Raw genomic sequence first — 576,716 nt, 5'->3', positions numbered from 1 at the left:
CCTGCACTCTATGTTGGATTACTGCAATGTGTTAATTGCCTCTTGAGACAGTTCAGTAACTCAGACCCTCCAAGTGACCCTATTTTCCAGGGACATCCTGGATTTAGAGTTTCTGATTTGGTCCCGGAAAGTCCCACTTTCCTTAGGATGTCCCTGTTTTCATTGGAGAAATATTGGAGAGAATGGAGTTATCTGACCCCTGAGCCGTCTGAAGACAATCCTCTAAAGGGAAGTTTTCTTAACGTTTAAGGTTTTATTATGCTTTTATATGTTTTGGGAGCTGCCCAGAGTGGTATTATGTATGGGGTATTAATAGTAAAATTGTCATTATGGAATGGGGTGTCGCTATTTTCATTGGAGAAATGCTGGAGGGTATGGAAACTTCAGTTTTGCTGGTGCAAAATTCAGTGGCCAGATTGCTCAGCAAAACAAGGCAGTTTGAGCATATAACCCCAATCCTGGCCCAATTGCAATGGCTGCCAAGTAGTTTCCGGGGCCAGTTCCAAGACATCCAAGACATGTTGGATCATCTTAAAAGATGGTCCTGGTTGTAGGCAGGCCCTCAACACAGCTCACCCCACCGTTGCATGGGTGGAGTGAGGCCTTCCACCCTGGGGTGGCACCATGCCTCCTTGGCCAATCACTTTGAGTGGGGTGATCATGGGGGGGTGTATATAAGTGGCAGCGCATCGTGTGCTGTGCACCTGCTTTGCGCTGCCGAACACCCACCCACCCACCCACCCCTTTTATTTTAGATGTCCTCTGGCCTTGCTTTGGACTTTGGTTGGTCGCCTGTCTTGGGACAGGGGACGGGGAGGAATTTTGCCATTTGTCAGATTGGCATTGGCCACTTGGTTTTCACCCACCTCTTAGCAATCATCACAACTTTGTAAGGTTTGGCAGTTAGGCATTGGCTTATTGATGTGGGGGGAGGGGAGGTCGGCCATCGCCTGCCCCTCCATGTCCAAGGGTATTCCGTTAAAGGAATCCGGGGCCTGGATCTTGTTCAAAGTCCACTTGAGGGGCTAGGGCCATGCCAGGCCTCTGGGAACACCGAGGAGAGCTGCAGACAGGTTCCTCCGATGTGGCTACCTCTTTTGGTGGTTTACCCTTTCATGACTCCCTGCAAGGTGAGCAGGAATCAGATATAGTCTATTGCCAATGCCTAAGCCAATACCGCTCACATTTGCTGTAATCAATGAAGTCATAGCCTAAATTTTGCCCATTAACCTTAAACCAAAATTCTGTGTCAGTGTGAATTTATTTCTTATGGGTGGCTGACTTGGGGCCTTGACATGCAAGTAGTATCTCTATGACAAAGGTTGTTCTTTTTAAGGATGGAAGGGACATTAAATGACAAAGGATGCAGGTAGAGAGCCACCAGTAAGCATACTAATAATTTTTTTCCACTTGAGAGTGGCAGGGAGGTTATGAGGGGTCTTTGGCCAATCAAAACTCACAGCCAGGTGGCTGAACTATCCATCAGAGAGAAAGGTGGAGATATTTCCAAGGAAAAGTAAATTTAGATCCAGTGCAATTACAAGTGGAAGATGCTTCTCAGAGGCTGCCTCTGTTATAATCCGGAGTTAATTAATGTTAAATAAGACGCCCCCATGTATAAGATGACCCCAATTTTTTTGAAACCAAAATTAAGAAATAAATATTTCTTCAGTTGTTGAGTTGTTTTGATTTGGGAGGGAGGTCACCGCCACCAATCGCTTACCTGCCCACCTGCTCACCACTCCAGATCGCCTGCCCATGCACCCGGTTGCTGCCACCAATCACTAATAATAATAATAATAATAATAATAATAATAATAATAATAATAATAATAAATTTATTTGTATCCCACTCTCCCCAGCCAAAGCCAGGCTCAGAGTGGCTAACATCATATAAATAAGACAATATGCATAATACAATATACAATATGCAAATAAAATAACATTCAACATTCATTAAAACAATAAAGAATAATATTAAATATCAACATTTCAAAATTAAACAGAAATCCACCCAACAGTTACAATAAGTAATTTCTAAATTCCAATCAATAAAACAACAGCAAACCACAGTGCACAACATAATACAATACAAAATGAGCAGCAGAGACTGGAGAGTGGGACAAGGCAGGTGGGAAGAGGCCTTGCCTGATGGAGTATCTCCCCCAAAAGCATTGTCTTAAATGAAGAAAAATATGATACCTACTTCTGTTACATATAGTAAAAGTTTCTGGGCGTAATTAAACTTGTACTTTCATGACTGTACAGCACCTACTAGGGAGAGGACATTTAGTGGGGCATCTCCTGGTAGAAAGATACTTAGCTCAAGCTACTATACAGTAGCTTCTTTTGAAGACTTTCACAAAGCCAAGCCAAGAACTAAGTCTTGGGGCATGCATGGAGTCCTTGGGAGAAGTACATTTTGTCATTTAGTGACTTATATGTACAGTCATACCTCAGGATGAATTTGCTTCAGGTTGAGTGCTTTCGGGTTGCGCTCCATGGCTACCCAGAAGTAACAGAACACATTATTTCCAGGTTTCGCCGCTCGCACATGTGCAGATGCTCAAAAAGATGTCATGCGCATGTGCGGAAGAAGCAAAACAAGACCTGCGCACACGTGCAGTAACGTGTTACGTTCGCCTCAGGATGTGAACGGGGCTCCCGTTTGCATCCAGAGGTACCACTGTAGTTAAGTTGTTTTTGGTAGTGATGTATGGAACATCAGTAGTGATGTATGAAAGTGTGAGCTGGACCATAAAGAAGGCTGATCACTGAGGAATTGATGCTTTTGAATTCTGCTGCTGGAGGAGACTCTTGAGAGACCCAAGGACTGCAAGAATATAAAACCTATCCATTCTGAAGGAAATCAGCCCCGAGTGCTCACTGGAAGGACAGATCCTGAAGCTGAGGCTCCAATACTTTGGCCACCTCATGAGAAGATAAGACTCCCTGGAAAAGACCCTGATGTTTGGAAAGATGGAGGGCACAAGTAGAAGGGGACGACAGAGGACAAGATGGTTGGACAGTGTTCTCAAAGCTACCAGCATGAGTTTGACCAAACTGCGGGAGGCAGTGGAAGACAGGAGTCCATGGTGTTCTCTGGACCATGGGGTCACGAAGAGTCGGACACGACTAAACGGCTAAATAACAACAAACTGTCACATCACATGTGTGTATGTGTATGTATGTGTGTGTGTGACGTTTTCTTGTATCTGCAGAAAACAGCAGCAGGAGACTCTTTCAGGTGGTTCACAATTTAGCGGAACCACCTGCTACATCGGGGCTCAGTACAAGCCACATGATCTCCTGCAATGATTTTGCAAAGTTTTTTTGCAGATAAAGTCGCTCAGATTCAGGAAGAGGTAGACTGCACCGTGGGAACAGGGCCGGGGCATGAGAGTGCTAGAGTGCGGAAGGCAGTGGAAGACAGGAGTGCCTGGCATGCTCTAGTCCATGGGGTCACGAAGAGTCGGACACGACTAAATGACTAAACAACAGTGTAGTTAAGTGGAGCTATTAATATAGAGTTCATAGCAATCTGCATTATACAAAGCTGATTTTAACTAGAAAACTGCAAAACACAGGAGAGAGAGAGAGAGAAGTCCAACAAATGTGCTTTGGAATTCAGATCATTTTGTTATGTGTCCTACACTCTATGCACTGCACCACCTTTCTTGGTAAATCCTAGTGATTGATTTTTCTCTTGCCTTCCTTTGAGACTGGTGATGGAAAGTAAATGTGCCACTTACACTTCAGTCTTCTAACTATTCCTGGAAGCTTGGAGTGTATTACACAAATGATGAATGAGACACGAGTTGTGCCATAGCTGAGGCCCAAACCTGATGTGACATATAATGCCCGGCAGCTTTCTCATGGCTTTTCTTTAAACTGAAAGGAGAGAAAGCTCAACCCACTCCCTCTAGGTATGAATAAATCGGTCAATCTCAGCTTTCCATTTTGCTAATCTTAAATTCAGTTTGCCACACTTTCTACATCAGTAGTTTCCAGTTTATTTATTTTAAAAATCCTCAAGAAAATTCATGAGCATTTCAGGCTGCATTTCTCTTTATATACACATGTTTTTGGAAGCAATTTCCCCTGATAAAATGCATTTTGTGTTATTTTATGTATTTATTCCATAAAAGTTATATAGTTAGATTTTACAAAGATGAAAAACCCCAAAGCAGTTTTATGGGATTTTCACTAATATATGCAATTCTGTGCACATCTTTGTGTTGGTCAGCTGCATCACAAAATTCAGAGAAGATTGAATTCCATTCCATAGCTGTGTTTCAGTTCATGTATTCTCTCGGGAAGTGTGAACTAGGGAAGTTCATTGTTAAAATGACAACTGAAGCAAATTTCTTCCCATTCCTTTCTTCTTCCCACAATGATGGTTGAAGAAGATACAAAGGTGATGTCAAGGGTGGAAATAAAAGGATTCAGCATCACTCCTTCCTCTTATTTATTTGTTTCATATAGCTTATATGCCACTTGATTGCCAAAAAAACAACAACCCTGAAAGTGGTTTCCAAAAATCAAACAGTAAAATCAATTTAAAAATTCACAACCATACTATAAAACATAAAAAAGATAAAATACTAAAATAGATTAAAATTACCTCAACTATTATTTCATCCCTTCTTCTCTTCTCTTTTGTCCCTTATACTACTCAAACCACATAAATAACTTGGGTTTTGAAAACAACAGTCAAAGAGCCACTGCCTGCTTGTCTGTCACATTTTATTTGGGCCTGAATTTGCCAGAAATTTCTGATAGGACAGACAGTAAGAAGTCAAAAGAGGGAATTTAGAAAATAAGCAAGTACCCTTATAACCTGGTTGATTTGAGCAGAAATAAGAGGATAAAAAAAAAATCCTCTTAACCTGAACTTTAATTATTGGATTAAAGGTTCATTTTAATTTTAGAAATCCAAACCTATTCATTATTCATTTATTTAAAGGTGGATAGGCATGTTACTTAAGCACCAGCTGCTGCCAACACCTCCTCTCCTACTTCTGGTACAAAGCAGTGTTACTCATAATAATGAGAGCCATTGCTAGAACTCTAAGGACGAATATATTCTGAGGTTCAAAATACAGTTTGCTTCTCTAAATCATTGCAATAAGCCATTCCTTTCCACCTCTTGTGCCACCACTTCTCTCAGAAAATGCTTAATTGTGCTTTCAGGTAAATAGTGGAGCAACCATGAAGCTAGGCACTGGTCTGGGAAACACCTGACTCTCGTCCTAAGTGCATGTGGGGAAGCAGGGTGGCTTAGGAGACCAACAGGATAAGCAGCCAGAAGTTACCACCACTGCATCCCTAGCTGGAACACAGGAAGGATCTCCAGGTTGCATCCTTGCCGCTTCAGCACTATATTACAGATTTTCAGTCCAATTGGAACACTTCCTATTTAGTTGTTATGTGATATTACAATGAAGAGAGAACACACCTATCCTGCTTTCTGAAGAAATGGATATATAATTATTTGCAAATTAAAATTTGGTGGCTCTTCCTTAACCAGCTTAGCGTGCAAATAAAAAAAAAGGGAAACCTTAGGTCCATGATCAAAATAAGTGTAAAAATGATGGCTATGTAATACACAGACATAAGGTGATATGTTAAATCTGTCCCTGGACTATAACACTTCAGACTGAAGATGGGAGATGGGATATTTGAATGCTCTTCTATTTTTATTTTTTTAAAAAATCAGGATCAGCAACTCCATTAAGATAGAAAACTAGAAGAATTCCATTTTCCCTTGCAGAGTTGACTCTATGGAATAAACCTTTGGAAAATAAATCATAACAAAATGGAAAGCAATGGTTAAATATAGGAATGTTCACACAAATCCATCAGATCAACAAGGAAGATGATTTAAAAGAGACAGACAGACAGACAGACATTCTGCCACTTACCACAATAATATAATTTCCCCATGGAAAGATTTTGGCAGTACATCTAATTCCAGTGTTGCCCTGAATAACACTTTGGACCTGTGGCACTGGGCGCCTCCAAATCATCCTAGTAATATGCACTATTAAATGCTATATAATATATCCCCACTATAATGACTATTTAAAATTTCATGGTAAAAACCAAACAATGAGAAGTCTAGGTGGTCCAAGGCAAATAAGGAGTAGAAAATGAGGAACATCACTGAAACCAAGGCAGTTTTCTTAACAGGAAGCCCTCTGATAATAGCTCAGTGCTAGAGCATCTGCTTTGCAGCGTTCAATCCTCAGCATCTCCAGGTAGGGCTGGGAATGTCCCCTGCCTGAAACCACAGAGGGCTGCTTCCAGTTAGTGTAGACAATATTGAGGTAGATGGGCCAATGCTGTGATTCGATATAAGGCAACTTCTTATGTCCCCATGTCAACAGGCCTGAAAATTTCTTAAGAATGCAGCAGATAGATATTTGACCAAGATTAATGCAACAAAAAAGGCCACATGCAACCAAACCAATTCTTCAAATGTAGAACACCTGACAACAATCAGTGCCCGAGGTGCAATACTCACAAAACCAACCTAGTACAACCATGTTGGCTTTGCTCCTGAATTATAACATTGTGTCAAGAAGTAGAGAGGCAGGTTGTTTGTGTCAACCTGCATCCATGTCTCTCTCAATCATCTTCTTGTACTCTATATCCCTGCAGTTTGGGGCCTCCAATAGATGACGGAGAATAGATGTCTACAGCTGCTTGGTATACAGTCGTGCTCTAGCTTCTTGAAAAATTAGATTCCCTGTGTTGAAAGAGACTTTTCACTTTTCTGCCTCATTCTCAAGGCACTTGAGAATTCCTTTAGAATTTCTGTGGGTGCATTGTCTGGGGCTTACATTATCCCTGCAAGATGGTCAAGGTTGGCATCTGCCTAGTAAATATTTCTCCGTACCCTGAAATCTTCCTGGCTGCCTGAATGTCTCAATTTGAAAAAGGTCCCTTGGGAGGAGTTATCACATTATGGGTGGGTGCATTCAGGCTTGGGAATTACCACATTCATTTTCCTGATTATAATGCTAATGCTCATATTCTGGTGTCTAACATTCTGCCAGACCTCTTGCATTATGAAACTGCATATTTTATTTTATTTTTTTAAAAAACATTTTATTAAGGATTTTCTTGTTTTACAGAAGTAGGTGTAATGCCTCATATTTTTTTTACAAATCCGTTTCATTTGTTGAGGCATTAGGGGGAGAAGAAAAAAAAAGAAAGAAAAAAGAAAGGGGTGGAGGGAGGGAAGATGGATGGGGGTAGGGTCAGGTGGCGATGTTTCTATTATGCTTAATGTATGTAGAGTTTGGTGTCAGCACAAGCAATGCTGAAAATGCATATTTTTTATGGGTATATCCCACCATGTCATGCTAAACTTTCAAGGGCAGGAAAAACATGTATGCTGAAATTACCCTCCCTAGCCCCAGCTTTCATCACATGAAATTATAACTCAAAACTCCTGTGATTTTCCAGGGCTGCAAAGGGGGTGGGATTTTCTGGAAGCAAATAACATGGAAACGAGCATGCACCTGCCCATTGGTCCCATAAAATGTGGATATGATTGGGGTAGTGAAGTGCTGTGTGAATTCAGTCTGCATCTCCCACGGGGCTTCAGCCAGAGTGTGGGAAGCTGGAAAGGCCAGAGAATACAGACCACTTGTCAGATGATTTGTAGAATGAAAGAAATAGACAATCGAAAACACCCCCAGGCCACCTCAAACATAAGGGAACTGTGACCAAAACACTGCACCCCACCAAGGAGAAGTTCATCAAAACTTCATCAAGTTTATCAAAACTGTTCTTATTCATTAATGGAGAATGGTAATAAAGGCAATGAAAATTATTTGCATAGCAGTAGTATACAGTGAGAAAGCATACCACTAATAATTATGGGAACTCCCTTAATTTTCTGGCATCCCAAGACTTTGGTCACCAAAGTACTGAGTCCTGAACAATACATATGCATGAGCAACTGCTGTTGTGTACCTGCCTTTTCCAGGTAGGTATCCATGTTCAACACATGGACGTAAAGGAAGAGACTAAGTCAGAGATGCAGTCACACTTCACTTCACTTCTGCTTGCGCAATACCTTCTTGCATATAAAACACAAAAATGGCTCTAATTACAGTTTAAGGCCACTCCTAACATTCAACCCTCTGGGAGTGCAGAGTGGGTGAAAAAACAGAGAAGCTTCTGAAGAAGTATCTTGCCCTGAGTGAAATGGAGAAGAAACAGAAATAGCTACTTGTCCTTTCTGTTTAAGCATACATTGATTCATTGATCCTTGCTGTTGTAATTACTACAGATACTTTATGAGGTCCTTAAAAGCTGTATCTACAGTATATGCTCTAAACCAGTGCTTTTTTCTTTAAAAAAATGTTTAGGGGTACTCTCATTTCCCTACTCATTTTGAAATACTGCCCCTCAACGAGGCCAAACTTAGATTCACAAAATGTTTAGGGGTATGCGTACCCCTCCACCCCCCCCAGAAAAAAACCACTGCTCTAACCAATAAATTGTTGGTGCTGATGGTGCTGATGTTATCAGTTCAGATGAACCATTCAGAGGGGAGAGCCTATATACGTTATAATAGGTGATAAGCTGATCACATCTTAAATACGCATGCGGGAAATGGCTTCCACTTCACCTTACACTGAAGCAGTGGGGCAGGGTGAGTGCAAGTGTTTTGAAATAAGAACTTAGCCAAAATTTACTAGGAGATGTTTCCCCCCTCAGCAAATGTCAGTAAGATATTTCTTTTTCTTACCCAGATGTTCTCTACCATTTGTGTATGTACTGCATGTGTCAGCTACCACCCACACACTCCAACCATGCCCCGGAATAACATTAGGTCTGGGATATCGGGAAGGATAAATAATGGTATCCAGGCAACCAGCACAGTTGCTGTCACTTGTCACGGCATACCCCTTCACCCATAAAAGCTTAGGGAAAAGAATGAAAGAGGTGGTGCAACTGTTACTACTAATAGTGAACCCCACCACTAAAAAAATGGAGAAATGAGGCCAAATTATTGTCCTTCCTCCAATATTCTGCCCATACATAGGACTGAGAATTTTGTGAGGACATTTGTGGAAAGCATTATGTTAAATCAATGCTTACCCAGAAGTCATCATTGGCTAGTTAGCACAGTGTCCCTCTGTGTAGCTATATGATGCTAAAGGATGGAGCCCCTACAATTCTATGATCCAAGGCTCCTTTTCACTCACATTCTTTGGGAAGAGGACTACTGATATATTACAAATTTTCCAGACTGAGAGCCACTTTACCTGCTGATGCAAGTGCTGGATGGAGCCAGAAGAAAAATTGGGTGTAGCAATGAATATACAGTAAATGTTATCTTTGAATGGTAGAACTAGTCTTTACAAATACCCATAGACCCTCTCTATCCTCCACATAGGCAAGCAAAAGGCATTATCAGGCTTCAAGGAGACATTTCATCCAGGCAAAACATTCAGTGAGGGGGTGAAGCAGGGTTAGTAAAAAGTGTGGTCTAGGGTGAGGAGTGTTCTCTGGGGAGAGTCCCAATGGCCTAAGAGAGAGGCTTGTGGGGTTATATTTTTCTGTGGTACCCTATTTCTGATGTATCAGTTTAAGATGATATCCTAACTATGTCTACTCAGGCTGTTGAATTTAATGTGGCTTCCTCTCAGGTATGTGGGTTGATTGCAGCCTTAGTGTGTCATCTTTAAATGCTTACTTGACGCTTAAAAACCCAGATGCACTTTGCAGCTGATTTCCTTCCAAGTCTTGAGGAGGCTGATCAAAGCTGGATTTTTATGATCAAATAATAATAAACTTATTACAACAGAGACCTTGCTGTTATAACCTTAACTATAATAAAACTCCTTTGTGGCCTCAAGGCCTTGTGATTTATTCTTTATTTTACCTTATAATTTGCACACACACAAAACCAATATGAAATTCATCTCTTGATCTTCCTTTTTCAGTTACGAAATTAACAGATCATCCCAGGGTTGGGGTGGGGGGCATGGAACAGTGGTTGAAAATCTGCCAAATCTGCCATGTCAGGTAAAGATGGAGATTACTGGAAACTATAAAAGAGTAAAAAAGATGCTTCATCAGAAATATCTCCTGTTACTGCAGAATCCAGAATGTGTGTTTACTCAGAAATGAGTACATGTGTTTTCAAGCATATAAGTAACTGAGACCTGAGGGTATAGGGTGGTATACAAATTTAATAAACAAAAATAAAAATAACGGAATAGGTGATCTGAGAATGAGACAATCATATAAACACTTACATAGCAGGCTAGTTAAGACCCTTTACATAAAATTCTATTTTATCTTAGACTAGACTTTTCTTCTGATAGAATAATCTGGGACTTCGTTTACCCTATTTATTTTCACAGTCACTGGCCCACTGCCCTTTGAATGGCACATTCTCTACCCAGTGGTGGGTGGACAGGAGTGTCTGCCTCGCCCAGATGGTTGGATTTCAAAGAAGATCCCCGTAAAATGTCAACTAGATTTTGAATAATGTGTCCTTTGTTTATGCACTTGAAAGCAAATCCATTTGTCTTGGACCACTGTCACCTTGCTGTGTCCCTTTCATGATGAGCAGCTTCCTTTATGTTCCATCCATTTTAAAGGTAAAGCAAACTTCTCCAGATGGTCCTTTGAAGCTCTCATGGAATTTTTAATATTTGAGTCTGATTAAGCCAGAAGCCGAGGACATCATGGGGAGCTAAAACTTTTATTTTATCTACAAAACAATACATTGTTTCTTCCCTAGATAACACCATATGTCAAAAACAACTTGATGACTGTAAAGTCACCCATAATGCCTCTAAGGCGATAATCAAGGGTGGCTAAGCCTTCTTGGGAGAAAAGCAATGACAAACCTAGACAGCATCTTAAAAACCAGAGACATCACCTTGCTGACAAAGGTCCGTATAGCTATGGTTTTCCCAGTAGTGATGTATGGAAGTGAGAGCTGGACCATAAAGAAGGCTGATCGCCAAAGAATTGAACCTTTGAAATTATGGTGTTGGAGGAGACTCTTGAGAGTCCCATGGACTGCAAGAAGATCAAACCTATCCATTCTTAAGGAAATCAGCCCTGAATACTCACTGGAAGGACAGATCCTGAAGCTGCGGCTCCAGTACCTTGGCCACCTCATGAGAAGAGAAGACTCCCTGGAAAAGACCCTGATGTTGGGAAAGAGAAGGGGATGACAGAGGATGAGATGGTTGGATAGTGTTCTCGAAGCTACCAGCATGAGTTTGACTAAACTGTGGGAGGCAGTGGAAGACAGGAGTGCCTGGCATGCTCTGGTCACGAAGAGTCGGACACGACTAAACGACTAAACAACAACAAAGCCCCTATTCAGGGAGCCAGAAGCAGCCCTCCAAACATATCTTTCTATCCTTTCTGCCCAAGACCAAACCAAATTTGGCTGTGGCAACAGTAAACCATTCTTTTCCTTGAAGTAGGCATAGCACTGAGGTGGGGGAAAAGTTTTAATCCATTCTTCCCAGCCCAGCACAGAAATCAGCTCCTCAAATAAACCATTTAAATAGCAGGAAACAGCAATATCCATCCTCTGTGGCTGATCTGCATGTGTGTATATGTTTCCGGAAAAGAGAGGGAGGGGTGAGGGGTGGATGGTTTGCAAAGGGTTAATGGATCCCACAAGCCAAAAAAAGGTTAGCCTTCCTATAATCCTATGCACAATTACTTGGGAGTGGGATTTATATCTGTGTAAACATGCAAATGACTAATGTCGATTCTGAGCTTTTATTTGATAACTTACATATGTATTTGCATATTTCCAATCTCCTGTGCTTCCGATGTGCAGTGTAAATAGTGACAATATAAAATACATGAAAAATGGGTGTACATATGTGCACATCATTAACATATCATAATGCCTATTCTAAGTCAATTCAGATTAAAAGGTTTGGTTTTGTAAGGGGAACATTATTTATTTATTTATTTAGCTTATTTATAACCTGCCCTTTACCAGATAGTCCTCCAGGTGAAAATGCATCACATAAACATCATAAAATGAGCAATTGACAATGCAAAATATCGCAATAATAAAACAGACACATAAGGATATAAAAGTATAGGCGATAAACACTGAGTGCTTCCAAACACCTCCCAAACGCCTGGGTAAAAAGGTGCATCTTCAGGTGCTGGTGGAGCCATGTCTTCAGAAAGGCATTATAAAGGAGATTTCTGTTACACAGGGCAGATTTAGGAGAGCGGAAGAGTTTACTGTATTTTTCCGTCTATAAGACACCCCCATGTAGGAGACGACCCCTATTTTGGGGGACTCTGATTTAAGAAAATTGGGGGAGACGGCCCCCGTGTATAAGATGCCCCAAAATTTTGGACATTATTTTTTAGGGGGAAAACCTAGTCTTATACATGGAAAAATACGGTATTTCCTCTATCACATTTTAAAATATTCATTCCAGAACTGGAGCATGTACTGTTTGTAGAGATTTCCTTCCCTGGATTCAAAATGAAGTTGGAGGCCACCACCATAAAGGTGGTGGATGGTTGGTGGAAGGACCTTGAGTGAGAGGCAGACCTCCCAGGGAGAAGAAAGGGAAGCTCCCAAGTGAGAGCTGGGAGGGTCCACTACTTTCTTCATGAGACAAGGGTTAAGACTAGCTACGCTTGAGAGAGGACTCTGTTCTTTCTCTTTCTCTGTTTTTGTTTGTATTTATATTAGTTTAGTTTATCTTATTATGAAAAAGCTTATATAAAACTAAAACAAAATGGAGCTGGCTGGTCACATTGTTATGATTGTTATTGCTGTTGTTATTTATAAAGGATTTGTTTAAAAAAATGCATTAATGAAACATTAGTGGTTAACTGCAATTGCTATGCTTTAAACCCCTTCCTGTGCTAAGCTCGGCCCCCTGTAAGCTGGCATCACAATAAGTTCTGCCACAGCCAAGCACTCCTTTGTGTAATATACATGTCCGTTTGTGTGAATAGATACAATTTTCAAATGGCCTTATTCTGAAATCTACTTTTGGCCAGAAAGACACGGCCATTTGGTAATTCTGCCAGCAGCCTGACTGCAAAAAGCATTGAGGCCATATTAAAAGGTGCCAGGTGGCAACCTTATTTACTTGGCAGCTGATGGCTTCCCTACCAGAGCCTCTGACAACAAGTCCTCAATTCCTATTTATAAAGTGGAGCTGCAAGGAACAAAGAGAATTACCTCTCAAAATCTCTCTCTTGGAGCCAAGCGACTAGAACAGGTGATCGGCAGAATGTGAACATGGTCAGAAAGCCTCCAACCTCCCTTTATAAATATATTCTTCATGTTCTCTTTTTTCGCACGTACAACGCATTCCCATCTAATATGCTGAACCTGTACATTTTCTGCTCCAATAACCTCAGACCTGCTACCAGGCAAATAATAACTTGTATGTATCTGAGTGCATCACCTATGCTCCATGTCATACCTTTTTCCCATGGGAAGAAATCAGGAGACCTGATGAAAGTGTCACAACAGAAGGAATCATTCTCGTTTGAGCCATGACAAACTTCACAATGCTCTTAAGCGATTATGTGGACCTTTGACCATCTGAACTGTTGACAGCTGAGCTTGACCCATCTATTGTGGTAATACAGCACTTAATCTTAGGTTTTCTATCAGATTACAAGGCTTAACTTGATGCCTTGTAGAAAGAAGATGTGGCAGCTGCATCTGAGGAACATGAAACCCAGGGAATGTTTTCATCTTGTGTTCTCGTGGGACTTCTCTGCTATTTTTAGTTTACTGCCAACTTTACCTTAAAAACTCAGGGAATTATAATCCCAAAATATTCACTGTTCCTGGGGCTGTAGTAAGAACTCTAAGGAACTTGGAGTGCTCAACAGAACAAATGTGAGGTAGTTTAAAAGTGTAAATCGGGTTCTAAGCTAACATTTTACACATTGGTCAAATTCTGCATGCCCAAGAGGACTTTGGTCTGGATATTCCTCACTTTGACATGACACATGGAAAGCAATTCAAAAATGAAATAAGCAACATCATCCACAACTTTTCCCAAGCTGTTAAGGGCTCTGAAGGTTTGGATAGTGCACACAGCTCTTATGGCAGCAGTAATTGTACATGTGTCCTCCTCTACTGATGCCTGTAGAACCATGTTGCAACCATTAGTTTGTTCTACCCCCTTTACCCAAAGAGGTCTCCTATATGAATTTCCTAAGCAGGCAAGGAAGTCACAGAAGTAAAGTGACCGATCACTGGGGGTGATTGATCTGGCCAATTTAGGCAGCTACGACCCTTCCTCAAACACTTTCTGCTCTTTGATGCTGGTGGAAGGTGGACTTTCTGTCCACGTGGTTTTGCATTGCCTTTTCTTCCACCTTCCTATCCTTCAGATCAGAGTGGCAGTATTTGTGTGCTCACCCCTGGTGGCTTTAGGTGGGACTCAGCTGGTGGCCTCAGATGCTAGAGGCTTCAGAATGGAGGCGGTGGCCACAGCCACGGGTAATCCTCCCTTCATGGCCTGGAGGGAGCTAAAGTGGTGGTGGAAGCTTCTCCATTAACAGCTGTAGAAACAGTTATTATTAAGGTTATGTACAGTGGTACCTCAGGTTAAGTACTTAATTCGTTCCGGAGGTCCGTTCTTAACCTGAAGCTGTTCTTAACCTGAGACACCATTTTAGCTAATGGGGCCTCCCACTGCCGCCACGCCACTGCCACGAGATTTCTGTTCTCATCCTGAAGCAAAGTTCTTAACCCAAGGTACTATTTCTGGGTTAGGGGAGTCTGTAACCTGAAGCGTCTGTGACCTGAGGTACCACTGTATAAGAAAGTGATGCAATGGGCAAAACTGGCTCCACTGTCCTCAATACCATTGTTTTTAACATGAGTTATGTGACTCAAGGTGAATTGACATATATAAATGTACCCCACACAAGGTCTACAACCACAAGTGATGACTCACATAGGCAAGAGAGCTATGTCAGATTAAATGCCACAGAGAACACTTTCATCTCTCCAGAAAGGAAGCATTTTTCAACAAGGGCAACATTTCCTGTGGTTAGTCAAGAATAGTCAAGTGTTGGCATTGAGTGTCAAATTATTGAGTTTTGTATTTTCAGGCATGAATTATTCTCAGTAAGATCCCTGTTGCCTATGATATCAGTATAATGCAGGCAGCCTTCATTTGAAATGCTAGAGGTGATGAGAACAGCAGTTTCCTCATCACTGCAGCATCTACTTCTAATGGACCTTTCCATGAGATGGAGATGGAAGGCAGAGAACAGTTACTGCAGAAAGTGTTCAGTGGAGACTGAAAGACTAATGCCCTCACTGCAAGCCCCTTCCCTTTTTGGTCATCTGCTTACAGCAGAATCTTCTCTTCCTTCTCTCTCATCCTGGGCAGTTCATTCCTCCTGAGGAAACCAGTGGCAAGAGAGTTTCCCAGTAGCCAAATGAATACTCCTACATAAACTCTGGCACTTCCCCTGCATGCAAAGACAGGCTCCAGCAGATGGAGTGGACAAGAACAATAGTGGATCCAAGGTCAAGAAGGCAGTTTCTGCATGTGCTGTAAAGGGAAGGGAAGGAACTTGACAACCTGGGAAGGTAGCCCACCTAGGAGAAAGAAAGCTGTAGTCCCAAAACTCTGCTGCCTTGTGGGATATCTTGGGGAGAAGAAAAGACTTAGGTGTAAACCCTACACAAATCCAGAATAGAGTCCCTAAGACAGTGGAATGGTGCTGTCAGGATGCCATCAGCGGCTCCCGACTGGTTGCCCAGGAAAGTATAAAAACAAGGAAAAGTTTCTTACAGTCCTTTTTTATTTCAATCTTTACAAAGTGTGGCTATAGAACCCGGCCTCTTGGATAATGGCATTGTCCCAAGTGAATCTCCACCCCCATCCACTTCCTCATTCGTCATTCTCATCAACTCCTCTATGGGTGCTGCTATGTGCTCTCTGTCTTTGAGCTCTTTGCTCTCCTGCTTTTAAGGCTCGCTGGGTTCTGGGAGATGGAGGGTCTGAAATGCTTTCTAATGACAACAAAACCACTTGTTGTTTACTTTATGCACAGAGGTCCATTCACTCAGAGGATGACCCCCAAACCACCCTAAATATCTTTGTAGAAGCTTGCGAAAAGTTTGACCTATTGCTCAACATCCAAAAAACCAAAGTGCTGCACCAACAAGCACAAAGCAGCCTCTCTGCAGCACCACAAGTCCAACTTAATGGTGTAACATTGGAAAATGTCAATCATTTCTCCTACCTGGGCAGTAATCTTTCCACAAGAGCCGGCACTGATGCCAAAATGCAGCATCACCTTAACCCTGCAAGTGCAGCTTTCTCCCGGTTGAAGTGCAGAGTGTTTTAGGACCGGGACATTCACAGGAAAACCAAAATGCTCATTTACAAAGCTAGTCTACTACCAAATTTACTATATGCTTGTGAAACATGGACCACTTATAGACAGCATCTCCAACTTCTTGAAAGATTCCATCAACTGTGTCTCCAAAAAAAAATTACATATCATTTGGAAAGACAGGGAACTAATGCCAGTGTACTGGAAGAAGCAAAGATCACCAGTATTGAAGCAATACTAGGGGCACATCGGAAGATGGCTGACAATAACATCTCTCCAACCCACACAAGGTAATTAAGAGGCTGTGATGGGAGTAAACAGCCTCCCGCCCCCCCAAGCATGGGGGGGGGGGACTGCCCTTGCCTGCTGTGCCGTATACCACCCCCGAACTTGAGGGTGTGGGGGCACTAGGCAGAAAGCCCTTGTGCGGATTTCGGCGCTCCTGGACGCTATCTCTGATTTGCGCCTCTAGCTTCAGCAACTTCAAAAGAAACAATTAGGAGGAAGCTAATGCACATATTTCAAGGAAGAATGGGGAGTAAAGACTGCTAACTGAAGAGATCTCTGATAAACAAGACGGGTCGGAGGAACAGGAATAAATCATGAGAAGACACACCAAGGCTTGGTATGTTCGGCAACGGGACTGGATGGGGGGGGGGAACTTTCCTTTCTTTTCTCTATGTGATTAACCAAGAATCCCCCCCCCCCAAGTCACAAGTCAGAAATGCCATTTAAATGACTTAAGCTGAGGATTTAAGACTGTGTGGAGATAATTTTCTAACCAAAGCGTGTTTTAAGGAGATTGTGGAAAGCATAACAGCTTTGGATTGACACAGCAAAAAATAGCGTAGCCATTTTGGCAAGTTCTATTGAAAGACTTATGTCTGGGAGGAGGAATAGATGTGTTTTCATATTGTGGGTGAGCCTCCTCAGAGGGACTAAAGAAGGCGACAGATTTGCGAGACTAATGATGGAAAGAGTGCTTTTATTTATGAAATTGATGATATATGGAAACCATCTCAACATGATGATTGGACGAACGGAAAAATTCACACAAACTGGTGTTTACCTGCTTAAGGAGATTATCAGAAGAGATCATAAAGAAAAAAATAAAAAAATATACGAACAAGATGAGATGTGGGAACAGCAAGATAGGACTGGATAGTATTATGAACATTATTTGGACAGATCTGTGGATATTAACGCAGCAGCAAGAAGATGATTGGAATCCCCTTTGGAACTTGAAATATGGGTCCCCCCAACAAAAAAATTAAAATTCGGCTTTGTAATTCGGAATTTATGTGATGTGATGTGATTTGATTGGTTGGTTAATAAAAATTATTTTTTTAAAAAAGCAATGATTCTTCAACATTAACTTTGTTGGACTGGTCATATTGTGTGGATACCTGATCATTGTCTTCCAAAGCAACTACTCTATTCTTAAACATGGAAAGAGTAATGCTGGTGGTCAACAAAAGAGGTTTAAAGACTCTCTCAAGGCAAATCTAAAAAAAAAGTAGTATAAACACTGATAACTGGGAAACACTGGCCTGTGAGCACTCCAGTTGGAGAACAGCCTTTACCAATGGTGTTGTGGACTTTGAAGACTCACAAACTCCAGACGAAAGAGAGAAATGTGTTCAGAGCTCATGTTTGGCAACCCCTTACCATAATCAGCTCCTGCCCAGAAACCTCTGTCCGCACTGTGGAAGGATGTGTGGATCCAGAATTGGCCTCCATTGTCACTTATGGACTCACTGTTAAGACTGTGTTCATGGAAGACAATCATACTCAGCTATGTGGGATTGCCAAAGAAAAAGAAGACTACCTCTACAAATTAAGGTGGAGGAATGTGCCTGTGATCTTCCTTCTCTTCCCTTCCCTTCCTTCTTTTTCAGGTAAGACTAGAAAAATGAATCATTATTGTAAAAGTCTATAAAACCAGAAGATATTTTAATCTCTCTCTCTCTCTCTCTCTCTCTCTCACACACACACACACACACACACACACATCTTCATACAACTTATATAAAGAAGATTGCAGCCTAATCTCCTGAGTTTTGGGATCTTTGAGAAACTCTTGTGAGGCTCTGGGGATGACATTCTCCTGGGACTACAAAACTTGGCAGGGGAAATTCAAAAGAATAATATTTCTTGAAATATTTCTGGCACTTTGTGCTTCAGTGCCTTCTGGAATAACTGTGAAAACAGATTTTTAAAATTGATATTTCTAGTTGTAGTACAAGTTGGAAGGTGTAGAAGGAAAATAGAAAGCTTTGTAAATCACTTACCATTTTCTACCCACCATTTCACGAAACATGCAATACTTAACAGAGGTAGGTCTCATTGTATTCCTCTTTCTTCTACTTTTCCTTAGAGAATTTATTCCATTAGTTCGGCATTTATTTCATTCTAAAATACACAATTTGTTTACACATTTTCTGACTTGGGAACTGTATCTCCCAAATACAGAGAAGTGCAAAAATCAAAAGATACATTCTGAACCATGTACTAATCCAGGAGATGCAAATTAGGTTGGCTCACTTTAAAATGCAGATTGAATAAAATTTCATTCCTAGTCAGAGTTTATTTTTAACTCTTTTATTTCTAGGTCTGTGCACAAATTGGCATTTTTGGTGCACATTAACGGGACTTTGTTAAGTAAATGAAAGAAGAAATAGAAGTAATTGCAGGATATTTCCTACCCATGAACCCATCAACTATCCCCATTTGGTTATGTTAAGGACATGGCTTTCTAAGAAGTTGGATAATTTATAACACATTTATTAACAGCTGCATGTCAGCTAATCAGATATAGCTAGAAAAATTCCAATCCTTCAGCAATGGATTACTGGATCCTTAGGGTATCGGAGGCAGCTCAAATGATTAAAATGACAAATTTAGTTAGAATAAGAAAGGAAAGGCAACTCAAAGATCAATGTATTGAAAAATTGAGTCTCCTTATATTCTGAGTTCCTTCTTTGTTTGCCCCCCTCCACAAAAGATTGGGAGGGCGGCTGAAATATACTTGGAGTCCCGTAGTGATTTCATGCTCTTTATTGCAGCTTGTAAAACAGTGACTGAATTGTGCCCCCCCCCCCAAAAAAACCTCAGGCTTTATAATAATATTAATAATATTGACACATTCTTGCACTGATTCTCCTGTGTTCCTTTTAATGTCTATGGTTTCACTTCTCCATCGGCCTTGTGCACCTTTTTCGCTCTATTTTGTCATATCAGCATTATCCCTCCTTTCCCCCCCTTCCTTCTCCCATTCCTTAGTCAGTACTTATATGCATGTTTGGTAAGTAGCTTAAGTTTGCTTATCGCGGACTTCAAGGGCAACAATTGAGGCTCTAAAAATATGGTAGGCAAGATAGACGAAAATATCAGGCTGCTTCAGCCATTCTGCATCAGCTGGAGGAAAGAATGGCTGAGCCATGGAGGCCAAACAAAGTTTTGCAATATCACATGAAGAAGTATGAGCCAAGCTGCTAATCCCCCTAACAATTGCAGCATTCTCTATCTTTCTGGACAGCCTAAAAGTCAGTTCTTTCCATGAGACGATCATTACTCTCTGCTCAGTAGAATGTAGATACTCAGCTTGTCATAGGCTAGCTATCAAAAAGGCCAATCTTTTCGCAGAAGAGATGAGAGAGTGCTGAACAGCAGATGCTGAAATGGCATGTGGAGTTTTAACTGAAGCTGTGCTGGTGTGGAAAGGGTAGTAAACAACCACGACGGAGAAAAATAATCCAGGAAGCCAATTTATACCAGGTCTGAGCATTGTTCCTTCTAGGCCAGCGTTATGCATGCATGTAGTTTTCAGACTTTTCCAATCTTTTCAGAATTTTGCAATCTTGGGCCCATCTTTAGTCCAAGCATGCATTTAGGGACTCACCTCTTTATTTTCCATTATATTTTTATGGCAGTTGTGCTGCCTCTGTAACCCACCTGATAGTGGGCCCTGACCCACCAATTTAAGATCAATGGTCCACACTGATTTGCAGCAGCTCCCAGGCTGGAGTATATTACAACTCAATCTGGAGATATCAGAAATTAAACAGGAATAGCTTGGCCTTCATGATTTATGCGTTGGTAACCTTACAAATGGACAAATGTAATGTGTTCTATGTGGGCTTTCCACATAGAAGTTTCAAGGTTCTGTTGTTAACAAATACAGTCCTGAACAGCTCAGGACTAGATTACCTGAAGGACCACCTGCCGCTATATACGTAGTCCTGTAAGATCACTTAGAACATCGGGGAAAGTTCTATTTGTTGTACTGCTCCCTACAGAATATCATAGTCTCACTATGGAATGCCTTCCCCTCTGTCTCACATGAAGCAGCAACCATCAGTTGCTTCAGAAGTCTTGTAACGATATATACCTTTGGCCAGGCTTTCCCTGATCCCTCAGATTTGTCCTTGTTTTTATTTCTTTAAATTCCTGTTTGTATTTGCTTTTGCGTGGACAGGCGGAGTCCCCAGATCCCGAGTGGCCCCTCTGTCATGTGGAATAACAACTCAAGACACGTGCTATGGGATTAAATTGTCCATAACTTTATTAAATTTCAAATGTGGGTAGACCTGGGCGTTCTCCCTCCCCAGTCCCCAGCTGGGGACCTGGGGAGCATCAGGGTTATCCAGTGGGAGGGGATGGGCGAGCTCTGGAGAACATATGTTCAAGCAGAGATAGCCACCCCTGTTACGCTACCGCCGCCGCAGGGGAGAGCAATGACAACCTTTCCACGTATGGTCAAAGCCTCCCTTCAGAAACCCCTTTAATGGGGAACCCTGGTATCGCCGCTGCAAAGAGGAAGATAGACTAAAGGATTCCGCCCAAGGCCTGATACCGCCAAAGTTGTGACGCTTTGCTACGGGAAAGGCAAAACCTGCCAATGCAGGGAAATTCCTTTCCGGCCCTTTAACAGCGACCCTGATGTAGCAGCGCCCACATACCTGTGAAGAAAAGTTAACCTGCAAACCTGTGAAGAAAAGTTAACCTGCAAAACAAGACATTAACTGAGGGTGGGTAGGGTGGGAGAAGCTCTGGAGCCAAGTGAGGATTCCCAGGTAAGATCCTCCCTCTATTTTTTTTATCTTGCATTTGTGTTTTAGTGATAAAGTTTAATTTAAAAAAATTATTAAGAGGTTTATAAATGTTGTTAAACAAGCAATAAACTTGGAAATGTTTGCTCCTGTGCTGGGCAAATTGGGGCAGAACTCTCACAAGACTCTGAGTCCCACAAATCCTCTAAAACAATGGTCTTCTCTTTCTCCTGTCACCTACAGTCATCTTTAACACATTTTCCACTGATTGAGGAGCTTCCTAGATGCTCCTGCTCATCTCCTCTGCTTAGCCAGTCAAAATAATCACTGCCAGCAGGTCCCACCCCAGTCTCTAGCATCTCCCTCCTGCAAAACAGACAATATTTTAAACAGAAATTAAACCTCCAAAATTTAAAACCTCAAGAATCTAAAAACTCAGAGAAAAATAATAAAACATTCTCGGCACTGACATTGGCTTTGAATCTCTCCATCTGCCAGTAGAATGTCAGATGTGATAAAAAACCTTCCACCCCACCCAAAATAATGTCGCTGAAACCCTCTCTCCTCTTTTCAAATGCAGCTTTTTTTAACATTCATTGATGAAGGACGGTTGGGGGAAATGCAAGAGAACTTTTCAGTTCAGCAGTAGTTTTGCAAAAGTTGAATACCACACTGTAGTTTAGGAATGCCCCTTTGGAGGCTATAGCATAGCTGTCAACCTTCAGATTTGAAAATAAGGGATCAGCAGCCTCGAAAATAAGGGCTCAACAGCCTCACCTGTTCTGGGGACAGTCTACAGGATATCTAACAATCCAGGATAGCAGCGGGAAGCAGCGGGAAACGGCGCTGAAATAAGGAAATTTCCCGCAAAAAAAGGGAAGGTTGACAGCTATGGGCTATAGTTTCAGCAAGAAGAAGCTGGCACATGAATTTTGTCTTACCCGTTACAGACACTGACTGATTTTTTTGAACAAGAAGAATAACATCATCTCCCTCTTCCTAAACCGGTCAGGTCAGGATAAGAACCATGTTCTTGAATTACTAATTCATTGTTTTCTTTTTAACCTCTTCCTAATATGAGTAAATGTATTGAAACCCAGGAGACTTGAAACCAATCAGTGAGATCAAATGTGAAACATGCAAGAGGTTGGGGTTTTTTTTTGTCAAACTGAGATTGGGGTGGGTGGGCAGGATGCCAAGTGATCTGTGTTCTGTCTTGATTTTGTATTCACCTTCAACTTGCTACAAATGGCTCGACCTCCTTTAGAATTAATGAAGGCAGTGCAATTACCAAGTAACATAATAGCAAGTGAAGGAGTAGAAAATTTGAAATCAGATTCCTTTTTTTAAAAAGAAAATACCTTGTGTGAGTGAGAGTGAGCTTGCTTTACTTCTTAGCAAGATATCTGACTGTTAAAATCAGCTTCTGATGTCTTATTCCTCTGTGAGATCAGGAAGGTGTGAGCAATGGACTGCTATGGTTCTACTTTACATATTCAGAATGGCTTGAATACTTCTAGTAAAGAAGTGGAATAGAATAATCAATTGAACTGAATGTCTGAATTATCTTTCATGAACTACAGAGCTTTAGGAAGATTTCTTTCTTTTTTAATCTAGATTTACTATTTTCTCATATTACAGAACAACAAGGAACAGCATTACAGTAAAACAAAACCCCAAACTGCTGCCCTTTCCAAAGACATGATGTTGGGTTGCATGCAAGCTAAGACCCCTTAAGTTGTCTTGGTTCCAGTTGTGCAGCAATTCCAATTACCACATGCAGTCATCGCAATCAAACAAAATATTTATTTATTTATTTATTTATTTATTTATTTATTTATTTATTTATACCCCGCTCATCTGGCTGGGTTTCCCCAGCCACTCTGGGCGGCTTCCAACAGAATATTAAAATACAAATAATGGAGAGCAAGTTCTTACATATTCTTGACTCAGTTTTTCATTTTTTATCTTGCTTTTTAAATAAGTTCAAGAAGATTCAAGAAAAGGGTAAGTTCAACATGATGAAGTAATAAAGACGACAGGATGCCAGCGTTCTATCCCTGTTTCACCCTAGCAGTCCATGCAGTTGTGAGGCTGCTGTTTCGCGCCCGGTGGGGCCGATTTGTTGGGGTTGGCAAACAGCACTCGCCCTGAGCACAGTTTTCTGGGCTTCTTCAGTTGTCTCGAGCCATTGATGCATCTACTAATGCTAACTGATAATAATCCAAATGGAATCTTGCATGTTCAGACCCAGAAACCTCCCCCCTAAATAAATTCACATTTGACTCAAATTTTGGTTTTGGTTTTCATCAGAATTTAGGCCACTACTTTATTGATTACAGAAAGTGACTGGTTGCATAGGTCCCTGCCATGCAGGTAGCGCTGACCCAGTGGTCCAGCATAGGTCAGCCAAGGGTGAACACCTGGATAAGCAAAAAACTGGAATGGGCTATCTCCGCCACCCAAATGCCCCCCTGGACTCAGGCATGGGCATAACCTCCTCTCAGGGGTTGACCAAACCATCAAGTCCCTGGATTCCTTTAATGGAATACCCTTCACATAGGGATGGCGAGAGCGTTCTACCATCCCTATCACCTGAACCAGAGCCTATCCACAACCTTACAAGTTGTGACAATTTGCTACGTGGCAGGCGAAACCCAAATGGCACCAGCCAATCAGCCAAGTAGGGAAAATTCCTGCCGTGCCCCTGTCCCAATGACAGATGACACACGGTGGCACAGCAAGGTCAAGCGCAAAACCCTAAAAGTAGGAAGAGGTGGGCGGGTGTTCCGAATACACGTGCTGAAAAACAAAACTCTGGGTCACCTGCATGGGTATAAATAGGTCCCTCAAACCATCTGGACTGCATCCCATAGGCCAGATTGCACCCAGCTACAAGGGACCTACCAACTGGTGTTGTGGCTGACCAATCGTACCCACCCACAAAACATGGTGTCGGTTTCCAGGTCTCACCCCAATACTCTCTTTAAGGGAGGACCCGATTTATCAGAATCAACATAATACACTTCTAGGTGTTCAATTTAATACAAAATAAATATAAATTCTCCCATTATATACAAAGAATCAATTTTGATGCAAAAGTTCACAATTATGTACTTACATATCTTTGAAGAGACAATTTCTGGATATCCCTCTGATTTCTTTAAATGCTTCATCCCAGTATGTGGCTACGTTATCACAGGTCCACCACATGTACTGATGTGAAACTTACATCACACACCCCATCCAACAAGTTTCTTTGTATGACTCAAAATGCAGAAAGGAACTATCTTCCCTGCCTCAAAAGCAGCAGTGGTGTGTGAGGGGGGCAGAGCATAAGATGCACGCTTCTGGCAGTGGTGCCACTGCAGAACACTAAGACAGAATGGGGTGAAGCGAGGAGACAGCAAAGCCAGTGGAGTTCAGGTTCGAACACCGGTGGCATGCTGATGCCACCAACCTGGAGTTCTGCAAAAGCTCCCTTGCCTATTAAGATCCTCCGGAGAGGCTGCCTATCAGACCATTTGCATGAGAATCTCTATGGAAAGAAGCAGAGCCTTCTTAGTGCTGACTTCAAGTTCTTAGAGATGTTTTCTAGAGAAGAATCAGCTTCTCCTTTTTGCTGCAAATCTTATGGAAGAGAAAGGTCAATCTGTTTAGTCTCATCTTGGTTGCCTTCTATATTATACTGAGTAGTGTTGCTGTTATTTGCTAGGCAGAGGGTTTAAACTGTTCCTTTACCTATTATTTTCATCATATTAAATGTGATGGAGAGCTAGAGGTGTAATTTTGTAACTATATAGGCTCATTCTATGTATGAGACCTACTGTATATTTTAAATAAATATTGGGATAATATAGTAGGAATGCTATGGCAGGTCTTGAAGGTGGTTCAAAGGCAAACACAGTGGTGGTCCTGCATGGTTAACTAAAGCATAGTAACCCCCACCACATATTACCTCATGATATTTCACAAATTATACGCTGCTATGGGAAACTATTGCTATTAAACCAAGCTAGTTCCAATAAAGCTATTGTGGAACAGAAGTGAATTTAGGCTAAATGTATTTCAGCTCTTTTAACATAATGAATCTTGTAAGTTTTCCTTTTCAAAAATCAACCAATTTACTGAACAACTGAACAGACATTGGCTTTCTTTTCCCCCTTTTTGTATGATATTTATACTGCATAATATATTTTAAAAGATTACAGCTTAAGAGTGAAAGAAAGTGCTCATTATAAAATGTATTAACAGTAAATGTATCTATTATGAAACATAAGAGAAATTGAACTGTAGACATGGAATTCTCCAATAATAATTTCTTATACAGTGCTTTTTTCTGGGGGATGAATTTTGTGAATTAAGCTTGGCCTCACTGAAGGGCAGTATTTCAATATGAGTAGGAAAATGAGAGTGCCTCTAAACATTTCTTTAAAGAAAAAAAGAACTAGATAGATGATAGATAGATGATAGATAGATAGATAGATGATGGTGATGATAGATAGATAGATGATAGATAGATAGATGATGATAGATTATAGATAGATGATAGATAGATAGATGATAGATAGATAGATAGATAGATGATAGATAGATGATAGATAGATAGATGATAGTTAGATAGATGATAGATAGATAGATAGATAGATAGATAGATAGATGATAGATAGAACAAATTTAGTACCATCTATGTACATGGAGTTTGGCATGCAAACAAACTGATTTTGGCAGGTTAATTGTATTAATTTAAATGTTAGTCGTAATACATAGCATCCACCCACCTTGTTTATTAATAATAGTACTCCCACAATTCAGGCAAGAGGAATGTCCGCCACCCTTTATGGAGGAAGAACACAAGCTTTTCTTCCAAGGCTTGTTAGGAGGAGTGCTATATTATCCTATTTATGGGCAGAACTGGTGCTTTTTTTCTGGGGGGAAGCAGGGGTACACATACCCCTAAACATTTTGTGAATCTAAGTTTGGCCTAAGTTTGAGGGGAAGCATTTCACTATGAGTAAGAAAATGAAAGTATCCCTAAACTTTTTTTTTTAAAGAAAGAAAGCACTGGCGGAACACACAGCCATCCTATAGTAGCATGGGATTAACCATTCACTTTTTATGGGGTGTCAAGTTGAATGGCCAGTTGCAGCACCTTTTTTCATCTCCTCCTATGGGCATAGCCAAGGGGGAAACGGGGGCGCAGCTGCCCCCCCCAAATCAATAAAACTACTTAACTAACTGAGGTTCTGCTGCCCCCCCCCAAAAAAACAACCATGAAGCCTGCTCCACCTAACAGAAATCCTGGCTATTCTCATGTCTCCTCCATGCTGTTTTCAATCCAAGGTAGCAATGTGTTTGTTTTTGTTGTAAAAAAATAAATTAATTAAGGTGCACACACATAGCATACACACACTTAGCAGAAAACCAATGATTTGCCCTTCAAAATTAGAAAATATTTCCCTGAAAAACAAGACACTTTATTTTAGCACACAGAGCAATCCCAAAGGCCATTTGGGCTCTCCTAATGACTCTAAATTTTTCCTCTGCAGAAGGAAATAGCTTGGGGAAACCTTTCCCAACAGTTCTTTCAGTTACAAATCCTTCAAATCCTGTCCTAAAGGCATAGTGTGTGTATGACTAGGGTAGGCCTGTGACCTGGATTCAAGAACTAAAGTATTTCTCATATCAAAAGAATGGCCAGACTGCTCAAGTGATGTATCAGTAAAACATTATAGGGTATCTTGAAAGACAGGAGAAAAGCCACACTCTCAAATTTATGTTGTAGACCTCCTCTTTCTGTGACATGTGTATGATGCTTTGGGTGGTCTTTGGTTAAGGGGTTTGGAAATTTCAAAAGTCCTTAAAGTTTCTTGCACACTTTTGTTCTTGGTCCTCACCTCCTACCAAAGGTACCTGGGGGTGGGGTGGGCTTTGTTGCAACAGGAAAATAAAAATCTTCCTTGTTTTCCTTCTATTGCTTCCTCCCTCCATCCATTCTTCTCTGACCAGCCGTGGATTTAGAGGACCCCAATTTTTTCTGCAGCAGTTTGGCTAATTGGCTCCTGTTTGGCATGTAGTGCAGGCCGGGGTGCTCTTCTGCTGAGGGACATCATGTCAGCCTGCCTCACATCCCATACAGCCTAAGGGAAGGGAGTAGGCCTTGATGGAGTGCTCTTGGAGCCCTGTGGGCTTCATCCTGTATATTATCATCCAATGTGGAGATGGGGGGCGGCGTATGGGTATCAGTCCTCAACTCACCTTCATGATGAGTTGTCAGTGAATGACACATACCTGTCTTTTACAGGCACTGGGCTTCAAGCCAGGATGGTGTCACCTGAAACAGGAGTAGGACAAAATCTTCCTTATGCCTCCACTTTAGTCTTAGGCCTGCAATCAGGGATGCACGTGACATTATTGCTACAGATTCCCTAAGAATTATGCTTAATGAAGTGTTGGTCTCTCTCTTGATTCCATAACTTTGCCTCACTTCTTCATTTCAGGTGTGTGGGCCATCAAATGGAATAGACATGATTATTTTAATTATCTGTTTTAGACCTGATTTCTGGATGCTTTTACTGTTGTTAACTTCTTTGACCAGGACACATATTTTGATTAAAGAAATAATGTGTGTGCCGTGGCTCTGTTTTCAGAGCCAGAATGCCCCCAATGCTCATTTAATGGGGAGACACATTTTTAACCCCACTTTTTTACACACACCTTCCTTAAAAAAATATACATTGTGAAATCTTGGCTCTGATGATTGCTGGTGATGGGGCGGGCAGTCTATCTATGACAAGAATAGAAGCACAAGAAGGTAATTTTTCACACTCGTTAATTGCCTCCCAAAGAGGATAAAGCAGTTACTTTAGAAGACGGTCGCTTCATCTCTAGAATTGAAATAAAACCGCTAGAGAATAACTTCAAAGGACAGGTAAAGATCCTTCGTTTATTAAAGAAAGCTAAGGCTAAATTAGCTACTGGCTTCAACAAAACTTGCCTGTCATTATACATTCATTTTGTGTCATATTTAATAATGTAATAAAATGGTTGCTCTCAAAACAAGGAATTAGGGAACTGTTCTTTATTGTGTTAGGCCAAGATAGAATTGCCATTATGGCTTTCTTTTCCCCTGTCAAGATTTGCTATGACTTCAACTTCAGGTAGAGGGTGGGGGGGAATTGAAGGGGTTGCTCTTGAACCTGCAGCTCCAAAATGGACCTGATAAGGCAGGCTCTCCAGACACTTGTGGGGAGCTAGCATGGCCCATGGTCAGGTTGATGGGAGTTGTAGTCCAGGAAAACCTGGAGACTCACAGGTCCCCCATCTCTGGTTGAGAAGCTGCCAACACTGGAATGCCTTCCGCACTTGACTCCAATGCTTGAGTGTTTGTATATGTTTCTGCCATGATTCAGGGACTTTCCTACAATACATTATGATGATGACATCATCATTCATCCATCCATCCATTCATTCATTGTCATTGTTAAATATTGGTGAAAGAAAGAATGGGCTTGGCCCCTGCTGCTTACATTTTAACTACCAACAAAGTGTGTTCTCCTTCATGGAGAGCACGTGTGGCGGTGGGGTCTGCTGAGCCACCCCTCTGTTACCAGGCAGGGTCTCTAAAGATGGCCTGGGGCAGTGATTGGTTCACTGGGTTGCTGGGGTAAAAGTTATGTTGCAATTTTGGTGGGAGGGGTAAAATGTTTAAATACTCTGCATGCAGCCTGGAGCTTTCTCTTTGCTGTGTGCAACGGATCACCTGCCCACACGCCCTTGAGTAAGGGGTTGTTGCATTGACCTTGCTATGCCTGTCATGGGGTCGTCTGCCGTTGGGGCAGGGGCTTGGTAGGAATTTTGTCCATCTGGCTGATTGGCTGGGCCATTTGGTTTTTGCCTACTGCGTAGCAAATCATCACAACTTGTAAGGTTGTGGTTAGGCATTGGTTATAAATCTGGTGGAGGAGGGGTTAGGATAGGCTGGGCCTACCCCTCCATGGAGGGGTTAGGATAGGCTGGGCCTGCCCCTCCATGGTTGCTGCGTAAAGGGAATTCCGCTAAAGGAATCCTGGGGCTTGCCATCTTTTCGTCCAATCCCTGGAATGGGACTAGGGCCGGCAAGCCTTCGGGGAGCAGGCGGGTGAGAGTTGAGGGTCTGTGTCTCAGCTCCAATTCTTCCCCGACTTGCTTTCCCCCGCACTGTCTTTTGGTGGTGCCCGGAAGTCAGTTCTGTCCCCAGGCGGGGGGACAGATAGTCTTAACCAATGCCTAAACAACCACTCATGGTTTTGTATTTAAATAAAGTTGTGGCCAAAATTATGCCCAAAACCTTAAACAAAAATTAAGTGTGCGTTGTGAGTTATTTGGGGGGTGCCTTGGGGACCTCGGCACGCAAGCAGAAATTTCTCAGAAGAGAATTCTCTGACACTTTTCATTGGGATTTTTGTTTTCCCCTCCCCTTCCTGACAAACAAATAGGGCAGATAATTTTGGGAGGCCATTTTCAACCCCCATCAGCAGCTTCCCTTCTGTGCCAAACAACACCTTCAAGGGGCAAACTGGTCAGGACCGCAACACCAGGAAAGAAGTCTATGCATGCCATGGTCCTGGTCCTGATCACCTTCACCTGCTCCCCTACCCAAAGTAGCTATATTTTAAAAGGAAAAACAAACCTAGACCCACACACTCTCTGCTTAGGAGCCAGAACCCAACCACAGAGAAACGCTGACCTGCACACAGTGCTGTTGAGCAAATTAATTGCAGTGATCACTTCCTAATGCATTCTTCAGTTATGCATCTCCCTGCTGCCAGGGAGATCTCAATACAGTCTTTATCCTTTCCTTCTTTATCTCCTTGTATGGCTGATTGACATGTGAATTGGGAAGCAGCAACACAGTTTGGAGAATTGCCCTGGGACTTTTTAGAAAATGTGAATATTATACTATTATATCGCCATCCAAATCCAAACAGTGACATTTCATTATCTTGCCAGATTAGATATATGCCAAAATATATGAGACCCAAGCTTTCAATCCATTGCACACAGTTAATCCCACTGGGTTTAGGTAAGCATACATTTGAATTTTTGAGTGTGTGTATAAGTTTCTGTCAAGGTTAAGGGGCTTCGTGACTGTTGCTTGCCCACTGCCATTTCCCCCCAGAAAGACCTAATGATGATGGTAATATTGTTATTAACAATGTATGCATGGATGTGTTATGACACATGGTTAAATGTATCAAAAAGAAATTTGCTTTTTAAAAATAAAAAAATAAAAAGGGATGTGCCAAGGCCCAGCAGAGACAGATGCAAGCAATGTGATTGAGGATGGGCTGATGAACCAGTTCCAGAGGAGCCAGACAAAATGAGGTGATGTTAAGAAGCTTCTCCTAGGGGCAAGTTCCTTAAACAGAGAAATGCAAGAATCCCAGGGATTTCCGATGGGGACTGGGGATGAGAGAAAGCATCTTGCCTAAATGCATTGTTGCATTTCCCAAGGTCCTAAAAATCCTCAAAACTCCAAGTGGTCACCTCTTGTCTTCAGAGACACTCTGGTGGGGTTCTCACATAGTTTCCTCCTTCAACACAGGAACTCGAAATCTACAGTTTCCTGTGTTCTACCCTTTACCATCCACCACTCTTTTCTTGGCTGCCACACAGATTAACCCTCCCTCTTCTTTACTTCTCTCTCTTACCATCCTGTTTCCTGAGCAACCTCCTTCCTTTGTTACCTTCCTCCTTGAGGACCCATGCAGAGTGTGCCCTGGGGAGTTGGGGGGAGGTGGTGAAACATAAGAATAAACTAGCACAACAGTGTTCTGGAAAATGGCCACAGCTTTATTGATTACAGATGCCAGTAGGCTTTGACTTAGGTATTGGGTATGTATCCTGAGTAAGCCTCCTGCCCAAAGGCCTCGCACGCACAGCCCAGTGGAGGAGAGGGGCAGAAATGTTGCCCCTAGCTTTCCTGCACTTTGCCCCCTGGTCAGGCTTGACCCCGGAGTGGAGCTGTTGTGACCAGACACAAGAAAGCTGCCTTGTGTGCCAGAGCCAGGCTCCAATGAGGGAGGTTGTCATGGGGGTGCCTGGTCACCCCTTTCTCTCCCCCCACACTACACCATGGCCCCCACCCCATATTTAGGCCACCATTGGACAATTCAATTTTAAAACCTGATGGGCTATCCCATCACCCAATGTGGCTGGGCAAAGCAAAAGCAAATGGCCGGCCAGCTGCAAAAGATGAAGTTTCATTCTCTTTAGTAAAATCTTTCTCGGTGCTTTCCTCACTCTCTTAACATCTGTGCCTGCTGTCTCCCCTCCTCTGTCCAAACACATGTTTTGGTTTTTTTTAAATGATTTTTATTGAAGTTTCAGAGATTTATATAAGAAACAAAACAAAACAAAAATACAAACAAAACAATACACAAACAAAAGAGAACAGGTATAATTTCAATCCCTTATTTTCTTATAACTTACTTCCCCGACTTCCTCATACCTCCCCTTTCAGTATTCCAATTTCTAATTTGTTAATTCAGCAAATCCTTTCCCTTGTTTTTCATTTAATTTTTAACCTTTCTTTTCATTTTACTTATCCATTACTGCTGGAAACTACATAATTTCTAAACCAACGTCATTCTAACATTCATTAATTTTACAATGTTTCTTAAGATAGTCCTTAAATTTCTTCCAATCTTCTTCCGCTGTCTCTCTCCCCTGGTCTTGGATTCTGCCAATCATTTCTGCCAGTCCCATATAGTCTATCACCTTCATCTGCCATTCTTCCAAGTTGGGTAGATCTTGTGTCTTCCAATACTTTGCGATGAGTATTCTTGCTGCTGTTGTAGCATACATACAGTAAAGAATGTTCTATCCTTCTTTGGCACCAATTGGCCGACAATACCCAAGAGAAAGGCCTCTGGTTTCTTCAGGAAGGTATATTTAAATACCTTTTTCAGTTCATTATATATCATTTCCCAGAACGCCTTAATCTTTGGGCACGTCCACCAAAGGTGAAAGAATGTACCTTGTCCAGACACATGTTATCCAGCAGCTGTGTGTGCATTCTGGTGGTGTCCTAAAGGGGAGCGTTGCCATATGTCCAGAATTTCCCAGACATATGGGGATACTGCTGTTGTCTCCAGTGTCCAGGCAGAAATTGGCAAAAATAATAATAATGGGAAAACCCAGGTGTATGGCAACCCATGTCAGCAGTGTCATTTTTGCTGATTTTCCATAAAAGCTCAACAACTTTTGTTTTTTTTTAAAAAAAAAACTAAAAGAGGCAGCTCAACAACTGTTTGAAATATGGCAGCCCTACTAAAGGGTGACTCAAGGATCTCATTGAACTGACAGGTCATTGCATGGAAACTGCTCACACCAGCCTGCTCCCCTCATAGTCATATAAAGCATTGATGGCAAAGGCAAGCCAAAAACCTTCTGATTTGTAGCTCCTTTTCTTAGCAACAATGTTTAACCCTAGTATTAAGCCATTTTTGTATGTCAAAAGTCAGGCATGGATTGAAAAATCTGGAATACATGCCAATGTTCCAGCAGACACAAATGCATTGGTGACTAAGAAATTGAGCTACAAATCAAGAAATTCTTCATTTGCATCTTGTCTCTACCTTCAACCCACTAGTTTCTGTTAAACCAAACTGGAATAGATTCTGCAGTGTTGAGTCTGTGTATGTATGCGGGAGTCTGTCTTGTCTGGTCCTGGGGACACCTCCAGGCTGTGATAGCATCCCCAGGCACAGTTGAAACTTCAAAGCAAAAATATTGAGCCTTTTCATTTCATGAAAGCCTGGGCTCCAGTATGTCAAAACGTTCTTTTTCTTCCTTTCTTTTTTTGATAAGTTACGTCAAGAATAGACCCACCAAATCCAGCACAAATTTCAGATGCTGACAAATTCAGCAACATCCCTTCCTGCCCACAAGAGTTTCTATGTTTTGTCTGCCTGGTACTATTGGTTTCGAGTCTTTTTATAAAAAAAATACTATGTTCCTGTGGGGGAAATACCATGTTGCTACTTATGACTGAATAAATTGTATTTTACTGGCTCATAGTAAACTGGTAGGTATGGTGTTAAATCTGTTTAACTGAGCTGAACAGAGATTTAAGCATAATTAGCTAGAATTCAGGCAATCACTGTAAGGGGGCAGGAAATTCCTTTCATGGTTAGTAGGATCGAGATGGGGAGACATTGGTAAAAGTGTTTAATAACACAGGGAGGGAGGGAGGGAGGGAGGGAGGGAGGGAGGGGATATGTTCCCCTCAGCAGCTTAAAATGCAGCAAGGACATTTCTCCCTACTGTGTTTCAAACCACATCTGTTCACATCAGAGAATAAGTGGGGACGCCATCACCCAGCATGCCTCACCTTTTTTGTTTTCTTAACCCTGCAACCCCTCAGACCCCTAAAGTTGTCATCTGTGTATGTGCGATGGCCAGTGGCTGCCTCTCCCATTTCGCCACTAGAGGCAAAACAGGAATGTGCTGCCCCCGGCTCCTGCCTGCTATGCCACCCCCCTTCCACTGCCGCTGAAATGCCCCCAAACTCAGTGAGAGAAGGGGCATTCTGCAAGGTGTTCCGGCTTGCCTTCTTCAGCCCAGGGGCAGGAAGAGGAGTGGCAATATGCCATGCCAGAATGTGCCATTGCCAAAAATTGATGGGGGAAGGTGTTCCACTGGCAGCGGAAGTATTGGGGTGTGTGGGGCACTGTCTCTTGTATTTCACCCCACATCATCTTTGGACTGGCTCTGGTGTTGACTGTTTCAAGTGTTCACTTACTCTACATCTGGTTTTCTAATTGGACTGAAGCTGGTTGGGGGGGGGGGATGGTTGAATCCAAGAACAGTATTTATCAAGAAATTACAGGAGCAAGATGGAATGTGGCTAAAGTAATGTGAATGTAACTTCCAAAGCTAGCAATGGGAGCACCCTGGATGCAGAATAAGCAGCGATGTGAATATACAGAGAAAGAGAGTGGCCTTTGCTGCCTTAATTGTCATTGTCTCTTTCTATCAGCGGGCCTTAAAAAAAACAAAACCCTATTCTTTTTATGTGCGTCCTTTTTGGCTTCCTTTTGTCTGGAGGAAAATGGGAAATACAAACTTTCTAAACGCCAGGTCTAGACTGTGGGCTTAGACTCCAATTCTGACCATCCCTGACCACTGTCCATGCTGTCCGAGGCTTGGGAGAAGCACAACTCCACCTGTCATTCAGAATGGGTAGGAGGAAGGAGTAGTTACATGTTAGGTAACCTGCTCCTCCATTCCATCTCCTCTAGCTCTTCACTTATAACCACTCATGACCTGGAAATGACCCTGCATCAAAAGGCTCAGTATCCCATTTACCAATCTCTTGAAGCTAACAATTGAGCAGATTTTAAACAAACCCTGACATGGAGTCATCAGCCTTAGATTTAAGCTGCACTGCAAATAGATGGCAATTTAAAGGGTCTCTCCCTCCTCTACCCCACAACCTCACCCTTCTGCATCTGCTTCCATTCCCAAATCTTCCTTTGGTCATATCGTAAATCCTAGCTAAATCTTCTGAAAAGGAGATTATGAAACAGCAGATTCTCTGAACAGCATGGATCCCAAAGACAAGAAAATAAGGTAGCTCAACCTTCCTCCACTTCCTGTAGCCTCCCCTCCCTGAAATTCAGCAGCATCCTAAACTTAATCTGTCTCCCTGAAAGAAGCTTCAAATGCAGTCAATCTTGCCTGTGCCAAATGTCTAAGGCATATGTTCTGTTCTGCTTATTAGCAGACTTTTTCCTTCGCTTCATTGGGGTTTTAGAACAGGCAATAAAGCACGTTATTGGTGTTTTCTCTTTGGCGGTCTCTATTCACAGTTACCGTGTAATTTTATTCCACTATAAGGTTCCCTTGGGGTCACAAAGGATTGCAAACATTTAGTGTTTCTGTGAACAGCACTGATTAGAATCCCCATTGTTTTATATGGATGGTTGAGCATGGCATGGAGGCTTTTCTTGATGTATATAATGAAACTGGAATATAAGGTATATAAGGAATTGGAAATTCACTGAAGAGAGGAGGGTAGTTGGGTGGCTGTGAGGCACATATGGAGACCCTGTGTCCCTGCAAATGTTGTTGGACTCCATCGCCCATCAGTCTCAGCCACCATGGTCAGTCATCTGGAATGATGAAAGGGCCACAGCTTAAGGACATAAGAAGAGCTCTGACAGACGAAACCAAAGGCCCACCTAGTCCAGCATTCTATTCCAAGGTGTGAATGGAATTCATGCAAACACAATATGTGCCCAATAGCTTTCCCAGAACAGAAGAGGAAGCCAAAACAAAAGCTCCCTGCCTTGCAAGTCTTTTCTCCCTGTCATGGACTGGCTGGATGCAAAGGAGTGGTGCACCAGCTGGGGAACTGCCAAGGCAACCCCAAGGGAAGAAGGCTCAGAACCAGGGAACTGGTGGTGGGACGATGATGAGTGGTAAAAGGGAGAAGGTGAGGGACCAGACTGGGAGGAGAAGGTGTCAGAAGCTGAAGAGGTAACAGGGTTTAGTGAGCAGGAAGAAGCTGTGACAGAGAGCCAGTCAGACTCAGAGGCGGGGGGGGGGGGCAGGAGAGAAGGGGAGCCAAGAGAAGAGATGAGGCAGCCTAAAGGGTCTTACCCTCTGGCTGTGACCAGCTACCTTCCCCCTTGTCCTCCAGAACATGCACAGAAATAAAGAGGGCTGAGCAATGAGAGGCAAGATGATGGAGCCTTAGTGTCTCTCCCACATAAGTAAGACGACTCCGGCAGTTAATTATTTCAGATTTATTAGTCAAATCAAAAGGTCATGGTTGGAGCTCAGCTAATCTCCATCATCTTCAGAAAGCACAGTTGCTGGAACCGAGGTCTGCCCCCTTTCCCCCCAACAGGAAAACCCCCACCTTCTCTTCCTATCCTTTTCACATTTCTCCGTCAATCTCGTGATCCTACAAGATTTTGGAGAAGGCACTCCCTGTATTCCTGTGTCTGTATCACTGTCTGAGCTGACAAGTTGCATTATTTCACTCTGGCTCTCTCTTTCATTTTCCCTGTGTCCAGAGATCAAGTTGCAGCTGCTCCCTGCTGCTTCTCCCTCCCCTCTGCATTCCACTCTTGCCTGCTCTCTCTCTATGCCTGAGTTCTCATTCCCTGTCAGTGAAGGAACAGAGCTGGCACTTAGGCTGCTGTGGAAGCAGCCTGGGGAGGAGCCTTAGAGAGTTCTTGCAGCTGCCTGATTGGGGCATCTGATTAGTCTGTCTCCTCTTCTGGGGCAAGGTTTTGAATGAATGGTAGCAGACCAGATCCAGACGCTCTTGGAGGAAACTGATTTTCTGATCCAATTCAATCAGGGTTTAAGCCTGGTTTTGGCACAGAAACTGCTTTGGTTGCCCTGTAAGATGACCTCTGTCAGGAGACAGGCAGGGAAAATGCCTTCTGGGGTGGCTGTCCGAGTTGGGGGTGGGCGGGACCACTTTGCAGTAGTTCCAGTGCTACTTGCACAAACATGTGTAGAAACTCCTCGCTTTTGCTTGGCCACTATTACAAAGGTAGTAGTGGCATCTGTTGCTGCCCACTTTTTCCTCTGGCCATGCCCACCAATAGTATATGTTACCCAGAAGGGAGTATAGCCGTAGGGCTGAAATAGTTTCCTGCCTCTTTAAAAAAATTGAAGAAAGCTGTTCTGCATATGGACACCACTATGGACCCTCCAATGGGACCCTGAAAAGATAAAACCAGAATGTGTATCAGAAGGCAGCAGCTATTACCTATTGCAGACATGGGACTTTCTCATCCGTAGCAGAGCTGCCAGGACCAAACCTTTGGCAAGCAAACCATTTTTTCTTTCACTGAGCTACGTACAGCCATTCCAATATCAAGGGTCTAAAATTTAAAGCTGATTTTACAATTGGGGAGGGGGGAATAGGAGAAGTTCCCAGAAAAGATGTTCTTGGGGCAATCCTGGCCACCTAGTGACAACTTGTTCAAGACTGGAGGGTGAGGTGGGCATATTTGAACTTGCAAACCAGTTTTTCCCAAACTTGGATCTTTAGAAGTTGTTGGATTGCAGCTCTCACCAATGTCAGCCAGCATGACTATTCATCATTCTGCCTGGGGGTGAGGAGAGCTAGAGTCCAACAATATATTGAAATCCAAATTTGGGGAAGGCTGGCTTAGGGAAAAGGCTTGCAGATCAGCCAGTCTTGCTTCTAGGGACATATCAGTCCTGATGCCTCTCTTTCCCTCCAGAAATTAAGCACTGGCTCTCAGAGATATTATATAGTTCCAACATTTTCCCTCGCCTCTCAGTTTTTACAAGTTGTCTAGCATCACTCTAGGAGTTGCCAAGGTTGACCAAATGCTGGCATCTTTGCTGGGAACTCTTCTAATATTAAACACAGGATAGAAATCTCCAAACTCCCATTTGGTGCTTGGCTCATATGACAAGAATAATGGCAGAGGGACCAATTAGTGCTAGTGGCTTATTTACCATCAATGTTTTTCCAACAGGAACCGGGCTGAGATCCTCAAAACTCAGACCATAAATGTTATCTCCCCTTCTTTTCAATTTCCATTACAAAATACGATTCCTAGTAAACTAGTAAAGGCCAACTGAGTGTAAACTGAAATCCTCACTAGGATAATTAGGGTAAATTATGATTTCCAAGAGAGTCCAATGGGCTATTCTTATTTTAAACAGATGCCTCTGCTATGATTGAGAATAGCCACAGCATCTGCTGTGTCAGGAAGGGACAAAAGCAGGAGACAGGAACTGCTCTCTCACTCCCCACCTGTGTTTATGCTTGTTGTCTCAGTTGATTTTGTTACTTGTTCACTCTAGTTCCCCAAGCAATGAGATGTTCTAGTGACAGCTCCTTCTGGGTTCAGCTTCCTTTTTGATGAAAGGGCACTGGTTTTTTTTTGCAATATTGGCTTTATTTACAAATATACATGTAGAATATATAAGTGTATATGTTGAAGTAAACAGCAAGGCAGCGGAAACACCACCCCTGCAACAGAGCCGTGCCAAATATTCCAAATATTTCTTTTTTGACCATGTGGGTCAGAAATTTCTCTGAAATGTTCATCTTGCTGCTGCTGCTCACTAGGCTTATGCACAGTCCCCCCACCCCGACCAATCTGGGGGCCCAGATCCAATTGGCCTGACCCAAATCTATGTAGCAAGCAATCACCCTGTCCCATATCTGGTCCCAAATAAATTTGGGGGTGGGACGGGACTAATATTTAATTAGGACCCAAGTAAACTTATAATTGGGAGTGGCCAGGGAATAGAGACATTGCATCCCCCTCCTGTCTGAGAGCAGGGGGCTCAACCATGTGGAGGTGCTGCTTTGTAGTCACCTTCTATGCAGAAGGAGCTTGTGCAGGGGTACCTCCTTGCACCCCACAATTTCATTCTGGTTTTGGACAAATTCAGTGCACAGCTCTACTGCATAGCTTACTTCAGGGTGGGGAACCTCAGAATGCCAGTCGTGAATGTTGCCTTCTAGGCCTCTGTGTTTCACCATTAGGACTCACAAAGACCTTTTCCCCACACCCTCTTTGAGTGCTTTAGCCTGGCTGGAATGTATCCCTGAACTCCGATGGTGCCTTTTGCTTGCGTGGATCAACAACAGATGGAAATGCATGAGTGCCTGCCAGCCCAGGAAGATTCTCTTCCAGAAATGTGCAGAGATTCCAAGTATGTCAGTCACTCAGAGGTCACCCTGAGCCTCTTGTTGACTAGCTGGATGTTCGTCCATGTACACTAAAACAAGTACATATATTTAGGAATCCAATGGGGCAAGCACCTGGTTCGTCGCCTGACCCCGGACACCCTGCTCCTGGGTTATCTTTGGAGCAATGCCAGAATAAACCACTTCACTCTCAAGACATTCCAGGAAATGTGAGCAGTAGATGACACACAAGGCTTGCTCAGATTCTCACCAGCTGCACATCTTGGAGAGACCCAGTAAGCTTTAAAAAGAAAAAAGCCCTCAGAAAGCAGTAGGTGGCTAGCATTTTCTGGAAAACTGGGTCGGGGAAGAGAAAACAACTTGCTGAGCCTTATTTATCAGTCCATCAGGGACTCCCCCCCCCCCCCAAGCTGCTTTGCTTTCAGTCAACTGGCATAAGAACATGAGAACAACCTGCTGCATCAAACCAATGGCCCATCTAATCCAGGATCTTGTTCTCACAGTGGCCAACCAGAGGCATGTGGGAATCTGAAAAGCAGGATTCAAGCAAAAGAGCTATCTGCTGCATGAAGAAGTATTTTCTTTTATCTGTTCTAAATCTTCCAATATTCAGCTTCATTAGATGACCATGAGATCTAGTGTTATGAAAGAGGGAGAGAGTCACTTACTCACCTTTTATCTAAACTAAAAAGTGCCAAATGCTGCAACCTTTCTTCATAGGAGAGTCACTCCATCCCTTTGATCATTTTGGTGGTCCTTTTCTGAACCCTTTCCAGCTGTAGAACGTACTGTCTGAGGTGAGGGGACTAAAACTGTACCCAGTATTCTAAATGCAGTCACACCATATATTTCTATAATGACATTTATGATATTGGCAGCTTTATTTTCAATTTCTTTCTTAATGATCCCACATGGAATTTGCATTTTTCACAGCTGCTGCACACTGCGCCAAGGTCTTCATCAAGAAGAAGAAGAAGAAGAGGAGGAGGAGTTTGGATTTGATATCCCGCTTTATCACCACCCTAAGGAGTCTCAAAGCAGCTAACAATCTCCTTTCCCTTCCTCCCCCACAACAAACACTCTGTGAGGTGAGTGGGGCTGAGAGACTTCAGAGAAGTGTGACTAGCCCAAGGTCACCCAGCAGCTGCATGTGGACGAGTGGGGAAGCGAACCCGGTTCACCAGATTACGAATCCATTGCTCCTAACCACTACACCACACTGGTTCTCAAGCTATCTACTGTGGAGTGCCGCAGGGCGCAATTCTCTCCCCGATGCTTTTTAACATCTTTATGCGCCCCCTTGCCCAGATTATCCGGAGCTTTGGGCTGGGCTGTCACCAATATGCTGATGACACTCAGCTCTATCTGCTGATGGATGGCCACACCGACTCGGCCCCAAACACATTGACCAGATGTTTGGAAGCTGTGGCTGGATGGTTTCGTGGGAGCCGATTGAAACTAAATCCTTCGAAGACAGAGGTCCTATGGCTAGGTCGGGATGGCATGGGGATGAGGGACCAACTCCCTTCTCTTGCGAGGGCCCAATTAGTGCCATTGCCTTCCGTTAAGAGTTTGGGTGTAATCCTTGACGCCTCCCTTTCCATGGAGGCGCAGGTTACAGCAACAGCCAAGGCGACATTTTTCCACCTTCGCCGCATCAAGCAGTTGGTCCCTTACCTTTCCGCCCTGACTTGGCCACAGTGATCCATGCGACGGTCATCCCCAGGCTTGACTACTGTAATTCGCTCTACGCGGGGCTGCCCTTGAAGCTGTCCCAGAAACTCCAGCGGGTACAGAATGCTGCAGCGAGGCTCCTCACGGGGTCTCTGCCATGGGAGCATATTCACCCAGTGCTTTTCAAGCTGCACTGGCTCCCGGTGGAGTACAGGGTCAGATTTAAGGTGCTGCTTTTGACCTTTAAAGACCTTCACGGCCTAGGACCCTCGTACCTCCGGGACCGCCTCTCCTGGTATGCCCCACGGAGAGCCTCAAGGTCCATAAATAACAACACCCTAGTGGTCCCGGGCCCTAAGGAAGTTAGATTGGCTTCGACCAGAGCCAGGGCCTTTTCAACTCTGGCTCCGGCCTGGTGGAACGCTCTGCCTCATGAGACCAGGGCCCTGCAGGATCTGATTTCTTTCCGCAGGGCCTGTAAGACAGAGTTGTTCCGCCTGGCCTTTGGCTTGGAGCCAGTTTGATTCCCTCCCCCCCCTCTCTCTTTTTTCCTCTTCTTTTCCTTCTCCTCCTGTGATGAGGCTACATTTTAATATTTTAATGTTCCATTATTTTAATTGTTGTGTTTTATTTTGTTTTTAAGTTTGTAATCATTCATCTTGTTTTTATTATTGCTTGTAAGCCGCTCTGAGCCCGGCCTTGGCTGGGGAGGGCGGGGTATAAATAAAAAATTATTATTATTATTATTATTACTACAACTCCAAGGTCCCTCTGTCCCTCTCTGTCTCCAAATTCAGAACCATTTCAGAGACAAGATCATGGGCTTCAGAACTCAGTGATCCTGGGAGAAATTTGGCTGAGAATCTTGGAAGCACTCCCCAGTATACCAAATGCTAGGGAAGATGTGGTTGTTCTTCAGTTCCACGTCAGTGAACCTGACTCACCGTTCTGATTCACTTCCATTTCTCTTATTGAATTCCCAGCACAAACAACAGCCAAGCCACATAATTTAGCCTGTTCTCCTTTCTAGAACAAAACTGAAATCCCTGAATTATTGATGTTGCTGGAAGGGATGAGGCATAAAGGGATCCCATTGGTCCAAAGTCTTTAGTCAAAGTGGACAAAGCTAAATTCCGCCAGATATGAAATGGAGTGCCTTGAAAGGTCACCCCAATAGAAAGGCACTTGGAAATTATTTACTATATTATTTATGTGAAATGCATTCTAGTCTTCATAGCAAACAAAAGCGATATTTTAATGGTATAATGCTGTCATAAAAGACCAATAACCACTGCTGTTTTAGTTAGAGCAATAAAGAAACATGTTTTATTTTAAAGATTTAATACGCTGGTCCTCCATCCACCCAGAGGAAATTGTTGTCTCAAAGATTAAAAATACATAAAATTCTCTCATTCTCTCTCGCTCTCTCATCTTGTTGGCAGCTTTTTCTCCCCATCCAAATAGAAATTATGGTCCCAAAGCCAAAAAAAAACACAAAAAAACCTTTTGGCACAGCAAAAGCAGAAAGATTCTTCATCCAACAAAGAGAAAAGGAAGTGACTATTTTTAAGTGCAGTAGATCTTTTTCCCCACTGGGGATAGGATTTGCTATTTATCTATCCCTGTGGATTTCTGGGAGGAATGGTACTGCTGCTGGCATGGTTTAAGTGCTGTGCACTGTGGTTTTATTGGATTCTGAAGTGGGGTTTTTTTAAACTGCTTTTCCTGTTGAGTAGTTGGGCTGTTTTCATTATTAGTTAAGAAAGATGAAGAAAGCTGACAAGCTGCTTGAAGGAAGGGTGAACCACTTGCTTTTGGAGGATATGAATAGTTTTCCTGTTCCTGCATCAATAGATCAACAGCTCTAAGGACAAGGAAGAAATTTGTTCAGTTCACAATTAATACAAACTAATTTGCACATCCCAAAACAATACAGAAACAGGAGAAGATCCCGCTTTCAAAATAGAGACTTCTCTGAATTTTGTGATGCGGATCTCCAGCCCCAAAATGCATGCAATAAAGCAAGTATTTTTAGGTGAAAATGTGAATAAAAATGCAAATCTTAGTTAAAATAAAATGAGGTTTTTCTTTTTTTCCTCAAAGTAGAAAACAGCAACAGAGGAAAACCTGCAGTCACCTTTTTATCAATATGGAAGGGATGGGGAAGCTTTTTCAGTCTGAGGACAACAGCATAGCTTTCCAGGCAGATGTCATTTTGGCATCAGAGGTGAACCACAACATGTTGGGTCCCGTCTCCTGGCCAGGGAAGAAGTTGTGAGTGAAGACCTACATCAGGACGGGGCAGGGACACATTGAGGGAAATGGTGGGAGGAGACCAACAGCTCCTACCATTTGTCCAAAGGTCACTGTAGAGGCCGTAATGGGGAGTGGGTGGGCTGCTGAGGAAGTGGCAGATCCAGCCTTCCAGGAGCACACCACAGCCATTGCTGCCACAATGGCAGCAGCAGTGGGCGATGCATTCCTGAGAGGTCGAATCTGCTGCCCTTCTGGATTCTGCCGCCTGAGACAGTCACCTCATCATGCCTCATGGGTGAGCTGGCGCCAGGGGCCACATGTCAGTGATGAGTGGATCCAAAGTAAGTGCTTCTTGAGGCAGAAGTGTGTGGAGCAGTGGCTGAGGCTCTTAAGTTTGTATAATACAATACTTTCCAGACATGCAAAAGCCACAGATTTATACACATTCGTGAACACACGAAGATGCATGATGGCAGTCCCAAGGGCATTTTGAAGAGCAATTCTTGCTGAGTTGCTGAAGAGGCATAAAAAGGACCCAGGACCGAAGAGGTTAAACCTGGGAAAGAATGACAAGGATTTGTCTAAAGATATTTCATGGCTTGGAGAAGGAACAGGAAATCTCAAGACAAGTAACAAAAGAAATTACCAGTAATTCTGTGTTTTTAGAAATCAAATTTCACCTAAATTTTTATGGGGACTCATAGCTCACCTTGTTGTTTGGCCTCAGAGAGAGTCAGATCAGCAAAAAGTAATGACAAACCTTGGATTAATCACATATTAATTTTGTGGCCTTTTGGCTACAATCAAGTATAGTTGTAGACATCTGTCTGTCTCGAGAACCAATGCAGTGAACCTCCAGGGGTGAAGTCAAACCACTGTGTCAGCAGCACCATAGCAACCGTGTGTATGCAGGCCCTGGGCTGCCCAGATTATAAGTAGAAACCAAAACAAGAAATTAAAATAAGGTCCTACAGAACTCAGGACCAGGTAACTTGAAGGAGAGTGTATGTTGCTGTAATTTAAAGATTTTATCCAAATACAATAGAAGTAATCAGGGAAGCCCATTCCTAGGATTCCCATTCCTAACCCATTCCCAGGAGTTAGGACCAGGCTATATGAAGAAAATATTTGACATTATTTCTCTCCCCTGCATCCCCAACTAACTGTGCTATCAGAGTAGTTCCAATATTCCCGTACTTTAAAGTTTCAGGTAAAAGTGTTCCTTCATGCTCCCTACAAACACTTTTCAAACACTGGCAAAGCAAGCAGTGTAATTTCTCCTCCAGCACAGATTATGACATGAAAGCGAGTAAACCTGCAACATTGATTGCTGTTGTAATAAGATGACAAGTTTGCTTTTATCACGGCTTTCAGAGACGATGAAAATGCCCTTTTCACTCCTTTGCTCTTTCTTTCTTGTCAATATGAGTCTCCATCCCATCTTCATCCTGGCTCCTATTTCAGCCTTGCTCCTATCACTGTCAAGAAAGCTATTTGAGTAGGTTTAATCAAACACTAATCTGTTCTGTTGAAACACCAGTCAGTACAGAGTGGTCGATAACTTTCTAGAGGGTTTTTTTGGGGTGGGGGTGGGGGTTAGGGGTGTTCTTCAACACTGACAGTGTAAGCATGTAAAATTTCTTGCATTGGACTCTTTTCGGTATATCAGGTCAGTTTTGCATGCCCAGATAAGTAAATATCCTCAGCCCCAAACAGCCAATCACTGTTATATGTTGTTTTCATAGTCTGACCTGCTATGGTAAATAGGTGCCTTTGAAATGTTACAGTATCACACAAAATGCTTTCCCCCCCATAGCATTTTCTTCAGGTCCAAATCTCCACTCAGTGATCACTGGATGACCTAATCCCAACCTATCTCACAGAAAATTGGGTCATCCTTTGGCGTACTATCCAAGGCTTCCTGGAGGAAATGTAGCAAGCAAGGTAGACTTCAGTGTACTGCTGTGGATCTTGAAGCACCCAAATGATGGCATTCTTAATGAAGGGGTGGGGGGCCTTGTTGAATAATCAGCAGGAGTCTCAGGCACCCTGGAAGCTTCATCTTCCATGACTCTTTGTGCCTGGGCTGCTGCTAAGGACATCAATAAATATCCATGCTGCAAACTCAGGCCCCCAGGAAAACTTCACCCCGGCCACTAGCCCCCAGTGGTGGATGGTCCATAAGGGTAAATGGGGTTTTGCCCACCATTCTCAGTATGTCTAACTTACAACTAATCATTGTCCTTCATTGCCTCTATCTCCAGCTGATATTCACTCTGGCTCCACCTACTGTTGTCTTCCTACCTTCCACCTCACTAGTCCCAATGAGCACCTGAGCTGCTGCCATTTCGATGCCCCAGAAATCCAGGATGAATGCAGGCACATGGTGACTACTGCTAAGATTTGGTAAAAAGGCCTTTGGGAAGGATTCAGGGAGTTCAGGGCAGATGGAGAGTTTTGTGGGATGCATTTGGATTAGAGACTGAGTATAATTTCATTCCATCCACAGTTATAAGAAAACCAATCTAATTCATACCACCTGGACAACTATACACATTGGGCCATAATTATCCTTCAGATTTCACACTTCTTCAAATTTTGTGAGACAATTTTTGGCTCCATAAATAATAACAAAAATAATAGCAGGAATCTATAGTTTGGGATAAAATATGTTTAGAAATGTGTGCAGCTAATTTAAATACAGATTTTCATACATTTTTTTTAAAAAAGAAAGGAACACAGATTAATATGGAAATGAGACAGAACAGATTTATAATTGAGCACATGTGAAATTGGCATAAATTGTGAGTAGACTCATCTGTACATCCTTAATTCAGAGCTCATAACACACTAAGTGATGTCAGGAGTGCAAGAAGATTCTGAATTTTTGAACTGGCTGAAGCAAAAAGTCACTTTCTATTTACACACACACACACACACACACACACACACACACACACACTTGGTTTCCTGAGACAAATTCCAAATTGATCTAAGGAGAATTCACTCACAACTACTGTAATCTCGACTACTTTTGTGTTCCCAGGTTTTGTCTCAGTAAGGTTTCATCCTGATCAGACACTAGTTCAAATGAGCGTGTGTGTGCACACACTTGTATGAAGAAGCAGGGAGATCTGTAGGCCACCTGAGGCAGAACATAAGCAACATTCTGCTTCAATGTACTCAGGGAAACATGGAATTGACTTGCTAATTCAAACCATCTGACTTCACTGCTTTCCCCTACTTCTCTGCTGCACCAGCAATGTCATACCTTGAGACAATCATGAATGTCAGTGAGACTGAGTAGCTACACTCCAGCCTGTGTTAAGACAGTCACAAATGTCACTGAGACAGAGTGATTACACCTCTGTGTACATCCCTGAGCATTCATCATAATGACTATAGGATCAAATTTTTATATATTCATGAAAGAGCTTATTAATCATACTGCAGAAGTGAATAGCAGAGAAGGGGAGAGAGTCAAGCAAGTGACAGATGATTAAGGCATTTCCCCCAGTGACAGAAAGCTCTTTGATCCAGCAGATCCTTCCAGTAAAGTACAGTGGTGCCCCGCAAGACGAACGCCTCGCAAGACGAAAAACCCGCTAGACTAAAGGGTTTTTCTGTTTTGGAGGCGCTTCGCAAAACGAATTTCCCTATGGGGTTGCTTCACAAGACGAAAAAAATCTTGCGTCCCCCAGCGGGTTTTTTTTGCTTTTTTTGCCCTTTTCCTAAGCCGCTAAGCCGCTTATCAGCTGTTCCGCTGATAAGCCGCTTAACAGCTGATCGCTGGAAGCCGCTTGACAGCTCTAGCACTAATCCGCTAAACTGTCAATGGGCTTGCTTCGCAAGACGAAAAAACCGCTAGACGAAGAGAATCGCGGAACGGATTAATTTCGTCTAGCGAGGCACCACTGTAATAGGGTTGTGCTTGGTAGGGCTATGCACCAGATTCAGCCAAAGCCCCAACTGGGCTTGATTTTACTAGATTCTGACTTTGGTCAACTTGGGTGGAGACAACCCTGGATCAAGCTTTCTGGAATAATCTGGGGCTGTAAAGGTGCAGGATGTGGGATTGGAAGAAAGTACTTTGGCTTAATATTCCTGTTTCCAACTGAAGAAAACAGAGAGAGAGAGAGAGAGAGAGAGAGAGAGAGAGAGAGAGAGAGAGAAACTGAGGCAGATTGAATTGAGGATATATGTTGTACAGTATACTAGACAAAATTCTATAGATATATGTATCTTTGGGCAGGGGGGGGGGAATCACCATAAAAGGCTGGTGAATTTTCCTGAGGACTTTTGCAGATAAATAAATCACAAACTGATGTGGAAAAATGGAGAAAATAAGATTGGAAAAATGAAAATATGAAAGAAAACAAAGTTGACAGATTCTTCTATCTCTAACCTACAAGTATACAAGTTTATCTGCTTTGAAAACTGTTAACTCTTAAAATAACTGCATGCAGGTCATGCTTAACAAACACAATGCATTTCCTGCAAATCATTCATTAGGCAAGCATTCACATAATGAGTCCATGATTTACCACATACCCCATGGAAATATTTATAATCCAGGATTTGTCCAATCTCTTTTCCACGTCTCTCCCTTGTTTCTTCCTGAAATGACTGCAGCCAATCAGTTAAAAGAGAGACAAAGGGGGGGGGGGACTGATTTGTCCCTGATTTGTCTGATCTTTCCTGCTTTCTGATTCTTTCAATCTCAGTCATCCCTCCTTCTCTCTGTGGCATCTGCCCCAAAATGTCTGCTGCCGACCAGCAAAGCACAAACCAACAAGGAGGTAAGGAAGCTGGCCGTTTGGATATCTGAACCTGCAGAACATATAGCAAGACTTGGACATAATTGTTTAGCTGTGGATAAGTGAATTTTCGGATAACGAGCATGCAAATAGCAGAATCTGTGTGTATTGGGAACTGATTTTGTCCAAGGTACCTTCGATAAGAAACAATCCATTAAAAAAACAACAACAAACAACTACAAGGTAACATTGTGTGACCAGGCGGTGACAGCCCCAGCCGCCAGGGATCATAAGGAAGGAATAAACACTCCAACAACGTTATATGGAATTAAAATTAGGCCACAACTTTATTCAACTTCTGAATGCAGGAAGACCTTGGCTTAGGCCTTGGGCATGTATCCCTCCCAGCCCCCCAGCCAGGGGGAACTGGGGCTCCTCAGGGTAAATGGGATATGGGGGTGCTTCGAGAAATAAGTATAGCAGGCAGCCCAGCCCATATCCCCGCACTCAGGGTGACAACCTTTCAGTGTATGGCCAGTGACACCTATATATATATAACCCCTTTTAAGAGGGGGACCTTGGAATTGCCAACACAGGGGGGGTGAGTCACCACTCCACGCCCCCCCCCCCATTATAGGGAAGAAGAGACTAAAGGATTCCACCCAAGGCCATAACCACCAAAGTTGTGACAAATTGCTATGGGGAAGACTAAACCTGCCAATGCAGGAAAATTTCTTCCCGGTCCTCCAACAGCAACCAGTCAAAGACCGTAGCAACGCCTGCTAAACAGGAAGAAAAAGTTAACCTGCAACAAGAAAACATTAAACAAAGGGAGGGTAGGGAGGGTGAATCTCCAGAGCTGACTGCCTGGCTATTGTCAGCTCCACCCCCTATTTAAAAAATGGGGCTGGCCCCACCTCCCAGCAAGAAGCTTGATTACTGAGGCTGGGCGTGAACCTCGAAAAATCCACACTGAGAGGCAAGCCAGCCCCTGTTTGCCAGTAAGCTCCCTGGGAACTGTAGCACTACACGCGATCCCACAAAGGGCACCCACAATGTAAAATGTGAGTGTTTAGGGAAACTTTTAATGTTTGATGTACAGTGGTACCTCGGGTTACATATGCTTCAGGTTACAGACTCCGCTAACCCAGAAATAGTGCTTCAGGTTAATAACTTTGCTTCAGGATGAGAACAAAAATCGTGCTCCGGCAGCATGGCAGCAGCAGGAGGCCCCATTAGCTAAAGTGGTGCTTCAGCTTAAGAACAGTTTCAGGTTAAGTACGGACCTCTGGAACGAATTAAGTACTTAACCCGAGGTACCACTGTATTACAGTATTTTAATATATATATATTTAAGCTGCCCAGAGTGGCTGGGGAAGCCCAGCCAGATGGGTGGGGTATAAATAATAAATTATTATTATTATTATTATTATTATTATTATTATTATTAGTGCTCATTCTGCCCAAAGTCAAGATAGACTCTCTCTCTCTCTCTCTCTCTCTCTCTCTCACACACACACACACACACACACACACACCCTCACCCTCTCTGGCACTCTGCAAGCAGCCTCAGTGGCCTGCTCATTTTCTGGAATACTCATGAGTACCATCCTCTGATGGTGTTCATGGAAGAATGGCACAAAGAAAAGAACATGAGAAGATCTGTTGGATCAGACCAAAGAGCCAACTAGTCCAGCATCCTGGGAAGCCCATGAGCAGAACCTGACCACAAACAGCACTGTCCCTACAGCCCCAGCAAATGATGTTTGGAGGCATGCTGCCTTCAACTGTGGAAGGGGAACACAATGTATGTTTGTGTTTGGAATAAATTGCTAGAATACCTGTAACCCTCACACCCTTCATAAAAGTGTTTACTAAGGTAAATGCCCAGATCTGCAAATAATACCACTGTAATTCCCTGGACTCCGGGGAGGAAGAGATGGAGCATTTTTTTCAAAATTCAGTGGTCAGGTTTGGCATGGAACAAATATTTGAAATACTAGAACTAAGCTGTTGCACTCATCTGTAGTTACAACCAACTGTCTGATTTTCTTTATGACAATGATTGTAAAGCTAATGTTAATATTGTATTCTAAACTGCCGTGAGACCTGATGGTGAAGGGTGGGTAATAAATGCAAACACCACAACAACAATACAGTAATAGTAGTAGCAGCAATGCTATTCTGCATGAGTGATCCTCTCAATCAAACCTAGAAACCACTTTCTTAAGCCAGTCATTCTGGGTTATTAAACTGTTAATTCCTCTGTTTTCCAAATTAGGATCATCTGTGAATTTGGTTTCTTCTTCTTTTTGAATCTTAAGTTCAGTTTCCATATATCCATATCGGCATTTTAGCGCAGGTTTCTCCTAAAATACACATTTTTGCAAGCAATTTACTCCTAATATAATGTATTTTTGCATGTTCTTTTTCCTCATTTATTCAATTTTATGCACACTTCTACCCTAATATTTGTGTTTTTTGTACATAGTTTTTTGTTGTTTCTGTTTGCATATTGTTTCAGAAACTACAAGTTTTAACATGAACCAACATGAAACCACCACCACCCCCCCTTCTCCCTGTCCTATACTGTTTATAGGATGAAATATTTCCAGTGCATATAAATCTATTGTAGCTTCCCAAGCTCCTGATACAAATTAAAACTTTTTTTTCTGAAAGACAGGTTTGTAAAGATTTTTGCTAAGTGTAATATCCCACCTCCTACCCACTTTTTTTACAGCTCACATTTTGTCCTGGAACATAGACATCCTCTTCTGTCAACCGTTTGCCTGCTCTGATGGGTAGAAAACCACTTGGAGGACAATAATGCTAAATAGAGAATGGAGAAAATAGTGTTTGTTGTTTTGAATAAAAAGGATGGAGAGAAAAACTGGGCATCTATTCCTATTACTTGGAAGGGAAAACATATGACTGTCTATCAAAAAAAGAGAGAAAAGAATGGATGTCGATATTTTTACAGTGCAATGAAGCATTTGGATATAGCAGTGTTGGCAACATTTTATTTGCTGGCAAAGCATTCAGCAAAATGCCACTTTAAGTTGAACTCTCTCGTGTGCCAGCTCCATTAGTATTCCACAACCAACCCAACCCGGGTACCATCGGCATGGCATGCTAATTAATACAATTGCTCGTTCTTTTCCCCCTCTCTCTCCCTCCCCCTTCTCCTGCCTTCCCTTTCCAGTATGGCCAGTCACTTCTATCAATGATATATGGTTTATATCTTCTTAGACATTATGCTGACGACCCAGGGCAGCACCTGCCACTTTTGATAAACTGTCAGATTATTTTTGGAAAGTCTAACATATGCTTTTTTTCTGGAGTTACAATTTAGCACTGGGATAATCTATTAAATTGCTTTCTCGGTGATGCCAAGTAGTTGTGCTGTTCTTTTATTTAGGGGACTAAAGCAGCAGATTAAATGGGTGTCCAGATAATTTAGACAAACCGTGAATGAGACATGGAAAGATTCCACGAGGGCTTCATGCTGGAAGCTGGTGAGCAACCTCAGCTTTGTCTAGCCATGCTCCAGTCAGATATAGTATTTCACTATATTCCATGGCAGCTATTTCTCTGGGAACTACAGAGGACTTAAATCCTGAGGGTGGGATTCACCTAATGAATTTAAACTTTGGCCTAGGAAAAGCCAACTTAAAGGGTACTGCTGTCTACAACAGTGGCGTAGTGGTGCTTGTCCTGTGGAACACCCGCCCACCAGATGTCAAAGGAAAAAACAACTTCCAGACTTTTAGGAGACATCTGAAGGCAGCCCGGTTTAGGGAAGCTTTTAATATCTGAAGGACTGTTGTATTTTAATATTTTGTTGGAAGCCGCACAGAGTGGCTGGGGAAACCCAGCCAGATGGGCAGGGTATAAATAATAATAATAATAATAATAATAATAATATTACAATGAATGGATTACATCACTCATTCCACTGCTTTCAGGCAGTTGTTTACTGAACTTCATCGCTTGCCAACTAGCCAGTGATCAAGATGTCCCAAACTAGGATTATAGGAGACTATATTCTTGCTTTGTGAATGTAACACATTTATGTTTGGGATTTTATTTTATTTTATTTGCAAGATTGAGCTAGAAGACATTGGTTTCATGCTGTCAGTTCTTGAAGATTCATAAAATGTGAAATGACAGTTCCCCAACACAGTCCATCCCTGAATGTAAGAGCTGATTATTCAATGGGCCTGATATGCTTTATTGACGCATATGTTACAGTGATGGCCACCAACTTGAATTATTTTAAAAGAGGATTAGACAAATTCATGGAGGAGAGGACAATCAATGGCTACTAGCCATAATGGCTATGCTCTTCCTCCACAGCTGTAGACAATAATGCTTCTGAATAATAGTTGCTGGAAACCACATGAGGGAAGAGTGCTCTTTGCGGGTTTCACACAGATATCTGGTTGGCCACTGTAAGAAGAGGATGTTGAGCTCAATGGGCCCTTGGCCTGATACAGCAGGCTCCTCTTGTCTTCTTATGTGTGCATCCAGGTGTTCCTTTCAACAACCTGGCTGCAGCATTCTGTTCAGTCTCACAGGAAGCCTCACATAAAGAACATCACAGTATTCCTATTACCATTGCAATTCTAAAGACCCATTGTTTCAAATCTCAAGTGGGGAGAGTTCTGTGGTACTCATCTCCAGCTTTTGTGATTCCCATGGATATTGGGTTGGCAACTATGAGAACAGGATGATGAAGTCAATGAGCCTTTGGCCTGACCAAGCAGAGCTCTTCATATGCTCCTAATACATACCGGACCTTTCTTCTATTGATCAAAATATAAGTATGTGTTCATTTCAGGCAGGTAGGCAGAGAAATAAAGCCTGACCTAAATAGAAAGACTAGATCTTTCTGAGATGAAACCAGTAGCAAAACTTAATAACTGAAAACAAACACTGTCGGTTTCCCTCCAGGGATCAAAATATATCTTTGAATAGAAGCACTTCTGTGCAAAAGACAAATGCAGAGCCAATTGCCTGAAAAGGTCACCTTTTCACAAACTGGGGGAGGGAACATTTTCAATTAAGTATACAGGCCTTGAAGGGGCAGTTTTCAGAAGTGCCAACAGAGCCAAAGGGCACAATTGATATGGAACCTGACCTGCACAATCCCCCACAAATAATGGAATTTGGGATGCAGCTCCTCACTCTTCCTCATGAGTAATCAAAGAAGGAAGCTCAAATTTACATGCATCCCTTTTAAGTTATGCACAGCATCTCTCCATGAGATGTGTACAGGAGTACAGTTTTGTGTCTTCTTGAATCCCATACTTTGCAGTGAACTGTGTCCAGGAGAACATCCATGCTGGCTTGGGCTTATAGAATCATAGAAAGTTGTATGAAGTCAGACAGCTGGTCCATCTAACTGGTAGTGGCCATCCAGGGTTTCAGGCAGGAGATGTTTCCAGCCCTGTCTGGAGATATTGGGCAGGCATAGGCAAACTCTGGTCCTCCAGATGTTTGGGACTACAATTCCCATCATCCCTGACCACTGGTCCTGTTAGCTATGGATGATGGGAATTGTATTCCCAAATATCTGGAGGGCTGGAGTTCACCTATGCCTGATGTTGGGGATTGCATGAGGAACTTATGTAAGCAAAGTAAATACTCAGCCACTGAGCTACAACCCTTCCTTACTAGCATAGATTGCATGAAAAAGAGACTAGACAAATTCAGACAAGTTGTATTTCCAAAATATTTGAAGGGCACCAGGATGGTAGAAGCTGCCATAGAGTATTTTGCAAAAGTGGCTGTATTCTCAGTGATGAAATAGACTCCAGTTTATTTCACATTCACATTTTATAAGGTTTAGTCCCAATGATAAACATCTGAATTTGCCATCTAAATGTTTTAAAATTGCAAATTTCAGGGATGCCTGCCTGAAAATTCCAAGAGGTAATTGCCTACAACTTGGCAGGCTTAATCCACTCTGGAGGGGCTCCCCTGCCTAAAGATTTCAAGCACACTTACCAAGGGGGGTGGGGTGGGACTTATAGCCATTTTTAGATCCCCATTATAGTAAATGGGAAACACAGAGTTTTGTTGCATACAAAGCAGATTGAAGCAAAGAGGAAACAGAGTGATTAAGATTTAGGGATGTCAAATAGCTCAATCAGAAATGGAAGTAGAAACTGCTGCATTGCCTCATTTCATCCAGGAACAGAAGTCAAGCAAGCAAATATGAGTGTCATTCACTTTTATTGGTTATGTAAACATTTGTGTGATTTTATGCATTGTTTTATTCCATCCCATTGAAATTTATAACATTAGATTCAGCCATAGCGGACAGAGAGATGTAAGTAATAATGTAAGTTTTAGTGGAAGCCGAACTGTAGCGGAGCAGAAACAACACTAACACAGGATGCGTATGTTTAAATTGCTGCCTCCTAACATTGCTTTGGAGAGAAGGATTTCAACACATTTTAGGTGCATGTAAATTGGTCCCCTCCTACTATTCTGAACATTGGAGATCACTGCATAATAAGTAGAAATGCACAAACCCTCATTAAATAAAAATAAAATTCAATGTGCATTGCATAATTGCTGCTTTTCCTGAGAACAGAATTTCTTGCCACAGCACTTCACATTGTTCTGTTCACATGTTAATTCTGAGCCTAGCTTAAGTACAACAGGCTTTCCAACTTGTTATTTTTCATAGCTATTGCTCTACAGAATTCCTGTTTGAATAGCTCTTGTGCTAGCTATGGTGCAGAGTGATAGTCTATTACTCATCACTGTTCCCCCTTCAGATAGCTGGCTGGTTTGCTATTGTAGGCAAGGCTAGGCCATCATGCATTCTTTCTCCATTTTGTGTAATTGCCGCAAATGCAGATCATGAAAACGTGACTTCCATGCCCCCAAATGAAAACCCTAATCAATGCTTGATATATACTAACAGCAAATTCATTTTCTGACTGTTGTGGAGGATGGGAATTTGGGGAAATGGCAATGGAATGAAGAATTCAGCTAATTTCATTCATGAATCGTTTCGCATAAAATACATTGAAGCAAATTCAAAGCAATAAAAACAGTTACACTACACACACACACACACACACACACACACACAATGTAACAATTAAAAACACATTCATATTTATTTATTTTTAAAGGAGTGGGATAATGATCTCCATCTAAAAGGCTGTGAAGACTCTTCTACAAGACAGTATGGATGAAACCTGCCACATAGGTTCCAGGAGGGGGTTGTAAAGGGCAGATGCCACCATGCTAAAGGCCAAATTCCCGTATTTTATAGACCACACCTCTTGATGGGATGGTATCTGTGGGAGGTCTTCTGAAGAGTGCAGTGATAGGTTTGGTATATAAAGGGTGAAACATCCTGAGCTAAAGTGGTATAGCCTAGGGCTTGCTGATCAGAAGGTCGGCAGTTCAAATCCCCGTGACAGGGTGAGCTCCTGTTGCTCAGTACCAGCTCCTGCCAACCTAGCAGTTCAAAAGCACATCAAAGTGCTAGTAGATAAATAGGTACCGCTCCGGCGAGAAGGTAAACAGCATTTCCGTGTGCTGCTCTGGTTCGCCAGAAGCGGCTTAGTCATGCTGGCCACATGACCCAGAAGCTCTTTGCAGACAAACGCCGGCTCCCTCGGCTAGTAAAGCGAGATGAGCGCTGCAACCCCAGAGTTGTCTGCAACTGGACTTAACTGTCAGGGGTCCCTTTACCTTTACCTTTTACCAACATATTGAACTTACCTGGGTAGCACACATACCAATGCACATCAAACACAGTGCAGTAGCCCAGCCTGGAGGTTACTAGTACATGGATAAAAGCTATCAGCCTATCCCAGCCCAGAAAAGGACACAGCAGACTGATAAAGGCATTCCTAGCCACTAAGGTCACCAAGGCCTCTAGCGACAAGCATGGAGCCCAGAAAACCACCAGGCTTCAAACATGTTCCCTCATGAGAAGCACAACCCCATCCAAAGTAAGCAATTCTCCCTAGTTTGTGATGCAAAATTATGTTTCAAGTCTCTGCTGTATATACCGGTAGTGATTTCAGTTCCCTGAGTTCCAAGATAGCTAACACAGTCCAGCCCAGTAAGCAAGAGGAAGATATCAATAGACTTGGGGAAGCAAGGAAATAAAAAGACAAATGGGGAATGGGGCAGATAAACATTCTGTTACACTCCCCATTTCTAGAAGGTATCAGCTCTCACGCATAGTACTGGCCAAAATCAGCATGATTTAACGCTGTCCAAAGAAACCAAGGTCAAGCACAGGGAATCGAGAAACAAGGCCAGGAAACAGTCCTACATCAATATCACAGGAAGCACAGGAAAGGGGGGAGGGACTAGAACCGAGCACAAGGAAGAAGAGTCCTATGGTGTTTGCAGTACCGGGAAGACTCAAAAGAGAGGCACTGTCTACTCCAGCCTCAAGGACAAAAGCTGCTTGTAATAAAGGAGTTTCAGGGATTGAGTAGCATGATTACTTTGGGTCTAGGTGCATACAATGGTGTTCTTTGATCTTTTGGTGCTCTTGAGGACTGAATGGTGGCGGTTCCTCCTCCTCTGACAGCTCCAAGGGTTCTTCAGCAGGCGCCAACCCAGAGGGTCCCTCAAGGGGATCCTCAGCAGTGGTTTCAGAGGGTCCTGCTGGTTCCTCAAGGTCCTTGACCTGTGGAGTGTCTGGCTCATCATCAGAGGACCCTGTATCATTGGTAGGCCGGGTCACAGCGAGCCACAACTTATTGGGTGAACCCCTGAAACAGCCCACAGAGGACTGAGCGTGTTCAATTAGCATGGAATGCTGGGCCAAAAATCTGGGGTTGGGACGGAATGGAACATCTTGGTTTGTATCCAATGTAGCACTAATATCACTTTGCTCCACAGGCAAAATGTTTTGTGCCAGTAAACACTGTTGCACAACAGAATATATAAGCAGGTTACTGGTAACTTGGTTGCACAATAAATTGTGCAATTCTGTTGTGGGACAACTTTCCACTAATGTAACTGTTGCATTGGCTTTCTCATTTGCACAGAAGATGGTGGATTTCTATTCAGCAGCGTTCCACACTGCAGCAGGTTATCAGAGGGCCAGCTGGTATGGTATATGCTGGATAAAGTTGCATCTAGGGTCCTTATTGTGAACCATTCTGCAGATCCATTTTACGATGGTCCCAAGCCAACAGGGCTCTAACTTTGCTGTCAAAACAAGCACCCAGCATCTGGGGAAGTATAAGACTTTGCACAACACAGCTTTTCTCTGAGCTGAGACCCACACAATACATTCATAGCCAAGCCTATTTGTAGTCATAAGGTGGTTATCCGAATGGGAGCGGAAGGCCTAATTATGCAGAGGCACCTTATTGTAATTCTTGGGTAAGAGGTGTGAGAAAAATACAAAGTATTTGTTATTGTTGTGAATTTATGGAGCCAAATGATAGCTGCTATTTTCAGATCATGGTTCCAATTTGAGGGATCTGTGCATAAATTGGAATTCCCTAAGAAATAAATGTGACCTCAATTTCCATTTATTGACTGTGTGTCTGCCTGCCTTTGGCCTCCTTAGGCACTGTGGTGTGAAATGGGAGATTAAATTAAAGAAGCAATCACTTTGATTCCTTCTGTACACTGTACCTGGATTACTAAAACAGGAAAGGCATTTCGCAGGGCAGAAGGAAGTCATTTAAACCAGAGGCAATTTCTCGTGCATGGAGCTTTGGACTCGTTACCCTCAGCTTCATTAGTCTGCCCACAGTGCTGCAAGCTCTTTTGCAGGGCCTCCGTGATACAAAGATACTGCCATAAATGAGATTGCATGTATAAATATAAGCATGATAATGCAATAAATTGAGGGTGAAGAACCTCTGGCATTCTGGGCCTCTGCATCTGGCCCTCGGGACTCTCCGCAGGCCACACCTTCACTATTTTTGCCCAGCTGAAAACATGTTCAGAAATTATCATGGGGATGGAGCAACTCCCTTATGGGGAAAGCTTACAACATTTGGGATAGTTTAATCAGGAGAATATGTGTCAAAAGGGAGACACAATAGAGAGGTATGAAGTTATGTACAGTGGTACCTCGGGTTAAGTACTTAATTCGTTCCAGAGGTCCATTCTTAACCTGAAACTGTTCTTAACCTGAAGCACCACTTTAGCTAATGGGGCCTCCCACTGTCGCTGTGCTGCCGGAGCACGATTTCTGTTCTAATCCTGAAGCAAAGTTCTTAACCCGAGGTAATATTTCTGGGTTAGCGGAGTCTGTAACCTGAAGCGTATGTAACCTGAAGGGTATGTAACCCGAGGTACCACTGTATAGTATGGAGAGAAGTTGACTGTTGGAGAATTCAGGAGAGTAACTTTCCTTCAACACAACAGCTATGGAATTTGTTTCCACAAGATGTAGTAATGACTACCAACTTGGATGGTTTTAAAAGAGGATTAGGCAGATTCATAGAGAGTAAGTCTATAAGTTGTTAATAGCTATGATGGAGACAGTATGCCTTTGCGTATCATTGTCTGGGAATCACAGGTGCAGAGAGCGCAAGTGGTCTCACATTCTGATCGCAAGCTTCCCATAGGGATCTGGTTGGCCACTGCTAGAATAGGAAGATGTACCAGATTGGTTTTGACCTAATCCAGCAGGATCTTATGTTCTTAAAGTGTCATTGAAGAGAGATAGCATAGATAAATGATAGAGAGAGATAGGGGGTGGAATGTGGAAAACGCTGGTGTGTTGTTGTTGTTGTTGTTGTAATGCAATCTACTGTACAATGGTAAGGATCACATCCATTACTTCACCCACTTTAGCCTTTGGCTTCACCCTTCATTGGCATGTTGCCCCCAGAAGTGCACGTGGCACTTAGGCTGAAAAAGATCCCCAAATCTAGCAATAAATGAAGGATTCATTTCTTATAAGTGCTTGAAAACTACACAGAACTGGAGTCAGGGCATATGAACATGAAGCTTCTGTGTCATGACTCTGAATATGACCAGTGTTTAGACCATTGTCTAGGCTCAGACTTCTGAGTTGTGAGAAAACCACTGTGCATCTCTTTTCGAAACGCGGAAATCTTCAGCCCCTCAGCAAAGGTTACAATGCATGTCATTTGCATTCAATTCTGGCAGCACTCTGTTGGTGTTGGGTGGGGAGAGATCTTCTTTTCCCCCTCTCCCTTCCCTGGTATTCTGCTTATATGATGTTTGAGACACTCTGTCTGGCCTTCTGGAAGATTGTTCTGAGCTACCATTCTGTACAAATCGCTACAAATCAATTCAGGAAAACCAGAGCTGCTCTACAGTCATTTGTAGCTGCTTCAACCCAATCTGGATAGGCTATTAATTGCCCTAATTGGCAGGAGCTCTGGAAATGCTTTTCTCTCATCTAAGTAAATTGTGGCTTGACAACTTCCAGTCCTCATCTCATTTGTGCCTAGCACCTCCACAGATATCTTTTTCCTTAAGTTCCACAACTCAATAAGTGTAACAAATCACAGCTGGGGAATCACATGGGATGGGTGAGTCCAAGCCCTGAGTCCTGGTTGGTGGATGCTGATTCTGGGGGAAGAAAAAAGGGGGTATAAAACAACTTCCATTATCATGCTTCCTTTTATTCCTGCTGTCTCTTTACTGTTGCCTACAAGTGAAGCATGTAAGCCAGGTTTATTGCCTTGAAGGGGTCAGGCTCAGGGAGGGGACATGGCTGGTGAGCAGATATATGGGAAAGCTAACCAAAAGAGTTTCTCTTTACTTTGTATCTGTTTCTGTGTTAGCCATAAGTCATCTTGAGTCCTGGTCAGGGGAAAAGTCAGGATATGAATATTGTTGTTGTTATTGTATGGGCTGATTCTGTACTCCAGATGTTCTTAAGCTGCTGATTTATTTTATTAGCCAATTTATAGTGCCTGGGGCCTTAGAGTCCTCTCTTATTCTTTCTTATTCCAAGTAAACTTTTGCTGCTGTGAAAGGTGTGAATTCTTGAGAAGGAAGTCCAAATTCTAAGTCCAGTGCACAGACTGGTGGTAATGGGGGTGAGGGGATCTCATTCCTACTCCTTTGACTAGCTAGGGAGTCACAGGCATAGAGACACAGGCTGAGCTTTTCCAGGGAGCTAATATTTCTCACTTTCATTTCTGCTGCCTGGTAAAAATAGTGGTGGGAGAAGTGGTGGAGAGTCTTATTGACTTGGAGACTCTCATTCTGACATTTGTTTTATACTTAGATATGTTTGAGTTAGTAACTATTCAGTAGGCTCCTTGAAAATAATTTGCCTGCATTATCAAGCTGTATGACAATAAGCTACCTTCATTGTAACGCCACTGGAAGGTAGGGATGGAAGAAGATAATGTTTTTTGTTCTCCCCTGTGTTGTTTCTGTTCTGCTGCACTTTGTCTTCCACCAAAAGCTACATTATTCACCCCACCGTCTGCTATGGACAAGTTGCAAAACATAATTCCACAATTTTCTAAATACTTAATTTGCCATTATGCTGCTCCACCCCATTACTTTCAGTGCAAAGAAACAAAATGCAAATGGAGGGAAACATAATCAATTGCACATTCTTTATGGACTGAATGTTTATCATATGTGTTCATTCTAGTAATGGGACAAATAAGTGATCATTGGTTATTTCAATTCCCACTTCTGTCTTTATTGGAATTCTCTAATATCCCTTCCTGAATGCAGCTGAAAACAGCATTGGCATGATGGTGTTCTCTGTAGCTGGCATGGAAGCTCCATGATGGTGCCATGACCAAGAGGAATGTTCAGCACTGGCATGAGGGTAGGTCATTCAACTGAGATCACACACACCTTATCAAAGCCATGGGCCTCACGTGGAGAACTGCCACATGGAAATAGGGTCTGGCAGCCTGCATATGGAGGGTGTTTGGATTGATTATATAAGGATGCTATTCACATATTTTTCTCTGCAGGATATTTTCTCACCAAGTGAAAGCTGGAAATCATAAGCCACACGTCAAATCATAGCTCTGTAGAACAAGATAACTAAGCAGCCCGAGCATGTATAATTGTTTTACAATCCCAAGCATGTATAATTGTTGCACCAAAACATCTCCAAAAGGTCAACTAGTTATCAGAGACGGGGCCAAAGGGGAGTGTAATTAAATCCACACAAACTAACAAAGCTAATTTATTAGGATAGTTTGCAAAGAGTAAAACCAATGTTGCTTGCGAGTCTTCCAGATGTATTGTCTGGTGGCCAAGCTTAAATATATTTTCAAATGATGATTTGAAGACAAAAATCCACTCATTTGACCTCTATATCTTAATGTCTTCTGTGGCAGAGTGTGGGTATACATAGGAAGCTTTCTTATGCCGGGTCAAAAATATTCTAGCATGGTATGCTGTGTTGATTCCTCTGTCGAGGCTTGATTCTCAACAGAGAAGTGTTTTCATTATGTGTTTCCTGATACTTTAAGATGGAGTCACTAATGTGCTCCCCTCAGGCTCACATGCACTCAGAGACCTCCCCTGGCATCCACAGGGCCCGCTCCCTGCACTGAAATTAGACTGGAAGGGGGCATTCTGTTGTAGCCAAGATAATATACTGTAGTGTAAGCTTGGTTGTTGTGGGTGTATTGTGTTCAGTACAATTTATCTGGTTTGCAAATGTGCCCATGGCTGGTGATACTTTCTTTAAGAACAACAACAAAAATATTGGAAATGCCAAGGACTGAGCCTGGGACCTTCTGCATGCTAAGCATGTGCTCAAATAATGAGTTCAGTGCTCCATCACTAAAGAGGAATTGCAGTTAGTGCTTAAACCTATTCCTCCTTCCTTGGAAACATAAATTAACTTGAAAAGACAGGTTTCATAACCTCTCTCCTTGTTTGAGGTAGGTTCTGATTGGAACATTATGGACCATTATGGGCCACTTCTAGGTGGTACCACTTCCACTAAACTATCTCCTTCTGTTACTGTCATTGCTTCATGTCCTCACCCATAAACTCACTGGTCTCAGACAGCTATGTGCAGTTTCTATTCTTTACCTCCAAGTCAATGGAGAGTTTTTAATGAGACTGCTCCTTTCATAGATTGGAGAATGAAGCCATTTTGTTTCATAATTGTTCCCCTGTTTGTTCTCCCCCAGTTTAATTCCAGTCAGCAACAACACTGCTGCATTAGACCCTGGAGCAGCTCAGAAATGGACCATCCTCCCCCTTGCTCCTGACTCACCACTTTCAACCTGCAAAGGGAGGAAAACTGAGCTTGAATATGGGGAAGTCCTATCTCCAGTTGAAGAGCAATGAGATAGCTGTTTGAACTTGTGTTCATTCATCAAGGTGGATGTACCTCGGAGCTTCTTGGAGTCCTGCATGTCATCAAGATCCCTCCTTGGGAGGCAGGGAGGTGGGACTGGAGCTTGTTGGGAATCAGCTACATTTCTCAACATACAGTAGAGACTGATCTGTTAGGGCTAGTGGAGAGCATGGCTCAGCTTGTTCTTAGCCCCTATTATTGAAGAAGAAGAAGAAGAAGAAGAAGAAGAAGAAGAAGAAGAAGAAGAAGAAGAAATATTTATACCTCACCCAGCTGGATGGGTTTCCTGAGCCACTCTGGGTGGCTTCCAGCAAAATATAAAACATCAAACTTTTTTTTAAAAAAATGCTTACATCTCTTATTTACAACCACCCAAGAGTTGGCATTGATTGCCTACTTCTTCTTTCATAAGATCATAGAACTGCAGAGCTGGAGTCTTGTCGTCCTCTTTAGAATGCAACAGTTAGGAACAAAACCTGAGAGTGCCACATGCTGGTGCTAGGCTCAATAGACTTACTTCATTTTGTTGCAAGCATACCCTTGTAAGTATGAAATCAAATCAAATCAATATGATGTTTGCATGAGTAATTTAATCTTGGGCCTCTACTTATTGGCAAAAAAGATGCTATTCTTAGCATTTATGATTTGACATCTATATGAACTTGCATCTTCCCCTCCCCCCCCCCAAAAAAAGGCTGCCTTGAGCTTGTGCAATTTTCATGTCTTGAGAATACATTAATTGCTGCTTTTATTGTTCTTTGGAATAATTTCTGTGGCATCCAACATTTTCCTTACTGTAATTAGCATGAATGAAAATCATTTCAGACAATTGTTAGAATTGAATAAGGATGATAATAATGTGTTGGGGGGGGGGGAATCCTCCAGGACAACTGATAGCTAAGGCCAATTATTATTCTATTATCCTGATGTGGAGAATATATGGTTTTTAAAAGGAAAAAGGAAAAGTGTGCGTGTGTGCGCATGCAGGCATGTAGAGAAAGAGTTCAGTCTGTGTTTGAGACAGTGTCTCTCCACATTCTTACAAGAAATCCCAACCCCATCTGTACCAGGCTGGCAGCAGTTGTGGGATTGCATCAGCTACCAACAGCCCAGGCCTGTCCAAAACGACACAGAAAATAGCCCTGGCCCTCCTGAAACCAGCCCCTAATCCCCAATATGATATTCCCAGATTTGTAGAATGGGTAATTTTGTCAGGGATCACTTTGACCCTTGTTTTAATATGGAACCTGGCAAAACTTTTCACCGTCAGTTAAAATAAAGCCCAAAGCAGACACTTTTGCCTCACAGAATATCCTGTTATTACCACCATCACTATGTAGGATTGGTAGGATGAGGCTGCAATTGCCATGCAGAAAAAAAGAAAAGTGAGTGTCAGGGAACTGCCATCAGTGCAGGAGGGAGAGAGCAAAAGCCAAATGGATTATAGAGAGCCTCCAGGGATCGTGGGAAGTAGCTCCTCTTCAACAGAAGAGAGTAAACGCGGCTCCAGTGGAGAGGAGGTGCAGGAGTCGGAAGTGGTGAGGCCGTCCCAGGACTCCTTGCCTGGGAGAAGCAGGGAGGGAAGAGGTCCTCCGCTGCCCACACCCTCTTTGCGCAGAAAGCATTCGCACAGAGAGGGGAAGCGCAGACTGGGCATCAAGAAGCTGCTTTGCTGGGGAAAGTTTAAGAACCGCCCACTCACAGATTCTGCCAGCGATTGAGTCAGCCACGGGAGAGTGGCGCTCCAGACAGATAAAGTTTATTTTGGCAGCAAAGCCAAGTCTTCACAGCCAAGTAGGGAGATATTTGCCTGCTTGCACAACCAAATTGAACAATTTCCACATAAATCGTAAGTCCTAAAATAAAGATACAAAAACTATATCAATAACAGCAACAACCCCTAAACAATACCCCAGCCCAAGAGTCTGTTCAATAGACTCAGCTTTTGCAACTGTATTCAGAGCTCCGCCTTTCCAGGCCAGGTGGGAAAAGGCCTGTAAGGCAGGGAGAAGCTCCTCCAGGACTCACAGCCAAGATGGAAGTGAGTAGATGGAGTCTGCAACCTCCAGATGCACAGTTGCTGACTGCTTATGGGAGCCTAATGTTAGCAGCTGGCAGTAGGGGAGGCTACACACCTACATGATTCTAACTCTTGCTTCCTTGTTGCTTTGACTCAAATTTCAAGATGCTAAGGGCACAATGGGAGGAATCTGTGGTCCTTCAGATTTTATATGGAAACCAACTCCATTAAGCCTCAGCCAGCATGGGCAATGGTGAGAGAAGATTGTAGTTGTAGTTCAGAACCATATGGGGGGGTCACTGTACTATTTTACTTCCTTGCCTGAAGGGTATGTGTGTGTCCCCTCTGTAGGTATGGGGGACCATGGGGTTCCCACCACTTAGGTATGGATGAAACAGTCTATTTTAGTTTCAGCTTCTCATTTTCCATGCTTAGCTTCCGTTTTCCATATTTCGACACCAGCCCTGTGAAAATTCACAACCTTGTGAAAATTCATCAGCATTTTAGTATAAATTGCTCTCAAGCTACACATTTTTGGGCAGTATTTGCCTAACTATCACATCTTTGCAAAGCATTTTTCTCTAACATAATGCTTTTTGTTTGTTATTTTTAGCATTATGTGCATATTTATGCACATTTTGCCCCAATAGAGACATATTTTGACACATTATTCAGATAGAGAACTGCACTGAAAAATTTGGAGAAGTGTGAATTTTAAAGGATGGCTGTGTTTCAGTTCACATTGTTTCAAATTGAGTGGGAAATGAAACTGAATTTCTCCACTATAGCTACTCACCACTCACCACCGTGGTTTCTCCACAAGATAACCACAACATTCTAACAGTCCCAAGAGAGAACCATTTTCTTCCCTTCCAACACAGCTTGTCTTCCCTTTCCTGCCCATCACACATTCTCACTAGCCGCTGTTGCCTGCTACCTCACCTCCAGAAGATAAAAGGTATCTGCTGCTTTTGAGGAATAAAATAATTCATTTACGTTTTCTGTTGAAAGTGGAGAGGAAGTCTGAAGTGCTTTGGATCCACAATGAAAAGCTGATCCTAATTAACAAAAGCAGGATTAGTTTATAAATAAAATACGAGCCACAATACACTGTTCTACAGCTCTTCAAAACAAAAAGGAATTGTGATTCAAGTGCACATTTGATCAGAAACGTCTGTTGTAAAGGTCCCATCAAAAATGAATGAATAGCAGACTCTTGTTCATGCCCTACTGATTTACCCTCACTTATCCTCACAACACGATAATTGTGTAAAAGCAGAGATTTATTAGAAACATAGGGAGCTGTCTTATGCCGAGTCAGACTGTTGGTCCATTTAGTTCAGTAATGTCTATTCCGACTGGCAGTGGCTCTCATTAGAAATGTGGCTTTTTACAGACAAAAAACCCAGTGCTTTTCAATCGACCGCAATAGAACATGGCTACAGGCCCCTAATAAGACATGGAAAATTGTGAAATGATACTTTGTGTTTGAAAACCGATGTGATTAAAAAATTTAACTTATCTAGACTGACAGTGCTTCTACTGGGGTAGTGGAGGGATTGTTGATTGCTGCTCTTTTGTATTAGTAAGATATAATTTAAAAAGATATATTTAAGGAAAAAAAGAAATGTGCTTCTGTTTGCTTGCTTGCTTGTGGACACCCACACATATTTTGATTTGTCTTCATTATTTGTAGAGGCTTCTGGATTGCTTTGAATATAGGCCCAGTGGCAGCTGTTGGTTAATTTATTTCTGGGCAGGGTTTTCTGATTGAAAGGGGACCCTTTACATTTGCGGGCAACCCAGACACTCAGGCACCAACTGCTTAAGCATTAGTGTGGGGGGAAAGAGGGAAACATAAGAAGAGCTCTGTTGGATCAGGCCTAAGGCAGCTGAAATGCATTTTGCCTTGAAGGCCTCCAAGAGAAAAAATGGTTCCTAGACGTTTCATGCCACAGTATAGCAGACCTGCATTGGTTACACTTAAGCCACTATATGTCTGCAATTCAAAGGATTACATGTTACAAAACCAAGCTTAAATGCATGAGCATCTTTGCCTTTTGAAACAGGATTATGGAAAGAAATGCTACATTTGCTAAAAGAAGTTTAACTCAAAGCCACTTGACCCTCCCCTTCAGCCTTAGAATTCCCAGTGCAACTGATTTGGCTAGTGAGGTTTGAAATGCGGGGCAATGGGGGCGGGGAGGAGCAAAAAAAAAAAAAAGAATTCCAGAACAGATGGATTTATGAAATGAGCTCAGTGGCAGATGGTGCTTAGAAGCTTTTATTGGCATATAGTGGATTGTAGAGTTCTCTGTGTTGTTGTTTTATTTTTATTTTTTTATAGGAGCACTAGTGGTATGTAAATTTGCACAAGTGTTGACTTATTGATTCTGAAAAAGATTCCCCTCTCTCACCCACTTCCAGAACTGCTACCATCGGCTGTTTTCTCACGTGGCTGCATCAGAGGGAGAGGTGAGGCTGTGAGGCCGACTCCATCAGTTTATCTGAGACTAACTGTCCTTTAGCTCCTCCCCTCCTTCAGATTCGGGGCAATCTCTCAAAGAAACAAAGATCTGAAGGTGCCTCACTCACAAAGTGCAACATGCAGGGCTGGCCCAGGACAATTTGGCACCTCAGGCAAGTCACAAAATGGTGCCCCCGCCAAGGGAAGAAGGGGGAATGAAAATCTATATCCAGAACAAAGGGGAATAAAGATCCACAGCAGCGCCTCCTAGAGGCCACCAAGAGGCATGGGGGTGGGGACTTCCGGGTTGGCGCCATCGTTTAATGGCGGATTCCCTCCGAGCTCCGGAGGGAATCGGCTCTTCAGAGACCGGGTCTTACTGCTGCGGCGACGTGGGGACCCTTAAAATCACAGGTGTAGAAGCCAGTGAGCGTAGTGACTCGGCGGGCACCATTTGCACCCCCCAATCCGCGAAGGAGCCTTTTTAAAGGCTTCAGAACGGGGACGGGGTGCGGCGCAGTGCTGAGAGTACTCCTTCATCTGTGGAGTGAAGCCGCGAGCCATTATCAGAGAGCGCTGACTTTTTCCTTGGAACATTCGGACTTTAAAACAGCAACCCATGAGTAATACGGAAATTGGAATCTTAAAGAAAAATTTTGCGGATCAGGAACGAGCGGGGAAGGGTTAAAAAGGAAGTCCACCCGCCTCTTTGTAAACAATTTAAAGCAAAGGACCTGCTACCTAAGGTCGAGAGAATCTTTTCTTTTTTTAGTAAAAGACTTTGATTTCACGGTTTTGACATTATAAGAATTTTTGCTGGAGGATTAAAAGATTAATTTGGGGAGCTGAAGTTTCACCCCGGACCCGGGAATGTCCCACGAGACAGCCTGTTGATGAAAGACTGGAAAGTTTGACAGCTGTCAAGTTGGCTGTCGAGACGGAAATGAGAACCTAGTTTCTGTTGCGTCTGTTGGTTAATTTGTAATAATTTGTTGAAAATAAGGAAGGGCTGATACAAAATAACCTGACTTTTGGACTTGAGCTGAAAGGAATACTAAGGAACTAAAATCCCCCTAGAGGGGTTTAGTGACATTACAGGAATGGCTGGAGGAAGGAAAATCCAGGCTGAATTGGACAGAGCATTTGTTCTCTTGGGAAAGTTACGAGGCCAATCTGATGTTTTGGCTATGAATGTTACAGCTCTGGATTCAGCAGTAAAGAACATTGTTGAACCTGATAAGGACTTGAAACAAGGAGCCTATCCAATTGAACAAATAGAGAAAACGGAGAGCTTTGACAATATGGAGCAGGTGACAGATGTTGTCCCTGAAGAAAAGGAAGGAGGAGCTGAAACTGTGCAGAAGTTTTGAAGCCTGACATGATGACAAAAAAGGGAAAAAAAATCTGATGTGGAGAGCCTGGCCTGAATTGGAGGTGGAAGTTGGAGCCTGGGGGACATTTGGACCTGAAAGGAGTATAAAACAAGATTTGAAGTACCCCATAAGCTTTATCACTAAAAATGGAGGTCTGGCTGGTAGAAATATGGATTCTGTTGGGCCAGAGTTTCTTAGAGATTTGGATCCTGTTGGGCTGGAGCTTCTTCGAGATTTGGAGTTTAACATAAAAGACTACCAAAAAGACCGGCAGAGAGGAACTGTGAGAGAATTGAGAGCCTCGGACGTGAGATCTCCAGGCTAAACAGTATATTGAGACTGATGGATTTTTGTTGAGGACTGAAACTGGGAAAAGGGTGGGTGGAGTCTGGGAATCCAAAGGGTATATAAATATAGTTTTATTTTTACTTTGCTTTGTTATTGGTATGGAAATTGGGAAAGATGTGGAAGGGAAATTTTGGTCGACTTTAGGAAAAACGTTTAAAATGTTTAAGAAAAAATAATGAGGTATAAATATTGTAGGTGTAAATTTGGTTAAGTTAAAATTGATCTTTTTTTAAATGGCTAAATTAAATGAAAATAAGGTTTGTAAATATAAATTGAGGAAATGGAAGAAAGAAGAAAAATAAAATAACAACATGTTAGAATAAATTAAATTAAGTTAAAATGGAGAAGTAAATTAAGGATTTGCTGAGCCAATAATTTAAATTGGAATACAAGAAGGGGAGGTGTGAGGAGGTCTGAGAAACAAGTTAAAAGAAAATAAGTATTTAAACTTTCAGGTATTTTTAATTGTTTTTATTTTTAAGTTTTGGATTTTTGGATTTTGTTTGTTTGTTTATTTTTGTCTTTGTTGTTATATGTATTGTTCTTTTTTGAAAATGCTAATAAATATTCATTTAAAAAAAAGAGGCATGGGGGTGGGGTTGCCAAGGAGGCAGCAGATCTGGCCTTCAAAGAACATGCTACAGTGGCAGTGGCAGCAGCAGGCGAAGCATTCCTTGAAGGCCAGGTCTGCTGCCCCTGTGGATCCTGCCACCTAAGGTGGTCACTCTATGTTGCTTCATGGGTGTGCTGGCCCTGGTCCAATGTTTTGTAATATGAGGGATCCATAGGCAGCTCCTGATAGGCTTATAGAGTAAGGCCTTACAGTTTCCCATTGTAAAATAATACCCAGGGAGCAGGGGAATCAAAATGTCTTGTCTCTGCAACTGACTGAGAGGAAGGGGGGAAGTAGGGAGGTTGGCATTGTGCAAATGCACCAGCAGGTGCACTGGATTGGTTCTGCCAATGTGTTTGCACCATGCTGACATCCATGCAGCCTCATCTCTTCCCTCCATCTCTGTCCTGGTAAGGTTCATAAATTCAAATAATGGGATATCATTTAAATAGTACCAACCCTCCACTGTGATCTGTGAACCACTCTGGGAGCATTTTGGCTGAAGAACAGTGTGTATGTACACACACAGAAAGAGAGGGGAAAGGGAACTGGGAAGCTGATAATTCAACAGGGCACCAGGGTGCCTGAAAATTTGAAATATGTTCTGGTACTGTTCTTAAAGTCCTTGTAATCAGAACTTCCTAATACCATTATCATTCAGTGAAAGTGGGATGAAAATAGCAACTTAGCCAGATTTTGATCACAGAGGGTTATCATGCTAGGAAATAAATAACCTTATAGGATTTAGTCTCCTGAGCTTTACACTCCTTTATTTGAAATAATCTTCCCAGATGGCAAAATCCAAAAGGACTTAGGGGAGAGATGCTTTGCTCTGTTTGCTGACAGAAGGTACATATTATCAGATAAGCTTTTTCAAAGAGAACCTGTTGGGAATTTGGTGGTCATAATGAGATAGTTCTGTACAGCGGGTGGGTGATGGGCTAGGTGATTGAAGTTGCATCAGGGAAGAGAGCAGCATGCAATACCTTTTCAGGACATTGCCTTGAATTTAGCTGGACACTTTTGTAGCCCCCTTTATGCTACGCATTATGAATGTTTCTGCTGTAATATTTTTCCCCAAAGACTTGGAAACTGAGCCATTGTAAAAACATTCAAGAGTATTTTAAGTGACTCTCTTAGGTTGCTAGTAGATTTAGATTGTGATCAAGGCTGGAATCACCAACTAGCACTCCCAGGCAACTGCCAGGGTCCAAACATCCCTGTCAGGGTCCACTGGTGCTGATGCCTGTCTTGGCCATGATGGCGCCAACACTTGGCTTTGGTCTTCCTTTCTACTCCTTGCCCCACCTATGGTCTTACTTGGTTGCAGTGGGAAACTGGGGAGCTACCTGGCATTTTCAGTTTCCTACAATATCTCACATAAATGTTCTAGTATTTAAAATACACAGCTGCATATTGCAGGACCCTTTTGTATCAGAATGGAGGAGATATTCAATTTACTTCCTATCTAAAGGCAAACCAACCTAGTTTGCAGTTTCTGAAACAATATGCGAACCAAAACTCAGCCTTCCTTCAGAATTTGTCCTTCAAATTTTGCAGCGTAGTCTCCAAGCTAATGTGTAAAGCATGCAAAAAAAGGAACATATTGGGGGAAATGACATTTAAGATGCATTGTATTCTGGAAAATTGCTTTGCAAAAATGGGTACAATAAGCAAAACTGCATAAATAAAGGTGAACATCAGGAGAAATTCACACTAAATGCTGATTAATTTTCATGAGAACTGAACCTATGAGTGGAAAAAATGAGAATTTTTGGTAAAAATAAATTGACAGATTTACCAAGGTTTGTGCACTGTATGTTACTAGTGGGGATAGGCAATGTGGCAATGTGTGTGTGTCTAATTACCAGCAACATCAATAGGATTTACTCCAACACTACCAGTAACACGATTGCAGCCCAAACATTTTTGTTTTGCTTCTGTTGACTTCGTATCCTTTTTGTTTACCATTTCTATCCTTGTTGTTTACAGATTTTATTAGTTTTTGTTTCAAATAGCCAAGCTATTTGAAATACAAGACAGACAGCCTTATTAGTGGTGATGCAAAGGATCTGGAATATGCTCCCGGTGGAGGTTCACATGTTTCCGTTGCTTATCTTTCTTAATATACGCATTATTAGAAATGGACAGAAATTTAAAACACTTTCTAAAAAAACAACAGGGTGTTTGTTTTTTTAACCACAGCCCTAGTTACACCTATTTATTAATTTACTTGTAGTATTTTTCTCCTGTTCCAGAGGGTAAAACCTAAACCAATAGATTCCACTTACAAGAAAGCAGATTCTGACTAAACATCAGGAAGAACGGTGCAATGGGCTCCCTTGGAGGGTGTTGGACTCTCCTTCATTGGAGGTTTTTAAGCAGAGGTTGGATGGCCATCTGTCATGGAAGCATTAATTGAGATTCCCGCCTTGCAGGTGGTGGGACTAGATAATCCTCAGGGTCTATTCTAAGACTACAGTTACATTATTCTGTTTCTATACCACTTCATTGCAAACGTTTCTTAATACTGTACAAAAACATAATGCAATAGAAATGAAAAGTCTGTTAAAATGATAAAACCAGGATCCCATTAAATTGCTTGCTAGAATAAAAAATATATATTCATTTAGTGGTAGAGGTTTGATAGGGAGAGAGCCTCTCTGACCTCAACTGAAGGAAAGTCCCAGGGAACTTAGCAACACTTACTTCTGAGTATGTATACTTGGGTAGCACTGTTAATATCAACATTTAGTTCTGTCACTGCTTTGAATTTGTGGTTTTACTTTTATATACTGGATTTCTGTTTCTTTGTTGTGTTGACTGGAGAATGTATTGCAGCTCCATGATAGAGCACCTGGTTTCCATGCTGAAGGTCCCTGTTCCATTTGCAACATCTCCAGATAGGGCTAGGAATGGCCCTTGATTAAAGTCATATGATATGCTGCCTCCAGTTTTAGTATTTAATTTTGTTACATTTCCAAGACTGTATTGTCTATGACTGACATAAATTTAATTTGCTAATGCTTTTGTTATGAACCACGTTTAGGTTTAAAAATGGCATCAGCATTGAAAAATAATTCTGAATAAGTTGTGCAGTTCTGTTTTAGATCAATTTATAGAGGATGAGTCTGTTAATGAATATTGTCCCTAACAATTACAAATTGAATCTATATATTTAAAGATATTTTTTAATTTCAAGACTATGCAACCCACAAGTCATACCAGAAAAAGCCCAAGAGAAACAATTAAAAAACAAAAACATATACACAAATAGAAACCTATATTAATTAACAGATGCAACACTCACAGCGAGAAAACAAAAGAAAGCCCCAGTTAAGTATTAACTGATTTCATGATTCATTGACTTCAATAATTCACAGAGCTGAGAATAAACATTTTTCAACCCCTATTCTGAAGAAATAGCATCTAGTCCAACTTCCTGCAGTGCAGGAATCTTTTACCCAATAAGGGGCTTGAACCCAGAACCTTGAGATTAAGAGCCTGATGCTCTAGCAATTGAGCTACCCCTTAGGACTCATTGGGTTTTAATTGCTGTTTATCCACTCAGGAACCTCAAGGTGAATTATCATCATCATCATCAGACTCTGACCTCTCTGGGGCTTGGAAAAAAAATGTTTTTTCTTTTGTGAAAGCAAGCAAAAAACCCCATTGTGCTGATACTGTATCCTTCTCTATCTGAGTCATGTGGAACTTGTAGCTAACCGCTCTCTCATGGGCAGAGAAAGCAACAACATCCAAGGCCCAAGCCCAGGCAAACAGTGGTTCAAGTAAGGGTTTGGACAAGAGGCTAGTTGAGAGGCAGTCAAGCACAGGATTGAATAAAAGGCACAGTACCAGTACCTGTCCAAATTTTTCCCATCTGGTACTGAGACATTTGATCCAGAGGTGCTGAAACCACACCCAGCAGAATTTCACCAGCTGTAGGCGGATCTTATTTTTGTGGAGAACCTGACCTCCTGAGGAGTATTTCCCTGAAGTCTGGAAGTTCTCCTCATGGAATGGATTTCTGCCTGCCATTTAGGGAGCCACCATTCACATGGGCTCAAGGCCTGTTCAACCTCAGTTTCTGGTGTTGAATTATCCTGCTACACAGGCTGCCCCCTTTCAACCTTGCTTGAGAATCCTGACTCATCCTTACTCCTAGATCTAGTTGGGTCCTGGCTAAGCAGTGGGGCTCCAGTTCGTTATCGGAGAACAACCTGGTCATAGATGCATCATCAATACAGAGACAGTTCTCTGGCCATTAGCAAAAGTGTACTGTTAAACAAACAAACAAATATCACTCGTATTTGAAGCAGATAAGAGTTATTGAAGAAGTTGCCTTGTAATAAAGTGTTTTGCCCCTGATTAATTTGCAGTTGTTGTTCTGTCTTCTCTCCTAGTTTATCTTGGTTCTCCAGCTGCTGGTAGCATGTGTTTGCAATATGTTGTATAAACAGACCCCCACATGCCATTTAAAGATTTTCCAAAAAACCCCACAAAAAACCCAGCAACTCTCTCTTGAGAAGTTTATACTTTGTTTTCTATAGGTTGTGTGTCAATCTAAAATGTGGGAGCCATCCCAGCCTGTGTGCTTAAATCTCATTAAAACTAGATGTAGCTTATTGGCTTTAAAAGCACCCAATAATATTACACATTACAGTTTTGTGAGACTGTTGAGCACTTAGGCAAGTAAGAGCCTTTCATTTACCTTTCCCTTTTGTTATAACTGAAATATTAATGGTGTGGGGGGGGTAGATGTGTGTTAGGATACTCTTGCCAATCTGCTAAATATTATTAATCCATTCATTTTAGAAATTGATGCTTTAATATGTATTTGCATGAAAACCAATTAAAAATATTTGGATTATACATACATACATAGATGCTTTAGACCAGGCTTGAGGATCCTAGGTTCCAGCTGGGCTCCAACTTTCATCAGCCACAGCCAGGGCCGGCCTGATACATGTTGGCACTTGAGGTGAACCTCAAAACCCCACCAAGGAAGAAGGGACAAGGTGGGGGAAAGAAAATATTGATACTGAGATATGCTGCCCATGGGGATCTTGCCACCTGAGGGAGTCAAGTCACCTGGTGTCATGGGTGTGCTGTCCCTGGCCCCAACCAGCCAACCAATGGTCAGGAGTGATGGGAACTGTAGCCCAACATTTTAAGGGCCTTAGGTTACCCACCCCTCTTTTAGGCAATGGTGACAGAGCTTATTTTCTCTGTAACAAATGTGTACAGTTAAACAGTGGAAAAAGCTAACTGTGCCATCAGTCTCAGAATGGTACAACAAAATATGACTACCATAAAAATGATTAAAATTAATATAAAGGTAAAGGTAAATGGACCCCTGACCATTAGGTCCAGTCGTGACCGACTCTGGGGTTGCGGCGCTCATCTCTCTTTATTGGCCAAGGGAGCCAGCGTACAGCTTGCGGGCCATGTGGCCAGCATGACTAAGCCACTTCTGGTGAACCAGAGCAGCGCACGGAAACGCTGTTTACTTTCCCTCTGGAGCGGTACCTATTTATCTACTTGCACTCTGACGTGCTTTCGAACTGCTAGGTTGGCAGGAGCAGGGACCGAGCAACGAGAGCTCACCCCGGCACGGGGATTCGAACTGCCGACCTTCTGATTGGCAAGTCCTAGGCTCTGTGGTTTAACCCACAGTGCCACCCGCGTCCCAAAATTAATATACAGTAGTATAAAAAAGCAACCAATGACTAGAGAACTGTGTTTTTAGAACAGAGGTTCCCAAACTCCCCCTCCCCAAAGCTAGGAAATTGCTGGTGGCTTTAGGAGGATCACTTAATTGCTTTTCTGCCTGCTGCAGCAATTGTAATGCAATATGCTAAATTATAATGCGTTGCATGATTTTTAGTTGTATTTTTTCTAGACATGCCTCAGTCCACCTGAATGAAGCTCCAAAATAAAACAAAAACACTTTGTTTTATTATAGGTACTTGCATATAGGAAACATGTTATATTCATGTGTACACTATATCCTTAAAGGTAAAGGTACCCCTGACCATTAGGTCCAGTCGCAGACAACTCTGGGGTTGCGCCGCTCTTCTCGCTTTACTGGCTGAGGGAGCCGGCATTTGTTCGCAGACAGCTTCCGGGTCACGTGGCCAGCATGATTAAGCCACTTCTGGCGAACCAGAGCAGCACACGGAAACGTCGTTTACCTTTCCGCCAGACCGGTACCTATTTATCTACTTGCACTTTGATGTGCTTTTGAACTGCTAGGTTGGCAGCAGCTGGGACCAAACAACAGGAGCTCACCCTGTTGCGGGGATTCAAACTGCCAACCTTCTGATAGGCAAGCCCTAGGCTTATACCACAGCACCACCCGTATCCCTACACTATATCCTTAGTAGCAGTAAAAAGAAGTTCCATGGCATTGATGTAAAAAACCAAAGTACAGGAAAAGTAAAACACAAAAGGGTTGTAACCAACTAGGCTCTACTCGGAGTAGGCCCACTGAAATTAATGGACATAAATTGGCCAGGTTAATTAATTTCAGTGGGACTATAATTAGATACAACCCTGAATATTTTATTATTTACAAAATATTATTTATTTTATAAATAATAAAATAATAATTATTATTAAATGACAAAAACCCACCCAAATATTTAATCAATAAGCATGCAAACAATTGTTGCTGTTTTTGCTTTCAGAGTTGTTATTCTGAAGGGATATTTGCATAATCTTTTACTGACGTGGCAAAACTCATGGTTCCTGCCAACCTACAAGCAGAGTGCAGCCACAGAGAGATACTAGTATCTCAGTGGAACTAAGGGAATCTGACGACCGTCCATTACCACCCTTTTTGTAATCTATCATATATTACCGTAAGTCTCAGCCCATTCCCTCGCCAAATGCTGAGATAGAGAGATTAATTCATTCTCCTCCGCTGTTTGTTGACTGCCAAGAGCACAAGTGAATATAATTCAGTGGCAGAGCACATGCTCTGCACGTATGAAGCTCCCAGATTCAATCCTTTAGGGCTAGGAAGAACCTGCTGGAAACTCTGGATAGCCACTACTAGGCAGTCTACTAAACAATACTAATGGAGATGGACCAGCTGTCTTCATATAAGGGGCATTTTCCTGTCTTCCCGGTAGGGGTAAGCAGCAACCACAAGATTTGCCTTATATCTGTAGCATTTGGAAGCATCACAATCTGTTTCAGATTCACTCTCTGTCATTTCATTTCAATTCATTATTCTAGTCTCAATCCAATCTGTTAAATCTGGAACTCTGATTTGTCCCATTGGAGAATCTGAAAATGACTGCAACTTTCTTTCCCCTTGTAACATAAGTGGCTAGAATTTTCAGGCAAATGAGCTCCTCCAGAGAGAATTAAGTCTGCCAAATTTCAGGCTGATTCATTGGAGGGGGGGTTGTGCAGGGAACTTTTACAGGTTTTTTTTTCTTCCTTTAAAAGGAAAATGTATCTAAACCTGTTTATTTTATACAGAATTGGATGCATATTGCAGGCATGGTAATCCATTCTGAAGGGCTGACGCCTACCAAATTTCAGTAAGATGGGTGCAGAAAGTAAGTCTCTTTTACTGGGTGGAGAAATCATAGATTACATTCCTTCTCCTATGTATTTTGGGACAATCAGTTTAAAAACTGGGTACGTGAGGGAGGTGCCCCTGAGTAACAAATCACCCAGAGTCCAGGGAGACAGATCTAGGGGCCACTACAAAAGTTACCATTAGGTTAGGTTACCTTTGTTGTAAGAAATGGGAAAGTTGTGGTTTTTCTTGCTGCCCCTCTAATAACCTCCATATGCGGCGGGAAAATAGAGAGATATGGTTTTATATTGTTTGGTAAGAAAATACAGTGGACCCTCCGGATAGGAACTTAATTCATTCCGGGGGTCCGTACATAGCCCGAAAAGTCTAGAGGCACCGGTTCTGTACATGCAAGCGGCGCAATAGAGCATTTCTGCGCATGCGTGTGTGGTAAAATCCAGAAGTATACACGTCCAGGTTTGCCACGTTTGCAACCCAAAAGTTATGTTACCCGAGGATAACGTAACCCAAGGGTCCACTGATCCATCCCAATATTCTGCACCACTTATAGACTGCTATAACAGCCCAAACTTCTCATGGTTATTTGGTGTGCCCCCGCAGGGGTTGGGACAGCACCATGCATAACAGCACCTGGAAGTGAAAAGTCTTGCCTGGACTTCACTACCCACCCTCAGTTTCAGGTCCTTGCTGAGGAATCCATTGGTCACTGGTTATCAAGGCTGGAAATGAATTTTAAACACAACCATAATTACACCTGCTGTTACAGATAGGTAGCCGTGTTGGTCTGCCAGAGTCAAAACAAAAAAAATTCCTTCCAGTAGCACCTTAAAGACCAACTAAGTCAGTTCTTGGTATGAGCTTTCGTGAGCATGCACACTTCTTCAGATATAGAGGGACGCAGGTGGCGCTGTGGGTTAAAGCCTCAGCGCCTAGGACTTGCTGATCAAAAGGTCGGCGGTTCGAATCCCTGCGGCGGGGTGCGCTCCCGCTGCTCGGTCCCAGCGCCTGCCAACCTAGCAGTTCGAAAGCACCTCCGGGTGCAAGTAGATAAATAGGGACCGCTTACCAGCAGGAAGGTAAACGGCGTTTCCGTGTGCGGCTCTGGCTCGCCAGATGCAGCTTTGTCACGCTGGCCACGTGACCCGGAAGTGTCTCCGGACAGCGCTGGCCCCTGGCCTCTTAAGTGAGATGGGCGCACAACCCCAGAGTCTGTCAAGACTGGCCCCTACGGGCAGGGGTACCTTTACCTTTACCTAAGGTGCTACTGGAAGGAATTTTTTTTTGTTTTTACACCTGCTGTGCTAGGGGTAGAAAGAAAACATGTCAGGAAGGAGCAGGCCTCTCAGCTACAGATGTCCTTTATTGCTATATAGCAATAATGGAAAATAAACTCACCCTGGGGCTCTGCAGCATGCAAGCTACAGGGGCTCAAGAGTTCCAGAAAGCATTACGCTGAAATGTAATGCCCACTGGCATATATCATGAGACCCAGGTGGTGAGGTTTAGCCTCAGTAAGAGCATTTGTCATTATTAGGTGTTGCTGTTTTGATTTTGCCACAACTGGTTTCCCTTTTGAATTTATTTTCCCCTTTATTTTGTTTAATTGAAATATTTTTCAATTAAATATAATTATAAAAATGGTGGAGATGCATTGGACCCCACCATCAACTTGAGGGAGACCCCCATAATGGGTCATGGGGGTGGCTTACTACACTAGACAGGAAGTGGATACACACAAGAGACTCTGCTGAAAAGTGCGGTTAAGTGGGGGGGGGGGGGAGAGAGGTGGCTGTGATCCCTGGCAGACACAAAGGGGCAGCAGGTCTACCAAGCAGCAAAGGTGGAGCCATTCCCTCCTACATTAGCTGCATTCATGTCTTGATAGTTTACATATACCCTCTCTGCAGTATGTGCAGGCTTGCTGGTACATACCCTCCAACATTTCTCCGATGAAAGTAGGGACGTCCCATTCTGTAATGATAATTTTACTATTTATACCCGCACATATCTTACTAGGCTGTCCAAGCTACTCTAGGCAGCTTCCAACATACATAAAAATATTTTAAAAAGCCTTCCCTATAGAGTGGTATCTCTGGTTACAAACTTAATTCATTCCGGAGGTCTGTTCTTAAGCTGAAACTGTTCTTAACCTGAGGTACCACTTTAGTTAATGGGGCCTCTCACTGCCAGCGTGCGATTTCTGTTCTCATCCTGAGGTAAAGTTCTTAACTCGTGGTACTACTTCTGGGTTAGCGGAATCTGTAACCCGAAGTGTTAGTAACCCGAGGTGTTTGTATCCCGAGGTACCACTGTATAGGATTGCCTTCAGACGACTCAGGGGTTGGATAACTGCATACCCTCCAACATTTTTCCAATGAAAATAGGGACATCCTAAGGAAAAGCGGGGCATTCCAGGATCAAATCAGAAACCAGGACAGCTTCTCTAAATCAGGGACATCTCTGGAAAATAGGGGCACTTGGGGGGGGGGGTCTGCTGGTAGCTTTGGTCAGCTGCTGGGTGAGCTCTCCAGGCAGGTCCTCAGATGCAGCCTCCTAGCTGACATTAGTGTTGACCATGAACATGGGCATCTCAGTGGTGGCAGTGAGGGAGAGGCTGGTTGGCTGAGTGCAAAATGGAGCCTGGCTGTCTCATTTCCCCCTGTGCATTTGGGGCTGTCCCATTCCACACACTCCCTCTCCTCTCCTCTCCTCTCCTCTCCTCCTTTCCCCTCTTAAACTCTGGGTATCTCCCCAGTCAGCTTGACTTTGTTTCTCAGAAGAAGGAAAAAAGGGGGGTTGAGGGCAGCTGTGGCCTTAACTTTATGGAACCAAAACTGAGGCTATAGAACTCTTTGGAGGGTCGGGCAGTCCTGGGTCTACTTCAATGCATATTGTTAACAGCACAATCTGACTCGGTAACAGATCTTGGTAACAGAGCCGATGAAAATCACTAGTTCCTAGGATAACTCAGACACTGTGAAAATCACTTTAAAAAATAATTTCTGTCAAAGGGAATGGATTGGCTAAAAGTTCTTAAAAAACACACCAATGACATATGTTCAGTTAAAGTCACAGGTGCCCTGAGCATCAGTTGCATAAAGGTAAAGGTAAAGGTACCCCTGCCCGTACGGGCCAGTCTTGCCAGACTCTAGGGTTGTGCGCTCATCTCACTCTATAGGCCGGGAGCCAGCGCTGTCCGCAGGCACTTCCGGGTCACGTGGCCAGCGTGACAAGCTGCATCTGGTGAGCCAGCGCAGCACACGGAACGCCGTTTACCTTCCCGCTGGTAAGCGGTCCCTATTTATCTACTTGCACCCGGAGGTGCTTTCGAACTGCTAGGTTGGCAGGCGCTGGGACCGAGCAACGGGAGCGCACCCCGCCGCGGGGATTCGAACCCCGACCTTTCGATCAGCAAGTCCTAGGCGCTGAGGCTTTTACCCACAGCGCCACCCGCGTCCCTATCAGTTGCATAGTCCCTCTTTATTACACACCATGTCGGCTCGCACAAGTGTTACCTGTCATCAGCTTAATTTCCAGCCAAAAGAACATAGTTAATAGAAGTCTAAATAAGATCAATTTTCTCAGCAAGTCTCTGTGGACCATGAGAATTCCTTTCCCCATCCCCAAGAGAAATAAGAGGGTGTGGATTCAGTTCTTCCTTCAGAGGCATTTGTTTCCTGTGAAGAGACATCAATGAGAGGGCAAAGGAATTTTTGTTGGTAGTAGGGAAAGAGGCCTTTCAAATTTTCAAGTTCAGACTCCAGTTGCAAATAAGCTAGCAAGTTTACTTGAGCAACTTTGAGTTCCTACTGACATGGAGCTCGCTCTAAAAAATAATGATTTGGGGTTTTTTCTGATGGAATTTGTTATGCAACATCTATTTGCAAATATATTCTACCAAAATTTAACACCCCCCCCCCTTCTTGCTTCCCGAAGAAGCTTTTTCTGATGCTGCTGGTGTCATACACATGGACCCTCCAGCCCTCTGGCAGAAGAAGGAACACAGTGGTTGCTAGGCAACTGCATTACTCATTCTAGCCCCAATCCCTGGAGCGCAGGAGGGCTCAGAGATGGGTTATAGTGCTATTTAAGACTGTGTCCAACAATAAAGATTATGGATTGGCACCCATGGGCCACTAGCTGTTCCAGAATGCACAGATCCTCATCTTCAGTGTCTCCATAAAGGGATATGTAGGAGACCTGAGAGCGCAGCAGGGATGCCTATGTGAATCCCCTAAAGCATTCAAAAGAGAACACACACGCCTCTAAATGGGCACTTAATAAGTCACATTTTAAAATCAATAATATTCTAGTTGCCCTTTAGACTTCTGGAGAGACCTCAGTTTTCATACAAAAGCCCCCAAAGATACTTGTTTGCCAGAAGTGCAAGACAACATAAAAGTAGGGGTAGCTATGTCAGGTTATAAACCGAAGGCACAGTAAAACTGTAAATACGTGTGTTTTTTCAGAAGTGTGCTTCATGTTAAGGGATCAGTCCCACCAACAGACAATGAAAACAAGGCATTTGAGGGGTAAAAACTAACTTTGTCCCTTTATGATTGTAAAGGTAAGCCTCATAGTTGCACAGATTCTACAAGTTACAAGAAATAAATACATTGCCTATGTAAACCTACGATTTAGAAGTCCAGTCTCCAGCCAATATGCCCAAACATACGCTACTTGGGAAAATAAAAGAGGCATAGGCAAGGAAGTTGAAACCACTACTGAAAATCAATCTGACAATCCCAGTCTCCAAGTGATACACAAGTGGGATCCTAAGACTCTCCGTGACTGATTCACAGGTGCATGGCCTTAAAAGCATCAGTATGTCTCCCCAATCACACACACCACCCTGAAAACCATAGTAGATTTCCTCAATAAGGGATCGCGTTCAGCAGAACTTTTAAATTTAAAGGGACAAGCTGTCCAAAGCTCCACTGTCAAAGTTGCGCCACAGTGCCCCTAGTGGCAAGGCCATGGTAATAGCAGGCAATACGGCTGTTCTTCAGGAATGGGACCACTTGCTGCGAAAATGTAGCAAGCCAAACAGAGGAGCATGGAGGCTTTCTGTTACAAACGGGAAACAATTCATCAAGCCTGCTTTACTAGGGATACTGTGTATATATGAATGGAATATTGCATAAAATGGTTTGTAAATCATATATTTTTTCAAATGAACTTCCAAAACCACACACATCCCTTGTTGTGATCCAGTGATGCTCTGGCATAGGAGGCCTGACCGATGTGACACAGACTGTTGGTTTTGTGTGCCTGCCGGGACAACAGGTTGTAGCCTGCCTGCAAACTGGCCAATCACAAGCAGGCCCTCCCCAGGGGTGGAGCTAACTGTGCCCATGGGCATCACTTGCATCTGCTTCTGGAGGATAAATTGAGGCTTCCCTGAGTCTCCTCGCCCACTTCGTTGCAAGATCTCCCTCCCTCATTTATTGGCTGCTTGTGTGTCGGTCACTGTATTCAGGGCTGGGTAGGAATTTTTCAATTTTTCAAATTGGCTCTGGTCTTGTGGTTTTCACTTGCCTTATAACGGTGGACACAATTTTGTGTGGTTAGGCATTGGGTAAGCCTTAGTCTTCACTGGAGGGGAAGTTGTAGCCTTTGCCAATGGGAAATGGGTACCCCATTAAAGGGATCTGGGAGGAGTTGCTTCTGTCCAGACACCCAGAGTTATAGCACTCCTCAAACGGGGATCCCCTCAGGAGGTGCTTCTATTTAATGTAGTGGGTCATAGGATCCCTGTAATGTGATACCCATTTCCCATTGAACCCCATATGCTTCTTCCTGCATACAGCTAAATTCTTGATGGTAGAGAAAAGGCACACCATAGGACAGGACAGGACCTTGAATATTCTCTTCACCATCCTCCCAACTTCAAGTTTGATTGTATAAAGGATTCAGGGAAATCTAGAACCACAATCATTCAGGGTTCCAGATTGTGTGGAAGTCTTTGCATGTATAGCTGTAGGAACAATGGCTGAGTTAATACAGACATTTGCTCTTTATGCATAGATGCAAGGGTGGAGTGGGGATTTGACATTTCTACTTCTGTGTAGGGAAACATGGGAACTACCACAAGTAAACAAGTGGGAGAGCCGAGAAGCAGAGCTCACTCCTTTGGCTCTGGTGTGAAAGGTCAGCTCCATCAGGCACCTCCGGCCCCTGAACTGTACCAGTTCATCATTTTAGGATCAACTGTTTAGATATTGGTGCCTGAGTTTGGGGTTTGATTTTCCTCTTCCTCCCCTGTCTCTTTTTGCCTCGTGTTCCATGTTTCGTAGATTGTAAGCCTGTAGGTAGGGACTGCCTTGTTTTGAGTGTATATAAGCTGCTCTGGGAGCCTTTTCGGCTGAAGAGTGGGGTAAAAATGCTCTAAATAAACAAGATACATAACAAAACAGCAATGGTTTCCTCTAGTTCCACAGCAAAGGAGCAGTGTTTTTTTAAATGGTAATGAAACAATAATTGGCCTCTGGAGTATAAAGATGATTCCTTTGAGAGGGCATTTATGTTTATTATAAGCAACTCTATATCTTTAGGAGAGGGGGAGAAACATATTCTCAGTGGTACTGAACAATAAATAATTGCCAATGTTATTTGTGTCACAGTAGCTTATTACTTGAGAAGGATGAAGCTGCTACCCCAGAGGTCACGCATGACCCACTAAATGAGAGCATCAAGCATTACCATAAATAATTAAATTGCACATGTTGGGGTCTGATCATTTATTTCTTAGGTACTGTATTCCAATTGTCTTTACTGGTGAACGTTAATCAAGATAATGATCAGGTTCACCACACACTTGGATTTTTATTTTTTTTTAAAAAAAAGATTTAAGGTTAATGATGCTTAAAGTAGCTCAGGGAATGAGAAATCAAACGGGGAGAGGGGAGACCTTTCAATTTAGTGACAGACCTTTATCATATATGATAGGGGCAAGTCACATCCCTTCAGGACCAATGGCAAGGCTCCCAATGACTGAAGCTGGATTGCACCGAATACTTTTTGTCTTTTGGTTTCAACCAAGACCAATAATGTACCTTGCCACACTGCCTTTTCTGACCATTCCCCACTCTTTTATCCATGAATAAATGGAAAACTTATGCAGGTCCATAGGCGAAAGCTAGTGACACAATTTGCATATGGCAGAGAAAACTCTCACTTTCTTTTTAAAAATGTAATGTAAGGCTCTTCCGTATATACCATAATGTGATCTGGCAAAAATGCTCACTATCTCTGCTTGTGTTACTAAAATATAACAGAACCAGTATTCAGAAAGCATCATGGGTGAAAAAGAGTAATGAATCTGAATTCAGTGAGCTGGGTCCATGTTTAGTTGTCCTTGAAGAACACTCACTGGAATCAAGAGATTTAAGCTAGTAATGATGAAGTTAACTCCCATTGCTTTTGATGGGTCTGCTCTAAGCATTGCATACAATTCAATCCTAACTATGTCTCCTCAGAAGTTAGTCCTGTTGAAATTAATGGTGCTAAAGCCACACCAATGTGATTTATGTGGAGAGTGAAGACCAATTTCATACAGAGTAGCTGCAATTCTTTGTGTGGGTTCAGACACAGTGAATCATTCTCTGGTGTACTCATGATTGATTGTGCCAGCATTATCACAAGCTCTAATGTTGAGTCCATACGGTACTGTACTCTGAAGAAAATTCATCTGTGGTGGGGTAGCTTGGTCAATGATACCATCCTGCCAAGTGCTAAGGAGGATTTTACCTCATAGCAGATGCAAGCAAGGTGATAAAACATGTAGTAAAATGTTCACTTATATTAGCCCTCACCAACTTGGTGCACCCAGCAGTTTTGGACCACAACTCCCATCAGCCCCACAGTCAAACTTCTGGGAGTTGTAGTTCAAAACAACTGGAGGGCAGAAGGTCGGAGAAGTAAGATCTACATCTACAAGAACTAATAGTAGATATATCAGTAGACATTAGATATATCCCACATTTTTCTGCCTTGCTTATGGGTAATAAAGACGGGCATTTTCACAGAGGTGAAGCAAATTTAGAGAGTGGGAATACCAGCCTAACTAGTACTCCTTCCAGTTCCTCAAGATGGCTGGCAGCCATCTTTAATTCTTTTTCTTCTTTTTCAAAAAGTCCTTAGGAAACTTCATCAGCATGTGAGTGGAAACTTCTCCTGATGAACATATTTTTGTATGTGGCTGTGACTAATATATACTCCTCCCTAATATGATACCGTATGTACGCAAATCTCTGGTTTGCCAGAAGCGGCTTAGTCATGCTGGCCACATGACCCGGAAGCTGTACGCCGGCTCCCTTGGCCAATAAAGCGAGATGAGTGCCGCAACCCCAGAGTCGGCCACGACTGGACCTAATGATCAGGGGTCCCTTTACCTTTACCTTTAATGCTCACCTTTGGCCAAATTATGTTGCAAAAATTAAAGTGTGCATTAGATTCAATGGCACATTTACATTTGCCAGCAAATACCTTTTTTGTTTCAAGGTTCTGAAAATTGAGGTCACATTAGAGTTGATAGCACACTAGACTTGAGTAAGTAAACCACCAGGGATATCAGCAGGATTTCCTGGGCTCAGTATATTGTAAGTGAATTGCCCCCCACCCACAATCTATTGGCAAGAAATGCTGCTTATGTTTATATTTACCCAGTCTATCCACCACCACAGGGCTGTTGCAAAGATAAAAGGGGGAGAGGAGGGTAATAATAATAATAATAATAATAATAATAATAATAATAATAATTCGTTATTTCTACCCCACTCATCTGGCTGGGTTTCCCCAGCCACTCTGGGCAGCTTTCAGCAGAACATTAAAAACAGAATAAAACTTCAAACATTAAAAACTTCCCTAAACAAGGCTGCCTTCAGATGTCTTCTAAAAGTCGGATAGTTATTTCCTCCTGATGGGAGGGCGTTCCACAGGGTGGGTGCCACTACTGAGAAGGCCTTCTGCCTGGTTCCCTGTAACCTCACTTCTCGCAGTGAGGGAACCGCCAGAAGGCCCTTGGTTCTGGGCCTCAGTGAATAATGGAGGTGGAGATGCTCCTTCAGGTATATTGGGTCGAGGGTAATGTACACCATCCTGAGCTCCTGGGAGGAAAATCAAGATACAAATATATAATACATCCATGTAAAAAAACAAAACAAAAACCCTATACTTGCAAAAAGTTAGAAACCACTCAACCCTGCTTTAATTGCCACATTTTATAGTGCTGATATTTACAGCAAAATACCACATACACTCCCATCCTTGATAAATAAGAAGATAAAATGCTCTAATTATGTGCAGTTTCACAGCTTTGGTGTCTGAAGTACCAAGTGTCAGCCCAGCCTACCTATTTTAATCAAAGAGAGGGGAATACATTGTCCGCAGCCTTGAGTTCCTGGAGAGGGGGGTGGGGAAAAGAAGTCTTAAATTGCTGGAGCTGTTACTGTGTTTGATGATTTTATGGTTGCATCTGCTGATTCATTTTGTACTTTATATTTTTGATTCATGGTGACTGTATATGAATATATAACTGTCCAGGGGTGACAAGCAAACCACAAGTGGCTGGGGGGGGGGGCGGCACATAGAAAGCGGGTGGGCATTGAAATATCACAATATTTTTTTAAGTAGGAAGGCAGTTTCATTTGTTTCAAGATGTTGAAACTTCTGAGTGACATAAGCCAGCCTTAAGCAAACATACCCCAGGATCTTCCTCCACCTAGAGTCAGGCTAGTAGCAACAGTGATTAGCTTGTCCCATTTTTTGAGCTATTCTGAGAGCCATCTGCCCTGATGTATCCAAGCAGGGATAGGGAAAAGACACTTTTTGTGAGAACCTGCAGAACCGCTGTCCATCAGTGTTGGCAATATTGAGCTAGATGGACAAATGGCCTGACTCAGCAAAAGGCTGCTATGTGGAGATGAACTAACTCAAGGTACCCATGAGTGCTCCAGATGCTGTTGGACTACAAAATCCTTCAGCTCCAGTCAGGATGGACAATGGATGATGGGTATTGCAGTCCAACAGCACAAGATGGGCACCATGTCAGCTATTTATAGTTTAATCATTCTTTGGATTAATGGGTTAATGAATCTTAATTAATCTGGCAGTAGGTTTAGCAACTCTTTTGACAGCAGTAGTTCATGTTCCCCTGCAGCACACTCTGATATCTCCATTAAAAGCAAAACAAAAACCTCCCAAAACTGAAATAGCAAACAGAAATACCAGCCACTACAGGCTGATTGTTCAGAATGTGGAAATTTGAAAATTACAGCCACCAGCTCAAGGGATTAGCCAGCCTTCTCCTTAAGCATGCTGAGAAGCCTATTTTGCAGAAGTCCAAGCAAATACCCTTTCACAGCCACTTAATGCTGTCTGTCCCCGAACAATAGTGATTGATTTTGTTTAGTCCTGCAAACACAAATTATCCCGTAATCATCTTAGCCTGCAAGCCATGCTTACGTCTGACTTGTTTGTGTTTTAAGTGAGGGTGCCGGGTGGTGAGGTGGAAGGGCATGATTATAATGGAAAATGGAAAGGGTTTGAGGCAATGACAAAATTCTTCCTTTCAGGGTCACGGGACATTTATCCACTGTAATTTTATTTATTTATTTAACGCTGGTGCTGGGTTTTGGTTGAATGCAAGAAGTGAAGGGTGAATGTAGAAATTAAAGAAATCACGTTGCTGCTTTCTGCTAAATTGCTGCCTCGGGGTTCCTCCATGAAGATCTTTTGGACTGTATGATTGCTTGTTTTTCTGCCGAACAAGAGCACGCAGTAGGATGCTAAAGAGACCCTATTTTGTAACTACACATACTTCTCCACAACTGGTGGTTTAGTTGTTTACCATCAGTCTCTGTTCTGGGGGATGAAATTGCACCGACAATTACCCACCATTTTTGAATAGCAAAGAATATCCTCTGGCATCTATAGAAATGACGGGGGCCAATGTCCTCAGTGTCTGATATTTGTGTTTGTTCTGCTAATCTCTCTCCATAGCTGAGGCTTCTGTTCTAAATGCCTTCATCACATTTTGTGTCCTCCCTGCAATTCCAGTTCATTTTCTCTGTCTGTGCCACAAATAAAACCACTGCATTTAGTTGCATTGCCTTCTTGTGACTTGAGATGTTCAGATGAGACTTTTCTCCACTTCCCACCATTGAGAGAGGTTTCCTCTGTGGTGACTCAGAATACAGCCTTCTGCCTGATGGAATGCCTTTCCCTTACAACTACGGCAAGTGTCAATTTTGTTATCAGTAGCAGGTTAATGCTTGTTTGCTCAGGCATTTTATGATTTGTAAATAGATTTGTAAATAGTGCTTAATCTGCTCTGTTTTGCATTTATTTATATTCATTTATTTAAAATATTTATAACCCATCCTTTACCCAAAGGTCCCAGGGTGGAAGTTTACACTGTCAAAATGACAAATGAAGCAATAAGATTTAAACGCTGCAAAGCATAATACAGACTTCAGTTACAAATCAAGTCACTAGTAGATAAAGAGGCGTGTCTTCACTCGCTGATAAAACAAATACCACTCGTCTTCTTGTGGGCAGCAGTTGTGGTGCTGCACAATTCACTGTTGGTGCCAGTCTTGGTTCTGGAAGCTGCTGGGAGACATTCATCTCCCCCTCTGGCTGTTGGAATTTTGAAGTTGCCCACATGTGAAACTGGCCAATCACAGTCAGGCTCTAGGAGCTGTCATTGGAGGGACAGAGCCAACTGGAGACTGTTTGCGGTTTCCACTTGGGTCTGTTTCCCAGGGATAAAAAGGGCATGCCTCCTCACCCAGCACAACAGTTTGCTTTTGGTCTCCCACGCCCCCCACCCATACAACATGGAGCTCTTAGTTGCTAGATCTTGCTATGGAATTCACCATATTTGGGGCCAGCAAGGAATTTTATCCCCAGACAAATTGGCTGGTCTGGTGGTTTTCGCCTTCCCAATAGCAATTGTCAAACTTTAGTGGTTAGGGCATTGGGTGTAATCCATGGTAATTAACACAAAGAAAGGGGTTGTAAGACATTGTGTCCCCCTTCCAGAAAATGGGGTGGCCAGTTAAAGGGATCCTAGGGGAGGTGCTTTCATTCACAAGCCCAGTTGGGGGCTATAGCATTCCCCATGGAGGCAATTCTAATGGGCTGCTCCTATTCGATGTAAGTCATAAGGCAATCCTCACCCAAAGTCAACTGTCCGGCAGCAGTCAGCTGGCGGGCTCATTGAATGGAAAACCACCCAATGCCTGAGCCAATGTCCACTTATATCTACTGTATAATCAATAAAAGTTGTGGCCTGTTTGGCCCAAGAACCTAGTCCAGTGTCATTCTTTATCACATTCACAAGGCATCAGGTGACAGATTCTCCGTGCCTAAGAACACAACATCAGTGTTGTGGATGAATCAAATCTCACAGGAGAGGTCATTCCAAAATAAAGGGACCTGTCCATCAGCCTGCATCTCATGAATCACGTTAGGTGTGGGGTTCACCAGTAGTGATTCTTCTGGAGATCTTAAAAGATCTTGGATGGTTACTGTGAGATGATGCATTATTTCAGGTGTTTAGGAGGCTAGATAATATTGAGCCTTGATGATAATTGACTCCTTAAATCAGGCTCAGACATCATTTTAATTCTGAATTAAATGTTTTCATAATTAATGTAATTAAATACCCAGGATACCCACTAGCACCCTGGCTACAGCATTTTTTACCAGTTTCAACTTTGGGTTATGGGTTATATTCAGTGCTGGTCAGAGAAGACCCATTGAAATTAATAAACATGAGTAACTTAGGATCATTTATTTCAATGCATCTACTCTGAATAAAAATTAATTTAATACTACCCCATTGTTCTGAGACGTTACGGGAAATTAAAACGGTGACTTCCAAATCCCCCAGTGGGGTCCACTTGACTGGAGTGTTACTCCACTGTTGGAGAATTGGTGATATGATGTGAAAGTGCCTAAGTGAATTAGATGGGCCCTTGGTCTGATCCAACAGGACTGCAAAATATGGCACTGCAGTGTCCCCCTCCAATTGACTAAACCCCCTCACTATTTAATCTGGCCCAGTCCTATGTCATGATCCATGCCGCAATTTATCTTGCCCTGAAAAATCCTAGCACTCTCCAGTCTTTCCCTGTACTGTAGTGACTCTTTACCACCCAAACACTGGACCAAGATAAATCCTGCCCCGTTGGTAGGGCTTAATAGGATCAAACTGGTAGGAAGGCTCCCAGCATGCCCCTGCTAAATACATGGGATGTATATTCTGCTATTTGCAACTTACAGCCTCTGATCTTTAAGACGACTTTATTCCATAACTCCTTAAAAGGAAAAAGTTAACCAAGGGTCTTAGAAAAATGGATAATCCCCCATCTGTATCATAACAACTGGCTGTGATTATGATGTCACAGAAAGAGAATTATGTCCACAGGTAGAAAATAAGCAGTAGGAATGAAAGGATACTTAAGATTTCATTTTCATGTCAGTAATGAGAACAAGAGAGTGGGAGAGTGCGAAGGCAGAGGAAGCAATACGGATAATGGTTCTCTTAGGCCTTTTTTACGTACATTATTGTCACAGTGGCTTTTACCTAATGGACTCTATCCCTGTCCCCTATTCTTCCCTATGGTTTTGCTGGACTGACAAAAAGAGTTGTGCTATGCAACTAAATAAAGCCTGATCCATGTGTATGGTACCATCAATGTAGCAGGCACAGACCCTCCAAGTGTCCTTATTTTCCAGGGACACTTTCCAGTTTTTGATTTGATCCTGGAATGTCCCGCTTTTCCTTTGTTGTTGTTTAGTGATGTTCCTATTTTCATTGGAGAAATATTGGAGGGTATGGAGCTATCTGACCCCCAAGCCATCTGAAGGCAATCCTGTATAGGGAGGTTTTTCTTTTAATGTTTAATGTTTTTTATGTATGTTGGAATCTGCCCAGAGTGGCTGGGGCAAACCAGTAAGATATCTGGGGTATAAATAGGAAGGTAATCATTATGGAATGGGATGTCCCTATTTTCATTGGAGAAATGTTGGAGGGTATGCAGGCATTGGGAAGACCAGCCATGGGGGCATCCCAGGGGGCGAACAGCTCAGGGGGGGGGGTGTGAAGCGAGCCATCCATGGTGGGCTGCTTCCTGGGCGGGGGGAGGGAGATGCACCCCTTTTCCAGCAGCCTCCCTCCCTTCCTTCTTCATTTGACAACTCAGGGAGCTGCCCCCACTTTTGCATGGCTTGCAATCCCCGGCACCTCCAAGTAAGGCTGAACCTTTTAAAAAATATATACCTTGTAGAAATCACATTGGGAAGCAAAGACAGAGCTTGGCTCAAGTGAGTCTCGTGGATGTATGCATGCATGCATGTAAGCTATCCATACTTCATGCTCCCATTTGCAAGGGAAAGAGACACCCTCAACTATTTTGTGGGTTTAAATAACTGTAGGCAAAATAGCGCTGTTCCAAAATCTGTCCCCCCAATTTCGTGAAAGTTTTCTCCCCCTTGGAAAGAGGCTTCCATTTTTTTCTGACACTTTCTCAGGACCCTTTATAATTTCAGTGGGTACAGAATTTTGACCTTACCTTATTCTTGCAAGCAAGGTGCCTGCGGGCTGGGGTGTGTGTGTCTGGTTTCTTTCTGGTAAATATTTCTACAGCCTCCCTGGCTGCTCATGCAGGAAGAAGGTTGCCACATAATAGTCCTTTCCTGGTCTTTAATTGAAGTGTGGGCACCCAGGGAGGCTACAGAGTGCAGGCCTCTGGTAAGATGATTTGAACACTGGAAAAAGGACACTAAAGACCACCCCTAAGAAGCAAGAGAATCGTGGAAAAAAATTACCCCACCAATGAGAGTTTCAACTGTTTTTTCTCTGCCCTTTGGTAATTTTCAAAAGCAATTTGTTTTCTCATTAGTTGATGGACATTGATGATCAGAGACAGTAATGCTTTGTCAGGAGTGCATGCAGGAGCTGGGACCTGTGACTTGTAGAGCTTCCTGAGTTTGGCCTGGAAGGACAAGGTGCAGCCGCACAGGTGAGGCTTAACAGAAGACTTGTAGCACCTGGTGGAAGGGCTGGGAGGGGTATACCTGTATAAGACCAGCATTTCCCTCTGGCTCTTTGCCACCGCAACACGCTACCCACCTAGCTGTGCTTCGGCTTCCTGACTCCTGGTATCCTGACTCTTGGACCCTTGGTTTCCTGACTCCTGGTTTCCTGACCTGAGGACTCTTGGCTCCCTGACTCCTGGTATCCTGATTTGTGGACTCTTGGCTTCCTGATCCCTGGACTGCTGATTCCTGCTTTCCGACCTCTACCCCAGTCCCAACATACCAAGCTGGGAGTCCAACTGCCTGTAACCTGGACCGTGACATGCTTCTGAATGCTAGTTGAGGGAGCCTCAGGATGGGAGAGTGCACTTGTGCTAGGGTCTTGCTTGCAGGTTTCCTAGAGGCATATAATTGGCCACAGTGAGAACAGGATGCTGGACTAGATGGGCCATTGGCCTGATCCAATAGGCTCTTCTTATGCTCTTATGGGATGTAAATGCAATGGGGCAGAGATCTGAGACTGCCAGTGCAATGAAAGAGAGATTAGAACAAGGGAGATATAAGGTCCTAGAAATCAGCAATGGAGCTCATTCAGTGACTTTGCTCCAGTTGCTATCTCTTAACCTACTCTTACCTCACAACAATGTGGTGAGAATATCCAGGAGAGAAGGAACTGTTTCCTTGGTCTTCTTAGACTAGGAATGGGGAACCTGTGGCCCACCAGATGCTGTTGGACTTAATCTCCCATCGTCCCTAGGCATTGGCCACACTTGCTGAGGATGATGGGAAATGAAGTCCAGCAACCTTCTGAAGGCCACAGCTGAAGGCCACCATTGCTGTAGAGAAAGGGTAGGAGAAATGGGTAATAAATAAATGGTTTATTTCTCACCACAAAAGGAGAAGCTGACACATAGTGCTTAGGTAGTTAATTACTGGCAAAGAGCAGGAAGCTACTGATATGAAGAAATAAATTCTGCAGGGGTGTTTCTAATTGCTCCACATGGAAGGAAATGAGCATTCCCAGGACTTCATGGTGTTTAACTTGGGTCTGTGCACACACCTGTCACCAGCATTGGGACATGCATTGAAGGCAGGAGGGGAAAGTATTCTATGCTGTGAAATTCTCCAGTGTTGTTCCAGTTGGTTGTGTAACTAGGGAAGAGAAGTTAACGAAGCAAAAAAGAAAAGGGGAAAAAAGACCAGCAACAGCTGCTGGATCCTGCTACCAAGCCAGTGGCTTCTGCTAATGTCTTCGATAGTCTGCCAGTCTCTCTCTCTGTCTCTCTATGTTTTTCTCTCTCTCTCTCTCCTGCCAATGATGCCTGGAACTGGATAGAGTGGGTGCAAATTGCATCCCGACATTATGCTGTAAGAGCCAATGCAGGGAGTTCAAAGCGGATGTTATTCATTTGGCCCGGGCAATCGGGGAAACAGCATCACCTTCAGTGTTCAGAAAGAGCTAAACCTTTTACCTTAAGTGAACCAGAGAGGGGGAAAGCTTCCTACTATGAGAAGAAGCATCCCCTAGTTCCTTTACAGCCTTGAGAGGTTCTGATGATTTGAAGACCTTCAAAAGCTATGTGGAGTTTTATTCTGCCCCTATTCTAGCATCATTAGAATTGGAGTTAAATGTGAAGGGGGCAGCAGTGGGAGGTGCAGGGGGGGTGACGGCTTCGCAGTAACACAGCATTGCCACTTGCCAGAATGGGAATGGGATGGGGCAAGGTTGAGGGAGCCCCATCCTGCTCTGCCAAATGGTACCGCTGACACTCCCCCCAGTGTGCCACTGATGACAGGGCAAAGGACTGTGTACAACAGCCACTGCTGCCAAAGTTCATATTGCCACTGCCCTCACTGCTAATCTTTGTAAGATCTTTGTAAGATCATAGGTCATAGAATCAGAGTTGGGAGGTGTGTTCGCTGTGAAGGTCTGCCAGCTGAAACCCAGAGCTGTTTAATAATAAAAACCCTCTTCCTACAGAACTCTGGGAATTGTAGCTCTGTTGAGGGAATAAGGGCCTCTTAACAACTTGTAACACCCTTAACAAACTGCACGTCCCAGGAGTCTTTCAGGGAAGCCATGACTGGTTAAAGTGGTATCATAATGCTTTAAATGCATAGTGTAGGTTGCTTCTGTTGGGGGGGGCAATGTTTTATCAACAGACTTCAGTAATTGGGGGTTGCGGAGAATGGAGCACACTGTGCCCCATTCCAAATTCAGAAAGGAAAAAAAATAAAATAACCATAATGCTTTGGTTCAACTGGGTTTTTTTTAGGGGGGGACGATTGTATCCAATGACACTTACAGTATGCACTAGCAGAAAACACTCCCACACAGGTGGGAGCATCCAGTTTTATTGATCCCTTCTTTTCCACCTTATTGTACATGCCCCCCTGAAGAAACTTCTCCTGAGGATCGAAGGAGACCCCAGGATGTGACATTAGGCACCGGTGAGGGGGGCGGAATCAGCCAAAATTTGGTGCTCTGATTTGTGTAGGTGTGCATGCTTTAGTTCAGGAATAGGAAGTTTGACCCTCCCATTGTTGCCAGAATGCAAGGAAATGTAACACTGCTCCCATTTTACATTTTGTGATGTTCCATTCTAGCTTTTCTTTTAAGCATCCACAAAGCCTTGGAAATGTTCCTATGAAATCTTGCATCCAAGGATAATGGAAATCAACTTATTCCCTTTTCCAAATGTCATTATCTGATGTTATAAGCCAGCTTTCATACCGGGCAAGTTGTTAAGTCTACTAGATCTGAAATTCTATTTGAGTAAATGTGTTTTCTTGATTCTAAAGGTTATATCCTAATGTTAATGATAAGTGGCGCTTTCTCTTTATAATGATTTGTAAAGTCTTTTGAGCTAGCAAACGTGCTGCTAGATGAAACTTCAGCCATGGCTAATTTTCAGTTTGATGATCAACTTTCTTAGAGGGGAGGGAGGCCTACTTTTTCATTGATTTAACATCCTCTTCTGAATGTAAGGAAAACTAAAAGGGAGGGAGATGTACACAAGATTGAAGGCAGATTTAAAATGTACCCTGGATGTGGTATATGTAATAACCCAGTGGTAGAATGTCTGCTTTGTATGCAGAGAGTTTCAGGTTCAGTCCCTGGGATCTCCCCATAGGACCAGGAGAAACCATTGCCTGAAGTCTTGGAGAGCTGATGACAGTTATTGTGGACAGTCCTGAGATAAATGGATCCATGGCCTGACTTGGCACAAGGCAGTTTCTTATATTCCTAAGAATACATTTTCAAGAATTCACAATACTTTAAAACCACAGATTCACCTCTGTTCAGGCTGACAGTGTATTAATGAGGTCACTGAAGTTGTTTCACTCCAATTGCTAATCTATTCATAGCTTACCACCAGAACAGGAAAACCCAAGGTCTTCCATTAAATAGCCCTTTGCTTCGATACCTACTTGCAAACCTTGGGTTATAGATCATGTTCTCTCAGCCCTCGGGAAAGATCCAAGAGTGAAGGTAGCCAGAGAAATTGAGGCAAAGGAGACCAACTTGAAAATAGATTGAAATATGGAAGCATGGTATTAAATTACAGTCTGCTTAAAAGCATGTGCTGTCTTATCCAAAAGAATACTAGGACACCAGATAAAGCAGATGGATCTGTGGGCCTAGTCCCACATAGCTACTAAAATTCTTAATGGCCTTGGGTAAGTCATTATCACCCAACCTCAGTTTTCTGTCCATAAAATGAGGGAAATGTTCCCATTAGAAAAATGTGAGGGCAATGAAAAAAAAGTTTATAAAACATGGTAAAATGCAGTGCTTTTTTCAGGGGGTACTCAAGGGTACACCATATCAGCACCTCTTTTTGGTTGTTAAAAAATGTGGCACTCACTGTCAGTGGCGGAACGTGTCCCACTGGTGTCTGGGGTGCAGAGCAGAGCACTCCACTGGAGCGACTACAGTGGACGCTCAGGTTGTGAACATGATCCGTGCGGGAGGCACGTTCACAACCCGCAGTGCTGTGTCTGCACTTGCGTGGGTTGTGATTCGGTGCTTCTGCACATGCGCAAGCTGCAAATTAGTAAATTTGTGCATGCGCGAGCGCTGAAACCCAGAAGTAACCCGTTCCGGTACTTCCAGGTTTTGGTGTGTCCGTAACCCGAAAACGCACAACCTGAAGGGTCTGTAACCCAAGGTATGATTGTATGCCCTTTTCAGCCAGAGGGACACAGCAGCTTGGGTGCCCTGCAGGTCCCAGGCTGCCTGCAAAAGAGGTGCAGGGCCAGTGCAGCACCCCCAGCACCACCCCCCCACACAAACTATGCCTCTGCTTACTATAACAACTTCATGGTGAGTGCTGGCACCTATTTTTCTGGAGGGGGGGAGCACTGGTAAAATGTATTTTATTTTATTTTATTTTTAGTGCCACTCTTCATTTACTATCTTAGGGCACTTTACACTGGCACATAAAACTAGCAGTAAAGTCAATCCTAGGACTATGCAAAAAAAGTATACAACTTTAGTATTAAAATGAATTGTATTCCCACAGAATCTCAGAATCTATCCTAGATGCACACATAGCTACTGGTACTTCTTTATTGGCTGACAGTGTGCCTATCAAGGCTTCTCCAGATCTGTGTTCCTGCCCCCTTGCTTCTGGTCTGTCTGACTCACCTTCCATTGGGGTGATGGGAAAAGCAGTGCAGAGAGCAGCTGGCCATCCAACTGCTTCTCAGCAGACCTGTTGAAAATGAGGCAAAGGCATATGGAAGAAGCTAGTTCTTTAAGGATCCTGGTCACAAGCTGTTCAGCACTGTGCATTGCGCCTGAAAACAAGATGTTTGAGTAGTTGTGGTGAAACATGATCAGAACTGATGCTTACCAGCCTACCTGGCGTGTTCTGAACCAGTTCACACCTCTGAAAAATCTTCTGGCAGACAGACCCGTGTGCAGCACATTGCTGCAATTTAACCTGTCCTAAGATATGCTATATGAATACAGTGGTACCTCGGGTTACATATGCTTCAGGCTACGTATGCTTCAGGTTACAGACTCCGCTAACCCAGAAATAGCACCTCGGGTTAAGAACTTTGCTTCAGGATGAGAACAGAATTCGTGCTCTGGCAGCACGGCAGCAGCGGGAGGCCCCATTAGCTAAAGTGGTGCTTCAGGTTAAGAACAGTTTCAGGTTAAGAATGGACCTCCGGAACGAATTAAGTACTTAACCCGAGGTACCATTGTATCTATAAATAGTATTGTGTTGAACAGCCCCTTTCAAAATTTAAATGCATAGACTGTGGTTCAGATTCATTTGTTTGCACCCCACGAGGTATTGCTCTAGAGTGGCACCATAGAAAAAAAGCTTTTGCCCATCTGAATCTATGGCCAGTACCAGTGACCAATCATATTCAGTGAGGAAATGTACAGCTGTGGTATTCTGCACAAGGAAATGCCTCCTCAAAATATTCTCTGCCCTCTCTTATGACCAAAGGCTGGGCATATATCTGCTATTGGTCTCTGCTTTTGGATCTAAGAGCTCCACGTCACAATGTCATAACACAACTCACTTTCAGCTGCTTTTTGTTCGTGTGAGTAGTGATGAGGGAGAAATTTGGTCTGGTTCATGCTTTAACAAGAATTTACCTAATTCTCACTCTAAGAAACAATATGTGTATTGAAACACACCTGGCCTTCAAAATCCGCACTGCTTTGGATTTTGCAGTGCCCTTCTCCAACCAAATAATGTGAACAAAAACACATAAAATGGGGGGAAAGTGCGCATAAGAATGCATGTATTCCTGAAAATAGCATGGAAAATGCAGTCTACATGGGGAAATTGTTTGTAAAAAATGTGTATGTAGTAGGCAAAATCCCGAAGACTTTTAATGGACACTTCCCCCCACCCCCCTGTGGAAATATGAATAAATGAGAAACAGAGAGAACCAGAAACTTGGATTCACTGATCCACAGAGAATGGGAGGTTGGTGAACTGTGGTCTGAGCTGATTGGAAAACAAATCATCACTTAACTAAGTGTTGGCCTTCTGCACAACTCCACTCCATGCAGGCCTCCACATTCTTAGCATATTAGTTTGCATAGCTAGGCCATTTGCCAACATGAGTTTCCCAGTGCTAAATTTAGGGTTGTCTGCCTTGGGACAATAGGCATCAAAGCATGCACATGTTTTCTGAATGCATGACAAACACTTATTTAATCAAATGAAGCTTTTAGTGAGTCAGAATGCTGCAAAGCAAAAGCAGACAAATTTGTTATGAAATGGGAACAGTGTATCAAGCAACTTGTTCTTTCATCTATTCACATTTTGTCTTTCCCCCTCTGCCAGCAAATATGTAAAAGTGACAAGTAAGCAAATACAGTGGTACCTCGAGTTACAAACGCCTCAGGTTAGGAACGCTTCAGGTTACAAACTCTGCTAACCTGGAAGAGTTACCTCCAGCTGAGAACTTTACCCCAGGATGAGAACTGAAATTGTGTGCCGGCAGCGCAGCGGCAGCAAGAGGCCCCATTAGCAAAAGCACGCCTCTAGTTAAGAACAGCTTCAGGTTAAGAACGGACCTCTGGAACGAATTAAGTTTGTAATTAGAGGTACCACTGCATTTCATCCATTAGGTTTTAATCTTTCTAAATGTTTTTGTATGTAAGCATACATACGTTGGACAATAGATAGACTAAAATATTGCCAGGAGCCAAGTTAATGACCCTGAAAACATTGTGTTAACTTCTCTGCTCTCAAAAATAGCTTTGAGGGCACTGTGCATGCCCTAATCAAGCTACCTTCCAATATGTTTATACACACATACTTAGGCTCTGCACATGGACTAACATAACATTGGGGTCATCAGGTACCTTACTTAGCAGAGGAGAAATTATTATAAAAAGGGATGGGAGAGGACATGAAATTATCCATCAACCATTACACCTGGATAACAGATTGTGTAGGCCAGATAGATCACCTGGTTACAGAACCACTATGGTAAGATGCATTGCATTTCCATTTAAATTACAGTGATCGTTTCTAAATTTACATCAATGCGTTTTAATTAGCATATGCCATCTTTATTTATTTAAAGCTGTGTCCTCTGTTGATGCATTTCCACTATTTTGACAGTATCCAAATGGTCACTACACCATCCGTACAAGCAGATGTGCACACCTAATTTCCCAGGGATAACAGTCATATAATTTGCTCCAATAGTAATTTTGCATCAATAGTTATGTATTTGAATCAGAGTTGAGAGCGGGGGCCAGTCTGTAGCTTCCTATGTTCCTATGCATCAGGACACTTTCCTTTGCAGCCAATTAAACCAAGTCTTTAAACTGGTATTTTAAAATATCTCTTTTCCTATTCAACTCCAATGGCGCTTCTGGTTGATCTTGTATATGGTACATTGGGTGTGTTAGGCAGTGGGACCTTCATCTGCAGTTCTGAAGGATGAGCAAAGCTACTGCTTTGGAGCTATTTACAGCCATCCAGATCCTCATCAGCATCCCCCATCACCACAAACTGTGTGTCACACACGGAATTGTGACAGGTTTACATCGCAGGAAAAACCAGAAGTTCAAGCAAGCCTTTTGTGGGTCAGCAGCCTCTGAAGAAAAATGTTGTCTTGCTGTCATTTAGGCACAAGGGGAGTTGTTTGTGCTGGAGAATGGCAGTATGTGAATATTCTCTCTCTCTCTCTCTCTCTCTCTCTCTCTTTTCAGGCACACTATGTTTCCCAGGGCTACTTGGTGACAGGTTTTCAAGGGAACTTTTTGTGCATGGCTGTAAAACAAACAGACCAGTTCCCATTTATAGTTTATCTCGGGATGTACAAAGAGGAAAACTGGGACAATGTCACCAAGAGCAGGGATGGGCTACTAATACTCACCCCAAAAATATCCCAGAGAGAGCACAGGGTAAAACCCTCTACACTCCAAATGTGACCTCAACCAATTGCTTCCTTTCGATCACATGCCTAGGACTATGACCTTAGCATCATAGAATTGTAGAGTTAGAAGGGACCACAAGCACCATCTAGTCCAGCCCCTCACAATGCAGCAATCCTTTGCCCAGTGTGGGACTTGAACCTTCAACCCTGGGATTAAGAGCCTCATGCTCTACCAACTGACCTGGTTATGCAATTTTTTTTTATTTATATTTATAGCCCACCCTTCACCAATGGTCCTAAGGCATGCTACATTTAAAAAAAACAAAACTGCAATATAAAACCACTGCTGAACATAAGCATCCGTTAAAATGTCAGTTAAAATCATTTCAACAACAGTAACAAAAGTAAAAATACAGCAGTCTGGGCAAAGAAGTGACTCTTGACTTGCTTGATGAAAAAATATATATGTAACAATGGTGCCAAACTGGGTTCAGAGGGAAAGGCATTCCTCAGCTTGGTGGTTGTGATTCGAGGACCCGTCCCCCACTTGGGAAAAGTAAAGACACGTGGACACGGCATATAAGGTTAATGGGCTAGAAAAGGCCACAACTTTATTGATTACAGCATGTGAAAAGGTATTGGCTTAGGCATTGGACAAGAGCAATTTGACTCCACCCACTCAGGATGAGGGGTGAGTCTAACGAGGGCTTAACCACCAGTAGGAGGAGCCTGTTGATGCAAATACAATTATAAGCTCTCCCCTGATGTCACCGGGGGTCGTGCCATGGCCCCTTGCCACAGAGGGCATCGGACAGGATCCACGACCGCCGGATTCCTTTAACGGAATACCCATAATTGAAGGGGTAGGTGATGGCCACACCTTGCTCTTCCTTACACCAACAACACATTCCAATGCCTAACCACCAAATACAAAGAAAGTTGTGACGATTGCTACGAGGTAGGTGAAAAAAACCAAGAGGCTGGTGCCAATTTGCCAAATGGAAAAAAGCTCCTACCAGGCCCCCTGGGTAACCAGGGCGACCAACCAAGGGTCCATAGCAAGGTCAAGCGAGAAACTATGCACTAAAGGGAGTGGTGAGTGGGTGACTCACAGAAATCGGCAGGGCAAATGGTGGGGGAGAGCTGTCGCGGGCACATTTGAACGGCTAGACCACGCCCCCTGCGGTGTCACCCGATTGGGTGACCGGCCAGGAGGCGTGGTGCGCCAGCGGTGATGGCTGGGCAGGGGGCAGAACACCCCCTAGAATCATAGAATCATAGAGTTGGAAGAGACCACAAGGGCCATCGAGTCCAACTCCCTGCCAAGCAGGAAACACCATCAGAGCACTCCTGACATATGGTTGTCAAGCCTCTGCTTCAAGACCTCCAAAGAAGGAGACTCCACCACATTCCTTGGCAGCAAATTCCACTGTCGAACAGCTCTTACTGTCAGGAAGTTCTTCCTAATGTTTAGGTGGAATCTTCTTTCTTGTAGTTTGGATCCATCGCTCTGTGTCCGTTTCTCTGGAGCAGCAGAAAACAACCTTTCTCCTTCCTCCATGTGACATCCTTTTATATATTTGAGCATGGCTATCATATCACCCCTTAACCTCCTCTTCTCCAGGCTAAACATGCCCAGCGTGACACGGAAGTCGGCTCCCACTCACAACACCTCCCCTCTGGAAGGAGGAGAGGCCTTACCACAGAGAAGGCCTTCTCGTGAGCCACCCTCGAATGTCACAGGGTGGTACTGCTGCTAGGAGGCCCTCCTTGCCTTAGTTCTCACTGCAGTAATGGTGACATATAAATGTTGAAAACAGGGCAGAGATCCAGGGCTCCAGTCAAAGGAAGGTGCAGGAGGGCTAGTTTTCCATATTGTGAAATTAAGTGACAAGAGGCACCTTGCTTCATCTGTGACATGTTGGAAGGCATGACACATTGGAGACCCCAGGGCTGCGCACCAGACTCAGCAAGAGGCATGTGCTAAGACACTTTTTTAAAAAAACAGTGCAAAATGACAGCAGTGTGACAGTCTTACTATCAAACAGGAAGAGAAATGAATAAACGATTGGTGGGAAATGGACACAATATGCTTATTGTGTTGTTTTTATGATGTTAGCTGCTCTGAGCCCGGCCTCGGCCAGGGAGGGAGGGATACAATTATCATTACTGCTATTATTATTAGGCTGTTAGAACAAAAGGAGATTCCTGCTGCATCAGACCAAAGGTCAGTTCAGTAGTCCAGCATTCTGCTTCCATTCAGATGTTTATGGAAAGCTTGCAAGTGGGACATGAGCACAATAGCATGTCTTGCTTGCAATTCCCAGTGATTGAGTCTGAGTGCACATTATCAGCTTGAACAATAGCCAGGTTCCCACCCCACTTATTTTGTATTGCTGTTTACACCAGAGAGGTGCCAGGGATATCTTCACCTGATGCCCATTACCTGATTTCTTTCTCGATGCTCAACTCCAGTTCACTGTCACCTGCCTGAAATGTACGCTCCTCAGCTTAACTGTGGTGTCCACATTCTGAATACCAGTTGCTGGAAACCTCAGGAAGGAAGAGTTCTCTTGTGCTCGAATCCTGCTTGCTGGTTTCTCACAGGCATCGGGTTGGCCACTGTGAGAACAGGATGCTGGTCTAGATGGGCCATTGGCCTGATCCAGCCAACTCTTCTTGTGTTCTTAATTGGTTTGAGGGAAAGCACATCAAACCGGAGTGTTTCTCAAGAAGCTTCAGGATATCTATGGATTGTGGCTTAGGCTACGTATACTCAGCTTCAAACACTAGTAGTGGGAGCATGCTGGAGCCAAAGTAAATGGTAAAGCAGGCATAGGGAAACTCGGCCCTCCACATGTTTTGGGACTACAACTCCCATCATTCCTAGCTAGCAGGACCAGTGGTCAGGGATGATGGGAGTTGTAGTCCCAAACCATCTGGAGGGCCGAGTTTGCCTATGCCTGTGATAAAGTGTATCTACCCTCATATTCAGAAGCATGCAGTCTCTGATACTTGGAGGTATTACATACAGTGGTACCTCAGATTACAGACGCTTCAGGTTACATACACTTCAGGTTACAGACTCCGCTAACCAAGAAATAGTACCTCGGGTTAAGAACTTTGCTTCAGGATGAGAACAGAAATCGTGCGGCGGCAGCAGCAGGAGGCCCCATTAGCTAAAGTGGTACCTCAGGTATAGAACAGTTTCAGGTGAAGAACGGACCTCCAGAACAAATTAAGTTCTTAACCCGAGGTACCACTGTAGTCATCATGACTGGTAGCCATTGGTGTGTCTTTGCACACGTCGGGTGAGATAGAGCACAGTGCATTTGACTTTTTCTTTCTGATTCTTTAGCAAAATAAACAAACAAAATCTTGCCATCACATTGTAAATTTTGTTTATGGATAATCACAACAGCTAGGAAATGGCCCAATTTCTTCACTGATACTTAGTTGTCTGAGAAATCTAATAAGAATTCCCCAAAAGCATCTTGCAGAATCACATATTTCCAACCCTGATTGAGGCATTTAATAGACCCTAATAAAGAGTTTAGTAGATATAATTCTTTCTTCCCTTTTTATTTATGACATTGAAGCTGCAGTCTTATACACACTTTCCTGGGAGTAAATCCCACTGAGTTTATTTCTGTTTAGACATGTATAATATTGCACCAGCAGTATCCTGCCTTTCAGTTCAAGTAGAATTCCCAGAATGGATTCCAATTATGAAATAAAAGGCACAACAAATTTCAATACAGTTACCAATAATAGAAAACAGATTAATAATGTGATCTCTGTGTGAATGGGGTGTGCATTAGCTTAGCAGTATGAAAAATATAAGAGCAGATTAAAAACAAAAACAAAATTAAAGCACTGGGGAAATAAAAAATGTATGTGCTGGGCACAAAGGTATTTGGTTTTGCAGATTTACATGCATAAACATTCCTCAGCTCATAAAGAGTTAAGCCACTATATACTATTAATCTCAACTAAGATAATAATCAAGTTGCTCATCATTCCAGTTGCATCTAATATCTTCTCCATTGCACTGGGAATACTGCAGAACTGTGTAGCTGCAATTAAATAATATTAAAAGCATTGCTGCCCAACTCTTCTTAACATGAGTCATAAGCATCCTGTGCAACTCTCTCTGTCTCTAGCTCTTTGCTGATGATGTACCGGTATTCATTCCTGACTGTTCATGGAGCTTTTCTCTAAAATCTGCATAGAAATTTTGTATCCTCTAATTTTTTGTATTTTCTCTTTTTTAAAATAAAAATAAAAATGTGAAGATCTATTGGTACTCTTTCTTGTTTTATTTTTCCCTTTTCAAAAATCAATAAAAACAAAAAGTGAGTGAAGAAAGTGGAAAAGAGAAACCCAGGAAGCTGCCTTATATGGAGGCAGATCATTGCTCCATCTAGCTCAATATTGTCTGCACTGGCTGGCAGTTCAGGATTTCAGACAGGAGACATTAGCTGCCATATACAGAGAAGTCGAAGACTGAATGCATGCAAAACAGATTTTCTATCACTGAATCACAGAGAGGGGCAGTGGAGATACTATGAACAGTGGCGTAGCATTGGTTGCCAGTGTCCAAGGTCGGCACACATGAGCCGGGCAGGGAGCACATGCATGGGTGTGTGTGTGTGTGTGCCAGCCCAGCACTTGCTGCTGGAGCAACCTCACTTTCACCAGAGTAAAGCAATGCCGCACTGAGCCACCTGCCAACCTGTGCAGGGGGGAGCCTAGCTGGCTGACACGGCCCTTGGTGGGCAGAGAGGAGCACCAGGCAGGGCTGGACTGAGGGTGCCTGTATAGGGATGCCTAGTTTGTGTCCCTCAAAAATTGTGTGCCCATAGCCACACACCCCGGCACCCCCCACATTATGCCCCTATGGGGCCATAGAGAGGATAGCTGCATGCTAAGTTTAGCTACCCCTTTTCCTCCATAGGAAGGCATAGGAGTTGAAGGGCAGGTCTAAAATAGTCATTTATAACATTTAAAATGTGTTGTTAAAATGTGACACCAGAGGGCGCTGCAGAGCAGCGAGCCATCAAAGGGAAACTGACATTAAAAGTTATAGAGAGTTATATTTTATAACGTTTAGAAGATCAATGTAGATCCAGCCCAGGACTAAAGCCTGCAAAGTAGAAATGAAGAAATCTGCCGATTTTAGTTGTCTGCATTTCTCATTTTCCCAGTCTTAAATTCAGTTCTCCAGGTTTCTGCAGTAATTTGTGAATTTCATTTTTTTAAAAACCCTCAGGAAAATTCACCAGCAGTTTAGTGTGAATTTCTCCGGAGAAACACTTTTGTGTTTAGATTTGACCAACAGCCACATCTTTGCAAAGCAACTTCTCCTATTTAATGCATTTCTGTATGCTTCACTTTATTTCGCATATGCATCTTTGTGCATATTACTTTGCTACAGAACTTCATGGCAAAATTCAGAGAAGTGCAAGTTTTGAATAATGGTTGTGTTTTTTTGGTTCACATTTTGTTTTGCAAAGTGCAAGTCAGGTTGGTTTGCCTTTAAAAGTGAGCTGAATTGAATTTCTCCTTCATCCCTACCTAAGGTTGGCCCATAGGAAATAAGGAGTACACCTGTTTTAATGTGCCCCTTCTCCCGGGGGGTATAGAAGAACTATATGTCGAATGTTCAATGCTTAGGGAAGTGAGAAATGTGTGTCACTATGTCCTGTGGAGATAGGGTTGCCATATTTCAAAAAGGAACCCCCCTCGAAAACCAGGACATGTCAAGAATTTTTGTGACGTATGGCAATCCTGTGTGAAGAGCCACCTTTGCAGAGACGGATCAGCCCACAAAAAGGGGTTTTAAGGCCCACTGCCCCCCCCCCGCTTGCTTTGCATGCCTGGTGCTGGAAAAGAAGGATGATCTGCCAGCTTGCTCATTGGCTCACTGCCAATGGGCAGTACCAACAATGAGGAAGAGAAACAACAACCGCTGTTGAGAAAGGCAGGAAGGAGCTAGACATTGAGGGAGAAGGGGCTATGGAGGTTGTCCTGCTCAACAAAGGTAATCCAAAACCTGGAGCCAGCACTGGCATCAGTATATAGGTTGCTAGTCTAAAATCAGCCTAGCATAAATTCATCACCATTCTTTACATTATTAACTAGCTGTCAACCTATTTTCTTCCATTCCTTACTAAGCAGGTATACACGTCAGTGGTGGAAATGGCATTCTGGCTTGGACAAAGAAGCTGCCTTATAAGACATCTTAGGAGGGGAGCCATGCTATTTTGAACATACTGCCAACCCACATGGATGCCTCTCCAGGCCTGGAAGAAGCTCATCAATAGGAACAGCAGGAGACCGATTCACACTGATCATGCTGGACCTGCTTTATGGGCAAACAGAAAATGCCAGACTCCAGACTCTACAATCAGCCTGGCACTTCTTGTAAGCACCAAATGCTGATTAGGAAGCCACTTGTGGCTGGGACTTGAGCCTTGTCACTTTCTTCTACTTGTGGTGACCCAATTATTAATTGAGGAGGGGGGAAGCTATTTTTCCACATAAGAAAGCACATAGATCCCACACACATAAAGCCTGGAATTATGGAATCAAACTTGCTTTTGCAAATTTAGATGAATGTAAAGAACCTGACTTTTGGATAGAGTTGGTGCACAAAGGATTTTTTTTTTTTTAGTAAGTAGAACAAGAATAAGAATTAGTAGAAAGAACATTTTCATGTTACACTTAGCATGCTCTATCTGAAAACACAAGAGCTATACTCAAGTAATCAAAGATGGATACAAAACACAAGTGGAAAGCAACTAGGAATTGTGGAGAGAAGGAAAGTGATGAGCAAGAGGAGGGGAAGGGGGGATACATTGCCCTCACCATTGCATTACTTCCTGCTCTTTCTCTCTCTTCCCTTTTCACTTTGCATCATCCCATGTGGCATTTGCCTCCCAGGTGGGTCATCAGGAAAGGGTTAAAAAGAGTGTGATGTGATTGGCCAATGGAAACTGATAGGAGGAGTTAGAATGAGAGTTGGTGTTGTGTGAAAGTCAGTTGAGAGTTGGGAGTTGGGAGTTGAAGAAGGAAGAGGGAGGATATAAGGGTTGGTTGAGTTGTGTGGTGAAAGAGTGAGAGGAACTGTTAGGTGGAGTCAGATAGTTAGTTGGGATAATCAGTTTGAAGTTGTTAGGAACGAATACGACAGTTAAGGAACTAAGATTAAGAAACTGCCAAGAAAAATTAACTGAAACCATAAGCTTGTTCATGCCTATAAAATAAACTTGATTATTTGTTAATGTTAACAAGTGACTGGACTCCGTGTGTACCCATGAGAAACGAGTTGGTGGCAGCGAAGAAAGCAATTACAGTGGTGCCACAGGGTCAATAGAGCGTCAAACGTCCGGGGGCCCTGTGTGATTGCCACATCCCACCTTTCCTTTCCACTCACATCTGTTGATTCTGCACCTGGGTCTCCATTTAGCCATTTGTCTGTCTCTGCACCAGATAGTTGGGGCTAGGAGCCAACTTTTTACATTTCTCATGTCATAGCTTCACTGCGGTACATTGTGGGGAACTTGAATAGTGAGCTCCAGTTGTCATCTAGGAACAGGCATTGACAGGTGAAACTCGGAAAATTAGAATATCGTGGAAAAGTTGATTTATTTCAGTAATTCATGCCACGCTGCATTGAGGCAGTAATTGAGACAAAAGGGGCCCAAACCAAGTACTGAGTACATGTGCATGCTTCTACTTCTCAGAGGTCAAATATTGCTCTATTTGCGGTCCTTCTTTTGCTGATTTCATCTAACATTCTAATTTTCTGAGATTGTTAATTTGGGGTTTTAATCAGCTGTACCCCATAATATCACAATTATATCAAATAAAGGCTTAGCATATCTCGCTATGCATGTCATGAGTCTATCTCATATATTAGTTTCACCTTTTAAGTTGAATTACTGAGATAAATGAACTTTTCCACAATATTCTAATTTTCTGAGTTTCACCTGTAAATTCCCCACAATTTGCTGTCATAACATCACTACAGGGCATTGTGGGAAAATCTAAATGACAGGGGCCTCTGGAAACAGCTATTTAAATTCCCCACTATGCCTCAGAGTGATGCTACATTGGTAATATCGTGGGACATTTGAATTGGCGTCTTCACCAGAGCAGTTGGAGCCCTACTGGAGTTCAGTCTTTGACCATGACTCCAGAGGAACCTCATGGAAGGAAGAGTAGTGGTTTGAGACCTCCAGGGCCACAGGGAACCCCAAAGAGCCCACGGTCATGTTCAAGCAGCCCAAGATACGCAGCCCCAAAGACACCTTGTCTGCCTGCACTGCATGACTCCACACACAGCACTTGAACCCCTACCCATGCCTCACAGGAACAGAAATGGCATTGGGCCTAGCAATAACTCCACAGCTGGCAGAGGAGCACTCACATGGCAACCAGACAGCCTCATTACCAGGAAGCTTCACAGGAGTGTGGAAAGATCCAGAGAAGCACCAGATGTGCATTGGGGTCCAACAAATGGCCAGCAAGAGAAGAGCCTACTAAGATAATATAAATTTCCTAATCTCTCCTGGTACTTTGATGGGATAAGCCACTAGTCTTCAACTGGTGGGGCAGGACTGACCCAAGGTGGGTTGCAGCAGGAGCATTACCACCATGCAAATGTGTGGGAAAACATATGTTTATAAGGCTGCTGTGGACAGCTCATCCTAGCTCTGATTTGTGCTGCTTCCAGGAGGGACCCCTATGCTTCCATCTCCAGATTGGGGGGGAGGCACCAGCTTTTTGCTTTTTTAAAATACTAACTGGTCTTCTGGATATTTGTTCTGACTGCACAGTCTCCCACTGCCTCCTGTTGTCATTATTGCAATCCAGTGAATGTATTTGAGGTTAATTGGTATTGTTTGACCTGTGAGCATGCTCAGAGCTCTTTTCTTCAAGGCCACACCTCTCAAGCTGTTTGTAGGCCACCAGGAGAAACTGAGCAGTTTGAAATTTTTATTAGTCTGTTTAAACACACATGAAGAAATAATGGATGGTGTTTCTATGCCATTTATCTGTTTTCTTTTGCCTTCTGTTCTTTAAATTATTTGCATTTATTTTTATTTTAAAAAATATTTTTATTGATTTTCCAATATTGTTCCAATATCAGCCTCATTATCACAATACCAATTTTATCCATTTAATGCAATTATTAATCCCCATTATTCAAATGTCAAATTATACAATTTAATTAAACTGGCATGCTAGAATTGATGGCTTCGTTCTCCTACATTTTTTCTGTTTTTAATCATTTCCATTCCATTCAGATATAGTAATCCCTTATATACGGTAACAGCTACGGTCTTGTGATTTCTATTCGTGTTGGTATATTAGGTAATTTATAAAGTTTCAAGTGAAGAACTCTAACTGTAAACCTTATTCTTTCCTGCATGTGACCGTTTCCCCCCATGATGTTTTCCTGTCAATATGTGGTGTTGTATCCTTCATTCCTGCAACTATGGAGGGTTACCATCTTGCCGTGGTTATCCCACAGTTTCCAAAAGTCGCTGCATCACTTCGTCCCGTAATTTGGCTTCCAGTAAACAAGCCATCTTTACTATTTTTTTTCCAGCCTAGGAAGAACAGTCTGAATCGAGACTGCAGATAAATAATCCAAAAACTTTATCACAGCTGGTAGATGCCTTTCCTCCCTGTTGCTGATTTATGGCCAATTGTGCATTTTTATCAATACACTGGGGTATACTATAGGAGGACTGGGAGACAAAACAGTGGACAGCAGCGGTAAAGCATGGGAGGGGAGCTGTTGGGGAAATTGCCCATGGCTCATTTTATAGGAGGGGGTGCAGTTCACATCCTTCTCATGCCACCCTCCCCAAGCCACTTGGCGAGGCTGGGTTCTGATCAGAGGCTGGGCTCATTCCAGCTTTGCAAAGGGACTCAGGGCTGGTGTTGCTCTGGCAGCGAGGGCTGGGCTGGTGCACAGTAGACTCTTTTCGCTCTCTACCCCCTGCCCCCCCCCCAGAACGTGTGTGCTCCCCCCTGGCATGGTTATTTTTTTTTTTAACATTTTTTTATTGCTTTTTTTAAAAGTACAGAAATACAGAAAAAAGAATAAAGAGTGGTTATAAGAAAGAGAGATATAAATAACAAATTTCCATATTCTTTTTCCATCTAACCTATAGGACTTCCCCACATCCTCCGAACCCTGCGTTCTCTGTCTTATAAAGCATCAGCAATTTGTTAACTTATTTCAAAACTTATTGTAACTTCCATTTTATCATGTTCCCTATTTTCAATTTTACTGTCGCTCAATTCTTATATGTTTTATATTAAACACAATAAAGTTATTTCATTACTTTACCTCTGAATTCTTGTGTCTTAATTTTCATTCCAATAACTTACATTTGCTGAAGCTAGAATTTCCTGAAAGGTGCATTTTTTTTTTAACATTCATACAACTTATAGTGTTTTTTCAAATAGTCCTTAAACTTTTCCCAATCCTCCTCAGTTGTTTCTTCTCCCGCGTCTCGGATTCTGCCAGTCATTTCAGCCAGTTCCATATAGTCCATCAACTGCGATTGCCATTCCTCCAGCGTGGGTAAATTTTGTGTCTTCCAGTATTTTGCAATCAGGATCCTTGCTGCTGTGGTAGCATACATAAAAAAGGTTCTGTCCTTCTTAAACACTCTCTGGTCCACCATGCCCAGAAGGAAGGCCTCTGGTTTTTTAGGTAAGGTAAATCTCAATACCTTTTTTAGTTCATTATGGATCATTTCCCAGAAGGCCTTCACTTTCGGGCAGGTCCACCAGAGATGAAAGAATGTCCCTTCCGCCTCTCCACATTTCCAACATTTGTTGTCAGACAGATGATATATCTTGGCTAACTTGACTGGGGTCATGTACCACCGGTATACCATTTTCATAATATTTTCCTTCAAGGCAGTACATGCCGTGAATTTCAAACCGGTGTTCCATAACCTTTCCCAGTCTGCAAACATAATGTTATGCCCCACATCCTGAGCCCATTTTATCATAGCGGATTTGACTGTCTCATCCTGTGTATTCCACTTAAGCAGCAAGTTATACATTCTCGAAAGTAGTTTACTTTTTGGCTCTAACAATTCAGTCTCTAGTTTCGATTTTTCCACCTGGAATCCAACTTTTTTATCTATTTTAAATACCTCTTGAATTTGCGCATAGTGCAACCAATCTCGTACCTTAGTTTTCAATTTCTCCAAACTTAGCAACCTCCAATTGTCTCCAGTTTTTTCAATTATTTCCCAATATTTAGGCCAGTGGGCCTCCATGTTGGGTCTCTTACGTGCCTTGGCCTCCACCGGTGAGAGCCACCTCGGAGTTTTACTCTCCAATAAGTCTTTGTATTTTATCCAGACCCTCCAAATTGCTCTTCTGACAATATGGTTTTTAAACAATTTGTGCACTTTGGCCTTGTCATACCACAGATATGCATGCCACCCAAACGCATTGTCAAACCCTTCCAGATCCAGGACATCAGTGTTCTCCAATAAAATCCAATCTTTCAACCAGCAGAAGGCTGCAGATTCATAATATAACCTCAAGTCTGGCAGGGCAAATCCCCCTCTTTCTTTCGCATCAGTTAATATTTTAAACTTTATTCGGGGCTTTTTGCCCTGCCAAACAAACTTAGAAATATCCTTCTGCCACTTTCCAAAACATTCCACCTTGTCCACGATCTGTAGGGCCTGAAACAAAAATAACATTTTCGGCAATACATTCATCTTTACAGCAGCTATTCGGCCTAACAAGGAAAGTTTCAGTCTTGACCATATATCCAAGTCTCTTTTGATTTCTGACCAGCATTTCTCATAATTATCTTTAAACAAATTCAAATTTTTGGAGGTCAAGTACACCCCTAGGTATTTTACTTTTTTAGCCACATTCAGCTCCGTTTCTTTGGAGAACTCATCTGTTTCTGTAGCTGTCAAATTTTTTGCTAAAACCTTGGTTTTTTGCTTGTTTAACTTAAACCCCGCCACCCGACCAAAATCAGAAATTAATTCTAACACTCTTTTAGTGCTGGAGACTGGTTCCTGAAGTGTTAATACCAAGTCATCTGCAAATGCTTTCAATTTATATTGTTTCACTCCGACCTCAATTCCCTGGACCAACCGGTCCTTTCTAATCATATTTAGCAACACCTCCAGGACTGAAATAAACAATAGGGGGGATAGAGGGCACCCCTGGCGTGTCCCTTTTTCAATTTTAAACTCCTCTGTCACCACATTGTTTACTATCAATTTAGCTTTTTGTTCTGTGTAGATTGCTTCTATACCATTTTCGAACCCCCGCCCCACTCCCATCCCTTTCAAATTTTTCTTCATAAACATCCAAGAAATATTATCAAAGGCCTTCTCTGCATCAACAAAAATCAAAACCGCTCTGGTATTCAGATTTGTTTGTAGAAGTTCCAGAATGTCAATAATGTTTCTTGTGTTGTCAAACAAATGCCTACCAGGGAGAAAGCCAGCCTGGTCTTTGTGAATCACTTCATTTAGTACTTTTTTAAGTCTATTTGCCAAAATATCTGCAAAAATTTTATAATCCACATTTAGGAGTGAGATGGGGCGGTAGTTCTTAAGTTGGGTCTTTTCAGTCTCTGATTTAGGTACCAATGTGATGAAAGCTTCTTTCCACGTTTCCGGTGCCCTCCCTCCCTCCATTATCTGGTTGCAAACCTCCATCAAAGGTTGTATCAAATAGTCCTTTAAAACTTTATAATATTTGGAGGTTAAGCCGTCCGGGCCTGGGGACTTGCCAAGTTGAAGGTTTTGAATGGCACTTTCAATTTCTTGCTGTGTAATATTACAGTTCAGGTTTGTTCTCATTTCCAGGGGTATTTTTTGTAATCCATTAGTTTTTAGAAATTGATCCACCTCTGAGGCTTTTTGCGGCCCTTGTGTATAAAGTTCTTTGAAGTACCTCTGGAAGCACTTTCTGATTTCCTCGGGTTTCTGAACCATTCTCCCTTCGATCTCTAGATTTGTAACCGTATTAAGCTTTTGTCTCTTTTTCAACTGCCAAGCTAGCAGTTTCCCACACTTATTCGCCGATTCGAAGGATCTTTGTTTCATTTGTTTAATTTTCCATTCCACCTCTTGATTTATCAGTTTTGAATATTGCGCCTGGAAGAATTTCACTTCTCTTAACACGTCCTTCGACTTAGGCCTAGATCTTAATTTTTTCTCACCTTCTCTTATTCTCTCCAATATCTTCTCCTTCTTTTCATTCCAGAGCCTTTTCTTAATCGTGTTTTGTTGTATTAGAAACCCTCTCATGACTGCCTTACTTGCGTCCCAGATTGTTCTTTTTTCCACAGTAGTATTCAAGTTTATCTCAAAATAGTCCTTTAGAGTTTTTTGGGCCTTCTTGACAATCTCCTGATCTCTTAGAATAGTGTCATTCATTTTCCATCTAAAGGATCCGGTTGTATTTAGTCTCAATTCCACTTTCAAAGCATTATGGTCGGAGCAGGTTTTTGGGCAGATTTCCACTTTTCTAGTCTTAGGTGCCAGTCCTCTAGTTGTCCAGATTTGGTCGATTCGTGTCCATGTCAGATGAGCTTCAGAAAAGAAAGTCCCTTCTTTCCCTAGAGGGTTCTTAACCCTCCAAATGTCTACTAAGTCCATATTGTCTGTCATTTCAAAAAAGGTTTTGGGTAGTCTGCCGTCTTTCGATATGTTAGCACTTTGTGACTTATCCATATGTACAGACACGACCCCATTCATATCACCCAGCATAATGATGTTGCTGTAGTCCAAATAATCCAGCATAGTCTCATGCAGCTTCCTGAAGAATTCCGACTTTCCCTCATTTGGAGCATATATTCCTAATATCAAAATTTTTTCTCCTTGCGTCTGTATTTCAATCGCCAAAATTCGGCCATATTCATCTTTGAATAAAAATTTCGGTGACAGGCTCTCCTTTGCGTAAATCACCACTCCTCTCTTCTTAACTTTGTCTGAAGAAATAAATTCTTGGCCTAATCTTTTGTTAATTAACACTTTTCTATGGAGCCTTGTCACATGTGTTTCCTGTAGGCAGATAACGTCCAGTTGTTCCTTTTTCAAAATGTGAAAGACTTTCCTTCTTTTTTCCGGGGAGTTTCCGCCATTTATATTCCAACTAAGAAGCTGTAGAGACATCCTGAATCAATTGACGGGTTCTACAATGGGGTATCTAAGCTTCCTCCCGATCCCGGGGGAGGTAATGCTGGTCCTGGTCCTGGTGGTACAACTCTTGGAGATGGTCCCGGTGGTGGTGGAGGCCAAGAAGCTGCAGCTCCTTTTTGCAGGTCCTCCTCGTGGTCGTGTAGGAACTTCTGCTGGTCTTCAGGTGATTTAATCTTTATTTTCCTTCCTTTGTAAGTAAATGAAAGTCCTTGTGGAAACTCCCACCTGTAAGGAATTCCGTTGTGTCTCAACAATTTGGTCAAATCTATATAGGTAGTCCTAAGTTCCAAGAGATATTTGGGTATATCTCTGTAAATTTCGGCCCTTTTACCTTCTACCTCCAAAGATTTCTTAAAATGTAGGCCTAGTATCTTATCCCTTTCTTCTCTTGATCTCAGAGCAACCAAACAGTCTCTGGGCTTATCTTTCTTTACTGATTTTCCCAGTCTAAAGGCTGTCACAATTTTAAAGTCCTTTTCTTCCTCAATTCCCCAGAATTTGGTGAACAAAAGTGTCAAAAATCCCTCTAGATTATTTTGTTCCAATTCCGGGATAGCCCTTATCCTGAGATTACTATCTTTACTTTTCAATTCGACCAATGCCAGGTAGGCTTGTTGTTCCCCTACCTGCCTTCTCAAAGGTCTTACCTCTCCTTTAATTTCATCCACCTTTAAGTTCGCCTGTTCTGCTTTTTGGTTGGCTTCCACAGCTAATTTAAAGTTTTCTGCCGTAGCTCCTTGCAATTTCTCAATTGCCTGAGTGTGCTGCGAAACCTGTTCAGTTAATTTGCCAATAGAGGATGTAGCTTGGTCAATCTTTGATGTTTGATTGTCCACTTTTTGGTTTAAGACTGCCAATTGTTCCAAAATTTGTTTTAAAACTGTTTCAGATCCTCCAGTTGCCATGTCTTCTGCAGCAGGCTGCACTAGTTCCACCTCCTGTGCTGTCAGCACAGTTGGGACAGATGATCTGCGGTGATGAGTTAAAGTTGTTTGCAAAAGTTGCCCAGATTTTTTCTCTTTTTCTTTATCTTTAGCTTTAGCTGCTCTTGTTCTCCCTGTGCCGCTCATTCCACACCTGCCTCTGTTCAAGGTCAGATGGTCTTTTGTCCCATGGGAAAAACAAGTCCCAAATATAAATAAAGAGAACCACAAAAAGTTTCAATAAAGCTCAGTTCCCATGCACCTATATTTCCACAGTCCTATAGGGGGAGTATTTCAAAGCTTCAAAAAAGAAAGGAACTATTTTCCGCCATTGAAGTTCCTCAATTCCCCATATTGAGTTTTGTAATTCCCAAACACAAAAGGAAGGTTTCCAGAACTTCTAATCTCTTAAAATCCAGCCATAAAGTATCGATACAGGTCCATGCAACAATGTTTAATGTTAGTATCTCAGTCTATGCAACAATTTCGATCTCTGCAACAATGTCGTCAGTTTGACAGCAGTTTGACAGTTCTTTTTCTATGCACTGGCAGCCCGGTGACGGGGTTATCTCTTTCAGCCCCGTTTAGCCCAGAAATTGGAGGATAGTTCTAAAGAATAAAAGTCTATACAACCCACAGTTCTTTCCTTTTTATCTTCAAAATACAGAGTCTCTCAATGCACCCTTTCTTCCACTTTTACAATCCCTTTTTAAATACTTCAGCTCGTTTCCGAGCCCTTGCTTTGATCTAATTAGCAGAGTTGGGAGGCGGACTTCCTGTTACTCGCCTCCCGCTTTTGGCCGAATTTCTTCAGTTTAGTTGAAAAATTTAGGACCCTTACTCACGGGTATGTTGCTCCAATTCCGATAATTTCAAGAAGAAAGGTCAGCGCTCATCAGCAGCAGCAGCGCGGCTTTGCTTCCACGAAAAGAGCGATGAACTCACAGCGCCGCTCCCCCTTTCACGTTCCGGAGCCTCTTACGAGGCTCCTTCCCCGCTTCTGGGGGGGCTCCAGGCGCCCGCCGAGTCCCCCCTGGCATGGTTAAAGCATGCTCCACCACTGGTGGACAGTGGACTGTGCCCCTGCACTTGATGGACTATTGGGAGGTGAGTAGCTGGTGAATATAAATTACTGTATTTTCCGTGTATAAGACGCCCCCTATTTTGGGGGACTACAAATAAAATGGGGTGAGATTGTCCAGAGTTTTTGAGGTTTGGGAGTTTTTTTTTTGCCAAAAAACGCTTACCCACCACAGCTATACTGCCAATCGCACGCAACACAAAAGCAACCTATCATCTGTGCCCGCGCCAGCAAAAGGCTCCAATCGGATGCCCTATTGCCGCAGCGACAGCCTATCAATAGCCACTGACAATCTCTGGCTCGCCGAACCAACCAATCACATGTCTGTCCTATGCACTATCCATGTATAAGACAACCCCAAATTTTTAACATAGTTTTTTTCTTATAAAAACCTCATCTTATACTCGGAAAAGTACGGTATTTTCTGTTTCCCTGATGTGCCCACTCTCTTTGTGTTTGGCAGTGGTGGTGGCAGTCTAGTGGACTACTTGTCTGCCTTTTCTGCAAGTGTGCTTGCTCCCAAAGGCTTTTAGAAAGTTGGCTGCAGTAGGTTTCTACTCTCTTAGTGTCCCACTCATGGGATTGCAGTCAGAAAGTTGGGAGGAGCTGCATTCCAGCTTTTGCTCCCTTGCTAAAGTTGCAGTCCAAACCCCACTTAGATGGAAGTTAGCCCCACTGTATTTGATAACTCTTAGATCTAAGTAGACATGGTTAGGCTTTTACTGTAAGGTGATGACTTGCTCAATTAAAGAAGATTTCTACTGCATGCTTTGTTGCTCATAAAGGCTTTTGGCAAGTTAGGAGGATTTTGCAGTAAGTGCCTTTCCTGTAGTCCCAAGCAGACTCCTCTTTCTGCAAGTTTGTTTACTCACAGGTGCTATTAGAAAGTTGGAAGTGGGATGTTGGGGTCATTGCTTGTTAAGACTGCTGAGAGTTTTAAACTGAACTCTATTCCCCCTCCCGCTAAGAGCTACAATTTCCAGAGCTTCCTGGAGGAATTAATGGTTAAACCACTCTGGGAATTATAGGTCTGTTAGGGGATTGGGGGTCACCTAACAACTCTCAACACTCATAACAAACTACAGCTTCCATGATACTTTTGAGGAAGTGCTATGAGGCAGCTTTCAATGTATAGTTCAGATGACACCATTATAGGGCTGGAAAAGCAACCAAGGTGATTGACAGGTTGGAGCAACTCTCTTTGCCAATCTGGGATGCAGGCCAAGATCTGGCTCCTGATAGGGGCACTGATACCACAATTCCCTCGTTGGGGTCTTAGTGGAGCCTCTGCCGTCCACAAAGCCACCACACTGAAAGGGTGAACGGACTTATTGTCTCCTGTTTTTAAACTTTGTTTTTATTGTTATTTTAATGAATACTTAATGTCATTATGAAAACTGCTTAGAGCAATTTTTTTAATTAAGTGGTATATAAAGGTAAAGGTAAAGGTACCCCTGCCTGTACGGGCCAGTCTTGACAGACTCTAGGGTTGTGCGCTCCTCTCACTCTAGAGGCCGGGGGCCAGCGCTGTCCGCAGACACTTCCGGGTCACGTGGCCAGCGTGACGAGCTGCATCTGGCGAGCCAGCGCAGCACACGGGACACTGTTTACCTTCCTGCTAGTAAGCGGTCCCTATTTATCTACTTGCACCCGGGGGTGCTTTCGAACTGCTAGGTTGGCAGGCGCTGGGACCGAACGACGGGAGTGCACCCTGCCGTGGGGATTCGAACTGCCGACCTTTCGATCGGCAAGTCCTAGGCACTGAGGCTTTTACCCACAGCGCCACCCGCGTCCCAAGTGGTATATAAAACTTGCTAAATAAAAAAAAAATGTGTGTGTTTGCTTTTGAAAAGAACGATGAGTAATGGGAAATATTATAGTGATGCATAAATTTATTCATCATGTGAGGAGAGATTTCTTTTCTTCTCTCACAATAGTAGGACCTGAGGTCATCCAATGGCAGGTAGGAAATTAAGGAGGAGTCCTTAACACAGAATGGAGTTGAAAAATGGGATTCAGCTTCCACAAGATGCTATGATGGCCACCAACATGGGTGCCTCTAAAATGGGGTTAGACAAATTCATGGAGGATAAAGCAATCAGTGGTTATTTATTAATTCTAATGACTATGTTCTCCCTCCAGTATCAGAGGCTCTGGACACCAGCTGCTGAGAATCACAAGCTGGAAAGTCATATTTTGCTGATGTCCTGCTTGTGGGCTTCCCAGAGGCACCTGAGTAGCTTTTGTGAGAACAGAAGACTGGAATAGCTAAGCCTTTGGTCTGATACAGCAGGATGTTTCTTATATTCTTATGAGTGTAGAATGAAGCGTGTCTCCAATTTAAATCCAGGCGAAAAGAGAGAGATGTGCCCCAGGTATCTAAAGTTTTGGGAACACTGCATTGAATCTATGACCTCAAATTTGCTTTTTCAGTTTTCAGTTCTCATTTAAGGTTTCATATTTTTTTCTGCAGAGAAGCAATGTGATTGGCATTTGAGATAGGCTTCACAAAAGTTGAACTTGCAAGATCAAAGCCTTGCCAAGACCTGAGCTCCACAGCAAGTTAATTAAAATGAACAAAATGACTTCTGCAAAACTCAAGGCAAGGTCTCGACTCTTCTGCAATGAGCTTTGGCCAAAGTGGATTTCTCATTCTTCTTGCAAACCTGATTGAAGCAAGAGTTGCCTTGCCTTCTGTGAATAAATGCCTCAAGGTTTGCAAAGCCCAAGCTTTCCCCAACCTGGTGCCCTGAATAAGTTTATCTCTGACCGTAGAATGATGGGCATTGGAGTCCGAAACAAAAAATTATAGAGTTGGAAGGAGACCCAAATGGTCACCAATCCAACTGCCTGCAATGCAGGAATCACAGCTAAAGGATCTCTGACAGATGATCATCCAACCACTGTGTAGAAGCCTCTCGTGGAAGGCATAATTGTTTGGAAAGTTGAGCTAGAATAACCACAGAACTTCCTTAAAGACTCCAACACTTCTAGGAAGAAGAAGCCCCTTGTCAGAGACCCCTTAATTATAGGATTTGCAAGCAGAACTGAAGAACCACAGATTCAGTTTGGATTTTTGCACAGCACGACAATAAGCAGAAAGCATCTTAATGTTTTCACTTTTAATGTATTCTTAAATTAGGGTCAGCATGAACACAAATACAAATCCTCTTATATTTAACTTATGGACCAAGGGACTGGGACTGTTGTATGTATTGGGGATCCCTTTTGATTTGCGGTATTTCTTTTGCATTTCAGACAATGAGACTTTTACATGAAACTCTCTAAAGCAATAGCTACCTTCCTGAGAACTGGGACTCACAGGTCGTGCGTCATTGTTTAATGCTATTTTGCTTCAATGCAGTATCCATATGCTTCAGGAATCTATGCATCTCATTGGTCTGTGTGTGGACACAGAAGGTGAGTTCAACCAGGTCAAGCTCCTCTTCCTGTACCAAAAGTTGATTAGGCTAAGTTGAAACGGTCCTTAGGACTCTGCAAAATTCTTTGCAAGCCTGGTAGCTTGTATGTTCATTTCATCAGTGCTTTCGGGGGTGGGGGGTGTTTGGAAGCAGGGCAAAGTATACCCATTTTGCAGAAGGAATTGCAACCTAAAGTTGCCTAGGTGATGTCGGGATGCATCCTCGACTCACATTATGCTCCAGCCTCTGAAAAGAATGAGCCTTGACAAGTTGTCTACACAACTCAGGGATACTTAGTTCTGTTACTATGCTGTGCTGCTGCCCTCCACGCAGGAACAGAAACCACCAGATGTTTCCCCATGGTCTGGAAAGATATACAAACAACTAATGACAGAAGAAGCCTTTTAAAATACTTACAAATTACTTTTTTCCCCAAGGGAAGGGGTTTCCACATCAAATCATTTCTGTGAGTGATTCATTGGGCTGTCACAACCTCAGGGTTACATATGAGAATTTCACACATGTTGGCTGGGATAAAGATGATTACTTAAATCAATACCCTGCCCTTCCTCCCAAAGGAGTCCGGGGTGGCAAATACAGAAGTGAGAAAACAATTAAAATATCTACAAACATCTAAAAAGAATTCCACTACAGATTCAGACTTGGGAAACCTCTGCTTAAAAGACTTGTTGGGAGAGGAAGGTCTTTAGTAGGTGCCAAAAAGACAATAGAGGTGGTACCTGTCTAATATTTAATGGGATGGAATTCCAAAAGGTAGGGGGCATGACACCAAAGGCCTGTACCTTGTATGGAAAGGATCTCCTGATAAGACTGTGGTTAACAGTGTATGTAAGGAGCGAAATGATCTTTCAGGAATTATCCTAATGTGCAGAAGCAGGGGAAGGGACATTTGCAGACTGCTGGTAAGTTCAGTTCCATTGGCAAATGATGATCATCAGTCCCCGTCCCCCCAATATCTGGGAGCAGCGCAGATCAGAGCTAGGATGAGCTGTCTATAGCAGCCCTATAAACAGAATAGAGCTTGGCTGAGAGGCTCAGAGAGCCAGAGAATGGGAGACTGACAGAAAGGTATTCAAGACTTTCTCTACATTGGATTTGATTATGAGAGGTAGTGTGGAACAGGAAGAAGTGTGACTTTGAGATTTTGGGGAAAACTTAAAAAACCCAATAAACTCTTGAGCATTTCACTTGGTAGGGCTGAGGCTCAGTTGCCATAAACAACAGCCTGTGTCCCAGCAACTGTTCACTACCTTTAAGCTCTGCCAATAGCTGTGGAAAAGTGATATTAAATTTATGGCATGCTACAATTTAAGAGAGAATGTAATGAAATGCAATACAGATGGTACCTGACCCCAGTTAGACTGGCAAAAATGTATAAAAACTGTAGTGATGTTTGTTGGAGATGCAACAACGGGGCAGGAACCTTTCTACACGTGTGGTGGGAGTGCAAAGAGATAGTGGGATTCTGGGAAAATATTTACAAGTTGAAAAAGTTGTTTAGATTTTCATTTGGAAAAAACCCAGAATCCTTTCCCCTAGGTATCATGTCGGGGGGTGGGGGGAAGGTCAGACCAATATTTATGTATGCGATTACGGTGGCAAGGTTATTAATTGCCAAAAATTGGAAAAGCAGCAGCGTCCTACTAAAACAGACTGGCTATCTAAATGATGGAATACTTTCATATTGCTTAATTAACAGGGAGGATAACAGGAGATATGGTACAAAAAGTGAATAAGGAGTGGGCTATCTTTAAGGAATACATCAAAAGCTATGTGGAAAAAGTAGAACTTTTGACAGATACTGAGTGAATCCAGAAAATGATTAGAGTGAAAGGAGAGTAAAGTTAAGATAGAAGAAGAGATTAAAGAAATAACGAAATGCGTTTAAGCCAATTGGAAAAACAAAGTAGCGTAACAAGAACGGCTGGAAGTCAAGTCACTTTGTGGGTGGTGTGTGGGGTAGGTGTGTAGGTGTGTTGGTATGTATAGTATAGGTAGGTATAATATAGAGTAATGTAGGTATGCTTTGGGGACGCAGGTGGCGCTGTGGGTTAAAGCCTCAGCGCCTAGGACTTGCCAATCGAAAGGTCGGCGGTTCGAATCCCTGTGGTGGGGTGCGCTCCTGCTGCTCGGTCCCAGCGCCTGCCAACCTAGCAGTTCGAAAGCACCTCCGGGTGCAAGTAGATAAATAGGGACCGCTTACCAGCGGGAAGGTAAACGGCGTTTCCGTGTGCGGCTCTGGCTCACCAGAGCAGCGATGTCACGCTGGCCACGTGACCCGGAAGTGTCTCCGGACAGCGCTGGCCCCTGGCCTCTTAAGTGAGATGGGCGCACAACCCCAGAGTCTGTCAAGACTGGCCCGTACGGGCAGGGGTACCTTTACCTTTACCTTTAGGTATGCTTTGTGTTATGAAAATAAGGTGTTGTGTATATGTACTGTGCAAATGTAAATGTATGTGTTTTATATGTTAATAAAATATTTTAATATGTAAATTTTTTTAAAAAAACCTTTAAGCTCTGCTGATAATCAGCTGATTCCAAACCATGTGGGGAACATGGATCACCTGGCATTACTGTAATGTCAAGAGACTGGCAGGTGGGGAGAATTGTCCACCTCTTAAACTTGACTCACAGTGGTCGACCAAAGAAATAATAATCTGGCTGGATCTAATTCCCCATGGCTGATCTGAAGCCACAGAGATGAGTGGTAACAGAAAGGATAATTGACCTAGCAAAGTGATGGATTCCGCAGGTCTGAATGTGGTGCAGCAACCTTACACTTTGGGTCTTTCTCACTCTGGCAGCAAGCATAGTCTTCAAATAAACCCTTCCTGGATATCACATTTCCCTCTGGCTTGATATATTTGCAGATGCTCTGGCGACCAGGCTGCTGTAACAGCATTTACTATCCTCCCCCTGCCCCCCACAATTCCAGAGAACACAAATAAAATGGCTGGTATTAATATCCTTGGAGAAATCAGGCAATGCAAGAACATAGTGTGAGTGTTCCCACTGTGGCTTGTAATACGGGCTGTGTTACACTGTTATAGGCATGTTTAGTAAATCTTGTCCTGCTTTTCAAATTGACATTGCCCGTGCAGTGCTTTAATGCCAGCACTCTCATTTTCTCTTTTGAAACATAAAAGGCCATACATTAGTGCAATTGCACAGTGTTGCACTGCCTAGTGTCAGTCTCTCGCTCACTCTCTTTCTCTTTTTAATAACATTAGAAATAAAGACATGTGACTTTTTCGCCTGCTGAATTGTTCCAAGAATGAAACAAATTGAAAGGCTTTAAATGTATTAGCAATTGCCAGGTCTGAATTATTTTTATAGAGCTGGAGGCTCAATTAACTAACTCAAGGATGATCTTCAGTATAAATGATAACCTTAAACACAATTGCCGTGCAAGCAAAGAATGCAAAGTAGGAATACAGTATGACTGATTGCTGAAAAAGTGATTTAAAGGGGGAAAGTCTCACTGGGGTGTTGTGTGTGTGTAATTGTAAGTAAATGCCATAATATTCCAAACCCCCATGTGCACAAATTTCATGCTGCGTTCAGTATCTTCCACTAGACATTTCAAATTCAAAAAGTGTTTTTAAAAGCATGAATGTTTACACGCAGGATGTCAGAGTCGCCACATGAATGCAATCATAGCATGAGGATGTAAGGAGCATCGGAGATTAGAGACATGTGCCAGAAGATGTTAGAAGTCCAAACAGCAGCAAGGACAGTTTTTGCTCTTCTGATATGTATACTGACAGGGGAGATCCATGGTCCACAAATGGCACAAGAGGTCACACGAGACAAAAAAAAATCTATGATTGGATTTCCTAGCTTTAAAAAACCACACACATCCTTTTTATTAGAGGAATGACTTGGGGGTGGGGGAGTTGTTATTGACCCTTCAACTTCTCTCTCTCTCTCTCTCTCTCTCTCTCTCTCTCTCTCTCTCTCTCTCACACACACACACACACACGATACTGGCCTTTCAATGTGAAAAATGCAGACTAATATTGGAACTTGTGTTTCTCTCCACTGATAGCAATGAGGTGAATGCAATTTTACTGGGATGACCATTTAGATCCAAAAAGATAAAATGGAGAAGCTTGAAAAAAGAGAAAAAAACATACACCAGCTCCACTTTCTCTACATATTGTAACCATACAACAAAATGAGTGCTGTCTGAAGTGACCACAGTATTAGTTAGTTCTCTGCGTGATGTTCAGGATGATAATTGATAAATGATAACCAAGGAAGGATAACCTTCCTGAGGTTTGCTAACTGCTGCTTCTACTAGTCAAATCTGCCTCCTCACTGGCACACTGATGATCCTTCATCTTTATTCCTCTTAGCACAGTCCACTTTATCCCCCAACCCAAACTGCAAATCAAAGTTTTCCCAACCTGCTTAAGAACCAGTTGGTCCATTCCCCCCAGGTTGGTGACCACAAAACTCCCTCTCTGCTTGCTCCCAACTTCAACACACTTCATGGAGCCAAACAAAGGCAGGTAGCCCTCTCAGTGGCTCTTGCCCCCAAACCCACAGGACCCTGGGTGTCCCTGGTTTCTGTCACCTGTTTAAGGGCTGCACCCAGTGCAGGGATGGGTCCCCACCCCACAAGACCATACTAGCGCACCCAATGGGCAAAATTGCTGACAGATTTTATCTCACCCAGTTCACCAACTGCACTTCAAGCTTCTCCACAGCACACACACAAGCCTCAAGCTGTTCCTTATCGTCCTCCGCTACACAGGAAAACAGTGCCTCTTCCTCAGACATGCAGAGAAACACCACCAGTGTGCCCTTCCCCATAGCACTTCCTTCTTCCACTGTTTGCACACTGGGAGTGCAGAAATCAATCAGCTGCAATTCTTGCACACTCTTAGGCACCTCAAATTCATTCTTTTCCACAGCAGGCACCCAGGGAGTAGAGTAGAGAAATTGATTAACATCCCTTCAGCTCCTACCAGTATGCCTCCTCCCTCACCTGCAGCTACAGGCTGCATCTCATCACAGTCTGAGCCCTTTTGCTTCTCAGCCACGTGCTGGACCTCTCTGGTCACCACTTCCTTTTGGGTGCCTTGCAGCTGGGCTCCTGGGTCACTTCACCTCATAAGGCAGGGCTCTCATCTCATGTGAAGTCACACTTTTCTCTTCATGGAGGATTCTCATCCACTCTGTCAGCAGCTGGCATGATCCATCAGACCTCTGGCTTTGTTGCTGGAGCATCTTGTCAAACAATTGGCTTTGTCGCTGTTCCATTCTCTCAAGTTGCTGGCTTTGTTGCTGTAGCATCACCCTGAACTGCACCAGGAATGCTGCTGTTCCTCCTTCCATTTTTGGCTTAGGCACACCTTGCTCACAGGCCTTTCATCCAGGGTTCATCCCAACCCTGATGTGAGATTCCAAGGTCCCAGGCCCTTCCAAGGTCCCAGTCTACGTTTTCTTTGGAAATGAGGCACAGCAGGGACTGTGGTGTCTTTATGATATATGGTTTATTTACACATAAATACAACCAGCCGGGCTTAGATTTTAAACTGCCACCCCCCATTCTGCTCTGCCCATCCCTTTCTAAAGCTTGCAAAACTTCTTGCAAATCCTTCCTGGTGGATATTGGAAAATGCTACCACAAACAGATATCAGACTTCTTAAGTGTTACTGATAGGGAGCACCCACATCTGGCCGTGTTGGTTTTTACTGAGGGAGGTTGCGACAGCTGCCTAAAAGAGAAAAAGGTTCCCCAACCCTGAGAGAGGATCTGAAATGCAAAGGATCAAGGATGTTGCCTTCATCCATTCATGGCATTCCTGACAGAGCTTTCCAGGAGTTGTTGCTGTTGTTGTTGTTTAAATGATTCAAAACTAAACACTATTAGAAGCTAGTTCTCTACCACCAGGGGCACAATGCAAACCAGAACCTTGTGATTTAAAAGAAACAAAGCAAGGGTAGTAAAAGTATTTATTTTGTGGTGTTGCCAACCAAAGATGCCTTTGTTATGGATACCTCCTAAGAAGGAGGTTTCCAAGTTAAAATGTAGGTGTTCTAGTTTCAAGCTTCCAAAAAGTGGTTGGAATTCAGAAAGGGATTCTATTTGAAGAGAAGACATTCCTCATTCTAATAGTTAAAGCAGCTCTTCAATGGGAAAAAAATAACAACCCAAAGTTATTAATACACTAGGGGTGAAATGTATGTGACTCACACTGAGTGTAAAATGAAATGAGTGAGCCAGCCCTGGTTTTTTTGCCCGCCTTTGCTTCTCTGCTGCAGTATATGAAGTGGCCCTTAAATATGAACCACTTTACATTGGTGGGATGTGAAGTGGTTCCTAGATATGAGTCCCTGAAGACATGCAGCAGGTGAAGTGGCACTTGGGTGGCCTTGAGCAAATAATCTTTCTCAATCTTATTCCTTCATCTGAGAAATGGGAGGAACAGGGGTAGGAAGCATCAGTTCATGCAGTGCATCAGTAGGAATTAAGAAATGCATTGCAGGTGGAATCCAGACTCAGGAATTGCCTTAGGAATTAAGCCATGACTAACTTTTCATACTGCTGTGAATGGGGCCTAAACACAACAAACTTAGGATAGATGTGGATAGATTGGTTAGAGTGTGGTGCTGATAACACCAAGTTCGCAGATTTGATCCCCATAAGGGACAGCTGCATATTCCTGCATTGTAGGGGCTTGAAAGAGATGATCCTCAGGGTTCCTCCCAACTCTTAGATTCTATGATTCTATGTGGCTCAAGATGGTGATGGGCAAAAGTGTAGAACCAGTGGTGCTAGTGGCCATGGAGCAGGTAAGTCTGAACAAACTATCATCAGAGTCAATAATTCAAGTTTTGTTCTCCTCCTCTCTGCTGAGCTCTACAGAGGCAACACTGAGACTAAGGAGGAAGAAAGAGACATGTGGCTCTTCCCCATAGTCTGGTTGGAAGTAGACAGGTAGGCAGGTGGGGACTGATGGAGGGAAGACTGAGGTTGGTGGGGCACTGCCCAAGTTTTCCTAAAGGAGCACTCTCCACTGCTTCACAATCAGAATAATTACCATATTTTTTGCTCTATAAGACTCACTTTTTCCCTCCTAAAAAGTAAGGGGACATGTGTGTGCGTCTTATGGAGCGAATGCAGGCTGTGCAGCTATCCCAGAAGCCAGAACAGCAAGAGGGATTGCTGCTTTCGCTGCACAGCGATCCCTCTTGCTGTTCTGGCTTCTGAGATTCAGAATATTATTTTTCTTCTTTTCTTCCTCCAAAAACTAGGTGCATCTTGTGGTCTGATGCGTCTTATAGAGCGAAAAATACTGTGCATTGCATATGACTGTTGAGGGGGTGTCATGAGAGAGTCTGTGACTAGGAGGGCAAGTGGAGGAGCTGCATCACTGAATGCCTTAAAGCAAACAAGTCTCCCTGCACTTAGAAAACCAGCATGTTAGGGAGAAGAGCAATAATTTACTTTTTCCTTGATTGGGAAAACATGAGAAAGCACTTTTTAAAATAATAATTATTATTTTTAATAATAGAGATTAGGTACATTGATGGCTGTTGGCCATCATCTCTAATTGGATCATCCTTGTGCAGAGCTTATAAACTTCCTAGAGACACTTGGCTGGCAAATGTTGGAGATGTATCCCAAAACACAAGGTGTGGAGAAAATGGATAGGAAGAAAACCTCATCATGCTGGATCTTGGGGCCAGCCTATGAAACTGAATGTTAAAAGATTCAGGATAGACAAAAGAAAGTACTTATTCACACAACATATAACGAAACTACGGAGTTTGTTCCCGCAAGATGTCATGACGGCTATTTTCTACCAGTAGGCCTCGGAACAACGGTACCTTGAAATCACAAATGATGAGAACAGTGTTGTTTGCAGCCTTCCCATAGGAATCCGTTTGGCTACTGTGAGAAGATGTTAGAGTAGATGGGCCTTTGGCTTGATCCAGCCAAGATTTCCATTCATGAAAGGCCTTTGATCCAGCAGAAGTGGGGGAAAGAATTCCCCCGATTTCTCTTCCCTGAGCCTCTCCCAGTCTGCTGCAGTCAGTTGGGGAACCCTCTGGAAGAGGCTTCAAAATGCAAAAATGGCATCTTCTCCATTCATGAATGTTTCTGCTAGATTAAAGAGCTTCCCATGAAGAGATGGACAGGAATGGATCCAGCTCAGGATGCCTAATGAAAGGACCTTTGGTCTGATCCAGCAAACCTTATGTCATTAGGGTTATTATGAACATGAACAAGATTGCAAAACAACCACATACTAAAATGTAATGGTGATGACTGATGTTGCTAACTGTGATATATAGCTTGTTTTAACCAGTTTAGGAGATGATATGGTTGGAGATGGCTAAGCAATAACTTATAGTGCTCTTTTATAAATATACTTGGCATTTAGGAGCATCATCTTCATACAAGAGTAGCAGAAAAAGGCAGAGGCATTGGCTCTGTGTGCTGTTTAAACCCATAGAAACCCATTAAGTACATTCACCTCAGCTTTCTGCTCTAACCCATATGTTTTCCTCTTATCTAGGGAATATCTTTTCACTACTATTGAGATAGGGAGGAATATATTGAAATACTAATAAAATGACTTTGGATAGATTCAGGGAGCTGAGGTACTATGTAGAACAATATCAGACTCACTGGAGGGGGCGCAGGGGGAGTTGAAGCAAAATACTTTTGATGATAGTTTTTTTGTGGTGGAGGCTACCATTTGCTGTAACTGAATTTCCCAGGCGGCAAAGAAATTCTGCAAATGTTTCTCAGGGCTAGGGCATACAGTCATCAGTGGCAGTTTCACACAATACCATGGGCTTTGCATCATTCCAGGGTGGGATGTCTGTGGATATATATTTTTAAATGGTGGAGATTATTCAGAGAAAATTCAGCAAAGTGGCATTCTCCCCCTGCCTTTTTTTTTTTTTGGCAGAGGGAGGGTATGAGAAAAAGGTAAAAGGTAAAGGATCCCTAGACAGTTTAGTCCAGTCGAATTCAGGCAGAGGGATAAGTATCTCAAAAAGATAAAGTGTCTTATGAATAATTTTGGCTTGGCTCTGATAATTTTAATAAATCCCAGCCACTCTCTAAGTTTCTCAGAATGCCATTCAGAAAAATGCTGTGTTGTGACATAGCATCGTTATGGAGGACTGTGAGCAAAACAAAATGGCAGCTGCCCTATGAATTAAGTCTAGAGCAGGAATAGGCAAACTTGGCCCTCCAGATGTTTTGGGACTACAATTCCCATCATCCTTGACCACATGAGCTGGGGCTCGTGGGAGTTGTAGTCCCAAAACATCTGGAGGGCTGGAATTTGCCTATGCCTGGTCTAGAGGAACACTGTTAACTCCCCCCTCCCATAACCTTCTCCACCACCTCCTGAAGATGTGAAAGGTGTATGGAAGTTTCACACCCCTTTTTTCACCCCCAAACCCTCCTAAAATTAGGAGGTTGTCATCTGAAAACTTCTAGCTTACACCTACATTAAAATAGCTTAAATAAATAAATGGATATGTTGTTGCCCTTGCTTGATGTGATGGCTATCAGTTCTAACAACGTCTACACATGTTGCTGCTACCAGAATGAAGGAGCCCCATCTCTTGCTGATAGCAGGTCTATCTGTTCTGCTTCACCACTTTGCTTCTGTGCTTCCACATAAGGAGATAATGCCTGCGGAGAACCTTCCGCCCCCTACCAAATTCGTTAAGACTGTTTTATAAATCTTGCTTAAGGCCACACTTAAATGATGCTTAAATCACACTTAAATTACGCTCAAGGCCACAGTTTCCAATACAACAACAGAAACATACACATGTTCATGCACACACTGTGTGGTTGCAGTCTTTATGAGAAGCTTAGCTAAGCAAATATAGAGCCATCAGCCTAGATGATAAAGTGCAAATCAGCAGTGTAAATAGGCTCACTGGATATCAGTATTGATATTTTCTGCAGGTTACCAATAACAGCAGGAAGCCATCTTAGGTAAAACTGCTGCTCAAGCACTCATCTATGGACCTATTTTTCCCTTGCTTCTATACAGTGTGAAGACTGTGCTGACTTCCATTCAGGTTTTGTTTGTTTGTTGTTGTTGTTTTACTCTGTGATGTTTTGTTAGGTAAAAGTATGGACACTTTGTGGTTGGCCTGTGAATGTAGTCTCCCAGGATTAAGCTGACCTGCAGTTCTACTGCCACCCTGCCTCTGTATAGGAAAGAGGGCCAAATTTGGTGTAGTAGTTAAGCACATCAGGCTGACTGGGAGAGTATAATCAATCAATCAATCAATCAATCAATCAATCACTCAATCAATCAATTATACCCACCTTTTCCTCTGATGAGATTCAAGGCAGCTTACACGGAAAAATTGTTGTCATTCATCTGTCTCAAGAGACAAGAGTATGCCTTCAGAGGTAAAGTCAAATCGCTGGAGAGTTACAGTGTCTGCTGTGGCAGTAGAAATTGATATGGGAGAGACATGTTTCATTGCAGCTGGGGCAAATAAAAGCGTCCAGGTTTTTTTGCTACAGGTGCACCATGGCATTTCTTCTCTCTCTGTTCCTCCCAGCAGTCATTCTTCCTCTGGTCACTACTGTGGATTGAAGACTTGACTGTCTCTAGGCACTGCAATAGTTTGCAAAAGGTAAAGGTAAAGGTACCCCTGCCCGTACGGGCCAGTCTTGACAGACTCTGGGGTTGTGTGCCCATCTCACTTAAGAGGCCAGGGGCCAGCGCTGTCCGGAGACACTTCCGGGTCACGTGGCCAGCATGACATCGCTGCTCTGGTGAGCCAGAGCTGCACACGGAAACGCCGTTTACCATCCCGCTGGTAAGCGGTCCCTATTTATCTACTTGCACCCGGAGGTGCTTTCGAACTGCTAGGTTGGCAGGCGCTGGGACCGAGCAGTGGGAGCGCACCCCGCCGCAGGGATTCGAACCGCCGACCTTTCGATCGGCAAGTCCTAGGCGCTGAGGCTTTAACCCACAGCGCCACCTGCGTCCCAGTAGTTTGCAAGGGATTCCCATATGGCAGGGTAAATGTCGCCAGACTTCATATCACGTTTGCAGACATCTTTGCCATGCAGAGTTGGTCTGCCAATGGGCCTGGTGACTGAATCCTTGGGGATCGTACCATCTTCCATTCTGCAGACATGACCAAGGCAACATAGACATTGCTGAGACAGATGTGTGAACCTGCTGGGAATGTGGGCTTGGAAGAGCCCATCTTTGTTTGAGACTCTGTCCTGCCATGTGATGACCAAAATCCTGATGCAGGTGATGTAGGTGCTCAACACGCAAGCTGGTAGAACTTCATCTTGGTATTGGTCACTGGCGTCACATTCTCCCATACCCTTTTGGAGAGGTGAACCATTGCTGTCGCTGCCTTGCCAATATGTTTGTCCACCTCTGAACTGAAAGAAAGGTTGTTGGTTATGGTGGAGCCCAGGTAGAAAACATCATCTACCATTTCAAGCATATAGCCACCAATGCTGATGTGTAGAGTGCAGGTGACATCCTGAACCAGGATGTTGGTCCTCATCTGGCTGGTGATGAGGCTGAAATCCATGCCAGCATGGGCAAAAAGATTGATGAGTCTCTGTAGAGCTTCTTCAGAGTGTGTTATCAAGGCTGTGCCACCTGCAAACATCTCTTGGATAAGAACCCACCACACTTGTGTCTTGGTATGGAGATGTGCCAGGTTAAACAGACCCCCATTGCTCCATGAGTGGAAGGACACCCCCTCTCAGCCTCACTGATGTGGCCCAAAGGAAATCAAAACAATACATTTGGCACCAGCTCAGCTGCAGGAGTTGCCAGAAGGAGGTGTCCCACCAGGCACCTTCCAACCACTGAGGTTTTAAAAGCATACAGGAACTTAGTGGATCCCCAGTACGGCCAAATCTTTGCTTGAAAGCGCATTCAGTTGCAGCAGCAAAAATGCACAGTATATACAAAATGAAAGTAAAGAGAGAAAGAAAGGATAAGGAACTGCTCTCAGTGGCAAGTTTATATCACTCTGTCTCTCAGCACTGACCTTGAGTTCTCACATGACTCACAGAAGAAAAACACCAGCTGTGGCATGTTTGACTAGAAAGTACCAGAATGTTCTTGAAAGATCTAGTAAATTCAGGAAGATTCTGCAGCTCCATCCCCCACAAAAAAAAAAATCTGGAGGGCACTGCATTGGCTACTCTGGGAATAGTATCATTACAGTTTGGAGGCAGCTGGGATTACTCAGAGGAATTGCGACCATTCTGCATGCTAGGGCCAGGACTGGAGGGGACCACACTCCAGATGAGTACATGTATACAGCATAGCACTTTGTGCAGCCCACCAAACCAACAACTCAGAGATTTAACTGTTTCCTCTTGGACCCATCCAGGAAGATTGCAATGCTAGCTGTGAGTTCTTTCTGGGCTCTTCCAGTGCCAGAATTGGCAGCCAGTTTGGACGTCAAACAAAACAGCAAGACCAGAAACCTGGCCAGGTAGCCTGAAGACCCTTCATTTTAACCTAGATTTCAATGCCTTCTACAAACTTAAGAAGATGAAGTGTTGTGGCTGAAATAGCAGGTAATGTGGATTAGCAGGTAATCTATCAAGATTTCGGAGAGCATGAACTGCATCTCTTTCTTGGGCCGTGATGTGAGGCAGAGATTGGCAAACATTTTGGGGCTGATGGGCATATTTGTAAACTGGAGAAATTATTGTGAGCACCACATGTATGCTTCAACATTCCCCATCCCATCTTTAATACTACCGTCCCATCATCCCCCATGCCACAATTAGCCTGGGGGGGGGGAGCCCTGCTATTGGCTAAGGATGGCTTATTTAAAGCATAATTTCTGCAGAGGGAAGGGTGGAGAAGAGGACCCTGCAGGCATCAGAGAAGACCACTTTGGGCACACGCACACTCAGTGGTGCCACGTTGGTGACCCATGGTGGGGTGTATTCCTATTCCACATGGGGGCAGTCATTATACAACTGTAGTTACACAGAGTTGCTTTGCAGCTGCTGAACCTTTGTATTCACTACGGAGGAAGCATTTGCCTTTGAAGTACAACTGGAAAGTAGAAAAAGTGAAGAGCTCAGGATCTGACTATGAATAATATCTGAATATTAATCCCTTGAGTGTCAGGATGGGTAGATAGCAAATTAGAGAAGCTGCTCTGCTTGTGTCAAGATGAAAGGGAAAGGAGGTAGCTCAGCAGGAAAGGAAAACACAGCCTGAAGTATCAGAACTAGCATTAACTGAGTGAGGACTGGAGCAGCTGAACCCAGTTCTGGAAAGCAGGTAGAATCTAAAAGAAGGCTCAGCAGTGACAAGGGCAACCTAGCTAGTGGAAGAGTCAGCATATAAGCAAATTTGTGGGCTTAGACCATGGTTAAAACTCAGTTTGGGTTTTTAAGTGCAGCTTTTAAATGAAAACAGCCCTTTCCAACCTCTGATCTCAAAATATTTTTGGATTGCAGTTCCCATCAGCCCCAGCCATCTTGGTCAGTGGTCAGCAATAAGAGCATAAGAAGAGCCTTGTTGGATCAGACCACAGATTTATCTGGTCCAGTATCCTGTTTCCACACTGGCTAGCCAGATGCCTCTGAGAGGCCCATAAGCAAGACTTGAGCACAATAGTCCTCTCCCAGTTGTGAAGCCCAGAAACTGGTATGCAGAGACCTACAGCCTCCAAACAGTCAAGTTGGAAAATAGGTCACCATACATCTTCATCTTGTGGTAGGGAAGTCATTTAGCTAATCTGAGAGGCCCATAAGCAAGACTTGAGCACAATAGTCCTCTCCCAGTTGTGAACCCCAGCAACTGGTATGCAGAGACCTACAGCCTCCAAACAGTCAAGTTGGAAAATAGGTCACCATACATCTTCATCTTGTGGTAGGGAAGTCATTTAGCTAAGTGCTGTGCCAAGTGCTTCCTTTTATCTGTCTCGAATTTCCTACCATCTGCTTCCCTGGATGGCCCTGGATGGCCCCACAACTTCCAAAATATTGGGAGAGGAACAAACACTTCTCTCTATCCACTTTCTTTACTCTCCACTTCACTCTCTTCTTCTCAGCTGAAAAACTCCAAGCAGCATCATTTTTCTCACAGGGAAGTTGCTCCAGCACCTATTATTATTATTATTATTATTATTATTATTATTATTATTATTTAAATTTGTATACCACCCTATACCCATAGGTCTCAGGGCAGTTCACAACACAAAGTTGCAGTATACAAAGCACAAAATTCATAATAAAAGCAGAAAATGCATTATCAAAATAATCAAAACACAAAGACGGTAAAACATGGCTTTTCATTCTGTGAGCTAACACCTTCTCCCAAGCACATTGTAAGTCATCCTCCAAATAACTCCATATGTCTTTCCATTGTTGATTCCTGCACCACTGATATCTACTCCGACCATCAATTGTCCATTTAGTGAAAGGATCTCATCTCGCAAGTGAACCTTTCTACATTTCCCAGCTGGGCTGTTTCTCTTTAAGTTGGTGACCCAGATGCTTCCGACATCCAGCACAGGACGTCTATGCCCCTTCCTCTTCTTGTTGGCCTGACCTGTTCATGCATGGATGATGTAGTCCAAAATATCTGGGAAACAGCTGACCAAGGACAACTGAACTTCAGTGCAGACGTAGACCTCAGGTCAATTTTTAAAAAGTTCATTTCTCACACTCCAGGTTTTGTTTTGCTTTTTAAACTGGGCTAAGTTTTTAAAAGTACACATTGCAGCAGGCTTAGAGTGAATCAGACTCTTGTATCCCTAAAGGGGTTTCCAACTGCCCACATCCTCACTTTACTCATCACCCATTCATTCTCCTGAGTCTAGTGCAACCAAGTAGCTGATTCATACTGTTATATTGCAATGAGGCAGCAGAAGTTGCATTAAAGTAGTAAAGTAGGACATGTTTGTGAGTAAGCCCAGCTCGACAAGCAGGAGGGGAGTTCCAACGGATGAAGTGTTTCTGCCCTCAGCTCTTACAGTTTGAAAGCATTTTGGAAAACAGGTGTTGGGAAAGAACTCTGCCTACACCACTGTTTGAGTTTAGTGACAGTCAGATGAGACAACTTTAATTATTTAAATTTGTATGCCACTTTCCCATATAAATAGGCTTAATCCTGGCCTTAGTGAACCAGTGTTCACCAAGTGTTCCAGATCAGTATAAGACACTTTACTGTAAGATGACTTTGGATCCCAGGTTGTTTCTGGGTCCAGTTTAACGTGCTGGTTCTAAAGTTTCAAAACTCTAATTGGATCGAGACCAAGCTATTTATCTTTTTAGTTATTCATTTATTCATTGCATTTATAGACCTGCTTTCTGCCAAGACACCCACGGTGGTTTACAATTTTCAAGGACTAAAATAAACATTTAAAGTTGGCATGGGGGCAATCCTACTGGAACCGGCCCTACTGTTCTCTGTGCCTGCCTCCCTTGCCCACTTCTTTCTCCTCACAAGTCAGATAGTATCAGAAAGATCACCCCCTCAGCCCTTATGCCTTCTGAAACAAAGGTCATCTTTGGAGGCCTTAATCCAGTGGCATTAGTAAAAGTGAGGCAGGTGGCTATCAAGGAGAGGGCCTTTTCAGTACTGGCACCCTGGAAGAAACATTTTTATTCACCCAGGATTTTAAATTGTGGTTTAAACTAAGCCTGGTCTGTTGTAGTCTAATGTACTTTAACCCAGGCTGTTAACTGATTGTGTTAGTTTTGATTCTTATATCTCACATTTTTAATGTTGTTTTGTTTTTAAGCTGCCCAGTACATATTAATATAAGGGTAGCGACATGAATGAATGAACTGACCACATAAATAAATGCTTCAGGGATTCAGCTTAAGACATACAGTAGATCATGCCAGATTTATATCCTGTTCTTCCTCCTGAAGAACAGGGCAGCAGGGGGAGAAATGATTACAAAAATAATAATTTTAAAACAGTATAAACATATTGTAAACACAATTTAAAAACCTTCTTTCAACCAGTGATCTCAAGGTTGCCATGAACCCTGAGATCACTGGTTAAACATAGATATTCCATTAGATGTTGGGGTTCCATTGGCTTCCAGTTTGGATTTTCACATGTTGTCATATAATCTAAAGCGGCTTTATATTGAGTCAGACCACTCAACTATCTGGTCCGGTATTGTCTACACTGAATAGTGTGGTGTTTCATAAACTAAGGCAGCCTTTGTCAACCGGGTGCCCTTCAGACGTTTTGGGCTACAATTCCCATCATCCCCAGCCATTGTTGGGTGGGGATGGTGGGAGTTGTCCAAAACCACGAGGAAGGCACCAGGTTGGAGAGGACTATGGTAGTGCAGTAGGCTACAGCAGAAGTTGCACTATGGTATCAATAATAATAATAATAATAATAATAATAATAATAATAATAATTTATTATTTATACCCCACCCATCTGGCTGGGCCTCCCCAGCCACTCTGGGCGGCTTCCATAAAAACCAAAAATACAGTAAAATATCACACGTTAAAAAGTGGAGAGGAGTCTTTTTCAGATCTCCTACCCATGGTCTTGTTACCTTGACGATGCCATGGATTTTTATTTTTATTTATTGCATTTATATTCCACCATTTTTTTAACCCAAGGACTTCAAAGTGCCATACATTGAATCTCCACAGCACCCCTATGAGGTAGATTAGGCCGAGAGGCAGTGACTGGCCCAAGGTCACCCAGTGGGCTTCATGACTGAGTGGGGGTTTGAACTCTGGTCCCATAAATCCTAGTCCAACATCCTAACCACTGCACCACACAAGATTGCACCTGGGACCTTTTGCATGCAACACAAGCTAATCCCATTGATTACTGGCATTCGCCTCTTGGGGAGGGGAGCAGAAGGACCAAACATGACACAACAGGGTCCATATTAACAAGTGTCCATGATTAGACATCTTGAGTTCTGTGCTGTATATCGATTTGTTTCTCTCACCCTTCTCAGTGCCTCCACGGTTCAAAAAAGCTGCTTTTAATACAATTTCCTTTTAGTCCATGAGTGATGCCTTTCACACAAATTATGAATCTGGAAACAGAAAGCTTTCCCATGCACCCGTTGCAGTCCAAGTGATGAAAGAAAAATAGAGCAAGGGGGGGGGGAGGAGGTCAGAATTACAATGCTCGGGGGTTTAAAGTTGGAATTCCCGATTTTTCGATGGGAACCTTGCAACGACAATTAAAAAGAAAAAGGAAGAAGTGAGGCTCTGAGTCATTTCGAACCTGTTTCCAGCCAATGCAAACAAATCGGCGGCATCACACATCTGGGAAAGGTCCAGAGGTGCTGAAGTGTGGGGACGTGTGGGGAGGGAGGGGAGCCGGTGCAGAAAGGAGCGCGGGGGGTGGGGGGTGGGCGTTGAAATAGCACGCCTGTGTCTTTAATTCCCTTCCTGAAAGAAGGAAGTCTGCATAGCAATGACAGCCTCACTTGTTCGTGCCTTTAATATGTGATCTGTTTTCTCCAGTGGAGGGCACTCAGTGTATCGCAAACTAGAACATTAGCACCAACAAGCGCCTGAGCATCCTCGCTGTCTGAAAAGCCTTCTGAATGAGTGCAGGAGAGCAGCCTCTCTCTCCCAGCCCAGCTAACCAAAAACACAAAAAGCCCAACAACAACAACAACAACAAAAAGAGGGAACACTGTCAACCCGACCGGCTAAATGGAGAAAACTAACCAGCTCAGCTTTGAGTAAAAGCGGGTGGCGGGTCTGGTGGAGGAGGAGGGGGGCGGGTTGACTTCTTCTACAGCTCTGGAGGCCTGGTGGCATCGTCGCCCATCGCCGGGGACCTGCCAGAGGATGGATTGCTGTGGCTGGGGATGGCAGGGGGCAGCCGCCTGAAGAGGGCTGCTCGGAGCCGGGCAAAGCTTCCTGCCCTTCTTTCTCCTCGAGAAGTTGCTTTCCCTCCGTGGTCCGCCGTCGCTCCGGCGCTGAAGCTTCCCCATCGATGCTCCTGCTGATGTGCTCCATGGCTCTGAGAGGTTAACAAACCTGCCCACCCCCCCACACCCGTTCCATTCCTCTTCCTGCCCCATCACTCATACCCCATCCTCCAGTCCTGTATCCCCCTCCCCAACCCCCCATCATCCCCATCATCCCCTAACCCTCCCCCATCTCCCCTAAATTCTTTTTCGTCCCCCTCCCCCCTCTCTCGGGAACTTTGTGTAGGTTCCTGGCATTCACGCCGGATGGCGGTGAAGTAGGTGGCAGCTGGGCTTGTGTGTGACATGAACATTGTGATGGTTTAAAGGAGAGAGACCGACTTGGAAAGGGGGGGAGAAAAGGAAGAAGGGGGAAAACCATCTTCACCAACAAGAAGCAAAACAGCTGGAAAGAAAGGGAGACACAGTTGCCGATGACAAAAGGATGGGTAAGCGAACTTTTCACTATCTGTAGGACAGCTGCATAAAGAGATATAGATATAGATATATAACGTGTTTGTCTCACGGCACCGCTCGTGCCTTATTTTGCCAGGTGACTCACTTGCTATTATATTTTTAGCTTCTGTGTTTTGTCCCTTCCTTCCTGCCCTGCTCCGTTTCTGTCCCTGCAGTGTCTCTTTTTGTGATTAATCTCTCGATGCATGTCCTTACTTAATTGATACACATACATCCTTTAGTTATACATACATCCTGGAGTGATTTTGCTCTCCCATCCACCCCCCCCACCTCCTCCCCCGCTCCTGCCCCAGCTCTGCTTCTCTTTTGCTTCCCTGTCCACACATAAGTAGACAAATGCATGTTGCATCCCCATCAAGGGTTTGCCCGGTTTCATATTGAGCAAGCTTTTCTGGGGGACATCTGAATTTTTAGCCCTTTTGCTGAATGCAGGAAGGCAAAGTGAGAAAGAGGTATTTTGCTGTAGACCTGCATTCAGGAGGGCTGAGTTGGTATCTGAAGGGGGGGGGACACTCCTCCCAAAATATATGCTTAGATCTCCAGCAGTCATTTGATAGCTGCTCCTTCCCCACCCCCTCCAATTGTGACAGGTTACATTCCCCCCTCCATCTGTAAGCCAAAAACCATTTCTATTTGGCTGCTGTTCTTGTCTTAGGGGTAAAAAGAAAATAACAGAATTTAAATGAAAAAGCCTTGCCATGGAGGTGAAAGATTAGAAACAAGAGTCAAAAGATCTTGAGATTAGGAATACTTCCTTGCTCTAACACACACACACACACACACACACCACTAACACACACACAGAGTATCTCTTGATTTCAACCAGGGACATCAGAGAAAATAACTATATGTTCTCCCTCTCTGTCCTGTCCCTTTTCTCCCCTCTCTTTCCCACTCACCCCAATAATAATAATAATAAACTATTTATTATTGAGAAGACAATAGCTCTTTCTCAAAAATTCTCCTGATGAAAAAATGCAGTTGAGTCATCAGAAAGATTACAACTCTGGAAAGAACCACTGGCTCAAAGATTATTGTAAGGTCTGAAAAAGTCTCTCTCTGCTCCCGACTTCACCACACACACTTTGTGAATATACATGCATGCAAGACCCTCATAGTTATTCAGAAAACATGGGCTATGTGGGCTGCATGCACACTGAAGCGTTACAGTACAATAAGTTGCTGGCATGTGGAATGTAAAATACTAAAATTGGCTAGAATCTGATGCATATCTGACTCAGTTTTGCTCTGTTGTTGCTAGGAGTATGCTATTCACATCAAGCTAAATGAATATTATTCTGCAAACATCTGTCATATATACACATACACTAAAATAAGCCCATGCCGCTGTGCATTAAAACATACCTGCAGGTGATAGTTATCACTATATAAGCAATGATATATGAAGATAGATATGCAAGTCTGTTACGATTATTAGGAAGCCCTTTATTTATTAGGATGCTATATCTGAGACTTCCTAATACACAAGATATGACACACCAGGCATGCACACCAATCTACCTTTCTGCAGGCTTGAATTATTTTTTAGCTCACATGAAAGAATCCTACCTTGCACTCTGTTGGAAGATCATTTCAACATATACACATATATATGCATAGTTTTGATGACTACTAGTTTGCTATGCTATATAGATCAGTTATAAATTTGGGTTGCTAATTCCTAAGGGGTCGATGGGACCTGTACTAGCAAGTTGGTTTATTAAGAAACCTCCTGCTTCTTCAGGAACTATGAACAGCCCTAGAGTCAGTCATTTTTCCTTCCAAAAGCTATATCTCAGTGACTTGACAAATATGTTTATTGTGAAAATCCCAGCATCCTAGGAGTAAGGATGTTCTGGTGAGATGTAGCTTGCCGATGCACATGGGGATGAGTCAAAAACAAGTGGAAGTGGGGAGGGCTTAGTTCCTCCTCAAAGGTCATAAATCAAACCAAGGTAACTGAATAGTGTGGTGGTATAAATGAACTGGGAAGAGCAGGAGGAAGAAGCAATGGAAGAAGGGATAGAAGAGCAAGCATCTCCAGGCAAAACAAATAGGGAAAGAATCAGTAAGGAGGCTAGACTTGCTCTGTGTTATTAGAAGGTCCCACTGATGAATCCGGAGCCTCTGGTTTATTTGGTTTTACAATGTATGTTTCTCATCTTCTTAATATTGCAGGTTTCCATGTAATCAAGCAGCTGAGAGGCATGAGTGCAGTGTTGGTGCTCCTCCCTACAGTGCTGTTTGTGACGCTCACCGGGGCTCAGCGAGCTTGCCCCAAGAACTGCAGATGTGATGGCAAAATTGTGTACTGCGAATCTCATGCATTCAGAGACATCCCTCAGAACATTTCTGGAGGGTCTCAAGGCTTATCGTTGCGGTACAACAGCATCCAGAAGCTTAAGCCAAATCAGTTTGCAGGCCTTCACCAACTCATATGGCTATACCTTGACCATAATTACATCAGTTCCGTAGATGAGGATGCCTTCCAGGGCATCCGTAGGCTGAAGGAATTAATTCTGAGCTCCAACAAAATTACCCACCTGCAAAACAAAACATTTCACCCAGTCCCCAACCTCCGCAATCTGGACCTGTCATACAACAAGCTGCAGGCACTGCAGTCTGAGCAGTTTAAAGGTCTCCGCAAGCTCTTGATCTTGCACTTACGTTCAAACTCATTGAAAACCGTTCCAATTCGAGTTTTCCAAGATTGTCGCAATCTCGATTTTCTGGATTTGGGCTACAATCGCCTACGGAGTTTATCCCGCAATGCTTTTGCTGGCCTCTTGAAGCTAACGGAGCTCCACTTGGAGCACAACCAGTTTTCTAAGATCAACTTTGCTCACTTTCCACGTCTCTTCAACCTCCGCTCAATCTACTTGCAATGGAATAGGATCAGATCCATCAGCCAAGGTTTAACGTGGACTTGGAGTTCCTTACACAACTTGGATTTATCAGGGAATGACATTGCAGGGATTGAACCTGGGACGTTCCAGTGTCTGCCCAACTTGCAGAAACTCAACCTGGATTCCAACAAACTCACCAACATCTCTCAGGAGACTGTCAATGCCTGGATTTCTTTAATATCCATCACTCTCTCTGGAAATATGTGGGAATGTACTCGGAGCATTTGCCCTCTATTTAATTGGCTTAAAAGCTTCAAAGGAAACAAGGAAAGTACCATGATTTGTGCAGGCCCAAAGCATATCCAGGGTGAGAAAGTGAGTGATGCTGTAGAAACCTACAACATTTGTGCTGAAATTCCAGTTGTGGTGACTGAAAAGCCCTACCAGGCCCCTAAAACTCAGCAGAGGCCCATCTTTGTTCCAAAGCCTACTCTTCCCAAACTGGAAGACTATCAGCCAACCTCTTTTACAGCAAATCCCTCTCCAGATTTCCCAACATCTGGACCAGAGCCAGAGTATGAGCATGTTTCCTTTCACAAGATTATTGCTGGAAGTGTGGCCCTCTTTCTATCGGTGGCTATGATTTTGTTGGTCATCTACGTCTCATGGAAGCGCTACCCAGCCAGCATGAAACAGCTCCAGCAACACTCTCTTATGAAGAGGCGCCGGAAAAAAGCTCGAGAGTCTGAAAGGCAAATGAACTCCCCTTTACAGGAGTATTATGTGGACTACAAGCCGACAAATTCCGAGACCATGGATGTATCGGTTAATGGATCTGGACCCTGCACGTATACCATTTCTGGCTCCAGGGAATGTGAGGTATGAACCATGATCCTCCTAAATCCATTTCTGCTGCTGGGAAGGAGAGGTAAATGTTTGAAGCTCTTGAGGTGTCTCTAATCACTAGAAAGATTAATGAGCCTTTTTGCTTTTGGGTTTGCCCAGTGTGAAAGGTTATTTAATTAAATTACAGCAATCAGGAAAGTGACTGTGGTTATTTTCAATAGTTCAGTCCTGAAAGGGCTTGTTCAAGTCTGAGATGAGGTTGGAATAAACAGCAATGATGAAGGCATTTAGGCCTGTCTTTTAGCCTCTAGCCATTTTATGCTGGTTCAAAGTTGTTGGCCTCCCAGGCATTACTTCTGCCACACCCTTGATGTCAAGGGGGGAGGTGAATAAGGCTGTATTTTATTAGACTCTAACAGGGGATGAGAAACCGAGTACTTAAACATCCTGGTTTTGCCTAGGGCAGTGGCGGGGGGGGGGGGGGGCATCAGTGCAAAATTCCATTGCTTTTCTGATCTATTTCAAATGAATTATCAAGCAGAGGACTTTATGAACTTTCCTCCCAGTATTTTTGTCCTAGTTCCTCAATGCATTTAGGAATGTGCTTTAAAATCTCCTCAGAATGCAAGGAAGGAAAATGTTGTGTTAATTCCTTTTTAAAGTGCCTTGATAAATAAAGGATTTAAATGTGGTCCTAATTTTAAAAATTCAAAACTCAAATAAGCATATTTATTTTTTATTTTTGCTGAAATTAATAACTTGAGAAGAAAACAAATAAAGCTTCTATTGGCAGGCACTGCTTAATGCCTCATGTGTCAATTTTAGATCTGCAGGAACCAGTCAACAACTCTGTTTCATTGGAGCCCATTTGTATCAGGTGGATGTTCTGGTTCATGTTTATACAGTATATTTTGGCAGGAATATTTGTTGCTGCCTCAAAGGCAGGCATCTCCACAGGAACTGGGAGCCCACAGCTTCATAGGGGGCTTGTGGGGGGGAATGAAGAGTGTTACCGTAATAATTATTATCTTTGTGCACCTTGGCACTACGGCACTTGAATGCTGAGAACAGTTCCTTCCCTCTCGGTTGATTGACACTAGACTGACTGTGTCGTGCAATAACCTTTACCCAAATCTGTCAGACCACTGTCCACTTTTGTGTGCAGAAAGTTGGGTGTAACCTAAGATGGGCACACTCTGTGATGGATTTCTGTGACTATGCTGCAACATTGACTCTTTGGGCTTCTTATGCCAGCACCCTTAGCTAATATGTGCACTCTGGTGGAATGACAACTGGGATCACAACTGTAGTAATTGACTTTCTTCATTGTAGTTGGCATTCTATTTGGATGAAATTCATTTATCCATATATATATATATATATATATATATATATATATATATATATATATTCACAATTTTAACAGGGTATAGTGACCCTACCATGGAATGGAGTGAAAGGACAGAAGGATATCCAAATATTTTACAATTTTAAGTATTTTTTCTGCTTGTTTGACAAATGTTCTTCTCTATCAGGTTTTATGTCAATCTATCCCCCCCCCAAAAAAAAAACAACTCGGAGAGAGAAACAAGCCTATAAGTCCTGCTCAAAGCCACTGAACTCTATGAATTACTCAATATGAGTTTATTGGGGCTTAGGTAATGCTCATAGTGTATATCAAATGCCATACTTGACAGATCACTGTAGACTGAACTTGTTCAGTGTCAACAGAATAAGAGAAGGGGGTCTTCCTCAGGGACATAGAATGAGTCTAGGATATTTTTCTTCCATGTAGAAATGAAACAAGATGATACAACATTGAAGCTTGTAGGAATCAAAGGCCAATCCCACTGTCTCATAAACAAATCAAAGGATATGTGTTGCCTTGTAAATGTTGTTTTAGGCTTCTGCTGCAAATGAGTGCTTTTCTAAAAGTACCAAAGTAACATTTAAGCTAAGACATTTGCTCTTTCCCATAGCAGTAATAATAATTTTCAAAAGGCAAATACAGGATGGTCTTTGGTAGCAAGTGCTAAAACCTTATCATGGGTCCTGGAGGCAGTAATGAGAGCAGGCTGGCAGGCAAATTGCAGTTGGACAGTTGTATCCCCAAAAGCAATGAGCAGATCAAGGGCATTTCTTTCAAACGTGTGTAATTAGGTGCCTGTGCTTTCCTTCAATGCGCTGATGTAATTTTGAATAAAGGAGAAATGCAACTGTAAACTGACTTTTACAGCAACTACTTACGTATGGCATTTGAGGACTAGAAAATTCTCTTCGGTTATATGTAGAGTAAATGAGTGTAAAAAAGGGACGCGGGTGGCGCTGTGGTCTAAACCACTGAGCCTCTTGGGCTTGCTGATCAGAAGGTTGGTGGTTTGAATCCCCATGATGGGGTGAGCTCCTGTTGCTCTGTCCCAGCTCCTGCCAACCTAGCAGTTCGAAAGCACACCAGTGCGAGTAGATAAATAGGTACCGTTGCAGCGGGAAGGTAAATGGCATTTCCATGCGCTCTGGTTTCTGTCATGGTGTTCCATTGCACCAGAAGTGGTTTAATCATGCTGGCCACATGACCCAGAAAACTGTCTGTGGACAAACGCTGGCTCCCTCAGCCTGAAAGCAAGATGAGCACCACAACCCCATAATCGCTTTTGACTGGACTTAACTATCCAGCGGAACTTTACCTTTACCTAAATGACTGCAAGTTTGATAGGATTTGCAGTCAGTGGCATATCTGGTTACAGACCAGGCTCTATGCTTCAGTGGCTAGTACCCTCTGTTACACCCCTCCTACATAGGTGGGTCTCTGATTATTAAGGCAGGTTGCCATTTACATTTTCCACAAATCCCATTTTTCACAATCCCTGAAACTACATCATGGATATTGCAAGAAAATAAACTGCCACTATGTAAGCTAGGGGCCCAGGCACTATACCTATAAGGTTATATTACCCCTTATACATCCAACCAATCACTGTTCTCTTCAGGAAAAGGAGTCGTGCAGATACCATCTTTCTGATCAGGAATTCTCCATACAAAGTAGGAACTTGGCCTTTAGTGTGATGACACCTAGCCTTTGGAACCCCATCCCATTATATACCAGCCTGGTATTGTCTCCATTACTTTTTCAGCACCTGTTGAAGACCTTTCTTTCCCCAAAAGCCTTTTAAGTGGGTATTTTAATCCCATTCTGTATCTGTGTGGGACATGGAATTTTATAACTATTGAATCGCTTTGGGATATTTTGTGGGATGTGATTCAGAAATGAAACGAACAAGCAAATAATAAATAGGGCATGACAAAGACTTAGGGAATGAGAGAAAAGCGAATGTGCTCTTACTTCCTCATGGCCCTTGAGTATTTGCATTTGACAGAGACAAGATATCCCAGATATAAATAGCTTCATTAAGCTGATTTGCAACTGAAAAGGCTCTATCACAAAAGATAATGAAATGCTCTTATTGTATCGAGCCAGAATAAGTAATCTGGCCAGGAATTTCACTTTGTCTGTCAATATTGTCCTTCTAAAGCCATAAATCCTGTCCACCTTTATGGGTCTTAAAGCCACAATGTATGCAGTGCATAGCTTGTGACCCACTAAGCCAAACCCAGCTTACTTGCCAGATATTATTATTTATAGAGGGATGTAGCTGTAAAGATTCAGTGCTATATCAGCAGTGCATGAGATATGATTTGGTGAGTCCTACCAGATACCCCAAAACCGTCACCTTTTAACTGCCCTGACCTGACAGTAGAAGGTAGTTAAATGTTAGTCCCCATTGGCTCATCCTAAGAACCCTTGAGGATTCCTATCAAACCATGAACAAGCTTTAAAAAGAATGCTTGAATATATGCCTTCCCTGTACATTCCCTACATCAAGTAGGGGGAAACCTCACCTGGAAATGGGACGGTCAAGCTTTGACACAGATGATGCTCAAGGTATCAACCATCCTGCCATTGGGGAGCTTGTAGTTTTCAAATATGAAGTGCCATATGAAGTGCTAAGAGGAAATTATGTTCTGTGTATAACTTCCAGCTAAGGAACACGGGTGGCACTGTGGGTTAAACCACAGAGCCTAGGACTTGCCGATCAGAAGGTTGGCATTTCGAATCCCCATGACGGGTTGAGCTCCTGTTGCTCGGTCCCTGCTCCTGCCAACCTAGCAGTTCGAAAGCACATCAAATTGCAAATAGGGAAGGTAAACAGCGTTTCCGTGCGCTGCTCTGGTTCACCAGAAGCGGCTTGTTATGCTGGCCACATGACCTGGAAGCTGTACGCCAGCTTCCTCGGCCAGTAAAGCGAGATGAGAGCTGCAACCCCAGAGTCATCCATGACTGGACCTAATGGTCAGGGGTCCCTTTACCTTTAAGGAGAGAGTGAGGATGTAAGTCCTCCACACTTTTCTGCTATCCGCTCAAGAGAGGTAAGGCTCAGAGAAAAGTGAGGTTTATGTGAAGCAAAGGGGGGGGGGTTATAAGCCCCATTTTAAGTCAGGCTAAGGTAAAAAAAGAAATGGACCCAAATTAAAATGGAGCCAGAATTTTTGAGTGGACAAAGTTCATACTTAGAGCTCCCCATGCTTCCAGTGTGTTGTTACAAGTAACAGTTCACAAGCCACGTGCAGGCCACAGATGAATCATAATTATTGAAAGGTGAACATTTACTAACAATAATGGCCAATGCAAGGTTCTTTGATGTGCTAGAAAATGCAATTGAGATTTGGCAATTTTCAATAGGAGTTCTAGAACTTATACCAGGGATCTAATTTGGTTAGCAAAATAAATGTGCTCAAAATAAATAGAATTTGTGGCTAAACTGTGGTATGCAGAAGGATTGTGGTTTAGAGTGATAAGTTTGCTGAGATATAAATCACTTGGTCCACCTGAGGTGTACTAAGCACAGAGATGCCCTGATGAAGGAGGGGAGAAGTAATACTGCAACCTCCTGTACTAGTACTTAATGTAAACTGTAGGTATCCCAGACCGTATCATGCAAACCTGCTTTGACCACGATTAGTACTAAAACTATGGTTAACAAGGATACTGTTGAGTTATAATGTTAACCATAGTTCAAATCAGAAAGGGAGAAGGGAATCTTGCACAAGAAAGGGGAACCCATGAATTTATGGTAAATTTCTAATCTCCTAACTATAATTAAATAGTCTCTAACTCCCCCCAAAATGCTGGGGCCATCATGCAAACCCTTAAGCCATCATGGCTTCTCACTTTGTCATGCAGAGTCCCGAATTCCCACTGCCCTAAAAAAGAAAACCTCAAAGCTTTCTCCACTTTTTCATTCATTGCCCCTTCCCTCTCCTGGCCAGAAAAAGAGAGAAGCGGCAACCTACTTTGGGTTCTCATTTGCATGCTCTTATGAGCTGCGCAGCAACATTGTGCGCAAAGGGAAGAGTCTGCTCTGCATCCAAACCTCTTAGGATCGGTCCAGGTTCTTTGCATTGCTGCCTCCCCTTTCATTGCCAGTTTTGTTTGGGAACCAGAAGTGTCATTGAGCCACCACCACCTGTGTGGGTGATGGGCGTTTCCTCTTTGTCTCCTGTTTGAGAGCGATGTAGAGAAATATGTGGCTTGAAAGGAACTGGACTAGATTCCTAGAGAGGAAGGGGATTTGGGAAGGTGGAGAAGGGTCCTCTGGAGCAAAAACACTTCCCTTCAAAATCCCCTTCCTGCCTGGCTTCTCACATGGACAGGAAAAAGGCATTGATCTCTCCCACAAGCTGAAATGGTGGCGCCTTCTGAAATCTGATATGAGTTTTCCTGTTTTGTGCATTTGGGTGAAGGGGAGTCCCAGGGCAGCTGGGAGAGAGGGTGCCTGGGCTGGGTGTATGTGCAGCTGATCCATCCAGGATTCACCACAGCGCCAGGATGCTGCAGTTGTTTATACAGGCATAATTTGCTCAGAAATTGGAACTACTGAAAAAAGGGAAGTTTATGTATCCCCAAACTCAAAAGTTTATATGTTCCTGGACCCCAAAATAAACATTGGGATCATTTATTAAATTTGTTCACAGGATAAAATCACAATGTAAAAACACAATTGCAATAAAAATGGATGTTCAAAGGTATGCTACTTCCAAAATACTCATAAATGCATGATAGTCATGAATGCATAAATACTCATAAATGCATATTCTACACACACAACCACACATTTAGTTGTATTTATTGATTTGGGGTTTCTTTTTCCCTCAGGCTTTCCTAAATGCAATACATAAATTCAAAGATTTCTGTGCTCAAAATATTGCAGTTTTTGATGTCTCCTCTAATAACTTTAGTAGTTGACCAGGAGGAAATGCACAAGCAGTGATACTGATGTAGAATAAAATGTCCCTACTTTCAGCTGAGGAAAGTTGGAGGGTGTGTAATAATTCAGAATCAGAAAGCATTGTATATGCACCAAGTTTTTCTTATAAAGAGATGAAGTAAGTAAAGCATATGCTTCTATATTTGCAATTCCTTAGTCTTACTAATACATATCATCTCATGTATTCTGTGCAGGAAGAGTGGTATATTTTCAGCTCATGTCAGTAATAAATCACCACCCATTCCCTTCTCACTGCTAAATATGAGGCCTGGCTGTTATTTGCATCTCTTCTATTACAGCTAGACAATTAGGGTTGCATGAAAGCAACTTCTTATTATTTGGTGATCGCTCGTGGCCAAGTAAGATTGTCTTCCATGAACATGGTCTTAATAGTGAGTCCATAAGTGACTGTGGAGGCCAATTCTGGAACCGCATTTCCCGGGACAGAGGTTTCCGGGCAGAAGGTGATCACCATGAGGGTTTGCCAAACGTGCCTTCCTCTTAGCACATTTCTCCCTTTCGTCCTGGTTTCAAGTGTCTTCAAAGTCCATGACACCTTTGGTAAAGGCTTTTCTTCAAATGGAGGAGTATTACCCAATAGTTGGTGTTTAAACTACATTTTTTAATATTTGCCTTGAGGGAGTCTTTAAGCCTTTTTGTTGACCTCCAGCATTACGCCTTCCATTTTTAAGTTCAGAATAGAGTAGTTGCTTTGCAAGATGATAATCAGGCATCCGAACAACATGACCAGTCCAACGAAGTTGATGTTGAAGAATCTTTGCTTCGACACTTATGATCTTTGCTTCCTCCAGTACACTGACATTAGTTTGCCTGTCTTCCCAAGTGATGTGTAAAAATTTTCAGATCATAGGAACATGCAAGCCCATTCACCATGACAAGGTGATGATCCAGCAAGTGAGATGAAAGCAACTACTATAATGATAGTAAGACATTGCTCAAATGCAGTGCTTTGCTTGAATTTAATATTGTTTGTCTCCATAGCTACCAAGTTCCAGTAATAAAAAGGTAGATCTACACCTTGTGGTACTAAAGACATATGAAATAGAGGTCCTGCCTAGTAACTTAAGAATCAATCAAAGGGTGGATAATTGTAAGAACTGGACATGGGATATAGGTACATGATATATAGCTGGATGGATAGCTATACAAGGACAAACAGTTTTAAATAAGCAAACATGCAAGGCAAACGTACCTCTTAAGTATGTTTGAAAGGAATAGTATGTTGTAAGAAGAAATCATGAGTTGGTTTTTACAAAGTGGAATCATATAGACAGGGCTGCCTTTAGCATATGTGCTACTGGGGTGCAAAAATCTGCCCAGCACCCCCAAATTTAGTTAAGCCCCCAAATTACCATATTTTTCCACCTGACGCTCCCATGTATAAGGACCCCTCTATTTGGGGGGGCTCAATTTTAAGAAAATGAGGGGAGATGGCCCAAAGTTGTTGAGCTTCTCCCCCCCCCCCACAGCTGCAGGCAGGAAACACTCCCTAGATCATTTCCCACGGACAGCGGCATCGGGGGAAGTTGTGCGCCCGTCTGCCCACCAGTTGGCGGGAGCACAACTTCTCCCAATGGTGCTGTGTGTGGGAAACACAGCTTCTCCCCCCCCCCACAGGTAGATAGTTAAGAGCTTAGACGGCTTCAGCGGTGGGCGCCTGGTGCCCCCCAGGATTCAGGGCTTGGGTGCCCCGCACGGCCCTACATATAGATCAGGGTAATAAAAGAACTTTCCCTAATAAAGCACTTGCGTTTTCATGAACAAGTTTTTTCTGGTTGTTTCAACTGTGTGTATGTGTGTGTGTGTGTGTACATGCATGCTATTGAGCTCATCTCCTGCTTACAGTCATCCCAGAGGTATCTGTCTGACCTCTGTAAAAACAGGATGCTGGACCAGATGGACCTGATTCAGCAGGGCTCTTATGCTCCTCCAAAGCCCCCCATATCTCTATTTTTTGGTTGTCTGAGGATTCCCCTTGTTTCTTGCAGAGCAAAGTAGTCAAGATTCCTTGCAAAATCAAGATATGTTAATTGCTGTTAACTGTGATGAATGATTTTTAAAGGGCTCGAGGAATTATTTTGATATGAAAAGCAAAGGTGAAGGACATTTGACTCAGCCCTTGAAATATATAGGAAGGCTCTCATAGGTGGACAAATCTCTAGGCATTGGTCATACTTTCTGTTCACATAGGTGAACTCTGGCGCTAGCCAGTTGTTCTTCCATCCAAGTCCTTATATCCAACACAGCAACTGTGATGTGGTGTGTGTGTGTGTGTGTGTATTCAGTAGCATAATTGGAGCACCTGTTTTCATTGCTTTTGGTAAGGCTTGATGATATTTGAGCTTTCCTAAGAAATTTGAACTCTTAAAAACATGACCCCAGATCCCTTAGAAATAATTGTTCTCTATTGTTTCCAGTTGTGGAAGCACAAAATTGGAGGAGAGCGAAGAAAGGAGATGACACCAGTGTACAATCAGCACAAAAGAAAGAAGGGGGGAACCTGCTTGGCTTTTCTTGCAAAGTAATTGTGGGAAGATCAGTATTAGTTTCTGGGTTAACATGACACAGGCTGTCCTTCCCCGAAATAATGCAGTAGTCATAATCTCACTCACCCACACACTAAAATAACTGGGCACATATTAAGATTTTTACATATTTAGTCTAACTTTTCTTTTATGCAGATTAGATGTCATAAGCATATATAACATTTATGGCTACATACAATATAATTTTAAATCATAATTATTATTATTTTTTTAAAATAATTGATTTAGGCATTCTCATACGAAATTAGTACCTTGCAGCTTCATATAACCAAATCGTATGCATAGCACCCAGGTTCCCATTCTAATCAAAGTTTGAGATCCAGGTTTGAGATAAATTTGCAACCCCTGACATGTGCAGAATCTCTGTACAACCTTGGACGCAAGGAAAATACTCTGTTCCAGCACAGGTGAAACAATATCTGTTCATATTGCTATATTCTGCTCCTGTTTTCTGAGTGGTAAAACATTTCAGGGGCACAGTGCTTACCTGACTTTCATTTCTTTTGGATTCTTATTGGTGTTTTGGAATATTTGCATTTGTTTGTTTGTTTGTCTGCAATGTGCTTACAAAGCCAAAAATACAGCTCTCTGTGACTCTCTCTTCCTCAAAACTTCAGTTTTTGTATTTTACGACTTCCTTTCATGTGACAGGGAGGCAGGGTAAGCATGATTTTTTTTTATTCTGACCATCACCACACCTTCTTGGGTCATCTTGCCTCTACTGAGATGTATCACCTGAATCTTCTTTGGTGATCACGTGTAGCCAAGTAAGATTGTCTCCCATGAAAATGGCCTTAAGAGTGAGTCTGTAAGTGACTATGTAGGCCAATTCTGATCCACAGCTGAATACCACAGGCTATCAACATTCTTTTTTCTAAGAGATGGGCCAGGTATTGCCTCAATGCAGTGGTGAGTAACCTCAGGCCCAGAGGCCAAATGTGGCTTTTAGGATTCTCCTCAGATAACACCTCTTCCTTAACCACTCTTCACAAGTCACACACTTCACCAGCCCTATTTTGCGCCCTCTGTGAGTATTTTTGCCCAGCTGGAATGTTTCCTTACTTGCTTGGATAGATGGATGACAGGTAAAAAGGGTTGTTGAGTATGTGTAGAAACTAGCCTACTGCACAAATGTAACACCACTTTTTTCCCCCTGGCCCTCCCCACCACTGACATGGAGCTCTCAAAAGCTTGCCCAGAAGGAAATGCGGTCCTCAGTCTGAAAAAGGTTCCCCAACCCAGCATCATGGCAGCCACATTAATAGCTCTGTTCACAGAAACCTGAAATAAAACCCATAAGAATACATTTCAAATATGAAGCTTGACACTGAATACAGACACCAGAGTTGAGCTTAGTTAACCCTGACTCAAATTAATAACACTTCAGGGCATATGGTGGTGCCTTAAAGACTGTGACATGGCATGAAATATCTCTGGAAGAGAGAGGAGAGAGAGAGAGAATCCTTGGGGATGCACTTAGCTCTTCATGACCTGAACTGTTTAGAAAATGAATGACTCTGCTGTGGAAATGAGTCCAGAACCTTCCGTAAGCTTGACCTTTCCTGCAAATGTCTCATTGCTTTTCCTGAGAGGTAAAGAATGTGAGGTGGAACAACCTGCTCATTTTAACGGCAGAGCCTGTTTTTACTTTACGCTGCCACCTGCTGAAAAGAGGTAATGACTAGTTTTAAGGCGAGTTAGAAGGTATAAGGTTGAAGGAACAAAAATAATGGTTATGTGTTACATTGCATACTTTAGTCCCCTTGAAAAGTAAGAAATCTCTCAGCAACAGGCTCCATCTTTGCCATTCACTTTGCCTGCTGCTCACCACCCCTGGAAAACAAAAACAACACACACATCACACCTTAGAGAAGCTTCAAAAATCCTTTGGGATATGAATCTAGATATCAAGGTTGGCATCAAGGATTGGCACGGCCAGGCACCTGCTGAGCCTCCTTTTTCCACCTCTTCACCACTGTGAGCTGCTTCTTCACCTGTCTCCCACTCCAGGCAGTAGTGGAGATTAGAAGGTAGAGCAGGAGATACCACCTCCTCATAGCTCTCTGCCAGAGAAGCAATTCAGGAGACAGCAGAGAAAAAGAAGAGGAGCATCAGCAACAGCTAGTCATAATTGTGGTGAGGAGGTAGACTCACAGAAGGAGGGGAGTCATGGAGCAGGCCTTACCTAAGGCCCCTCCAAAACATGGAGCTGGCCCTTCCAGAGTTTGTAACTGGGATTTCCACTCACTTCCGAATGAAAAATGAAATGATCCTCCTGGGGTTCATTTGAGGGAGGAAGTAAAATATTTCCCGGCCTTTTGTTATTCTCTTCATGCCAGACCTGGCAGGGAGCAAGATGGCTTGAGAAGGAAGAGCAATGTTCTGCTCCAAGTGGGACTCACTCACTCACATGGGGTTCTACTCAGACAGCAAACAAACACCCAGATGGTTTTGTTCTTCCTTCCCAGTGGGATACCTGGGGAGGCCCAATATATTGTTTTCACACCATTCACACCCCAGGACCCTCATTTTTATGCCAGCAGTACGAGAGAGGAGAACACAGATTCTGCTCACCATGGGGGTGCCAGTGAGTGCTCATTGTTCCAGCTGTTGTGGCAGAAGGGCTTGGGGTGTGGCCCTCTACCGCCATGTTGTGAGTTTCAGCCATAGTGACAATTCAATCCCTTCCCCTCAAAGCTTCCTGAGCTTTCCTAAAGATTTTTTTGGGAAACGCTTTCCTCTTCCTCCCCGAGAGCTACCTTTCAGCTCATAATACAAGCCTTGTTGAGGGGTCTCCACCAGCCCTTTCTACCAATTACTCCTTTCCCAAAACTTCAACATGCAATGGAGGAGGCTGGAGACTTGAAGCGCTTGAGACAGCAGGGACAGCTGGCGCTAGAGGAAAAAGCCTCCTCTATAGGACCTGGTTGTTTTCCACACTTTAATATCTCAAACAAATCTACCCGGATGTCATACAGAAACACTGAGAATGTTGTCATAAAGTGAAGAGTCATTTGTTTTCTTAACATACATACCAAAACAAGCAGGGCCCATCCACACTTATCTTTTGACCCATGTTTTCTAGGCACAGGCCAGTGTTTTAAAGCTCTGTGTCTGAGTGTTGTGTGTGTGTGTGTGTGTGTGTGTGTGTGTGTGTCCCACCACTTTCCCCAAGAAACCTGCTCTTCAGCACTGAATTAGAACAAATGGCCATTCAGGTTTTCTGTGGATTCAGCAGTAAAGAGTGGGTTTTCACAGGGAAAGCACTGGGGCAAAAAGGGGGGGGGGGAGTTCAGATATGATGCTTACTAAGCTAAACCTTGAGTTGCAGTAAAGGACAATGGAGGACCAAAGAGTACCAAAGAGACTGTGAGCTGCTCTCAGGGTTGGCTTAATGTCATGTGGGGACCAGGTCATGATCAAATGATGGAACAGAGTCCTCTACTACACTCTCTAGGTTAGTACACTAGCCTAGGGACTCCAGAGCAGACCACATGGCGAACATTTCTAGCCACTTTTTGCCCCCCAGAATTTGCCGCCTGAGGCAGCTGCCTCATTCTGCCTTATGGAAGGGCTGGCCTTGATTGAGGATCTATTCTGGATCTTCCACCCAAAAAATGATTCTCCTCCCCAGAAGAAGGAAAAACAAGTTCTTCACATACTTCTTCAAGCATTGCTTAGTTAAACTATGGAACTCACTTGGATGGCTTTAAAGGATTAGATAAACTCATGGATAAGAGGGTTATTGACGGCTACTTGCCACCATGGCTATGCTCTGCCTTCACAGTTGGAGGCAACAATGCTTCTAAATACCAGTTGCTGGAAACCACAGGAGGGGAGAGGGCTACTGTTTTTGAATCCTGCTTGCTGGTCTCTCACAGGGAACTGGTCAGCCATGGTGAGAACAGAATGTTGGACCATTAGCCTGACCCAGCAGGCTCTTTTTATGCTGTTATGAGTTTCTTTAGCAGGGGTCCCCAAACTAAGGCCCGTGGGCCGGATAAGGCCTGAGGGACTCATTTATCTGGCCTGCGGCAACCCCCGCCACCCGCTGCCACTGCCCGCTCTTACCGGTGCTGCGCGGCTGCCCACTTCCAGGTCGGAGGAGCACCGGAAACAGCTTGTGCACATGCGCAAGCGTTATTTGTGCATGCACAAGCATTATTTCTGGTGCACATCTGGGCACGCGCTCCCCTGCCCTCTGGCCCGCCGTGCGATCGGCGCTGGAGACACCAGCCCGAGGCACAGTAAGTTTGCTGACCCCTGTTCTTTAGTTTATTGTTCCAGAATACTAGCTGAAAAGTGATTATGTTGTATGGTAGCACACTAAGAAATAAATAAATAAAAGTCCTTACTGTTGCCACTATAAATGGTAAATGTGGAAAGGCCTATGCATCTTATAACCTGTTTGTTTGTTTTAAAAATTGTGTTTTTATGAGTGGCTTCTTCCATGTCTCTTGGCTCCATGGAATCCTCCAGGATTCAGTTCAGGAGTTCATGGCCACTGGAAGGTTGTTTTCATTAGCATTTCTATGGCAAATAAAGCAAATGCCAGGGGAAGCACATTGGTTCATTTTGACAATCTCCTATTTTATACACACCACGGTCAATTGTTTCTCTTTCACACACAGAAAACAGTATTTTTCCCCCTATCCCAACCCATTCTTTTGGCTGAATATTCTTTTCAAGTATGAGTGCTTTAAAGCAGCATTTCAAAACAAATCTCGCCCACCTTCTTTCTCCCGAAGGAAAGAAACATCATTAGTTCATAGGCAGGTGTATCACAGAACCAGCAAATGCATTGCAAAAAAGAAAAGAAGAAAAGAAATGAATGTGTTTGGTTCTAGAAAGTGAATGTTTAAATTAGTTTGAATTGAAAACATTTGTCAGATTTGCAGCTTCGGCCTGCTAAATTTGGTATGAAATTACTTTCATTTGGAATCTAAGGTTGACATTTCAGTAATTCTACTTTTGCTTTGAAGCTTGAAAATGTTTTCTTCAGACTTCTGATATCTGAGATTTTGAAAGCAATGAAATTTTATTTAGAATAGCAGAAACTTTGAATTCACTTTGTACGAAGAGAGAGAAACACAGACACTCCATTCTTCAGAATTTGATGGACCTCAGCTCAGTGGTGGAACATCTGCCTTGCAGCCTGGCATACAGATTCATGTCCCAGATTCAATCCCCAACAGCTCCAGGTTAGGACTGGGAATGACCCCCTCCTGTAAAGTTGCTTTCTATGATGTTTTACACTTACTTTTGCTTTTTTTGAACTCAGTTTTGTGTTTGAAAATTCAGAATATGGATTGCCTTTAAGAAGACTGAGAAAGCTTCGCAGTTTGCAGGTTGACATTCTTTGAAGCTGATGCCATTTGCTGCTACAGTTGTACCAGCGGAATAGGCAGGAAGACCTCAGAGAGACAAAAAAATTAAACATAACAGAGGTTAGTTATAGGATTAGCTCATCCAAATCATAAATACTAAGGGTGTGCATCAAGTCTGCATTTTGTGTTGGGGGACAGGGTTTAAAGATGTTAATTGGGATGATTCAAGGGTCTCCTTCCCTTGCCCCCAAATCAAAGCTTAATGTAAACAACTCCTCCCCAATTTGGATTACCCCCCCCATCGCATCGCCTATCATTGTGTTGCTCCGTTCCTTTGCTTTTATGTACCATATGTTTTAAAATACAGTATCTCTGAGTTTCTGTAGATCTGCAGATCATTGCAAGGTGAAGCTGTCCTAAACATTGTCTGCAAAGCACTGAAGAGCTCTGGATTGGAGTTTGTGTGCTATTATTGTTGTTAGGGTTTTTTTTAATATAAAAAAACAGTGATTGTGGCTTTTTAAACAAACAAACAAATAAAGGTAAAATCCTCATTTATTTATTTTTCAAATCTCAGCATTCTTCAGAACTCCACAGGAAGCATTCTAGACAACACCACATTGTAAGACCTATTAGATACTTATAAAGGCCTATCAGGTGGAGAAAAACAAAGGCAGTTGTGAAACCTCAAGGTTCTTGTTTGTTTGTTTGTTTTTAAACACATAAGCATGTACACCATTCAATCACCCCTAATTATTTTGAGGTAAGAGAGAAAAATGCTTCCAACCCCAGTTGTGGGTGACAGAGTAAAGTGAATTACTTCCCCCCCAAAAAGCACTAGAACTATTTATCTGCAATTTGGCAGACTTCATCCACTTCACAGAGGCTCCTGTGCCTATACATTTCATCCACTTTGGCCCAAACGGGGGAAATGTTGCATTTTAAATTTTCCTTTTACAGTGAACAGGGAAATACAGAAATTCATTTATACTGAACAAACTAAGAGACATATTACCGTCTAAAGTGATAAGAGCACAGAAATCGGGGCCTGTGCAGACTCCTAGTAAATAGGTAAAGGTATGTGTACACCAGCTTCTGCACAAGCATGTCAAAAAGTGTGCCATTGAGAGTTAGTCTGCATTATAATACTATGAGGGGTCAGTGAGGTTACAAAGAATCTTGGAAGCAGACATGTCTGATGTAAGGTATTTGTGGCAGTCTGCCTGACTTTAGCGTTATCAATGCACAGATGTGCACTAGAGGGGAAAGAAGCAAATGAAAGGAAGGAATTGTGGCAAAGCACATATGCTCTAATTTCAGAATTGTGCTTAGAAATTTTCATTGTTGTACAAGAACTCAGAAGGAGAGGAATGCAAAGCAGAGCAAAGCATGAAACAAACATAGAGACAGAAGGGCAGAAATCCCCCCTTTGGTCACCCTCAACAACACTCTTGTAGGTGGTGGCCCAAATTAGGGATGTTTGAAGAATTCAATTTTCGCAGGTGCTTGAGTCATTGATCTATGCAAACCTGATTCACACCTCTCAGATTAAAGTGTGAATGGCAAGTTTCACATCCCAAATGTTCTAGCACCATATCTACACCTATACTTTATAATGGGTATTTCTAGCAATAAAATGAAATAAAATAGAAACGTGCATCATGGAAGAAAAAACATTTAGGAATCTGTACTTTAAGAGATTAATTTAAAGCACAGATCAACATAAAAAACAGATTAATGCTAAAACAGGACATACAAGAGCTGTGGTGGGTAGTGTCTGTTGGGATTGATAGGGCAGAAAACAGGGAAATGGGTAAAGTCAGAGCCAATGATACAACCAACTGTCCTTTTCCTGGATGAGTTCTGCAAAGCCATCACTGAGACTGAGTAGGAGAAGTCACCCTGGACTGACATTTAAGTAAGAAGGCAGCAAGTGGGAGCTGGTTGAAGGTAGAATGAGGTTGTGGGATGGCCCCATTTGAACCAGCCTCTACTGACTATGACTGAACCAACATGAAAGTGATAGAAGCTGTAAATAGACTGTTTCATGGAAGAGTCTAGTCCACCCCCACCTGCCTGCTTGATGCAGGAAATCCAGGACAGGAGCATTCTCAATAAATAGCTGTCCAGCCTCTGGCTCCCGTCTAGTGTGTAGCTAGTCACACACAACAAATAGCACCACCAATGCATATTTCCAACTCCATCATAAGATGCGCTCATCCAGTTCAGTGGGTTAGATGCACATCATGATTTGGATTCAGATGTACATCTCCATTGGCTATGCACAGGAAGCCTACTTCAGCTCATGGTTCAAGGCTACTGTCTACTCGGATTCGCCTAACCAGATATCGAAATGTATACGAGCACTGATCCCTTTAGTTCAATTACTGATGCCTTTCTCAGACTGTGCAGAGAGGAATGGTGTTTTCTGCTTCTTTGCACCCAAACAAAGATAGCTGGGGGCAGTGATTACCAGCCAAGAGGAATTTTGGGTATGGAGGAAGTCACCTATAAGTGGTGTTCACTGCCTTGACTCTTGCATTTGTGGTAGGATGCTGGGCAGATGTGAAACTCCACAGAACAAATTGATAGCATGGATTCAGATGCCTCCCCAGATATAGGTAAACTTCCAGGTCAACTGTCTTAAATTTATTTGGTTTCTCCCTCTCCCTCCCACATTTTCTGGGCAAATCAGTGACCCTTATAATCTTTACTTTAACTCCCAGTGATTAAGCCTGAAACAAAATTCACTTGAGACTCAGTTTTGAAAGCCAATGTAATTTGAAAGATGTCTCTGTTTAAAGCAGGGCTAGGAAACCTGTGGCCCCCTAGGTAGTTGAATGACCTGTTTGGATGGGCTATCTGCAGAGACTTACGAAATCCAGTAAATTATTTCCAGTGAGGAGAACTGTTGATAGTGCCGAGGCCCTTGTCTCTCTATGGAGTGGTGAGGCTGAAGGGCAATGAGCACTATTGCTCCTGAAGACCCTCCTTGCTGAGACTGCAATGTGCCCTGGTACTCTACGGAGTTGCAAACAGTGGAACAAGATGGATGATAGTTGCCACGTCACTGGCACAAGACCCACTGCAAGTAGTAACACAACTTAGAGTGCATAATTGTGCCTATGTGTGGTAGTGAGACAGGCAAAAAGGGGCTATTTTGTTTCTGCCATTGCATCCTCACTTAGTCATCTAGCAGAGCTATTTTGAGTAACATTACCTCCCCCCTCACTGCCAATAAATGGAGAATTGGGGCATTTGGTTGTCTTTTGTGGTGCTTTTGCAAGGCACCTTGAAGATAAAATCGCCTGACTCCATTATCTTGATTCTAACATGGATGCTTTTCTTGGTTTGATCTATTAAGATAGGAGGACATTAAATAATGTCATCACCCGCCTGAAGTTTGAAGCGGCTTTGTCCATTTGACCAGCTCATTTTAATGCATGTGTGGATCATCACCCCTTTATCTTATTTTAAAAGAAAACAAAACAGCCAAGTAAAAATGTTGAGTTGCTGCAGATGCTACCTGCATTAAGCTGGAGCAAAGCCTAGTTGTGGTTTGCTAGGGTTGCCACTGGATTTTGTCTAATCCAAGCTTCTTTGGGTGGAACATCTGATAAATTCCAAGGAGAGCACTCAGAGTTTGTACCCAGCAGGGCTTTGGATTTCTTAGATTTCTTAGAGCAGAATGGTGTGGTTCCTGATCAGATAAGGCACCTGAGGAATTAAAAAAATGCTTCTCAATAAGACTAGGAAGGCTTCTCCAGGAGACACCATAAATACCTGATGAACAGAAAAGTCTCCTGATCTGTGCCTTACATACATACTAGTGCCATCTGAGATCTGTTTTGAGCTATATGAACACACAGTTTTGTACCGTTTTGTCTTAGTTTGATATTGAGATTTTTTAAAAAAGTTCTTTTTAAAATATCTACACTATATCCATATGTAACAGAGAATTGCCTGCAGCTCCTTAGGTGCCAACTTGTCCCAGTGGTTTTCTGCAGTGCAGCAAACCTACATGATTTTAGTGTAAATTTCTTATCTTTCTTTCTCCCTCTTTCTCCTACATTATGATTTTTTTCCCCTTCCCAAAGTCTCTAAATCATATGTTAGGAGCCTTTGATTTCAAAAGCCTTGTCAATGTTACACATGAAATAAAATGGAGAAATGAAGGGAGTTCTTGTGTTCTCACAGTGGGAACACAAATTGCACAAATCAAACCAAGAAGCAAGTTGCTGGCAATTTAAAATTAGCAGCAATTTGCCTATGGAAACAAATTCTACACATGATTTCCTTTTCTTTCCTCTCTCCCTTTTACTTGTCAAATGTATTCACAGACCCCATGAGCAAGGGAGGAGGGGACCCCCCCACCTGCTGCTGTCTAAAGAAAAGATTAACCCTTTGTTCTTAATTATTTGCCCCAATAATGGAATTGTTGTTAAAGTCTGGGAGAGCTAGATCAGCATTTTAATTTTTATTGATATTTTCATTTTATTACTTGTTATCCTAGGAAGTAAAAACATTTTTTGGCTGGAGGGTTTTTGTTTTGTTTCAATAAAAAGGGGGGGGGGCAAAAATTTCTGCTCTCATTCATGTCGTGAGAAAAAGTTTTTTTAAACAAGCCAGTGTAATCACTATATATGCATATGGGACGATTTCTAATTGTGAATAATAGGCAATAAGTGGATACTGGTTGTTTGCCAACATATAAGCACGTCTGTTTTCCTCATTAATAGTGCACTTGGTGGTAAAAGAGTCAGGTTGGACAGTATCTAGAACTGGATCTGGCCCATATGTGTAATGGAAAAAGGCAGCGCCATGTCCCTGAGCTGACCATCAGGTCTTCTCTTGGTCCAACACGCAAGGGCATCCATAAATTGTATCATTAGATTGTTGGTCCATGACCCCATGGACCAGAGCATGCCAGGTACTCCTGTCTTCTACTGCCTCCCGCAGTTTGGTCAAACTCATGTTCGTAGCTTAGACCTGGTGTTTCTCTGGATCTTTCCACACTCCTGTGAAGCTTCCTGGTAATGAAGCTGTCTGGCTGCCATGTGAGTGCTCCTCTGCCAGGAGTTCTTGCTAGGCCCAATGCCATTTCTGTTCCTGTGAGGCATGGGTAGGGGTTCAAGTGCTGTGTGTGGAGTCATGCAGTGCAGGCAGACAAGGTGTCTTTGGGGCTGGGTATCTTGGGCTGCTTGACCGTGACCGTAGGCTCTTTGGGGTTCCCTGTGGCCCTGGAGGTCTCAAACCACTACTCTTCTTTCTATGAGGTTCCTCTGGAGTCATGGTCAAAGACTGAACTCCAGTAGGGCCCCAACTGCTCTGGTGAAGACGCCAATTCAAATGTTCCACGATATTACCAATGTAGCATCACTCCGAGGCATTATTGTTGTTGTTTAGTCGTTTAGTTGTGTCCGACTCTTCATGACCCCATGGACCAGAGCACGCCAGGCACTTCTGTCTTCCACTGCCTCCCGCAGTTTGGTCAAACTCGTGCTGGTAGCTTTGAGAACACTGTCCAACCATCTCATCCTCTGTTGTCTCCTTCCCCTTGTGCCCTCAATCTTTCCCAGGGTCTTTTCCAGGGGGGTCTTCTCTTCTCATGAGGTGGCCAAAGTATAATTTTTTAAAAATTATTGTTATCCTACTCTTCTGCCCCAAGGGTTTGTTCAAAACAATTTACATAATTAAAAGAGCAGTAAAGCAATTAAAATACAATTGATGTGCAATCACGTGACACTCCCCACCACCACCCATTTTGTCTCACCTGCACATTCTACTGTTATTTCTGCATTCCACTGACTCTTCTTACCACATGCAATAATCAGGAAGGAAGGCCAACTCTGGCTTTTGCCATTGGCTCGTTAACTAATGGCTGCTGTGTGTGACATTATGAAACTCAATACGTGATTGGTGCTTGAATTTGCTTTCTTCTTTTCTTCCCTCTCCATTCTCTCCCCTCCCCCCCCTTTGTATCATGTCTATTGAATTGTGATCCTGTGGGCAAGGAATCTCTTATCTTCTAGACTTACAATATTTGAGGTGCTTTATAAGATTATGTCACCACCACCATCATAATGCAAATTTCTCCTAATGTGCACTCTTGCATGCAATTTTGTCTGTGACACACATTATTTGTAAAGCAGTTTATGCTAACAGATTGCATTTTTGTATACTGTTGTCACAGATACAATGTTTTACTTTATTACCCACTCTTCACCCTAAGGTCCCAGGGCAGCATATAACAATTAAAGCACAATGTTAAAAACAGTTCAAAACAACTCTTATATGCTTTGTTTTGCATGATTTTCCCTAATGCATTTTTGTAAGCATTACTTACAGTTAAATTTGAAGAAGTATTAATTTTGAAGGATGGTTGTATTTTGGTTCTCATATTGTTTGGAATGTCCAAATCAGGTGGGTTCACCTTTAAATGCAAACTGAACCAAATTTCTTCCCCATTCCTTAGTATAGGAATCTGCATACCTGAAGCCTTCACACAGGTTCTGGAGAAGCCACACCACAATAAAGAATGCCCAAATGCTTAAGTTATGTTCTTCAAAATATTACAGGAGTGCCATCATTTAAGCCAATTCCTCATGCAGTGTCTAAAGAGTCACACATAGGTCAGCAGGGTAGATCAGATGTGCTATTCCCACTAAAACCCAACAATGACACCTGTGTCCTGAGCTTCAGTCTTTTAACACTTTGCCAGTGCATTTGGATGAATCCCTGGGAAACTGTTCCCTCTGTGCTAGGAGGGGGGTGGAGAACCTGTAGCCTACCTGTTGGATTCCTGCTACTATCAGCCCCAGCCAGCATGACCCCCCACTACTGGTTTAAAGGGCACCTGTGCAGTGGATCAGACATCATCTATGGGACAAATGTATTGCTCGCTATGGGAAAGGTACATAATTTAGGCAACATAATAATGTGGTGGTCTGTGTGGCAGTTAAAGGGAGAAGGCTTTGCTGGTTTCAGCAGTCCCTGGCCTTTCCTAGTAGCAGCTAACCAGTCAGCAACTGCTTGCTTGTATCACAGCATACTTGTACTAGCAAATTGCTTCAGTAGGAATGTTGGCAGTTAAGATGTCTTTCCAAAGGGCGGAAGCTTCAATAGGCAAGATGTAAGATCCCTCCTACCTCTGTTTCTAGAAATCAAAAGCGTCTGGCAATTGAATTCAACTCAAAGGAAACAAGAAAGCTTCTTGCTTCTTCCTTTTGGGGTGTGTGATAACAATATCCTGACTTCTAAAACACCACTTTTCTCCTATCCATTTAATGGTGGTGCCTTGATGATTAGCAAGAAGCATATTATTTCTGCTACATTAGTTCTCTGTTACTGGATTTCAACCAGGATTTGATGTGAGGTTTTTATTTTTATTTTTTGCCTTCACATCTCTCTGCTGCCAGAGAAGCAGAAGAAGCAAGCTTTACAGCTATGCAACAACACAAGTATCATGTTATAGGCTAGAACTGGAGAATGGAAACTTTGGTCCTCCAGATGTTGCTGAACTATAACTCTCACCATCATGTCTGGCCATTGGCCATCCATGCTAGGACTGATGGGAGTTGAAGTTTGGCAACATCTGGAATGCCAAAGGTACCCCACACCTGGACTAGGATGTAGGGATGTCTCCCCAGGTTCCCAGAAGCATTCTGTCCAGGACAGCCTCTTATCATTAGGTACTTTTGCTACTATGAAAAACAGCAGAGAGTTTGCCCCAGTTTGCCCCTTGTGGAGTTCAGGCAAATGTGACTGATGTGTTGAAAGAGCTTCTATGATATCCTTAGTTACAGGTAGGTAGCCGTGTTGGTCTGCCGTAGTTAAAACAAACAAACAAAAAATTCCTTCCAGTAGCAAAGGTTTCAGTGTATCTGAAGAAGTGTGCATGCACATGAAAGCTCATACCAATAACAAACTTAGTTGGTCTCTAAGGTGCTACTGGAAGGAATGATATCCTTAATGTGGGATGGTAGTCAACGAAAGAAGTGATTGAACTCTAAGGAATCATCCAGATTACCTGTTCAATGAACATTCATCATGATTTGCTTTCAAAAAGTTTATGCAGAGGTGAAGCTATGACTGGTCGTTTTGGAGCATTTTTTCTGATTTGCTTACAGAGTGGTTATAGAACCAGGAGCATTCTTCTTGATTTGTCTGTGCACTGTTTATATGTCTAGCTGCTAATCATTTGTTCATCACACAATTTGCAGTGCATTTCTCCATCACCACGCAGTCTTTGTGTGTCTTAAAGTGGACTTGTTGTGCTACGGTGACAGAGCACCTCACTCCACTTTAATGGCACAAACATAAATTTCTGGTATGTGCTCGAATTCTTCTTGCAAAATGCTAAGAACATGGAGTGACCTAAATAAAGGTATGGCTCTACAAAGGCTCTGTTATCATTTGCAGGGTGAGGAAGAGGTTAAGGAGATTTTTGTCTCTGCTTCTGAAGTGAGTGCCTATAGTGGCCGACCAGGCATCACCCAAAAGAGAAAATGAGTCACCCAAAATGTGCTATGTTTTTTGAACTAGAGAGCTTTTCAAATAGATAGCGGATGCCTTCAAACAGAGGGCTCTCTTCTGACAGCCCTTCAAACAGAGTCCTGTCTTTTATAAAGTAGGACACATGGTCACCCCGTAGGTGGCTAAATGGCATGAAAATGTTGGACTCTGTTGAAACCTCTGTTGCAATCACAGTGTGGTGAGGGGGGTGCTAATGTTCTTTATGTTCTCTGCGGAGTAAATCCATGGGCAGAGCAAATATCTGCTTTATGCTTCTCCTTAAGTGATCATGTGGCTGAGAGTAAGCCTGCTTGTATGTGCAAGTGCATGTATCCTATGTGCATGTCCTTGGCTCTTGAAGGGGTGGCCAACTCTCAATGTGGCCCATAAAAAAGTTCTCAGTCAGGCCAAGGCTTGCCTGTGCCTTTCCAATCCTTCCCCTTTGAAGCTTTCATAAAGGGCTTCACTGGATGATCTGTTTATTCATTCTGATTTGCTTCCACAAAGCTTATATAACCAGGCCCATGCAGAAAGGAGAGGTGGGAGTTAGGATTTCTTGTCTGAGTTTATAACTCTATTCTAACAAGACTCCCACCCTGGACCTCAGACAAGTTCTGCATGGGCCTGTATATAAATTGAGCTTTCATCCTAATTTCCTTATGGGATGATTATTCATATTCCTGTTAATCATTTATTCGTCCAGCTCTTTTCAGTGCATTTACCCATCACTTTCCTAAACTCAAACAGTCTGCTGTAGTTTTTACACTTTGTTTCATGAGGGCAACAGGGCACTTAAATCCACTTTAATTGCATAAACCTAAATTTTTGATATGCACTTGAATCCCTTCCAGAAAATAGTGACAGCCTGGAGGCACCCCACTTTCAGTAACAGAAACCATGCATTCTGGCATTGACTCTGAGCACATCAGGACAAAGTTCAAATTTTCTGTGTATGAGATCAGCTGTTATAAAAACAGACTTGGTTCCATAGGGTTGTACCCAGTGCTAGTCCTACTCAGCATCAACCTATTAAAGCTAATAGGCACGACTAATTTGGGTCATTAATTTCAGTGGGTCTACTCTGAATCAAACTCAGTTGGATACAAGCCATAGCATTCAGTTTGTTAATACAAGACAATTCTTTTGAGCAAAAGGGGATGCTGACAGAGCAAACATACTTGCTATCAGATTGTTTCAGGGTTGAATTATTCCCTGACCCTTTTCACTGTTTACAAACAGGCGAAATAAGTGTTGCAAGAATGCATCATATTTATTTATTTATTTAAGCACATTTCTGTGCCACATTTCTGAAACCAGCTCAGTTAGATCTTTATAAATAAGAAACAAAAAGTGCAATATCAAAATCAGATTGGATCACTTTGTTTTCTGCTGCTCCAGTGGGATTCAAACCAATGGGTTCAAATTACAAGAAGGAAATTTGGTTTAAATGTTAGAAAGAACTTCCTGATAGAGTGAGCTGCTTAATAGGGGGGGTCTCAGAAGATGGTGGTCTTACCTTCATTCCAGGTTTTAAAGAAGAAGCTGGATTGCCACCTACTGTACCTGGAATGCCTCAGTTGTGTATTCTCTGCATCAACAGAGGACTGGACTTGGATACCTATGAGGTCCTCCCAAAACTCTATGCTTTTATGGAAATAAGTTTCTTGAGTATGCCTCAAATACATATAACCAAAGCTGTCAATTTTGGTTTCTCATTTTTCCAGTCTTAAGTTCAATTTCCCACAATATCACATTGCTTTGCAAAAAGAAAAAGAAAATATTAAGATATCCTCATGAAAATTCATCAGCATCTTACTTCAACCTTCCCTTGGTATACACTTTTGTATTCAATTTTGCCTAATATACACATTTTTTGCAAAGCAATTTATCCCCAAATCATGCATTTTTGTACAGTTTCACAAATATATGCATTAGAGAAACCTTAGCTCAGTTAATGCATTTTTGTATACATTACCTGGATGCAGAACTGTATCACAAAATTCAGAGAAGTGCAAGTTTCAAAGGATAGCTGTGTTCCATTTCTCATATTGATTCGGGAAGTGTGGATTATGTAAGTTCACCTTTAGACATGAAAGAAGTTGAATTTCTCCCCCACCCCCAGTCCCTAATATTGGAAATCTAAACCCTCTGTCGAGCAAACAGTTTGAAACCCACATGCATCATTAACGCCTAACAAAAAGAGGCGAGGAACTCGAAAGAAAACACACAGTGAGTTTATGAGTTAACCCCAGGATTTATGACCTGGAATTGATGGTTTCTCACCAGGATTGCAATTGTAGGCCCCCACATGGTACGTCATAAATGAGGCATCGGATGCTCAAATGACTCACTCCTCCATAATCCCTGCTTCTTTCTAATATATGATTCAGCCCTTAGCAACAGAACATTGGCGAATGTCTCTAGCCCCTCACAATTTACTGTGCATTTCTATAGAATGGTGAACTCTGCCAGGGTCATTCTGGGGTGAAGTGGAGGTGAAGGAAGAAACCCTGATCTTGCCTAAGGTTGTTGACTCTCTTTCAGTTCATGTCAATTTTGATTCACTCTTTGAATGTCTGGAGGAGAAAGAAACACTCCATGCTCAGGAGCTGATGTGCTTAATAGGAACGAAATAGGAATGAGCATTCTACTTTGAGGAAGCTGTCAAGTGTCTTAAACTAGCGACGTGTGATTCCCCTCCTCCCGCCCAGAGAGTGAGCAGTTCTTCTTGTAAAAACATTTGGGGGTGTCAAGTGTTCCTATTGTGTGCTCAAAAACCTTCAAGGGTTTGCTTTCAAGAATGCTTAAAGAAGTGAAATGAGTGAAGCACGCAGGAAGCAGGGGATCAACCTTGCAGGCAGCAGGTCCCAGGTTCATTCTGCAGCATCTCTAGGTAGAGCTGGAAAAGATTTCTGCCTTGAACCCTGATGCCAGTCAATGCAGAAGGTGCTGAGATAGAAGGATTTGATATAAGGCAACTTCTTATATTCCTATGTAGGGCCACTCCTTAAAGTGATGCTCCTGAATCTTTATCCCAGCAGGTGTATGAGCATCACTTATGTTTGGGTTCATGATATTTGAAGTTTTCTTACAAACTTGAATTGAGATACTATGCTCCTCAGCAGGATATGACACTTCAAATCATTCTCTGGGATGCTGTTTCTTGCTATGGACAGGCCACAAACGCCTCCATAAGAACATAAGAAAAGCCCTGCTGGATCAGACCAGCTCATCCGGCATTCAGTTCTCGTAGTGGCCAACTAGATGTGTCTGGGAAGCCAACAAGTAGGATCTGGGGGCAACAGGTCTCTGCTCCTCTGTGTTCCAGAGGCATGCTACCAGTGGAGGTAGACCATCATGGCTAGAAGCCATTGAGAGCCTTATCTTCCTCATCTTCCACGATAAATTGTCTATTGAGCCCTCCTTGCACATAGATTCAATGCCCGTGCATTTTATTTGTTTGTTTGTTGTGGGAAGAGAGTCCTGGCTGCTGGTACAGTGTGAGAGGCAAACTTCATTTGAACTAGGGTGGCCAGGTGCAAAGGAGAGCAGGGCTTCTGCACCTTCAACAGCTGCACAGAAAAGTTAATTTCAGTTGGTGTAGCGCAGGCATCCCCAACCTCGGCCCTCCAGCTGTTTTGGGACTACAGTTCCCATCACCCCAGGACATTGGTCCTGTTAACTAGGGATGATGGGAGTTGTAGTCCCAAAACATCTAGAGGGCCAAGTTTGGGGATGCCTGGTGTAGCGTGTCATGCAAGTTCAAAAGGGTCTGGGCCCAACTCATATTTAGGTGCTTTTTAGCATGAGGATTGACTCAACTGCCTCCCCTCAAAGTTTGCTCCATTGCTTTCTTAAATGGCCCATGTACTGTATTCAAGGGATTCTAGAACCAGAGGGGTTTGAAGATTATTTTGTTTGATGACATCCTTGACGTAAAGCAACCTAAGGAGAGAATAGATATGTGCAAATCTGTCTATTTTGGTTTCTCTCAGTTTCTCATTTTTCCCATCTTCAATTGAGTTCACTACATTTCCACCTCAATCTGATTTCTCTCTCTCCCTTTCTGGAATCCTCATGAAAATTCACCAGCATTTTAGTGTGATTTACTACTAATATACCTTAGAGTCCTGTTTCTGAATTACTGAGCCATATAACCTTGAACCAGATCTAAACTGTGTAAGGACTTTGGAACAAATCCTTTGGGAATAATCAAGTTGAGTGTCCAAGTACCATGTTGAAGGGTGGAAGCCAGAACAATACAATGGGACCATTAGTGCTCATGAGTACACCTTTATGCACATGCATATTTTTTACTTATGCAGAAACATCTATATACCTGTATGAGAATAGCATAAGATCAACAACAAAATTGCATTCTTCTTCTTCTTCTTCCTCCTCAATATAGTGACTTCTACACAGTTTACAACAATAGTAATGAAATATCAACCTACAATTAAAATACACAATAAAGCAAGCCCATTAAAAAGCATATCCATTAAAACAGTTAAAAGAGCAATTAAAAGTATTAGATCAGAAAACAAATACAAGTCAATGGATTAGCTGAATACATCAAGCATAGTCGGATCTCTTGTCGAGGAAAAACTATAGAAAACTTGCCCCTACTGACCCACTCAAGTGTTTGAACTCCTAGAGGTCCCTCTGAACGCAATGAGATGGAAGTTTGTGCTGGCGCCAAGCACAGTTCCGACCCTTGTGTTTTGCTTACAAGCTGGCACCACGTGTAGCAAGCAGAGCTTGGGGCCAAATATCTTCTGTGATACTTGGAAGCTTGATGATAAAAGAAGAAAATGTGACCCCGACTCCCCTGAAGTAATTAATTTAAGGTGCTTTTTCTTCTCCTAATTAGAGTTCCACCGAAGCTGGGTTATTTTCACTTGCATCCAATTAAACACTCAATCCTTTTGCTTCCCCCATATGTTACTGTCTGATAAACTTTCTTTTAGGACTGCAGCCCTGTTGAGAATAGTGCTGGATTTAATTCTTTTGTTTACACATAATGTATCCTTTAGTTAAAGTCTTGTTGTCTTGCCTAAACAAAGGTATTTCAATCATGAGAAGAGTTTCATAGCAGCTTAGGGCCAGAGTTCCTGTGGGTTTTTTTATGTTTATCAATCATGCTTTGTTTGCAAAATGGAGAATTTTATTCCTAGAGATAAATTTGTTACAAGAGAAAAGGACAAGAGAAGAGACACCTGATCATGCTCAACTTGATTTACAAAGGATGCTGTTGCTCCCATGTCAGAATTAGCACATACTCTCCAGTTTCTATAGGAGGGACAATGCTTACTTTCTAATCCCAAAGTGTGGAATGGAATCTTGTTTTCTCTGCATATAGATATGCACATATAGACTAAGGTGCTATGCAATTAACAGCATGCCATTTCACACACTGAGGGTGCTGAACTATACAGTGGTACCTCGGGTTAAGTACTTAATTCGTTCCGCAGGTCCGTTCTTAACCTGAAACTGTTCTTAACCTAAAGCACCACTTTAGCTAATGGGGCCTCCTGCTGCTGCCGCGCCGCCGGAGAATGATTTCTGTTCTCATCCTGAAGCAAAGTTCTTAACCCGTGGTACTATTTCTGGGTTAGCGGAGTCTGTAACCTGAAGCGTATGTAACCTGCAGCGTATGTAACCTGCAGCGTATGTAACCCGAGGTAACTGTATGTAACTGTATTTTGAACTTTTTATATCTCAACAGCAGCTGGGAGCATTTTTTTTTAGACCTTCTGGGCAACCCTTTGGTGGCCCATGGCAGGGGTGGGCAGGTCCAGAGGCAAAAGTAGGTGGAGCAATGTGTGTGTGTACAGTGGTACCTCGGGTTACAAACTTAATTCGTTCCTGAGGTCTGTTCTTAACCCAATACCATTCTTAACGTGAGGTACCACTTTTGCTAATAGGGCCTCCTGCTGCTGCTGCGCCACCGGCGCTCGATTTCCGTTCTCATCCTGGGGCAAAGTTTGCAACCCAGAGCAACTACTTCCAGGTTAGCGGAGTTTGTAACCCAAGGTTGTTACCTGAAGCGTTTGTAACCCAAGGTACCACTGCATATATAAATCTATCATTCACACAACGATGTGTACCTTCATACAGAGGGTTAGTTTCTACACACCACAAACACCCTTGTATCCTCCACTCAGGCAATCAAGATCCATTGACATGACTAATTATGTCCATTAATCTCAGTGGATTTACTCTTAGAAGGACTAGCCTTGAGATACCACCCAAGGATGCATTCTAGCTGGCAAACACACTCAAGGAGCATGTCAAATGAAGCTAGTATGGGGTGTCCCCTGGGGAGAACCCCAAGGGCCAGACAGAGAGGTCTGGGGGCCAAATGTAGCCCTCCCAGCCTGAGGTGCTCCAACTCTGCTGGCAAACAGTCAAGTTGCATTGCATTGTTCCCCCTACCCCCAAAAAATACCTTCAAGCAACAGTCTTGACTTTAAAATCAGCAGGTTGGGGGGCTTAACCAGGGTAAATGGAATACAGCAGGCCATGTGGATATCTACTAGAGCGGGGGAGCATGAGGTGCTGAACTTTGGTATGGAAATTGCGTTTCTGCAAGCATTCCTCTCTTTTTGTCTTTGTGTTGTTGGAGAGCATTCATCACTTGATGTCCACAGCCTCAAAGGATGATCTGAATGAATTAGAACTGTCATCATAAGGCCAGGCACAGATTCCGCATCCGAGTTTGCTGTTCCATGCACACAGTGGAGAGAGCAGCAAGTACTCAGGTGATGGTGAGAAAGGGCATCCAATTTTTGCAACCCTCCTGAGATATAAGATGTTGAAAAGAAGCCTCAAACATTTTTCTTACTCCTTTTATTTTTTTATTTTAAGAGGAGCTATTGACTTAACAAAATGACTCACTTTGGCTGAGCTAGAGCTGCTTTTGAAGTTGCATTTTTACCCACATAGAGAAGCTGTCGGAATTTAACTGAAGACAACGCTCAGGGTACCAATTGTGATGCTGTTTAAACTCTCCTGTTTGATTTTCTGGTCAAAACAGTAACACATTTCCCCCCAAACTACTTAGATTGTACAAACTTTCACCTCTGTTTGCCCAAGGTGTTGTTTCCTCTTCACTGAGGAGTGCTCCAAGCTGATGCTTTGTTCTTCTTTCAAAAATAGCTGCATGAATGAACACAGTCAATGGAAGGATCATGGAGAGGCTGCAGCTGAGTGACAGGCCACATGGTTTGCATGCAAAATATTCCAGTATCTCCAGGAAGGGCTGGGGACAACTTCTGTCTGCACCTGAGATCTTAAGTCACAGCCACACCATACATATAAAGAACATATGTAGTTTAGTTCTACTATAGCTATAATTCCCAGCACCCTTAACAAATGCATTCCCAGGATTCTTTGGAGGAAACCATGTGCTTTAACTGTATGCCAAGGCCCCATGACCCACAGTTCCCTAGTGGATAATCAACAAACAGACACAAGTATTTAGGTTTATGGGTAAATTGGCCACGACTTTATTGGTTACAGATGTGAGAAGTTTGGCTTAGGCACTGGGTGAAGCCAGGCTACATTTCAACTCCCGCCCATCTGCAGAGAGTCCATCTAAAGGTAAAACCATTGGGGTTGTGGCATGGCCCTAGCCCACGTCTGGGCATCAGACAGAACCCACACACCCTGGATCACCAGGATGCCCTTAATGAGGAGGGGCAGGAGAAAGGACGCGGGTGGCAAAGGGACACGGGTGGCGCTGTGGGTTAAACCACAGAGCCTAGGACTTGCCAATCAGAAGTTCGGTGGTTTGAATCCCCGCGACGGGGTGAGCTCCCGTTGCTCGGTCCCTGCACCTGCCAACCAAGCAGTTCGAGAGCACGTCAAAGTGCAAGTACATAAATAGGTACCACTCTGGCAGGAAGGTAAACGGCATTTCTGTGCACTGCTCTGGTTTGCCAGAAGTGGCTTAGTCATGCTGGCCACATGACCCGGAAGCTGTACGTTGGCGAGATGAGCCAAATGTCTGGTGCCAATTTGCCAAGTGGAAAAAATTCCTACAATATGGCAGCTGAAATTTGTCCATAGCAAGGTTGTGTCATAGCAAAGCATAAAAAAAGAGTGCAGGTGGGTTAGGAGATATGGCAAAGGGCAAGAGAGGGTGGCTCCCGGGCTGTGCTGTGGTTTAAAGTTCCCATGGCTATGCCTCCCACTGGTGCTGATGGGACAGCAGGGCCACCCCCCGGTGGAGCCCTGCCCAGTGCCAGCAACATGGCCCGGATGGCAACGAGGGAGGTGTCAATCTCCGCCCCCCTAAGGATCACTGCAGGGGCCCAAATTCCTGATCGCAACACCACCCACCAGAAAAGGTGAGCGGACATGTGACCATAGTTAGTGCAGGGATTGCAAAATCTGACTGTTTGGGTTTCTCTCAGTTTCTCAGGTTTACATTTCCACATCAATTTGCATTTCTTTTTTAAATAAAATAAGTACTCATGAAAGCTCATTAGTATTTTAGTGATTGCTCCCCTTTTGCAAAACAATTATGTCTAATATAATGCATTTATCTATGCAATTTTGAAAAATGTGTGCATTTTGTTTCAAACTACTTTTAATATTGTGTTTTAATGTAACCCACCCTGGGACACTAGGGTGAAGGGCAGGCAATAAATAGATAGATAGATGATAGTTGATAGATGAGAGAGAGAGAGAGAGAGAGAGAGAGAGAGAGAGAGAGAGAGAGATATGATATAGATAATATTTTTAATGCACACTTGAACCTAGTACACTACACTGGAGAAGTGCATTGCAAAACTTGACAAAGTGGAAATTTCAAAGAATGGCTATTTCAGATTGTGTATTGTTCTGGAAAGTATGAACCAGGAAAGTAAGCCTTTAAATGTGAACTGAATCATATTTCTCTCTCATCCCTAGTGCAGAGTAGTGAGATAGAGGGGCAAGGCAGCTTCTTGTGTTCTTATATAGTGAACAGGACAGTGCCCTTTCCCCCACTATGCAATTATTTCATAATTGGCTATTGTCATGGTAGAATCTCAAACAAGGCCTGAGGAGACCCAGGTTCAAATGCCTGTTCAACCATGAAACTTATTGCGCGAACCTTGGCAAGTCACTTTCTCTCCGTCTAGCCAACCTCACAAGGTTGGTGTGAAGATAGCATGGGGGAAGAACTCTGCATTCTGCTGCAAGCTCCTGGGAGGGAAGGAAGGATAAAAATATATAGGGGTGGAATACATCATTGAAGAAAATTGTTTTCTGGTGAAATTAGCGCAAACAAATCATTGGACTTTTTTGTAAGGAGGGTAGAAAATGTCAGAAAGAGAAGGATTTTTTTAAACAAATAGTGAGTAGGGGGGTTAATTTTTATTTTTTGCTTTCACCCTAATTCTAAGTGTACATTTCCTCCAAAATATGAGCAGAATAAAAGAACATTTAATTTCTAGGTTGCATTTGCTAAATCAGTGTTTATTATCTGGAAGCCAGTGTTAGGCATATTCTCTCTTTGCCTCCCCTAGGTACACCAAGCTTTGGTTTTCTTTCAGAACTGTGTTATTTTAGACAGAAAGGGATCATGAGATCCCACCCCTCCATTTTGCTCTGTCTTTGAATGTTAATTAAAGTGGGAGCAAATGCTGCTTTATTCCCTTTCCAAAACATTTGCTTGAAACTATTTGATCATTGTTTGTAAATCAAGCAACATGATGACTATCAAAGAGAAAGCTGTTAGACACTTTCTTCATCAGCTGTCTTCCTTCCTTTGTGTCAGATTTGATTATCTTTTTTAAAGAGAGAGAGAGAGAGAGAGAAAGAAAATAATTCTACCTGTATTGCTCAATCTGTCTGCTTTTGTTTTGATTTCTCCTTCTATACAAGAGATTGGAAGGTGGAGCAAGCCTAAAGCTTAAAGAACCACTGGTGACCTCCCTGTTTACCCATGTAGTTCACAGTTTACCCAGAGTCCACAGTTCTCACTTGTTCAGCCCACCGGAAAAAAACTGGATAGAGCATCCTTCTGCTTAGTAATGTCATTCCCTGACATTGCCTTTGTTTCAGTCACTGGCACTTTCAGGGAAGACTTTGATAAGCATCTGCCCTCCTCAACAAGCTGATTAGAATAAGTCTTGCAGAAACCAGCCTGCAAGAGTTCAGAGTTCTTTGCAAGCCCTCCTTCGCATGTTAAATCAGAGCTCCTTGTAAATTTTCCTTCGCACAGTATTGTTTATTGTTGACATTTCTATGCTGCTCTTCAAGCAAGCTCCCAGAACGGCTTACGAAAAAGAAAAGAAAAACTGTAAAAACATGCAAACAACAAACGAGGTACAGTGGATTTGTTTCATATTTTTTAAGTGGCATAGAATCAGGAGCAGAGCTAAAACAGCAACTCTGGGAAAATATTGGTCCAAAAATGGCATCCCTGAGGGATACATTCTCTAACTGGAGTGCCACAACTGAGAAGTCTTTTCCCTTGTAGTCTTCCACTGCACTGCCACGGCATAGACAGATGAAGGAGGGCCTTTGCAAATGACCTGAAGTGTAGGACAGACATATTTTAATTAGGGATTGTATGCATTTAAACCTATATAATTCAGACAATAAAATACACAACCTGAAAGGCAGACATCCTTTGAAATCCATACTTCTCTGAATTTTACAATGGAGTTCTCTAGCCAAGCAATGCATGTTAAATGAAAACAGCATACAGAGCAACTGAGAGAAACAAGAACTTTAAGATTTTTCCTAATGTTAATTACTACGAGACTTTGCAAACATTGAATTGCTGGTAACTCGGATATGAGGCCTTGAAACCTTAGCTCATTTGCTAACAAGACTATATTGAAAACTATTTTAAAATATAAACTTGTTTTGCAGTAATATGTCAATCATATTAGCTTTATTTGCTGTTTATGGTTACATAGTTATTTGCCCTAGTACCATGATTCTCCCTGTAACCTTCCCTTCCCCTGGTAAAGACCATCCTTTTTCTCCATTTCATAGTCTCCAACTGCCCTGAAAATGACGAGAATCCCTTAAGATCATGATTTCTCACTTTGTCATGCAGACAAATGAAAGCTTTTCCTCCCCTTGCCCCCAGTCCAAAAAACACTTAAAATAAGGGATCAGCAGCCAAAATAAGGGACCTGCAGCCTCACCTGTTCCAGGCACTCCAGTCTTCCTGTCCTCCTGCAGTCTGGTCAAACTCATGTTGGTAGCTTCGAGAACACTGTCCAACCAACTTGGTAACCAGAGGTTCAACTGAATAGAATCTGAATCACATGCACCACAAGGCCTATGCAGCCTCAACTTAAGATGGCTCCCAGGCCTGGCTTTGCACTGCAAAGTTTGCAGCAGCACGTGCAACAAAATGGCATCCAGCATTCAAAAACCTCCTCAGCTTGCATTAACTAGCCACACACAAGGCATGCAAGCTCCCAGTCATTCTTAGATTTCTTATTGGGTGAGCAACACAGCCAAGCAACACAGTTGGAGCCTCCCTCCTCCCTGGCCGGCAGGGAGGGAGGGAGAGGAGCTGCCTTTGAAATTTAAGGGACATTTAAGGGACATCCATCAATAAGGGACAGCAGCGGGACATGTCGCTGAAATAAGGGACTGTCCCTTCAAATAAGGGACACTTGACAGCTATGCTCCGGAGTCAGTGTTCTCTTGACTGGGGGTGGGGAGCAGTATGTTCAACTTCTGAGCCCCACTGAAATCTGATATGAGTTTTCCTGTTTTGTGCATTTGGGTGGAGAGGAGTCCCAGGGCAGCTGGAAGAGAGGGTGCCTGGGCCGGGTGTATGTGCAGCTGATCCATCCAGGATTCACCACAGCACCAGGATGTTGCAGTTGTTTATACAGGCATAATTTGCTCAGAAATTGAAAATACTGAAAAAAGGGAAGTTTATGTATCCCCAAACTCAAAAATGTATATGTTCCTGGACCCCAAAATTAACATATCATACAATGGCAACAAAAATGGCTGTTCAAACTTGGCATTCTTCCAAAATACTCATAACTGCATAATCTACACACACACACACACAGTTGTATCAGTGCCTTTTTCTGGGGGTACTCAAAGGGAAGGCAGTACTGGCCCCCTTTTTTATCTAGAAGAAAAGCACTGGTTAAAAGTGTGGCACTGTAACAGCTTCATGGTGAGTACTGGTACCCCTTTTTAAAAGAAAAAGGTACTGGTTGTATTTATTGATTTGGGGTTTTCTTTCCCCACAAAGGATTCCCTAAATGCAGTACATAGATTCAAAGATTTCTGTGCTCAAAATATTGCAGCCTTGCAGCCTTGTATGTTTTCTCTAATAACTTTTGTACTTGACCAAGAGGAAATACTCAAGCAGTGATACAGATGTAGAATAAAATGTCCCTATATTCACCTGAGGAATGTTGGAGAGTATGCCGTTTAGGAAACTCTTTCTTCACGGGCCTGTATAGGAAACCTGATGTCCTTTACAACACAAGTTCAAAACAGTTGTCTGCTGTGAGACAGCATCAGTGCTTGAATGTTCAGGAATATTCCATTGATGACTGCAAGAGTGAAATGCTATGGGAAGAACTTGACTTTTGCAGAGCAAGTCATTGGTTCAACTTGCTCAGTATATTCTACAATGACTGGCAGCACTTCTTCAGGATTTCAGAGAGGGTTTTCTCCCAGTCCTATGTGCAGGTGCCAGTGACTTAAGCTGGGATCTTCTGCATGCAAACTAGATGCTCAACCACTGAGCTATGACCCTTACCCCAAACGTAATCTGCAGGGATAAATACTATTGACTTTTGTACATGAAAGATTTGTGGGTAGCATGTTTCTCTCTTTGCCCACACAGCCCTACTGGGTGGGTGGGGGATCACTCTTATGGCTGCCTTAACACCTCCTTGAATTAATGAGCTCCACTGTGTCACCTAACACTCGGTTGGCTACTGCCTCCTGTTGGAAGCGATCCATGTCTCTGTGCTCAGATATTCTTCAAAGTAGCTAGACAGCAGGGATTGGTATAGAATCATCTTAATTAGCGCACCCTGGTGGGAAGTGAAATATGCCAATTAAGAGATTATCCCTTTCCTCTGATCATCAGAGGGATGTACTGTGACAGAGAGAAGCAGGACCTATCTTAAACTGGTGGAAAAACAAATGAACAAACAAGGCAAAGGGAAATTTGAGAAAGAGGAGACATGATAGAGGTGTATAAAACTGAGGCATGGTCTGGAGGAAGAGAAGTTTTTAACTCTCTCTCAAATTACTAGAACATGTGGTCATCCAGCAAAGCTGAACTTTGAGAGATTCAGAACAGACAAAAATACTCATCTACACATCAATGTTGAGCTAAGGCTGGGGAAATCCATGTTTAAATCACTAGTATAGGGTTGCCATATGTCCAGGAATTCCTGAACATGTCCTCTTTTGGGGGTCCTACATGCCCATCTAGGGGGAATTTCACATTTTAAAGGAAATGTCCTGGACTTTGGATTTTTTAAAATGTGCATTGGCAGCTTTGGCTCTGAGGCGGGTTCACTTGTGGGTGGTTTGGGCTCGGCAACAGTGGGGCTATTCGGCAATTGCCTTAAAAAGCTCATGAACTTTTTGTGTCCAGATTTTAACCTCTTGAAATATGGCAACTCTACACTACTTGGCCATGAAGCTCATTTAGGAGACCTTGTTTCAGTCCCTGTTTCTCAGCTTAACTTGTCTCACAGAGATGTTGCGAGGATTAAATCAGGTGGGAGTCATGCATGCTACCTTGAGATCCTTTAAAGAAAGACAGGATAGCAATGAAGTGAATGAAACAAATATATTGTTGTAGATAAGGCTGTCAATCAGGAACTCCATAGCCCAAATCATGATTTAGTCACGATTTTCTCAGCTGTAAAGTCCCTCAGCCTCAGCAACAACATGGGGATACTTGTTGGCATCTGTCTGTCTCAAGAGTCAATGGGGTGCACCTTCGCAGCTCTAAACTAAGAATGGCAATAATATGCCTAACAACAGGTGACTTTAAGAAGATAGGTGGAGAAGCTGCAGGCACCTAGAATGTGGCACATAAGAACGGCCACGAAAGCGCATGAAGCCAAGATTTCTGTGGTTTCCAGTTCAATGGTAGCATTGCACAGTGGGACAAATAGGGTGGAAGGCATGGAGACAAACAGCATGTGGAGCCAGAATGAATGATGGGCAGAGCAAAGCAATTCTTGATTTGTTTACTTCTGAGACTAAGGAGCAGGAAACTGACAGGCAATGTCAACTCTTGAACTAGTTCTAAGTAGGCAGGCAGGCAGATGGGGCTGGCTGATGGCAGACTGAGGTTGGTGAGGCTGTGCCCCATTTGTCCAAGTGGAACACCCTCTACTAGTCCCGCACATGTTCAGCAAGGGGCCCTTATCTATCAGGTTCCCCCCCCAAGACAGTCAATTTTGTGTAATAATAACCCCAGATGTACATTTGTTCTGCTAAAAAAGAGGGGGGGGGATGAAAAGAAATCATAGCCAGACGATGGTGTTTAAAGAACTTTCATTATTTTCATTAAACATTACAGCAACAAATATAACCACAGAACATTATTTCAAGTTCCAAGCTTGTACAAAACAAAGCATAGTTCATTGGATGACCACAAATTCTAATATCACGAGAGTAGAAAGGGGGGAAACCCTGCGATCTATTAACTTGCTCTGCACCGTGCATAATTTTATAAACATCATGCTCTCAGTCAACTCCCCTCTTACTTAAAAAGGCCCCCAATGCTCTAGCATTTCCTTATATATTTGAGCTTCAATTCCCTGATCATTTTGGTTGCTTTCCAGCAGATTCTAGATTGTTCCTGAAATACTGTGAGGCTTCCAATGCAAGGAGATGTGTTTGTTTTGCCTTGGAGAGGTTGGAATGTGTGTGTGTGTTTAACCTTCTCATGGGATTGCTTCTCGGCAGAATGCACAGGCACTTGAAGGGAAGCTTTTGCAAATTGGAGGAAAATTGGTTCTTATATTCATTTAGATTGCCAGTGTGTTATAAATGACTAACACATGAGCAAAGAGGCATCTAATTTGGGGTTCAGGAGCAAGTCTGCATTAGTGTGGAAGTACAGTGAATTGCTGACATTTAGAGAAGCAGTTAGTGGCATTGCATCTCCCTTCTCTCCCACTCACACAGACCCTTAAAAAAGGCAGAGCTTGAATCTTCAGAGCCCTGGCAAACATCACAATGCCTACTGGGGGTTAAATTGTGGAATTCACTCCCACAAGACCTTTTGGTTCTATTCAAAAAAAAAAAAAAAAAAAAAAATTGATGCACCAGGTCCCAATCTATTCCACTCTGCCCAAACTGCTGAATAGATTGAATGTAGGACTTCAATTTATAGATACAAATATTGTATCTATAAATAGTATTGTGTTGAACAGCTCCTTTCAAAATTTAAATGCATAGACTGTGGTTCAGATTCATTTGTTTGTACCCCACGAGGTTTTGCTCTAGAGTGGCACCATAGAAAAAAAGCTTTTGCCCATCTGCACCTGAATCGTGGAAAGAAGCTTTCATTACACTTATACCAAAGACTGAAGCTGATAAGAAACAGATCAAGAACTATCGCCCTATATCATTACTTAATGTGGATTACAAAATTTTTGCAGACATTTTGGCAAAAAGATTAAAGAAGGTGTTGGTGGAGGAGATTCAAAAGGACCAAGCAGGCTTTCTCCCGGGTAGACATTTATCAGATAATGTAAGGAATATAATTGACATTCTAGAAATGTTGACAGTTAACACTAATACAAAGGCAGTTTTGATTTTTGTGGATGCGGAGAAAGCCTTTGACAATATCTCTTGGAATTTTATGAAGAAGAATCTCCATGGGATGGGGGTAGGCCAGAGGTTTGAAAATGGTATAGGTGCAATATATTCGGAACAAAAGGCAAAACTAATTGTAAATAATGTGGTTACTGATGAACTTTCCATAGAAAAAGGGACACGGCAAGGATGCCCAATTTCCCCGTTACTTTTTATATCAGTCCTGGAGGTTTTGTTGAATATGATAAGGGGGGACCAGCTGGTGAAAGGGGTCCAGGTCGGAGCCAGAGAGTACAAATTGAAGGCTTTTGCAGATGACTTAGTTTTGACTTTACAAGAGCCAGACACTAGTACAAAAAGAGTTTTAGAATTAATTCGAGTTTTTGGTCAGGTTGCAGGATTTAAATTGAATAAGCAAAAAACTAAGGTTTTGGGGAAAAAATTAACAAATGTGGAAAGAGAGAGGTTCCAAGAGGAAACTGGATTAACTATGGCAAAAAGAGTGAAATATCTGGGAATTAACATGACATCTAAAAATGTGAATTTATTTAAAGACAATTATGATAAGTGCTGGACAGAGATAAAGAAAGACTTAGTGATATGGTCGAACCTGAAGCTTTCCTTGTTAGGCCGAATTGCAGTGATTAAAATGAATGTGTTGCCTAGAATGTTATTTTTGTTTCAGACATTACAAATTGTGGATAAATTAAATTGTTTCAAGAAGTGGCAGAAAGATATATCTAAATTTGTCTGGCAGGGCAAAAAGCCCAGAATAAAGTTTAAGATACTTACTGACGCAAAAGAAAGAGGGGGTTTTGCCCTGCCGGACTTAAGACTGTATTATGAAGCGGCAGCTTTCTGCTGGTTGAAAGATTGGCTACTACTTGAAAATGCAGACATTCTGGATTTGGAAGGTTTTAACAATATGTTTGGTTGGCATGCATATATCTGGTATGACAAGGTTAAAGTGCACAAGGGTTTTAAAAACCATATTGTCAGGAAAGCACTATATAACGTTTGGATTCGGTATAAGGATTTGTTGGAAAACAAAACGCCCAGGTGGCTATCACCAATGGAGGCTAAAGAGGTGAAGAAACTTAATATGAGAACTAATTGGCCAAAATATTTTGAGATCTTAGAACTAGAAAGTGGTGAATTTAAATTACAGAGCTTTGAGAAGATAAAGTCGAAGGTACAAGATTGGCTCCATTATTTTCAAATAATGGAGGCCTTTAAACAAGACAGGAAAATTGGATTCCAGGTGGAAAAATCAAATTAGAAACTGAATTGCTAGAATCCAATACGAAGAATTTATCAAGGATGTATAACTTGCTGTTGAAGTGGAATACAATTGATGAGACAGTGAAATCAGCCATGATTAGATGGGCACAGGACTTAGGTCATGACATTATGTTTGCTGACTGGGAACAGTTGTGGACCACAGGTATTAAATTTACGGCCTGTAATGCCTTAAGAGAAAACATTATGAAAATGATTTACAGGTGGTACATGACCCCAGCCAAGCTCGCGAAGATTTACTATTTGCCCAATAATAAATGCTGGAAATGTAATGAAACCGAAGGTACCTTTTTCCACCTTTGGTGGACCTGCCCAAAGATCAAGGCCTTCTGGGAACTGATTTATAATGAAATTAAGAAAGTACTTAAATGTACTTTTCATAAGAAAACAGAGGCATTTCTTTTGGGTATGGTCGGCCAATTGGTGTCGAGGAGGGATAAGACCTTTTTTATGTACGCCACAACGGCAGCAAGGATTCTTCTAGCAAAGTATTGGAAGACACAAGAGTTACCCACGCTGGAAGAGTGGCAGGCGAAAGTGATTGACTTTATGGGATTGGCAGAAATGACCGGCAGAATCCGTGACCAAGAGAAGGAGACTGTGGAGGAAGATTGGAAGAAGTTTAAAGCATATCTTAAAAATTGCTATAAAATTGAGGAGTGTTAAAGTGTTAAGGGAAAGGAAGATGTATAATTACAGCTATATATATCTTTTGATTCAAAGGGTAATTGAAAGGAGAATAAGTTAAACTATAACTGGCTAAAAGGGTTGCTGAAAAATTCTGAAATTAGGATGCAAAAAGGGGAAGGTACGGGGAAGTCCGAGAAAAGAGGCTTATGAAAATGAGGTTAAGAAAGCAAAAATGTATGTATGTGTCTATGTTTGTTGTTGTTTGTATTGTTTGGTGTTGTTTCGTTGTTAAAATTGGAAAATTAATAAAAATTATTTTTTTAAAAATGAATAGATTGAATGTATTCTGGACATGTATTGCTAGACATCTCTGAGGACACACTGAAGGCACTGGCATGGTGAGTGGGAGTGGTATCAGTGCCTCCAAAAGGTCAGAGGCATCCAGGTGCAGCCTGGCAATGCCTTCCTGTGATATTGCCTTTGTCTCTGATGCCCTAAGCCCTCCAGCTTGCCAAAGGAGAGGTGATACTCTGCGGCCTCGCTAACCATCTAGATATATGAGATGTGCCTTCACTATATGCATACTGCATGCAAAACCAAGAATGGGCATAGAATTCCCAAGAAAACAGGGGACCTGTACTAGATTTTAGTAGGGGCAGAATTTTTGATAAGGTAGTCCTTCCAATCTTTTCCTGAGGGCTGGCCCTACTATTAGACAGAGTGAGGCAACCACCTCAAGCAGAATGTCCCTCTCTGCTGTTCCTCTTGAGCTTCTTGGCCATGTGCTTCTGTTGGAGGGCAGAGTTGTATGTGCCTGCTGCCCTCAGGCAGTGAATGGCACTATCCTGTTTCCAGCATTGAATTAAGTTTCAATTGCCAGTCCCACTGTGCTTTAACTTGTCCTTTGTCTCAGGCTGAAAAAATTCCTTGGGTGAGCCCTGCCTCTCCCTGCAACTGAGTTATTAAGGACCAAGAGTTTTCAGCAGGAGCTTGGCAGCATTGGCAGGTTAAACTAAGTTGCTAAACAGACCCCTGGAAATACCCCCAAACATGCTTTAAATGAAGCTAGTTTTCCAGGGCAGGGGAAGTTATCCCTGTACAATGAGTGTATTAATATTCTTGCCTTATTTTCCCTTTCCATGTTTTTTTAACTGCATTTATGAGCCTGAGTTTGCTCTTAAAAAGAAAAAGAAAAAAACTTGTTTTTATGAAGGACTGAAGCCTACTTGTAAGTAATGGCCAATGTACTTTAATTGGCTAGATCTCATTTCCCTTAATGTTTAATAAAATAACTTAAAAGCTATCTAAAAATAAAGCTGATGTTTATGTTGAGCTTAAACAAACAATTAACTGTAGAATTGTGTCCTTGAATGGCTTAGAGTTTACAGTGCTCATTTTATGGACAACTTCTCAAGAGATGGGTTCATAATGCAGACTGCCTTTCAGAACCCACCCTCCATCCCTGGTGCAGTAACACTTTTTCAAAGAATCACTGAGACCACAAATGTGGCTTTCGCACCAGTGTAGTAAGTGAGAATGAAACAAAGAGAGCAGAAGTTTCTATATTCAATCCCTGGGATTTCTTTTAAAAGGATCAGCCAGAAGGTAACCTGCAAAAAAACTACTTCCAGAAACCACGGGAAGCCACTTATACTCAGAGTAGAACATATTGGCCAAATTGGGGGGGGGGGGGGATCTGAGCCACTTTAAGGCAGCTTCTTATGCACATTAAAGGTTTGACTATATTGGAAGCACTCACCCTCTGCAGGTGTGTCCCTCCCATATGCAATTACCATTGTTTATTTGAACCTTTTTAAAAACAACAATGAGCAATGGTATTTGTCAAAAAGGAGCTTGAAAACTGGCTAAAGCTGGAAAAAAACACTCTGTGCTATGACATCATCTCACATATCAAGGATCATTCACTAAACTGTGAGCCTGATACTTTAGGAGGAATGATGTCCCATTCATGACAGGCTGTAGATGTGTTAGAAGACTCACCCATTGACAGTATTTTGGCTCTGTCTGGATTGCATGTCAGGTTCTTCCATCCCATTCAGTCCTTCAGGGATGACAAACAACTCCATTCTCTTTAGGGTACCAAGCAGTAGGGGTATTAGGCACAATGGTTAGGGCCTATGAGATTCTCACATGGTATTTGACAAAGGAAAACACAGCCTATGTTCAGTCGATGCGGGAAGGGTTTTATGGCACAGCATTAAAAGAAAACCAAATATAAATGATATGTTCAATGAAAGCATAGCTCAAATATGAGCTGCTGATGTATTCTGCCAATATTATTGTGACGGTGGGCCAACCATCTTATTCCAAGGAAGAAACAATAAATATTGACAATGAAATGGACACCAATACAATCACACTATATCTTCTTTTGTCTTAAATACCCTGATTACCAACATCTTGTGTGGAAGCAAGAGTGAGATGAATTTAGTACCTGGTGGCAGAGTTTCCTGTGTGTGGAAAGCACTCACAGTTATACCCTGTAATGACATGTGCATGCCTCAGCCACTAGATGTCTCCAAATGCTGGAATGGATCCATGCACGGCCTCAGAGCGATGAATCAGGGATGTAAACAGAATGCACAGACAGAAACCTCTTGGGTTATGGCTCTCATTATAGGTGACTTGTGGAATAACTCTTTTGTTCTGGTCCTTGGGCAGTCTTTGGATGGATGTTTAAAGTGTCTTTAAATATTCTTGAGAACATAACCATGCATCAAGGCCACTTGCAAGAAAAGGTGATTTTTGTGGGGTTTTTTATCTCTTCCCATGTCAAGTACATTCGTTCAGTCTGTGCTTGATATTTGTGAACTCACAGAGGGAGTGTGCTGATTTCTCTTGCTTCAAACCAGTGTCAGAAGAATAGCAGCAACAGCACTGGTGGGAGAGATCTTTCTTAATGCAGATGCTCAACAGCAGACCATCTGCACTACATCCAGAAAGTATTCAGTTCAATCCCTGACATCTCCAGGCAGGAGTGGGGATCCCCCTTATCTCAAACCACACAGTCACTACCATTCAGTGTGGACAAAATTAATGCTCCAATCTCCTGTATCTCACTCTATGTGGGGCTGCCCTTGAGTCTGACCCAGAAACTCCAGCGGGTGCAGAATGCCGTGGCACGACTCCTTACGGGGTCCTCGACACGGGATCACATTCACCCAGTGCTACACCAGCTGCACTGGCTCCCAGTGGAGTACAGGATCAGGTTTAAGGTGCTGGTTTTAACCTTTAAAGCCCTATACGGCCTAGGACCCTTGTACCTACGGGGCCGACTCTCCTGGTATGTCCCATGGAGGACCCTACGGTCTTCAAACAAAAACATCTTGGAGGTCCTGGGCCACAGAGAGGTTAGGCTGGCCTCAACCAGAGCCAGGGCTTTTTTGGCTGTGGCTCCGATCTGGTGGAACACTCTGTCACAAGAGACTAGGGCCCTGCGGGTCTTGACATCTTTCTGCAGGGCCTGCAAGACAGAGCTGTTCCACCAGAGAACTCTAGCCCAATGGTTGCCATTAATTTGATTTGAATTAATTTTATAATGAAATGCTTTTAAAATGTTGTATTATTTTATTGTTGTTAGCCGCTCTGAGCCCGGCTTCAGCTGGGGAGGGCGGGATATATATAAAAAATTATTATTATTATTACAGTCAGAACAACAATAAACCCATTGATCCAATACAGGCAACTCCCTATTTGCATGGGCGTTGTGTTCTGAAGCACTGAACACATCGGTAGGACATGTATAAGTGAGCCCCCTCTGCCCCAGTTCCTCCCCCTTCTGGTGCTGAAAATGGCACACATGTCAGTGGTTTTGCGGGCCCTGAATGCACACAAATTGGGAGTTCCCTGTACTCCATTTCATAGAATCATAGAACTGTAAAGTTGGAAGGGACCATGAGAGTCAACTAGTCCAACCCCTTGCAATGCAATAATCTTTTGCTCAATGTGGAGCTTGAACCCATAAGAGTCTCATGCTCTACTGATTGAGCTATTCCAGGGCCTATATATGTTCAAGTGCATCTCTTAGGAATCTCTGGCAGGAACTTGTCCTAACTTGGTTAAGACTTAGACCATGTTCACCGGTATCTGCTGAAGTAGAGTTCCTACCATTTTGTGCAATGTTAATAATCACTGATAAACTTGCAGTACCCCTTTTGCTTATGTAAGTTCTGCCAGGCGAACTGAAAGTGGCATAGAATAAATCTATGTTTCTCCTTGCCACACCCCACCCCTGGAAGACCCCATTTTGTGGACTTGTGCTAGTATAATTTTGGCTTGCTTAAGTTACACTGGCTGAGGCAGTACAGCTATGGCTCAGCTGGGATAAGGGACTTACATTGGCTGAGCCCTGGCTGAGCTGGGACAGTCCATTGCCTATTGCAAATTCACTCATTCCAGCTATTCTTGGGTTTGGATTGTGCTGTTAGTCATGCCTTGGAGATCTAAAGCTCATATCTGGGGATAATGCCTTTGCATCTCCAAACAAAGAAAATGCACAATGTGTATTTTCATGTTTCTAAACTTCACAGAACAGCATAGTGATTCTATGGTTTTTGTTCCACTTTATTTATTTTACTTTTTATGAGTTCCTTATGGACTTTGCTGTTTGATTATAAGAATCAGAACATTAAGGGCATAGATATATATGTGGAACTCAATTGGCTTATTCTCAATATTATTATATTTCTGTAAAATGCTAAAACTCAATTACAGAACAGAATAAGCCATCTGGACCTTGTCACAGCTACTGTATATAACATACATATGGAGGAAATTGCTTATTGATTTAGCTGAGTGTGAACAAACTGCGGCTAGAGAACCACAAACATATTCTTAATACTAATAGATACCATCAAAAACAACATGCTGTTCTTGAATCTTGGCTACAGGGCATCAAGTTTAACCAAATAGCTTTTTAAAAAAATAAAAATAAAAAATAAAAGCCTGTACTTTATATAGAAGCATTTAATGAAAAATGTCTTGGCAATGGGAGCGTAATGCATTTAGAGACAATTGTGTATGTTTGTTTTAGAAGGCTAACAGTATATTGGATTGCAGACTGATAGGTTAATAAACCAAATATTTCAGTAAGTGGAGTGCTTTTATTTGAATGGAAACAGCAAGCTGAAAAATCAGATTTCAGAAGACAAATACAATATGCTAACCTTTAATGCATCAAACTTCTTTTTTGTGTGTTCTCAGTCTTGGTGACTTGGTGTAAAATGAGTATTTTTGCTGTGCATGTGGTCTTGGGGTAAAACACACAGAGGGACACATTAATCTCAGCTGCACCCTCCCCCAAATTGCCTACACATCAGTCTTGAAGCTTCGGAACCAATCAAGGCTGTCCCCAAACCTGAGCGGGCTCAGTGGCGTAGCGTGGGGGGTGCAGGGGGGCCGGCCGCACCGGGCGCAACATCTGGGGTTTAGGGGGCTCAAATCCATGGGTTAGGGGGTGCAAATTACTTGCCTTGCCCCGGGTGCTGACAACCCACGCTACGCCACTGAGCTGCCAATAGCACTCACCTAGTGCCAAGATGTGTCTGAGCCCAGAATGATGCCTTCAGTGAACCACCACTGCTACTAATCACTCACCTGGATTGGTCTGGATTAGGAACCATTTTATGCTGCTGTTCTTAGGGTTTATCTACACCTCCATCTGCCCCACCACTTTTCCCTGTGGAAACCTGATCTTTAGTGCTGAATCGGAACAAATGGCAACTGGGTTTCGTACGGATTGCCATTTGTTCCGATTTAGTGCTGGAGTGTGTGTTTTCTAAGGGAAAGCAGTGGGGCAAAGACAGAACCACTCAGACACATGTCTAGAAAGTGTGGGACAAGCCAAAAACGGGCCAAACCTTATTGTAAATGATTTCTAGCCTGAATATATCTCCTGGGAAAGTACTTGCTCAGCTGCCCTTCAAAATCAGTGCCACCAGACACTAATCAGGCGGGCATCAGATGAATGATGTAAAAACCAATATCTAGCATGCTTATGAATCACCTTGTGACCTTTCTGAAATATGATTCATAACTAGTAACCCTTTAAACAAAAAACCAGCAGAATAAAACAGCTCCTAATCCAGGTTGAGAAAACATTTTTTTTTAAAAAAGGAAATGACAGTTAAAGAACTCTGCCCATCATATTAACAAAAATAATTGTTTTTATTTTTTTAAAAGGTTTTTAATGGCCACTTAAAAGGATACCGAGAAGAACCCAGATGTACCAAATGCAATACAACTGAAATAAATGCAAATGTGGCATGCCTAAATATAATTTCACTAGGAAAATACTCATTAGCAAGATTAGCAAAATGGGGTGGGGGTGGGGGTGGGATCCTCCCATAAACAGAAGAGTGTACTGCCTCTCTGTGTGCTTGGTGCCCTCTCGTGGGGACAGTGGCGGAGCGTGGGTTGTCAGCACCCGGGGCAAGGCAAGTAATTTGCGCCCCCTAACCCGTGGATTTGCATCCCCTAACCCGTGGATTTGCGCCCCCTAACCCTAACCCCCAGATGTTGCGCCCGGTGCAGCTGGCCCCCCCTGCACCCCCCACGCTACGCCACTGCATGGGGATGCTGCTCTTGGGAGGCTAGGCTCAGAAGACTGTGATCAACATCTTGCCCCATCCCAACAGTGGTTAGGGTTATTTTTAAAATAACTTCATTTTGTTAGTTCTTGCAAAATAAATAAATAAATAAATAAATAAATAAATAAATCTCAGCAAATGTTATTGTTGGACTTTCACTTTTTGAAATATGGCAACCTTATTCAACAGCAGCCTCAAATTCAGTATGTTACCTTTTCTCCAAGTAAAGTTGTGTACCCAGAAACACCCCTTGAGTAGCAGTGTGGGTGAGATTCTCTAATCCAGGGGTCAGCAACCTTTTTCAGCCATGGACAGTCCACTGTCCCTTAGACCAGGTGGTGGGCTGGACTATATTTTGAAAAAAATAATGAATGAATTCCTATACCCCACAAATAACCCAATTTTAAATAAAAGGACACATTCTACTCATGTAAAAATACATTGATTCCAGGACCATCCGTGGGCCAGATTTAGAAGGCAATTGGGCCACATCTGGCCCCCAGGCCTTAGGTTGCCTACCCCTGCTCTAATCCATCTCAGCTAAATGGCCAGTAGTGTGGTTAGTTAATTTTAGGCTTTGAACTTAATTATTTTATTGAGAGGGACTCCTTAGATAGTAATGTTTGTTGCTACCACTCACTTGGAAAAGACCCTGATGTTGGGAAAGGAGAAGGGGACAACAGAGGACGAGATGGTTGGATAGTGTTCTCGAAGCTACCAGCATGAGTTTGACCAAACTGCGGGAGGCAGTGAAAGACAGGAGTGCCTGGCGTACTCTGGTCCAAGGGGTCACGAAGAGTCGGAAACAACTAAATGACTAAACAACCACTCACTTAGAAATGTGGTTCCCCAACCTTTCTGTTTTGGGTGGATCCTCTTGCTCATTCTACTGACTGAGGCCCTGGATTCCCCCTCCCCCCAAAAAAAGTTCTGCCCTGATGGTAAGGATGGGTGGATCTGTCAGCTTTGGTTTCTCATTTTAGTATGAATTTCTCCTGTAAACACTGTATTCATTTGTGACCAAAATGCAGATTTTTACGAGCAATTTCCACATATACAGTGCACTTTTGTGTTCTGTTTTCACATACACACAAACTCAGCACTCCATTTTTTTGTACTTATATTTTCGTTGGAGAATTGCATTGCAAACTTTGGAGCAGTGAACATTTCAAGAAACAGCTGTGTTTCAGTCTGTGCATTGCTTCAAGAAATGTGAATTAGTTAGTTGCTCATTAAAATGCGAACTAAATCCTCTTTCTTCTCCATCCGTACCTGAAAGCGCCATTGCTTGTGACCAACAGTGGTAGGCAGTGTGTATGTGCCCACCTTCTTTTGCCAGTGAGTAATGATGGCCAAGTATCACATAATGCATCATTGTATGGGCTGCTCCTGAAAATATATAACAAGAGCATAAACCCCGAAAGCATCTCACTGCTTTAATCATCAAACACCTCTGTGTATTTATTCTTTCAAGGAGGGACTTGGTCAAATGAAAAGCTGTACTTGACACTGTTATCTCTTCCTATTAAATCTCCCATCTTTGCCTGCTTCATTTTTTAAAGGAAGCACAGGCATTCCAGCCTGTGGCTAATGCTCCCCTCCTTTCTGCTGGTTGCTTTAGAATTCCCTATGAGCTTGTCTCTAATAGCATCTGGTCTGGATGCCATTTCTTCCTGAGTTGGATACTTGATGTTGGGTGTTTGTGACTAACGTGGCAAGAGATCATTGCATTCAAGCTTCATCTAATTGAAAAATAGATTTATTTATTTTTTACAGAAAGAAGCTCTGGAATTCTCTTTTTGTTTTTGTTTCAAATTAGGTACCAAACACCAGCAGTGCTTAAGAGGATGCTGTGTTGTACTTGTTTTTCCTTCACACCTAACATACTTGCATAGGATTTGATAAAATGCAATGCACAGGATTTGGGGTTGTCTCATACAGAGACCATAGCTGTCAACTTTTCCCTTTTCTTGCAAGGAATCCTATTCGGAATAAGGGAATTTCCCTTTAAAAAAGGGAAACGTTGACAGCTATGACAGAGACACAGGCTGCAATTCTCTGCACGCTTACCTGGAGTAGGTTCCACTGATTTTAGTGTGGTTTATTTTCAAGAAGACATGTAGGTGCAGCCCAATTAACCACAATGGTGCTTACTTCCATGTAGACAGGCGTCAGATTGTACTACCAAGTCGCAAAGTACATAGGATGTTCTGGGACATCACACATAGAGCTTGATGTTCTTTCATTCTTATTGCAGTGATAGTCACCAGCTTTTGTGACTTTAAAAGAGAATTAGACAAATTCATGGAGGGTAAGGCTACCAGTAGCTACTAGTCACAATTGTCCAAAACCAGTTCAAAGTTTACATTGTGATAATTGTTTCATAATATTTGAGCTGGAAATGTATCACAATTCACAATGTGTGTAAGGGCTAGCCGATATCTGGTTTTCAACATATCGATAACTCACCAGCTATAAGTCACAGTATCACCTGCTAAACACTGCAATGTTTTCACCAGCTATACCTCACAATATCGCCAGTTAAACATTGCAGTGTTATCACCAGCTAATCACTGCAATCTACCTTAATGTCTGAAATAAGGATGGAACTATACAGAGGCAAACAGGCAACTGCTACTACTTAAGAGGTCTAAAATGGATAAATGATAATATTATCAAACACTACACACGTCTGTAACCTGAAGCGTCTGTAACCCACGGTACCACTGTACTGTGTGCTTTACTAAAATACTGTGCATGCCCACACATGTGCGCACACACACACAGAATATATTGATGAACCATACATACACTCAAATTGAAGTTGTTATTATTCATTCATTTATGGGGAAATTGCTTTCCAAAATGTCTATATTAGACAACACTGCATACATACAAGCATATATTAGGATACATAAACACTAAAACACTGATGAATTTTCAACAAGATCTTTTTTTAAAAAATGCAAATTGATTTAGAAATGTGGATGTAGAAACTGAATTTAGGGGAGGGGGAGTGAGAAGAAACCAAAATTTGCAGATTTGTCCATCCCTATGAACAGTTGTTTCCAAAAGAAAACCTCATGGTGGAGCTGAGGCTAAAAATACAGCCCTGTTCTGCTATCACCACAGGATTTGGGCTTGTGGACATTTCAGTGCTGGAATAATTTTAGAAATCCTGCAACTCAGGAGGAATGGAATGCAGAGTAGAAAAAGCCAAAAAAACAATACAGTATCTGAAAGGGGGAAACCTTTCCATATGAACCTGCCTGAATTCTGAGATCATCAACACTTTAAGTGATATTTCTAACTGTGACTTGTTTGTATTAAATCAGGTTGCTATAAGGTGTGTGATCTTTGTAAATTTTCTTGTTTCTTCAGTTTGTAAACCACCTTGGATACAGTAATATAGAAAGGTGGTATACAAATTAAAAGTGAAATGAAATGACTACGAGTTTGACTGGTGCCCAGCTCACCTGGATGCACTAATGATAGCTCACTTGGTAGAGCATGAAACTCTGAATTTCAGGGTCATTGGGTATGAATGAGTCCCACGTTGAGGAAGATGTCCCTTGTGGTCTTTTCCCACTCTACAATTAGATTCTTCTCTGCACAAAACCTCTGAGGCAGATCTGGGAGATAGCAAGAAGAAAACAGGTCTTCTCTGTAGTGGCCCCCTTCCCACCCCACCCGACTTACCAATGGAGCCCTGCCTACCTTGCCATTGTTTTGTTGCAGGCAAAAAAAAAAAAAAAAAGGTTTCCAGGCAAGCACCAATGGCATGATTAGATTGCTAAATCTGTTTTTTAATATGTTTATGAAATTTTATTATTGCATTTTTTATTTTTTTGAAAATTGCTTCAAGGCTTGAGGGAAGCAATACATAAATTCAATAAACCCAACCTAAATCTTCATTTCCCTATTTTCTTTCTTTTTGCAAAATGTTACCATGGAGACTGCAATCTAAAGCAGAAGAAGACCAGTCTATTGGGAAAAGTCTCCTTAGCCCTTCTCAACATTATGGCTTATTTTGCAGGGTGGGGGGAGCAAATCATCCCCTTTAAGCTGGTTTTCCAAGGTGCTTGGAAAGGAGAAAGGGATGGGTGACTCTGTCAGTTTGGATTTCTCTCAGTCAACCCCTTTCTCCAATCATAAGCTTTCTTCTCCACATTTCCACATCAGATTGTAGGTTTAAAAAAAGTAACAATAAATGAATGAGAATTTATCAGCATTTTAGTGCAAATTTCTCCTAAGATACACATTTTGTACAATTTTGTCTAATGCACATTTTTTGTGGCACTGTGGGTTAAACCACAGAGCCTAGGACTTGCTGATCAGAAGGTCGGCGGTTTGAATCCCCGCGACGGGGTGAGCTCCCGTTACTCGGTCCCTGCTCCTGCCAACCTAGCAGTTCGAAAGCACGCCAGTGCAAGTAGATAAATAGGTACAGCTCCGGTGGGAAGGTAAACGGCATTTCCGTGCGCTGCTCTGGTTCGCCAGAAGCGGCTTAGTCATGCTGGCCGGCTCCCTTGGCCAATAAAGCGAGATGAGCGCTGCAACCCCAGAGTCAGCCACAACTGGACCTAATGGTCAGGGGTCCCTTTACCTTTACCTATGTTATTTTCACAAATGTGTGTGTTGTTATTCACACATTACCCTAGTACATGCAATTTGGAACATGTAACTTGGCTAGAGATCTGCAATGCAAAATTTGAAAATTTTCAGATCTTGAAGGCTGACTGGGTTTCAATTTGCATATTGGATCAGAAAACACAGATTAGTTAGGTTTGCCTTTAACTGCAAAAATGAATTTCATTTCTCCCCCATCCCTAGGCAACCTGAGGCCAGAAAGCTACTTATAGCAGATTGGGCCTATTGCTTTTAATCAAGGAGAGGCTGAAAACAATTGCCCAGTTCCTCCTGAGTTTTCCCAAAAAAGTACTGAAATGAGGAGAGCGTAACACACACACACATGCTCTCTTCATTTGTATTCTGGATTGTCTGCCATCCCACTCCACCTGTGTGTGGCTGATTTTTATTTTTTTAAAAAAAGTAATGGGAGTACCTTCATGCGCATATCAATTGTCAACCTTAACCCTAAGATGTGCAGTGGCGACCTTAAACAAAGGGAGAGATTGGCTGTGAGGTGAGTTTAGCACACACACATCCTTGTTGAAAGACTAATTGAGGGAAAGTACAACAGAGCTTCAACTCTTTTAAGCATTGCATTATGTTCACTGACAGATTTCACTTGACAAAGGTGCTATGTTACCATGTTAAGCATATAATGGCTATGATGCTATTAAATTAATAGGAGCTGCACCAATGGCTATAACATATTAATGAGAAAGAGAAGGGAAATGAATGCATTAGCAGCAAACAAATGCAAGTACAATTTTCTAAATTCTTAATTTGGCCTTGAAAGTGTTCCGCCTCATCTGTTTCCTCAAATGAGAGCTCTCTAGCCATTACTCATTGTCTGGAGAGTTTTAAATTAACAACTTCATGCCAGCAGGATTAAAGCATTCAATAATGGCCAGGGCAAGGAGTGGGTAATGCTGTTGTGGATGTTTGTTGGTGTCTGAACTTTGTTACAAAGATCTATGGGGAGAAGATGTGCCGAGAAGTGTCCTTCTGCCACCCCTTGCTCCAAACATGGACATTAAATTTAAAGCAATTCTTCAAAGGAGTCATCTGTCTTTTGACTGCCGTGCTCCAGGCATTTACTTTGCAACAGCCTGGTGGGACTCAGCAACCACTGTTTTGGACCAAACACTTTGGACATTTCAGTGAGAAATCCCTACCCCTGGGACATCCCTGTCATTTCTGGGAAGGGCTGGGAAACACCCCTGTCTTAAATACAAGCAACCCAGAGCCAATAAATGTAGACTACAGTAGGGAACTTCAGACCTGGGGCCAGATGCAACCAACAAATCCTCTCTGTATGACCCAAAGGACCCTCCACAGGCCACACTAGTCCCCTCACACACCCCTCACTAGTCCTGCTTAATGTCCATTTATCAGTGCTTTTGCCTGGCGGGAGTGTGTTGTTGAATGTCTGTGACAGATGTGTGTGGTTGTCAGGGTACAGAAACCTCTGACTTTTCTGTGGCTGGATTGTAAGGTAAAGGTAAAGGGACCCCTGACTGTTAGTCGTGGCCGACTCTGGGGTTGCGGCGCTCTGGGGTTGCGGCGCTCATCTCGCTTTATTGGCCGAGGGAGCCGGCGTACAGCTTTCGGGTCATGTGGCCAGCATGACTAAGCAGCTTCTGGCGCACCAGAGCAGTGCACGGAAACACCGTTTACCTTCCCGCCGGAGTGGTACCTATTTATACATTTGCACTTTGACGTGCTCTCGAACTGCTAGGTTGGCAGGAGCAGGGACCGAGCAACGGGAGCTCACCCCGTCGCGGGGGATTCGAACCGCCAACCTTCTGATCAATAAGCCCTAGGCTCAGTGGTTTAACCCACAGTGCCACCCACCACCTACTGTCAAAGGTAAGAATCACATACATAGTGCCACTCACCCAGCCAGATCCACAAAAAAGCTTCCCCAGAAAAACAAAGAATTAAAAAAGTTCCCTGGGTAGGCAATATGGAGCTAGCTGTCCCAATGCTCTGACTCTGTATAAGTCAGCTTCCCATGTTACTCTGGCCTTCTAACAACAAATCTTCCAGTGATCCTACAACTATGACACATGAATGAATTGCCTACACAGAGACTCCTGACCTTGGTTCTGAGCCCCACCTTCCATCAGACTAGTCTCATTTGTTTCCCAGTGCTCTGTATGCAATACATTTGGCCGATTACATCTCTCTGAGTGTAGCTGATATATCAGTAGTCCGAGTTATGGTGCATATTAATTGAAAGCTAATACTATGTTTAGATAATAGTAATACTTAAGCACATAACATCTTCAACGTGCTGTACAAACATTAACTAATTAGTACCCCCAACACTCCACTGAGGTGTGTAATTATGTGCATTATTAGAGCTGGTGGAATTATTCCTTATGAATAAATTAGCCAGCAGAATTGGCTTTTTTCCCTATTCAGAAATTTGTATGAATCCCAGCCTAATATTATTTGCCTCTCTTAGGTTTAGGAATTGTATCATGAGCGGACCAGCTAGATTAGCTTGCCCCGACCTCATGCCCTTCAGATGTTTTATACTAGAACTCCCATCAGCCCCTGCCATCATGGTCAGGAATGAAGAAAGTTGTGGTCCAGAATATCTGAGGGCAAGTTGGGAAGACTGACCTAGATTTGGCCCAGATTTGATCCTTGTATGAAGATCAGAACATCTCTGTGGGTGGACAGAGTGTGTCCTTGAAAAAATGGTTTTCCAACAAGGTGGCAGAAATGACCATTCATTCACCTGTCTCCTTAATGATAGGGACACAACACCATGCATGAAGCATCTGTCCAATAATTTGGTATATATGGAATGTTCTTAATCTGGTTTATGTCCCTGGAGAACGAGTAGACTGGTCCATTTTATACATACATAATTATATTTTGTATGCCACCTTTCTATAGCTAAAACCATGCTTAAGGTGGGTTACACGGGATGTGCGTGTGTGACCATAATAATTACAAACATAAGAAAAGAAGTCATAAACAATAAATAAAACATCAAAAGTACTCAACCAAATTAAACAGTTTCCACATACATCGTAAGAAGTTCTAAAATAGAGATGCAAAATATTATTATCAAAAACAGCAGCTACCTTCCCCCCCCCCCCGCAACAAACCCCCTAAACAATACTTGAACCCAAGAGTCTGTTCAGCAGCCTCAGCTTTTGTAGCTGGAGTCAATCGGGGACCACCATCACAGGCCAGGTGGCAGAAAGACCTGCAAGGCAGGGAACAGGTCTTCTAGGACTCACAGTCAAGACTTTATGCCTTCCATCAAATTACTATGCATATATTTTTTGGCAAAATCTCTAGTGCCTTGGAGCACCTAGGAAGTGTCCTGCTCGCCACACATGCTGAACAGTTTTAAGTAAAAGAAGCTTCTGGAAGCGACAATGCATTATGATGTGCCACTGCAGCTGCCCCCCACATACCACCGCAACAGAGAATAACGCAACCCAGAGACCCTCAAAAGGATGTTCAAGTGAAACTTGCTTGGAAAGGTTTGTAGATGTGCAAAATAATTCACGTCTTCATTCTGATCTGTGCACAATCCATCAAATGCAAACCGGGAAGGTTCACTCCAAAGTGCAGAGTGAACCATAGTCCTTCATCCCTAACTAAAAGTAGCTGAAACTCCACCTGACTGAAAATAGTAGTGAGCATACCATAATACCCTCTTGCAATGAGTTACCTGGGGCTAGGGAGGATGAGAAGAGAAAGTAAGCCTTTGGAACAAGGGCTGTATTTTTTTATTATTATTTTTTGTGGAACTAGGTTCGAAGGTGGTTTCCAACCCAGGCCAGCCTTGCTTAGCTTAGTTTAGCCCTGTGCCATAGTATGTATTTGTATTATTATTTTTTTCTTGCATCAGAAGTTAATAATAGCCCAGAACTAGGTGGGAGTAGACCAGCACATCCCTGTGCAATAGAAGTTATTGATGACATGGTAACTTAGATCACACAGACAGCATCCATTCTTTAGGCATGCATGCCAGGATTTATCTCAGGATTTATCACCTGTTCATCTCAGAATGACTGTGGTTTGCAGGGATTAAATGCCTTACATAAATGCAGTCAGTTCATGGAAGATGGCTTCGTGTGGAGGGACCCCAAAATTGAAAGGGACTGAACAATGGTTTTAAGGGAGAGATAGTAGATGTAGTCAAGATGGTATGATTAATGTTTATGCCTGCAATCTTTTTTGGATCTACCTGACAATGGATTTTGACGTATAAGCAAAAGCAAACATCTGAACTGCACATGAACACAATGATAAAAAGAATATTTGAGTCAGAACAAATAATGAGGACTTGCCCTTCACATACAGAGATTTATTTGGCTCAAATTATAACATTCTCCATCTACTTGCTTGGATTTGTAGTTCTATTATACTTTTCTTGTCCTCTGATTTTTCCACATTGTGTGCTATATTCCCTCCCCTATTAAACTGAGGCTTCTGTTTAAACTCGAGTACATTTCCTAAGATAAATAAATAAATGTTGTTAGAATGCAGAACAAACAGATCTTCAAGGATTATATTGCTTTTCAGAGGGGGGTGTAGTTTATTTTACACGTAGTCCCCCCCACCCCCGCCACCCACACCAATCCGTACTGCAAAGAAAGTGAGAAAATGGGCTCCATAGAGCAGCATTGTGTATCTGGGAAGACCCGGAGAGATTATTATAGCAGGCAACACTGGGATCGTTAGGGTAACCATAGCAACCCAAATCCTTTTTTATATACTTTGTGGTGAATTCTTTCAATTTTGTTGCCTTTCTTGTCAAATGCAATGAATTTCTAAATTTGCACTTGCAACATGCATTTCAAATTTAGTTTCGGCGAGTCTGACGAAGATTGATTTTAATGATGTTCCTTTAAAAGGGAGAAAAAGAAAAAGAACATGGGAAATAAGACTAGAGGAGCAGCTAACTAAACTTTTACAGAACCCAGCTGCATCTCATGTGGACAATATAGTAAGCAGTCTTGTAAAGAGCCCCAGAGAAGGTCCAGCCTGCAATAAAATAAAGTTAAAAGAGCCTACTGCAAGGCCAATAGCCTGCATCTTCATGCAGGCAACTGGGGTGAAGAACATGGTCCCATCCGCCATGCCCAACATGGAAACACAAGCTTTCGCCCTCTTGGCCGGAATAAATAAAAGATTTACGGAAATTCTGGGTCCCTTTGGCTACTGGGCAAGTTGTTAAATCTTACAAAGCTGGAAGATATATTTTTGCAAGGTTAATGTATACAAAAATCTTAGTTTCTACATCCTAGGACTTTTGAGGGGATATATTATAAGACCTGGGAAATACTTAGGACAGATGGGTTGACTGGCTCCTTGAAGCTGCAAGTTCTCCTTGAGTTATGCTACATTTCTGACCCTTCTCAAAAAGCATGTTGGTGTGCTTGTTTTGATTGGCTCTTAGGATGTATTAAATCGTAAAGGTGGAAGTCAAATATGAAATGGGTGTATTAGAATTTAGCAGTAAACTTGATAAAATTCATTTCAGACTCAAACAGCTGAAGGCCCTGTTGTCTCAAGGGTCCTATTGGTAAGATGATGTTTGCCCCTCAACAGCTATTTGCCAGCAAGCAGCCTGTTAATTTTTGCCTGGAAACATAAGAACGTAGGAAGCTGCCCGATAATGAGTCAGATCATTGGTCCATTTAGCTTAGTATTGCCTACACTGACTGGCAGAGGCTCGCCAGGATTTCAGGCAGAGTTCTCTCCCAGCCCTACCTGAAGATGCTGGGGATTGAAGACGCCTGCCATGTACCATTGAGTTACAGCCCGCCTGACACACCATAACCCTGGACTTTGACAGATTAGGAGGCACCTTTATTCTTTTTAGGGACGCGGGTGGCACTGTGGGTTAAACCACAGAGCCTAGGGCTTGCTGATCAGAAAGTTGGCAGTTCAAAACCCCACGACAGGGTGAGCTCCCGTTGCTCGGTCCCAGCTCCTGCCAACCTAGCAGTTCACAAGCAAGTCAGTACAAGTAGATAAATAGATACCTCTCCGGCAGGAAGGTAAATGGCATTTCCGTGTGCTGCTCTGGTTCACCGGAAGTGGTTTAGTCATGCTGGGCACATGACCCCAAAGCTGTACGCCAGCTCCCTCGGCCAATAAAGTGAGATGAGCACCACAACCCCAGAGTTGTCCACAAGTGGACCTAATGGTCAGGGGTCCCTTTACTTTTACCTTTTATTCTTTTTTAAAAAAATATTCTTGGTGTTGTATTAAATATTGATTTTATCCAATTTAAAATTATATCATTGTTTTGTTGTAACCTGCCTTGGGAACCTTAAGGTGAAAGACAGGTGAGAAATCCTATCAATAAATTAATACTTTGGGCTGTATCAAGCATTCTCTGTCCACTAGGACAAGGGCACTAGCGGAAACTCATTATGCAACAGATTTCACAATCTGTAGCATAATAAAGTTACCAGAAACCTGCTTATGCATTCTGTTGCACAATAATGTTCTACTAGAACAAAATGTTCTGCTGGTATAACCAAGCGTACTGTAACTCTCAGGGAATTTAACTTAGAGTTGCATTAGGCACAACCACTTGCTTTTCATCTCTAAAAAAATACCTGTATTGGTGTGGGATTCCTACTGAGAACAGAATGTGTGGGGAATGGGATTTTTTTCTTCTGGAGACGGGCAGGGCGGAGGTGCAGATTGGGAATCTCCATTCTGGTCACAATGAGAAAGGGAAGAATTAAGCCTCTCCATTTCCTGACTTCATGGCCTCCCACATTTATAATCATTTAATGAAAAACAATATATGTAGCTGTATGGTACACATTAAGGAAAGATCAAAAATTGTATCCACTATGAGTCCTATTCAGAGTAGACCCACTGAAGCTAATAAGCAAGACTAACTTAGATGCGTTAATTTCATTGAATCTAATCTAAGTATAATTTAACTGGAAGGAACCCCAAGTTGGGCCCTTGGGTAGAAATGTAAGTACTTCAATAATCAGACCACTAAACGAAGAAAACAGATAAATGGAAATCCCGTTTGCACTTCACGCATCTTTGCATTTCAACAATAGATTGGAAGCAAATGTATGCAAGGTGCAGGGATTCCTCTGATGCACACAGCATACATCTTCTAAGTATAATGTTGATAAAAAAATACTTTGAATTGAGACTAGACAACTTCTATTTTACTAATGTAACATAGGAATCATAATTTAGCAGAGTCTGGGTGATTTTGCATTCCTGACATGAGGCAACTGAAATTGGATTTCTGTCACTTTTCATCTAAATAAAATCATCTTCTCATCTGGAATATTTGCTTTTTTGCTAACTGGTCAAATACGGTATGGTTAAATGAGAAACTCTCTCGGCTGGCCAACACTTTCATGCCTAAATGAAGACCCTTCGAATAGTGACAGTATGGATCAAAGGATTTCAGTTGCAGAGCCAGCTTTCAGATGTCCCACAAGAAAGTTTCCTTTTTGATGTTTCTAAGAACCAGCAATCAGATGTGGAATGAGGACTCCCTAAGGATTTTTTCCCCAGTCTGGATTTTACGCCTTGCCTTAAGACCTTGTTTCCCTGCAGCCTTACGTTATCAAATGCCTCAATCAACATCGGCTCACCCACAACTTGGTTCAGTGACATGTCATCTGAGGCTTCGGAGTCAGTGTTCTCATAACTGGGGGTGGGGAGCAGTCAAAATGCCATTTTCAACAAACTCCACTAGAGTCTCAATGGTGGCCTTGAGGCCTGTTATCTCCCACACTTTCCAAAATTCCTTCAAGCGTGTGTCGAGATAGAAGGCAATGAGATAGAAAGCATAGAGCCTCCCACAGTTCAGCTTGTTAGGATTTCATGCTCCCTGATGCTGATTTTATGATTGGTATATTTCACACACCTGTCTGAGTGGAGCCTGAGAAAGGAAGGCTGTCTTATCTGTCTTCCGGTGTGAGTCTGTGAAACTGTACTTTCACTTTTATGCTGTGTTGTTTGTTCTCGGAGCTGGAGAGAACAGACGCCATAATGTTGTTGTCTGTAAATATTCTGTAAATAAATAGTAGTTTACAATGCCTCTTTCCTTTTGCTGTGTCAAGAGAGAAGGCTAGTGTGCAAAAATCAAGTTGGTTTATGTCGCTGGAGCGCCCTGGAGAAGAAGGGGATGCCTTTTCCAGAGCTATGCTCACCAGAGGACGCTCGAAGATCTGGGGGGCTGCAGTTAGCCCGGAGCGCTCTCCCAACACAACCCCCCCTTCACCTGAGTTTCTGTGGCAGGGGCCTCTTTGCCTGCAGCTGGCATAGTTTTAGCCTTTGGGGTTGGTATTGCACAGGGTCATTGAAAATGTCACCATGAAGGGCTGGGTCCATGGACCAGTTTAATCATCTCATCAGCAGTGGCAGCATCAGACCTGGCCCCTGCAGCCAAGTGATCCATACGGAAACCAGAGCTGTCAATACTGGCGAGAGAACCCACATGTTGATCTGGCAGTGGCTTCCAGTCGCCTTGTGTTTGCAGTTTCATTCCTGGTTGATATGTTGTTACCTGTCCCATAAAAGTCCAGTATAGATTTCTGCTGCTGACAGTCGTCCTGAGACTTTCTGAGGGGCAGGGTGGACCCCACATGCTTGGGCATGGGTGAGCACCATCCTGCCCTTTTGTGAGCCTTTTATGAACTGCCATATTTTAAGCAAACTGACCTGATTCACATTTTGTGCTCTACTACGTGGATTGGAAGGGACGCGGGTGGCGCTGTGGGTTAAACCACAGAGCCTAGGACTTGCTGATCAGAAGGTCAGCGGTTTGAATCCCCGCGATGGGGTGAGCTTCCGTTGCTCGGTCCCTGCTCCTGCCCACCTAGCAGTACGAAAGCACATCAAAGTGCAAGTAGATAAATAGGTACCACTCCAGTGGGAAGGTAAACGGCGTTTCCGTGCGCTGCTCTGGTTTGCCAGAAGCAGCTTAGTCATGCTGGCCACATGACTCGGAAACTGTACGCCGGCTCCCTCGGCCAATAAAGCAAGATGAGAGCCGTAACCCCAGAGTCGGTCACGACTGGACCTAATGGTCAGGGGTCCCTTTACCTTTTCGTGGATTGGAACACAGTTATCATGTGTACTACCCTGAATTTTGTGATTCACTTCTCAGTTCAAAAAAACTTACCAGAATGCATATAAAAATGTGCACATTAGTTTAAAATGCTTCCTTGCATGCAAATTTTTGGATAAAATGCATACAAAAATACATATTCTAGGGCAGAAAAATGTGTATTGGGGGGAAGGAGTGTGAAATATAATGCTGATTTTAATCTACTTTTAAAATAAAATAAAATAATGCAGACTGATGCCGAAACGTGATGGAACAGACGTATGAATGAGCACATGAAATTGGCACAGACTTGAAACAGACTTATCTGCCCACTCCTCTTTCACATCTGACTAGTCCTGCTTCATTGTAATGTCTGGTGTTAGAGGACAGGAATGTCTGGATCCTATATAGCTCCTTAGGGTCACTAGTAATGTGATGATCTGCTGAAAGGTTCTGTTGCTATTTCTCCTCCTCTGAGAAGTGTGATCCACTTCCTTCACCCAGTGTGCTGTAGCGGTTGGAATGTTAGGACTAGATTTAGCCAACAAGTCCCATTCATGGAAGCTGCTCAAGGACTTCCACTAGTGCAGTGGGAATTTTACCTCCTCTCCTCCCCTGTGCACCCCCCTTTGGCTCGGGTGTGTGTGTGTGTCAGGAGAACCCACAAAACAGCATACAGGGATCATTCCATCTGTCAAGCTGAAATCACATTGTTCATAGACTGATAGCCATAGTGCTGTGTTGAATTCCTCCCTTAGACTGGAACCCAGAAGGCCAGGGTTAAAATTGCTGCTCAGCAATGAAGTGAGCTGGGTGTCTCTTAGCTCCCTCTTTCCAAAAGGAATGTTGGGTTATTTGCAGTTTTGCTGCTTTTCAAATCTTGGGTCACAAAATCTTAACACCCCATCTTAAAGTGTGGTACAGTTGAGAGAACACAATTACAGTTATATTTTCTTTCATTTCCTGCAACAAATTAATTTCATTTAAAGGGGGTAGGGTGGGGGAAACCAAAGAAAATTTATATAGAAAACATTTATATAGAATAAGAGCAAAAACCCACCAGAAAGCCCTGCCTGGTGCTTCGAAGAGCATAATTAATAAAGGCTAGTCTTTTAGTGTTTAAACTCCCATTTGATTTTGTAGAAATAAATAAATAAATAAATCCTTAACTATCCTAAAGATCTTCTGTGATAAAAAATTCATAAAAGTGATTGGTGTTGGCCAAGTGGAAATGGAACTGAACAGCGCTATGCAAAGGTCACATTAATTAAAGGAAGCGACTCAGCAGACATATTTCATGCCTGTTTCATGCTAACAGAGCTGTCGAAACGCATCAAGTCAAAGCACTGCTCTAGAAGGCTCATGGTCTACATGGGAATTGTGGAATACATGAGCCCCGTTTCAGTGTTCTGCATGGTGCGAAAGAAAAGAAAGGTGTTTTGCATCTTTAGTATGTGCCTGCCCCCTCAGCCCAGTGCCAGCCCCTTCCCCACACCAAGGGGGTTCACACATTACATTCAATGACTATGTGTACACAATAGCAGAGCTCTACAAATAAAGAAGAGTTGTTTCACACAAACACTTGTAACTGAGTTCAGCACAAGTCTAAACAGCTGAGCTGCACACTCTCACGGCGATTCAAACATTTAAAAAGTATATGGTCCGTGTGGTGTTGCTGGGGGAATCGGGGAACTTTGAAAGCAACTCAAAAGGGGGTATTTTAAAGGTCTAACAGCCTATATATCCACACTTTACTTTGCTGCATATTCTGTGATTTTAAATCTCTGGGTTCTCTCACCCAATAGTACTTGCCCCAAACCTGAATCTTGGCATTCAGGAAATTCTCCTTTTTATATCTATTTTTCATTGCCACTAACAATCCCCAGCCACTGGCATTCAGAGGTATATTGCCTCTGATACTGGGGGAAGTATTTGGGCATTATGTCTTGTAGCCATTGATATATTTCTATTCATATTCATGGAGGATAATGCTAACACATGCATAATATGTGTTCACCTGGCTGGTGTATACATTATGTTGCTTGCATTTGATTTAATTTAATTTTTACTCTACACAACTGATTTACTCTCAGCTATTTATGCCTGGTCTCAAGATTATTCTAGGAGTTGGTTGGAGATTTTTGTGAGCAGATTATCTGCTTTTTAGATGTAGCAAATTAAAGCTAGCCACGGTGTTTGGCAGACTATAGAGAAGAATGGGAGCCATGAAATAAAATATACTGGCCCCAATTCAGCTTCAGGCATATGCATGTAAAATTACTCTTCCATGCATAGTAAATGAGGAACTTCATGAGCACTATTCATTTTTTCAACTTCAATTGATTTTGATATTACTAATGCAATATTTTATAATGAGTTTCAGAATCATTGCAATAGAATAGTGGAGCATTTTAAAATAACAACCAGCCACATGCAAAACCTAGTCTCATATGTAATGTGCATTTCTAGAACTAATTCCCATTTCCTTGCTGTAATAATAATAAAAAACAATAGGTTTTGTTGTTGTTACAAACCCTTAGTGCCTGATAGCTTATTCAATAATGCTTTAAAATGTGCTTGGTTCCTGTTACAATGTATTAATGCATGGATCATACCAAAAAATGAGAGTCAAAGCTGCACAGAATTTCATTCTCAAATGAATTATATCACTCTTATTTTTTTAAAGCAAGGACTGAGACGTTATAGGTTTTGTAATTTTCTTTTTATGATGAATAGTGGTTAAAAAGTGCTGGAACTGCTCCTGGCTTAAACTGTTTTAAATGAGCATTATAAAAGCAAAGCACTTCTGTGTGGTGAGAGCATAGGAACTAGTGGAGGTGCTAGTGGCAGTATTTATGACCCCTCTGGCAAGGGAGCCTTGGAGAGAGGGGGGGGGTCATGTGCTTTGGACAGGGCTCATTCTTAAATGGAAACTTCTCCAGCCCTTTCATTTGACAAGGGTAAAGGGAGGTACTCTGGTCTACATGGTGGTGGGATCCTAAAGTCAGGGCTTCAGGGAGTCAACACCAATTCCAGTTTCCTACTGAGTATAAATGCATTTTTTTTTTTTGTCTTTGCAAATTACCTAAAATATGTTCAGATATGCCTTAAAAATGCATTGTGTAAAGCAACTCACTTTGCTAGTTCAGAAGTCAAGTGATTAAAGAGAGGTGCAATATGTGATTAACACTTCAACCAATTAATCATACCTATTAATCAATTGAAAGCTTGCAGGCTTAATAAGAATAACAATGAACTTTAAATGTAGCTTGCAAGGAAAAAAGTATACCTACCAGGCAATAAATTCTTTAAACATTCCTCCCTGCTGACCATGTCCACCAAGATTTAGCATCTTAGTTTTAATCACTGGCATACCTCCCTGCAAAGCTGGATCATGTTAAAGTGCCATTTTGAGCATAAGGCACACCCTGATTCCACTTTTCATGGAAATGTTTTGTTACTCACAGAGATTATGTAATGTGAATAGCTAATGCACATTTACAAACATCCATGTGCTCATGCTGTGGAGCCTTGATTGACCAGAAGTCCTCAGCATGTGTGTTAAGATACATGCAGCTGATGTTCAGACAGCATAATGTTTGATTATAAAGTGCATTGTTACAATATGTCGTACTGGCCACTGGTAGGGCTGGCCAGTGTAAGGCATCTGCCTAAGATAGCAAACATGAAGGAATGGCAGTGAGGTTCTGGAAAACAGAACATGTCTGTGTAACCTCTAAGAGAGCACTCTGCCCTCAGGTGTGTTGTCCCCTCAGCAGTGCTGAACTATATGGAACGAGAGGAGGCTTCTGCATATGCAATAGGAAGGTCACCATCTTGTCCTTCACTCAGGAAGCCAAATGTCTTGGACAGGCCCTGAGTACTGGGTTAGATGACCTCAGAAGGGTGAACAGACAAGGGTGAACAGAGGATATTTCAACAAAAAGCAAATGGCAACACTGCATGCAGTAGGTTGCAGTTTCAGTCTCTGGGATCTCACAGTAGACTGGGAAAGACTTCCGTCTAAACTGGAGTCATGTGTTATGTACAAAAGGCCTCTTGAAATTATCCCCTGTATTAGTGGACAGAGGTAATCATTTCATTACATATCTGCAGAAAGAGGAGCAGTTCTCCAAGAGGATCTAAGGGTGGTGCTCACCACCCTTTTTATTTAAATTAAGAGCAGCAGCAGCACCAATGGCCATGTTGGCAGCATGGCCACAATTTTGTGTGTGAAAATGAAAACTGCCACAAACAAACAAAACATGGTGGATGGTATTTTGGAAAGGTTCTGCAAATGGGTGAGAAAAAGAAAAATCTCAAATTTTCTCAGAAATTATCCCCCCCCCCATAACATTTTATTTCAGCTCTAATCTGAACAGAAGCCTTGACAGATCAGCATATGAATCTATCTAGTTCAGCATACTGTTTCTCACAGTGGTCAACCATATGCCTATATGGACCTCCCACAAACAGCAGTCCTGCTGGTTTTTCTTCAGCGACTATTGCTCAGAGGCATGCTGAGTACTAGGCAAATTGTTGTTGTTGTTGTTTAGTCGTTTAGTTGTGTCTGACTCTTCGTGACCCCCTGGACCAGAGCATGCCAGGCACTCCTGTCTTCCACTGCCTCCCGCAGTTTGGTCAAACTCATGCTGGTAGCTTCAAGAACACTGTCCAACCATCTTGTCCTCTGTCGTCCCCTTCTCCTTGTGCCCTCTTTCTGTCCCAACATCAGGGTCTTTTCCAGGGAGTCTTCTCTTCTCATGAGGTGGCCAAAGTCTTGGAGCCTCAGCTTCACGATCTGTCCTTCCAGTGAGCACTCAGGGCTGATTTCCTTAAGAATGGAGAGGTTTGTTCGTCTTGCAGTCCATGGACTCTCAAGAGTCTCCTCCAGCACCATAATTCAAAAGCATCAAATCTTCGGCGATCAGCCTTCTTTATGGTCCAGCTCTCACTTCCATACATCACTACTGGGAAAACCATAGCTTTCACTATACCGGCCTTTGTCAGCAAGGTGATGTCTCTGCTTTTTAAGATGCTGTCTAGGTTTGTCATTGCTTTTCTCCCAAGAAGCAGGCGTATTTTAATTTCGTGGCTTCCTTCACCATCTGCAGTGATCAAGGAGCCCAAGAAAATAAAATCTCTCACTGCCTCCATTTCTTCCCCTTCTATTTGCCAGGAGGTGATGGGACCAGTGGCCATGATCTTCATTTCTTTGATGTTGAACTTCAGACCAACATCCTCTTTCAGCCTCATTAAAATGTTCTTTAATTCCTCCTCACTTTCTGCCATCTGCATATATGAGGTTGTTGACAGCCTTTTCTTAATCCCTGTTAAAGCCATCCAACCTGGTGGCTATTACTACATCTTGAGGTTGCAAATTCCTATCTGCCTAATGGCAGCCAACCAAGAAAGTTCAATCAAAACATCCCTATCCTGAGGCAGTATACTGAATTGTTGATTGTTGAACAATGGATTGCTGCTGCATTGAAGTCATGCTTGTGAGCTTCCCATAAACACCTGGATGGCCACTGTGAGAATGGACTGCTAGATCAGATGAGACACTGGCTTGTGATTCATGCGACAGTCACCTCCAGACTGGATTATTGTTACTTTCTCTACATGGGGCTGCCCTTGAGACTGACCCAGAAACTCCAGCGGGTGCAGAATGCCGTGGCGAGACTCCTTACGGGATCCTCGCCACGGGATCACATTCACCTGGTGCTATACCAGCTGCACTGGCTCCCGGTGGAGTACAGGATCAGGTTTAAGGTGCTGGTTTTAACCTTTAAAGCCCTATACAGCCTAGGACCCTTGTACCTACGGGACCACCTCTCCTGGTATGTCCCACTGAGGACCCTACGGTCTTCAAACAAAAACATCTTGGAGGTCCTGGGCCACAGGGAGGTAAGGCTGGCCTCAACCAGAGCCAGGGCTTTATCGGCTGATCTGGTGGAACACTCTGTCACAAGAGACAAGGGCCCTATGGGACTTGACATCTTTCCGCAGGGCCTGCAAGACAGAGCTGTTCCGCCAGGCCTTTGGCCAAGGCACAGTCTGACCCCCTCCTCTGGTAATCCTCACAGAACTCTAGCCCAATGGTTGCCATTAATTTGATTTTGAATTGATTTTAAAATGAATTGATTTTAGAATGCTGTGTTACTTTTATTGTTGTTAGACGCTCTGAGCCCGGCTTTGGCTGGGGAGGGAAGTATATAAATAAAATTTTATTATTATTTATTATTATTTAGCTGGCTCTTCATATATTCACATCACAGACGGACATTGTTTCATTGGTACCCTATGCAAGACCCAATTTTGGTGCCCCCTCACATCTTGCCTTCCGTTCTCCATGTTCACTACATCATAGTTGTGACACCCTGTGGTACCCCCTCAGCTTGGCACCCAGTGCAGGGGAACCAGTCACACTCCCCTAAATCCGGCTCTCTTCATAGAATCAAAGAATCACAGAGTTGGAAGGGACCACCAAGGGTCATCTAGTCCAACCCCCTGCAATGCCCATATATATTGGGCCACTGAGTGATAGAAGATGTTGGGGCTAGTCTGATTCATTGGGGCACCTTTTATATCCATGTTATACACCTGTGCTGCAGGTAACACCATGCGTAGCATGGCCGTAGTGTAAAATGTAAACGTCTTCATCTTAGGGCTGGGTTGTTGAAATATTTCCTAGCTGTTTCTTTGCCGCTAACTCTCCAATATTCTAAAAGCTATTCTTATCCAAACGGAATATAAATCATTTACATGAAGTTTTACAGACACACAAATGTGAAAAATCTGCTGCTGCTGTTAAATGGGATGAACCATTTGTGCTTCACATAGATAGAGGGACATGCTGTGCCCCCATCTTTCATTGCTCATTAGGAAGATCACTGCAAAAGTCATTTTGAAGTCTATTGCTTCTGCACTCTGTCATCTTCATTACACAGTTTTGTTTGCACCGTTTTCTTATTAGAACAATACCCACAAAGACAGAAACAAAACACAAGATGGAGCAAGATGGCAGGAAACACATCACAGCTAGTCAGTTTCAATTTTCACGTCAAATGTTGCCCATTTAACAAAGTAGAACTTGTAAAAAGAAAAAGGAAAAGTGATGCATTTGGGGGCTGTTAAAGGGAAGCAGCGTCTCAGCCTTGGAGCTGGAGAGTTCCCAGGCAAGTTCTGAAAGAACCTGTGTGGAGAAGCTCCACGGCCTCAACTGAAAGAAGAGAGGGATATATCCCCCAACAAGCCCTAGAAGGACATGGGGCAGGTAATGTTTATTCCATGCCCCTGAAAACAAAACCAGATTATTCAGTAGTTTAAGCTTGCACCATTCTACATTCCTTCTCTTTCCCATTTCAATTAGTTGTGAACTTGTCTGGATTTAAAAAGGATCCCACAGGGCATCACAAGAATGTAAGAAGCTGCTTTATACTGAGTCAGACCATTGGTCGGTCTATCTGGCTCAGTATTGTCTTGGCAGCTGCTCTCCAAGGTTTCCTACTTGGAGATGCCAGGGACTCAACCTGAGGCCTTCTGCATGCAAAGCAGATGCTCTGAGCCAGTGTGGTGTAGTGGTTAAGAGCGGTGGACTCATAATCTGGTGAACCAGGTTCGATCCCCCGCCCCTCCACATGCAGCTGCTGGGTGACCTGGGCTAGTCACACTTCTCTGAAGCCTCTCAGCCCCACTCACCTCACAGAGTGTTTGTTGTGGAGGAGGAAGGGAAAGGAGAATGTGAGCCGCTTTGAGACTCCTTCGGGTGGTGATAAAGCAGGATATCAAATCCAAACTCCTCTTCTTCTTCTTCTTCTTCTTCTTCTTCTTCTTCTTCTTCTTCTTCTTCTTCTTCTTCTTCTCTGAGCCACAGACCTTCCCACCTGTGTTGCAGCACCACAGAAAGTGAGCCCCTTGCTCCAACAAAGGCTAGTGGTAGACTGAGGACTTCTGAGCTTCTGCCCACAGCCCACCTCTCCTAGGTGCCACTCCCTTTGTGGGAACTGCTATCCTTAAAGGGTCCAGCCTCTGACCTAAGTCCTTCTTTGACCTACATCCGGCTTCTCCTCTCCTCCTCTTCAGTGTGTTCCTTCTGCCATGGCAAGACACACACTTCCTTGGGCTCAGGGGAACACACCTGTAAGAGCCTCAGCTGTGGTTCTATAGGCCCTGGTGTTGTTGGATGTGGTCCAGATTGTTCCTACCTACTAGCACCAGCCTTAGTGCCCCCAACCCCGTTCACTAGAATCAGGCTCAGTGTCAGGAAACCAGTTTGTATCTTTAGTCAGTAAATCTGATGTCTTTGGCTTGGCATCTTGATCTCTGCTGGACTCTGAGGTCACGGCAGTTAGGGTTACTTGTGGAATTTGATTCCTGTGAATTCTGAGGTGACGTGACCTCACCTCATACACAGCTCCCAGAGTACTGTGTGGAATAGTACCTTTTTCCCTTTTAGGTTTTACAGTTTGCTTATTTTTCTTATTCAATTCTCAGCTCAAGAAAAGGTACCAAAAAGTGTTGAAATGCATATTTTAGGATTTAGAAATGTGTGCCTCAAGATAAATAACATCTATAAATGGGCATTTTGAGATTTAGATATATATTCAGTGTTGGTCATTTGTTTTGTATCTTGTGATTTTTTAAATCTCATGATGTTTTAAATCGTTTAATTATGCACCCACATTTATTTATTTTTTGTTTTGCTTATGAGTTGGTTGTTTATAAATATTAATCATTCACATTTGTATCTATATCTAAACCTATGTATCCAAATTTTGTTCCAGACTTTTCTTTTCCCCCTTTTAAAATTTGGAAATGGTACCATACAGACTTAAGACCACATGTGAAATTGAGACAGGCTAGAAACAGACTGCTCTGCCCACTCCTAGCATGGACTGCCTTTCTTTAAGTGCCATAAATCCTCATGGCCAGTTCAGACAAAAGCCCATACTGGTCCATTAGGGCAAGTGGGGGCATTGCCCTGCCACCCCAGTCAGTCTTCACTGGCCTGCTTCCTTACTTGCAACCAGGCCAGCGGGTAACACTGCCTGCCAGCTGCCAGTCTTAGGGTTTCCCTTTAGAAGTCAGTAGGGATATTTTTTTGGGGGGGGTGTTAAAACTAACATTCGTTGATTGCCTGTCATTGGCTCTGGTTGCACCTGCTGCTAGCCTTTCTGCCTTCCTCCCTAGCAGTTTCAATAGACACCAGCCACCAACATATCAGACTCAACTAGGCATATTTCCTTTTCAGCTACCCACCTTGGTTGTAGGAGGGTGTAACTGGTAATTTCTAGGAGTCTGTAGTGAATTTTGTTTAACAACAACAACAATACTCAAGGGGTTTGTTGCCAGAGTGGCTGGGGAAACTCAGCCAGATGGGCGGGGTATAAATAATAAATTATTAAAAATTATTATTATTATTAAAATCAAGCATTTTACCATTTGAACTACTCCCCCTCTCCCCCCTGCCAAGCCTAGTAGAAAAGCCATTAATGGTAGAACAACACACACAAAAACCACACAAATTAAAAATGGAGAAAAGAACTCCATTTTTTAATTGAGTGATTATAAATTTTGCTCACAGGTAATACCCGTAGGGCCATATATTAAATGACATATCATGGAGCACATCTCCTAGAGCTCAGCTGCAAGATTATCTATAGTACATGACTTAATAACTACAGTATAGAAATCACAGGGAAGGGAGAGATTTCAAGAACATGACAACGTCCTTAAATAGAATTTTGAAGCCATGTTCAAAATATCTCCTTCTAATTAGCAGAGAAAGAGCTTCCATATGTTCGATCTCAAGAAAGCCTATTGAAATGGATGGCAATGGCAAAGGAAGATTTGTTTAGAAGGATTGTGCTGCGTTAAAACTACAAAGGAAAAAGATTTGGAAGGAAACAGCAGATTCAAACGTGGCAGGTTTACTTAACAGGGCTTTCCTAAAAACATTCCCTGCTTCTCACTCTTACGAGTGTGAGAGCTAATTCCAGGGTATTTCATACTCTACCAAAGAAGGAAGTATGGGGGAGATGAAGTCTATAGTCAAATCCAAAATCAGCACTTGGAAATTGTGTGCTATCCCTGTACCTGATGGTTGAGATTTTGCAACATTTAATATATTTATATTTGCAAAGAAACAGAGGAAGGGATGACGGTTGCCTAGTAGACAGAAACCCTGATACAGCAATGGCAAGCTATGCATGGAAGCAGGAATCTGCACATAATCCCAAAAAAATCATAAACCAAAGAAGGAATGAAGGGGACACTGAGTGAAAAAAAACAACAATGGAATCCTGGACTTGTTAGGATCAGAGTGGATACAGTGGTATCTCTGGTTATGAACTTAATTCCTTCTGGAGGTCTGTTCTTAACCTGAAACTGTTCTTAACCTGAGGTACCACTTTAGCTAATGGGGCCTCCCGCTGCCGCTGTGCCGCCGCCACGCGATTTCTGTTCTCATCCTGAAGCAAAGTTCTTAACCCGATGTACTATTTCTGGGTTAGTGGAGTCTGTAACCTGAAGCGTCTGTAACCTGAAGTGTCTGTAACCCAAGGTACCACTGTACTGCCTTCATCCCAAGAACTACATTCCAGGGGGCACTTTCCAGTGCATGTAACTTGTAAACTTGCAAAGCTGAACCAGTGAGAGGTGAGGTGTGGGGAAGACGGTATGGCCTAGAGAGAGCCTTTAGGGCCACATACAGAGGGCTTGATGGCCATATTCTGCTCCTAGATCTGAGCTTCCTCACTCTTTGGTGTGATCCATCAGCAGAGCCAGTTCAAGCCATTTTGCTGCCTGAGGCAAAGGACAAGATGACACTCTTTCCCAAGGCACATACAGAAGGCAGTTGGACTTGGAGTTGACTTTTACTCAAATACTGTTGAAAAGACAGTATCTTCCACTGTGCTTGAGGGCAGCAGGCTAGTGTAAGGGGTACAGGGCAGGCCACAGGGCACTCACAGCTCTGGCCACTCTCCCCCTTCAGTATCTGCCATGTAAGACAACTGCCTCACTATGCTGCATCATATGGTCAGCCCTATCTATCGAGTTCTACTTATGTTCTTATGAACGCGACCTTACTTTTCTACATGATGACTTCATTACACAATTTTCAAATAGTGACTTTTTCACCCAAATGGGTTAAGATTTTCCGTAACAAGGCAAACTCTGTTTTTTTGTGATGGTCACACTCATGGTAAATACCAATAGTAACCACAAGACACAGGATTCAGAAGAAATAACTCACCCCCCAAAATAGCTAGGAGTCCATAACATCAAAAAGCAAGAACTCAAACCCAAATTTCTTGTCATTCAACAGCTTCAGATTGTTGTCTACAAACCCTTTTAAAAGGCTAAGTGAATTTAGGGCACAGCTTGGTGGAATGCCTTCAGGTTTAATATAATATTTAGCATGCTTCCTCCCTCTGTGACAGTAAGCACTCTAAAATGGCATTGCCATTATGAGAGTAATTTCTATAATGTTTTTAATGCAGCTGGGAAATGGCAAAGAGGTTCCTGGATCTCTGACATTTTCTTAAATGTTATAATCTTTTGCTTTAGAGAAAGGGGAAATGTAAATAATTCGTGCCACATTTTTCTTCCACAGCTCCCAAGAGAAAATAATAAGAAGAATGAAAAAATAAAATAATAATAAGGAGAACTAGTCCTAGTTGATCTAGGGGCCATGTATGTGTGAAACAGGTCTTCTTCACCTGTGCATCCTTAGCTTGATAAAGAACCATACCTGCAGACAAATATTGCTCCTCTTGGCCCAGCTGGCTGCTGTTAGAAATTCTGTGAAAGTACCTATCGGCTGTTTAGGATGGGGAGTGGAAACTGGATTTAGTTTTTCCTTTCTCCCTGTTGAACAATTGATCGATGCAGTTTTGTATTTTGTGTGTGTGTGTGTGTGTGTGTGTGTGTGTGTGTGTGTGTGTTTACTACACTTTTTCTAACATAGCTCCAGCTGTTGCATGTGAACACCCCCCAAGCATGGCTGTCAACTTTTCCCTTTTCTTGCAAGGAATCTGTTAAGTTGTGGGCGAACATATCAGACGACACAGCGATTCTTCCAAAGCAGCTCTTTATTTGTAAGCTGGAACAGAAATGAACTGAGGAGCTCAGTCAGCCTGCTTATATAGAGCTCCACTAGAATGCAACAGTAACCATTTTCTGTAACTAGCCAATCGCTGAACGTCACTTTCAATCCTTCATTTGCATACAAACTATCCAATCACTGGACGTCACTTTCGATCCTTCATTTGCATAACTATCTACAGTATCCCCCTGCTGCCCCTGGGTGAGAACTTCAGTACGTAACAGAATCCTATTCAGAATAAGAGAATTTCCCTTTAAAAAAGGGAAACGTTGACAGCTATGCTCCCAAGACCTTCCAATGAAAGACACAGTTGACACCAGTATTAGTTTAAGGTTATTGCCATAATTTTTTTCCACAACTTTATTGATTACAGAATGTGAGTGGTTTGCTTAGGCATTGGTTCGACTAGCCACACCTACACCTCTGGCAAGGCACCACTGTTGTGTCTGTGGTAGGACCAATGCTCCCCCAGTATGTTTACCCTTACTGACTTCTGCAAGTTTTGTTGAAGGGGGTGCCTGATTTTTGAGGTGCCTGATGGCTGCCTATGAGTGTCCTATCTTTCATTCCACAAATGATTTATTCAGTGGTCTAGATCCTGTAGGCTTTCTGAGCGCCTGCCCATGCACCAGCAGGCATGCTGCCCTTGTGTTTTCACCACATCACCTTCCTGGCTACCTTCTGGTGAGAAACAGCCCCTCATCTGTTGCGAACCTAGTCTCCCCCACCAATCTAGCTCCTTCAAGTGCCCACGAGTCTTGAAAACCTGGTCTTTCTTTAGATGTAGGAAGACAGAGAGGCTGGTGGAGGTTCATTAAATTTGTAAAGCATTTTTACTTTAAAAAAACCAGTGCAGAATTATTATTTTTTAAAGAAAAGAAGGACTTCCCATAGACCCCATATTTAAAACAATACCATACCATTTTAAAAATCCCGGCTCCATCCCCCCCCCAATAAGGTGCTTAGAGTTGTTAGAAGACCCCATTTGCTCCACAGAGCTGCAATTCCCAGTGTTCTCTGAGATTAATTGTTTTTTTAAAAAAAAGGGAATTGTAGCTTTCTGAGGGGAATGGGGGTCGGGGGGGGGGATAACAACTCTCAGCATCTTTAACAAACCACAGTTCCCAGGATCCTTTAGGGGAAGCCATGATTGTTCCTATGGGAGTAGTATAGTACGTACGACTTTAAATGTATAGTGCATCTAGGGCCTCAGAAAACAAACACATTGAGTGCTCTAGTTGTTCGTGCTTTCCCTGTTTGCAGGAAAACATACTTATTTATTTATATATTTATTTCATAAGATTTATAACCAAAAAGAAACCCTCAAAGCAGTTTACATAAAGAGAAATGAGAAAATCAGGAACAAAATCAGCATCATACTTTAAAACATACAAAAGTTGAAATACTAAAACAGATTAGAATTACCTCAGCTTTCTAAACATCTGGATAGGCGCTTGTCTAAATCAGGATGTTTTTAGAAGAAATACACACACACACACACACACACACACCCCTCTCCTGGTTACTTTGCAACAATAAGGTCAGCTCAAACCCTGTACTGAGCAACATTCTAAAAAAAATCTAAAGTCCCTTAACAACAGCCAATCCCTTATTTTACTGCCTATCATAGAGGCATATTTTATGGTTTATGCCACTAGTATTTCTTTGTATAAAACTAAGCAGTTGACCAGAAATGCATATGTTAATAATAATATATTGGCCATATGAAATACACATGCAATATGAAATATTTGATACCATCTAAAATATTATTTGCCACTCTGGGTTCTATTGGTAGTAAGGGGGGGGGGGGGAACAGAAGTTTTAATAATAATAATAATAATAATAATAATAATAATAATAATAATAATATAGGTGTGCCCTGGATATAGTTTTCTCTTTGCCTGCCCCACAGCGGAGAGCGCTATGAAAAAAGCAGAGCATATTTACGATCCAGCTCCATGCATTATACAGCAGCACTTCTTAAACTCAGGAAGATATATTTCTTAGCCTCAAAATTATCTGAGTATGACCACAGAATACAGCAGTTAATAAAGGCCTAAATGTTTAATGACATCAGACTTGCTAATTTGTGAGTCCCTCAGGGACGGGAATATTTACTAGGCACTGACTGTTTATCATTAATTTTGCTGTCATTATTTGAAAGCTGCATGATTTAGTGGACAAGGAAAAGAAAATATTATTCTTCCCAAATAAATGAGAGGGCTGGGAGCCTGAAGTGTCACCGTGTGAGAAACGGTAGAAGGTTTCTGTGCGGCTGTCGAGAAAATGATGCAAGTGCCTTTTCTGAGGATCAAACCAGCTAGAAGTAACAAGGGACTGTTGTTCTCATCACAGGGGATTGTTGTCACGATGGCCAAGGTTTCTTTTTCTCCTTGCACCATCTGTAATATACATTCACATTAGTATCACACCACTTTAAACTGTCATGGCTTCCCCAAAAGAATAACAGAAATTGTAGTTTGTTAAGGGTGCTGAGATACCCTTATTCCCCTCACAAAATTCACAGTTTGCAGAATACTTTAACAGTCAGCCCCTCTTCCCAGGAAACTAGGAATTGTAGCTCTGTGAGAGGGACAGAAGCCTAACAATTCTCAACAGCCTTAACAAACTACAGTTCCCAGGATTCTTTGGGGGAAGTTGTATGATATTGCTTTAAACGTATAGTGGAGATGGGGCCCATGTTTCCGACAGCGGAGTTTAGCTAAACCTCCTAATTGTATCTGCTGCAATACAGCGAGATGGTGATTTGGAGGCACTTCTACACTGTAAATATAGTGTTGTGTAACCTTGTGACCTATTCCAGTAGCTCACCAAGACAGGTCATTTCCTGTAAAATTGCACTGGCTAGGTTTGTGAAAACAGAAGGAGCTTTTATTGCCAAACAGAGATCAACAAATACAAGGTCATTCTTTACCTGCATTCTTAATCACAGGTCCTGTCTCAGAGTAACATCTCATGCGCAAAAGCACAGACCTTCAAGCCATTTAGGTCTAGGCACTCCCTGAAACATTCTACCTTTAGCCCATGCTCTGTGAACCTTGTCAAGTAAAGCAGACTCAAAAGCAGAAAGGTGTTTAAATATGTCGCGGTAGTCTTCTCATGCAATCTCCACAAAAAGGTGGGGGGAGTAAAAAGAAACCCACCACATTTAAAAGTCCTCTTCATGTGTTTGGTATAAAGATGATGAACAAGACAAGTTGTCCGCTCACTTCATTGACCTCATATGCATGTCCAGGCTGATGTGTAGAGATGCACACAGTTACCCTTTTCATTTGACGCTTCCATAAATTTTGTGTGGCAATTATTGGGCCAAAAAGTGTATAAAAAAACCCCCAAAACCCAACCCAAACCAAGTATAAAAATGTGAATTTTAGGATAGCGTGTTCTCACTAAAGGAGAGCATGTGTTGCGGATAGGGCCGGTCAAGGCACCCTGTGGTAAATAGGCAGGTTGGAATTAAGGGGCCTGGCGATGGTTGGTGGTTGGTGTTGCTGGGGCAAATTTGATGTTGCCAATTTAGGGGTGGGATCAGAGGATATTTAAGCAGGGTCCACAGCAGGCTACTTTCTCTTTCGCTGTGGACATCAGATCTCCTGCCCGCCCTCCCTTGTTGGGCTTGCACTTTGACCTTGCTATGCCTGTCATGGGGGTCGTCCGCATTGGTGCGGGGGCCTGGTAGGAATTTTTCCATTTGGCTGATTAGTGTGTGCCTTTTGGTTTTTGCCTACTGCGTAGCAAATCGTCACAACTTGTAAGGTTGGCGGTTAGGCATTGGTTTAAATTGGTTGGTGGAGGGGTATGGATTGGCTGTGCCTGCCCCTCCAATGCTGCTGCTGCACGGGAATTCTGTTAAAGGAATTCAGGGGCTTACCATCCTTTCGTCGAAACCCCTGGAATCGGGCTTGGGCCGTGTAAGCCCCTAGGAGCATGTGGGGAGAAGCTGAGGGTTTGTGCCGCAGCTCCAGTTATCCCTGATCTTGTTCCTCCACACTGGCTTTCACTGGAATCCGGGAGTCAGTGCAGTCTCCAAGGCGGGGGGGGGGGGGGACGGGGACAGATAGTCATAACCAATGCCTAAGCAACCACTCACAATTTGTATGTTAATAAAGTTGTGGCCAAATTTATGCCAAAAACCTTAAACAAAAATTCATGTGTGATGTGTGAGTTATTGGGGTAAGGGTGTTTTGGGGGACCCCAGCACGCAAATGCTTAAAACACAAATTTCTGAGAGAAAATAGTTTAGAATTGATATTTTTGCCACAAAATAACTCAAAGCAAATTTCCAGGTTGCTTTAATTAACACAATTTGTATTTGTAAATGCTGTATTGTTCTTCCTCTATTGTAAGCCACTTGGAAGATTTTACTTATCCATGGCCATATGAAATTTATTACTATTATTTTCATATAAAATTCAGATTAGTGGAACGTAAGTGAAACAGAATGGGCTTATGAATGATTGCAGTTGGAAAATCTACAATCCACCCATCCCTATGATGGAATTAGCCTAAATCAAACCCCCACCAACCCATCCATTCCCATCTCAAATATCTTATGCCTTTTCCTCATCCACCTGACTATGTAATGTAATACAGGGATGTAGCAGTCAGGCTTGGTAGAGGATCTAAATTTGTATTTGTACTCTAAAGGTCCCAGCCTCCCCATCTAATCTAGATGTCATTTCAAAGACATTGCCAAGATCAACTGAAAATGCCTGGGGTTCATCTTGGCATACAGCAAGCAAAGTGCCCCACCATTCAACCATATCCTCTTTAATTTAACTTGAGACCAGGAATTACAATTAAAGCTATACACTTTGGCAGCACTCTCTGAAGCCAGTCTGTTTTGACTTTCATCATGGATTTAACAGTCAGGACAGTTTTTGCTAAAATATTTGCAAAGCGTCTGGCAAGCTCAAACTGAGTTGCACACATAGCTTGCAGTTTCCCAGATATCTGATTTCTCATGTTCTGGTTGTTTGGACAGGGCTTCTGTTGCATTTTCACAGGTGAATGACAGTCCATAAACACTGAAGCCAAAGTGTCAAGGGGAAGGCAGTTGACACTGTTCTACTGTCAACTGAGAGATTTCATCTTTCACCCTTTAATGCACTCTACATGGGGCTGCCCTTGAAGATGGCTTAGAGATTGCCACTAGTGAAGAAGGCAGCTGTGAGAGTGTGGACTGGTGCTACAGCACACAATCATTTTGAAAGACTAGTTCTACCATGCCCAATTCAATTGTTATTATTTATTTATTTATTTATTTATTTATTTATTTATTTATTTGTTCTGTCATTAAATTAATTGCTTGCTTTTTTGTCAAGGCAAATCAAAGCAACTTACAATATTTATGTAGAAAAACCCAGACAAATGCATTTACATAGCACTTATTTGGTGATCACTAGTAGCCAAGTAAGATTGTCTTCCCATGAACACGGTCTTTAATGATGTGCTTGTAAATGACTGTGGAGGCCAATTCTGAATCCACACGTCCTTCTACAGTGAGGACATAGGTTTCCAGGACGGGGTTGATCACACTGAGGATTTCCCAAGTGTGCCTTCCTCTTAGCACTTTTCTCCCTTTCATCCTGAATTCATGCTTCTTCAAAGTCCATGATACCTTTGGTAGAGGCTATTCTCTAATTCCCCTATATAGCCCTATATAGTAGGGCTGTGCACAGCCACACAGCCACAACTGCCCTGTGACTCTGATCTGTGGGGCATCATCTGACCTGTTCTGGGTTGACCTGGGGACTACCGCTACCACCTGCCCCAGATTCAGGCCGGAATAAGTTCAGCAGTAGAACTAATACTTAATTAGGGTTTTTAAATCCAGATTAAACATAAAGCCAGGAGCAGTGTGGGAAAGGAGACCTTGTATCTTCCTCCTAGTCCTTCCTCCAACCAAACCACACACACACACCACTATATAGCATTCAAATGCAACACTGTATAGCACTTCTTATGCACTTGCTCTTATTGGGAATTACACAACATGTTTAGGTATCATGACAGACCTAACAGATCCTGGCTTCGTCAGAATCTGGCAATGCTTGGCAGCCACAACTCCTATTTGGCAGCAGGAGGAGAAGACTGGCACCCAAGGATGGAGGAGATAGCTCCTACCCTTGTGACTTTAGATATCAGAGAAGGAGTGTAGATCATCCTTATGGAGGTGGGAGGGCTTGACCGGCCAGAGAGAGGGACTGAATAGGAGGAGATGGTGTCAGAGCTGGAACCAGACCTTAGACATGTCACCAAGAACTGGGTATTGCCTTTGTAGGTGGGATCAGACACACCCGCCCAGATGGATCACATGTGTGTGCAGCAGAACCATAGGGTGGGAGAGCCCCATGAATGAGCTTGGGAGTTGAGGGATAGCTCAGTCAGTAGAGCACGAGATTCCTAATCTCAGGGTTGTGTGTTTGAGCCCCACGTTGGGTGAAATATTAATGCATTCCAGGGGGTTAGATTAAATGACACTTGTGGTACCTTTCAACTCTACTAGTCTGTATTCTGCCCCACCTCATCCTTAAAAGCTTGGCAGGAGAGACCTGTCACCTGTTGAGACATCTTTGTAGCTTCAGTATGAGTTCTTGCCTTGCCCTTGCCCTTGCACCTTTGAATCTTGATTCCTCATGTTTGCTCCTGGGCCTGTACAACTATTAGCCTGAATTAAAGATATCTTCCTTATTTTCAAGTGGTAGTCTCTGCCATGATTTTGAATAGGAGCCTGACATTAAGCGTCTTTTAACTCATAAAACAAGAGAGGCAGCTAGGAAATCTTGGCAAAAGCTGATTGTGGCTTCCTTTTCTTGAACTTCTAAATCCTTCTGGCAGTTTGTGTTGAGTGGGTTAACTCAAAATGCAGGGATATGTGGTTGCCATTTTACAGCTGAAGTCTGAGAATATCATGTTGGCTAATTTTTAACAACCAACATTCATCAGCTCCCCATTCTTCCATATTGTTTCACCCTGACACTCCTGATTGTACTCCAGTTAAAATCAGCGATCAGGAGGAAATATTGTATCAGCTAAAATAAAGCAGGGCTCCTGGACCTGGTGGTATCGTTTCTGAACTACTGAAGAGTAATCTTGGAGGGAGATGAGGTCCAAATGCCCTTGAGCCAGTCTCTGGAATCACTCGCCAATTATTCCAGCAGCTTCCCTTTTCTGCACATGTCTGCCAATTGAAACCAATTGACATAATTATCAGATGCCCACACCTGCTTGGCACCATGGGATGGAGTAGGCGGGGAAAAAACCCTTCTGCTAGCAAATTACAGGAGACAACTAAAGTCATATTAGGAGGTTGGATGGCTCATCTGAAAAGAAAGAAGGGGAAAGGAGGCCTGGCTGGGACTTCTTCAACCTCCTAACATCTTAGCAATTGATTACACTGAAGGAGTGAAGCTGGAAGTAGCTTCCGGCCCTGCTCACAAATGCGCTCCCCCCCACCCACGCCTTTTGCAGCCGGACACTGGAGTGGTATTGCAATAAGGCCTGCAAAGAGAAGTACAAGGAAAGTTCAGTAAAAGGTTTGCAACAACAGCACTTTTGCCTGATGTTTTCTCATTGAGCTGCTGTCTCTGTGCTCTGCTGCTATGAGAAGCACACCCAAAATAGACACGGATAGTGGTGGCAGTGCATTTTTATTATATTAAAATGCTGTTGACATAGTCTTAAGAAGCCAATTTTCAGGAGTAAACACATTTCTGGAAACGCTCAGAGCAAGAGGGAACGTGAGAAGTAGCACATTGATGCCAATGATCCTCTCTTGGGGAAAAGCATACAATATTGGTAGAGTGTCTGCTTTGCATGCAAAAGGTCCCGGGTTCAGTTCCCAGCATCCCCAGGCAGGGCTGAGAGAGAGATCCCTTTCTGGAACCCTGGAGAGAGAAAGCTGTTGCCAGTCAGCACAGTTGATACTGAGTATACTGAGTTAGATGGGCCAGTGGTCCAAATAAGGCAGCTTCCTGTGTACTGGAAGCCTGGAGAGTGCTGCATTTGCCAGCCACCAGTCTGCAAAGTCAGAAACAGAAGGGACTGCATCATATATATTTTAAGAAGGGCACTGTGTCGGACAGCAGAGCTGGACCAAAGTAGCCAGAGAGGGGTGCAGCCAGAAATTTGGGAGGGAACATAAAAGGGAACTGTTTCTGAGGCAGTTTTTAGATAGGGATAGAGAAGGGAAGGAGCTGGAGGTAGATGGGGTTTAGTTTGATGGACAGGGCTTGATTTAAGGTGGGAGATATGGATTAGGATAGGGTTTCTCTGAGGGAGAAGGGAGTGGGGCAAGTGGAAAACTTCTTGGACCCATGCTTTCTGGATCTGGTGATTTCACAATTTGGCAGTTTTCCCAGAATTTGTGGTTCGAGGACCCAATCCCGCTTTGTGGAATGAAAACACACAGACACCGAGTATAAGGTTAATGGGCAAGAAAAGGCCACAACTTTATTGATTACAGCAAATGAGAAGGTATTGACTTAGGCATTGGACCATGACAGATTGACTCACTCGGAGAGGGGTGAGCCCAAAGGGGGGTTTATTCACCAGAAGGTGGAGCCTGTTGATGCTAATACAACTATAAGCTCTCCCCTGATGTCACCGAGGGTCGTACCATGGCCCCCCGCCACACAGGCATCGGACAGGATCCACGGCCGCCAGATTCCTTTAACGGAATACGCAAATTTGAAGGGGTAGGCGATGGCCACACCTAGCCCTTCTACACACCAACAACACATTCCAATGCCGACTCGCGATGAGAAGGCAGAAAATGAGGAGGAATGGCTAGCGCAGCAGTAACTTAAACTGCAACCACGCCCCCTCCAAGCCACCCGGTTGGGTGCTTACCTGTGGGCATGGTGCGCCAGCCAAGTGAGTAGGGCAGGGGGCATAACGCCCCCTGCGTGATGCAGAAATCGCGTCCCACCCACAACATCTCCCCTCTTGGAGGAGGAGAGGCTTTCCAAGAACATTCATAATACATCTCTAAAAGGAACCAAACAGGATCCAGCAGTTAATTTGCTCCTCCTGCAGATCAGTCTTTTGGAAATCAAAAGGCCTGGATTGTCAGAGTCACAACACACCCAATAAAAGAGCTGCCCAAGCTGGGAGGCCTATTCAGACATTCATCCTAATAGTAGGGCTAAGTGTGTGCAGAAATAAGTGTGTGTAGAAGTGTGTGCAGAATAGTAGGGCTAAGTGTGTGCAGAAATTTGCACAGAGGGAAAGTTGGGCAGAGGGCTGACACATACATACCTGAACCTACAAACATTTAAGCCCTTGTGAAATCAGGCTGGATGCCTGAATAGGGCAGGGATTCCTTGCCACAGCCACCATTCACCTTTCAAAGATTGTCAAAAAGAGTCCAATTTCCACAATAATTTCTGTGAACTAACCATGAATTCCATATTTCAGCAGTGTAATATTTAAATGAACAAAACCAGAATTAGTTCAATTTGAACATATTTTTTTGGAATGGCGTTTGAATTTCACCATGCAGTCTGGTTGCATAATCTGTGCTTTCCTCTTAGAGAAATTGGGGTTCTGCGTGGCTGAATTTAAAACATTTCACTTTGGTTTCAAAGGGCACATGGTGGTATGACAGTTTTATGAATATGTAGTATTGATGCCAACTCTTGCTTTTTGGGTTCTCTGTTTAATTATAGACCACCTTTTAAAATAAAAATATAAAAAGGTGGCCTTCAAAAGAGGACATTAAGAACGACAGTAATATAACACCCCTTCAACCACATGGGCCAATGCAAGAAAATCCCTGCCGCCACCCATCAGAAATTCACTGAAATATTCTCCTCTTGTTGATTTCCGAATGAAATTTCTTTTGTTTTCATTGATTGGTGGAGTATGGTTAAACAAAATGGAGAAATTACCAAGTTCAATGATACTGAGTCAACCCTTGGGCCCATCTATCCCTGGATTGTCTAAGCAGCAGTCCATCAATCTCTGAAAGTTCCTACTGGCAGTGGCAATTTAGGGTCTTACTTCTTGCCTTCCACCTGATCCAGTTCCTGGTACCTCCAGTGGAAAGTACCTAGAACTTACTGCACTCAAAGCTTGCCCTCTCCCACCAAGCTGTTGCCCCTCCTGCTCTTCCTGGCAAATGATATGTGCATAGGGTAAACGGAGCATCGCTTTGCTTGACTCCAAAGATGAATCAGTCATGACTAAATTGGAAATCTGCATGCGGTAAACCCATGCAGAACTCAAGGATTGGAGGATGCTTGCTGAAATGAGCGGACAAAAACAGTAAATCAAAGCAGCACTTTAAACAAATCATTCTTCTTTGGAACGACATGCCAAAGGTTGCTCAACATGCCAACAGTATAACAGGCTTCAAAAAATGATTTAGGCACGTTCCTGTAGAATGCTGTCCTCCAAGACTTTTTGCCAAGTTGGTCTAAACCTTGTCTTTGGTCATCATTAATCAAGGGCTCCCTAACCTTCAAATGGCAAAACAGCAGGAGAGAGCACAGTAATTGGACCACTCTAAAATAGTTCTTACTTGTGTTTCCTCTGCAGCATCAGATACTGTTGGGATACCAACTCCCAAGAGACTGTGATCTACTCACTGAGTTAGGGGAGCCACAGTTGTTCAGCTTCTTTGTGGGGGGGGGAGCCAATGATCTATGAGTGATCTACCGCAGTCGTCCAGTGATCTACCGGTAGAGCACGATCTACATGTTGGACACACCTGCATTAGAGAAAGAACATTGAGCATTTAGATAGACCATTATTCTAATGGAAGGGTGTCAGTTCCTGCTCATCCATTATCAACGGTGAGTGGAAGAAAAATTTTGCAACAACAACAACAACAACAATAATAATAATAATAATAATTCCCTGCCCATCTGGCTGGGTTGCCCCAGCCACTCTGGGATGCTTCCAACCCATATAAAAACATAATGTAACATCAAACATCTAAAAATTTCCAGATACAGGGCTGCCTTCAGATGTCTTCTAAAAGTAGTGTAGTTCTTTATCTCCTTGACACCTGATGGGAAAGTGTTCAACAGGGAGGGCACCATTGCCAAGAAGGCCCTCTGCCTGGTTCCCTGTAACTTCCTGTGCCAAAACATGTTCTCCAATTACTTTCAAGTTTTCATCCCTCATAAGAAATACTGTCTCTTTCAACTGGGCTTCAGAATTTGTTTTTTAAAATTGGTGGGTGTGAGGTTTAGTTTACCTTATTGTTGCAAGGTGGCCAAGGGTGATGTTTTGCCCAAGGATTGAAGCAGATCAAGATGGATCTCAGTCTGATAAGCTTTGTTTGTTGTTGTTGTTTAGTCGTTTAGTCGTGTCCGACTCTTTGTGACCCCATGGACCAGAGCACGCCAGGCACTTCTTTGTTTGCTTTTATTCAGGTGTTTTATCCAAGGTCCGTATAGTAAAAGCTATGGTTTTCCCAGTAGTGATGTATGGAAGTGAGAGCTGGACCATAAAGAAGGCTGATCGCCGAAGAATTGATGCTTTTGAATTATGGTGCTGGAGGAGACTCTTGAGAGTCCCATGGACTGCAAGAAGAACAAACCTATCCATTCTTAAGGAAACCAGCCCTGAGTGCTCACTGGAAGGACAGATCCTGAAGCTGAGGCTCCAATACTTTGGCCACCTCATGAGAAGAGAAGACTCCCTAGAAAAGACCCTGCTGTTGGGAAAGATGGAGGGCACAAGGAGAAGGGGGTGACAGAGGACAAGATGGTTGGACAGTGTTCTCGAAGCTACCAGCATGAGTTTGACCAAACTGCGGGAGGCAGTGGAAGACAGAAGTGCCTGGCATGCTCTGGTCCATGGGGTCACAAAGAGTCGGACACGACTAAACGACTAAAGGGCTGCTACTTGAGAGTAGGATTCTTCTGAGAGTCCGGTAAGGAGAGCTACTGCTTAAGTTCAGGGAAAGGTTATGTCATCTATTTTGCTACTTTGCTCCATTTGGGGTATTTTGGGGCTTTCTGTAACTTTTGTACAAAATATATTTTCTCTTTAACTCCATATTTTTGTCCTATTAATGTATGCCCCCCCCTTTCTTATACCTGATGTGATATCTTCTTATTTTAAAACCCTTGTGCTTGGAAACCATAACCTACACCAGGGAGACCCAAGGTGGTTTGCAGACTTCCTTGTAGAAATACCCCCCTTTATTTGGTAGCAGCAAGTTCCTAAATAAGGAAAGGGAGGGTGCAGGATAGTGTACCCTCTGTTGTGGCTGTTTTTCTCTGCCCTAGGTGGCGCTTGGCCCATGGTGGTTGCAAGGTGGCTGCCACAGAACCTAAAAGAGACTCATTTGAGCATCAGCTAGCACCTCTCCCATTACGTCTAAAGATGCAGACCCTACTGCTTTTTCCAGTCATTTCTCTCCCCACGTTGCTCTGATTACCAACTAACCCATGTATTAGGAAGCTTTGGCCCTCCATGTCTTGCTGAATTACAGCTCCCAGCAGCCCCAGCAAGATGGCCAAGGGTAGTGATAGTTGAGGTTCAGAAACATCTGGAGGGCCAAAGGTTCCCCACATCTTATCTAACCTGATGAAGTGTTATGGAGAACTCAGAGCCTGCACACTCCTTTCTGATAATGCACAGGCTTCCCTGCAGACGCACATAACAAGAACAAGAAAGTCAATTGCTTTTGTGAAAATAACATCACACCTAGTTTGGCCTTTAGTCTGCAAAACACCTTCTCCACTGTCTTACAGCATGAGGACTGGGGTCTTTTCAACATGTTCAATAAAGCCTTCCTGACCTCTACTCCCTTTTTTGTGTAAACATCCAGCCTGAAGAAAAGGACTGTGGGACTAGAAAACGTCCATAATAGGTTGTGATATTTCCAATGATTTGATTAAGGCATTTTTCTACTGTAACTTGGGATTGTATACCTAATGGTATCTCCCTTCGCAATAGTAGGGAGAGATTTTTTATGGGTCCCTGTGGTTTCCCTGTGCCCTACTCTCCAGTCTTACTCAATTCTGTTTTAACTAGGAAAATATCTAAAATAAATTATGCAATAGAAGCAAATATGTGCACATTTTCAACTGTGCATGGTTTATATGGGTCATACAATTCAGCTTTTCCAAGATTAGAGTTTAAGGGAGTTGTTTTGAGTACACTTATAAACCTGTGTGTGTTCATTTAACGTAAAACAATAGTACCTATTCTCACTGACAGGTGCTGGAGGGGATGAACTAGAAGCTCTACCACCCTTTCTGAAAAAAAAACAATTTTATTTTATTTATTTGCTCCAGATGCTTTTCCACCCCACTAGACTAGGTCTATTACAGCCATTTGAAGCTACTCACGTTCATAAACATTTGCAGACTCAACTCCTAAGCGCCATATGTTCTTTGAATCCAAAGCAGTATATGAGTTCATCACTTTTAATAATGATAACGATTGCAGGATGGTGTCCAATGCCAGAAACATAAGGCATCTGTTGTATTGCTGGCATTGGCCAGCTGGCTGAAATAACAGTTGAGCATCACTGAGGCCACAATTTACACTCAATATGTGACTTTCCTCTGTGTTGGTGCTAGAATATACAACTAAGTTTGTACATAAACACAAATAAACACATTAGTATAAATCAAGAGCAGAGGCTTGCCATTTTATTCTTCCAAGATACCAAACTCCTATTTATTTCACCATCATGTATGGCACATGGGACTCAGTCAAAAATGCAGGGAGCTCTTATCCATCTATAAAAACAAACAAATGGCTTTTTGGGGAGACTCAAGCCCACATTATTCCTGCAATCAGCACAGGGTGGTATCTGCATATGGTAGTCACAACATTTCCATGTATATTACAAGCATCCTCCCCATACTTACTGTATTACTTAAATTTATTGGCAGCTTTTTTTGAAGGTAAAGTGATTTACAATATCTAAACAAAAACATGCATTCAAATCAGAGTGCAAGAAAAACAAATAAAAATCTAAGAAAATCCTAGTTTTAAAAAGCAAGGTTAAAACATCCCATCCACTAAAGGAGGCCACAGATAATTAACAGCCAAAGACCTTAAATATCTGGTACGGTTAGCATCCTGAATGTCTACGCTCCCACTATGTGCTCTGAGATACAGACCAAGGACCAGTTTTACTGGTATCACAGCCTCTTCAGCACAAACCCATTCTCTACCAAAGCGAAACACTGACTGTCCTGGAGACATCCAAGTTGAGGCCACTATCAGTACTGAACTGTGTTTGTGTAACACACAGCGCTACCACAGTCCCGGGTAGCGAGCAAGATCCATCTGTAGCCGAAGAGGGCCCATAGTAAAAACTAGAAAGTGTGGCCTCGAATCAACACTGCCAGAAAAGTCATACCTGAACTTTGTGAAAACTGCTCTGATTCCATCAAACAAGTTCTACTGGACTGCTCCAGAGATAATGTCGAAGCAAGGTGGATCTACATCGAAGAGGCAACCTACAACAGAGCTATGTCTTCCTTTGGCAAAAGAGAGCAACAGATTCCCGACTGGTTTGAGGCCAGCATAAAGGCCATGGAGGCTGTTATCACTCTTGTGAACGACAACTGTGTGTTATGGAAAAAGGCACTTGCTGCACTGAGAAAGGCAAGGAGTGACACCAAATGGATTGCCAGACAACGCACCAATATGCCAATGACTACTGGTAAAGCTGTGTCCGAGCATTCAACTCACTGCTGACACTGGCAACACTTGCAAAATGTTGCGAAATGTATGAAATTCATGAAGAAAGCCTTTGGACCAACAGTCAGGAAAACTGTACTGGTGAAAAACTTTTCTTGGAAGAGCCAATTGTCTCTCCCTCCCTTGACGAGCTGAGGAATGCCATCAAGTCATAGGCATGTGGTAGAGCCCCAGAACAGGATGGAATTCCAACAGAAATTCTGAAAGCCGTCTTCAATTCCCTCATGACACACTTCCATCTCTTGCAGTGTTGGGAACAAGGATCTGTGCCACAGGATATGTGGCCAGCATTGTGACCCTCTAACAAAGGTGACTGCCAAGACTGTGACAACTACCATGCTGCTCTCTCCCTGCTTGTTTGCCAATGACACAGGCTCAACAGTGTACGCCAAGGAAGCTCTACAGAAACTCATCAATCATTTTGCCCAAGCCTGCAGGAAATTCAGCCATACCAGCCTGACAAAGACCAACATCCTGGGTCAGGACGCCGCCAGAACTCCACACATCAGCATTGATGACCACACACGTGAGGTGGTAGACAATTTTGTCTATCTGGTTCCACCATAACCAGCAACCTCTACATTAACACTGAGCTGGACAAGCATCTTGGCAAGGCAGCTACGGCAATGGCTCACCTCTCCAAAAGGGTATGGGAGAATGTGATGCTAACGATTAATACCAGGATGAAAGTCTACACTTTACAACTCCGCTGTGTTTTGAACACCACAAATTGTGTTGTGGCATGAATTTGCAAATGTGCAGGCTGAGCAAAATGACTGCAATTTGCTTTTAAGGTGATAATGCCAGAGCAGTTTCTGAATTAAACTGATTAAGCAATCCTAGAATGCAGCTCACAAAATCACAGATGTAGATATGAATTATTCTGGCAATGAATTTCAAAAAAACTTCATTATGAAGGTGTTCTTTTTCTGGGAGTAAATAGAATAAGAATAAGCTCCCCATGCACCCTAAGTGTGTTAGAATTAGAATTAAATCCACACAACTGACTTTGTTGTATGAGGCAGCTGTGATAGGCAACACCTAAGAGCACCTGTTTTCTCACATGGCTTTGATTTCCTTCTGATTCCATGTTAAGAACGTAAGAGTTCCCTTCAGTTGCTGGGTTATTGCCACAACCAGCATGGTACTGTCAATTCTGGCTGATAGTAGTCTTTCCTAGCTCTCCTATCTGCAGGATAAGAAGATGCTGGAGATTCAACCCTCTGTACCCAAAGAATGTGCCCTACCACTGAGCTAAACCTTTTCTTTCAAATAAAATATAATCAATGTCCAAATACAGCATTTTGCCATTCTTTTTATCCAACTTCAGTATGGAATAAGTAAACTGATTCAAACTTTCATACACAAACATCTTTACCATACTGAGCTTATAGGGTTAGTGGGCATATTTTGAGAAAGGGCCATGGGTGTCGTGAGAGCATGGAATAACACAAAATGGATGCCACAGACGAAAGAGCAGAAAAAGAGACAGCACCATTGAAAGGGGGAGGCAGGGGTGCCAACTATAGGGGACAGAAAGGGCTTTGCCCCCCCTCAGTATTTGTGGGGAGGGGGACCACAATCCCCTGTTGCTGATAGCAAGCACTGGCGCACCGGGTGGGGGCAGGACGTGTGGAGGGTAAAGATTCCTTCCCCCCCGTACTTCCCATCCCCTGCCACTGCTGGGAGAGCGCTGGCACGTTGGGTGGGGATGGCACATGTCACATGACAGCGGGCCCTCGATGTGGGGGGCAAGTTGGTGACCCTGGGGAGAGGCAAGCCCTATATTGATAGGGAAAAGGAATTAGCACCAGCCACTTCTGCACTCACAGAGAGAAGCTATTTGCACTGCTGCCCTATTCTGAATAGACGAGATTGTGGGTATCCAATCCTGGCATCAGATGAAAGGTGGGCATTTTAAGAGGGCATGTTCCATGTAGGAAAGCCAGTGCAAACAGGGCATGCTCAGGAAGAGCAAACAGTCAGGATTCATCCATACTTTGTGTATCCTCTATTCCTTTTGAACCCTCTCCAGACTCCACAAAGGTGTTCCACTCTCCAGAAAGTCAGAGAGGAGAGCCGACATCCCTGCTCCCACTTGAGAAGGAGGGGAAATCCCATTGTGCAACTTGAAATCTTTGTAGTGATGGAACATGTTAGTTGCATACTGCCCACTGACTGCATGCTTTCACCCATGATGCAAACCAACTCCCAAATGGTCACAGGATAAATGGAGTGGGAGAGAAAAAGATCAGTTCAAAGACCCATCTGATCCACTTCTGTTCTCACAGTGGTCAACGTGATGCCAATGGGAATCTCACAAGCATGAACCAAGGGCAACAGCATTCTCCCCCCTTGGGATTCTCAGCAACTAGTATTCAAAGGCAAAGTATGGAAATAGAACATAGCCATTGTGGCTCCAAAAACTTGCTCAATGGCTATTTCTTCCCATGATGCCAAGCATTATGTTGAGATGTAGCATCACTCCTGAGTATTTTGTTTCTTTGTTGAGGTGTGGGGAATGGCTATTAAGGATGGACCAGTCAGTCCATTTACAGTTCCTGTCTATTTCACATGATTCATTCATCAGTCTGTTTGATCCCATTCTGTTGTAGATTAATCGATCTGTATCACATTATTTTTATTATTAAAAACACCAATACCCTTAAATTTAATATGGGGAAAATGAAACCAAAGTTGACAGGTTCATGCAATGTTTTCATGTCTAGTGCCTTTGAAACAAGGTGAGTCCTCCACAACCATGAATGAAGGGTTCTAAATTCTAACTTTGCAGAATAACAACTATAGCAACTCACGGTAATAACATTTTTGCAAGACATTTCCCAAAGGCAAACAAAACTAAATGACAGTGGTTCAAGAGGAAGAAGTACCAGGAAACTGGAACAGTAAAGACAGGCAGTTGAAGCAAATGAACTGTTGTCTTGTGGGGGTTACTCCACACATTGCAATCTGAGGATTGATGCACTTGCTGGAATATTTTATATTAGCTGCATCAGTTATGATTTGTTTCACTATTTTTGTAATGAACTTGGGAAAGAATGTTGGAACCCTGAGTCTCAGGAATCCCAGATTATTGTCTCAGATTTGATTTGTGTGTTGAGGTGTGTTGAGCCTTCTGCTACAGCAAATTTTAGTGTCTTTCACTATTACTCTCTTGCTGCTGACTCTCTTGCCCATTCACAAGTTTTCTCTTCACCCACCAGAGTTAGTGACCTTCCTGCTGTTAATACTCTCACTCATCTTCAAAACGAGATGTGACAAGTCAAGAGACCATGCTTCATTTTGGATTGGCTTTCAACTCCTTATAACCTCAGCCCTGTAACAAATTTGTAGCCAGAAGACATTTAGGAGAATTTATTTCAAAAATTTAAGGAAGGGTATTTACGGCAATAGCTCTTTTTAGAAGAATATAGGGATTAATTGATGAGGGCATAGAGAGAGGCTACAGAAGCTGTTTTGATTGAACAAAGGACATCCCTCTGATTACTGAAGCATTTCCCATATTTCTAAAATCTATTTCTGCTCCAGCGGAAATCTGTAAATTTATTGCATATCAAACAATGTTTTTCATCTCAGAAGGGAATTAATTCAGTAATTTATTCATATTATTTAAATATCACAACTAATGTTTGGAATGAAATTCATTGAATTGGTTCAAATAGTAGTTCCCATAATTAATTTTCTTTTGGGGGTATAACTTTGAATGACTTCAAGTTTTTCTTCAAGTTCACTTGAAGTCAACACATGGGTTGGTGTTGGTGTTTTTTTTAACACATATACCCTTTGGATCCCTAAGCTTAAATATAATATGGTTGAGGGACATAAATTGAACAATTCACATTCCACTCTCTCTGTGTGTTTTGATGTTTTCTAAAGTACAGTATATAGTGTATTACAGCACATCACAACTTGAATTGAACTGTGATCTGATTGTGTACCAGACTAGTTCATTTTCCAAAGGGACAAATGTGAACTGGAAGTAGTTCCTTTTTGGACATGTTGAAATTGAAAAAGGATTGAGTGTGAGATTGGAAAAATGAGTAACTGAAATTCACAGATTTGTTCATCCCTACTCCCAGGAAACTATGCATAGTGTTGCAGTACTGAGACTGATCCCAATAAATTAGGTGTCACACCATGTACTGTTGCTCTTTGGTGCCCACCCTCTCCCTCTCTCTCTCTCTCTCTCTCTGTGTGTGTGTGTGTGTGTGTGTGTGAGAGAGAGAGAGAGAGAGAGAGAGAGAGAGAGAGAGAGAATGGATCAAACCATTTGCTGGCATTTTTGGATTCCCCATGGGGGCAAGGGCAAAAGAGGCTATCAGGATGAGCTCCCAATCTTCAAAATTTACCACTCCTCGCAACTGTTCTGCCATCAAGGTTTTCCTCAGCCAAAGTGAATGGCTTCCTGGCTTTGCAATCATGCAGTGCAAGAAAGAACTATAATGGGCTTTGAACTGCCAAACCTTCACTAGCGTCCCTGAAACTAAATGAATGTGGCATGTACCAGGCACTAGCGCTGCAGCCAAGGTCCTTTAATTACTGAAAGCTGTGTGGGTGAAGGGAATGTTTTGTGGTCTTTTTTTCTGAAAGGCATTTGCTATTCTGTCCCCAAGAATTCTAAGATCCTGAGATACGATGGTGTAGAAAGCATGAAATAGAAGGCTATGTTTTGGCAGTACTGGGAAGTGATTTTGGCTAAAAGAGAGATAATCCTTTTTTAAAAAGCAGTTCTTAATAAACAAGCTCTTAATAATTACTTTGTTTAAAAGCAAAGTCTACAATTTGCTGCATTCCCAGAAATCAGTCAGGAAAAAAGGGGTGGTGTTGCTGTTTGATATTTCTACATCAAACCACAAAGTTGAAAGGCAGGGTTTTGTCAAATGACAATAATTGTGAGAAACTACAGCTTCTGCCTGTCATCAGATTATCAAACATTAATTAACTCTCATGTTACTTCAGTGTGATCAAATCCTAAAATCAGAGTATGAACAACTCACTTTCCTTCTCCTTTTGCTCCAGTGAGGAACAACACTAAACCAAACCAAACCTGTGTAGCTTCTATTCTGACGTCCTATTGAGATGATGATGATGATGATAATAATAATAATAATAATAATAATAATAATAATAATAATAATAATAATAATAATAATTTATTTATACCTCGCCCATCTGGCTGAGTTTCCCCAGCCACTCTGGGTGGCTCCAAATCAAGTATTAAAAACAATACAGCGTTAAATATTAAAAACTTCCCTGAACAGGGCTGCCTTCAGATGTCTTTTAAAAATAAGATAACTGCTTATTTCCTTGACATCCGATGGGGGGGGGGGTGTTCCACAGGGTGGGCGCCACTACCAAGAAGGCCCTCTGCCTGGTTCCCTGTAACCTTACTTCTCGCAGTGAGGGAACCGCCAGAAGGCCCTCGGCGCTGGATCTCAGTGTCCGGGCTGAACGATGGGGGTGGAGACACTCCTTCAGGTATACAGGACCGAGGCCATTTAGCGGGATTTGTGTATAGGATCAATGTAAGCATTGCAGAAAACTGAACTAGGAGCTCAGCTGAAAAATGTGACATGATTTGCGTTTGTTTTATAAATGTATAAACTTCTTCATGGCCTAAGGCCATCAACACAATGTAGAAGATAAAAATACAAACCATACAAATTCTAAAAACAATTGCAGCCATTTCTTTAAACCCTATAAAAAACAACCAAACATACAGAGCTAAGTTAAGTGTTGGGCTCAACCACATTATACAAAGCACCCTCTGTCACACATATGTCTCCACAGTCTTATCTAAATTATTTAGTTCTGTTGAAGTTATTCAGACGAAGGAGCCTACAAATTAGGGTTTGGATTTTGCATCAGAGGGGGTTTGGCTATAATATGTGGTTTATTTGTACCAAAGTTTCAAAAACTCTGTTCTGGATGTTTATTAGTTAGTGTTGATGATACTGGGCTGTTAGAAGAAGAAGAAGGCAGTATCCTATGTTCATATTGAAGCAGGAGCAGAGTCAACACAACCCTTGACTTAACGCTGAATATGAATGCCTGAAGAAGGCTATGGACATATGTGTATTTTAAGTTTGCCACAATAATGGGAATCTGTACTTCTGATCATGCCTCTGAGCTCATCGTACCAGCTTTCTAAGAAACAGATCTCATTCCCCATCCAAATTCATGGTTCTCTGTACCTCTTCCTCCCGTGTATTATAAAGCTAGTCCCGGTCTCATTTATTGTATCTGTCTATTGTATAACTCACCCTGCTCTAACCCTCAAACCTCACAAGCCTTTCCCTAGAAATAACGAGGTCGTTCTGAATAAAAATAAAACATTGTCCAGGTCTCCCTGGTAACATCTCATGCTGAATGGGTGCTTTCCACAGGCTGGTAGGCAGCTTATCTGTCAAAGATTTCAGCTAACCACATTGCTTCAGCTCCTCTTTCTCCTTGCTGCCAGCAAAGCAAGCATACATAGTTAAAGAGGAAAGGGGGACTAATAGCTATAGCTCACTAAGGACCCTCTTGGCTTAAAATGAGACTAAAGGATAGCATGGCTGACAAAAGACCGGGTGAGGAAGCTGCAGGATGCGAGTGATGCAAAACCAGTGCACAAGAGACCGTACAGTGCCACTGAGGAAAGAAAAGTCTCCTTTAAGGTTTAGAAGTTTTGTCTCAACCCTGTCTCCAAGGCAATTCAGTTCCTTAGACCAGGGATAGGCAGAAGGTAAGATCAGGACCTGCCCTGAGAGGGCCCTAGGTGAATTGCAGCAGATTATCAAGGGTTTCTGTCTCCCAGGTGTTAACAGCAGCAGGAAAAAGAGCTCCCCTTTCTATTTCCTCCCTTCATTCTATCCTTCCTGTATGCTTTCTTTTTAAATCAGTCTTTTAAAAATCTCTGATCCATAGTAACTCTGGTGTCAATTTGCACCAGTATATGCAAGATGACTGAGTACATATACCATGTGTGTGCACAGGCCCCAAGATTTGGCTTACATCTGTCTCTCTGTATCTGCTTAAAAACATCTGATGTTTCTATGTTGCTTGAATATGTTCTCTGTATTCTGAGTCTGTATAAAATAATGTTCTGTGCTCCTAGTTCACTATCATCTGAAATCTAAAAATGGCTACAACATTCCTTCCCTTTTGGCCAAAGTGGATAAAATTTCCAAGCACAGTATACTCTCTATTAATTAAGCCTGTCAAATTAGAGAAAATTAAGTCAGGGACCATTTGTGGGTGAAATAAAAGAGATCCAGTTAGTTTATATGAGTTTTGTATTTTCAAATAAAGGACTGAGCATTTGTCTCTTGGTCTTTCTTAGATTAAAACAGTTCAGGAGTTGCTGAGTATGTGAGCTTGAGTCGCTGAGTATGTGTGTGTTTTTCTCACTATGTGCAGTGTAAGGGGAACTAAACAGTTATGTCAAATTGTTACTCTTTTTTTTAAGATTTGGGATTTCAAAGGTACAGAATATTTCACAGGATTTCACATATATTGCCCAATTAAGGATGTATAATAGGCTTGGGGAGACTTTTTCAGGCCAAGGGCCATATTTCCTCATGACAGCCTTCTAGGGGCCACATGCCAGTGGTTGGTGGGGCAAAAAAATCTTACTCTTTCATTTATAAAGTTAGCTACATTCCCGTAGGCTTCTGCACACACCTCTCCATCTGCCATTCAGTCAAGCAAGCAGCATGCACATACTTCAAAGAGACATTTGAGACAGGCAAAAGCACTTGAGAAGTGAGTAGAATGGGGCCAGCGAGACTTGTGGCCTGGGGATAGTGGATGTAGCTTAAGGAGAGTCCCAAGTGCCAAATAGAGAGGGCTATATAGCACTTCAGTGTTTGTTATAGCATCTCAATGTTTAGAGCCCAATCATATTTACACTCATGCAGAAATAAATCCAGTTGTGTTTGACGGGGCTTGCTTTTAAAGTGTGCATAGGACCGAAGCCTTAATAGTCACACAAAAGTGAGATATTTAGATGCAGTTTGAACAGGAGCTTTCTTCAGGTATTATGCTTCCTATCTAGAGAAGCACTGGAGCCTGCCAAGCAGCCACAACCCCTGGAATCTGCACAGACAACATTAACATTTTCAGGAGTGAGCAAGACTTTGGAAGCGCCCTTCCTGAAGGCTTTGCTTGTTATGTATGGGCATCAGGGAATGGGACTGTTTGGTGTGGTGTCCATAGTTTCAGGAGTGAAGCTACTTGGTGCATCCTTGCTCCCATAATGCTTCACATGAGAGCCATAATGTGTGACTAGGTCTATAGAGCATTGTTTTTCAGAAGTTCTATTAGTGTGAAAGTTTTATGTAGCCTGATATTACAAGAAAGCCCTGATAAGTTGAAAAGAATTTGGACATACCAGTACATTGGATTCTAGCCACAATCAACGGGAAGTAGATACCTCCACTACAACTCACTGATTTTCAATTAGGCCAATTGTTCTGGAAGCATGTATATGAATGACTCACCTGGCAAGTATAGGAGAACAAGCTCCTACATTAGCATTTGTGTGGTCTAAACACAGTGCTTATATAAAGCACTGAGCTGTGTAGAAGGAAGGTCTCAACCTGAATTAGATGAGATCATTCTGAAGTGCTTGTTAACCACACAACTTTGTGCTGGAGAGGAAAACAATGGATGAGAAGGTAAAAGATCTCCTTGAAATAAATGAATGTGACTCAAAGGAAGCATCATCTTCTCCATCCTCCTTCCACTAGGCATGTCCACAGGGACGCCTACCACATGTATAAATATTGTTTATGCACGTACAGTTTTATCCACATGTAATGGAATATTCCCTTTTTACAGGGCTTTGTGGAGTTATTCCAGCATTATTTTGCATATACAAGGACAGCCCCAAATGATGTTATTGCTTTCTCATTGAATTGCCTGAAAAGGTGTTTCCTAAATTGCTGTGCAGAACTCTGAAAAAATAATAATCCATCATACAGTGGTACCTCGTGTTCCAAACGTCTTGGGTTACAAACACTTTGGGTTACAGACTCCTCTAAGCCGGAAGTAGTACCTCGGGTTAAGAACTTTACCACAGAATAAGAACAGAAATTTTGAGGTGGTGGCATGGTGGCAGCAAGAGGCCCCATTAGCTAAAGTGGTGCTTCAGGTTAAGAACAGTTTCAGGTTAAGAATGGACCTCCAGAACAAATTAAGTTAGTAACCAGAGGTACCACTGTACTGAAGGCAGGTTAGGTCCAGCAATAAAAAGTGGATGGGACTATCTACAGTATATAACCCTTATCTTAGCACTGTAGGCAAAACTATACAAAAGTCAGATGTGCATTGTTTTCGGCTCTCCTGCCCCATATAGCCTGACCAGGAGGGGGGCTTCCCTGAGCACCCCAAACCTGAGGGGCCCCACCCCTGCCCTAGAACTTTTGGTCAGGCATCTCTTAAGATTTGTGGGTCAGGTGGTAGATTCACTGAGCATTCAATAAGGCCCAACAATAACTTGTACTTTCAAAAATTCCTGTTGCGACAAATGGGGGTGGGGGAATTAGTAACACTCAGCTATGATCAAGCAATAAATATTGTATTCTAGTTCACACACAAAGATGGTTACATAAGCTCACCAAACTAACAACCATATCAGCTGCTTGCTTAAATTTAGCCCTATTAGTCATCTTTACCACTCCTCCAAATTTTTATCTTTTGTGTGCCTTTAATTTCTTCTGCATGGATATATTTTTAGAAGAGTTAACTGCCTTCAAGATCCAATCCCTGCACAGCAAGTCTACCTAAAACATTTACTCTTGGAATTAGTGCGTAGTTCCATTCCCCCCTCTACATCAAAACCACTTCTTCTTTAAGTAATACTGCATGACATCTATCTTGTGTTCAAAATTTCCCTTCTATACAAAGCATATGAAAACTAACAGCTGCTAGTGCTGCAATGAGAATCCTTCAAACTGATGATTTGGGTGATGTTGGGATGGGGGGAGCAAATTCACAATGCAACTCTATGCATGTCTACTCAGAAGTAAGCATTGTTCAATTCAACTAGCCTTCCTTCCAGGTAATTATGTAAACCAGGAGTAGCCAGCATGGCACCTCCAGATGTTGTGAGCAAAAACTCCCATCAGGCCAAGCCATCATTCGAATGATCAGGGGTTGGTGGGAGTTGTAGTGAATGACAACTGGAGGGGACTATTCAGGTTAGCTCTAGAATATAGCCTTGGGCTCCCAGACTAGGGGGAGGGTCACTGTTCTTTTGGGGAAAGAACATTTCCCCAAAATACATGCATTTTATTTCCCTGATGTGGGGGTGGGCTAGGAATTTAGCATAATTTGTGGTGTTGGTGACTTTTTAAATATAACTTCCAGATTCAATTATTGCAGTGCACTCTACAGGAGGCTGCCCTTGAAGACAACCCATAAACTTCAACTGGTTCAAAATGCAGTGTCTGGCTGGGGTTGCCTTTAGATCTTACGTAAACCCTGTTCTAAAACCAGTTTGTCTCTGGCCTCAATCCAAGGTGTTCTTGCTAGTGTTAAAGCTCTGAATGACTTAGTCTCACATATGAAAAAGACTGCATTCATCCCTGCAGATCATCCCTGGGGTTAAGATTAGCAGAAGGGCCCCTTATGGTAGTTCCCTCTCCCTCAGAAGGTACGGGGAGGTGGTGATGGTACAGGACAGGGCCTTCTCTATGGCAGCCCCTACGATGCAAATGCTGAAGACATCCTGCTGTACCCAGGCCTTTGACACCTGAAATGTGTGTTTCCAGGACACACCTGTTCCTGTGAGTGCAATCTGTTGTATATGTTTTAATTCTGAATTTTAAATTGTTGCAACTCACCTTGGAACCTGCCAATGAAGGGTGGGTAATAAAGTTAATAATTCTTAATTATTTTTCTGCCTCCATGTTTATGTGGCAGCCATCGTGTCTCTCCACAATGTCTGGGAAGGATACAGGGGGGCATGTTATGGTTAAAAATAGGGCAACTGGGCTGTGAGAGTATGCAGTGGCCTTAGGAAAAGTATATGGTGGGGAGCCATCCCCCACCCACCACAGATAAAGTTAGTCTCCCCCAACTCAGGCCTTGGTGGTAGCAAATTTCATTGCACAGGTCCCTGATAACTAAAGGACCTCCCCCCCCCCCCCCAGCCCTTCAGTTCTCATTACAGGTGTTTAAATAGACCGTGTGGCTTCATTGATGCTGCACCTTCAACTTTAGTTTAAAATAATTCCATGGATGCTGGATATTCTTTGGACTATGGTGCTTTGCTGCTGCTGCTGCTTTCTCATAAAGAAGCTTTTGGCCTTTAGCAGCTGCAAGGTTGGCAGAGCTCCAACAAGTGCAGCTGTTCGCATTGCCAGATGGGGATAGCGTTAGACATGTTGCTGCCTCGAGTGGAAGATCCACCTGAACCATCCACCCACCTGGTCTAATACAAGCAGCAATCTGGATGTTAGGTGCTGTTGGCCCGAGAAACAGAAATCATTGCCCCTGTGCACACCCTCCCCATGTGATGACTAGGGATGTTGGAGGATTCTGATGGAAATGGGAGCTGAATTTGCAGGTGTTAGCTTATTCACTCCATGTCTGGAATGGAAATCAGTCCAGTGAATATGATCAGTATTCACTCTTGTTGTTTTCAGTTAACAAACAAGATGTATTTGATGACTCCCCTCGTCCATTTGCGCTGAAATGAACGGTGTGGTCCAAAAACACATGCTGGTGTGTAAGGCATTTGGACTGAGCAAAGGCATCCCTTCACCCACTTCTAGCAACTCAAGTCACCAACAGATGGACACTTGCGTCACTCTGTGGGCACAAGCTCCCCTTTTGTTCGCTGGAGGGGCAGAAAAACCCCTGGTAGTATTCCTGCCAGAGCAGCCAGGGATCATCATTCACAGCCAGAGGACTCAGTCCAGGCCTGATCACTGCACTAGCCTGGAACTGAGACCAACAATTTTGGTGGTTTCCTTAAAAAAAAGGAAAGGGAAAGAAAGCTCAACAATTTTGGAGTTTTTACTTTTTGAATATGGCAACCCTAACCCATCCCGGTACAGTGGTACCTCGGGTTAAGTACTTAATTCGTTCCGGAGGTCAGTTCTTAATCTGAAACTGTTCTTAACCTGAAGCACCACCTTAGCTAATGGGGCCTCCTGCTGCCGCCACGCTGCCGGAGCACGATTTCTGTTCTCATCCTGAAGCAAAGTTCTTAACCTGAAGCACTATTTCTGGGATAGCAGAGTGTGTAACCTGAAGCATATGTAACCTGAAGTGTATGTAACCCGAGGTACCACTGTAATGTCCACTTTGTCTGGCAGCATCTGTCCAGGACCTCAAGGTATCTTCTAGCTGCTCCTTCTGATATTTCAGAAAGCATGTGGGGACTACTAAAATGATGTGAAAGCAGACTCTTACTAAATTTTAAAAATGGCCAGGTGCACTTAACTTTCTGCTGGGTGAAGGCTGAGTACATCAGTAAGAAGCACTCCTATAGCTGATGTCTATCTTGTCTTCTCCTCAACATATGTCACATCGTGGGCAGCACATTAATTTTTTACTTCCATTATAGATAGTGCAGGTAGCAATTTTCACGTGGATATTCCTCTGAATGAGCACTTAGCTAATAAGAGTATACCATCCTGCATTACAGCAAGGGAACTTTAAACTAGATGGAACGAACTAGATGGGATGAGAAGATGGGGTTCACTAATTTTCAGGGTCAGGGGTGGTAAAGTGCAGTTGTGGTTTGGGAAAGATAATTGCAGCTCCTTCTGTGCAACAGCAGGGGGAAATGTGCCCGAGAATTGCATTAAGTGAGTGGGTGAGTGGCTAATAGCTTGACAGTGTGAGTGACAAGTAGAAGCTCACCTGACGGCGCACACATCTTCAGACTTCTAATACTGTTAAGCAGGAATTTCAGAAATGTTTGTTGAGCCTTCTGTTTCACCTTTCGACTTCCAGATTCACAATGTGCAGTAAAGATGGAAATCTTTAGACAGATGCCCATGGTTAATTTGCCCCATAACATAAGAACGAAAGGAGAGCCTGCAGAATCAGGCCAATGACCTATTTAGTCCATCATTTTCTTATCACATGCGTCAACCAGATATCTATAAGAAGCATGCAAGCAGGACTTGAGTGCAAGAGCACTTTCCCCTCCGCTGGTTTCCAGCAGCTGGCATTCATTATTATTATTATTATTATTATTATTATTATTATTATTATTATTATTTATTTGTACCCGGCCCATCCGGCTGGGTTTTCCCAGCCACTCTGGGTGGCTTCCAATAAAGATAAAAAATACATTAAAATGTCACACATTAAAAACTTCCCTGAACAGAACTGCCTTCAGATGTCTTCTAAATATCAGGTAGTTGTTTATCTCTTTGACATCTGGTAGGAGGGCATTCCACAGGGCGGGTGCCACTACTGAGAAGGCCCTCTGCCTGTTTCCCTGTAGCTTTGCTTCTCGCAATGAGGGAACCTCCAGAAGGCCCTCGGCGCTGGACCTTAGTGTCTGGGCAGAACGATGGGGGTGGAGATGCTCCTTCAGGTATACTGGGCCTGAAGCACAGTGCCTCTGATAATGGAGGTAGAACATAGTCTTTATTAGTAGCCATTATCCTCCATGTGGACCACATGGTTCAATAAAATATTTTTTGATGCATTTATCCCTTTTAGCACACATTCTTGGTAGTGCCCAGTTGTGAAATAGCCTCCCCAAGCATGTTCACAAAGACTTTTTAACATTTAGGCCTGAGCTAAGAAGTCTCTTGTTCTTCAGAGTTCTGCTGTCATGTACTGACTGCCTTCTCCCACATAAACTTGGTTGTGCACTCAGATCACCATTACTGTGTCCTGTCCTCTGTTGATGCCAGTGGAGATACTTGAATAATTCGTTCTTTGCAAATTCCAATGCCAACTGACCTGATCGACCCACCTGGGTGCAGACTGGGCAACACTTATCTTTTGGATTAAACACTTCTTCAAATCTTACTGTGCAGTTCTTGGCTAAAAAATAAATAAATCCCTAAATGCAGATAAAAATGCACATTTTAGGATAAAATGCGTAAAATATGTATTTGAATGCATTTTCTCACAAATTTTGCCTTTTGAAATGCATTTTTCCTTCAAAGTACACATTTCTAAACACATTTTATCCTAAAATAAAATTTTAGGTGCTGATTTATTTATTTTTAATGGACTAAGCAAATCTCCCCTTTGTAATAAAAATAAAAATAAAAATAATTTATTATTTATACCCCACCCATATGGCTGGATTTCCCAATGAAGATGAGGCAGGAGATAATATTGGTGTCATACAGCGGGAATGGGGTGAAATTCACAGCCCTTTGGGGCAGGGGTCCGTGTGCTTACAGTTTGATGAGGTGGCTTACGTTTGTCTTTCATTTCATTTTCATTTTGTATCTCACCTTTCTACACATCTTACAACAGGGGTGCCAACTTCAATAAAATATGGGGGGGAGTAAGCCCATAATCGACCACATGCTGCGATTAATGGACACTATTTGAATGGCAAAACAGTCATATCTCGGATTACACATGCTTCAGGCTGTGTTTTTTCAGGTTACGGACGCGCCGAAACCCGGAAGTACCAGAACTGGTTACTTCCAGGTTTCGGCGCTTGCACATGTGCAGAAGTGCTAAATCACGCTTTGCGCATGCACAGAAGTGCCGAATCGCAACCCGTGTGTGTGCAGACGCAGCGCTGTGGGTTGTGAACGTGCCTCCCGCATGGATCATGGTTGCAACCCAAGCTTCCACTGTACTCACTTTAGGGGGGTGCTTCAAATATTTTTGGGGGGGCTCCGAAGGGACCGGGGCCCCTAGGACTAGTGGCTCCTATGTCTTACAACAATCTGATACAAATAAGATGTAATAAAAATATTACTTAAAATAGATTAAAAATATCAAATAAAGTAATATTCAATAAATCAGTGCCAGACCTCATCATGAACACCTCCTTTTATAATGGCAATGGTGCCCACCTGAGAGGTACCTGAACTGAGTTCCGATGAGCTCCAGCTGAAAAAAGTCCTTTCAATAACCCATTAGAATTTAATAGTACACAATGAACTTTCAAAATATCAGAAAATTAAAAAGAAATTAATTGTTAACAATTATAATAAATCATTACTAAATTATAATCAATACAAATAGCAGCAAAGTTACAATATAGCACAATACGTTAAAACATCCCTCTTTTAATTTTTTCACTTTTAAAAAAGAAAGTAAAAGCCCGTGCTCCAAGGTCTAACTTCAAATTATAGAGAAGAGTACTGCAGAAACCAAAAAGCAAGACAGATATAATGTGTATAAACAGGAAGTTGCTTGTTAAATATATAGGGGGGGGGTGTGTCAGGCCTCCAAAAGAAACTGTTACATTTAATGATGGTTTCGTATAGTGTTGGAATTTATAAAACATGGTTTCTCATCATCTGGAAAATTAGTACAGTAAACCTTGGGTTTGCAAAGATAATTTGAATGTATGTTTTAATTTATGCAATCTGTTTAGAGGGGTTTTTTACGATTAAGCAGCATATAAATTATGTTAAATGAATAAATAAACCAACTGTGATTTGATATGATGTCCAAGTTGGTGAATCAATGATGCTCTACTTCCACAGTGTGTTGCACCATAGCAACAGACATAAGAAGCTTGACTGAAAGGAAAAGGAGAGCAGTTGTGGCTGGCCTGTTGCATATTTAGAAGCTCACACCATTAATTGGGTTCTATGTTATCTGTGGGTGGCTGTACTGGAGCATAATCTTTCACACACTTAGGGATTCACTAATATGCCCATTTCCATTTCTCTCATTTTCTCATCCCCCACCCTCTTAAATTTATTTCATTCAATTTCTCTTTCTTTGTGCAATTTTTCAAAGTCTCCATGAATACTTGTACTCTTTGTGTATAATTCTTCTAATATGCACATGTTTTCCCTAGTAGAGGCAGGTTTTTCCAAGCCATTTCCTTCATAGAACACATTTCTGTATATTAATTTTACCCATATATGCATTTTCCTGTGACATTTTCACTAATGTGCAATTATTTTAATACATTATTTTGTATGCATCCCCTGACTTGGAGAACTGTGCATTTTGAGCGAGAGCTGTGTTTCGATGGCTTGGAAAATGGAAATTTGATAGTTTTGCATTAAGATGTGAAGCAAATGAATTCCTCCCCCATGCCTGCACACTTTGCTGGTATCTGTGGGCTTTCTGGTTCTGCTGGTTTCTGATTTGCTGATGACTGTGGAAGGGTGGAAAGTGCAGTGGGGGAGCCACATTTCAGGACTTCACAGTGTCAAAATCAAAGCAGGTGGAGTTGGGCAATTAGCAGCAGGTGCTTTGGATTAGCAAATCAGGGCACTCTGGGGGAAGGAAGGTTAAAAGAGAAATAAGGTGTCTTGGGGGGATGGGGGAGAGGGGGAAACAGGCAATTAAATGGATCGTATTGGATGCTTCTGTTTAAGCACAGTATGTGCTGCAAGATCCTGCTTAGAATCCAAATCCATAGCTTATGCCAGCATGTGTGTCTCCCAAAGACTTGCTGCTTGGAAACGGCAGTATTTTTGGGACAAATTCTTGTGCTAATTGCCATCCAGAAATAGAGCTGAAGTTGTTTGTCAGAGCTTTGGGGAAGAAGAATAGAGGATTTGGAAGTAGCTGTAGATATTTTGCTGTGTTTTTTGTAAATAGAACATTTTATATGTATATAAAATTCTGCTTTGATGTTTTCCTTTGAGAATCTATTATCAAAGCATATATCAGAGCAGCTAGCTTGGATTAAGAAAAGCTTCTTCTCTGTTCCAAAACCATTGTTTGCCCATAGTTACACAAAGTGCTTTAAACAGGCAGCAGGTTGTTGGTGTGACAATGACATCATTCCAACAAGTTAGGTGTGTTTATTTTAAGCCCTATCACTTTCAATAGCATTTTCAGTCAAATATGCCTTATGCTACTGTGATTCCTCCAGATATCTTTGGACCATAACTTCCATCAACCCCAAACAGCATGGGCAGTGGTCAGAGATTTAAGAGGTTGTAGCCCAGTAGCATGTGGAAGTCACCACACTGGCCACCTCCGTATTGTTGTCTGTTTCAGTTCTCCAGGATCTCTTCCCCGTGAATGGTTTTCTGATTCTTTTTTAACTGGAGAAGCCAGGGATTAAAGACAGGACATTCTGCATGAAGAATACAGGGTCCACCACTGCTGTTCTAGAGTGGGCATGTGCAAGCTGTGTAGGCAGAAAGGCAAAGACCTCGTGCCTCCCACCATCTAAGTAGAGCTCCATCATCATAAAGTGTGTGGTGGGAGGTAAATCTATTGGTTGTGTAGGACCTGACTGTCCAACAGGGGAGACACACCAGATCCCAAAAGTACTAGACCAAGGAGCCTTCCAAGTCAGTTGGCAGTAGAAGGTTGTTGAAGAGGTGCCCTTCACCCAAGAGTGTCAAAGGTATTATCCGCCTGCACTAAATGACACTCTGAATGAAAAGTGAAACAGCCAAATCAGCAAGACCAAACACACCTTAATCTAATCATTTAAAGGACAATGTGAACTAGGCCGCTACAACATTGCAACAAGGTGCTCCAAGGGCCAATTGAGAAACACTCAAAAAAGTCTACTTGCCCCCCCCCCCAAGGCTGACTAGCAAAGTCCCCCCTACTGAAGGGTGCATGGTGCACATACTGAGCAGTGTACAGGTGATGTTATTGTGGTGTCTCCAGCCTTAGGAAGTCAGCTCTAGTCCCATTCTAATTGGACTCACATTTAACCCCTTCTTTCAGAAGGAAAGTCTCTTGAGACTTCCTCTTCTAACAGGGTGGGGTAAATGGGGACAGAATCAGCAATCTGCTTAAAAATGTCAATTTCAGGTTGAGGCAGAGATAAGGTTTAAGCCCATCTATTACCTTAACAAATGAATCTGCACTGCGCCAGAAATATCTGGGCAAAACGGGTGATACTCTATATGACAAAGTAATATTCAGAGTAGACCCATTTAAATTAATGGATTTAATCAAGCATGACTTGTATAATAGGTTCACTGGGTTGCATCCAATGCTAGCCCTACTCAGAGTAGGTCCATTGATAACAGTGGACAAGGGATTTATGTCCATTGATTTCAACGAGTCTACTGTGAGTAGCACTAGCATTAGCAACAACATATTGATTCCAAAAGGTATACTACACAGGTGTCCTAGAGCTCGTTCTTCTTTGGCGATCACGCGTGGCTGAGTAAGATTATCTTCCATGAACACAGTCTTAACAGTGTGACTGTAAGTGACATTGGAGGCCAATTCTGGATTCACATGTCCTTCCATAGTGGGGACATCCTTCCACTTGTCCTCTGATTTCCAGCCATGGTTCTGCTAGGTTTTTCTTCTGTCCTGCTGGTTTCTCTGGGAAAACCTGCTGTTTCCTGCTGAATCAGAACAAACATCAATCTGCAGAAAACCCGATTGGCGTTTGTTCCAATTCAGCAGGAAACAGTGGGTTTTTCCAGGGAAAGTGGCAAAACAAAAGCAAAACCTCTCATACTCATGCCTAGAAATCACAGGGCAGGTGGAAGCATGGATGAACCCTTAGATACGACGCTGTACTGTTGGGAAAGGATGATGAGTCAATTCAGCAAAAGACTGAGCTGCTGGTTGCCATCAGGAACATGGACGTCATACAGGGAATCCTTCCTTTGCTTACAGAGTAGCCAAACTGCATCAAAATACTGAAGAATATGTTATTGTTTTGAGTGGTTTTTCAAATCATATATAATAGTGATTGATGGGCTTGTAATTTTTTATTGTCTTATCACTGTAGCTTATGGCCTTGAGAAATAAATAAATCTTGTCCAAAGTAGCATTATACCAAGAAAATTAGGGTGGTTGGTTTTTGGGTTTGTTTTTTTTACAAAGTATATGTATTCAACATCACATTACTGAAATCATCCATTAAAAATACAATATAAAACTTCTGCTAAATCTAGTGTTGCAAATTACTTTTTGTGACTTGCTGTTGGGTCAGGTTCAGGTAGATGAAGCAGAGCTGTGCTTGCACAAGAATAATGGAGTACACATTTGTCAACTGCAAGTGAATGTAGATGAAATTGCCAGTGTTATAGCTCCCACTGGATCAAATTTGAATTTCTAAATCACCAATGTGTTTGTGCAAAAACCCAAACATAGTGTCAGATGCAGGTCACCTTACTGTGTGTGTCTCTATTGTGTTAAGTTCCCAGGTTAAATTGGAATAAATCTAGAAGCCAATTTCTATGATGAAATTCATATAACTGTCCATATAGTTGTGGTTGGACTTCTAATAACTATTCCACATCCTGTCTCTGAACCTTCCAATTTGCCATCCTAACCTTTAGTTGGGATTTCCTTTTCACTTATGATTGGCTAGTGTTCCGCTTCTGCTTTCTGTGTTTTCCCATATGAGATAATATGGGAATATCCATCTGTCTCAGTATTTTCTACATCAAGGAAGGGGAGCCAATGGCCCTCTAGATGCTATTTGACTCTACCTCGCATCAGTCCCAGCTGGCATGGCCAGTGACGGAAGATGATGAGGGTGTTACTCAAAATATACCTAGAGGTCCGCAGGTTCCTCATCCATCCATAAGAATAATGCTGCTTTAATGTCAACATTAGTAACCTCTTTTGTGAAAACAGGGGGGTGGGGACTGGACATTGGGAGTTGTATATATATATTTACAGCCTTCGGCTTAATTTGGGAATGTCGTATGTTTAATTAAAATTCTAGACCATCCAGTCCTAATGCTCTGTTGAATAGCAGGGGGTAAATTCAGGCACGGCATGCCCAATTGCTACTGTGAACACTGCAGAAGGGATGCAATTGTTTATGGCAAATTTGCCCTCTTTAATGAGGACATGGTGTTAATAAGACCATGTTTTGGAGGGAAACTTTATTAGTCATTTGCTGTTCTTGCTGTAGCTTAGAATGAAGCTGGGATTATGGGAATGGCATTCAGCATCCTTTGGTATATCATAGTTAAACTGCATGTGGAGTTGCTTGTCCTTCAGTGCAGGATTTTTTTCTTGCAGAAATAGCATGGGAGACCCGGTATGGACCAACACCATCCTGCACTTAAAATTTGTGTGTTGGGTGGCGCTGTATTAGAGTGGATTGACCATGCAGGGGTGGGGAACCACCAGCTGGTGGACCCAATTAGGCTTGGCTTATGTCCCAATTTTGAGAGACACGGGTGGCGCTGTGGGTTAAACCACAGAGCCTAGGGCTTGCCGATCAGAAGGTCAGTGGTTCAAATACCAGAGACGCGGTGAGCTCCCGTTGTTCAGTCCCAGCTCCTGCCCACCTAACAGTTCAAAAGCATGTCAAAGTGCAAGTAGATAAATAGGTTTTGCTCCGGCGGGAAGGTAAACGGCGTTTCCGTGCACTGCTCTGGTTCGCCAGAAGCGGCTTAGTCATGCTAGCCACATGACCCGGAAACTGTCTGCGGACAAACGCTGGCTCCCTCGGCCAATAAAGTGAGATGAGCACCGCAACCCCAGAGTCGGCCACGACTGGACCTAATGGTCAGGGGTCCCTTTACCTTTATGTCCCAATTTGGCCATGCCCCCGCCATTACACCCACCTGTCCCAGGGATGGGGGAGAAATCTGATCCTTTTTGCATTTGCATTTTCCAAAGCAATATGTGAGCCAAAACACAGCCATTATTCAAAAATTTTACTTATTTGAATTTTATAGTTGCATTCGCCAGTGAACTAATGTCTACAAAAGGGGCATATATTAGGGGAAAGAGGGGCATATATTAGGGGAAAGAGTGCATAAAGATTAATGTGCATTAATGAAAATCACATACAAAGGTACATTATATTATGGGGATTTGCTTTGGAAAGATGTGCCTATTAAGAGAAATTGCATGCTAAATTGTGTAGATTATGATACATTTGCACTAAAATGCTGATGAATTTTCATGAGGACTTTTAAATAAAGTTCACAAACTGATGTGGAAAAGTGGAGAACTGAAATTAAGATTAGAGAAATAACAAAGTGAGAGAATCCAACATTGTCACACTTGTTCCTTCCTACCTACACTTGGTGTCCTGTGTGTCATCAAGTGTGGGGCAAGGAAGTAGGTAGCTACAAAGGAAAAACTGGGTGTATAAAGTGATCTTAAAGGGGCTTAAAGGTGTCCCCCAGTTTTCATAACTTATTCTTGCCAGATTCACAATCTATTCATGCAGGGAAGATCCAGGCTGGGTGAGAGTTTTTCCAATTACATCATTCAGTATTCAGAAATACACACTTTAGGTGATTGTGTGGATTTCTCCATTCAGAAATATTATACAGTACTGGGATTAGTCATCTACACATGTTTCTATGCACTGTATCCGGCATGCGTCCCAGGGTGGTGTTGCGCTGCCCACAGAGGTGTTGCGTGTATCCCGGGGACGTGGCGTGACACGCTGCCTGCGGGGGCATGACGCACAGCGCGCGCAGGGGGGTGTCAGCTGTGATGGCACCCCATCAGGATCGTGGAGCTGGGGGCGGTGCGCTCCTCCTGCCCCCTCTTCCTCCGCCAGTGCATATATATAGGATCAACACAGCAGCCTGCATTTTGGATTCTCCTTTGGAGCAGGACTATGAAAACACCTTCAGATGTGATTGGCTATGGGCTCTCTCATAATAAGCTCCTGTACTTCATAACTTGCTACTGTGCAACTGTTGCTTGGTGAGATTCAGGCATCACTAATGTGCGGTGTGAACATGGCTCTAAACATAGTAATTTGATTCCTCAGTCATGATGCAGAGTCTTCCAAACCTCTTCCTCTAGAATAGTTATGTTGATTATTGAGTAAGAAACAGTTTGAGGATTGTGGATGGTAAAAGGCTTTTGTGGGTTCTGCAGTTCTGACTGTCACAGAATGACCTACTATTTCTATATAAAAGGTTTACTGGGCATCACAGATGGGTTTGTTTTTTCAGCTCTTTGCCATCAAATGTGGAAAAGATGCTAATTTCATTTGTGCATGCTAATTCCATTTATTTCTGAAAGATTGTAAAGGGACAGGAGATAATAATCCATATATTTACTTAGCTTTGGAAAACAAACAAAAATTGTAATAATGATTCAACATTTTGTAAAAACTATGCTGGGATACAAGCAAGAACATCATCAAAGCCTAAAAAGAGGTGAACTTTCAAGAGGGGGGGGGTTAGTGTACCTGCATTTTTATACTAAATTAATGTTGTTTAATTCCTTGCTAATGAGCACCTCATTATGCATATTCATAGCCCCTTGTTAATTGCTCCTTTTCAAGTACAGAGGCTAGTTTGAAACTGTTTTAAAACAATATTACCTAAATACATAATCAGACATTTTTGGAACATCCCACCCTTTTTAAATAATGAAATACTGTAATTCTTGGAGCGGAAATGGGGAAGCTGTAGTATTCAAGCTGTTGTTGTTGGACTCCAACTCCCACCAGCCACTGGCACATATATTTTATATATAGATATAGATTAGATAGATATAGATATATAATCTCCTTTACAAATGTATCTGTGTCTTAATGTTGAAAAAGTTGACTAGTAATGATACCTAATCACCAGTAGTAAACAAGTTTGCCACAATCTTGGAATACTTGCAAGCCCATCTCCTACAAACATTCCTTGATTTCTTCTGCAAGCTTACTGTCTGATGGAAGTGCAGCAGCAGAGATCATTCTGAGCAATTTTGTTAGTGTTAAATTTCAATTAGACAAGGTGGGCAAATGGAGGTACTGCTTAGCAACCAGGCAGAGTGCATAACCCTCCAATTCTCACTATTTTGCCGGGAAAATCACTACCATGCTTCAATAATAATAATAATAATAATAATAATAATAATAATAATAATAATTTATTTTTACCCCACCCATCTGGCTGGGTTTCCCCAGCCACTCTGGGCGGCTTCCAACAAAGATTAAAAATACATTAAAATGTCTTCTAAATGTCAGGTAGTTGTTTATCTGATGGGAGGGCGTTCCACAGGGTGGGTGCCACTACCGAGAAGGCCCTCTGCCTGGTTCCCTGTAGCTTTGCTTCTCGCAGTGAGGGAACCGCCAGAAGGCCCTCGGCGCTGGACCTCAGCGTCTGGGCAGAGCGATGGGGGTGGAGATGCTCCTTTAGGTATACTGGGCCGAAACCGAAGCCATAATCACCGATTCTGTCTTTATCACGGAAAGGCCCAGAATAAGAGCTCTCTATACTTTTGTATCCCTATGGTGCCACTCTGTCACCATAAGGAACTAACTCTGTTAAGACCTCTATCCATTTCTAGCTATATGGTTCCCCCCCCAGCCCCTCCCATTCACTCAATTGCCACTCTTTCCTTCCCACACTGCTTCATAGGAAACAGGAAAGTGGGCACTGGGTAAGGCAAGGCTGGGCCAGGTGGTGGGCAAGGCATATTGCCACCACTCCCTGGTGCTGGGTCCAGCCACTGCGAATGCAGCAGCCTCTGCCCGCCTCCCCTTGCCACCCTGTCCTAATTTTGTTCACCCGAATGTCGGAAGGTATGAGAGTGACATGATATTTGCTGAGGTAGCTCATCCCCTGACTGGCTGTGTAGTTCTGAGGGAGGTTTTCCCCTGTATGTGTGCTTGAATGTCTCCCTGTTATGTGCAGGGCTTGAAGTAAAGAAAGGCAAACCTCTTTGATCCCTTTGCCTCAAACTGTACAGTCTTTTTGTTCAGTTTCCTCAGTGAAGAAGAAAAAGAAGAAGAGTTTGGATTTGATATCCCGCTTTATCACTACCCGAAGGAGTCTCAAAGCGGCTAACATTCTCCTTTCCCTTCCTCCCACACAACAAACACTCTGTGAGGTGAGTGGGGCTGAGAGACTTCAGAGAAGTGTGACTAGCCCAGGGGTCTGCAACCCGCGGCTCCGGAGCCGCATGTGGCTCTTTTACATCTTTGCCGTGGCTCCGGGGCGGATACTAGCGAGGGGAGGAGGCGCATTGTGCGCCCCGACACTCCCCACTGTGGTGGGCGCTGTACTGGCTGTGACGTCGCATGGGGCGGTGCGTGCGTAAGTCACACACCGTCCCAGCGTCACCGTCCCGCCCGCCCACTACATTGTAAGGGGCATGTACGCTGGTCACTGCATTGAAAGGGGGCATGTACGCTGGTCACTGTTTTGAAGGGGAGTGAAGAACACACACACACAAAAGGTAACTTGTTAATTGAACGTTTATTTCTATGAGGAGGAGTTATTCTGAGGGGTCAAACAAAGAAATAATAAAAAAGTGACAAAAAAGTTATTTTTATAATGATGAGTTTTGCGGCTCCCAGTTTTTTTTCCTTCAGAAACGGGTCCAAGTGGCTCTTATTGACTAGCCCAAGGTCACCCAGCAGCTGCATGTGGAGGATCGGAGACGTGAACCCAGTTCCCCAGATTACGAGCCTACCACTCTTAACCACAGTGTGGTGACACTGGCTCTCGTGTTGCTTGGATTTCTTTTTTATCTTTGGACTCCATTTGCATTGTTTAAGTGACTTTGCTAACACTGTCAAGCTTCTCCCTCCAACTGGAACTATGGTGCAAAGGGTCTCCTCTTTGAAAGGCTACCTGAGGAAAGTCCTCTATAGGAAGGGTTGTCTCATTTCAAGAAAGGAACCATAGGAAGGGAGAGCAGAAACGGCCTTGAAGTTGCCCATTGACAGTTAGCACCTGGCACAGGTCACCTGGCCATAGTCTTCCCCACTATAATGAGAATTACTGTGATTAGACACACACACAGAGGGAGGGAGGGAGGGAGGGAGGGAGAGAGAGAGAGAGAGAGAGAGAGAGAGAGAGAGAGAATGAATGTATGACCTTATGGTGCTAATGCTGTAATTTAAGAGTTGAGAATGTCATCCAGACCTTTATGCGTTATCTTGCTGGGAGGTCACTAAAATGCTGTTGAAGAACTGTCAGCGTAGCAGCCCTAAAACAAAGTAGATGGAAGTATTCCCAGGAACACTGTCTTCCTGATAAACGGATGGCTTTTAACTGTTTAATTAAAAGGTTATATGTTGTTTTTATTGCTTTGGGATATTTTGTTGTCATGGGTCAATTGTGTAGCGCAGAGTACATTCTGAGAGCTCAAATTATAGTGCCAGCTTGTTCCTCGGCAGCCATTAAATGATGTACACTCATTAAATAAAAAGGGCAGAAATGTTTAGGGTTTTCTTTCTAATCACTTGCAATCATAGTGTCATGGTCACTCTGGCTGGCACAGTGCAGTTGTGTTACAGCCGGACAACTGGTTGGCTCATGGAGCAGAACAGAGCAGAACAGCCAATGGCATCAAAAGATTTGAGACATAGGCTGGATCTACACTGACTTGTTTAACATTATTAGAATATGTCGTTCTAAAACGTCACAGGGCATATTTGTAAATTAAAGCATTTTTTTACCTTGTTTTTTTCTGTTAAATTTTGTTGCAATTGTGTCCTGAGATTGAGATGCTTAAAGCGTATTTGTTTAAATGGGTATTTCCCAACCATTAGAGTTGCCTGCATGTACAACCACCAGACTGGCCATTGTATGTTTGTTGTCTTGTAACGTTATTGCTTTCTGTTGGGCAATATTACGTTGGGCAATAAAATTCTGCATTGCATGGGGTTGGACTTGATGACCACCGTGGTCCCTTCCAACTCTACCTTCCATGATTCTGTATGATTCTACTCCTCCTTGGAGACTTTTCTTTGCTATAGACTGATATATATGGGGCTGCTGCCTCTGCTCACACCACTTGCCAGTCTTGTAGCTGCCACCTTGGAGCAGAAGCGGATTTAGGGGGGAACGATTTGCCCACACTGGTTGCCAAACTGAGAGAGTGCTGCAGGGGGCGCCACCAGAATGACTTAGAATGGAAAGTGAGATTTTGGTGTTGCACAGGGTATCGCTGAAATTTGAAAGCCCATAGTCTGCCACTTCTGGGAGAGATCAGAGCAGACAGTAATGAAGCAGATGGAGACATAATTGGTATGAGACAGCCTCCTACGTTAGCCACATGGAACTCTTAAGCTGCAGGGGTCAACTGTGGTTATGGGGTTGTATCTGATGCTTGTTCTATTCGGAGTACACCTATTAAAGATAATGGGCCCCATGAACTTAGGTTCAGTAATTTGAATTGGTCTACTCTGAGTGGTACTTTGTCAGATACAATCCACAGGACTGAAGACCTTTTTGTGGGAGAGGGAAGGGCACAGATCCCGGACAGGTGTCACAATCACATTTTTTCCATTTTGGCTCAAGTTAAGCTACATCTTCCCAAGGTACAGCCTCCCCCTCCACCCGCCCATGACCCTGGTGCCAAACAATTTAAGAAAATAATGAAGACTGTAAATATGGTGCATGATGCAGAAAATTAATTGCAGTGCCAGAGGTTCACGATGCTTTCTAGGATAATGTCAGTCATGTAGAACTGAGCGGAATGATCTTCCTCCCCCAAGTGAGGTCACTGAGGGTAATCTTAAATTTACTCTTCATTGCAGACAAAGATCAGAATCTCACTTGCACTGCAGTCAAACGGTGGAATCTCAGCAAAGTAACCCCTGGCCATCCGGCTATAAACCAAGCCAATAATACAATTCCCTTATTATTCAGACAGCCATGAAAAAAACAACCACAATGATACAAGTACAGTATCTCTTAAACAGTTACTTCTATCCCCCACCCCCAAAGAAAGGTCAATTTTAAAGTCAAGGGTTCTGAGGAATTATTTTCTGAAACATAATCAGAAATCAAGAACTGCTGTTTATTTAAACTGCCTTGATTGCTGATTGGCATTTAAAGAATGGTGTTGAGTGTATGTTTGTGGTGCCACAACCCCACATCAGTGATCTTCAGTCACCTCACTGAATCTTTCTACTGCATTCAAAGGTGACTTGGAATTTTCCAAAGCTAAGTCAGAAGGGAAAGTACACTGGGAGGTGTGAGTGTGAGGGAATGAAAATGTGAATAATTTGCAAATATAATTTGTAGTTTCTTTCTCTTCATTACTGGATTGGCTTGAAGGTGTGTGTGTGTGTGTGTGTGTGAGAGAGAGAGAGAGAGAGAGAGAGAGAGAGAGAGAGAGAGAGAATAAATATTAACAGCAAACTTTTGGAATGCCTTTCGTTATAAAGAGATGACAGGACTTAAATTTCTTTTGATCAAGTGTTTCAAAGTGTTATTGAAAAACACTTGTGCTACAAAACATAATTAAAAGGTATTTAGCTGGTGTCCTTTAGCTTCAGTGGGCATGGCGTACCTCCTTGCATAATGTTTAATAACAGATTGCATGCTGTCCTTTGCAGTATTTAGGAATGTGTTTTTGTCATTGGGTCAGCTATGTAGCACAGCATAGATTTTGAGGCCTGGGATTAACAGTCCTAGACTGCAGCTCAGAAGCTGTTAAAAAAATAACACAGGCACATTAAGTAAAAAATAAAAAATAAAATAAATAAAACAGAGGGGGGGGGGGCTTTGAGTTTTCTTATTAGTTTTGGGCAAAGAGCCTGCCATGGCATCTTAGGCTGACTGAAGGATTGTGCAGTCTAGATGCCAGGCAGCTAGCTGAGTGGCTTAGTGGGAGTGTGACATTAGAGCCAATCAGCCAATAGAATCAAGAGATTTTGGCTTTAAAATGTATAAGCAACGTTTGTTAAATTGAACCAAGTAAGTGAGTTGTAACCTATCTTTCTTCTGTCAAGTTTCCTGCATTGATTATGCAGCATTGATTATGCTATACTTGTACAAGGTGACCCCGATTCAACCCCCCCCCCCGCATTTTGTCAGGGCTGGCTTTCTTTTCATCCCATCTCTTCCCATAAAGAGTCTTTCCTAGCCAGCAGCCCTCCAGATGTTGATCAACTCCAGCTTCCATCTGGCCAGCCAGCACAGCCAATAGTCAAAACTGATGGGAGATATTGTCCAACAAATATTTGGAAGACACCATGTTGAGGAAGACCACTGGATTGGGGGTGATTCAAAGTCCCAAATCTCTGGTTTCAAAAGACTTGCGTTAAATAAAGAATACCAAACCACTCTCCCATGGGTATAATAATAATAATAATAATTTATCATTACAGTCAAAGACCACTTCAAGAAGCACAACTGAGACTACTTTCACAAAAGTGAAATACACATTTAAAACAGTATACAATAACAACTTATAGGTTAAAATTGAAATAGTCACATGTACAGGAAAAGAGCTAAAATTAGACTAACATGCAGATTGACCAAACCACTCTCCCATGGGTAGGAGTGAGAGCTTCCCTAAATCAACAGAGATAACCAAGACCTAGCTGTATTTGCAGCAGATGTCCATTAAAAAGACTTCTTTTTCAAACTCAGATGGTGCCTCTAACTCAGTCCTTCCTCTTTATAGTTCAATCTTACTTTGTGTGTAATATTCAATAGTGTGTTTGTGTGTTGAGCTTATAAAAACACAGCCTGTCTGCATACAAGTCTTAGTACAAGGTCTCCATGAAGAGCTGGATGCTAGATGTGGCCTGGGATAATGTTTGAGGGGAAAAGTTAACTCTATATATCTTGGATAAAAGTAGGATTTTGGCTGACAAATAAAACTAGACTCAGCCCTAATACTACATTAAAGTGCACTACACTGCAAGGCTGTCATGAGCTACTGTTCCTCCAGAGGAAGGTGACTAAGATGATAAAGAATCTGGAAATGAAGCTTCATGGGGAATGGTTGAGGGAGTTGGGTTTGTTTAGCCTGAAGAAGAGAAGAGATAGCCATCTTCAAATTGTTTTCTGCTGCTCCAGAGAGTAGAACCCAAACCACTCGATTCAAGTTACAAGAAATGAGTTTCTGATTAAACATTAGGAAGTACTGTCTGGTGTTAAGAGCTGTTTGACAGTGGAGCGGGAAACCTCAGAAGATGGTGGATCATCCTCCATTGGAGGTTTTTAAGCAGAGGTTGGATGTCAAGGATTCTTTAGCTGTGATTCTCCCATTACTGATGTTCCTTTGGGGTCTCTTCCAACTCTACAGTTCTATGTTTTTATATACAGTATGCTGGAAGTTGCCCAGAGTGGCTGGGGCAGCCCAGTCAGATGGGCAGAGTACAAATAACAAAGATGATGATGATGATTGGATCACAGCCACCCCACCCCCAGAGTTGCAATGGGAGTATAGTACTGCCAAGTCAATATAAGCCATTCTTTCAGCCTTACTGCTGACATGCAGCGTTCAGCATGGATGGCACAGAGCTATTATATGCCACTCTTTCCCAGCCATAGTCCCTTTGAACTGCAAATGATTACCTGCATTTGCATTGACATTTGCTGCAGTTGTAAAGTTGTTTAAATCGTGAAGTTAATAAATAAAATTTTCTCACTAAATAAATGGAATTAGAAAGAACAGGGACTCCTGCTTTTCTAGCTCACCTTAATGGTCCCCAATCACATATAATGCTTCACTGGATTTCCCTCTTTCTAAGGGCAACTTTCACTCTTGCTGGAGAGACATTTAAAAATGGTTACTCGGTATGAAACAGGAAGTGACCCATCCAGAGAAGATGCAATAAAAGTACAGTGAATTCCAATAAATACAACAAGTATTCAAAACCTGAGAAAGAGCAAAATCACCGAATACACAGTGTGACTGGTGAGTATAAGTTTGTGATCTGCACTCAAGCTCTCAGCATAGTCGCAGCTTCCCAGCATTCCACCTCTCACTTAAAGGCCAGGCTAATTCACCTCCCTCCCCAACAACTGCTCCGATCCCTTACCAAGGAGGAAGCCCATACACAACCAATGATCCACGGGGAGTGCCCCTGCCTTCATGACACCCAAAGGAATGACCCAGAGGGGTGACTTTTCTTTGGTGTCAATAGCAGCCTCCAACTATATAGGCTTCTCCTCGGTCTGAACCAGCACAAATGTTCTTTTTAGCCAGATTCACAGTTGGTATTGCTTTGTCATAGCAATACAGCTATTGATGCATAAAAATGTATGTGTGACGCAGAATATAAAAAGCTGCCTGAAATGTACAAACTTTTCCATCTGTTTTACGCTATTTCTTTACTATTTCAATATTTCACCCCAGTTTTATATTTTAATAAAGCATATCAATAAGGCATAGCAAGGGCATTTGTGGAAACAGGAGATGATTACAAACCCTTTCCTTATTCATGAGCGGCTGTAATTTCAGTGCAACGGGCCAGTTCTTGCTGCTGCAGTCACTTTGTTGATTGGCAGCCTGGCAGATTTTTGTGCATATGAATGATCCCTGAGGTTGATTAAAGTGATGCTAGTAGGATCAGATTAAAAGGAAATTCTGCCAAGGCCTCACACAGCAGAACCTTATGTGCAGATCTTTCCCGGGGGGGAAGCAAACAAACAAATCAGTTTTGTGATACTCATGTAGATTTTAACAACTTTGTACCTTTCTTAGCCTTGGCCACAAAACTTAGTCAATTTCTACTAATATAGTTTCATTGGCTTGATAGAATGAAGGTGTAAAGCAGGGCTGTGGAAGTCTTTAGGGCCCCATGACAGTGGTGGGTAGAGCCAAAGGCAAAAGTGGGTGGAACAATGGATGCAAAATGCCTACTTATGTATAGGAGGTTTTATGCAAACCATGGGAAAGTCAGGTGTTTATTATACCCACTTTATATCCCTATATATAGACTTCTCATTCCAGGCCAGCAAGTGGCAGTTCAAAGACACCATAGATAGCCCAGTCAGTAGAGCATGAGACTCTCTCAGTGTCATGGGTTTGAGCCCTTCTTGTTGTTGTTGTTTAGTCGTTTAGTCGTGTCCGACTCTTCGTGACCCCATGGACCAGAGCACGCCAGGCACTCCTGTCTTCCACTGCCTCCCGCAGTTTGGTCAAACTCATGCTGGTAGCTTCGAGAACACTGTCCAGCCATCTCATCCTCTGTCGTCCCCTTCTCCTTGTGCCCTCCATCTTTCCCAACATCAGGGTCTTTTTCAGGGAGTCTTCTCTTCTGATGAGGTGGCCAAAGTATTGGAGCCTCAGCTTCAGGATCTGTCCTTCCAGTGAGCACTCAGGGCTGATTTCCTTCAGAATGGATAGGTTTGATCTTCTTGCAGTCCATGGGACTCTCAAGAGTCTCCTCCAGCACCAGAATTCAAAAGCATCAATTCTTCGGCGATCAGCCTTCTTGATGGTCCAGCTCTCACTTCCATACATCACTAGGTTTGAGCCCTATGATGGGCAAAAGTTTCCTGCATTGCAGGGGGCTGGACTAGAGCACCCTCACGGCCCCTTCCAACTCTACAATTCTATTATTCTGCATCCAGCCAAGCAAAAGCATTTGCAGAGGTTGGAGTCAGGGCAATGAGGGATGTAGCCTGGGAAGGAGGCTTGGCGTAGGAAGAGTCCTGGGGGCCCATATGTCTTCAGGGGAACCCCTTTTGGTGGCACATCACCCTATAGGTCATTGTGGCTCAGGCAGCGAACTAGAAGCAAGTGTTTTCCATGGCTGCCCGTGTAGTCTCAAACATACCTCTCTCTAAGATTTGTGAGACACCATCAGTTATCTGTTTTGGATGTCTCCTGCAAAATACCCTCATATATGGACCACTGCTGTTGCATTGTGTTGTTATGATGTGCTTAAAGATTTTATATCATGTTCTTGGCCTCGGTCCAGTATACCTGAAGGAGCGTCTTCAACCCCATCATTCTGCCCGGACGCTGAGGTCCAGCGCCAAGGGCCTTCTGGCGGTTCCCTCATTGCGAGAAGCAAAGCTACAGGGAACCAGGCAGAGGGCCTTCTCGGTAGTGGCGCCCACCCTGTGGAACGCCCTTCCAGCAGATGTCAAAGCGATAAACAACTACCTGACATTCAGAAGACATCTTAAGGCAGCCCTGTTCAGGGAAGTTTTTAACGTGTGATATTTTACTGTATTTTTGGTTTTTATGGAAGCCGCCCAGAGTGGCTGGGGAGGCCCAGCCAGATGGGTGGGGTATAAATAATAAATTATTATTATTATTATTATTATTATTATTATTATTATTATTAATGTTTTTATATCATGTTCTTATGATGTGTAGGTCTAGGCATGCCATCTTAGTCTCTTTCAGACAAGCCTTGAGAAATATAGGGATACTACTACAGTACAAGTTGTTGTAATTTATGTGAAGTGCTTTCATAGAACCATAGAATCATAGAATTGTAGAGTTGGAAGGGACCCTACGGATCATCTAGTTCAACCCCCTGCAGTTCAGGAATACGCAGCTGTCCCATACAGGGATTGAATTTGCAACCTTGGCATTATCAGCACCAGACTCTATCCAGCTGAGCTATCTCTTTCTGTGTTTGGCTGAGCACCCAAGACACACCAGTTTCAACAGGCTTTTGGATGTTCAATGCTATTGCACTCTTAGCTGGCTAACCAGTTTACTATGATGCTGGTACACCTGTATATTTGTGTGCCTGCTTTTTAATTGTGATTTCACTGATGTTTGATGGTACATTTCCCACATGCTTGGAGCCCCTTTGATTATAGTGCTGTAGATCAGTGAGACACGGGCCTGCAAAATAAATAAAATACAGTGGTACTTCGGGTTAAGAACTTAATTCATTCTGGAGGTCCATTCTTAACCTGAAATGGTTCTTAACCCGAAGTACCACTTTAGCTAATGGGTCCTCCCACTGCCGCTGCACCACCGCCACACGATTTTTGTTCATATCCTGTAGCAAAGTTCTTAACCCGAGGTACTATTTCTGGGTTATCAGAGTCTGTAACCTGAAGCGTTTGTAACCCGCGGTACCACTGTAAAGGGCACAATCCGTATCTTGAAAGAGTGCAGGGCACCAATTGCACAATTTGAAGCTTCCTGTGTTTTCCTGACCTTCCTATGACATGTATATCACAGAGCTGATCAAACTTCAGCACAAGGGCTCTTTTCTTAGGGTATTTTGAGAGAGGGTGAATGGGAACTTGCAGTTTACCTGCTTCTGCTGCTGTGTGATCTTTGATGTATGTCTCTTGTGCAAAATAATAATTCCATTCTATGTTACTACTTAAAATATGTATGATTCTTCAAGGCGATTCAGTGGCCTGTAGAAATGTGCTTTTGATCTGCAGACACTCCACTGAAATAATAATGGAATGCTGATTACTGTAAGGATAGGGCAAAGCCAAGAAACGAACATTTACTGCTGTAAAAGAATGAACAATGAAACCAATGATTGGAGGTCAAGCTAAGGTATACTGAGATTGACAATAACAACATGGAGGGGGTTAGGCAGAATCGCTGAGGTTTTCCCTAACTGATGGCAACAGACCTAAATAAGTTGGATGGACAGAGAACACTGACAAACTCCATTTCCCCTTTTCAAAAAAGCAAAGCAAGTTTCTAGCACTCATGGATATTACTGTAAATAGAAACTGAAATTTGACTCAGTACGTATTAGAAGGGGAAGATACATGTATTTGAGTCAGGTATTACAATGAGAACTGTCTAGCTGGATCAGGCCATAGGCCCACCTAATCCAGGACTTCTGTGGATCTGGTAGTTTTAAATAACTGACGTGAAGTAGCAAATACCCGCCTTGAGGCAAAGTGCTTGAGAAGGTGGTGGTGGTCCAGCTTCAAGAATTATTGGAGAAAACTGAATATCAGCATCCATTTCAGTCCAGCTTCAGGCCCAGTCATGACAATCCTTGGTCATCCTGGTTGGTGACATCTGTCAGGATCTGTCCCCTCCCCCCCTGCCCAAATGTGTTGGGATGTCCACTTTGGAATGCTGTTAACCCAGATACCCTCCTGCCTTTGACTGTAGAAGTTGGAGTGTTGTAGCCATCGCACAAAAAGAGAGAGAGAGAGAGAGAGAGAGAGAGAGAGAGAGAGAGAGAGAGAGAGGAGGGAAGGAAGGAAGGAAGGAAGGAAGGAAGGGAGGGAGGGAGGGAGGGAGGGAGGGAGGGAGGAGGGAAGAAAGGAAGGAAGGAAGGAAGGAAGGAAGGAAGGAAGGAAGGGAGGGAGGGAGGGAGGGAGGGAGGGAGGAAGGAGAAGAAGAAGAAGAAGAAGAAGAAGAAGAAGAAGAAGAAGAAGAAGAAGAAGAAGAAGAAGAAGAAGAAGAACTACTGACGGATTGCTATGCACCCTGCCAGCTGAGTTCCCTATGTGTCCCACTCTTTTCAAGTGTAGCAATTTTGCCTGCCTAAGAGACGTTAAGCTGATTATAGAATTAATTTCCTGGTTGGAAAATTCTAATGGACAACAAAGCAGCCATCAGCACGTTTCCAATATTGCTACAAATGCCACCTGCAGGCCTTACATTATCCCTCTTAGTTTCTTTATATTTTAAGTTACAGGCCTGCCAAGAGGACCAATCTAACACCAGTTTCCATGCTTTTTATGCAAGCTACAGAAAACAGGGTCTCTGCATGCTGCCTATGACATCTTTTCCCTTCGAGGTCTGAGTTCCTTTGGTAGGTCTGTTTAATGTAGTCCCCTCCTGCTCAAATCCAGTAGAAAGGCAGGTTTACAAATCAATTGCCTGACTTTTTAAAAAAGTCCTCTTCCTTTGATCTGCTGCTCTTGGCTGTATGCAGGCAGCTGATGTGTGTGTACATCAGCTTGCAGAAAAAATGTTCTTGTTGATGTATAGTCTACAAATAGTATAGACCATTCTCCTTTTATAGATAATGCCATTGCACACCAGCACAATACAGCATGGTACACATCAAAGGAAACAGGAGAATGGCCACAGAAAGTAACTCAGGTGTTTGATTCAACACACCAGTGGGTTGCTAGAGAGATTGGTGGTGGAAGTTTCTGATTTTAATACTAGCCAGTGACTAGTGGATGTTTTGAACCCATTCTCAGAGCTCAACAGCTTGGAATTGCCCATGTTCTCTTAGAGCAGGGGTGAGAATCTGTGACTCTCCAGGTGTCTCCAGGTCTTCAACTGCTGTCATTCCCAGCCAATATGGCCAATGGTCATTCATTATGGGAGCTGCAGTCCAGCAGCATTTGGAGGGCCACAGGTCCACCCCCCCCCCAGCTGAAGTGGGGCATACTTTCGGATTGCATTCTGTGAGGCATATTACACCTTCTGTGCAAACGTGTAACATTAAACATGAAAAGCCCCAATATCCCCCCCCAAAAAACCCATTCAAAGCAGTGTACTCTGCCTAGCTGTTTCCTCTGCTCCCAGGATTCGCATTATTGCTCCTTTGCTCTCAACACCCCCCCCCCCCATTGCTCCACCAGCACAAGCATTTCATCTAGCCTGATGAAACCATCACTCCTCACCCAACTCCCTTTGCGCTGTTCTTGCAGTTTTCCAGACCCCACCCCAAGCCAATTTGGCAAACAGAGAGTCCCATTGTCCTAGCAGATCTTGTTGCACGGGCTCCAACTAGCACACCTCCTTGGTTGAATTCCAACCTCTGTTTTTGTGTGTGGAAAATCATATTTGTAAGATGAAGAGATGATCATCTCTAAGTTTCTAATGAGCCAAACTGAGACTTTTAAAACCAGACATTGCGCTTACTTGGTGGCTTTTGGCTGTCAGGAGATGATTCATCAATGAGCAATGATGTTTGCTGGTGGCTATCTAGGGCAGGAAGTGAGAGCTTGTATGTATGGAAGTGAGAGCTGGACCATCAAGAAGGCTGATCGCCGAAGAATTGATGCTTTTGAATTATGGTGCTGGAGGAGACTCTTGAGAGTCCCATGGACTGCAAGAAGATCAATAGCATCCATTCTTAAGGAAATCAGCCCTGAGTGCTCACTGAAAGGACAGATCGTGAAGCTGAGGCTCCAATACTTTGGCCACCTCATGAGAAGAGAAGACTCCCTGGAAAAGACCCTGATGTTGGGAAAGATGGAGGGCCCAAGGTGAAGGGAACGACAGAGGACGAGATGGTTGGATAGTGTTCGCGAAGCTACCAGCATGAGTTTGACCAAACTGCGGGAGGCAGTGGAAGACAGAAGTGCCTGGCGTGCTCTGGTCCATGGGGTCACGAAGAGTCGGACACGACTAAATGACTAAACAACAACATCTAGGGCAGGGATGAGGAACTTCATAAACCTGGGGGCCACATTCCCTCAATGGCTGCATGCCTGTGGTGAGGGGACAAGAAATGTTGCTCTTATTTTTGTACAGTAGGATACATTGTTACAGTGCAAACATGTCAGCCAGGCAAAATAACTGGACTAAAGAGGGGTGAGGCCTGGGGAGAGTCCCAAGGGCCAGGTAGAGAGGCTTTGGGGTGACATTGGACCTTGTGCCTGTGGTTCCCCAACCCTGTTTTAGAACAATGAGGTGTGCTTGGAACTAAGAAGATATTGGAGTTCCTTGCACTCAGAGATCTGTCCACAGTCTTGCAATCCTCCTGCTTCTCCTGAACTCCAGAAGCAGATCATCCGTAGGTCTTGCATAATTCAATGGACCATAGGAAGCTGCAGTGAACCAAGTTGGAATTTTGGTCCATGTAGCTCAGCACTGTCTCCATTGAGAGGCAATGACTCTCCAGATTTCAGGCAGAAGTGTTTCACAGCTCAGAGACGCCATAGACTGAAGTCTCAAAATGTGATATTCTTTTTTCAAAGCAATAGTTCCAGAATATTGTACATGAAAATTTTAACAAACAAAATGAAATCTTGCTATGAGCTTTCACATCTGAAAGGGAGAGCCTTCTCCCACATTTCCCTTCTTCTTCTTCTTCTTCTTCTTCTTCTTCTTCTTCTTCTTCTTCTTCTTCTTCTGGTGTAAAAGTTTCATTAGTTCACAAAGTGAATGCTGTGTCATAATTATTGTAAGGAAAATGTAATATTGCACAAAATTGCCAGAGCCATACCTTATTATTAACTTTCCTTGATAAAAAGTGTGGAGGATCATGTTAAAACTATTACATTAATATTCCTCAGAGACCTGCGCTGTAATTTCGGCTTCTTTTACTCTCTCCCTCTTTGCCCCGTAAGTCAATATGGGAGGATGTCTGGCAATCAGCTATTGCAATTATCTTTCTTCCCCAGATTTGAATTGGTAACTGTAGCTTTCACTAATAGAGTTGCAAATGAATAGCATCCTCTCCCCTCCCCCTTTCGGCTGCTTGTAGTTAGTGAGTGGCTATTAAGGCAGATGGATCTGATGCTCAAGGCAGGGGAATATGAAAGGGTAAAGAGGACATATGTTTGATAAGCCTGCTTAATGCCAGATATATATATATATATTGTAAAGCAAAGACTAAAAATATCACACTAGCTTGTAAAAATCTGACTGGATGGCGTAGGATGAAATGGCTACTGCCAGGGTATGGCACCAAAGACCTCTGGATCGAAAGCGAAGAGCTATTGGCTATATGTCATTTCTCTAAGTGACTTTATTGTACTTGACACCTAATGGATGTCATAATCCACCTCTGTTACGAGTTCCAAGTACATAATACTTGCAATAAAATCCAGTGCATGTCTACTGAGAACTTAATCCTATGGAATTTGATGGAGCTTACTCCCGGGTAAGTGTAGCAATTGCAGTATCACTCCTTAATCTAATCAGGAAGCAAGGCTCTTCCCACCAGAATCTTCTAAAAAATTGAACAATTCTCACATATTGCATGCAGTATATTATTACTATTCATATATGATATCATCTATAGGGCTCATTTTATAAAAAGTAACCAGCATGTGAACATATGCATATCATGTATCCCTGCACTACTCAGGGGTTGGACTAGATCCCTCCCAACTCCACAATTCCATGATTCTAACTGTATATAGATACTTACGTATTGATATATTTATTAACTTATGCTGCACAAATACAGCACAGTATGGGTCTTGATTTTTCATATTTATAATACAATATACATTTTGTGTATAATTTGGAATGCAATTTTACATATAATTAGTTGTTTAAAAAGAAAGCCAGTGGTGCACAAGCAACTTAGACATACCTATCAGGATCTAGCATGGCAACATCACCAGAAATAGGTAAAAATTGCAACCGATCCATTTCGGCGTTGAAGGCAAGCAGAGGCAGTTTAAATTCATAAAACCCTTTTTGCAAGGACTCTCAAATAATCACCGTATAAGGAGGATATGGCTTTTAGACCCACTGCCAAAAATATTCACAAACAACAGCAAAATATTCATGAACAACAAATTCCCAGTTCTGCCGCCCTGTGAAATCATGAGTTTTCTCTACCAGTTCCCTATCTGCCATTCACTTAACACAGTGTTTGTTTAGGCAATTGTTGACTTTTTGGGAACCATGTTCACCTAAAACATTTTACAGTCCTTCCTTTGCTACTTTTCTTAAGATGCTTTTCTTTAAGTCACATCTCTTCTGCCAGTTATGTTATCCATTTGCCAGTGGTTTTCCCAACTCTGGCTAATGTATTATGTACACAACAGAAACAAATCTTTCTTATTAGAGTTTTCTTCCTTCTTCCACAGCCTTGCCACATCTCTCTACCAGGGTGTTTAATGAGCCCAGTCCATATATATCTATATCTATATTTGTGTGTGTGTCTGTGTGTGTGTGTGCCACATTAGCTGTATTCAGTGCCACAGAACGCATTAGCTGTATTCAGTGCCACAGAATGCTAAAGCAATGTATTCAGGGAGAGCTTATGCATTCTGACAAAGGGAAGCACCTCCTGGGTGTTCATTCCTGCAAATGAGATATAAAATAGTTTCATATTTCCCTGGGGGATCATGCCGTTCGTTCCATCAGACTGCAGTGGCCTGGGATCCATTAAAAGTTTTAAAACTAATCATCTGCTCGGCTATGATATCCTTTAACCCGGTTGGCAAGGTATTGTCAGGATTCCATCACACTGTCAACATAGCTAGCTTGAGATGGTTTTAAGGTACTGCAATTTTTGTAGCTAATAACAATCTAATTCCACCAGACTCACTTCCTACCTGCCAGCTGCCAGCATGTTTTAGATCAGCAGCACATACATTTCCTAGAAGAAGGGTGGATGGATTTAAAATATATCTTCCTATTATCAGGTAAGCAAAAGTCTTTTTAAAAAGTGATTGCATGGTACAGGTGTTTTTGTTATTATAATATATATATATATATATATATATATATGCTTTCGTAGATTTTCACGGGTACAGGAATGCAGGTTTTGGTGTCCTCGGGTGTCTTCCCGTGTAAAAGTTGGGGTGTCTAGGCGACGTTTCGACGAGGTCTCACTCGTCATCTTCAGGCTGGTGCTTTCGGCTTCTTGTTACTGGAACAGAGCGGGATCTCAATGTTTGAGTTCCTATAAATACTGTAGAGGGGGTGTGGTGTCTAGCCTCCAATGTTCTGGGCAGAGAGGAAGTTCCCAGGCTAGTGTGCCTTTTCTTCTTTTGTTCCTTAATTACTTGAGAGATACCTTGAGTGATTTCTTGAGTGATATCCTGAGTACCACTTAGGTGGGTCATTAGGTGTGGATTAGTTGCTAAAGTCTTTGTGTCTTGACCTCTTGAACTTTGTGAAGAGTTTTCCTGAGAAGATGGCTGTATTGCACTTAGTTGTGCTTTGGCTTGGCTTCGTGTATAGGGGCGAGCTGTGGTTTTGTGGCTTGTGTCAGCCAGATCTGTGTAGGGATTGCAGGGGGGTGCAGCATCCGGAGGTGCCACCATGGATTGGCTACTGGATGGTGTCAGTAATTCATCTGTGGAGAGGGTCTGGGTTTGGGTCTGGTGTGGTTGATTGGTGTTGGCGTTCTGTGTGCCTCTGGATCTGGTGTCAGTTTTTGTGGAGAGGGCTAATTTCCAGATGTCTGGCAAGCGGGATGTGTCGTCACGCTTGTTCATGTTGTGAGGGTGTTTCTCTATCTCGATGGCTTCCATGATTATTCTCTTGTGGTGATGTTCCGTGTTAAAGAGCAATTTGGAATCTGCAAAATTAATTTCGTGTCCTGTTTCTTTCATGTGTTGGAAAAGAGAGGAAGTTTTTTCTTCTTTTTTGACGGCATTCACAACATGAACAAGCGTGACGACACATCCCGCTTGCCAGACATCTGGAAATTAGCCCTCTCCACAAAAACTGACACCAGATCCAGAGGCACACAGAACGCCAACACCAATCAACCACACCAGACCCAAACCCAGACCCTCTCCACAGATGAATTACTGACACCATCCAGTAGCCAATCCATGGTGGCACCTCCGGATGCTGCACCCCCCTGCAATCCCTACACAGATCTGGCTGACACAAGCCACAAAACCACAGCTCGCCCCTATACACGAAGCCAAGCCAAAGCACAACTAAGTGCAATACAGCCATCTTCTCAGGAAAACTCTTCACAAAGTTCAAGAGGTCAAGACACAAAGACTTTAGCAACTAATCCACACCTAATGACCCACCTAAGTGGTACTCAGGATATCACTCAAGAAATCACTCAAGGTATCTCTCAAGTAATTAAGGAACAAAAGAAGAAAAGGCACACTAGCCTGGGAACTTCCTCTCTGCCCAGAACATTGGAGGCTAGACACCACACCCCCTCTACAGTATTTATAGGAACTCAAACATTGAGATCCCGCTCTGTTCCAGTAACAAGAAGCCGAAAGCACCAGCCTGAAGATGACGAGTGAGACCTCGTCGAAACGTCGCCTAGACACCCCAACTTTTACACGGGAAGACACCCGAGGACACCAAAACCTGCATATATATATATATATATATATGGTTTTGAGACAACCTGGTGCATTCATACATATGCATGGTTTCTTTTGCTTTGCTTCTACTGGAGCACTGAGCTTATGAGCCTGACATACTGATAACTAAACTAGATGGCAACCGCAACGAACTTTAATGTCCTTGGCATATCATATGACAAAGAGGTAGCAATGACTGCACTGACCGTTATTTCACATCCACTATAGTAATTCCAGAGTGGTGGCACCTTTGTAAGTGGCTCAATATGTGCCTTTTCACACCGCCATTTCCGTCCTCAGAAAAGTGAGTGGGCCTCCATTATCAGCTGTGAATCCACACCAGTCTAGCTTCCCTCCTCTAGTGATCCCACCTCTCCTCCATAAGGACTCTTGCTACGTTCCCTTTGTTCGCCCCTCCCAGCCTGCTCCTGCTCTCGTATTCTCTTTCTCCGGCCCCAATCTGGGTGCTGGCTCTCCACTTTGCTTAACCCCTCCTGCTGAGATTGATAGCTTTTTGCTCTTTCCTTAGCCACAGAATCTTGCAAGATGACTCGGCTTCTCCACAACAACATCCATTGGTTATCCTGCACATATCTACCAGATCCTTAAGATCCCCATCAGCGGTCCTTCCAAATGAAGGGAGAAAAGTGGCTACTAAGGAGTGGGGGTCTTTGTCATGTTATATCCTCCGTGGAACAGCCTTTGCAGGGCAGCTTCTCCAGTGCATTCTTTTTGTTCTTTTCAATGCTAGGTTGTAGAGATGAGGAGCTGCCCAAAGAGCATATGTTGTTGGATGGCCATGCAAATATTGTTAGACAGTACATAAAATTATTATCACGTTGTCCTCCCCACCTGCCCTGCAGCAACATTATATGATTCTCCTACAGGACCCTCATAGTAATAGATTCAGCCTTCATGGGATGGGATATGGATGAGTGAAGTACCTTGCTGCTGAGAGATAACAGTATTAATGGGAGTTTCATGAATATCATTTATGCCATCACAAAAGCAGGGGAAATGGAATTGATAAAGCAAGAAAAAGTGATCACTTGGAGGGTGTCACACTTCTTATTTTCAACAAATTTCAAGTTTTCCATATCAGCACATTTATTGCACAAAAAATGTTTGGGTGGGCCCACCGCCCCTGCACCACAAATAGGATGGAGAATTCATGACTATGCAGCATTAACAAATGATGCTATGCTAAGGGGACCACAATTTCTTGCAAAACAGATTTAATACAAAAAAGTTTTCCATTCTGCATGCAGCCTCTCTGCACATCAGTAAGTGGTATGATTGTGCTGAATAGCACAACATCTTTAGAAGACGAGCAGAGCTATTTTAAGATATGATATTTATAATCATTATGAAAATGATTGGTGTTTTTTTCCCCGTATGGGGGGTGGCAAAGAAGAGGCTTGAGAATAGCATTTTCCTGAATGTTCTAAGTGGTATGATCTCAGGTGGTGAAGTTTCTTGATGTGCATCATATTTAAGACATAGTAATTTGTGATTTCACTCATAGGATAAGATAAATTCTAAATATATTAGCTGTCTATTGTACTGTACTATTAGATGTAATTGTCTCTCATTTAAGTCCATTGTTAAGAAGCTCACTGAGAAATGGGTGTTATGGTAAAGGGCAAAGAGGCACAGATACACAGGGCAGGATTGGGGGGGGGGGGGAGAGGCCCAAACAAAGCTATGACAAGCAGCCTAAACACAAGTGGCTAAGGGAGTCCATCCCTTGCCCTTGTGAGCAGAGTTGAATCAAGGGAGCTCTTACTGTCTGAGGAACACTCTAAGTCAGGGATGGGGAACCTGTGGCCCTTCAGGCCAATATGGCCAGTGCTCAGGGATGAGGAGAGTTGTACAAAAACACCTGGAGTGCCCCATTTCTAGCGTAGGCCTTTAAGTACATTGAACTGAGCTCTGAGATGCACTGGAAGCCAGTGCAGATCTGCACTTTGGAAACGATCTCGGTTTTGTTTGCTTTGCTTTGTTGTGAAAAATGATGTGATCTCACTAGTCTACACTTTTATGTGAAAATGTCTCATTTGGCTGAATTTTAAGTGCTGAGCTGAAAAAGTTTACTGTCATTTTCCTTCCCCCAAAAATACTGCCAGGACATAGCATCATGCGAAGCTGCCTTATACTGAGTAAGTTGGTTGGTCCATCTAGACTGCCAGTAGCTCTCCAGTGTTTCAGGCAAGAATCTCTCCCAGCTGTTACCTGGAGATGCCTTGTGACCTCCTGCAGGCAAGGCAGATTTTCTACCATTGAGTTACACCCCAGCCTATAATTTCAGGGCAGTTTTTCTGCAGGGTGTGAGTGTGCAGGGATGGTGAATGTTCCAGGAAGTTCATTGCTGTTGCCTGGATTTTTTTTAGTGGACAAAAAAGAACAAAAAGCCAAGTTACCACTCCTACAAAATGATAAGTATACCAAAACATTTGGAAACCTTTGTCCCTTCCAAAATACACTCTTCACTTGCTGGTTAGGATACTATCCTAATCTCCCCCCCCCCCCGGTTTGCTATTGATCCATCAGGACGTTTCTTAAGAATAATGGTATTTGGGTTAGTGCTCAAACAAACACTCTTGTCTATGTGTTAGCAACAGTTTCGCAAAAATATTTTGAACTAGTAAATACATACAAAGCCTTTGAAGCAGATGTTGTCAGAAAAGAAAACCTCATTAAAAATGCTTATGTTCATCTCCACTGGTGTTAAAGTTGTGAATGAATGGAGACAGAAGTCTGGGGTGTGAACCTTCAGAAATGCAAAAACAAGCTGCAAGGGACGAATACAGTGCAGGACTGGTTTGATTTATAGCTTCTTCCAGTTCCTCAAGAAAAGAAAACTGTCTTTGGTCAAACTACTAGGCTATGAAGAGTTTAATCAAAGCCAGTACAGAATTACAATGCAATAAGAAATTATGATAAAAGAGACAGTGTTGAAAGTGGTCCAAATAAGGACCCCATGCCTGGTGCAAATTGATTTGTATGGGGAACATTTTATTATTGTGCAGAAACCACTTGTTCTGTTTTCTTTGTAATTTTAGCTTTCTGTACCACTGGTAATGATGTTCTTGGCAGCTGCAAACAAGACAATCTGGATAAACACAGGGCAAAGTCATATTTAAATACTACAGATCAATTCTTGTTAAGAAGTATCCTCGATTCATTTTGTAACTTGTAAAAATAATGAAAGAAAAAGAAAACATGCTTGCAGTGTACTACATTGTTTTTCCCCCTCACAATTTCCAATAGGAACACGTTCACAGCTTTTTATATTCAGTTGAGACTCACTAGGCATTTCAAATTACTCTATATTTTGTTGGGGGGGGGGGACCATAGACTTTCCCCACCCAAGGTGTTCACAAAAACAAACAATCATGAACACATGTTGTTGTTGTTGTTGTTTAGTTGTGTCCGACTCTTCGTGACCCCATGGACCAGAGCACGCCAGGCACTCCTGTCTTCCACTGCCTCCCGCAGTTTGGTCAAACCCATGCTGGTAGCCTCGAGAACACTGTCCAACCATCTCGTCCTCTGTCATCCCCTTCTCCTTGTGCCCTCCATCTTTCCCAACATCAGGGTCTTTTCCAGGGAGTCTTCTCTTCTCATGAGGTGGCCAAAGTATTGGAGCCTCAGCTTGAGGATCTCTCCTTCCAGTGAGCACTCAGGGCTGATTTCCTTCAGAATGGATAGGTTTGATCTTCTTGCAGTCCATGGGACTCTCAAGAGTCTCCTCCAACACCATAATTCAAAAGAATCAATTCTTCGGCGATCAGCCTTTTTGATGGTCCAGCTCTCACATTCATACATCACTACTGGGAAAACCATAACTTTCACTATACGGATCTTTGTTGGCAAGGTGATGTCTCTGCTTTTTAAGATGCTGTCTAGGTTTGTCATTGCTTTTCTCCCAAGAAGCAGGCATCTTTTAATTTTGTGACTGCTGTCACAATCTGCAGTGATCATGGAGCCCAAGAAAGTAAAATCTCTCACTGCCTCCATTTCTTCCCCTTCTATTTGCCAGGAGGTGATGGGCCCAGTGGCCATGATCTTCGTTTTTTTGATGTTGAGCTTCAGACCATATTTTGCGCTCTCCTCTTTCATGCTCATTAAAAGGTTCTTTAATTTCTTCTCACTGTCTGCCATCAAGGTTGTGTCATCTGCATATCTGAGGTTGTTGATATTTCTTCTGGCGATCTAAATTCCGGCTTGGGATTCATTCAGCCCAGCGTTTTGCATGATGAATTCTGCATATAAGTTAAATAAGCAGGGAGACTATACATCCTTGCCGTACTTCCTTTCCTTTTCCTTTCCCATGAACACATACTGACAAAGATAATCTGTTTTTAAAATGCCTTTTATATGTCACTGCTGATGCTAAAACAAATGAAATGGTCATCTGAACTAAACCACAAAAGTCATACAGGGTTGTGTCCAATGAAGCAACAGTTTAAAATTCCTCTGTTGTGAAACATTTAAACCCCCTCTTGCGCTAAAGAGCAGAGATCATTGGATACATCCTATAGGATCCCTCTCTCTCTCTCTGTCTCTCTCAGAATGGTGCATATGTGAAATAGGAGAATGTGTTTGTCTGTATGCTGTGTCCCCACCCATTTTGGGTATATGTGGCTTTCAACTGCCCTTTGGAAGAAGGAAGAATCTCCATTCCCCCACCCCTTATTTTCAGTCTTATAATTGTCTACACCAGGAATAGCAAACGCGGTGCCCTCCAGATGCTGTTGGACTCACCAATCCCTTACCATTGACCATGTTGCCTGGGTCTGATGGGGACAGTCCAACAACATCTGAAAGCACCGGGTTGGCTCTGATTACCTCTAGCACAGCAGTCAGCTCTACAAAAGCTGTTGTGAATGATGATCATGTGATTGACACTCTCGGTTTTAATAGCACTTGCCATCTGATGAGTTTGAGGCTTTAGGGTAGTCCAGAAATCAACCCCTTCCAGACAATAGTGTTTGAGAACAATCCTGATCCACCACATTGCACACTCTTGGATGCTAGAAGCAAATTCCTCGCTTGTAACCCCCTTTGCATATGCAGGGCACAGTTCTGAAGGCTAAATCCAGCAATCCACAAACACATTAATTCCTCTTGCAAACGGGGGTGCTTTCAGTTATGTTTCTAGATATTTTTGGACTCTCATATATGTGAATTATGTGCATTTGTGCTTTATTTCTAGACTGCCTTTCCTTCTGACACACACACCTTCCTATATATGTAAAAAATGTAAGGCTATCATCACTCAGCCCCACTGGAAAATTTGTAATTCCACATCACAGTCCTGGATGTGCATGAAGTTGGACTGAAGTAAGGGTGCTGAGAATTGTTAAGAGAACCCCTATTCCCTTCTCAGAGCTATCATTCCCAGAGTGGTTTCCTCAGGAAGCTCTGGGAATTAGAGCACTGTGAGGGGAATGGGGGTCTCCAAACTACTCTCCCCATTAACAAACTATAGTCCCCAGTAGACTTTTGGTGAAGCCATGGCTGTTAAAGTGACATAACAGTGCTATTATTATTGTTGTTGTTGTTGTTGTTATTGTTGTTGTTGTTATTTCAAATTCATCCAAAGATGGACAGGGCAGTTCACAAGATGAAAATACAAATTGAGCAGGCAAACTACATATAATAAAACAAAACAAAACCAATAACTGCCCTCCTACAAACACATTTAAAAAGCCATAGAATGTTTGTGAGATTTATTTGTGGTTGGTTTTTTTTTTTTGTGTGTGTGTGTGTGTGTGTGTGTGTGAGAGAGAGAGAGAGAGAGAGAGAGAGAGAGAGAACCCATCTCTAGTATATAGCAGCATCAATGTACATGGCATTTTGTGATGCTACACAGTGTCCCTTCCACTTGAACTCCCAACACAGTTTTTTCAAAAGCTTTCAATGAATAGCTCTGTATGATACGCAAGACAGGTTATTGAAGCATTCAGGGTAACTGGTATGGCAAACTGTGTGGCTAAAATGTTGCCCCATTGCTTAGTATGCCCCCAAAGCTCTCCTTTTGTGGGCACAGTTATTTGTGCACTTGGTGTTCTCAGTCATGTCATGAGGCTGGGCAAGCAAATAGGCACTCCTTTGTTTAGGCTGGGTTTCCTGACTCTGTTCACACTGGCACACACTGGAACAGTCACCTCTGTGTCCTTGGAGATTGAAGTAAAGTTGATGAGGCCGGCTCACTGTATGATCACAGTCCCAGGGGGCTCTTCACTGGTGGGCGGCAGTGCTGGAGTCATGCCACTCTGTTGGGACATGGTGCTAAGGGTACCCCGTGTCACCAAGGCAGGCTATTTTGCTTCCCTGGATCTGGGTCAGCACCTTTCAACCCACTGGGTCCCTCCCTAGGATCCAGTTCCACATCTATCCTCCCCATCCTCTTGCCAATCCTGCCAGGACATCTACACAGAATATATGACACACATGTGCCCTTAGGAATAGGTTTTTGCACCATTCTCAGATTGGGAGGGTATTGGATTTGAAAGAGTATCAGCCTCAGAATTCTCTATCATCTCTCCCCTCCTTCTTGGCAGGGGATTGGACTCGATGGCCCTTGTGGTCTCTTCCAACTCTATGATTCTATGATTCTATGAAATATGAATTGCTCTTAAGGCAGTCCCTTACAAACCTAGAGTCCCTAGAGTCCACTGAGTATTATCTTTCCTTGCATATGAAATCCATCTGAGATGCCCTCTATAATTGGCTTAATATTGTATTGAACCAACTCAGATGCCAGGGGAAAAAATGGAGGTGGGGGAGAGAATAATCACTTGTATGCTACACTATAGCACAATACTAGGTTCCCTGTTGCCATAGCACCAGCTAGGAAAATGCATTTTTCTCCAAGATTTATAAACGGTGATTGCAATGTTTTCAGCTCTTTGTGGCTGGATGCAATATCCAGTGCCCTCAAGCAGAATATAAATTCAAACACTAGGGGACCATTCAGATCACATTTGAGCCTTGTTATATATGTAGGACAAGAATGGTATCTCACCAGCGTCCATTAATGTATCTTATCCTGCCCAATCACAAGATAAATTTCATGTAGATAGATACTGTGGACACAGAAAAGCATTTACTCAAGTTCTCATCTCCAGCAACTATGCACAGCAGTTGCTAGGAATCATAAAAGAATGTGCTCCTTTTCCCCTCTTTGCTTCTCCCCCCCCCCCCCCGCCTCATGGTACTTGACTTACAATGGCTGCTACATCCAGGAGCAAATATCAATAGTGTATGGGACTTTTATTCATTAAAGTTTCCAGAGTGCTTTAGGTTCCACAGGGGGGAAGGCACTAGAGGGCAAAATGTAATTATTATTTTTTTGGTCTTTTTATTATTTAATTTTGCTTGATATGCGCTTGCACATTGTTGCTGTAGGGTGCTTATGAAGGCAAGCTTTCCTCCTGTTTTTTAAGTCACATTGTAATGCATAGTGGTGGCGGTGCAGGCTGTGAGGGCACGATCTCTGCAGTGCCTATAATTTCACAAGCCCATTAACATCCCAGTCATAAACACATTTACTTGGAAGTAAGCCTCATTTGTTTTACGTGTAAGCATTCTAGGTTTGCGGTTAGGAACGGGGGAGGTTTTCTGGGCTGGTTTCGCTTAATTTGCACTTTCTGAAACAATGCATGAAGGCAAAATACAGCTACCCATAAAAATCTGCACTTCTCTGAATTTTGCAATGCAGTTCTCCAGCCAAGAAAAAAGGTGTTTACAAAAATACACATGTTACTGAAAATAACATGCAGAAGTGCATTACTGTATATTATCTAAAATTGCTTACAAAAATATTGGGCTTAAGCAGAATTGCATAGAAAAAATTGTATATTAGGAGAAATCAGCAATGTTGGCTGATCTTCATGAGGACATTTAAAAGGGGGTGGGGTAAGTAAAGGCAAAAAAAGGGACAATCTGAATTTAAGATTGGAAAATGAGGAGCTGGGATTGATGAAATCATTCATTCCTAATTGGAATCTGAAGGGATAACTCCATCCTACCTTTCAAGTGGTGCTGTTGAACAACTGCCAAATCAAGATATTTGTATCTTCACACATATTTTTAGGAACATATAAAAGTCCCAAATAAAGCAACGGTCATCTAAGCAGCTATTAAAGGTCCAGCGGGCAGTTAAATGAATCCCACAGAATAAATGAGGACGTGCAAGAAGACTGGTCTTCATTTTGAATCTACAATTCAACGTGGAACAACGTGTAATTCCCAAAACTCTGCACAAACTGAAACACAGCTATCCTTTGAAATTTGCCCTTCTCTGAATCTTGCAATGCAATACTCTAACTCAACATTGTCTGCAGAAAGTTAGGGGGAAATGTATAAAAATGCATATCTTAGCAAAAACTTTGTAATATTGTCTTTGGAAAAACTGCTTGCAAAATGAGTATACTAGGCAAAACTGCATGCAATAATTGTGCTCTAAAATGCTGACAATTTTTTTTTTGTGAGGACTTAAGGAAATAACACAAACTTATGTGGCAAAGGAGAGAACTGAATGTAAGACTGGTAAGATAAGAAATATAAAAACTGAAATTGGCCTTCCGTCCATCCCAAGTTGGGAGCGATCAAGATACCAGGACTGCCTCTCCCCATGATCATAATCTGAAACCCTTCTTTGTGTGTCTCTTCCATGTGAGGTCTGGAGGACTGCAACATGAGAATGGGCTTTCTCTGCAGTGGCTCCCCATGTTATTCCCAGGAAGGCTCGCCTGGCACCTTCATGATATATTTTTAGGTGCCAGGTGAAACTGTTCCTCTTCAACTAGGCCTTTGGCTGATTAATATCTTACAGCCTTTTAAATGTATCTTTGGGAAGGGTGTGTGTGTGTTATTGTTTTGTTGTTTTGGCTTAACTATTCACTTGTGTTTTATCTTGTATTTTATTCTGTGAACCACCCTGAGATCTTTTGATGAATGGTGGTATATTAAATAAATAAATAAATAAATAAATAAATAAATAAATAAATAAATTCTTGGCAGGCAGGCAGTGGTCTATTGAACAGCTTTGCATCTGGTCAGCTGTAGCTCAGCCTCCCCCTCCCCTCCCGTATCTCTCCCATACACTAGTACCACGCAGGGAGAAGTTGCAAGTGAGCACTGTCAGAGGCAGTGAGCTTCTTAATACCAGCTGCTGAAAACCACAAGCAGGGCAGAGTCCTACTTGTGGGCCAGCTATTGCGAGAACAGGATGCTGGACTAGGTGGGTCAATTTTGTTCTTTTGAATTGAAGAAACTGAAGTTGGTAGGAAAATAAACATATTCCAATTTCAGCAGTAATTTGAGGAATTATCCCAAGTAAACCAGAAGAGTGGTGCAAATGTCGGGGGAAACCCGTTGGAGCAATAAAGGAATAGCAAAGAGAAAACTCACCCATTCTGATATTATTTCAATGAGGAAGATTATAATTTCAGAATCAGTTCTAAATATTGAGATGACTCCCAAACACAAGCACAGAACTGTGCAACGTAAGACTGTCAAAGCCTTTAGCAGCAGGAAATGCCCAATGTGACACTTCAAGGTAATCTTTGAGAGAGTTCTTTCTGTCTCAAGAGCTTCAAGAGTAGTCCAATATTCTTACTTCTTTTAGAAATTAGCTGCTGAGATTCCACTTATCCTCATTTAAAATGAAACTATCCATTCACCACTAAGTGTTTGTAACAGAAACATATCATGAAGCAGAAGAGAGTGCTACACACTGGCCTATTTCTTTTGTACACAATATATAATCTGCATATCATTTCATGAACAAGTTGCATGCCAGACTGCCGCCAGTGGATATGTAGCTATGCTCCTTCAGTTGAAAAGTTTGTGCCAAGTCTTCAGGTACCATTTCACACAGGTCTGACATTGGAAGAGGAGTCACAGGAGAGAGACCACCAGCAGCAGTGCAATAAGAGATTATGCCTTTCCCTTTTAATAGTGTGAACATCATACATGGGGTGTATGGGGAGGCAGGGAGGAGTAGTCCCCAAGAGAGAGATGGGGGCACGCTGTGCTCCTTCTGTGGTTGTTTGTCCACTTTTGGTCTCCATCCTGCACTTAACTCTTGCCTGTGGCTCCTAGAAGCTGTCAGCATGTGACTGCAGCTGCACCCCAGGAAGAGCTTTGACTGGATGGCTAAACCAGGTGAGGGTAGCCAATAGGTCTAAAACCCTTAGTGAGTTAGGGACTTCCCATGCATGTAGAGACAGGCTCCAGCAGATTTTGCAGACGAGACGAACAGTAAGTCCAATTTCTGCTCAGGTCCTGCTTGCGAGTTTCTCACAGGCTATTGTAAGAACACGATGAGGACCTGGATGGCCATTGGCCTCACACAGCAGGCCCTCCTTAAGTTATTGTGTTTTAAAAGGGAATTAGACAAATTATGGAGGCTAAGGCTACCAATGGCTTCCAGCCCTAATGGCAGTATTCTACCTCCACAGTCCACAGCAACATCAAAAGTGGGGAGAGCTGTTGTTCTCAAGATCTGCTTGCAGGCTCTTGTGGGCATCTGGTTGGGCCACTGTGAGAACTCAATTGGCCTTTGGTCTGATCCAGCAGGTTCTCCTTACATTCTAATTTCAGGCTTTGATTTTAGCCATGCATTCCCTGACAGTATGAGAAAGAAGATATTAAACAGTAGAATCCATTGTTGCTCAGAGACTATTTATAGCCACATAATTTAGGTTTCTCAGCCTTTCTCCTAGTTTCTATCCCCACCCCCTCCCACCTCACATTTAACGAACCATAAGGAATCCTGCATTAGAAAGAGGTTTTTGGTTTTTTTTACCATTCAGGTTATTGGTTTGAGAGAGGCAGGCATGGTACGATGGCATCCAACAAGAAAGGATCTCTTTTGTTCCGTAGTATCGTAAAAATCTCTACTGAAAGACTATCTTTTGTATCCCCTAGGGTAGATTTATTAATGGGCAGTACCTTTCTCCCTTCTCTAAATTATATTAACAATGGTTTGATTTATGTCTGCTCAGACTGAGCAAATTTTCACAAACTTGTTTCTTGCTTTATTTCTGGGAAACTAACATTGTACTTGAGAAATAGAGGCAACAAAAGAGGATTGCCCATCCACTTCCTAATAAAGAGAAGTAGATTATTAAAGCTTAACTTGGACCTCTGTGGTTCAATTTGATAATGAGGTTGATGATGATATACAACAATACTCAGAGGGCCATAACTGAGGCCATTTCTGCTTTGGAACATAGGGCCCAACAACATCTGGAAGGCAACAGGTTAGCTCCCCCTGTTCAAGAAATGGAGAACTTAAGAGTGGGAAAGAATTGAGAAAATGAAAGGAATAGAAATTGGCAGATTTGTCAACCCCTAGCAGTGGGAGTAGGGATGCAGGTGGCGCTGTGGGTTAAACCACTGAGCCTAGGATCAGGTCAGTGGTTTGAATCCCCACGACGGGATGAGCTCCCATTGCTCTGTCCCTGCTCCTGCCAACCTAGCAGTTCGAAAGCACGTCAAAGTGCAAGTAGATAAATAGGTACCGCTCCGGCGGGAAGGTAAACGGTGTTTCCGTGCGCTGCTCTGGTTCACCAGAAGTGGCTTAGTCATGCTGGCCACATGACTCGGAAGCTGTACGCCGGCTCCCTCGAGATGAGCGCTGCAACCCCAGAGTCGGTCACGACTGGACCTAATGGTCAGGGGTCCCTGCACCTTTACCTAGCAGTGGGAACAGAAGACCACAGGAACTTGCTTTATATTGAGACAGTCCACTGGGCCATAGAGCTTCATACTGTCTATACCGAAAGGTTGCAGATCTTAAGAGTTTCAGAAAGAAATGTTTCCCTGTCCAACCTGAAGATGCCATGGATGGCACATGGAACATTCTGCACACACTCTATGCACTCTACTAAGCTGCTGGTGATTTCTAAAGGGGAGGAAATACTGAGAATAAAATCTCATTCATGAAGTTCAAAGAGAGGGAATTGAAATGCAAAAAGGAACAGGCAGGCTCCCTGAATGCCAATTCAGGATTATCCTTCATGCATCTGATGAACTGGACTGTGGTCTACAAAAGTTTATGCCATCATAAATTTAATAGTCTTCAAAATGCTACAAGAAACCGTGTTGTTTTTGCTGAAAAAGCCACCTGTCTCTGCCAGCAACTGAAGCATGCAGTTGTGGTCACTGTTGCAAATTGTCTCCTTCAAGCCCTAGAAAAGGAGAGGGAAACTTTTGGCCTCCAGGTGCTGTTGGATTCTAGTACTAGCCTGGATGACCAATGGCCAGGAGTGGTGAAAACCATAGTCCGCAGTATCTGGAGGGCCAGAGGTTCACATCGTCCTTCCCTAGAGATGCAATGCTCACATCATTCCAGAGTCATTTGGGAGAAAACTGGATGGAGGATGGAGGTCTGTGCTAAAAAATGCAGAAGGGGAAGTAACAGTCCAAATCTCACGCTAGTCTGCTCTTTATAACAGAACACGTTGCATGCAGTTGTGTACAGTCCCACCTGTGAGCACATGTGTAGTGTCATCGAATTGCTGCTACAAGGAAAACCATAGGGAGGAAAGCCAATCAATTATTCATCTTCCTGCCTCCCAATCAACTTCAAAAGTGACAACAGAAAAACACTGGATCATTGCAGCTATTCATTCTCTCAAAGGGCTCTACGCCAGACATAGGGAAACAGGGAAACTCTGGCCCTCCCAATGTTTGGCACTACAATTCCCATCAACCCTGACCACTGGTCCTGTTAGCTAGGGATGATGGGAACTGTAGTCCCAAACATCAGAAGGGCCGGAGTTTGCCTATGCCTGCTCTACCCTATGTCTAAATCTAATCATGTTTTCCCCCTATGACTTTATACATGCATGTAGGAATGAAACCAACTAAGTCAGCAAGACAGTCCTGTGCTAAAGAGACCAGTGGTCTGAGCCTATATAAGGTAGCTTCATATGTGTCAGAACAAGTGCATTGTGTAATGATCAGTGATTCTGCAGCAATCCTATTCTCAGGTTGTGGTTTGACTGCACTTGTTCTTCCTGAAGACTTTCTCACAGAGCCGAACAAACACAAGCACTTTCCCCCAAGGGATAACAGTTGTCCAAATCCACTATTTGCCCTTTTGCAAATAGTTGAAGTTTAATCAAGCATCTCTAGCATGAATGAATTGATTTCAGGGACTGAGTTGATCGTGGATTAGGGCTTTATCATCTATCTCTTTGTTTGTTTGTTTGTTTGTTTGGCAGTGAAATAGTGTTGATGAGGGTATTAATTTTTGTTTTTTGTTTTTTAAAAAACCTCCTCCATCACTGTAGAAAAAAACGATCAACAACAAGCACAATAAAAACTTCATTATATGTGGAATAAGGTTGCACACATCTAGAATTACATATTTATGGTCTGATTTTTATATGTTATTGTTGATTTGTTTTCCTCCTTGTTATGTATCTTCCAGCTGCTTTTTTTGGGTGCTTTAATTGATGGTTCACAGCTTTAAGATCAAAGGGTTGATGATACAGCACATGCACTTTATGGCTCTGCACTTTGACCTCTTAAATTACCCCCAAGATAAGTGGGCAGTCCTCAAGCAGCTTCTGTGATAATGTGCATATGTAAAACAAGCTTAGTTCTATTAATCTCAGACAATTTAGTACAGCACACATTAGAAACTGTAGATATCAGGTGGAAGGAATTTGCAGAGGATTCTGGCTGGCATCCTACTTCATACAAGGTAAGGCTTGTATGAAACAAGCCTTCTGTTTCTGAAACAATACGCAATCTGAGATTCAAAATTGGCACTTATTTGAATTTTATAATGGAGTTCTTAATCCCCCTTCTCCCACCTCAAAATAAACTAAAACACAAATAGCTGTTGGTTTTTATTTGAACTGCCTTGGTATTTTCTTCTTGGAATGAAGAAAATAAATACATTTATTTATTTGATTGACTTCTTACCCACTCTTCATCATAAAGTCCCAGGGCAGGCTACAACAATAGAATATAAAGTTATAAAAGCAAATAACAATGCTATAGTCATAAAACCATTTCTGATGGAAAGTAACTGCATATTAGGGGAAAGAGTGCATAAATAATATACAAATTGTATTATATCACGGGAAAGTTGTTTTGCAAAAATGTGTGTATATTAGTAGAAATGTGCACTAAAAGGCTGAAACATTTTTGTAATGACTTCCTGGTTGTTGTTGTTGTTGTTTTTTTAAAAAAAATTGCAAACTGATGCAGAAAGTTGGCAAACTAAATTTAAGATTGGGAAAAGATTATCAACTGAGAGAAGCTGAAATTGACAGATTTATGCATCCCTTGTTGAGCCTCACCATCACCCTATCCTTGCAGTTGTAGGCAAAAATTAGGTGTTGGCCACTGGTGGGTGAGTTGTCTTTCAGAAGGGAGCTTCTCTGCCATTGCTATGGATAATGTGACAGGGGCCTGCATGAGACTGAGACAGACATTGTGTTCTGTCCTGTGCCTAGAAGGCTTTAAAATAATCCCCAAAAGACAGTAGGACAGAACAATAGTGTGCCAGCCATGATATATGAATATACTGGCAGCCCTTATCATATCCCTTCCCTTTGCCTGCTGCGCAAGGGCTGCTTGCTCAAATTTGTGTGGCAGAAACTGTTGTAAGGATGACGGCACTGCTGTGATCGGTAATCTGCTTCTTTAATGCTTTGATGCATCTTTAAAACTTTATGCTGTCGAGTCGGGGCTTTGGGAAGTGTTTGCCGTTTCATTAAGGCACACTTCATTACCACATCATGCTTTTAAAAGTTGTAGTAGAGCTGACTCATCACACGCTTGTAAATGGGATAACGAGGGCAATTATGAATGGCTTTGGTCGAGCCCATGATTTATGCCACTGTAGCAGGAATCAAGTAGGCAGTTTTTAGTACCCCGGGCAGGACCAGGGTCATGCTGCAATGCCTGCACAGGAAGAGGAAACAGCTTGCATTTCCAGATCCCCTTGCCCCCTGTTGCCTTGCTTCCACCCTACAAAAAAGTTACTTATTTGTGCAAAGCACTGACATTCCTTAATGACAGAATGTCAGGCACACTGGATAATTTTGTTTCCTAGATGAAGTTCCAACCTTATGTCTCTATAGCTGTTTTTTCTTCGAATCAGGGAAGGCCCTTCGCTCAGCCCTGTAGTTTAGTAAAGTTATTCTGTAGTCTTCCTGGAGTGCCAATGAAGTCCTCTCTGGTTGCTGGAGTGGTCCACACAGGTCAGCAGCACACACACTGATCTGATTGCTATCCAATCTCTAGAGTGGTTTCTTAAAATGTGCATGTGCTTTTCCTTGACTTTTGGTTTATCAGAAGGCATTGGAAACACCCAGTTTGGACTACAGTGGTACCTCTGGTTAAGAACTTAATTCGTCCTGGAGGTCCGTTCTTAACCTGAAACTGTTCTTAACCTGAGGTACCACTTTAGCTAATGGGGCCTCCTGCTGCCACTGCGCTGCCGCCACACGATTTTTGTTTTCATCCTGAAGCAAAGTTCTTAACCTGAAGCACTATTTCTGGGTTAGTGGACTCTGTAACCTATTAAAATCCTAGGACTGGAGAAGAGAAGGCAAATATTTTCTGTTCTCTGCCACCACCAGCAGAACCAAGGCCTCTGGGAGGTTGCAAGAGGGAGATCATCACAGAAAGGGGAAGGCCAGCCTGGCCTCATCCGGCAGCCAGAGAAGGAACAGCTGCAGGGATCTTGCTTCCACTTTAACCAGAAAGGGTGGCATACATACATATGGACTCAACTTACCAAGAAATGAAATGCTGACTGATTTACATATATGCAAATATGTAAATATATGTAGATTCTTAAATAATCTGTTGTAACCATGCTTTAACTCTTTGAAAGCAAAAAATGACCTAAATGTACGTTCACTGGAAAAAAGGCATGCTTCTGGGTGCTGTATATTCACCTGTATACAACTGAACAACAATAAGATTAAGTGGGAAACACATGGTTATGGCATAGCCTCTTCACAAGAAGCTTATAGCTTGACAGTGTAAGACTCCCTTCCTTTCAAATGCAGCTATCATTACAGCTGTGGTTTATGACTCTGACAAGTCATCTTCAAGGAGCTCTGATTAAAATTCATAGCGTAGTCATCCTTCATCTTTATGGCCTGTATTTAAACAGCAAGACACTGTAAAAGTGGTGGACATGGGCATCAGTGAGCTTTGCTTTTCCCTGTTAACCCAAGCTTCAAATTGGAGTTTTGGGGGCTGGCGTCTGGTAAGGAGTATTCGGGTTCAAGTTGCTTTCACATGAGTTTACGCATAAATCTATTTAGTCCCATTCCTTCCTTAATCTGTGAAGAAAGCAACACCAACATTCATACTGAAATACTTCTTTTTAATACAGTATATCCTCTTGCGGGGGGACCTTGTATAAATTTCTCTCAAAAAAATATTTGAAATGTATATTGCGAGAAATGTATTTTGAGAGAAATTTATATTTTTAATTTTTAAAAAATAATAATATATTTATATCCTGCCCTTCTCCCATGCAAGGCAGTTTACAAGCTTTGAATAAATCAGTTATAAAATACAAAATAATAAAAACAAATTGGTCATTTTTTCTAGTTTCAACTACTTCTGAGTAATAAACCATGCCAAAACAATGTACCATCATAAATAATAAAATAAAAATAAAATCTGATGATAAAGTCTTTTAAAAGATCAGGAAACAGAAATGAATCAGGTAGAAAGACTAGCAGCTGTCAATCATTCAGCAATCAATCAGATGAGCAGAACAACAGGAACAAAAGTAAATCAAATGCTTTGACAATGGAGGAAGGCTTCATTCAATACTTGATGGCTGTAGGAAGGCAATGGTTCATTCTTCGATCACTCCAAAAAGGCCTATTGCACTGTCACAGTTCCGTCATCTTTCTCACAATTCACCAGACAGCCCAAATTTAAGCTGGACCTTAGTCATGATCTTTAGATAATAGTAACTAGCCATTGCCAGGTTAGTCCATCAAATAATTTCATAGCAGATTTAATTGTCATATAAAAATAATATTTGTATAGGACTGCAAAGTTGAGGTGAAATTTTGAACTTACCAAACTTTCTTTTTTTGGGGGGGGGGGATTCAGAGGGGGTGAAACAACCCACTCAGGATATATGTGCATGCAGATCAGATCAGAATAATCTTTATTTGTATCAGCCACTAGCCATACAGTAGCAATAAAATAAAATAAAATAAAACTGAAGATAGAGGTAAAAACTTAACTATACAAAATACATTTTGGAGGTTTACGCCAATAATCAAATAATAGATCTTATTCTAATTGCCCCCGCTAAAAACCTTCCAGTTTTTGCTGTCACCTGATCATCTTGCTTTGCTAGAAGAAAGGGCACAGTAGCAATGGTTGGGCGACCCAGCATGGACAGTGAGGAGTAACCTCACTCCTCAAAGTTTTATAAAGAGTGCAGGCCAGAAGTACATGAGCTATTGATTCAATAGTGCCATTTCCACATGGACATAACCGTTTTTCCAGTGGAATTTTTTTAAAAAATCAACCCGCATACAGCCGAAGGCAGAATATTCAATCTTCCATAAGTGAAAGCACGTCTGTATTTTGGAATTGTTAAATTTTGCCAGTAGGGTTCCAAAGTGTCAAAATGACAAGGTGGGAAATAATCATACCACAGACAAAATTTCCTGATCGTGGCCAAATTATTCTGTCGCCCAATATCATATAGGCTCTGTCTAATTAAATTATTTGCTTTATTGAAGCCCAGCGTTAGTAACTGTTGTGGTGATAAACCAGAAAAGTAAAGCTTTTGGTTGACAATTTTACTTCAAGTGCTCTCATGACGATAGTAAGGGTAGTAGACCAGTGGGGTTTAAATTTAGGCAAAGCCAATAATTCAATGTCCTACACCAACTCTGTAATTCAGCAGAGGGGAGATTAGCTTCCAAGCGCAATGAAGCATTTGGAACACAGGATGGAACAGGAAAAAATTGCCTTGTGAATTTAGACTGAACAGCTTCTGCAGATCCAAGGTGAGTGCCTGTCCAAATCTGAGCCCCATATACGGTAATAACGGTGCTAGGGGTTTACCTTTAAACACTTTATATCACCTTAAGAGCAATAGTTTCCCCTCAATAATCCTGGGAGCTGTGGCATCTAGTCCAGCTCCCTGCAAAGGAGGAATCCTTCACCCAATGGGCTTGAACTCATGATCCTCAGATGAAGAGTCTACTGCTTCACTGGCTGAACTGAAGGAATGGGTTTCCCAAACCCAAAATTGACTGTGCAGGCAGTTTGAAATAGGCACCAAAATCCCTATTTTTCCTTAGCTAAAATCCATTAACTTGAGCTCTGATTCAGTGTATAAACAAAAACCCGGCTGTATAGACAAGTGCTCAGAGCCCTCTCCTTTATCAGTTTCTGACGGCAAGGATGGCCTTGACTGTACCAGTAGAACAGGGAAGACACGTCTGTGCCTTATCTTACGTCCTGACCACTAAGACCACAAAGATGCACAGACCTAGTCTGGGAACAGCACCAGAGTGTGTTCTTGGAGATGGTGACCCCTTGCTCCAAGATAAGAGTAGGAACAGGAAGATCCTTTTATGGTCAGAAGTACAGGAAGGAAGATCCTTTTATGGTCAGAAGTATAGGAAGGAATACCCTTTTATGGTTAAGAATACCGGAGCAGGAACATATGTGATGTCAACCTGCGTGTATAGGCTGATGTGATTGAATTCCTGGGGAAGGAGGGAGAGGGTGCTTGGAGGATATATATACTGCATGAAATTTCTCATTTCTTTGGACTTGCTGTGGACTGACCACGCAAGTGCCTTTCTGCTGTTCCGGAGAGCAGAAATAAAGAACTCTTTCTCTGAACCAACCCTCGGTGTCATTTGACTTCCTTCCTCCTGTCCGGGAGCAACGCAGACCCCACCAGTCAGTAAAGTCTAATAAGGCTACAGAACTATCCCAGCCCATGTTTTAAACGTTTTATTGGTTTATTTTCTTTTAATTACAGTATGTTGGTTCTATGTATCTTTGCTTTTAATTGGACTATGATTCCTGGATGCATTTTTAATTCTACTTATACAACAGTTGGAAAACTTTTCGATCAAATAGTTTATATGTGTGTGTGTGTGTTTAATGAGAGACATCTGATGGGGCAGGTTGCTCACCCATTATTAAATAAAAACAAAATGAATAAATAGTACCATTCTTTGTATTTATACGCAGAAGTGAGTCCTACTAAATTCAATAAGATTTAATCCTAAATAATTTGTTCACGTTCAAAGGTGGCTTACCTGGTTTATGCATCTGAAGCAATACACAGACTGAAACACAGCAATCCTTCAAAATTCACACTTTTCTGAATTTTGCAATGCAGTTCTCGAAGCAAGTAATCATAGAATCATAGAATTGTGAAAGAGAGAAAGAGAAAGAAAAACATACAGAAATATATGTTATTAGAGAAAATGACTTTGCAACTATGCATATAATTGGCAAACTGCATATCAAAACGTGTAGGAGAAATTTGCACAAAAGCCGATTAATTTTCATGATGATTTTTTTCAAAGAGCAAACTGATGTGGAGAACTGAACTTGAGATCAGAAAAATGAGAAACTGAGAGAAATTGGAATGATCTGATTTGCCCATCGTACTGAGCACCTTCAGTCTGAAATTGTAGAGCTCTGGCACAGCCGTACCATTGCAGTGAGAGAACTAGACCTAAGCAGTACAGAGTCCACTGCAAGGCTAGTCAGTTTTGCATTTGGAACAAGACATCAGCATCTCTTTCAGTAAGCACTGTTCAGAGCCCAGGAATTTAGCAAAGATACTGGCTTGCCAATAATTTCACTCCATGGATTTTTATTGATGCGAAGAGGCTCTTCATTCTGGCCTTACTAGGTTAATTAAACAGGGAGGAAATGGCTGACTTGGCAAGATGGGGAGTAGCCAGTGTCTTACGGGGAAGAATTTATTGTAAGGAAGAAGCTTGAAAATAATGGCAGTGTGTGCCTACAGAAAATGGCCTTAAAATCCGTAGTAATAGCACCAGAGTCCTCTATATCAAATTCCAAATTATATTGCGACTGGGAGGTGCCATCTTGAGAGGACATGGCTATGTTAGGAACATGGTATGATACCTTATACTAAGTCCGACCATGAGTTCACCTAGCTGAGTATTATCTACATGGGCCAGCACTGGTTCTCTGTGTTCCAGGCAGTGGTCTCTCTCACTGCACCATGTTTTTGTTAATGAGTAGTACAAAAATATTTTTAAATAAATAAACAAGTAAGATTTGGACAAGTGGCAAAGAAATTATTCAGCATGTAGTACAAATATATTTCTAAATCAATTCCCATTTTTCTTCCTGTGTTATCCTAAGGACTAGAATGACATTGGGATTTTACATGACAGATGAGATTTTCCAAAGGAGAAATTGTGCATCCCTTCCCAGCTTTACTGAAAATTAGGACAGAAACACAACAGATCAAAGAAAGTAATAGTACCACTCAGTTCTGCCTTTGTCAGACCACACCTGGAGTACTGTGTCCACTCCTGAGTGCGACAATTTAAGAAGAACATTGTCAAGCTGGAACATGTGCAGAGGAGGGCAACCAAAATGATCAAGGGTCTGGAAACCAAGCCTTATGAGGAATAGTTGAGGTGGTTGGGTATGTTTAACCTGGATAAGAGGAGACTGAGAGGAGATATCACAGCCATCTTCAAATATCTAAAGTGCTCTCACATGGAAGATGGAGCAAGCTTGTTTTCTCCTGACCTGAAGCAATGGATTGAAGTTACAAGAAAGGAGATTCCAATTAATCATCCAGAAGAACTTTCTGATGGAAATAGCTGGAAGTTGGTGGAATCTCCTTCATTAAGCAGAGGTTGGGTGGCCAACTGTCAGGAATGCTTTAGTAGAGATTCCTGCATTGCAAGGGTTTGGACTGTATGTCACTTGGGGTCCCTCCCAACTCTACATAAATATATGATCCCCACCATTCAGCTTATCAGACCAATGCAACATTCCTTCATGTCCTAAAGATTTTTTTCCAACACACCAGGCTCCTCAAAGAAACCTTTTATGAGATGGTACTTGTATGCTCATAATTTTTAACTTCTTTAATTGCCTTTGAATAGTAATGTCATCATTAATGTGCATGTAGCACGTCAAGCTGCCACACATTTAATGACTCTGGGAATTGTGACCTTGCTGTTCTCTGACAATTTCACCACTTAAAGGGCAGGGGGGGAAATTATGCTTCTGAAATAGGTAGCTGTGGAATAGTGTTATTTACAATTGTTATGGAAAAGATCACTGTTTCATAGGTGAACCATTTGTTCTTCCACTCAGTAATAGAGAAGCCCACTTTAGGTATAATCCTTCCCCAAGTGAGTGGGGATGAACACATTAAACTCTGGCTCCCCTGGAACCATTAGGAATGGGTGACTTCGTTAATTTCAGGTTTTTCCAGTTTATTTTTTTCTAATCTAATCAGTTTGTTTTTTAATTTTTTTTTAAAAAAGTCATCGTACAAATTAATTTGCATTTTAGCATGAATTTCTCATAATAAATACATTTGCATGGAGTTTTTGCTTCATAAGCACATTTCCCCAAAGCAATTTTGCCTAACATAATTGTATTTTTCAATGGTTTTTTTTTTTTTTTTTTTTTGCTAATATCAATATTACTGAAATATATGCATTTTTGAGCACATTACTTGGCTGGAGAGCTGCATTGCGAAATTCAGGCAAGTGTAAATATCGGAGGCTGGCTATGTTTCAGTTTATGTATTGTTTAGGAAAGTGGGAATTAATTAGGTTTGCCATTAAGTGAGAATGGAATAAAATTTCTTCCCCCATCCCATGCCACTTAAAAGGAAATGCCCTCCTTAAATAAATAACAACAATAATCCTAAGCATATATGCAAACAGCAGCCTCACTGAGTTCAACTGGACTTACTTCCAGGTAAGAGTCCCAATTCCCATGATCTCTGGTCAGTGGCCATGCTGGCAAGGGCTTATGGGATTTGTAGTCCAACAACATCTAGAGGACACCACATTGGCTATGCCTGGTGTATAGGATAGCCGTATTAATATCTTCACTCAGCCAAGCTTGGAGTCTAAGGTTTTCTTATTTGATGTATTGATTTCTTTTCTTTTAATGTGCTTACAGAAAATAAATAGGAGAAAAAGAAAGAGACCTGTGAGCAGTGAGCAAGATAAGTGAGCAAGTGGGATGCGGGTGGTGCTGTAGGTTAAACCACAGAGTCTAGGGCTTGCCAATCAGAAGGTCGGCGGTTTGAATCCCCATGACGGGGTGAGCTCTCATTGCTCGGTCCCTGCTCCTGACAACCTAGCAGTTCAAAAGCACCTCAAAGTGCAAGTAGATAAATAGGTACCGCTGTGGCGGGAAGGTAAACAGCGTTTCCGTGCGCTGCTCTGGTTCGCCAGAAGCGGCTTAGTCATGCTGGCCACATGACACCGGCTCCCTCAACCAATAAAGTGAGATGAGCGCCGCAACCCCAGAGTCGTCCATGACTGGACCTAATGGTCAGGGGTCCCTTTACCTTTACCTTTAAGATAACTATCAGAGTTCCCTAGAGTACAGTTTGAAAACCACTCTATTAAAAGGGCAGGGAGTCATCCTTCTCCCCTTTCATCACAGAAAGCCTTTGTCCTGGAGTGTAGCATTTCCATCTAAACAAACCTTGTTTTGCAGGCTTGTCTTCTTTGATGTCTGTTTCAATTACTCACCTGGGTTCAGGCTCCAATGCAAATCTTTGTGATACTAATGGGGATTACTATATATTTTATTATTGTTGTTATGTTTTGTATTGTAAAATGCCTTGTGTTTCTTTGTAAATTAGCAGTGTGTATGTGTGGTAATAAGAGTGGCTGGGGGGACCCAGCCAGATGGGCGGGGTATAAATAAATTATTATTATTATTATTATTATTATTATTATTATTATTATTATTATTACTACTACTACTACTACTACTACTATTACTATTTATGGACTTGACCTTAAAACCGATGACTATATTGCCTCTAGTGGCAGAGGCAGTGTTCCTTTGAATACCAGTTTCTAGGTAGCATGAGTAGGGAAAATACTATTGCACCCATGCTCTGCAGGTGCACTTATCATAGGTATCTGGTTGGCCCCTGTGAGAAGAGAATGCAAGACTAGGTAAGATTTTGGTCTGGCCCAACAGGGGCTCTTCATATGTTCTGATAAGGTGCAGACAACAGCACCATATTGTGAAATATCATAAGAATGTAAAGAGACCCTGATGGATCAGGCCAGTAACCTATCTAGTGTAGTCTCATTTTCTTTGCATAATTGGAGCCTACTCTATTGCAGGATACTTTTTAAACATCATGTGGAACATGCTGAACAGGTGTCAATAGTGGCCTGACAACCCCCTACTATTGGGTGCTCCTGCCCATGTGATCTCTAGACCCACTTCCCTTTCAGTCTTTTCTGAAGGAGAGGGGTGAATTGGAGGCAAATTCACCTCGCTAAAGGTTGGGAGGAATTTTGGTTGTTGTTTTCCCCCTTGTAATACATGGATGTTTTGTAAAGCATGCATTTTCCATCCGATATACACTTGTACTACCTTGTTCTACATAACCGCCCTACATAAACTGAGAGAGAAATCTTTGTGTCACTCACTGACTTAACCAGCACCAGTGCTTAGCTCCCCCCACCCTGGCTGCATAATCTTCTGTAAGAACAACTAGTCATTTTGAGAGGATATTCACAGAAATGGGGAAGGTGACTGGGATCTAATTGCCATTGTACTGTAATAATATGCTAAAGAATAGTCTTATCAAATTATGTATGTTTATATAATAGATATAATAGTTTCTTATCAAAATCCATTGACACATACTAATTTTCACTTATTAGAGTAAAGTAGAAACTTCTGATAGACTATTCTGTATTCTGCTATTTGAATTCTGAACAAGAGAAGCAGGAAGGAAGCCCCTCACGACATGGACTGCTGTTGCGATGCCCTCCAGATGTTGCAGTACAACTGAAATCAAGCCCAGCCAGCATGGTCTGTTGTTATAATAATAATAATAATAATAATAATAATAATTATTATTATTATTATTATTATTATTATTATTATTATTATTATTATTTATTATTATTATTTGTACCCCGCCCATCTGGCTGGGTTTCCCCAGCCACTCTGGGCGGCTTCCAACAAAGATGAAAGATACACTAAAATGTCACACGTTAAAAACTTCCCTGAACAGGGCTGCCTTCAGATGTCTTCTGAATGTCAGGTAGATGTTTATCGCTTTGACATCTGATGGGAGGGCATTCCACAAGGTGGGCACCACTACTGAGAAGGCCCTCTGCCTGGTTCCCTGTAACTTGGCCTCTGTTGTTGTTAATGATGATGATGAATAATGTAATTTATATACCATGGCTTCTAAGAGGCTTGCAACCAGAAGATCAATCTAGAATTAAAATACATAATAACATTTGAACATTCTGAATTAACATATACACTAAATCAAACGATTAAAAAAGCATAACAAAACAGTTTTTAAAAAGCAGTTAAAACAATAAAATCATAAGTTCTATTCAGGGGAACACCTGCCGAAGGAGGTGCGTTTTCAATAATGGCAGCACTGATGGGGTCTCTTGTGTCTCAGAAAGAAGAGCATTCCCATACACTGGGGCTACCAGTGAAAAAGCCATGCTACCACAAGCTGATAATCCTCAGACTGTGGCAAAACTAACTGTGTTCTGTGCAGTAAAGAGGAAGGATGATGGGATCCGAGTGTACCACATTGGCTATGTCTCCCTACAAAATGGAACGCACCATCTCAGAAAAATTGCTTTGCTGATCTGAAAGTTGTTTAGCAATCCAATGCAACAGAAGTAAGTTTTATGGTATTTTGCATTCAGTTGTACTGAATGCCATGCTAACTGCAGCCTTTTACAAGTATTGATTTTCACATGGGACCTTGAAGGGAACTGGGCATAAGAGCATTCTCTTGTTGTTTATCTTGCATTTGTTAAAGAAGTATGAAAATGGTTTTCAGAAGCACAATTAACACAGTGGGGCATTATCATTTAGGCAGCCTAGGAAAGCAGTCATAAGGCACGAAATGTCAAGTTAAGGAAATTGGGCGGGGGGAGAATAACCTAAGAATCCAAGAGGTTGCAAGGAGCCAAAGATAGGAAGATACTGAGGGGAAAGGGAATGGATTGAAGACCATCTCAGTACAAATTCTCACAATTTGATGAGCATGCTTTTAGTACTGTAGAGCTGGAAAGGATCTTGGAGGTCATCTAGGTGAACTTCACTGCTCATTGGAAGATAAGTATTGCAGGCTCCAACTCCATCATTCCTGAGAAATGATAGTCCTTTCTCTGCTTAGAATAAATCTGAGGAAGGAGAGCCAACCATCTCTCGAGGCAGCCTGTTATGTTATAAAACAGCTACCCCGGTGTTTCCAAATGTTGACCCCAAATCTTCTCCCCTGCAATTTCCATCCATTGATTTTAGTTATGCCCTCTGGAGTGACAGAGGAAAAAGTCAGAGACAGCCTATACAAATAGGTTTATCACTTCAACTAGATTCAACAGTGGGGAAGCTAGCACACTTGTCTTCATTCTCCCTCTTTGCATGACAACTGAGAATGTAGGGTTCATTTTTTAAAATGCTTTTTGTTAGAGCCCTAAGACCATAAAGAAATGTTGTTCTCCTTGCACAGAGAACAGGACACATCATATTCTCCAGAAACAAAGATAGTAGTGCAGCAGAATTAGAGGCAATAAAAGTCTGACATCATCTGCCAATTGCTGTTGCCAAACATACCCACTTCTCAGGTCTCTTTGCAATTGCCAATGAAACACACACACTGATGGTATCCAGGTTTAGGAGCACAAACCACAGAGCCTAGGGCTTACCAATCAGAAGGTCAGCGGTTCAAATCCCTGCGACGGGTTGAGCTCTCATTGCTTGGTCCCAGCTCCTGCCCACCTAGCAGTTTGAAAGAACATCAGGTGCAAGTAGATAAATAGGTACTGCTCCAGCGGGAAGGTAAATGGCACTTTTGTGCGCTGCTGGTTTGCCAGAAACGGCTTAGTCATGCTGGTCACATGACCCGGAAGCTGTCTGCAGACAAATGCCGGCTCCCTTGGCCCATAGAGCGAGATGAGCGCGCAACCCCAGAGTCATCTGCGACTGGACTCAACGGTCAGGGGTAGCTTTACCTGTGCAAACAGAAAGGCAACAATAAATCAAGCCATAACACATACATAAGAAAAGCCCTGCTGGATCAACCTAGAGGCCTACCCAGAATCCTGTTTCCCACAGTGGCCAACCAGAAGGCTATGGGAAACCAGAAGCAAGACATGCCGTCAACAGCAGTCTTCCGTTCATGATCCCCAACAGCTGGTATTCAGAACCATGCTCTTCTCATTCTGGAGACAGTGTATGGTCTATGATAGCCAAATCTACCATCTACATCCTGATGTAGCAAATTCCATAGTTTAAATATACTGCTATGTGAAGAAGGTTTTGATTCTCCTACCATTCAGCCTCAATGGATGGCTCTGGGCTCCAGTATTATGCAAGATTGAGAGGGGTGGGGGAAGGTCTCTCCCTACCCATTTTGTGCACACAATGTTGTTGTTGTTTAGTCGTGTCCGACTCTTCGTGACCCCATGGACCAGAGCACGCCAGTGCACACAATGTATAACTTTATAAATCTATAACATGCCCCTTCATTTTTTCTAAATGAAAAAGCCTGAAATGTTGTCAAATAATAGTAATACCTATATGGGATTCTCAGAAGTATGTGGACTATACGTATTCCCCTGCTGAATATGATTTAGCAGATAAGCCTCCTGTCCTGGCAGTGAGCTTTTTTTTAATTAATGGGGTGATGGACAAGTTTTCTATCAAACCTTTTGTGGCTGTGATTTTTCAGAGCCTGTGGAAACTAATAATCTTGCAGAATGGGACAGACACTGACAGTACTAAAGGACTTTTACAGGGGTTTGGTGAAGTCATGTCATTCTTTGTAGCCTTTCCCTGCTGTCTCTCTGACATGCCTGGAAGCATAATGAAATGATGCATACACTACAATAAAGAGAGTGGATGAGTTTGCTGCTGAGTTATTGATGGCCAGATCTCGTCATCTCTACTCTACTCCGCTATGCAGCCCTATTAATTTCAATGGGGATTTGCAGTGTGTGGATGGCACTTGATCCTCTGTCTTCAATGTATTAAATTTTTAAGTGTAGCTTGGACCCAGGAAGAAGGTCATTGGCATTACATCCTTTCATTAGCAGTAAATGTTCTTGCCAAAGACCCTCCCCCCCTTCCTGTGAGCAGAACATAAAGATTTTATTTTAAATGCTGAGTCTTAGCATTAACAAGCACATAAACAATTCAAATGTTCCAGTGCCTAGTTCTAAATTAATGCTTGGAAGTAGGATCCAACATTGGAATTGGTTCCCTCTCTGAGGTTCGGTCTTGATTCCACAAAGAGGCACACACTTTAGCCCGGTATGCTCTTGGTCCCAATGTATGGTCTGAAGACACATGAAACCACCACCTTGTTGAATGTAAGCCCGTTTAGGTCTGGTCAATGCCTGGGTTGGTGATCACCTGGGAGCGACATGTATGGTGCCTTGAGTCCCATGATGGGAGAAGAGTGAAATACTCTTTTATTTAAATGTAGGGAGGCTTGGGGAGGGCCACAGCTCAGTGGCGGATCATCTGTTTTTTATGTAATGGTTCCAGGTTCAATCACTGTCATCTCCAGTGTTTCCCAACCAGTCTGGTTGTGGAGCACCAGCTAGGCAGCTACTGTCAGAAGTAGGAGAAGTTTGGCACTGTCTGTTGGGGAGGGCTTGTTCTGGTGGCTTGGGCAGTGTGGAAGCAGGGCAGAGGGTGCCCCTTCCTATTTTGCACCCAAGGCAATTGGATTAATGATCCTCATGATTAAGATAGGCTGATACATGCACAGAAGATCAACTGCTTTGCAGGCAGAAAACCCCAGGTTCATTGGCATCTCCAGTTGGGCTGGAAACGTCCCCTGTATGAAACTCTGGAGAGCCACTGTCAATGAGCGTAGACAATGCTGAGTTGTCCAGTGTGACCTGATACAGATTAAGCAGCTTCTTAAGTTCCTATAGTATGTTCCCCAAAGAATCCCATGTCTAAGGCAGTTTAGCAAGTATGTGCATATCATGCAGCCGTTAGCTGAAGTACAAGCCATCTAAATGTGGGTTAGTGTACTAAAAGCAGATCTGGTCTCAGTTTCAGCACATGGCCATGACATTGTCATCAATGCCTCACCACAACCTGTTCTGACTAAATATCAGCAGAGGCTGATGGAAAAGTGACTTTGGAAGAATGCAATCTTAATATGCCACCCCCCCATACATATTTTTAATGGGCACTCCCAAAAAGTGGTACTGTGGAAGACACACACACAAAGAGAGAGAGAGAGAGAGAGAGAGAGAGAGAGGTGTGCATGATGGTTAACAAAAGGCTAACAATGACTTTGAAAACTCTGCGTTTCTCCAATATTTTCACAGCTGTATGCACACAATCCTACCCCCTTTCAGTCTTTTGTGAGCAGTTTATTATATTACTCCAAGCCCATGTTTTTTTGAACCTGTTTGTACAAATAAAATGACACTCCTAAACTCTGCACTAAAACAAATTAGATTTATTTGGAGGAGTTCAGTGAACAGCATTTTGAATGGGATCCATAATAGGCTTTTTAATTAAATGAATATAGTCATTTCATAGAGGCAGTTCTCATTAGTGCAGCAATATTGAGATGACCATTTCCTTCTAATTGTGTTGTATATTTATGTAAGTGGCTCTATTTTAGGGTTGGTTTGAACAGATTTATATGTAATCATGTCTTGACACCTCACTTGAATTTAAAAGCAAGGTAGTCCTGCTAGCCTAAAAAAAAGATGTTAAAGCGCAAGGGATAAAAACTGATTGTGGATATTTCTGGTCACCTGAACAACTGAACCTGTCTCATACTGCGCTTCGTCAAGACATCCCAGTTCTTTCTGCCCTGGCTGGTGGTAGCTGGGTTGGGATCTCTGGGAGAAGCCTTTCCTGTCCTGAGATCCTTCTATCTGCAGATGCCAGGGATTGAACCTGTGACCTTCTACATGCAAAACATGTATACTCGGGCTATACACCCAGTCCAGGCAAATCCTGGATGCCAAACTGGATTGGTCCAATATAGGCTGTTTTGAGATTTGCCTGGAGTGGATCAAGGAAGTCCCAGATCATCCAGAGTTGGGTACACCCAGAGTGATGCAGAGCTGTCAGGTGGAGGAAGGAATAATAAACATGCAGCCATGTGGCATGAAGTGGGAGGGAGAGAAGGAGAAAATGCAGGTAGAAAGTTTCTTTTTCCCCCAGCTATCTCTTTTTTGTCGTTGGCATCCATCCACTTCGGGAAACAATGGAGGGGTGTGCCTTTTGAGGGTAAAGTCAAACCATTGGAGAGTTACAGCACCTGCTGTGGCTGTAGAGACTGAAATGGGAGGTACATGTTTTATGATGAGAAAGCGGCATGGAATCCAGTGGTGTTCCAGGATGGATTTTATGTTTTGGAAGAAAGCTGAAGGAAATTCACCCCTCTTGGGCTTTCTGATGAGGACCATTTTACGATTCAGAGAATTTACATTTGCATTTGAAGTGTTCTTTCCTTGGAGAAAATATACATTTCTGATGAAGGATTAATTTAAATATGTGAAGTATGACTGTTGCCAGTTGTAACACCAGGGGCTACACAAATGATTTGTAATAGGGAGAGGTAAAAATGTAAAAACAAACACACACACAAACAGAACCCCAACCCAATTTTAAAATGTTAATTAGGTTCCGGTCTTCGTGGACAACACTTGTATTCCCTGCATCTGAGTTAATCAGCAATACTGAGTGTACTTTATGTCATATCTCATTTGGAGAACAATTCATTTCCATTCTCTTCACTTCTCTGCATTCAGTCCTTTATTGTATGCTAGGGCAGAGGCATGGGAGCAACTTGCATTATGACGTTGATCCAGAAATATTCTGACATTGATCCAGAACATTACGGAAAATGTCTGGTTTGGGAGCCATCCAAATATCAGTTCTTTTGGGTGGAAGCTATGTCTTTGTGAACTCTGTAGCTTTAACACCATAGATTTTCCAGGGACATCAATAGATTCTGTAAATTTGAGTTTCTTTTAGTGCTGTACATCAAAAGGAGATTTACCTGTCATTTCATAGCTGCAACAACTCTCTCCTGACCATAAGGGAGAAGTCTTTGCTCATCCTTGAATTAAAAAAAGGAAGAAAAGAAAAGGATTATTTCTGCTAGTCACATAGTTCCAGGCTAGATGTCAAAAGAATTTTTGCAAGAATTTCTCAAGGTCTTTTATATCAATAATACCAGTTAGTAATAGCACATAAGAAATATAGTCTTAACAGAATGTGAAGTTTGCAAAGATGCAGAACTTTGAACTTAATAAATGCCAGAGTAAAAGCTTTCCCAGATAACCAAGACTAGGCCGCTTTGAGTATATGCAATGTGACACCATCTTTAATCATGTAAAGCTCATAGTTCAGTATAAGGAACTAAAAGAGATGAATATGGTAAATACTGAGATTGAAATTGCAATCAGGATGCACATATGCGATCTGTATTCAGTAAGGCCAGTAGAGCCCTGGCCCCTCAGGGATATCCAAGAACCCTCTATGAATTTCCTTTTCTTAAAAAGCTCATTCTGGTCCGTTTGCTTCTGGGGCTATAAGGTAAAGCATGCAGTAGCATTCAATGGAGCGTGCATCAGATTTTGTGAGCTGCTTTAGAAGGAGGGAGGCATTTAACATGCACAGTTCATCAAATGGGTTAGTTTGATCACACTCCTGGCATGAAGGCACAAGAAACTGAACAGGTAGAGAGGTGACTACTTAGGAAACTTCTAGGATGATGGCTGTTCCCCATAAATTGCTGTACAGGGTTGTGGGGCCATACATCTTACTCTGTGTTTCTCCAGAGTGGGTGGCTCCGGGAGGCCTCCTTACAGCCTTAGAAGGTGTGGATTAGAGAGAGACGGTGTTTAGAACCATTGCTCCACTCTTGGACAAGACTAGCTCACTCTATGCATGCAGTCTTGATAGAGCTAATTGTTCTTCCACACTTTGGCCTCCTCATGAGAAGAGAAGACGCCCTGGAAAAGACCCTGATGTTGGGAAAGATTGAGAGCACAAGGAGAAGGGGACGGCAGAGGACGAGATGGTTGGACAGTGTTCTCGAAGAGACCAGCATGAGTTTGACCAAACTGCGGGAGGCAGTGGAAGACAGGAGTGCCTGGCGTGCTCTGGTCCAGGGGGTCACGAAGAGTTGGACAGGATTAAACGACTAAACAACAACAACAAAATCATGCTATCGTTGCAACTATATATATGTGGCCCTAATTTAACCCATTTACCTCTGCTTTACCTCATTGCAAATGTTCTTTTCATACTAAAATTGTAACTCACATAACTACTGGTTGGGAAGCAAATCATTTTCACCCCTCAGTCGAATTTAAAAGTGCCTAGCAGACACACACACACACAAGCCTACACAAAAGCCTTCTGAAATTTGGCAGGTTTCTTGCCGGGGGGGGGGGGGGCATCTCTGTGGTATATGCTACTGTATTTCCACACACATTTCCCACAAGTGTACAGGGGAGATTAAGTGAATCCTCTTTTAAATCACTGCAAAATGTAAAGGCATCCTTTGCAATAAAACCGCTGCCTCTATCCTTCTAAAATTTGGCAGTATTTGTCTCCTTTGATAGGGCTTCAATGTCTTCAAATTTCACACAACTTTGTCAAAAAGTATTTTATAGATGGTATTTATTTATTTATTCATTGTATTTACATAATACCTTTCTTCCAAAGCAGCCAATGAGGTTTAAAATTTTCAAGTACTAAGGCAAATAATAAAATAGTAAAATGGGAGGTGGGTAGTACTGGACAGTCTGATAGGAGCAGGCCCTTATATTGTCTGTGTCTGCCCCCCTCACATTATTCCTCGTCTTCACAGGCAGACGGTGTCCACTGGCCCTGTAGCGGTGCAGACTGGAGTCTGTCTGGGCCTGCCTCTTTTGCCAGTGCGTGTACACACACACACACACACACACACACACACACACAGGTATTATTCATTTAGTAGGAGCAACTATTCCAGCAAATTACATTCAATTCTGTCAAACAGAATGAAATGAAATAAATAAATGTGGGGACAGGAAGATCAGAATTTCCTGGATCAGTATTAGAATTCTGACCCAAACCAGACAGCCTTTGCATCACTCACTGTGAATTGTGGTCTGAACTGAAACTTTTGGTCAGTGCAAACTTCTATAATTCAACTCGGTGGCTAACTGGGAAGTAAACTTGCAAATGTGTCCCAATTTTCTGGTCAATGAATGCAAAAGCATAGGATGGAAACATAGAAAAGCATTTTGAGTTCTTGCAAAAACTCAAATGAATGTGTACAGTACTAATGTTGGTAACTCAGATTTAACCTAGAAGCGGGCTGAAAATGAAGAACTCAAGTGCACACATGCACGTACTGACATTATTTCCCCAGTTCCCCCCCCCCCAAACTTCAAAAAATGTGGGGAGGGACAAAATAGAAGAGACATTTAAGCAGGGACCGGTGGCAATATAATAAGGACTCCCCCTAGTGAATAGGAATAGCTTGGACATATGGTGTTCCTCACTTCCTGAATTCTGTCTATGCCTTGTGGGGTGAAGTTCTGACAAGCTGTCTGGGCAAAGGAAGAATGTAAGAAGATCCCTAGAAGTTTGGACCAAAGACACATCAGCATTTTATTCCAGCTGTGGCCAGCCAAATATCTATGCAATCCCTAAACAGGCCATTGTGCACGAGCGTTCTGCTCATGTTACCCAACTACAAACAGCCATTGATAACCATCACTGCATACCTGCTGAAGACTGGAAACGTCAGCTGGTGCAGAGTTCAATAGCCAGGTTGCTCACCAGGACAAGATAGCTTGAGTATATTACACCAATCCTGGCCCAGCTGCACTGGCTGCCAATTGGTTTCCGGACCCAATTCACAGTATCTATAAAGTCTTAAATGGCTCAGGACTGCAATACCTTACAGACGACCTCTCCCCATATAAACCAACCTCAACTCTGCAATTATCAGCTGAGGCAATTCTTCATGTGCCTCCTCCATGAGAGGTTCGGAGGGTGGAAACATGAGAATGGCACTTTTTTGCAGCAGCTCCCCATTTGTGGAATGCTCCTCCTAGGGAGGTTAATCTGGCACCTACAATATACTGTACATCTTTAGGCACCAGACAAAAATGTTCTTCTTCAACCAGGCCATTGGCTGATTAAAATTCTATGACCTTTTAAATGTGTTTGTGTGTGGGTATTGTATTGTATTTGTTTTAACTTGTTTAGTGCTATTATCCTGCATTTTTTTCTGAGCTTTGAGATCTTTGGATGAAGGGCAGCATTTAAATTTAATAAATAAAATAAAATAATAAAAATACTAGGGGGCCCATGGGAAACAGAGTGGCAGGGCTCAATCTCAGATCAAGATTCCAATAGCAATAGCAATTGCAGCCAGGACTTTCAGAGGCCAGTGACCAGACCACTCCTTCAGTTTATAACCATTCCAATGGTTCTGACTATTCTTCTTTCGCTGGGAGGTTCAGAGCCTTTTCTTTCCTTGCTGTTCTGGAGCACGTGTCAGCTTAGCATAAACAGAAAAACAATGAAGCAGTGCAAACACAATGTTAATAAACTTGTAAGTTTGCAATAAAAAACGCAACAGTGATAAATATCTATGTGCCAACAACATCTAGATGGACAGAAAGAGTTCACTTCAGACAGTGAAAGAAAAGAGCCCTTTGACCAGGAGTCTAACGCTCTGTCATCTCCCCATGATCTCACAGTGGATAATACATTCATTAACAAGCAGAATCAATTGTGGACAAGGCTTATGAGAGTGTAGATGCCAGGCTTTTGATGGAATTGAAGGCTACCCCCCCAAGGGCATAAACTATGGGGTTCTGGGCTCAGAAATCCCTTGTTTCTCCTGAAAGGGACAACTGGGATGCATGTGTTGTCTCCATCCATCTCACCACTGGCAGAAAGTTAAAAAAAAAAAACACCTTTTGAGCATGGGTAGGCAAACTAAGGCCCAGATCCGGCCCAATCGCCTTCTAAATCCGGCCTGAGGACGGTCTGGTTAATCAGCATGTTTTTACATGAGTAGAATGTGTGCTTTTATTTAAAATGCACCTCTGGGTTATTTGTGGGACATAGGAATTCATTTTTATTTTTCATTTTTTCAAAATATAGTCCGGCCCCCCACATGGTCTGAGGGACAGTGGACCGTCCCCCTGCTTAAAAAGTTTGCTGACCCCTGCTTTTGAGGGATACTTCAGCGGAGAGCAAAGCCCCCCGGCTGCAGTGCCATTTCCTGCCTTTGCGGCTGGTAGGAGGTTTCTTGCCTGCCCTAGACATGGCAAAAGGAAAAGGTGGAGACAAAATCTTGGAAGGGATTAACCCTCCCCCTGCCCTTTGTCTTTGTTTCCTGGATCCCCTTTCGCTCCCTTCCTCTATCTGTTTTCGTTCTTTCCCTCCCTCCTATCAGATCTAATTTTTTCTAGGCCTTTTTTGGGCCAACAGCCCTTGAGAGACCTCTGGACATCTGGACTTGGGAGAGAAACCTAGGAAAGGACTGGGAAAAAACCCAGCAGGAGGGGTTTTCCTTCTCAGGAAGAGAGTTTCCTTCCTGGGAGGTGGAGGAATCTGGGGGACCCCAGGCCGCTTGCGCAAGGGGGCCTGAAATTCCCTTGAATTTAGCATTAGCCCAGGCTAGAGATGGGAAGGCGTGGGGGAAAACTGGGGAGGGGGAGGGGGTGTACAGGTTTTTTCCTGTTTTTTCCCCAAAACCATTTTTCCTGGAAAAAACTGGAAAAAATAGGGTGATATAGTTTGAATATTCCACACACTTTTTTTTTCTTTCCATTTTTTCCGGGAGGGGGGCAGCTTTGAAAAAAAAAAACAGGAAAAAAACCTGCCCCCCAACCCCCCCCCCCCCCAGGCCTGCTCAAAACATTTTCGTTAGGGCCAGCCCATCTGAACACATAGAAGCTGCATGTGATTTACTTCCTTTTAACCACTGTTGACTTCAATCATTTTTGAATACTCTTAAATACCTGTTTTAAACTGTGTTTTATCAATCATTATAATGTTCTGTTGTATATTTTTGTAAACTGTTTAAATTCTAAACTTTAGAAGCTCTCTTACCATCATGTGGTTTATAATATATAATAACAAATTCTATTTTAAAAACACACACACTCCTTTTCTTTTCAAACAGAGTTTGAGCCTTAGTTCAACATACTATTCAGTAACTGGTTGTTGGTTACTTCTGGGCCTGGCATGCAAAAAAATTGCCTTACGCTTTGCCCCGGCTGTCCTCAAGTAGAGATGGGAAGGCCTGGAAAAAAACAAAGCAGAAAACTTGGGGGAAAGACAGGTTTTTTTTCTTGCTTTTTCCCCAAAGCCGTTTTTTAGAAGTCCATGAGAAAAAATGACAAAGAGGAAGAGGAAGAAGAAATGAAAAATGATAGCAGTGGTTCAGAAAGTGAGATAGAACAAACTGCATGTGTATGTTTTGTCTTCTGTTTATTCTTTTTTTAAAGCACTACTCAAAGGGTTGACCTTCTATGGAGCTTCAATATTGAGGTGGAAATTAACTTTATTTGCTGTTGGTGTGAAGGGGCAAATCTGATTATTATTTATGTTGATGGTTTCTTGCTCTTTTTTCTTGCTTTTGAGAGAAAAGGGGGTGGTTACCTGTTTTATTGCAAGCGTAATACTTTTATATACACTGCGTTTCACGCCATTTGTAAAACCACACTGAACTCCCCCCCCCCCATTTTCCAAAGTTTCTTTTTTTTCCCGGGGGGGGGGGGGAGACACATTTTTTTCTCATCGCTTCAAATTTCCAGAAATTTTACATCTCTAGCCTAGGACAAGGAGGTTTTGGGCGACCCTGATCCTGCAGTTCCAGAACTTCCAGAGGTTCTGGTATGCCGGGAAATGATGCCTCCAATTCCCCCTTGGAGGAAATGCCTGGCTGGGACAGGCTTTGGGGCCTCCCCAGTGCCCCCCCCCCCCAGGGCAGGGCTAGGATGAGTCCGGGTGCTGAGCAGGAGAGGAAGGGGCCCTGGCAGAGCCGAGCTTCCCCTTTCCCCTAGGGCAGCCTTTCTTCAAGAACCAGCATGACCAACCTGGAGGGATGGGTAGGGCACCCTCTTGACCCCATAGGTTGTCTCTGCCGCACCTTTCTGGAGGCCTGCCGGATGGATGATGAGGTGCTGGCCCTCTACCCAGGTACTGTGGGCACATGGGGAAAATGAGGGTGGGGGGAGCTGCAAGGCCCTTCTTCATAGCTGAGCATCACTGGCGCCTGGTCTATAGATCCACCAGAGATTAACTGACTGTAGCTGAGGTTCTGATAGCCAAAAGACCACTTTGGGCAAATGATTTGGGCCATGGTGGTGTGAAAGGGGAGGGAGTTAGTTAGAAGTCAGACTATCCTCCACCAGGGCCAGGGCCTTTTCAGTGATGGCTCCCACCTGGTGGAATGTTCTGTCCCATGAGACTAGGGCCCTTCAGGATTTAACCTCCTTTTGTCGGGCCTGTAAGACAGAGCTATTCCGCCTGGCCTTTAATTTGCATTCAGCCTGATCTTTATTTCCCTTCTCTTCCCTCGCCCTCCCCTTTTATGAAGATTACCCACTCTGAGACCCCACAGCTAATTCTCCCCTGGCCTCCTTGCTGGCCCAAGTAGGACCAATTCAGCCAGCTAGCCCTGGGGATTATCTAATTGAATTTTGAATTTTATTGTTATTCGTGTTTTTATACTGTATTTTAAGCTGCTTTTATAATTAAGTGTTTTAAAGTGTTTTGAATTTGTTGTTAGCTGCCCTGAGCCCAGTTTTTGAACCGGGAAGGGCGGGGTATAAATAAAATAATATTATTATTATTATTATTATTATCCAGACAGGGAGGAGGGGGAGCTTTCCCCAGATTCCCCCAAACTCTTCATGAGCCCAGGCATCAAGCTGTTCTTGGGAAAGGCTGTGAAGAAGCTGTTGGTGTTTCGCAACTTTAACCTGTTGCAGGATCTTAGCCAGACCCAGTATAGCACAGCATATGCAGACTTCCAGAAGCAATCAGTTGCAAGCAGGAAAGATGAAGCAGGAACAAGACGCTGCTACTAGTAACTTGGTTACTTAGAGGTGTTTATTATTTACAGCAGACTCTACAAGTTACTATATACAAGAACAGATGCGGATCTTAACTAGCTCTCTTAACAAACTTCAAACAATTCTCAGAACACCACACTGACCAACACTATCCAGTCAGGGAAGGTGATGAGTGCCTGTGTGGAGACCTTAACCAACAGTAGAGCTATATCCAAGGTCCCATATCTCTAGGCAGAATAGGAGACGCCTGGAGCCTCCTCTCTCATAAAGCAGCTATATCCATTTGATAAGTCTGGAGTGGGATTTCTGAGTGTTCCTCTCGTAGACGCCACCCCCTCCCAAAGTTCCCCACTCATGGATCCTTGGTTTCTGGAAGTGGGCAAGAAAATCCCAGGAACCCGGAGAGCAGAGGTTTTGTTGAGCTAGCATAGATCACTAGCCATTAAGGTCTTGCTACAAAACAATTACAGAACTTTGGCACCAGTTTTGAGGGTATCAGACAACACTGGGTTTTTGGGTGACCCTGTGACCCCTGGGTTTGATGTTTCAATTACTCTCTCTGTGGGGTGCTAGAAAATGTGGGGGGTTTGCTACTAAATGCTACAAACCGATTACAAAACTTTGGCACCGGTGTCGATTGGACAACATTGGTTTTGGGGTAACCCTGTGACCCCCCCGGATTTGATTTATTAATTACTCGGTTTGCGGGATGCTACAAAACATGGGGTTTTCGCTGCAAAACACTACAAAATGATTGCAAAACTTTAGCACTGGTTCCGAGAGGATCGGACAACATTGGGTTTGGGGGTGTTAATGATGACTTATCAATTACTCTGTTTGTGAGGCACTAAAAATGCAGGGTTTTCACTACAAAACACTACAAAACAATGACAAAACATAGGCACCAATTTCAAGGGGATTTTGGGGTTCATAGTTAATGAAGCTGTCTTGGGCCCATGATGCATCAGTCAATTCCACTGGTCCCCTCCTCCTCTGTGCCCTTGTTGATGTTGGACACTTGTGTTATCACAGCAAACAGGGTTGAATCCAGCCTAGTTGGGGGTGGGCAATTAAAGAAAACCAAAAACAAGAGCAGCAGACTGTGGTAACGCCCCTACTTGTATAGCATAGCAAATAAAGCTCTATTAACAGACATATTTCAAATTGTTCAGCAAATAGTTCTAAAAAGTCTCTTAATGTCTTTATAAACTACTGTGAAGGTCAGAAACATGTTTTCTCCTACGGTGCAAACACATCCTAAGGATATGAAATGTCAACCTTGTTAGCTGAAGTGAATTTTAAAGTACTGAGTGAGGTTTTGTCAGATAACCGGCCCAATCCTTCTGCATCCTAGGATACTTTTATTATTTTGGTTTTTTTGATGGAGTGGGAAAGATAGGTCTTTTCCATTTAGATTTTTTTCCCCCAGTGTAGATACCAGGGATTCAACACGGGCCTGGGATATTGTTATGTTATTGTTGGTTAGCAATAAATGCATTATTACACACACTCTCTCTCTCTATATATAAATATATCACTCTCTCACATACATTCTTAAAAGCTCTTTCTCATGTCAAACAAGCTGAACTATTAAGCAGTTTATTTTTCCTACAGCAGAGGTGGGTTGCTTTACTAATTAACCTGTGTCTGACTCCCAGATATTAGTGGACTACAACGCCCATCATCCCTGCCCATTGGCCATGTTGACTATAAGTGATGGGAGTTGAAGTCCTATAACAACAGGCACAGATTACATAGGAACAAAGCACTTTGTGATCTCAGGTGGACTTATTCCCCACACACCATTTGTTTTGTTAAAAAAATCCTGAAAAATGCAGGAGAGCTGGGAGAGAACATATTTAAAAGATTGGAAGGACAATATCATAAAAGATTAAACAAGCATGGTATCAGAATCTAAATATTATATCTAAATTAATAGCAAAATGCCAAAGCATGTTTGAAATCATTGTTAAAGTATCCTGAACATTTAGATTATATATATGTGTTTCCCCTAATATTTAATAAACCTTCCTCAGTAAGTCTTTAAAATAATCATTTAATAAATCTCATTCTAGCATTTGGGATTGCTGAGAGTTTACCATGAACACAATATAGCAGATTTTCTTAAGTCATTCATCTACTTTCTTCCTAATATCTAGCAAGCAACATTCTAGCCCCACCCAGTAAATTACAAGAATCATCATACATGTAAACCACATGACAACTCACTTTTGTGGTATTTTATCAATACACAGGAGTGCAGAAGTGAATGTAATCTCTGCACAAAATGAATCTTGATTTAATCATGTGTATGGATCCATCGCGGGTCGCGGGTGGCGCTGTGGGTAAAACCTCAGCGCCTAGGACTTGACGATCGCATGGTTGGCGGTTCGAATCCCCGCGGCTGGGTGCGCTCCCGTTGCGCGGTCCCAGCGCCTGCCAACCTAGCAGTTCAAAAGCACCCCCGGGTGCAAGCAGATAAATAGGGACCGCTTACTAGCGGGAAGGTAAACGGCGTTTCCGTGTGCTGCGCTGGCCACGTGACCCGGAAGTGTCTGCGGACAGCGCTGGCTCCCGGCCTCTAGAGTGAGATGAGCGTACAACCCTAGAGTCTGTCAAGACTGGCCCGTACGGGCAGGGGTACCTTTACCTTTATCTTTATGGATCCATCAGGTCTGAATAAACACTACAAAACAATGGCCTTACTCAAACATTATGATAAACAGTGGTTTATAATTAAATATGGTTTATGATAATGATACTGAGCAGACTTCCATCTTCTTTGTCTAGTATGGGAATCAGGGGGTAATTGGTACTTTTGCTGCCAATTCTCTTTTTAACTGATTGCAGTTTAACATTATATCCAAATCTGAAGAATTAGTTTGTCTTAATTATGGTTTAGTGAAATAAACCAACTTTCAATCTTGATATATAAGGCCAGCTTGTTTAAGCAAACCATAGTTAAGAGTAACCATAGTTAAGGGTTCTGAAACACTGCTAAACTATGGTTAATTGAACATCAAAACTAGCCTTATAATGGGCTCACTTGAGTAGAAGAGGGCAAAGGCAGCAGCAAGACTTGTGCAATGCTAAACAATGGTTCATAATTTCATCTGAACCAGGTCAATGTGTTCTTGCTTTGTGAGCATACAGTGTTATCAATGTGGAAACAGGAAGCTGGGAATTAATTTAAAGCTGCAAGAAGACACATACGCATGGTGCTTAGTGAAAGGAAGGAAGGAAGGAAACAGTAAATAATTCTAAACATTGTTGTTTGTTGTTTAGTTGTTTAGACATATTGATTCCAATTTGCAAACTTATCCAACTAAGTTTGCCTCAGAGCAGACCAATTGAAATTAGTGAGTTAGGGACATGGGTGGTGCTGTGGTCTAAACCACTGAGCCTCTTGGGCTTGCCGATCGAAAGGTCAGCAGTTCGAATCCCCACGACGGGGTGAGCTCCCGTTGCTCGATGCCAGCTCCTGCCAACCTAGCAGTTTGAAAGCGCATCAAAGTGCAAGTAGATAAATAGGCGGGAAGGTGTTTCCGTGTGCTTCTCTGGTTTCGTCATACTGGCCACATGACCCGGAAAAACTGTCTGCGGACAAATGTCAGCTCCCTGGGCCAGTAAAGCGAGATGAGCACCACAACCCCAGAGTCATTCGCGACTGGACTTAACTGTCAGGGGTCCTTTACCTTTACATTTAATACTAATTAATTTCAATGGGTCTATTCATATCTTCACCAACCTTGAATACAACTCAATGACTAGAGAGAAATTATGATGGAGAGAATTTTGGAAGCACCCCCCATGTAATATTGCTCTGCAACCAAGCCTTTGAAAGGATTCTGTACCACTCCTTTCCTGACCCTCACATAGCAAAATGCAGCTTAATAAGAAATTGCTTTTTGAAGGACGCGGGTGGCACTGTGGGTAAAACCTCAGCGCCTAGGACTTGCCGATCGCATGGTCGGCGGTTCGAATCCCCGCGGCGGGGTGCGCTCCCATCATTCGGTCCCAGTGCCTGCCAACCTAGCAGTTCGAAAGCACCCTCGGGTGCAAGTAGATAAATAGGGACCCCTTACTAGCAGGAAGGTAAACGGCATTCCGTGGGTTGCATCTGGCTCGCCAGATGCAGCTTCGTCACGCTGGCCACGTGACCTGGAAGTGTCTGCGGACAGCGCTGGCTCCCGGCCTCTAGAGTGAGATGAGCGCACAACCCTAGAATCTGGCAAGACTGGCCCATACGGGCAGGGGTACCTTTACCTTTACCTTTTTAAGAACTTGCTTTAATTCACGCCAAATGAAGCTGAGATGCTAAAACCCCTCTGTGTGTATCTACACGCCATAGCTGTCAATGTTTCCCTTTTTTTAAAAAGGGAAATTCCCTTATTCCGAATAGGATTCCTCGCAAGAAAAGGGAGAAGTTGACAGCTGTGGTGCATGCGCACACACACTCATGCTTGTGGTTATGTCCCCTTGCTACTCCTTAACTTGTGTGTATTTTTTAAAGCAGTTAAAAATACAGTCCAACACAATTTGGGGGAACATTGTGCAGAATCAAACACATGCTCTTTTAGCTTGTCCGATGCTTTATTTAATTGCCTCATCACAGAGTTTCTTGTAACAACACCAAATATAGAAAGAGCAAGAGAAATAGGCCTTTAACCCCATTATTTCAATCATTTTGATAATAATCCTGAAGGGTTTTGATGGGACTTGTGCCATTTTTAATACACGCCAAACTTTAATTCATTTATGTGACACTAAAAGGCAGCAAGCAGACATTTGGGTGTCATCTATTTAATTTTTTGCTCGGAATTCAGCAACTGCTACAACGATCTCTAGGTTAATTACTGTGATTTTAATTTTTTGTTAAAAGAATCTTGGCAATCTCCTTTCCATATACAAGTGTTGCTGTCTAGAGAGGGCTATGCCCTGTCCTCTAAAAATAGATTTGTGTAGGAAGCAAACAAAAGAGGAAACTATGCAAAAAAAGGAGTCCTGCCATTTTAGGAACTTGAATAGAGACAACAGAGCTGCAAGAGGACACAGATCTTGCAGTCTTAAGACCGTAAGAGGGAAAGTGCACATTGCAGCAACAACAACCCCCAATGGCTTCTTCTTTATTGCAAAGTATTCCCAGAAAAGGAAGATTTGCACTAGAGAAGGGACAGAAAGCAGAGGAGTGCTTAAGCTTTACCCTGGCAGTCAGCTTCTGTCTGAACACAAATTTGACCTCTGTGGTTTTTGTTTTGTTTTTTCATTTTATGGTGAGTGGGAGAGAAACTGCTGGGGGAAAATATACCATGTTGTTGTTGTTTAGTCGTTTAGTCGTGTCTGACTCTTCATGACCCCATGGACCAGAGCACGCCAGGCACTTCTGTCTTCCACTGCCTCCCACAGTTTGGTCAAACTCATGCTGGTAGCTTCGAGAACACTGTCCAGCCATCTCGTCCTCTGTCGTCCCCTTCTCCTTGTGCCCTCCATCTTTCCCAACATCAGGGTCTTTTCCAGGGAGTCTTATCTTCTCATGAGGTGGCAAAGTATTGGAGCCTCAGCTTCACGATCTGTCCTTCCAGTGAGCACTCAGGGCTGATTTCCTTCAGAATGGAGAGGTTTGATCTTCTTGCAGTCCATGGGACTCTCAAGAGTCTCCTCCAGCACCAGAATTCAAAAGCATACCATTTCAAAAATATACCATAGGAACAGTTGAAGTTGCCTGATGCTGAGTCAGACCATTGGTCCAACTAGCTCAGTAGTGCCAATGCTGACTGACAGCATCTCTCCACCTTTCAAACAGGGCTCTTTCTCCCAGCCCTAATTGGAGATGCCAGGAATTGAACTTGGGCCCTCCCATATGCAAAGCAGAGGCTCTGCTACTGAGCTATGGCCTTTCCCTGAGCATGTCCTACCACTTAATTTCTCTGATGCGGATGAGGTCTTTCCCATCTCTCCCATGAGCTTTCCATTGTCTTGAACGTGGTGCATCATTGCCACTAAGTGAGAGGGGGGAGTGAAAGGCAGTGGGAGCTTGGCATGGAGCCATTCGGACCCTGCTCTCACTGCATCTGTGTGGTGCCCATACCACACGGTTCCTGCTGCCTTGCCCCTGCCCCTCCCAGTAAGCAACAGTGATGTGCCATATTCAGTAGGCAGGAGAACAACACCCCTCCACACACACACAATCCCACTGTTCATAAGTCAGCACAACAGTGAGCCAGAAGGCATCAAGTTGGTGAAAGAGAATGCCCTACAACGTTACTTCTCCTTGTGGGCCATTTGTGATTTATATGGCTCATTCCCCCTAAATAGGCATTTGTTTGGCAGCATTCATGAATATTTGGTATCCTTGGTAGAAATACATCTATCTATCTCTGTGGGTTAAACCACAGAGCCTTGGACTTGCTGATCAGAAGGTCGGCGGTTCGAATCCCCACGACGGGGTGAGCTCCTGTTGTTTGGTCCCAGCTCCTGCTAACCTAGCAGTTCAAAAGCACGTCAAAGTGCAAGTAGATAAATAGGTACCGCTCTGACGGGAAGGTAAACGGTGTTTCCATGCACTGCTCTGGTTCGCCAGAAGCGGCATAGTCATGCTGGCCACATGACCGGAAGCTGTACGCCGGCTCCATCGGCCAATAAAGCGAGATGAGCACTGCAACTCCAGAGTCGGTCACGACTGGACCTAATGGTCAGGGGTCCCTTTACCTTTATCTACCTATCTATCTATATCTATCTATCATCTATTTATCTATTTATCTATTTGAGATTGCCCTAGGCTTTGGTTGCCAAGGTCAGAGAATGGAACTCTTTTGGGAATAGCCTGGCTCACACACATAGTGTTTTGAGGTTTAGAGTATCCTAAGCAGGTATCTTCCAGATCGCAAGAGGGGTAGGCAGTGTATTACCTCAACCTGGACTGGATCAGGCTTGCACTAATTTATGGTTAGTTTGCATGGTTGCATACATTATAGCATTATAAAGTGTTTACACCATCATTAAAATTACACATAGCAATAGGATACATTGCAGATCTGTAAAGTATCTGTGAAGAAACAGGAAGCATTAGTTTTAGAATTTAATTAACCACAGTCGAACATTATCACTGCACCTACTGAATCTTAACTATGGTTGTTGAAACAAGACCATTTCATAACCTAAAGTTGTATTCAACATAGCGCTAAATCATTGGTCCCATCATTGCAAGGATTTCCCACTGCACAATGGAATGTTCTCTCTCTCCTGCCCTGCACCCCCTAAATCTGCCCTGGGAGTTCTCCCAACCATTTGAAGCAGTTTTGGGGGTGGTCCAAGGTGTGTGTGGGCAGAGGAGATGAGGGAAATCCCATTGTACTAGCAGCAATCCTTTTGATAGCTCAGTTCTTTCATTTAGCTCAGTTCTTTCAAACAAACCATGGTTTGAAATTCACTTCTTTCAAACAAAGCCTGGTTTACATTAAACATGGTTTGTCAGGTCTGGGTGACACAGCAAGCCGTAGTATTAGTAGCAGCAGTAATAGGAATAGGAATAACACATAGAAAGAGCTTCCCAATTCCTTCCAACTGCTGCACTCGATGGGTAGAGAGGAAGCCAGAAGGAGGCTACAGTAGGCTCATAATTGGCTTGATAAATCACATCTTATCAGGGTGTCCAAATGCAGCCAGAAAGAGAGCCACGAGGTGTGTAATGGCTGGAGGCATCTGAATACCTTTCTTTGGGGATCTAATGTGGGGTAACAGATCTGCTGCCTTGTATGAGTGTATCTTCTTTGTATTTCCTTACACTTTCCTTGCACAGTTTAAAATAAATCAAATAGCCACCATAACAGCTCAATGAATACACAGAAGTAAGTCCTATTGAATTCAGTGGGGCTAGGATTGCGGTTAAAGTCTCCATCACTCTCCCACCCAAAAAGAACTAAATCTGGATAGCACACCCAGGAATTTCTCACCATGTGGGAAGGTGCAGAGATGCATGAAAGATGCTTAAAGATTATATTGAAAGGATAATGCCTCCTACTAAAATCTGGAAGAAAGAGAGAGAGAAATGTTGCTTGCATCACATTCTCTCAGGGCATCTTAAACCATAAATGTTCCTCAAAGCATTTAATGCCTCTTTAAAAGTCTGGTTTAGTTTTATTTTATAGGGTACATATGACCACTGAGGTAGGCCAATTTCACACTGCAGTGGGTTGAAATGATTGACAATCAGGAGGGAGTTTTGATGTGATTCTTTAAAACTCTTTCCACATGATTCATTGGACTGTCATTGTCTTTTCATGCAAATAGTTTTTAATTCATTTTATTTCCTCCCAAAGAGTTCCAGAGATCATAACTCAAAACCTGCAATGCAATCCTATGTAAGGAGACTTAGGAAGAAGTCCCACGGAAACCAGTGCGCCTTGTTTACTAGGGCTGTGCACTGGGTTCAGCTGAGGACCAAACTGAATTGGGCTGATCTGGGGGAATCGGGGCTTTGATCAAGTCAGTTTGATACTGCTGGTGGTTGCTGCAGGTTGAGTCAGGCAGTCCAGAGTGATCCGGAGCTGTCAGGATGTGACATCAGGCAGAAAGAGGAAGAAGCTGTGAAAAGGAGGGACCTCGCCTGGGGCTGTGTGGGACTGGGGAATGCCCTTCCTACCCAACCTCTCTTTCATTCTGCTAGATTCTACTAGAGTAAGTGGGAGGATCTTATCCTGTGTGGGGCCAGTTGCTGCTTCGTTGTGAGTGGCTTCTCTTGTGTGCAGAGAAGCCACTCGTGGAAGAGCAGTGCCCTTCACAATCAAACTTGCCAGGGCTCAATTGGGAGCCAAGGAGAAGGAAATTCAGCACTTCCTTTCCCTGCTCGCCCCAACCATTCGTTGGACTTACAAAACCCTGAACCTGCCTTACGAATTGTTTTAGGGACGGATCAGGGAGAGGACAGGTGGTCCCTGGGGTGGCACAGGATGGATGACCCCAGTTCAGGGGCCACAGATTAGATTGGAGCCATGGGCCGAATGGAGGGGAGCTGTGCACCTCCCTGTTGTTTACTTGGATCGTACTTGGATTAGAGTGAAGTTGCTTCAGTTGATATAAAATGACGACGTTTTACTTTTACTAGGGCTGCTAGCTCCACTCGCCAAGCCCAACTTCAGTTTCCTTTCCTCTCCAAGATGACAGCATAGGCTCTGCAGGTCAGCTTACTCGCAGTAACACAAGCTTTCTCTGCCACGGTTTATGCCCACCCCCGCCTGCCCACCCCCATTTCTGTCTTTCTGACCATAGTATCTTCCTACTGTCTCACTTTCCCCTTGGGATCACAACATCTCCCCTCTCCATACCTCTGTTTTACACTCTAAGACCAAAAAAAAAAAAAAAAGCCACAATATTTTCCCCATCACTGAATCCACTCTTTCTCCCACAGAAATGACAATGATACCCACTCCCCGCCCCAGTTTCTCTTTCTCTCTCATCTCCCAGAAGAAAAAAAAACCTCATTCAGTGCCACAGACAGAGGGAGAGGGGGAGGAAACCCATCTGGCAGGTCATGGCAGTAGCCCCTCTTCCCCTCCCCCCGAGGTGACCCATTTGGACTCTGAGGGGGATTCCTGCAAGGGCCAGCTTCCAAGACTTGTCTCAGTCTATGTGCCTTTTGTGCCCTCTAGTGGCCCAGACTGCCATCACAGCATGATGACAGACAAGTACAAATAGGATAGAGAGAGAGATTGACCTGGGTTAATCAAGTGGAACTCCCCCCTTCTCCCTCCCTCCCCACTTCTCTCAACACCTTTTAAAAGCCAGTTAACAGTCCTTTCCACTCCTTACATCAGCAACCCATAGTGATGTCATGATCATATGGTGGTGGTACTAGACATAGGTGGTTTAGGAATTTGACGGGGTCAAATGCCCATCATTGATATAACATAAGCATACAGTCAGGCAGGCCTTCACAACCTGCAACCTGCCAAGCTGCTGAGAAGACCTCACTAGCTATGACTTGTGATATAACAGGTGCTTTACACCACCCCAAGCCTATCTATGTTGCATGCTAGCATGCAGCAATATAATAACAACAATAATTTATTATTTGTACCCCACCCATCTGAGTGGGTTTCCCCAGCCACTCTGGGCAGCTTCCAACACACACACACACACAGCAAAACCAGACAGACAGCAAAAGCCCACCACCATATGCACTGCCATGCCTGTGTTTTATCACAAGATGTTCCGTATAGTTATCTTTGGAGATATTTACTCTTCGCACCCTTAAGACCGCTTGACCCATGTTGCAGGACATTGCATTGACCTATCTCTCTGTGGGAGGCACAGCATGTTTAAAAGACTGAAATTCTCCTAACGAACGTTCTCATGTATCACAAAGAGGGAGGAGGGATGAAGAAACATTCAGTTCCAGGCTTTTGGAGATGCTGTAAGTCACATAGCATGACGCAAAGTGAAGATATTTGAGACCTGTCTGATCAAGACGGGAACTCATTTTCAGAGCTCAGGAGGCTTCATAAATATTTTGCCACACTCTAATGCTCTTTACACCCTAAGAACTCAGAGCATTTTAGATTAATAACTGATTCTCTAACACCTTCATGGGGTAGGGAAGAAGGTGCAGGAGGAAAAACAACAATAACCTATGATTATAAACATTAGGGTTTTGAGAATCATTCTGCACCAGTCAAGATTTATTCTCACTGGAGTAGGGACTCCCCTTGTTTTAAATCATATCAAGGACAAGTCGTCTTTTCAGACAGTTTTAAATGGTGCCATCAGTCTGAATCTTTGATATGCCTGTCGAAAGCACCATCTACAAATGTTATTTTCCCCTTGAACACAAAAAAAACCAATGCACCGAAAGGTATAATGCATGGCCTCGAAGAACAAATTCTACTCCTTCCCACTAGTAATGTTTGAGATAGATTGAATGTTGCTCGTATGACTCAAGGATTCTTTAGCCAGAAACTGGGATTGTTATTATGGGGGAAGGGGAGTGTTGTAGAGAATTCTCTGAGCTGCTGTTGCTCCTCTGCCTTGTGTGGTCACACAAGATGAGATGACAACACATTTTAGGAACCAAGTTTTTTTTGCAGTGGGTAAAGCAAAGCATGTAGAGCAGTTGAGATGAAGCTGCCACCAGGCTTCAGTTAGGAAGACTGGCAAGTTTGAAGAAAACTCGCTTTTTGCGCGTCAAGGTCCCCAAGACACCCCCCCAAGAAAAACACAATTGACACTTAATTTTTGTTTAAGGTTTTTGGCATAATTTTGGCCACAACTTTATTCAAATTACAGCAATGTGAGTGGTTGCTTAGGCATTGGTAGCACTAACTGCCCCCACACGGGGACAGCTCTGACATTCGCACCCCCCGCGAAGTCAGGAAGGGTAAGTCACCTGGGGAGATAGACGGGACTGGGAACCATGCCTCACCTCTCCCCAGAATGCTCCCAGGGGCTTGTGTGGCCCTAGCCCCTTGCCAGGGGGTTTCGGACAAAAGCATGGGGGAGCCCCTGGGTTCCTTTAATGGTAAAACCCTTCAGCAGCAGCAGCATTATGGAGGGGCAGGCACAGCCGAATCCATACCCCTCCACCACCAGCAGCATTTTGGGGGGCAGGCACAGCCAAATCCATACCCCCCAGCAACAAATTCCAGACCAATGCCTAACCGCAAACCTTACAAGTTGTGACGATTTGCTATGTGATAGGCGAAAACCAAGTGGCACACACTAATCAGCCAAATGGCAAAATTCCTACCGGGCCCCTGCCCCAAAGCAGACGACCCCATGACAGGCAATAGCAAGGTCAAGCAAACAGCCTAAAATTAGGGAAGGGAGGGCGGGTGATCCGAAGCATGCAGTGAAAGAGGACGTCCATTGCTGCGTGCCTTGTATTTAACAAATAGGGCTGTCAATCACTAATTGGCGACATCTAGATTTCCCCAGTAACAGCCCGCCCCTGCTTACAGGATGGCCAAACCATTTGCCTAGTAACAGTGAGGTGTCTTGTCAGCCCCGCCCACAACCTGTGCTCTCCATGAGGGAGAACACACTTTGTGATTATTTGTGAGGAGGCTCCCCCCACATACACAGATGTTTCAATTCGGAAGCCTTCTTCTGAGCTTTGATTTACCTCAGTCCCCCAGGTGTCTCCCTAATGCTTCAACACATTGAATTTAGTGGATACAAAATCCTCCTGTAGAACAAGAGTACCTAATGGGGAACTCTGAAAGCAGATAAAGGCCTAGCCACAAATGCTTCCTTATGTTGTGCATTGCAATGATTGCATCCCACACGACCTTCATTTCTCAGAAAGCACACCAAGCTGCAGAAATTCAATCTGTTCTTCAATCTTTCGATATAGTTTAATGCTTTCTGTCTACAGTGCATCTTTCTCACTCCCCTGCTGAAGGGTGGGTGGTTAAGCAAGGGCTCAATTACACATTCCGCTTCCCAAAGTTCTTATCCTAGGATTGTTATCCTTGTCTACATAAACAAAGAATTCTGTGGTGTTTCAGTTACGCCTCCTGGCTGAAGGTCACTCCCAATTCTATACACTGGTACCTCTGGTTACATACTTAATTCGTTCCGGAGATCCGTTCTTAACCTGAAACTGTTCTTAACCTGAAGCACCACTTTAGCTAATGGGGCCTCCTGCTGCCGCCGCCACGCTGGAGCGCAATTTCTGTTCTTATCCTGAAGCAAAGTTCTTAACCCAAGGTACTATTTCAGGGTCAGCGGAGTCTGTAACCTGAAGCGTATGTAACCTGAAGTGTATGTAAACTGAGGTACCACTGTACTGGAGATTCAGACAAATATCTGAAGTCAATAAGGGCATACCTTTACTAGGGATGGGCAAATCTCTTAATTTGGACTTCTCTCTGCTTCTCATTTTCCCAATCTTAACTTCACTTCTCCACATTTCCACTTGCTACCACACTAAAAGATCAAGCTCTGAAGTTCAAAGCAGTCATGCGGACCAGGACTGCATTAACCATTAAGCAAAATAAGCATGTGCTATGGGCATCAAGGGAAAGTGGGGAACCAAAAATAATTCCCACATTCAGGTTTTGTCTCATTTTGAAAAAGAAAAAAATAATGGTCTATTATTGTTTATATTTTGACTTAGATATATATGAGAGCCAGCGTGGTGTAGTGGTGAAGAGTGGTAGACTCGTAATCTGGTGAACCGGGTTTGATTCCCCGCTCCTCCACATGCAGCTGCTGGGTAACCTTGGGCTAGTCACACTTCTCTGAAGTCTCTCAGCCTCACTCACCTCACAGTTTGTTGTGGGGGAGGAAGGGAAAGGAGGTTGTGAGCCACTTTGAGACTCCTTAGGATAGTGATAAAGCTGGATATCAAATCCAAACTCTTCCGTGGGGGCACCAACATCTTTTAAGTGCTTACAGTATTCTAACAGCAACACCTTGAACCTAACCCTGTAGCAATTTGGCAACCAGTGCAGATCTCTGAGAACACAGGTTATATGCAGGCAAGGTCTCACCCTTGTCTTCAATTGTGCTGCAGTTTCTTGATCAAGAGCAAGGGAAGTCCCACACAGAGCACATTGCAGTCATCCAGTCTTGAAGTAATCAGTGTGACCAGGCTTTCCCAGTTCAGGAAGGCCGTAGTCATCCAACCAATTGCAGTTGGTTAAAGGCAGTTCTAGCCACTGAGGCTACCTGGGTCTCCAGTGGCAGAGCCAGATCTAGAAGCACTCCCAAACTGCAAATCTGCTGTTTCAGGGAGCGTGCAACCCCATCCTGGGTAGGCAACTGTCCAATTTCTCAGATACATGAAATGCTCCCCCACATCTTGCTAGGATTCAAGCTCATCTTGTTTTTCCTCATCCACCTCCTAATGAATACATCCTAACTGCATGTTTTGCGAGCACGTTCCCTTAATATAATGCATTCTATGTTGTTTTTATAAATATATGCAGTTTTGCACACTTTATCCCAGTATATGCAGTTTTTGTACCCATAACTTTACACAGAACCTGCCATTTCAGTACCTGTGAATCACCTATGCGGACATCACCATATTTTTAGGGCTGAAAGCAAAACTGATTAATCAGCTCCTCACCCAGTGCTTTAATGTTTGCCCTCAATTTAGCCAGCAATTATTCTGTAAGGCTGAGATTAAATAAAAAGAGCACTGAGCTGGCATGTGCACTGACTACCTCCTTCTTGTTCCAGATTTGATTATAAAAACCACAGGATGGCTTGAGGGTGGGTTTTCTTCCAGTTTGTGTCCTTTCTTAGACATTTTAGCCCTTTAGAGTGGAACTATTGCAGCTTCCATTCAAAAATAAAAGGATAACCTCCAACTAAGTCCTACTCAGAGTAGACCCATTAATTAATTTCAGTGTGTCTCCTCTGAATATGGCTAGCACTAGCACTGGATACAATCCATAAGAATCAGAGGCAACAGAAACAGACAGTACTCACCTTATTAGCAATGTTGTTATAAACTTGGGTAGTCCATAATTCTGATTATTTTTGACCTTTCCAAAGTAAATTTGGCTTGAAGGTTTCTATAATCATATTCATGATTTCCAAAGGTACTTGTAAGTTTGTTGGTTTTTCAGTTTTAACTGCCCCCCATCTTTCAGGATCCCCCCCCCCCAAAGGCACCATCAGTGAGGTTTAGAGTTTTAATGTTAGTCAATTAATTAACTGGTTAACCTGTTCAGATTCACAGCATACAGTAAATCATGTTCAAAGCTGTTTGGTAGCATTGTTGTGTGTGTTACAGTGCACAGGACAAATGAGACCTTGCTCACTGACGGTGGGGAGGCAATAAGTGATGTTGCTGAAGTTCATAATTATATTTGGAACAGAGTATGAATTTGTCCGGTCCATAATGCTTGGGTATACACACAAGCCCCACTTACTAAACACAATGAATTCCTTGGAAATTGTTCTTTAGGCAACTGTTTGCATAATGAGTTGACAAGTTCTATTGATTCCTGCGGATAATTTCTAACATGTTCCTGTCCACATAATTTTGAACCCCCCCCCCTCAAAAAGCCAGTGAAAACCCAGGAAACTCCCCCCTCCCCATAAATGTTCTCCGATTTGTCTGATCACCCACCCACCCTCCCTCCATTCTTCAGCCAACAAGCAAAAGGCAAACAAGGAAGTAAAAAATGCTCTCTGTTCAGCTTTCTGATTCTGCAGTGTGTATGGGGAGGTTTGGGTACTAATTCTTTGTGTTCAGATAAGTGAATTTTCACGCAGTGAACGTTCGTAAAGCGGGACCTGCATGTATTATGAATTGTGCATCATTTATTCCAGAAGTTCTTCTCTAGCTCAGAATGGAAAGAGAAACAAACCAAGATTCATTTCATGTGTGTCTAGCATTCAGTGAGATCATGTTGCTTCCCTAGGACTTGAATAATGTGATTTTTATACAGATCTATCTAAGCTGTGATTAGTGTCCAGGACTTGGAGAGGAAATAGAAGATATTTTGAGGGGCAGCTGAAAGACAAGAAGAAGCTCACTGAAAACAGAGGGAGCTTTCCTAAACTCTTCACAGAGAAAGCTCGTGAATAGCAAGTCAATTCCAAATTGAGGAGAGGGGAGTTTTTGTGCAGCACAAACTACAAATGCAAATTATGCTGTAGCTGTTGTTGTGTGCTTTAGCCTGTTAGAGACAGCTTTCTACTTAGGAAGAAAGCTTGAGGAAGAAAAGTCAGGCTGTCAGGTGAAATTCTTGCTACTGACTTGATAACCCATTCTCTATTAGATATACAGTACATATGTCTTTGTGTATGCACACATAAGCTTTTTAACCCACCTCTCAGCCAAGACCTTTCATGATAATTCCAAGTTACACATAAGCTATAAAAGGTATATCTAAGAAGGAAGAAAACTGACCTGAACCCCCTCAGTGCAGCATGAGAGGCTGGTACCTAAGATGGATGGTGCTGAGGCTCAATGAAACAACTACTACTTAAGAAGACATTCTTATTTGTTTCCTGAGCCATGCAATGTTCCTGGAACAGCCCTGCCAGGTCAAGTTATGGAATAACATGGGCAGCTGTCTTATACTGAGTCAAAACTTTGGTCCATCTAGCTCAATATTACCTACACTGACCTGCAGTGCTCCCCATGGTTTCATATAGGGTTCACTCCCAGTCCCACCTGGATAGCACATGGATTTACACTGGGGCATTTTACATGTAGTGCAGATGCTCTGTCACTGAGCTGTGATTTCATATGTGTTTCCTTTGAATGGGAAAGCTATAGTTTTAAATGCACTAGGAGGGCATAAGTGGCACAGAGCCTAGGGCTTGCCGATCAGAAGGTCGGCAGTTCGAATCCCCACAATGGGGTGAGCTCCCGTTGCTCGGTCGCTGCTCCTGCCAACCTAGCAGTTCGAAAGTACATCAAAGTGCAAGTAGATAAATAGGTGTGAAGGTAAACGGTGTTTCCATGTGCTGCTCTGGTTCGCCAGAAGCGGTTTAGTCCTGCTGGCCACATGACCCGGAAGCTGTACCCCGGCTCCCTCGGCCAATAAAGCGAGATGAGTGCCGCAACCCCAGAGTCGTCCACAACTGGACCTAATGGTCAGGGGTCCCTTTACCTTTACAAGGCAGGAAGCAAGTCAAACAGCCCCAAGGCTTTATCCCCAGGTCCAGCTAACTCCACTCAGTGGGCTCTCCCCAACTGCACTAGCTCTTTCTTGTATACATCTTTTTCCTTCTCTTCATATGGAAAGGAGTATGCTGTTAAGAAACACAGAGGGATACAACCAGGTCTTAGGAGACCATCTCAAGATCTCCCCATCTTAACAAAGGAACCATTGACCAGGAGTGCCCCCCCCCACCAATCTGATTTAAAAGCCTTACCGTATCCTATGGAAACCTCTGTTTTAGAATATAATGAGCTATGGGGTAGGCACATGATACCTGAAAACACATGTGGAAGAAAGATGCCATGGAAGATCAGCACCACCCAAAATGTAACGCAATGCTGCTTCTGTATTCTCAAGGTCAAGACTATCATGCAGAAACATTTTTTTCTTTTGATTAAGAATTGGCAGGTGGCAAATTATGTGGGAATTACTGCTGCATAATTATGAACTTGATTTATATTTAACAGCATCGGGTGATTATGTGCTTCTCCCTCTCACTCCTTTGTGATCATTAAATCAGCTTTGTTTTACATTTCACTGATGGCAGAAAGTTTATCTAACACCAGAGCTTGACAGTGTTCATCTGGCTCCACTCACGTATATTCAGTAGCTGCTTCTCTTACTGAGAAAATAAGTGGAGGCTTCTAATCCATGGGGATAAGTAGTCGTTTACCTGTCTAATGTAATTACCAAGGAACTATGGACCTGTGGTCTGGTCCTGAGGTGGGGGAGGTTGCCACAAGAACAACCTTGATAGGAACAAGGAAACTGCCTTTAGTTAAGAACAAGGGCACCTGTGGCCCTCCAGATGTTATTGGGCTCCAAAATGAGCCCCATTCACTATGCCCTATGGCCAAGGATGATGGGAGTTGCCAGCCAGCAGCATCTGGAAAACCATAGTTTTCCCAACCTCAGTAGGAGATCTCCAGGGTTTCAGACAAGAGCCTTCCTCAGCTATACCTAGAGATCCCAGGAGACTGACCTTGGGCACTCTCACATGCAAAGCATGTGATTTGCCACTGTAGTTGCACCTACGGTATTACCCACCACATGCAAAGAGCTCAGACTGGATCAAAGTATGCTAACTATTCTGCCAGAAACAACATTGCTAAAATTTGCAATGGTGTGGGTTTGGAAACAAACCCATTACCCCATGCAGAACTTGTAAATATTTTATGATCCAAACCTGCAGCCTGGGATGAGGGAGCTTTTCACAAGAATGCAGTGGAGCAGTGGTGGAGAACTGCTTTCAGCCTGAAGGCTGCATTTTCTTCTTAGTAAGAGCCCGTAGTATTCAGCAGCATAGGCAAAAGTGGGTGGGACAATTAATGTGAATGTTACCTTTGTACAGGTAGGCTAGTTTCTACACACCCCTTCTATATCTGCCCACCAAGAATACAATAGTTAATGTTGGAATTCAGTGACAAATTACAGCCAGGTGCTTACATTTGGGGTACAAAGCAGGTACAGTGAGTTCTGAGGGCCAGGTAGAAAGGCCTGGAGGACCACACCAGGTCCCCATGTCTGAGATTTCCCTACCAGTGCTGTATCTTTTTATATTTCCATTCACCTTGTAAAACAACAGCAACCATTTCACCCCTTCATAACCCCCCCACTTTAAGATGAGACATATTCATCACAGTAAGGTTTATTTATTTTGTTCCCTTTAGCAGTCATTTGTATTTTTTCTTCGAGGTCATATTTATGTCAGTTTCTCATACTCTCCCAAAGGAAGACTATAGATGCTTCCTTTATTGGAAGGTTTTGCAGCTGAGCAAAGAACCTTCCCCCTTTATTCTCCATGGTTTCCCCCCATTCTCCCCATTTCCTCTGGTAGGTTGGAGGGAAACCCAAGAATGAATTTAGGGGGTATTTAGGTGGAAGAGAGGGGGAAGGTCCATTGAAAGCATAAATCCTTGCACTACTAGAACTAGTCCCAGTATGTCTGAAAGCATTCAGCAACACATCACAATGCATTTCAGATTTTGAGTCTGATTGTTTGGTTTCTTTGTTTTTGTTTTTGGGTGTGTGTGGTTTTTTACTCCTGGTTGTTGTTGTTTAGTCGTGTCCAACTCTTTGTGACCCCATGGACCAGAGCACGCCAGGCACTCCTGTCTTCCACTGCCTCCCACAGTTTGGTCAAACTCATGTTGGTAGCTTCCAGAACACTGTCCAACCATCGCGTCCTCTGTCGTCCCCTTCTCCTTGTACCAACATTAGGGTCTTTTCCAGGGAGACTTCTCTTAGCCATGAGGTGGCTAAGTATTGGGGCCTCAGCTTCAGGATCTGACCTTCCAGTGAGCACTCAGGCTGATTTCCCTCAGAATGGAGAGGTTTGATCTTCTTGCTGTCAAGAGTCTCCTCCAGCACCATAATTCAAAAGCATCAATTCTCTAGCGAACAGCCTTCTTTGTGGTCCAGCTCTCACTTCCATACATCACTACTGGGAAAACCATAGCTTTAACTATACGGAACTTTGGTAGTCCCTGCTTTTCTGTCTACCAGGAGAAGGAAATGCAGCCTGCAAGGAAAAGCTGTTAGCATTTCTTGATACTTCTGATTTGTTTATTTTCCTTGAGCAACATCCAAAAATAATATTTGCCAAAATATCTTGTGGGATAATTCTTGTTTGGAGAAATCTGGCTGTACTGGTAAAGAGAATCTGCTGAATACCAAATCTCACTAGTTACCTTTTCTGTTCTTACTTTCTCCACCTGAATATATGTGTGTGTGTGTGAACTTTCAAAGTGTTCATTAATGCTAAGCCTATTTGCAAAGTGCTAAGCCTCACCAGGGATAACTCTATGGAAACATTTGAAAAAGAGCAAACAATGGGAATTATGTTTGATTGCGAGCTCTACCATGCCCAAAGCCCATATCAGAATCTGACAGTATCACATATCTTTTTCCTTAGAGATAGAGGAATGGGGTGAATGGTAGAGGGATATGAAGGCTAATTATTCCAAAGTGTAATCTTCTTAATTGCCTCTAAGCTTTAACAACAAGTATAGCTGCAAAACTGCTTCTGGATACTTATAACCCCTTTTGCCCAGTGTTTTTCATTCTTTGGTTTAAAAAAGTGTTCTGCTCAACATGTGTATTCTAATGCAGAGGTTGTTTATTGGTGGAGGTCACTACATCCAGAAATACACAATGTTCTGCCATTTCAAAATTCTATATCCAAAAACGCCCCACCTATCAGTCAGGAGCTGAATCCTGGCCTGCATCCTGGATTGGCAAATTGGATTGCAGGCTCAGACACAGGCTAGGCCAGGCGGCAGCCACGGACCTGGCGGACCTGGGAGGCTTCCCTCGGGTCTGCTTCCTGGCCACTTTAACAGCCCTCACCTGGGGCCCTACCTGCTTTTCTTTTGTTGGGTTTCCTGCCCACCAACCCTGGTTCAAGCTGATTGTCAAGGACTTTGCTGTGGCTACGGTGGTCACCATTTTATGGGGCTATGTAGGAATTCATCCACTGGGCAAATTGGTTCTAACCCAGTGGTTTTGCCTACCTCATAGCGATTGGGGCAATTCTTCGTCTTGGATGGAGGAGAGGTTGTAGTCTTTGCCTGCCCTTCCAAACAATGGGGTATCTTGTTAAAGGGATCCGGGGAGAGTGGTCATGTCTGCGTGCCCAGGTGGGGCCAGGGGTGAAGGCACTCCCCCAGATGGCGGTCCCTGTGGGGGTCACCCTATTTGATGTAAGTCTTAGGAACCCCTGCCTGGATTGACCTACACATCACTTCCGCTGGGCAGGCCAGAAGTATTTTGATTGCTCCATGCCCAAGCCAAACCTAGAATCATAGAATCACAGAATCATAGAATCATAGAGTTGGAAGAGACCACAAGGGCCATCGAGTCCAACCCCCTGCCAAGCAGGAAACACCATCAGAGCACTCCTGACATATGGTTGTCAAGCCTCTGCTTAAAGACCTCCAAAGAAGGAGACTCCACCACACTCCTTGGCAGCAAATTCCACTGTCAAAAGGGTCTTACTGTCAGGAAGTTCTTCCTAATGTTTAGGTGGAATCTTCTTTCTTGTAGTTTGGATCCATTGCTCCGTGTCCGCTTCTCTGGAGCAGCAGAAAAGAACCTTTCTCCCTCCTCTATGTGACATCCTTTTATATATTTGAACATGGCTATCATATCACCCCTTAACCTCCTCTTCTCCAGGCTAAACATGCCCAGCTCCCTTAGCCGTTCCTCATAAGGCATCGTTTCCAGGCCTTTGGCCATTTTGGTTGCCCTCCTCTGGACACGTTCCAGTTTGTCAGTGTCCTTCTTGAACTGTGGTGCCCAGAACTGGACACAGTACTCCAGGTGAGGTCTGACCAGAGCAGAATACAGTGGCACTATTACTTCCCTATTACCTTGATCTAGATGCTATACTCCTATTGATGCAGCCCAGAATTGCATTGGCATTTTTAGCTGCCGCGTCACACTGTTGGCTCATGTCAAGTTTGTGGTCTTTCATCTGTATTCAATAGAGTTGTGGCCTGTTTTGATCCAAACCAGCCTTAGTGGTCTCTCATTTATCTGGGGATTGGGGACTGAACCTGCAAGAGAAAAAGACTTCAACACATACTCCCTTTTGCTTCAAACCAGCAGAGCTTTGAAGGAGAAGTATGGAGGGGGATGTTTGAAGGTGTTATCCCACCTTGCCTCCAGCCCCTAAATCTACTTCAACCCCCCACTGGGGTTTGAAAGTCATCTATAAACATCCTCATGCAAGGATGTTTACAAAGGATAGCTTGAAAGCCCTGTTGTTCACTTTGAAGACCCGACATTTGGGTCTTCAAAGGAAAACCTTGCCTGTCACTATGATGCCAGAATATTGACAGGTGGGCAGCCCAAGCCACCTGCCAGGGATGGGGAAAGTAAATGTTTGGCTTGACAGCCATAAAAGATTCTGCACCTCACTGTAAAGGATGGGGAGGGTGGGGTGAGCTGTAAGGGGAGGCAGGCAGGGTGCTGACAATCTCTAAAAGGGGCAGGAGAAGTTGGCAAGCAACACAGGCAGAAGTGGCAGCCCCACTGTTTTCATTTTTGCTTGCAAGATCTGGCTTTCCAAGGCTCTAGGATGTTATGGCAAATACTAGGAATATGGCCCTTCAGGTGAAAACAGTTTCCCACTCGGTTGCTATACTGTCTCTTGAAGGTAGACAGTTCTGCCAGAGCGTATCTTTGCTGCCACGTGGCATGTCACCAAACACTGTTAAACTTAGGAGCTAAAGCACTGTCTTCTCCTGAAATCCCAAATCTTTGCAGCAGTGCTTCATCTCTCACAGAGGTTGTTATTATTGATTGATTGGAGAAAAGGAAGGAAAATAATTGTGAGTCATTCAGCATGTCACAAGTTCTGCAGTTGTCTCGGAGGCTGCCAAACGGCTGAGATGGAGATAGGTTTGCATGTGTTACTTGTGTACATGTGCCAACTCAGTGCTCAGTTTATTAACAAACATTTCCCCCCTTTAAAAATCTGTCAGTGTTTGACAATCAGCCAGTGAAATCTACAAAAATGAATTGGGAGTCACAGGAGATATAGAATAGGCAGATAAGTGGATAAATGTAGTTTGCCTCCAGGAGCATATTCCCATTAGCAAGCATTGCTATTTCACTGTGGGGAACCTTGTGTGCCATGTGGCCCTTCAAACCTTTATATATGGCTCTTTGAACTCTCCCTGGGCCATAGCCCTGCTTCACTTTCCTAAGTGTTCCCCCTAGTCTGAATGTATTCTTAAACTCTGATAAATTCCTCTTGAATGGTTGGATGGAATACAGGAAAGGGTACACATGCAGAAACTTGTCTACTGTACAAAGGTAAAATTGGGATTCATTGCTCTGCCTATTTCTGTCTCTGGCTCCTGCCCATCATTAGCACATGGCCTTCAGAAGGTTACCCAAAAGGAGGTGTGGTCCTTGACCTGAAACAGGTTCCTCGCTCCTGCTCAACTGCGGACTGTACATTTGAACAGGTATGTTCAGAAGGTAGATTGGGATCTGCTCATCTGGTGCACAGGAGGTGGAAATTGAAGAGCCTGCTGTAGAGCCTGCTGCAGAAGATATGGCAACTGGAGGATCTGAAATAGTCCTGAAACAAATCTTGGAACAACTGGCAATTTTAAACCAAAAAGTGGACAATCAATCATCAAAAAATGACCAAGCTACATCCTCTATTACTAAATTATCCGAGCAAGTTTCTCATCATACTCAGGCAATTGAAAAATTGCAAGGGGCAACGACTGAAAATTATAAACTTGCTGTGGAAGCTAGTCAAAAAGCAGAACAGGCGAACAAAAAGGTTGATGAGATTAGGGGGGAAGTAAGGCCTCTGAAAAGACAGGTAGGGGAACAACAAGCCTACCTGTCATTGGTTGAATTGAAAAGTAAGGAAAATAATCTCAGATTAAGGGCTATCCCAGAACTGGAGGAAGGAAATCTACAGGGATTTTTAACACTTTTGTTCTCCAAATTCTGGGGGATTGAGGAAGATAAGGACTTTAAAATTGTGACTGCCTTTAGACTGGGAAAACTGATAAAGAAGGACAAGTCCAGAGACTGTTTGGTTATTCTGAGATCGAGAGAGGAAAGAGACAAGATACTAGGCCTACATTTCAAAAAATCTTTGGAGATAGAAGGTAAAAAGGCTGAAATTTATAGAGATATACCTAAACACCTTTTGGATCTTAGGACCACTTATACAGATTTGACCAAACTGTTGAGATACAACACAATCCCTTATAGGTGGGAGTTTCCGCAAGGACTATCATTTACCTACAAAGGAAGGAAAGTAAGAATTAAAACACCGGAGGACCAACAGAAGTTCCTACATGACCACGAGGAGGACCTCCAGAAAGGAGCTGCAGCTTCTTGGCCTCCACCACCACCGGGACCATCTCCAAAGCCTACACCGTCTGGATCTGGACCAGCATTACCACCTCCGGGATCGGAGGGAAACCTAGACACCCCATTGTAGACCCACCAATTAGACCAGGATGTCGCTGCAGCTTCTTAGTTGGAATATAAATGGCGGAAACTCTCTGGAAAAAAGAAGAAAAGTATTTCATATTTTGAAAAAAGAACAATTGGACATTATTTGCCTGCAAGAAACGCATGTGACAAGGCTCCACAGAAAAGTGCTAATTAATAAAAGACTAGGCCAAGAATTTATCTCTTCGGACAAAGTGAAGAAAAGAGGAGTGGTGATATATGCAAAGGAGAGCCTGTCACCGAAATTCTTATTTAAAGATGAACACGGCAGAATTTTGGCGATTGAAATTCAGACACAAGGAGAAAAACTTCTGATATTAGGAATATACGCCCCAAATGAAGGAAAATCGGAATTTTTCAGGAAGCTGCATGAGATTATGCTGGATTACTTAGACTACAACAACATCATCATGATGGGTGATATGAATGGGGTTGTGTCTGTAAATATGGATAAGTCGCAAAGTGCTAACATAACGAAAGATGGCAGACTACCTAAAACTTTTTTTGAAATGACTGACAATGTGGACTTAATTGACATATGGAGGGTTAAGAACCCCCTAGGAAAAGAAGGGACTTTCTTTTCTGAAGCTCATCTGACATGGACACGAATCGACCAAATATGGATAACTAGAGGACTGGCACCCAAGACTAGAAAGGTGGAAATCTGCCCAAAAACCTGCTCCGACCATAATGCTTTGAAAATGGAATTGAGACTAAATACAACCGGATCCTTCAGATGGAAAATGAATGACACCTTATTAAGGGACGAGAAGATTGTTAAGAAGGCCCAAAAAACTTTAAAGGATTATTTTGAGATAAATTTAAATACTACTGTGGAAAAAAGAATAATCTGGGACGCAAGTAAAGCAGTTATGAGAGGGTTTCTAATACAACAAAACATGATCAAGAAAAAGCTCTGGAATGAAAAGAAGGAGAAGATATTGGAAAAAATAAGAGATGGAGAAAAAAAATTAAGATCTAGGCCCAAGTCGAAGGAAGTGCTGAGAGAAGTGAAATTTTTCCAAGCACAATATTTGAAACTGATAAATCAAGAGGTGGAATGGAGAATTAAACAAATGAAACAAAGATCTTTTGAATCAGCAAATAAGTGTGGGAAACTGCTAGCATGGCAGTTGAAAAAGAGACAAAAACTTAATACAGTTACAAATCTAGAGATTGAAGGGAGAATGGTTCAGAAACCCGAGGAAATTAGAAAGTGCTTCCAGAGATACTTCAAAGAACTTTATTCACAAGGGCCACAGAAAGATTCGGAGGTGGACCAATTTCTTAAAACCAATGGATTACAGAAAATACCTCAGGAAATGAGAATAATCCTGAATAGTAATATCACACAGCAAGAAATTGAAAGCGCCATTCAGAACCTCCAATTAGGCAAATCTCCAGGCCCTGATGGACTTACCTCCAAATACTATAAGGTTCTGAAGGACTATTTGATACAACCTTTGTTGGAGGTTTGTAACCAGATTATGGAGGGGAGGAAGGCACCGGAAACATGGAAAGAAGCCTTCATCACATTGATACCCAAACTAGAAACTGAAAAGACCCAGCTTAAGAACTACCGCCCCATCTCACTCCTAAATGTGGATTACAAAATTTTTGCAGACATTTTGGCAAGTAGGTTTAAAAAAGTGCTTAATGAAGTGATCCATAAGGACCAGGCTGGCTTTCTCCCTGGTAGGCATTTGTTTGGCAACACAAGAAACATTATTGATATTTTGGAACTTTTACAAACAAAGCTTAACACTAGAGCGGTGCTAATCTTTATTGATGCGGAGAAAGCCTTTGACAACATTTCCTGGATGTTTATGAAGAAAAATTTGGAAGGGATGGGAGTGGGGCGGGGGTTTGAAAATGGAATAGAAGCAATATATTCAGAACAAAAAGCGAAATTGATAGTAAACAATGTGGTGACAGAGGAGTTTAAAATTGAAAAAGGGACACGGCAGGGGTGCCCCCTATCCCCCCTATTGTTTATTTCAGTTCTGGAGGTGCTATTGAACATGATTAGAAAGGACCAGTTGGTACAGGGAATTGAGGTCGGAGTGAAACAATATAAATTGAAAGCATTTGCAGATGACCTGGTATTAACATTGCAGGAGCCTGTCTCTAGTACTAAAAGAGTGTTAGAATTAATTTCGGATTTTGGTCGGGTGGCAGGATTTAAGCTGAACAAGCAAAAAACTAAGGTTCTAGCAAAAAATTTGACAACTACAGAAACAGATGAGTTCGTGAAAGAAACAGAATTAAATGTGGTTAAAAAAGTAAAATACCTAGGGGTGTATCTGACCTCCAAAAATTTGAATCTGTTTAAAGACAACTACGAGAAATGTTGGTCAGAAATCAAAAGAGATTTGGAAATGTGGTCAAGATTGAAACTTTCCTTGTTGGGCCGAATAGCAGCTATAAAGATGAACGTATTGCCAAAAATGTTATTTCTGTTTCAGACCCTACAGATCGTGGACAAGGTGGAATGCTTTGGAAGGTGGCAGAAGGATTATCTCTAAGTTTGTTTGGCAGGGCAAAAAGCCCCGAATAAAGTTTAAGATATTAACTGATGCGAAAGAAAGAGGGGGATTTGCCCTGCCAGACTTGAGGTTATATTATGAATCCGCAGCCTTCTGCTGGTTGAAAGATTGGATCTTACTGGAAAACACTGATGTCCTAGATCTGGAAGGGTTTGACAATGCTTTTGGGTGGCATGCATATTTGTGGTATGACAAGGTTAAAGTGCACAAACTGTTTAAAAACCACATTGTCAGGAGAGCAATTTTAATGGTCTGGACAAAATATAAAGACTTATTGGAGAGTAAGACTCCGAGGTGGCTCTCACCGGTGGAGGCCAAGGCACGTAAGAGACCTAATATGGAAGCCAATTGGCCTAAATATGGGGAAATTATTGAAAAGATTGGAGACAATTGGAGGTTGCAGAGCTTGGAAAAACTAAAAAACAAGGTGCGAGATTGGTTGCATTATGCACAAATTCAAGAGGTCTTTAAAGTAGATAAGAAGGTTGGATTCCAGGTGGAAAAATCGAAACTAGAAACAGAATTGTTAGAACCAAAAAGTAAACTACTTTCGAGAATGTATAACCTGCTGCTTAAATGGAATACTCAGGATGAGACAGTTAAATCCGCAATGATAAAGTGGGCACAGGACTTGGGGCATAACATTATGTTTGAAGACTGGGAAAGGTTATGGAACACCGGAATGAAATTTACGGCATGTAGTGCATTGAAGGAAAACATTATGAAAATGATATACCGGTGGTACATGACCCCAGTCAAGCTTGCTAAGATATATCACCTGTCTGATAATAAATGTTGGAAATGTAAGGAGGCGGAAGGGACATTCTTTCACCTCTGGTGGACCTGCCCGAAGGTGAAGGCCTTTTGGGAAATGATTCATAATGAACTAAAAAAGGTACTTAGATTTACCTTACCTAAGAAACCAGAGGCCTTCCTCTTGGGCATGGTGGACCAGAGGGTGTTTAAGAAGGATAGAACTTTTTTTATGTACGCCACCACAGCAGCAAGGATTTTGATTGCAAAATATTGGAAGTCACAAGATTTACCCACACTGGAGGAATGGCAAACGCAGTTGATGGACTATATGGAACTGGCCGAAATGACTGGCAGAATCCGAGACTTGGGAGAAGAAACAATCGAGGAGGACTGGAAAAAATTTAAAGACTATTTGGAAAAACATTATAAGTTGTATGAATGTTAAAAAACGCACCTTTTAGGAAATTCTAGCTTCAGTAATGTTAAATTAAAGAAATGGAAATTAAGGTACAAGAAGTCAGAGATAGAATAATGAAACAACTTTATTGTGTTAAAATGAAAACGTACATGATTTGGGTCATAATATATTTGAAATTGGGTAACATGATAAAATGAAAGATACAACAAGTATTGAAACAAGTTAACAAATTGCAGATGTTATGTATCACAGAGAATGCAGGGTTGGGAGGACGTGGGGAAGTCCAGTAGATTTGGAAAAAAGAACAAGAAAATTTGTAACTTTCTTTCTCTACTTTTACAATATGCTCTTTATTCTTTTTTCTGTATTTCATAAAACTAATAAAAAATATTATAAAAAAAATGAATTATTGGCAGAAGATGGAAAGGGCTTTCTGAATCCCAACTGCTTAGCAATAGGAAGAATAACAGGGCTCCCCCCCCCCCAAAAAAAGCCTCCATCCCCTGAATAAGGCTATTTAGAATCCATTATGTGCAGAAACCTCAGATGTGGCGCTGTACGTCTAAATATAAGACATCCCAGTCAGTGCATAGCTCATGGGGTACAGTAATTGTCTCTTACCCCCCCCCCAAAAAAAAAGCCATTACCCTTTGGGAAATGCTGCCAAAGCAACTGGTGATGTTCGTAGCTTTTAAATGGTTAAAAAGGCAAATAGTCTCCCTGCTTCAGTCTTCCAAACTAGCCTGCTGCCCTGAGGTATGCTATCCCATCACCAGTGTTGAAGTTGGATCCAGTGCAGAGAGATTTTGTACGTGGGGCTGTCCTTCATCTCAGGCAGCAAAAACTCTTGGGGTGGCCACGAGTGAGCCCCATCCTGCCATGCCTTTCCACTGAAATGGCACATTTCTACCCCACTTTCATCTCCTTTTGGGATTCACTTTAAACACCCCTCAACACAAAGTGATTTCTGAAATTGAGTGCAAAGCCTACTTATTTCTTCTGCTAAAAATTATTGAGTCCGCGAGAAAGGTGCCACCAGAAGCAAACCACTTTAAGCAGTTTGGAATAAAAATGGGGCTACAAACGTTTAATGAGCAATTAGAATAATCACATTTCATACTGGCTTGGGAAAGGATCCATATTGGGCATAGAGGAGCTCTACCTGCATACATCTGTTCAGAAGTGGAACTCTTTCCAATGTGCATTATCTATTGCTAAATCTGTTTTAATGTGTTTTTGTAATTTTATGATTGCGTTTTTTGCTTATAAATCACTTCAGGACGTTTTTGTGGAAGTGATATATTGGTAAAGGCCCCCAAAAGTTAAGTCCAGTCGCAGATGACTCTGGGGTTGCGAAGCTCATCTCACTTTACAGGCCAAGGGAGCCAGCATTTGTCCGGAGACAGTTTTTCCGGGTCATGTGGCCAGCATGACTAAGCCGCTTCTGGCGAAACCAGAGCAGCGCATGGAAACACCGTTTACCATCCCGCCGGAGCGATACCTATTTATCTGCTTGCACTTTTTGGCATGCTTTTGAACTGCTAGGTTGGCAGGAGCTGGGACCAAGCAACGGGAGCTCACCCTGTCGTGGGGATTCGAACCGCTGACCTTATGATCGGCAAGCCCAAGAGGCTCAGTGGTTTAGACCACAGTGCCACCTGTGTCCCTATTATCTATCTAGTAAAGCTAAGTCTAGCCACTGAGTATGCAGGTGGATAGGGGTATGTAGTGGGGCTGCACAGTGATGTTTGATGGTCTTTGACCCTGCGGCCTTGTCACTTCCTCTGTGTGCGATTTTCACATATGGAGGACCCTTTTAGCTGATCTTAATACTGGAGGCAGGGAGGGGATTCATAATGGAGAAGACATTACATGCAAGATGGGGGAGATAAGACACAGAGGTCCAGGTTTTCGCTTAAGCTGAATAACTGGTGTAAAACCTACTTCCAGCGAAATCCAAGTAGAAAAGCGTTTGTCAGTTGAACTATGTACTTATAGACACACATGACTAAAATACTGCCTTCCTGTTTGTATCAATGTAGCTTTCATTGTCCTTTCATTGTTCACTGAAGTTGCAGAAAGCATTCCACTTATTTTGTTTTCGTTTCCTTTTGGTGGGGGAGTCTTCTCATATTTATGCTCCAAAGTACTTGCTGGATATCAGCTCCATCAAGTCAGAGATCTCATGACTGTAACTTTATTTAGAACGTGTTGGCCATGGTGAAGTTGGGATCCTTCAACTTGATAAGCAATTTAAAAGAATCCCTAGGTGTTTCAGAATGCTCCGGGGGGGGGGGGGGATGCATTCCTCTTAAGGAAGAAATACAAGCCATATCATTTGTGTAAACTGTTTACTTTTGCCGCTAACCCCTAAAGGCTGCTCCATGGAGAATTAGTTGCTCGAGTTCTGCCAGCTCTTCTAATGGAAAGAGGTCAATTCACACAACTACATATGAAGAGCAACCTTGTGAATGTTTGAACACAAATACTAGGGCAGGGGTTGCCATTTTTTTCAGGGCAGTAACTATATTTGGAATTTTGAGAAAATGGTCATTGCCAGTCACAAAATGGCTGACATGGACGCATGGAGTAACACAAAATGGTTGCTGTGTGAGTGTGGAATAATACAAACAACTCCCTGTTTGTGTGAGGGTTGCGTTCTGGGTCATTATGTACTTGTGTGAAGTCGTGTGTAACTGAACACCCATAGAAAAAACCTGCAAACACCCCGTTCCACCTCTGCCCTAGCCCCTCTCTGTCCCCACCCTGCCCTTTTAGTGATGTTTCAGTGATGTCTTTATGATGTTCCTGGATTACTTCCGGGGTCGGCGCTGTGCGTGTGTGCGCAGATGCCCACGTATCATACCCTCCAACATTTCTCCAGTGAAAATAGGGATATCCTATTCAATTATTATTATTATAATACCCCACCCACCTGACTGCTTTACCACAGCCACTCTGGGCTGCTTCCAACATATATAAAAACATAATAAAACATTAAAACATTTAGAAACTTCCCTATACAGGGCTGCCCGGCACTGTTCAACTTACATATAAATGATATTGTCCAGTATCTAACATCTCCAGAGTATAATGCCCCTAAATTGGCCACAAAACCCATCTCAATACTCTTATATGCAGATGATGTGGTTCTTCTTTCCCAAACAAAAGTAGGCCTAAAAAGACTGATGAGGGCATTTTCAGGATATTGCCAGAGAGAACAACTGGCTTGAATTACAAGAAAACCAAAGTCATGGTTTTCTCAGGAAACTATAGGGTCCATAGATGGCACATGGACAACCATCTAATTGAACAGGTCAACATTTTCAAATATCTTGGTCTTATTTTCCAGTCTACAGGGTTGTGGGGAGCACACCAGAAATGTGCAAAAGAAAAAGCATCCCAAAGCGCCAAAATTCTGACACACTTTTTCTACACAAAAGGTAGTAAACATATACCATCAGTCCTGGAGGTATTCTAAGCTAAACCCCTAGCACAGTTATTATATGGGGCTCAGATTTGGACAGACACTCACCTTGGATCTACAGAAGCTGTCCAATCAAAGTTCTTAAGGCAGATTTTCTCTGTACCACACTGTGTCCCAAACGCATCATTGTGCCCAGAGCCTAATCTTCCCTTGGTAGAATTATGGATTTGGGATAGAACACTTAACACTTTGGGATACAACACTTATAGAATTATGGATTTGGGATAGAACACTTAACACTTCGCCTAAGCTTAAATCCCCCTGGTCTAATATCCCTAGTGCTGCAGAAGCAATGTACACAGGTTCATACATTGGCAGGGTTTTGAGAATGCTTGTAATTTTATTATGAATGGACAATAAGTAATTTAAATGGTTAAAACTTTATAATGGACATGTAGTACATTGCTATACAATGGAACCAAGGAAGGGAATAGGGGGAAGTCAATCTGTTTTATTTTGTTTATGTTATTGTTGGAAAATTAATAAAATGTTATCAAAGGGGGGATGTATTGCCCTTGACTGTACTTGAGGGACGATTCCACACACAAAATGCTTATGTCCCTGTGGAGATGACAGTATTGAATTGGTGCCGCATGCCTCTCTGGCCTGCACTGTTTATAAAGACTTAAGGAATGAGATTATCACCCCTCTTTTATTGTCCATTCCGGGTTCCCTAGCTACTGCCACAGTGTCCTTTCTCTTGGCGGATCAAGATGAGCAGGTGACAGCAAAGCTTGCAAGGTTTTTAGCTGGGGCACTTAGAACAAGATCCACTATTTGACTATTGATTCAAAACCCTAAAATGTATTTTAAATAATTGACTTTTTATTTCTATTCTTTATATATCGCATTGTTGTTTTATACATACATACAGGGCTGCCTTCAGATGTCTTCTAAAGGTTGTATGGTTACTTATCTCCTTGGCTCGGAGCTTGCATAACTCCATACCCACCAGCATTTTGCCGATGAAAATAGGGACACCCTAAGGAAAAGCGGGACAGTCCAGGGTCAAATCAGAAACCGGGACAGCTTTTGTAAATCTGGGACTGTCCCTGGAAAATAGAGGCACTTGATGGGTCTGGGTGCTTTACACCCCATATTAATTACATTTTGGTGGGAGTTGATTCAAGAGCTTTGAAGTCAATTGACTAAAACTGACTCAAATCCAAGTGCTTCAAGTAAACTGGGAAATGGCTCAGGATTTTATATTTATTCATGCTGCCACTGAATAATTATTGCAACTTAGCCAGTACTCATTTGCCCATTGCACCTAGATGAGCATCAGCTTCTTTATTCAGAGCTAGAATCTTGCCAAAACCACAACTAGACATCTTGAGAGATGCTTAATGCAGGTGGACAGCTGGTAATATTTTTGTATGTATCTGGAGGCTGAGATACAGACAGTCAAAAAGGTAGTGCAGCATCTAACCAGCATAATGAAATCAGACAACTGACCAATACTCTCTTCCTTGTTACGTCTCAACACATTGTACAAAAAAGAAATGTGTTTTTCCCACAGTTCCATCTGGTTTCCTGTGGTGTTCAACATCTACATGAAGCCTCTGGGTAACGTCATATGGGGGTTTGGGCTGAAGTTTGATAATTATACTAATAATAAATATCTCTGTCTCCCATATTCAACCAGTCCTAGGGGGGATGTGGAAGTCTTGCACTGATGTCTGAGGGCAGTGATACACTGGATGTTGGCAAACAAAGCTTAAATTTCAAATAGGATGGAAGTACAGTCAATTTGGGCTGGGGCTCTGTTTTGGGTTTGGGCATTCAACACGAATGACAGTGTGTTTTCCCAGCTCAGGCTGCTTTGCCAATTTTGGCCTTTCTTGGAGAGGACAGACTTGCCCATGGTACCTCATGCCTCAGTAATACCTGGTTTTGACTACTGTGTTGCTGGAATATTAACACTTCAAAGGGTTCAGCTTCCAAGATTTGACTTAGTCAACTAGTACTGAGCATATTACTCCAATATATTTCATTTTCACTGGACACCAGTTTGGTTCCAAACCCAGTTCAATGTTCTAGTTTTAACAATGTCCTAAATGGTCAGGGACCATAGCATCCTAAAGGACTTTCTCTCGCCATATGTACCTAACCACTGCAGAATATCAGAAGTCCTTCTCCGTGTTCTTTCACTATGTAAGATACCGAGGGAGACTTTTGTTCACATTGCCACAGTTTGGAATGCTTGCTTCTAAGTGCTGAGAAGTCACAGAGGTGATGGCTTTCTGTTGTGTTTTAAAGACATAGAAATGTAGGAGGCTGCATCCAGGCAGCTGGTCCATTTATCTCAGTATTGTCTGCACTGACTGGCAATGGTTCTTCTCCCAGCCCGATTTGGAGTTACCAGGGATTGAACCTGGGGCCGTTTGGATGCAAAGTAGATGCTTCATTCCTGAAATATGGGGTTTCGTCTGATAGCTCTCCCACAGGGGGACTGCATAATAGTGAACTGTGAGATCCTGACAGTTTGACAAGTTTTAGAGTTAATTCCTATGCATGGTTACTCTGAATAAGTCACAGAGAGCTTATTCCTAAGCAAATATTCATGGATTACATGTTGTTGTTGTCTGAGATGTGTTAAGTGTACTTTTTGTGGCGGGTCTTTTTAAAATACAGAATATTGCTTTAGAATAGCATCAGTGACAACTCTAAACAACCCTAACAGTTCAATGTGACAGATGTCTACTCAGAAGTAAGCCCCATTAAGCTCAATGGGACCTAGCGCTGATTCACACAATTCATTGAAAGCACACATAACACACATTTGAAACACATGGCTTTCTCCAAAGAATAGTAAGAACTGTAGTTTGTTAAAGGTGCTGGGAACTGTAGGTCTCTGAGAGGGAAACTACAGTTCCTATTATTTTTTGGAGGAAGTAATGTACTTTAAATGTGTGTTGGATGTGCGTTAAATGTATGGTGTCTGCCCTTCTTCCCATGCAAATGGGTTTAAGATTGCTGCCTAAATTGACTAGAATTAGCTTGACTAGATTGTAGAATGGGTTTTCATCTAGGAATAGTAAAAGGGATGTACAGCTAAGTAAGTAATTGTAAAATGCTTACCTAGGGCTCAATACCTTCATTTCACAATACCTGGATCACCCCCCCCCCCCCGCAATCTCTTTCTCTAACTTTTTTTAATTGCTAAGGCCCCTTTTACAGTTACTGTCAACATTCTCTGTTGAACTGAATAATTTACCCTTTTAAACTGACAGGAGCTGTCATTATAAAAATTGCAGGGCCACGTTTGACAGGATTCACACAATAGGGGTAACTTAAAACTTTTAACAGGCTTTGCGATGGCATAGACTTTTTTGCATGTCTTGTCAGTCTGTGCATGATCTCATCTCTGCCTTGTGAAAAGTTGGCAGATTAGAAGATTATATCTGACAGATTTGAAGTGGCGTTGATGACATACTCTGACAATAATATCACTAGGAGAGAGGGAAACCACAGGAGCGGGGTGGAGGGACGTTGGCATAATGAAAAAATCATCTTTAGAAATTTGGTAAGCAGTTTACAAATTGAGCAATGCTTGGTCGTTGCAGATAACTGTTTTTAATTCATTGCAGTCTTGTGGGGTGATGGAGATGGTTTGATGTGTCAAATGTATTCCTCTCTCCCTCTTTTTGAGTCTAAGGCTTGCTTTGAATCACAAACATTTGTGAACCTGATACTCTTTTAGAAGTGAGGTTTAACAGTTTTAGAGGTTTGAGGTCCATTTTGTAGTGTGCTGGGATGTGAACTCTGAGGCAACTGGCATTATAACCAGCAGAACAGAAAGTGAGTGATCATCATGTGGTGTTGTATATGCGTACACAGATGTGCAACAGAGTGTACCTGTCAACATACATCAATTCCACCTTTTTGTAAATGTTAGGGTTACATTCACTGACTATCTTGTAATGATCTGCTTTACACAAGTATCGGAATTGTCTCTCTAGTTTTTTTCTACAGCTTGACAAAAAGTTATAATTAGAGGTGGAGGAATAGTTCAAAAGCTTTATCTATTATTATATTTATTACTCTTCCAAAATGTAAACATAACAGATAGAATGATATTTTCCCTGTCCAGGTAGAGACCTATTAGCTATTAAGAAATAAATATCACTAGTTTATACTGAGTTTGAAAATAGATCTTCCATATGTATATTCAAAGCATCATATTTGTATTTAGAAAATAATGAACTAATAAGTTATTTTTGGTAACAGATTTTTTACTGCATTCAATAAAATTATTCCACATTGCTGCAAAGCTATCATACCTCTGCTATTGTTCTTTGCATGTGATATAGTAAGTTAATTCAGCCATTGCAGCAAATTCCATGTTTTCCTACCCATTCTTTAATAGGTCCGCTTATCTTATTTGGTGGGCAATGTTGTGGCTGGGCCCCGGTCCTGAGTGACCCGTCTGAGGGCTGGAGACTGGCGCACTCCCTGCCCCATTGGCACTAGGTGGAGCCGTAGTCAAGGAGGCGCCTTGCCAACCATTCGGTGCCAATGGGGGTGTGTCCATGGGGAATTTAAACTCCAGCATGTTGCAAAAAAGGGGGAAAAATTAGCTGGAACCACCTCATAAGAAACCGCCTCTTTATGTTCTGATTTTACCACCTCTTCCATTTAGTTTGAAGGAAACCAGTTCTGGCTGGATACCCTGTATTTTTTCAATCTGTCCTTCTCCACCCAATACTTCTGTGTTTTACTACTATTTTACCACATGTGAAAGAGGTTTCTGCATTGTTTCTGGCACTTCCAGCATGTGTTACAAACACTCAGTGACCCTATATTGATCACAACAGTACAGGGGTTGTCTGACTTTCTTTCTGCTACATACAGAGGTACCAACTTCTGAAAAAGATTGTGGGAGCCTGATGTGAAGTCCTGACGTCACATGCATGATGTTGCAAGGAGCCAGGCTACAGATTGACAAAAGTTTGCAATTAGAAGCGGCGTAATAGTTCAAACTTTTGGAAACAAGCAATCAAAGTCAAAAATCAGCAAAAAGTTCCAGAACACCTCCTGCTCCCTCTATTTGCTTCTAGTAATGTCTGTATTCAGAAAGCACTTCATTCCACTTTCACTGTTTCCTTACCTGATAATTTCCACACTTCCAGAAAAGTAATGGAATAAAGTGCAGGTTTAATACACATTTCTGTGCAGATCTTTTACAAGGATGCTTGAAAAATCATCACAAGGGTCTCTCTTGATTCTGATGATTGTTCAAAATGCTGTCCTATAGTCTCAGCCTTATACATTGGCAAACACCCAGTATTAAAGGGGTTTATCCAAGACCCGCTTCTTCCTGGTATAAGCTGGTTTCAGGGATATGAAGCAGCTTGAAAGCCCCCAGCCTCCCTTCTGTTTACTCTTGTTATTTCAGAAAGCTTTGCAGTGATTAAAGGATAACTGGGAAGACTTCTATCTGACAGGTCCCAAATTGTACAGCCTTAGGTGTCACTTTTGAAAGTGGAGCTCTTCGATGGTGAGAAACCCATTAAAAGCAGTCAAATTTAAACACCAGGAGGCTTGTAAGCTCAGCAGGCAGCACTGGACTAGTTGTGATAACACAGGAAGCATTATGCATTCACTACTCATCCATCACAAAAGTGTAGTTGCACCTGCTAAATGTAGTTGGCCAGATCTGGGTATATCCCAGACTTTGCCTGAACAGTGATGTCCCACTGAAAGGTCACCTTAGACATAACAGGACCAGCATACAGCTTATAGAACTCAACCTTCTCCAGTGCATGACCTCATTTGCACTTAGGGGTGGCTATTCCAAAGTGTGAATTGTATGAATTGAAGTGTTCCAAAGTGCAACGATTGAAACACCTCTGAAGATGTTGTGAAATGATTGGGACACCTCTGAAGATGTTGTGAAATTTGGCACAATGGTTTTCAAGACTGAGAAGTTGGGTTTGGTCTATCTCTGTAAACCATTAGATACCATTTAGAATCAAGATGGTGGACCAAAATGTTCCAAACTGCATGGATTGGGATGTCTGTGGCATTATCATCACCCATTTTGGTACAATGGTTCCTGGGATGGGGAAATCGATTTTGGTTTATATCCTATGCCATTTTGAATCAAGATGATGGACTGAACTGTACCTAACTGCCTGTTGTGGAATGGTGGTGTGCTAGGACTGGCAGGATGAAGATGACCTGGAGGAGGGTACCAGCAGCCACTGGAGGTCCTCAAGGCTTGGGTCAGAAGACCTCAGCACCCCAGTAGGACATAAAGAGGTGCCAGAGGGGCTGAGAGATGAGGAGTAGAAGGAAGAAGATATCACACAGCCCTCCAGCACAGAGGGGGCCAGGAGCCTGGAAGAACCTGATTCACTGTGCTGCCCCACTGCTGTCTCCAATAGCCAGGAGAACAATTAGGAGGGCTAAACAGCTGGGGTGGCCAGTGTGAGTAGACGTAGCACATTAGCCAAGCCCCCAATGCAGACGCAGTGCAGGAGCTGTCCACCTAAAGTGCAGTGCTGTTGGTTACAGGAAGGGTGCTAGTGAAGCAATCAGCAGGTCTTGAATCCTTCTGTCCTTTGTACATAGAGTGGACAAGAGGACAAGAAGGACACAGCATCTCCTTCCCACTGTCTTCCAAGTGTACAGTGTTTTGTTTTGTTTTATATAAAAACAACAACTATGCATTAGTCCCAACCACTGAATTTATGTAGGACAGGATTAGAGTCAGGTGTTCCTTGAGTCAGGGAGAGTATGCACAACCCTAGGAACTAACAAGTTACAATATCCATTTATAAATTTCAGGGTTTTTTGTTTTTTGTTTCTGAGAATTTCTGGGCAATACGGAGTACTTTCCACTAGTGCAACATATTAGGGTTAATTGCTTATGAAAATATGTGCCTAAATCAAAACTGTATATGGAAATAGGTTTATTAGGCGAAATCCCCACTTAAATACTCATGATGATGATGGTTGTTGTTAGTAGTAGTTGTAGTAAGCATGTTTGTGGAATTTTTTTTAGTACAGGTATCACAGGTAAGTAACAGTGCTGAAATGAAACATTAGGTGCATACAAGAGTGATGTGGATAGTTGAATTTACATTTGGGGAAAATAAGAAACTGAAATAACTGAAATTGACAAATCCATTTACCCCTACTTCATCCTTTAACCTCACTTGTAATGTGATCCCTGGATCCTGTACTGGGCCATACCAGAGGTATATTGCCTTGTATATTAATACGACCTGGCTCAGTGATTCTGAAGATCTATGAGCCTTGTTCTATATAGCAAACCACATTCTCAGTAATTGTGTCCAGAAATCGTTCTAGCTACGTGGGTTAAACCTTTGCCTATTTTCATAAGATGTCATTAAATTACATGACCATTTCTTCATATTGATTGGTTTTATAACTGAGTTTTAAAAAGAGGGCAGTTTTAAACTGGTCAGGTTAGCAATCTCAGGTTAAATAAAGGAGAGGTAATTTTCATGTCTAAAGTAATGTACTGACAAGAAATCAATCTCCTTTCTGTAATAAAATTAGCCAGATCCCCACACTCATTATTTTTCACAGCTGAAGATTGTCTTATCTAAGTAAGAGCTGTTTTATGCCTATTTTTTTTAAAAAAAAATACTGTAAACCAGCATGAAACATTTTTGGGGGGTGGGAGAGAATTATATATTTTTTTATTTAAAAAAAACCTATTTAAAAGCTCTCCTAAACCTTGAATGACTTGCATACGCTTTAACCCAGATGAGCGTTGTGAAGAGCTTTTGAAAGACAAGTAATTACTTATTAGCTGTAATACTTGCCAGTGAGAACAATGTCTACAGCTCACCTGGCATAGTTCAGCTAAATGAATTACAACTGAGAACAGAATTAAATACCTGGAAATCTATTCGCCAAGAGCATCACTATTTAGCCTTTTACTTCTATATTCATTAGTTTTCTTTAGACACAGCGCCGGATTCTATCTCTGTTGGAGTTTCCTTATGGTTTTTGCTGTTTGCTATGAGATTTCTCCCCCTGCCCATATCTCTGTGTGTGTCTTTGTGTGTGTGTGTGTGTGTGTGTGAGAGAGAGAGAGAGAGAGAGAGAGAACATATGAATATGACAGGGAACTTGTAATACTTCAACATTTGGGGGACCACATCTTTCATCACCCTTAACCATTGGCCATTCCTAACAGACACACAGCTTTATTGTGGTCCATGGACCCCAAATACACAGTAAAGGTAAAGGGACCCCTGACCATTAGGTCCAGTCGTGACTTACTCTGGGGTTGCAGCACTCATCTTGCTTTATTGGCCGAGAGAGCCGGTGTACAGCTTCCGGGTCATGTGGCCAGCATGACTAAGCTGCTTCTGGTGAACCAGAGCAGCACACGGAAACGCCGTTTACCTTCCTGCCAGAGCAGTACCTATTTATCTACTTGCACTTTGACATGCTTTCGAACTGCTAGGTTGGCAGGAGCAGGGACCAAGAAACGAGAGCTCATCCCATCACAGGGATTCGAACCGCCGACCTTCTGATCAGCAAGTCCTAGGCTCTGTGGTTTAACCCACAGCGCCACCTGCGTCCCTTGAATACACAGTACAACAATACACAGTACAATAATAGTAAATACCAACAGTTATTAAGGTGTAAAATAGGCCATGCTAGCCAACAGAGGAGCTTTAGCCTGTACATACTGATTTCTGATTTTTACTGCCACGGAGAGGAATTTTGCTACAGCCAATGTAACAGTATCAAACTTATCCTCCAGGAGAACCTGGCATAAAATGAGTCAGCAATTCTAGGTTGTTCTGTTAGTATTGGATTGATTAGATGCTGTCTAACCTGTTTATACAGACTACAATGCAATAAAATGTGTTCCATACCTTCAACATGGGCACAGCCTATCTTGGTATGGGACACCAGCAAATTTCCCCCGCAGCACTTCATAAAGGAAAACATTTAATCTGGCTTTAGGAAACAGACGGCGGTAGTTAGGTATGGTCAAATTCTTAAGGTAGGGAGATAACCAAAAAAACCCAACCTTCTAGGTATCGGATTCCAGACACAGATGGGCCACAGGTCACATGTGAGCAAGATCATAAATCACTAAAGGCAATATCCCAAAACCTCTTTCACAGTTTTGAGGGCAGTATCATACCCCAGGTGGATATGAAAAGATGGTGAAAGAGGCCTTATGTGCCATGGTTTTTGACCAGGAGCTGATGTACTCCACATTTATCACATGAGTACACCATTCCCAAGGCCATACACCAGACCCAAGGCACTCCACCAGGCCTTAATTGAAAGTGGGCATTCACCAGTTTCCAACAGAAGTATTGAGTTAAGGACCTGAAGTAAGGACCTATCAGCTTTGATTGAAATGCATCAAGCTTTGGAAAAGAGCCCTTGTACCAAACGTTGACAGCATATAAGAGTTTTGATGCAGATTTCACCTGTGCATGAAATAAACGGAGAATTGCCAGTTTGCTTGCCTCCTTTATTTGGGAAGTAACCAAACAATGGGTGCTCCAAGATTTTGTCTGGTGAAATCTAAGTCCTAAATACTGTAAGCTGATCTGGTAGCATATGCTTTTAAGACCAGGCCTTAAGTGCATTCAGAGCAGCTAGAGCTTCCAGGTCAGGTCCCACATACAGCACATTGTAATAACTACGCCTTGAGCTTACAAATACAAAAAGCACCATGGTCAGGCTATCTCTGTCTAAAATCAACCACACTACAAGACCCATCTCACTTCTTCGTTCTAGAGTGTTGAGTGCAATATGTCATCCCAGGGAGAGCAGAAGCTGTAGAAATTATCTCAATCCTCTTATAAATTTCCTCACCTCCCTGCTCCAACTTCAAAAATAATAATGGAGGAGGGACTTGGCCTTGTGATAAATTAAGGACACCATCATGTTCTTCCCATGTGCAGACTCCATGTATTAACATCTCCACAGAATATTTCTGGTGTCCTCGATCCTGGAGAGTTAAATGAGGTCACATCAGTTAACCTAGGAGAAGACAGATCCAAGAAACAGGTATTTGTGGGAGCTGTGGAATCCATTTTCTATCCAGTGTGTTAATTCCAATGGCAGCATCAGTGCTTTTTTTTCTTAAAAAAAAAATGTTTAGGGGTACTCTCATTTTCCCATTCATATTGAAATACTGCCCCTCAATGAGGCCAAACTTAGATTCACAAAATGTTTAGAGGTATGCATACCCCTGTGTACCCTCAGAAAAAAAGCACTGGGCAGCATTATGTATTGAATGAGATGTCTTGTGTCGACCAGGACACACTCTCAATAGTTAAATGCTGCTTTTGTCACTGGGGACAAAAATGCACTCTTTAAATCACGAGGGTAATTAATTTTCCTGACAAGCTTTCAAAGTGCTCGATTGAGATTTTAGGCATCATATATATGACTTGACAGTTTGCATTTGCTCAGGTTATCCCCTCCCCACTTTCTTCCCTGGAGGTACCAGAAGAAGATGGAAGCCCTACTAAACTGCATTGTTAATAATCTGTTCAGATTTTTACAAACTCCAAGAAATGGTTTATGGCTTTAAACATTTGTGTATGTTTCTTTTTTTGCATCTGTACTTCAAACAGAATCCTGCAACTTTAAGGTCTGAAAAGTTATTGTTTTTATTATTTCCAGAGTGGTAGCTATGTTTCTTCTCTTGCAGCAAAATCAATTAAAATGGCCTATGGCACTGTAAGGGCTAACAACTGTATGAACAAAGCAAGGATAAAAGGAGTTCTACCAACTTTCATACCTTGCTAGTGTATTTGGGGCCTCTGGTCCCTCATTTATGTATCTAATAGAGTCAAACCAGCCTTAATTAAAGGCGCCTTGTCTTGATATCCCTCTGTATAAATGAACTTTTTGCATTAGCTTTAATAATAATAATAATAATAATAATAATAATAATAATAATAATAATTTATTATTTATACCCTGCCCATCTGGCTGAGTTTCTCCAGCCACTCTGGGCGGCTCCCAATCGTTAAAAACAGTACAGTGTTAAATATTAAGAATGTCCCTGAACAGGGCTACCTTCAGATGTCTTTTAAAGATAGGATAGCTGCTTATTTCCTTCACATCTGAAGGGAAATAAGGATAGGCGCCACTACCGAGAAGACCCTCTGTCTGGTTCCCTGTAACCTCACTTCTCGCAATGAGGGAACCGCCAGAAGGCCCTCGGCACTGGATCTCAGTGTCCGGGCAGAACGATGGGGGTGGAGACGCTCCTTCAGGTATACAGGACCGAGGCCGTGATATTGCCAGATACCAGAAAAGTTAATGTCAGAGTAGAATTTGTCTATTCCCACTTCCTCTGGGTTGTAGCCATGTGTACAGGTACTGTATGTGAGTTGTGATTAAGATGATAAAGATTCTGGAATCAAGCCTTACAAGTAATGATTGAGGGAGATGGGTATGTTTAACCTGGAGTAGAGAAGACTCAGAGGTGATATGATAGCCATCTTCAAATGTCTAAAGAACTGTCACATGGAAGATAGAGCAATCTTCCTTTCTGCTTCACCTGAACCAATGGACTCGAGTTACAATAATCCATTGGATCTTCTTGGTGGGAGTTGCAGTGCATCCCTATTTTAAATAATGCATTTTGAGGTGGCATATATCAAAGTAGCACTGTGATTTGAGAGAGTTTTGGGATTGAGCAAAAGTGTACTGCTAATACTGTAAGATAACCTAATAAAAGTGACTTGCTTAACAAGAACAGAGTAATTAGGCTGTGTCATTTAGGGTGTGGTTTTTTTAGCCATAAAAATTGGTTGCTCTTTTTCAAATGTTCCATTATTAATTAAGCAGATGACAACAATTCTTCCTCTCTAAGGAGTAGAGAGGGAAATTGCATGATGAAAATGTGCTCATCAGAAGGACAAAGTCTCTCTAAATAGTACCATCCAGGCTATCTTTAAAGTAGGATCTTCTTGACCTAAATAAGGACATTGACAAAGTTGAGCAAGGTTTGTCAACTCTCGCTGTCAGTGAATCTCTTTTTGGCTGATGGAAGGCCTGCTCTCCTGATGGTGATACATTACTTCAACACCCCTTCCACAAAGTGCTGTGATTGGAGATCCCTGGAAAAAACAATTCATTCTAATTAGAAGTCAAACCTGTCAATCACAAAAGAGTTATCCCTCCCTACTCTCCCCAAGCTTGGGGAGAAACACTGTCAGCAGTATTTTGTTTTTAGAACATACAGATCAGCCTAAAGCACTTCAGAAATCCCCATTTCAGTTTGGAGCAATTCAGAGAGATGCAGCTTAAGCACATACTAGTCCAAACCTGTCTGAAGTGGCCTCAATTCAGACCTTCATTTGTGAATCATCCAAATTATATGCACACTCCTGTATGTATGGCTTTTCTAGTTGGTATTAGAGTAGAATCAAGCTTTTTTGCTCTCCAGAATACTGCTCTTCCAAATGAGTGGAAGGAAATGTTTCCATTCCCTTCTCCTCCTCTCACGATAATAATTTCATGCTGATGGCAATATTATGCCCATTTATCCATCAGTACAAATGAATTGAGCCAGCAAATCCAGTTTGTGTCAGAGGACTTCAAACATAGGTTAGCTTTGTCAAAAAATCTGGGAGAAATCAGCTCGTGGTGTCAATATTACCTCTAAAAGGACCGTGTGAACTGGTTCAAGAGCCAGTTTGTGCAATCGGAGAAGTCACTGGTTGAATGTTATGGTCTCTTTAAAAACTGGAATTGTTTTCCCAGGCCGCTTCTGGTGTTTAGGAGAGTTTGTTCAGTTGCTGGTTTCGGGATTTATTTATTTATTTTATCAATGGGAAGGGTGAGAAAAGGAAGTGATTTCCATTCTGCCCTGTCTTCATCACAATCAGCTCTGTTTCCATTTCACTTCAGTTCTACTTCCAATAAAAACTATGTAACGCAAGTTTCAAATTTAATGTAATTAATTATATAATTATTTCCACACCACTCATTTGGATGGTGTCAAATGTCAAAACAATGTTCTTTAAAAAGGTTTTGTGTATAGGGTTGAGTTTTTTAAAAAAGGGAAATTGTGAATGAATAGCAAATGCATATCCTTGCTTGATTTCCATTATGGAACTGCAGTGGAAACCACGAACAGTGCCAGTTTCATTTTCAAATAGAATTCTCCAAAATCCCTGAATTATGGATTGTGTGTGTGTGTGTGTGTGTGTATGTGTGCGCGTGCGTGTGCGTGTATGCGTTTGTTTGCTATTTCTGAATTTTTTTAAATCCGTAGCATCTTACGATACTTGTGAGCCACTTAGGTATTTTCCTTTACCAAGAGTTAAGTGGTCTATCCATTATCTAAGCAAATAAATAAAATGTGGTAAAGCATCAGCCAGAGTCTGTCCTGCTATGTGGTGCAGGTAGGGACAGGAACGGGTGTTCAGATGTATCACCAACACAAGATTAACAACCACACACTTAAGCTTCTGTGCTGTACTGAAAAAAATAGCGGGGGGAGCGTATGTCTGAGTAGAAGGCTAAGCAGACTCCTTCCTCTCCACATCAAGGTTTTTATGTGTCTTTAATGTTATTTGTTTAGCTGTTAAAATAAATGCATTACACAATATAAAAAGGCAAGTCTTTAAAGCCTAAAGGCTTACATTCTAAGTGAAGCTGAGACACAAGAGAGAAGGGGGAGTGAATACAGGAGGGGAGAATATATATGTTGTAGCAGGCCCCGGGAAAAGGCTGATGGCTGAATGCCAGGCCAGAATAAAAGTCCTTTCATTGATCTCCTGCTCCATAGCAGTTGATGGTGAAAGTCTAGGTTGTGAGAGGGCAGAGGAAGGAGAGAAAGAACTGTAGATGACTTCGGAAGCTGGCTGTTGTTAGAGGCAGGCAATGGGAAGCTGTTTTATACCAAGTTAGACCAAGTAATCTAGCTCACTAATGTTTGCTGTCTTTCCCAGTCCTACCTGGAATGAACCTGCATGTAAAGCTGTTGCAGCCCTTTCCTGATTAATGCCCCAAACCATTTTGAAGAAGAAGGGGAATTTTATAGCTTTAGTCATAGAGACAGGGCAAGGTGTTCATCTTGTCACCTAGATAATGAAGATGTGGTCCAGAGAGAAGTCTTCATAACACTTTACTGAGGAAACTGACAAAAACAGTGTATCATTTGAGGAGAAAGGAAAAATGGATTTGTATTTTTTAGGCCTCGTACACAGGAGGGATACATTCTACAAAACATACTGAGGAAAACTGCCTTCAAAACTACACACCCAATCATGGCACCCGTGCTACCTTAGCAAACTCTGCCTGGTTACTAAGCAACACCTCCACCCGTTCTGCTCTTGGCTAGTTGACTTTAACAGTAACAAAATTAACCCTTGAGTTGTACACTGAATGATCTCTGCTGTTCTAATTCCAACACATCAGAATAAACAATGCCAAGTAACTTAGGTTAGAATTCCCTTTCAGAGCTTCCTGGAGATAACATGGATTGGACCTAGAACCCTCTGCATACCTAGCAGATGCTGCACCACTGAGCTATGGCTTCATATGCATCCCCCACACAACTTTTCAATCGCAAAGTTTTTAAAAGCAGGACAAACATGCATAAAATTGTGTGGGAGGAAAAGCTACTGGGGAGGGGAAATGGCAGGTTTACAAAGGGTTAAATGCTTCCCTGCTACTTCTCCAGTTTTGCTTGCTGACTGGAAGTGGCTTTTCTATGTCTAAAGGGGCCATCAGGCAAGTGTGAAATGTGTTTAGGTGTTTCATGTAGTCTGAGCCTCAGGCCCATATTTCTCTGACTGTTTTCCATGGGTGAGGGGGGATAGCAGGAGAAGCATTGATTCATCTGACAATCGGGCTCCTTTTGTGCTGGCTACTACCTCCCTCTAATTCCCACTTAAAATCCAATTGCAATTTAAGAATGAAGCATTTTGACTACAATTGGATGAGTGTTTTAATTAGAGATAAGAGATGCAGCCTGCTGATATCAGCTGTAGATAGCCTGCTTGCTTTAGAATGCCTCCCACTGACACATAATACATCATCTGGGCTGCATCAGCAAGATTAGTTTATAACCTAAAAAAGAAAAGAAAGCAGATTGGTTGAAGGAGGCTATATCTGCAATTAAATAGAACACGCAATGCCTATGAACTGTGGGATGATGATTGGAGAGAGAGTGTATTTCTGTGATGAATGAAACTGTGACTTTAAAGGCATGATACTGTAAAATGAGATGTTAACATTTTTTCATGGATTGGTGGGTGGGTGGGTCGGTGCTTGCTTGCATCTCCAAGAAGGTGCATTTTGTTGCTCGTGAGGGTGGTGGAAATAACTCAGATGGACACTGGTGTTGGGTGAAAATCAGGCCACAGCTTTACTGAATAAATATCAGATTGGCAATGGCAGTAAGGTGAGGATCATTTCCTCATTCTACACAACCTTTGCTCATGGAATGACACTCCATTGGAGGTTCAGAAGCGCCCAAACCCCCACCATAGGAGCATACCGCCCTACTGTTACTATTTTCCCGGGACTGCCACAAAAACCCCCAAGCAATCATGGTATCTTACTCTGGCCTGAAAATTTCTGAATTGTGACAAAATCCTCACGGAATCTAGCACAACAAAGCATTTCACTGTGGGAAAGGCAAAAACAAAACAAAAACGAAACCAAGGGCCAATTGAATTTGGGAGGGGGGAAATCATTTCTGACTGTGTCAGCTAGTGACCCAAGAAGCCCAATCAGCCCCCAGCACGGAGGGTGGGTCGGTGGGTGGGAATCTTGTGGGGCAAAATGAGCCTGAACCCTTATGGGCAAGGCATATTAAAACCTCAAACTCTCCTCCCTCTCATGAGATTTAGTGAGTGCACATAGCAGACTGAAACTTGAACTAGACATGTACAGAACTTCCCATCAAAAAGTAACCTTGGCATGTTCAGGGCATTTCATTTGCAACAGCAAATATCCCCCTGCTCCTTTCTCTCTCCAAAGATAGGGTTTAATGAGCTGTGGCAGGTTAGTTCAGATCCTAGCACTCAGTGCTCTTTTTACAGAAAAAGAGATGCCAGAACTCACCATGAACAGCTCCCTTGTTCTCTTATAATGGCAATGGTGACCACCTGAGAGGTGTCAGAACCATGTTCCACATGTTCCGACTGAAAATACCATATTTTTTGCTCTATAAGACTCACTTTTTCCCTCCTAAAAAGTAAGGGGAAATGTGTGTGCGTCTTATGGAGCGAATGCAGACTGCGCAGCTATTCCAGAAACCAGAACAGCAAGAGGGATTGCTGCTTTCACTGCGCAGAGATCCCTCTTGCTGTTCTGGCTTCTGAGATTCAGAATATTTTTTTTCTTGTTTTCCTCCTCCAAAAACTAGGTGCGTCTTGTGGTCTGGTGCGTCTTATAGAGCAAAAAATACGGTAAAGCCCTGCTAGCACTTATGCTCATTCTTCCTTCCTTCATTAAAGAAAGAATCCTCCCCCTTTTTTTGCAATAGTGCATATGTATACATTATTTCCCTTGCACATGAGGGGGAGACTCTAAGAGACAGTTTTGATGATGAAGTGAGAAGTTGTTTAATGGTGCATAGCTCTCTATTAAAGTAGTGACTGGCTGGGTGATGGGCTAGGGCTGAAACGTGCGCATCATCTGAACTGGGGTTGTCACCTGATTACGGACCTCTTAGTTGATTCATCATTTGAATCCTCACAGGATTGATGGATCAATTATATTTGCATATGAGTCAAAACATGACTTCTGAAGCAAAATACATGCCTTACAAATACAGTAGGAGCGAAATAGGGATGGGTTGTTGTTGGTTAAAATGTGCTCTCTAAATCAGTGGCGTAGCGTGGGTTGTCAGCACCCGGGGTAAGGCAAGTAATTTGTGCCCCCTAACCCGTGGATTTGCGCCCCCTAACCCGTGGATTTGTGCCCCCTAACCCTAACCCCCATATGTTGCGCCCGGTGCGGCCGGGCCCCCCTGCACTCCCCACGCTACGCCACTGCTCTAAATAAGGAAACTCCTGCACATGAATGGATGGAGCTAGGGGTAGTAGAATGTAGGTGGCCAGTGGACAATGGCAGGACCAACACAATCTGGATATAGTTGGATGATTTTGGAAGTAGATTAGACAAATTCATGGAAGAAAAGGCTACCAATGGCCCCTAGTCATTATGGCTATCCTCTGCCTCCACTATCAGAGGCAGTAACACTTCTGAATACCATTTGCTGGAAGTCAAAGGTGGGCAGACTGCTGCTGTTCTCATGTCCTGCTTTGGGCTTCTCATGGGGGCACCCGGTTGGTCACTGTGAGAACAGGATGCTGGACTTGATGGGTCGTTGGCCTTATCCAACAAGGCTCATCTTATGCTCTTAGTGTGTTACAGGTAGAAAGCAGGAGCTACAAGTGAATGCAAGCAAAAGGCTCTGTATGAAGTAAGCCGCAAACTACATCACAAAATACAGTGGTACCTCAGGTTACAATCGCTTCAGGTTACAAACGCTTCACGTTACAGATTCCGCTAACCCAGAAATAGTATCTCAAGTTAAGAACTTTGCTTCAGGATGAGAACAGAAATCGCACAACGGTGGCATGGCGGTAGCGGGAGGCCCCATTAGCTAAAGTGGTGCCTCAGGTTAAGAACAGTTTCAGGTTAAGAACGGACCTCCAGAACGAATTAAGTTCTTAACCTGAGGTACCACTGTAAAAGCACAGAATGCAGGCATAGATAGTACAATGGGACTTGAAACAAAATGTTGTAGGGTAGGAAGAGGAGCAGCTTCCCTAGTGAGGCACAGCTGCCATACTAGATTTCAGGCAAGTATGTCACCTGCCACTTCCCAGGAGAGGGATGAGGAGTTAGTGTAGTGTGGATACACTATTGAAGCCAGTTCAGTTCTCCCACCATTTGCCCACACCACTCCAAGCTCTCCACTTCCTCTTCTGTCCCCATAACCAACAGCAACACACTTGGAAGATATTGATATTGATTTATGTAACATTTGATAATGTTATTGATAATGTAACATTTTTTAATGTAACTGTATTTTTTAATATTTTATTTAAGTTGCCTGTTGTTACTTCAGTTTTCTGTGTACTACTTAGAGGTATTTTTAATAAGCACTGCAGAAATTAAATAAGCAATCAAACAATCAAACAAGCTAGTGATGAAGCTCTCTCCCACTGGTGTGGAGGGCCCATGTTCACACATATCTACCATTGTGGGGTCTGAACTGGAGGTGGCAGGCCATGAATGAGACTTTGTGGTTTACTGAAGATGTTGAATCAGTTATGGCAGCTGTGAAAAAGGTGAATGCCATACTAAGGATCATTAGGAAAAGGGTAAAAATAAAATTCCATATATCATAATGCTGTGATGTGACCACACTTGGAATATTGTGTAGAGTTCTGGTTGCCTTACCTAAAAAATAATATGGTAGTTGGGAAAAAGTTCAGGAAAGGGCAACCCAAACATTCAAGGAGATGGGACAGCTCCTCGCTTTTTGAGAAAAGGTGTATAGAATGTGTACAGTGGTACCTTGGTTCTCAGACTTAATCCTTTCTGGAAGTCCATTCCAAAATCAAAGCATTCCAAAACCAAGGTGCGTTTTCCAATAGAAAGTAATGCAAAATGGATTAATCTGTTCCAGGCTTTTAAGAACAACTCCTAAAATAGCAATTTAACATGAATTTTACTGTCTAACAAGACCATTGATCCATAAAATGAAAGCAATAAGCAAAGTACTGCAGTCACACAATCAATCAATCAGTAGCTGAACTGGGTTCTACACAGTCACACACAAAAAGAGACAAACCCACCTCAGCGTAACACTCAAAACTGAAGTGTGGCACTCAAAATGAAGCATTTTCGGCTTTTGGAAAAAGTTTGCAAACCTGAACACTGACTTCTGGGTTTGCAGTGTTTGGGTTCCAAGTTGCTTGAGTACCAAGGTGTTTGAGAACCAAGCTACCACTGTACAGAACAATGTATCATGTGGGGAACATCACATAATAGTAGTAGTCAGGGCCATCCCATATGAGAAGATTCAAGACAAATGAAATAAAGTACTTCTTTAAACGGTGCATAGCTAAACTATGGGATTCACTCTCATAAGTAGCAGTGATGACCATCAAGATAAATGACCGTTAGCTTTGTGCCAGCATCCACAGTTTTTCCTTAGGCAAGGATGGGGAGTGTTCCTCCTTCCCAGGCCGAAGGCAGCATTTTGTTGTGGGAAACCATCCAGGGGCCACATTCCAGTGATGGGTAGGACCAGAGGCAAAAATGGATGGAGCAAGAAATGTGACCTTACTTCCATACCATGCACAGTATTCCAGCCATACAAGTATCAGTGGGGGTCTGGGATCGCTCAGTTGGTAGAGCTCGAAACTCTTAATTTCAGAGTCATGGATTTGAGTCCTACCTATGGGACCGCCTCTCCCGGTCTGCCCCACGGAGAGCCTCAAGGTCCATAAATAGCAACACCCCAGTGGTCCCGCGCTTCAGCCAGAGCCAGGGCCTTTTCAACTCTGGCCCTGCAGGATCTGATTTCTTTCCGCAGGGCCTGTAAGACAGAGTTGTTCCGCCTGGCCTTTGGCTTGGAGCCAATTTGATTCCCCCCCTTTCTTCTTTCTTTTTCCTTTCTTCTCCTGTGATGAGGCTGCATTTTAATATTTTAATGTTTCAATATTTTAATTGTTGTATTTTAATCTTGTTTTTAAGTTGTATTCATTCAACTTGTTTTTATTATTGCTTGTTAGCCGCCCTGAGCCCGGCCTTGGCTGGGGAGGGGTATAAATAAATAAAAAAAATATTATTATTATTATTACATTGTGTAAAAAGATTCCTGCACTCCAGGTTGGACTAGATGACCCTCATGGTCCCTACGTACGTAGAGAGGCCTGAATAGTTGAATTTGGCCCCCAATTTCACATGCCATTTTTTCCTGTAAAACTTAAAAAAAAATAAAAAGGAATTTGATCTTTGCAAATTCCTATATGAAATGACTTGAATGGTATCTAATGCGTAGATCAGAACTTGGCTGTCTGCTAGATTTCACACTTCTCTTTGATTGTTGCAACATAGTTCTTTACAGTTTGAACATAGCAAAATACATATTTGAATACATGTTCTGAGAGAAAATACAATTTGGAAGAGTATATTTAAAAAAAACAAAAACCTCGGATTAATGAGGGGAATGGAACAGAAAAATATGTTTAAATAAGTGTAGGTGAAAAGGATTAGAAATTGACATACTTACCCATCCCTGTGCCTAATAGTTCATATTTTTTCACCTACAGTTACCATAAAAAAATTCGATCACATTGAATATTGCTTTTACATTGTGCAAGGAATAAAGAACCCTGGTAATTAGAGACACTATTTAAAATTATTTGCAAAAGTTCTCAGCACAATCTACCACCATCCTCCTATATCTTGGAACGCAAATAGACTGTGGATGTTGCACCCAGGAAGACTTGAGGCCACTGGGTCTTCCTGTGATGCAGTAGTAAAAATGGCACTTCAGCTCCCATCAGCCCCACCTACACTGGCCAGTGAACAGGAATGATGGGAGTTGTAACCCAACAACATATGGTGGCAACTTGTTGGCTTCCTCTGCTCAATGGCTTGCGAGACAAACCTGGGTTTCCCATTTAAGGCAATGGCTGGGTTTGCTGGAAGAGCAGGGGGAAAGAACTCAATGAGGGGTACTCAGAGTAGACCCACTGAACTTAACAAGCATGATTAAATTCCAATAATTTCAGATGGTCTACTCTGAGTAAAATACCACCCATTTTGTGCACTTGGTGGGGAGGAGAACTAATTGTTTTTATTTGCTAGAGACAAAAACTGCTGAGCTGCTAGTGAGGTGTTTGTTAATGATGATCTTGGCAAATGATTGTTTAATATATATTATATTTGCAAATGATGGTGAATGTCTTGTACCTAGATGGACTGCAGAGTTTGAACGAATAATAATAGAGCTGTATATTGTTTCCTTGCCATTATCTTCTCAGCTCTCCGGAGAAGTCCTGTTTCAAAAAGGAATTGTCATGGATGATTGTGCAGTGAATAAGGTAGGAATTAATTCTATAGCTGAGGCACTCTCTTATTATTATTATTCCTTATTGTTATTTCATAGGCCACCTGAGGGTCATGTTTGGGATGACCTTGTGTTGTTTACCTGGATGATTCCCCTCACATTTTTTTGCTGTAATAAACATAAGCAACATACTGTAGATCAAAGCCATGATTACCTTAAGAGAGCGTGCATACAACCCACAAGTTCCCTCATTTAGTTCAACTAGCAAACATTCTTGAGGATTAGTTGTGCTTTTATTGTCAATTTTCAGAACCATTTCCTTTTGTTTGTTGCAATAACAGCAAAGACGAAAGACAGCAAAACTAAATGATTCAGGATAATTCCATATATGAATATTTCTCCTTGACTTCAGGGTCAGCCTTTAATATTCTAAAGATAATATAATGGCTTGCTTCTATCTTGCTCCCTTGTGCATACATTCATCACCATGGTTTCTCCACTTGATTAGGCAAAATGAATTCCCTCGGCTCAAAAGAATATCAAGTCAGTATGCACAATATGATTTGCACAATACAACAGAAAGGGAAGATGTGCGATCAAAGGGGCTTTCTGCACTTACCAGTGATATAGTTGCTGTTTGAGCCAAGGTTTTTAAAGGTGAATTTGTAGCAGATTGTCTGCACCTTTGATCATATGTCACCGCTTTTAGAGAGTGATTGTGGGATTTTCATTTTCATACTAATGGCGGTTGTGCCGGAACTGGAAGAAAATTCATGGCTGTGGTCTCGCTGCACACACCCTACAAACCCTCATGTTCCTCCAGCCAATAAATGTCAGTTATGAGCATGTGCACAGGGGTAGCCCTTTTGTGACTCTTAAAAATGTGCATTTGAATTCTGGAATTCTAATTTCGTGGGAATGTCATATACCCTCTTGAGTGGAGCGTGAATTTGCCACACACTCCATGCCTACAAGAAGAGGAGAGGCGGTTAGGTCTGGGGTGGAGCATGCTGTTGTGCAAGGATGCCAATTAGCCAATGATGGAAAAGATGGAGACCAGGCTACTTAAGCTGTCTCTGTCCCACACTCTTCCTTTGTTTGACACCTGTCCTTCCTCCCTACAGTGTGTGCTTCGCTAGTCACTTTATTTACGGTTGAGTAGGATTTTGGGTTTGGGACTTCTCTTTGTAGCCTACTTCACACTGTTGAGTGTTGTTTGTGGCTGGAGTGGTATTTGTTTGTTTATTATTTGACTCATTTGGCATTTAGTCTGAAGTTTTAAGGAATTGTTAATTGAATACTAGAAACATTATTTGTTTCGGGGCCTAGCAGGCACACCAGGGCAGGTTTGTGGTGTGCCTGCCGGATTCACACATAAAGTGCATGCTGCAGGGAGAGAAATGTCTTCTAATCCTTGCCGTGTGGCCACAGAGACTCTCCTCCCTGAAAGAGAGGGGAGTGGTTGTGGGCGGGAGCCTGAGCACCGCCCACCAGGGGGCGTTGCCCCCTGCCTCCAGCTCACCTGGCTGGTCTCACGCCCCCCCCCCCCGGTGGCCACCCAACCAGGTGCCGCGGTGGGGGCGTGTTCAGCAGCCTTTTGCTGCAGCGCCAGCCTTTCCCTGGCCTCATTCCTCGTCGTCGTCCCGTCACGAGTCACCCACCCTCCACTCCCTTTTAGTTAGGGCTTAGGTCATTGGCCTTGCTATGGACCTTAGGTTGGTCGCCCTGGTTGCCCGGGGGGCCTGGTAGGAGTTTTTCCATTTGGCAATAGGCTTTTTGGTTTTTTCGCCTACCTCGTAGCAATCGTCACAACTTTTGTGGTATTGGTGGGTAGGTAGGCATTGGAATAATGTGTGGTGGTGTGTCGAAGTGCTAGGTATTCTGTCCGATACCTGCTTGGCGGGAGGCCATGGCACGACCCTCGGTGACAGCAGGGGTGAGCCTATAGTTGGATTATCATCAACAGGTGATGAACCCCTGGTGAATAAACCCACTTGTTTCGATCCAATGCCTAAGCCAATACCTTTTCATTGCTGTAATCAATAAAGTTGTGGCCTTTTCTAGCCCATTAACCTTATATCACGTGTCCTTGTGTCTTCATTTCACTTCGCGGGGGTCGGGCCCTCGAGCCACAATACGTGGCTGTGAAAATGTCCAGGACATATAATTTTCCCCATTAGCTGCAAATCACCGGCCTGGATAAATTTGATTTAGTTAAATATGTTTAAATCGGTTTGTTGCAGATCCCCTGATTTGTTATATTTAATAAATACAGTCTGCTTCTAAAGTTATTGCCTCGATGTTTCTTTGGTGTGATGGCAAAGAGAAACTAAATGTCTGTCTGAGCTATTGCAAACCTGGTTAAGATGATGAAATTTAGTCTGCAGCCAGTGCTTGCTGTCATGAGCAGTGCTCCCTTGCAATGTTTCAGAGGATACTGGGCCATCACTTGGTCAGGGGTTGGTTACAATTTTTTCTTCATCTGAATAGCTGCTTCCCCTATTTCTATTCTTGTTTTAGTTTTTAGTTTTTTTCCAGACTGCTGCATACATGAGATTTGATTCAGTTTTCAGCCCCGTCCCCTGCTTAAGCTATCTTTGTGCACCAGCACATATACACAGCGCAAACGGGAATCTTGCTGATATTGTGCTGCTTGCAATCAAAACCTGGTTCTGTGTGTGAAGGGCTATCTGAAACAAGTCCAGTTTTAAGATCAATTTAACATCAGAAGGGAGAGCAGGGCCTTGAAGGTGCTCCTCAGCAGTTAACAAGTGGGCAGCAGACTGAGCAGGAACACAGATTACCTAGGCCACAGTCTTGCTCCCTCAGAGGTGAGGTATATTCCATTTTTGTTTAAATTCCAGGCATCATTTCGAAATTTGCGCTTGCACATATACAGTAGCCCTTAAACATTATATGCAGATACCAAGTTCCCTCTTTGCTTTGTTCCTCTTTGGTAATGCATAAGTGGCTGCCCTGGGAACCATTGGCACTGTGGCTCTTCAGACCAAGGGCTGCCCTCTCTCATGGTCAGTTTTCCCAGCACCCACATACCAGCAGCGGGTAGGGCAGAAGGAACCCACCATGCTACTCAGGAACAGTAGTCTATGGTCCAACCACCCAGAGGTCAGAGGTTTTTACATACACAACTCTCCATCCAGGGAAGACAGAGTAATTATTACAGTCAATGAGAAATTCCAGTCAGACAAAAGAACTGGAGGAAGGTACAAAGCAGACGTATTTAAGAGGTGTGGCTTTGGGAGGAGAAAAGTCCTGAGAGCCAGGTGGAGAGGCCCATGAGGCTACATTTGGACACTAGATCTGAGTCCCCCCCCCCAAAAAAAAAACACTTTGAGACTTTTACTAGCCCCTCCGCTCTTGGAATGAACCTCCGGTTTTGCTTCACCCTCAAATATTTTCAATACAAAATTCTCATCCGGAAACCTTGAGCCCAGCTGCATGTTGGATTTGCTCTCCCTGGATCAGGGAACTTGTAATTGTATTGTTCCTGTATTATGTGATTTTAGTCAATATCAGTGTGGTTCTCCCTCCCCTCCCCTCCTGCCTAGGAGGATATGCATTAAACATCACCTGCCTAGCAAAGTCCTGTACATCAAAACAGTAACTCTGAATCATTCTGAAATGTCACTAAATGTTAACCTGACTCTTGTGTAAGGTCCTATGGGGAAAAGATACAAGGTGTCTGGAGCCGATCTGCCTTTTGATGAATGGACTAAAGCATCTTTTCTTTCTTTGCTCTTGGAGAATTGCCCTGTATTGTCTATATTGTACCATTTATTCTGAAGTATGAATTTCAGAGGTACCTGGTTGTAACATATGTATCTCTTCACTGAAGGGTGTGGCCTAATGCAGCCCTCATTAGATTGGCTAATGTGATTTAAAGGTAAAGGGACCCCTGACCAGTTGCGGATGACTCTGGGGTTGCGTGCTCATCTCACTCTATAGGCCAAGGGAGCCGGTGTTTCTCCGCAGACAGCTTCCAGGTCATGTGGCCAGCAGGACTAAGCCGCTTCTGGCAAACCAGAGCAGCGCACGGAAACGCCGTTTACCTTCCCGCCAGAGCGATACCTATTTATCTACTTGCACTTTGACGTGCTTTCGAACTGCTAGTTTGGCAGGAGCAGGGACCGAGCAATGGGAGGTCGCCCCGTCACGGGGATTCGAACCGCCGACCTTCCGATTGGCAAGCCCAAGAGGCTCTGTGGTTTAGACCACAGCGCCACCCGCATCCCAATGTGCTTTTACACTCATGCAAAAAACGTGCAATTTTTACACTGCATTCAGACTTATTGTATTAGGTGGTAACTGAAGTTTATCAATTAAGTAATTAAATTACTTGTTAGATCCCGCCCTTCCTCCAAAAAAGGAGGCTAGTATTGATCGAACATAGAAAACTGAAATAAAACAATAGTCAAAACCAATATATAATAAAAAATGTAGCTTTCAGCCATTGGTTAGGATATAAAATTCTCCTCTGCCTGTCCCCAGCTATGTGCCAAAGGCCTGTATATAAATACAGATTTTAAGATGTCACCTGGATAAAACAAACCACATGGGTGATAATCAGATCTCCAAAGGAATGAAATTTATTAACTGGGGTACCACCACCGAGGAAGCAATTTAGTTTGAAATGACTAATAGCAGAATGATTATTATAGATATCGGAGAATTCCAATGGAAACAGAAAAGGATGTGGAAATTGCTGAAGATCATTTGTTCATCTGTGGTCAGGAACAGAAAACAGTCAAATGAATATGCTTGATGTTGTTTTTTAAGCCCAGAAATGATACATATTTCATCACATTTAAAAATAGTTTAGGGTGTTGCCTTTGAAATGAATGTAAGTTATGCAACTTACATTGAAAAGCAGACATCAGGGTGAATAATGTAGTATTTGATGGAAACTGAACTGCAGCGGAATGGATACAGCACTTATTTTAATGAATATCGTTACATGCCTTGGCAGCTGGTGTATTGTGGTGCCTAAATTATAGAGGAGGGAACTTGTGCCCCTTCAGATGTTGTAAATAATGTTTTTATTCAGTGCTTCTATTTAAAATTTATTTTCCACCGAAAAGAGCTATTGAATTTGTACACATTAGCATGCATAACCCCCAGCATCACATAGATCAAGGATGTGAAATATTGAGGCCCTTCCTCTGTTGTTGGATTCCAACTCCTAATAATAATAATAATAATAATGTGACCATCATCTTGTGACCTGAGGGTGGGAAAAACAGAAGATGGGAGGATGCACTTGGGAACCCACTAATGACATTTAAGAAATGGATTTCAAAAGGGCAAAGCAGTAGTGATTGATGAACCTCTCCACAGCTAGATTCAAATTGGTGAAACAATTATTACTGGAGAACACTTGATTGCACAGCTCCCTTCCCCCCCCCCCCAAAGTAGCATAAATTTCTGGTGCTCATCCACAGTTCCCTTAAGCTTAAAAACAATAAACAAAAAAGAATCCTTCAGAGATGTTTGTGACTAGTCTCATGGACTTGGAAACGCTAAAGGCAGTAACCAATGCCAAAGCTCCATTAGCCACTAGTATTTACACTTGTGCAATGGAACCTCCCCCCATCTTCCCCCCATGCCCCCTCCCCAAATCAGCACCTGATGGTTGGGGGAATTAGGGAGTGCACAGGGGATGAAAAAGGGGGCACAAGCCTGGGCAGTGGGTATGCCCAGATGACAGGACCCCATTCTCGACCTCACTGATGTGGTCCAAAGAAAAGCAGAGAAGATTCATCCCAAAGAGGTCAACATAAGATTGCACTCTTCCACTAAAAGTTAAATTTGCACATTTACCAGTGCAAATAACTGCAATAACAGGGGTAAATAGCTGCAGGAACTGTCCTGGTGGAGAGAACCATGAAGCATGTGAAAGTGTATACCTCTTATTAAGTAAGTGCTGATCACATCCAAGGCAATGTCTTATGCGTGGCTCAGACTGTACCAACAAGAAAACAGAGGTGTAGCGGTGCTTCAGCAAACTCTCTTTCTGACTGTGAGTCCTTAATCCCACCCCCTTTGATTCTATAAATGAGATGCTACAGAATCTGCGCTTCTTGAACCAATACACAAACTACCCCTTCAAAATTTGCACATTTCTGAATTTTGTGGAGCAGTTCTCCAACCAGACGATGTTTACAAAAAAATGCATACATGGAAAGTGCATCAAAAGCATTATTTTGATTTTTATTCTTTTTATTATTAATAATTTCTATTCTGCCCTTCATCCAAGGATCCCAAGGCAGTTTACAGTATAAAAACACAAAGATACATACCATGGTAACAAGCAAAAACAATACCCCCAAACACTCACACAGTTTAAAAGGCCACAAATTGTTTAATTAGCCAAAAGTCTGGGAGAAGAAGAATCTTTTTACCTATCACCTAAAGATATGTAACAAAGAGCCAGGTGAACCTCCCTCATGTTATGAATGAAAATAAGGTGCAAGAAGCATTATTTGATAGGAAATTGAGTTAAAAAATGTTTGTAGTAATCCAAACAGCACACAAAATTGTGATTATGTGGAGAAATCTGCTCCAACCTGCTCACAATTTTAATGACTTTAAAAAATAAAAATCAGAAGTTGCTGCAGAAATTTGAAATCATTTTTTAAGAGCTTGAATGGCAGCCTAATTAGATAATTTTTACTGGAAACATGAACAACTGAGAAAATCCCAAACTGACTAATTTGTCCTTCCCGAAATTGATGCCCAGGGCATTACAATCCCCTTGTTTCTCTAGACATCAACTTTAGTGCTGTGGCAGGGAGGGAGAGTTGACTGCCATTTGAACTCTTTCATGAAGGGAAAATAATGTTTTGACAGTCTCAACCAGACATTGAATCTGTTGAGTGTATTTCCCTCACCTTCTTTCCTTCCTTCCTCATCTCTGTTTCATCGCCTCTCTAGACTGCTGTGACTTTGACCCTTTGCTCTCTTTGCTTACAAGGGGAGCATACAGAATCAGAAGCAAATGAAATCACATAACCACTGATGCATTTATGTAGCTGAACCCTTTTTTATTCAAAGTTGTGTAAACCATTGTATGAACAAGGAAGGCTAAGTGGTGAATAAAGTGCAGGTACAAAACAGACTGATTTGAACCCATAATTTAAAGTACCAAAGTAAAATCTGACTGGCCTCCCCCTAGTTCTGTTTGCTCCACAAAGCAAACAGCAACAATTTAGACAGCTCACTCCACCTGCCCAGAACTCCACCTCCTGCCTGCAAAGACACTGGTGGAAGTACCACCTGCAAATGCCCCCTACCAAAAGATAGCAGCTAGCCCCCCAAAAAGTGTGTTTTGAGGGTCGGGAGCATAGCTGTCAACGTTTCCCTTTTTTAAAAGGGAAATTCCCTTATTCCGAATAGGATTCCTTGCAAGAAAAGGGAAAAGTTGACAGCTATGGTCGGGAGGGGGTGAATATATTGGATTTCAAGACAATCCCACTGCCACCATGTGGTGAGATTAGGCCTAATCCATGCCCAATCACTGTGCCAGCTGCAGGTTGATTCAGCAATCTTCCTGCTGCCCCATTCTTTCAGTTGGCATGCTTGGTTGTGGCAGTGATGCCATTGTTCCATAACATCCCACTGACTAAGCAGTACACCCTTAGTCTGCCAAAATGTTATTCCAAAGGAACAAGAGTTAAAATGACATGGAATGGTTTGTACATATGCTCATTATTCCTTTTGCTATGAGCTGAAATAAGCATCATGTGTTTTTAAAAGTGTGCCATCAAAAATGCAACAGGTTTCTGAGTGCCTTTCTAGACATGGTAACCTCTGATGCCAGGGGGGTGGGGAGAAGTGTTGGGCTGCTCTGGGCACAGAATCTTTAGAGCCATTCCTTTTACACTTTGGCATGTTAAAATATTGCAACATCACCAAGCCAGCTCCCTGGTCCTTGAACCATGGCGAACAGATGCCTTTGATATTTTCTTGGGAAATAACCTACATAAATCTAGACAGGACAAATGGTCTCTGATCCTGAAAATAACTCTTGACATTATTGGTGTTAGAAACCAGCCTTCCCTTCAGCCTCTGCTCAGGCATCCATCTGGAGCCAGTTAACAGGACCGAATACCCTGCTGTGTGGGCAGGAGGGAGAAACTACAGGTCAGTTTATGGTCACTGCATGAAATAATCTTTAACTTGCTCCAAGACACAAACCATTTGTGTGCAGCAGCTCATTATGCAAATTGGATGATATTTCTTCATGCCATAACAAATGTTGAAAAGAAAACTTGGTGATATAATGGGCAAAATCCGATACACAACACAGAAACATTCTCCACCACCACCCTCATGTTAAGAAGAGCATTGTGGCTTTTAAAATATCAAACAATGCTTAGCAATTTGGAATTAATAGTTTTGAAACATCGTCCCATTATGAACAAGGTCCAAACCCCACCAAATTAATCCCTACTGCTACCGATGGGGCAGAAATTCTGATCACTTTGCATTTCAGTGTAAACCTACCTAACTTGTACGGTGCACATATCACAGCTATCCTCCGAAATATCCAACCCAAAACATAAAAATGCATGTTTTAGGAGAGAAAGTGAAAAACAATGCCTATATTAGCTAAGTTAACATTAAAATGCATTATATGAGGGAAGATTATTTTCTGGTGAAGCTGGTGATTGGACATGGGGCGTTCTACATGCAAAGCATGTGCAATCCAAATATACATTGCCATCATTAAATATCCTCCATTGTAATACATTCATCGACTCTGCTTCTTTCCCTTCCATGGTTCTTTTAATTTTCCTATAATTTCTGCTCATTCTGATAGAACCATTTAGTTCAATTTCTCCCCATTCATATTTCTTTATTATACATTATTATACTGTTGAATTTACCTTAATCCTGCTAGTGTTTTCACTTGTTTACAGCTATTTTCCAAATATTCCACCAAAAAATCCCACTCCTCTTTCTATACTTGACCTTGTTGCTCTCTTATACTGCTAGTTAGGCCTGCTAACTCTGCATATTCTATCATTTTAAGTTGTCATTCCCCCTTCTTAGGGATCCCTCCAACGTTTGCAATCACGTTTTGATAGCACATAAAAACATAGGAAGCAGACTTTGGTCCATCTAGCTCAGTATTGTTTCCACCAGGCATGGCCAAACTTGGCCCTCCAGATGTTTTGGTACTACAATTCCCATCATCCATGACCACTGGTCCTGTTAGCTAGGGGTGATGGGAGTTGTAGTTCCAAAACATCTGGAGGGCCAAGTTTGGCCATGCCTAGTCTACACGGGCAGGTGGAAGCTTTCCAGGATTTCAGACACGGGTCTCTTCCAGTCCTACCTGGAGACGTTGGGGACTGGACTTGGGTGGGGCGATGTCAGGTTTTTGACATCACGGTTTGGCGGTACATCACAATGTTGAAAAGTAGGAACAAGCTGCGTTGGCGAAACCGCTGCCACTCTAACTGGGGGAGCTGAGGCGGTTTTACTGAGGCACCTCACAGGGCCAGGGATGAGGCAACAGACGCAGGGCAGAAGAGGCAGTTCTCCCACTTCAGCGAAGGTAGAGGCAGTCCTGCAGACCAAGCCTGTTAGGCTCTGTCTGCAGGGCTCTCTCTCCACCTTCACACAGGCAGGCAGCTTCTGGAGAGCCAGTATGGTGTAATGGTTAAGAGCGGTGGACTCATAATCTGGTGAACTGGGTTTGCTTCCCCGCTCCTCCACATGCAGCTGCTGGGTGACCTTGGGCCAGTCACACTTCTCTGAAGTCTCTCAGCCTCACTCACCTCACAGAGTGTTTGTTGTGGGGGAGGAAGGGAAAGGAGATTGTTAGCCGCTTTGAGACTCCTTAGGGTAGTGATAAAGTGGGATATCAAATCCAAACTCTCCTTCTTCTTCTTCTTCTTCTTCTTCTTCTTCTTCTTCTTCTTCTTCTTCTTCTTCTTCTTCTTCTCTGCTGAGGGGTTCATGGCTTCCTGAGCCTCAGCGGAGCAATTTAACAAAGTGCCCACCCTGCCATGCCCCTCAGTGGAGCGGTTTAAGGAAGCTGCCTGCCCGTGCAGGCAGCCGAGGAAGGAGCAAGCTTCATTGGCACCCAGTGCCTCTCCAAAGCCGCTTGTTTCTCCCTCTGCAGTCTGAGCGCCAGAGCATGATGGCGGCTTCACCAGACAGCAGTATATTGTGGGTGAAACCGTCACCGCTCCTGAGTTTCTTTGCCATCAAGCTGGTTGCAAAGGGATTCAGGAGTGGTGGCGGTTTCACTTTCAATATACTGCTGGGTGAAGCCGCCATCGTGTTCTGGCCCTCATACCAGTCCTGGGTGATGTATTGTTACAGATCCAGTCTAGGCCTGGGCGATGTGATCCTTTGCTTGCAAAAGCAGTTGCTCTATTACTGAATCTTTTTACTTTTCATTAAGCCAGCATCTGACTGAAAACCAATCAATCCCTGTGCCTTGAAAAGAGGCTGCAGAATCCAAACCCTCTTAGGGGCTCTAGAGATCTTCACAAACATTATTTCCCCCCAAAGGCAAAAGCCCCTATCGTGTAAGAGCTGGTCTGTGCTATGTGTGAAATGAGTTTGTAGATAAACCCAAGAGACCAGCATTGCACCTGGCAGACACTCTTCTAACTGGAATGTACTTCAGGTAGATTCAATTTAAAAGAGTGTATTATTTATACAGATGAACAGCCTGTCCTGACTCCAAGCTTAAGGATAGAGATAATAAAATTCCTTCTCTCATTCACAGTGTCTTTGGACATTAATCGGGAACGGAGATAGTTAATTTTCAATAGTGCAAGAACCTGCACACCTGCAAAATGCCTCCCAGCACCTATATCAGAGTCAGGATTTGCCCCCAGTTTCCTTTAAAGATTGATTGGCTGGATATTTGCCTGGGGAAAAATTTGTTCGCTCTGCACTTCCTGTGATTTAAATGCTGCCTTTTTTTTTACAGTAGAATTCATTTTGAATATATTGAAGGTAACCCTGAGGAAATGGTGTGGGGGGGGGATATCCCAGCATGTTCTGCATTTTCCTAATCAGCTTCGCAGGAATCGTAATATAAGCAGTAGCAGGAAATCTTTAGCTGATTTAGGAACTTGGTGCCTTTCTGAAACTAACGTCTGTCCTGTACATTTCACATTAGCTAATCAGTTCGGTATGGGGAAGCAATATTTAAACGAGCAGAAAATCATTAGATGATTTACAAAATGCTGAAAACACACATTGAGAATATGAGGCTTCTTCTGAAAGAGAAGATGATTTAATTATTCTCTGCTGCTTAAAACATTCATCTTAGTAAAAATTAAAGCACTCATGACAGACAGAAAATTGTCTTCCATGTTAATATTTGCTGAAAATGAACAAATGGCACATTGTCGATTGCTTTCTTTTCTGGTCTTTAAAAAATGTATTCTCTCCTCCTGCCCCTCCATCCCCTGGGGCGGGGGGGGGGGGAACACAGTAGTTTTTCAAAGCTAATAAGGAAAAATTCTATAAATCTGCTCATGGTTTATGGTTTAATTTGGGGAAGCCTATATCTTTGTCTTGTAGAATTATTTTCAGACAAACGAGCCTCGAGAAATGATCACAGGCAGTTTCTCCTTCTTGCCACAACAAAGTCAGCTTGGTCATTCAGGAGAAGCCTTCAGAATCTTTGAAGATTCAGGCTGACTGTAATATTGGCCCCACCACTTTCATAGAATAAAGACACTGAGACACAGTAACTGAAACAAGCTATGGGCCACAACTTAATAATCTTATATACCTGATCTGCATCTTAAATATTGAAAGCACACACATTGAATGCAGGCATATATTCTACTGAGTCGCTGGTTGTCAGGGGTCAGCAAGCTTTTTCAGCAGTGGGCCGGTCCACTGTCCCTCAGACCTTGTGTGGGGCCGGACTATTTTTTGGGGGGATGAACGAATTCCTATGCCCCACAAATAACCCAGAGACACATTTTAAATAAAAGCACACATTCTACTCATGTAAAAACACGCTGATTTCTGGACCGTCCGTGGGCTGGATTTAGAAGGCAATTGGGTCAGATCTGGCACCCGGGCCTTAGCTGGTCTACCCATGGATTGGATGATCCCATGATGACTCCAAATATCAGATCAGCAAAACATTTCCTCTTTACTGTCCACATGCCTTGAAGATAAAATGAGGAAGACCCATCAATGACATCAGTTACTTTGGGATCTTTCAGACTGTCATGGTCTGCAGGTTGACTCCTGATCCTGTTCCCCTCAAGGTGATAAACCCTGTTGGGTTAGTTTGGAGAAGTCTCCACCTCCCACTGTACATTACTTTGATGCCTCAGGCTGCTCACCTTTGTCCTCTGTGCTTTTCCTTTCTACCCTCTAACACCAAATGTGCCAATAGCAACCTATTTATGCACTGAATAAGGCCAAACAGATACTGGATCATTAAAACCACATGACCCGACCTGACAAAGCATGCTGATTCCTCTATCATGCTAGGACTCCTGCCAGCCTGGAGGCAATAATCTGATCTGGGTCACAAGCAAGTGGAGCTGCTTCCTGCTGGGTCAGATCACTGGTTCATCTAACTCTTACTGGAAGCAACACTTCAAGGTCTTTTGTAGGAGTTTTCCCTAACCCTCCCCTCTGAGTTCCATTAACTGAAGAGGCCAGAGATCAACCTTCCACATACATGATGCAAACATAGGAAGCTACCGTAGACAGTATTGTAGACACTGACTGACAGAAGTTCTCCAGGGTTTAAGACAGGGCACATCCCCAGCCCTGCCTGGAGATGCCATGATTTAACATGGGGCCTTCTGCATATAACACATATAAAACTTCACGTCTGAACCATGGCTCTTGCTCTGTCACTGAGCTTTCATTCCAAGATGTCAGCTCACCATCACCTGGGAAACCAGAAAGTACTTTTATCCCCACCCCAGATCTCTCATCTGATATAAGCTTCCAGAGCCTACTTTCCACTGAAGAGGGGAAATATATACACACACACAGTGGTACCTCAGGTTACATACGCTTCAGGTTACATACTCTTCAGTTTACAGATTCCGCTAACGCAGAAATAGTACCTCGGGTTAAGAACTTTGCTTCAGGATGAGAACAGAAATCGCGCAGGGCGGCAGTGGGAGGCCCCATTAGCTAAAGTGGCGCTTCAAGTTAAGAACAGTTTCAGTTTAAGAACAGACCTCCAGAACGAATTAAGTTCTTAACCCGAGGTACCACTGTACATTCATTAACATTTTGTACCCACTTGCATTGTATACAGTGGTTTATATAGAGGCAGTTAAACCTTCTGACACCCAGAAATCATTTTGGTATCATTTGTTACCAAAACAGTTATGGTCAGAAGCCTGTTAACATGAATCTCCACTTACAGTTTGCCTCCCTTCTTTGGTTGTGCTTTATACAGTTGACAAAGGATGTATAGTATTGTTTACTTATTGAAAAGGTTTACGGTTTCTATACATTAGATTTGTAGTCCAATGATGATGTGTTCATCCTTTTTATTTGTTTTGCTTTCTTTCCCCTACTTATTCATTTCCCTTGTTGTTTGGCTCCTGTTGTTCTGGTTATGCTTTTTGCAGTTTAGTTCTGGATATGCTTTTTGCAGTCAGTGAGTGTTTATACATGTTAAAATATGAAAAACCTTTAATAAAAAGTTTTTGTTCTTTCTTTTTTTTAAAAAAAGGGGGGGGGTGAAAATGAAAAATTGGGACATTGCCCTCATAACTCCAAACTGTAAGGACAGTCTACCTCACACCTTCTGTTGGTACCTGCAGGTTGTGCACCTGAGTGACAATGATGGGGGGTGTGCTTTGTTTTTACCATTTTCTTTTGAATGCTGGTAGTAAGATTCAGTAACTTCAAAGCTGTCATTGTCACATAAGAATCAAATATTGCATTCCAAAGAGATAAATATTTTGTTACGGGTTTGTATCTTTGCGTGTCGAGGTCCCCAAGCCACCCCCCAATAACTCACACATCACACATCAATTTTTGGTTTGGGCTTTTGGCACAATTTTGGCCACAACTTTATTTAAATACATCCAAGTGAGTGGTTGCTTAGACATTGGTTCCGACTCTCTGTCCTTGCCCAGGTGACAGAACTGACTTCTGGATTCCAGCGAAAGCCAATGCGGGAAACAAAATTTGGGGAGAAAATGAAGCTGGGCCTCAGTCCCTCACTTCTCACCCTCATGCTCCTGGTGGCTTGCACGGCTCAAGTCCAATGCCAGGGACAAGGACGAAAAGAATGGCAAGCCCCTGGATTCCTTTAACGGAATTCCCTTTCCGCACCACCATTGGAGGGGTAGGCACTTACCCCTCCACCAACCAATTTGAACCAATGCCTAACTGCCAACCTTACAAGTTGTGACAATTTGCTACGCAGTAGGCAAAACCAAAAGGCACCATCCAATCAGCCAAATGGACAAATTCCTACCAGGCTCCTGCCTCAAAGCAGATGACGCCAGGACAGGCATAGCAAGGTCAAGCGAACAACCCCACCCCATCCCCCCCAATACAGGGAGGGTGGGCGGGAGATCTGGTGCAAGCAGCCCAGAGAACGCTCAAAGTTGGGCGTCCAGCATTTAAAACCTCTGACCCCTCCTTCAAAATTGGCAACAAGCAGTTCTCCCCAGCGACCCGATTAACCAACCCTCCACAAATCTGCCCAGCAACAATGGGGTGGCTTGTATCCCCCACCGCAACACGCGCTCTCTGCTAGGGAGAACACGTTTTGTCACTCTTTATACATGATGGAGTGACATGTTTATCATTGTTGTGAATTCTGGAGAATTTCAAATCCAGTGGAGCAGTGACCAGGTTAGTTACTACCTGCATGCTTCACAACTGCCGAGTGATCCTTGGACTACTTGCTTGCTCCTTTATTGTTATCATCATTCCTCAAAACCTGAATGATTTTAAATCACCATTTCTCATATACTGGATGTTGTGTATTGAGTCAAAGGATTTTATATCTGTATTATTATTGTCTGTATTTGCATTAGGGTAAAGTAACTGCCTTTTGGTTCCAGAGGGTACAGCTACTATTGGTTCATTTAAGCTGCTATATTTGGATCCTCTGTCTTATTGGTTTCCTCCAAAAGGCAGGACTGTGATTGCCTGAGATTGTTCCCTCCAAAATGTATCCTTTCTAGCTAGTTCCCTGTCCCTATAAATGTAGCTCTCCCCTCCTCAGGCCCCAGTCTTGTTTGCTTTAATAAAGAAGTGTTACTAGAGAACTGTCTCCAGCATATGATGTCCAGAGAGCTGAAATCACAAACCCCACGTCACAACACTGGAGAATGGAGGGGCCAAAGGCAAAACTGCTCAGACCTGTGCCTTAAAAGCATGAGGCAAGCGGAAAACCACTTGAATTTGTGCTTTCTAGACACAGGACAAGTGGAAGTTGTACAGTTATACCCCTTCATTATACAGCTTTAGGCATCAGGCAAAAACGTTCCTTTCTAACCAGGCCTTTGGTTGAACTGATCAACATTCTATACCCCTTTAAAATGTGGCTCTTTTTTGGGGGGGTATTATTGGGTTATTGCTTTTATTTTGATTTTATATACAGTCATACCTCAGGTTACAGATGCTTCAGGTTGTGTTTTTTTGGGTTACGGATCCGCCAAAGCCCAGAAGTACCAGAATGAGTTACTTCCGGGTTTCGGCAGTCATGCATGTGCAGAAGTGCTAAATCGTGCTTTGCGCATGCGCAGAAGTGCCGAATCGCAACCTGTGCATGCGCAGACACGCTGCTGCGGGTTGCAAATGCTGCGGGTTGCGAACGTGCATCCCGCATGGATCACGTTTGCAACCCGAGCGTCCACTGCATTGCGATCTTTTTTTGTAAACTGCCCTGAGACCTCTGGGTATAGGGCGGTATATAAATTCAATTAATAATAATACTACTAATAATAATTTTTAAAAAGTGTGGACAAGCCCTTAGTCTCATTTTTGTCATTGTAGAACTCTGCAGGGAGGAGAATGGTTCTATCTGGGTCAGCTAGCCCCAGTAGCTCAGAACAAGACTGGAGATCAGGGTCTGGAGCAGGCAGACAAAGGGCTGAATCAAGTGAAATCAAGAGAAGTCTGTTTAGGATCCTCCCTCACAGATAACTAGTAAATAACAAAGACAGGGACAGCTGTTATATATAGGGCTAAGCAAACCACAGAGCCTAGGGCTTGCTGATCAAAAGGTTGGCAGTTTGAATCCCCGTGACGGGATGAGCACCCGTTGATCGGTCCCAGCTCCTACCCACCTAGCAGTTTGAAAGCATGCCAGTGCAAGTAGATAAATAAATCTGGCGGGAAGGTAAACAGCATTTCCGTGCACTGCTCTGATTTCAACAGAAGTGGCTTAGTCATGCTGGCCACATGACCCGGAAAAACTATCTGCGGACAAATGCCGGCTCCCTCGGCTTATAGAGCGAGATGAGCACCTCAACCCCAGAGTCGTTTGCGACTGGACTTAACTGTCAGGGGTCCCTTTACCTTTTAAGCAAACTCCTATTTGTTCCTCATGTCACCAGGTTGGGCTGGGCTGACAAATCTGCAGTACCATCTCTGACCATTTCGGGGATGCTGCTGCAGTATAGAGGAAAGCAGCTCAGAAGCTCCTGTAGGATATACATCCAGGGCCATATAATCATTTATATGCCTGCCAAATCACTAAGGTCTTTAGGGAAGTCACTCTTAGTTATTAGAGCTGCCATACATCCAGTGGCATAGCGTGGGGGTGCAGGGGGGGCTGGCCGCACCGGGCGCAACATCGGGGGGGGGGGGCGCACTCGCACTCGAGTGCTAAAATCCACGGGTTAGGGGGCGCAAATTACTTGCCTTGCCCCGGGTGCTGACAACCCACGCTACGCCACTGCATACATCTGGATTTTCCTGGACATGACCAGGATTTCAGAGGCGGAATTGATGTCTGGAGGGAATTTCTGAAAGCCGGCACTTTGTCCTAGATCTTTTTCAATTGAAAAATCGCTTTTGGGGGGGCATTTTTTGTATAAAAGAGCTCAACAGTTTTGGGGTTTGTCTAAAAAAAGCTCAATAACTTTTGGGATTTCCTGGTTTTTACTTTTTAAAATATGGCAACCCTATTAGTGATTCTTTGTGGCCATCGTCCAGCAGGAGCCGTGCATTTCGTCTTGTGGGCCCAATTTTATGAAACTTCCTTCTAGTTGAGGCCAGACAGGCCCACTCTGTACTGACCCTCCAGTGCCTATGGAAGTCTTTTTAAATCTATCAGGCATTTTAATCTACATTTGCTTTTATAGTTGTTGTTTTTTGTAATGTATCTTTGCAAACCACTTAGAAATTATTGTAGTTAACCAATACATAAATTGTTTAAATAAAATAAATAAATGTGGACTGTTAAGGGAGGAATTCAAAAATCTTCACCATTCTGTTTGTAAGGGAAGGGCTGTAAGCCATCAGCTGCAGAGAAAGTGGTGTTATGTGATCAAACAAACTGGCATTGAGCCTAGCCATATTTTGAAATCAGTGGAATTTACTTCTAAATAAATGGTTTTAATGATTGATATTTAAGGCGATCACACCAGTAAAACAATGGATGTATAGATAGACATGTATGCACACATCATATGTCCACAGGAGTGAGGAGCAAAAATACCTTTGACTGCATTGCATTATACTGGCCACATTGTTCAAGTTTTCAATTTGCAAGAGTTCAGCCAAGCTTGCAAGTTTATGAGCTTAGCTGGAGATGGTCGGTCCCATAAAAGCGATCATCCTATCTATTTTGACATCATCAGATATCATTGCTGTAACAACATTTCAAACAACTTCATCATAAACTTATATGCCCTAATACAGTTATCTCTCTGTCAGGTGTGAAGACTGCAAAGCAGACAGGAATCTCTGTGCTTCCTGTGGAAACATTTCCATTGATTATACTACCGGGTACATTTCTCTTGAGTTGATTTGAAATTTTCTTTGTATATATGAGCTTGTGGGGAGGAGAGCATGTTCATTTTCTGAAAGTTCTCATTCAACTGATCATATTGCTGTGGGCATTTTGGTAGTACATGCCAGTGGATTTGCATTTATCCGTCCTCCCCCCACCCCACCCCCATGTGCTTCCTCCTTGTAAAGTTGGTGTGGGCATTTTGATGACGTTCTCTCGAAAGTGTACTTTTTAGCACCAGACATGACAGAGATCCACTTGAAAATTCAAACATCCTTACAAAACAAAATGCAGGACATGACGGAAACGGCAATCATTAAAGAATCACAAGAACTGACTCAAATTGGGAAGTTAAGTAATAGACAATTTCAGTGAGAATAAGGGATTACCATTAAGGAATCTTTATGTGTTCCCTTTGTGTGTTTTCTAGGGGAGAATTTCTCCCCCTCCAGTCTGAGGGCTGCATTCCCTTCTGGGGATAACATACCTGTAGTGGGTGGGGCCAGAAGTCAGAGTGGGCGGAGCAATTGATGTAAATGTTACCTTTGTACCATATGCTCATTTCTATGCAGATTCTGTATAACTTGTCTAGACAAGCAAGAGGTGTTTTCAGGACACAACCCAGCCAGGGGGAGAAATTGAGGGTGCAAAGAAGGGCTGGTAAAGCAGAGGCAGATTTAGGGGAGCATGACTGGTTTGCTCGCACTGGGGGCCAAGCCAAGAGGGTGCTGTAGGGGGTGCCACAACAGTGATATAAAACAAAAGTCGAGAGGTGGAGGGGTGCTGAATTTTGGCATTGCACAGTGTGCTGCTGACTTTTGCAAGCACAAAGTCCGCCACTAGGTGAAGGGTGTTTCTAGAAAGGAAGAGCCAGACAGAGAGGTCTGGAGGGCTACATCTGGCCTCTGGACCTCAGGTTTATCATCCCCGATACATTCCTACAAAGCAGCTGGCATTTTTGTGGAAGCGGTTTCATAGTAATCAACTCAAGTTCCTTCCAATAACAGTGTCATCAAGAGTAAGGGTATGTAAAAAAAACTAGTAAGCCTAACGGATGAATATCATAGATGTAAGGATTTATCATTTCACATTCAGTGCCAGGGAAGAACTTCTTTGGAAAATGATGTTTGGTTTCTTATACTCTCCATAGGACTTGGGAGCATTAGGAGCTGAGCAGATTAATATTACAAACTATATAGAAGGAATGGAAGGATATTTCAGTTTCAGTTCTCTGTTTCTCATTCTCCCTCCAAGCTTAAATTCATATTGTAGAAATTTGCCTTAAAAAAAATCCTCATGAAAATGTATAAGCATTTTAGTTCAAATTTCTCCTAATCAACACATTTTTATGTGTGGTTTTGACTAATGTGTACAGTTTTTGCAAGCAATTTCCCCTTGTATGATATAGTGTGTTATTTTCAGGAATATAGTCATTTTTATGCACATGTCCCACTAATATATGCATTTTTATAAACATTGTTTGCCAGGCGATCTGCACAGTAAAATTTGTATAAGTGCATATTTTGAAAGATAGCTGTGTTTTGGTTCAGATATTGTTTAGGAAAGTGCATACTTGATTGATTTACCTTTAAATGAGACCTGAATTGAATTTCTCCTCCACCCCTATGAATAAGCAGCATATTGAATAATGCAAGACTATGTATGTCTATCTAGAATTAAGTCCCATTAGGTTCAGTGGGAATAACTCCCAAGAAAGTGGATATAGGGTTGCAGCCTACATCATTCAGTGGAGGATGGCAGCATCAGAGTGCTGGACCCTCTTGGGGGCACTGGGGTCCTGACAGGTTCCTGTGAGTGTTGCATGTTAATGTGAGACCTACCTGACAGCCAAAATAGGCGGCACTGGGCTGTTTGGAGCAGAAGTCTGGCACAGTGGAAGTAAGCACTTCATACAGCTGAGAGCTAGTGCAAAACTGTGACTAGGATGCTCAATTGGGAACCAGGATCTTCTGCCATGACCCTCTGTGAAACAAGCCAAGGACAGGGAACTCCATCTTGTCAGCCCACTCAGCATAGTCAGTGGCCAAAGATGATGGGACCTGTAGTCCTATAATATCTGAAGGGTCGGATGTTCCCCAATCCTGAGATACGCCACTTCTATCTCAGATTCCCCCTCACTCTAATAATACTGACAATACCTTGGATAGCTATTGTAGGGATCAGTGATCCTTGCTTCAAATGGTCTTATGCCGCCTTAAGTAAAGTAATCCACATGGCATCTTCAGATGGCATGTGTATTGCTTTACTTCACTTAATTCAGAATGCATACCCTCCAACATTTCTCCAATGAAAATAGGGGTGTCCTATTCAGTAATAACAATTTTACTGTTTATACCCCACCCATCTGACTGGGTTGCCCCAGCTACTCTGGGTGGCTTACAACATATCTAAAAACATAATAAAGCTTGGGGGCTCAGAGGGCTCAGGGCTCGAGTAATTCCATACCTTCCAGTGGAAACAGGGACATCCTACCATACCCTCCAACATTTCTCCAAGAAAATGGGGACGTCCTAAGGAAAAGCTGGATGTTCTGAGATCAAATCAGAAATCTGGGACTGTCCCTGGAAAATAGGGGCACTTGGAGGGTCTTCAGAGTGTGGCACACTAGCCCTGCTGCATTTTGGGAGGGGGGTGTCCTCCTGTTAAATCTGCTAGTTGGGGCCTTGATGTCTAGCCCCAAATTCCTCCCTGAGTTTACTACTGTATGTAAAACACATGTTCCTGGCTTAATGTCAATTGCACTCCCACATATATATCAGTGAGCATATCATCTCTTTATATCGTTATTCAGTTACCCAATTTACAAAGCACTTCACAAGATTCTTTAAAAGCAAGAAACTATATAAAAAGCAATAAAATCCAATGAAAGCTGAAACAATTCAACAGATGAATAGCAGCAGGTTGTCCTCTATTCCTTTCAGTATTTGGAGTTTGTATTTTCAAAAGCAGTGATTATAACAAGAACAATACTGCCTGTCCTCCTGTCCTACCTGGGTCATCTAGTAGACCTCTGTGGAAAACAGATGCCATGTGACAGAAGTAGCTTGCTGAGTGGGGCATTTTCCTGGCAGGTGGTTTGCTGTTGCTTTCTCCGGACAATTGAGGGGGCCTGAGGCAACATCCTGATGCCGTGTGTGGGGCCCTCTGACTATTGTGCCCCCTCAAAAAAAGAAAAAAAAAGAATGGGGAGGCCATTGTGCCTTGGCCCCAGGAGCTGGCACCCTTGGAGGTCAGTATCCTGCAAATGCACTGGCAGGAACATTGGATTGACTCCCCAGGTGCTCTTGCACCACAGTTGCCTCCTTGCCACCTCCCTCTTCACCTTCTCCTTCCTGATAAACAACAGCGACCCACCAGCCAGGAAGCAGCTCCACCTCACCTGATGAGCTGCTTCTGCTGGACAAGATGATGTTCTGATTCAACAGAGCTTCCCTTATGTTTACCTGTCTTTGAAAGCCCTTCATGTGATGGCCATTTCACAGTAAGAGGGTGGCAATCAGAAAGGCCCTGTTTCTGGTGGAGGCTAATCTTAGTGTGTTTCTATTGATGTATTGCTTCAGCACAAAAGGCACCCTGAGCAGAGCTTTGCTGGCATAGTTGCAGAAGGGAGGTCACACAAGAGAAGATGCTTTCTTGTGTGAGATATGCTAATCCCTGACTACTTTCATCAGAGATGGGGAACCTATTTCCCTACTCCCTCCATCCCTGGTCATTGGACCTGCTTGTTAGGGCTGATGGGAGTCTAATAACTTTTGAAGGGAAGCAAGCTTACTAACCCTGGTTAGTCAAAACATGTCTCATCCGCTGCAAAAACTTTGCAACATTCTTCAGACCATTGCAATAAACAATATTGTTTGTATAATGTACATGCCCACACATGTCCCATGTGAACTCATGGATACTGGACTTTCTGGATCAACAGAAATATGTTACTTAATTACAGCATCATAGTTATAAGCTTCATAAATCAACAATGGGTTTCATTCATTGTGATCAGGCACTAAGAGCCTCTAACTTGTATTCGACCCAAAAACTTGACAATAGAGTAATCTGGAAACGTTACCTTTAAATAGAGACAATACCCCCCTCCCACGAGCATTTTTCTTAAAGACTGATAATACATTAGGAGCTTTTGCATAATGAGAGGGGGTTTATCACCAAGCTTTTATGTGTATTTGCTACAAAACGTTTTACTTGTCATACAAGTTCAGTAAATGGGTACTGTCTTTGCAATGGATGGCTGGGTTTTTGCTGAAACCTCCTCCGATAAGCATTGCCATAAAATAAGGCTATTGTTCTTCCATGAATCATTGCAGCTCATCCATATAGAGAACTTTGTGACTTGCCAAGTTAATAAAATATTGATTGGAGTATTGTCGCTGATGCTATACCAGGAAGAAATACTGCGTACACAAACATTTTTACATTTCTCTCCCACTCAGTACCCTCCAGAGTTGCTACAACTGCTGTCACTTCCAAAATCACATAGGTTTACACATAATGCTCCTGCTGTAAAAACATATCTAATTCAATTACTCCGGAGGACAGAATAAAAGAAAGGTGTGTGGAGGCGGGGAGACACAAAGGACATCTATTAAGCACAGTGATTGGTTACATTGCAGAGATATCAAAGGATGTGTTTTCCAATGGGAGAAGAATGGGTAAAAGCTTTTCAAACTGAATATACATGCAATACTCTCACCTTGTTGAGAGATTCATTATGAAACATCTGGTACTGAAGTTCTTCCCTCCCCTGCCATATTGTCTAACAAGAAGAAGCTTGCATACATGTAGTAGGGCTGTAAGGCCAGGAACATCCCAGACCTGTAAGTCCCAAGCCTGATACCTAGGGGTGGCCCCCAGTGATGCCACAAGAGCTTGTCCCATAACATCTCCGGGGCCCTCCCTTGGCATGACACAGTAATGAGATAAGACATACCAGTTTTAGTTTGTTTACATTTGTGTTATAAATCTTGGTTAGAATCAGTGTTATATCACTTTTTCTGATCCCAATTTGTTTCTGGGTTTGTTTTTTACTATTGTGTGTGTTGTGTTGGGATATACCTCAAATGCCAAAGTATTCTGTTTGATTGTGTCTTGAACCCTGCAGTATAGCTATAATCCCTACCAAATGTGTCAGAGGAATGAGTGGTCTTAAAGTCTGGCCACCACTAATTTTCCACCAGATTCTTGCCTGAAAATGAAAAGAGATGTTTCAGTTGCTTGAATGAAAATGTTCCAATTATAATGCAAAGAATAGTCATGCCCATTCCAGATGTCTGCTATAACTATGGTAACCTTGCAATGCTGTATTACTTTGCTAAAGGTTAGGACAGAAAACAACTCACTCAGAGAACAGAAAGAAGTCAGTAATTGTGTCCTAGTAACATGTTAGTGACTAATGTCATTAATTTTCCATTGACTGTTTCCTTGGGTTGGCTTCATTGGCTCTCCACATTTGAAGTTTTAATGATGCTCACTATTAAAACCATAGGGAGTAGGCAGAGGTGGGTTTGCTCTTATCACTCATTTCTGTGTTAATCATGTAGGTTTTCCTCCACTTCTTTGAGCTTGTATTTTTTAAAAACTAAACTACAGCATGTTTTTACCAAAACAATGCTTTGGAGTTAAACTAGTGGAGCAATGTGAACAATCCCCCAAATTGATGCGGCAATATGTTATTGTTATTGTTGTTGTTCTTTCTGCCACTTCCAAAGACTCAGAGCTTTTGGCTCTGTAACTGGAATCCCATCTTAACAGTAATTTTTTTTGTAAATGTGTTGTTCTAATGAATAGCTCTGTAACATGTTTTGCCAGCCTTGATGAAATCTCATTCCGCAGATGTGTTCAGAGAATCTTCTATATCTGGTTTGATTGACAAAAGAGCATATGGATTTTGCTATTGCAAATTTAATTCCAGCTCTTCACATTGTCCTATGCTCTAAATGAGGAGTTTACAGTGGGAAGCTAATAAAACTGATTTGTTTTGGTTAAATTCTAATAAGAACTCTGGTATTTCTGTTGCATTTCCGTTATGCTTATTTTTAGGTTCTAAAATCTAAGCAATTCCAGGCTGGAACTGTCTCAATGGTGGAGTGATCCAGCAATGTTTTCACTACAACTCAAATAGTTGCTTTGAGTGTATATAAAACACATGTATAACCAACAGGACATTTGTACTTAAAAACAACAACATTTTTAATCAATGGCTTATAACACTGATGGCTATGTTCCAGCTATACTCTCAGAGGAACTATGCTTCTGAGTGGCAGTTGCTAGAAACCACAGGAGGGGAGAGTGCTGCTGTGCTTATACAGTAGGTCTTGCTTGTGGGCTTTCCATAGGCATCTGGCTGTCTTTGTGAAAACAGGATTTTGGGCTAGATGGGCTGCTAGGCTGATCCAGCAGGTTCTTCTAACGTTCTTATCATCAGCAACCTGCTCCTAAATTAGTACAACTTGTTGCTTTCAGCTCTTAATAATTCACACCCTGGCCGGCACTTTCTTGATCTCCTGCCCTCAGGCAGAAGATATAGAAGCCTGATTAGTCGCACCAACAGGGTAAAGAACAGCTTCTATCCATGGACCTCAAGTGAAACATCTGCTTGTGTAACAATAACCCAGGGGGTTGACATTGATAACGCTTTGTTTTGGGCTGCTCTTGGCAACACCTCAGATGGATAGACGGTGGCTTGAAAGTTACCAATGGGAGCATTTGCATAAGCATGGTAAATTATGAACTGATCCTACCTAGACACCAGGGCTGGCCCAATACATTTGGCACATGAGGCAAACTGCAAAATGCCCTCCTTCCTACCCCCTGCCAGGGAAGAAGTGGTGAGTGAAGATCTACATCGATAACAAGGGTGGGAAGAGAACACCAGCCCCTTCTATTCTTCAAAAGGCTGCTGTAGATACAGCATGGGGGAGGGCTGCTAAGAAGAAGGCACATCTGACCTCCAAGGAGCACATGGATTGGCAGCAGCTGTGGGCAATGCATTCCTTGAAGGCCTAGATCTGCTGCCCCTGTGGATCCTGCTCTCTGAGGAGGTGGGCCAGCCCTGCAAATGCCAGTAGCAGATAGAAATGGGGGAGGAATGGGTCTCAATTTTGTTAAACATTGATTCCAAACATGTCCAACAAATGACTGGGGCGACAAGCAAAATATTGTTCCTATTTTCCTTTTTCTTTATGTGCAATGATATGGAAAGTAGCTGCAGATAGAATAGTCAGCCATTTTTTTTAGCTCATTTCCAGCTGTTCTAGCTTTAGGAAGGGAATGCATTTGTGCAGATGGTCTTTCAAGTAGTGCTGACAAGGCAATAGTTGGTGCCATCCAGGGCCTCACTCAGCAGAATGACAAGAGGTCAGCTAAGTGCAGCAGGTCTGTCTTGCCATGTTTGAAGTATGTGAAGTAATGCAATTTACCATCAAAAGAGCCCTACCTTTCCTTCAGATCAGAGTGTGATGTTACAATATTTATTTGCATGTATGGTTACATGACCTCATTTCAAGGCAGGACACTACAAAAGATATAATCTTCTTTAGATTGATGAAACAAACACTCAACAACATCATTTAAGAGCAAATGAGTACTTAGCATGCAAGTGCCCTTGAGAATACTGTTTATATGTATTAATCTTCCATAGACAATTGAGTTTATATATTGGAATGTTTGGGGGAATGCATTGCTCATTCCTATTGATTAGGGAGAATTATGTGTAGAAGTCAGAAAATTATGTATTTATTTTGGGCATGTTTATGCTCTGGTTTTCTATTTATTTAGATTTAAAATGGCTAACCATCTGGCTAAAACCCTACAATAAAACAAAACCATCAATAAAACTAAGCAACCAGAACCAATTCTGCTACCAATGTGGTGTCCAAGTTGGAACAGATGTGTGGATTAAGCTTCATGGAGGATAAGGCTACATTACTTCTTGTTTCAGAGGCAGTAGGGTTCTGAAAAACGGTTGCCTAGGGAGTTTCCTAGATTTCCACTAGGACCAGGATCAGAGAGTTTAACTGGACAACATTCTGCAGATACAATGCTAGAAGAGAAGTAAGATGTTTTTGCTGCTCTCACCAACACTGAGTAGGTTCTAAGATGAGTCTCAGTTGTATTCTGTTAGATTTAGCTGTTGGCTCTTCACCACCTGCAGACTGGCCATCATTTGATCCATGGCTTTACTACTGATTAGGGATAGATGTAAGAAGGGATAGTTCTACGCTGTAGCCATCTCATCCTGCTCTGTTTCTATTCTATTGCAGTTCATCTTCTGCCAAACACTACATCATTCTTCTCACTTTCAGCTGTGGCAAAATTACATAATTTATGTAATCTCTGTAACTATTCACATATATTCAACTATGATTATGTTATTTCACCCCATTCCCTTCAGTGCAAAGGAAACAATGCAAATGGGAGTGTGCATGTGTGAATGCAATCAATTATGTATCCTTTGTAGAATTCAAGCAACAATGCCAGTGAACACTGATCATATTTGCAGGATTGATTTCTGTTCTGGACATAGAACAAAAAATCAAATATTGACAATTCTCACTCCCATTTCTGTTTTCATAAGAATTATCTGACATCCCTGGGATGAATCAGTCAATTCCTGGTCCATATCACATTTGCATGTTTTTACTCATGAATTAATGGTGCCCTGTTTCTGAATTAATCTGTGATTTTTTAATGATGCTATGAATTATCTCAAAATATTAATTTAAAAACCATTTTGATATTTTTTAAAGCTGAAAACTGTCAAAACATTCATGAAATTTAAAAACCGGTTGATAACAAATCTGAACATTAATCCAGGAGATGCAGATCAAGTCAGTTCATTCGAGAAATCACAAATATCAGATTAGTGAAGTATGCCTACTCCCAGCTTCTCAGAACATAATATTATGTGTCTTATTTAGTTGCAGAATTCAGTAGTCTGGAATTCATTTCCTTTCCTTTCCTTTCCTTTCCTTTCCTTTCCTTTCCTTTCTCTAGCTCTTATCAGAGTGAATAAAAGCTTAAAAATATGTAGCAATAGTTGGTAAACTTCAGGTATTAGAGCAAGCTTTTAGCATAGTACCTTAACAGGTACAACTTTTAATGGCCAACAAATTCAACGGTTCTGATTACCTTGGCACAAAGTTTTAATGAGTCTTTGCATGTATTGTAGTGTTGGGGATACACATCCCTGATCATCTACTTAACAATGTGCATCAGTCACATCAGTTTCAAGCCTACCCTCCTCTCCCCTCTCCTCCTCCCCCACCTCTGTATTGCATCCATTATCTGTATGTCCTCTATTGCGTGTTCAGACCTTTAAACCTCCCCCTTAAATAAATTCAGACAAGACTCAAATTTTGGTTTGGTTTTTGGCAGAATTTAGGCCACAACTTTATTGATTACATCAAGTGACTGGTTGCATAGGCTCTGGTTCGACTAGCTCCCTGCACCGTTGCAGGTAGCGCTGACCCAGAGCACCAGAATAGGTCAGCCTAGGGTGAACACTTGGATAAGCGGGAAGCTGGGAACAGGCTATCTCCGCCACCAAATGCCCCCCTGGACTCATGCATGGGCACAACCTCCTCACAGGGTTGACCAAACCATTGAGTCCCTGGATTCCTTTAACAGAATATCCTTCACATAGGGATGGCGAGACGGTTCTCCTATCCCTATCACCTGAACCAGAGCCTATCTGCAACTTTACAAGTTGTGACAATTTGCTTCGCAGCAGGTGAAACCCTAATGGCACCAGCCAATCAGCCAAGTGGGGAAAATTCCTGCCGTGCCCCTGTCCCAACAACAGACGACACACGACAGCATAAGGTCCTAAATATAGGGAGAAGTGGGCAGGTGTTCTGATGCACGCACCAAAAGAGGAAGCTCTGGGTCACATTCATAGGTATATATAGGTCCTTTGATCCATTTAGCCTGTGTCCCATTGGCCTGATTAAACCCTGCATCAAAGGACCTACCAATTGTGGCTATCCAAACATACCCACCCACAGCACAGGTGGGGGTTGCCAGGTCTCACTGCAACATGTGCCCTCTTTAAGGGAGGACCCAATTTCTGGGCCTGCTGCTACAGACAAGCCAAATCAAAGATAACATTCCAAGGGTCTTTATCAGTCATGTCCCACCTCCTATTAAATGATCAATTTTGTAGAGGAAAATCATTAGCATGACAGCAGTTACGTAGCACCTGCACAAAAAGACAGCAGCCATGTTGCTTTCCCTTGCATAGATATTTGCATTTTGAACTGTCACACCAAGCCATTCTTAACATCATTTGGCATAAATGCTCCAGTGATGAGGCATGGAGAGAAGAAGAGATTAATTACAATGCAGTTGGCATAGGATTACCTGCAGCACATCCAGGTAACAATGGGAACTAGCAGCTGAGTGACAGATCTCTTAGAATTCAAAGGTAAGGCCAGCACTCCATCTTATTTGTGTCTCATTGTTCATTCTTATTGCAGTGCTTATGGATTGAGAAGCAGTATAATTCACTCATCTGAAGCAGCCGCATTGTTTAAGATGAGTGGAACGAATTAAAGATGGAGTGCCTGACTTTTACTGTGGCTTCTCTTGTTCAGGAGAAGGTTTCGTTGCAACCTTATCATGTTCCATTGAAGTCTAATTTTGAGCTTCATATCAAGGATATGTGCCACCATTTCTTATTCCTCTTTGAAACAAAATATTGGCCTTCATTATTTCTTTTTGTCCCTCAGTCTAAAACATGAAACAGGACTTTATGCTGCTGTTTTATTTCACATATTTTTGTTCTTAAATTTACGAGCGTGCATCTCTTTTAGACAGATAGCCTCTCTCACAAAGGACTGTAACATAGTGAGTGATGCAGATGGGGTTCTCAGACAGAGTTGCCACTGAAACTGTGTTCCTTCAATGTGCAGCATGGCTGGAGTGAAGCACGACATGGGAGTGGACTGGTCTCAATCACATGCAAGATCCACCCATTGTCCAATCGGGGGATGCTGAGCAGGACTTTTGGGGTTGCCTCCTGCAATTAGAAGGTCCATATAGTTAAAGCCATGGTTTTCCCAGTAGTGATGTATGGAAGTGAGAGCTGGGCCATAAAGAAGGCTGATCGCCGAAGAATTGATGCTTTTGAATTCTGGTGCTGGAGGAGACTCTTGAGAGTCCCATGGACTGCAAGAAGATCAAACGTATCCATTCTTAAGGAAATCAGCCCTGAGTGCTCACTAGAAGGACAGATTGTGAAGCTGAGGCTCCAATACTTTGGCCACCTCATGAGAAGAGAAGACTCCCTGGAAAAGACCCTGATGTTGGGAAAGATGGAGGGCACAAGGAGAAGGGGACAACAGAAGATGAGATGGTTGGACAGTGTTCTCGAAGCTACAAACATGAGTCTGACCAAACTGCGGGAGGCAGTGGAAGACAGAAGTGCCTGGCGTGCTCTGGTCCATGGGGTCACGAAGAGTCGGACACGACTAAACAACTAAACAACGACAACAGCTTGCAATTAGTCTTTAGGGTCAACCTTTCCCCACCTACTACACACTGAATTATAGAGCCTGGCCTGCTTCAGTTATTGCATGTTATTTGGCTTTCATCACAATGAGGCAGGTGGTTTAGGGATGAAGATTGGGTATAGGCAGCAAAGAGTTCTTCCTTCCAAACAGTGCCCAGAAGGAGTGGGACACATCAGATGAGGGAAGTGCTTAGCTTACATTTAAAGTACGTTTCCAATGAAAGCCACAGATCTGTTATCTTCCTGATATGTTCCTGGTGCTTTGCATGGTGGTTTTCTCCTGTTAGTTATGTATGCAGGTTGTTAGTCAGCCCATTGCAGGTCCTTGTTGATTTAAAGATGAATAAAGCTGTGACCTTTTATTCCCAACTGTGGGCAATGGCAGAACATGTGCCTATTTATTATACTGATTCCCCACTTTTTCATCAAGATTAGATGCTACAGTAGTTAACAGTTAGAATCCATGCAAAGGTACGATATGATATAGCTGTTTTGGATGGACACTTACTTATGTCTGTTGAAAGGTGATGGATGGTGGAGAATGATAGAATGCTGTTTACATTGCCACCTCCATAGTCCTACCATTCATGTCGGCTGATACAAAGCAGGCAAAACCCCACTGTGTGCTACACTGGCCTGGGGGTGGTGGATCAAGTCCAAAAATATCAAGTGAAAGCAGCGTGGCATGTGCAAATCCAGGGTTCCTCAGTCTCTTACTACCACTGGAATGACCTCTACTGGACCATTCTGCAGACTCCTAATAGTGGAACTTAACTCACCTGCTCATTTATCAGGCAGAATTTGGAGCTCTGTACCAGAGGGTACAGTACTTTGACCACCTCATGAGAAGAGAAGACTCCCTGGAAAGGATCCTGATGTTGGGAAAGATGGAGGGCACAAGGAGAAGGGGACGGCAGAGAACGAGATGGTTGGATAGTGTTTTCGAGGCTACCAGCATGAGTTTGACCAAACTGCGGGAGGCAGTGGAGGATGGGGTGCCTGGCGTTCTCTGGTCCATGGGGTCACGAAGAGTCGGACACGACTAAACGACTAAACAACAACAACAACCAGAGGGTGGGGGATGCAGGTGGCGCTGTGGGTTAAAGCCTCAGCGCCTAGGACTTGCCAATCGAAAGGTCGGTGGGGTGCACTCCCGCTGCTCGGTCCCAGCGCCTGCCAACCTAGCAGTTCGAAAGCACCTCCGGGTGCAAGTAGATAAATAGGGACCGCTTACCAGCGGGAAGGTAAACAGCGTTTCCGTGTGCGGCTCTGGCTCGCCAGAGCAGTGATGTCACGCTGGCCACGTGACCCAGAAGTGTCTCCGGACAGCGCTGGCCCCTGGCCTCTTGAGTGAGATGGGCGCACAACCCCAGAGTCTGTCAAGATTGGCCCGTACGGGCAGGGGTACCTTTACCTTTACCAGAGGGTGGAGGGGATGTTTTAGGTTGGGCAGAGAAAGACCACCACCGCATCCACCACTCCACCATGGTGAACTGAAGAATTGGATTGCAGTCTTCCACTTTAGCTTTATTTCATTACAGTGGTACCTCAGGTTAAATACACTTCAGGTTACATACGCTTCAGGTTACAGACTCCGCTAACCCAGAAATATTACCTCAGGTCAAGAACTTTGCTTCAGCATGAGAACAGAAATCATGCTCTGGCGGTGCGGGGGCAGCGGGAGGCCCCATTAGCTAAAGTGGTGCTTCAGGTTAAGAACAGTTTCATGTTAAGAATGGACCTCTGGAACAAATTAAGTACTTAACCCGAGGTACCACTGTATATTGACATTTTAGTCATTTGTACTTTTAAAATACTGTTGTATTTATTTCATTAAATTATCTCATTTTTTGTAAGACACTTTGAGACTATTTTATAAAGAAATGTGGAGTATTTCTTTTTAAAACAGATAAAACTAATAAGGTTATCAACTATATTTATGGGGAGGAGTAAGAATCAGTTAAAAGCTGAGGCCTAATGCTGATCCTTCCCCAGTCTACTAAAACCAGGTGCTAAAATTCTAATATCCTTAATGTTTGGGTAGACCCTTTCAAATTTAACTGCCTCCTCCAACCTTACCTGTTCAGCGAATTAAATAAATGTATTCTGCACTCACATCCTTTATAGTAAAGTAATTGTCCCTGGCAATACAATGCTGGTTTTCAGTTGTTATTATGCAGAAATGGTTCCATAAATCAGAGACTGGTGATGTGTTGTATTATGTGCAAAGCCCTCAAATTAACTACGATGCATATTTCTCATTAGAAGCTCCATGGCTATCATTAAAAAGTTGTTGGTTTTTTTTTTTACTAAGTTCTAAAGGAACTGAATTTACGGCTAGCTATCATTCAAAATAAGCAAACTGTTAGGCTTAACTCGAGGTGTCCGAAGATGTGCATTGACATTTGATAATGAAATAAAGATAAGTATTGGGGATTTTCTTTTCCCTGGGCTTGCATTTGCAATGGGAGAGCTGAAGACAGAATTAATTAGCTAAGCCAGCTATTCATGGCTTGTCCATAGGTATGTTGCAATTGTTTGCATTTACCATCTTGCAGTCTGTGCATGGCATCCTCATAAGCACCCCCAGAATCAATATTGATGGATGGTGAGCCCTGGGCCATGATTCAATACATTCATCTTCTTGTGGCCATGGATTTGAAATTTTATTATAATGGACATTCACTGCTTCTAAACTTTATGCTCATTCAAATGGAACAAGAGACCGTTCCAAGTCTTTATGTTTGAAGATTGCTCTCATATCTCCTCTCACTCTCCTCTTTTCAAGGCTAAACATACACATCTCCTTCAACCGTTCCTTATAAGACTTGGTTTCCAGACCCTTGATCATCTTGGTTGCCCTCCATTGCACACGTTCCAGCTTGTCAATACCCTTCTTAAATTGTGATGCCCAGAATTGGACACAGCATTCCAGGTGCGGGCTGACCAAGGCAGAACTGAGTGGTACTATTACTTTCCTTGATCTGGACACTATACTTCTGTTTGGTGCCAGCCCTCACAACTGTTAAATAGGAGGCCCCAATCCTACACAGCTGCTGCTTTGCAAGTGGCTGTGCTGCAGGAAAACAGCTTGTGAAGCAGCACCCATACCCTCACAGGCCCAGTGCCTCTGCTTAACAGCTTTTGAGTGGAAGCACTGATCCCGTGGGATGCTGGTGAGGTAGGTTGTGTTTACATCCTGCCTGCCTTTTTTCCTTGTCTGCAGCCCCGCCCCCTGACTGCCGCAGATTGCTGCGGGCCAATCCAATCCAATTCATGGTGATTTGTGGCTGAGTCAACTTGAATGCTGTATCTCTCCAGGCAAGGAAGAGAATAGGTAGTATCACAGTTCTAGGACACACTCCATACAGGCAGAAGCATGCAAGGAGAACTGGGATTGTCCTCAGTTAGAGGTGTGGTCTGGGGAGTGTACCAAGGACCATATGCACCATATAAAGACATTTGGTCCTTAGGGCTGAGGTTCCCTATCCCTGCTATAAACACCCAGTGCAGATGTGTAAAAAGATTGATTACTATTAGCCATAGTCATGATATGGCACCTCCAAGTTCACAGCCAATATGGAAATGCAAGTTCCAGGGGAACAATAATGGGACAGAAGAGCATTCTTGCCTTCAAGCTCTGTTTGTGAGCTTCCTGGATGTATTTGGTTGGCCACTGTAGGACTAGGTGGACATTTGATCTTATCTAATAGGCCTCTTCTTTTAGTCTTCTGTACTACACAGTGTAGCTGAGTCCTGATGCTCCCAGCTGACATCTTCACTTGAAATGCCCAAAATATAAATGAGTAGTAGTATACCTGTGCAGTTCTGAACCACTATACATAGGATTCAGATTCAGTTATTGTGGGGAAGTCCACATTGCTTTCTTGCTATGGGATATAATTCCCACAAAAGTCTTTCTCTCTTTTTCCCAGTTGTTCCCAGTTACATTTATTGATCTTGGAAAATTTAGCGATCAATTTAAATAAGGAAGAGATCCATTTGCTGTAGGGAAGAGTGGCTGCTGGAGCTGCAGATTACAGCAGGTTTTGAAGCAGGCTGGGGCTTTACAAGCCTCACGTGGCTCTTTTTTCATTAACTATATTCATTTACAGTCAAGCTTTTTATGGGTTTCTTCTCAGTTTTAATCCTGGACATGATGGAGTAAAACCGAGTCCTGTATTTAATCTAGAGAGCAGCTCATTTCAACTCACACTTAAAAGATTTAAGGTGAGGGAAGATGGCTAGCAAAAAGATTTAGCTTTCCTGTCAAAAAATAAAATCAAAACAAAAAAACAGTGGGAACCGCAGTCTCTGAATACTGAATGGATATGTCAATAAATGCAGGGGAGAGAGACGGCCTTAACTAGTGTTTAGCTGTAACAAGGGTGGTCTGTGGGGGATGCTAATCTTTATGTCAACCCATTACAAAAAAAGCATTAGTCTGGCTTTATGCTTTCTATGTGTATTTTCTTCTAATTAGCTCACTCTCTCTGTCTTCTGCTTCCATCACACTGACACCTTTCTTGTTCATGCTGGCACTGATTTGAAAGTATCAAAAGTGTTGATTTTTCATGGATTGGGATTGCACAAGGTTGATTCTTACATTAGGTTTTCCCAGGATAGTTCATTGATGATTCCAGCACTTGGAACCCCAGTGAAGTTGCTTGGCTTTCCTAATTGCACGTCAGTTTCATCTGCCTAGATCTGATAGGTTGGTAGGGAATTCATTCATTCATATATTCCAGTGTATAATATATTTTCATTTATTTTGTTCTGATTTTATATCTTTAAGAACAGAAGAACGGGCTGCTGTATCAGGCCAAAGGTCCATGTTGTACAGCATCCTGTTCTTACAGTGGAAAACCAGGTGCCTTTGGGAAACCAGGGAACAGAATATGAGCACAAGAGCACTCACCCCTTCCATGGTTTCCAGCAATTGGTATTCAGAAGAAATACTGACTCCGACCGTGGAAGTGGAACATAGCCACCATGGCTAGTTGCCATCAATAGCCCTCTCCTCTTCTTCCTCCTCTTCCTTTATTATTGAGGCCATAATGTAATCTGTTTGGAGTCTTTAAAGAAAGGTGGGATGTAAATTTAAAAATGAATTTTACGAAGTTAATAAAATATTAGTACAATACAATTCAGTGAGAATTTGGACACAAGAAGCAACCACAAGTTTCCATGACTGTGTAACAATTGGCTAATTATGTATCACAGGAACGGGGAATGCCAAAAGTTGTTGGACTTCAATTCCCATCAGCCCCATCAAGCATGGCTAGTGGTCAGGGATGATGGGAATTATAGACCATGCCCTGCAGCCACAGACAGAGGTCCTTACATGTTTACACAGAAAGAGAGATTTATTCAAGCATGTAACAGTACAGGCTTAGTTGCAGGTATAGAGTTCTGGAGTCACAATTCAAGAGTTCAGGAGTCAAGCAAGAAGTTCAGAACTAGATGGAAGCCCAAAGATGTCCCAACATTCTCCAGGCCCTGCCTGCCAAGTCTTTAAAGATGGGGCATGGCATACTTACTTGCAAGCCTCAATTGCTTGGTGGGAATGTTGGGATTGCAAACATATGCTCTGTTAGGGCAGGTGGATTTGCTCCTTTCTATGGAGATGAACTCCTGTTCAGGCTCCTGTTTAGGCTCACTGCCATCTCCTGGGCTGCATCCCCACTGTCAGCTGCCCACAACCCTTCCCAGCCTCCACTGAGGCTCTTCACTGCACAGGAAGGTTAGCAGGAGCCATTATGCATGCTTCCCCTTTCCAAAGTGACTGAAGTCAAAGCACAATGGGGATACCCCCCTCCTTCAACCCCTGTTCCCACCATTAAGGCCACCCCTCTGTTTAATCCTGCAGCTTCTGCATCAGGGCCCGCCAGTCCCAACTCAATCCCAACCATGTTGCGAGGTTCATCACAGGCCAGCAATGTATGAAGGGCTGTGGATTCTTCATCCTCCATAATGCATTACATCACTGGGCAGCAATCAGTACACAGAGTCTGAATTCCAACTTTGCAAATCTTAAAGCTGGAAAAGCTGTTGTATTTTAAATGTGATCATACTTGTAGTAGTAATACAAAATGCAAGAACTAAAGAACTGGCTTCTCCCACACATACCTTCCTGCCAGTTAAGATCTTTGTCAGAGGAAAACTTTGTCAAAGAAAACATTTGAGAAACTGGAGAACAGATTTCAGCACAGCACCAAAAATTATTCACTCATAAATCTGTTCTGTTTCATTTTCACAATAATCTGCAGATTTTTAAAAAATCTGCATGTCAATTCAACATTAAATGTTCATTCAAATAACACTGTTAAATGTACTTTATCTCAATATGTGCATTTAAAACACTTGTTGCAATGTTTCTTAAAGCCAAGAAGTGTTAGGATATTTGAAAACGGGAAAGCAGTTGGATAACTGAGTTCCTATCTGCAATTTAGTTGGGAATTTGCAGGTTCAGATCAGTTTGTGTGTCAAGTGTAATGTGTGAATAGTCCTTTATGGCTTCACTTAAGCCTTCAGCTGATTTCCTCACGAGCTGTCCAATTTAAGTCATAAAAAGTGGAATTCTGGTCCAAATTAAATGTGTAACTCAATTCCAGTCATCACTATGAAAGGCTACCCTTCAGTCAAATGCACATTCTCCTGACCAGGATCCAAAGGGTTTCAACAAAAAGCTGATCAAAGTTACAGTATGTTTCTGGTTGCTGAAGTTAATTCTGTGCAATGACAGTGCTATCCTGAATGAAGACGTGTTTATATATGTATCATTTGCCTTCTGTCCTCCCTTGACATTGCCAAGGAACATAGGCTGTCATTAAAATAAATGATCTAAGATTAGCTGTATTAATTTTAATGAAGTGTCTGAAAGACACCTTAATAACATAGCAATTTGGTGTTTTATGTTTTCCACAAAACTTTATACATTTTCTTGCATAAAGTTTGTTTTGGACATAGGCATGACTTCCTTAATATTAAGCATCACCTGTTTAATTCACACTATGGCTGTTAATAGAGCAATGGCTGATTAATGAGGAAATGGGACATATTCAAATTCTGTTTAGGAAGTTCAGCTTACATGGTCTGTAGCACACCTGTATCCATTAGGTTATAATTGCATACATTCACCTTATGCAGAGTTGCATTCAAGAGGTGGCCAGAAACCACAGCTCATCCAGAGCATAGCAATGGTTTTGACTGGTGCTGACCATAGGGAGCTTATTACTCTATCATTGTGTTACTTTCTGAGCCAAAGTCAATGTGCTGGTGTTCACCTTTAAGGTCCTGCACCTTCTAGGGACATAATATTTTTTGCTTATCTCCTTCCATGTGACTCTGCCAGGTCATGTACTCTCTGAGATGTGTGTTTGCAGGAGGAGTTATTTGGCCATAGGAAACTCCTCCACAGTGTGGAACTCTCTCCAAAAGGAGATCTGCTTCCTTGCTAGCACACGAGGCAGAAAATCCCACAAGCATCTCTTATTAAGATTAAAAATACTTCTTAATTTACTAGGGTTTTTCATGGTCCTCTTTCATGAAGCAAATGCCCTGCTTTACCTAATGGTAGGGCCGGTCTTGTTTAAGTGATATTGCCATTAATTCTGTATAGGAATAGCTCCAAGATTGAGATGTCCCTAGTTTTGCAATCCTTGGTGACATCACCTGGAGGGTTACAAAGTGGTGGTAGACAACAGCAGTGGCTAACACTGCATCCTCCAAGAGGTAATTTTGACCTATTGCAACCTTCTAACAAGCAAGTATGACCTAATTTAGCACTCTTATGGGACACTGTGGAAAATTTAAATGGAAAGAGCTGGGGAGCTGTCAACTCTGCAAAGTTGCTGATGTCTGCTCTGATGTAATGATGTTTTAAAATATACATCTGTATACTTGGCTTATAAGAGAAGCCTATTATGACCAGTATTATTATTGCTCTTTGCTACAATAAGTGTATGTCTACAGTGGCGTAGCGTGGGTGGTGCAGGGGGGGCCGGCCACACCGGGTGCAACATCTGGGGGGCGCGCTCCCACTCGCAGCTCTCTGCTCCTACCTGGCTCACTCAGGGTTAGGGGGCGCAAATTACTTGCCTTGCCCCGGGTGCTGACAACCCACGCTATGCCACTGTATGTCTAGAGGGAGGCCAACATAAGCTAGAGACAGTTGCCTGGATGAGTTTTCTTTTACGTTGGCTAAACATTTGTTTTTCAGCAGACAAAGATACTTTACTTAGTGAAGATCTGTCAGACTCCTTCCCTTCCCCAGGGCTACAACAATTTTTAGACCATCTATGTATCCCAACGGAATGCGTGTGGCGCTGTGGATTAAACCACAGAGCCTAGGACTTGCTGATCAGAAGGTCAGTGGTTCGAATCCCTGTGACGGGGTGAGCTCCTGCTGCTCGGTCCCTGCTCCTGCCAACCTAGCAGTTCGAAAGCACGTCAAAGTGCAAGTAGATAAATAGGTACCGCTCTGGCGGGAAGGTAAACGGTGTTTCCGTGCGCTTCTCTGGTTTGCCAGAAGCAGCTTAGTCATGCTGGCCCCATGACCCGGAAGCTGTATGCCGACTCCCTCGGCCAATAAAGTGAGATAAGCGCCGCAACCCCAGAGTTGGCCACGACTGGACCTAATGGTCAGGGGTCCCTTTATCTTTATGTATCCCAACATGGAAATCAGAGACAGAGGTCATACGCTTCTTATTACAGGGGAGAGATCAGGAGCTCACCAAGACAGTAGCTAAGTTCCTCTATTTGATTTTTTGCCACCGAAGTATGCTACAGGACCCTGCCCTTGCTGGAGACCCACAGAAGTGAAATAGAGTGCTCGCCTGCTCTTCTTCCCTTTGGCAAATGACTGTATTGTTGAAATGGCAACGAGATTGCACTGGCCTATTTATTCTGAACGTTTGTAAGTGATGCCAGTAAAGGTTTGATGATGAGTAAGTGCATGTTTGTGTAAGTATGGAGAGGACTCTGTAGCATGTTGAGGAGCCACCCTTGGTTAAATCTAGAGTGCAATAATGGGCCTACCTGATGTTGATTCCAACATTGGGAGAGACTTGTGATGGTTCTGAGTGCCCTGTAAAACTGCCGTTTGCCTAGAATTACAGTTATGTGCACACAAGTGCCAGGAATTATTCACCCAGAGCACACAGCCATGTTCCATGAGGTTTTGCTGACTTAACGCTAAGGAACAAATTGTGCTGCTTGAGGTTGCAGACATGGCATCTGGCCATGAAAACTAGTAATGTTGTATTTGCTGGCTGTGATGTATGACATAGTAGATGATTGTATTTTTTAGCTTTGGGGTCTGATTTTGCTATTGGCTGCTGATTTTATTCATTTCGGTTTTATTTTATGAACCTGTTTTTAACATTGATTTGGATTGACAAATGCATATTTTATATTTCCTGCAAACCACTTAGAGGTTTTGCCCTCAGTTAAGTATTACAAAAAAAGTTAAATAAATAGCAACGGGCGAAGGAGTCTGCTATATAGAGTAAAACTGTTGGCCAACATCTGTAAGCCTCAATACATCATTAAGATCTTGAAAGGATAGCAGGTCACACCCCTGCCACCTCTCTGTCACCCCCAGCTCTAACTTCATGTCCACCAAGAAGAAATTAGAAAACTTCAACCATCTTCCAAGGAATGAATAGAGAAAAACAGTATCAATTTTGTTCTTCATTGTACTGGTTATGAAGATGACCTCACAACTCCATTATTGCCTATCTGCTGAAATACCACCTCACTCACAGTGAGGAGGGGTCCTGAGGTGCTGGTGACCAGGATTTGCCATCAGGGACAACCATTAGATATTCTGCTCAGCTCCCACTGTTTCTGGCTATGGTATCTGATTATATTTTCAACAGTTGTCCCCAACATAAAAACAGTTTGTGACAGCAGTACACGTCCCAAACCATGAAGGCTTTTAGCCATTGTTCGCTTAGGTTAGTGTAGTAGTTGCAGCCTCTCATGAAAATTGCTTGGCCACCATTTTCCATGGCCTGGTAACATTCCATCTGGAATACTGTAATGTCTTGTACATGAGTCTGACCAAACTGCGGGAGGCAGTGGAAGACAGGAGTGCCTAGTGTGTTCTGGTTCATGGGGTTACAAAGAGTTGGACATGACTAAACAACTAAACAACAACAAGAACAACAAATGTATTGTACATGGGGCTGCCCTTGAAAGTGTTTCAGAAATTGTTGTGAGTCTAAAATATGGCTTTGAAGTAGTCCTGTTGCCATATACTGTAAATCAAACTAGCTTCCTGTGTCATTGGCCTTTAAGGAAAACAAAGGAAAGGAGCTCTGTGTGAGACTGCAGGTGGGCAGGGTCCACCCCCCAGCTCGCAATTAGCTAGAAGGATGAAGCCAGAGTTTAGAGTTGAGTTTGCAGTGATGCGGCCAGATGTGAAACAGCAAGCTGGGAGAAGCCATAGAGACAGAGCCATCTCTGGTTTCTGTTTGAATTCAGGGCTGCCACTATAGGAGAGGCAAGACCTTTTTGGGGTGTTAATGCTGTGAACCATGCATATATATCATTGTGGTATTTATGTAAATAAATTATACACCATAAAAACATCACAGTCACCACTGTGCCTCATTCCTGAAGGAAACACTACAAACTTGGATAAACGCATGGAACCCCTGGGATCTCGCAACACCCAGAGATTGGGGTGCTATGCAACAATAACCCAAGCAGTCCAACGATTTCTGAAACAATTCCATGAGAGAAACTCTCTATGAGTATACTTGTGCAGGTACAGTCCCAACGGAACTCCGACAATGAGACATTAAGATTTTTATCTGTGTTTCATGAATCTTCTTCTGGTTGACCCGAAAAGGAACTACAGTATACAATGGTAATTCAATGCTCCACCAAACAGATCAGCTCCAGCCTTAGAATGGTATTTTGAGTTGTGAATGTTACTATTATTTTGGCGTTGTTTATATTATTTAAGATTTCATTTAACAGAAGATGTTGAAATGCTGTACATTATTGTTAATCAGTTTTTGTAAACTATATTCAGAGTTGTTTAGTTTGTGATTTATCTCTGTCTTCCTTGGGTGTGGTATTGAACAATATAATAAGCATCAAGACATCCATTTTAATTTCTCATACAGATCAATATATGCTATGTCTGAACAGGTATCTAAATGAAGTTGGTGTTTATAGAAAGGACATTCAAATGTAGCATAGGTGTTCTTCAGACTGTGGTATAGTAGACTATTTAACCTTCCAGGCTTGAAATATAAGTTTTTTTAGTGACCACAAGGTTTATAAAATCCATTTTTGTTGTCCTGCTGTTAATCACTATACTACAGGGATATGATTTAAAAGTACACAAACATCCACAGATATAAAGGATTTCACCAATACAAGATTTATCTGGACAAGAAGTTCAGTCCAAAAAAGAGAGAAAGAAATATCACAGGACAAGCCCACATCATATGAACATATAGCCAGGCTTAAAAAAAAATTAAAAAAAATACATTGACTCCAAATCCATTGCCAGGCTCAACTGAAAGCTGGTTTTAGCCTTTAAGTAAAGCCTTAGATATCTTGCAACCAGATATCTTATGGTCCCCTTCTTCTGTACAAACCTGGCCAGCTGCCAATATCTTGATTGGAGCCCCCCTTTTTGTGTCCTCCTTCAATAGGACATTCTTCATTGTGACACCCCAGATGGAATTATTTACTCTAGCTGTCCCACTTGGCACAAAGCTCAAAAGTTATATTTAGTGAATTCAGAGTTATATTTAGAGAATTCAATCCCTTATAATTTGCCATGCTGGCTACGTCAGGTGGGAGCTGGATTCCAACAACATCCAGAGCACCACAGATTTCCTCTCTCTCTCTCTCTCTCTCTCTCTCTCTCTCTCTCTCTCTCTCTGTGTCTCTCTCTCTCTCCCGACAAAACTAGAATTAGTTGGGCTCACCTGTTGTTGTGCCCCCTGCCTTCCATCCTACCAGTCCCAGTGGACCCTAGCCAGCCACTACCACTAATAACAATAATAATTGAAGAGGAATTCCCCAAATAGTCCACATTATAGTCAACATACATGAAAACGTATTGATAATCAGTGAAAAATCAACACTGCATAATTCAGTCAAATTTTCTTCCTTTGACTCTGGATTGTGGTTTAATTATGCCTTCTTATTCCTGCTTGATTTGAGAAAGAAAAGCCATTAATTCTGTTCTTTGTACTGGGCCAAAAGGGAAAAATCTCTGACTCACTAGTAGACGCTAATCAATATGCCCATTGAATAGTGATAATTATTTAAATTGGCAGCTTGGTAGCTAGCTCCCAACTGTAAACATCTTCAAAATGAGATTTCAAGGTAAGGAAGAGGTTCTGAAAAGAAGTCAATGGGGAGAGGGAGGGAGGGAGGGAGAATCTCAAAATGGTGTCAGCTCCAAGTTTTGCAGGCCCCTTCAATCAGGGAGTCTATCTCCTCACTGCCATTTGGACCACCTCTCACCAGTGCTCCTCTTCCTCATAATTTCTGCCCCCTACTTGTCACACAGGGAGCCAATTAGCTAGAAGGAAATAGCATCTAGGAACATAGAAGGGTAGGGACAGAGGTGAAAGCTCTAGTTCTGCTGGATCTCTCAGCGGCTTTTGATACTGTTGACCACTGTATCCTCCTAGACCATCTAGGAGGGCTGAGAGTTGGGGGCACTGTTAAGCAGCAGTCTCGCTCCTTACTCCTGACTCGTGTCCAAAAAGTAGTGGGGGGATGAGTGTTTGGATTCCTGGGCTCTCACTTGTGGGTTGCCTCAGGACTCCGTCCTCTCCCCCCTGCTTTTCAACATCTATATGAAACTGCTGGGGCAGATCATCAGAGGGCTTGGACTGGGTGTTCCCAGTATGCAGATGATATCCAGCTCTACCTCTCTTTTAAATCGGAACCAGTGAATGCAGTGAGTGTCCTGTGTGAGTGTCTGGAGGCGGTTGGAGGACGGATGGCAGCTAATGGATTGAGGTTGAATCCTGACAAGAAAGAAGGACTGTTTCTAGGGGACAGAAGGTGAGCAGGTGTGGGGGACTCCCTGGTCCTGAATGAAGTAACTGTTCCCCTGAAAGACCAGGTGCATATCCCAGGAGTCATTTTTAACTCACAGCTGTCCACATTAATCCTGTGTCCAGGGCAGCTGTCTACCATCTCCATCTAGTACAACAGCTGAGACCATACCTGCCCATGCACTGTCACCAGAGTGGTACATGCCCCAGTTATCTCCTGCTTGGACTACTGCAACATACTCTGTGTGGGGCTATCTTTGAAGATGACTTAGAAATTACTGTCCTGACAGGCTTAGCTGTATAGCTCCCACAAGCCATTCTTGTGTTCCTGTACCAATAATTTAGGAACATTCACCACTTTGACTAAGCCATGTTTTTCTGCCTGTGCAACTTTTCTAAACTGATGTATGGAAAAGCTCATGAACCTGGCCTTTGAAGAGCTTGTAAGTAAACCAATTTTTAACTAACCAAACTGTGTTTGGGGAAGAGGGAAGTTTTAGAACTCACAAGAGCATATTTTAAAGATTTAATAGCTTATATTTCCATGCTTTACTTTGCTGCATATTTTGCTGTTTCAAATCTCTGCTGGGATTTGAATACTTGCCCCAAACCTGGGTCTTGACATCCAGGGATTTCTCCTTTCTTTATATATATTTTTTTTTCCACCAAAACTAATAGGTATGTGTGTTTGCATGTAAGTTCCTATGCCTCCCCATTTTTAGCCCACATGAATTCAGGCTGACACCTGAATAGTTTTTGTTTGGTTGTTTAGTCGTGTCCAACTCTTCATGACCCCATGGACCAGAGTACGCCAGGCACTCCTGTCTTCCATGGCCTCCTAACACCTGAATAGAGAAACAGATTAAACCCCGCAGAGCAAAGCCCTTTTTTCTTAATAAGAAATCATGCCTCATGGCAAATATGGTAGCTTACAAGAAGCTTCACCTTTGAGGAAATCTTAGTTTTCAGTCTTTGGTGAAGAGAAACCCCAAAGTAAGAGATGTTATTTCATTTTCTCCTTTTCCATCAAGTGGGGGCTGTGGGCAGGCTGAGAGCAGTCCCAAGGCACAGCATCACATCCATTAATTCTGGGAGCAATGCTGTACCACATGGTTAATGATCCACTGTGTGGATTCATTTCCTTCAGTTTTTGGCAGCTTAGGTTTGGATATTAGAATGATGGATTTCTCCTCAGCCTAAGAACTTTCCCTTTGAAAGTCAAAATGAGTATGTGTGTGTGTGTGTGTGTGTGTGCGCGCACACACACACACACACACACATGTTCTTGTTTTCTTGAGTGGGTGGTATTTAACGCTTTCCTAGGGCAAGTAATCTTATTTCCTTTTTGTAAAAGTTGCCAGACATCTCTTACATTGTATTATTATATCCCACCTTTCCTCCCAAAGGAGCCCAGGACAGCACGTCTGTGTTGTTGTTGTTGTAGTTTCTGTCTGTTAATTTTGCTTTCTCTCCATTTCTCATTTTCCAGTCTTAAATTCATTTTCAAATGAGCTTGCAATTTGTTTGTTTTTAAGTCATGGAAATTCATCAGCATTTTAGTGCAGGTTTCTCCTTTTTGCCTGATATACAGTCTTGTAGACCTTTCCCCCCCTAATAAAATACATTTTAATATGTTATTTCTGCGAATATATGCAGTTTATACACACTTTTCACAAGGTACACATTATTTGGTAGGAGAATTGCATCAACAAAATATGGATAAGTGTTGATTTTGAAGGATACCTCTACTTCGGTTAGGTAATTAGGTAGGTTTACATTCAAATTTGAACTTCTCTACTTGTATGCATGGGTTTTTAATGGGCCTTAGTTGTGGGAGCATACATATGGGTCTGTGAGAAGCAGCATATGGTAGGGTTGAAGACACTGAGTGGGAGAGCCTTGACTTTTCCCCCTTCTGGATAAAATTAGCTGAAATTGGGCGTTGCTCTCTTGTGATCCGTTATGTTATGAAAACACTAAGAAAAGAGATATTCCCCTCTAAATGCTTGTGGAGAAAACATGCAACAATTGAGCTGACTCTGAATTAAGCGGAGTTAATTTCACCCATCACTATATACCACTAGCACCATCATCCACCAGGGCTTTTCCGCCCTCCTTCCCACCCACCCAAAAAACCAAAACAGTGACCCAATAAGCACTGCCTTAAACCTCCTTCATTCAGAGAAAAAGAAAAGCAGTGAACCACTAGATATTCAAAGTGCATCCTCTCTCATTGGCAAACGAAAGTTGTGCCATCAAGAGCTAATCTAGCTTGCAGTGTTATGCCCATTCCCAGGCTGGAGGACAATTTCTTTATATATTTATTCTCTTTATTATTTTTCTTTGAGTGAAGGAAGTGGCTGCCGCCTAACTGGGAAGAAAATTGATAACACGGCAGCACAGCCAGTGGGGTGCTTCTCTCGGAGTCATTGATTTCCTTCCCTGCCAGGCAATGGCTGTACCAAGCAACTTGCCAGAATGCAGAATTCCTCCTTCCTACTTATTGTTATCATGGCAGTTGTGCAGCAGACCCTGCCACTGGATTCATTAGGGAGAGGGTAGTATTTTTCAGAAACACTAATTCATAAACTGCAATGGCTACTTCCACATATGAAAGAAGCCATTTCATTCAAGCAATACCTTCCCTTCACATACTGTAGGAAGCTGTCTTATAGCAAGTCAAGGCAGTGGTTTGTCTAGCTCAGTATTGTTGACAGTGGCGCTCCAGGCTTTCAGACAGGGCTCTTTCCCTATCTGGATATGTGGGTGATTCTACTTGGGATCTTTTGCATGCAAAGCACATGCTCTTCCCCTGAGCTGTGACCACAGCTGGCCCACCCATGAGCCAAGATGAAGCAACTGCCTCAGGTGGCAAGATCCACAGGTACAACTGGTCCTGATGTAGATATTTATTCCCCTGGTTGTTCCTAATGTAGATCTTCACTCATATCTTCTTCCTGGGAGTAGGGCACCATTTTGTGGTTCCCTCAGGAGCCAAAATGTCTTGACCAGCCCTGGCTGTGACCCTTGCTTAAAAATCAAAGATTGCTGCACTAATCTCAGAAACACAATTGTCATTTTGAAACACAACCAGGATTCTCAAAGTGTCACACTTTGGATCAAGGACCTATTTTTCAAGTTACAGGTAGGTAGCTGTGTTAGTCTGCTGTGGTTGAAACAAACAAACAAAAGTTCCTTCCAGTAGCACCTTAAAGAAAAGGGTAAAGGGACCCCTGACCATTAGGTCCAGTCGTGGCCAACTCTGGGGTTGCTGCGCTCATCTCGCTTTACTGGAAGAGGGAGCCGGCATACAGCTTCTGAGTCATGTGGCCAGCATGACTAAGCCACTTCTGGCAAACCAGAGCAGCGCACGGAAACACCGTTTACCTTCCCGCCAGAGTGGCACCTATTTATCTACTTGCACTTTGATGTGCTTTTGAACTGCTAGGTTGGCAGGAGCAGGGACCGAGAAACGGGAGCTCACCCAGTTGCAGGGATTCGAATCGCCAACCTTCTGATCGGCAAGTCCTAGGCTCTGTGGTTTAACCCACAGCGCCACCCACATAGCACCTTAGAGGCCAACTAAGTTTGTTATTGGTATGAGCTTTCTTCAGATACTATTTTTCAAGGATGAACTGGTCACTATTGTTTTGAAATAATGATCTGATTTTGCATTACTTTTAGCTCTACTGATACCTAACTGAACCCAAGGCAAACTTGATATTTCCAGTGCTATTGCACTCATGTCCTTTGTGTGGACTTCCCACACCACGAATTCTGCTTTGGTCTGTTTCAGGAGGGCTCCTGTGTTGGAGTAGATTTGCTGCTTGTGTAAAACAGTAGGATATTTGCAAGCATCTCTTCAATAAGGCTGACTTTTCACCAGCATATTGTTGGGCATATTGGGCTGGCGAACATGTAAAAAATCCTAAGTTCTAGAGTATAAAGGAGAATAAAAACTGAATGATAAAATAGCTGATAGCATTTGACCCTCAATATATTCATTAACAATGTTTATTATTTGGCATTATATGCAGTGGATAATCATTTATCTTAAATCATCAAAAGTAAAGGCAACATTATCTCCATCCCATCAAGGAAACTGTGTCAGTTAACTTTCCTTTAAGCACCTTGCTAAAGACTTTCAGAGCGCTGTGTATCCGGACATTATCATTGCCACGTGATGATAAGGAAACCTTATTTTAATTCTTGAATTTTGCTGGACAAGAAAGACACAAAATGTGCTTACAAAAATAAAAACAAAAATTGAAATACAAGAGTAAAAAGAAGGTTTATCTGAAAAGAACAAAGTTTTATTGTCAGGCATCACTATAGCCTCCCCTGCCAGTGGCACAATGTATTTTGCAGTTATCAAAGTCTGGTGAATGGTGATGTGTGAGAGGTATGGGAATGCTTTTGAAGAATTCTGTGTTTACATACTAAGAGATTAGTCATACATAAGGGAAAGGGGGGAAAGGTGGAATAGGGAGATCAGTTTGAGAATCCAGGAGTGAAGAGATGAGTTTTTAAGAGGCATTTAAATGCATGGACAGAAGGAGCCAGATGGATGCCAGGAGGTAAAGAGACCCAATGGGAAGTCACAGCAAGGGAGAAAGGGTGCAATAAGGCAATGGAAGATGCCATTGTGGGTTTACAAGTACAAGAGTACCAAAGGAGAAGGAAAGAAAGAAAGAAAGAACATACACAAATGAGTAGAAGCAAGAGAATGAAAGCAAATATGTCACTTCCATTGTTTTTTTTCAAATCCAGTTCACCCCTTTTGCATATCAGTTTGTGATTAAAAAAAAATTCCCATAAAAATACATATGTTTTCCTAATATATCATTTTTTGCATGCAGCATTGCCTAAAATAGATTTCCCCTTTAACATAATGCAATTATATACACCATTTAAACTAATGTATGCATCTGTATGCATCCACAAAAGTTGAAGAAATGTGAATTTCGAAGGATAGCTGCATTTTCATTTCGACATTGTTATGGTAAGTGCAGATTTCCACAGGCTTGCATTAAAATGAGAAATATTTCTCCTTGATTCCTATTTCAAAATCAACATTAAATAAAATGCAGGAAGAAATACCTAACTGCACACAGCCATTTTTATTTTCCCCATCCCAGCATTGTTAGGACAGAATCTCTTCCTTGAGTTTCAAAGACCTTGAGATCGTGTTCTCTTAAATATTACAGGTCAAAGAACAGATGTCTGGCTATTACACTGGCTATCATAGGACAGGGTGGGTTATGACAATAAAACATCTAGTAATAAAACACATAATGCCATTCCAAATGGAATACAGCAGTGTACATTCAGCAAAGGAAGAGGTCCCTGCAGAACGAGAGCCAGTGCCGGTCAGCATAGGAGGTACTGAGGCATATGTGCCCATGTCTAGTTTAGTATAAGGCAGCTTCTGATCTTCCTATGTGTAACACCCTTCAGCAACCTAGAACCAACAGGTAGGCAGAGAAACAAATTTTATACAAGTAGACAGTCTAAGCATTATTCAAAAGCAGCCTCAATGCACATCACGTTACAGTAATCCAGTCTGGGTGTGAGAAGCGCATGGATAAGAGAAGCACGGTCCAACCCTTCTAGGCAGATTGTTACACCAACTTACCAACTCCCCATATATATTATTTACATGTTGCCCATGTAACTGGGTTGCCTCAGACACTCTAGGCGGCTTCCAACAAATTAAAACATCAAACATCAAACACAGTAAAACATCAAACATTAAAAGCTTCACTAAACAGGGTTGCCTTCAGGTGTCCTCTAAAAGTCAGGTAGTTGGTTTTTTCCTTGACATCATATTGGAGGACGTTCCAAAGGGAGGGCGTCACCACCAAGAAGGCCCTGTGCCTGGTTCCCTGTATAGTGGTACCTCGGGTTAAGAACTTAATTCATTCTGGAGGTCCGTTCTTAACCTGAAACTGTTCTTAACCTGAAGCACCACTTTAGCTAATGGGGCCTCCTGCTGCCGCCACGCGATTTCTGTTCTCATTCTGAAGCAAAGTTCTTTTTTTTCTTTTCTTTTTTAATGAATTTTTATTAATGAATCAATCCTTTGTTCCCTCTCAGTCCACCTGAGAAGCTCAACAGGTGAGCAGGTCTGAGCTGGTTGCTGCAGTTCAGACTGCATGGCTCTTACAAGGTACTCTTGAATTCCTATTCCAATAATTTAGGAACTTTCACCATTTTGAAACTAAACCTATTTTTACTGACTCTGCAACTTTTTCAGAATGCTGTATGAAAAAGCACATGAATCTGAGGTTTGAGGAGTTTGTAAGTAAACCATTTTTAACTTACGAAACCTGTGGCCTTTTTAATGCTGGGGAAGAGGAAAACTTTGGAACTCACAGGATGACATTTAAAGAAATTTTAACACCTTACGTTTCTATGCTTTACTTTGCTGCGTATTTTGTGATTTTAAATCTCACCAAAGAGTACAGTAGTACCTCAGGTTAAGTACTTAATTTGTTCCGGAGGTCCGTTCTTAACCTGAAACTGTTCTAACCTGAAGACCACTTTAGCTAATGGGGCCTCCCACTGCTGCTGCGCTGCCAGAGCACGATTTCTGTTCTCATCCTGAAGCAAAGTTCTTAACCTGAGGTACTATTTATGGGTTAGCGGAGTCTGTAACCTGAAGCGTCTGTAACCTGAAGTGTTTGTAACCTGAGGTACCACTGTAACCTCATTTCTCACAAAGAGGGAACTGCCAGAAGACCCTCGGAACTGGACCTCAGTGTCTGGGCTGAAGGATGGGGGTGGGGATGCTGTCCTGGTCACCACTACCAGCTGAATTTCATCAGATATGATGAGTCCAAACTTCAGTGGAGCCCTATCTAGGGCAGGTTGCAGACCTCTAGCCAGTATCAGCAGTCTTCTGTGATTTCTACTCTTGGCTCATTTATAAGCCAGGCTGGGCTTTCTGCTTAGTGCTTGTTAAATACTTACATGGTCTATACAATATTAATCTATTAAGAATAAGTGTCTAATTACACCTTTATGACTCACATAATTTTGAACTAATTGTTCTATGAGGAGCTCAATACCGGATGTAGCTGCTATACTGACAATAAATACAAGAGGGTGCTCTTTTGGTGTGATTTTAAAATATTGTAGTGTCCTGCAGGAGCCATTAAAACTGTGCATCTAAATTAAAGGTTTGCCTTCAGTGGCTCATTTAAAATGTTAAATTACATGTGATCAGTTGTTGCCCAGAGCAGCATTTTTAAAAGTGACCGTGGTCAAAAGAACTTGAAGGCTATCACAGAATATTAAATGTTTATATAAAGTGCAGTTAAAGCACAGCCTGATTTCCTGGAGCATTAAACCTCGAGCGATGGCTTCCAGTAATTCTGGAATATAAGAATGTGTCAGCAACAGAAAATGTTTCAGAAAGACATATGCAGTTATTAGCAAAGTATAAGACTATTGTTGAACAATCAGGCATCACACCAGGGAAAGAAATTAGAATACAACTACATGGCCAGTGTTAGGGACCCGGGTGGCGCTGTGGGTTAAACCACAGAGCCTAGGACTTGCCAATCAGAAGGTCGGCGGTTCGAATCCCCATGACGGAGTGAGCTCCCGTTCCTCGGTCCCTGCTCCTGCCAACCTAGCAGTTCAAAAGCACATCAAAGTGCAAGTAGATAAATAGGTACTGCTCCGGCGGGAAGGTAAACGGCGTTTCCGTGTGCTGCTTTGGTTCGCCAGAAGCGGCTTAGTCCTGCTGGCCACATGACCTGGAAGCTGTACGCCGGCTCCCTCAGCCAATAAAGTGAGATGAGCGCCGCAACCCCAGAGTCAGTCACGACTGGACCTAATGGTCAGGGGTCCCTTTACCGTTACCTTTACATGGCCAGTGTTAAGTCATTTTAAAAATAATTTCACAATTCTATACTTCCCAGCTTCCTACCTTACTTCCTGGTGGTTCCCTCTGCCTTTAGAACTCCTACATATCTCATGTTCAGAGCCACCAGGGGAGCCCATCACCCTTGAGTGCACCAGCGAGCTATGTTGCCTCAGTTTACAAACCTCATTCTGCTTTGCCTTCCTTGGTTGCTGTTGTCATGCCCTTTTATTCAGCTGTAAGTGCTCCTGCCTTAATTCACCACAAGTAATGTTGTTTTCTCTTTTTCTTGCTTTAGTCAGTTTCATGCTCCCATTTCTGCCTGCCTCCATTTGCCTTTCCTGTTTACTAGCTGGCTTTCTGCACATTCCTACTTCTCCTCCTGTTTCACATTCACAAATTCACACTCCCTTCCTGTCCTCCCTTCCAGTCCACTTAGTCTTACTCTTTTCTTCGCAATCTCCTTCCCACTAGGCTTCTGTCTTACACACACACACACACACACACACACACACACACACACACTTTCTCCTTCCATTAATTCATGCTCCTCCTCCTCCTCCTGCTCCCTTTGCTTCTGCTTCCTTTCCTGTATGTTAACAACAACAACAACAACAACAACAACTTGTATTTATACCCCACCCTCCCCATCCAAGACCGGGCTCAGGGCAGCTAACACCAAATATACAATACATTAAAAACACAAAATCAAATGATTAGTTTAAATAACAATTTGAAATCACATTTCAAATCAAAATAAAATTAAGTGGGAACCCACAAATCATAACCATAGGGGTAAGGAATTAAATGTTCACCAGGCCCCACCACCAGTGTTGGTCCCATATGGGCCAATAGAGTCAAGGAGGGCACTTACATACAGGGTCCCATAGAAAGAAAGAAAGAAAGAAAGAAAGAAAGAAAGAAAGAAAGAAAGAAAGAAAGAGTGGGTCAGACTGGGTCCCGACCAAAGGCCTGTCGGAACAGCTCCGTCTTGCAGGCTCTGTGGAAAGATGTCAGATCCCACAGGACCCTGGCCCCTTGCAACAGAGCATTCCACCAGACTAGGGCCAGGGCTGAAAAGGCCCTGGCTCTGGTCGAGGCCAGTCTAACCTCCTTGAGGCTCGGGACCTCCAAAGTATTATTGTTTGTGGACCGTAAGGTCCTCCGCGGGGCGTACGAGGGTCCTAGACCGTATAAGGCTTTAAAGGTCAAAACCAACACCTTAACCTGACCCTGTACTCCACCAGGAGCCAGTGCAGCTGGTGTAGCACTGGATGAATGTGATCCTGCGGCAAGGACCCCATAAGGAGCCTCGCCACAGTGTTCTGCACCCGCTGGAGTTTCTAGGTCAGCTTCAAGGGCAGCCCCGCATAGAGTGAATTACAATAATCAAGCCTGGAGGTGCTGTTGCTTTGTCAGCTGTTTCCACTTCTCGGTGGCTGGGATCCACACCCAAGGTATCTCTTACACTGCCTTTATCCTCTGTCAGGTTGTGTGGCGCTGCATCTTCATTGTGCTCTCCCCCCAATGTCACTTCTGGTCTGACTAGCTCGCCTTCTGAACGGACCACTGCCACCTCAGGGTACTGGAAAGGAACCTGTCCCTTGCTCCCATACACAATATAATATCAAGATATATGGGGGATTTGGAGGCAAAATTCAGCACCAAGAGATACAGTCATACCTCTGGTTACAGACACTTTGGGTTGCGCAATTTCAGGTTGTGCACCGTGCCGAACCTGAAAGTACCGGAATGGGTTACTTCTGGGATTCGGGGCTTGCGCATGCACAGAAGCGCCGAATCGCGACCTGCATGTGCACAGATGCAGCGCTGCGGGTTGCAAATGCTTTGGGTTGCGAACGTGCTTCCTGCACAGATCACGTTCGCAACCCGAGCGTCCACTGTACACCTATTTAACTGCTTCCTGGTTGTCTCTGTGTTCTCAGCTTACATCTGCAAGCAGTTTAGAATAAACAACAAGCTGAATTAATAGATGAATGAACTGAAAAGCTTTAAAAATCACTTTCTTTCTAGTTTGTACTCACACTAAGCAGGTTTGCACTGCAGAGTGAAACTAATATGGCTTTCCTTTGAACAGTAAGTACCAGAGACAGCTGAAACTAGCAATGTTTGGCTGAAACCATATTTCAAATCTAGATTTTGCACAATGCTGATAAAATTTGAACTTGTTTCTCTTTGAAGCATAGACACTACTTATTCTGTATAGGATCGGACTATGAGTGCAATTTTGGGACAGAAAAATTAATCTTATGTTCCAGATTCCCCAACGGATGAAATTGCCTTTTAAAATTATTTTTAGATGTTTATTTATAACATTCCGTTAACACAAAACTCACAATATTGATGTAATATTCAATGCAATGGTATATCCTCATCAGATAAAATAACAGCTTCTTAATTTCATAAACATATGCTAACAGTGAGAACAAAAAAGGTCTAAATGAAAAAGGGAAGCATACAATTTAATCCTATATAAATAACCTGCTTCCTTTGAATATACATAGCTATGATATCCAATTACAGTAGACGCTCGGGTTGCGAACGATTTAGCACTTCTGCGCATGTGCGACCGCTGAAACCCAGAAGTAACCTGTTCTGGTACTTCTGGGTTTTGGCGGGTCCATAACCCGAAAAAATGCAACCTGAAGCATCTGTAATCCGAGGTATGACTGTAGTAATTTATTTACTTTATGAGGTTGCATCCTTGCCATTAGATTTACAATCTCTATTTGCTCCTATATTTTTCTTACTAGCTATGACTTACTTCGTCCTCTATATGTCTTTGCAAATAGTATGCTGGCAATTGGCATTATATATAAGACCAGTGATGGATATTTATTTATATCTTCCTGGCCATGTTGTTTCTAAGCTAAATATTCGTGCTGGGATGAAGTATTTCATCTTTTCTTTTTCAGTTATTTTGGAGTGGGGAGCAAAGACTTTCAGCAAAACAAAAACAACCAAAAGCCCTTCTGTATTTGGGGGACACAGGTGGAAATATTTTTTTTAAAAAAAATCAGAAGGAACAGTGTTTCATTGTGGGTCAGCATCCCCCCACTAATGCATTTGGGAGATGTATTATTGGAGAACACGATGTCCCAGCTGCCTGCTGCCACCACCACTTCAAATGGCCAAGGAAATTACTGTTTACAAAACACACACACACACACACAATTTTAGAACAGGAGCATCTGCCCCCACATTTAATGTAAAGGCCCCTTCCAATTAACTTTTCCTGCTTTTCAAGTTAGGGTTCGGGATAAATTCAATAATGTTCACATTTAAATGCATGTATTAATTAAAAAGAACGTACAAAATGCATTCTATTGCTCTGCAAAAATGTGTATATTAGGGGAAAGTGCTTACAAACATGCATATTAGGAGAAATTCACAGTAAAATCTTGATTAATATTCATGAGGACTTCTTGAAATAAATAAATTGTAACCTTGTGTTGGAAATATAGAGAACTGAACCTGAGATTGGAAAAATGAAAAACTGAGAGAGATGCTGGAACGGACAGATTCACCTATCTCTGTTCCAGGTGTTGTCAGTAAATGCTCTCTCAGTTTTAAAGCATGTGGATGAGATTACTAAAGTTCATTCTTTCCTGATGTTTGTGCCCGTTTTCTTCAGCCTCACTTTTTTCTTTTAGACACTTCAAACTTTCAGGTGTCCCTCTTATGAATTCTCATTTCTCTTCCTCATGGTGAATGTCCCAGCCCAACAGCTGTTTAGAAAGTAAAATTTATATCAGTCATTAAATGCATGCGGTCACAATGATTTTGTCAAGGAGCTAATGCTCTTTGTTGGAAACCGCCATCACTATCTGGAGCACTGGAAACAAATTAACAATGAAAGTTGTTTGTGGAAACACACACTTTTTGGATTTTTTTACTGATCATCACCACATTTCAAAATTGGCTGTGCATTCAGATTTAGTTATCAGAAAGCCAGCGATTGTGAATTTTGTCCCTAATTCTTCATTTGTAGACAAAATAAATAAATAATTGTCCAGTAGCACCTTAGAGACCAACTAAGTTTGTTCTGGGTATAAACTTTCGTGTGCATGTACACTTCTTCAGATACTTCAGAACAAACTTAGTTGGTCTCTAAGGTGTTGCTGGACACTTTTTTACTTATTTCGATTGCGTCAGACCAACACTGCTACCTACCTGAATCTATCTTCATTTGTAGTGCACTCTCAGATCAGCTCCTGGGGCACTAAGAATTTAAGTTCCTTCTTAGCCCCTCTGATGCATAGAATCAACAAATATGCAGAGAATCAACACATGGGAGAAATGATTGGAATAATGTCCTGCCGTCTCCATGCAGTGATCCTAAAGCTGGAACATCACAAACCCATATAAATCATTCATTCACAAGCAAATCGGGACCTTTCATTTTACAAAGATGCAGATCATACAAATAGAGTCTACATACATGCAACATATATGCAAGGTCAACTCTGAATTTACTGTGGGTGTAATCCTGCTCTCTTAACCTGTACATTGGTTCTATGTATTATAATTGAGTGAAAATCTATGCTATTTTCACCAAATGAATGTAATATAATGAAACATTAATTTTTAAGCTAAATGTTCAGACCCATTTATTTCTGAAGAGAAAGAAAAGTTAAGTACGTGCAGAAATTCCCTATGAAATCAACAAAGCTTAAATGTGCTTATATTTGGCTATAATGCACCCATTTTTTGTTTGAAACAATTGGGTTTAAGATGCCCCAGGGTTGATGGTTCCAAACTTGCCTTTCATCTTTACTTTACAGTTCATTTAATGGATAATTATCCACTATGAACTGTCTGATAGTGGAACTACTTATCTGGTCCAGTTCATAAATATGTGATGCTTAGTTTGAAGCCTGTACCTAATGGTTAACCTTAGCGTCTTTAATTTGAAGATCTTAAAGTGTATTGTGAATGAAATATGAGCCAGGAGATTATTATTGACATTAAGCATTTAAACAGAGAGAGAAGTTATAAAGTAACCATCTACCATAAAACACTTACCTTTATGTGTTTTCAGGGACATTTCAGCCCGATAGTTCTGGCCCAATCTGTGATAGCTTTGCCTGACAGTGTGGGGGGCCAGTGGAGAAGCAAATAGCATGGAATTTTGCCTCACATATTGGATCCTGCAGGGACCCACAGAAGAAAATTGTCCTGCCGGCTCTTGCAGTAGGGGGAGGGGAAGAGTTTGGGGCCATTTTGCCCCATGTGGCATTGGTGAACAGGGCTCCTCTTCCACATTTAGTACTGAATCAGAACAAACAGCAATCTGGCTTTCCATAAAAAGGTAGAGGTAAAGGGATCCCTGACCATTAGGTCCAGTCGTGACCGACTCTAGGGTTGCGGCACTCATCTTGCTTTATTGGCCGAGGAAGCTGGCGTACAGCTTCCGGGTCATGTGGCCAGCATGACTAAGCCGCTTCTGGTGAGCCAGAGCAGCACACAGAAACACCGTTTACCTTCCCGCCAGAGCGGTACCTATTTATCTACTTGCACTTTGACGTGCTTTCAAACTGCTAGGTTGGCAGGAGAAGGGACCGAGCAATGAGAGCTCACCCCATAGTGGGGATTCGAACCACCAACCTTCTGATCGGCAAGTCCTAGGCTCTGTGGTTTAACCCACAGTGCCACCCGCATCCCTCTGGCTTTCCATAGCTTGCTGTTTGTTCCAGTTTAGCACTAGAGAGCAGATCTCCCCTGGAGCAAGGGCACAGCCTCTTGGACCCATTCCTAGAAAGCACGGACAAGTGGAAAACTGCTGCATCCATACTTTCTAGGCACAGGACAAGTGGAAGTGTGGGCAAGCCCTGAACCTGCTCTTTTGCACATTGGGGTGTGATACCTTCAGCTTTTCTGAATCGGAGATTTGGGGGGACACCCTACTGCGACAAGTCATGTCCCTGTGGTTCAGAAGAAATAGAAACAGTAAGCCACATCTTAATATTTTGTACCTATTATCAAAATTTCTACAAAGTGTTGATTATTCTAGTAACCACTTTACATTCTGGGAGATCATTTCCTTATCTCTGTCACAAGTAAAATCATTACAGAAACTGAACCTAAATTCTTCTTGAGGTGAAGGAAAGCAAGGGTAAAAATATTATCCAAATAAATTTTATCCAAAATGTTTTTTTCCTGCCTGTTAAGAGATATTTCCTGATAGTGTGTCTTATTTTGCATACTAATAGATGCATACATTTTATTGTGAGGTCTGTTAATGGGAGCAAGTTAAATGATTGATAGAAACATGAGTGAACTTAGCAGTAGATGCTGCAGTTAACTCTTTGAAGTAGGAAGCTAGTACCCTTCCTAGGGCTGGGTGAACCCCCTCTCCATCTTATCCGACATCTCTCATGAAATGGAGCAGGTAATAATTTTGGCATTTTGGTGATATGGGTGACATATTCATGGGAAGATTTACTGGAACACTTCAATTCTCCATCAGGCTGGTGTTGCAGAGAGGTGTTTGGAAGAGAGATTCCCACTCTCCAGTTAGAACAATGGTGATTGATCCAAACACATTTAATCTTGGTTAGATTTACATCTACCCTCATCCACTTTTAAACAAATGTTCCCTGCAAAAATACTTGGGCTAGAATAAATCACAGGCACTTAGCTTTGCAAATAAGTGAATGTTTTACTAACAGTTTCCAGAAGTTACAGCAAACAAGTCTCCATCTCTGGCAGTAAAACAAAGATGAAAAAGGTTCCAACAAATTAAAAAGAAAAGTACTTGATTTCCTTATGAAAGGATCATGCAGTCTTCAGGTTAGCAAAGATGCATGCAGTAAGATCACCTTTTAGAGAGATTCAGTTCTCTTCCAGGGAGTCATTGGCCACATGGCTCCTTCTTTGCTTGTTCCAGGAAGCATGAAGGTGGAGGGAAGAGTGAGAAGGAGAGCACAGAGGTTGCTGAGAGCCTGCTAAGCCACATCCACTTGCAACCTGAGCTCTCGGCTCAGGTTAAATCTTTAATGCATGCAAGTGTAAGTCAGTAACTATACTGTATATTACAACAGCTGGCACCCATCTTCTTTAATTTGCTTAGGTAAAGGGACCCCTGACTGTTAAGTCCAGTCGCGAATGACTCTGGGGTTGTGGTGCTCATCTCGCTTTACAGGCCGAGTGAGCTGGCGTTTGTCTGCAGACAGTTTTTCTGGGTCATGTGGCCAGCATGTCTAAGCCACTTCTGGTGAAGCCAGAGCAGTGCACAGAAACGCCGTTTACCTTCCCGCCGGAGCAGTATCTATTTATCTACTTGCACTTTGACGTGCTTTCAAACTGCTAGGTTGGCAGGAGCTGGACCAAACAACGGGACCGAACAATGGGAGCTCACTCCGTCGCGGGGCCTCGACCCACCAACCCGATCGGCAAGTACAAGCAGCACAGTGGTTTAAACCACAGTGCCACCATCTAGTATAGATGGATTCCAGCACAGGCAGGGACATCATTTGTGATCTTTGATTCTCGTATCCTTGCATGGACAACAATTTACCACCTTTCTCAATGAAAGAAGTGACATTCTTGCATAACAGGCCATTCCCTGTACATAAATCTGTTTCCATCAAACTATGGCATGACCCTGCTTATTCAGATTTTGCAGTTTTGACAGTCTCTTGGCCAGAAGATTCACCAGTCCTGCTTTAAGTGGTTTTAAACAGTCAGATAATATGAAACCATTGTGCTTCACACTTGGTTCCATTACCTGCCCATTAACCCATCCTCCTCTGTGGGATATCAGCTTTGCCCCATACAGTAGTTGCTGGTGGGTGAGTAAATGGGCTGGTGGAATAATGGGGCTGGAACTATTGTTGCCTTGGAACATCTCAGGATAACAATGGAAAGTCTATCTTTGGATGATTGGGTGGGGCATAGATCTTATATTATCAGAGGTGCGAAAGGAAGCATTTGCTTATGCGAGGATCCAGATCAGGCAAGGAAGGGAGTAAGAGGGATCATTTGAGTTCTTCTCCATCTTAAATTAAATTCTGAGTAAGATTTAAAAAAAAACCCAAAACCCTCCCTTTTGAGGTGAGCCACCAAGGTTTGCATTCTGAGCAAAGGAAGCATGAGGTCTGCTGACATATCTGGACTCTAGAAACATGTTTAAGCAAATAGATTACTTGGATTATAACTCAAAACAGACTGTAGTGGCGGCAGATACCGCATCAAAGCAGAAATGTGAACTGATCCAATAGCTTGATGTTAACAAATCCACAAGAGCTTAACTCTTTTCTTGGTTATCATTTGCTCTTCTCTTTTGGATCCTGCAGCCCCAGAAAAATCTCCCATAAAACTTATTTTTAAAGTACCAATGAAATTAACCCTTGTCCTGAATCTGACAAGAGAATCTGTGCTTCATGATGATGACACTTCAAGATAGGATTGGTTCTGGCCATGAAATTGATCAAGTAGTCTTGATATCCTCTTATCCATCTGTCTTCTTCCACTTTAGAGTAAAGAATGAAAAGAAACTACCAGAAGTAATTGAAAAGAGTAAAATCATTTTCACTGGGAGAGCAAACATTTGGAATCCAAACAGAGTAACAATGGCTATTTCGCACAGATACACTGAGTGGCATGTGTGTTTACATAACAGAGAGCCCTGCTATATCAGACTTAATGACCCAGCTAGTCCAACTTTCTAACCACAAGCAGTTGGTGGTGCTGATAACACCAAGGTTGCATGTTTGATCCCCATATGGGACAGCTGCATATTCTTGCACTGCATGGGGTTGGACTAGATGATCCTAAGGGTCCCTTCTAACTCTATGATACTATGATCTCAGAGTCATACCACTCAGAGACTGATAGATAGGGGCAGCATGAATGCAGCAAAGAAAGAAACCCCCACTTAAAACTATCTATAAGAATATAGGAAGGCACACTGGGAACATTGTTAAGATGACATTGGACTCCACTCCGTCTATCTAGAATTGGCAAAGACTATTCCAATTTATGTTGGCGGAGTTGTGGATACACTGGAACATACCTTCATATGTGGTGGGACTGTTGCATAGTTCAGAGATTCTGGATCCAAACTTTTGATACTATTTCCATCTTCACCTCACAGATCCTTTTCCTGGCACTCTGATCCTTGGAGTGTGGGACCAACTCATCTAGCATGCACAAATCTCTTGTGCTCATGCTTCTTGCAGCAGCCAGATTGACAGTGGCTGTCCATTGGAAGTCCAAATCACCTCCTTCCCAGGAGGACTGGCTATCGAAAGTATGGGCGTAACTAGGAGTCCCTATACTTATGCACAGTTGTGCAGATGCACATATTTACAAATCAATCCTATGTATGTTTACAGTGGTACCTCTGGTTACGTACTTAATTCGTTCTGGAGGTCCGTTTTTAACCTGAAACTGTTCTTAACCTGAAGCACCACTTTAGCTAATGGGGCCTCCCGCTGCTGCTGTGCTGCCGCCGTGCGATTTCTGTTCTCATCCTGAAGCAAAGTTATTAACCAGAGGTAATATTTCTGTATGTAACCTGAAGCGTATGTAACCCGAGGTACCACTGTACAGTCTTTAGTGGGTCTTACTAATGTGTTAGAATTGTGTGTTAGAATTCTGACCTGCATTACTTAGATACAACCAGAAGTTTGGACTGGATCATATGTCCAACCATGTGAATATGCTAGGGTTGTGCCAGGACACACAGGGCTGGCTGGGAAACTGCAGAGAGCCATGTGGGAATTTTTGGTTGCTTAAGGGGACACCAATTGGCTGGGAATCAAGAAAGAGAGTCATGATTATGGTTGTGGAAGAAATCCAATTATTTTTGCATTTATAAGTGCACCTTCCTAATTCGTACTATCCAAAACAATATGCAAACTGAAGATCAGCCATTGTTTGACAGTGCAGTTCTCCAACCGGGGTAATGTGTACAAAAATCCACACACTAAAGTATTCATAACATGTATATTCATGAAAATAACATAGTAAAAATGCAATCTATTCGGAAAACTGCTTTGCAGAAAAAAAACACCAAAATTGAGAAATCCACCCATTCTTAATCACAAGGTTGTTTTGCTGCTCATAGAAAAAGGGGGACAATGGTGGAGCCAGGAAGCTACTGGGAGCCAATGTGGGGGAAGGGAATCCTTGGTCACCTTGTAAATGTAAAGAGATGGACAGAACTCCCAAAGGTTTGGAGAAATTTCTCTCATTCACCACTCTTCAGGTTGGTTTCAACCCCTCCCCATACACTCAAGCACCCCCTCCTCCCAAAGGAAAAACTGAGCTGAAAATTATTTAAATGTACTTAACTTTGAGAAATCAGACCCAACATTGTACATAGAATTGAAATATCAGGTTTAGTCTTGATGCCCTCTTTAAATGCAAATAATAATAATAATATAAAATGTTGGGGTGGAATGCTGATGGGTGTCAGAGACTGTAAAATGAGTCTAATCTAACTCTCCCAATTTGTCCATTGCAAAACATCTTTTCTATCCCATAGTAGAAGCAACCAAAGGGGTTTTCTTGATAGCAAGGCAGCTGGCTCACCCCCTCCTGTGACTCAAGACAGAAAGGAATTGATGGCTTTAATGTGAAAAAGATGTAGGCGTTTTCCTCCTTCTTCTCTATAGGGTAATTTCCCCAAGTTTTTCTTTCCTTTCCTTTTCATCAGAAAATAGCTGTGCATATGGGTGACAAGAAATAGGTTTCCCACTGGGAATGATTGTCACTTGTCTGATTTCACACACAGGGATTTTCAACCAGAGAAGAGATCACTCATGCAGCTTGGTGCACAATACTGCTCAGAGAAAATGTGTTTTCTATCAGCTCGCCCATTTACCATAGAATATCCCTGCCTGCTCTGGTCTAAAGTAAACACTATCATCATCATCATAATTGCCACCATCACACTGGAAATGAGTTAGGGGGGAGTGGAGGGGGAGGCACTGGTGGCAAATGGAAGTAGTGAAATGAAGAGAAATTTATAGTGTGTCAGATATGCTTGTGTATCCATGACCTAAAGCAAGGTTAGACAGTTAGTATGGTATCACAAGCACTTATCAATTCCTGTTGAACATTCAAAGGAACTTTGTGTTTTGAAGCACCATAATCCCTGGCAGGAAATTATGCTTAGAGCATCGTTTTCAGTTAAATCAAGAGCATGCAGGGTCTCTCCTGTGTGCAGACATTGGGACATCAGAAACTGTCTTGTACAGAGTCAGAGCATTGGTCCAGATAGCTGAATAGTTTCTATCCTCCAGTTTCAGGCACTTGATGTTTCCCAGCCTTTCCTGGAGATGCCTGGAATTGAATCTGGGATATTATGATCACAAAGCAGATACGGTACTCTATCACTGAGTATATCGTCCTTCCTCAGAAATTCGCTATTTGCAAATTACTATATGAAGCGACCAGATCTGAACCTCTCAGTCTAATGAGCAGATCAGGATGTGTCCAGCAACCAGCTGACACTTCTCTGTCAATCGTGATACAGTTCTCAGGATTTTAAATGTATCAGATTATTTCTTTAAATGTGTATTTTAAATAATTGCACATTTTGATACTATTTTGAGGGGTGTAAATCTTTGAGAAGCTTTTATACAGCACATAGTTGCAAATTTAGAAATAATTAGTATAATTTAAATAGAAATACAGTGCATCTTATCATATTTGAAAAAATGCTGACCAAATTATTGCATCCAACTAACTTCTACTCAGAATAGCCACATTGAAATGAATAGACCTAGGTTAGCCAAGTCTATTAATCTCAGTGTGTCTGTTCTGAGTATGACTAACATTGGATACATTGCCAGGTGACCCACGAGCCTGTTCTGTCTGCTGTCCTGCTGCTCACTATTGATGCGCAGCTCTCCCTTCATATGGCTTTTTGTGTGTGTGTGTGTGTGTGTGTGGATTTGAGAGCCCTTCAAATAGAGAACACCTTTAATTAGAGGGATGACATCTTGACTGCTCTTGAAATACACAAGTGTACTCTGTAAAGCAGAACACATGGCCATCTCAGGAGCCCATTAGGCTTGGTGTGCAGCCTCCCTTCTGCCTGAATCGGTACACACTCAGTGCCAGGGGCCAGAGAACAACAACATGGACTTGTTCCCTTCTCCGTGGATCTGCTGTACGTGTGCAAGAGAAAGACTGGATACACCTTTAGTGTGTTCTGTGCTGCACAGAAAAGCAAGAGAAGTGACTGGACTACGCAGCACGAGGGCACTGGGAAGCAGACTTGCTTAATTGCTACTAAGACTTAACCACCCTTCTTAAAGCTCACTTCCTTCTGAACTCCTCCTACATAAAGATACCTAAGGCAAGGTAGCCATGCCACATTTTCACCGAAATGAAAGTCAAGATATTGACATTGTGCTGGGTGGGTGGGAGCGCCTCAGATATTTTCACTCATTACAGCTACTTGCTTCTACTCCTTGATCATGTGAACACAATGGCACTTTAATGAGTTCTGCTCTCTCAGGAACCCTAATAAGTGCAAACAAGCTCTGGCCAGTGTGTATCTGCTTCTGATCTCTCTGGACAGAGAGAAATTAATGTGATTTCCCATCTCACAACATTATGTCCCTGACCTCCTTCGTAATACCGCCCAAACCTTTCACATTTCTAGCTGTAGGGTGGAAAAATGAAGTTGGTTCACACAGACAATTGGCCCCTGCTGGGAGCCTGATTACATCCACGAGACTCCAAGCTTCTGCTAACAGCATGATGAGGGAGGAAAAGTATTTAAGCTGAGAGGAAGTGAAAGGAAGAAATAAAACTGCATATACCCAGCACAGGCAATGTGGTGTCCTCCGGATATCTGACTGTAGATATCTGCATACAATCTATACATTTAAACTACATTTAAAGCACACCCCCCCCAAAAAAAAGTATCATGGGAGCTATCAGTTACCCCTTACAATTCCCCTGACCCTTAACAAATTACAGTTGCCAAGATTCTTTGGGAGGAAATAGGTGCTTTACATGCAGGGTGTGTATGGCAGACCCATCAGACCAAGAGATCAGGGGTGATGGGACTTGCAGGCCAACATGCAGGGGGCATCACATTGGCTGCTATGCGTTAAGGGTTGAGTTCATTCAGGTTCCAAGGCAAATGAAAACATTGTGGATTACACAGCATTAATTATATGCATATGGAATATATATTCAATTACAATAATTATAAAGCAAAGAAACCCTCACAACCCATCTTTCCCAAGTTCCCACTCACATCTAACCTAGAACATAGTGTTGTTGTTTAGTCGTCTTAGTCATGTTCGACTCTCTGTGACCCCATGACTCCATGAACCAGAGCATGCCTTGGAAACTCTCACTATCTTCTCAAAGCTTCTCCTTGTTGATGTCCATGGAGTTTTCTTGGCAAAATATTGGAGTGGTTTGCCAGTTGCTTCTCTAGGTGGATCACATTTAGTCTAAACTCTCGGCTATGACCTGTCCGTCTTGGGTGGCCCTGCATGGCATAGCTCATAGGTTCTTGGAGTTATTCAAGCCCCTTCGCCACAAGAAGGCAGTGATCCATGAAAGGGAAAACATAGTGTACAGAAGTTCAAAAGAGGCATGCAACATCTAGAGAATATTCTAAAATAGGGTGAGGAATCTCCTATCTCTCTCTCTCTCTCTCTCTCTCTCGGCTCATCCACACTTCCACTTATCCCAGGGCAAGAAAGTCTGAGAGGTTTTATGCTTGTCACATGATTTATAGGCATGGGTCTGAATGGCTTTGTGAACAAACATACTGTAAATCCACAGAAAACCCGATTGACATTTGTTCCAATACAGTGGTAAGCAGTGGAGTTTCCCAGGTGGGATAAGTGGAAGGGACGCGGGTGGCGCTGTGAGTTAAACCACAGAGCCTAGGGCTTGCCGATCAGAAGGTCAGCGGTTCGAATTCCCGCGACGGGGTGAGCTCCCGTTGCTCGGTCGCTGCTCCTTCCAACCTAGCCGTTCGAAAGCATGTCAAAGTGCAAGTAGATAAATAGGTACCGCTCTGGCAGGAAGGTAAACGGCATTTCCGTGCGCTGCTCTGGTTCACCAGAAGTGGATTAGTCATGCTGGCCACATGACCCGGAAGCTGTACACCGGCTCCCTCAGCCAATAAAGCGAGATGAGCACTGCAACCCCAGAGTCAGTCACGACTGGACCTAATGGTCAGCGGTCCCTTTATCTTTACCTTTATGTGGAAGTGTGGATGAGCCCTCTCTGTTTTCCTGAGGAGGACCACATTCCCTTGGGGATAATGTATCAGAGGATACATCCTGACACCTCTTTCTCCATCTTTCCTTCTCTCCATCATTCTTTCTCCCGTCCCTCCCCATCCACCTCTCCCCCACATACCCTCCCTCCTTGTCACTGACATAAAATGGGTGCAAGGGTGACATGAAATTGGAGTTAGCACAGCAAATTCACCACACTTGGTTTTAAGGCACATGGCACTATTTTTCTCTGTAGCTGAACAGATCTGTGTGTGAATTTTACCTTTTGTGCAGTAGGCTAGCTCCTAGACAGACATACACTTCTCTCTGTCATCCACCAGGCAAGCAATAATTATTTTCATAGCTCAAGGACACATTCCAGACAGGCAAAAACCCTTCGGGTGTGAATCAAGGTTGATGAGGGGTGTGGCTTAGGAAGGGGTGTGGCTAGGGGAGAATCCTGAGAGTCAGATAGAAAGACATATGGCCCCCCAGGCTGAGGTTTTCCATCCTTGAGCCACATGTCGCCCTGTTGTCCTTGTCAATATAACCTTGGGGAAAGTGTTATTCTGATTCCATCTTAATATGAGGCTTGAAAACACAAGAGCTCTTCAAGCATTGTGAACATCTGGAGAAGGCTCTAGATTCAGGGAGCAGAGAAATATCACAAAGACATATTCACTTGCAACTGGAAGAAGATTCTATGGCAATTCATTGTTTGAAAATTAATGGTTACAAAGTAGGAAACCCCAAGCTAGTGTTCAGTAGACTTCATCAGCACAGCCACAGATCTTCAGCAGCTCATTTATTTGAACAATGGATAGGAGTGCTTGTGGTTTCCAATGTCAGCAGAACCTGTGGCCTGAATAATAGCTGTGCATTCAAACAAGAGATAATCCGTACATGAGTAATGGGTTACTGGGCAAAGCTGAAATATTTGAAAATCCCAATGTGCTCTGACAAGCATAAGACACTGGTAAGACACAAATGCTATGACTATTACTGATACAATATAGATCATTCAATATTTCACAGATGACAATTAGGAATGCTGGCCAACCTTACTGGGCTAGTGCCTGGAAATGATTTTACTGCTACAGACCTAGATGTGCTTAGCTGAAAATAAGCCATTTGAGCTCAATGGGACTTTACTTCCGAATAGACATGCATAGGATTGTCCAGCAAATTAGTGAAATTCAAGTGAGAAAAGAATTCCTTCAAAACCCTGCTACTGCAGACTCTAGACCTTCCAAATACACTTTCCTCCTTCTTTAAATTCACGCTTACTAGTTAAGCAACAAGATAGAAGGGAGGATTTCAAGTTTAAGAAATGCAGTATTTGGGCAAGTTCAGATTCTATTTTTTATAATATGTTTATTGGTTTTCATTATAACAAACTTCTTATAACAATAAACATTAAGAAATAAAAAATAAAAATTTGAACAACTGTATCATTTTGCATAATGTTATAACATTCAATACAGTACCAATATGGGATTTCTCCAATTCCCCAACCTCCCTCTTTCCCCTCCGTGGTTCCATTATTTCATTGTTAATCGTGCATGTCCAAATCATATTTCCATCCATTCATATCTATTTTTATCTATTATGATAGTATTGCAAGTGTTTTTAGAATCCTGCTGATGTATTTACTTGTATACAATGCTTTGTCATATATATGGTGGCACAGGTTAAATCCATGTCCAGGGCAGCTGTGTGTTGTTGTTGTTGTTGTTTAGTCGTTTAGTCGTGTCCGACTCTTCGTGACCCCATGGACCAGAGAACGCCAGGCACCTCTGTCCTCCACTGACTCCCGCAGTTTGGTCAAACTCATGCTGGTAACCTCGAAAACACTATCCAACCATCTCGTCCTCTGTCGCCCCCTTCTCCTTGTGCCCTCCATCTTTCCCAACATCAGGGTCTTTTCCAGGGAGTCTTCTCTTCTCATGAGGTGGCCAAAGTACTGGAGCCTCAGCTTCACGATCTGTCCTTCCAGTGAGCACTCAGGGCTGATTTCCTTCAGAATGGAGAGGTTTGATCTTCTTGCAGTCCATGGGACTCTCAAGAGTCTCCTCCAGCACCATAATTCAAAAGCATCAATTCTTCGGCGACCAGCCTTCTTTATGGTCCAACTCTCACTTCCATACATCACTACTGGGAAAACCATAGCTTTAACTATACGAACCTTTGTTGGCAAGGTGATGTCTCTACTTCTCAAGATGCTGTGTAGGCCTGTCATTGCCCTTCTCCCAAGAAGCAGGCGTCTTTTAATTTCGTGGCTGCTGTCACCATCTGCAGTCATCATGGAGCCCAAGAAAGTAAAATCTCTCCCTGCCTCCATTTCTTCCCCTTCTATTTGCCAGGAGGTGATGGGACCAGTGGCCATGATCTTCGTTTTTTTTATGTTGAGCTTCAGACCATACTTTGCGCTCTCCTCTTTCACCCTCATTAAAAGCTTCTTTAATTCCTCCTCACTTTCTGCCATCAAGGTTGTGTCATCTGCATATCTGAGGTTGTTGATATTTCTTCTGGCAATCTTAATTCCGGCTAGGGATTCATCCAGCCCAGCCTTTCGCATGATGAATTCTGCATATAAGTTAAATAAGCAGGGAGACAAAATACAGCCTTGTCGTACTCCTTTACCAATTTTGAACCAATCAGTTGTTCCATATCCAATTCTAACTGTAGCTTCTTGTCCCACATAGAGATTTCTCAGGAGACAGATGAGGTGATCAGACACTCCCATTTCTTTAAGAACTTGCCATAGTTTGCCATGGTCGACACAGTCAAAGGCTTTTGCATAGTCAATGAGGGCAGCTGTGTACCAGCTCCATATGGTACGCAGGCTGAGACCCTATCTGCCTGCGGACTACCTCGCCAGAGTGGTGCATGCTCTGGTTATCTCCCGCTTGGACTACTGCAATGCGCTCTATGTGAGGCTACCTTTGAAGGTGACCCGGAAACTACAACTAATCCAGAACGCAGCAGCCAGACTGGTGACTGGGAGCGGCTGCCGAGACCATATAACACCGGTCTTGAAAGACCTACATTGGCTCCGAGACATTGGTTTCCGAGCACAATTCAAAGTGTTGGTGTTGACCTTTAAAGCCCTAAACGGCCTCAGTCCAGTATACCTGAAGGAGCGTCTCCACCCCCATCGTTCTACCCGGACACTGAGGTCCAGCACCGAGGGCCTTCTGGCGTTTCCCTCACTGCGAGAAGCCAAGTTACAGGGAACCAGGCAGAGGGCCTTCTCGGTAGTGGCACCCTCCCTGTGGAATGCCCTCCCACCAGATGTCAAAGAGAACAACAACTACCAAACTTTTAGAAGACATCTGAAGGCAGCCCTGTTTAGGGAAGCTTTTAATGTTTGATGTATCACAGTATTTTAATATTCTTTTGGAAGCCTCCCAGAGTGGCTGGGGAAGTCCAGCCAGATGGGCGGGGTATAAATAATAAATTATTATTATTATTATTATTATTATTATTATTATTATTAGCAATAAAAGTTTCCCATTCATTTTTAAATTTGTTATCTTCCTGATTTCTAAGTCTGCCAGCTAGTTTGGCCATCTCCATTAACTTAATTTGCCAATATTTTTAATGGGATTTCACCCCCTCTATCCAGCATTGGGCTATCAATATTTGTGTGGCCGTAGTCGCATACATGAAAATATTTTTATATTTAATTAGTATTTCTCTTCCTATAATTCCTAATAGGAAGGCTTCTGGTTTTTTAACAAAGGTTATTTTAAACATTTTCAAGTTCAGATTCTAGACTTCCTTTCTTTAAAAAATGTACACTGCAATGGATCAATCTGAGTAAGTTTTAGGCAACATGGGAACACACACATGTTTACTCCTGAAAATCCTATTTTACCTCCTGTTCTTTGTGCTGCCCTCTAAGATAAGAAGCTCTCGCACTTAGGGTTGCTCCATATATGGCTAGCGTCACCCTTTTGTAAAAAAATACTCTATTACAGTAGCCTTCTTTCTCATCTCCAACTTTTTATTTATGATAGTTGTTGGGAACCTTTGACCCATGGGCCTAATTAGAGCTCTCAGACTTCTCACATTTGACTCATGAGACCATTTGGGGCACGCCACAACCACCTGCTCCATACCTGAGTTTATGTATATGAGATCAAGCATATGGCAGGTAAAAACACTGATGAGTTGAAAGGTGGTTTGCAGGCACTGTACTTTGCCGGTGTTTGCATGGCTTAGCTTGCATAGGACAGTGTGCTCCTCAAACGCCAGCAATCAGCTGATAGTCTGTGGGGTCAAAAATGGTTCATCTGTCATCATTGTGATGCTAGGTAACTGATGCACAGGTGAAACTTCACTAGCAGAAGGTGTGGAAGATAATTTTCGTGCTCTGTGAGATTCATAAGGAGTTATTCTGGAGGCTGAAAAAAGTCATGAAAGTGGAAGTGGAGAGCTACTGTAATACACTTGTGAAACACATACTAGACAGACTTAGGCTACATCCAGACTAATGCAATAGTTTTACTGGTTATAATGCCAGTGCTTCTGTCTCAATTTTGAATTCCTTTTGCACGACAGTACCTGTTGCCTTATGGAACCATGGCTTTCTGATTGACATACCACCATGCCCTGCTAAATTTTAAATGGTGGGAAGTAACTGGAAGTAGGGATACCACCCCAAATTTCATCTTGTGAATTTAACAGTGCAAATCTCCTGTGATTTTCTGAGTTAAGAGGGCTACAAATTGATTTCTTTTTCTGGAAACAATTAACATGGAACTTAGTGCTAAGCTTCCACTAGATTCTATTGGGTTATAGAGATGGATTGTATGTCATGTGAAAGGTCACACTAAATGTGGAAAGTATCAGGCAAGGAAACACCAGGAAGATGGAATAAAATGGCATCTGAATGCAGCTGTGACATAGGAAGCTTCTTCTTCTCAGTTATTGTCTGCAAATATTGAATGTGGGCATCCGGGCGTTTCAGGCAGGGGACTTTCTTAGCCAATAACATTTGACATGGAAAGGATCTGTGAGCAATGGCATATTTATGCATTTATCTATTTAGCTATACTATGTATGCCTGCATCCTACTATGCATCATGATTTTGCAATGTACATCTTTCAGGACAGTGCTTTAAGTGACAGAGGAACAGAAAAGCTGCAATAGGGAGGAGGGAAGGGAAATCTTCTTGAAATGTGAATTTTGAGAATGCAAATGCACATTGTATATCTAATCTTCCACTGCAGCTAATTTGAAGATGTGGCAAACAAATACCCAAGGAATCCCTAGTGCAATCCTCATGTGTAGCTGTTTGAAGGGAAATGTTCCAAGGCTCTGCGTTCATCATTTAGCACTCTTTTCCCTTGTGCCAAAGGCTGTCCCTGCCTTGGCATGTGTAGGCAACACACTGCTGCCTCCAGCGAAAGCAACTGTTTACACAAGCAGCGAATGAGTTGAATAGGAGATTGGCATCCCATATGGAGTGGTTATGAATGGAGCTGGATGTCATTCCCATCATGTTGGGAGGGCGATAATATTTTGCATGATCCAGCCTGACATTTGAAGAAAAGGAAACAATCTGGGGTGGTTGGCTTGTCAACATTTCCATTTTTTCTCTCTCCTGAATGAGGCTTTCAAAGAGCTTTGCCAGTTTTGCTTACATTGTCCTGCCCTGAAACATCAAAGTCGTGACTGCTTTCTGTTGGGATGCGATGAGTGGATTTCTATGGTTTATTTTTTATTTGGTGGCTCTGCTTTCCTGCTCATTTCCTGTTTCTTCTATACACAATGCGTGAGGTCTTTGTGTTAGTGCTAGAGTTAGAATCAAATCAACTCTGGCTTTTGTATTTTGAAAGTGAGAGAAGACACTATACCACTTTCATTGAATGCTGAGGCCATGCGTCTTTACCCTGACCTTGGACACGTGGGGTGTGCGTCTAGGACCTACCTTATTATTGTTTTAGCCATTTATAATACTGACTTTTTTAATGAGCAACCCAGGAAGCTGTTGCTTCAGAGGGAGTGGTGCAAAGATAACATTTGAACTCATTGCTCCATCTCATTTTGCCTCTTGACCCACCAACCACCATCATGTGGCCCTCAGATGGTTGTTCATTAGGAATGCAGCCCTTTGTCTGAAAAAAATTCCCCACCCCTGCATTTAAAGCCACCAAGCCTGATGGCTGTCACTGTGGCTTTTAGCAGCACATCCCACAAATTAAATATGCACTATATTGTGGGACGCGGGTGGCGCTGTGGGTAAAAGCCTCAGCGCCTAGGGCTTGCCGATCGAAAGGTCGGCGGTTCGAATCCCTGCGGCGGGGTGCGCTCCCGTTGCTCGGTCCCAGCGCCTGCCAACCTAGCAGTTCGAAAGCACCCCCGGGTGCAAGTAGATAAATAGGGAAGGTAAACGGCCTTTCCGTGTGCAGCTCTGGCTCGCCAGAGCAGCGATGTCACGCTGGCCACGTGACCTGGAAGTGTCTCTGGACAGCGCTGGCCCCTGGCCTCTTAAGTGAGATGGGCGCACAACCCCAGAGTCTGTCAAGACTGGCCCGTACGGGCAGGGGTATCTTTACCTTTACTATATGAAGTACTTTCATGTGGTGTATGTTGGTTGCAAAAGGGGTGGGGAATAGGTGTAAAAGGAGAATTCATGAATGCTAAGATCCAAGTTTGGGACAAGTACAGTGGTACCTCAGGTTACATACGCTTCAGGTTACAGACTCCGCTAACCCAGAAATAGTACCTCGGGTTAAGAACTTTGCTTCAGGATGAGAACAGAAATCGTCCTCCGGCAGAGCAGCAGCAGCGGGAGACCCCATTAGCTAAAGTGGTGCTTCAAGAACAGTTTCAGGTTAAGAACGGACCTCCGGAACGAATTAAGTACTTAACCTGAGGTACCACTGTACTCTTTGGTGAGATTTAAAATCACAAAACACGCAGCAAAGTAAAGCATAGAAATGCAAGGTGTTAAAATTTCTTTATATGTCATCCTGTGAGTTCCAAAGTTTTCCTCTTCCCCAGTATAAAAAAGGCCACAGGTTTCGTAAGTTAAAAATGGTTTACTTACAAACTCCTCAAAGGTCAGGTTCATGTGCTTTTTCATACAGCATTCTGAAAAAGTTGCAGAGTCAGTAAAAATTGGTTTAGTTTCAAAGTGGTGAAAGTTCCTAAATTATTGGTATAGGAATTCAAGAGTACCTTGTAAGAGCCATGCAGTCTGAACTGCAGCAACCAGCTCAGACCTGCTCACCTGTTGAGCTTCTCAGGTGGACTGAGAGGGAACAAAGAATTGATTCCTTAGTCCCTCCCAAGGTGAGCTAGCCTGACAGGACAGCTTACTCTATGGTTTTAACCCCTTCATGATTTAATTTACTTAAGCATGCTGGTTATACTATATAAGGCTAGTTATCCCACAGTGTAGAAGTTGAGTGTTAGGCTAAGAGTAACTGAGACACCAGACTTCAAATCTCACTCAACCATGAAATTCACTAGGTGGCCTTCAGCCAGTTGCTATTTCTCAGTCTAACCTTCCACACAGGGTTGTTGTAATGATAAACTTGGGAGGCGGTAGACCATGTATACCATCACCTTGAGCTCCTTGGAGGAAAAGTGGGCTATAACTGTAATAGTAGTAGTAGTAATAGTAGTAGTAGTAGTAGTAATTACAGTATTTTGTCTGTCCTTAATCTATTCACCTGCCTCATATAGTTAATGAAGGTTCAAGCCCATTGACCTTCCCAGATAGTGTGTGTGTGTGTGTGTGCTTGGGTGTGGGAGGTGAACTGTACATTGGATGTTGGGGCTTTGAGGAGAAGGAACTAGATTAGCAAATTGGCTTTCTGACTCAATTTATTAGTGAGTTACCAAAGTAGCATTTTTTTCCTCATTGAGGGTTTTTTTTTTTACCACAGAATTGGGTGCCCTGTCAATGAGCATAAATTTTAAGGCATGTAGGGAGAATGGTCAGTGTAAAAATCTTATTCATGGAGGAACTCTGTTTTTCAACAGAATTTACTGCCTACCTCAACAAATCTATTACACAGCCCATGGAGTTTTTCAGTCTAGGGACAGCCCCTCTCTCTCTCTCTCTCTCTCTCTCTCTCTCTCTGTATGTCTTTTCATTTGGAATCATTGATTTAAGAATTGATAACCTGTTTTGCCTGGAGGATTCTGCTAAGAAAGTCGATTCCTCCAGGATGCTCAGAAAACCTTTAAAATTTCTTTAAGAAATTATTTAGCCGCTTATACCCAACAATGTAGCTTTTACTTTCTCAGATAGGCCTTATGCTGGCCTTCAACGTCTTAAGGGCATTCATTTTCTGTGACACAATGTGTTGCTTCTCAGTTACTTGTTACCTTTAACAGACGGTAACAAAGAAATTGTTTTCTTCAGCAAGGGAAAGTCATGGGGCACAATCCATTGACAAGCACTCATGCACAAGCCTCACTGAAATGAATGGGAGAATGAAGAGCAATATAAGGAGAGCCTGGCTGCTGGATCCGGCCCATGGGCTGCCTAGTCCAGCATCCTATCCTCATAGTCATCAAACAGATGCCTTTCAGAAGCTCCAAACAGGACCTGGGTAAAAAGCCCTCTCCTCACATACAGCCTCAGACCATGGAAGTAGAACGCTGGCATGGCAGCAAGTAGCCATTGGTAGCTTCATCCAATCCTATTTTAAAGTCATTTGAGTTGGTGGCCACTAACTGCACCCTGTGGGTGCTCCACAGTTGATAGGCATAAGGACATAAGAGCCCTGCTGGATCATACTGGTGCATCTACTTCAGCATTCTGTTTCTCTGGGAAGCCAATATAAGCAAGTCCTGCTCATGATCTCCACTAAGAGGTACCCAGAGGTGTACTGCCTCTGTTAGGTACAGGGAAAGGGACCCCTGACCATGAGGTCCACTCGCGACAACTCTGGGGTTGCGGTGCTTATCTCGCTTTACTGGCCGAGGGAGCTGGCGTACAGCTTCCGGGTCATGTGGCCACTAGGACTAAGCCACATCTGGCGAACCAGAGCAGAACTCCGTTTACCTTCCACCGGAGCGGTACCTATTTATCTACTTGCACTTTGATGTGCTTTCGAACTGCTAGGTTGGCAGAAGCAGGGACCGAGCAACGGGAGCTCACCCGGTCACGGGGATTCGAACCGCCAACCTGCTGATTAGCAAGCCCTAAGCTCTGTGGTTTAACCCACAGCACCAACCATGTCACTGCCTCTGATACTGCAGGGCAATACAGCCATGATGGATTTATGCTTTCGTCTCTGATTTGCTTTGAAGCCGCTCTTTGTTTTTTTTCCCAGTTTGAAAACACTGGGTCCAATAGGAATCATTGGGGGGGGGCAGGTTGTTGGGGAAAAGAGCATACAGCCCCCATGGGATTGGGGTGGAGGAGAAGGGATCCTCTTGCTCCAACCATCATTCGTTGGGGTGGGGCTTCTGCATATGGAAGAAAGCTCTCTCTCTCTCCATGAACTTGCATAGAAGAAGGCAGTGGTGGAAAAGACAGCACCTTTTCCCAGGAAAGGCTGAGATGGGGGAAATGTCACTCCACAACGAGGGCTTTATTAACCCAAGGTTCATTGGTGGGAGGTGAGCCACAGACTTTGGGGACTTGCAATGGGGAAAGAAATGGATCCCTGACAAAATGGGGGTGAAATCAGCCAGATTGAAGCAACACTGCGTGCTAGCAGAAGTCAGTGCAAGGGCTGCCGCTAGTGCAATTTGGCTTCCCCCACTCATCCCCCCGTGTACCCCAACACCTCCCCCAAATCCCCACGTTGGGAGAAGCCCCAGTGTGCGCGGGGGTGGGGAGTGAGCTGGAATTATTCTGTCTACCAAGCAGAAATGCTTATGCTGACACAACAATCAGAAGATCACAGCACTGAATTCCTCCCACCTTTTCTAATCCCTCCTCCAAATCACTGTGATTAGAGTGCTTTTTTTTTAGGGGGTGGGGTTTAAAGCTAGATCTGTTGGTTAAAATGAAGGACCCCCACACCTCTCCACCCTGTCCCTGCTTGGGCTGGGTATTTTTCCACTTGGCTTGTTTTAATTTCTCAGGAGAAAAAGAAACATTGTGCTAGGTTGTTGTTGTTTTGTGTGACAGCGGCCACAGAAGGTCTGGGATGCTTAGGGAGTCCATGGTTCAGCCTGTATACAGATTTATATATAGTTGATGGTGTCCCCCCCCCCCCCAGACTGTTAGATCACTTCAGTCTCATGTTTTATGGGAAGCAGCTAATAAATGAAATAAATTAATAAATAAGTTGTCAAACCTAAAGTAGCAAAAATAACAAATAACATGTATGTAAGAAAAAATAAAATAAAAACCAAAATCAATCATACACTACTTAGTACTTTATAAAATATTTAAAAATACTGGTAAAAATCAACATTTAAAAACTATAAAATTATATATTTATGCAAAATTACATGCTTTCCTAAATGAAGAAGTGTCTGGCAGGCATCAAAACCATTTCAGCAAAGGCTTCCTGCCTCACATTAATTTCCTTTGGCTCTGCTCTCATTTTGGATTTCATCTCTACTGTTATCTCAGTGCACATTTGGCTTTTCTCGTTGCTGCTGATGACATACCCCCCCCCCCAAAAAAATGTAGTGGATAAACATTATTCAGGTAACAGGCCTATCTTGCTGTGCAGATAATCTGAAGTAAACAAGGCAGAAATAATGTCCAACATGACAGTTGCTAGCATTTATTTTATTTTATTTTTTAAAGAGAGGGATATCTAATTATTTTGTCAAAGAAAACAATATAAAAACGTTTATTTGAGCAGTTATTTCATGGGTCCTTTTTATTGCAAAGTTACAGATGAAAAATCTTGTGCAGATAAATGCTTTAATAATTGTTCCTGGTTAGTGCCTGATCAGTCAAGCAGTTCACGAAAGCAGCAATCAAAGCAAGCCAATCTTCTTTATTTACTCCCCCCCCCCTTCTTTTAGTCTGTAAATAATATTTAAGTTTGCTGTGGGGAGAACAGCATGAAAGGTTATCATTAGCAATCATAATGATATTTGCGAGATCAGAGAATTAGAAAGATTATACACGAATCCTCAGCAAATTAAAAAGAGTATTTTAATCTGAGCTTGGCCCTATCTAATTTTTCACATCTTTGAAGACTGATGTTGCCATTGAATTTCATCCTTTTATTGGCATTCAGTTGTCTGTTGTTGCTGCTGCTGATTTATTTGTCAGCTCTTCCTCTAAGGCAGTGGTGGGGAACCCTTTTCAGCCCAATGACCACGTTCCCTTCTTCCCGGCAGACTTCCTAGGGAAACATGGCTGAGCCAAAGTGGGCAGAATAGCAGATGCAAAGTTCAAATTTCAAAAGGTATCTGAAACTTCTAACTTTTTTTCATGTATCCTATCACAAGCTTGTTTGCATTTCCACGAATTAAAAAAACCAAACAACTTTCAGGAGGGTTTGAAAAATAGGGTTGTATTTCTTCTAAGTTGGTCTATTCTGTGTGCCCTATGTGTAATGCTGAGTACATGCCATATATTTAAAATACACCTCCTGCAAGATTCCTGGGAACTGTAGTTTGCTAAGGATGGTGGGAACTGTAGCTCTGGTAAACAACAGTTCTCGGAATTCGGGGGGGGGGGGCTACTTTAAGTGCTCTGTGTGTTCACAGCCTAAATCGTTCTTTTTCACTGCTGAATTGGTTGGCATTATCCATGGTTAAGAATGGGGCTAGAAACCTGTTCCACAAATTTTGTTAAATGTAACATTTTGTGGCCCACTTCAATATTGTGGAGGCAGCACGAAACAATTTTCCATTGAAACATTGCTGTTGATTTTCATTTCCCATCATTTATCTTCAAATGCTCATTGGAATGAGATACTTCATTTTCTGTGGCTCAGCTTGATTATTTATCAATATGCTAAGGGATGGCGTGGAATCCAGAAAACATTTATCTTGCCCAAATCCCCCATTCCTCTCCCTCTGCAACCAGTGGAGGCTGGTCTATTAGGACAAAAGGGGCACTTCCCCACCAATCTCAATCTGTCCTCAGCCAACCACCACCTACTGCCGCTAACAATCTCCTTTCCCTTCCTCCCCCACAACAAACACTCTGTGAGGTGAGTGGGGCCGAGAGACTTCAGAGAAGTGTGACTGGCACAAGGTCACCCAGCAGCTGCAGGTGGAGGAGCGGGGAAGAGAACCTGGTTCCCCAGATTACAAGGCCACTGCTCTTAACCACCACATACACTGGCTCCCCTTCAGAGGAGTCCGTTCAGGGGATGGGTGGTCATAGTAGCTTTCTCCTCCTTAGTCTTGGTGTTGCCATTGCAGAACCAAAAAGGAGGAGGATTGCAATGCAATTGGAATAAGTTGTCTGTGCCTGTCACTGGCTCTGGCCCCACCCACTGTTGGCTCCGTTTTTCACTCCATCATTCCCAGATAGCGCTACCAACTGCTGATTGAAGCTCCAGAACAAAAGAATATGCTAAATGTGCAGAGTGCAGCTATTCCTGTGGATTTTCTTTAATTAATTAGAAGCTTGAGGGGATTATCATCTGGACTGCAGAGCACACAGAGAGGAGATTTATCATTTCCCTCCCCAGCCATGATCTGCAAGAAAATCACACTTATGTGCCTATGAGGAATAAATCTTGCCATTGGAAGGGGAGAATCATTGCTTGTATATAAATCCCTAATAGCCCTCGACTTGCTTAGCTTAGAGTCCACCTTTCCACTTTACCATACTGTTCAAACCCCCAGGGTCAACAGCATGCCCACAATGTGGTCACACCAGGGATGAGGGAGAAATGTGATTCCACTTAAAGATGACTCTGTTCCACACTTTCTAAAACAATGTGTGAACCAAAACACAGCTGGCCTTCAAAATTTCTGCTTCTCTGAATTTTGCAATGCATAGTACTCTAGCCAAATAATGTGTAGGTAAAGGTGTGCCTACGTATGTACATAGTGAAAATAACATACAATATTGCATTCTTTTAGAGGGGGTGGCTTTGCATAATTGTGTATATTAGAGGAAATTGTAGGAAAATACTGATTAATTTTCAGGAGGGAAAGTGATTTTCAGATTTCAACAATGAGAAATTGAAATGTACACAGATCCACCCAACCTTAGGTGGTGCTCACACTTCGAAGGGCACTCCCCCTAGAAGTTAAGGTGGCACCAGCAATTTGTTTTTTTTACGGCAACCATCATTCAACCAGGCTTCTTCAGAATAGCTTTGCTAGCTATTGTTTATGTTGGTTATACAAGTACATTTAATGCATTTTTATTGTAATAACATACTTTTTATTGTTTGTAATATTGTGGTTTGTATTTCTTGTATCCCTTGCTTGAATGGACAGAGGTGTGTGTGTGTGTGTGTGTGTGAGAGAGAGAGAGAGAGAGAGAGAGAGAGAGAGAATGAATGAGAACTGGCTTACTATAAAAAGGCTAAAGAGACGTTAATTGCTTGGGCTACATTTTATTCTCGATCTACCCAACACTGGCAGCCCCCACTGAAAGTTGCCTAGAAGGGAATGTGCCCTGTGCACTGAAATAGGCTCCTCAACTCTGCTGTTTTATGTATGTTCTTCTACATGCTTACCTAGTAATAAACGTGATTAATAGAAATGGATAAACAATGCAGAGGACTAGGATGTAAGAGTTGTTAAATGAACCCTTTCCGTGCAGTTCACATATTGTTTCTCTGGATTGATCCGTCATCTGGCACCCCACTCCCCTCCTCATACCAGACACCCACTCATCTCAAAACCATTTGAGAATTGCACAATTGCTCAGCGTTATCTTACTTCAGTGTTATTGATGGATGCCAGGGCAGCTTTAGCTGAGAAACAAATTTGACTTTAGATCACAATGGGCTTCAGTGGGGAAGTGAAGTGTTAAAAGCATGAAAGGTGAGAGCTGTGTTGTGTTCTGGAAGAATATAATTTGTACAAGGAGAGCTGAGTAACCCCCTTCACCTTCTCCCTGCTGCGCTCTAATCCGCGGTCCTGGCCATATGGAGTCAGCTGCTCACACAGAGAGAATGTAAATAAAGCTTTTCATTGTCTTCTGCATCAAAGTCAGTTTTATGCTTCTGTCTCAGCAAGCCTTTCCATTCCCTCCAAGATACAGTTAACATAAAAGCCATCCTACTGTTTAGAATGCATTTAGACTAAATGTTTTCCCCCCTCAATATATATAAAAAATGTTTATTTGTTGAAAAGAATATTGCCTAGAGTTTTTTTTTTAAAAAAAATTCTTTGCTCTGGAGTAGATTTCCTGAGATATCCTTGCCCACTGTTTTCAGGGACTGATTGATGGAAGGTTGGTCCTGCTCCAAAGCAGAGTACGAGGGCCAAGCTAGATGAGATCGTGGGAAGTCCATGATTTGATCTCCTGACATTGTGTTGTATCCAGTTGCACTAAATTATAGTCACTTAGAGGTATACTTGTTCTGCTGTGGAAATGTTCTGTGATAGTGAAAGATTAGAACCATAGAATTGCAGATTAGAAGGGACCTTGTGTCATCCAGTCTAACCCTATGCAATGGAGGAATCTCAGCTAAAGCATCCATGACAGATGACCATCCAGTCTCTGCTTAAATACATCCAAGGAAGGAGAGTCGACAACCTCCCAAGGGAGACGGTTCCACAGTCAAACAGCTCTTACTGTCAGAAAGTTGTTCCTAATGTTTAGTTGGAATCTCCTTTCTTGTAACTTGAAGCCATTGGTTCGAGTCCTACTGTCCAGAGCAGGAGAAAACAAGCTTGCTCCATTATTATTCCACCCAAGTTTATAACTCCATCAAAAAAAGAAATAAGATTCGTTTGACGTTACTTATTTTTGAGAAACCCATGCTGGGTCTTAGTAATCACAGCATCCTTTTCTAAGTGCTCACAGACAGACAGTTGAATTACCTGTTCTAGGACCTATCCTGGAATCAATGTCAAGCTCACCAGCCAGTATTTACCAAGGTCTTCCTTCCCCCCTTTTTGAAGATGGGGACACCATTTGCCTGCCTCCAGTCTGCAGGGACCTCACCTGTTCTCCAAGAATTCCTCAATGATCATAGACAAGGCTGTGAAATTACATCCGCAATTTCCTTTAGTACTCTTGGGTGCAGCTTGTCAGGCCCTGGAGATTTGAATTCATTTAAAGTAGCTAGATGTTCCCTTACTATCTCCTTTCAAATAGGGCTGCAGCTTCCTTCTTACATCATTTATTCTGTTATCACCAGGTTGGGTATCATTTTCCTTTTGGGTCAAAGCAGAGGCAAAGTAGGTGTTGAGTAGTTCTGCCTTCTTTGTGTCACCCAATACCATTTTTCTGACTTCTCCAAGCAGAGGACCTACCCCTTGCTTCTACTTCCTCATCCTTCAGACATAGTCAAAGAAACCTTTTAAAATTATTTTTAACCTCTCTTGCAAGCCTGAGCTCATTCTGAACTTAGCCAGCCTGACCTTCACCCACAACTGTTGGCTACTCTTGTACTCTCCTCCTTTGTGATTTCCCCTTTCTTCCATTTCTTTTACATGCCCTTCTTAACTCTCAGCTCATCTGTAAACTCTTTATGCAACCACACTAGTTTCCTTAGATGCCTCCCACTTTTCTTTCTTGTTGGTATTCTCCGCATTTGGGCCTTCAATATTTCTCTTTTAAGAAACTCCCATCCATCTTGGACTCCCTTCTCTTTGAGTATTTCTGACCCCAGGATCTCACCCAGTAGCTCCTTAAGCTTTTTGAAATTTGGCTTCTTAAAGTCCAGAGTGCATGTCCGACTACACTCAGCTTTCCTTCTCAGCTTTCCTTCTCCAGACTGCAATTCCCTTTCTCCAATATTGTCTCCATGGAAGGTAGTAAGTGGGCTATCAGAATAATCATCCATGGTCAGTAGTCTTGGATCTGAAGTGGTTAAGTCAAGAATTTCATCTCTTCCTGTCTCTTTCTCCTCGGGGTGGTGGTGGCAGAAATTGTGTGCACTGTACCTTTCACAGCCACCTTGGTGTATTATGAGGTCGGCAACTGTTGTCCTAGCTCCTCTAGCCCACCCAGAATCAGTGTCCGAGGTAAGAGCATGCAAGGAATTTTGTTAAGCTTGTAGTCTACCAAGACTCCTAGATTGTTTTCACATGTACTGCTAGTAAGCCAGGTGTCCTCGATCTTATATTTGTGTAGCTGGTTATTCCTGCCTAAGTGTAGATCCCTACATTTGTCTCTGTTGAATTCCATTTTGTTTGGACCCAGTTCTCTAATCTGTTAAGGTCATCTTGAACCCCAATTCTGTCTTCTGTCCCCTCAATTCCTTTGTGCAAGTCATTTTTAAATATGTTGAGCTACGTGTGCCAGATCCAACTGCTAGATGAAGCCCATGCATTGACTCCCACTAGTGCAATGGGGCTTTCCCCTCTCCTCTCCTTGTGTGCCCCCCCCCAGACTGACTTGGTGGGGGGGTATTGGGAGAACCCCAGAACAGTGAGTGGTGGGAGGAGAGCACAGACCATTCCTTTGGGCAAGCAGTAGTGCTTATACTGAAGGAACTTTATAACAGTGAAATTCCTCCCTACATGTTCATTCTGAAACCTGGATGTCCAGACATGCTCAGAGCATCAAAGTCCATGGCAATGCAACCCAACATCACCAGCCAGCGTGCAGGTATATTTCAAATAAATTACATTTTTGCAATATTTCATCTGCCTCAAAAAATGCCCTTCCTTGCTTCATAGATACGATAGTGAAGTGAAGAAGCATTAAAATGTACTTTGTTGCTAGGTATGTAAAGAATGCAGGCCAGATACCAAGCTGCAATAAATCAGCTTTTTTCCACTAGTGCCGATGCAGGAGCAGTGATTTACAGTGCATAAAAGTGTGGATATTTTCTTTCATAACCAGAAGGAAGCGGATCTGGGAATGAACACAAATCCCAGCTTGTGTGTGTGTGTAAGAAAAATAATCAAGCTTTGAAAAGAGAAGAATTTCCCTTTGTGTGATAGTTGTGAAATTCCACAATTGTTTACTGCCCCCACCCAGGCATCATTAGGCTCCCTTAGATACTTTCAGTGCCAATGTAGGAAGCAGAAGTAACTGGTGTCTACTGAGACTGACGGGGTGAAAGCCATGGAAACCAGAGGCACCAATTTGGGTTTGTGGGCGCCCAGAAGCACGCACATGCCACATGACATCATGACATCACTCGTACCATCCAGTGCACACTGCTCAGCCTCCGCTTGCTGCCTTGCCTCTCCTGACTCAATTCAACTACTTGAAAATGGGTTTCTTGGCTGAGCATGTGCTCAGAGGTCCCTGTTCCTTATGGTCACCTTACAGCCCAGTCATTTTTTCCCCACCTTGAGGTTCATTTAAAAAGAAGAAGAAGAAGAAGAAGAAGAAGAAGAAGAAGAAGAAGAAGAAGAAGAAGAAGAAGAAGAAGAAGAAGCAGCAGCAGCAGCAGCAGCAGCAAAGTAGTCTGAGTTTTGTCCCTGCTTTAAGGAATATTATTTTGTAGATTGGTCGTTCATTGTGAGTAACCTCAGGCCTGAGGCCCAAATGCAGACTTCCTCTCTATACAGTCCTTAGGACTGCCACCAGACCAAACCCCTCCTTTGAACTGTCTTTGAATGTTTTTGGCTGTCTAATGTCCTCTTGAGTCCTAATGATGCTTGCCTGAATGAAGGCTAGAGATGGGTGTGTCAGTGTGTGTGTAAAAACTACACTTCTGTACCAAGGTGAATTTTGCATTAATAGTTCAGGCTTCTGGCCCCTCCACACCACTGGTATGTGGCCCTTGGAAATTAGCTCAGAAGGGAGCATGGCCCTTGGGATGAAAAACTGTTTCCCATGCCTTGTTTAGTGTGTTTCATCTGCTGCTACCTATCATATACCTGGAGCAGGTCTGTTGCAGGTTCAGTGTATTCATTTGCCAGCTTTCTTCTTGAAAACACAAAGCTGGATTTTTGGTTTTTGGTTTACTGGGATTAATGGAATTCAATGATGCTGAGCAAAAAGATTAACATACCCTCCAACACTAATAACAATCCCTATTCTCATACAAAAGATTGCTGCCTTCACCCCTCACCCCACTATTACTCATTGCTGAAGGCTCTGTTCCAGTTGCTGTATACTGTATTCATTTACTCTGTAATAGCCTGTCCTCCATTGATTTAACAGCAAAGACAGTGATATTTCTTCTTGAAGATATACTAGATTTAAAAAGAACAGAAAAGTGTTAGAAATTATGGGTGGATGAATCTGCCAATTTCAAGTTCTATTGGTTTCTCATTTTTGCATTCTTATGTTCTGTTTGCCACATCCACATTTGTTTGTGATTTTTCTTTTAGAAAATCTTCAGGAAAATTCATATGCATTTGCAGGCACATTTATCCTAATCCATGCATTTATGTATGCAATGTTGCCTAGTATATACTTTTTTTTGCAAAGAATTTTCCCTAATATAATGCAGTTTCATACATTATTTTCATGAAAATATACATTTCTCCCTGTATACATTAAATTGTAATGCTGTTGTCACACTGCAGTTCAGATGGCTGTCAAAAGGCAGATATGCCAACTCCAATATAAGGATAGAATAGCAGGTAGGTAGGTAAATGAGGAAGAAGAATGCAGGTCATTGAGAGTGCTGGGAATTGTAGCTCCATGAGGTGTAAACTATAGCTCCCAGGATTCCATACAAAGGAGTGTGAGGACTTTAAATGTGACTTATGTGTATGTTGTTTATGCTGCCAAAGACATTGAAGTCAGATAAAAACAGCAATAAACAAAACTGAGAAACTCATTGGAGTACATTGCCAGTTCTCACCTTGCAGGCTCTCACCTACTGACATCCCACTTCCCCACTCCCATCCATTCCTTTCTTAGCACCTGAATTTCTTAAGAGGCCCTGTTTCTAGCCAACATATTTTGTTCCCCAGATACAACAACTCTTTTTCAAAAGAGTTAAATTGAAATAAACGCACAAATGGCTTCCATGTTTTGAACTACCGTATTTTTCGCACCATAGGGTGCACTGGACCATAGGGCGCACCCAGTTTTTAGGGGGGGAAATCAAGAAAAAAATCTCCCCCCCCCAGCCCCAAAGAGCAGTGTACAGGCTGCGCACAACCTTTCCCTGCCAGAGGGGTTGCGCGCAGCTATGGAAGAAGCCAAGGCAGCGAGCGGGATGGATCCCTCTCGCTGTTCTGGCTTCCCCTTTAGCCCCGTGCAGCCTCTCCTTGCCGAGAGATGCTGCGCAGAGCTTTCCTGGCTTTCCTGGGAGGTGGGGGGATTCCCTCACCTCTCCCAAAAGCCCGCAGAAGCCACGCAACCCCTTTAAAGAGATCGCGGCTTCTCCTGGCTTTTCTGGGAAGTGGGGGAATTCCCCCACCTCCCGCAAAACCGGCAGAAGCCGCACACACTTTAAAAGGGCTGCACAGCTTCTTCTGGCTTTCCTGGGAGGTGGGGGGATTGCCTCACCTCTCGCAAAAGCCCGCAGAAGCTGCGCAACCCCTTTAAAGAGATTGCGGCTTCTCCTGGCTTTTCTGGGAGGTGGGAGAAGGGACTGATGCAGCCAGTCAGTCCCTTCTCCCTCCTGGGGAAAAGCCCGCAAGAGCGCACGGAGCTTGTGTGCGGCTCTTGGGGGCTTTTCCTGCCTGCTTCCCCCCTGCATTCGCTCCATAGGACGCACACACATTTCCCCTTGCTTTTTAGGAGGGAAAGAGTGCGTTGCGTCCTATGGTGCGAAAAATACGGTACTCAGTTTCCTGACATGTCCTCTCCCATCAAAGACAGCCCCACTTCTGTAGAACAATGACAGTAACTGAACCTGTAAGTTATAAGGGTCCTGTGCATTTCTATAGCACAGGATTGTGGGACCTGTGACTCTCTGGGGACTGCAGTTTCCATTATCCCTGACCATTGGCCATATTGGCTAGGGCTGATGGGCACTGGAGTGCAACAGCATCCAGACAGCCACCGGTTCCCCATTCCTGCTTTTGTGTATCAACCACTGGCTTCAATCAACAAAAATCCAAATGACTGTCTGGTATTGGATTAGGAGTCAGTGTTTCTAGAACAGAAGGTATTGCTTTCAGCAACTTTGAAACACCTGCTCCTCCCACTTTTAAGTGTTGGGGATCAATATCTACATTGACATGTTAGGAAAAGTGTCTGATCTGATTTCAGTGTTGTGGTTTATACTCAATAAGCAATCAGCAACTCACTTGTGTGAGGCGAGGCAGCCTTCAGAGTGCCTCTAAAACCAGCTTTTAATGAGCATTAGCCACTTCTGGGGGTGGCTACAAAGAGAACCTTTAATTTCAAGGGACCAAAAAAGTTTTGTTGTCCCTATTGATGACCTTTCAGCAGCCCTGTGTTTTGCTATTATTTCTTGAGCTTTCAGAGGGGGAGGTTGCAAGACAGCAAAAGAGGGAGGGCAGGAATAGCTTTTATCTTTGCTAATAGGAATCTAATGGACACCACCGTCTGCCTGTAATTGGATTTTGCTTCAGATCATGATTAGGAAGATTGCTAAACAAAGTGTATAGAAACTGCCTGCAGAAGTTATATGCATTCTTTGGCTGTAATTGAATGAAGAGATGGGATAAAGGAGATCTTGGAGTTATCGGGTAAACTGAAATGGAAGCAATAAATGCAAGAGGGGGTGGAAATCACTGTCTTATGGAAGAAGAAAAAAGATGAACGTGGATAGCACTTCACAATCAGAAGCATCTACCGAGGCAAATAAATAGGCACAGTTTGCTTGCCTATGCCTTATAACATTCATAGCTTTTTATTATCACGTGGATACCTGATTCACTCACAATATGAACCATTAAGAAGATGCAGAATTCGCTTCTTGTTTCATCACACCCCTTAAAGTCATGATAACAGAAGAATTATAGAACATATATTCAATTCAATTCAGCCTGCTTGAAAGACACATTTGATAGGATTCACAGAATTCTGCTTGAGCCAAATTTGTCAGGGGTGGTTTGTGTTTGCAGGTTAGCAGTGCCTGTAATGATATGAATGGCAAAATTCAAAGCTGCCTCATGATCCGCACAGGAAGCTCAGGATCTCCAAGTGTCCTTATTTTCCAGAGTCATCCCTTATTTAGAGAAGCAGTTCCGGTTTTTTATTTGATCCTTGAATGTCCCACTTTTCCTTAGGATGTCACTATTTTCACTGGAGAAATGCTGGAGAGTATGGAGTTATCCTATCCCCGAGCCTTCTAAAAGCAATCCTTTATAGGGAAGTGGGGTTTTTTTAGGTTTAATGCTTTATTATGTTTATATATATGTTGGAAGCTGCCCATACTGGGCAACCCAGTAAGATGTTTAAACAGTAAAATTATCATTATGGAATGGGATGTCCCTATTTTCGCTGGAGAAATGTTGGAGGGTATGGAAGCTGTCATACTAGGCCAGACTATTTCCCACCTAGCCCAGTACTGTTCCAATCCAGCTGTGTGCAATTTGTGGCTATAGGGCTGCATGAATCTCAGCTTAATTTTGTGCAAAACTTTGGAAAGGACCATTGCTCAATGGTAGAGCATTTGCTTTGCATGCGTGAGGTCCCAGGCTCAATCCCTGGCATCTACAGGTAGGGTTGGGAGAGACCCTTGTTTAAAACACCAGAGAGTTGCTGCCACTCTGTGTAGACAATACTGAGCTACATAGACCAATGTTTTGAATCAGTATAAGGCAGCTTCCTATGTTCCTAATTCCAGAGCAGCCATTGTTTCATGGCTTGGATGCACATCTCCTATTCACCTGGAGTCATGTGTTCAGTATTGTGGGCCCAATTTTATGGTTCTCACAACTGAGGTAAGACACACTACCATCTTGTTGAGCTTCCAGCACCAACCAAAGACTTCTTTTTTCCTTCTGGCAGGGATTTTAACTGAATTAGGATTTTAGATTTTTAATTTAGTATTAATATTTTTGTGTATTGATCTACTTGTACACTACTTCAAGATTATTGAAATCAGGTGACACATAAATGGTTGGGATTATAAATAAATAAATGCCAATCTGCAAAATATCACTTGTGTACTGTCGCAGGAGTAATATGGCCCTTCTCTGGAGATCCACTGGTGAGAAGGGGAGAAGGCAGAGGTGAAAAGGAGAAGGCCCACTCAGTTTTGGCTCTGGCAATGCCCACCATCTGCAGGCACTCCCTCACAGACTAGCCCTGGGCAACCCATTCTCAGTCTACTCATTCCTTTCCCACCACCTGTCACCTAAAACTAGAGAGCCAGGATTGAACACAGGACAATCTGTATGCAAAGCGTGTGTTCTATCACTGAACTACGGTGCATCCTCAGACATCTGCCTAACTGCAGATACCTCAGTGAGGGATGCAGGTAGCGCTGTAGTCCAAATCACTGAGCGTCTTGGGCTTGCTGATCAGAAGGTCCGTGGTTCAAACCCCTATGACGCAGTAAGCTCCTGTTGCACCATCCCAGCTCCTGCCAACATAGCAGTAAGGTAAAGCATGCCAGTGTAAGAAGATAAATAGGTATCACTGTGGCGGGATGGTAAATGGCATTTCTATGCACTCTGGTTTCTGTCATGGTGTTCCGTTGCACCAGAAGCGGTTTACATGCTGGTCACATGGCTTGGAAAGCTGTCTGTGGACAAACGCTGGCCCCCTCAGCCTGAAAGTGAGATGAGCACTCCAACCCCATAGTCGCTTTTGACTGGGCTTAACCGTCCAGGGGTCATTCACCTTTTACCTTACCTCAATGAAAATTAGATTGGGCCTTCTGAGAGAACTGGTATATTTGGTAAGGGTGTGAACAAGCCCCAAGGTTTCCAATGTATCTGTGCTAACAAACAAACAAAGAGGATATGTTTTGGAATCCCTCTCTGCTTTGGCCACTTCAGTTTTTCTTTTGGGTTCTAAGCTGCTCTGTATTTCCTATTATTAATTTGCTGTCACAGGAGCCTCTCTAGAGTGGATTAAGCCTGTGAAATTGCAATTCCAACAGCTTTTGTAGGGAAAGTAAAAGGGATCCCCTTTCGTTCATAATCAGCATTAGAGTAGTATCTTTATAAGACCAACTACCCCTCTGTCTGTCTGTCTGTCTGTCACACACACACACACACACACACACACACACACACATTGCTGGTGTTCTATCTTTCCTAACCTTAAAATAATTAAGAGGTGGCTGAGTGGTGGGGATTCTTGTTTGTATGTTAAAAACAAGCCATTAGCAGCTTTATAGTATCTACCTTAGGTTACCAGTGCTTGTTTGTGTTGGAAGAAGATGTCTTCCAATGGGTATTCCAAGGTGAAGCTGTCCGAATGCTGCCTGCACTGCTGAAAAACACTGGAGGTTTTTCTTCAAGCGAAAGAGTGAACTTTTTTTAAAAAAGTTGAATCAAGTTTTTTCTTAATTCACTCAGGTATGCTGAGGATGAATGTTAAAAGCATAGGAGAGCTACTATGAGCAAGTACTGAGCTGGGCAGATTTGATATAGTAAAGATTCGCCTAGTTATGGTTGCATTCTGACTGCTCCTTATGTAGGAGGACACCGCAAGTCTAAGGATCTATGGACTAGAGCATGAAGAGAAGACCTAAGGAAATTGTTGTTATTGTTATTATTATTATTATTAATTCCACTTATAGATCACTTATTCATGGAAGTGAAAGAAGACATTACAAAGAGGGTAGAAGTGACATCACAACTTTGTTTGGATGAGCTCAATATTGCAGGATAACAGAACTTTCTTATGGATGTCTTTTAACAATGTACTTACTATATGAAGGTCATATCAAATAAATGAGTCTGAATGAATAGTGGCTTTGATCAATTGTGATTAGAAGTCATAAAGACAAATGCAAGTGTGTCTCTGATTATTGGACCAGATAATGTATCACAACTATCTAATGTACTTTAAAGAGTTGGTTCCATGGATGTCTGTGGATATCTGTATAGTCTGGATTAAAATAATAATAATAATAATAATAATAATAATAATAATAATAATAATAATAATAATCAGCAGAGGTAACATCATAATACAGCAGAATTTGGAAGTTCTCACAAGTTCTCATGACATTTCCAGGGCACCATCAACCTCAAAATGTCTTCATTTCCTGCCATAGTGGCATACATTTTTTTGGTCAGGCTAAGTACATTTTCAGTGTGTAGAATGGTGTATTAAGAGCATACTCATTTTCATTACTTTTCACATGGTAAACACATCTGCACACAAAATACCAATCAATATGCAGAGGTTTGGGGAAATCTTGATATGATCTTAAGGAAATTTTTGTTTTATTTAATGGTTTTAAATATTTATTAGCCACCATTCTTCAAAAGATTCCAGGGTATTGCAAAAAGAAAAGAAAAGAAATATAAAGGCACTTTAAAGCCATCAAGTAAACATAACAGAAGATAAGACAAGTAAAAATTAAAAGCCATAAAAAGCAATATATAGCAAAATTCAAGTAATCTAAAATCAAAAACATCTGGACAAATAGACAGGTCTTTAACCGGTACTGAAAAGCTTGTAATGTTAGCACCAAGTGTGTCATCTTGGGAAGGGCATTTCAAATTCAAGATACCATCACAGAAGAGGCTCTCATGAAAGTATGATGTGCCTCTGCTGAAGAGGAACCTGAGCAGGCCCTCTATGGAAGAACTTCAGCCATGGGCAGGTCAGTAGGTGAAGAACTGCTCCTTCAGCTATCTGGGAAAGCATTAAGATTCTGATATGCAGGTCCATTTGTGTGCATTGATGTCAGGGCTGAGCTGTGGGCAGCAGAATAAGGTGAGTTTGGAGCCGAGCCAAGCCAGGAGGCAGGACCAATAGAACAAGCCAGAACAAGCAAACCTTGAGCTCAGGAAGATATTTACTGCACTAGAGATCAGAAGCTTTTTTTATATTCCTTCTGGCCAAGGGGGATCCAATAGCCAGCATGGATGGGGTCAGTTCAGAAGGTTCATCTCTGGAAAGTTGCAGTGACACCACTTTCCACAGGGTATGCTTGCCGATTTAGGAACTTGATAGTTTGGGCTAAACGTTTCTACATATATTGTTTCCCCCTGTGTTGTATTCAGTAAAGTGGCCTTAGTTTAACTTTCCTGTATTGCATACCCTCCAAGTGTCCCTATTTTCCAGGGAAAGTCCCAGAATTATGAAAGCCATTCCAGCTTCTGGTTTGATCCCGGAATGTCCCTATTTCCCCCACCTAGTGCCACTGTTGCCAAGCTTGGGGAGAAGGGTGAGCTGGTGTTTGTCTCTCCATGGCTGCCACTGCCGGCTTCCTCCCATGAACAGCTGGGCAGGAAGAAAGGGGGAGTGGAGCACAAGTACTGATTTATTTATTTATTTTTAAAAAACCAATTTTGTGCACCTGTGTTTAATCTTGCACCTTTCTAAAATTTCTACAGTGGTACCTCGGGTTACATACGCTTCAGGTTACATACGCTTCAGGTTACAGACTCCACTAACCCAGAAATAGTGCTTCAGGTTAAGAACTTTGCTTCAGGATGAGAACAGAAATCGTGCGGAGGCGGCACGGCAGCAGCAGGAGGCCACATTAGCTAAAGTGGTGCTTCAGGTTAAGAACCGTTTCAGGTTAAGTACAGACCTCCGGAATGAATTAAGTACTTAACCTGAGGTACCACTGTAAATTGTGGTGTGCTTTTCTTTTTGTAAATCTACCAAAGAATAAAATAAAATGAGGATTAAACGTTTTTCTCAGGACCATGAAGTTTGTGTGTGTGTGTGTGTGTGTGTGTGTGTGTGTGTGTGTTGTGTCCCTTTGCTGTAGTGGTGGTAGAAATGCTAGGGGTGGGTGGGTGTGAGACACACACAAAATGGAGGGTCAAGTAGGCTCAGTTGGAGGGTTTCTATTTTGAGGAATTTCCCTATTTTCATTTGAGGAATATTGGAGGATATGGTATTGTGCCTTGCCTCTTTATTCCCTTCTCCTTACACAAGTATCTCAAACCCATATAGAGTGGCAATGGGATCTTGAAAATATATTCCCTTTGGTTCCTTAAAACACACAACAGAAATTTCAGATATTGTTATCTCCTCCCCCCGCAACCCCCCAGTCCTTACTGCAATGGCTTTGGAGCAGAAGCAAGGCAAGGATAGAACTAGGGTAGCATTTGCAATTGGGAAAGCTATTAGAAGTGTACCTTAGTAGCGCCAGAAGCAGTGATAAATGCTGCCTGAATTCAAGCTATTGCTTTTAAGTGGTAAGGGAAATAAATCCAAGATTTCCATAGGGGCAATGCTTAGATTAGACTTAATCTTTCAAAGAAAGAAAGAGCAACAAGAATTTTCTGTACCTTAAAATAAATGCATCCAAGGGAGCAAACCATGACCTGAGCATTCCCTACAGCCTGACTGCAGAAGGCTGTTCTTTCAGATAATGGATCAATGCCGCAAAGTTTAAAACCCTCCTGGACTACGAGGCAGAAATACCATCTCAAAGGCCTACTCACTCTGAGGGCTGCTGATTTGTGTGTTTGTGTGCTGTGAAACACTATCCTTATGTGATGTGAAAAGCTCACTAGATAAGACTCTCACACACACTTTTAGAATGCCACGCTATACAAAAGAGAGAAATTTCAAATAGCATGTGTGCTGATTAACCCTGCAGTATAATTTATACTTCTACTTATTTAATCACTCCGGAGTTTCAGGATTTCCTGGCAGTTGCTAGATTGCTTTTTAAAATTTAGGTTGGGTAGAGAAGAGTTTATGCGTTTTCACTCCTCCATCACAATTTGGGAGGGGGTGTGTTAAATATTGTTCTGTGTAAATTATTGCAATCTTTGCTCATCTGCATACAAAGCCTTCCCATCTTGGTGTCTTTAAATCACAGCTAACATCCTTATTACATCTCATCTCAGCCAGGCACCCAAATGACTGATCTCCACGTTTATACATGCTTCTTTTAAATCAAGTGAAGAAATACACTGGATTGTTGTGAAAGCAGTTTTGAAAAAGACAAATGCCTGTTTTGCAAAGCTTATGGAATCCAGAAGTATAAAATGTGATATATTCTCCCCCACCCCAAAAAAAGTTAAAATAACATTAAAAATAATGTTATGAATTAGTGGGATTGTGTTTGTAAGTCACGACCTCCATCAGGTTTTTGCTTGCTTTGTTTGTTAATGTGAGTTTCATATTATGTATTTTGTGATTTTTAAAATGTATTTGTAAGCATTTATTGGACAGTTCTGGGAAAACATTTCTTTGACAGTTATACTATGCATCTTCAGAATACACCGTTTTGTAAATCTGTAGATGGGTTGCATCTAACTAAGTTCTAATCAGAGTAGTCCAAATAAATCAATGGGCATTGCTACCTTGAGTCCATTCATTTCAGTTGGCCTACTTTGAGTAGAACCTGGTATATTAGGTTGACCTTGCATAGAAGGCAAGGAAGCTGAAATGAGAAAATCGCTGCTGACAATCTACACTGTAATGCAACAGTAATACAAGGTTGCAGTACTATTCCCAGCATTTGAGGACAAAAATTGTGATGCATCAAAACATGCCATTGTTGCCTGCAGATTCCGAGAGGGCTCCTGTCCCTTTAATTTAAAAGGGTGAAATGATCCCAACATTTGTATTTTGTCATGGCAAGTGGCTGTAGTAAGTTTTCAGACAATGTGGAAGACAACCATGGTGCTGGCACGTTTTCCATTGGCATTCATCATCATGAATGATGTTCTAGTCACTACCAGATGAATTAATAATTTTCCACTTCTCATAAAGTGCATTGCCAACTTTTATTTCACCCCCTCTTATCCATAATAATATTGAAACTATTCTGCAACACTCCATAATGTGCAGCAAGTCCTTATTATTTCCTTTGGTCTCCAATTGTAAAAACATTAATCATAGTTAATACAAAGCTATCCAAACCAGATAGAAATATATCATCCCTTACAAATTTCAGTGATTTAGCTCTATGGTCTTAATTGTCTAAGATATATGACGGAATTATTGCTTAGCACCTATAGAAACATGTGTAGCTGCAATGTCTGCCAAATGAAATGGTTACAACCAACTAAATTACAAGTGTAAACCAGATAACTTCAAAACAATTAGAAACTTAAAATATGATTTAATATTATAAATATTGTTAGCTAGCACCATTCTATGTACACAGCCATCAGCAGCATAAGCGACACACAGCAACACCCACCCACACCCACCCTCTTTTATCTCTTGGCATAATAGATTCAAGCTCTGGAATGATACTCATTGGATTTATTTGATTTATTTGGAGAACTCCACTATCTTTGTGTCTGGTGCTACACTTGTGAAACTGTGATATTACTTGCTATTTCCTCCCCCTAAAATTTGTCATCTTTATAAAGATTGGAAAATTAAACCACTTTCGGGCAACTATATCGGAGTGTGTATGGCCACAATGCATTTTTATTTGGAGGGGGACGTTTGGTGTCAAAATGGAATAAATCAACTGGCTCAGTTCCAGTCCCTCTAAGGTGGGTTCTGGCACCTCTCAGTTGGGCCATAGCTGTCAACTTATAGATTTGAAAATAAGGGACTAGCAGCCTTGAAAATAAGGGACCAGCAGACAAAATAAGGGACCTGCAGCCTCACCTGTTCCAGGCACTCCAGTCTTCCTGTGCTCCTGCAGTCTGGTCAAACATGCTAGTAGCTTCAAGAACGGCGTCCAGCCAACTTTGTAACCAGTGGTTCGACTGAACAGATTCTGAATCACATGCACCACAAGGCCTATGCAGCCTCAACTTAAGATGACTCCCCGGCCTGGCTTTGCAGCAGCATGTGCAACAAAATGGCGTCCAGCATTCAAAAAACCCCTCAGCTTGCATTAACTAGCCACACACAAGGCATACAAGCTTTACCCCCCAGTCGTTCTTAGACTTCTTATTGGGTGAGCAACACAGCCAAGCAACACAGTTGGAGCCTTCCTCCTCCCTGACCGGCAGGGAGGGAGGGAGAGGAGCTGCTTCCTTTGAAATTTAAGGGACATCTTTTAAGGGACATTTAAGGGGACATCCACCAATAAGGGACAACAGTGGGACATGGTGCTGAAATAAGAGACTGTCCCTTCAAACAAGGGACACTTGACAGCTATGAGTTGGGCACCATTGCCATTCTAAGAGAAAAAGGGAAAAAGAGAAAAGTGTTCATGGTGAGATCCAGCACCTCTTTTTCTAGAAAAATAGCACTGGGTGTAAGAGTAACACACCACGATCATTATGGCTGTTGGGCACAATCACAAGTACATAGGAAGCTGTCTCATTCCAAGTAATTTATTTAAACAAGTTCAGTATTGTCTTCCTTGAAAAGCAGTGGCTCTCCAGAATTTCAGATGAGACATTCCCAGCCCTATCTAGAGATGTCAGTGATTCAACCTGGAACTTTCTTCCTGCAAAGCACATTCTGAACAACCGAACTCTACAACCTTTCCATATCAAGTGGGCACTGAAATGAATTGGTATTGTGCAGGATTATAACATGAGTTATTTGTTGGATTGTGCCCAATATCATCACAGTCTTTAGGTTTGAATCTTTGGGAGAGTTGATAAGGAACCCAGAATGTCTTCTCAGATTTCTTGAACTGAAATTCTTAGTGCATATGATTAATTAAAGCAGACTCATTAGTTTAAGCAAACTTGAAGATGGCTTTTATTTCACCTTGGTAGAAACTGCTGGTGTGGAAATACCTTATTGGCTGAAGACAACTTCTTATTGACTCCTTTCATCCCATACCAAACCACATTCTTCTTCATTCTGGTGCCCTCCACATGTTTGGATTGCAGCTGGGGCAGTGGCGTAGCGGGGGGGGGGGTGCAGCGGGGGGCGGCCACAATATCTGGGGGTTAGGGTTAGGGGGTGCAAATCCACGGGTTAGGGGGCACAAATTACTTGCCTTGCCCCGGGTGCTGACAACCCACGCTATGCCACTGAACTGGGGTCATCAGCCCCAGCTATCACAGCTGTCCAGGGAATTAATGGAAATTGTAGTCCAAAACTACAACATCTGAAGTACATCAGGTTGAAGAAAGCTGATACAGCATTTTCAATTATTTCCATTGTTACACAATGGAGATGTTTTCATACCACCAAAAATAACATCTGCAAAACTCCCAATACAAATTGTGGAAGTTTAACCCATGCAAAGGCAGAATCATAATAACATGTATATCTCATCACAAACCTTTACGCAGTTTTCTGTGTGTAAGAAAACTGTTTTGGGCAATGCCAGTCAATCCTGTACTTATCTGTGATGATTTTGGTGTGAACCCCAAACCCCAAATGAAAAAATCAATGGCAAAATTTAGCTGCAGTCAGCTCCTAGCTGGAAAGTCCTGTGTTGTTGCAAATCCATCTCTCCTCTGACTAAAAGCCAAGCTCATTTGGTTATACAAGCCTCTGAGGCTTCTACTAGGCTACACAGCCCTTTGAATACCATGCTGTCAGGCCTTCAGAAGCTGCTTCTTCATCTTCATACAGGCTCTTATTTCTCACAGCTGTGTGTGGCTTGCATGTAGGACACTGAAGCAGAATGTCAGGAGCTCAGAGCCAAAAGTGTGCATGTAACGGTTATTCAGATTGCACTCAGATAGGAAGAGCTTTATCCAATGTCCTCCATAAGCAACAGGTTGCCTAGATAAATGGAGTACATCAGATCTAGAAGCTTTATGGAGGAAGAAGAGGAGAACTGACTCTTTCATATCATTTGATTTCTCAGGCCAGAATGATTTCAAGCTGTTCTGTGAGTATCCAAGCTTGAGCTGATTATAGACTCATACTGCAATCAGTAAGTGATCCAGGAATTCAGTAACCACTGTCTATTGTGCAGGGCTTCACACCTGAATCAAGTTTCATCTGACAGCAATGCAGGGGTGCCAACAGGATTTTCTGGGCCCGGTACACTGTATGTGGATTAGCTTTCCGACCCACTTATGAAAAAGGACACATATTGCATTACGTTTTCATGTGTGTTGTGTCATGTGTAAATATGTGTCCTCTTTTTCATGTGGGGTGGAGGGCCCCCAAAAAACTAGTGAATGCCCACATACGCATAATAAGATGACTGACTGACAGAATGTGGGCAGATGGAGTTTTTCCAATAATTGTATTTCCGTACTAGACAATGCTTAACCAGTTCAATTTATGCCTATCCCACAGCTATTAAAGATGCAACAACCTTACTTTTCACCAAAGTCAATCCTAAACAAAACCCTACTTAGCTGTGATTAACTCATTAAACAAAAGAATGACTTCTCGGGAGTACCAAATCTCAGAGGAACTCACTATGGGAAAGGTGCATCCTAGTTGCTAGGGAAAACGGAAGAGGAAACTACTTAGGTTACAAGGACTAGAAAATGATACAGAATTTTAAAAAGTGCTAAAAGGGAGGGACCATAGCAACATTTCCTATTGCCTGGTGTCCAAACAAGTCATTTACCCATCATAGCTATGACCAGGGATGGAAGAATCTGTCTATTTAAGATCTCTCGGTTTCTCATTTTTCCAGTCATGAATTCGGAACCACTTTGGGGGAAACCCGGCAACAGCGGAAGCCAGAGATGGGGGCCCTCAAGACCTGGGCTCAAACGCAGTCCTCCAGGCCACACCCCTCCTAGAATCACACCTTCTATTCCCAGGCCACACCTCTCACTTAAGTGTTTTGGCCCTTGATCTGCAATGAAGCGTCTTGCTTATTTGCCTCGATGAAGCGAGGGGCGTGTGTAGGAATCTCTGACTTTCATCACTAGAATATAGCTTTACTGTACTAAGAGTCACATCCATTGCTTTGCTCACTTGCACATCTGACCACATATATACCTTTGCCTCTTGCTACATCCACTGCTAGAATGTTGTTTACATTTTCATGGCCTCTTTAACTTATAGGGAGACATTCATTGTGAATTTCACAGAAAGGTGCCTCATACAGCCTGATGTCGCCTGCTCAGACTGGCAGCTGATCTTCCAAGTTTCAGGCACGGGATGGACTCTTCCCATCACCTTCTTCCTGATCCCTTTTTGACTGGAGATACTCAGGGCTTCCTGCATAACACTGAACTTGGCTCCCTCCCCCAAGAGGATGAATTGACAAAAAAGAAAGAGGAGAGTGGCTGGTTTAAGCTTGCTTTTAATAGACACTATAGCAGTGGAAGGAGTCAGTCCTGGACAAGGTGAAGAGAGAAGCAGTTGCAATGGCAGGGACCAGCCAGGGGGAAAGGATCCTACTGCATTGATTGCATGGTTTGGCTCCTTAATTTGGAAAACAGCTGAGCTTTTAGCTGATTTCCCTCTCACCCTGTGCCGGCTTCTGACCATTGTCTGCATATACAACTGACAAATTTCCTTTTGAATTACAGCCCCGGTGTCATGGGAAATTTCATTTTTGAATTGCACTAATATGGAGAGGAACAAAAAGTGTCAGTTCACATTATACATCCACAATATGCCTTCCTGCAGTCAAGGCTTTGACTGCAGCTAACTTGCTCTCGCTCAGGAAATGTTGAGAGTGACAGTTACACTATGACACTTTAATACCGCGTTATAAATCACTGTCACCACACTCCCAATCACATCACGCATCCGCCACAGCGGGTTCGTTCTCATTTTTCCATCCTCCTCCTCCTCCACTTCCTCCTGATATTACCCATGTCGTACAGGGCCATTTCTAATCTGCTCAGGCTAAGCATGATAAATATTCATTGCTGTTGTATTATCACAACAAATATCCATTCTACGATTAATAAGCGGGGGTACTCCCATACCGATAAATAAACATTGGATTGAATTTGCCATTTTATTTAAGAGAGGATGGCAAATTGGAAAGTGTTGTGCAAGTCACAATCATTGGTTTTCTTAAGCTAGGGGGGGGGGGAATGCTTCTGGAGCCCCTTGAGCTACTGGAGGCAGGCAGACACTTTTGTTGATTGCGTCCTATTTGAGCTTAAGGTCAGCTCAGGCAGGTCTATCAAGACCAGGGGTCAGCAAACTTTTTCAGCAGGGGGTCGGTCCACTGTCCTTCCGACCTTGTGGGGGGCCGGACTATATATTTTTTTTGGGGGGGATGAACAAATAACTATGCCCCACAAATAACCCAGAGATGCATTTCAACTAAAAGAACACATTCTACTCATGTAAAAACATGCTGATTCCTGCAGGCCGGATTTAGAAAGCGATTGGGCCAGATCCAGCCCTCGGGCCTTAGTTTATCAACCCATGATCAAAACCAACCCCTTATTGAGATCAGCTGCAAAAATGGCAAAGACTGTCTAAGCAGATCATTAGGTGGGTGGTAGATGAACCAGTGGTCTGATTAACCCTACTCAGGAAGGGAACTTATTAATTGGGCTCCCTTTAATTTCTTTAAAAGGACAGCATATTTCAGTGGTAGAGCACATACTATGTGCACACAAGATACCTGATTCTGTTTCTGCTAGTAAAAAGTATCTCATCATGCAGGGTGCCTAAAGCCATTTCTGTGCCAAAACTGGGCCTAAACCCCAATTGATAGTTATATCAATATAATTTTCTGGGGTGTGGTGTAGGACAGCACATGGAACAAAATATTGATTCTGTCATATACACAATCATATCAGGATCATTCTTTTGCAGCCTTTAACGTGCACATTTGTAAAGTGTTGAAAGATACTAAAGAATTTAATGAACTGAAAGCTGTGGCAAACTATCTATGCTCCAGCACTGGACTTAAGGCCCCACCTGCAATATACATTCAAAGCTGCATCATAGCACTTTAAGCAATCATGGCTTCCCCCAAAGAAACCTGGTAAATGTAATTTGCTAAGGGTCCTGAGAGCTTTTAGGTAGGAGAATGCTGTTTTGCTCATAGAGCTGTAATTTCCAGAGTGGTTGAACAGTCCATCCCTCTTCCCAGGGAACATTGGGAATTGTAGTACTTAATTTGGGGAAGATCTGTAGTCAATGATAGGACATCTGCTTTGCATGCAGAAGGTCTGAAATTCATTCCCTGGCACCTGCGTGTAGAGTGGGAGAAATTCCGTCTGAAACCCTGAAATTACTGCATTGTGTGTTGTGAGTGGAGCCTACACATTTTACGTTATTTTTCGCTCTATAAGACGCATCAGACCACAAGTTTTTGGAGGAGGAAAACAAGAAAAAAAATATTCTGAATCTCAGAAGCCAGAACAGCAAGAGGAATCACTGTGCAGTGAAAGCAGCAATCCCTCTTGCTGTTCTGGCTTCTGTGATAGCTGCGCAGCCTGCATTCGCTCCATAAGACGCACATACATTTCCCCTTACTTTTTAGGAGGGGAAAAGTGAGTCTTATAGAGCAAAAAATACGGTACTTACATTCATGAGAGGAAAGAGCCAGGAACCAGGCTTTCCCTTTGACCTCATTTGTTACATCCATTTCAGAAGGCAGGGGCAACTCTTAGTGGGACACCCACCAAGCTGATCATAGTCCACTCCATCAACACCAATACTGTACCTTAAAATTATTTGTCTGTCTCTTTTTTATTGTTGATTCTATTATTCTATACTGAGATTTCTGCATTGCAGGGGGTTGGACTAGATGACCCTTGTGATCCCTTCCAACTCTACAATTCTATGATTCTAAGGATCTGTTTACAGACTTTGGTAATTAACTGTCCTACCAGGGGTGAGTGAACTCTGGTTTGTAAGAGTTCTGCACTTCTTCTTGTGATCTTTGATATCACAACATAGGATCAGGAAGTCTTAATCCTAGGATTACTCTCTGGATGGATGATTTCTTTAAATGAGGCCTTTAGCTTGCCTTTAATGTAATGTTAAAGTAAACCTGGTCTGTTCACAAAGCAGAAATGCCTTAAGTCGCTACATAGATCTATAGATTGTGGCTGTAGTGCAATTTTTATAAGGGAAAAAAAATCAATATTTTGACTTTTTCTCTCTCCTGGAGTGAACCAAAGTTCACATCAAAATTATGAATGAAACTCCTGAAAACTTGAAAGCTTTCGAAAATGGTTTTTTTTTTGAAGTGGAAGAAAAGTTAGCATCACTTTAGCCTGGTCAAGGAGGGGCCATATGCCTGGGCACCAGGCTGGAGTGTGTGTGGCGAAATTGCAGGCTTTCTAACAAGGCTGGCCATGGATGCGTGGATGTGTGTGGGCCCTGCCCCACCCGCTTGGGAAAATGGAAGCCAGGGCTCTAATAATAATAATAATAATAATAATAATTCCACACACCCTTCCCATCATCTCAGAGTGCTGGTGCTCCGCTTTGCCATCTCTCTAATTACCCTCTCTGTTGTGCATGTATGTGCATGGCAAGTGTGCCCCTGCCCGAGACCCCAAAGAACTGCTGGATTAGGTCTGTGGTCCATCTTGCCCAGCATGCAGTTCTCACAGTGGTGACCCAGCCATTCTCCTCGCATATGATTCCCAGCTACTGGCATTCCGAGTGGCTGAAGAACATAGCTTTTTGTGGCAGCCATTGATACCCTTTCCCTTCATTATTTCTCCCGTCCTCTTTTAAGGCCTTCCAAGTTGTTGGCCATCACAGCCCTTGGGGTGGCTTTAAAAGGGATTAAGCAAATTCTAAATAAACCATCTGACCGGGTGTAAGGCAGCCTCCTCGTTTGTAAACTCTCCTGCATTTTGTTCTGCTATGTAATTTTGATGATATACAACAGAGGATTGTTGAAACTTGCTGCCAAGTAGCATTTTAATGATATTTTAAAGTGGGGGGGGGGGACAATTCCAAGTTGCTTGCTCCAAAATATATGTTTTCTTAATGACCACTGGTGGCTCTTTAGGCTGAAATAAATCCAGTCTATCTGTCAACTTGAAGACCATTCATAGATCGGTTCCCATTAATGAACAGATTGGCAATCAAATATTAGCCCACCCTGTGACTTCATTATATTTGGTTAGAATCCCTACAGTAAAAAGTGAACAATTCATTTGTCTGTGTCTGAATTTCAAGTTCATGAGGATCTGTTCTCCACTTTAATTAAGGGATTCATGCATGTGATGGATGAGTAACTACCCTTCAGTGGGTGCATGCTACATTTTTTGCCCACCAAAGCTGATTGTCGGCTGAGGTGGATGAAGACATTTGTACTGAGCTAGCTTCCACTGATAACCTGTTCCAAGTTATGACCGCGGCAAACCTGGAAGTAAACACTGGGTTTGCCACGATTCGTGCATGTGCAGAAGCAGCTGTCACCGTCTGCACGCGCGCAGAAGCAGCCACCGCCGACTGCCCCTGTGCACGACGCTTGTACCAGTGACCCGTTTTGCCATAAGGATGGGCCTCTGGAACGGATTGTGGTTGTGAGTAGAGGTTCCACTGTATACCGATATTTAAAAAGCGCTATGGAGAAAAAAAGCTCCCAATAATAATAATAATAATAATTTATTTATACCCCGCCCATCTGGCTGGGCCTCCCCAGCCACTCTGGGCGGCTTCCATAAAAACCAAAAATACAGTAAAAAGGCAATCTGCCATTGAGTTTGGATTCTTCTCTACAATGCCATCTTGTGTCACATTTTTATAAGGCGTTTTAAATGTTATAACTTGACCTGTGTAGCTGAGTCCAAGGTCTCCGTTCATGAGGATTCTTTGTTTCAGTTCTGCACTCCAGCAGACCTATGGTGCCTTCCATTGAAGTCACTAATTAGGCCTAGCAGATCTCGCAAATGGGCTCATCAGAGCACTCTAGCCAAGCCATGGCAACCTGACCTACACCTGTGATGTCAGCTGATTGTCGGGACTTGCAGAGCGCCACACCTAGAAGACAAGCATTGCCACCCATCCCTTCCTCTTTTATCCTCACGGAAACCCTGCCTGCTAAGTGAAGTTGAGATCGCTCAAGGTTCGCCGGTGAACTTTGTAGAAGAGAAGGGAATTGTATTTCAGTATTCCTGGTCTCAACTTGATGCTCAAACTTTTATGCCACACTATCTTCACTCTGAGTCAGTAGAAGGCGACTTCATCTAGTTCCATCAGAGTTAAAGGTTAAAAACACTGTTGTTAAAGATTGTTGTGTGTTGTATGGTTACTTCTTTCAGTCTCAGCAGTTGATTCACTTAACGTGACTACAGTGGTACCTCGGGTTACAGACGCTTCAGGTTACAGACTCCGCTAACCCAGAAATAGTGCTTCAGGTTAAGAACTTTGCTTCAGGATAAGAACAGAAATCATGCTCCGGCGGCGCAGCAGCAGCAGGAGGCCCCATTAGCTAAAGTGGTACCTCAGGTTAAGAACAGTTTCAGGTTTAGAACGGACCTCCAGAACGGATTAAGTTCTTAACCCGAGGTACCACTGAAGTGGTATTTTATTTGTTAGGACATTTACAGTCCAACGTTCCTCCAAATGTAAGGTTACCAGATTCTTTTCAATGAATCCGGGGACACTTTTCAGCTTCAATGGATATTGTATGGGGACTGATTTGTAAATCCGGGGACTGTCCCCGGGAAACGGGGACGCCTGGTAACCTTATCCAAATGCGGCTTACATAGTTCTCCCTCTCCTCATTTTATCTGCACCACAATCCTGTGAGGTATGTTAGGCTTAGAGACAGTGACAGGCCATGTTCACCCAGCGAACTTCATGACTTAATGGGGAGATGAACCCTGGCCTTCAAACTCCTCGTCCAGCACTCTGATCACTACATGCTCCAACCATCAAAGGATCTCGTGCCTTTAGGGTTAGTGTTGTGGTACCTAACAACAAAGCCCTTTGTAAACACCCTAGGAAACAGTTCAATTTTTATAATAATATATGTATACAGCACAGCAATATTTCAGGGTGCTTTGAGAAATTATAAACAATGAGGTTCACTATGTTGGTGGTGATAATAATGGGAAGATGTAGAAGGAGGTGGGAGGGAGGAAAAGAATGCAAGTTGCTAGATATTTCAAAACACCTGGGGCTGGAAGGTGCGGCAAGGGGTTTACAAGAAGAAGTTAATGAGGTGTAACTAATTAATTATAAGGGCAAGGAGCATGAATGAAACGTAATACAATGCCAAAGGATGCCACTAATGATTTGCCCTCAGCTTGATTTAAAAATGCTATTGCTCACTTGGTAATGCAATGACATTTTTCAGCTGTGGAGGGCAGAGACAACTTACATCTCCAAGTTTCCATTGCAATCATTCATATGTAAGAATAGTAATTTATAATAATTTATTATTTATCCTCCACCCATCTGGCTGGGTTTCTCCAGCCACTCTGGGTAGCTCCCAACAGAATATTTAAAACATGATAAAACACTAGACATTAAAAACTTCCCAAAACAGGGCTGCCTTCAGATGTCTTCTTAAAAGTCAGATAGTTGTTTATTTCATTGACACCTGATGGGAGGGCATTCCACAGGGCAGGCGCCACTACTGAGAAGGCACTGTCTGTATTTTTCTCTTACTGTAAACTACACTGTTGGGTGCTGGAATGTGGAGGATGAGACCTAAGCAGCTCTGATGGCATCAACCTTACTTGCTAAATAGTGAGCCAATAACACCCTAGTGTAGGTATCTTGTTTAACGCATGCCTCCTCCACACCAAATCCCCTCCCCCATATGGAATAGGCACAGGGATAAACACTGAATATGTCCATTTTGGGTTCTGTGTTTCTCACTTTTCCAATCTTAAATTCAGTTTGTGATTTATTTTTTTAAATGTCCCCCTGGACATAGTGTGGATTTCTCCTAATATACACATTTTTCTATGCAATGTTGCCTAATATACATAATTTTGCAAACCACTTTTCCCTAATATAATCCATTGTTGTGTGTTATTTTCCCCAATATATGCATTTTCATGTACAATGGTACCTCGGGTTAAGAACTTAATTCGTTCTGGAGGTCCGTTCTTAAGCTGAAACTGTTCTTAACCTGAAGCACCACTTTGGCTAATGGGGCCTCCAGCTGCCACCGCGCTGCCGGAGCACGATTTCTGTTCTCATCCTGAAGCAAAGTTCTTGACCCAATGTAATATTTCTGGGTTAGCAAAGTCTGTAACCTGAAGCGTCTGTAACCCGAGGTACCACTGTATAGGATCAGCATCTTACCAAAAAATGAAATAATTCCAAGAAACCTAGAAGTGGAGGTTTGTCTCTCTCCACAGCCTGCATTCCAGCGTTAATGGGCCTTAAGCTGTTTTCATGGAGAGCTTCATTTACATCCTCACACTCACAGAGTTTTAGAACAAAGAACCAGCCACCACCCTTTCAAGATGGTGAGTTTGCAATTCAGTACTTCTCACATGATGGAAGGTTAATCATTCACATGTTCGCTGCTAGAGAACAACAATCAGGTAATTATCAAGTCAGTTAAAGCTCAGAGAGAGCTCTTGCTGTTCTTTAGCTTCAATGGAAACTTCCAGTTAAACCCTTTTACCCTTTCACCAATACACATTTCACCATTTCCCATTTCAGTGTCAATGAAACCAACTATACTTAACACAGGGTCCCTTCTCCATAGTAATATGTTCATGGATTTGACATGGCTGGGCACACCACCCTTTTTTGGAAAGTGCAGTGATTAGAGATGGAAAGTTTAAAATTATGGTATATTGCTGGGTGTGGAAATTCAGACATCTAGTTGTCATTTCAAGACAAAAGAGATCACTGGCTTTCCAATAAACTGTCCTTTGAGAATTACAGTATTAACTTCACAGTCAGTGCCCTTTGCTCTCTGCAATCAGAACTATTTAACTGTCTTTTACTCCCTTCCTCTCCCTCTCACCCCTTCTTGCCACATAATGTACCTCCCCTAGCAAAGATTCTTAGAGTACAACCTCTGCTGGTGATTTTAAGGCATAGGCAGGTTGGGACAGAGAGGGATTTAGAAATTTAGAGGTATTAGCTTCATGGATTGGGTTTGAAAGTGAATAGGTAATGTTAGAAGAATTTTAAGGTCTCTCATATATATATATATATATATTAGATGTTCATTAATGCACCACGCAAAGACATACAAATATGTAAACCACATGTCTGAAACCCACAGAAAAGTCCTGAAACCATTTTCCCTCTCCCAAAATGACCTCAAATATTTCTCTGCAAGGTCGAAGGAAATGAAAAAACCTCCCCATTGTCTCTGGGCTCACCAGTCCTGCCTTAAGGGCACATTTAAGATGTGAATAGGGTGAACCTGTGACCTGTGACCTGGATTCGGGAATTAAGTAGTTATAATAACAAATGAGTGGCCAAAACCCAGATAATGCAATCAGGTAACCTGCCAGACAGGAGATAAACAACACACTCAAGATTCTGTTTCAGACCACCCCTTCTGTGATGTATGTATGATATATTGGGGGAGGTGGTCCTGGGATACCCCCCTTCTGTGATGTATGTATGATGTTTCTGGGGGTGGTCTGGAATTTGAGGGTGGGCAATTTAAAAAGTCTATATAAGGGCGGGCACACCTTTGTTCTGGATTCCACCTCTTTCCTGCTTGTGGTGAGTGAGGACCCTTTTCCATCTTTAATAAAGATCAGGCTTACTAACTGCTTTGCTTCTCAATATTCTCTGGTTGGTCTCTGTTATTTTCTCCTACCAATAGAGAACCTACAAAAGGACTCTATGTGGGCTCTTGGGTACCCCATAAGGGGAAAGGAGCGGTTTCCCCCCTCATAACAGTAACCAGTGCATTTCTTTCAGAATCACTTATAATATTAATATCCTTGCTTTGAATATGTGCAACCTAGGATAATTGTCGCTAGGCATTGGAAAACACAAGATCTACCCACACTGGAAGAGTGGCAGATGCAACTGATAGACTATATGGAACTGGCTGAGATGACCGGCAGAATCCGAGACCTGGGAGAGGAGACGGTGGAAGAAGATTGGAAGAAATTTAAGATTTATTTACAAAAATATTGTAAATTGTATGAATGTTAAGAAGGATGCTAGAGTATAAACAATTTGGCACCATTGAGTTTAAGGAAGTGAATTATGAAGATAAGACAAATTTAAGAAATGATAAAAATTTTGGAATACGTTGGTTATATCTAAACTTTTTAAGATTTGAATAAAATGATAGTCAAAATTAGAGATATAACATTGGAAAATTAGATATGAAGATTAGAAATAAGGGGATAAATTTGCTGAATAAAGTTATAACCAGGAACGCAGGAGCGGGGGATGCGAGGGAGTCCAAAGAAGTGAAAAGATCTATGTTAAGAGATGTGATATTGTATTGTTTTATTGGTATTGTGATTCAAACAAAAATTGTTAATAAAAAATATTTTTTTAAAAAAATGAATATGTGCAACCTAAAATTCTGGCCGCTGAGCCCTGCAGTAGCTGTGGCTTCAGGTAGACTGCAAGTTCCTAGTACAGTGCATTACAGTAATCCAATCCCTATTGGGGGCATCTTTTTTGGTAGAAATGTGGTGTCGGGTGTTGGACTAGGACCTGGACCTCAGCTATGAAGCTCACTGGCGCCAGTCACTGTCTCTCAGCCTAACCTACCTCACAGGGTTGATGTGAGAATAAAATGAGGAGTGGAGAACCATGTACATCTCTTTCAGCTGCTTAGATGAAAGGCAGGATATAATAATAATGATGATGATGATGATGATGATGATGATAATAATAATAATAAATAAATGTTTCAAATAAATTAAGAAATCCTTTCCCTAAAACGACATGCTAACAAAGTATAGCATTTCTCTAGCACTAAATGCCTTGTCCTTTCACCTGGGGACAGTGCAATTTCCTTTTGCAGATAGTTCCCCAGCAGGCCATGAGATAAAGTCTTGAGTAAAATAGGCTTCTTGAGTGAGATGTTCTTTGTCTCCCTGTTATATGACATTTACAGATGTTTTATGAAAATTACTACCCTTTTGTTCCCTGTTAGAATTATTTATTATCAAGGCAGATGCTGCTGGTGATTTATCATTAAACCCACCAGAAAGTGAAGCTTCCATAAACCAAGAAGATTGTATGCCAGGATGGTAGAGATTGTGGAATGAACTGAATTGTCAGCCAACCATAACAGCTTGGACTATAACATTTCGAATTCTTTGCTTCGGTACATTTTCTTAAGCAAAGATCATAGGGCTGAGGAGGCTTTTAAATCCACAGGAGGGATAGAGGCAACATTTTTAAGGGGTTTGAAGCTTCATGTAGAGATTAAGGAGAACCCTTGTGGGAGAGGTTAATAGAGTAATGTCTTTGTTAGTGTCTACTGCTGGCATGGAAAAACAATCTTTTGCATTTTCCAGCTCTAACCTTTCTTTCCCGTGCACTCTTGTATACCATTTTGTCTTTGCAGCAGTTACTAGAAAACCTTAAAGACACTGGAGCTCAGTTCAAACAAACATCTAGGTCTAGACACCTTATGGAAACTGAATGTCAGTTTTAAAAAATGATTAGTCTTTATGCTAGACGTGTATTGACTGTTACACCAGTGTCAGCTTCCATGTACAGAAAGTATTAAGTCTGTAGCCCTCATGGTTGCAGTGAAAAGTTGGAAGTCTGTTAGCTGGTCATGCTTAAGTCTCAGAAGCCCTCTGATACTGCAATCCTTTACTTTCCTGGGAGTAAGCCCATTGAACTCAAGGGGACTTATTCTGAGCAGATACGTACAGGATTGCATTCTACAATTTAATCTTTGCAACCATGCAGAGAGTTCTTTTATAGCTGCTATTCCCTGATCTTGTTAAAGGCAGAGGAGCTTTCTTAGGAAACAGGAAAGCAGGGATTCTCCCTTGATGGCCAATTGAAAATGAGACCATTTTCCTCTTCCAGTCCATTATTGGGACTGCTCTGACTCCTCTTTGATGCATGAAGAATTCAGTTTCTGTGAATTCCTATGTCCTGATCTAATCCACACATTCTGGACTAATGTGTAGAATGGAAGGCAATTGTTCTTCAAATTTCACACTTCTGAATATTATGACTAAAAAAATTCCAAAATGACTAAAAAAATTCCAAAATCTGTATTTTAGGATAAAATGCATCTGGATGAGTAGGATTGGTTTGTTGATGTTTTCCTTCATAATGTTTATGAATAACAGTGGTCTGAACAGAAAGCCTTGTGCAAAGACCTCCTTCATTATTTCATTGGTTTAGTGGAGCTCCATCTTGTCTTCTGATACTGGCCACTTTAGTGTTTTCCCACCAGCGGCATAACATTTGCAGGCTTACTACAGCCCCATGGAGGCATGGGTGACCATGATGTTGATGGGCTTTCGGCACATAGTGATAGCAAGTTTGAGTGGACTACTAGAGGTTCTTGAGGTGTTTGGTATCTGTGAATTGATATCAAGTCACAAACTGACTTGATACAAGCTGACTTGTGTGGGTTTGGAAAAGAATTACTTTGCCCTTCTCCAGATTTAGCAACAGAGGTCTGCTAAAAAAAATGTACACAAATGCATATGTATGTAAATGCAAATTATCATGCATTTGAATTAATAAAAATACCATAGGAACAGATTAATGAGGAAATGGGGCAGTATGATGGAATGCATTCAAAACTAGCATGGACTGCAACAGACTGAAAAACCATCCTTACCATCAACTTTATACAAGCATGGAAAAGAATTTGGTCAGATCAAATAATTTCTAATCTTCTTTCTGTTAAATGTCAACAAGCACTTGTGATGATATATCTATGTCAGCATGAATTGGGGGTTTATGGTAGTGTGGTGGGGGTGGAGTCCCTCCCCCCAAAAGCATATAAACTCTGCAATCTTTGTCCTTTGTTTTCTGACCAACAGGGTGACATCCACATACTTTTAGCCAAAACTGCTGCAGGGGCAAAAACTAGCGTGGTGGTGCTTTAAGTACATGGGAGAAATCAAAAGTATATGATTATACAGGAGCATTCTGTATAGTCTGTAGGCTTAAAAGGATAATCACTTCATCATGACACTGAAAATTACAATAATCATACCACAGTTTTTCATTCTTATTTCTTTTCAGTCCATTATGGGGCCTTTTTCCGACAAGCAAAATTGGTGCTTGCTTCTTTGACAGCAAAGGACAAATGCCTCGACATGACACAGCGCTTCTTGCCGAATAATTAAATCACAGGATGGTGTACATCCCAATGGTCCCTCTTCATTGGTAGTATTTCTTTCATGAGTCTGGGAGACCATAAATCCAATATTTAATATTTATGGCTTTCACCTATGGTTCAAGGTTGGAAGCAGCTGGCTAGATTGAGCTCCTGCCTGACTCAACAGACAACCTTTTAACTCCTTGTGTGCAGCTGCGCAAGAATGGCACATAAAAGTGTTCCCTCAAATTCCATTGGCCTACTATATTTAAGGAAAGCTCAGTGGAAGAGCAACTGCTTTGCATGCAGAAAGTTCAGTCCCTGGTGTCTCATGCAGGGCTGGGAATGACCTTGCCTGAAGCCCCGAAGTGTCATGGTCGCTCAGTGTAGACAGTACTGAACTTGATTAACTAATGGCCTAACTTGGTGTAAAGCAGCCTCCTGTGTTCTTCTGTGTTCTCTTAGCTCCAAATAATTCTGGAACCAAATTAATGCCATGTTATAGGTTTTCAACACTGGAATACTAAGGCTGCAGTCATATACTGTAACCACTTACTTACAGTAAGACCCAACTAGCTCTGTAGAACTTTTTTAGTAAATTGATGTCACAGGAGCATGCCACTCTGTAATCACACAGTTCAAACATTTTATTAGTAAAACCTGATCTCCACAGACTTGGTTGAGTGGCAGGCCTAATGAGTGAAGCAGCTCATTCCCAGTGCTTTTCCACCAGTTGGTGAAACTGAAAGTCTCCGCCGCCTCACAGCTGTCTAAGTCTTCTCCTCTCCAGGGCTTTCCCCAAGCAATCAGAGACTGTGTCTGCATGCAGCCAACCTCTCCTCCCTTTGCATGTCTCTTCTGGTTCTTGGAGCCAACTGGGATGGGGAGCTTGTCACAGCAGGAGGGGAAACATCAGTGACTCTTCCCCAGCCTGACTCATCTCTCTGCCTCCTCCCACACTCCTGCCTCAGCTTCTGCCTCTGATTGTGGACTTCAGTCTGCCACAGACTCTCTCAGCTCACTAAGCCCTATTACCTATTCAGTTTCTGACACCTCCTCTTCCCAGTCCCCCCCTTCTCCCTCTGACCAATCATCATTGTCCCACCACCACTCTCTGAGCCTTCTTCCCTTGGTGGTTCCTCAGCTGGTTCCTCCGAACATTCCTCTGTCTCCAACCAATGCATAACAGCTGATGTGCACAGGATTGCACTGTCAATCATGGATTATCATACAATGGCCTGAAGTTGACATACTGTCAAATTATGTAGTAAATGAGCTCAGCTGTAGTGACGAGCAAAGTGGATCCCCTAGTTCAACTTGAAAACTGTGAAGAAATATGACTTTCAGCCATTTTGTACCTCTCAAAAACAAGCCATGCCAATGGATTTCCACCAGTGGAATAATTATGTTTTATAATCAAGTTTTAGAGGGGACTCAAAACTTCACAGCTAGCTTAAAATTGCAAGGGAATATTTTGCTCAAGACGTTTTGCACAGGAAGGTCAAATGTTAAAAAGAAAGGAGGTTCTGCTTGCTTTTATGCCTCCCTTCCTTCACATGGTAAAGTCTACAGCCCTGCCATCACAAAATATACCAGGGATTCACATGTATTCCTGCTTGTGGGGGAAGGAACTGGAAAGAAGGGCTGCCTGGTGGAATTATGGGTTAAAAGCATTTTAGGTTCACTCCAGAGTTTGCATTTTGAACTTCTCTGCTCATAAGTCATCAGTATCACTGACAAACTGTGCAACCACTCTTTCTCTCTAAAAGCAATGGTAGCGCCCTTGATCTCACACTTATGGTCCCCTTTTTCAGTTTCAAAAATTCTACTATATTCCACTTCAGTTACCTGCATAAATAATCTGCCTGGATGATATGGCACACACAAAAATATTGATGCATCTGAGAAGGGGATAAGCAGACTCAGATGTGCAATGGTAGTTTGGTGCAATGTGCCTTCTTAATTATTAGATGTCATGCTTAATTGCACACCTGAAAAACTATCAGGTGAATCTGTTTTCAGTGGCATGTTGTGACTGAAACAACCCACATCTAGTCATGTTGCCCAGAAATTGATTTTTTCCCTTATTTGACACAAATTGCAATTATTTCTTTGCAGAATGTCTTCCTCTTCCCACTGAAAACACACACACCACCCATATTTCCCTTCATATTATTGTCATGCCTTCATGCAAAAGGAGCTGGCATAGATGTATATTATTCAAATTCTGTTGTGACATCTCCAGGGATTGAACACATGCATGAAGTTGAAAAGTCTGTTCTGCAGATTGGAAGCAGAAGTCTGCTTGACATTGAATTAAACACTTTGATTAAAGATAATAAAAGTTCTAATACTTCTGGGTTTCCATGTTTAAAGTTGCGAGACATTGATTCAAACTTTGGTGAGGTCTGTGTTCTCCACACTTGTAATGCTTTTGTGCCACACCCAGAATGAAGATTTGGCACAGGGATTGGTTAAAGCTTATCTTTATTAAAATAAAACAAAGAATTTACACCAATCCAAAAGAAAATGAGAGCAGGTATAACCTGTGCTAGGGGATGCGGGTGGTGCTGTGGTGTAAACCACTGAGCCTTGGGTTTGCCGATCAGAATGTTGATGGTTAAAATCCCCACGATGGGATGAGCTCCCATACTTCAGTCCCAGCTCCTGTCAACCTAGCAGTTTGAAAGCACATCAAAGTTCAAGTAGATAAATAGGTACCGCTCCGGCAGGAAGGTAAACAGTGTTTCTGTGCGCTGCTCTGGTTCGCCAGAAGCGGCTTAGTCATGCTGGCCACATGACCCAGAAAAACTGTCTGTGGACAAACGCTGGCTCCCTCTGCCAGTAAAGAGAGATGAGCGCCACAACCCCAGAGTCCTTCGTGACCGGACTTAACTGTCAGGGGTCCTTTACCTTTAGCTTTCTAACCTGTGCTACCAGGCAGAAAGTCTCCTGCTTGAGTCCAAGGGCCAGACCACCCTGGAACAACTCCTAACTGCCTTGAAGGGAGGTAAAACCATATTCCAATAAAGGGAAGCCACAGGTGTGTAGCCTGACAGGTGTGAGCTATCCCCACTGGTCAGTGGTAGCCAAGCCCCAATAACACCAAACCACACAGCCCAGCCCACCCCCAGCCATCTGACAAAAGGTGGTTATGGGAGTGACCTTCATCCCAGTACTGGCAATTATCTAGACTTCTTGCCTGCCCAAGCTAAATGCCAGAAAAACTGATCCAGCTTCATCCCATCACAAGTCAACCAAATTCAGAGGAGTGTAAAATAAGCAAAAAGGCGCGGGGGGGGGGGGGAGCAAAACCTAATCAGGGTGCTCCAAAAAAATTCTTACTCAGCCCTGTGGCACCTGGCTATGCTCACACTGCTCAAGGCTGGGAGAGCAGGATGCTGCTACAGAGAAGGAGGAGGAGTCAGGGGAACGACAGCCTTTTAAAGGCCACTCCCTTACCTGAACCTGTTGTCCAAAACAGGTTGCACAGTATAGAGCAAATGCTCCTTCAACTCAGAAGAAATCAAGGTGAGACTTCTTCATCGGAGTGCTAAGAGTTGTTAGGAAACCCCTTATTCCCATCACAGAGCTCAAGTTCTCAGAATGGCTTAAAAATCAATCCTTCTTCCCAGGGATCTCTGGGAATTGTAGTTTTGAGAAGGGACTACCATTAACGAATTACCATTCCCAGTTTTTTGGGGGGAGGGAGCCATGACTGTTTAAAGTGGTATGATACTGCTTTAAATGTGTAATGTAGATGGAATAGTGCTTTAAATATATAATGCAGTCTACTGTGTTTACCTAGAGTCAATTATGTTTACCTGAAGTTTGTTATTTATAGTTTGATTGCTATTTTTTGCTACTTCCTGTGCCTGATTGTTTGGCTTGAACTTAACTGCTATGTTTATTTATTTATTTGAATCTGTTGTACAGAATATTGTTTCAACTTTTAATCTCTTTTTTATTTTATTATGATATCTTATTTTATGGAATTGTTTAATAACATCCCTTACTTAATTGGACAAGTTCTCTGGGTAGTGTACAAAAGAAATTTATTTATTTATTTATTTATTTATTTATTATTTACTGGATGTTTAGAGCATTAATTAGTTGCTGTTAAAAATCACACTGAATGTCATTTATGGCTGAAGAAGGGAGCATATAAAACCTTTAAAAACAAATGATAGCATACTCCATACAAATGAATGGTAGAGATTCTATTGCCTACCCAACCACACCCACCTGCTCTGTATTTTTCACAACACACTAATCCTGACATATGCATTCTGAGCAAGGTTCTGCCATGTTACACAACTGAATATAAACCATATGTGAGCAAAAAAAAAAAAAGTGTGTGTGTGTGGGGGGGAGATTAATTAGATTGTCATCATTCAAAATTGGATTTGTAGACAGCAGGTACATTCTGGAACCTGCATGTAGATTGGCTATGATTAGTAATCTGGAAGGGTAGGGGGAGAGAATAGTTGCATTTAGCACACAACTGCCAGTGTACCGAGGACAGCCAAGTTTATTATCCATGGCAAAGTCAAAGAAAATAAGAGGATACTGGCTTTTTGTAAGCGCGTCTTGGTGAGCTGGTGATGATAACCATTAAGCAAGCACAGTCTAAATAAATGTGTTTTGAAACAATTAATTATAAAACATTATTTTCCGTGTTAGTCTTGGGCAAAATAAGAATACTTGTGACACTACCTAAGACAGTCTTCCCTAATCTTGGAACCTCCAGATATTGTTGTATTCCATTTTCCTTCTATTGGCCATGATGCCTGGGCCTCAAGGGAGCTGGAGTCTAAAATCTCTGAAGGGTGGACACGAGTGTGCAAAGAAACAAAGAGTGCTGCTACCAATAATAAAGATACATTTAGGGCTTAGCCACACCTCCATTTGTGGCCTCTGCTGATGCTTGGCCTTTGTCGTCTCCCCCCCCCCCGTCCTCCCCACCCCATGCCATCCTGTGCCACTGCCACCTGTCAGAGACTGGACAGAAGAGGAAGGCTGGGAAGCACCCCCTCCTTCTCCTTTGCTTCCCTCAGAGGAGGAGGGGGGTTGCCCCCCCCTTCACCAGTAGTTTCAAGAGAAGAAGGAGACAGGATCAAATTGCAGCAGAACACAGAGCTGCCAAGATATGAGGTATTAGGAAAAGGAGGGGGAGAATTGCCAGCAGAGACGTCCATGGAAAGCATATGAGAGCCACAATCCCCGCGTATGCGCCACTCACTGAGAATTTAAGAGCGAAGGGCTCAAAGACGTTTGACTCCTGAGGCCACCCATAGAGCCACAGAGCCATAGAGCCACAGGCTGTTGCTGGGGAAAGAAAAAATGAGAAGCTCAGAGTGAGCAACATCACTATGGAGTTAAGGGCTGGGTACTTTGTCTAGCATAGGCTTCCTCAACCTTGGCGCTCCAAATGTTTTGAGACTACAATTCCCATCATCCCTGACCACTGGTCCTCCTAGCTAGGGATCATGGGAGTTGTAGGCCAAAAACATCTGGAGGGCCGAGGTTGAGGAAGCCTGGTCTAGCACCACGATAACAATAAAATCATGAATATGAACTTACTTACTTCTTCCTTGATCCCTGATGCTTCCAGAGGAGAGAATCCCCCAAGCCTGACACCACCCAACGTTTTCCTGTCTGCCGCTGCCTTTTCTCTAGTGCCCCAGCAGCAATAGGACCTGGGTGCCTCTGCTGGGGCCTGCAGCAGCGGCAGAGACGCACAACAGGCAGAGGCCCTGTGGTGGAGGCGCAGGCCCCAGTTCAGGTGCCACCGTGGCATGGGAATGCATATGCACACAACACACTGCAATGTCATTACGGCGCAGTACAGCACATGCATGAGGAGCACCCATGGTGTGGGGCTCAAGTTGGCACTGCTTCCAGCAGCTGTTTTATTTCAACACTGCTGATGGAATATCATTGTCCACCATATTGGCAGGCTGTGTGGCATGCGTAGTTCAACAAAATGGAAGGGCCCAGGGCCCTAGGAGGAACAGCCAAGGGTCTGCTGTTGCTGTCTCCCAGCTAGAGATAGGAAGTGAATATGATTGAAGTATCATTTGAAGCCAGTTCTACCAAATTCACATTTCCCAAAACAATATGTGATCCAAAATGCAGCCATCCTTTGAAAGTCACACATCTCTAAATTTTGCTATGCAGTTTGCCAATGAGACCAAATTTACAGAAGGGAATGTAGTAGGGGGAAATGTGAATAATAATGAATATATTGGTAAAAATAATGCAAAAAGTGCATTATATTATGGGAAACTGTTTGCAAATTTGTGTACATTAGTTAAAATGCTATATAATGGACTGGGTGAGAGCCAACAAACTGAAACTCAATCCAGATAAGTCTGAGGCACTATTAGTCGGTGGTTCCCTATACCAGATGGGTAGGAGATCGCCTGCTCTTGATGGGGTTACATTTCCTCTGAAGGAGCAGGTACATAGCTTGGGGGTCCTCCTGGATCCTGTGCTGTCACTCGAGACTCAGGTGGCCTCAGTGGCCCAGAGTGCCTTCCATCAGCTTTGGCTGGTGGCCCAGCTACGCCCCTATATGGACAGGGATAGCCTAACTACTGTTGTCTATGCTCTGGTAACCTCAAGGTTAGATTACTACAATGAGTTATATGGAGTGATGCCTCTGAAGACGGTTTGGAAATTTCAGCTAGTGGAGAATTCAGCAGCCAGGTTGCTCACCTGAGCAAGGCGGTTTGAGCATATTACACCAATCCTGGTCTGACTGCACTGGCTACCAATTAGTTTCCAGGCCCAATTCAAAGTGCTAGTTTTAACCTATAAAGCCTTAAACGGCTCAGCACTGCAATACCTCAAGGACTGCCTCTTTTCATATAAACCTACCCAAATCCAGAGATCATCTTTTGAGGCCCTTCTTCATGTGCCTCCTTCTCGAGAGGTGTGGAGGGTGGCAACACAAGAACAGGTCCTCTCTGCAGCGGCTCCCTGTTTGTGGAATGCTCTCCCCAGGGAAGTTCGCCTGGCGCCTTCCTTGTATACCTTTAGGCAACAGGCAAAAACGTTCCTTTTTAACCAGGCCTTCATTGATTTGATTGACATCCTATGCCCTTTTAAAATGTTGTGGGGGTTTTTTTTTGGGGGGGTGGAAGTTATTGGGTTGTTGGTTTTATTTTATTTGTGTGTGTGTGTGTGTGTGTGTGTGTGTGTGTGTGTGTGTGTGTAGTAGTTTTATATTTTGATTTTGTTCTGTGAACCGCCCTGAGACCTCTGGGTATAGGGTGGTATCTAAATTCAATTGATGATGATGATATAAAATGTGTTTAAAGATAAATTTGTACTAAAATGCTTGTGAATTTTCATGAGGATTTTTAAAAAAACAAATTGCTGCAAAATGTGGAGAACTGAATTTAACATTGGAAAAGTCGGGAAGTGAGAAAAGAGAAATGTTCAGATCCTTCCATTCCAACATCCAGCATACGCAAACAGTGGCACACGGCTCATGTTTGCCTAATGGCAGGCTTTGCCCCTAAGAGGAGTTCGAAAAATATCCCCTGCCACCAATAATTATTTTCCAAAATGATCAGAAAATTCTTTTCTGATAAATGCCAGCCTAGCCTACTTCATCCTGCTACAACCACTTCCTATTGACTGCTCAGGACTAGGCTTGGTTGTTATCTTAGTGACAAATTCAGTCTGCTGAACAACGAATATTCAGGCAGCAAATCATTAAAATTAGACAGCTTCAGCATGCCTGATCAGAATGTTACTGATCTGTTTTAAAAAAGAAGAAAAGAAACTGCAACGGGAGAGAAGAAGCTGCCTGTTCCTGCATTGTGCCAGCCAAGTTCTTTGTATAATGTCAAAGAAACAAGAATTGAACACCATGTTATCTATATTCTGTTTCCCCCCCTTTCATGCTGTACAATGTGCAGTGTAGAAAATGAACCACCTGCCTTTTTTCATTATGTGTGTGTGTGTGTGTGTGTGTGTGTGTGTGTGTGTGTGTTCTGTTCTTCCTGCAAGGAGAGAGCCTTGAGTTGGCCATGCTCCAACTCAGGTAATTACATTATTTTTTGCCTGCCTCAGTTCTGTCTGCAGTTTCATCTGAGCATGATGGTATCGTGCTTTGCCGTCTGTAGTTGTTGCCTATGATTGATGGTGTGGTACCCATTGAGGTATTTGCATTAGTATTTGGGGTTTCTGGTGGCCTGAGGGGAAGCATAATCAGATCAGCAGGTTTGGCAATAACAGTTTGAACAGTGCTGAACACATTTCCATATATTGAGTATCTAGCAGGTTCAAGCCAAAATGTTCCTCCTTTACTGCCCTGTTTCCATCCTGTGAACAGGTATAGCACTGTGTTCTTTATGGCAATAGTAATGCTTTCGTGCTCCTGCCAGACACCTTTTCCTTTCCTTTTTCCTTTTTATGCACCAGATGCACAAGTGAGGGCAGAAAGGAATTACTGTAACACTTTTCTGGTTTCAAATGCCACCTGTAATCCAAATCTCATTGCTATGCGGCACTTTCATAAAGCTGGTTCAAAGTGAAGGAAGAAAGAATTGCTCTCTGTCTGATTGGGGTTTATGGCAATTTCACATTGCCAATGAGATCTGACTACACCATGAAGCCAAATTTGAGTTATGGGAATCCTTTCTGTCCTTACTCTGCATCTTCAGGTAGAGAGAGAGAGAGAGAGAGAGGGGGGGGGGGCACTCAGCAGGAACAGCAAACACATTCACGACCACAATCAGGGTGGGGGAAGCAGCAAAACTGGAGATATATATATATATGCAGGTTTTGGTGTCCTCGGGTGTCTTCCCGTGTAAAAGTTGGGGTGTCTAGGCGACGTTTCGACGAGGTCTCACTCGTCATCTTCAGGCTGGTGCTTTCGGCTTCTTGTTACTGGAACAGAGCGGGATCTCAATGTTTGAGTTCCTATAAATACTGTAGAGGGGGTGTGGTGTCTAGCCTCCAATGTTCTGGGCAGAGAGGAAGTTCCCAGGCTAGTGTGCCTTTTCTTCTTTTGTTCCTTAATTACTTGAGAGATACCTTGAGTGATTTCTTGAGTGATATCCTGAGTACCACTTAGGTGGGTCATTAGGTGTGGATTAGTTGCTAAAGTCTTTGTGTCTTGACCTCTTGAACTTTGTGAAGAGTTTTCCTGAGAAGATGGCTGTATTGCACTTAGTTGTGCTTTGGCTTGGCTTCGTGTATAGGGGCGAGCTGTGGTTTTGTGGCTTGTGTCAGCCAGATCTGTGTAGGGATTGCAGGGGGGTGCAGCATCCGGAGGTGCCACCATGGATTGGCTACTGGATGGTGTCAGTAATTCATCTGTGGAGAGGGTCTGGGTTTGGGTCTGGTGTGGTTGATTGGTGTTGGCGTTCTGTGTGCCTCTGGATCTGGTGTCAGTTTTTGTGGAGAGGGCTAATTTCCAGATGTCTGGCAAGCGGGATGTGTCGTCACGCTTGTTCATGTTGTGAGGGTGTTTCTCTATCTCGATGGCTTCCATGATTATTCTCTTGTGGTGATGTTCCGTGTTAAAGAGCAATTTGGAATCTGCAAAATTAATTTCGTGTCCTGTTTCTTTCATGTGTTGGAAAAGAGAGGAAGTTTTTTCTTCTTTTTTGACGGCATTCTTGTGTTTTGCGATACGTGCATTTATTCGTCTGTTTGTTTGTCCAATGTACGTGGCTGGGCAGACTTTGCAGGGTATTTCATAGATCCCTTGGTTTTCCAACTGGATTTTATCCTTGGGGTTTCTGAGGATATTGGCTATTTTTTGGTTGGTGCAAAAGGCTGTTTTGATATTGTGTTTATAACGTCGCCTAGACACCCCAACTTTTACACGGGAAGACACCCGAGGACACCAAAACCTGCATTCCTGTACCCGTGAAAATCTACGAAAGCATATATATATATATATATATATATTGAAGTGTACTTGGATAAAATATTCAGTTTCCCTTAGAAAAAACTCCCCATGGAAGCAAAACAAAAAGCACATTCTCAATTGACAAGAGTTTTTTGTTCAACCTAGTAATATTTACTAGGGTGTGCATTAGATTCAGACAAAGTCAAAGCAAATTCAGGGTGCCTTGGAGGGATCTAAGGCTTGTCAGAGGTGAAGTGGGATCTGTATGAGGTAGCCTGAGTTGAAGTGGAGACTCAGCCAGCGCTGTATGTTGCCTTGACAATCTAAGTGTAAAAATATAAATCTGCAGGCAAGCATCTGCTAAAAGCGTATCTTCTCTATACATGTAATAACATCAGGGCATTATGAAGAGTGTGGAGAGGGAGGAGGAAACATTTTGTTGTGACTGACAGACCAAGCTTGTAATCAGAGGAAATGATCTAACCCTGGAAGTGAATTACTTTTAATTCTCCTGCCCTTAACATAAAACAAACAAACTTTAAAGATGCACATACACACAACCCCCTGAACCTATTCTCCTGAAATTGGCAGGTTTCTATCACATTTGCAATTTTCAGACCAATAACCCACTAGGGGAGATTAAGTTATTTGCTTTTTATCCACTGTAAAATGTTAATGAAAACCACTGAACCTTTCCTTCTGAAATTTGACAGGATATGTGCCCCTAGAAGGAGTCACCTTACCTACACATTGCACCCTTTTCTGATCAAAAATATAAAGTTGACTTTTAAAAACAAGCAGAATTTAAAGATGCACAGTAAAAGAGCCCCTGAGCCTATTTGTAATTTGTCCAGTCTGGTTGGGAGACTATGCCTGCAAATGTCATCCACTTCTGTCAAAAAAGTTAGAAAAAATTACAGTGGTACCTCGGGTTACAGACGCTTTGGGTTATAGACATTTTGGGTTACAAACTCCGCTAATCAGGAAGTGGTAGCTCCAGGTTAAGAACTTTGCCCCAGGATAAGAACAGAAATCACGTGCCAGTAGCGCAGTGGCAGCAGGAGATCCCATTAGCGAAAGCGCCTCAGGTTAAGAACGGTTTCAGGTTAAGAACGGACCTCTGGAACAAAATAAGTTCTTAACCCGAGGTACCACTGTATAACCATAAATAAATAAAAACAATAGTGAAGCAAAGCGGGCACAGATGGACCCCAAGTTGAATCAGGCAGAGACTTGAACTTAGGTGAACTTTTCCAAAGCACCAAATGGGGATTCAAATCAAACCTTGTGGTTAGTACAGGGTTTCCTCAAACTTAGATCTCCAGCTGTTTTTGAACTACAGTTCTCATCATCCCTGACCACTTGTCCTGGTAGCTAGGGATGGCGGGAGCTGTAGTCCAACAACAGCGGGAGACCCATTTAGTGCAAGGGATGTGGTCATCCCCATAGGCACCATGTAGAAAAATGACCCACATGCCTCAATCCCTGTCAGAGTGCTCAGGGCTGTGTGAACTGTCATGCTAATTAAGATACAGACTTCAAACTTCAGCCAAATCAAGGTCCCTACTAACAGCTGACTATATAAAGGGTGCCTTACACGCACATGCAGTTTTGCAAGCTTGAATTCCTCTGAGGATCTGGTGCCGTCACCGTTCTTGAATCATCACAATTATGTTCCTTATTGGGAAGAGAAATATAAAATGATATAAAGTATATTTCCTGGAAAAAATTGAGGTTGAAAAGCAGAACTATTGGGTCTTGGAGTGTCAGAAAAGTTGGTTTGGGGTAGATGTCAAATCTTTTCAAAAGTGGAGCATTTTTTCAGCTCTCCTCCCCTCTTGTGTACACATGCCAAAAGCTGAATTTTGTCCATTTACTTAAACAAACAAACAAACAAACAAAACATGCTCTTAACCGCAACTGTTTGGTGTGTTTTCTAAGGAAGAAAGGATTTCTAAGGCTCAACATCTCTGCTTCCATGGCAACATATAACATGGCCTAAACCAGACATTATCAGACATTTACTATCCTAAGAAGTGGGATTTTCTGCTCAATCTCTGAACTTTGCAATCAACTGGCATTCACTAGCATTCACATACCAGAGAATCATCTCCATCTTCTTCTGTAATACATTTGTTGCTGCCCCTGTGAAAAACCCTCTCATGAATACTGCAGAAAGTCATTCATGAATAGAGCCTTAATTATTTAAAACCATTTTTTCATTAATTGACTTAAGGATGTTGCCTTTCATGTGCCCAGGATGAATTTATTGCAATGAATTATGAATTTCATTTCAATTAAGTTGGGTATGTACACATATCTGGATCTTGTGGCCATCTGTTTGCCATCTGTTGATTGGTTGCTATTCCTGTAGAGTATCTTCCTTTGAAATTTAGATGGCCAGACGTGCTTTACCAATTTATCATTCAGCTCCTTGTGGAGATGAAAACCCAGCCACCGCAGCCTCCATAAGCTCCTCAGAATTCAGAGATGAATTAAAACCATAATTAGAATCCTTTTTAATCTTAATTGAGCTTTGTTTCCCAAGTGAGCTCGTTTTGTGTGAATATGATTGTCTTAGAATCATAGAATCATGGAGTTGGAGGGGAAACTGAGGATCATCTAGGCCTACAACCTGCAGGAATCTCAACACACGGCCTCCCATCCAATCTGAAACCATACTGGAGCAAATATGCAAATATACGAGCAAATTTATTGCTGCACTTTACGTGTAGACACAATCCTGTGCTATTGACAAATGGTGGTTTGCAAACTATTTACTTGAAGGTGAAAGGTAAAGAGAAATAAAATTCTGTGCCCAGGAATTTATCTCATTCTTCATTTCTGTGGGGATTTTCCTAATGAAAGATGTGGGTTTTACACTTCTGGGGACATAAAAAGCTCCCTTATAGTTGTAGGTCAGAACCTTTGGGATGTATCCATCTACATTAGCCATGCCCATTAACCTGAATGGGTTCATACCCTCCAACATTCCTCAGATGAAATAGGGACAAAAATCAAGACCCCTTGCATTCCTCTCTGCTCCCCCTTTCTTCCCACCCAGGGCAGCTCTGCCTTCTGCCTGCCCCTCAGAACCAGCACACCATGTGGGGCTGGGCCTCAGCAGCAGCAGCAGCAGCCTCTCCTACTTGCCTGCTCTCCATCAGTCACTATGAGCTGCCCAAGGGAGGAGGCCGGCAGCAGTGGCCATGGAGAGGCAAGGAGCTGCTCCTTTGCAGCCACAGCTGGATCATCCTCCTCCCCAAGCTTGGTGCTGCTGGGAGAAATGGGGACATTATGGGATTGAATCAGAAGCCAGAATGGCTTTAGTAATTCTGAGACTGTCCCTAGAAAATCAGGACACTTGGCGGGTATCTGGGTCTGCTGTGAGTACTACTTGCATTGGAGACAACTCTTTGGCTAAACAGCCTGATATTATCTGCTCTGCTTGACTCAGATCATAACACAATTATCATTCAGCCCAAAGCTTCTCTGAAACCTCAGTGTTTTCACTGTGTAATGAAAAGCAAGCAGGGAAGGAGAAAGTGGCCACAAAAGTTACTTTAGCCCTGGCAGTCCTCGATCTTAAGGACAGTTTGAAGCAAAGTCCTTTGGAAGCTTCTTCCAAAGTCCAATTGAATGCTACGTCCATCTCCCCACTGCTGCCTCTGAACGCCCACAGCCTGCTCACTTCACTCACTTTTGCACTGCTGCACTGCCCCCAATCACCCCAATCTGAGTACCTGACAGGTGTTTCTCCAAAGCTACATAGTGAAAGGAGGAGAAGGCAGAGCCCACAGTAGCTACACAACAGGAAGGGGAGAAAGAGGAAGTGGAGGTGGTGGCAGTCGAGTTTAAAGAAAGAGGAACTGGCTAAGAAATGAATTTGGGGGGGAACTGATTCAGGGGTGGTGAGGGTAAGATTTTAGTTGGGGGAAATGCATTAATTTACGAGGGATGCATTTAGAGTATTTGGGGATAATGATGAATGGGATAATTAATTGAAGGGGGACTGATTTGGCGCAGGAACTGGGTGGAGAATTAATTGAGGTTGATAAATGGAGGAGGAACTGATTTGGAGAAATCTGGTGGGATGTTAATTTTGATTGGGAAGCAAATTAATTGAAGAATGTATTTCAAGTGATCTGGGTGGGCAGTTAATGGGAAGGAAATGTATTGAAGGAGGATTAAATTGGATGGGAAATTAATTGGATTGCCTTCTGTGAAATGGGTGTTCTTGCAGCAAAAATAAAAAGTGGGCATCAAAGGCGTGATTTAGTGTTTGTGGACTCAGAGTCTACCCTTTGTCTTGTGTTCAGTTTCTTTGGCAAGTTATTTGTCTCTCAGTCTCAACAGTTTGCCTTCTGTGAAATGTCTTCTACCCACCCATAGTAGCAAATGTGGAGTCAATATATGGTATGGATTTAGGGGTTCTGACACAGTCTCTGCCTTATACTTGGTTCGCTTCACATTTAAAATTGAAACTAGCTAATTTGCACTTCCCAAATCAAAACAGAGCTATTCTTCAAAATATTCATGTCTTCAAATCTGGCAATGCAGTTCTCCAGACAAAGTAAGGTGTACAAAAAATAGCATACTGGGGAAACTGTATGCAAAAAGAGTATATTAAGAGAAATTCACACTAAAATGCTGATTGAATTCTCACTTAAAAAAACAAAAAACAACAACACCAACTGATGTGGAAATGTAGACAACTAAACTGAAAATGAGAAACTGAAAAAAAGTGAAACTGACAGGCTTGCCCACCCCTCATTTTGCTCTCATTTTATCCGTGAAGGAGGTTGAGGTTTAGAGACAACGACTTGTGAACCAAAGTCACCCAAGGAACTAAGAGACAGTGGGGCTTTGAATCCAAATTTTCCCCTACCCTCCTACCCCATCTGCAAGAACATACTATTTGGGATTATACTGTCCTATGAGAAACAGTATTTGGCTGCCTGTGTTTGCGAGAGATTGAACTTGCTATGCTAAGAATACAAAGAGAGCTGCTTGTTGTCATTGGAAATATAGAATGCTCTCTACAACTCCCATCTTGCAAGAGAGATTATCCCATTTGGACATTTTCTAATTCTGCCAGTCTCCAGCCTTCCTAATAAAATTGCTTTCCCCTTAGGAACTTCAAGTCTCTCGTATGGGCACAATCTTTTCTCTTTAAGTGGCAGTTATATTTGTGCCTATTAGAGAGATATCGAGATTGGCCCCATGCCACTTTAATGCTAAAGAAAAGAATATGGAACATATAATTCTTTCAAATTGCTTCTTCAGAGATGAACACTGGCGTTCTTAACACTCACAGCCGAAGTCTTCTATAAGAGAAGTCATAATCAAATGTACAGTGAGATAAAATATGTTCAACTTCACCACAAAATTCATTTCTTTGTCAATAGCCCAGCACTGTCCTTTTTCCTCCTATCGAGAACCATTTGTTTGCAAATAGATATATAGATTTATTGTCTCTCCCCACAGCTAAAACAATGCTCTAGATGGCACTTAGCCACTTTTGTTACTGAGTAAATTTCCTATTATGTTGAGGTAAGTGAATACCAAGGGAAAGTACATTTAGTTCTGCCTGTGACCTCATACCTCTCCCTGATGCCTCTGTGTGGAAGATTGTGTGTGTGTGTGTGTGTGTGTGTGTGTGTGTGCGCCTAATACATACATTTGCATGCACATTTTACCCCAGTATATTCATTTTTGTGCATATTACATTGCAAAATGCAGAGGGGTGGGAATTTCAAAGGCTGGCTAAGTCACAGTTTGTTTCAAAAAGTGTGGATTCAACAAGCATCCCTTTGATCATTCCTGGAATGTTCCAACTAAATGGAAGGAGGCAGCAGTGGTCTCTACATATAAAAAGGATGGAAGAGAAAATCCATCCCATTATAGACTGGTTCATTTACTTGCATTAAAATCTAGTGATAATAAGAAGTTTCATAATTTATCGTATTTCTATCTGCTATGAATTGATTTTTGTTGAGATGTATAAGCCACTTAGAGATTTCTTCAAATATAAAGTGGCAAACAAGATAGATAGATAGATAGATAGATAGATAGATAGATAAATAAATAAATAAATAAATAATAAAGTGATTATCTAACTGTAAATGTGAAGTAGCTCGCATCAAAATGTCTGGCTGCATCATGAATTGAGCATAATTTTCTTGAGGTCTTCTTGAGCTCAAAATCTAAAGGAAGGTCCTGTGGTCAGTGCAGTCAGCACAGCTATTGGGTGCAGTGGTGATGTGCGTCCATGGTAGGATCTGTGCAGTAGGGAATTGTGTACAAAGTGAATATTTCCCCCCCCCCCAATAGAACCCTCGAGTCTAGTGGATTAAGGGGGAAAGCATATGCTGCTCATAAACCCTGACTCTTTGTTCTGTTATTTAACTAACAGTATGACATTTGCCTCTGGCTAAATAATATCTCAGGTATAAGAAGCAGAAGGGTATGTTACAACGAAAATAGCCCCAAGCCACCAGAGACTATTTTGCATTTCTCCTTGCCCCACCCTCCCTTCCTTCAATCTCTGATTCTTTCCTCCCTCTTATTCACATCTGTTTGGGAAATGGTTTTGGCTGAAATCAGATGGGCACAGGTGGTGGTACCTGCTACAAGTTAATTAGCTCGCCTTGGCTCCATCCCAGCTGTTGATCTTGCATTTTGTTTATCTTTTAGCTGTTTGCTCAGTGGAGAAAAGGTCCTTAAACATAGAAAGGGTCCTAAACATCTGAAGCCTTTTGAAGCCATCTCTGCTTTCAAGATGGCTTCCATCAAGAGCACCACATACTGGATTTCAGAAGCAACTTGTTTGATAGATACAAGCATACCCTCCAACATCCCATTTCCACAGAGGACCCAAAAGGGAAAGGGGAGCACATTTTTGCATCGGGGCTCCTTCTGAGGCAATATGTTCCCCCAACAGTCACTGGTGTCTGTCTTTATTGACTGGGGAAACCTGTGACATTTCAAGATGCCCCTGAAACCCCCCCATCCCACCCTCACACCTCGTCAAGCGGCCTCCCTCCTCCCCTCAGCGCTAGCTCTGAACCAACCCGGTGGCGGCAGCAATGGCAAGGGCATAGAAAGCATTTCCCGCTCCCTCCACTGCTAGGTCTTGAAGCCCCAGCCTCATGTGTGCCACTCACCCAGCCTAGGGCAGGGCAAGCGACAGCAGCACCTCAGGACAGTCAAGTGAATAGCCTTTTCAGTGCTCCTGGCCTCTACCCATCGCTCCAGATCAAGTGACACATGGTCGCCTTGGTCATAGAGGAGCAGGCTCTGACCAGCCTCCCTGAGCGAAGCTGAGAAGGCCATGTCTCTGAAGGGCATGGAAGTAGGGCAGGCTGCAATCACAGGTGGTGTCAAACAAGGACACAGGAGTGTAAGGAATGTAAGAAGATCCTGCAGCATCTTTTGGTCTGACTCGCACCAGAGCATTGGATGAAAAATAGGACATTCTGGGATCCAATCAGAAGCTGGAATGGCTTCTGTAATTCTGGGGTGTCCTGCTCAAATCAGGACTTCTGAGGGACATGTACAAGCACCACACACATACTGATAAGCTAAAAGAATGACCATGTATGTCAGGAGTGGGAAACATTTGTCAGCTTGAGAGACACATTCCATTCCATAAGCAGGAGCAGGAGCAAAAGCATGCAAAGTGATTAATGTGATTTTTACCTTTTGTGTGGTATAATACTTTCTTCGTACTCATACATGCATGGGTGGAAAAAGTAGATAAGTTTTTATCCTTTTCTCATAGTCATAATCTAGGGTCATGCAATGAAGCTTCTTCACATAGCACATGGTTAAAATATGGAGTTTAGATTCACAAGGAGCATAAGAAGCTGACTTATATTGAGTTACATCACTGATCCATACAGTTCAGAATTGCCTGTGCTGGTAGCAACTCTTCAGGACTCCAGACAAGAAAATCTCCAAGTCCTACCTAGAGATGCAGAGGATCAAACCTGGGATCCTCAGAAAGCAAGCAGACACTCTACAGCTACAATCCTTCCTAGAGCACATGATGCAGGCATTGAAATATAGGAAGCTGCATTACACTGAGTTAGAGCCACTGGTCTATCTAGCTCAGTATTCCAAATTCTGACTGGCAGTGCTCCCCAGAGTTTCAGGCAGGAGACTTGCATGCAAAACAGATGCTTTTCGACTGAACTATGGTCTTTCCCCATCACCCTAAGTTGGTGATGACCACCATGGAAGATAGCTTTAAAAGGATATTAGACAAAATCATGAATAATTGGGCTATCAGGGGCTGACAGACATAATGGTTTTATGCTCCGTTCAAAATCAGAGGCAGTGTGCCTCTGCAACAGAGCAGAGCTATTACTCTCACGTCCTACTTCTGTGCATCCTGTTGACCATGTGAAATAATAATAATAATAATAATAATAATAATAATAATAATTTATTTATACCCCGCCCATCTGGCTGGGCTTCCCCAGCCACTCTGGGCAGCTTCCAAAAAAATATTAAAATACTGTAATACATCAAACATTAAAAGCTTCCCTAAACAGAGCTGCCTTCAGATGTCTTCTAAAAGTCTGGTAGTTGTTGTTCTCTTTGACATCTTGTGGGAGGGCATTCCACAGGGAGGACGCCACTACCGAGAAGGCCCTCTGCCTGGTTCCCTGTAACTTGGCTTCTCGCAGTGAGGGAACTGCCAGAAGGTCCTCGGTGCTGGACCTCAGTGTCTGGGTAGAATGATGGGGGTGGAGACGCTCCTTCAGGTATACTGGACCGAGGCCGTTTAGGGCTTTCAAGGTGAGCACCAACACTGAGGATCTGGCCTTAAAACACTTTTGTTATGATCCATCATGACTCTTCTTAGCATTCTTGCATGGGATAGTCATCTCTGACAACCTATATGCGGCGTATACATTCTTTCCACAATGAACCTGCTTTTCCACGTGGAAACCAAGTGACAAAGCCAAATGGTTTGCAAAGATCTAGGGCCTGCCATCTGTAACAAAACAGCAGCAGCAGCAACTTGCCACAGTGTTCCTGATGGTGCTTGGAAATAATTACCACTGACCTCTTCCCTGTTGGCCACACACTGAGAATTATTGTTTGCAAAGCTGCAAAACCCACAGAGAGAACAGATGCGAAATGCTGTTTCAGTATACATTTAGGGTTGTGTTCCTTCCTTGTTGCTTCACAAAAACACACACACATTGAATGTGACAGCCTATCCAGAGCATACAGGAGCCAGAAGGATGAAGCAGCAGCCAGCTCTGCAGCAATTAAGGACTAAGAAGCAGCTTATTGTAATTCATGCATATATGCTCAGAGACTTCGAAAAGGCAGGGCAGAGTAAGAGCATTTACAACATCTAGTTATCCTGGATCCCCACCAAGATGCTACTTTTCTCCTGCTGGCGAAACCTTTAGTTATACCATTTCCTTGCAACCATATTCATACCCCAATCATATCAATATCAAAAGCTAACAGGACACCTATTGCCTACCCTGTCCTCAGCAAACCTTGGTGCCCAGTTATGGGTTCAGCTGCTGTGGTGGAACAGAATGTTCAGAATTTCTTGGAGAAAAGCTGGTGGCAATGGAATTATTGATAGCAATTTAAATACTTATCTCTGAGCAGGGGTGCCAACTACTGGGGGCATGACCCTTTTGCCCCCCCCCCCAAGTTTTGGGTCCCCAAATGTTCAAAGACAGCAGGGCCAAGCACAGAGCTGAGGGTAGCACGGCTTCAGTGTCCTGCTCCTTCTCCTCCAGCTGCTGTTGTGGAGGAGAAGCAGCCCCTGGCCAGCAGCAGAAGGAGCCATCAGCCATTGAAGTCACACTGCTGCTGCGTTTGTGATTCCTCTGATGTCCTGACACAATGTCACACATGCGACTCTCCGTCACAAGCTGGTACCTCTGTCTCTGAGGGAAAGGGCAGATTAGTTTGGTTGAGGAAAAGAAACATGTGCAGGGACTAGGGCCCTTGTCTCCTTAGCAGAGCCTCAAAATAGTCAATATATTGGGATTAATCTATGAGTATGAAATTAGTTCTTTTTGCCCTCTCATATTTTTGTAAGTAATCTAGTCCTCTTGGCCTTATGGTCCACAGAGAAGTGAATCCTCCAGGGTTGTAAAGACTGTGGAGAGAATAATTGGGTGCACTCTTCCCACCTTGGATCAAATCTACGCTTCCAGGTACCATAAGAAAGCTGCAGAGATAGCGCAGGATAGTGTGCAGCCCTGAAATGATCTCTTTCAGCTTCTGCCTTCTGGACTAGGACTAGCCGCCTGAGAAACAGTTTCTATCCAAATGCGATTTTGGTTTTAAACACAGTGTAAGGTAGTCAGGAGTGCTCTGATGGTGTTTCCTGCTTGGCAGGGGGTTGGACTCGATGGCCCTTGTGGTCTCTTCCAACTCTATGATTCTATGATTCTAGTCTGTGGGAGTATATTATATTTAATTATGGGGTATCAGAGTTTTTAGGGCATTAACCAGGCTGGGATAGCTGGGATAGCAGGCTTGTTAGTTTTTGAATGTCTTATGTAGATTTTTTTCAATTTCGTGGTTCTGTATGGGACAATGACAAGATTATCGTATCGTATCATATCATCGTATCGTATCGTATTGTATCGTATATGGTTGCTTTATTTAGCTAGTCTTCCTGTTATTTCCTTTGTAAAATAAATTTCACATAAACATAGGAAGCTGTCTTACCCTGAGTAAGACATTTGGTCCATCTAGCTCAGTATGGTCTTCACTGACTGGCAACAACTTCATGCTTTCAAGCAGGCATCTCTCCCTGGATGAAAGCCCTATACGGCCTAGGACCCTTGTACCTACGGGACCGCCTCTCCTGGTATGCCCCACAGAGGAACTTACGGTCTTCAAATAAAAACATCTTGAAGGTCCCAGGCCACAGAGAGGTTAGGCTGGCCTCAACTAGAGCCAGGGCTTCTTCGGCTGTGGCTCCGATCTGGTGGAACGCTCTGTCACAAGAGACTAGGGCCCTGCGGGACTTGACATCTTTCTGCAGGGACTGCAAGACAGAGCTGTTCCACCAGGCCTTTGGCCAAGGCACAGCCTGACCCCCTCCTTTGGCAATCTTCACAGAACTTTAGCCTAATGGTTGCCATCAATTTGATTTGAATTAATTTTATAATGAATGATTTTAGAATGTTGTACTATTTTATTGTTGTTAGCAGCCCTGAGCCCGGCTTCGGCTGGGGAGGGCGGGATATAAATAAAATTTATTATTATTATTATTATTATTATTATGCCAAGGATTGAATCTGGAATCTTCAGCAAGAAAACTGGATGCTCTACCAGTGAGCTATGATCCTTCCCCAAGTACTGTATATACAAATATACAGTCCAGAGAGCAATTTCCAGGAAATCCTCTCTGCAACTTTTTACATTTAAACAATAAAAAAGGGTCAAGCACATTATCTGGACAAGTTTACTCTCTGCCTGGCAGACCTTGGTCTGCTAACACTTAATTATGAGAGAATCAAAGCTATACTTTAATAATTGAGTGTGTAAATCTCTCCTTTAAACTGTTGGCTTTGCGTTAATCAGAAACTCGTTTGTTGAGGCTATGAACTTATAGCCCAGAAAGGATAAAACTAAAGACACAATAAAAATGCATTTTCCAAATTTGTACACCATTTCTATGCATTAGCTACAAATTCAATAAGTGCTAAGTGGCTTTTTCAGCTAAGCGTTGTCATACCTTTTCCACCTGAAAGAGAACATGTTGGTGGCATGTGTCCAAAATTATATTGCAGAGGTTTGAACAAAGGAGAGGATTTAGTGCTGGAGCAGATTGTAATTCCAAAAGGAGAAACATTCACAGTTCATAACAGGTGTGCTGCTGAGTTGCCTAGATAGGGTGGTTTTAGTGCTTGTTTATGACCCAGTTCAGTCAGTTAATGGGTGGTGCCAAGTTTCTCTTGGAGGAGGTTTGCCATCTATCCACCATGCTTCTAAAGCGGGAAATCACCAACCTTTTTAGGCCCATGAGCCAATTTGTATTGTGGGCCCCACTCTGGCCACATTTTTCTCCCTTTCTCTGGATCTGCCCACCACTACCCTTGAGAGAAATAAAGTGTGCATGTCACACAGGCCTCACTCTCCCAAGGGATCTGGGTAAGTGTTGGGTGCAGTGAAATTATTCTGAGGCTTGAAAAGAACAGAGCTGAAAACGAACATCCTCCTTCAGCTCTGTGTGTTTTTACAAGGAAGAAAGTGGTAACTACATCACGAGCTTATCGCCTTGGGGGCAAAGAATGTGGGAGAGGGGGCTTTGTGGGGGACCAAGGGAAGACCTCAAGGGTGCCAATAAATGTATGACTGGTAGAGCATCTATGGAGAAGGTTCAATCCTCAGCATCTCCAGGTAGGGCTGGGAGATACTCTAGTTTGAAACCCTGGAGACCCACTGCCAGTCAAAGTAGATATAATACTGAGCTGAATAGACCAATTGGTCTGACTCAGTATAAGGGCTCCTTCACACATACCCACATCCCTGCCTGGCACACTTTCTAGGCACATGTTTGTGCTTTAAAGCTCCATGCCCGAGTGCTCCCACCATTTGTTTGCTGCTTTCCCAAGGCAAACCCACTCTTTAATCCTGAACTGGAACAAACAGCAATTTGGGTTTTCTGCGAATTGCCATAGGTTCCAGTTCAGCAGTAAAGAATGTGGGGTTTTTTTGGGGGGGAGTGCTGGGGGAGGGGACCAAGTGCTCAGACACAGCACTTTAAAGCACAGACCTGTGCCTATAAATATGGCACAAAAGGAAGTCCGGATGACCCCCTAAGCTAGCTTCCTGTGCTCTTATGACCCCTGAGGCCATCACAAGTGATTCATATTTTTCCTAGTCAGCTGAAAGTTGTGGTTTGAAACTATAATATAAAAATGTGTCCTCAACATGCAAAAAGTTTGCATTCCAATATAGTGGTACCTTGGTTCTCGAACTTAATCTGTTCTGGGAGTCCGTTCAACTCCTGAAACCATTCAAAAACCAAGGTGTGGCTTCCGATTGGCTGCATCAGCTTCCTGCACAAAAGTGGAAGCTGCGTTGGATGTTCAGCTTCCGAAAAATGTTTGCAAACTAGAAGACTTACTTCCAGGTTTGCAGCGTTTGGGAGCCAATTTGTTCGATAACTAAGCCGTTCGGGAACCAAGATACACTGTATCTTAGTTTGTATATATCCCTTAATATAAACATTTTAGACAGCAATTTCCCCCAATAAAACACATCTTATACAATTCTTTTGTGGCTATGCAGATTTTAATGCACACTTTTCCCTAATGTATGCATTTTTGCATGCATTTTTTGGTTTAGAAAACTGTTTTGCTAAATTTGGAGAAGTGTGGATTTCAGTTTGCATGTTGGTTAAGGAAGTGAAATGTTCACATTACTAAATGACCGTATTTTTCACTCCATAAGATGCAGGTGACCATAAGATGCACCTAGTTTTTAGAGGAGGAAAGATGCTTCGTTTTCTGGAGGATCAGCTCACAGTTGTGCAGCTTCTTTTGTGAAGGAAAGGGAGTCATTTCTACAGTTTCCAGACAGATAACCTAATCAGCCAGTCACATGTCATTGGGGAAACAAACAGCCTCCGTCTGCAGAACATTCAACAATGGAGGCCTGGGCAAGGGGGCGGGGCTGGAAAGGGACCCAGCGATCAACCACACATTCGCTCCATAAGATGCACAGACATTTCCCCTTACTTTTTATGAGGAAAATAGTGTGTCTTTTGTAGCGAAAAATACGGTACAAACATATACATAAAACAGAGAAATCTGAACAGGGAAATTAAACCCAAGCCCTCTATTTGGTTGCCAAGAGAGAGAAAACACCTTGCAGAAACATACTGCATGGTGTCAACTTTGCCATGGCTGCAAGCAAATTTGGCACCAGTTTATTAAAAGGAAAATGATCTCTTGTGAAAGATATTACAGGCTTGACTTGTTTGAGCAGGATTATGACTAATTTCTTTAGTTACATTTTATTGTTTGAATAATTTTTATGATGTTTTAGCTATATTCATGGGTTTATTCAGTATTTTTATTCAGTTTTCACTGTATAGTTTATTGTTTTCTGTCATTCCACTTGGACTTTTAATTATTGTGTTATATGTTTTTGATCTTGTAGCTTAAAGAATTGCTTTAAATTATAATATTATATATATATATATATATATATATATATAAAAAACTAGGAAAAAAAGGTGTCTGTGGTCCTTATGGGACTCCTGCTCCACAAACGTTGTCTAAATCACACAATAGAATGTACAATGCTTGAAACCACCTTGAACCAAACTAGTAATATTTTAATCATGGTTATAACTTATAACTTAAATCCAAGGTTCTCACAGACTGAGACAGGTGTGATGAGACTTGTATCTACAACATTACTCTTCTGAAAAATTATCAAGGTGCATGAAGGGCCAGATAATCAAATGCCTTCAATGTGCAAAAGCATAAATAGAATGGGCATATCTTATATTTTTAGGGAGTTCACATGCTACATTTAATGAGTGTACAATATTAGTACTTTTGTAAACAAAAAGGGTGGTCACACAACATACTCAGTGAGTGTACTGAGTGAGTGTAATCTGTACACAAATAGATTCTTCACACACTGTACAGCTACAAACTGTTTTGTACACATAGACAAGTGTTTGAGTGCAGTCAGAGTGCATTGCATTAGTTTTCCTGGTTATAATGCTAATGCTTCTGGGAAACACAAAAATCATCAGGAAAGGACATGTCAGGAAAATAGAAAAAGTGCTGTCTGAATGCATCCTTTGTGCAAAAGAGTGTACACTTTTTGATTCTACAGCTCAACCATTGTGCACAGAAGTACATATACTGTATACTTGTTGAACATTATCTGTCAATAAATATCCAGCCCAACAATTGTGCACACATATTGCACACTTACAGGACTGAATGTAATATGTAGTGATGTGAGGTAAGAATGAGAATGAGAATATTCTCTGCTAGAAAATGTTCCAGATAATATTCTCCACAAACTGTAAATTCTAATGTAAGAATCAGTTTTACAACCCACATTTAAAAAATCCTTAACATGCCAATTGTATTTTTTGACTTGTTCTGTAACATGTACATGTTCTAATGGAAGAATGAAATATGATTTAACTACTGAGTTTCCTTATACCAAACCTTAACATGACAACTACTGGTGCCATCACCTTAGAATGGTTTAACTTTAACTATAAAGCAGGTTTTACTTTTTAATTTGATACTTGGAAGTGACAAGTATTCATGTTGAGTCATTCACGTTGAATTTTCAATTTCAAGTTTGGTGCAAAAAATCAAAGAATGTGAATTCACTGCATTGTCCCATTGAATAAAAGTATCTCTACAGTTTTTTGTTGCCATCTGAACAGGTTTACCCATCAATAAACATGTCTATTAACTAATTATATCATTTTCAATGCATTGAAATGAACGTTCTCCTCTTTTAAACGAAAATTATCAAATATTTTCATTAAACAAGAATATTCCCTAGAATATTCTCCAAAAGGTTATCCTCAAGAATTTAACATCACTAATAATATATGATAGCCAGAGGCAGAGTATTTCTGAGAAATTAAACCGGTTTGTAACCCAGATCTGTACCAGAGCCTAAGCAAAGCACATGGGTTCCTGTGGAGGCAAGTGAATAGTTGGCAGCTTGCGACTACTTTGTGACATTTATGTTGGACCCAGTTGTCCAGCATAATCTTTGAGTTTTTATTTGGCATAATTTGCAATCAGTTGTATTATTGACAATTTATGCTGGCTTCATTTTGTGGGAATTTGGCCCTGTAACATTGAAACAAGGCCCACTTTTTGGCTCTTTATCTTTTAACATCTTATTTTTTTTACAAAGGGATAAATTTATGGAGAGAGAGGAAGGAAGGAGCCGGAGCAGAAAACTAATCTCACTACATCACAAGTGTAATTCTATCAGGATGTAGTGGATAGTCATTGTTAGCCAGAGAATAGCTGACTGTCAATCAAGAGAATGACAGCTGTAGCCAGAGGAAATGGCGGAGCAACCTTTTGCATCGAGCTTGCGAGCCGCTGACTCTGGAAACCTATTAGGGATGATGCGACACTTTATTCTTTAGAGGTTAGATAAACCAGGCTCAGTTCCTTGCAATTTACTGATTAGGGTCTTTTGGAGGGAACCATAAAAACCTGAGATTCTGTCAGTTCGGGCTAGATTTTAAATATCCCATAGCAACTGCCAGAAGAGTTGTCTTTCCAATATACTCTTCTGCTCACTGTTACCATAGTGCTGGTGCATGTCACAATATTCTCCATTTCTGAAAACTCAAAAGTACGATAAGGATTGTTCTTCATTACAAATAGGGATTGAGATGGGGGGGGCAGAATCCATCCCTTTTTATTCCTTGATCACTCAAATAGACATTGAAATAGTATAGAAAACATGTTCCCCTGTATTTTATTTGAACACACTGATCATATGTATGAAATGATAAATGAAATGCATGAAGAAATCACTGTGTCATGTTAAATGAGTGTGTTGTTATCTTAGATTCTGTATCCCATTGTCTTTCTGTGGGTATTTTTTTAAAAAGTAGCATTAGAGTGAATGATTTTGCATCAAGAAGAACACTTGCTCTCAAATACAGTCATCTCATACATTTGCTATCAATAAGATGGATGATCTTTTCTCTTCTCATTGTGGCATCCCCTACGCACACAATACAACTAAAATCTCGATGAAAGGCAAATATGAAGCCAATGCAATTCCAGCTCATTAAGTTCTTCCTTAATTATTCCCAAAATTTCACTTAGAAGAATAATGTTAACAAATGTGTTCCCATCCTATATTTGGAAATTAATTTGAATAATATTCAGAGTGATGATTTGCAAGGTACTTTGGATGGAAATAAATCAAAAAAATTGGGTATGGAAAGTGGTGGCAGTAATCATGCTGATTGCATGTGGGAAAATGGGAGATTATAAGGGTTAACACCAAGACCATCTCATACCCTGTAGCAACAGGCTGCTAATATTATGTTAAGAGCTGTAACTCATTGGATTGAATATGCACTAAAGTGAGATGGTGAGTTACACAGGCTTGTTCACAAGTTACACTGACTGCAGGTACCATGTGTCTTTACACATGTACAAGTGCTTGTGTGAAAAAGTGCACATTTGTTGATTTGGACAACTTAGCTAATGGGTACACAGGCTGTGCACATGTTCCATGTGGTTAACTGTACAAGTGGACAGCTCAACTATTTGTGTAACTAGTGTATCATCTGTGTAAAAGGTCAAGACTCCTTATAGACCCAGATTTCTTTTATCTGCTGATTCTTTGTGTGGGGGCACAGCATTGACAAAATGACACAAGGTATTGGATTTAAGCAAGGGCATCAACTTTCTTTATATGTAAATACTAGGAGTTCAAACTTAAGCTTAATTTATAATTCCCAACCCATGCCAGAACTGAATTGTCATAGTATAAGAAGTAAGATACTTTCTCTCTGCCATCCTATTCTTGCACTCCAGCAATCCTGTCTTTTGAGGGATACTCGTGAAATTCTCTCTTTCCAAATTCCAATATTAACTGACCTGACCAGTACCTCCTAGACCAGAGATAGCCAACATGGTACCCTCCAAATATTGCTGGACTCCATCTTTCATCATCCTCAGCTAGCATAGCCAATTGGTAGGGGTGGGCATTAGAATCCAATAACATTTGGAGGGCATCAACTACCCTTGTTCTAGTCTAAGGTGAGAATCAGGATTCTGTTATCGGTGGACTTTCTGACTATCCTGTCAGTGCTGCCCCCACCCCTGGAGGTCAATAGGGAAGAAACTGTGAGGAGGCTCCACCTTCTTCTTCTTGGTTGGAGCATCTTCCCTTTGAAGTGGGCTTTGTTAGTCACCTGCTTGGGGGCTGAGTAGGAATTTATTAGGGAGCACCTGATTGACCTTGGGAGTCCTGTTTTTATGCTTACTTAACACACTGTTGGGGACGCAGGTGGCGCTGTGGGTTAAATCACAGAGCCTAGGACTTGCTGATCGGAAGGTCTGTGGTTCGATTCCCTACGACGGGGTGAGCTCCCGTTGCTCAGTCCCTGCTCCTGCCAACCTAGCAGTTCGAAAGCACATCAAAGTGCAAGTAGATAAATAGGTACCGCTCTGGCAGGAAGGTAAACAGCGTTTCCGTGCGCTGCTCTGGTTCACCAGAAGCAGCTTAGTCATGCTGGCCACATGACCCGGAAGCTGTACGCCAGCTCCCTCAGCCAATAAAGCGAGATGAGTGTTGCAACCCCAGAGTCGGTCACGACTGGGCCTAATGGTCAGGGGTCCCTTTACCTTTTAACACACTGTTGAGATTTCTTAGTTTAATTGGCTTTTAGTCTGGACAGGAAAGAGAATCTAAGACATCATGGGATAATTACCTGAGGCACTATTGAGTTAAGGGCATTATTTTGTCACCCTCAACTGGCTTTATTTTGGGCAGGGGTGTCATTTGGATGTTGTCGTTCAGGCTTGGCATGCATGCTGGAATGAACACTGGCTGGCAGGGCCATGGTGGGGTTGTCAGGTTCTCATACCCAAAGCTTTTGTAACAAGGAGGAGGAATTCCCTTCCAATTACTTCCCACAAGACCATGTGGCACCTGTAATCAAGTCCAAGAGAAAGGAGGAAGTAGATCCCGCCTTCATTTAAGAAATTTCTGACTGGACTAATTTTTACACACCTGGTTCTCATTAATTTGGTGCTATAATCCAAAAACATCTGGGGACCCAAAACTGGGGAAAGCTGTTCTTCCCCATCATCTACTGCTGGTTCCTTTTAACTGGAGAAGCCTGAGATTGAAACTGCATCATGCAAAGTGTCCCCTGCCCCACTGAGCTATATTGTATTTTCACCATTGCCCAATGTTTCTTCTGCAAAAAAGTCTTCACGTTTCTCGCTGCCTTTTTCTCTGCTATCATGTTTCTTTAATCACCCGAAAACTCTTTGCAGAACATTATCCTTTACCAATTTACAATGCCAGCGTTGCCTAAATGAACCTACTGTTTCAACGGGGGGAAATGCATGATCATTAAGCTTCCTTATTGGTTTTTTTTTCCCTCCTCTCTCTCTTTCTCTTTCTTAAAGTACAAAATTAATTGGAACTGACAAGAGGAAAATGTTGCGTTTGAATGCTCTGATAAGCAATCAAGGCTTAATAGATTAGAAAATATAATTAATTACTTAATTATTCTTGAAGTGGTAGCTGTTGGTAAATTGTTCATTGAGAACCTATTGTCTATAATATATGAAATAACCATGGTATGATTATCAGTCACAGTCCACTGCTGCTGCTGCTGCTGCTGGGCAGAGGATTCTAGGGAGAAATAGGGCCTGTTCGGGTCAGTGGCTTCATACCTTGTATCTTTTCCACTGGGGATAGCAACAAAAGACAGATGGGACTAAAGTGGGAATGAGCTACTTTCCCAAAATTACCAGCTGCAAATCTAGATTTAAAATACACACTGAGATTCCCTAAATATCTTAAATTGTCCCTGAATATCCACCAAATATTTCACATCAATATTTATTATACCTTTATAAATTTGTAGGGTGGGGAGACCCTGCCTAAACCCAATAAATTATTGAATGTCATAATCTAGATAATATTTAGGATACTGCAGCAGTTCTCCTGAACTGTGACAAAGAATCCCTGGGCTGGCTTATGCAAACCAGCCTGGTCTGCTAGCTAGAGGCAGAGGCATTAAGAAAGAATACTAGAGCATTGGCAATGCAAAATAAGGAAGAATGGACAGAGGCAGGAGAATTAGCCGGGGACCAAGGTGATGGGGAGGGGTGAGAGGTGACAGGAAGGAGTGTCCTTTGGCAGGAGGCTAGAGTTATGGCAAGGGATGGGCTGGGAAAGAAGGAGAACAACAGCCAGACCTTCCTGAACTGCTGGGCAGGCCAGAACTCCATGCAGGGACTGGAGGTCAGAACCATATTGGCTGCTGGCTGCAACTGAGAGACCAGCAGCCATGCCTGAGTGCTGTGTTGGACCCAAGCTTGTGGAAGTTATGAAAGGGGCAATGAGAGGAGACATGCTTGGGGTTTGATGTTCTGCACCTCTTCCACTGAAGACTTCAAGCTTATCTAGGTGTAATAGAATACAAATTTCTTAAATACACTGCTGTGCTTCAATCTTCCCAATGGAAACAGAACCCCGAGTGAGAACCTGGGACCCTTGGTGGAAATCGGGGTGGTGTGTGACAATACAGTTATACAGTTATACCTGGTGTGTGTGTGTGTGTGTGTGAGAGAGAGAGAGAGAGAGAGAGAGAGAGAGAGAGGGACAGACTTTGGCATAGTCCCCTATTGCAACCCACACCCTACTGTAATGGGCAGAGCAACAATGACTGGCACTGACTCACCAGGATTTCCGACAACTCTCTCAATTTTACTTGGAGATGCCAGGGATTGAAAAGGGGGCATGCAAAGCAGATGCTCTACCACTGAACTAGACCACTTTTGCTCATCTGCAGCTAGGGGTAGACAAAGCAGTCAATTTCAGTTTCCCCCAGTTTCTTATTTTTCCAGTCTTGAGTTGAGTTCTCCACATTTCTTAACCAGTTTGTGATTTGCTTTTTGCAGAAAGGCCTTATGAAAACGTGTCAGTATTAAAGTGCATATTTTCCCCTTCCATAGACATTTCTGCCAAAGCGGGTTCTCCTTCACGGAGAGCATGTGTTGCGGTGGGGGAACCATGACATCCCCTGTTGCTTGGCGGGTTAGTTTGGATGGCCACAAATTTGATTGGGCACCTCCAATGTTGCTGGGGAAAATTGATTGTTCCAATTTTATTTGATAGATGGGGGTGTTACATATAGGTCCTTGTGTGCAGCGTTGAGCTTCTTCTTTTCACTGCGCACATCAAATTACCCGCCCACCCTCCCTTTATTTAGGGTTTGTTTGCGCTGACCTTGCTATGCATTTCATGGAGTTGTCTGCTTTGAGGCAGGGGCCTGGTAGGAATTTTACCATTTGGCCGATTGGCTGGTGCCATTTGGGTTTTGCCTACTGCGTAGCAAATCGTCACAACTTGTAAGTTGCGGTTAGGCATTGGTTAATTTTTGGTTGGTGGAGGGGATGTGGTCGGCTGTGCCTGCCCTCCAATGCTGCTGCTGCAAGGGTATTCCGTTAAAGGAATTCAAGGGCTCGCCATGCTTTTGTCTGTATCCCTGTCAAAGGGCTAGGGCCATGCAAGAGCCCCAGGGAGCATTTGGGGAGAGGTGTGAGCCTGGCACCCAGCTTTATCCTCTCCCCAAAATTGCTTACACTTACTGACTTCTGCACGGGTGTGGTTGTCAGTTCTGTTCCTACTTCCAAGTGGGAACAGATAGTCGCTAACCAATGCCTAAGCAATCACTCACATACTGTAATTCAATAAGGTTGTGGCCAAAATTATGCCAAAAACCAAAACAAAAATGATGTATGAACGTGTTTTTATTCAGGGGTGTCTTGGGGGTCCTCGACACGCAATAATTTAATGCATCTCTGTTTGTTTTTTGCAACTATATGTATTTGTGAGCACACTTTCTCACAATACACACATTTTTGTAGATCTCATTTGGTTGGAGAACAAGATCAGAAAATTCTGAGAAGTGCAAATGTTGAGCGATAGCCATACTTCAGTGCAGATATTGTTTTGAGAAGTGTGGGACGCAGGTGGCGCTGTGGGTTAAAGCCTCAGCGCCTAGGACTTGCCGATCGAAAGGTCGGCGGTTCGAATCCCTGCGGCGGGGTGCGCTCCCGCTGCTCGGTCCCAGCGCCTGCCAACCTAGCAGTTCGAAAGCACCCCCGGGTGCAAGTAGATAAATAGGGAAGGTAAACGGCCTTTCCGTGTGCAGCTCTGGCTCGCCAGAGCAGCGATGTCACGCTGGCCACGTGACCCGGAAGTGTCTCCGGACAGCGCTGGCCCCCGGCCTCTTGAGTGAGATGGGCGCACAACCCCAGAGTCTGGCAAGACTGGCGCGTACGGGCAGGGGTACCTTTACCTTTACCTTACATTGAAATTTGAACATTAATCCACATCCCTTCAGCCAGGTTGGAAGGTGATAGGAACTTTTTTTTGCCATTCCTTAGGAGATCTGTGGGGCTTTGTATCCAGCTTTATGCTGCCAGAGGGAGCACCGCTGGAAGCAACTTTCCACCCACCTGAAAAACTCGGGGCCTCCATAGCGACAATGCCCCCCATGCTGTTCCGCTCTACCAATGTGGATTGGTGAAGAGGCGACTACAACTCCTCCCCTTCTCTCCACTATTCCAAGTCTAGCTTTAAAAGGTGACAATTTTCCTGTGTGGCACCACACCCATCTTGCCCAGGACAGTTAACAGTAAAATTTGAAATCAAGAGTAGCAATAAATATATGCAGTGAGACATTCAAAATTAATAAAGCTGTAGAGTGCAGAAATGGCTAAAATTGCCAGAGCTTTAAAAATATGGAAGCATTAAAATACCTAAGAGAAGTAAACACAAACAAAGAAATACACAAAATTTCTTTAAAAAGCCATGACAGACAGTTTTTTTTAGGCTGAGGTTACCAGAACTGTACACACCATAGATTTATATAATGGCATTATGATATTGGCAGTTTTATTGCCAATCCTTTTTTCTAACTATCCTACCTGATTTCTGATTGTGGGGCACTCTGTGCAGGACCTCAGCACATGATTTTAACATTTGGGCAAGTTGATATTGGAAGCAGTTTTTCGTTTAAGTCAGGTGGGTCCCAAGCTGTGATATTTTGGCAAGAAGGAGTGGGCAGGGATTTTGCTAACCACAGACTCACCATGTGAAATAATCCAAGACAGAATACAAGTTCTAAATATATATAGTAGCTTCATTCTCAATTTCTATAGTAATTCAGAGCAGGCTGGGATATCACAGGTGCAAATGAAAAGCGTTGGTAAGATCACCTTGCTTTTTTAAATAAATAAATAAATAATGCTCAAGACCTAGTTGTCTCTATGTCTAGTTTCTCTGGCCTGAAGTATTTATTTTGGTTCTCTATTGAGCTCAATTAACAGCCTCAGAGGTGTTGGGAAGAGTCAAGAAAGTTGTGTGGAATTTTTTTTAAAAGTGTGGCAATGTTTTCTTGAAGAGGTTTGCTATAATCACATTTTCAAAAGAAGAAACACAAACCAAACAATGGTTTTTAAATGTAGTTAAGACCAAAAAGAGGCACTTAATTAGCAGCCACACATCTGAGAGTGCTTTTGTGCTTAAGCTTCCTCATTAACAGCTGAATTGCTGAAGAGACTTTAATTTGCTTGAGTTTCTGTTGTGCTTTATATGTCAAGAATCTGTGAAGATTCCCTGAAATTGTTGTGGTCTTTCTGCACAGATTTTTCTAAGATTTTTCCTAATTTCCTAAGAACATAGGAAGAGCTCAGTTTGATCAGACCCAAGTCACTTTTAATCCAGCATTGTGGTCTCACAGCGGCCAATCAGATGCCAGTGGACAAGCCACAGTCAGGATGAGTGCAACAGCCCTCTCCAAATCGTGTTCCCAAGCAACTATTTACTGTCTCTGAAATTGGGGTACTGCTGACTGAAATTGCTTTCAAATATGACCCAAAAGTAGATAAAATGTCAATGACATTTTCTTTGCAGTCATGCAAGATGTTTGTCATGGGTTGCACCCCAAGCTGTCACTATTTTCAGGTGGGATTCAACTACATACTGTACATCTAAAGTTGATCCAGTGTTCCTGCACAACAAACCAGCTTCCCTCCTCACATGTCATATAGCATTCCTGCAATCAAATAATAAAGAATGCTCATTAAATAGCTGCCATTGTCTCACCTGCCTGCAAACTTTGTGCGAAAAAATAAGCAGGGTGACTACTCAATAATCAGGTGATCTGAAAGCCACCATGCTCGCTGTCCTTTTGAGGTGCCCAAGGTTGTTTGTGTGAGTGTCATTTTCTTCAATCTACAAATCATTCCACCAGTGATCTGCACTCTACAGCCTTCCTAGGTGTCCATACAGTGGTACCTTGGGTTACAGATGCTTCAGGTTACAGACGTTTCAGGTTACAGACTTCGCTAACCCAGAAATAGTACCTAGGGTTAAGAACTTTGCTTCAGGATGAGAACAGAAATCGTGCAATGGAGGGAGGCAAAGGGACAGAGTGGCGACCTCCCCCCCCCCTCAGGTTTTGCGCCACAACAGTGTGGTGCGCACTCGGAAAAGTGGCGGGGGGGGTGAGGCAAAGCAACACTCTTTAGGCCCCATTAGCTAAAGTGGTGCTTCAGGTTAAGAACAGTTTCAGGTTACGAACGGCCCTCTGGAATGAATTAAGTTCTTAACCCAAGGTACCACTGTATAGCAATTAAAGCCCAGGGAAAGATTTCATGAGATAAATACCCCTATGGGACTCTTTCAGATCATAAAGTGTGGACAGCGAACCAGGAAGAGTAGCACTGCTTAAACTAGTACTCTATGCTGCCTGCCTGAATATCTGAACATGCTATCAGCTGTGTGGAGGTGTGGTCTTCAAAGAAACAGTTCTCAGCATGTTCAGAACAGATGTATGTTTCTAATAGGTCTAGCAAGCTAATAGCACTACCATGGCAACAGACCAACAAATGTTATTTCATCATGACAGAGGGAGCAGTAAAATACAGATTTATCACACGCCTTTTCTCCTGGAGACTCCTGGCCATGACAATATTTTTGGATTGGGTGGTGCAGTGAGCTGACTGGCCAGAGAACACATTATTAAGATGATGTTCAATGGCTGCAGTGGCAGCTTCTGGATTCTGGTGAGATCTCGTGAGAGCCCCACAAGATCTTGCAGAGGCCTCATGTGATCTTCCTGAGTCCCCAATAAGTAAGTCAGAGCTAGATTTTACAGGACTTTCACGAGACCTTGCTGGAACCCAGAAGCCACTGTCACTTCTCCTTGCTTTTGCAGCGTGGGAAAGTGTGTATGTGTGTGTGTGTGTGTGTGTGTGTGTGTGTGTGGTGCTTGCAGTGGCACTCCTTGGATTCTGCCACCTGAGATGGCTGCCTCAGTCTGCATTGCCACTCTTTGTGGGGCTGCCCTTGGGTCTGGTTCTGAAGCTTTAGCTGGTGCTGAAGTGGCCAGACTGCTGGTGGGGGTATCTGGTCAAGAACTTATGACTCCAGTGTTAAGACAGCTGCAGTGGCTGCCTATCTACTGCTGAGCCAGATTCTGGTCCTTGTATCAATTTACAAAGCTCTGAACAACATAGGTCCAGAATATAGTCTGCAAGAATATCATTGGTCACTCCCTGAGTTGGCAGGGCTCATCTGACAACAACAAACTAAGCAGTTAGTATCATTGGCCCAGTTTGAAGGCATACTCTGCCATTAGAGACTCGTGCCATTAGAGGGCCACAACTTGACAGGGGGAGCCACAATTGATAAAGTAGTACAGCGTGCTCAGTTTATGCCATGAATGTAACTCCTGCATCTGTTTCTGCAAATTAAGCATGTATTGGCTAGCACCTGTAGAGTTACTGGAAGCAAGTAATATTTTTACTCAAAGCATCGCCGGGGAATGTTTTACAATGGGTTATGACATTTTTCTGTGAATACCTGTATAAATAATTGTTTGTCAAAACATGTAGATGTTTGTGATTGATTGTGTCCTACATGGATCTGGAACCTATCTGAATGCAGCAAGTTAGTTGCGTTGGGGGGGAGAGATGGGTGCTCCCCCAGGGGAATGCTCTGCCTTTTCCATGGTCATTTTATTTTCCCTTGAAGTTGGTTTTAAAAGTACACATTTTCATGTACTATAGTGGGCATGGCATGATTCAGCCAAAATGTGGAACTTTATCATCCTGTTGGTTTCAATGGGAGAGATGAAAGCAGGTTGCTCTACTATCCTATGTGGTGTGCGGTACAATTCTATAAGTGTTTGCTCAGATCTCTCTTATCTTTCTGCCTGTTTATCTCATCTGTTGTAAGAAGGAATGTCTGTCTTAGTTGCTACCCCTAGCAAGTCACTTTTCCTCTTCATTATGCTTGTATGGTTATCCAGGTAGGATTGAAGAAAGATAGCGCAGCTATCATCAGGAAATCACTCTCGTTGCTCCATAAAGATAATCTTCTGTAAAAAGCCTTAGAATCACATCCCATATTGACTATTTTCATGCTCTGTTTAGTTTCCATTATCTTCCTAGATTCTGCTTTACTTAAAGAGAAAATTCTGATGAGGAGTGTACAGTTGTGCATTTCAGGTAGCAATCTTACCTTTAAAATTTAATGCCTTGCCATGATGACTGTTGAGATTTAATTTCATGCAGTGGCATCAAACCCACTCATTTTTTAAAGTGGGGAAATAAGCTGTACATTTTGAACCAAGGAGAAAATCCAGTGTGATAATATCTCCTCACCTGGGACTCCAGGGGAGCGGTATTTGCCTCATGGCATAGCTGCAGCTGCTCCAAGGAGGCCACCATATTCCAGTATGGCTGGGGGAGGGGATGGTCACCTGGTGCCACTCACCTTGCAAGCCAATTAGCTGGCTTGCAGGTTTTTGCCTGCCTCATAGCAACTATCACAACTTTGGCAGATAAGGCAGTGGGTTGGGGTACCCATTAGAGGGGTCCAGGAGTCCACAGGGGGACTGATGGGCCAATACACCTCTTCCAATGGCGACCTGTGTAAGGTTGTGGCATCCATTCCATGTTGGAAGCGACTCCATCAGGCTGCCTGATGCTGGATACAAGCCAAATGCCTTAGTCAAATCTGGACATTCCTGTAATCAATAAAGTTGTGGCCTAATTTATCTCAATCCCAGTCTCTCCTCTTGAACCAGCCATGGATATCATGCACCTGCCAGGCAAACCCCATATTGTGTATAATTGATTTTAGTTCACATTTTGGCCATGATCCACAGATATCAAATGCAGTACAATACTATAATACAGTGTTGCATATGTGAAAGAGCTTATCAGGGTTGATGATCGGCTGTAATTTGAAGAGGAACAATTTCAGTTTTTTGTGTTTTCAGGAGCATGGTGAGGTCCTCTCAATACCATACTTTTCCGAGTATAAGACTAGGTTTCCCCCCTAAAAAAATATGTCAAAAATTAGGAGGCGTCTTATACATGGGGCCATCTTCCCTCATTTTCTTAAATCTGAGTCCCCACAAATAAGGGTAGTCTTATACATGGGGGCGTCTTATAGATGGAAAAATATGGTACCTCTAAATTTTCCTGCCTCTGGAGGAGGAGGAGGGAGATGAGTCTGTTTTAGATTGGTTGCCCTGATGGAGTGTTGGAGGTAGTGATGGAGATATTAAGAAATGCTTTTGGGATGATGTTATACTTTTTTTTTTTAAGTGCTCTCCAGAATGAAATATTGAAGATAGCACTGAAACTTTGAAACATCCCAGCTAGAAAAAAGTAAAAATAAATTCTAAGCTAAAACAGGAGAAATTAAGAAATGGAAATCTTTCAAATGAAATCCATTAAAGCAGTGCACAGAGAAGAGGCTAAGCCCCCAACTGTTGTTTAAATTGCAAATGCCACCCCAACTCCTGTACAAAAACCTGAAGATAAGACTCAAGGCTTAGACAGTCTTGGTAAATGCAGCTGTAGCTACAGAAATCCCATGCCAAGTCTGTGACATGCAAATGTCCTTGACATGTGAATTGGGAAAACAAAAATAGCACATTTAGTGTCTTATAACAAAGGTAACTTACATTAAAAAAATGAACAGTACTGTACAATTCAGTTTGTTTATGTGTTGCTGGTAATTGTAAAGTCACGTTCTTAAGTAACTATGTTACGGTGTACTTGCTTTGGTTTGATCAGTCTGCACTCTGCCACGGTCATGTTTCAAATGGGGAGAGAAGATGTTATCAGGACTCCTCATGGCCACTTCACCCAACCACAGGGAAGGGAAACTGTGCTCCATGATGTCTGTCATTGACACATGATCTCTGCAGTTGAATATTATCAGAGCATAGGTAAGAAGGGATTGTTCACTGCACAGGTTGTATATAAGAAGGGATTGTATAGTGCACGGATAATGTAAGGAAATAGGGACTCGGGTGGCGCTGTGGTGTAAACCACTGAGCCTAGGGCTTGCCGATCGGAAGGTCGGCGGTTCGAATCCCCACGATGGGATGAGATCCTGTTGTTCGGTCCAGCTCCTGCCAACCTAGCAGTTCGAAAGCACGTCAAAGTGCAAGTAGATAAATACCTTCCTCTGGCGGGAAGGTAAACAGCATTTCTGTGCACTGCTCTGGTTTCGCCAGAAGTGGCTTCGTCATGCTGGCCACATGACCCAGAAAAACTGTCTGTGGACAAACGCTGGCTCTCTTGGCCTGTAAAGCGAGATGAGTGCCACAACCCCAGAGTCGTTCATGACTGGACTTAACTGTCAATGGTCCTTTACCTTTACCTTTAATGTAAGGAAGGGTTTTGTGTATGGAAACAGGGAGTGGTGGCCCTTTTTTTGTATTTACTATGGCAGTGTAACCTTGCATATGTGGTTTTTAAACAGGGCCCACAGTAGTTGCAGTTTTAGCACATGCGCCCACAGAGGCCTCCCCCCCCCCCTGCAATTAGACTTTCAAAAAAGCAACCTACTATAGCCACTATGAGGGGCTGTGGTGCTTGGTTTCTGTGTTTGTGCCCATGATATTTCATCCTGTTTTTAAATCAATAGAATTACTGGAAGAGTGAGGAAGAAGACACAGCTTCCCCTCCGCTCTCTACTGCCTACCAAAAATAAAATACAGTACTTATTGTAGTTCTTGGGGGTAGAGGGTCCATTTCTACAAGAAAGCTTTCTGAGACTGTCTACTTTTAGAAATACAGTGGTACCTCGGGTTACATACACTTCAGGTTACAGACACTTCAGGTTACAGACTCCACTAACCCAGAAATAGTACCTCGGGTTAAGAACTTTGCTTCAGGATGAGAACAGAAATCGTGCTTCGGCAGTGCAGGAGCAGCAGGAGGCCCCATTAGCTAAAGTGGTGCTTCAGGTTAAGAACAGTTTCAGGTTAAAAGCGGACCTCCAGAATGAATTAAGTACTTAACCTGAGGTACCACTATAGAATGATTTAGCAGCATTTAAGTATCATGACTATTGTGTGGCTAACAACAACAACAACAAAATTGTATCAGGTACTGCTTTATTAAACTATCAGGTATGTGAAATTTTAGTCACATTGTCAATTTTAATCACAACACGAAGACTCCTTGATTTTAAATCACATTCTTTAATCATGTTTTTGGTTTGTATTTTTTAAATTTTATTTCCCTAAAGGGGAGATGCATTCTCAGTTGATACGTTCTCATGAAAGCGTGTTGATTTGACTATTTACAAGTAAATTAACCTCCTGCCTTAAATTTCAGGTTCGTTAACTATTGGCGAGGAGAGTCAAAAATTAAATACCCACATTTATGGTATTACGTAGCTTAACATAAATTTATTCAGAATTTCTACCTTGCATTATTGCAGAATAGTTGTTTCATTTTCCCCCTTCTAGATAATTAGTGCTTTTTTCACTCCTCTCCCTCTCACCACCTCCCTCTCCCTCTTGACAAGTGGCAATTGAATGGAAAATGGCATTCACTTCCAAGGCACAAAAGCAGCATTTTAAAGTTCTGTTTAAAAAAAAAAAAATATCCGTTACATTAAATTACTTTAAATGTGGGTGATTATGCATAAGACAAAGAATGAAAACTAAATATTTCAGCTCAGCTGAGATGAAAAATAATGATTAGGCTAAAAGTTTTGTACTTACATGTAATAGTTTCCCATTAATCCGAGAACAATCAGTGGGAAACTGAATGGTATTCGCTAGCACATTTGAAAATTGTAGCTTATTGTGTACCCAGCTCACTCTAGGAGCACATATTTGGTAGCAGGAAAATAATTCCTCTGTATGTGCGTGTGATGTATGTAATATATCATATCCAAGGATACCCTCCCAAATCCCAAGCATTATTATTTTTAATTTTATTAAGTATAGATTGCTGCACGTAATAGTTTCAAGGCTATGTACAATGAAAATAGCAAAAACAGTTAAAATTACAAAAGTAGTAGATATATTTAAAATGAAACAAAAAAAACACACACACACACACACACACACTATATATATATATATATATATATATATATACACAGAGAGAGAGAGAGAGAGAGAGTCCCATTCACACAGCTGCGAAAGCCCACTAGAACAAAAATGTGTTTCTTGAAAGTGCAGACTACGCGTTGCTGCTGAATCTTGACAGGAATGCTATTTCGCAGAACAGGGGCAGTTACACAGAAAGCCCCTTTACAAGTTCCTGTTGAAGCCAGCCAGCCCAGGTGCAAAACCAAAAGAGAATGGATCCAAAAGACACACAACTTTTGGTTGTGCACTCTTTTGGTCCTGCTTAGGTGAAATCCCGGGATGGAATCAGAAGCTGGGGCAGCTTCTGTAATTCCAGGATGTCCCAGTAAAAACAGAACAGTTGCCCAGTATGAAATCCTAAGTGGATGAAAATGTTCCTACAGTTAGGAGCTTCCCATGATGCCCCCTGGATTCTAACTAAGTCTGCTGGCAGATGTGCAAACTTTTATAGGTGTGTGGACCATTGAATATGTGAACTAGGCCATCGCTTAGCCCCGCCTCCTTCCATCCTGCAGAATGCCTCATTTTGGGGCATTCTACTGACTGCCATTGGTGGGCAGCCCACCAGTCACACTGACATTTGGCAGGAAGAAGGGGGCATGACATAATGATGGAATGGTGCTTTCATCACACTGTCATCAACTGTCTTAGCTAGAAGAGCTGGGTGAGGAGACCCCTCTGCCAAATCCAAATCCCCACAGTAAATGTCCAGTAAATGTGGTTTAGGGTGTGTGTGTGTGTGTGTGTGTGTGTGTGTGTGTGTGTGTGTGTGAAAAAGAATTCTGGTGTTAGAGCACCAAAATGATATTCTTCCCATCCAAATGCTCTTCACATGTTGGTTGAACTGGAGCCATTTCTCAGCATTTTACACAAGTGACTAGATCCTGCTGTGAGGCTGATTGTCTTCCTAGGAGTCAGGGCACATGTTCGAAACAGGATAAAACAATGATGTGCAAATTGGAAAAATAAAAACTCTTGCTGAGCAGCACCAAGGAATCTGGCAATGTCATCATCAGAAGCAACACTAATTTGAAGTTCTATTTTGACAGATGGTTGAAATTACAGTTAAAAAATGTTTGTGTGTGATCAGTGCATGTGTTGGGCTCCCAGAGACTTGTGGAGAGCCAAACCTACATCGTACTGCAAATTTCAGACAGAATATGCTTTGGCTGGCATCAAGGGCAAACAGAGGGGAGAGATGTTTGTAGAAACAATTCCAAAATACAACAGGAGCTGAGTATCTTAGCCGATGAACCTTCTTTTTATTGTGCAACCAGGCAATCCATGGGACGCTGTGTTAATTAGGGAAGAAGAAGGAAAACATGCATTCCCTTCTTTGTAGTGCCTTCCTCACCTATGAAGAATTTGCTCCTAATCCCATCTGAAGGCAAGCCATCAGCTCGACTGGATGGCTCTTCAGATGGAGCAGCTGTTTATCACTGGCACGCATTACCAACGGCATGTTTGATAGCTTTGAACTACCAGCCAGGATGTTACTACCAGCCATTTGCTAAGGGAGTAGGAAGGCAATGAATAACACTCCCTCTGTTAGTAAAGCGGATATGCCTTGTACAGATTTGCTTGGTGCTAAAATGGGCAGAAAAAACCCCCAGAAGTGAGCTTCTACTTAGGGAAAAATAAAAATGAGGTGCCTAAACAAAGCACTAGCTTTACTGAAGCTCCCCAGAACTGGGGGTGGGGAATCACTAGGCTGCATTTGTACATCCTGAGAACCAATGGGTTTCAGGTGATAGGGGTTGCAGTTAGAAACCTTATGTGCTGATATCTAGCACCATGTCCTTAGTATTAGCCAGAGGGGTGGAAGTGCTGTATGGGAAGACGCATAGCTCAGAGGCAGAGCATCAGTTTTGCATGTGGAAAGACCCAGGTTCAATCTCTGGCATGTCCAGGTAGAGCTGGGAAAGCACTCCGTCTGAAATCCTGAAGAGGTGCTGACAGTCAGTACCGAACTGGATGGATCAGGGCCCCCGTTCCCTATAAGGCAGCTTCCTATATTCCTAAATGTTGGCCCAGTGTCTTGGGTGTATGTAAGTAATATTCTGAATTCCCAACATACATCACATAGGTGGTTTTAAACTGCTTTCAGGGTTGCATTTTAATTGTTGTAAGCTTAGAGTGAACGGCACATAATCTCTGCAGGATGGAAAGGATTCAGAGAAAACTGGAGGCACACAAAAATGTGTACCGATGTTCACAGAGATTTTTAAAAAATTATTAATAATAATTATCTCAAACTAACTTGGCAATGGAGCAAACTCCACTTAAGATTGGAAAGGTTGAGAAACTGAAGTTGCTGAGCAACAGTGAGCAGAGCTTGGTGGAGCGTGAGGCCAAACAAACAGAAGTGAAGAGTCTGAGATACACTTGGTAGAGTCAGCATACAAAGTTAAGTCCACTCCAAGGATCAGGCAAACAGCAATCCACAGTGGTCAGGAATCTGATGATCATGAAGGCAAGGGTCCAGTCCATAGCTGTCAACATTTCCCTTTTTAAAAGGGAAATTCCCTTATTCTGAATAGGATTCCTCACAAGAAAAGGGAAAAGTTGACAACTATGGTCCAGTCAGAGCGGGCAGCAGCAAGGTAAGGGCTGGAAACCATAGACATTATTTCCAGCATTTGACTGCTGCTGCTGAAAGCTCTGTTTAAGAAGGCTGAAGCCCGCTAGTTCTCATCAGTGCCTTCTCCTCTGTGTCCTTGAAGGCTGATCAGCTGCAGGTGGATTCGCTCCACCTTCTCTCATTTCAAGCTGCTATTCAGCAGGTGAAGCTGACCCCTGGCCCATGACAGAAGGCCAATTCAGGCATTCAGGATGTGACTTGAGTGCACACAGTAGGAGTATGCCTAAACAGACCTGATCTGCTGCTCCTCACAATCACGGTCCATGAGTTCCAGGGCAACTGTCCGCAGCAAGGAAGCTACTCATGGAAACATTTGCACTGCTCAGAACCTTGGAAACATAGGTTCCAAAATGCACAGGAGCCCCCACACATATAGGAGGCTTCACAACTGCAGACATTCACCCTGGAACAGGTGGAGCGAAATGGGGAGAGAAAGGGGAGGCAGAGCTAGTGTTCACATGCACATCAACCCTTCTTCGTTTACTTAAGTCACATTCCTAATGCCTGAAAAGCTGAAATTGGCATTCATCCATTCCTACCTGTGGGATAGGAGAACATTGGCCTGATTTAAAGTTGTTGTTGTTTAGTCGTTTAGTTGTGTCCAACTCTTCGTGACCCCATGGACCAGAGCATACCAGGCACTCCTGTCTTCCACTGCCTCCCGCAGTTTGGTCAAACTCATGTTCATAGCTTCGAAAACACTGTCCAGCCATCTCATCCTCTGTCGTCCCCTTCTCCTAGTGCCCACAATCTTTCCCAGCATCAGGGTCTTTTCCAAGGAGTCTTCTCTTCTCATGAGGTGGCCAAAGTCTTGGAGCCTTAGCTTCAGGATATGTCCTTCCAGTGAGCACTCGGGGCTGATTTCCTTTAGAATGGGTAGGTTTGATCTTCTTGGAGTCCATGGGACTCTCAAGAGTCTCCTCCAGCACCATAATTCAAAAGCATCAATTCTTCGGTGATCAGCCTTCTTTATGGTCCAGCTCTCACTTCCATACATCACTACTGGGAAAACCATAGCTTGAACTGTACGGACCTTTGTTGGCAAGGTGATGTCTCTGCTTTTTAAGATGCTGTCTAGGTTTGTCATCGCTTTTCTCCCAAGAAGCAGGCATCTTTTAATTTTGTGACTGCTGTCACCATCTGCAGTGATCATGGAACCCAAGACAGTAAAATCTCTCACTGCCTCCATTTCTTCCCCTTCTGTTTGCCAAGAGGTGATGGAACCAGTGGCCATGATCTTAGTTTTTTTGATGTTGAGCCTCAGACCATATTTTGCACTCTCCTCTTTAACCCTCAATAAAAGGTTCTTTAATTCCTCCTCACTTTCTGCCATCAAGGTTGTGTCATCTACATATCTGAGGTTGTTGATATTTTGTCCTTACATTTGCAGCATCACTAAAAACACCTAAATCTGCCATTCCTTCCACATGCCCTGCATCTACCTCTTTCACTTTCAGAATTCCTGAAGTAATATATATTTTGCTAGGATGCCTTTTAGTTAGGGCTAGACTGGAACACATTTCAGGTAACAGCAATAGATGTGTTATCCTCTGTAAATACCTGCTTTGATACATTTCTTCTTTGTCTTAACTCTCTAGGCCTCTAATTTTGACCATTGGTTTCAGCTCTGGCTTTTGTTGATATAAGGTACATTTCAGTTTTCTGTTTTGACACTTAACCCAACACCACTTTCATTCTTCTCTGATAAAAGAACCATTTCCCTAACTTAAACTTGCAGTGACTCTCAGCAGAGGAAATCAATATTCATTTATATAACAGTTACCCTAGCTGACAATGCAAACTAGCAATCTTTTTTTTAATATATCATGCATGTATACATGTGTGAGAGAGACAGCGGCAGCAATGTTGGTCCAAGTGCCTAATCTTGCACCTTGCAATTGAATCCCAGCCAAATACAGGATCTCAGTTGATGATTGATTTTAAGGTAGGGGTGGTTGGAGAAATTTCTTTGGTCCACTTTTCACAGCGCTCTCAAGCTTCTTTGCAGATTAGAAGACAGCTCCTACTGGGATTATATACTTCTTTCTCTTTCTGTAATGAATCTTTGGTGCACAAAAAGTGCACCTAAAACTATGTATTTTACAGTACTTTAACGATGCATGCAAAATGTGTATATTACTGGAAAATGCATTGAAAAAGCCTGAACATATGCATTTTATGTAAAAAGTACATTTTTTAAAAAAAAGTACACAAAATGCATACAATGAGACAGAAAGGCATTCAACAGGATGGAAGAGACCCATGCTTGACTGCCAGTAAGATCAAAACAGGACAGAATTAGCTGTCACATAAATTCTCATATGCCAGATTTTCTGAAATTGTTATCTGACTGCAGTTGTGTTGATGCTGGAGTCTGAAGATAGTTGTGCATCTGTTTGTGTTATTTTATTTTTACCCACTTTGCAAGCAGGATTAACTACCAAAGCACCCAGTAATCCAAATGCACAAATAACAATGCAATTTATTCATGACGTGTGGAGGTGGTCACAGTAGCTTTCTGGTCTCTGGTTATAATCCCAGTTCTAGATTCTTCCCTCCATTACAATAGACTTCCATGGGAATTTACTAATCTAAAACTCAATTACAGCCATAAAATAAATAAGCTGCAACAGCATAAGATGATATTGAGGATGTATGTGATTTTGTTGTGCACGTTACTTGGCTGGAGAACTGCACTGCAAGATTCACAGAAATGCAAATTTGGAAGGAGGGATGTGTTTGGGTTTGTGTATTGCTTCAGAAAGTGTGAATTAGGTAGGTGGCTTTTAAATGCAAACTGAATCAAATTTCACACCCGTTCCTTGTGGCGCTGCATCCTCCCCCTGCCCCCATATATGTTCTGGCTGCTGCTTTATCTCCCTTGTACACCCAGAATACCCATAGGAAGAATACAAGTGCCACAGTTCTTTTGAATAAGTCAGATTCAAGTTTTTATTTTTTAGTGTATGCTGTATACTCAAAGGAGCAATTGAGCTGTGTTTGCATTGGAGGAAGGGAATTTCATCACGGTGGGACATTAATATTGATGTACCAATGAAAGGGGACTGTATTATGTTGTAGGACTTTATAACAGGTGCTAAGCTGGACATTGTTGCAGGTTGGATGTTTTGTATGAATTGCATTATATTTGGGTTAATGTAATGCATTATTTCATTAGTGTGAGGTGGCAGGCTTTCATACACATTGTGTTATAAAGTAATTGAAACCTAATGGATTGCAGCTTACGCCTTGAGCTGGGAAAGCCTATCTTTAAAATACTACTGTGACTATTACTACTAATAAAAATCAGGGCTCTGCCATCTGTTTTAATTTGATTTGTTTTCTGCATGGTTCCTTCCCCTCTCTTTTTTTTTAATAGTGATTTGTGATTCTATCGTGGTTTTGTACTCGTTTTATTTTTTTGTTTTATTTTGTTTTGCTTGTTTTGTATCTATATATATTAGGACTGATCTAAAAGGGCCTGATCTGGCAGTTTGGATGAGCATCGACACAATCTTGGGTTGACCTGATCTGTGTCCAAGCCCTGAATTGATTTGGGAGCCAGCCCTAACGTTTAACAGGGGTTTAAAACCCTATTAAAACATGCACTTGGGAGGAGTGAGACGAAAGAAGGAAACACAACATTTCTTTCTCTTTGTGCCCCTGAACCAACTGTGTGCTTAATCAGAGGTATAAAAAAACTAATTAAAAATACAACCAGGAGGGGATGAGGTGGAAGAAGGCAGCAAAGGGTCTTCTTTTCCCCTCCCAACTGCACAGTAAAGAGCACAATTCAGTTTCCTGCTCAGCAGCTGGTGAGTGAAGGGCTCAATCCTGCTGGGCTTACTCCCCCTGTGTGTTTCCTTTGGGGAACAAGCTCACATGAAGCAGACCCTGCAGCCAGCAGGATTGCATTCTCCACTCACCAGCCCAGTAACATATGGAGGCACCATGTTGGCTACAGCTTCTCTGGCTACTGAGTAGCAATGCATTGGTTTGATTCCATACCTCCAGAACCAATGGAAACATTGTTGTACAAATCACTTGGCTGGAGAACTGCATTGCAAAATTCAGAGAAGTGCAAATTTCAAAGGATGGCTGTGTTTCGGTTCTCATTTTTGTTCTTTAGAGTCTCAGTTAGGGCTCTGCCTTTAAATATGAATTGAACCAAATTTCCCTTCCACTCCTAATTGCAATAATCAATTTGTATGTCTGATTCCTTCATTATCCCGATGGTGTTTGTTTTTGTGTGTCTAAGGTAAAGGGACCCCTGAACATTAGGTCCAGTCGTGGCCGACTCTGGGGTTGCGGCGCTCATCTCGCTTTATTGGCTGAGGGAGCCGGCGTACAGCTTCCGGGTCATGTGGCCAGCATGACTAAGCCGCTTCTGGCGAACCAGAGCAGCGCACGGAAACACCGTTTACCTTCCTGCCGGAGCGGTACCTATTTATCTACTTGCACTTTGACATGCTTTTGAACAGCTAGGTTGGCAGGAGCTGGGACCGAGCAATGGGAGCTCACCCCGTTGCGGGGATTCAAACCGCCAACCTTCTGATTGGCAAGTCCTAGGCTCTGTGGTTTAACCCACAGCGCCACCCACGTGTCTACTTCGTACCAAATCCACGTCCTATGTGTCAGCTTCACCAGCAGGGGTAGCCACAAACTCAGTGGCAGAAGAGGAAATAGCTCATAAGAGAAAAAGGTCCTTCCTTCCTTCTACTCCTGCCATTGGAACAGTTCCCATATCAGTAGAGGAAAAGAGAAAGTAAATAAGAAGGCCGTGTGAGTGGGAGAGAATACTGTTGGCAGTACATGAGCCAATTGTCCACAGTTGCCAGCTATGGTGGGTTTGGAACTCACATGGGGGGTTTAGATGACCCAAAGGGCTTCGTAGGTCATGGTGTAGCAACTACCAACAAATTTAGAACTTTTGCAAAATGTAGTGGGTTTTGAAATTTATTGTTCTTGAGTGTTTGCTACCTTGTAACCTCTGGTCACAGTGAAGCCTGGAAGAGTTTGCCCACCTCTACTAATGATGATCTTACACAAGCTCGGGGGATAGCGGGGAGGCGGAGCGCTGCCACCCCGCTATTACCCGACCTGATCTGGAGGCTGGCGGGGGGGGAGAAGCAAGCTTGCTTCTCCCCCCTGCCAGCCCCACAAACTCGGGGGACAGCGGGGCAAGCCGCTGCCCCACGGAGGCTAGAGAGGCTGTCCCTGAAGGCAGAAGAGGGAGATGGAGCGCTCCGTCTCCCTCTTCTAGCTTGGGGATGGCTGCACAAACCTGGGGGGGAAATAAAAAATTTTTCCTTGATTCCCTCCCCCCCAAAAAAACCTAGGCGCGTCCTATGGGCCGGTGCGTCCTATAGGGCGAAAAATACGGTAAATCTATTTCACTGATAAGAGAGAAAAGAGATGAAGCCCATTTGCTATTCAATTGACACTCATTTAAAAATTCTATTTTAAAGCTGGTTGTCTAATCACAGGAATACTGTATTTCATTTCTCAAGCTCCTCAAATCCCCACATCCATTTCATTCCTGGTTTTATTAATGATCAGAAGCAGCTGTATAGCATCTTCCTTAATTTCAGTAGGATTTCCCCTCTGCACAAACACTTGTGTTCTATTTTTTTAGAAACTGGGGAGGCAAATTATTATTGCAAGATGCAATAAAATATCAAAACAAGGAGGGAAAGCAGACAGCCATCTAATCTCAGACAGCTTCATGTCTATTATGCTGGGCATGCAGCTAGTCCACAATGTACAGTGGCAAACCTAAAAGGTGCGGAAATGTGAAGAAGATTTTTCTAAAAGAGAGAATCTGTAAGAGACGGAACTTGACATTCACCTATCCCTTGATAAGCTCCACTGAGCACGGTAGGGTATGTGCTTAGAATTGCATTGTTACTCCCAAGTAAATACAAATAGAACTGCAAGCTTGAATTTCTAGCACCCTCAAAATTTATACAAATTCCAGAATTAGGGCAATAAATCTGTGCAACGTACAAAGGCCAAAGTGTTGCTGGGGATGAAAATTTCAACTACTCCATTGTTTTCTTTTGCACTAATAATAATAATAATAATTTATTGTTTACTTTCTTTGTGGTAGGAAACTGTTGCTCTCAGGATACTTGACAAGATGGTCCACTGATAAAGTAGCAGCAAGGCAAGTGAGTGGATTACACAAAGCTTCAGTTCAGAACTAGATGAGATCAGCATCTTTCTTTGGCAAACCTGAATTGCATCAAGCACAATCCTTTCTTTAAACAGTGTGTAAGCTCTGCAGATTTTAGCTGCTAGCTCTTCTTATTAAGATTCCGTTTATGGTATGCAGTATGTTTTCACAGGTGTCCCAGGCCTGGGATGATAAAAAAAAGAAGAATTTTCAAATCCTAGCTTTATGGTCTGTTTGGTGTTGGCCCAGGCTATACTCGAATAATCTTAATAAGATTTACATGTGAGATGCACTAGCAGAACTGTACATATTCAGAAGGCAATTGACAGCTGATAGTGATGATGTTCTTCCTCTACAGCAGGAGAAAGTATCCCTCTGAATACCAGATTCCTGGGTATCGCAAGTGGGAACAGGGTGATTCCTCTCAGGTCCTGCTCGCAGGCTTCCCATAAACATCTTATGGAACTTATTAGAACTCATAGACATCTCTCTCTACTTCTCTTCTTCCCCAACCTTATACTGTCTATAACATTAGTGTCTCACATCGAATGAAACCGATCCGTAGAAAAGATTCTGTTAACGAAAAGCTGAGGGTCTGAATGTACTTTTGTAATTCAAGAAAATCTTTAATAAAAACAAAACAAAAAAAGAACTCATGGGCATCCAAAAAAACTGAATGTTGGAGGATTCAGGAAAGACATGGATAGCCCTAGTTGAACTATGGGAATTGCTCTCACAGGAGGCAGTGGTGCACACCAACTTGGATAGCTTTAAAAGAGGATTAGACAAATTCATGGAGGTAAAAGCTATCAGTATACTTGGTCCGTTTACTCGGACACGACTAAACGACTAAACAACAACAACAATACTTGGTAATGATGGTTGTGCTCTGCCTCCACAATTGGAGGTAGTATTCTTCAGTTGCTGGAAGCCTCAGGAGGCGAGAGTGCTCTTGTGCTTGGGTCTTGTTTGTGGTCTTCCCATAGTCTTGGCCACTGTGAGGACAGGAAGTTGGACTAGGTGGGTCACTGGCCTGATTCAGCAGGCTTCTCTTATGTTCTTTTGTTCTGAATACAGCAAGGAAGCATATGTGATGTGATCTGAACATTTCAAAATAGCGGTATAAATTATGTCACTGGGTTTTTTTTTAAAAAAATTAAACCCCCAACCATTAAGTATGAAATATTTTTGTCATGATTTGGTTCCTCTGACATCTGTCAAAGGATAGCTTAGGAAGAGTTACAACCCACCTGTCATGAGAGAAAATTTATCACAGGAGCTTTTGTTAGGCAGTTCCTTTTATTTTGTAAATTAATAATTTTACTCAAGTCCATTGTAAATCTGTCTAGGGGAAGATAGCTCATTGCTAAGACAAAATGCTTTTTTATAAACTAGGGATGAGGAACTTCAGCCCCAAGTGCCAAGTGTGGCCCTCCAGGCATCACCACCCAGCCCTTCGGACTCCCTTCATGTCGCACCCCCAAGACACGCCCTTATCCAGCCCTACTCTGTGTCCAGACTAGAATATACACTTCAGTTGTGATAATAAAAAGAAGAAATTTGTTCTTATTACAGTGATAGACAGTGGGTCTCCAGGGTTTCAAGATGGAGTTCATCCCTAGGCCTACCTGGAGATGCCAGGGACTGAAGCGGCAAAATTCTGCATGCAAGGCAATTTTGCATGCAACACAGAGCATTTGTTGTTGTTGTTTAGCTGTTTAGTCGTGTCCGACTCTTCGTGACCCCCTGGACCAGAGCACGCCAGGCACTTCTGTCTTCCACTGCCTCCCGCAGTTTAGTCAAGCTCATGCTGGTAGCTTCAAGAACACTGTCCAGCCATCTTGTCCTCTGTCGTCCCCTTCTCCTTGTGTCCTCCATCTTTCCCAACATCAGGGTCTTTTCCAGGGAGTCTTCTCTTCTCATGAGGTGGCCAAAGTCTTGGAGCCTCAGCTTCAGGATCTGTCCTTCCAGGGCTGATTTCCTTAAGAATGGATAGGTTTGATCTTCTTGCAGTCCATGGGACTCTCAAGAGTCTCATCCAGCACCATAATTCAAAAGCATCAATTTGGCGATCAGCCTTCTTGATGACCCAGCTCTCACTTCCATACATCACTACTGGGAAAACCATAGCTTGAACTATACGGACCTTTGTTGGCAAGGTGATGTCTCTGCTTTTTAAGTCTAGGTTTGTCATTGCATCCCCACATACTTATACCAAGTCACATCATTGTCCCATCTAGCTCAGTTGTGCGCATCAGCAAACAGTAACTCCCCAAGGTCTCAGACAAGGACAGTCCTAGTCGTACCTAGAGATACCAGGGATCAAACCTGGGACCTTCTGCAATGCAAAATAGATGTTCTACCACTGAGCTGTCATTGGGTGTGAGGTGTGATTTTACAGAAGCCCAGTCAAGTGGTTAAGCTCACCACAGCTCTTTAGCAGAGTTCTCTTTACTAGGCCAACACCAATGCACACTCTTCATACATACACTATTTATAGATGTTACAAGTTGTTTTCACTCTCTGAGTCCAGAGAGGGTTCTTTGCTTCAATGTCTTAACAAGTCATGTCCTGAGTTCAGTTGTTTGCAAGGTCCTGCAACTCTTTGCAAGGTTTTCAGTCTTCCACAGTTCCAATTCTTCTCCACAAACTGCTCCAAGCTCTCTGCACTATTCCACAATGAATTCTGGGGTACATGATAATTCTGCCCGGCAGCACCTATAAGACAGTCATAAGATGCCTGCAGCTGCATTGTGGGAAATGAATCCTCGCTATTGACTCATGGAGGATTAACCCATTTTTCACTTTTCTTAACAGCTACGTTCATTATTGGCTTTGTATTGTTTCAATCACAATGAGACAGAAGCTACAAAATCTCAAAATCATTCACTGCCGACTTTCCAAGTTCTTTGGACTTCTAGTTCAAAATTACAGTGAGAGCTGCATTTGACCTCTCTATATGGGTGAGCTAATCAGGTGGAAGTTCATTATGTACATACAGACAACAGATTCCTTTATGGTTCGCCTTCATAGCCTGACCATGGCGTCAGGCCAGTGAAGCACTCAGTGAAATTTTCCATCTGTCTGTCCTTCCATAGCTTGCATGATATACATTATGTAATTGAATGTCAAAGAAGTTTATGTGGCATTTAGACTACTCTAACAAACGCTAGAATGGAAAATTGGTTTGAATAGATGGTCTGTGCAGGACGTGAGCTGGTTCCTCAATCCCCTTGCGTAGTATGCCTTGAGTCCACCTCCAGTGTTTATTATTCCATTGTATTGTAAATTTTCTGTCTGGCACTTTATGAAGCTCAGGCAACTACATTTATCACAAAGGGAACGTAAATTATTGCTATTTTATTGTGACTGAGAAAACAGGCTGTAGCTCTGGGTATTTTTGCATTGTTGTTACTTCTTTTTTTAACAAAAGGCAGTTAGGAAGCTCTGTGCCTGGAGAAAATGGGAAATCATTACCAGATACAAAAAGTCAGTGGATTCAAGGTTGATATCAGAGGGCTGGCCAAGAAGCCAAAGTGTTTGGAACTTTTTGTTACATCTTCAAAAAGCAGACTTGAAAATGAAAGGGCAAACACTTTTAGAGGGGCAATTGTTTGTTCATTTCATTTCTGAAAAACCTTTCCCACAAATCAGGTACCCAAGATGATTTGCAGGCTATTATCCATCCATCTGCTTGCATTTGTATCCTGCCTCGCCAATGCTCAACAGAGCTTTCAACAAAATAATACTAATAAAGCACAAGTTAAAATAACCATCTAATCTGGAAGACGTAGGAAGAGAGACAATACAACCCTGTATGAGCATCACACCTGGATCCCAGAACCAATTCAACAGACCAGCATAAAATAAAACATACAGATAAACTGAACACATAAACCTTAGGAAAGGGATAAAAAACTAACAGTTAAAAGGTGATTATACCATACATAACTTTAAAATGTAAAAACAAGGACAAATGGTTAAAAGTGACTATAAGGGAGGGAGCATGAAAGTAGCACAGGCCTTGCATTTTGGACCTTCAATTTATGCCTAGTTTGTGGCACATACCATCTTTTGATGAATATCCATCATGGCAATGCAAATCTAACAACCGAGAATGTAACATCTGGGTTTTCATCTTGAAGCAGTAGGAAAGTATTAAGCTGTTCTGTGTGACCTGGAAATTTATTTAGTATAGGCAAGATGAACCTAGCCTGTATATCTGTATAGTATTGGCAATAAAAAAAGACATGTTCTGTTGTTTCCAGTTTTACCATCTGATAAGAATATTATTTCAGGGTGTGGGGGCAATATATGCATATTTGTACACACAAGATGGTTGGAGAACTACGTCACAACACCCAGGGAAAAAATGCAAAATTTGAAGGATAATTGTGCTTCAGATTGTGTATTGGTTCAAAAAGTGAAAATTAGAAAGTATCACATTAAAATGCAAACAAAATTATATTTCTCCCCCCATCTCTACCAGTGGTCGATGTTCCTTTAGCAACAACCCCCTGAAAGCATCCTTGTACAGTTTTGCAACATCACTGGATGCTTGCATTTTCTGAAATGTATTTCCCAACCCTGCCTGGCTGGCTGAGGCTGCATTTGGACTGCCCTTAATTGGCACAAAGACATTACTTTAAGTTAAATTGGGGGGGGGGGGATACTTAGCACCACTATCAGGTTTCCCAGAGGCGCCCTCTCCCTGCTGCACAATGTACGTGCCACACTATAGTAACTTATAAAGTTTGGCTTATGTTGTTTGAATACAATGCTTTTGCCCATTTTATATATGTTCGTTTTTGGTATTTTCTCTTTTTATAGATCCCCAAGGTGGCAAACAAATCAGATTTAACCAGATAACATAAAAATAAATGATGCATAATACTTGAAAAGAAGCAGAGGAGTGGGAGAGTGGGAATCAGGTGTTCTGAAAGCCATGAACCACTCTGAATTAAACCGTTCTGACAAGCCAGTTTGATAAACTAGTTAGAACAGGGGTTGCCAACTTTTTGGCCTATGGACACACTTGAAAATCAAATAAACTGTAACAGGCCACACTCACTCAAACATAAACACACACACCCTGCCTCAACTGGTTCCATTAGCTACAATTGAAAGCTTCTTTCAAGCTTAATTTCAATGGGTGGGTTGTGGGTTGGACCCTGTGAGTGTCAGGGAAAGCTTCTGTGGACGGGATTGCATTCTGCCTGAAGGAGCATGTTTGTAGTCTGGAAGTGCTTGTAGATCCAACTTAGTCCAGGTAGTTTTTAGCAGCTGCAACTAGTACAACAGCTACAACTTTTCCTGGATCAGGAAAGCTTGGTCACAGTAGTTCATGTATTGGCTGGATTATTGCCATGTGTTCTACATGGAGCTTCACTTTCTCTTGATCTGAAAGCTGCTGTTAGTACAAATTGCTGCAGCACAACTGCTGGCAGGAGTCAGACCTTGTCAACATATAACACCTGTGCTTAGAGATCTGCACTGGTTGTCAATTTGCTACTGGGACAAGTTCAAGGTGCTTCATATATTTATGAAGCCCTTAACAACTTGAAACCAGATTATCTGTGATAGCACCTTACCCCGTTCATGTCCACTTGACCACAGAACTGGGCCGTCATAGGTGCCACATTATACTTCTTCCGCATTTGTAAGAAAATCAATTTTTTACTGTGGCAGCAGAGCAGACATACTCTGGTACTTCCTGCCTGTTGACATATATAGTGAAGATGTCTGCACTATACAGTCATTCCTCGGGTTGTATCTGCTTCAGGTTAAGCACTTTCAGGTTGCGCTCTACGGCAATCCAGAAGTAACGGAGTGCGTTACTTCCGGGTTTCGCTGCTCGCGCATGCGCAGGCGCTCAAAATGATGTCACACGCATGCACAGAAGTGACAAAACGCGCACCGCGCAGACGCGGCATCGCGTCTTACGTTCTATTCAGGATGTGAACAAGGCTCCGGAACGGATCCCGTTCGCATCCCAAGGTACTACTGTATTCTTTTTGGTGACTACTAAAAACATTTTTGTTTAGCATGTCTACCTCGGTAATCTGTATCTCATTTATCACTAATTTAAATTATTATTTGAAGGTTTTTAATCACTGTTTTATACTGTTTTTACTGATAATTTTATTGTTTTATTCTGTTTGTAAACCCTTTTGAGAGCTTTTCTTTACAACTGAGTGGTTTGTAATTTTGATGAAAAATAATTAAAAATAACAAAACAGTAAAAACAATGTGTATGTGGACAAGCCAATATAAGTAGTGCACACATTTTCAGAAATGCAAATAATCAAAACCTTAAATGGTGTAGTTTATCATTAAGTGCTGTTTTGTTTTTTGTTTTGTTTTTGTCCCCTTTGTAGTCAACACTGTTTTCCACCAGAAAAGTATCCCATAACTAGCATATCTAAAGCTACCCCTTGGGGAGCAAACTTTTCTACACCAGCCACCTGATTTTAAAAGCATTTGACTGACCTTCTAGAAAATTCTGGAAGAAGAAAGAAATATATCCCTAGATGTGTTAAATAAAGGGCAATAAAGAATACAGTGTGCAGTGCTTTCAATCTGGGGTGTTCTTCATATACTGAGATGGCCATTTATTGGCCTGTTAAAAGTTTAACTGGTCAGATATTCTGTGGCCATAGTTTGAAATGCTGAGTAAGCAGATGTCTAGCAGAAAAGAAATAAGCTACCCTGTTTATGACTGGATTTACTTTTAATAATACCAAACAGAAGATTCAGAATTCTTCATTCACATGAAGGCCGTTCCTATGGTAATGTACCTATGGTTGTAAAAGGATATGTTTGTTCTCGAGAGGTTTTGTGGGGATAAATAGAAGATGGAATGAATAGTGTTTGATTCCTGCATCAAATTCAGAGGCTCGCTTCCTCTGATGAACACACACATTCAATCCCTTTGAAAACTTCAGCTCTGAACTTCACATCAGTAATTTTGGTTTTGTTTAATTCACTTTCATCGCTGAAATTGAAGCAGATGCAGGTGGCACATGGTCAGCCAAGCAGCCGTTACACAAACAAGTTACATAAACTTGGCGATGTGCAGGAGGGTGAGCACACTGAAAGGCCAATGAGGGTACAACTAGCCAAGAAGTGCATGCAGAGTAGGAAAAACCACAGATAAGGTGCTTCCAGTCTGCCCCTCTCTTTGAGTGGGATTCAATCATATACTGGCAAATTCAGGCTGCACATCAACTAACAGATTAGAATACATGTATTAAATACTGTATTTTTTGCTCTAGAAGACTCACTTTTCCCTTCCTAAAAAGTAAGGGGAAATGTGTGTGCATCTTATGGAGTGAATGCAGGCAGCACAGTTATCCCAGAATCCCAGAACAACAAGAGGGATTGCTGCTTTCACTGTGCAGTGATTCCTCTTGCTGTTCCGGCTTCTGAGATTCAGAATATTTTTTTTCTTGTTTTCCTCCTCCAAAAACTTGGTGCGTCTTGTGGTCTGGTGCGTCTTATAGAGCGAAAAATATAGTAGCCAAAATGAGTTCAATCTGCACTGTAGATTTAAAGCAGTATCATACCTCTGAAAACAGTCATGGTTTCTCCCAGAGAATCCTGGGAACTGTAGTTCATTAAGGGTGCTGAGAGTTTCCAGGAGACTCCTCTTCGCCTGACGGAGCTACAATTCTGAGAAGTTTAACACTGTCAATGTGTCTTCCCAGGAAAATCTGGAAAGGGCTGTAGTAGGTAACACTGTGGTAAGAATTCTACACCACCTTAGCCATTATCCAGGTAAGGGACCACCTTTTAAATAAAGCACAGAAGCAAGGAAAGTAATTCAAGTCCAGTAGCCTGGAGGGACCCAGTGTTTATTTCTGTTGCAATAGGACAGAGGACTTTGTTGCAACAGGACATGTGCCAGTTAAGAAGGTCTGCCCCAAGGTGCTTCAGAGCGAAAGCTCAGATAGTAATTCAAACCCAGCAAAACAAAAGTCACAAAACATCTAAATAAACATTCTTAAACATACATCAGAAAAAGTTATAGGTTATGAGAAGTAAAAAACTCCCCGCATGGCTCCATATCAGTATCTTCACCCCCACAATCACCTTGTGGTGACCAGAAGTCCCTATGTCATTTGACCATTTTGGCTCATCTCTTCCTGGGCCTGTGTTCCTTCATATACAGTGCTACCTCGGGTTAAGAACTTAATTTGTTCTGGAGGTCCGTTCTTAACCTGAAACTGTTCTTAACCTGAGGTACCACTTTAGCTAATGGGGCCTCCCATTGCCGTCACGCCGCTGCCACACAATTTCTGTTCTCATCCTAAAGGAAAGTTCTATTTCTGGGTTAGTACTATTTCTGGCTTAGTGGAGTCTGTAACCTGTAGCTTCTGTAACCCGAGGTACCACTGTATAGGACATTTTGCCACTTCAGGCAAAACAGAAAATGGTCCCTGTGTTGCCACCACTGCCACCTGAAGCGACTGGAGGTAGACTGGGGAAGTCCTGGTGTGGGTGCAAGGGATCAAAAAAGAGGCCAGCAGAGAAGGAGGAGGTGAGCAACAAGCACATAAGGTGGCGAGTGGTGCTCCTAAGGCCCTGATCTGCCAGACCTGCCAGCCATCCCCTGCCTGCTGCCTGAGGCGACTGCCTCATAGTTCTTCATGGGTGAGTCAGCTCTGTTCATATATCTGCTATAATAATAATAATAATAATAATAATTTATTTGTACCCCGCCCATCTGGCTGGGTTTCCCCAGCCACTCTGGGCGGCTTCCAACAGAGATAAAAAATACACTAAAATGTCACATATTAAAAACTTCCCTGAACAGGGCTGCCTTCAGATGTCTTCTGAATGTCAGGTAGTTGTCCATCGCCTTGACATCCGATGGGAGGGCATTCCACAGGGCGGGCGCCACCACCGAGAAGGCCCTCTGCCTGGTTCCCTGCAACTTGGCCTCTCGCAGTGAGGGAACCGCCAGAAGGCCCTCGGAGCTGGACCTCAGTGTCCGGGCAGAACGATGGGGGAGGAGACGCTCCTTCAGATATACTGGACCGAGGCCGTTTAGGGCTTTAAAGGTCAGCACCAACACTTTGAATTGTGCTCGGAAACGTACTGGGAGCCAATGTAGGTCTTTCAAGACCGGTGTTATATGGTCTCGGCGGCCGCTCCCAGTCACCAGTCTAGCTGCCGCATTCTGGATTAGTTGTAGTTTCCAGGTCACCTTCAAAGGTAGCCCCACGTAGAGCGCATTGCAGTAGTCCAAGCGGGAGATAACCAGAGCATGTACCACTCTGGCGAGACAGTCCGCAGGCAGATAGGGTCTCAGCCTACGTACCAGATGGAGCTGGTAAACAGCTGCCCTGGATACAGATTTGACCTGTGCCTCCATGGACAGCTGTGAGTCCAAAATGACTCCCAGGCTGCGCACCTGGTCCTTCAGGGGCACAGTTACCCCATTCAGGACCAGGGAATCCTCCACACCTGCCCGCCTCCTGTCCCCCAAAAACAGTACTTCTGTCTTGTCAGGATTCAACCTCAATCTGTTAGCCGCCATCCATCCCCCAACCGCTTCCAGACACTCACACAGGACCTTTACCGCCTTCACTGGTTCTGATTTAAAAGAGAGGTAGAGCTGGGTATCATCTGCATACTGATGAACACCCAGCCCAAACCTCCTGATGATCCCTCCCAGCGGCTGCATGTAGATGTTGAAAAGCATGGGGGAGAGGACAGAACCCTGAGGCACCCCACAAGTGAGCGGCCAGGGGTCTGAACACTCATCCCCCACCACCACTTTCTGAACACGGCCCAGGAGGAAGGAGCGGAACCACTGTATGACAGTGCCCCCAGCTCCCAGCCCCTCAAGACGGTCCAGAAGGATGTAATGGTCAATGGTATCAAATGCCGCTGAGAGATCCAGCAGAACTAGGAAACAGCTCTCACCTTTGTCCCTAGCCCGCTGGAGATCATCAACCAGTGCGACCAAGGCAGTTTCAGTCCCATGATGAGGCCTGAATCCCGACTGGAAGGGATCCAAATGGTCCGCTTCTTCCAGGCGTGCCTGGAGTTGTTCAGCAACCACTCGCTCAATCACCTTGCCCAAGAATGGAAGGTTTGAGACTGGGCGATAATTGGCCATCGTGGCCGCATCTAAAGATGTTTTTTTAAGAAGCGGTTTAATAACCGCCTCTTTCAGCGGGTCTGGGAAGGCTCCCTCACGGAGGGAAGCATTCACCACCCCACGAAGCCCATCGCCCAGTCCTTCCCGGCTAGCTTTTATAAGCCAGGATGGGCAAGGATCCAGGAGACAGGTGGTTGGCTTCACTCGTCCAAGCAGCCTGTCCACATCCTCGGAGGTAACAGATTGAAATTGATCCCACACAACTTGACCAGACAGGACTCTAGCACTCTCCCGCCCCGGCCCTGCTCCCACGGTGGAGTCTACTTCTTCCCGAATCTGAGCGATTTTATCTGCAAAAAAATTTGCAAAATCATTGCAGGAGAACATGTGGCCCGTACTGGGCCCCGATGTTACAGGTGGTTCCGCTAAATTGCGAACCACCTGAAAGAGTCTCCTGCTGCTGTTTTCTGCAGATGCAATAGAGGCGGTGAAGAAAGTCTTCTTCGCCGTCGCTATCGCCACTTGGTAGGCTCGACGTTGAGCTCTAACCCGTGTCCGGTCAGATTCAGAATGAGTTATCCGCCACCGGCGCTCTAGCCGTCTCAACGATTGTTTCATTGCCCTCAGATCCGTGGAAAACCACGGGGCTCTCCGGGCTCCATGCAATCGGAGAGGGCGCTTCGGAGCCAAACAGTCAATAGCCCTGGTTAACTCCACATTCCAGCGGGCCACCAGGGAATCGGCTGAAAGGCCATCAACATGGGATAAAGCATCCCCAACCACTCTCTGGAAACCATTTGGATCCATTAAGTGGCGGGGACGGACCATCCGAATCGGTCCCACCTCCCTGCAGAGGGGATGGGTCGCAGAGAAGTCCAGTTGCACCAGGAAGTGGTCTGACCATGGCACTTCTTTCGTTTCGCTTTTACTTAGTGTCAGATCACCAACATCCGTAGAGGTAAACACCAGGTCCAAGGCATGTCCGCGGCTATGGGTTGGGCCAGACTTATTCAGGGACAGCCCCATGGAGGCCATGCTTTCCACGAAGTCCCGAGCGGCCCCTTGTAAGGTCGTGTCGGCATGGATGTTAAAATCCCCTAGGACAACCAAGCTAGGTGTCTCCAGGAGAACATCCGCCACGACCTGAAGCAGCTCGGGCAGGGAATCCTTGGTGCAGCGGGGAGGTCGGTACACCAAAAGGAATCCTGTACTGCCCCTATTGCCCAACTTCCAGAACATGCACTCAGAAAACTGGGTCTTCCCAATAGGACGCCTGGTGCAAACTAATGACTTCCTAAAAATCACTGCAACCCCCCCTCCCCGCCCACATGACCTGGGTTGCTGTGCGTAAGAGAAACCTGGTGGACAAGCAGCGGCAAGGACAGGCCCATCTGCTTCATCCAACCAAGTCTCTGTTACACATGCCAGGTCAAGTCCTCCATCCATGATCAAGTCATGGATGGCAGTGGTCTTATGAATCATTGACCTGGCATTGCACAGCAACACTTTCAGGTCATGTGGGTATCCCTTGCTGATTCTAGTATTCATCCGGTCAGGACCAGACCCAGAGGCAGGGATAGTCCTCAGACAACGACTAAACCTGCCTCCTCTGTAATGACATGGTCTGCTCTGCACTGTTTCTATATCAATATGATTTTGTCTTATATCACACGAAGCCACTGGTCCATATAGTTCAGTGTTGTCAACACTGGCTTACAAAAACTCTCAGGGTCATTCTAGGGACTGAACCTGGGATGTTTTTGCAGGCTTGAATATAGGTGGTTCTTCTTCTTCTTCTTCTTCTTCTTCTTCTTCTTCTTCTTCTTCTTCTTGATTTTTAGACATTCAATAGTGTTCTAATACATTTTATCCTTTGGGGAAAATGGCAATATAGAAAACATGTTAGAACAAGTGAAAGAACTAGCTTCCATAAAGCAACTTATGGGTTGGATTGATTTCTTTTTTAATGTGTGTGTGTGTGTGTGTTTATGGGGGTGGGGTGGCCTGCTTAGAGTTGGAGGAAGAAACAGAATAGGTAAACAAGAATACAATATATTTTGGAAAAGCTGAATACTCAATCCAGAACTCAAAACTTCCTTTATAAAGTATGTTCAACAGTGCCACCTAGTGGTACCTGCAATGATGATGTTGTTTTTAACCCATCCACACATACACATACATCCACACATTCACCACAGGGTATGTGGTGCTAAAATCATAGAATATTGTCAAAGACAAGAAGGCAGAACCCCTATCTTACTTTCTTGAAGTGATCATATTATGGACAGTAGAAAGATTCAAGTTGATTTGCATAATATTGCGTAATTCTAGTGGTTTTGTTTTTACCATTTGATTTGACCATCAAGAAAGCAAACATCAGATGTCAGAAAACATTTGCTTCTAGTATTCTTACCATATTGTTAATGAATTACACTGTATGAAAGAGAGAGTGAGAGAGCAAGAGAGGTTAATCACTAACAGAATGGCAGCAGGATTTGAAGCAAAGAAGACTCTTCTGATTTAGGAGTATCTCCTGCAAATATCAGTTGCGGCTGTTCCAAAACCAAGGTATGACTCTACTTATAACATGAGGAAACCCAGAGCTGTAGGGTTCCCAAGTCACCTCCCATTTGGGGATGGACAACAAGGAATTTTATATTTTGGCCTTCAGACCCATACCTGATACCCATTTGGAATACCGGTATGTTGAATATCTTTAATGACCAAGTAAATGACCTAGGATGCAACCAATTGATTCAATATTGGCGGGGGGGCTGAGGGCAGGGAGAGTTGTTTCATTTTACTTCAGTTACTGAGGCGAGTGGCATTTTTCATTAGAGGCTTGGATCTTAACTAGCCCTCCAGAAATTCAAGGGCTCTTTGGTTCATGGAGGGAGTTGGGATCCAATGGAAGCCCCAAGTGGAGTATGACGGTTTCCCTGTTTATCTCTCCAGTCCCTGATCCCCCCTCATGTTGTCCACCCAACCTTCTGAAACAGAATTTAGAGGAGCAAAGGGGCTGCAGCAGGAAGGGGGAATAATAAAAAATGCAAGGACCCCTTCCCGTCAGGAGAGATCCACTAACAAAACTCCACTTACGGGATGCTCCCACCAGCAAAATCTTAGTTAGGAATTTAGGAGGTAGCCAATGCTGTGGTTTTCAACACATATAAATCCCAGCCAGCATGACCAATAGCCAGGGATGATGGGAGGTGTAGTCCAAAGCCTCTGGAGGGGGCCACATTGGTGCCTGCGCATTGTACATCACTATGAAAAGATATTAACTGTTAGAAGTAGAAAGCATTTCTCCACAGTACTTTAGAATGACAGCTATTAACTGGCATTGTAATATTTCAATTAATTCAGTAAGGTAACAAAACCAAAGAATTTGTTGTAGGAATTAGGACCCTGTGGCAAGCCGTACAAGTTAAAAGGACAGAGGCTTGCTTACTTTCTTTTAATGAGAGATTAACGATCATTCAAGCATGGGGAGTCAGGCTCCCAGGGGTGCCCCTGTATCAGTGCCTTCAAAATGTTCCACTGTGGCCCACGGTACCCGACTGAACCACAGTATTTACAATGTCAGAGCTAGGAAATCAATGCTCATCACACAGGGCAAAACAGCTAATGTATCCATTACAGTGAAAACTGTCTTCTGGAAATGGAAGCAATTACTCTTTGGGGTCTCAATGATGCAGTATGGTTAATTCATGAACACGGAGTACGTTCTTATTATATGCATTCTATAAGGGCTCATCCAGACTTCCTTTTGTTCCATGCTTTTCCCGACACAGGTCCATGCATTAAAGCTCTGTGTCTGAGGGTTTTTGTTTTTGTTTGGTCCCTCTGCTTTCCTGGGGAAAACCCACATTTTACTGCTGAATCAAAGCAAACAGCAACCTGCAGAAAACCTGATTGCCATTTGCTCTGATTCAGTGGTAAAAAGAGGGTTTTCCTGAGGAAAGCGCTATGATGGAAAAACAACAACTGCTCAGACATGAAGCTTTAAAGCTCAGACCTGTGCCTAGAAAGGGGGCACAAAAGGAAGTCTGGATGAGCCCTGACTTTTGTAGCAGATTCTTTGCCAAAACTGCAGCAAGGACTTCTGCTTTTTTCCCAGTGTTATTGTTCCATTGAGAATTTGTGATTTCAGCTATGGAATTTGCTCCTGCAAGAGGTAGTAATGTCCTGCAGCACAGATGGCTTTAAAAGGGATTAGATGCAGTCGTTAGGAGCTAAGGTGCCTATGTCCTCTCTCCAGTGTTGGAGGCAGTGTGCCTCTGAATACCAGTTTCTAGGAATCACAAGTGGGGGGGGGGGAATGCTGCTGGACTCGGTTCCTGCTTGCACGCTTGCCGTGAGTATCTGTCTCGCCAGAGTGGTGCATGCTCTAGTTATCTCTCACTTGGACTACTGCAATGCACTCTATGTGGGGCTACCTTTGAAGGTGACCCAGCAACTACAACTAATCCAGAATGCGGCAGCTAGACTGGTGACTGGGAGGAGCCACTGAGACCACATAACACTGGTCTTGAAAGACCTACACTGGCTCCCAGTACGTTTCCAAGCACAATTCAAAGTGTTGGTGCTGACCTTTAAAGCCCTCAATGAACCCCCCTCCCCCCCCATCCATGCTAGACAAAATTTAGGTGCTGAAGAGGAGAACACTCCTTCTTTCTTGCCACTTTGTAAGTTTCAGGTTATTTTTCTGAGCATCTCTGTGTCCAGTTTGCTATTAGGACCCTAACAGGGGTCCCATGGTCTAATAGGGGTCCCATGGTATCTTGAAACTATTGAGGTCTGACTTTGATGGATGTCTAGATGGGAGGCTGCCTAGGAACCTTGTTCATGCTACCCTTCTCCATGGCAAATATTCAATATATCAGTGTACTGGGGGATGGGGTAAGGAATTATCAGGAGCTAGAGTCAAGAGCAGGTCAGCAATAAAATACCTGTGTTGGTGAAATTAATTATTTATTTCAAGAAACCAAAACAGTGCAGGCCTAGTGATCACAGAAACTCTTCCCAGTAGCTCTTGCCCCAATGAGGCAGTTGCAAGGACTCTCTAAGGCAGGCTTCCTCAACCTCGACCTTCTAGATATTTTTTGGCCTACAACTCCCATGATCCCTAGCTAGCAGGACCAGTGGTCAGGGATGATGGGAATTGTAGTCTCAAAAACATCTGGAGGGCTGAGGTTGAGGAAGCCTGCTCTAAGGCTCCTCCCCTGGTTGCTTCTCCAGCAGCCTAAGGCTCCATCATCTTGCTTCTCATTGCTCTGCCCTCTTCATTTCTATGCATGTTCTGGGAGACCGGGGGAGGGTAGCTGGTTGCAGCCAGAGGGGGAGACCCCCTGTCCTGCCTAATCTCTGTCTCCTGGCCCCGCTCCTCTCCTGCCTCTGGGTCTGGGTGGCTCTCTGTCACAGCCTCTTCCTGCTCACCAAACCCTGTTACCTCTTCAGCTTCCGACACCTCCTCCCAATTTGCCCCTTCTTCTCCTCACAACCACTCATTGTTGTCCCACCACCAATCCCTTGGCTCTGAGCCTTCTTCCCTTGGGGGTTCCCTAGCTGGTGCCTCCCACCACGTCTCTGCATCTAGCCAACTCATGACAGCAATAGACTTTATTGGGTGATGTAGGACTAGTTCATAGCAAGGGATGGAGATGTAGTGAGGAAAATTTATGGTATCTAACTGGAGCCTGGGGGTGGACGTGTGGCAACCGCTCTCGTGAACATTTACAAAAAATGGATGAGCTATTGCAAAACACGGTGAGTCATAGCTTCCCATGACTCATACACAAGTGCATTCCCTCATACATCTTGTAATATAAACTCTTATATTTATCATTTAGCTGTTCTCGAAATTATTTCCAATGTATCCACTTGGATCTTAAAGATGGCAGCTATTCCTTTTCCAGATGTAATGTAATCAGAGATAGGAACTATTATTTCCTGTATCTGTTAACTTTACTTTATTGGTCTACCCTAAAAAAGTTCCTGTGTGAAGCACACAAATATTCTGCTATCACAATAAACTAGATTGACTTACCTCAATTATGCCCAGGAGAACTCCAGTGCTAGTCCTACCTGGTTGTAGACTCAGTGAACTTAATTGCCATGACTAACTAGCATTGGTTATAACCCAGTAGTCCCATCTCTGCCATCTTGAGGAATATCCCCACACTGGAATGGAGAGGTGGATGAGCTCTATTCTATCCCTATCATCATGAGTTATGCTACCAAGGCCTTTCATTCATACGCTTCTCTTTTTCTAAGTTACTGTAGGAATGTGTTCTCATTTTCTATGGTATGTGTGTAGGAGATGGAGTTGGCTACAATTTGCCTCATCTCCATATAAATGAGAACTTGAGATGAATGCATTGTCCGTCTGTATTTTGATGAGTGAGAACAATTAACCTGCTTTAGAGCAGAACGTGCTGGATGTTCATCGCACCCGACATGTGCCCCTCCTGGAGTGTAAGTGCCAGGGAGATATATTCAGTAGTGTGCACAGTGAGGTGAAGTGGCTAACAAAGTCAGTCTGAATTATTCCCCCTTGTCAAAATATGCAAAATGTTCATCAATCCACCCCCATGCAGAGCTTGCTTGATTATTTGGGTATTGAAATGCATGGTAATCCTGTGAAACAATTTGGCCGCTAATTGGAGCAGCCTATTATATGTAATGTAGAAGGATATGCAGAAATAGCCTGTGCCCCCCACACACCGCTTTGTACAGAGCTCCAATCATTAAGATAAATTGGCTCCCTTAGATTTGCTATTAGTCTTCATGAACTCATCGCTACACCTATTTACTTGCCTTGTGCATTTAAATGCCTCCGTCTCTGGCATATGGGAGAAAATTCAGTACTTTCTGCTTGTCCCTACTGCTTTCCAGCACCTTGGGCATGGGAAAAATGTTGGGTAGGCCCAAGAGTATTTTATTCCTGCAGTGGAGGGCAAAATAGTATTACTCCACATACAGAAACCAGCCATTGTTGTTGTTTAGTCGTGTTCGACTCTCCATGACCCCATGAACCAGAGCATGCTTTGGAAACTCTCACTTTCTTCTCAAAGCTTCTCCTTTTTTATGTCCATGGAGTTTTCATGGTAAAATACTGGAGTGGTTTGCCAGTTCCTTCTCCAGCCAAACACTGGCTGCTTCCACCCAACCTGAGCGCCACAGACTAGCATAGCTTTCTCCTACAAGGCTTCACAAGGTTTTCCAGCCCCCTATCACTTGCTGCCTTGAAGCAGTTGTCTCGCTGTGCCTAATGCTAAGGCTGGCCTTGGAGAAATGCGAGCAAGGCATCATTTCAAAGTCATATTTCAGTTTTGGAAGCAGTGAATACTCCTGTATTGCTGGAAATCACGAGTGGGGAAGAGTTGCTGCTGTTGCTTTTTGTGTGTGGAGTTGATCCTCTGCCACTGAAATACAGTCCTGTTTTCAGGCTACTCTGTGTGTTGTTGAACATGGGAAGTAGTGAAGAACACTCAAATAAGCTCATATTATTAACTTAATTGGAAATGCGACACACAGCTCAGTGTTGATAATGCCCAAACAGATGTCAAAGAAAGTATGGAAAGAAAGAAAGAAAGAAAGAAAGAAAGAAAGAAAGAAAGAAAGAAAGAAAGAAAGAAACCTGTTTGTTGTACAAGAGTTCTCTTCTCATCTCCCTCTCCCTCTAAGAAAGCAAGTTTGAAGAATATTAGAGTAGCTGGAGACTGTTAGATCATGGCTGACTGGTTTGGAGATCGGTCAAGCATGCTGTCTCTTGTTGACGTGAGCTGCAGACATTTTCCCCTTAAGAGTTTTTTGTGCTTTCCACATGCAATTCATAGGGTAGTTGTGCTTTCCCCTGTAGGGTACTTCCTGCCTAGTCCTGTTCACACTTAAAATTCATTGCAGCAAGCAAATGACAACAGCTGTATCTAGAAACTACTTTGCACATAGAATCATTAATGTATATTAGATCAAATATTAGACTGATGAGTATTTGTTTATTGTTTATTGTTTAATTCTTGGTCACTTTTTGTTTAGTTAGATGCCACTGCCCTCTACTAACTGCCCTCATTAACTATATCCTATACCACAGTGGGAAAATGGGTGATCCCGATTCTCTGTGGCCTTCAAGCTGAAAAAAAATATCACTCTGTATGTTTTATACCTCCCCCTCCCCCCTCCACCCAAAGCATAGCTTATTAGTTGCAATAAAATGCCCCAAAACCTTATTTCAGGCAATATTTAACAAAATTGCATTGTTTCAAGTGGATGTCAAAAAATAAGAGGCAGCAGAGGGTCTTGAAAATGGTTATGTATTATCCATTTTAGTGATAGAGTTTGGATTTGATATCCCGCTTTATCACTACCCAAAGGAGTCTCAAAGCGGCTAACATTCTCCTTTCCCTTCCTCCCTCACAACAAACACTCTGTGAGGTGAGTGAGGCTGAGAGACTTCAGAGAAGTGTGACTGGCCCAAGGTCACCCAGCAGCTGCATGTGGAGGAGCGGAGACACGAACCCGGTTCCCCAGATTACGAGTCTACCGCTCTTAACCACTACACCACACTGGCTTTTACAAGACCTGTGAAAGAAGACACCCCTGACCATCATTCAAGACACCCCAGAGTGCCACGGCACACTGGTTGAAAACCACTATTTTAGGACATTGCTTAAAGCACACAAGTGCATTTTCCTTCCATAACAGATGGGCTTGATGCTTTTAAAAATAAATAAATAAATCAGACCATAGTTGCAGTCATATGCACACCTTTTTAAACATGAAGCAAAAATGAGGAATGGAAAATAAAGCATAAAATGTTGTGGATGATGCCAAACTCATGAGCAGAGGCAGCTGAATTTAGGTCAAATGTTGTCATTTCAAGTATCACTCTGAAAACACTGGTTGCAATATATTAAACCACATGCATAAACTATAGCAATCACTGCCACATTGTTTTCTCCTCCCTCCCAGAAAGAACTCTGATGTGTTTTATAGTGATAGCAGGGACAAAAGTGGTCCGTGAGTAGGTGCATGGAGGGAAGCTCTTATGGGGAACCCTAGTGGAGCACCGAAAACCTAAGGCAGCAGGTATTTTGTGACTAGTTGTTAAGAGAAAATTGCACAGTGTTCAATTGGATTCATTTTATTGCTCACTCCAGCCCCTGTGGCATCATCATTCCTCCTAATAGCAAATGCTGAGTGCCTAAAGGACTGAAGCTGGAACAGGGCCACTGAGAAACACAATGGTGGTAACCAGCATGCTCAGGGGGCGGATCCCAAGGTATACAAAAGGACAGCATACTGAACAAAAGCAAAATGGGACTCCACCTACAGCCTTGCCTCCATCAGGGTCGAGCATGCTTGGTGGCCTGGAAAAACTGTGGAATGTTGAGAATTAATGGAAAATAATACTAAAGTACCCAGGGGTGGGGTCAGCTGGGAAGTTGTACTTACTCCTTCCTACAATTTTGTTGAATTCTTACATAAAATGTATGTCTAGACCCCTCAGACTATTGTGCAAATTGCTGCTTGGCTCTTATTCAGATGTTGCACTTCTCTGAATGTTGTGACACAGTCCCCAGCTGTTGAAACATATCCAAATATGCATTCATTTATTTGATAGATTTGTAGCTCACCCTTCCTCCAAAATGGAGCACAAGGTGGCTTAGAGCAATGATGATAAAATGCCGCCATCATAATACAGTTGAACCTCTACTTACCACCGCCTCTTCTTATGGTCCTTCCAAGTTGTGACTGCGAGAAACCGGTGGGTTTGCCGTCGCTTGCACATGTGCAGGAGCGGCAATCGCCGTTTGCACATGCACAGAAGCTGACAATCGCCGCCCGCACCTATGCACAACGGCGCCTCTCCCAGCGACCTGTTTCGACCTCCAGAACAGATTATGGTTGCAAATAGAGGTTCCACTGTAAAACAATTCATAAAACCAACAAATCACATTTCTTCTTGTGCCATGCCTAGAAAGCATGGGGCTGAGTGGTTTTTCCTTGCTGTTTAGCAATAGAGCAGAACAAATGGCAATCTGGCAGAAAACCTGAATTGCCATTTGTTCTGATAGAGCACTAGAGAGCAGTTTTCCCCTGGCAAGGTAAAAGGTAAAGGACCCCTGGATGGTTAGGTCCAGTCAAAGGTTACTATGGGGTGTGGCACTCATCTCGCTTCAGGCCGAGTGAACCAGCGTTTGTCCACAGACAACTTTTCTGGGTCATGTGGCCAGCATGACTAAACTGCATCTGGCGCAGTGGGACACTGCGAAGAGTGCTAGAGCGCACGGAAGCACCGTTTACCTTTCTGCTGCAGCAGTACCTATTTATCTCCCCACACTGATATGCTTTCAAACTGCTAGGCTGGCAGAAGCTGGGACAGAGCAACGGGAGCTCACCCTGTTATTTAAACATGCATTTTGAAAAGATTAAACAAGGTTGGTGGAGGAAATGAAAGAGAATGGAGTTTGGGATAAAAATGTTTGAAAGTGGCCATCTCTTCTTCCCACCTAGACATTCCTTATCCTTGTTGTCAGTTCCTCTCCCTGGTTGTTAGTAATTTGAAGTTTTCACATTTAAACAATGGGATGCAATATAAATGAAATAGTGCAGGCATTTTATCTCCTTGCGGAGGACACTCCTCCATTTGAAGAGCAGACCCAGTTTAAAGACAACGTGTTGCATCCAATGTAGTGCTAGTCACTTAATAATATGCTTGTTGGTGAAATGTTTTGCGCTGGTGGAATGCTGTTGTACAAGAGAATGCTTAAGCAGGTTGCTGGTAACTTTCAACTAGTGCAATTGTTGTGTTGGCAAAATTATGCAACATTAGAGCTCACCTGTCTGCTAGCACAAGAGCACCAATGGACAGAGTGTTAGTGTATAAGAGTTTATGCATGCAGAGAAAAGGACTTGCCTTGCACCCGCAACTGCTTAAGTGTGAGTCAGCAAATCCGTGAGAGTGAGTCAAAGAATGACTTAGCACAACATAAGGTATAAATACCCTTGTGTTTGTAGCAAGCCTTGGCCTCCACATCCTGGCTAAAACCTAATCCGTATTGGAATGCTGCAAGGAGGAGATGTTGCTGGAAAGACCTTTTATTACTTGTGCTGTAAGCTGTCTGTTGGGCATTAACAACAGACTGAGGTGAGATTGCTTTATGCTACAACTGTATGTAACTGCTAAAGTGAGAAAATGCATTATACTTTGGACTACCTTTCAGTAAAGGAAGTGACTTTTCCCAAACTTTTCCAATGTTTCTCTTTACAACCACATTCTGGGGTTTCCATTTGCACAATATGCTGGTGTGTTAATTGGGCACTCTGCACATGCCCCAACACAGAGAACATGGAATGCAGCCCAAAGTCCAGCAAAAGAGAGCGTCGAAACCTTGACATTGCCCATCAGCAGTGAACACCTGGATGGCAATCAGGAAAGGTGCACAGGTCACTAGGTGGCTTTCCCTCAAGAACAGTCTTCCCCACTATGGCGAGTTGTTTGGTTGGCATCCATCTGGAGACGATGGAGGAGTGCGCCTTTGGGAGTGAAGTCAAACTGTTGGAAGGTTACAGCATCCACTGTGGCTGTAGAGACCAATATGGGAGAGACTTGTTTTGTTGCAGCTGAGGCTGATGAAGGCGTCTGGTAGTGTGATGTATTGCATTTTTATTTGAGCCAGTGTGGTATAGTAGTTAGTGGGTTATACTACGACCTGGGAGACCAAGTTCCAAATCTCTACTCAACCATTAAACTTAACAGTTGGTCCTTTGGTTGAGAGGTGGTGACTGGCCCAACCTCAAAGGGTTGTTGTGGGGATGAAATGAGGAGTGGGAGAACCAGGGAGAACCACTGGAAGATCCTTGGAGGAAAGGTAGAGTGTGAATGTAATAGATAAATAAACAATTACATATTATTTCTATATTTTAATCTATACATACGCTAATTTTATGCAAAACTCTATCCTCTTTTATCCTACTGATTTGAGGTATGTAAGTGGCCATTTAAAGAGGGGGAATCTGTGCCATAATGATTCAGTGAAAATTGCACACTACAATAATCCTGATCAATATATCAAGATTACTCATGCCACCCTCCCTTTTCAACATTATAAATCTCATGCCGTTCTGATGTAAAGCAAATAAGTCTGCAACAAAGTACACAGGCTCAAATATTCAGGAGGAATTCCCTTCTTTAGTTCCAGAATCAGAGCAGAGCTGGTGAAGAAAGGGGAAGAGTGAGATTAAGAGACCGCTAAATGCATTTTAATAAATTCATCTTATAAATACAGGGGTTGGGGAGGTGAAAGAGGTCACTGTTAATTTAGAATGCTGAATATGCAAATCTGTGAGCAATCAAGAGAGAGTGTCCTCCCCGCCCGACACACACACACACACACACACACACACACACACATTTGGAGGAGGAGCAGCAGAAAGGTCAGTAGAAAGTCCTTGGAACCTATTTGTTAAAGCAGTGTTTGCTAGTGCTAAGGGGCATAGGAGGTACACAGGTATTATATCAAGCACTAATTGGGGAGGGGGCTGGGGCATAACTTTGGGAGGGTATCAGGGCACCATTTACCTGGACCCTTCATGTTAACTGCTTGAAGCATGTCTAGACATTTGGGAAAGTATCTGCTTTTACATCAGTAGTGAGGAACCTATGACCTTCCAGATATTGTTGGACTCTCATGCAATGGCCAATGTTGGACTCTCAAGCAATGGCCAATGGTCGTGGTTGATGGGATCCATCAACATCTGAAGGGCCACGGGTTCTCGATCCCTCAAGGGGCAATTAGTATCAAGAATCAAATGTCCTCTGTAGTCAAGTGAAAACCACTTATTCATATGCTGTTAGCATGAGTCACTAGAGTTGTCATGCTCCAGTCCATGATCCTGCCCTAGAAATGTCTTTTCTAAGGGGGAAATGGACGTGGCAACAGTTTGTGGAGCACCTATGTGCATAGAGTAGCTCATGCATAAATGTGCCCTTGCAGGTGCTGTGCTCAATGATCTATGTGGTAAGGGGGCAGTGCCACCAGCACATAACAGGGTGCAAGGGCACTGGCACAGTCCTGCCACTTTCCTTCTCTATCTCCCTGACCACCTGAGAGTTGTTAGGAGACCCTACAATTATCAAAGTGGTTTATGAGCCAGTGTGGCGTAGTGGTTAAGAACGGTAGTCTCATAATCTGGGGAACCGGGTTCGCATCTCCGCTCCTCCACCTGCAGCTGCTGGGTGACCTTGGGCTAGTCACACTTCTTTGAAGTCTCTCAGCCTCACTCACCTCACAGAGTGTTTGTTGTGGGGGAGGAAGGGAAAGGAGAATGTTAGCCGTTTTGAGACTCCTGAAGGGAAGTGAAAGGCGGGATATCAAATCCAAACTCTTCTTCTTATTCCTCTTCCCAGGCAGTTCTGGGAACTGTAGCCCTGGAATGGGACTAATGGGCCTCCTAACATCCTTAACAAACTATAGTTCCCAGGGGGACTTTGGGGAAAGCCATGACTCTTTAAAGTGGTATGGTGCTGTTTTACATGTGTAGTGCAAATGGAGTCACAGTAGGACAAATTATGAGTACCACATCTGTGGAATGTTCTTCCTTTGGAGAGGGCTAACACTGCTGCTGTTATCATTCTGGTGCCTAGTTAAGACTCACTCTTTTGCCCATGTATTTTAAGCTTGATTATGGTTTGATCTGTTCTGCAGTCTTTAATTGCCTTTTTTGTTTTGTTTCCTTGTGTTTGTTTCATGTTTTGGTGGGTTATTTTTCTTTCATGTTCTGTACCTGCTGTGGTATCTGCATAGATGCAGAGCAGGATTTTTTAATGATGATACATTGGGATAAAGTCATGGGAAGACTGGAATGTAGACACCTTCTTTGTCACACACAAAATGAGCTACCCATGGAGAAGAAACTTTTTGTCTTTCTTTTTAATGCCAAGTTGCTTGACAATTTTTGCCTGCCATTCATTTGCTTGTGTGGGATAATGAAACATAAATACCTGGTATACTTTTGCTTCAAAGATAACTAAGCTGTAAATATTTCCCTGACCCACTCCCAATTTTTCCTCCATGATCTTGCTTATAACTTTCTTGTTTTCTCTGCATTCTGTAAGTACATGCCCACAAGAATAAGTAATTTGTTCTATAGGAGAGAGATGGGGGGAGGGCGGAGAGAGAGACAATTGTTGTGAAATTTCCTTTGCCTGAAATTCTGGGCAGGCTTGCATTAATTTTCTGCTTGCTTGATCTCTGATATACAAAGTGTCCAGAGGACATGACTATAAGCGGGAAAGTTTGTCCTTGATTTTCTAATATTGGTTCTGTTGACATTAAAAATAAATAAATCCTAGGAAATTAGAAAGTAGAAACTGTTGAAAAGATTGACAATAGTCATTTAAAGGCATCTGTTTCTAGAAAACAGCAGTGTGGAATCTCTGGCTTGAGAGCATAATTAGTCCCACCAGAATTTCCCATTTGAACATGTATGATGTCAGGTGTGGGGCAGGTGTGGACACAACTTGCTGCCAAAAGTGGGCTTTGGAGGCACCACCGATCAGCTGATTTTCAGTTCCTGTTTAGCCCTGTGAATTTGAAAGTGACACTGATCAAGGCAAAGGACTTTGGAGGCATGAGTGATTTGCAGATCAGTGGCACAGTGCCTTTGCAAGGGCCAGTCATCACAATGACACTTGCAAAGACATGGGGATTTGCAAGTGCCAACAATCAGGTGGTTGTCAGCATTTGCACAGCGCTGTGCCTTTGCCCAAGCCACATGAGCAAAGGAAAGATAGTCACCTGACATCCTTGTGGCATCAGAATATTGACAATGGTTGGCCAAAGGGGCTGCATCAAGGTTGTGGTTTGATACAGTTTCCCACCCTTGCTATAAAATAATACTGTGTATTTTGTGTTAAGATCTTAGAGCCCTTTCTGAAAGTTGCTTACTGTTCACAACATTACACAGTACTCATCAAATACTCATTCCATTTGAAATGCATAGCTGAAATGATTTCTGCATTTGAGAGCCACCTGGGCTCTTTTGAGACGATGTTTCCATGCTGGCAAGATATTAGCACATGAGAGGAGAGCAGCAGGCATCCTCCTCCACATGTTTCGTCTGTGTGGAGGCTACATGTGTACAATTCTATTATTGCCAATCACATCTGTGATCCATTGCACCTGATAATGCCATGGCCATGCACCCACCATCTTCCATGTTCAACATCTGTGAAAGGTGTACACACATGCACACATAGTGTACACACATGCACACATAGAAATTCTCTACACCACCCTTGATTAATCAAGATCCTCTTCTGTGGGGAGGAATTCTGTCCCAGTACATGCATAGGGATCCTTCTCATGTGTGCCAAAGCATGTCCCCAACACATGTGGCGTTACTAGCCCGCAGAGTCCTCCACCTCTTGCAGTTTTCTGAATGTGGAGGTCACTGGAACCCTTTTTGTGACTGGGAATCCTGGAAGATTCCTATGTGTGTATACTCCATGTGCATAGATATAATGCAGGCATGCAAATGAGCACACACATGTCCCCTTGTGCATATACAGTTGTGCCACCTGTAAAGGGCTTAGATTCTTTATTGGTGTGGTAAATCTGGGCCTCAGTTATTAAACTTAGGCAATTTGTACAATCAAATGGCTCTTCCACTGAGCTATGGACCTCTATTTTACTGTATTTACATGTGCTGCTGTAAATAGTATGTTTAGTGCTTGAGCTACACCCACACCAGGGGTTGCTTCCTGGAATCTCAGATTGCAGCCTTTTATTAGTGTTGTTCAATGTACCAGATTTGGTCAGGACCATTATCATTCAAGCTTTGGTGATTTGCAGATTAAATTACTGTAATGGGGTACAATTACTACATGGGGCTGCTCTTGAAGTTCAAAAACTTCATTTAGTGCTGGATGCTGCCATTCACCAGTTGACAAGATCATGACAGCACTCTCATACATCACATATCTTAGAATTACTGTGTTGGCTGTCAGTTTCCAGGAGAAATCCAAATAATCGGTTCTGGTCCTTAAAGTCCTATCCAAACATGGACTCTGATGAACTAAGGAAACATCTTTTCCCTGTGTGAAACCTCCCCTTTCCCAAATAAGACCTTTGAGTTTATTCTGAAAGCTTCATCATATATGGAAACTAAACTGACCTCTGTAAGAAGCAGAGACTGTTTTGCTGCAGCCCCAAAGCTATTGGAAATCCCACCCCCACACCAAGAATCTTCCTCCTTGGTTCCCCAACACAAGGTGTAGTATTCCTTCTCTCTCTCTCTCTCTCTCTCATATGCCTTTGATAGCTGAGTTATTAAGATATTTCTAATGATTATTCCCCCCCCCCCATATCTGCTTTATTTGAAATAAGCAATATGAAATTTAGAGGGGGCCGGGCAGGCTCTGATGTTCTCTGTCACTTGGCTGTAATCACTCTGCCTTGGCTGTAATCACTAGGCCAGACACCCCACTTTACTATTTTAGGCATGTGACTTCTCTGCCTTTTGAATCATGCCAGTAGTTTTGTATAAATCCCCCAGCACTCTCCACGAGTCATTTCCCCTACCATTTAAAACTGTGGGGTTGCCATCTCAGTGTGGGCACACAATGTTTACAAGTGCCAATTAGAGTGATATCTGCACCTCAGTAAAAGGTTCTCCCCTTGCGGAATGGATTAATGTGATTCTCATTTGCACCACCAGACACATTGGTTTTTCCACAGATAGGTGCTAGCTGGGCAATTATACTCGTGTAATTCTGTCTGAACAGTGTCCCACAGAGGCATTCAGGACAAGAAGAACACCCTTCTGTGCTCGCCATCATTATGTGCTTTACTGGGCTGACTGTTCCTATTCAACATAGAAGACATGCCATGGAGAAAATTGTCAGATGAAAGAAAGGGGTGGATAGGATACATTTCCCCCATTCTTGACTCAGTATAAAGAATATTGTGAATGATGCTTCAGTATGCATTTTTCACAGGGGCTCTAGCTCCTTCATATCTGCCCTATCTCCAAAGAGTGAGTGGGAGTGTATTTTTTTCAAGTTTGGGGCACAGGGCATTTCAGTATACATCTATGTCAATATATTATATTATTATATATTATATTAGTAATAAACAATTATTTTTATTAGCTTAGTTTGTTATTTCAAGACATTTCTATGCCACCTTTCTGAACAACAAAAATCCACTGTCACTATAGCATAATAAAATAACCCCATCCTTGAAACTCCCAAAGAACAGTGAAATAACAAATTATACTTACTTCATTATACTTACTTCATTAAATCAGCAGTAAAAATCCCTACAGCTGTATTGCCTATCTAAAAGCCACCCGAAATGGACAGGTTTTCACAGCTTTCTCAAAATATTGGAGTTTGGTGAACTGCCAGCTGCCAACAGGAAAGAAGTTCCAGATGTGTGGAGCCACCACAGAAAAACAATCCTCTTTTATCCAGCCTAGTGCTATTTTTCTAGAAAAAGAGGTGCCGGAACTCGCCATGAGCGCCTCACTTGTTCTGTTATAACGGCAGTGGCACATACCTGAGAGATGCCGGAACTGAATTCTGGTGAGGAAAAAGCCCTGATCCAGCTCATTTGCCAAAGTCTGCAACACGATGTGCATGGTCCCACTTCTCTTAGCGTCACAACAATCCAACAAAAATTAGGTTTGGCTGAGAGATAGTGACTAGTAAGTTTGCTTGTTTTTATCATCATCATCATCTTCACATCATCATCTGTGGTCAGTTGGGAAGTTGAAGCTGGGTTTTTCTATTTCTGGGTCTTTCTTAGGGATAGCTGAGGAGCTTGACCATTGCAAAAAGACCTGATTTTCACCTCCTGGGCTAATGTGAAGAAGAAAACTCAGGCTGCAATCCAATCCCACTACGTGCCAGACTGAGTCGCTTCAACATCACTCCCTCAGTGTGGAATTCCCTGTTTTCCCCACTGAACGTGTAGACAGGCAGAAGTTCTGGAAAAGAACAACACATTGCCTTTGAAACAACAAGGTACTTGAACAAGTTGCGGAAATCCTAGGTAGTTATTTGCCATGAGTTATGACCAACACAATCAGCGGAGGGGTGTTATATCTTGGCAGCACAGACTTGTGACTTTAAGAAATCATTTTAATCTTTTGCTCTCCATGTACAGGGCTCCTGCAGAACTTTTTTTTCAAAAAGCATTTAAAACCCTATAAGGGAGTCATTCATTTCTGAGTAGCCCTCTTGCGTGCCATAAATTTTGAGCAGATCTAATGAAAAGCCAATATTTAATACAAGACAAAGACTTATTTCACTCATTTCCCAATGCCTTCATTTGTCACTGTGGCAGCAACATTATCAAATGTTCATATTAAATACTATGTGTATTTATTGTGAGTAATGGATGGATCAGGTTGCCATCTTTATGATCACTGCACAGAAAACAACAACAGCTCTACCTTCTCCCTCATTGTCATAATTCTCTCTTGACAGAAGTGGTGTGCTTTGGTTTCCAAATGCTATGTGGACATATATTTGAAAGGCCATCTCCAGCAAACAGCTGGCATTTGATGTAATGATCAGATAAAACAAACATGGCAGAATCTTTTCCTGTGATGATTTATTAAGGGAGGGGGTAACACCATATTGCATCCCCTCAAATTGCAATAGACATTTCCTATAAATACAGCAGGGACGCAGGTGGCGCTGTGGGTTAAAGCCTCAGCGCCTAGGACTTGCCGATCGAAAGGTCGGCGGTTCGAATCCCTGCGGCAGGGTGCGCTCCCGCTGCTCGGTCCCAGCGCCTGCCAACCTAGCAGTTCGAAAGCACCTCCGGGTGCAAGTAGATAAATAGGGACCGCTTACCAGCGGGAAGGTAAACGGCGTTTCCGTGTGCGGCTCTGGCTCGCCAGAGCAGCGATGTCACGCTGGCCACGTGACCCGGAAGTGTCTCCGGACAGCGCTGGCCCCTGGCCTCTTAAGTGAGATGGGCGCACAACCCCAGAGTCTGTCAAGACTGGCCCGTATGGGCAGGGGTACCTTTACCTTTACCTTTATAAATACAGCTCAAATACAGTGTATATCTGGTTCATGCTAGTTTCTTACATAATCATAATTTAAGGAACATCTGACCATTCAGTGAAATTCCACGTGGTGAAGGTATCCCATGACTGGTTCAAAACATGAAGAACTGTGTAGGAGCTGAGGTGTTGGAAATGACATAGGTGGGAAACGGTTTCTGAATCCCCCCAGCCACCTTGCCTAGAGGGAAAGTATTGGCTCCTCACCATCTCTCAAGCCCAGCTGACCTGACAGGTTTATGAGGCTAAAGATGGTTGGTAAACCATGTATGCATCAATGTCGGAACAGCAGTCTAAAAAGTAACATGCTCAAGTTGCTCATTGGGTTTGAGCAAAAATTGCTTGGTCTGCTTGTTTTGAGTTTGCTCGACACACACACATACACACACAAACACAGCCTTAAATTTTAAGTGATTTTCTGAACTCTTTTGCCCACTTTAGCTGTAATATTTAACTATGTTTATGTTAAATAGCCAGTTTTGTGTTTTCAGCTTTGTTGTCAGCAATCTATATACTATAATGTGTTGTTCATATAAACTGCTTAGAGGTTTATCTTGATTAAGTATTATAAAATTGTTAATATGAATTCTGTTTCCAGTTCTCAATAGAAGTCATTTCCAAATACATCATATTCAAATTAGCTACATTCATTGCAACTGGACTCTCCTTTTTATAATAAAATTGACCCTCAAATCTAAAACAAATTGCTTCAAATAGAATATCCAAGCTGCCAATCAAAAATTCACAGGAGGGTCAATATTTGTTCTCTGCTCTAAAATGTGTTCTATAATATACCAAGCTCCTTCATGGAAAATATACACACATAAGGCATTATAATCTGTTGTAACATGTTATGAGTGTCACTCAACAGTATTCTATTGTAGTATTCTACTGCTTTTACAAGGTGCTCTATTAAATATGAGACTAGATTCAACATAAAATCCTAAAAAAGAATTCATGAAATGGAACTAAAGGTTCCAAGATGGGTATTCCTGGAAGAGGAAATTCTTTGTAATAATTAATTGAATTGAATTGAATTTATATACTGCCCTTCACCCAAGGATCACAGGGTGGTTTACAGTATAAAAACACAAAGTGTATAAAACACTGTTGCATATTCTCTAACCCTAACCATTGGGCATGCTGACTGTGGTTCTTGCCTTATAATTCAACAGCATCTGAAGGGCTACCAGTCACCAGTTCCTGCTGTAGCCTCAGTTTTACTCTGAAATAAAAGATTTATTAGCCCAAGGAGTTGCCTTATGCTGTGTCAGACCATGGCTCCATCTGGGTTTCAGACAGGGGGCATTTTCAGCTCTTCCTGGAAATGATGGGAATTGAATTTTGGACTTTCCACATACAAAACAAATGCCCTGCCAATGAGTTATGTCCCTTCCCCTATAGGAATTTTGGTTCCTAAATTCCTCCTACCAAATACCTAAATTTTTAATCCCTCCAGCTGAGGTTTATGCAAATACCGTAAATTTCGCTCTATAACACGCAGATTTTTTCTCCTAAAAAGGAAGGGGAAATGTCTGTGCGTGTTATAGAGCGAATGTGTGGTCCCTGGAGCCGAAAAATCAAGCAAAAATCAAATCGCGGGGCTGCACGCTGCACAGAGAAGCGAAACTTGAAAAGAGAAAGCGGCTGCTTTCCTGCATTCTGCCTCAGGGTCTTACTGCCCACCCCCTCTGTTTCCTTGCTGTGTTTGCTGAAACGGAACAAAGAGCAGGGAAAGCTCCTCCCCTCCAGGCAAGCTCCGGTGCTGCTGGGGGAGAGGGAGAGAGAGGGGGGAAGGGAGAGAGAGGGGGGAGGGGGGAGGGAGCGAGGGAGGGAGAGAGAGAGAGAGAGAGAGAGAGATGGCTGGCTGGCTTGGGTGGGGGAAAACTTTTGCCTTCCTTTCCTCCCTACCCCTCTCCTGCATTCTTAGCCAGCTGCTTCTCTGCACACCCCTCTCCTGCTCCTTGTCCCTTCTGTGTTTTTCCTTCCCTCCCCACTTAAAATGTGGTTACAAAGCATAGATCCTCAGGATCTTTGCATTGGGTCACCCCAAATTCACCATCAAATCACATAGCATGTCCATGGCTACAGCCTGCACCAAAAAAATCACGCACCCACTGTTGCCTGGGGCTGCAATGGTGCAAAAACGTGGTTAAAAAGCATGGATCCACAGGGATTCTCAGGATCCTTGCATTGGGTCACCCCAAATTCACCATCAGATCACATAGCATGTCCATGGCTACAGCCTGCCCCCCCCAAAATCACGCACCCACTGTTGCATGGGGCTGCAATGGTGCAAAAACGTGGTTAAAAAGCATAGATCCACAGGGATTCTCAGGATCTTTGCATTGGGTCACCCCAAATTCACCATCAGATCACATAGCATGTCCATGGCTACAGCCTGCACCAAAAAAATCACGCACCCACTGTTGCCTGGGGCTGCAATGGTGCAAAAATGTGGTTAAAAAGCATGGATCCACAGGGATTCTCAGGATCCTTGCATTGGGTCACCCCAAATTCACCATCAGATCACATAGCATGTCCATGGCTACAGCCTGCCCCCCCAAAACCACACACCCACTGTTGCATGGGGCTGCAATGGTGCAAAAACGTGGTTAAAAAGCATAGATCCACAGGGATTCTCAGGATCTTTGCATTGGGTCACCCCAAATTCAACATCAGATCACATAGCATGTCCATGGCTACAGCCTGCACCAAAAAAATCACGCACCCACTGTTGCCTGGGGCTGCAATGGTGCAAAAACGTGGTTACAGAGCATGGATCCACAGGGATTCTCAGGATCTTTGCATTGGGTCATCCCAAATTCACCATCAGATCACATGTCTGTGGCCACAGCATGAAGCCCAAAAATGATACATCCACTGTTTCATTCAGAATGTTTTTTCCCTTGTTTTCCTCCTCTAAAAACAATGTGCGTGTTATGGTCAGGTGCGTGTTATAGAGCGAAAAATACGGTATCTTCAAGAAATGAATATTTCTTTCAAGTATCCAATCATTAAAGGCTGTAACACTGACATCATTCAGCAGGAAGAACTACAGAGGTGAAGACTTCACAAGTTAATGCCAGCTAATTAATCCAGCCCATTAGACCCAAACTCTCCATGAACATTTGAAGTGCTTTTCTAATGGAACAAGCTCCTCAGTTAATAAAGTAAAGCTTGCTTCAGAGGAACGGATAGAAGCACATCTGCTGATTTATTTCCCTATCTGAACCAGGTCCCCTGCATTTGACAATACATAAGGATGTAGGAAGAAATCAGACTGTTCTGCTTGATTATTTAAATGTATTTTTTTTAAGGGGGGCAAGCTGACACTGTTGTCTGTCTCTATCAGTGACATGAAAAAATATTTTCAAATTAAGTTACATTCGCTCCACCACATTAAATAAATGAGCCATATATTTAACTGGATATTATTAGATGTGATGAAAACTGTGGGCATATAATTTGTTTAGAAGAGACTAAATGCAGATAATATGAATAACAATGCTGTCTGGTGATAAATAGCACGCCACCTCATTTTTTAAAAAACAACAACCACACAGATTTATTTTTGTAATATGTATACGGATACCAGATCAAGAAAAACAAGTTAAGAAAACACCGAGAACAACAGAAGGCTCCCCTTTGTGTTGCCACCCCATTCCCTGAAGCGTGCAAGTCAGCTTACTCTTATGAGATGCTTTTCAAAATGTACATGGCAAACAGAATTGTTTCTGCAATGTCAACATTTCCACAAAGCAACGTGTGGAGGGTGAACGACTGGCACCTCCCTACAGTGGTGTTGCGTTGTTTGCTGGTGCCTGGGGCACACTTGAACCAGGCAGGGGCATAGCACAGAGGATATACAGACCTCACTGTGCCAGCCCAGCCCTCACTGCTGCTGCTCCTAGTGGAGGGTTCACGGAGCAGATGCACCAGCCCAGCTCTCACCACCAGAGCCAGGTGGGGTGGCACTGTACCATCTGCCCACCTGCGCAGTGAGGAGCCCGGCCAGCCCCTTGGTGGCCAGATCCCCTTGACACTGGGCCGACAGCCATTCAGCTAGGGAGCTGGGGGCGAGGTAGTGAGGGCAGGCTGGGCCAGGCTCTGGAGCCCAGAGACCCCATGAGGCAGGCAAGCAGGGATGAGGATCACTGTATAGGGGGTGCCTGGTTTGTGCTCTCTAAAAATCATGGCCCCAGCCATGGCTGTCAATCCTTAATTTATATTTCTTTATTTTATTACATTTGTACCCCACTGTGGCAATCACACAGGGTCCCCGGACGTTTCACCATCTATTGATCCCTGTGCCACCACTTTATTTCTCGCTGCCACCACCCAGGCCCTACCTGGTACAATACTGAGTCCAGTCAGGGTTAAATTGGAACATAAACTTCTGATTATTTATTGCCGTTTAACAAGCGTGTGGGACGCGGGTGGCGCTGTGGGTAAAACCTCAGTGCCTAGGGCTTGCCGATCGCATGGTCGGCAGTTCAAATCCCCGCTGCAGGGTGAGCTCCCGTCATTCGGTCCCAGCTCCTGCCCACCTAGCAGTTCGAAAGCACCCCCAAGTGCAAGTAGATAAATAGGTACCGCTTTATAGCAGGAAGGTAACGGCGTTTCCGTGCGCTGCGCTGGTGCTGGCTCACCGGAGGAGCTTCGTCACGCTGGCCACGTGACCCGGAAGTGTCTGCGGACAGCGCTGGCTCCCGGCCTCTAGAGTGAGATGAGTTGGACATGACTGGCCCGTACAGGCAGGGGTACCTTTACCTTTACTTTAACAAGCGTGTGGTTTCATAAACGGTATCGGTCAATTACAATCATGGGGTGCCTATCCAGACCTATAACTTCCGCTACCTGCTCTCACTCACTAAACCACCTTTCAGATATTTACTTGTCTGCCTAGCCCCTAACTGTTCCTGACTCAGCTTATTTCACTACAATAACTCAACCTCCCTGCAGACTCTATCCCAATTCACTCCCACTCCACCCAGCTCCCCACGAACTCTACCCTTCGCCCCTCCCAGAGCTGGTTTTATAGTCCCTCTGACTCCACCCCCCTGGATTCTGATTGGGTAACTTGTTTAACTATTTCACCTCCAGCACTCTCATATGTTAACGTCACACCCGCCTTTCCTCCAAGGAGCTCAAAATGGCATACATAATTCTCTTCCTCCCATTTTATATTCACAACAACTTTGTGAGCTACATTAGGCTGAGTGTCACCCATTGAGCTTTTGAACCTTGGTGTCTCTGGTCCTCGCCCCCCAGCTCCCCCCCCATATGCCCCTGCTTCTCTACTGAACTGTAGGTGGGCAAGAGCTGCAAAATAAGAAAGTTAAAGAGAAGTGCAGGCGTTACGGTGCAATGGTTGCCTGTCCATTATTGTAAAGAGTCGGGTGAAGTGGTTTGTGTGTCAAACTAGGACCAGGGACACCGAGGTTCAAAATCCCATTAAGCTCATGGGGTGGCACTCAGCCTAACGTACCTCACAGAGTTGTTGTGACTACAAAATGGGAGGGAGAAAATTATGCATGCCATTTTGAGCTCCTTGGAGGAAAGGCAGGATACAAATGTAATAAAATAAATAAATATAAATTAAGGGGTTGACAGTCATGGCTGGGACCTGAGTAGATTTTTATGTTGTCACTGTCCTTAAATTTCTCAAATCGTTACCTTTTAAAGGCTACTTAACCTAATGGCTGTTAACAGTTTTTGGTGCTGCAACTTCCATATGTTAGGTGAGGCATAGGCAAACTCCAGCCCTCCAGATTTTGGGACTACAATTCCCATCATCCCTGCCCACTGGTCCTGTTAGCTTGGAATGATGGGAATTGTAGTCCCAAACATCTGGAGGGCCGGAGTTTGCCTATGCCTGTTTTAGGTGCACAGGAAGCCATCTTATACAGAGTCAGACCATTGGTCCACCTAGCACAGTATTGACTGCACTGACTGGCAGAAACCCTAGGGTTTCTGAGAGGAACTGTCCTTCTTCCCACAACATCCTTACAATGTGTGTTGAGGGTGTGTGTGTGTTAATGAATGAAATAGAAAAATGGAAGCCTCTTTAACCAGGGAAGACAACTTTGGGGAACTTAGGGGACAGGTTTCCAAACAGCCCCAGTGTGGAGAAATATTTCCTTTTGTCTGTCAGCTTCACTGGACCCCAAGTATTATGGGAGAGGAAGGGAAACTTAGCAATCTCCACTTTGGATGATACCTTCTAGCGGAAAAATTCTTCTGATAAGGTAGCAGGGCATTCTCTGAACTCTTAGAGTTCCTCTCTGTGCCGTGGCACAGAGTTTTTCTAACTTTTTTGCCTTCCCAGCAGGAAATAAGTAACTCTTAAAACTTTCAAACCTCATCTTGAACTAGTTTTCTCTCTTCCTACTGAAAAGCAACCTTGATCAGAGAAGCAAAACATCCCAGGCTAGAGCTGAGGGGACAGTTTGGAAAAGTACTGAAAATATGGTTGAGAGGGTAATGGCGTTTGTGGGCCGTTTAGAGATAATGTTGTAATTCAGAAGCTTTTAACTCCTGTTTGGAGAAAAGAAACAAAGCCGTGATGTGCACTGGACCCCATCTGGTTAATGTCCTGTACGTTATTACTGTAAAAAAACAAACAAACCCACACAAAAAAAGCCCACCAGGGCCTCCATCTCTAAACTAAACAGAACACAAAACAATGGTTTATAGTATCATAAAGAGCCTACTTTAAAGCTTGAGGGTGGAGGTTTTGTATAAACTGGTGGGAATCCCATTGCCTCTGAGGGGATTTTATTTCAGTATTTATCTTGGCTAGCCTATCAATACTTCCAGAATGCATTGACTGTTGCCTCCCTGCCATTCAACCATTGTGTAAAATTATGACATTTCAAGCTGAAGAAATCCTAGTATAAAATTCTAGGAGTCTTCCTTACCTCCTAAAGGAGACAGGAAAGGGTAACTAAGACTTTGAAGATAGTAAGTTATTTCATTCATATTTGTTGCCTCATAAAAGTCACTTTACTTTGCTTCAAGGTCATCTGTACATTGTCGATGTAAGATAATTGCTTACACACTCTTCTCTTTCTCATTCTGACTTTTTGGGACCGCATGTGTGACAGTGTGCACTCAGCCTTGTGTCATCCCCATGGTTCTCTGGATTGGGGTCCGTATTCAATTTGTGTGTGCGCACACACACCAGAGGTGCACTTAAGAAAATACAGAAGCACCAACTTCCGCCTTATTCCAATTTTACACAAATTAGTCCTCTGTCTCCTAGTCTTTCATGTGGGGGTTAAGATTTGTTCCTTTTGTTCTCGCTCTTGAATAAATGCCTTAAAACATTTTATTCTACTGTATTTTATTATACATATTTGGTTTTCAGTGACTGATGAGCCTTATGGTATTTTATATATTTGCAAATCACTTAGATATTTTGTTTGTAGAAAGTGATTAATAAATGCTAATAATAATGTCACAAGCCTCCTCTGGCTTTCCATGGCACAGCTAGGGATGTCATAGAATCTCATAAGAAATTAAAACAGGAGCAGAAATTCCCACAAGTTACATGTTCATCAGGAATAGACATCGCAAAAGCAGGCAGTATTTGCTTTTTTTTTTAGTCCGCAAATGGTTCCTAAATAGTTACGTTATTTTCTCTATTGTTTTTGATGTTTCCCTTGCATTGAAATGTATTTAAATTCATTATATTATTAATTATGTTAGTTTCAGCCAAAGCAGATAGTGAAACAAATAATGCAGGTTTTATTGGAGGCAGAACTGGAGCACAATAGAAACCGTGATGAATGTGTTGAACACAGGTTAAGACAGAAATTGCTGCCTCCTTGGATCCCTACCTCTATCCCATATTGCCTTTTCATTGCTAAAAGAAAAAAGAAAAATACGTGTTATTCTGTAATGATGCTGACATGTCTGTTTTTTCCCCTCTCTCTCTAGGTCCCTCACCATATGAAAACCTTGCCCTATTACAGCTACGACCAACCAGTGATTGGATATTGCCAGGCCCACAAACCCCTCCATGTAAATAAGGGATATGACACAATCTCCCGGGACCAGGCTGAAGCCACCAACTTGGAGTTGAGTCGAGACCACAGCTTCATTGCTACAATTGCACGTTCGGCTGCTCCAGCTATTTACATTGAGAGAATACCAAACTGATGGAATCTCTTTCCTGAGAATCAAGAGAGGGTGTGTATGGGAGGCTTCTTTTTTTTCTGGGGAGGGGGGAACCTTCGGGTGAAGAGGAACAAGGAGCAAGGAGAAGAAGACAACTCACCATTCCAGTTACAAATGTTTTGATGCAAACAACAGGAAAGGGGAACAAAATAAATAAATAAATGACACGTTGCTTGAGGACTGCCGTATAAGGAAATTCTAGTGACACTATAGTACCGACTGGAGAACTTGAGAATTTCCTTTGGCGTTAAACTGTCGGACTTCTTGGTGTACATATCAAAGAAAGATTGCTGAGTTCTTATATAAAAATGCGAGTGAGCGAGAGAATTAGATTTCACTCTAGCAACATAAAGGGATGGATTAAAAGTTCTGTTTGTATATTTGATTTTTCTACACTGCACAGTTCCTTCAGAGGAGAACCAGAGGTATCAATTAGGGGTGGGACGGGGGAGAACATAGAATGGAATATGAGATATTGTTTATTGTTTATTACTCTTAGAAGTAACAGAAGGTATCTTTATTTTTCCATTTGGGGTGGGAGGGAGGGGAATAAACCAAACTGAGTCCCGTTTTCCTTTTCTTTTTTCCCCCTTGAGGGGAGTGGAAGGTCAGTGTTATAATTTCTGATTCCAGACATGGTTATGTTGAACCAAATGGACATTGGCAATTCCTGGAAAAAGAACCAAGAGGCAAAAACAGACAAACCTCGGGGTGCATGTACATTTAAAACACATGCTGTACATTATAGGGAAAGGGTGACTTTTAATTTTTTCCTATCTTCATTGTGCTTCATTGTTGACACTACAATTATGTTTAGGGCTCTATACAAAAAGAAAGAAAGAGGGAGCAGTTATTGATGACACGAGAGCTCACACTTGAACAGCTGTGCTGAATGCAGGGGGGGAAAGGGGACTTTGGGTATGGAAATATTCATTATATACCTGGAAATTGTGGCGGAGGGGCTGAAAATTTGATGGCTGATGTGATTTAAGAAACAAACAAATGGGAGGATGTGTAACACTGTTTGATTTATTTTTAATTAATTATTCTGATCAGTTAGCTTTTGTGTAGTTTTTATCAATAAAATGACAAAAAAGTGGTGGGGGAAATAAACATAATATTTTGTGGTTGGGAAGCCACAGCTAAATGAATGATTCAGTGTTTTCTTTAGCTGTTTTATATTGTGACTTCTACAGTCTCTTGAGATGATACAAAGATTTAGCCAGATGAAAAAAAAATGTGTTGATGTTTCAGGATCCATGGGCAGAATCTGGCCAAGGGTGGTGGCAGCTATTGTGAGTGTTACGATTGCAGTTGTTTTCAGTGGGAGTAAGTTAAACACATGCTTAATGCTTCCAATGAGACCAATGAGAGATCAAAGCTTTGGGATGGATTGTGTTCTTATTTCTTCTTCATTCCCGGCCCCTCAAGTGGAACCCCAATCTTATTCATTATGCAGGCAAGAAAAGAAAAGCTGGCTGGATAACTTGTGGAAGCATGTGGTTGAAGCTTTTCAAATCATGCTGACAAAAGTCAAACACTTATTTGGCCAACCCAAGAGGTTTAAAGTCAAACCCCTTAAGTATGATCACTGACTTTCACAAGAATGAGTACTGCACCGGGATTGGTTGCATTAAGACTGCATCATTGTTCACACTTCCCTAGTTTAACTCACAAACAGTACAGAATTTTACAATTGCACATTGACTATTGAAGGAGAACCAGAAATGGCTGGGATAGAGAAGAAACCTGAACTAGAATAATTGACACTATCAGCCAGTCCTAGATTGGGCATTGATGTTAATTATTAGCACTCTAAGTCAGCAGTCATTTAACTTCAGCACGGCACTATATAAAACATGGAACTGATAGCATTCCTGTCCAAAGGACTTGCCATCCACAGGGCTGCAACAATCTTCTCACCTACCATTCTAAGCAACTTCAAACATCTGCCTTTAAAAGCACTTGTGATGGCTCAACTAGACATAAAACTTGGGATAGGGTGAGAAATTCAGTTGGGTCTCCTAACAAATCTCATCACCTTTAACAAACCAAGGTTCCCAAGGTTACTAGATGGAGGTACTGACTGTTACCATAGCATAAGAATGCTTTAAATGTATGGGGTGGATGTAGCCCTGGTGTGACCCTAACAGGCAACACAGCTAGAAGAAACTATAAAGGAAAGGAAGGAGGAGCCAGCAACATTCAAAATAACTTAGTGGCACCTGGTTTCTTCAGGAAAAAGTTTCATTTGGGCCAAGTTTGGGGGTAAGAGCACACATGAGTGAATGGAATCAGAGTTAGCTTTTTGGATTCTGAAACAATGAGCTTCAGAACTTGCCTGCACTGAAGCTGTGTGCAGGCAGTAGATTTGCAGAATTTCAAGCCAATGGATGTGTCAATTGCCTGTGGCCCTCATGTTCATATATTGCACCTCAATGGACTCTAATCAAACTAGTCTCACTTCAAAATAACCCATATATATGATAGATAGATGATAGATAGATAGATAGATAGATAGATGATAGATATAGATGATATAGATGATAGATATAGATAGATAGATAGATAGATAGATAGATAGATAGATAGATAGATAGATATAGATAGATAGATAGATGATAGATAGATAGATAGATAGATAGATAGATGATAGATAGACAGATAGATGATAGATAGATTAGATAGATAGATAGATAGATAGATAGATAGATAGATGATAGATAGATAGATAGATGATAGATAGATAGATAGATAGATAGATAGATATAGATAGATAGATGATAGATAGATAGATAGATAGATAGATAGATAGATAGATAGATAGATATAGATAGATAGATAGATAGATAGATAGATAGATAGATGATAGATATAGATAGATAGATGATAGATAGATGAAAGATAGATAGATAGATAGATAGATAGATAGATAGATAGATAGATGATAGATAGATAGATAGATAGATGAAAGATAGATAGATAGATAGATAGATAGATAGATAGATAGATAGATGATAGATGATAGATAGATAGATAGATGATAGATAGATAGATAGATAGATAGATAGATAGATGATAGATAGATATAGATGATAGATAGATAGATGATAGATATAGATGATATAGAGAGATAGATAGATGATAGATAGATAGATAGATAGATAGATGATAGATAGATAGATAGATAGATAGATAGATAGATAGAGATAGATAGATAGATAGATAGAGATAGATAGATAGATGATAGATAGATAGATAGATAGATAGATAGATAGATAGATAGAGATAGATAGATAGATAGATAGATAGATGATAGATGATAGATAGATAGATAGATAGATAGATGATAGATAGATAGATAGATATAGATGATAGATAGATGATAGAGAGATGATAGATAGATGATAGAGATAGATAGATAGATGATAGATAGATAGATAGATAGATAGATGATAGAGAGATAGATGATAGGTGATAGATAGATGATAGATAGATGATAGATGATAGATAGATAGATATAGATAGATGATAGATAGATAGATAGATGATAGATATAGATAGATGGTAGATAGATAGATAGATGATAGATAGATAGATAGATGATAGATAGATAGATAGATAGATAGATAGATAGATGATAGATAGATAGATGATAGATAGATAGATAGATAGATAGATAGATGATAGATAGATGATAGATATAGATGATATAGAGAGATAGATAGATGATAGATAGATAGATAGATAGATAGATAGATGATATAGATGATAGATAGATGATAGATATAGATGATATAGAGAGATAGATAGATGATGATAGATAGATAGATAGATGATAGATAGATAGATAGATAGATAGATAGATAGATGATAAATAGATGATAGAGATAGATAGATGATAGATAGATAGATAGATGATAGATAGATGATAGATAGATATAGATAGATAGATAGATAGATAGATAGATAGATAGATGATAGATAGATAGATGATAGATGATAGATAGATAGATAGATAGATAGATAGATAGATAGATAGATGATAGATAGATAGATAGATAGATAGATAGATAGATGATAGATAGATAGATGATAGATAGATAGATAGATAGATAGATAGATAGATAGATAGATGATAGATGGATAGATGGATAGATGATAGATACAGATAGATAAAACTGGGAGCAGCAGGAGATGCTGTGATGCCCACAACAAACATGCTGGAGACCTTAGCTCTAGAATACAGAACATCAAGTGGGGGAGGGGGGTGTGTCTTAAGATAATCCGGTTCTCTGTCAGCCTGCATCCCTTTTCGACCCCATATATATGATTTCTGTTACTGAATAATGGAACAGAACAAGGTTTTCATAATTAAATCAATCAATAAATCAATGCAATGGATATATGAGAAGGGGGGGGGGTATGTGAGTTTAACAAAAAGACCCACCTGCTGTAAACAGGACATCAACAGGACTTGGTTCAAGAATTGGCAGCCTTTAGCTAGGAATCCAGGTGCACAGCCTGTGCTAGGAAAGGCAAGGGGGGGGGAGTATTTCTCATTCATTATTTAATGGTGACTGAACCATCTCCTGTATACTTCCTACTCTGTGAGCTCATTCTGCATAGGAAAGCCATTGACAAACTGATCTCTACAGACAGCTCTTGGGAACCTGGTGCTTGAGTCAGGCCAGCAGCATTTCCCTATTCTAGCCTTCTGCCACCCACACAAGCAGTCAATGAACTGAGGATTCTGCTGATGGCTGTTTATGCGTCAGCAGAGGAGCCAGGCAACCCTGCCAACAATCCTGTCTATCCCTTTTCTCTTCCAAGGGGATGTTTGGAAGGATTAATCAGTTAATTGTTTGCACAGAGATGGATGCAAAGACAAGTCTGCATTACACTGTAGCAGGCACCAAAATGTAAAAGCTCAGACACATCTCTCTCTCCGCCTAAATAGAGGTGCAATTGACTCACTTGTAGAAATCTGATTTATAAAGACCCTCCTTAATTCCACTCAAGGAATTGGGATTTAAAGTACTTTGTATACAATCCAACCATGTTTAAGGATGTTAGACTTCTCATATTCACAGACAAACAAAAGAGAAGCATGTAATCTGAGCACAGGACAGCAAATACTTTTACATCCATAGAAACAAGTGCCCAAATTAACCTGGCAAAGCATTGCCAGTCTTTTGATTCGGAGGTTGTTGTTTTTTAACTTGTTGAGATTGTGAGTGGTGAAGGAGGGGTGGAATCTGGTGAGCTGTGATTCTGAAATAGACTCACCTAATCTGATCTGCCCAGATCAATTCAGAGAGTCAAATTCTCTCAGTCTCATGAAATTCTTAAGGCTATGAGAGCATCCAAGGGTGACCAGTCTTCTTTAGAAATAATTTCTGCTTCCTAAAGGAGCATAGCTAATGCATGGGGCTCCTACTACTGCACACATTGAAATCAATATAGCATTTTCCATAGGAAATATTGTACTGTAACCATAGGAGCCAACTCCTAGTGGTCAAGGTCCCTTCGCCACCACTCTCCCCCCCCCCCAATAGTATATTTAAGGAGACTACCTCCACAGTTGATGGGCATTGCCATTCAAATGATGTGTGTGTGTGTGCCAGTTCATGTGATCAATTATGCAGGGTGGTGCTTAACTGGCCCCCACAATATTTTATTCAAGTTGGCACCTCTAACCATAACTTTTAGGATGAAATTGCATATTTCACACACATTCACATTTTAAAAATATATTTTGCATTCAGTTTCCCTAAAGACTCAAAGGGGGAAACTGAATGTAAAATTAGATTTGCTGGGGGGGGGGGATAGGAAGTTAATTGCCCAGGTCTACTCAGAGGTAAACCCAACTCAGTTCAATGGGATTATTCCCAGGTAGGTATATACATACAGGATTGTAGCCTAACTGCCTTATTATATATGTGTTTACATTGCATTGTTTTTTTGTTTCATTTCAGTAGTCTGGTTTTCATGTATCTCTGAGGTATGACTGGACGACAAGATTTAACCCAGATCTTGCTGTCATGCTTCAGAAAACAGCCTGCCTCAGTCCAAGGCGTTTTGAAGGCTGCCCTTTTCCATTCAGGGTCCACTCAAGTCTACTTCATCCCAACATGCAATTCACAATTAGAAAAATAAAATAGCTATATTTTGTATCCCTCTTGGCAGGAGTATGTGAAATTTGTGGACCTACTATCTGCTCCAGGTTGGCTAAAGCCTCCCAAATTCCAGGCAAATAGGACCAGGAGCTTTTTCTGCTGGACACCTTTATATTGATTTGTTTAATTTTATTTATTAAAAAGGAAGCTTTCGTTTCTGCTTTGAGGCAGACTTAAATAAAATATGCAGGCAGTGTTACCCCTTCTGGGGGCATTTATTCTGCTAAATTCCAGAAGGATAACTCAGCTATTACAGTTCTAGGTAATGCTGTGCCAAAATCTGTTTTCCAATTTCTCAAAACATCTCTTCATCTGCTTCTATTTTTCTGCTTTGTTCTCAGGGCACATTGAAATTTTTTCGTGGGGGAGGGGCTTTGAGATTTTGTTACAATTTCAAGGTGGTCAAGAGTAGTGTCTGTTTTTCTTTCAAGTCATAATGGAATTCTTCATCTGCCTTTTCCTCACTCTGGTGCTTGCTGTCCCCCAATACTCCACTTCAAGGCATTATCTTTCCTTTCAACAGAAACTTCTCTGTAGCATTTTTTTAAAATGTATGGATCATCAAAGCATCATGAAGCATTCCTGGCTTCCCCATTTTAACTGACACCACCTTGTGCAGATCCCGCTTTGCCTCTCAAATATTGATTATTGCATGAAATGCAGCTAAGGCAAGAACTTGCAGTCATGGGAAAAGCTCAGAGGGCTAAAGAGGGCAATGAACCTCTGCTCTGTAAAACCACATGTTCTATCCAAAGCTCTGCCCAGTTTCCAGTGTCTCTTCATGCATTGCATTTGTAGGGTTGTACCTACGGTATTTTAAAGTATGAAATGTGGGTGCAGGGAACTAGAATTTGCAAATACGTGTGACATTCGTAATTCTTGTTAGGGAACCAGGATTGTTGGAGAGCCAAAATAGCAGCAGATTCATAAAGACTGACTTGGAAAACTGCACAGGGGAAAGGGTTAACCTCCTCCTCTGGCACCGTAGCCCCAGTAGGATTTTTAACCTCACACGACTGTAATTAAACTTCTGAAAATCAGCAGGAAATCCAATCATTTGCTCTGTGCAAAGCCCTAAGCCTTCAACATAAATTATTTGATTCTGTAGCTTGGAGACTCTTAACTACAGTGCTGAGGTTGTATAAGGTAGCCTTCCACATGAAACCATTTGGCTGCTTTTTATTTTTTTTACAAAATATTGTTTTAATCCCCTTCCTCTTTGCAATGACATCACATGAGGCCACAAAATCCATGTTTAAAAGGTAACATTATTCTGCTCTTACCAAATGTATCACACTCATGTGTGAAGGGGGGGGGCGATGACATTCACCACAGAAGTGGAATATAAAACTATATTTTCAGCCATTGCACCAGCGCTAACTTCTCCCACAGACCTCTTGTCATACCCTCCCTTTCTTCCTTGGAATGCTTGAAGAATCTGTAATTTCAATCAAAATGGACCCAATCCACACCTCCTGGACTAATTTTTAAAAAGGTAAGGGACCCCTGGGCAGTTAAGTCCAGTCAAACTTGACTATGGGGTGCGTCGGTCATCTCGCTTTCAAGCTGAGGGAGCCAACTAATGTGATCAGAATTATACTTTGGATACATACAAGATATAATACATTATGAAACGTGTTAAGCAAGATAAAATAAGTATTTAAATAGTATTTTGTGATAAAATGCATATTTATAAGCATATTTAAATATCAATTCAAATATTAATTTCCATACAAGTCTCTTAAAAAAAAAAAGAGAAGAACATTAATTCTTCAAATTAATGCTGAAAAAGGACAGAAGAAACTTATCAATGAACATGCAGGAAATTGACACAGACCAGTATAGGAGAGTCCTTCAATATCTAATTCTTCCTCGTTCTTGAGTCTTTGTCACAATATTGCACCAGCGTTGGTAATCACCTCTAACCCTCAACTGCTGAAGTTTCATGCGCCAGGGGCAGTACCTTAAAGAGAGTCTCTGCCAGTGTGGCAAAATGCCAATTATTATTTCTGGAAGAATTCCATATGGTCTTCCACTGAGGAGCTCATTTTGTAAGAGGATCAGCTTGAACGGTATTATGGCATACTAGGGCTGATTATTTTTATGGGTAGTTTTCTGAGGATAGTTGTATAGTTCAAAAATGAATAGGAAGGTTCATTTTGTAAGTTTCAGCTGCATCAAACACTCTGGATATTTATGGCCCATTCCAGTTATTGTACATAGTGACATTTGAAAATAACTTAACATATATTTGCAGTGTGTTTAGCATTTTATGTGAGATAAATTACTGGCAAACATTTATAAAGCATTTATGAGACATGCAAACATTTGCTAAATGATTTATAAAGTCAGCCTGCACAGTGCAAAGCGATGGCAGGGTTACATATAAATCCCTTGGTAAATATTTTCTCTGCATCAATATTGCTGATATTAATTAGTTTACAGTTTATCTACAAGTGCTTGTTGGATGATTTACACATCCTCATCCTAAGGGTTTGAAATACGAGGCAGAATTAAGTACCTTTCCCATTAACATTTCTGACACTTGTTTCTCACTAGGTCTAGAGGCATGCCTTAAGATATCCCAGAAAGTATCCTTAAGTCAATGCAACATTCGCATAATCTCTTAGTTGTGCCAGGACCTATAACAAATTTATTTCATTAGGTTCCAGTACTGTGATAGACATGTAATTCCGACAAGTGAGTTCTGTATTTTCCCAGCTCCTTCGAATTATTTCAACAATGTCTTATATAGCTCTTCCTGCAACCATAGCATCTAAATCCACACTGTCTAAGCAGCTAGTCATCAATAAACTTATTTAGCTCCACTTCCAAGAATACTAATATAGCCTCTTAAACCATCATTGGAAATTGGTAGAGCAGGAGAAATTATTGAAAGTAACGAGGAGCAGGAATTACCTAGCAATTTATTGCAATGATGGAAAGTGGTGGTAGTGGAGTAAGACTCGTCATTAAGAGAAGCACTAGCATATCTTTCCCTTCCTCTAAGGGTTTTCAATGCATTTGCTGCTGCAGTGATTTTATCAAGAAGAGTTTGGATTTGATATCCCACTTTATCACCACCCTAAGGAGTCTCAAAGTGGGTAACAATCTCCTTTCCCTGCAACAACGGCCATGAGAGTTCTGGTAGCACAAGGATGCAAGACTGAAGAAACCCCAACTAAAGAATCATGGCAAGAAAAATTGATGGACCATGCAGAACTGGCAAAACTGACATATAAACTATGGGACAAAGATACCTGTGACTTTAAGGATGAATGGGAACCCTTTACAAAGTATCTGAAGACGCAACAAAGCGAACTGGACTCCTTGGCAGGCTTTGAATAAACATTCACAAACTTTTTATTGATAATAATCAGCTAAATAGTTTGAGGATCTACACAACTTTGTAACATGCAGAAAACAGCATTCTTAGAGAAACCAAGGACTGAAACTTAGGGAAGTTGGGGGGTGGATGGGTTTTGTGTGGGAGGGGGGGAGGGTGGAAAAATGGAGGGGAAACAAGGATGATATGTTTTTGGATAATATGTCTTGTTATAATTTTGAATAAAATAATTTTTAAAACAAACAAACAAAAACAGTCTCCTTTCCCTTCCTTGTGAGGCTGAGGGACTTCAGAGAAGTGAGACTAGCCCAAGGTCATCCGGCAGCTGCATGTGGAGGAGCAGGGATGTGAACCTGGTTCACCAGATTACAAGTCCGCTGCTCTTAACTACTGCACCACACTGGCTCTTATCAACAGCTTGACCACCATTTTGTATTCTCCACAGTTCCCTCGGCCTCACATATTGTGGATCATTGTGAAATGCCTCTTGTTTGACTTGATAAAGGATGGAGATATGTGGGTTTATCTTTGTGTGTGCATGTGCATGCAAGAATCTCTGAGATTTGCATGGCAGAATATCCCCATTTGTACAAAGGTAAGAGAGATATCCATCGATCCTCCCACTTTTGCCTCTGAGACTGCTCAGTGCTGGCATGAACACACAACCCTCAGAAGGTTGCCTTGGAGGAAATGCAACCCTCAGTCTGAAAAAGGTTCCCTGTGATTTCTTTAATGCACCAGTTCCATTCTGGAAAGAAGACCAGGTAACTTGAAACTGCAAAATCTTGGAATAATTTTTGCTGAACAGAATTTCAAAACCATTTCTATTCCCACTTCTGCCATCCATAGCATCAGCCTGAACAGACTGTTCTGTTCAATTGGTCACTGGGTATCTTCAGTTAACTGCATGTTTCTCCCTTATCTATCCCTCCTTGCCAGCATGTGTCCTCGGGTAAGATGGGACTCTGTACCTTCCATCTCCTTTTCTCACCTCCAGCAGTGTCAGACCTCTCTTCCCATAAAACATTTCCAGACCTAGTTGCAATGGTTGCTACATTGCGGAATTGAACACTGTTGCCATATTTATGAAGCTATGTGTTATCCGAATTCCATTTTTATTCTAATGGGAACTTTCCATGAAAGCAAGGAAATTGCACACAGGTCTGCTGCTTGGAATGAAGTTATAAGTAAAACTCTATATCAACAGACTGATAAGCTACAAATGAAGATCAGCATAGACTCTTCCTTTCATTCTATATCCACATATATATGTCATTTTTTAATGAAATCTTTCTTTGTGTTATCTGTTGGTGGAAGGGCATCAGGGCTAGCCTAAAGGGGGGCATTGAGAATATTGCAAAGTTTAAGGTCTAAGCAAAACAATCAATCCTTTTACACAGCCCCGAGGTATAAATATTGGACGCTTTGCTTCGTGCTTTATAGCCACTCCACAGGTTCAGATTTGATTCCTGAAGTGCATTTCTATGGGATACAACCAATTCAAGTAACAGATCTTTGTAAACAGTTACAATAAACAAAGATACTGTTCGAGCCAACCATGTCTTTGCATTATGTCCTTATGTGACCTTTAAATATTGCTTTTCAAAATGTATTCACAAAGTGGTTTACGATATATAAAGAACATGAACACAAAGCTGTGTGTGGAGATTGTGTCTGAGGAATGGGGCACATGCAGACCATGTCTGCACATTGGCCAGTGTGAGACAAGAAATCAAGGGCTATGTAAGTCCAATGTCTGACCTCATCTGCCTCTTTTGAATCATGTCTCAGCACTCACCCAGCTGACCTTATGTCACAAAGTAGTAACACTTGGTTGGGAAAGGACTCCATGACCTTTCATAGGACTAAGTGGATTTCTTCTTCTTCTTCTTCTTCTTCTTCTTCTTCTTCTTCTTCTTCTTCTTCTTCGCATAGCAACTAACTTGGAAGCAGTAGCAGACCTATATACCACACACAGAGAGACACACACACAAACATTTTACATTTAAAAGGTAAAGGTAAAGGTACCCCTGCCCGTACGGGCCAGTCTTGACAGACTCTGGGGTTGTGCGCCCATCTCACTTAAGAGGCCAGGGGCCAGCGCTGTCCAGAGACACTTCCGGGTCACGTGGCCAGCGTGACAAAGCTGCATCTGGCGAGCCAGAGCCGCACACGGAAACGCCGTTTACCTTCCCGCTGGTAAGCAGTCCCTATTTATCTACTTGCACCCGGAGGTGCTTTCGAACTGCTAGGTTGGCAGGCGCTGGGACCGAGCAGCGGGAGCGCACCCCGCCGCAGGGATTCGAACCGCCGACCTTTCGATCGGCAAGTCCTAGGCACTGAGGCTTTAACCCACAGCGCCACCTACCCCCCCAAACAACTATCTTGCTGTCCTGATTTTTTAAAAAGTAAAACTACTTCATTTAAGAAAAACAAGGAGAATTACAGCAATGGCAGCACAATAAGCTGCCACCCCAATTTTCCAGTGCTCTAAAAAAAAATGTTGGCTGAGGGTACCACTTCTGAAACAAATGATATGTGAAACCAATCAGCAGCAGTTTCTCCCACCAATGGCCTCAAACACTAGGATGAAAAGGGAACTATTTGTTTTGTGAAAAGCAGCCCGTGATATGGCTGACTTCCCCTTCTAAAGGAGGGCATTCTGAATTGGTGGAGTGACTATTGAGAAGGCCCTGCTCTTAGCAAATGGCAATATATCCAGAACACATTACAGAACTTTTGTCAAGGGCTCTCTGGCAGACCTCAGTTCATGTGGGAAGAGGGTTTAAATTGAAGGATGCATTCCCTTAGATAGATAGCAAATAAATGCTAACAGTGTTGAGGGTCTGGTCAAAGCCATTTGTCCTGTTAATGTGGCATCCTAAACATCAAAGGTTTAGGCTGCAGCCTTTGATTTGTTGTGCCTTTTTGTGCAAAGAAAAAAGTCCTTTTGAAGAAGCAGTTGTGTAAAGTAGAAACAGTGATGATTGGGGCACCTAAAATGATTGATGTGTGACATTATGGTAGCTGCTGGCAATATCCACCAAATAATGTGGCTACTGAGAGTCCAGGATGATATGTGCAAGACATGTCTGGTGTCAGGACTAGAGAAATGATCCTGAAAGCTAGGAACAACAAGAAGAGGCTTAAGGTCTCTGCCACTTGGCATTTTTTGTAACATCCCATCAGGTACTCAAGCACAAGAGCCATTGAGCCAGATGCCAGAGGGTTAGCCACCTCTGACTATGATGGATAGGACATTCTGGCTGTGCATTTTTGTGATGTCAGAGACCTCTGAGCAGCATGGAAGATGAACCTGAGATTGCAGACAAATAGCTTATTTACATCAATTATTTATTTCATAAAATTTATACACCACTTGATCATTCAAAAAATTCTTGAAGGGGTTTACAAATAGAATAAAACAATAAAATTATCAGTAAAAAAACCAGTTTAAAACCATTATTTAAAACCTTCATATCAGTGATAAACAAGAAACAGATTACCAGGGTAGACTTGCTAAACAAAAACGTTTTAGCAGGCAATGAATAAAGTGAAGACATCTGCCTGATGTCAACAGACAGGAAGTATCAAAGTATGCACACTGCTGCACTAAAAGATTGATTTTCTTACAAATGCGGAACAAGTATAACGTGGCAGCACATATATTTGGTACTTCTAGTCTGTTGACCTCAGGCAGATGTCTTCACTATATAAACAAATGTGAATTTATTGTAGACCAGGGGTGGGAAACAATTTTTAGTCTGGGGGCGCAATCCCTTCCTCCAAGGATGGTGGTGGTGCGTGTTCTTTCTTCCTGTTGGCAAAATAGAAGAAGAAGAAGAGGAGTTTGGATTTGATATCCCGCCTTTCACTCCCCTTCAGGAGTCTCAAAGCGGCTAACATTCTCCTTTCCCTTCCTCCCCCACAACAAACACTCTGTGAGGTGAGTGGGGCTGAGAGACTTCAGAGAAGTGTGACTGGCCCAAGGTCACCCAGCAGCTGCATGTGGAGGAGCGGAGACGCGAACCCGGTTCCCCAGATTACGAGACTACTGCTCTTAACCACTACACCATACTGTTTACATGCATTGAAGTCCTGTGAACTTCAGTTCAAACTGAGAAATAAAAGGTTACCAAACATATGTTGATACATTATCCATCATCCTGGGCACATCAGTGTCCTATCAGTGGTTACTAGAGTACTCATATAAGAAGGTACGGGGAGCCTCACAACTGAGGTCCATGTGTGGCCCTCCAAGCTTATCTATCTGACCCATAGGACCCTTCTTAGACCATATACCCTCTAGGGGCCTACACCCCACCAGCCCTGCTTTGCACCTTCCTTGAGTGCTTTTGCCTGGCTGGAATGTGTCCTTGAACTCTGATTATCTTTTTAGTTGCTTGGATGGAGGACAGAGAGGGGTGCATCAGTGTGCCAGGGTGCCAACTTGAAAAAATATTGGGCGGGCCAGGTAAGACACCCCCCAAATAATCACAATACATGGTGCATGCATGCCATTTGAATAGCAATGCCCATCAACTTTGGGGTGTGACCCCCTCAAATATTTAATGGGGGGCAAGGGGACCTCATCCCTTGGAGGTAGCTCCTTTGCAGTGTGTAGAAGCTTAGGTTGTGCACTAGGCTTGGCCAAGGCAAGAAATGAATCTAGACAGTTCAGGATGATCTGAGCATTGTTTGACTCAGGTTCAGACAGCATTGGATTGGGTGGCCCAGAGTAATTTGGGTGGAGGTGGGGCTCAAGTGGGAAGAAGAGGCTGGCATTGGGTGGGAACTGTGAAGAGGCCAAGGAGGACCTATCTAACTAGCTGCATCTTCCTGAGAGAAGGCAGGAGTTCCTGCCCAGCCTCCCTTTCTTCCTGCCCAATGTCACTCCCCCAAAGCAGCACCGTGCAGGTTATAATATTCCATCCTGCACAATGCAGAGTGCTACTCTTTCACAACAGTCTTCCCTGAAGAGAAGGCACTCTCAAGCAAGTAGCACTGTGAAGAATGGGCCACTGAGATATTCTCGAGAGAGTATAGCCAGTCTCAATGGCTGCTGTGGAAGCCTGACCAGTCACAAAATGGTTGTCACAGAGAGCATAGCTAGTTACAAAAGACATTATTGAAACAAAACACCAGTTTCACAGAAGGCAAGCAGATGGGCAATAATTAGCTCCAGAAACTGAGCCCCCAAACATGAAACCATATACTTGACTCATTTTTTTAACTGTTCTAACCATTTTCACAGAAAGCAAGCTAATTCATTTTAAGTCCAAGTCAATTCACCCTCCAATAAATTTACCCACCATTAATTTATCATCAAGATCACCTCAAACAAATTCTTCAATTAATTTGCACCTATCCCAAATGAATGTCTGACCAGATGACCCCAAACCTTTCTCTATTATTCCCCCCAAATTCATACCCAACCCAGATTCTGCTCTAAATCAAATCACATTCCTTTAATGACTCCCATTAATCATTAACTTCCCAACTCCTCCAAACGAATTCTTCTGAATTTAATTTATTTTATTTCTCATCATTTCTTTCTTATCTAGGTGTATCTTGGTGGGGGGTAGTTGTAACCACCAAATTCATCCCCAGAGCTCCCTGCAGAAGGCTGAGTACTACTGTCTCAGTATGACAGTATTTCCCATGAGCTTTAGGAACTCATCACCCTGCCCTGTGTCTAATTAATTTGCTTCATGCCTGTATGTCAGACATAGGCAAACTCGAACCTTCCAGATGTTTTTGGCCTACAGGTCCCATCATCCCTGACCACTGGTCCTGTTAGCTAGGGATGATGGGAGCTGTAGGCCAAAAACATCTGGAGGGCCAACTTTGCCTATGCCTGCTGTATGGTCTTCCTTCATCACCCCCACCTGTATCCATTAACACTTTCCAGAGTTTGCCAAAGAAACAAGATGTTCCACTTCTGGACTGGCAGCTGGATCTTAATTTAACAATGCAGAGGGAATAGCATAACCCAATACAACTGAGGCAGCAGACTAGTTTCTGAGAGAGAGGACAGGAAATGTAGCTTATGCAACTCAACTCTGAATGGGAACTGGCTGATTCCATGCTGCAAAAGGGTTGAGTTGTCACTCCAGGAAGCAGAAAAGGAGACTTTGCGAGGTATGGCCACCTTATAACGCCAGCCACTCCATGGAACACAGTGATGTGAAAAAGACAAGACAACTAAGTCTTGTGATGTTATATCCCACAGTGGGGGGGGGGCAAATGCAGACCTACGTGAATATGGGAAGTGGGGCAAGATTAAGAAAAGAGTATAACAGGGAATATGTCAATAAACGTTGTTGGCATCTGCCTGTCTCAGGAGACAATGGAAAAGTGCACCTTTGAGGGTTGGAAGGTTGCAACGCCTGCTGTGGCTGTTTGAGACCAAAATGGGCGAGACATGTTTTGTTGCCTCTGGGGTAGATGAAGGCACCCAGTTGTGCTGCTGCAGATGCACCATGACATTTATTTTCTCTGCTCTCCTCCCAGCAGTCATTTCTCGTCAGGTCACTGCTATGGATAGATGACTTGATTGCCTCCAGGCACTGTGGTCATTTGCAAGGGATTCCCACATGACAGAGTTGATGCTGCCAGCCTTCATGTCTCACCTGCAGGTCTCTTTGCAATGCAGAGCTGGCCTGGTGCCAGAAGCCAGCTCCCTGTAGAGCAGGTCCTTGGGGATCCTGCCATCTTCTATTCTGTGAATATGACCAAGCCAGCACAGACATCGTTGAGACAGGAGTGCAAACATGCTGGGAATGTGAGCTTGGGAGAGAACTTCTTTGTTTGGAATTCTCTCCTGCCATATGATTCCCAAAATCCTCCTGATGCAGCTCATGTGGAAGGCATTGAGGTGTTGCTCCTGACGGCTGTAAATTGCCCACAACTCATTTCCATAAATCATCCTGCTCAACATGAATGCCTGGTAGACCTTCATCTTGGTATTGGATGTTAGTATCACATTCTCCCACCCATTTTGAAGAGGCAAGCCATTGCCACAGCTGCCTTGCCAATACACTTGTCCAGCTCAGCATCAATGGCAAAATAAAAGACCCTTTGAAAGATACCAGTTGCACAAATTATGCTTGTCCTATTCAAGAGGTCTGATGCAGAAGATGTTTCCAGCCATTGATTTCTGGTTATGGTAGAACCCACATAGACAAAATTGCCTACCACCTCAAGTATGTGCTCACCAATGCTGACCACATTGTGGAGTGTTGGCAATGTCCTGACCCAGGATGTTGGTCTTCTTCAGGCTGATACGGCCAAACTCCTTGCAAGTTTGGGCAAAATGGGTGATGAGTCTCTAGAGCTTCCTTGGAGTACACTGTCAAGGCTGTGACATCTGCAGACAACGATATATTTAAAGAGACTCAGCTGAATCATTTAGTAAATTATCTTTAACAACAGTAATACCACTTAAGGAACTACTGTGAAAATTAAGCTGTGCAACCACAGCAGAATTAAGGTCACAGTTTTTAAGTGTGATGGGATTCATTTTGCTTTTAACATTTAACATTGCCCATCCAAATAGTGACGTTTGTTAGAACTGCACATTTATTTTTTTCTTCATTTATATCTCACTCATCCACCAGAAAACCCAATGCATGGTATACATAAAATATACATGTCAACATTATACTAAAACTCCTAAAACACTATGAACTCAACAATCATAAACCAAACTGAGTCCCAGAAGGGAGAAATTAATTTAAATGGCATTATAGGTCTGTCTAAAAATGCAGATATACAGTCATTGTTGGGGGCCCAGAAAGCAGATTGGTAACCATGGTGTGCATCTGAGATGTCTGTGGACAAGGCTTTTGAGCTGCTTAAGCCTGCGGACAAAACTTCTGTAGTATCTAGCTGGGAGGGGTCATATGGCTTGCTGCTAAGCCATCTGCTAGGGACATGCACTCTTCCTGGAGAACTGATGCTAGTTTGAAATTCCCTGTATGTTGTGCACGAGGAGGACTCTCCAGTTTCCCTTAACATTTTACTATTGTCCAAATTATGAGCGCTATTGAGGTCTTCAAAGAACATGTGTGGGAATAAAGGTGGAGAGCCATGGGGCTGAACAGCTGAGGCCCAACCATGAAGGGGAATATGTCATGATTAGCAAAATGCACTGCAGTTGGGAACCCTGATTGCACCATGGAAGATTCTTTGGTGGTCAGTTGAAGATGCCCACTCCAGACCACTGGCCTTGATATGTGAAGGTCAGAGGTGGAGTGGGTGGGAGTGGAATGGGCATGAGCAGGGACATTGGGAGTGTGGTGGGACTGTGTGGGCTTGGCATGTGTGCTCCCGTGCCCTCTCAAAACTTTATTCGCCCACATATTATTTGAACAGCTGAATTGGGTTATAGTGGCAACTGTGGGCATCTAGTTTATATAAATAGGGGTGAATAAACCCGCCAAATTTCATTACTCTCGTTTGCCCCCCAATGTATGAATTTCAAGGACTGCAGTTTCGAGATGTGCAGAGATGGGCTCTCTAGTCTCCCTTCGTAGCTGACTGCCCACCTTAGGGTGACAATCTGGAGTAATTATTACTTTCACTAATTATCACTTTCACACCAAGGTCACATTTCGGACCACCATCTCGATTCAAAATGGTATATGGTGTCCAATGACGGATGGAGACTGCTGTCCTTGCTTCAGAAAACCTTGTGCAGCATTCGGTAACAATATCTCAAGAAGCAGCAATATAACCACATTTGCAACCAGTCATGCCAAAGTAGGTGACAATAACTTCAGAGTCATCCAAACTGCTACAGTTTGGACCCAGAACACCGAAATGGGCGACATCACATCAAACTGGGAAATGAAATCCTTAGTGGTATCCACATTGGCACAGTTTGGACCCATCATCTAATAATAATAATAATAATAATAATAATAATAATAATAATAATAATAATTATTATTATTATTATTATTTATTATTTATACCCTGCCCATCTGGCTGAGTTTCCCCAGCCACTCTGGGCAGCTCCCAATCGAGTGTTAAAAACAATACAGCATTAAATATTTAAAAACTTCCCTAAACAGGGCTGCCTTCAGATATCAGATCATACCAAAAATTGGTCAAAGCTGATCCCCTAAACCTGATCCCCCATCTTGTCTTAAAATGGCATCCAATGTCCAGACATTGAAGAAGATCACCACTTCCCAATCAGGAACTTCCATGCCAACTTTGGTGACAATATATTGAGAGGTGGCCAAACCTACAGAGAACACAAAGACAGACAGAGAGATGAGCAAACCACTTTCCAAAGCATACAGTAGATAAATAAATACACTGACCTCTTGCAAAACATCAGGGCTTTGTATAGAAATACAAAAACATTCAAAAACAATTCAAAACAATCATTAGCTTGATTGTGTGCTCAGTATTTTTAAAAGACTCTGTAGGCATTAAAAAGTCTTCATGACATGTCTGAAAGTCAAATGTGTGTATGCCTGCCTAATCTTTCCTGATGTTGCTGGGCTCCAATTCCCATCAGCCCCAGCCAGCATAGCCAGTATTCAAGAGTGATGGGAATTGTAGTCCCACAACATCGGGAGGGTCATAGATTTGCTGTCCTCGGCTTATGGGGAAGCTCCTTATGATGGTCCTCATAATGGGTCAGGTTTTAATATACTGTACCCACATGTGTCAGAGCACACCAGGACATTGTATCTAGGACAGCAAAGAGATCCCAGTCACACACACACACACACACACACAAACACACACAATTTCCTGGGATCTAACGGAACTGCCAAAATAATTATGCTTTTGTTTTGGCATCTGGGCACACACACACACACACACACACACACACACACACAGCAGCCCAGATATTAGCAAATGATTGCTTCTTTTTTATGCTAACTTTTATTGTTCCCAAGTAGGCAATCTCTTTATACCGTCAATACACTTTTGTGGAAGAATATCTTAGTTAATGTGCAGTCCACATGAATAAATAATTGTTTAATATTGGAAACCTGGCAAGGAGACATCAAAACTGAAAAAGAAAAATGACATTTTGATAAAAGACACTTTAATCAGTTTTTTAAGGCAATACCTGATTTTCCTGTAATATGAATTTCTCTAATAACATGTACAAGTAGGACCTGCAATTAAATGGTGCAATGTGAAGTGTTCTGGCTCATGGTTCAAGTCAGCCAGCCAGACATGCTGTGATACAACATTGTATCTTGCTGCCCAACAGCCAGTCAGCTTTCAGTGGCCATTCTCCATTTTCACTAGGATTTTAGTTCAGTTTAGACTTCTAGGAGACTTTTAGTTGGCCACTGTGAGAACACTTTGTAAACAGCTTTGAGGTTGTTGGAGTGTTGTTGTTGTTTTTTTACAATCAGGCAGTGTATAAATTTTATGAAAGTAATAATAAATAAATGGTGTTGGATTAGATGGGCTTTTGTGGGGAGCACAGGTGGAAGAGAGAAAGGGGAACTTCTATTGCATGAGCAGATTTGGGGAAGGATTGTAGTTCAGTGGGAGAGCATCTGATCTGCATACAGAGGGTGCCATGTTTAATCCCCAGTATCTCCAGCTAGGGCTGGGAATGACTCTTGACTGAAACCCTGGAGAGCTGCAGCTGGTCAGTGGTGCACCAACGGTCTGATTCATTAAAAGGCAGCTTATGTCCCCTAGCTGTTCTCTTTGCACACTGACTTTGTTGGATACAACCTACTGTTCCACTGTCAGCTTCAAAGGAAGATTCAATTGCCAGCCTGGTCAGCTATTGTACATGGAATGAAGGCAGATGTATGTGAGAGAGAGATGGTTTCAGAGAAAGCAAGAAAAGCACAAACACAGGCACCATCTCAGAAGAACCAAGAAGGTCAAATGTCCTTTAAAGAAAATTCATGGTTTCCTTTCTTGTATAGATTTCTGCAGAAGGTGTGTTGCCCTGTGTGCCTATACTTACTCAGTATGGTTTTGGGTCTGGATTTACAGGAGAAGGTGTGACCTTCTAAAAAGACATCAATATTTCAAAAACTGCAGAAAGCAGATTTACAGACTGTTCAGTCATCTTAAATAATGCATAGATATGTGGGGAGAAACAAACAAATCAATAGGAATAGCATGTTTGCCTCTGCATGAGGCCGAAGCTAGTGTCAAAGACCTTGTGTTTTTATCATAAAGGGGGATGTTTCGTGCTCAGGCTCAGCTCCTCTGCATTAAGGCAGCCACCTGCTTTTAATGGCTTTGCTTATGAGACTTTGGCAGCAGCTTGTTAAACATAAAAAGGAAACCTTTCCCATGAGAAGAAGAGCCCCACCTGCTGTATTTCTGCATATTGTGCTGCTTCAAGGCGTGTTGTTTAGTCATGTCTAACTCTTCGTGACCCCATGGACCAGAGCACGCCAGGCACTCCTGTCTTCCACTGCCTCCCACAGTTTGGTTAGACTCATGCTCATAGCTTCGAGAACACTATCCAACCACAGCAGCAAGAATACTCATTGCAAAGCATTAGAAGACACAAGATTTACCCACCTGGGAAGAATGGCAGATGAAGGTCATGGGCTATATGGAACTGGCGGAAATGACTGGCAGAATCCGAGACCAGGGAGAAGAGTCGGCGGAAGAAGATTGGAAGAAATTTAAAGACTATTTACATAAATACTGCAAAATTAATGAATGTTAGAATGATGTCGGAATGAAGTTAAGTGGTTTTAGCAGTAATGTTATAAAGGAGTATATAAAAATGGATTGTTATTAGGTGAGAATGCAAAGTTATAATACATCAAGGTAAAGGATTAAGATAAAAACAAGGAGGGAAAGGATTTGCTGAATTAACTAACTGAACTGGAATACAGAAAAAGGGAGGTGTGAGGAGGTCAGGGAAACAAGCAAATGAAAGACAAGACATGAAAAGATTGATTTGTTTTTAATTGTTTTTTTGTTTTTTTGTACTTTGTATTTTTTCTTCCCCCCCCTTCTTTTTCTTATTTTGTAACCTTTTTTGAAGCTTCAATAAATATTTTTTTTTTAAAAAAAGAGAACACTATCCAACCATCTCATCTTCTGTCGTCCCCTTCTCCTTGTGCCTTCAATCCTTCCCAACATCAGGGTCTTTTCCAGGGAGTCTTCTCTTCTCATGAGGTGGCCAGAGTATTAGAGCCTCAGCTTCACGATCTGTCCTTCCAGGGAGCGCTTCAAGGCGTAGCAACCCCTTAAAGAGAATGGCAAGACCTGGGCCATGCCTGATACTCTCCAACTCCTTTCAAATTCAATAGCAGCTCTGTTTCTTCATAGGCAATGCCTTCAGTTCCATGGAGGAAAAGAGCAAAGCCCAGTGGAACTAGCACTACTCCCCACCAATCCATTTTTTTCATATTTCATTGAAGGTGCCACCTAGGGTTTTCCTCTCCTCCCTCAATTTCTACTAACCTGAAATTCAGCTTCCCTATCCCCATCTGATCCCCTACAATTTTCAGGCACACTTAGAGAGACACTTTATCTGTCACTAATGGTCTCAAGCCAGCACCATGGGGGTTTAGCTCTGAAGGAGGTGGGTGATGCCTGACAGGATCATTGCTCTTCCCTCCAGCTCCAGCTATGCTGGCAGCTTTGCCTTTCCAAATCCTAGTACAATTACTGCAGGCCATTATTCCAGTTTACTCTGCTCCACTGCGGGGACTTGCAGAGAGCAATCCAATGTGATACTTGCCAGCTCTAGTGTTGACCTTCTCTAGTTCTGCATCAGTTGCTTGATCCTTTGGCCTTGAACTTGGGTGCTCCAAAAGAGGAAGTGCATTACCAAAAAAGTGGAGTTGCAGCCAATGTGGCACTATTTAAAAGTGTCTTTGTGGCATAATTGGTGAAATATTTTGCAGGTTTCTGGTGATTTAGTAGCAAAATAGATTGTGAAATCTCTGACGCAATAAGTTTCTGCAAATGCAACGGCTGCATTGGATTTCTCTGTTGCATAACTTTACGTGACCAGGTGGCGACAGCCCCAGCCCCCAGGGATCATAAGAAAGGAATAAAGACTCTGACAATGTTATAGAATTAAAAATTAGGCCACAACTTTATTCAACTTCCAAATGTAGGAAGACCTTGGCTTAAGCCTGGGGCGTGTATCCCTCCCAGCCCCTCAGCCAGGGGAACTGGGGCACATCAGGGTAAATGGGTTATGGGGGATGCTTTGCAAGACGTAAGTGTAGCAGGCAGCCCAGCCCATATCAGCACTTGCAGGGTTGTTCACTGACTATCTTTCAGTGTATGGCCAGTGACACCTATATATATAACCCTTTTAAGAGGGGGACCCTGGAATCACCGCCGCAGGGGAGTGAGTCATCACTTCACACACCCACACCCATATAGGGAAGAAAAAACTAAAGGATTCCACCCAAGGCCATAACCGTCAAAGCTGTGACAAATTACTACGGGGAAACAAAATCTGCCAATGCAGGAAGATTTCTTCCCAGTCCTTCAGCAGCAACCAGTCAAAGACCATAGCAGCACCACTAAACAGGAAGAAAAAGTTAACCTGCAAACACGAAAACATTAAACAGAGGGAGGGTAGGGAAGTTGAATCTCCAGAGCCAACTGCCAGGGTATTGTCAGCTCCACCCCTTATTATAAATGGGGCTGGCCCCACCTCCCAGCAAGAAACTTGATTACTGAGGCTGGGTGTGAATCTCCAAACAGTGCACTGAGAAACAGGCCAGCCCCCTTCTATTAATAAGTTCCCTGGGAACTGTAGCACCGTGCACGATCCCACAAAGGGCACCCACATT

General features: G+C 42.6%; 1 protein-coding gene across 4 annotated transcripts; it reads left to right on the top strand.

Moving 5' to 3' along the window:
• Positions 1 to 136,481: 136,481 nt before the first annotated feature.
• On the top strand, positions 136,482 to 554,413 carry LRRTM4 (leucine rich repeat transmembrane neuronal 4). 4 transcript variants are annotated; one of them, XR_014558132.1, is made up of 4 exons: positions 136,482 to 137,424; positions 139,631 to 141,226; positions 358,520 to 358,579; positions 553,171 to 553,214. XR_014558132.1 is itself a non-coding variant. In XM_083713600.1 (4 exons), exons 1-4 carry the CDS (start codon positions 137,421 to 137,423, stop codon positions 553,390 to 553,392), a joined length of 1,833 nt encoding a protein of 610 aa, XP_083569726.1. In that variant the 5' UTR covers positions 136,482 to 137,420; the 3' UTR covers positions 553,393 to 554,413. The 4 variants fall into 4 exon arrangements, 3 of the variants coding, with proteins under 3 accessions (XP_083569726.1, XP_083569727.1, XP_083569728.1); XM_083713600.1 differs by having other exon boundaries at positions 139,631 to 141,177; positions 553,171 to 554,413; XM_083713601.1 differs by lacking the exon at positions 358,520 to 358,579 and having other exon boundaries at positions 139,631 to 141,177; positions 553,171 to 554,413.
• Positions 554,414 to 576,716: the final 22,303 nt, after the last annotated feature.

This window comes from Podarcis gaigeae, assembly GCF_964106915.1.
Source record: "Podarcis gaigeae genome assembly, chromosome: 15".
NCBI lineage: Eukaryota > Metazoa > Chordata > Lepidosauria > Squamata > Lacertidae > Podarcis > Podarcis gaigeae.
The sequence above is the reverse complement of the archived record's forward strand: the minus strand, read 5'-3'. Positions and strand labels throughout refer to the sequence as shown.

What these genes read in the sequence shown, in the direction of transcription:
- LRRTM4 (XM_083713600.1), top strand. An exon ending in CTGGCTCCAGGGAATGTGAG is followed by an intron (nt 141,178 to 358,519) that starts GTATGAACCATG and finishes TTATCTTCTCAG; the next exon opens with CTCTCCGGAGAAGTCCTGTT. An exon ending in ATGATTGTGCAGTGAATAAG is followed by an intron (nt 358,580 to 553,170) that starts GTAGGAATTAAT and finishes CTCTCTCTCTAG; the next exon opens with GTCCCTCACCATATGAAAAC.